We start from the raw sequence: 553,043 nt of genomic DNA, 5'->3' as shown, positions 1-553,043 counted from the left end.
CCGTACGAGAGAGAAATAAATTCCTGTCTGGTTTAAACCACTGTTTCTTTGGTTGTGTTCACATCCAAACCTAATTCTCACTGAAGGTAGAAATGTTGTTGGGGGTGGTCACCAAGTTGCGCTTGACTCTTTTGCGACCCCATGCTCTGGATTATAGCCTTCCAGGCTCCTCTGTCCATAAGATTTCCCAGACAAAAATACTGGAGTGGGTTGCTATTTCCCTCTCCAGGAGATTTTCCCGACTCAGGGATCGAACCCATTCCAACACAAGATCGAACCCTTGTGTTGGCTGGTAGATTCTTTTCCACTGAGCCACCAGGGAAGGTAGATGTGATTCACACTCTAAAAGAGGCCCTGAAAATACGGCAGGGGCTCAGGTGAGGAGAGAGTTAGCTAGTCAGGTGGATCGGCTTGCTATGGCTACAGAGACATTGCATACTAAGTACTTAAAAAATCGCGGTGGCAGACAGCAATAAGCATTTATCCTCACAGATGTGCAGGCTGGCTAGGGATCAGCTGCTCTGGTCAGCTCTGCCTCTGCGCTGCAGCCACTGTGGGCTGCTGGGCGGCTCGGCTCCACGGAGACACGGGTCTCATCCTGCTTCAGCCAGCCAAGACCTGGTCCTCTCGGGCAGTGGCAGATGGAGACCCAAAGCCTCTTAAGGTATTCCAGCTGTGATAGCAGCTTTCATCGGGTGAGCTAGGAAACAGCCAGAGGTTTTACTCAATGGGAATAGTGTGTGTGTGTGTGTGTGTGTGTGTGTGTGTGTGTGTGCGCACGCGCGCATCTATATGCCTGGTGAAGAAATTAAGAGTTGATTTGGTAGGCAGTGGGAAGCACTGGAGGTTTCCGAGCTGAGCAGGAAGAATAATCTATCTGTGCATAAAATGAAGGGGAGGGTAGATCCTAAGAGCCAGGAAATCAGTCAGGAGAGTCGAAAAGTCAGAGTTTGGAATGGCAAATGACCCAGAAATGTAAAGAAGGAACAAGGGACCTGCTTCACATTTTTAAACAAGAAAGAGAACATCCCACAGGCAGTCCCTCCTTTATGAGGAGAGGAGATTGCAAAGGTGCTTCCCAAGCCCAGGTGTTTCTAAATCTAAAGTGATGTCATTCAAGGAATCTCATATTTTCACCCCTGAAAAGTTATACTTTTCTCTCTGCCCTTTTGTAATTATCTGATTCTCTTACTGTTTCATATTTTCTCCTATTTTGCTTTTATTTGACTTGAGGCAGTCATACATATTCATGCATGCTAAGTCACTTCAGTCGTGTCTGACTCTTTGCGACCCTGTAAACTGTAGCCTGCCTGGCTCTGTCCATGGGATTCTCCAGGCAAGAATACTGGGCTGGGTTGCCATGCCCTCCTGTAGAGATCTTCCCCACCCAGGGATCGAACCCAAGTCTCATGTCTTTTGTGTTGGCAAGCAGGTTCTTTACCTGGGAAGCCCCCACATATATTCATAAATCAACTCAAATGTTGATTTATGAATATGACCACAGCAAACACGTCTCAGGTTGAGGAAGACAACGATGGTGCTGCCATGTACTAAGTGCCCCCATGGTCAGTGACTAGGTTCTGACAAGTGACATATAAGCAGAAGTTAATGCATGACTCCCAGAAGGTGTTCCTTAAGGCAAGGAGATGTGCTTTTCTTCTCCCCTTTATCATTTGTACTAACTGGAAGATGGGTGTAAGGGCAAGAGCTTGTGCAGCCATATCAGACCATAAAGTGGAAATTACATAGTGAAACTCATGCAGATGGTGTAGAAGCCAGTTTGAAAGAGCCTAGACACTAGATGCTTCCATAAAACCACTTTACCAGCCCCAGATGGCCTCTCTGTGACTTCTTTAAAGTAGGAAAGAATTAAATTTCTATCTCATTGAAACCATTGTTATTTGGCAACTTTCCCTTGCTTTCTCCCACATGCTGCCAGGTGTGAAATCACCACGTGACCAGTGATTCCTGTCTAATGGGTACAGACAGAAGTGAGATGTTTCACCTGGGATGCAAGGATCTGTTCAGACTTCCGGAAATGTGTAGGCTCTGAGTTCCTAAGTAGAGGCACTACGTCCATGCACATAAAGAGGCAAAGAGGAAGGGAGGAAATGTCCAATGTCCAATCCATCAGGGCACATGGAACAGATTGGGTGTGAGGGGATGAAAGGGTTAGCCTGGCCTTGAAGAAATGAGGGCAGAGGACGTTTCTTAGCTCCTTGGTTCCCCAATTCTCACTCTGCCTTGGTGTCTGCCTTGGTTTGGGGGTGGGTGAGAAATGGAAATCCATGGAGCAGGCAGAGGCCAGTCCCTAGAGTCACCATCCTTAAGAACTGTGTCTTATATGTCAGTGTGTGCAAGAACCATATGGAGACATTTAAAAGGTGGATTCCCCAGGTCCCAGCCCCTGAGATTCTCAGGAGGCCCCAGGACTGGGCCTAGGAACCTGCATTTTAGCAAGCCCCACACCTTCCCCGGTGAATCTGCTGCAGCTGGTTAGGAGGCATTCGGGAAAACCCCAGCTGTTAGATTTTGACCACCCACCCCAAGGGCTGGTCTGCTCTGCTGTCCGCCACGTGCCCAGCACCCAGGGCTCAGTTGGCACCAGGGGCTGCTCCGTGCTATTGACGATGAGGAGCCACTAAGCGATCTTGGGCAAGAGAGTGACTTTAAAATCACTTCCACTTCTCCTGGCTCTGCTGCTCTGAGCCTGCTGCGGGAGAACAAAAGAAATTTCTAATCCAACAGGAACTGAGGATTTTCTTTTTTAAAAAACCTCAGACTCTCAGGCCAGCATTTTGATCTTCATCCTACTTTCTGACTACAGTCTCTGATCAGCCCACAAGGAACTCTGGTTAGAATTAGGTGATCCTGCCTGTAGAAGCTAGAAGCAGTGCTGAGGAGGTGAGGCGGAGCTTGGGGCCTGAGGCCTTCCACTTACAGAGCCTGCCTTCTATGTCCTCACACCTTCTCACACGTGCTCCTTGTCCTTCCTGCAAAGGATGGGGTGGCTCAGCTTGTCCTTGTTTCACGGGTGAAGAAAACGAGGCTCCCAGAAGCCAGGTCGATTTATCCAGGTCAAGGGCATGAGAGTCACACCCGGGTGTGCCACCTAGGCCTGGTGCCCCCCATCTCCCTGCCACGGAGACTCTGTTCTTCTTAGCATTGTGTCCCTCTTGGTCCCAAACCCAAGAAGCCAGATTGACTCCACCCCTCACTGGAGGTATTGGCCTCACTTTTCAGAGGGACTGGAGGAGCCCCAAATCCCCAACCTTCCCCTCCACATCTCTCCCTAAATCAGGCACAGCCAGAAAGTGCCGCCATCCCTCACTGCTTTGGCTTAAGGCATTGCTCCTGCTGAAAACCTTTCCTGCCCCTGGTCAAAAGCAGTAAATGTTCCAGTAAAGACTTGCACCAGCCCCCTCTGACCTGCCAGCCTTCTAGGAGCTGAGTCTTCCCACAGCTCGGGAAGCACTGCTCAGCACCCCTAGCTTATTCACCACGTCTGCTGAATTTACCCCCAGAGCCTGCCTCCCTGTCCCTCTCCTGGGCTTCTGTCCCTGCCTCTCTGGTAATCAAAGCCTCAGATTCTAGAGCTTGACTTTCCTTTGGGGCCAGGCAGAGGGGTGGATTTGAGCCTAGGAAGCTGATCCTGAGGGTGTAGAAGGGGGAGGGGAAGATTTAGGGCAGGGGGCCAGCCTCTACCCCCTAACAGGGCCTGGAGGGAGCTGGGAAGAGGTCAGAGGTCAGCCTGACCTCCTGGGACTGTCCCTCTGCAAGGCAGATGTGGTCCAGGCTTTGCCCTGCAAGTGTTCAGGTTGCATCATTAGAGCTGAATTGATGGTTGATTACCAATAATAACTGCTCCAAAGCAAAGCCAGATGGGAAGAGTTCAAACTGAATGAAGAAGGAAATGAGCTGCCACCCACAGGGAGAAGGGCTTCGTGGGGGGCCTGGGATCAGGGACTTGTGGAACCAGAAGGGATGGTTTACAAAATCCAATCCATCTGCCAACTCAGAAGAGAATCCTCATTGTAGCATCAGCCATGAGCGGTCACTCAGCCTTTGCAAGAATGCTTCTAGTGACAAGGGGTTCCCACTTCACATTTTTGTCCCTCTGGGTCCCATCTACCCTGAGAGGTTCATTCAGATGCTCCGCAGAGTCCCTGCCCTCTCCAGCACTCTCTGGCCCTCGGATTCTTAACCCCTTTTGGGTTTCTGACTCAGAGGGCTTGCATTTATGCCAGCTGACAGCAGTCCTGGCTGAAGGGAGAGTCTGCATGTGGAGCCAGGGTCTGTAGCATATTCATCCCAGGCACTTCCAAGTGACCATGACACATGGACACACGTAACAGCACAGGGGACCCTTGGCCATTTCCTGGCAGGTCACAGCCTGGCAGCCCCATGACGTTCAGGGCAGCAGAGGTGGGGGCTTTGGTGGGTGGTTGTCGAGCCAGCACTGCCCTGGGTTGTGTTTGGTTTTTATTGCAAAGCCCCTCAGTCCACCACATAACCCTATCCCCTACCGTCTTACTTCCTACCCAGCCTCACTTGTCTCATTTCATTCCCTGCCCACCCTGAAGGCCCTGATGCATCTCTGCCAAGACACCCTCCTGGGTGAACACCCCCCACAACTGGCGCTCCCCTTCCCCCAACATGAGGCTAAGCCTGCCTTGGGTTATTATGTGTTCTTAAATGCTTTCACCCAATTCCTCTAGGTCCAGGCCTGTCTGTACCATTTTTGTTTCTCTACCTAAATCAGTGCCTGGCACAGAGTAGGCACTCAGATATTGAAAGTATAAATTGCTGGTTTATCTTCAATTACCACAAAGCATAGGTTTTGTTACAAACTAACAGTTTATGTGTCCCTAAAATTCATATGTTGAAACACACACACCCCACCTCACACTGTGTGATGGTATTAGGGGGTGGAACCTTTGAAATGTAATTAGGGTTAGATGAGGTCATGATGGTGAGGCCCTCATGAATGGAATTTGCGCCCTTTAGAAGAGTCACTAAAGAGCTCACTTCCTTCCTCTGCTCTCTGCGACAGTGAGGACACAAGATGACAGTCTGCAACCTGGAAGAAGGCCCTCACCAGAACCTGATTAGGCCAGCACCCCGATCTCAGACTTCCAGCCTGCAGGACTCTGAGAAACAGAGTTCTGTTGATCACAAGCCACCTGTCTATGGCAGTTTGTTATAGCAGCCCAGACTAAGTATTTTTCCAGGCACCAGAAGACTCTAAAACCAGAAACATGGTCTGTGAGTGTTATTAGTCAGGCTGCCTTTAACTTTAATGAGCAGAAAACCTTATTAATGGAGACTTAAGCTGCAAGTTCATTTTCTGTTGACTCAGCAAGTCCCATGGTGAGAGTAAATGTGGTATCAAGATGGGTTTAGAGGCTCCACCTTGTAATCAAGGCCCCACACTCTTTCTTGCTTTGACTCCACTAACTAAGTAAGACCTTTACTTTTCTGGTTTTATTGTCTCATGGTTATAAATTGACTGCCTAGCTCAGGCATCATATTCTCACATGAAAGAATCAAAAACAGGAAGGAGAGAAAAGGAATGAAGGTTTTGACTCTAGGCAGCTCTTTCTTTTACTGAAAAGAAAACTTGCTCCAAGAAATTACAACACACACGACACCATCCCTAGCCTAACCCAGACACATATCTCATTGGCCAGAACTTGGTGGCATATCCATCCCTGGAAGTCACGGCACAGGGAAATGGGATTGTCGTGACTAACACTGACCACTCATGGTCCACCCTGGGTTTGGCCTGACACCAGCCATACCAGTCGATATTCTGCTAGGCAAGAAGAGAGGCCATGCCCCTTGGGTGGGCACCAACAGCGTCCCCTGAATTACACTGCAGATTCCAGAGCAAGAGCCACCAGCATGTGGGAGGATGTCATTACCAGGAAGGAGGTAACTTAACAAGCAAGAGTCAGCCCCAGTTCTAAACAGAAGGAGCCTGGGGCCCTAAAACAATCAGGGTCCAGGAGACAAGCCTCTGAATGAAGACCAGAAGGGGCAATGTTAGTATCTTTCCAGTGTGTGGTCCATCATCTCTGCCATCCACAGCAGCCAGCCACATAGACCCGAAGGCAACTGTGCTACCTAACCAGGCTATTGGACTGGGCTGTCTGTGACCATGCCTGGCTGGAGTCCAGCCCCTCTCACCAAAGTAGTCACCACTGGCCGGGCCTCCCTCCCTCCCAGCTCCCTGTGAAAGAGGTGCAGGCCTCTGGGCTCTGAGAGGCTCTGTCCCTAGGGAATCTGTCTCCACCTCCCAGCTGCAGCAATTTGAGAAGCAGCCCATGGGAGCCTGGCCTAACTGCCAGGTGACAGACAGATGAAGTCAGCAGGACTGAAGCCTGTAAAAGGATCTGATCACTTGGTAGGATAATTAGAGCACCGTGAGAGAGAAGGCAAAAAAAAAAAGCAAATTGAACACACATGCCAAAATTTGCTCCCTTCCAAAATTCATTAAAACTAATAAACAAAGATTTGTTTAAAGACAAAAACCTATAAAGGACAGGAAGACAGAAAAAAGATTTCAGCAACAAATTTGAGAGGCTGGAAAGCAGATGGACAAACGGCAACTGGAAATAGGCAGGCCTACGGGGGCTAAATCCTAATCAAATGGGGGAAAAGCATTGAGAAAGGATCCGATTCCACGCAGAAATCTCAAAGGGCTCAAGAGCTGACCACAGTGGTACCCTTGGAATTGGGAGTAAGGAGGCTGACAAAAATTAAGTGGTTTGAGAGGCAGCCAGACCCCTCAGGTCCCCTTCCTCACTCCACAGTGCTGGGCATCCGCCCCCTTCTCCAGCAGGACAGGGGCTCTGGACATTTATTCTCTGAAGGAGATAAAGCAGAGTCTTTATCTCTACTATAGGGAAATTAATTCATGTTCCCCACCACCTCTTCCTCGAGTTCTCCTCCCCAGCTCAGCCTCCACAACACTGGCAGCAGAACTTTGCCCTCCAGACAGCAGACAACTCTCTGGGCATCCAAGAGGAAAGATCTTCCCCCAACAAAGGGCCCACCAGGATCTCCCTACAGTGAAATTCAAAGTCAAAGAGCCTCATCCACCACACAGCATTTCCCGTCAGCGTTTTGGTTCCTCCCTGCCCACCACCACACTTAATCACAAGCAGACAACTGAAGGTTACCAAACTTCCTATGAACACCTCCGGTAAGGAATACAGAGACCAAAGAAACCAGAGGCAGCAGACACTAAGCAGCAAGAAGGAAAAATGATTTTTAAAAATCATTAATATCTCCAGAGAAATAAGAAAAGATGCTGAATACCAACAACAAAATGTTATTTTTTAAAAGAATATTTAGAGAACATAAAACGAGTTCCTGGAAATCAAAAACATGAGAGCAGACATGTGAAACTCGATAGAAAGGTTAGAAGATCAACCTGAGGACATTTTCCAGAAGGAGAGCAGAGACACGGAAAACCCAGGAACACCAGTATCATAATAATAAGGGAGGGAGGGAGAGAAAAAGACAGAGATAAAGAGACAGAGAACACAGAGAAAATGAAGCTAATGAAATCCTTCTTAAAACAATTCAAGAGTATTTCCCCGTCAAGAAGAACATGAGTTACAGAGTTATTGTAAACACGGTCCTGCTGGGTCTTCACCTCTTAATTGCACCAGGGTTCAAGGAGAATTTCACAGCATTTCTCAGTGAATGGTTAGGAACAGTCTTTACTGGGGAAGAGAAAACCACAAGGCCATGGTGTGTAAGAAGAGACTGGAAGACAAGGCGTGGCAATCCCAGAATCTCCCACTATTTCACAGGGAGGTATGTTGGGGCAATGTGTTGCTGGGATAGAAAGTGTGTCTGATTCCAGTGGAGGAAGCCCATCCTCACTGTGGGTCTTCCTTTCATAGGCAACTGTAGGAATGTAGTCTTGTTAAGGGATAATTAACAGGGTGTTCATTGGAAGGACTGATGTTGAAGATGAAACTCCAATACTTTGGCCACCTGATGTAAAGAGCTGACTCTTTTGAAAAGACCCTGATGCTGGGAAAGATTGAGGGCAGAAGGAGAAGGGGACAACAGAGGATGAGATGGGTGGATGGCATCACCGACTCAATGGACGTGAGTTTGGGTAAACTCCAGGAGTTCGTGATGGACAGGGAGGCCTGGCATGCTGCAGTTCATGGGGTTGCAAAGAGTTGGACACGACTGAGCAGCTGAACTGAACAGGCTACTGACCACAGGAAGTCTTCATTCAGGGTATCTGAAGTTTGCAGATGTTGGGTAATGCCAGCTGTCTAGCATCTGCTGAGCTTGGTTGCAGGAGTTTGTAAGTATACCCCTAAGGCCCCATGCCAATGAATATTCATTGGAAGGACGGATGCTGAAGCTGAAGCACCAATACTTTGGCCACCTGATGTGAAGAGCTAACACATTTGAAAAGGTCCTGATGCTGTGAGAGTTTGAGGGCAGGAGAAGGTGGCAACAGAAGGTGAGATGATTGGATGGCATCGTTGACTCAAAGGACACGAGTTTGAGCAAACTCCAGGAGACAGGGAAGCCTGGCCTGCTGCGGTACATAGGGTCGCAAAGAGTCAGACATAACTTAGCAACTGAACAGCAACAAAACCCCTACTGGAGAAGGGCAGGAGAGAGGAAGCTGTTGGTGCAAAAGGGAGCTATGTTACCAAACAAGCTTGGGTCCACTCACCAGCATGCAGTAAAGCCAGTCCACCGACACCAGGCTGTGGTAAAGCAAAGTGCAGCGTTTATTGCAGGATGCCAACCAGGGAGGCCAGGCAGCTAATGGGTCAAAAGATCCGAACATTTAGGGAAAGGTTTTTAAAGACAGAGTGATGGAGAGGGTTGTGGGATGTGACCAGTTTGCGGGTATTCCTCTTACTGGTGGGTAGCGAGGTAACCAGGAGTCAACATCATTAACCTTCTGGTTTCAACCAACCTGGGATCTATGTGCTTGTGGTTAGCAACTTCTCTCACCTGGTAGGGGTTTCAGTATCTGCAAAACAGCTCAAAGGACAGGGCTCAGAATATTATCTATAGCCTCTGAGGAGGAGCTGAAAGTCCCTGACTCAGCCTAATGGCTAAACTATTATGATTTTGTCTTGCTTGACTTTTCCTTTGTTTCTGTATTTTCTCGCTTCTCTGAGTAACTTTATTCTTTGGAACTTGGGAAAGCGCTAGGATGCTAAAGTTTTTCTACAAGCAAGAAGTAGGCAGAGGACATGGGGTTGGGGGGTGGGTTTCTGTCCTGGGAAGGCCCCTAGGGTTCTGCTCCTTTATAGCTGTGCTTAGGTGTATCTCCTCCTAAGGAGGAGGAGACCCTGGAGCCAAGCCAGCTTATGTCTAGGCAACCCAGAGTAGGCTCCAGGGTAATTTTTTATGTGGACTTGTTTTTTATTATTAATTTTTATTGAGTATAGTTGCTTTACAATGTCATGTTTGTTTCTGCTGCATAGCAAAGTGAGTCAGCCACATATCCCCTCCTCCCCAGATTTTCTTACCATTTAGGTCACCACAGATCACCAAGTAGAGTTCCCTGTGCTATACAGTCTGTTCACATTAGTTATCTATTTTGCACATAGTATATATATATATCCCAATCCATCCCACCCCCACTCCCCTTCAGAGTCTTTTAAATAATTCTGCACCATGAAACTGAATAACCCACTGAGCTTCCAGCATAGTAACTGAAAAAAAAAAAAAATCTCATTCTAATGCATGACAATAGGAATTTTCAAGACACTGAGGATAAGGAAAAAGTGCTGCAAACTTCCAGGAAGAAAAGCATTGTGCATGTATGTGGGGCAGTGATCGCAATGGATTTGAACCTCTCAGTGTCTGCAGAGAGCCTCTGCAGTGAAGACAATGAAGCAAGTCCCTCAGCATTCTGAAGGAGCATGATTTCCACCCCAGAATTCTATATCCAGACAAATTCTTAAGCAGGTGGGAATATGGTGTTTTTCAGCCATGCAGTCTCCAGAAATCACCACTCCAAACTTTTTCTCAGGGAGCTAACAGAAGTTGTTCACCACTAAAACCAAGAGGGACACAGGAAACAGGAGAAAACAACCGAAAGCCAAAAGGATTTCCTGGAGGATAACGATGGAGGAAGACCACAGAGGACAGCCAGTCCAGACTGGAGCAGTAGGTATCATGCCCTTAATTGCTTTATCACATAATCCCCCTGGTGCTGTGCTTTAAGAAAGCAAGGGAATAAACCAAAGAAGAGAAAGTCATGAGATCCAGGACACGTAGACCACCCTCAACTCAAGAGAAAACAAAGGAAATTTTAAGGATGACAGCACCTGCCAGGTGAATGACCCACAAACTGGAGAAAAATAACACCAAACGTCTCCCACTGTTGTGAAGGTTCTGAGCCCCTCATCAGGGTTCCCAGTCTGGGGAGCCAGCAAAGGGACTGGGAATCCCCAGGGGATCTGACTTTGAAGGCCAGTGGGATTTCATTACAAAACTTCCACAGGATTGGGGAAAACGGAGACTCCACTCTTAGAGACAGCTCAGTTGGTAAAGAATCTGCCTGCAATGCAGGAGACGCCAGTTCAGTTCCTGAGTTGGGAAGATCCACTGGAGAAGGGATAGGCTACCCACTCCAGTACTCTGGCCTGGAAAATTCCCTGAACTGTATAGTCCATGGGGTCGCAAAGAGTCGCAAAGACACGACTGAGCGACTTTCACTCACTTCACCACCCTTAGAGGGCACAAACAAAATCTTACATGCACCAAGACCCAGGAGAAAGGAGCAGTGACCACACAGAAGACTGAACCAGACCTAGTGCTGGAGGGTCTCCTGTGGAGGTGTGGGTCGGCAGTGGCTTACTCTGAGGACAGGAGCACTGGCAGCGGCAGTCCTGGAAGGGGCCCCTTGGCGTATGTCCTCTTGGAGGTTACCATTAACCCTGCCATAGAGCTTATAGACCCCAGGCCAGGTGGCCTCAGGCCAAAAAACTAGAGAGGAAGCACAACCCCACCCATCAGCAGATAATTGGATTAAAGCTTTACTGAGCACAGCCCTGACCACCAGAGCAAGACCCAGTTCTTCCCACCACTAGTCCCTCCCATCAGGAAGCTTACACAATCCTCCTAGCCTCATCCATCAGAGGGCAGAGAGAAGAAGTAAGAAGAATCACAATTCCACAGCAGCTAGAACAAAAACCATAAAAAAAAAAAAAAAAGAAAAAAACCATACTACAGAAAGTTCAGTTCAGTTCAGTTGCTCAGTCGTGTCTGACTCTTTGCGACCCCATGGACTGCAGCACACCAGGCTCCCCTGTCTATCACCAACTCCCGGAGCTTGCTCAAACACATGTCCATTGAGTCGGTGATGCCATCCAACCATCTCATCCTCTGTCATCCCCTTCTCCTTCTACCTTCAATCTTTCCCAGCATCAGGGTCTTTTCAAATGAGTCAGTTCTTCACATCAGGTGGCCAAAGGATTGGAATTTCAGCTTCAGCATCAATCCTGCTGATGAATATTCAGGACTGATTTCCTTTAGGATGGACTGATTGGATCTCCTTGCAGTCCAAGAGACTCTCAAGAGTCTTCTCCAACACCACAGTTCAAAAGCATCAATTCTTCGGCGCTCAGATTTCTTTATAGTTCAACTCTCACATCCATACATGACTACTGGAAAAACCATAGCTTTGACTAGACGAACCTTTGTTGGCAAAGTAATGTCTCTGTTTTTTAATATGTTGTCTAGGTTGGTCATAGCTTTTCTTCCAACTTTTCTTCTTTAATTTCATGGCTGCAGTCACCATCTGCAGTGATTTTGGAGCCCCCCAAAATAAAGTCTGTCACTGTTTCCACTGTTTCTCCATCTATTTGCCATGAAGTGATGGGACCAGATGCCATGATCTTAGTTTTGTAAATGTTGAGTTTTAAGCCAACTTTTTCACTCTCCTTTTTCACTTTCATCAAGAGGCTCTTTAGTTCTTCTTCACTTTCTTCCATAAGGGTGGTGTCATCTGCATATCTGAGGTTATTGATATTTCTCCCAGCAATCTTGATTCCAACTTGTGCTTCATCTAGCCCAGCATTTCTCATGATGTACTCTGCATATAAGTTAAATAAGCCGGGTGACAGTCTTGATGTACTCCTTTTCCCATTTGGAACCAGTCTGTTGTTCCATGTCCAGTTCTAACTGTTGCTTCCTGACCTGCATACAGAGTTCTCAAGAGGCAGGTCAGGTGGTCTGGTATACCCATCTCTTTCAGAATTTTCCACACTTTGTTTTGGTCCACACAGTCAAAGGCTTGTAACTATTATTTGCTTAATACCATTGTATCATGATTGGTCAACAGGATATAATAGAATTCTATATTACTAAAACTACGATTTAATAGCAAAACCAGTAATCACTTTTTAAAATCCAAATGCATACCAGAATTATCTTGGAATTTTTTGGAAAATACAAATGACCAGATATTGCTTTTTTTCTCTAAAGCTTCAGATGTATTTCTAATGAGCAATGACCTGTATTTCTAATGACCTGGCCTATATGATGATCTTTTGCTTTTATCTAGTTTTTTTTTTCATTTTTTCAATTTCATGTTCAATGCTCCCATTTCATTTAGTTTATGTTTTCCAATTTCTCTAAGCTGTTGTATACATATATAAAACAAGTACGTATAATATATATATATTTTAGAAAACTTATGAATTTTTGCTTAGTTAAAAAATTTATGACATTTTTATTCTACTTTTTTGACCTAGTATGAACAGAACGCTAGATTTCTAATTTATATTCACTCAAAACTTTGATATAGTTCCATCTATTCTGGCATCTAGTATTACTGTTGAATGTCTAGAAAGTTTATTATCTTAGTGATTTTTTTAAAAAAAATTGAATGAGGCTTGAGACTTCTAATCCAATTCTGAGAATATAAGGAAATCCTATGTGATACACAGTAAAGAAATTAACCTGTGATACAGTATTATCAGCTGAAGCACAGACTTTGTTCAAATTTCACAAAATTAAGTGTCCATTGTTTTCATACCTTATTCAAGACTCCTCACTGTATTTAAAATGCATTGAGCAGCTTCAGCTGCATGCAACAAATTCTGGTAAATTTTCTTTTCATTTTTATTCTATTACAAATATTTTCTAATTTTCCTTGTATGGCTTCTTAGATACACCCATCATTTAAAAGTGGACATTTAAGTTCCAAATACATGGGATTGCTAAAGTATCTTTGGAAAAAAAAAGAATGTGCTTCAAAGTCAAATCAGTTGAGGAAAGGGAGAGTCGGGATATTTATTCACCAACTTCCATCTGTCATCAGCTGAGAGTTGCTTCCAGGGGCATGAACTCTTCAGCACCTTTTTTTCTTTTGGCTCCTCTGGGTCTTCATTGCAGTGGGTGAACTTCTCCAGTTGCAGCATGCATGCTCAGTAGCTGTGGCACTTGGACTTGGTTGCAGTGTGTGCATTGGGAGCACAGTCTTATCCACTGGACCACCAGGGAAGTCCCTCTCCAGCACTTGCTTGCCCTGCAAACAAGCAAGCGTGCTCCCTGCGGCCAGAGATCTGCCCATTGTCTCAGTGTGGAGTCTTCAGCATTTGGGGTCTGGGCAGGGCACTGACAAAGCTTGCTACAATGTTTAAGCCAGTATGGCTTTCAGAAACATCTTTTCTGTTTGATCAGCTAGAGTCAGTGCCATTTGCTTGCATCCTAAAGCCCTGGCTAATGAATGTGTCTCTAATCCAGTCCTTCCTGCTGCCAGCTGACCTGGTGCCTTTCTATTCCATAGTCCAAATCCTGAAGGCAGCCAAGTGGATCGACTCTGCACACCTCCATCACCCCTAAGGAGCAGAGCTCTTCCCTCCAGCTGGTCACCAAGTGGTTTGCATGTGGGCTGCCCGCAATCAGGGACCTGCCTGGAACCAGTCAGGGGTCAGTTATTTCCCTGAGTAGGGCCATTGAGTGTGTGCAGGCACCATGACTGATCTGCTCCAACAAGGTGGGAGAGGCATTTGTGTCTGAGTCCCGGCCCCTGCCCACTTTCACTGCTGTAACTTGGCCCATTGTTCCCTGCCTCAGAACCTCTGGGGCATGGAGTCCTCTGTCCACTGTGGGGGAGATGCAAGGAGTTCCTGGTACTCAAAATACTCACCACATTCCCCAGCCTCCCTAAGGTGTCTCCAGCCCTCTGATGCTACCTAGAAGCGAGATGCACCCTTGCATTCCAAACTGGAAAATAAAATGCATTTTCCCATGGAAACCACACTGTAAACGGTGACAAAGTGCAGTTAACATTGTTCTGTTAGTGACACACTTCAGGAACATTATGAGTTAAATAGAAATTTGTGGACTGGCCTGAAAAATCAACCATCATTTATAACTCGGTTTCTATGGGAAAATGCATTCTGAGTTCCAAACAACTGGCTCACACAGAGATTTCTGGAACACAGCCTGGCCACAATGTTGGGAGCTGTGGGTGGCTTCTCCGTATACCCAGTTAACATGGCCACAGTGGGGAGTTAACAGTGAGCTGTTGCTTCAGGTTCAGAGAGCCCTGGAGAAAGGCGTGGGATACTCTGGGCAACCTTGTGGGGCAGCTCATCCCTTCCTTCTGGAAGCTGATGGGGACCACAGAACTGATGGGGACAGCACAAGACAGCTAGTCCTGTGTGCTCCCCAGGATAACACTCTGGACAGCCTCTGCTTATATATTCCCAAAAGCAAGGAGCTCACTTCTTCATAGAGATTTTATAGGGCCAACTCTCAGCACTCCACAATTCTTTCCTATATTGAGCTGAAATCTGCCCTCCATTTCTTCCCACCCTGATTTCACTCCTGCACTTTCTACTCATCCTTCAAACCTTGCTTGAGCTTTAACTTCTCTGTGAAATCTTCCCTAACCCCATCTCTCTCCACATTAGACTAATACTAGCTGTTGTAACAAATAAACCTCAAGTGCATCAGAATATATCTCTCCTTATCAAAAAGTGAGTATCTTAGCTCAGGCTGCTATAACAAAATACCATAGCTTGGCAGCTTCAACGGCAAACATTTATCTCTCCATTTTAGGGGCTAGTTCATGGAAGTTCAAAGATCTAGTGCTGGTAGATTTGGTGGCTGGTCAGAACCTGCTTCCTTGTTCATAGACAGCTGTCTTCTCACTATTGTCTTCTCACTGTGTGCTCATATGGCAGAGAGACATCCTCTCTTACCTCTCTTTTAATAAGGGCACTAATCCCATTTATGAAGGCCCCACCCTCATGACTTAATTAACTCCAAAAGGCCCCATCTTCAAATGCTATCACATTGGTGATTAGGGTTTCAGCATAGGAACTGGGGTGGGGTGGGGGCATAGACATTCAGTCCATGGCAGTGGGTGCTCCTGACTGGCAGGCAAGTAAAATTTCCCACCTGGCGATTTAGGGCCCCAGGTTCCTACCAATTTGCCAACTTCCCCTCGGCAGGTGGGAAGGAAAGCAGGGAGAAGGCACACCTGCTTGTTAACTTCACTTCTTGTCTTGGAAGTGAGTCATCATTTCTCCTCAGTCTCTTTGGCAGAAACTCATCACTTGGCTCCACCTAGGTGAAGGCGGAAGAGAGGCCTGGAAACGTCTTCCGTAGCTAGACAGGCACTTCCAGTGACAACTAAAGACCAAGGAAATAGAAGCACAAGGTTCAGATGTACAAGTCGCCTCTTAGACACACACACATACAGAGTCTGAGCTGGCTCCCAGCAGGGAGACTCCTGGCCAATCTGCATGTATTAAGCTATACACTGAGCTCAGTCTTATGGAGGCAAAAGTCCAGGCCCTGCTCTAAACTTATCCATGTGTTCCGAGGGTCACAGGATACCAGGAGGGAAAAAGATTACTCCTCCAGGAAAGCCTTCCTCTAGTTGAAGGCACAAAGGAAACAGAAGACTAGGGCTGGATCTACCTGCAAATGTACAGCTTGAGAGGGACCCTGAGAAATCCTTGTCTCTAAAGTGTTCTCTATTGGGAGAGCATCAGCAATTCCACCATTAGACTAGTAAAACTGAGCCTAAGGCACTGCATGTGGATAATGGGCAAATCGCAGTAATCTCTCCCCTTTACTACTGTTCCAAGAACTTGACACTGCTATCTTAGTTAACCCTCTTCCACTCTGTGACTGAGTTCTGTTATGCTGTATATTGCAGAGAGGGACTTTGAGGCACTGATGTTAAGTCACTTGCCCAAGGTCAGAGAACCAGGATGTGGTAGAGTGAGGCTACATCCCAAACTCCGGGTCAGAGGCATGAGTTAATCACTGGGCCATACCGCCCAGCTCGACAGCCAGAGGCTCTCAGTCCTTGACCCTTCTTTCTCTGTAAACCCATCCCAGTCGCTTCTATCTGAGGGAAGGGAGCATAAAGACTGGAGCTCCAGACTCCGCCTGGGTGCCCCTCTTCTGGGGGAGAGAGTGGCATTCACGTGGATAGAGGCTCTGTGCTCGCCTCATCCCAGCCCCTTACCCTGGCTCCTCAGTTGGCCACCTGTCCCCTGAGCATCGCTGAGCAGCTGTGCCTGAAGGCCCCTACGGCCCCTCGCAGTGAAGAGGCCCTCAGGCAGGGGAGAGGAGGTCAACCTGCCCTAATGGGTTTTCCGCTGGGCTTGCAGCAAGTCCTCCAGCCCAATTTCACCAGAAGGTCAAGAGGTTCTCCTTCCACCCCAACTCCCCCATCCCTTATCCCCACAGCCTGGACAGAACTGCTCAGCCAGAGGCTCCTCACGGGACCACAGGGATCCTCCTTCTCCCTGCTTCACGGCTCCCGTGGCTGAGAGACCAGAGGAGTATAGGTCCCCCTGTCCCAGGATGGGGGGTACCCCAAGTTACAGCCTGAGGATCAGAGATGGAGACACCCAGGGAAGCTGCCTCTTAGAACAGACTCATCACACAGGTGGTGGTGGAGCTCAGAACACTTGGGTTACAAGTCCTCTGTCAATGACTGGAAAACAGCTTAGAAGGCACGTCACCATTTGCGAGTCTCATTTTTCCCATCTACCAAATGGGCTTACTTCTTTCAGTCAGTCTCCTGGGGCTATGCACAATGTCAGATTCTTACTAATCTGGTGTCCCCACCACACCCACCATTAAAACCCTTTGTCACTGTAGCAAAAGAGCAAAAACTTTTGTCTATTGGATATTCTGCAGACAAGAAAATAAATGTCATAGAAAAATACTTCAATACTCCTATCAGACAAAATAGACTTTTTAAAATAAAGACTGTTACAAGAGACAAAGAAGCACATTACATAATGATTAAGGGATCAATCCAAGAAGACAAAAGAATTGTGAACATATATGCACCCACTATAGGAGCACCTCAATATACAAGGCAAATGCTAAGAGCCGTAAAAGGAGAAATTGACAGTAACAGAATAATAATGGGGGAATTTAGCACCCCACTTACACCAATGGGTAATCACCCAGACAGAAAATTAATGAGGAAACACAAGCCTTAAGTGACACATTAGACCAGATATTTGTAGGACATTCCATCCAAAAGCAGCAGGTACACTGTCTTCTCAATTGCACACAGAATATTCTCCAGGATAGATCACAGTTTGGGTCACAAATCAAGCCTTGGTAAATTTAAGAAACTTGAGATCATATCAAGCATCTTTTCCAATCACAGTGCTATAAGATTAGAATTCAGTTACAGAAAAAAAAAAAAAACTTTAAAAAACAGGAACACATGGAGGCTAAATAATATGTTGCTAAATAACCAATGGATCACTAAGTAAATCAAAGAGGAAATTTAAAAATACCTAAAGACAAGCAACAATGAAAACAGGATGATCCAAAACCTATGGGATGCAGCAAAAGCAGTTTTAAGAGAATTTTATAGCAATACAGTCTTACCTCAAGAAACAAGAAAAATCTCTAATAAACAACCTAACCTTACTCCTAAAGCAACTAGAGAAAGAAGAACAAACAAAACCCAAAGTTAGTAGAAGGAAAGAAATCGTAAAGATCAGAGCAGAAATAGATGAAATAGAAACAAAGAAAACAACAGCAAAGATTGATGAAACTAAAAGTTGGCAGTTTGGGAAGATAAACAAAATTAATAAACCTTTAGCCAGACTCAAGAAAAAAAAGGAGAGGATTCAGATCAATAAAATGAGAAATGAAAAAGGCAAAGTCACAGCAGACACTACAGAAATACAAAGAGTAAGAGACTACTAGAAACACCTATATGCCAATAAAATGGACAACGTGGAAGAAATGGACAAGTTCTTAGAAAGATGCAATCTTTCAGGACTGAACCAGGAAGACATAGAAAATATGAACAGACCAATCACAAGTAATGAAATTGACATTTGTGATTTGTGTTAAAAATCTGTGATGAAAAATCTTCCAACAGAGGTGGCTCAGTGGAAAAGAATCCACCTGTCAATGCAGGAGACACGGGTTCAATCCCTGGTCCACGAGGACCCCACTTGCCTCAGAACAACTAAGCCTGTGTGCCACAACTATTGAGCCTGTGCTCTAGAACCCAGGAGCCACAACTACTGAGCCCACATGCCCTGGAGCTTGTGCCGGCCAACAGGAGAAGCCACTGCAATGAGAGTTCACACGCCACAACTAGAGAAAAGCCCACACAGAAATGAAGACCCAGCACAGCCTAAAATAAATAAATAAATACTTCTTAAAAGTCTTCCAATAAACACCAAATTCAGGACTAGACAACTTCACAGGTGAATTCTATCAAACATTCTGTCAAAAATTCTATTTTTTGAATTCTATTTTTAAAATTCTTCTCTAAATGTTTGATAGAACTCTATCAAACATTCTATCGAAACATTCTATCTAAAATTCTATCAAACATTTAGAGAAGAGCTAGCATCTAGTCTTCCCAAACTCTTCCAAAAATTGCAGAGGAAGGAACACTCCCGAGCTCATTCTACAAGGCCACCATCACCATGATACCAAAACTAGACAAAGATATCACAAAAAAAGAAAACTACAGGTCAATATCACTGATGAACATAGATGCAAAAAATCCTCAACAAAATACTAGCAAGGTGAATCCAACAGCACATTAAATGGATCATACACCATGATCAAATGGGATTTATCCCAGGCATGCAAGGATTCCTCAGTATACACACATCAATCAATGTGATTACCCTATTAATAAATTGAAGAATAAAACCATATAATCATCTCAATTGATGCAGAAAAAGCTTTTGACAAAATTCAACACCCATTTATGATTTAAAAAAAAACTCCAGAAAGTGGGCATGGGCATAGAAGGAACTTACCTCAACATAATAAAGGTCATAATATGACAAACCCACAGCAAACATCATTCTCAATGTTAAAAAGCTGAAAGCATTTCCTCTAAGATCAGGAACAAGACAAAGATGCCCACTCTTACCACTATCATGCAAAAGAGTTTTGAAATTCCAAGCCACGGCAATGGAAGAAGAAAAAGAAATTACCATCTGCAGTGATTTTGAGCCCAAGAAGAGGAAATCTGTTACTGCTTCCAACTTTTCCCATTCTATTTGCCATGAAGTGGTGGGGCTTAACCATACACAAAAATAAACTCAAAGGGGATTAAAGACCTAGATGTAAAGTTGGACACTATAAAACTCTTAGAGGAAAACATAGGCAAAAGCCCTCCTTGACATAAATTACAGCAAGATCTTTCTTGATATATCCCTAAAGTAGTGAAAATAAAAACAAAAATAAATAAATGGGATCTAATTAAACTTAAGATTTAGTAGAGCAAAGGAAACCATAAACAAACAAAACAAAAAGACAACCCTCATAATGGGAGACAATATTTACAAACGAAGCAACTGACAAGGGATTAATCACCAAAATATATAAACAGCTCATGCAGCTCAATATCAAAAAAACCCAACAGACTCAATCAACAAATGAGTGGAAGATCTAAATAGACTTTTTCCCAAAGAAGACATACAAATGTTCCAAAAGCACATGAAAAGATGCTCAACATCACTAATTATTAGAGAAATGCAAATCAAAACTACAATGAGTTATCACCTAATACCAGTCAGAATTGCCATCAATCAAAAAATGTTGGAGCAAGTGTAGAGAAAAGGGAAACCTCCTACATTACTGGTGGGAATGTAAATTGGTAGAGCCACTATGGAAAATAGTACAGAGATTCCTAAAAAACTAAAAATAGAACTACCATATGTCTCAGGAATCCTACTCCTAGGCATATATCCAGAGAACACCACAGTTTAAAAAGATATATGCCCCCCAATGTTCACTGCAGCACTATTCACATTAGCCAGGACATGTGTGTGCTAAGTCACTTCAGTTGTGGAAGCAACCTAAATATCCATCAACAGAGAAATGGATAAAGAAGATGTGATACATGTATACAATGGAATACTATTCAGCCATTAAAAAGGATAGAATAATGCCATTTGCAGAAACATGGATGGACCTAGAAATTGTCATACTCAGTGAAGTAAGTCAGACACAGAAAGAGAAACATCGTATGATATCATTTATATGTGGGACATAAAAAAAGTATACAAATGAACTTAGTTACAAAACAGCAGTAGAGTCACAGAGGTAGAAAACAAACTTACCATTTACCAGGGGATAAGGAGGGAGAGGAATAAATTGGGAGGTTGAAATTGACATATATACACTCCTATATATAAAATAGATATCTAATAAAGATCTACTGTATAGCAGAGGGAACTCTACTCAATACTGTGCAATGGCCTATATGGGAAAAAAATCTTAAAAAAGATAATCCCTTCACTATCTCCCAGAGTTTGATCAAACTCATGTCCATTGAGTTGGTGATGCCATCCAACCATCTCATCCTCTGTCACCCTCTTCTCCTCCTGCCCTCAGTCGTTCCCAGCATCAGGGTCTTTCCCAATGAAGCAGCCCTTTGCATCAAGTGGCTGAAGTATTGAAGCTTCAGCTTCAGCATCAGTCCTTCCAATTAATATTCAGGGTTGATTTCCTTTAGGATTGACTGATTTGATCTCCTTGCTGTCCAAGGGACTCTCAGGAGTCTTCTCCAGCATCATACTTTGAAAACACCAGTTCTTCAGCACTTAGCTTTCTTTATGGTCCAACTCTCATATTCGTTCATAACTCCTGGAGAAACCATACCTTTGACTAGATGGATCTTTGTCAGTAAAGTGATGTCTCTGTTTTTAAATATGCTGTCTAGGTTTGTCATAGCTTTTCTTCCAAGGAGCAAGCGTCTTCTAATTTCATGGCTGCAGTCACTGTCTACACCAATTTTGAAACCCACGAAAATAAAATAAGCCATTGTTTCCATGTTTTCCCCTTCTATTTGCCATGAAGTGATGGTACCAGTTGCCAAGATCTTAGTTATTTGAATGTTGAGCTTTAAGCCAGCTTTTTTACTCTTATTTCACCCTTATCAAGAGGCTTTTTAGTTCCTCTTCACTGTCTTTCCTAAGGGTGGTGTCATCTGCACGTCTGAGGTTGTTGATATTTCTCCCGGCAGTCTTTTTTTTTTTAATTGGAGGCTAATTATTTTACAATATTGTGGTGGTTTTTGCCATACATTGACGTGAATCAGCCATGGGACATGTGTCCCCCAGTCCCGAACCCCACTCCCACCTCCCTCCCCATCCCATCCCTCTGGGTTGTCCCGGTGCACTGGCTTTGAGTGCCCTGTTTCATGCATCAAACTTGGACTGGTCATCTATTTCACATATTGTAATATATACATTTCAATGCTATTCTCTCAAATCATCCCACCCTCACCTTCTCCCAGAGTTGAAAAGTCTGTTCTTTACATCTGCATCTCTTTCTGTCTTGCATATAGGATTGTGGTTACCATCTTTCTAAATTCCATATATATGTGTTAATATACTGTATCAGTGTTTTCTTTCTGACTTACTTCACTCTGTATAATAGGCTCCAGTTTCATCCACCTCATTAGAACCAACTCAAATGTGTTCTTTTTATAGCTAAGTAATATTCCATTGTGTATATGTACCACAACTTTCTTATCCATTCATCTGCTGATGGACATCTAGGTTGCTTCAATGTCCTAGCTGTTGTAAACAGCGCTGCAAGGAATGTTGGGATACATATGTCTCTTTCAATTCTGGTTTTCTTGGTGTGTATGCCCAGCAGTGGGATTGCTGGGTCATATGGCAATTCTATTTCCAGTTTTGTAAGGCATCTCCACACTGTTCTCCATAGTGGTTGTACTAGTTTGCATTCCCACCAACAGTGTAAGAGGATTCCATTTTCTTCACACCCTCTCCAGCATTTATTGTTTGTAGACTTTTTGATAGCAGCCATCTGACTGCATGAGATGGTATCTCATTGTGGTTTTGATTTGCATTTCTCTAATAATGAGTGATGTTGAGCATCTGTTTATGTGTTTATTAGCCATCTGTATGTCTTCTTTGGAGAAATGTCTGTTTAGTTCTTTGGCCCATTTTTTGATTTGGTCATCTATTTTTCTGGTATTGAGCTACATGAGCTGCTTGTATATTTTGGAGATTAATTCTTTGTCAGTTGTATCCATTGCTATTATTTTCTCTCATTCTGAAGTCTGCCTTTTCATCTTGCTTATAGTTTCCTCAGTTGTACAAAAGCTTTTAAGTTTAATTAGGTCCCATTTGTTTATTTTTGCTTTTATTTCTGTTACTCTGGGAGGTGGGTCATTGAGGATCTTGATGTGATTTCTATCAGAGAGTGTTCTGCCCATGTTTTCCTCTAGGAGTTTTATAGTTTCTGGTCTTACATTTAGATCTGTATCTCCTGGCACTCTTGATTCCAGCTTGTGATTCATTCAGCCTGGCATTTTGACTAACAAGTTGGAATAATTATGGGGATGTTTTTAATTTTCTTTTTTGTGCTTTTCTTCTTTTTAAAATACATTTTATACAAATATTTGTTACCAGATTAATAAATAATTTCAGGTACCTAAAAATTTTACTGTGTTCTCTCCTCTGCTCCTCCAAACACCAAAGACTCCTCGGAGGTCATGTAATTAAGTTAGTGAGAGTCTTTTCTTGCTGGAAGCATCTGGGCAGTGGTTTTTAACTCTTTGGGAGCTTCCCACCTCTTAGAGAGTCTGATTAAAGTTGTGGGCCTCTCTCCAGAAAAATATACACAGATGCAAACTGCAAATCTTATGTGATTTGGTGGGAGGTTCTTGGACTCCATGAAGTCTGACTATGAAGTTCAGGTTAAAAGTTTCTGATCCAAGTAAATTCCAACCCAGGAGAGAGAAAGTAACATATTGAAGTTTGCCAGCAGGCTAGTGGCACTCAGGTTCCGTTAAGGTTGTCCACAGTCTGGCCCCCACCAACCTTCCCAGCTTTACCTCCCCTTACTGGTCTCCACTTAGCGCACTTGGCCTTCTCCAGGCTTTTCTCAGGCATGCTCTCCACCCTTCTGTCCAGTCCTTTCTGCTCTCTACCTTCCAATCCTTTTCATCAGTATCAAGGTTGGCTCTAGCTGCATATAAGTGACCCCTCATACACCTCTGGAGAAGGCAATGGCACCCCACTCCAGTACTCTTGCTTGGAAAATCCGATGGACAGAGGAGCCTGGTAGGCTGCAGTACATGGCATCAGAAGAGTCAGACACGACTGAGCGACTTCACTTTCACTTTTACGCATTTGAGAAGGAAATGGCAACCCACTCCCGTGGTCTTGCCTGGAAAATCCCAGGGACGGCAGAGCCTGGTGGGCTGCCGTCTATGGGGTCGCACAGAGTCGGACACGACTGAAGTGACTTAGCAGCAGCAGCAGCAGCATACTCCCTTAATAAAAATGGCTCAAATACCCAAGGGTATATTCTATTTGGGTAAAGTCTAAAGGTGAGCGATCCAGGTTGGTCTGGTAACTCCATAAGTTGTCAGGAACCCAGGCTTCTTTTGCCTTTTTGGCTCTGCCATCCTCAGTGTGCACCCAAGGTTGCCTCAGGGACGACATCTACCCAAAAGCAGCAAGAAGGAAGGTGGGAGGAGAAATAAAGGCACACCTCCCCCAAGTGTCCCTTCAGGAGCTTTTCCAGGGGTCCCAGGTACCACTGAGAGAAGCAAGGTTCCCAGACACGTCTAACCTCAAGGGAGGCTGGGAAATGTAGTCTTTCGCACTGGGCACTGTGCTAGGTTTCTGTCGCTAAGGAAGCAGGGTGGGAGGGATACTGGCCAGGCAATCTTTAGCCTCTGCCATGGCATCTCTTACGCCCACTTCATTCGTGCAACCTTGCCCACCCACTCCAACTGCCAGGGGTGCCAGGTTCCCGTGCAACCTTCTAGTCTGTGTCTGAGCCTTTTATTTTCCAATTTCCATCTCCATCTATTATTTAATAATTTATTGCTATCAAATTTGGGGGACTTGATACATTGTAAACAGTCAATTTGTAACATTAATGCAACTTTTTTTCTTTTATAACCTAAAATCTATGTTCCAATTTTGTCAATTGCCCCAGTGTTCTTTATACCACTACAAAAAGCAAGTTTAGTAAGAGATGAGCTATTTCTGGGTCTTTTTGTCTGTAGATGGAGAAACAAAGCACTGTGTTCAAAAATTACATGGATTACTTTTTTTTCTTTCAGTGTGTTTATTACGTTTATTTCAAATACGGTTGGATCCATTTATTTTCATTTGAACTCAATTTTACAGCTCCCTCCATTGGTTGATTTCATACTATATATTTTTTAATGTATAGAATATTAACATAATTTCCAGAGTCAACATACATAAAAGGTACACTCAGAGAAGCATCACTCTCCTAAACTTCCCTCTAACCTCCCTCTCCCACCATCCCTTTTGTAGATAGCCAATTTCAGTAGTTCTGAGTTTATCCTTCCTGTGCGTCTTTTGCAAAAAACAAGCAGATACCATTATGTTTTCTTTCCCTCCTTTCTTACATGCTATATGCTCTCTTTTGCATTTTGCTTTTGTCACTTAATAGTATATCCCGAAATTCACTTCATATCAGTTCAAAGAGATCGTCCTCACTCATTTCACAGCTATGTCAATGTGGATCCACTGAACGGATGTTCAGCTAATCTCTTAAGAGCTTTGACATTTAGGTAATTTCCTATAGTTTGCGATCACAAATCATGCTGCCATGAACCACGTGTATTTAACTCATTTCCATGTTGTTGACCTGTATCTTCAGGGTCAGGGCTTCCCAGGTGGAGCAGCGGTAAAGAACCCACCTGCCAACACAGGAGGCACGAGAGACATTGATCCCTGGGTTGAGAAGATCCCCTGGAGGAGGAAACAGCAACTCACTCCCATATTCTTGCCTGAAAAATCCCATGGACAGAGGAGCCTGGTCCATGTGGTCACAAAGAGTCAGACATGACTGACAGACTGAGCACTCAGGCACCTCTTCAGTATAAGTTTCTGCAAATCAGTTACTGAGTAGACGGTAAACCTGTATGTAGTTTTCTTTTCTTTTTTTTGGATGGAAAGGGACTTTATTTATTTATTACTATTTTTTTTCCATTTATTTTTATTATGTATGTAGTTTTCTTTCTCTCTCTCTCTCTTTTTTTAAATCCTGGGAGCCCATGTGCGTTTTTTTCCCCTTTGAAATAGTCTCCCATTTTATTGCTCACTTTTGAGAAATTCCGTTCTATTTATTTGGCTGGGATCCTTCTCAGTGTGGCTCAGGGCGTCTTCAGTTGCAAGGCGTGGGCTCAGTCGCTCCCGAGCATGATGGATTCTAGTTCCCCAGCCAAGGATCAAACCTGCATCCTCTGCATTGCGAGGTGGATTCTTAACCACTGGACCACCAGGGAAGTCCCTGTATGGGGTTTTCTTAGGTGTTCACAAATTCTCTGTTGCAGAGTCTTGGGTCCCGCAATCCCACCAGCAACGTCTAAGACAGCCTATTTCCCCGCTGCCTCACCAACAGAATAAATAGGTCATCAGAAGTCTGAGGTTTTGCCAATCTGATGAATGAGAAATGTCTCAATGTAGTTTTAATTAGCACTTCTCTTAATATTTTCACTTGTTTAGTGGTCATTGTTATATCATTTTGCGTGTGTGAATTTTCTATTAGATCTTCGGCACATTCTTCTAAAGGGAGATATCTTTAAAAATTCTTTTAAGATTAAAAAAAATGTTAGGGAATTCCCTGGCAGTCCAGTGGTAAGGATGCTGTGCTTCCATTGCAGGGAACCCAGGTTCGACCCTGGGTCTGGGAACTAAGATCCAACATGCCCCTCAGCATGGCCAGAAACAAAAAAAATTTAATCTTTTTTTTCTCTTTCAGTTTTTATTATTTATGGAGAAGGAAATGGCAACCCACTCAAGTACTCTCACCTGGAAAATTCCATGGACCTAGAGCCTGGTAAGCAACAGTCCATGGGGTCGCAAAGAGTCAGACACGACTGAGCGACTTCATTTTCCTTATTTCTTTTATTATTTACATGTTAGAGATATCTCATTTTATTACTGCCATGTAGCATCTACCCCCTCTATGCCAGGCACCATGCTGGGGACTAGGAATCTTATACCTGGGTGGTCATAGTTTAGAAGGAGAGAAAAATTTGACACAGTGTCCTGAGAGTTATAATTTTGTTGTTGTGGTTATTTAGTTGCTAAGTCATGTCTGACTCTTTGTGACCCCACGGACTGCAGCCCACCAGGCTCCTCTGTCCATGGGATTTGAGACGTGAAAGAGGTGGGAGGAACTTCTGTGCCTAATGGAATCCAGGAAGGCTCCACAGAGGAGGTGAACTAGCCTATCAAAACTCCAAAACATAGAAAGGCGAATAGACGCAGGTGGGAGAAGACCGGGGGAAAGGAAGGCATGGCCCGGGTTCCAGGGCTCTTTCCGGCACTTTCTGCCTGATCCTCGGGCTTGGAGGCTGAGCTCAGCCCCCTCCTTCCCAGCCCTCTCCCTGGGCCTTCCCCGTGCCCTGCATGAGTCAGAGTGCTGCCAGCCGCCATCGCCACTCTCACTCACCAAGCTGGTTACACTAGTGGGGGCGGGGGGTGGCTTCTGTTCTTGGCTACTTTAGACCCAATTGCTCAGCTGTTTCAGGCACAGTTGGCCTTGCTGCCTTGTCTGTGGGCCTGTGTGTGTGTGTGTGTGTGTGTGTGTCGGGGGGGGGCGGGCGGGGACATGCCCAGGAACACCCACAAGAAGTGCAATCCATTACCGAGAGCTCACGTTTCTCTCACTTGCCTACAACCTGTGGGTTTGCAGTTAACATTAGGCCTCACCTCTCCTCTGCCACCCGAGACTCCCACCCTCCCAAGCTGGGGAGGGCTCCGGTCCTGTCCCCCGACCTCACCACCCCGGAGGGGGAGGGGACTTGTGCATTCGCTGAGCTAGGCCTGAAGTGGTCTGGTCTGAAGAGGCCAGGGAGGGCTTGCCAGCAGATGTGGGGTCTACACTAGTCTGGGAAAGCTGGGTGGGATTTAGAGAAGCCGGAGAGGCAGTGGGGAGCACCCTGAGGAAAGGCAGGGATCCAGTGTCCAGCACAGAGAGGAAGGTCCCCGGAAGCACAAGTCAGGGTGAGCTGCAGTCATAAACGACCCGGTGAAACAGATCGCCAGTCCAGGTTCAATGCATGAGGCAGGGTGCTCAGGGCCAGTGCACTGGGATGACCCTGAGGGATGGGGGATGGGATGGGGAGGGAGGTGGGAGGGGGGGTTCAGGATGGGGACCACATGTCCACCCATGGCTGATTCCTGTCAATGTATGGCAAAACCACTACAATATTGTAAAGTAATTAGCCTCCAATTAAAATAAATTAATTAATAAAAACCCAACCCGGATTCTCGGAAGGGCTTGAACACAACAGAAACCCATTTCCCTCTCATCTCCTCTGGGTCCCACTGCCTTCTCTCTCCCTCTCTAGTGGCACCTTTTTAGTGGATTTCATATTTTCTACGCATGGACATTCTTGCTTGGGCCACATGTCATTGTAATGGATACAAACGGACTGTATCAGGGATCTCCCTCTCTGACTTTTTCCTCTCGGCTCTGTTTTAAGCTCCTCTATTTGGCCGTCTGGACATCAAATCTGTTACTTCTGAGACTGCGGCGTGCAGGGCAGCATCACACAGACCCGATGATAGAACAGGGAGGCTGGTGGGCAGCACACTGGACTTGTGAGCGCCGGTGGCGGTGGGCGAGTGCTGAGTTATCCCAAAGGGCGCAGCCCCGAGGCCCTTGAACCTTAGAGCTGTCTCATCACCAGCAGGGCCCAGCTCCTTAGTCGCATTACTACATGGCCGCTGCGGCTGCTGTGTGTCCAAGTCCACCCAATTAAGCCCAGATTAATTCCAGAGGTGTTGGCCTTCTGACCCCAGGGTGTGGGGTCGAGAGGGCCTGGTGCTGGGCCCACATCTGAGCATCCAGGAGGGTCCCCCAGAAGCTGCCTGGCAGGGTGGGCAGAGAAGAAGGCTGTGCCTCAGTCCCCAGTGCCCGGCTGCCAAGGGCCCACCGGCAGTGCAGGATGGAGTTCTGATCAAGTGCCGACTCAGCCCTGACAGGCTTCAGGAGGGGGGTGGGGGTAGTGGGCCTCATGGCCGAGGAGACCCTCTGGTGTAGAACACCCTTCCCCAGCCCTAGGGGCTTCCAAAGGCGCCTCGGGCAGAGTGCCAATCCCCCAGTCCCTCCCCAGTCTGAGCACTTGAGGGCGGGCATTTGAAAATCACTCCAAGGCATCGCCAGTCTAGATGAAAGGCATCTAGACCTCAAGGCCTTCGTGAAATGAGTTGAAGCCCCTTCCTCCTGAGCGGGCACATTGGCGGCGTGCACACCTGCACCCCTCAGGGGTCAGGGCTTCCAGGCAAGAGGGAAAGGGGGAGGATGGGATGCCCGAGAAAGACCGCCCCCTTCGCCATTCCTCACTGGCCTGCCCAGGTCCCTTCTCTGGTTCCAGGCTTCCCATCTGTTCCGGCTCTAAAGGGAATACAGTCTGTGCGCCCTTCCCTGTCCTGGGACAGCCCCCAGCTGCCCAGAGGGAGGACGGAAATGGATGACACCAGAGATGCTCCCACAAACTCATCTCCCCAGCCTCAGACAAAAGAGAGTGGTCCCAGCAGAGCTGAAAGGAGACTCCAGCTGGACTGGGTTTCACGATGAGCCTCTGGCTGTTGGCATCTTGCCTCCTTGGTGTGCGGGAGGGAGAAGAGGCTGCCACATACACCTTCCTCTTCAGCCGCGGCTGATGTCAATGAAGGAAGTTTATGTTAGCAGTGGCTAACATTTTTGAGCAGTATGTCTCTAATACTTTATGTGCTAAGGGCTTCATGTGCATCATCACATTTAAGGTAAGATGCTTTGATTATTTGCTTTTTTTTAGGTAAGCAGGGAGATCCCAAGGTCAAGCACCTGGCCAGGTGAGGAGGCTAGAGAGGAGGTAGGTCAGGGGTTCACCCCAGGCGGTCTGCTCTGCTCTGTGCTCCTCTGGAGCGGATGGCTCTGGGCAGCGGTGAGCAGATCTGGGCTCCCCCAGGCTCCCAGTGACTCCCGTGAGCCCCTCAGGCCATAGTTCTCAGCCTGAAAGTGAGTGGGTATCAGATTTACTGGCTAATATTTTTTCCCCCGAATGCCCCGTCCTATCCCTGCTCCAGCCTGTATCAGAATAGGCCGGGGTGAGGCGCACAGTGCGTAAGTGGAAGAAGCCCCAGCAATGATTCTGATGCTTCCCCGGGCCTGCCACTAGAGGCCTGCTGCCTGGGGATCTGGCCCCTCGGGTCCCTGAGAGAAGCAGTCTCCGTCCCATCTCACATTCTGAAGGAGCCCCAAGCCCTCTGCCGGCTTCCTGCACCTTCCCGGTAGTTCAGAGTTTCTGCACATTTCCAAGGTGGGCACAGGGGTGCGGATGTGAAAACATCAATATCCATGCCCCAGGCCAGGAAGCTTGGTGGGGGGTGAGAGAAGATTCTGCCGACAGAGATTTAACTTCTGGCCCCCCACCGCCCAGCCCAGCGCTCCCCTCACCTCACTGAGCCCAGCCCGCAGCATGGAGCTGGGGTTATTCCACCTAATTGTGCATAAATTTGAACATTTCCATAATTAAAAAGTGAGGTTTTTTTTTTCCTAATGGCTTGCAGGAAGGATCAAATGAAATACTGGCTGACATGTGTTCTCCCTGTGCAGGCGTGAGGCATGATGTCAGGATTATCCGGCTCATCTCTCTAATTCTCCCTGGAAGACGGTCTGGTGAAAGCTCAGGGCACCGACCCTCACTGGGGGGAGAGACCCAGAGGCCCACGGAGAGTCACCATGTCACCATCTGTGGGGCAGGGACAGAGGGGCGCGTAGCTCACAAAGTATAGTTGTTTTGCCTGGTTGGAGGTGGGACCCTAACAAAAATACAAAATGACAAATACAAAATTAAAGTGAATACAAAACTGAAAATTAATCTAGAATGAGGGAAATGGCATGCTAAATTACAAATATTAAAAAATGCTAAGAGGGACCACTGGTGATCCAGTGGTTAAGATTTCTTCCTTCCAATGTAGGGGATGTGTGTTCAATCCCTGGTCAAGAAACTAAGATCCCACATACCTTGAGGCCAAAAAAACCAAAACATAAAAATCAGAAGTAATAGTGTAACAAATTCAATAAAAACTTTAAAAATGACCTATATCAAAAAAAGAAAAAGCTAAGAAATACTACAAATTTCTCAAAATACAGAAAAATAACATAACATTTTAAATTCATTTACAGCCCAATCCACCTCTATTGTACTTTTCTTCTATCTTTTTTGGAGTTTTATTCTCTTTGATTACCTTTTCTTGAGAAAATTTTGTAACTGTTCTGTTTTCCACAGAGAAAATAGAAAGATAGCTTAGTCTTTCCTCTAATGTGATTGATCTAAATTTGCTCTTTGACTAGGGCTAGTTTAGAAAATGTTTTCATGTTCACAAATTATTACTGGTATTGCAATGTAAATGTTTATGATTATTGTTAAATTTGAGGAAACTTCTATCAGTTTCTTTGGGTGTAAATGATAGGAATTCAGGGCATTTCAAATTTTTGTGTTCAGATCATCCAAAAAATTAAACACACAAAAAAAGTGATAAATTATATTTCAAGTGCTTCCCACTTAGAAAAAGTATGATGGGTATCATGTTTTAAAAAAATCATTCATGACACTTGTTTAAGATGGTAAGGAGGTGGGGAGGGGTTGGCTGCTACAATGGAGTATGGTAGAAGGGAGAGACAGCACGCTCAACCCTAAATACAGCAAGAAAAGTGGGGATTTACAGCCAAGGAGCAGGAGCAGGGTGGTGGTCAGTGGGTGGAAAATTATGAAGAGGAAGCATTGGGGAGGGGTTTCCTGCTGAAGGCAGTATAAGGTGATCAGGCATCACCGCGGGGGGGGGGGGGGGGGGGGCGGGCACTAGAGGACCAGAGTGATCAAGTAAGGGATTAGGGGAATCTGGCTAAACTGACATTGCAGGAGTCTTGCTAATATTGGGCAATGCAGAGACAGATACAGAAGCCCAAAAGTGAGGGCCAAGTTAAGAGAATTCAGAGGAGCCTGACTAGAGTCTAGTCAAGGAGAGAATCTTTATCAATCCTAAGACTGCACTTCCATTTTGAACTGGGACTGATAAGAATCAGTTTCTGATTTTATGCATTTGATGATCAGAAGAATGTTTCCCAGACTAGCTTCTGGCTTCATCACTTCAAAGTTTATTTCTCCTGCCATACCCACATGTTCACAGCCCAGCCTCAGGGGACACACTCACGTTGTGATACAATCAATCTCTGGCCCTGCACCTTTCACAGTGAACGGCAGGAATATGCCCAGGAGCCATTTCTACACCAGCAAACTACAGTCAGTCCTCCATACATGCAGGTTCTTCATCTTCAAATTCAACCAACTGCTCATGAAAATATTTGGAAAAAAAATTCCAGCAAGTTCCAAAAAGCAAAACTTGAATTTGCCATGCGAGTATTTACATGGCATTAAGTGAAAGATGATGCTGTGAAAGTGCTGCACTCAATATGCCAGCAAATTTGGAAAACTCAGCAGTGGCCACAGGACTGGAAAAGGTCAGTTTTCATTCCAATGCCTAAGAAAGGCAATGCCAAAGAATGCTCAAACTACCGCACAATTGCACTCATCTCCCATGCTAGTAAGGTAATGCTCAAAATTCTCCAAGTCAGGCTTCAGCAATACGTGAACCGAGAACTTCCAGATGTTCAAGCTGGTTTTAGAAAAGGCAGAGGAACCAGAAATCAAATTGCCAATATCCGCTGGATCATCAAAAAAGCAAGAGAGTTCCAGAAAAACACCTATTTCTGCTTTATTGACTATGCCAAAGCCTTTGACTGTGTGGATCGCAATAAACTGTGGAAAATTCTGAAGGAGATGGGAATACCAGACCACCTGACCTGCCTCTCGAGAAACCTGTATGCAGGTCAGGAAGCAACAGTTAGAACTGGATATGGAACAACAGACTGGTTCCAAATAGGAAAAGGAGTACATCAAGGCTGTATATTGTCATCCTGCTTCTTTAACTTATATGCAGAGTACATCATGAGAAACGCTGGGCTGGAAGAAGCACAAGCTAGAATCAAGATTGCCGGGAGAAATATCAATAACCTCAGATATGCAGATGACACCACCCTTATGGCAGAAAGTGAAGAGGAACTAAAAAAGCCTCTTGATGAAAGTGAAAGAGGAGAGTGAAGAAGCTGGCTTAAAGCTTAACATTCAGAAAACTAAGATCATGGCATCTGGTCCCATCACCTCATGGGAAATAGATGGGGAGACAGTGGAAACAGTGTCAGACTTTATTTTGGGGGGCACCAAAATCACCACAGATGGTGACTGCAGCCATGAAATTAAAAGACGCTTACTCCTTGGAAGGAAAGCTATGACCAACCTAGATAGCATATTAAAAAGCAGAGACATTACTTTGCCAACCAAGGTCCATCTAGTCAAGGCTATGGTTTTTTCAGTGGTCATGTATGGATGTGAGAGTTGGACTGTGAAGAAAGCTGAGTGCCGAAAAATTGATGCTTTTGAACTATGGTGTTGGAGAAGACTCTTGAGAGTCCCTTGGACTGCAAGGAGATCCAGCCAGTCCATACTGAAGGAGATAAGTCCTGGGTGTTCATTGGAAGGACTGATGCTGAAGCTGAAACTCCAATACTTTGGCGTTTCACCTCGTGCGAAGAGTTGACTCGTTGGAAAAGACCCTGCTGCTGGGAGGGATTGGGGGCAGGAGGAGAAGGGGACGACACAGGATGAGATGGCTGGATGGCATCACCAACTCGATGGGCATGACTCTGAGTAAACTCCGGGAGTTGGTGATGGACAGGGAGGCCTGGCGTGCTGCAGTTCATGGGGTCACAAAGAGTTGGACATGACTGAGCGACTGAACTGAACTGAAGTGTATTGTATTCACAACTGCTTACATAGTATTTAAATTGTATTAGGTATAAGTGATCTAGAGATGATTTAAAGCCAGGGTCCCCAACCCCCAGTATGGTCCCTGACCTGTTATGAACTGGACCACACAGCAGGAAATGAGCTGGCAGGCAAGCAAGCTTCATCTGTATTTACAGCTGCTCCCCACTGATTCTGCATTATGGTGAGTTATAAAATTATCTCATTATATATCACAATGTAATAATAATAGAAATAAAGTGCACAAAGGCTTCCCTTGTGGCTCAGCTCATAAAGAATCCTCCTGCAATTCGGGAGACCTGGGTTCAATCCCTGGGTTGAGAAGATCCCTGGAGAAGGGAAAGGCTACCCACTCCAGTATTCCAGCCTGGAGAATTTTAAGGACTTGCATAGTCCATGGGGTCACAAAGAGTCGGACACGACTGAGCGACTTTCACTTTCAAAGTACACACTAAATGTCATGCACTTGAATCATCCCCAAACCATCCCCCCAACCCCCTCACCCCAGTCCGTGAAAAAGCTGTCTTCCACAAAACTGGTTCCCGGTGCCAAAAAGGTTGGGGACCACTGATTTGAAGTATACAGGAGGGGACTTCGCTGGTGCTTCAGTGGCTAAGACTCTGCGCTCCCAATGCAAGGTGCCTAGGTTTGATCCCTGGCCGGGGAACTATATCCCACATGCCCACAATTAAGAGTTTACTTGCTGTGACTAAGAGTTCACATGCCGCAATTAAAGATCCTGCACGCCTCCATGAAGACTGAAGATCCTGCAGCTGAGACCAGGTACAGCCGAATGAATAAATATATAAAAATAAAGCACCTGGGAGGATGCTGGCAGGTTACATGTAATGATTACACCATTTTATATGAGAGACTTGAGCATCCCCACGGATACAGAGGGATGGCTATTCATGGAGTGCCCACAAGCCCTTCTTCGCACCACATGCCCATCTGCCTGCTGTGCACTCTGCCCCGTTCAAAGTACTGAAAAGGACCCTTCGTGCAGCTTCAGACAAGAAAAGACTATCTCTAAGTATCACCAGAACTTCCTGCTCCTGAGACTCAGAACCTCTAACCTGGATTTGCAGGGACCTTCTAATTGGCCATTTTATCTCCGTCTTATGTTCTAGTGTCTCCTGCACTCAGCTCTCAAAGGACCTAATTGCATCAGGCACATAGCACGGTGTCTGGTATACAGAGAGGGCTTAATAAGTGATACTCAACTGGATGAATGAATAAGCAAACGAGTATCAGTCCTTTAAGAACTCCATAGGGCTTCCTACTCTGACACTGCTTCTCTGTGAGTTTCGCAGTTTCAGTTACTATATTCTGTCCTCTCATCCCCACACATGGGGGCTGTTATCTGTCCAATTACCAGTCCTGAGTTTGCTGACCTTGTCATTGCCATCGTAGTGACCATCAAACCTAAACAATCTACTTGACTTTCAAGGCCTTCTACAATCAACCCTACCCCAAATATTTATCTAGACTATGTTCCCTCTGACCCCATCCCTAGTTTGTTTCAGTAAAGGAAGTAGCCTCACACAAGTAAGAGGTACATTTACTTTATGTTAACATGACATTGACTGTATTTTAAATAGGTCAATTGTAGAAACGTTGGGGAAATCAAAACATCCCAGAGTGAAAAGCATGTATAAGCATTAACATTCATTTTCTCACCATCTCTTTTCAGGGAACACTTTCTGCTTTCATCGGAGTTCAGAGCACACCATTTTACAACATGTTCTCTTTCGGTGATAACTGAACACGTTTTTTTCCTGCCTCCATGGTTTCACCTCTAGACACACAAATCTTCGAGGTTAAAGGAAGAGGAGCAGGGCAAGGGGTCTTTGTCAACATTGAGAGAAAAAGTGGCCAAGAACCAGCTTCTGTTCAAACACTCCCAATGAATGGAACCTCCCCCTCCCAAGGCAGCCGGTCCCACTGGTGGGGGCAAGTACTTTTTGGAAGGTGCTTTTTTTCTCGGTGAGCTGAGTGGCCTCTAGGAGCCTCCCTGCTCCGGCTCTGCTCCCTGGAACAGCACAGGAGAGCCTACATGTCCTTCCCGTCAGCCTGTCCACTCTTCAAAGGCGGAGACAGCATGAACCTTTTCTCGGTTCAAAAATCCTGAACTCTCATCCTCTCCGGTAGCCCCTGAATCCCCTTTTGGACCATTATTCTTCTTAGGCTATTAAATCACTCGTTCAGGGAGAATTACAGTTACCTTTGCGGTACATCTTCGTGATCTATAATTTCTAGATTTTCTCCCATGAGCTTGCATCTTCCCATTAGAAAAAACATTTAACATACATTGTTACTGCTCTGCTGTTCTGCTATTACTTCTTGCTCCTTATGAACTGAATCCTTAATGCTACGATGAGGTTCTCTACTGTGCGTCCCTCCCACCACGTGTTCCCTCTGGCTCTTCAGTGGCTGGACCAGAGCCCACTGGCTGCCACTGGGACCGCGCTCCAGGTTGACATCCGTCCCCTCGTCCCACTCTGGGGGCAGAACTGTTCACACTGTGACAGACCCCACCTGCCCATCAGCCTGCTCGCGGCTCTCTCATACCCACACGGACAGCATGGGAAGCTTCGCTCAGGGCTTGCCAAGACACTCTTTGCTTTCCCTAACATGCTAACAATAAATATGTTGAGTGATTGAAAAAAAAATCCTTTGGTAATGGGGATTTGGGTTTGACATGATTTAATGAATTAATTCTGGCATGAGTATGGTTCTCTGTAAAGTGCTCCCGGACCATCTGTCTAATAATTCTAGAATGCTGTGGAGTGACATTAAGCTTACATCCCAGGAAGCATATTATTCTCTTTTTGAAAATCAGGACATTTTGCTCCCTCGGGCTGGGTAGTCCTTCTCTTCTCTAACCCATCCTACAAGTCTTGTCTCCTCAGGCCATTCGGGATCATTCCGCGGATTTACCCTTCCCTGAACTCCTGCGATGACTCACAACCAGGAGGAGCAGCAGCGACAGTAACAGCTACCACCTATAAGAGCTTGTTCTGCGCCAGACTCTTGGCCGAAGGGCTTTATATACCTTTATCATATGTACCAATTACCACTGTATCATACTTTTGAATATATATAATTAAAGTTTTACTCACTTGCATAATGGATGCTATCATCATCCTCATTTAGCAGATGAGAAAACTTTAGATTCTGAGCCGTTTAGGTTCCAGCGTTGCTCAGTGTCCCTTCGCTAGTGAATACACTCAGGTTTGTCTCGGTCCAAAGTCTGAGCTCTTACGTCCGATCCCCCAGGTGTGAGTGTCGGTGTTACACAATTTCACCCTTCACTTTGTACCATTCTCCTATTGTTTCTGGGACTTTCACCTTAATATTTCTGGCACCTGCTGGGCAGCACCCCACCCCCCAAAATGGCCTTAGGTACGCTCCTTAGCTGCTAAGTGATCTTTCTTGAATGCTGCCCCTGGTTCTGTCTCTCGCTGGGAGCCAGCAGCATCCGTCCCCTAAAAGGCCAGGCGCTGGGAGAAGCCGCCATGGAGGGGTATGGGCAGGGATGCCCAGGGCCCGGCTGTCTCCACCTCTCACTGCAGGATGAAGAAGGGACCAATGTGCAGAAACCAGAGGGATGTTCTCAGCCTGCTGAGCCCCCGGGGAGATTGACACTGTCACATTTCTGCCTTCTGTTCTCTCCCACTGAGCCCCTAGGGGCCAAGGCCTCAACTGATAATTCTGATCATCTAATTCTCAACAAGGTCTTTCTGGCTGGTAATTGAATTCTGTATTTTTCTCCCAACCTAGTCAGGGGGCCTTACCCGCATATCTGTTGAGCAGAACACTGGGCCAGGCTTGGTGGGAGGGGTGCAGAGGCATGGAGACCCTTCTCAGGCTCCACGCGTTTGCTTCGGGGCCATAGGTGCAGGCCGACCATTGGACTGAGTGGCACGTCCAGGACACTGTCCTTTGCAGGGCAGTCACTGCGCTTAGGAGACTTCCAGGCCACAAGCTGGGGAAAGTGTCTTGGAGGAGGGTAGACTGCAGGCAGGATTCTGATAGATAGGAGGAGAGAGGGAGGCATGGGCCAAAGCCTGGAGGTGGGAACACGCATGACACATTCAGTGACAACAAGTCAACCCACCTGGACAGGCCTTCAAACCTTCAGCCAAGGAATGACTCTGAAATGTGCTCAGGCCGTTGTCAAGAAGTGTGTGTGAGCCGCGGGGGTGGGGAGGCCAGGGGCCACGTGTCAAAAGGCCCAGTCTGACCATGCCTATCTCCAGGCCTCCATCTTCAGAATCAAGGGAAAACCTAGTGGTGAGGCTGGGTGCAGAGGGTTCCCCAGCTCTGTGCACAGATCACCCTGTTCATCGAGCCCAGAAACGGGCCGCTTCCTCACCCTCAAGTCCCCCTGTTTCACCATCTCCACCCCTTTGGCAGGTGGGCCTTGGTCACATCTGATCTGTCTTAGGGTGACTAGCCCCTCCCTGACCTCTCTGCTTCAGCCGAGTTGTTCTTTAGCACATTCTCCACACACACCTCCTCACGGCCCCCCAGCGCTGAAGCCCCCCAGTGGCTTCCCAGGGCCCTCGGGTCCAGACGTGGTGATGAAACCTCCTGAGGCTTTTTTCCCCCGTCTCTCCAGGGCCATCTCTTGTCACATGAAGCTCCCAAGATATGGGGTTGCTGTGAGCCTTCAGCACATAAAAGAAACCTCCTTCCTTGTTTCTACTGAGATAAGCCTGAGGTCCCACTAGCCAGTAAGGAAGGGTGCAGCGTGATTCACACCCAGACAACTTATCTCCAGAGCCCAGCTTCTTCAATACTAGATTACAGTCCCCTGGAAACTTCTATGGGCACTCCTCCAACCCAAGTTCACTCACAAGCCTCTGCTGCATTTAAGGCTTCTGCCTACATGGCGCTCCCCCCGCACCACCCATGAAAGCTTTCTCAGATGCCTCACCCCAGGAGTGCGTGGGGACAGTGATTGCGCTACTTTGCTCCACATTGGCATCACCTGGGAATCTTTTTTTTTAAACTACTGATGCTTGACTCCCACTCCCAGATGTCGTGATCAGATTGCTGCTGGATGTCCCAAAATGCAGCAAAGTCTGGTAACCACTGGCAGCCATTCTCAAATCGGAATATGCACCAGCATCCCCAGGAGGACTTGTTAAACAGATAGCTGGGCCCACCCCTGGTTTCTGACCCTGTGTACCTGGCTTAGGGCCTGAGAATTTACATCTCTAACAAGTCCCCAGGCTCTGCTGCTGCTGCTGGCCCTGGGACCATGCTTGGAGATGCCCTGAGCTAAGGAGTCTTCCAGAAACCCAGCTGTCCCCAGAGTGTCCCGTGCTAATCACCACCCATGCACCCATCACTCTGTCGGTGTGCTTCTCTTCTTGGCCACCTCAGCCTGGCCAGGAGCTTCCTGCTCAGTCATCTTCAGTAATAGGTGTCAGCATGTGTTGGATCAATGAACCCCTGAGACGCCAGGCAGGCTCCGACTGGCACTCTGCAGCCATCCATCCTTGTTTCTGAGTGGGAAAGGAGCTGTTATTATGACTGATGCTGTCTTTACCGAGCACAGATGGGGTGGAGTAAGTTGTTCAGGTCACAGCAGGAGAAAAGGGCAGAGCTGGGGTGACAGGGGCAGCCAGACTGTCCTTCCCCAGGAGACCAAGCCCTACCTCTCCAACTCCCTAAGATTCCTAGCGAATTTCAGAGCTTAGGTCTCCATCTATTGGTAGGCGGGAACAGTATGCTTTAAAATGACCTCATAAGGGACAGAACTGAGAAAACTAGATCAGAATGCACACAAAAAGCAGTAGAGTAAGTATTGTTTGGTAAAATACACATGTGCATAAATCCATACTGGGTCGTGAGATAAAACGCACGTCCTACTGTGGCTCATGGTCCGAAAAGCCTGCAGAATCCTTTTTCCAGGCTGCTGTCAGCCGGAGAAGAGCGAGGTCGGCCCCTGCTGGGCGCCGCCAGTGTTGCACCAGGAGCCTCTGCGGCCGCGAGGTGGGAAGGGCAGGGCCCTGCATTGCAGGACAGGTGTGGGAGGCAGCACCCGTTTTCTCATGGGAGCAGTTCAAAAAAAAAAATATATATATATATATATATATAATTAAATAAGAAATTTAATGAAATGTTCATCTATCTTAAGTACTGCTCTGGTCGTCAGTCCCACACCGTCTTCCCTGTGGTTGGACTGCTTCATCCCGTCCTCTCATCTCCCCAGGAGGAGCTGAAGCTCCTGGGGGCACGCTGGGATCTTACGACACACCAGTGAGGCGTGGGGCTCCAGGCACCCCCCGCTGACTGATGAGCCAGCTCTGCAGAAGGAAGCTGCCGAGGGTCACCAAACACAGCTAACCATTCTGAGCACCAGGCAAGAAAGGGTGCGGCTCCCTTTCCTTGTGGCAAAAGCAGGGGGAAATGTGGCATCTGGAGCGTATTGAGTAGCGACGACGAGGGAGGTGTTCGTAGAATCTATTCATCACATCTTTGTTCCTCCCTCATTACCCTCAGTCTACAGACGAGAACACGGCTGACAAGGAGCAAGTTCCAGAAGCCGAGTCTGCTGACTTCTAGGCCAGCCCCTTGGAGACAAACGAGGCAGTCGAGAGGACCGGGACCATTTCCCAGCTGGGCCTCTTCCTCCTCTAGCTTTGCTCCATCTCCCAACGTCTCCCTGCGCTGTCCCCAAAGGAGCTGACACCTTACAAGGTGACAGACAATCTTGAAGAGTGGGCCGGCCTTGGCTTAAAGCGAGTTGCTGTGGTGGGTTTGGGCTTAAATCGTAGAGGTCCCCAAACCCTAACTGAACACCTGCAGTCCTACAGAAAACACATTTGGGGGCGGGGTGGGAGGCAAGGACTCAGCGTGCCCCCAAGAGCTTCAGTTCTTCCTGGGGAGATGAGAGGATTGAATGAAGCAGTCTGACATAGAGAAGACGGTGTGGGACTGATGACCAGTACTCACTTTAGAAATTAAGACAAATGAGCATTTCATTAAATTTTTTATTATTTTTTGTATTTTGAACTTCTCCCATGAGAAAACACATTTTCACGACTTTAAGCCATAACCACTTTCTGCTGGAGGATAAACTTGTCTAAAGGAAGCTTTCTTGTCTACCGTGTTTGGGGTAGCCTGTTCGGGAGCTCAGCACGGCTGAGTTACTAGTGGCAGAAGGAACTGGAGATGAGGACAATTTGCAGGAGGCAGATGAGGAGCTGGGAAGGGATAAGGAGGAGCAAGGTGCTCAAAAAATGGCACAGGTGTGGGCTCTGCAAGGACCCAGACCCGGCCACATGCCCGAATGTTTGGTGTGAGGTGATTTTGTAGAATGAGAGAAGGATTTCATGTCCAAGCGTAAATCCATGACAGAACAGAGTACACATGCAGACACAGGAACCAAGAGACAGAGGTGATCCCCAAAACCCAAGTCCATAAACACCTTGAAGGGAACTTGGGATTCCCACAGGCATTCCACAGAGGACAGGCTCAGCTGACGTCCTGGGGTTGGGGGGACCCAAGTTTCCACAATTGCCTTGTGCTCACTTTTGGAACATCTGAGGCAAGAAAACAGACAAACTGCCGAAGAAGACTCATTTGGGAGAGCAGAGCAATACAAAATCGCAACGCAATAAATGATCCCCTATAATCCATCAACAGTTAGTTATTCATAGCCTGTTACCCCACCACCTCTCCCCTGCAGAAGGTCAAGTCTCCCGGACATGCAAAAACCAAAAAGCCCCCAGGTTAACCCTTGACAGTCTATACTCCCCTACCCAAATGTATGTATAACTATGCCCACCCTGCCTCCTTCCAGCCTCAGAGGAAGTTTTCCTTACCTGATTCAAGTGAGGGCACATCTGCTCCAGTTTTTGGTACCACAGATGCCCATGGGTCCTCTCTTCCATCAATCATCCCCTTTCTGAATCCCTACTTGTTCTCTGTCATCAGCATATACAGGGTGTTTGTCTTTCTAACATCTTCCTAAGCTCTTCCTCTCCTCTATAGCTCCTTGCAGCTCATCCCAACACCCCTTTTGTTCATCTCAAAGCTCCTGGAGTCTGTCCTTGTCTTCACTGCCTGCCTTTCAGTCCTCCTTCCCCAACTCCAAACTGACCTCTGCCTCCACGCTGCTAATGAAATCACATTAGTAAAGGTCCTCATTGCTAAACTAAGTGGACAATTATCAGTTCCCACCTCCCCTGCCCCTCTGTAGCATTGACCTGCTGGCCCTCCTGGCTCCAGGGGACTCTGGTTTTCATGGCCTCTCTCTCTCCAGGTTTTCTTCCTACCCCTGATCTTTGCAATCTTAGAACAGTTTCCCAACTACAGCGCTATGGACGTTTGGGATTGGATAATTCTTTGTCATGGAGATCGGACTTGTGTGTTGCAGCGTGTTCAGCAGTGTCACTAACCTTCACTCACTCGGTGCCAGAAGCTCTAGAAGGGAGCTTCTCTTCCATGGGTCTCTTAAATATGGTTGGGTTTTGCGGGGGGGTTTTTTGAGGAACAGCGGTGTGGCTGTGACTTTTATCTGTACTTTATGCTCATATATAAATCTACATCTCCAAAAGTCATACGGCCACTGCCTGTTGCCTGTTTCCACTCTACATCTCAGCATGTCAAGTTCTTAGTGAACTCAACCTCTTCCTGTCTTAGTTTAGATTCTCCCAGAAGCAGAGCCTGAGACAAGCATTCAGATGTAGGCAGTTTAATTAGGAAGTGATCTCAGGAAATAGAAGTGAGGAATGGAGGAGGGAGAGCAAAGGAGGAAAAGCCAATACCAGGTCCAACATCAAAATTACTGCTGTGAGCAGTGTTGGGGTGGGGGGCCTCAATCCCACTAGACTCTCCAAAGAAGTGTGAAGAATGCCTCCCAGATTTGTCCACCCACCCCCACAAATGTGAGGCTAGGCATTTATCCCCCACCTAGTGCAGGTGAGGTGGGAGCATCCATCCACTGGCTCCCATCCTCCATTCTAGAGGGCTGTCCCAGGGCCATCTGGCATCCCAGGGGGCTCAATTAGAGTTCGCCTGCTAAAACAGGAGGCACAAGAGATGTGGGTTTGATTCCTGGGTGGGGATGATCTCCTGGAGGAGGAAATGGCAACCCACTCCAGTATTCTTGCCTGGAGAATCCCATGGACAGAGGAGCCTGGCGGGTTACAGTCCATGGGGTCGCAAAGAGCTGGACACGACTTAGCGACTAAGCATGTATGGCCAGGGCCATTAACTTCACCAACTTCTGGGCTTCTGGGTTATGTATTTGTTAATATTTATTTTTATTCATTAATTTGGCTGTGCTGGGTCTCAGTTGAGGCATGTGTGATCTTTAGTTGCAACAAGTGGAATCTAGTTCCTTGACCAGAGATTGAACCTGGGCCCCCAAGATTGGAAGCATGGTCTTAGCCACTGGACCACCAGGGAAGTCAGCCCCTCTGGGCTATGTTTGAACACCACAAGAGAAATAGATTCCTGTGGCTTAGAAGGAGGCTCTAGAATAGATACCAGAATGGTGCACCCCATGTGCTTGAATTGGGGGTGCTATCAACACGAGTCTAAGCTCACAAAGAACTATCACGGCTGCAGCTGAAATCAGAGGCTACTGAAGGGGATGCAATGCAGGCACCCCAAACAGTCTATCCCTCTGCAGTACTCGGATCTACAGTAAGTCTGTTCAGTCATGGAGGCCTCAAGGTACTGCTCAGTCACTCAGTCACGTCCAGCGCTTTGTGACCCCAAGGACAGTAGCCCACCAGGCTCCTCTCTCTGTCCATGGGATTCTCCAGGCAAGAATGCCGGAGTGGGTTGCCATTTCCTTCTCCACTCAAGGTAGTGGTCAGCCATAATTATTCCAGTGAAAACACTTTGTACAGGAGAGTTAGTGGGACAGGTCACAACCCGACTCGCTGCTGTAGCAGGTCCAGAGGCCAACACTGCTGATAGCTACCTTCCTTCTCCACCACCTATTCAAGATTTTCCTTGTTGGTCTAGGTGGTTTGCCTGATGGGGTGACTCAGACCTACATCCCTGAGGAGGCTGAGTCCTCAGTGGACTTGGCCTTGGCAGCTCAGAGTTGTTACAAGAGCCCATTCTTCCAATATCACCAGGCATGGAAGCCCTGAGTTCAAGATGCATTTGTGAGTGCATCCCCTGAGTTCCAGACGTCCTATCATGGGGTTACAACTGGACCACTGAGAGTGATGGGGAGAGGGACCAATTCTACATTCACCCTGATTCCCGGACCTGTGTGTTCTTGCAATTAGGGACTCAGTGCCATAGAACAGGTTCACTCTGAGTGACAGCAACCAAACCTAATGTCGTCCTTGAGCTGGGACCTTAGCTGAGTTTTTACAAATCATTCTATCATCCTACGGGATCCGCAACTTCCAGCAATTTGATATATACCAGACCAGCGGATTCTGTGATCGCATACCCATCAGCACAGTTCTCTTGCCACAGGATGGGCCTCTTAGATGTGATGTTATGAGGCATCCCATGTAAATAAGTCAGGCATTCTATTCTGTAAGCCCTCAGATGGATGCTAGGATAGGTATCAATCCCAGGAAGAGCAATTCACTGCTCTTTCCAAGGTGGAAGGGGCCGAATGTAATGAACTTTCCTCCAGGAGCTGGCTGCTCAAGAACTTGGAGCCTGTCTCTGAGCTGACAGATCAGTCAGCAATGGCGGTGACCACAGCCACCTTGAAGGGAGGCCCTGCCTAGCCTCCATGCCTACCCTATTCGTGGGCTCATTGTACAAGCCCGATGGCCCAGGACAAGGCTCACCTCCACAGGGCGTTACACTGTTCAGCACCTCCTCTGTGCTGGGAGGTCTTTGACAAACATTAGCGGGAACATAATGAAGACCCACACACTTTGTGCCCACTCCCATAAGATTGCCCACTTGCTGCTTCCCCAGACCTCCTTGCCTTTCTTCTGTTCCCTTTGAGGCCTGACCAACCAAGCAAGCTCCTGTCATAGCCCCCAATACAGATCCTTATGGAATACATGGACTTCTCCCTCTAGAGCACATTGATGGACAGATACACTGCTACAAGCCCTGCCCACTGGGAGGAGGTCCACTCACTACTGTCTCTCAGGGCTACGCTGCTAGGGCCTTAGTGAAACCAACAGTCTGTTTTCGGCTAACACCAACACACTGAACCAGAACTGGGATCTTTCTTCCTCCTGCAGCTCGTCACAAGAAAATGCTTGGTGTGAACTGAGGGAGAGCCATCTACACTACGGGGGTGTGCCTTGGAGGTCTGGGGAAGAAGCCTGTGCAGCTAGCCTATTTGTGCAGCTTACGCGTGTCCCTTGGCCTTTTGCCCTATCCTAGATGTACTATTTCCATCTTAGATTGGACTCCTGTTGGTACAACCGGAGTGACACATGAATGGTACAAAATCCAGCTCATCATGAGCAGTTGATGCCTTGGTCAACTAATGCTGCACAGTCAGGGCCCAAGAGGGTGCTGGGAGCTGCTTTTCAAATGATGAATAGTTCTTTGCTACAGAAGGCACAGCTTTGCCTCCAAAACCTGTAGGATCCCATGGCACACCCCTCCTATTGGGGCTTCTCAGAGACTCCACAGCACACCCTAATCCATCAAGAATACCTCCAGCACCACTGAATTTGCTGTATCATAATGGTCCAAGCAGCAAGGCAGCTTGTATTCTAGCCTGGATTTGCTGAAGAGCACTTCCTTGCTCTAAGTGGCTCAACTGTGGTATGTACTGTGTCCCAAAGCCAAACAGGGACATAGCACTCGGTGCTGTCTCCTTCTTAAGGCAGAGAGTACAAAGGGCAATAACCTGTCCTCATCTCAGAGGGCTAGGACGCGGGACACCCCGAAGCCTCTGCGGCAGTCTCCACACCTGAGTCCTTTTCTGCATCTCCACGCAGTGGATGCAATAACCCACGAACCTCTCTTCCTGACTCTTCCTTCCTCACTCACATGCTGAGTACCCCCATATTCTAACTAAATCATGAAGATTCAACCTCATAAGCTGACTTCTTTATTCTGACTTCTCCTCCCTGTTGTTCCCACCACCTGAGACAGCCTTGTTCATGTAACTGTTCAATTCCTGCAGAAGCTTCCTCATCAAAGTTCCCACTTCCAATTCCCCATTTCACTGCTAGGAAGAGCTGCTTCCTCCTCCTCCATATAATACTTTAGGGTTCCCATCATTTGAGGTACACCCCCATTGCGTTATGTTTAGATGTTCATTTTCTGCCTCGAAATGCAGGCTTTTTGAGGGTAATACACGTTCTACTGGTGGAGATCAACAGCCAGAGCATCTGAGATGCTAGTGATGCATCTCGGCCCTTTGCCTCATGGCTCCCAACTCCAGTCTCCAGCACTCACCCGCTTCCCTGCCAGTTGCACTTTGCACTTCCTCCACTGAGCTGTGCTTTCCTTCTCACCTCCATGTTTTGCCAGAGCTTTGGAACAGCATCCACCCACACCCTCCACCTTCTATCTCCCCTGACCTCACAGACTTCCTAACATCCTGCAAATTTAGCTCACCAACACCGTCTACAGGAGCTCTTCCTCCATTTGTTCACTCCATCCCAACGCTGACTCAGGGAGCCTTCTTGTTTCCACTGCATTGAGCTCTGTCTTAGCACTTATCAGGCTTTGTGACAATGGTTTGTTACACCAGACAAGTTACCTGAGGGTGAGGACTGACTTCCAGTCAGTCACCTTTGTGTCCCTGCGGTCTGGCCCAGTGCCTAGAACATAACAAGTACTTAGTATTTGCTGCACCAGTGAAATCTGCATGGTACAGAAGCAGCGAACTGGCAGCCCGCAGGCTAAATCAGGCCTGCAGGCAAGTTTTATTTGGCCCACAAAGACCCTGGCTGAGCTAGGTCAAATAGGATTGATTCAGGTTACAGGGCTGGTGAGACTGATGACACAAAACTGGCCTCTATTCTCTTCAGACTGTCTAGCCAACCAGAGCGATGTACTCAGGCAATACACCAGACCAAGGATGAGCATGACCACAGCTCCTTTAGGTATCTATCCTCTGTCCCTTGCAGAGACGCACCTGGAGTTCGGAGGTTTCAGCAGCCTAAAGGATGAGGGGCGGTCCCACCCTCACTGCAGTGGTAGGCCTGCAAGTATACTCCCTTCACAGATGAAGAAGTTGAGATCCAGAGAGGTGGCTGACCCCGGGAGGTCACACAGCTTGTTAGCAGTTATGGCAGACCTTGGGACATTCTAATTTTCACCACCCCATGCCAGTTATCACATACCCAAACTGCTGATTGCTTTCTTTGAAGCATTTCACTTCTGAAAAGATGTTCCAAGAGTTTAACTTTGCGGCTATGAGATTTGTTAGCAGCCTAAAGACAAGTTTAATTTGGTCTACATGCTTCCTGGCTGAGTCAGCCGAACGGCGTTGATTGGTGCAGAGCTGGCAAGACTGCTGCCATCAACTTGGCCCAGGATTCACTTACTCCTTAAGACAATCCCATAAGGTGAGTACTCCCATCCCCACTTTAAATGAGTTAGGAACTCGAGGCACAGACAGGTTAGGTGAATTCAAGACTGACTCAGTCACAGTATATACTAGTTTGGTTCTATCAGTTGTTAATATAATGACACATTTCAGTCACAGGTGACCTATGCCCTAGCCCTGGCGTACCCTTCCCACCATCCTGGTCACTCCCCAGGATCTGCAGTCCAGCCATGATAGGGTTAATCCGACACCTGCCACAGGAACTTGCTTGAGTCCTACTTTCAGTGCTGGTTCTGACTGGTTGATGCCGGTGCTGAAGATTTCGCATATTTTACCGCTGAGTGCAAGGTTTGCATTTTTAATGGTATACAGCTTTAATGTCACAACAAACGAACGTACGCTGCCAAGAGCCCAAAGAGCTAATCAGCAGAATTCAGTGCTCTACTTTGGGAAGTGGAAAATTACTAACTAGATGAAACCGGGTAACTGGATAACCCAGCACTACATAAAACTAAGGTCCTAAGGGTGTTTTCTGCCTCAGCATCCGAGGGACACCACAAACTCTCAGCAGTGACAGCGACTCTCAGGAGCTGGAAACCAAGCGAGGCGGTGGCAGTTGCAGTAGAATCTCACAGAGGGCAGGGGCAGGTCTGGCGAGAAACTGCCCCCACTCTGACCCCATGTGACTCACCGCCCAAAGGATGCAGTGAGGGCCACTGTAGTGGGATGTCAGCTGTCAGAAACTGGTCTCTCGCGCTGGCTGTAAGCTTTCTGGGCAAAAACCTGGGGCAGATCTCAAGAGCTCACAGGTAATGGTCCTGACCTTGCCTTGAGGGCAAGCACTTACATTTCAGTGGGGAATGGTTGGTTTCTTGCTGAATTATCTTCACCCTCAGCAAGCCGCCTCTCTCTCCATGGAGGGTAGATCCCCAGCTGAACTTGCATCTCAGGTTCAGGGCAGGTCACACCCCATAAGAAAGTTGGTCATGCCCATGCCCGCCTTCAATTACTGTCACATTTAACCATTTGAGAAAACAAATTGTTTTCCAAAGTAGTTGTACCTTTTTTATATTCCCACCAGCAATCTATGAGGTTTCTGATTTCTCTACTTCCTTACCAACGGTTGCTGCTATTTGACTTTTTGACTTTAGTGGTCCTGGTAGGTGTGAAGTGATATCTCACTGTGGTTTGGATTTGCAGTTCCTGGATAACTAAAGATGCTAAGCCTCTTTTCACGCGTTATTGACCAACTGTATCTCCTCCTGGGAGATATGTCTATGGGTTTTTTAAATTGGGATTTTTGTCTTTTATTATTGACTTGCAACAGTTTTTATATAGTCTAGATTCAAGACCCTTATCAGATACAAGATTTATAAGTATTTTTTGCCAGTTCCACGGGTTGTCATTTCACTTTCCTGATGTTGTCCTTTGAAGCACAAACTTGGCTTTGCTAAAGCCCAAATTATCAAATTGCTTTTGTTGCTTATGGTGATACATCCAAAAGGTGTTGCGGGCATCTAAAAGGAATCAGCTTCAGATCTTACTCATTTCCATTAATATCATCTGCAATGTCATAAAGAACTTTTATTCCTTCTACTTGAGACAGAAAACAATCTTTAATTTTATTATGAAATATTTAAGATATACATAAAGCTGCAAATAATAACATACATCTGTGTCCCCACTACCCAGCTTAAGAAATTCTGCCAATAAACTTGAAATCCCTGTGTCCCCTCCCTACCTCCCATATCCAGAGGTATCCATTACTCTGAATTTAGTGTTTACTATTCTCATGCATTTCTTTATAGTCCTACTATGTGTGCATCAGTATTTTACCAAAATGTGGTGTTACTCTGTCTTTTTTAACTTCATATAAATTCACCATGTAGTACATATTCTGCAACTTGCTTCCCCCGCCCCCACTTCACAGTGTTGAGGTTTATCCACGTTAATATAACTAATTTAAGTGTATAAATATTGCTCTAGTTCATTAGTTTTCACAGTGTCTAAATGTTCTATAAATACAATGTTTACCTATTCTATAGATGAACATCCATGTTGAAATAGCCAAAAACTAGGAAAAACTAAACACTAAACACTAACACTAAACATCTCTGAGCACATAAACCAGTTCCTTTAGAACCATGGCTTTCCATATCTTCTTACTGCAATCCACAGTAAAAATAAATATATTTTATATCTTGACCCTAGGTACACATACATATATTTGTATGTAGATGTTTATCAGTATATAACAGAAGTCTTGTGTAACAATATTGTCTCCTGTTATTTCTATGTTGTTAATATCTCCTTAAATAAACAAAAGATGGTTTACAGACACTGAACCGACTTCATGACTTCTCTACCTAGGTTACTACCACAGTTTAAGAGTTGCTCAAGGGTATTATCCCAGATAGTGTAACTGCTGGGTCTTGGGTATCTTAGCCAGCTTGGGCTGCTGCAACAGAACACTATAGAGAGTAGGTGGCTTGAACAAAAGACCTTTTTTCTCACAGTTCTGGAGGCTGCAAATCCAAGATCAGGGTGCTGGCAAGGTCAGGGCTGGCTAGGAGTCCTCTTCTTGGCTTGCAGACAGCGGCCTTCGTACTGTGTCTTACATGTACGGCTGAGGTCACCTCCTCTTCTAATAAGATCATGGATTCATCACACCATGGGGGCTCTGCCCTCATGATCTCATATAAACTTAATTATCTGTCAAGGGTCTTACCTCCAAATAACCTCACACTGGGTAGGAGAGCTTCACCATATGCAAGGGAGGGAAGAGAGACCCAGTCAGTCAGTCTGCAGCTTGAGGTATACACATACTCAGCTTTTTTACTAGACAACTTCACTGTTTTCCAAAATAGCTGTAGCAAATTAAGCTCAAACAAGCCAACAAGTGAGCTGCCACTGTCCTGCCTCCTTATTGGATTTAACTATAATCCTAACTGCTTCTTCCTATGTGGGGTGGTGTCCTGTAATATGTATGCATTTCCATAATTAGCAGTGAACCTGAGCATGTTTTCTGTGTTTATTGACCATCTGTATTTTCCTATTCCATAAACTGTGAGATAGGGAATCTGTTGGCAGAAGGAAGTTCCATGGCCATCCTGAGCTGGGGCTGAGAGGCATACGCAGGTGTGTGGTTCTGACGTTTAAATCTATGACCACCTGCCCGAGAAAAAAGGCAACCAATCAAACATTACCTTCTTGGGAAAGACTTCTTCCAATTCAGTTCAGGCCAGAACAAAGTAGAATCAGCAGCAATAAGAATGAAGGAAAAATAAGATGGAGAAAAGAGGTTTTTGTTTTTCTTAAAGTTAGAAAGTCCTAATATGGACCACAGGGAAAAAAATCTACTCTTGCTAAGTCAAGCTTTGTAAATCTGGATATATTATTCTGCTGTTCGCAGTCTTCCAATCTGCAAAATGAGGATAACAATCTACACCACTTCTTAATCCCATGCGGAAATTTTGAAATACATATTCTTTTAAAACTTTGAAAATAAAGAGTTTATAGAAATTCAAGGTTTGTGAGTATTAGTTATCCAATGCCTTCAAAAAACTTGTGAGAGGACAGAACTGTAAAACAGCCTTTTGGAGTGAGCCATTCTCCTGTATTACTGCCTGAAAAGTGATGGCTCTGCAGAACAATGAATTATCCCCTAAAATAACACAGCCCTATCTTTCATTCTAAGAAAAGAAATTTTAGAAATGCTTCATTTTAAGGCATAGAAATCAAATCCCTTAGCAGTCAGATAGTCTTTCTGGGGTCTCCTACATGCTGGTTCAGGCTTTGTAAACATCAGTCCCTCTGCCCTCTGGTTCTGATACCCCTTGTATTGCAGATGCAGATCCATCCTAAAGTCAGACTTGCCTGCTTTAGACACAAGGCCAAGTGTCAGGGCTCAACTGTCCACAACATTTCACCTTCCCATTCTTACAACAGAGCAACCACGGAAAGGAAACACAATGACTCCTCTGAGGTGTCAATTATCAAAACACAAAGGAAAAAACTGGTACCAGATAGGTTCCTTTGCCAAAGAATAAGAAGTCAGATCAACAGAATTTACAACCAAGAGATGTACCCCACCTGTAAGCCAGGACCTATGAGCAGATCGAACCAGCTGCTGCCGCCACCTCCTTTCCCAGGGTTGACTTCACTGCCAGCACTCGCTCTCATCCTTGACTCACATCCACCTACAAAATGAGATCTCAGGGCTTGGCAGAAAGGAAACAAGTGGTGAAGCCTCGCTACACAAAGGGATCCCTGCCTAAAGCCATCTCCACCTCGAAGGCATGCTACCCACAAAGTAGCGCAATGGCAGCTGAATTGAGCCAATAGTGTCACAACATTGGCTGAGCTACTGGATGCTCTTTCCACATCTCGATGATGTTCACGATAATCAAAAGCATCTTTTTCTGAGCCCACTGCTCCTTCCAGTATCTGCCACTCCCTTCTTCTGTTCCAGGCAGATTCTCCCAGTCAAAGCTCCACTGTATAGTCCAGGAACTTCTCTAATTTTGTAAACCAGTGCTCTCACACACAGAGTCAAGGAAGTAAAGAAAATCATACCTACCTAGGAGAATCACTCAGCAATACTGCTAAAACAAAAGCTAAAAGAAATTCACCATATTACTTCAGTTGCAAAATTGAAGCTTAACAGATATTTCATAAAGATTTATGTAATTTTTTTCTGTTAAGAGTAAAGTTATAAATAGCTGTCATCTACTGTGAAAAACATATAAGTAAGGGAAGGCTCCCGAGTGGCTCGGATGGTCAAGAATCTGTCTGGAATGCAGGTGGATCCATCCAGGTTTGATCCCTGGATTGGGAAGATCCCCTGGAGAAGGAAGTGGCAACTCACTCCAGTATTCTTGCCTGGAGAATCCCATGGACAGAGGAGTGTGGCAGGCTACAGTCCACGGGGTCGCAAAGAGTTGGACACAACTGAGCGACTAACACTTTTACTTTCAAGAGAAGGTAAGGCCAAAAGCCAGTGTAACATAGAAAGAGGAAGTCAGAATGAGATTAATTACTAGCCACTGATTATTTTACTTACTCATGCCTTTACTTACTATTCCTCAAAAGCAGCTTCCAAGGGTAAAAGGGTTCAGAAGCAAGACTCTTAAGTAAAAAAATTTCCTCTAGAGCCCAAGAAAAGAAGTTTCTCATAGGTACTAACATGTCTAGGTCTTAGACACAAGGTAGTATAAAAGAACCATTTTCAAAAACTAAAAACATCTCCTGATAACAGATCTCTTTCGGGTGCAAGTAGAACAAGAATTCGATGAACATGAAGAGATCCAGGAGTGAATATTTAAATAAACATAGGCCTTACTCTCTCTGGTTCCTCATTCTCCTTGATGCAGAGTTACAAAAGTAATAAAACTAATACAGTAGTCCTATCATTTTGATAACCAAATTAAAAACCTGAAAATAGAACCAAATTAGGAGGAAAATTCTTTAGGCTATTTTTGAAACATCCTATATTTGCTTGAACCACGAGCAAAGTGCACGCAGTCACGGCATCTTACCCTGGCACGTTGAACTCTGGGAAGTAACTGTCAGCTGACTTTTGTTCCCAGGAGCAAAGGGGTCAAGCACTAGGGAGCCTTTAGTTGACTTTGAAATCTCACTGGTTCAAACTGGAACGGGAAGTGGGGGCTACAGGAAAGCTAGTACAAAACTATTTTTATCTAGATCTAATACACCAAAGGCCACTTGCAAAACATTCTAGGAGTAGGATACAGCTGTTGCTTGGAAAAAAATCAGGCAACTTAAACAATAAGATCTGATAACAAAATATAATTCACTCTCACATCCAAAAGCTAACTTGGGAGCTGCTCCAGGCACCATCTAATTAACTGAAGCAGACAGGAAAAAAAAATCCTCAGAAATTATCTTTGTTTAAATACACTCTATTTTATTTTGTCTTAAAATAGTTTAACCTTTATGCTACAGACTTATTTCAAAAAACAGAAAATCTTATCTTGCACCAAAAAATATATATATAACACTCTGTTTTATTTTTTTTCTCCAAAGACCATTAAATACTAAATGGAAACAAAAACTAAATAATGAACGTAAAGAAGAACCAAATTCTATTTTAAAAACTAGAGTTGCACATTTTAAAACATTAATTCTAAGCAATGATTTGTCGTCACTGCATCAAGTCCACGCTCCAGCAACAGCAGATCTGTTAACCACCAAGTGCATTGGTTCCTAGCCATACAATGGCTAACATTTCACTTTCACGGTAAGAGGAGCAAAAGGCTTTAAAGACCTTTGTACTCTTTAAAAAAACAAAACAACAACAAAAAGTTATTTCCTAGTTATCCAGTGATTTTTTTTTTAAGATCACTACCCTTTAAAACTTGTTAAAAGAATAAGAAGTACGTAGTGTTTTAAATAAAATGAAAAATACAACAGCATTGGACTAAAATACGTGATTATTTTAAACAAACAGTGCACAATCTGAGGAAGTTTGGTTAGGGCGCAATCATTTTTATATATACATGGAAGTCGCATCATACACATACTGAAAAACAGGGATTGGGGGAACTCTTTGCCTTTAAAAAAAAAAAAAAAACAACTTTAAACTCAAAGACAAAATTGTGCCCCCAGCTTTTTCAAGAACCTTGTGATACAGTATATATAAAAAGCAGGCAACAAATTCGTTTTTAAATTACCTATGGTGCTAATTTGCTAAAAGTAACAGTGAACAATTGACTAAATTAGCAAATTAGATGGTTCATATTCACAACTGGTAATAATGAAAGCAGAGTTTATGGGATGCTCAGTTGCTATGAATAATGGAGTCCATTCAGTTTGGCCCCTTCCATCAAAATGAAGCAAGCAGCAATTACATCTCGCAGGGCAGTCATGGTGATGCAATAGCTAAGTTACCACTCTGTGGTTTCAAATTGAGGGAAGGGGGGCACTTAGCCATTTTGGTGCCATAAACCAATCTGTGACCAAAGTGTACCATTTTACCAGAGATATTACTTTGAAGAGACTGTGAAGTATAAAGTGTTTATGCTACCAAATGCAAAACTGGTTAGAAAAGATCCCCTTTAAAGAAATGTTAAATGTCAGAATATTTACCACAGAATTTATCATTAATAGCTTGCCAGAAACCACATCCCTACTCTCCTGGACCTGGCAATGAAAGAAGAGTTGAAACACAGTCTCTCTATAGTTAGTTAGTAGGTGGAAAAGTCTCAAACTAGTAGCGAGAAAAGCTGACTATTTCCACCATCCCTTCCCCTCCCTGCTTTCTGCATCTTAAATTTTTGTTCTGGTGCACTAAGCCAGGTAGTCAGGGTGGTGGAAAAGGGACAGGTAAGGGCAAACTTTAACCCAATACAAAAGCAAAAAGCCAGAAAAGAGCTTGGTTAAAACTCCACTCTCTGTTCCCAACCCACAGTACATACAACAAACTGAAAGAATTCTCATTAAAGGATGACTGTGAGGGACTAAAGAAAATATGTCCTGGGAAATCACCTGCTATATGGAAGTGAACAAAACAAAACATACTGCTAACGTAAGAACAGGTAATGCAAAAATGTTCTTTAAAATGGGGCTCTGGGGAATTACCTGGAAGTCCAGTGGTTAGGACTCTGCACTTTCACTGCTGAGGGCGTGGGTTTGATCCCTGTTTGGGGAACTAAGATCCCACAAGCCACCAGGTGTGGCAAACAATTAAATTAAAAATGAAATAAAATGGGGCTCTGCCCTGATACTGGGGGAAAAATAAGCTGCAAAAACTTCAAGTCATATAACTCACTCTATTCTTTCCCCAATGATATTCCTGGAAAATACAGACCAGAAATTGTACATTTCTGCTTTGTCTAGCATTTTAATTCAAGTCAAAAACAATGTGTAACAGTAAAATTCAATAAATTAAACCTAAAGTAAAATGTGAAGGTCCAAGGATACACCAGTAGTGAATCTGCAGAAGGTCCTACTTTGCTCTGGCCTCTGGGTCTTTGGTTTTTGCCTAGAATTGTGGCCATGCATGAGGGGCTAAAAGTGGAGGTTCACGATCTCTTCAAAAGCTTGATCTATTAAAAGTAGATACATAGGAAAATAAAAAGTTGATGAACAACAGAGGCCAGATCAAATGAGATGTTATCAGAGGAGAACACATGCTTAAATATACTCCCATAGAAGGATATACAGATGAACTAAAACAGCAGGAAGAAGGGTGAAGGAATAAGCGAGTCTTTACAAAACACAGAAGAACAGGCCGGGCAGGCGGAGCCAGGCAGACTCTGACTCAGTGCACGTGGGGGTGTCTTGCTCAACACAGCAGCCCCGCAGCGCCACCCCACACAGTGCCTCCTGCAGAACAGGCACTTGGTAAACATGTGTCCGCTGAATGGAAACTGAATGTGGTAGTTCTCATGCTCTCATGATAAGGACGAGCCACCAAGACATTTGGGAAGGGAGGCAAAGGGCTATAGCCACACTGGATGGTGAAAATGGAAACCAAAAAAAAAGCAAACAAAAACTGTGGAGAAACACAAAGTGAGGTCTTCTACGCCAATGTTACTTCACTGTTCCCTGCGCACAGTACATAGTGTTCTAACTCTAGGTATTGCTTGTAAAATAATTCACTAGTAACTACAACGTTATAGGAAAAAAAGGTAGTAACTAATGCCATGAAACTCCAACACTGGCATTTCCTGAATTCCCTGAAGCTCCTACTACCCCTTATAATTCCTGTTAGATACTGCAAAATCTACAGTGCCATTAATGTGCTTTGTATCTGATTTTCTATGATACATTCTGGTCTTTCCACTTTTAAAAGGTAGAGGAGAAAAATACCCAAATACAGCATCAGGTCAACTTCAGCTCAAGCACTGAACAGTTGTCATGCATCCTTTTTGGAGAGACTAGCTATGGAAAAAGGCATTGTCCTGTCAGATTTACAAGTGCCCATAGCCTTAGAAGTCACACAGCTTTCCTATTACCAGCTATACACTTAGGCACAGTTTGCCCAAGCAATAGGCTCTGCTTCTCCCACTGAACAAACCAGGGGGGAAAGGGTCTCTCAACACTCTCTTCAGATGCTCAAGCCTCATGGTGGGTATCTATCTGAAATGCCTCTGCCCCACAAGGAGATATTTTCCAAAGGGTTATGAATTATTGCAACAAGGAGATCAACTAAGTCACTTTAGCAGTATTTATAAACACAAAGAGGGCATGTTAATTATTTGGGTTGTGGGAAGTCAGCCAGGAGCAAAGTCAGGAAAGAAGGCAGAAGACTTAAGCTAAAAGAAAAAGTTAACTTCTGTCTTCTATTTTTAAGGACAGGTTTTCAATGTACATGCCCTACTAGGTGCCAGTAACGACCTGACTAACATGTGTGCAAATGCCCTAAGATAGGAGGAGTGCCAATGGGTGGGCTGACAGTGGTCAAGTCTACATATTAATTTTATTACACAGAAAAATAAATACAAGACTCAAAAACTGAAATCCATTTTACCTGGTAATTAAAATACCATTCTAAAAGGAGGGCAGAGTTTCCTAAGACTGAAAGTCACCAAGTAAAATGAAGTTATCTAATAAACGTCATCATTCTCATATTCCTACTGAGGGAAACAAGAAAAGAAATTCTTTTCTCTGTGATAAGTTATTTTCCTAAGTGACTTCTTTTAATTTAAAAAAAAAGGAGAGGGAAGGAGAGCAATTTTCCATGAGTTTTTGATTATACAAATGCCACAAACAGCTTCTGAGGCTGAAGCTATGACAATGAACTTCCATGTCACAAAGAGGAGGAGGAGGAGGAAGTAGAAGGGAACAGTGCAGAGGAAACACAGTGACATTGTATTACAGTAGGTATTTACGTCTGCTATCCTCATCCAATGTAAGGTCAACAACTTCTGCAGGTGAAGCCCAAGTCTGCTGAGGAGTCACAGCAGTCCATGACTGTGTTTGCCGGGCGCTAACATACTGTGTGCTGGAGCCATGCTTCCATGAAGAAACACTCTGAATCACACCTCCTCGAGGATGAACACACCTGCAATCGAGATGAAGAGCAAAAGCACGGTTAATCCTACCAGAGAAAAAACCGAAGGCAATATGGCTTCAGTTGTATTAATATTTTTCCTAAGATAAGCTTACTACACAAGTTCATAAAACCCACAACCAATATCCTTCCCCCTTTTCCTTCTTCCCTCTATGTCTGTCTGTCTGTCAGTCTCCCTGCCTTTCTCAGTGTAGTCTAAGAAATGCCAAAAGCCTTGTCTCAGTCACAAGCTCCTGAGTTATGTCTAGATCTATTACTGATAACGGACAAGATGTTTCTCTGAATTCATTTAGTCTCTGGGATCTTCAGGATAGGGCAGAATATAAATCCCAAGCAAAATTAAGATGCCCAATTAGTCTGAGCAAATGAAACAATAAGAAATATAGGTGAAATCTGTTCTTAAAATAAGTTCCATGCCATATTTGTTAATACCACTTTCAAAAACAGTTAACAGTAATACCCCTTTTACAGATTAGATTTCTAAATGTCTATATAAGTACTAAGTCATGAGTTAAAGAGGATTCCCTAGTGGCTCCTGCCAATGCAGGAGACATGGGTTTGATCCCAGAGTTGGAAAGATCCCCTAGAGAAGGAAATGGCAACCCACTCCAGTATTCTTGCCTGGGAAACCCCAGGGACAGAGTAGCCTGACAGGTTATAGTCCATGGGGTCACAAAGAGTTAGATACAACTTAGCGACTAAACAACAACAACATGAATTAAAGATCAATTTTCCTCATTTTGAAGGTGACAACAGAAAAATCTGGCTAGTTCATCACACTTATTCTTTAGTTCAGTGAAAATAACAAGGCTTAAGTACTTAGCTTAGATTCTTTAAAAGTGCCCTGTAAGAGTGAAAGAACTGCCAAGCTGACATATCTCAAAGCTCACCGACTGGGAGAGAATTGTTTCAGAAATACCTCCAGATTGAACTGCACATTTCAGTCAAATGATAGAACCATGAAGCTCCCTCCAGAATGAGCCACGGAGTAAGTTTTGATTCAAACGAGAGGAAAGCAAGCAGCACAAGCTATCACTGCTCCTTATGCTGTCACATCTCAATTTTAAGACCTGTCACTATGCAACACACATGAGAAGTGGCAAGTGGCATGATTCTAATCACACAAACTACTACAGTGGATCGCAAGCAGCTGTTCTGACAACCTGTATACAATGAGTGATGCTTAGTCATCTCAGAACTCCAATTTCGATTCCATACCACCTGCACCTCTAGGTTCAAAAGAAACAGAGTAACAATAGACAAAGTTTATTATAAGGAATTCATGGCAGCTGAGAGGTTCCCAGGTCTGCAGTCAGTAAGCTGGAGGCCCAGGAGAGACAAGGGTGTAGTTTCATCTGAGTCTGAAGGCTTAGAAGCAGGAGAACTGATGGTGTTTCAGTTTGAATTTGGCCTTCTCAGGTGGCTCAGTGGTAAAGAATGTGCCTGCCAATGTAGGACACACAGGAGACGTGGGTTCACTCTCTGGTTGGGTTAAGACCCCCTAGACAAGGAAATAGCAACCCATTCCAGTATCCTTGCCAGGAGAATCCCACGGACACAGGAGACTGGTGGGTCATAGTTCATGAGGTCGCAGAGTGGGACATGACTGAGAGACTGAGCGCGCATGCACAGACGAAGTTTAGCTATAGAACCGCCCCTGAGGATCCTTAAGATCACGGAAAGAGGCCCAGCTCCTGCAAAGTCCAGCCTGAAAAGGACTCCCTTCCCAAGAGAGGTGCCAAAAAACAGATCCCTTGGGGCCAGAGTAGGGATAGAATGTGGACTTGTTATAGTTATTGGAGGGCCATCAGCTTCCCAGAAATGAGTCAAGCAGCTACTAACCCAGAGGCCACCATATTTTCAAAGAGTAGCTAGTGAAAAGCATTAAAATAAGACACACGAAAACCCAAAGTCTAATCCAAATCTATCCACTCTTTAAATACACTGAGATTAAATGATCAAGTCATAGAAGAAAGTCAGTCAAAGGAGTCCATTCAACATTTTCAAGAAATGGTTTTGATGACAGATGACAACAGAATACCAAAATTATTAAGCAGTTTCTCCACATTTGACACACCCAACAGACCCATGAAGTAGATGTGGAAGCTATTATCTATACTCTGACAGGGAAACTGAGGATTAAAGAGATTACATGACTTGTTCAGGGTCACACTGTTTGAAAGTGTAGGCAAGAGAACTTCAGGCCAAGTCTGATTTCTGGTCCAATGCTTTCCACAACATAATGTTGTCACTTAACAAAGGTGTGGAAAAACAAACAAACAAACAAAGGTGTGTATTAAGCTGGGTAAGGCAAAACACAAAAGAGTCAGCAGAGTGCAAAGACAGACCCAGACCAACAATTTAAAAATATAAAGTTCTTCAACAGTTCAAATGCTCATTTATACAAGCAGTAATTGAAGTAAAAGCTGGTTGGAAACTTAGAAAAATCAGGGAATGAAAAGCTACCCAAAAAAGTCAATGTAATCTCTGACAGAACTGCAAGAAATAATTCTGAAATAAAAGCAGTATTTACTCCCAACTATTACTTTGCACTGCTCCTAAAGTAATCAGACAATGTAACATCACGACATCAAGGAGTGGCTTTAAAAAGGACCTAATCCAATCTTCCCATTTTACAGAAGAGAAAACCAAGACCAAAAGACAACTTCCCAAGGTCTTAAAGTAAAGCATGGAACCAGAACAAAATTAGGTCTCCTCTGGGGAGTTTATTTCCAACTAAATAACCATGTCTTTCCCAGACTGCACCTGAAGTATTATACACTACGTTTTATCTTAAGAAGAACTGCTTAGCCCCTAGGAATAATACAACAAAAAGCAAAGCAGATTCTAGAAAGTGTCTAGAGTAGGAGAGAGAGAGGTTTAGAGAGGATATTTATTAATGAGGAAAGGTTGAAGTAGACATAATAAGGAGATAAGGCACTTCTTCAGCTATATAAACTAAACCACTTCTGTAGTTACGTCATAAATAGATCCAGTTATTGGAAAACAAATTGGGCTACTTTAAGCAAGAGAAAATTTATTGGAAGTCACCTTTACTTGAGCACCTCAAAGAACCATCACTTCATGGCAAACAGAAGAGAAAAAAGTGGAAGCAGCGACAGATTTTATTTTATTTGGCTCCAAAATCACGGCAGACAGAGACTACAGCCATGGAATTAAAAGACGCTTGTTTCTTGGAAGGAAAGCAATGACAAACCTAGATAGCATATTAAAAAGTAGAGACATCAGTGTGCCGACCAAAGTGTGTCTAGTCAAAGCTATGGTTTCTCCAGGAGTCATGAATGGATGTAAGAGTTGGACCAGAAAGAAGCCTGAGCACTGAAGAACTGATGCTTCCAAATCATGGTGCTGGTGAAGTCTCAATCAAACAAGTCAATCCTAAAGGAAATCAACCCTGAATTCATGGGAAGGGCTGAAGCTGAAGCTGAAGCTCCAACACTTTGGTCACCTGATGTAAAGAGCCAACCCACTGGAAAAGACCCTGATGCAGGGAAAGATTGAAGGCAAAAGGAAAAGAGGGTGGTGGAAGATGAGATAGTTGGATAGCATCACTGACTCAATGGACATGAATCTGAGCAAACTCTGGGAGGTAGTGAAGGACAGGGGAAACTGGTGTGCTGCAGTCCATGGGGTTGCAAACAGTTGGAAACGACTTAGTTACTGAACAATAACAACAACCAATCCTCTTACTCTGCTTCTCTTCAAAATTTTAGATTCTCTGGAGAACGTGATGATCCTTTCTTTGGTCAAACAATTCCCTGTCTCCTATTAACTGCAACTGAAGGGCAGCTGCCAAAGAAGGGAGAATCACCATGGAAGGCAGCTCCTCCATGTACACAATCTTGAGAGCATAGTAAGAACCATGAATCGTTTTCTAGAAGGCAAGTTTTGAATGGTCATTACTACACAAAACAGAATAATCTGCCTTTTAAACATTTAAGTAATTGCTGAGGCATCTGTCAGGAATGTTAATAAGATTCTGAATATAGGCAAACTATCCTGTTAGAAGTCAGGATAGTAGTTATGGGGACAAGGTGGGGGACAGGGGAAGGTATAATGAATAAGTGGCACAGGGGGACTTCTGTTTCTTGTTCTGAGTGCTGGTTACTTGGGTATGGGTACAAAAGCTAGAATGCAAACTTATAGCTTTTCTCTGTGTCTTAAAAGCCAACAAAACATGCAAAAAATTTTTTATGATTTAAGACCTCAACCACTTTAAATAAAACGGTAGCTAGGAGATGGATGAGGATAGAACAAGACTTTTAACACATGTTTTTAAGTACAGGGGAAAAAGGTCAAGCTCTATTTTGTAAGATGGTACATTACAGAATAAGTTAGATAAAAAGGAAAAAAAATTTCAGGAAAACATGGGACTACAACAACTGTTACTAACCCCACAGAGATGCCCTTATAAAGGAGGATGTGAGGGACCTCCCTGGTGGTCCAGAGGCTGGGACTCCACCCTCCAAATGCAGGGGGCCCAGGTTTGATCCCTGGTCAGGGAACTAGATCCTGCATGCAGGAACTAAGATCTGGTGCAGTCAAATAAATAAATAATAAAAATACATTTTTAAAAAAAGAAGGATGTGAGAAGCTCAAAAGTTTGGAAGGTTAACTAACATAAAACAGCTCCATGTATTAGAACATATCCTTTTTCTATTATGAAAGATATGGGGTGGGAATATACTCATCTGTTTTACAATCAGTCCAATCAGATTCTAGTGCAGACACAAGCTTTTTCCTCACAAAGCATTTAATCTGCATATGACTGACAACACATCTACAAAACGAGTCACATTTTGAGTCTTATAGCCAAGAAAAACTGCTTAGGCCTCACTTCCATTTCCCCCACCAATCCACTATTTATAAATAGTAAGTTCTGATAGAATAATTTCCTGCTCTTCATATACTAAAACCAAGAAAGGAGAGACTTTGGAGTAGAAAGGAAGAGAAACACAGGAAGAGGGCAGGCTCTGATGATGATCAGCTGTTGATACAGTTAACTTACTATTCTAAGAAAACAACATTAAAAATTAATCATTTTTTGCTCTCATTTACAGATCCTGAAGGTGACCTCTTAGATAACATTCCTACTTATTTTTCTGAACTGAAGGTGGAGTGAATCCTTGTAGCTTCAGGGAAATGCTCACCCACCCCCCTTGCTTTCTTAGGGTTAATGTTAGCAAGTGGTTCTAGGATACAATCAGTCTTAAACGCAAAAGCCTTCCCACACTAATTCTTCTGCTGACGGGTCAATCAACATTAACCAGTGACCACAGGGCCATGTTTGTGAAAGGAGGTAAGAGTCTGATTATTCATAAAAGCTTCAGAGAACAAGTACTGAAAGAACTGTTTCAACACAGTTCCATAACATAAAGACCCATGCTACATGCATTCATCACCCTAGGGGAATTACCAATGAGGCTGGTAGAAAGAAAGAAGGAAAAAGGACAAAGGATAAAGAAAAATATTGGCAAGAGAGGGTCATAACTTAAAACTTATGGCAAAATTAAGTGGGTGCAGAAGAACCAGAGATTTTAGAGAAGTTACCACCTCACTAGCGAACAGCATCTTATAAAACTGGACTGTCCAAAAATAACACCTAGAAATGACATGTAGACAATGACAAGAGTTCATCACGGCAATCCAAGGCAGCCATAAAAGATGCATTCAAGTTAAGAAAGCATGCTTTCTAGCCTATAACTAGAAGAAACATAGAAGCTAAGTGACTATGTCAAAATCTAAAATGAAAGAGCAGGGAAAGACATTAGCATGCAAGAAAAGAAAAATGACTGTTTATTGAAAAAATTTTTAAAAAGGCACATCATAACCAGAATTACTGAGGGCAAAGGTCAATAAAACAGAATGTTTCTAATATGGAAAAATGGTACCCGATGCGTCAGAGCCACAGCCCCGAAGAGAACAACTCAAGAACGAAGTCTGAGTTTCGTTTTTTTTAAAAGCTCTCAGAAAGCCCACAAGGTAGAATACCAAAAGGAAAAACAAGAAAAGGACAACTAAATCCAAACAAAACATCTATGCATGCAAAAAATCAAATTAGAACACAAAGATGCGGATCAAAACCTAAAACCTTCTTCCAAGTGATAACCCTGCCAGAAGCCCATCAATACTTCATAACTGCAACCCTAGACCTGTAAAAGAAACAAATTCCAGATGAGATACAGCCAGCTAAAGGGGCAATTTCGAAGCAACCAATAAGAAAGCCTCTTACCCCCCCACCCCCCAACCTGCTTCTCAGCTTTTTAACCTCAATGTTTGAAAGACTATCAGGCTTCTTCTAAATAAAACCGCTGGAAAATTTTTGAGAAAGGCACAACAGTCCGTGAGATTCTACTCATTCCCAGACCAAGGGCCAAAATAAGAGATCCCCTCATAATGATAAAAGAGTCCATTCAAAATACTCCAGCAGGATTTGTCAACTCTACCTATCTTCCATTGCATGGACAGTTATTAACCAGCACTGAGATTTTAAGATAAAGCTGTTACTGCTAAGATATGATTCAAACTAAAAGATCAGAATTTAAAAAACAAAAACACATCTTTGTATTTCAGAGCCTCGTAAGAAAAGTCCTCAAAAGTAATGCTATAGCATGTTATTTAAAATGTACCCAAAGTCATTTGACTTAGTGAAGACTGAAATAAGTATGTTTGCTCATAGAATAAAATGACAATCTGAATAACAAGTTCAGAGAAGGGTCTACTAAAGATAATCTTTTAGTATGTGTGTGTACTAAAGGTGAGAGAAACTTAGAATTTAAATCTACAAGTTTTAACATAAATAATATAATTTCAACTCCAGATAACAAAAACATTGGTAGGAAAAGAAGCTGAAGATTTCATTATGAAAGGAAAGTTAAACAAAGAATCTGAAAAGAAGGCTGTGTGTGTTCAGTCACTTCAGTCAAGTCCGACTCTGCGACCCTATGGACTGTAGCCCACCAGACTCCAGGATTCTCCAGGCAAGAAATACTAAGCAGGTTGCCACGCCCTCCTCCACAAGACCTTCCTGACCCAGGGATTGAACCCGTGTCTCTTGCATTGCAAGCAGAGTATTTACCGCTGAGCCAATGGGGGAAGTCCCTGAAAAGAAGAGTAGCATCTGTAACATTTCTAGGCACAAAGAAAAGAAGGGAGAATTGGCAGGAGTTAATAGGGAACTGGACCAAGTGATATGTCTCAGAATGAGCAAGAATTTAAACAGACAACACAGGTAATGACCTATTCTTTCCTACTTAAGTAGGAACACATGAGTAACAAGAATTAAAATTTGAAAAGTAAGTCAAGAGGAAGTTTGGTAACTGGATAATGTGCTCCTGGCACAACAGAAGATAATTAACCTACATCAATCTATCAGTCAATAGGCAGAATAAGTTTCATAGTACAGAGTCAGAAATGGAAAATACTATCATATTCTAGAAAGATCTTGACATGGGGCTTAAAAGTCTAATAACGCCTTTGTAATTATACAGTGCTGAAAAAAAATAATGACAAATGTATGCTGAAGGAAGAAATCTGGAGTTCTATCTTCTTCATCTGATGAATAAGTCAGCTAGAAGAAAATATGTGAGAAAATGAAAGAGAACATAATAGGAAAAAGTTTTTTATTAAGGAAGAGAAGAAAGAATGAGGTAAAGGAAAGGTTAAAGAATGAAAGTTCTCTCCCACCAGAACAGGGGAACATAACCATTTAGAAAGACAAGAAAAATGGAAGCAGCTATGCAGACACACTTATGGGATAAATACAAGATAGAAGGTAAAGTGTTCTGATAGAGAATTAGCCACTTATGGGGAGATGGCTTGTGAAATTACGACTTAACTCTACACCCTTAAAGCCCCAATTGTTTAATTAAAAAGTCCTTTCAGAAAGTAAAATCAGTTCTCATTAGAAAAAGGATTCCTCAATTTATGTGCATGTGTATTTTGCCCCCACTTCTCCACTCTTAAATGCACCTTTTAAATAAGCCAACAGAAGAAGTAAGTGCTGGTGAATGTTTTATTATCTTGCTAACCAAAGATTAAAATCAGATCTAAAAATAAGGCGAGATACTATCTTATATACCTACTTGAGGAAATCACAAAATCGTAATTCTTGTGGCACAAGAGTAAAATTGTTCACTACAAAGAATACAGATTTTTCCAAAGACAAGATTTTGTTTTATATGTGTGTGTTAAATGTTCCTCACGTGTATCTCTGACAGGGCTGCAACTAATTCTTAGGACCATATCTTAAAGGAAGAGTCAGTAAATTTTTTCTGCAAAGAGCTAGACAATAAATATCTTTGGCTCTGTGGACCCTAAGGTGTCTGAAGAAACTTCGCAATTCTGCCACTGGAGTATAAAATAGACAGTATGTAAGTAAATAAGCATGGTCTGTTCTAACAAAACTTTATTTATGGATAAATAAATTGTATGTGAATTTCATTTAATTTTCTCATGTCAAACCATGTTTTGATTTTTTCCTCCCAACCATTTGAAAATGCAGAAACAATTCTCAGTTTGAGGTCCATATAAAAAGATGCATCAGGCCAGATTTGGCCCATGGGCTACAGTTTGCTCACTCTTATCTTAATGACAAACTTCACAAAATTATTTTTACACTGCTGCTGCTGCTGCTAAGTCACTTCAGTCGTGTCCGACTCTGTGCTACTACTGCACACTAATTCAATGTCTTACAGCTTTTTTAATTCCTGAGAAATAAGATACCCTAAATCACATGAACATCACCAGAAATAAACTGTTAGGAACTGACTAAAGTAACTTGTAACTTTTCATGAAAGATAAGTGCTCTAAGAAGGTGCTCTAAGAAGAAGTGTGATGTCAAATGCAGATTTTCCAATTATTTGTTCCCGATATATTTCAAGATAAACTGAAAGTCAAGAAAATATGGGTGAGAAGGGGGGAAGTATGGCGATACTTCTGCCATAACAGAAAAATCCATTAAGACATCTAGCCATTTGCTAAAAATAAGAGAAAAACATTAGTTCTGGTTCACATACCTGTGTGGCCAAGATGTTTCTGATATAAGACAATCTGCAATACATTCTGAAGCCCACCAAGTGTCCATAGTCAAAATTTATTTCTTAAACTACAGGAAGCTGAGAAATAGCTCCCAACATTCACGCCAGCCACGCCATACCATTTTCTTCTCTCCAATTAATTTCCTACCTTGCATGTTCCTGAACCCCCACAATCTCCACTTCACTATCTGAAGAGGCAATATTAATTTCTTCATTGAGTGGTGCATTGCCAGCAGATGTTTTCTCACTTGCTAGGAATCCTGGATCCAAATGACCTGAGAGAGAAAGGGGAGAAAAAACTAAGCACTATATTTTGATTCCTTAAAACAGCAGAAACATCGCATTGATGGATTTCTCCTCTCAGTTTAATCACTGAAACAGAGTGCCCTTATAAAAGCTTGCCTCCATGAAACTGTTACCTATGTGAAATTAAAAAAACTAAACAACACAGACTGATTGTTAAAAGAATGTTCAAACAACACAGAAGTACATAAGAGTAAGAACTCCAATTCTCTTGCTTTCTACTGCCATTCCTTAGGAGAAAAAAATTCTAGAGTACTCGGACAAGTTTGTGTATACAAATGTAGGTATATATAAACTGCCATAATACTCTATTTTGTGATGCTTTTTGCATTAAATTCTACTCTGCTTTTAAATGACCTGTGGGTAGGAGGTCTGTCTCCACTCAGGTCAAAGGGGTTCTCCACTGCTTATCAATTTAATGTAACAAAATTATAAACCAGGCAAGCTCAAAGGCACAAATGGAGTAAATAAAAGAACTATTAATATTATAGTTACACTGGGAAACCTGACAAAAGATTTAATAATTTTCTCTCGATTTTAAACAATTTTAACAATTTTCTCTCCAGGAATCCAGATTTGACAAAATCAAACCCAAGGGAATTAATTCCCTGGCAGTTCAGTGGTTTGGACTCTGCACTATCACTGATGATGGTGCAGGTTTGATCTATGGTTGGGGGAGGGGCAGGAAATGGACCCAAAACAGCATCTAAAAGGGAAGACTAGAAGCAAATAGCAATTTTTACCCTGAGAAACTGAAACATATAACCTGTACGTTGCTGACACCCCTCATTAGACAAAAAGCACCACACAATGCTTCACCCTGGAAAGTACTGGGGCCTGTAAGGACTTTCTCACAAAGATCTTCACAAAGCATCTATTCCATGGTGCAATAAAATGCATTTTCCAACACTAAACATGAGTTTAATAGAACTGACTCTCAAAAAAAAAAAAAAAAAATAGAACTGACTCTCAAAACAGGTTAATGGCATAGCACCAAAGTACACAGCTGTTTAAACAATTCTAAAAAGAGTTAAAATTCAGAGGGATTCCTCGGCGCTCCTCCAGTGAGACAGGACTTCACAGTCCCAATGCAGGGGTTACAGGTTCAATACCTAGTTGGGAGAACTATGATCCTGCATGTCACAGTCAAAAAAAAAAAAAAAAAACAAAAAACAGAGAGAGACAAAGAGTTAAAAACCTATTTATTCAGCTATTGAATAAGTTCTGACTTAGGATGAATTTCAGAATATCTAGGAGTAAACATGGAAGAAACAGCACTGCAAGGAGTATAAATTTTTGTTTACTCTTAAAAGATGTATTTTTATTTAAATATATTGTAATCTGATACAAAATTATTTCTTCCTATTTAAAAAAAAAATCCCAACAACTGTTGTTGCTGTTCTGGCACTAAGTCCCGTCTGACTCTGAGACCTCATGGGCTGCAGCACACCAGGCTCCTTTGTCCTTAACTATCTCCCAGAGTTTGCTCAGACTCATGTCCATTGGGTTGATGATGCTATCTAACCATCTCATCCTCTGCTGCCCTCTTCTTTTGCTTTCAATCTTTCCCACCATCAGGGTTGCCTTGCTGGTTTCCCACCAGTGAGTTGCCTCTGCACATCAGATGGCCAAAGAACTGGAGCCTCAGCATCAGTCCTTCCAATGAATATTCAGAGTTGATTTCCTTTAGGACTGACTCAACTCCTTGCAGCTGAAGGGACTCTCAAGTCTTCTCCAGCACTGTATTTCGAAAGCATCAATTCTTCGGTGCTCAGCCTTCTTTATGGTCCAACTCTCACATCCGTACATGACTTACTGGAAAAACCATAGCTTTGACTAGACAGATCTCTGTTGGCAAAATAATGTCTCTGCTTTTTAACATGCTGTCTAGGTTTGTCATAGTTTCCTTCCAAGGGGCAAGTAGCTTTAAACTTCACAGCTGCAGTCACTGAACAGTGGCTTCGGAGCCCAAGAAAATAAAATTTGTCACTACGTCCACTTTTTCCCTTTCTATTTGCCATGAAATGATGGGACTGGATGCCATGAACTTAGCCTTTTTTTTTTTTCCATGTTGAGTTTTTGGCTAGCTTTTTCCCTCTCCTCTTTCATCCTCATCAAGAGGATCTTTAGGTCAACTAAACCAATATAAATAAGATTTTGCTCTCTCTTTCCTTCTCACCTTACTCATATCTATGCTTCAAGGTCAAGACAAACCTTGTACTTTCATACTCCTGCAAACTTGTAGTGTAATCCTTTTTTAAAATTTTGGACAGTCCCACAAGTTAAAAAGACTTATAATTTATATACCCTCTGACCTTATAACCTCACCTCTGAGAATTTAGCCTTACAGAAAATAAAAATTTACACTTTAAATAAGCAGAGTCATGATGTCAAATGATACTCACCAGATTGCTATGTAGAAACTTGGGGAAAATATAACACACAAGAGTTACATATAACACTAAAAATATGTATGTGCTGGTTAAAAGCTATGAAAAGTAAGGGAATTTGAATATGATTGTGGGTCTTTTTTTACAATTCTTTAATATTATTTTTACTTTTGTTCTTCAATTGAAACTGATGCATAAATGAGAAAACAGAAGTTTAAAGTCTTCTAGACACAACCGGTGACTGAAATTGTGTTACAGTCTGCACAGGCTTGTTAGCGGGCTTCCCAGGTGGTGCTAGTGGTAAAGAATCCGCCCCGCCAATGCAGGAGATGGGACAGACACAGGTTCGATCCCTGGGTCAGAAAGATCCGCTGGAAGAGGAAATGGCACCCCATTCTAGTGTTCTTGCCGGGAGAAATCCAAGGACAGAGGAGCCTGACGGGCTACAATCCACAGGGTTACAAAGAATTGGACACAACTGAGTGTCTGAACACACAGCACACGGGCTTGTTACCCTGCTGTATTTAAGAACAGATAGAATTCTGTGTGGTATGGGCAGTGATGTTGAACTCTACAAGCAAGCAAAGGTGACAGCCACCAGACAGACCCAGTTTTGTGAAATCTAGAGCAGTTGTTTAAGTGGAATTTGGTTAAGCCTGGATTTGGTAAACTGAGATTCTTGCTCTGACCCCACTACTTCGTTTGTGGTGAAGTCTTTTGTCTCATTTCTACTTCAATGCTGCAGTTAGACTGCTGTCACACAGTTCCACGTCCACTGCTCGGGAGGAGTACAAATTGACAGGCTCCCTTTTCTCCAAACCTTCAGCTTTCCCATAGTCAATATTTCAATGACTTGCTGTGCGCAGCTCTAACAGTATACTTCACCTATTTATTTCTAAAGTAAATATTTACTTATGACATGCTATGCACTGTGCTTGGGCTTCCCAGGGGGCTCAATGGTTAGGAATCCGCTTGCCAAGCAGAAGACCTGGGTTCGATCCCTGGGTCAGGAAGATCCCTGGAGAAGGAAATGCCAACCCACGCCACTATTATTGCTTGGAAAATCCCATGAACAGAGAAGCCTGGCGGGCTACAGCCCATGGGGGTCACAAAAGAGTTGGACACGACTAAGCGACTAAACAACAGCAAATGCGCTGTGCTCAGTGCTAGGACTATTACAGGGAACAAACAAGGGAGGCATGGTTTCCACCCTCAAGAAGCTTACAATATATTCAAGGATACCAAAAACCAGTCCATTGGCATTATGGCTGGAAAACTAGGCTGAGAGGGAGGCAAAGAATGCTCTACATGCACAGAGAAAAGGACCGTTTCCTAGACTGGGGAACAATCAAGGACACTGAGCGCGCAGGGAAGAGTGGGCACAGGTGAAGCAAAGTGGCGCAAGGAACCCTGTGTAGCCCTTTAGGGTGAAAATCACCCTTTGGGGTGAGATCTGGGGTGACGCTGGTCAAAAAAAAAGTAATCAGAAATGAGCTGGTTAAGTCAGCAGAGGTCAGATCATGGGTAAGGAGTCTGGACCTGACCTTGAAAAGTAGGAAACCAATGAAGGATTTCAGCAGAGGAGTGACATGATCAGATTTTGAATTTAAAATTTTTTCAAGTATGGAAATGGAACCAGTAGTGGGACAAGAAATACTAGAGGCAAGGAAACCAGTTAGACTGCTATAGTTTCCAGGGTGAGAAATGACTATGGCTGAACCAGGAAAGAAACAAACGGAGGAACAGTCTGTATTTCTATAAGAACAAACGGCGAGTAACCTTGGAAATCAGGCGAAGGGAAAACTGATGCCAAGGTTTCTGATGTAGGTCACTGGTGGCATTCAGGCGCCAGTGGACATGTGAGGGTGGCTGCCTGGGGCATGATGATGACATGCTTCCGAGACGCTCAACAAGCAGTTGAAGGTACTACTGTTCCAAAGCTCAGGTCAGCAGTCTAGAGAGGAAATAATAGGTAAGTCCTCCCAACAGTGGGGAAGGTAAAGTTCATCCAGAGGAATGAAGGGGGCCTAAAACAGAACCCTGACAAACACCAATAACTAAGGGATGGGCGTAGGAAGAGGCACTCACCAAAGTCAAGCAAGAGACAGAAAGAAAACCTGAAGACAGGAAGCCAGGGCACCATAAGGAGCATTTCTCGGCAGAAGTGCCTACAATGCCCGACAGAGAGGCATGCTAAGAGGAGGGCCTAAGTGCAGCCCACTAGAACAGGTGATAAGATGATCATACACAACCCTGGCCGGGGAACCTCAGAGGAATGACAGGACTACAGCAGTCGCAGTGAAGCAGGCTGAAGAAGAGCAGACGTGGAGGAGGGGCACACACGTCTGAAGGCGTCTGGCTCTGGGGGAGACGGCAACAGATGGCTCTAAGAGGGACATGGGCTTGACGGAGCGGGATGTGTATGTGCATATACTTATTTTTACCGGCCATATCCAGAAAACAGGCAGAGAGCAAACAGCTTCGATGGCAGAAAGCTGAGGTAGTCTTGATCTGTAAAGAATGCAGAGGCCCATCTGCAGAGCCTGACAGGTGTGAGTAGGATAGCAGAGTCGGTTTAGAAAAGTGAGCTAGCCACCGTGAAGAAAGAATGCTGCCTAAGGAAAGGAGGACCGTGCTGGGCAGTACTGAGAGCTGAGGTGAGGCTGCAAATCAGGAAGTTAATATGACCCTCAACTTTGCAACTATCTGACTTTCTCCAGCATGAATAAAGGCTCTAAAGTGTGCATCCAGGAATCAGACTTGGCCAGCTGAGTACAAGAAAGTCAACTAAATAAGGGGCTGAGGATATAAGCAAAGGAGAGTTGGGCTGAACAAACTAGACAGGGAAAGAAAGATGCAACTAGGGGAGCTGAAAAAGGACTGTGTGATGGACTGTGTTCAATAAGGCAGAGGAATAGCACAGCAGGAAGTAACAGTGTAAGTATAGCTAAGCAAAAGGAGAAAGCATTAGGAAGAGGTAAGAGGGAAACCAATGGTTAGGAGAAGTAAAAGGTACTTCTACCCTCCTGGCCACTCACAAAATACAACCCTCTGGGACCACCCATTGTCTGTCTTGTCCCCTGTGTGCATGTGTGGTAAGTGGCTTCAGTCATGTCTGACTCTGCGACCCCATGGACTGTAGCCCACCAGGCTGCTCTGTCCATGGATTCTCAAGGCAAGAATACTGGGGTGGGTCGCTGAGCCCTCCTCCAGTCCTGTCCCCTACTCAATTGTTATTCTCCTTTGTTCCAGCCACCTACTACTCACCTTCCTACAACGTTTCCACTGCCCTATGGAATGCCAGCTCTACAGAAAAGGGACTGAACTTTCTCTTTGCCTCCTAGCGGAAACTTGACTCTCCTCAAAATGCTGCCTCCCCTGCAGGCCTCTGATCCTGACACCTCAATGCAGCCATTTTCTTTATTGTTTGGTCTAAAAGTCAGTACGAGACAAAACGGCCAGGCACGCAGGGCCAGAGGGTGGGGTGGGGTCGGGTGGGAGGATACAAACAAATTTCCTGGTGAGTGTTTACAACTCTGAACTAATGATGTGAGTACTCTGCCACATTCCCTCTCAGAGCCACTAAATAAAATGTGCCACTCAGGGAATAAGTCAGCTGAGATCCACACCATGTCTGTGGGGGTGCCATGCTCTACAAGAGACCCCTTGGCATTCTCCAGTAAGTCAGGAATGCATCCACTCCTCTACCTCAGAGCCAGGACAATCAGCCCTTTTCTCTCAGTGTTACCCTCTTCAGAAAGTCGCTTGTTCGAGGAAGCGCCTATGCAGAGGCAAGCACTCTCTGGCCTTCGGGTCACACCTACATGGTCCCAACCAATGCCCCTAGACCTCAAAGGAATCCAACAGCAGAGCCGGGCCTAAAGCATACACAGAAGCGAGTCAAAGATGCATGAGGTTCTTCAAATATTGTCAGTGGTAGTAATCTATTCCTATTCTAGAATAAGCTCTGCATGAAAAGCGTAAATATCACAATTACCATATATTAAACTGAAAATAAAGCAGATTTATATTTAGTTATTGTGGCAGCTGGCTGTCTCTGTGTAGTTCTTTGTTTGTGTAGCTTTTTGAAAAGATAACTTTTTTCATTTCATGAGAAAATTCTAAATTTCTGTCCTACTACAGACCTTTTCAACACATAAGTCAGTCAGAAAGTAGACCAGAAAAGGTAGTAACTAAATTACCATGGCAAATATTTTCTTTTTAAATCAGCTATCTAATGAGAACTAGTCGTATTTGCAGGATATAAAATTATTACATACTGATGACAGTGGCATGTTAGGTATAAAAAAGGTTACTATCTTAAGTACTCATAGAGTTTTATAAGAAGCAAATTATTACCTTGTGTTGAGCTTTTTCAACAAAAATATTAAAAACAACTTCAAAAAGCGGTAGAAAAGGATATTAGAAACCTAAAATCTTACAGTCCATATGTAGCAGCTAAACAAACTCTCCTTGATAAGACTTGATACAATGACTTTAAAGTGCTAACAACAGAAACATGGTCATTCCCGGCTGATTATAAAAAGCCCTACTCTAACAAGAGGAAACACAAGATGTTTTTCTGTTCACTACAACTAAGCTTGTACTATGGACAAATCAAGATTACCAGCCCAATTTTAAGGATGGAGAAAATGTTCATAATCCACCTTCTTAAAAAGAAGGTTGATGGAAAAAATGAGACTTGTTTAGAATTTTTAACTTCTGAGGCAGGAGGACCTCTAAATTAGTTTGGTGTAATGATTATAAGCCTTCTATACCAAGAGTACTTCAGACTTCAGCCTCTCTTGGCCTCATCTACATTTACAAGTAAGCCTTCAAGTCTTTCCAATGAATATTCAGGGTTATCTCCTTTACAATTGACTGCTTTGATCTCCTTGTAATCCAAGGGACTCCAGCACCACAGTTCGAAAGCATCAAAGCATCAATTCTTCAGCGCTCAGCCTTCTTTATGGTCCAACTGTCACATCTGTACATGACTACTAGAAAAACTATAGCTCTGACTATACGGACCTTTGTCAGCAAAGTGATGTCTGCTTTTTAATATGCTCTCTAGGTTTGTCATAGCTTTTCTTCCAAGGAGCAAATGTCTTTCAGTTTCATGGCTGCAGTCACCATCCACAGTGATTCTGGAGCCCAAGAAAATAAAGTCTGTCACTGTTTCCACTTTTTCCTTATCTATTTGCCATAAAGTGATGGGATCAGATGCCATGATCTTAGTTTTTTAAATGCTGAGTTTTAAGCCAGCTTTTTTACTCTCCTTTCACCCTCATCAAAAGGCTCTTTAGTTCCTCTTCGCTTTCTGCTGTTAGGGTGGTATCATCTGCATATCTGAGGTCACTGATATTTCTCCCGACAAGCTTGATTCCAGCTTATGCTTCATCCAGCCCAGCATTTCGCAAGATGTACTCTGCGTAGAAGTTAAATACGCAGGGTGGCAATAATACAGACTTAGCGTATTCCTTTCCCAATTTGGGAACAGTCAGTTGTTCCATGTCTAGTTTAGTAACTGTTGCTTCTTGACCTGCACACAGGTTTCTCAGGAGGCAGGTAAGGTGGTCTGGTACTCCCATCTCCTTAAGAGTTTTCACGTTAACAATAACCTTTGGGAGTAGACACTAGTTTTATCTCAGTTTTGACAGGGAAAACTGAGGCTTTGCATCACTTACCTGAGATCACACAGTCTGTAAAAGGCTGCTGGTTCAAAATCCAGCTGTTTGCTCACAGGAGGCTGCCACCCACTACACTATTTAATTCTAGCATCAATGAGAAAAAGTAAACCTATGGCAAGAGTTGAAAAGGAAAGTTTAGGTCTGTTCTTGATCAGTGGCTTTCCTAATTTCAACTCTTTTACCTTGGTTGAAACTAAAACTAAACAGTAAAAACTACTGTGCATACAAGAACATCTTGTTGCTTAGAAAAAGAGACAAGCTACAAGCCACTTAATGATTGCTTATGTGATTCTAAATGAAGGGCTGCAGACCTGGTCTGAAATGTTGCTATTAATTAGACTCTGAAAATCCATCCTAAGTGGCTGGCTCAGATGGTAAAGAATCTGCCTGCAATGCGGGAGACACGGGTTCAATCCCCAGGTCGGGTAGATCCTCTGGAAAAGGAAATGGCAATCCACTCCAGTATTCTTGCCTGAAGAGTCCCATGGACAGAGGAACCTGGCAGGCTAACAGTCCACGGGGTCTCAAAGAGTCAGATATGACTGAGCAACCAATGCAGTGTACAGTGTACAGACACTGAACAGTCTAACTCAGTGACTGGCTTTTATTTTATTGGGAGGGAGAGAAGGAAGACTATGACTAACCACAACATTTATCTTAAACTCCAAACACAAGAATGATGATCTAATTGATACTAATAGTCCAAGTCTCAAAACTGTAAACTGGCAATGAAGCATAAATTCTATGAACATTTTGTTATAATACAGTAAGTATATTCAAATTCACAAAACAAAAATTCACAAATTCCCACTATGACAATTACATCAAGACTAGAGGGTATTATTAAGTGGTATAGAATCCACCTGCCAATGCAGGAGACACAAGGGACTTAGGTTCAATCCCTGAGTTAGGAAGATCCCCTGGAGACAACAATGGCAACCCACTTCAGTGTTCTTGCCTGGAAAATTCCATGGACAGAGGACCCGGGTGGGCTACACTCCATGAGGTTGCCAAGAGTTGGATGTGACTGAGCAACTGAGCACACACACATACATTACTCACATACCTGAATGTCAGATTAAAAAAAAAAAAGACTTTGAATGAGCCAATAAATGGCTTCATAAGAAAACACCATGGGGATCTGTTGAACAGTGATGTCCATGTCCTATGATACACAAAAATCTACACAATTTACGGCCCATACATACATGAGCTTTCTTGATATATTGCATTCTAGAGAAATTATCACTCATGTACCAAAAGACACGTATAGGAAATGTTAATAATAGCATCATTTCAAATAGCACCATAATGTCCAAGAAGAGAATGGGTAAGTCTATTGTCATATATGTATATGCTGGAATACTAAACAGCAGTGAAAAGTGAATGAACTACAGCAGTACTTAATAAGAACAAACTTCACAACATGTTGAACTAAAAAAAAGCAAGTGGCAAATGATTACCTTCTATGTAATACTACTTAGTATTAAAACATGCTTCTTTACAGATACAAAGCAAATGCAGTAAAACTATGAAGGAATACATAGGAATACCAAATATTAAATATAAATATCAATTTCAAGGCAGTGCTGGAGTGGAGAGAGAAGAATAAGGGAAGGAAGTCATGCGTATTTCCCTCCTCAAATACTTTTGTCATATTTTATTTCTTAGAATTTAGAGCTGAGCACCAAAGGCTAATCTTGTTTTAAACGATCAAGCTAACAATTACCTGAACCTGAAAATGTGAAGCTTCCCCACCCCCACCAATGCCAGTGACTTTAATGATATGGTCAGACCCCAAATGCTGCACTATTAGGTTAAGTCATATTTAAACTGCTAAATTGGTTGTAGATTAGAAACTCAAATATTAACAATTCCAAAGAGTTCAACCTAATATTAAAACTCTCTATGAAAAGCAAAAAAAAAAAACAAAACAAAACAGTAACTGTTCATATTTTTCCTAAGGATTCACAATAAAGTAGTCTACATTTACCGACAAGACTGCATTTAACGTTACAATACATACACAATACATATTGATAAACACTTAAAAGACACCTGTTGGGCAAAGCAAGTGTTTATACAAATAAAAACTGAAATCCAGAGGAGAATCACCTTGTCCAAGGTTAAATAGGCAGTAAGCAGTCACAACAGAATTAAAACTAAATCCAGGTCCTGTTCCAAAATTAGTCATAATAAGTTAATCGGAAGCTCAACAAATAAAGAGAAACTTTTTTATTTAGTTCTAATTGAAGATTATGAAATGAATTAATGACAATGATCTGTAGAATTGTCTCTTTTACTTCCTAACAACTTCAATATAAAAAGTTCTAAATCAGAGCCCACTGCTATTTTTGTAACACAAAACTCATTTTCCATAAAAATAATACTCTAGGTAGTTATTAAGCCAATGGAATTTATAAGTTAACTAGAAAATGAAAATCCCTCTGTAACAATAACGAAAATACACGCTATACATGAAGTCTGTCTCTCAATTCCTTCTGCCTCTTTTCTTAGACTTTTCTAAAAACACTAGTACTTTTAGAAAAAGGTTTAAATTAGAAAGAATGCTGGAAGAAAGAGGTTTAGGGAACATACTGAAGGAGACTTGGAGGCATAATGCAAGGTTTTCAAAGGTAACAGCAATCAATAGGTTTCTTAGAGAATAAAACATCACTCTTAAGAATCACCACAGAACCAAGATAAACAATGCAAGACAGGGAGAGAGATTTTCCTGAAAGACAGCAACTGAAGAGTTGGAAAAGACAAAATGAGAACTAGTGTCAAGAAATTAACAGGGACACTGCTTAAGAGGCAGAAGAACGGTGCAGCACTTCAATGGAACAGCCCACAGGGCAAACTGAAACAGCTCCCTTCCCAAAACTACAAGGTCACTCCCTGTTCAGAGTTAAGAAAGGGAATCCACTGGGGGGGGGGGGGGGGGGGGGGGGGGGGGGGATGGGACTGGGGTAGGGGTAGGAGGCAGTATCAGGTCATCTGGGTGATTTTTACATATGTTAGGCATTTTTAACTCACGATGTCTACTGAAATTTACTTATGCCTACAAGTATTGTCTTAGATAGTCTCATTTTTGCTTTCTTCTGATTAGTAAAGACAAATGACATGCTACCCAAATCTTTCCAGTTATAAAGGGATCCTGGATAGCTCCAATCATCTAATGTTAGATGCTTCTAGTTGGTCTGCTTTCCTAAGCAAGGGAAAGAGCTGCCAGGACACATGCATGTTATACCATCAGAGAAGGAGGGGGCGGGGGAGGGCACCAACCTGCCTCTGCATTCAGCTCCTCTAGAAGCCCGCTGGTCCTCCAGGTAGCTCCTGTGTCCTGGCCTCCTACAGAATTACTGTGCTCTTGAACTACTGCAGCCGCCAATAAATTGTCCACATTTACCACTTCTGGCTCAGAGCCGGTGTCAGACATATCATAATGAGCTACAACTGGAGGTCCATCTAGGGAGGAAAGAAAATGTATACTTGTATCTAACTCGTGGGGTGAAAAATACTTCTATAACTAAAAGCCCTCTAAATGCCTGTTGCCTTTATCTTATATATTCTACCTAGTCAGAAAAGCTGCACTTTATACAATCTAATTATTTTGTACAAGAAATGAAAGTTAAAGAAATACTCCAGCTTACAAAGATGAGGGACACATTTAAGAAGGAGAAAAAAGGGTGTTATGAAGAACAAAGACAAGACTACACTGAACAAAAGTTACATCAATTCCTGTCATTCTGCTGAAGGGCAAAAGATTAAGAGAAAGGGGACGACTACAAAGAAGGTAAAGCTGATTTTTTAAAGGAAACACTGATGCAAACTATTAAAAGTGAATTTATATATTTTTAAGAGGATCAACCTAGTTTCTTTCTCTTAGTAGCTAATACTAAAAGTCCCTAGGAGAATCAGAGAAGAAAGTCAAATATATATTTTCCTACTTCAAGAGCTCTACTTGACCGACATCTATTTCCAGTAAAGCCCTTTTATAATATTAGGGATGTTATGTATTTTATAACATTCTACAAAAGATGCGTGTGTATTTAAGTCGGGTCTGACTCTTTGCCAGGTTCCTCTGTCCATGGGATTTACAGGCACGAATACTGGGGTGGATTGCCATTTCCTACTCCAGGGGATCTTCCAGACCCAGGGATCGAACCTGAATCTCCTGTACTGCAGGTGGATTCTTTACCACTGAGCCACCTGGGGAAGCCCCCAACAAAAAGATAATACTCATAAAATCCATCTTCGGGACTTGGCTTTGGATGTCTTGTGAGAGATATTTCTATTGTCTTTTCCCTGAGAAAAACAACCAGCTGACGCTCCGAGGAAGTGATACACACCTTATGGGCTATCTGAGAGGACGATGTTAAAACTCTAGGAAAATAAGAGAGCCCTTCTACCTCCAAATCACCCTAACCTGCTGAAAAGGGAGCTGAGCTCTGAAGTCATTACACTGCAGTGATTCATGCTAAAATAATTCAATATTCATGCTTATAAAATAGATACATGTTTTAAAATGCTAGTGCTACCCTTTTCTAATATAAAAGTAAAAAGCAAAAATTGTTCTCAATCAACTACGAAGCATATCCCTTACTACTAACTGCCATTTTTGAATAAAATGCTTTTTCTCCCCCAACAGTTATTTATTAAGTGCAAGTAAATCGCTTTAATTCCAGGGAAAAAATTTTAATATCTAATAAATTAACATTAAACACACCTAGTTTATGAAACTCTTGACTATGAAGGAATATATATGCCAATGAATCATTAAAATAGAACACAATGAAGGATTACTGTTTTAATACAAACATCCATTGTGTAAATTGTCACTAAACAAAACATGAAACACATTTGGGGTACTTATCTCTTAAGACTAAGTTCCCAAACCACAGGCTTATGCGGCAACGTTTTTAAAATAAAAAATGACCAAACATAAAAGTAAATGAGTTGTTAGGTGCCACTGTATAAGGAACAGACATGTCACAATATGAAATTCTGACGATCATGACAATTTCAGCTGACTACTTAAAAATAATTTCCAATTTCCCCAAAAGGGTACATCAAGTTCATAAAATTCAACAGTGTGGCCTCAGTATCAGTTAGCAATGGATTTTAGACCAAATAGCAAAATATTGGTTCATGTTTGCAGTTTTTCTTTTCAAAAAAGAAAAGAAAGCTGTATCATTTATGGAGTTCTCGTCAGAGTTCAAAATGATTATTATGGAATCAAGATAATGTGTGATGTCCAAATATTTGGTTACAGAAGATATGAAGGTCAAGTACAATATTGACTATTTGACCAAATATTCTATTTTTTAAATGGCTTTATTAAGTGTTTTGCATTTGGAAAAAAAATAAAAGAGATTTATTTAAAAATCTGTATCACAAATACCATTCACAACCTCTTGCCCTCACATTCCCCCACCCCACAACCACCAAATTGAGGCAACAGGTCAACAGTCAAGTCAAAATTGTACCACTCCTACAAGTAAAATCATGCAAAAAGTATAAGTGTAGATGTACATGCAGAGTAACATCACCTACCCATGGAAATAACTTGTCTGAAAGTCTTCATCAGTAGGATATACAAGCATAAACTTGTTATCTGGCTCCATTCTTGTATCTTCCATATTTCCAAACAGCACACCTTATAGCTTAGCTTAAATTTAGTATTCATCATAAACAAAGACAGTAATATTTTCACATTTTAATTATACTTAAAATTAAAATAAATTATCACTGTCATTTTTCATATCTAGTATATTCAAACAATGACAAGTCAGCACTATATGAACTTTAATAAAGTCAAGGAAAGGCTGTCTTTCCAAGTTTGCCTTCCAACAAGAAATCACAATTAAGCATCCTGTGTTCCAAGGTCATCTCACACTGTCAGCAAAGCAAAATTAAGTAAGGTATGTTTAAAGAACTAAGCATCAAGGCTTGGATTTTGAACCATGAAGTACGAATATTAGCTAACTGATGGGGACAATATATGGTATTCTTTTAAAATGTGATTCCTGCTACACAGCAAAATTAAGAGACAGGTAAGATCCTTTTAAAATAAGTATCTCTTGAAAGAAAAAAATAAAATCAAACCACTAAGAGGAGTTAGAAAAACCAGGAACATTAATAACAGAAGCAGCTATCTATGCTTCCAATTTGATTCTATCGATTTATTACAGGAGGGAATAAGCATGAAGCTATTTTTCTTCCTCTGACTTGATTGTTCCTCTAGTATGCTAAAACAACTGCGCCACTACTAAGATAATTTTGACTTTTAAAAACATCAAAATGGAAATTTCAAGTAAAATTACACATGGAAACATTTCCAATTTAAAATGCAGTCACTAAGCATTCCATGTTTACAACATAAAAGGTTATTCAAACTGCACATTCTCCCATTTGGTATCCGTCAACCGTACATCATCAATTTATAATGATGAACTCTGTTTTTCTATAGTTATTAAAAGTATCTCTCTATAAAGGTAAATTTAACTCAATTATTTAATAATTATTTGGTCTGTGGTTAATCCAAGTGCTGTATCTGATTTACATATCTTGAAATTTTTGCTGATCACAAGAAAAATAAAATGTTCAGCAATCCACTGCTTCATTTAAGAACATCAACTTGGTCTATCTTGTGCTAGACAGGTTTGTATACTCTCTCTGACCTCCTAGTTTATAAACAGGTTCTAACTTTTCGAATACCAAAATACAGATATGGGACTTCCCAAAAGGTCCAGTGGTTAAGACTCTGTGCTTCCACTGCATGGGGTGCAGGTTTGATCCTGGTCAGGGAACTAAGATCCAGCTTGCCGCAGTTTGGTCAAAAAAGAAAAACGAAACAAAACATACAGATCTATCTATTCATCACACATTCCTACTACAGTGAAGTTTAACCCTGTGTGATTTTAAACCTTCTGTATTATTATCAACAGTGTTTAATTTTATGAATTAGTCTTCTTTTTAGTCAAATGTGTTTTCTTCTAAATCTCATGGAAACAATTTGAATCACAAAAACAAAGCAAAACAAAGCCTAACTGTTACCTAACATCTATTACCTATTACATTACCTATTACATGACATCTATTACCTATTACATTATAATCTATCTATTACATCTATCTCTGACAAATCCCTCTTTCCAAAGCTGACAACCAAAAGTACAGAATTTTAAAACTATGTAATACCCAAGTTACCAGTCCCATTTTACAGATGAGAAATTTTGAGTCCTAGGTAGGTAAAACCAGCATAGTTTACAGTTGTTCTCGGTGGTGAGGGAACAGACACAGGATAAGACTGGGAGCAGTATGTGAAGTGCATAGATTTTGGGCAGTAAATACATAGGCTAAAATCCTGCCTACTTCTTCTTAACCTATGACTCAGCTTATTTACAGGGTTACGATGAAGGTTAAAATATAACACAGAACACAATAGTTCAAATACTGGTCCACCTGCCCACCTTTCCATTATAATTAGCACTTAACCTTACTTCTTTGTTTGCTTATGTTTGTGTAAACTGCTGTACACAGCCTGCATGCTCTTAGCTTTGAGAAAACATCACTGCCTGAGTTGGTGCCTTCTACTGGTCATGGATTAACCCAACTTGTTAAGCAAATGCTTTGCTGGGATTAATAAGGTCATCACATATGTGGCTTTTGTATTTTTATTTTTGTTTGAAGTGAAATGTTAGCTTAGATGTATTCACGTCACTTTGGATTATCCCATATTTGGCATCATTCTTGCCTACAGAGCCCTTCCACTAACACAAGTGTTGTTAGTCTCCCAGTATGAAATCCAAGCAGATCTGGGAATCAGAAATTCCTCTTATATCCCAGAGACATCTGGAAACGTCACTCTTCCTTCTCTATTGCTAAATCTTCGGCCCAAGCAAAGGTGGATCAACAGACAAACAGTGTTTATTCATTCAATTCCCATTTCAACAACTACAGTAACGTACAATAAAGACCAGAATAAATTCTTTCTCTACGCTTTACTACAGCCAATTCCCCAAAACCCCTCATAGAAGAGGAAAGAAAAAAACTTTCTTGCTGCTGTCAAAGGACCCCACAGAAGTTCTGCTCCCTAGGCATTAAAGGTCCTAAGCTCAGTGCCATTATCTACAACATCTAGAGAAAGTGGTAGGGGGTGGAAGTCACTCTCAGTCCCACTCCAATAGTGAGGCTCAAAAAAGGTTACACCTAAAAGAAGAGTTCTCAGAAATTACCTAGCCAAGCATTTTAGGAAGGAGGAGCATGTGTATGGTGGACAAGTTAGGAAAAGAAGTGTAGGGAAAATGAGGTGTGAGCCTTAAGGGCTGAAAGAAAAGAGCAAACCTCAAGAGTTGGAAGGGAATTTGCAGTTGGCAGAACCTACCTAATAAAAACTAGCTTTTTAATTACACATCTAAATATTTACCAAGATGGAAAATGATTATTTGGAATAAGAAAAAATAAAATACTTAAGAAAATACATATGCTGTATTTTATTACTATCCATCTACATATATATGTAATATATATACACACATACACAAAGAACCATTTGAATGAAAGTAGTAATTTTCAAAGCATCTCTTGGAAAAGATAACTGTATCAACCAGAGAAGACAAAAAGTGCCATTTCTAAAAAAACAACTTTAAAAACCAAAAACAGTGTATCTTTTCTTTATAGTATTATAAAGCTATTTTAGTAAAAAGAAAAATAAGATAGTGCTAAATGAAAATAAAATGCAGCAATATGCACTGAAATTCTATGTCAGAAGTTTAAAAATCATTTTTAAATAAAAATGAATTGATGCCTGTTTTGTGCTTTTCCCATTATATTCAATTCAATTATTAAGAATTTAGATGTTCAGTTTACAAGGGAGAAATAAAGTTTTAAGGATTACATCTGTTCTTACATCATACTGACAAATGATAGGTCATTTTGCCCAGAAAAGTTACCTATAATACTGATGGACAGTTAACTTTTACAGTATCGAAGAGGTAAAAGGAAATATTCAAGATTAAATACAGAAAACAGGACACTTGCAGAGGTCACCATCTTTCAATTTATCTTTGTATTCCAAGGACAAATCCACAACTTCTGCTTTGAGGATTCAGATCAATGGAGAACAAAACTAAGACATCTACACTACATACAAGAAGGAAGAACACGAATTTGATATGACTTTAGCCACATCCTCACATCTATGTACCCTGCTAACAACACATCCATTCAGCATTTTCTTTTTTTTTTTTAAAAACACACTTATTTATTTGGCTGTGCTAGGTCTTAGCTGTGGCATGTGGGATCTAGTTTCCTGACCAGGGATTGAACCCAGGCCCCTTGCATTGGATGTGCAGCCTTAGCCATGGACCACCACAGAAGTCCCTCCATTCAGCTTTTTGATTACTCCTCAAGGTAGACTACATTTTGCTATTTTCTAAACAGTCCTCAATTTTTAACAAGGGTAACTCAGAAGGACATATAAAGGAGAAGAATCTCTACCTTTCAAGTTAGCAGTGATATTTTGTTATTTCCTTTTTCAATATACCAACTGCAAAAAGACTGAAAATTATCTGAAAAACACCATGCAAAATCTATTATTAGTGATATTACCTACAAACTAATACCATTCATTTCATTATGGAAAAGTAGGAACACCTAACGTGAATTAACTGGTAGGGAATCACTATAACTAATGTAAAATGATCCTAAATAGAGTAACAAGAAACATTTCTTTTTAAAAAATTTTATTTATCTAGGTCAATTGATACACTTCAAACGCAGAATTAGGTAAAAGATATAAAGAAAATGCAGTAAAAATAAAAATCACAGCAATTTGTTAACATTCTTCCCAAATCTTAAAGTTATAAGACTTCATTATCAAAGAATAAATACACTTCCTCATGGATTATTATTCTGTCATTTCTTAACATGTCTTCTATTGTACGTTGTAGTAATTTAAGATAATATGAAAAGATCTACTCATTACTTTGGTTTCAATCCCCACTAACTTTTCCTAAACTTCAGAGAAATTAAAAACAGAATCAAGAAAAAAATGAAAAGTATAGAACTTGGAAGTTATTCACACTGATAACTATTAATGTACTCATACAACTATTCTAGACAAATTAAAAACAACAAGTTTCTTATCTGTACAATGATTGAGGGCATATATGCCATTTTTAAATATTCTGAGAATTATTCTTTGAGAACAATTTTTATTAGAACAAATTAAATAATTAATAAAATTTCAGCTTAATAAATCTGCTCAAATTGTTTTGATACTGTGTTTTCTCACATGTGAAACCCCACAAAATCTTTTCCATTGTGCCCTTATTATACTATTTAAATAATCTGAACAGGAGAGTAAATCAACAGAAGCTAAGCGAAATATAACAGGTAATTATTTTTAGAAGTCACCTTCTATAAAATAACCTGCCCATGTTATCTGACTTGCACATAAACCTTAAGCAATAAATTTCATTAAATTGTGCTATACCTCGACCTTCAGATCACAGTATCTGCTGTTAAATATACATAACTAAGAAATGACAAAAGCAATGAAGCAAAATAAACCAATTCATGTATATTCTTTTACTCAGTCTGCTAATGAAACAAACAAGCAGTCCAAATCTTTACCTGATAATCTAAGAAATAAATTTTTCCCTCTAACTTAATCACTCTAACTCATATGTGGCAATTTTTTTTTACACACATTTAGGAAGCAATGAATGGATATATTAGTGACCTGAATCCATTAAAATCCCTGTAGACTATTGCATAGTTATGTTTCCAGCACAACCTGCCAACTATAGCATTAATAAAAATACAGGATTATTTCATAATTCTGAAGGTCCACACACCTACACAAGCACATGCACAAACACACTCGAGACTAGGCTTACTCCTCTGACTTAGTAACAAAGAACAGGCTTTTCTTTTTTCTCTTGGAGCCCAAAAATGACAGATCTTTTAAGTAAAAAAAAAAAACAAAAAACTTCATGCAAAATATTAAGTTTTAAGATTTTAATTTTATTGTTTTAAATTAAATTTTATTTGAGCTCTTATTACACTCAAGTTTTAATAATGCATACAAATTACATGTTAATGTAACTGAAAGATATTATGCAATGAGAGGCTCAAATAACCAGATAATTCTAATCTTAATTTGCTGGTTACATTTTCTTAAAAATGATTAGGAATCTAATGTCCTACAACACTGAACTAGGAGACTCTAGGCAGAAAACAGTCTGTAGATAGATGATCAGAAAACATATTCACCATAGTGCCCCCCCAGCTTAAATATCAGCAACTAAATTGCATATGTAGACATTACAGAGCTGATATAATCCAAATATGGGATTATAGTCTTCATCTTAATCTTTCCTCTATTTCTTTCAGAATTGATCCTTTTCTTGAAAACTGGACTGATTAAAATGAGCAAAGATATTTTAAATAAATAATCTGTTTGTCTTTTTTTTTCCTTTTCTTGCAGTCATTCCCTACAAAGCACTGCAATCTGCCAGTCCTCAGTGACTCTCCAAAGGTCATCTTCCTGCTGATCCCAGAGAAGCAGAGGGGCCACTGCCTGGCTTGCCCTAGGGCCTGTAGACGCTGGTGGTAGCCCTATTTGGGAGCACATTCTCCTGGATATACTCTTTTATTAACCTTTTATTTGGTATTAGGGTATAACTGATTAACTGGGTGGCCAATTAACAATGCTGTGACAGTTACAGGTGGACAGCAAAGGGACTCAGCCATGTATCTCCAAGTATCCATTCTCCCCCAGACCCACCCACCCAGGCTGCCACATAACACTGAGCAGAGTGGGATTACATTCTTAAATAAAAAGCATTTCAACCATGTCTAGATCAATGCTAGACATGATTTAGATCAACTCAAAGACGTTTCTGTCCAGCATTATATATACACCACATGTATAAATACACCACAGAAAAGCCTAAACAGGATATATTCCCTATACTTAAAATTCTAGGAAAATTAAGCCAATTTAAGGTAAGTTAAAGGAAGACCAAGGTTCCCTGGTAGCTCAGCTGGTAAAGAATCCGCCTACAATCCAGGAGACTCCAATTTGATTCCTGGGAATCGAATTCCAGGGGAAGTTCCCCTGGAGAAGGGATAGGCTACCCATTCCGGTATTCATGGGCTTCCTTGGTGGCCCAGACAGCAAAGAATCCGCCTGCAATGCAGGAGACCTGGGTTCAATCCCTGGGTTGGTAAGATCCCCTGGAGGAGGGCATGGCAACCCACTGCAGTATTCTTGCCTGGAGAATCCCCGTGGACAGAGAAGTCTGGTGGGTCCATGGGGTTGCAAAGAGTTGGACAGGACTGAGTGACTAAGCACAGCACAAGGGATGACCACCAGGCACTTCTAAAATAATACCCATATAAAAATGCCACCACACAATCCAAAAATAATTTCCACTTCTTAGTATGTATTTAGACTATAATCTTAGGAATGCAGATTCTGCCTCTGTGAAGACAAATTCAATAATCCAAAACAGCAGTCAAGTTTTTAAAAAACTATTATAACTACTTCAAATACTTAATACTCCTTTGTCTGCAATACAATACGAAAACAAATTCTTCTGAAAGAAGAATTTTTAAACTGTGCAATCTGGAAAAAGCATAATTACTTTAAAGCACATTTCATTAAAAAAAAAAAAATACTGTTTTTCAAAACAATACTCCTTAAGACAGCAACACATTTTTAAGACACCATGACAAACTGAAAATCAGGGGAAAAACTATGTATGTTTCTGGTACAAAATTATTCTTAAGATTAAATTTTTCAAACTACAAAATATAAAATTTTGTTTTAGAATAAATTTTAATATTTTAGCATATATTCTATGAATTAAATCAGTACATTCTGGTATTCCTCTTCTTTCTATCAAAACCTCTCTTTCCATATCTTTATACAAATTCATGTAGAAACGGCTTCCTCAAATTTATTATGTTTGACACCTCAAATGTTTACAATATTTTTACCTTGAATATCAATTATTAAAACTTAAGCTTGATAATTCCACTCAACTGACATTTTTCTCTTTTAGGCAAAAATACCTGTAGATTTCCTACTCCATTATCTAATAACAAGAATCAGAACATATCCAGTCAATACTAAGAATATGTCTATGTTATTTTTTATGTTATTCTTAAAGGATTCATTCATGTTTTCTATTTTAAAAATAAAAAGCATTTCACTACATGCTTAATATATGAAACATTAAATCATGAAACAAAAAAGAAATCTGTTAAGCTCTTGAAGCAGTTATACATGCATAGAAAAGCAGTCATGTTAACATGCTGAAATTGACATTTTCTTATATCTAAAAATCCATGTCTAGTAAAATCTGTAATCCCAGGGAGAAGATAAATACAGAACAAACTTCCACGAAAACATCTTAATTTCAAATAATTATATATTAGTTAAAAACTTCTCACCCAAAACCAATATGCTCTTCTTATTGGCATAAAATAGGAAAGTTAAAAAAACATTAGCTGAAGTAGTTTGCAAGTGTTGTGCTATTATGTCAGAGAAAAACCTGTCAATTATAACTTTCCCAAAGTTAATTCCCAATTCTCATATACTAAGCTCTAAAAAGAAAATTTTTTTAAAAGTCATTTTTCACTTCAAAAAAGCAAAATAATGGGAATACATGTAAACCCATGGCTGATTCATATCAATGTATGACAAAACCCACTGGAAAAAAAAAAAATAATAAAAAAAAAAAATTAAAAAAAAAAAAAAAAAAAAAAAGCAAAATAAATTGATTCAATCTATTACAGTTAATTTACAAGGTGTAGATATTTGAATATAGAACTAAATAGAAAAAGTGATGACACTTTTTCAGAGTAGTTACTGGTAAATTACTAAAATAAAACAAAGGTCTTTATTGTTTATATAGCAGACCCTAAAGGTGGGCTCTCACCAGCTGCACAGTTGAAGAGAATCCACACAAAACTTAAAAACAGTCTGCGGTCCCACATCCACGAATATTATCAAGCACAGATTGTGCAGAACTACAGCTCATATTTAGTGCAAAAAATCTGCATATAAGACCTGTGCAGTTTTTAAGGCTGATGCAGTGCCTTAAGAGGCTAACACAGGAGGGTAAAGAAAGTCTCCATAAAACCCAGAGAAGAAATTTTAGAACTCCTCTCTGGATCCTGTCTGGAGTCACAACTGAACTGGAAAGAGAAAAAAAAAAAAAAAAAAAGACCTGTGCAGTTCAAACTCCTGTCATTCTAATGTCCAACTATATATGAAACTCCAAATATATCACCTATCTTTCTTCTTGCAAAACACACAATCAGATCTTTTTCAAAGCTGCAATTATATTAAATATTAAAATAACCTTACTCATATTGAGAAGTTAACATTTGAAGGGAAAAACTACCATATTTTTATTATAAGTAAATCCAGTAGGAAGCACAATTTAAAAAAAAAAAAAAAGCACAGGTAATGTTAGCAAAGTTATATACACTTACTGAAAATTTTCTTACTAATTTAGCTTTTTCTCACAATATTCCTACCAACCCAGAAAAGACAAAATACCACTATTTCTCAGTCCCAAGCCACACACTGAAAATCTATCATGTTGCAAAGCTAACAATGCTGCGCTATTTTCTCCCCTTTTACACACGCCATGGACTCTTTAACATACCATTTGTTTTCAGTCCAGGGACTGAAAACAAAATTAAATTGGTAGTACATTAGCCAATACATTTAGTCACTAGTAATTGAAAAGCCCATTCAATACACACCCTTAATAGAGTGACCATTTCATCTGTATCCTCTAGAGATTACCCTTTACATCAGAGTACCAATTTCACTGGATTCTGCCAGGTTACTGGCCTAGAGAGTTAAAGTTTAAAATAAAAACCCATCTATTTAACAATGGAAAAATACTGCTTTTCTCACACATAAACTCAAACTCCTGTCTAATCTGCATTCCCTACAGTATCTCACATAGCAGGTAGAGTATTAATTTGCTCAAAAAGTAATTCATTCTTCCTGTACACAAAGGCTATTTCATACAAGCCATTAAAGACTAGCAACAAAATCAGCTCATTAAATGACATATGAAAGAATGACATAAAAATGCTCATGCAATATTCACTCATGACCTCCAGAATGAGATTAATTACACCATTCCTCTTACAGGAATCATAAGCAAGTCAACACTATTGTAGAGATTAATGCTAAGAGACTCTAAGGAAAGTAACCACTTACCTATCTGGATTCACTAAGACTCCCTATTTTATATCTTACTGATATTTATGTTTTTGGCATGAAAAAAGCATAAAGATAAGGATCACTCCTATCATATAAATACGGTTCTATGTTCCAAGCACATGTAATAAAACTCTAACTAGAATTCATGAAACTTTGTTTTGAGTAACTAATTTTTTAAAAATCAACTTGTTTACTATTATAATTTTTAAAACATTACCAAAAGAAACTTAAAATGGGCAAAAGCATATTCTTTCCTACACAATTCAGAAGACAGTTAACACAATTAATTTTGTGATATATTCAAAGGTTGTTCTATAATATTCCCATTTTCAACAAAGTTAACTGGAAAACTGTAATGTCTGAGAATTCTAATGTGCTGTCAACATTCTGACAAGTCACAAAGGGCTGTTGCAGCAGTTCTTAGGAATCAAGCAACTGCAAACTAACTGGGTGATAGGGGAAATGCCTTGGCCAACTAGTTGCATTTTAAGTTCCCTGGGTTCCAGTAGCTGCTTGTTCTCTTCACCAGTGTCAAAGTGAGTTAGTTTTTTCATCCACATTCGGAACTTGTCTGCCTCTGCATCTTGGAATAAAACCTCATGGCCTCTTCTAAGACACTGCCTATAATGTTTCTAACACACAGCACCCCTGCCAAGTAATCCTAAAACTTCGCTGGGCGCTCCTTCAGATCCACCAGTATGACTAAAGTCAGCTTTAAAGGCAGTGAGGCCATTTGATAAAACGTCACTAAATCAGAAAATTATATTTTTATTAAGACATGCTTATTCAGGAAAATGACGTAAGCATTACCAAGAAGAGGCAAATAGATTCAGCAATGATAAGGAGCACTTAATTAACCAAACAAAAGTAATTCTGAGAAAAATAACATGACACTACCCTTTTTCATCAGAGAAGGCAATGGCACCCCACTCCAGTACTCTTGCCTGGAAAATCCCATGGACGGAGGAGCCTGGTAGGCTGCAGTCCATGGGGTCGAAAAGAGTCGGACACAACTGAGCGACTTCACTCTCACTTTTCACTTTCATGCACTGGAGAAGGAAATGGCAGCGCACTCCAGTGTTCTTGCCTGGAGAATCCCAGGGACCGAGTCGCACAGAGCCGGACACTGAAGTGACAGCAGCAGCAGCAGCAGTACCCGTTTTCATAGCTTCACTGAATCTGCCTAGGATTTTGTATCTTGTACTATACAACTAACTACTCAAGTTTGAGAAGTATCAGTAGCTTTCAAACTTGCTAAACATAAAGACCTGGAATGGTATAGCAAATACCAAAACACAGGCGGCTCCCAGGCATTAGGTTTGTTTTAAGCTCCCTAGGTGATTCTAGTGTACCACCCTGACTGAAAATCACTGTATCCCTGAATGTTTTCACACCATGACTTTAAAATTCTAAAAGTTGTTTTAACAGCTGACCCATATTACAGTATAAATAATTCTCAGTTAACTGATTTTCATCAAATACTCTTTAAGTTAAAAAAACTGTTTTCCTTATGGAAAAACCACATAAAGGATATGCAAAATCCATGTATACTGCTGTGTAGTATTTTTTATAAACCCTGGTTTGTGCAAGGTACTAAAACATATATCTCAAAAAAAAAGTTTTGCGGTTAAGTTTTGGATTACAAATCATATCCTCCTCTTCTGGAGAGCACATTAGTGGCTCTGAGTTGTCCTGCAGTAGACAAATCTGTTTCCACATGATCCAGCACTTTCCAAATGTGTGAACAGTGTACACCTATTAATACCAAGTAAAACAGTGGTTTCAGAGGATTCCAGTTTTAGGATAGCTCTTCTATATACAGTGTTTTATCCTTGTACTAGGTCAGATTAGTTTTGGCTTGGATCCCAAATACTTTGGGTTTCTAATAAAACTATCTATACTGATCTCTTCTTTTCTTCAGGTAACTATTAAAAATGTTACCTCCTCAGATCACTCTTGCCTATGCTACCTAAAATAGCTATTCTACCCCATCTCTAGTTCATTTTTATCTGAACTCTTATACCTTGCTTTATTATTATCCATAATGTATATTCCTACTTGAGAGCATATAATGAATTCATTTATTATCTGTCTCCTCAAAAAAAGAGTGTGTTTCTTGAGGGCAGACATGTTTCATTCACTGTTGCATTCCCAATGCCGCATAGCAGGTGTCCAAAATTTACTGAATGAATGAATGATGGCATCAATCAATCTTGGCCTTATACCATCTACCTATACCAAGTCTTTATAAAGAACTGCCCCCATGAACTGCTCTACTGCATTTATCCCAAAGTATTTCTGAAAACAAAGTTCACTTTATCTCATAGTGGCTTTGTATGAATAGGCAAAAGAAGCTTCCCAGGTCTCAGTCTCAAGAAGTGCAGTGCTTCTCCTACATAAAGAGAACAGCTTACATCATGCCACCCCACCTCTTTTCAATGCCTAAAAGGCTACGGGACAAATTTTGAGCCCAATTCTACCCAGCAAATAAAACCTTCATGAAGTTTATTGTTACCAACTTTCCCTCTAACTTCATTTTATTCCTCCACCCCCATTACTCCATTCCACCCCCTCTCTACACATTAAAAAAAAAAAAAGGCAAAAAAACCCCATGATTTATAAAAGTAAACTTCTTCAAGAAGGACATACCTTTCCCCAAAGTATAACATATTTAGCTTATGGAGACACTAAAAGGAATTCAAAGTATATTAAACTTTCTTTAAATAGTTTATCCCCATTATAAGTGCTGGGTAAACCTTAGTGTATAGGACAGGAGTTTATACGGCTACTTTGATATTTCAGATTCTGGTGCCGCTTATTTTTCAGTATTTAAAAGCTGAATTCAACAAAGTGGTGTGAGAACACTTGTGCTAAAGACAGTGAGATAAGTGCAGCCTTATAAAGATGACTACCAGCAAAAAACACTAAAAGCAAGACATTTTAAAGTCTAAAGAGAAGACGCAATTACACATGTCAAAATAAACAGGATGTACAAACCAAGTATGAACCCTAGTGTATAAACTATGGACTCTGAGTGATGACGTGTCAATCTAGGTACAAACATTCCGCTCTGTGCAGGCGTTGGTAGTGGAGGAGGCTGTACACATGTGAGAAGAGGAATAAATGGGGAATCTCTGTACCTTCCATTTTCTTTTGCTGTGAACCTACAATTGCTCTGAAAAATACATCTAAAAAGAAAGCCAACCAGGGACCATATTCTCATCTTAAACACACATATGTCCCTTTAACACTAAAATATATCCTACTTTGAGGAAGACCTATCAAAAGCAAAGTTTATGCTTTTACATACATGAAGGTTTTAAGGGCACTCACTTAAGGAAATAAATTAGGAGAAACAGGCCAAAAATAATACCTTGGTACTTTAACACTGGAGATTGTCAAAGAATACCCACCAGTAACATTTCAAAGCTTCTAAATTTAAGGTAACATTATCTGGACACTGCAGTTATTGAGGAAATCACATTTAAACAATGCATGCTTTTAATATAATCACTTAAATGGAGAAAAATTTATAATTGTTTATGTTAATTAATAAAGACTGTGTTGTGGTTTTTATAATTAACAACATTTTAAAAAACAAGACTCGGGAGGGGGGATCGGGATGGGGAATACGTGTAAATCTATGGCTGACTCATATCAATGTATGACAAAACCCACTGAAATGTTGTGAAGTAATTAGCCTCCAACTAATAAAAAAATAAAAAAATAAAAAAAAATAAAATAAAATAAAAAACAAGACTCTACTGTTCAGAACTTAACTGAAGCAGACTACAATGACCTTCAGCTATGGGAGACTTCACACATCACTGCTTAACTGAGCAGTTCTCAGCTTGGCTGCCCAATGTCACCACCAGGGAGCTTAAAAATGCTGGTACCTTTATGCTAAGTGAAGTAAGTCAGAGAAAGACAAATATTGTATGATTTCACTTGAACGTGGAATCTTAAGAAAACCAAACTATAAAAGCACAGAGTAGTTTGGTGGAGAGTACAGAGTGCAGCAAGAATGAGTGAAGGTGATCAAAGGGGACGAACTCCCAGTTGTATAAGAAGAATAAGTTCTAGGGATTTAATACACCATAGTGACTACAGTTAACAATACTGCATCACATATTTGAAAGGAAGACAACTACAACTTCCTAATACATAAATCATAAGTATGCAAAGTAAGAGGTGTGTTAGCTAACCTTGTGCTAATAAATTTCACAATATATACATTTAGGAGAAGGGAACGCCAGAGAATGATATGGTTGGATGGCATCACTGACTCAATGGATGTGAATCTGAGCAAGCTTGGGGAGTTGGTGATGGACAAGGAAGCCTGGCGTGCTGCAGTCCATGGGGTCACAAAGAGTCGGACACGACTAAGAGACTGAACTGAACTGACATTTATTAAATCAATACCTTTTATACCTTAAATTTACAAAATGTTATATGTCAATTATGTTTCCAAAACGCTGAGACGAAAATGCTGATGCCTGGGTCAGATCCAGAGATTCTGATTTAACAAGTCTGGAATGGAGCGCAGGCATCATCAAGTTTTAAGTGGTTCCCACCCAAGTGATTCTAACATACAGCCAGAATGAAAACTGCACAGATACTACGATCTTTGTTTGCATTTACTATCACTGCTCTCAGGCAGTTTTCACCTGACTACACAGTCTTGGTATTTTGTTATCAGTGTATTTAATGAGTCTCCTAAACAGCTGCCAAAATACAATCAGATTTTAAATTGTGGACATGGGGCTTTCAGTCATCTCATATTCAATATAGGAAAAAGGTTACGGGATTCCCAACCTGGGTTTGGGGTCTCATCTTCCACTGTGAGTCACTACAGCTTAAATTAATAATAAAATTTTTCAAGTAATTCAACCCTCAGTAGGTTACAAACCCTCACAAATCAATTTTAAACAAAAGTGGAGCAAGAGGAAAATATGCAAAGAACATGAATAGATTGTTTACCAAAAGAATACAGATGGTCAGTATGATTTTTCAACTTCATTAGTGAGGCAAAGAAATACAAATTAATGCCAAAATACAATTCTTCCATCAAACCAGCAACATTTTCATAAACACTCAAAAGAGAGAATATAATGCAACCAACAGTTAAGCTCCTGGATGAAATAAACTCAATAAAGTCTTAAAGAGTAGTTTGGCAGTATGTGTTGAGAGACTTAAAAAGTGTTCATACCCTTCTTCATAATAGCAAAAGCTAAAAACAGCCCAAAGGGCCAACATTAGGGAAGTTATTTTATAGTTAGTTAAATTATTCAAAATCCACACATGGTTTTAGGGAGACTACTGTGTTTTGGTTAAACGCTCAAAATGCAATGTTAGAGGGAAATAAAAGTATACATAGTATGATCAATTCTGTTATATATTATAGAAGGCAATATTCTTTTTTTTTTTTTAAATATTTTTATTTATTTATTTGGCAGTGCCAGGTCTTAGCTATGGCATGTGGGATCTAGTTCCCTGACCAGGGATCGAACCCAGGCCCTATGCATTGGGAGCATGGAGTCCTAGCCACTGGACCACCAGGGAAGTCCCAGAAGGCAATATTCTTAAATGTTAACAGAAATAGGATTTTAATCTTAGACTTCACATTTTTCTATTTTCAAATTTTTCTATGAAGGATTTACTACTTATTTTCATTTCTAAGAGTTAAATGATCAGGCACAATAAGTCTCTACAAAGGAAAACCTGTAAGGTAAAATGATAACTAATCATGAGGAATTTCACTGTATAAATAATTGTGGTGAGCTATGAATGCTGAGATCCTAGCTTCAGGAGGGCTGAGCTGCTCCAGCCTGACCACAAAGGATTAAGGACTCAGATGATCTTCGGTGTCCTCTACAGCCTGACATTCTCCAAAATAGACCAATTAGATTTTCTAAATGCAAACCAACTGACCCTTACCTACCAAGATGGATACTACTTTTGAACCTCAGTCTGAGTGGTCACTTACATGGTGCACTACTAAACTACACAAGGTAAGATGAAGCTAAGGCTTCCCAGGTGGTGCAGTGGTATAAAATCTGCCTGACAACGTAGGAGACACAGAAGACATGGGTTCCTTCCCCGGGTTGGGAAGATCCCCTGGAGCAGGAAATGGCAACCCACTCCAGTATTCTTGCCTGGAAAACTCCATGGACAGAAGAGTCTGGTGGGCTACAGTCCATGGGGTCGCAAAGAGTCAGACACAAGGGACCAACTGAGCACACCCACACAAGATGAAGCTACCGTGAGGTTTATTATATACTAAATATTCATGAAAAACATGTCACTGGAAAAACTTTTCTCTGCAGCCCACCCTCAATGATGCACGTAAGCTGCTCTGTTCAGAGAATTTTTGAATTGAAGTCTGATGTCCATTATTCACATTCACTAAAATAAAAAGTCCCTGGGGGACTTCCATGGCCATCCAGTGGTTAGGACTCCATGCTTTCAATGCCAAGGGCTTTCGTTCAATCTCTGATCAAGGAACTAAGATCCCATAAGCCATGTGGCAAAGCCAAAACAAAACAAAAAACAAAAATTCCCTGCAAGAGCAGACTTTATATATCTACTTTCAAAGTGATTTTACAGAAAAACTGACATCTCTCACAACCCGTGAAGAAATAATGCTCCAATAATAAAACTGCAAAGAATGATTAATAATATAAAGATCACCTATAAATGAGATACTCAATAAAAACCTTGAATACTCAAAACCACCACACTATTTTCACATTAATATCCACTACAAAATACTTTATTTTTGCTCATCTCTAAGTCCCCCAGATGAAAGAACTGCCAGAATTATCTTGATATGATACTTCCAGATTCTTAAAAGAGAAATATATCAATAGTTTCGAAAACTTCAAGGAGAGAATTGACCTAGTGTGGATACTAAGCTGCCTATCAGCTAAATGCTAACTAAGACAACAAAACCACTCTGTAAACATATGTGGTCCAAATATCAAACTCAATTATTATGCATCACCAGGCACTATACAAGTCTGCAACATTATTTTTACTCTTTAAAAGAAAATGCATTAATTGCTAAATTGTTTGGCATAAGTCAACATTTAGCATAATTCCTTCAGTGTTTAAACTGCTGCCAAATAAAAGTTTATAAAGCACTTCTGAACTACTAAAATTATTTGCAACTTAATGAAAGCATAAAGCAAGAATATCAGTTTTTATTCTCCCTCTTGGTTTCCATTCTGTATAAATCGCTGCATTCAAATTCCAAATCCCAAGAGTTTCGTTGTTAGACATATCCAGTTTAAGTTCACCTGAATGTCCACAGTGTTTCACTCAACTTTCAAGTCAGTTCACAATTTATCCTATCTTTACAATCCATGTAACTTTTCAACAACTGCCTTACTATTAGGGCAGAGTGTATCCCTCCTACCCCGAAGTTATAATATGACTCAAGAAAATGAGGTACACATAATTATGACAACAGAAAAGGCCAATGTCAAAATTTTTCAGGGATAACAATGTGGATAGTTGAAATGAACTTCCTAATATTTAAACTGTTCTATCTTTGTTGCTTTGCATAATTCTAGGAAAGACCATTCATAGCTGCTTATACGTACAGCATCTTCAGAAACTGCAGCGTACAGCACAGATAGTCATATATAGTGGCCCTGCACCTTAGCTACCATTTGGTTCTCCATGATTACTCTACATATTTTGAAAACTCTGCGTATTTTCAAAACAGAAACTAAATTATAGATTCAGATAATTTACTTTGGTGTTTTGGTTGGTATATAATTCAGAATAGACAAGAAATAGATGACTGACATTTTAGAAGTTTTAGTTACTGGTCAAGGTGGTCAGTTAGCAGAGGGGTTTGGAAAACATGAACAAAGCACACCTAACCTATACAAGCCAAACAGGGAGAGCGCCCCTGGAGGCATCTCTCATGCCGCCTCTACAGTGGGGTCTATCTTCACAGAGAACTTTTGTTCACCCACCTTCTCCGTTTCCATAAAAAGACAAAGAAGCATTGGGCAGTTACATAAAAATCTGTTTAGTGAGTGGAATTAAGCACTGTATCAAGAGATCCATTATGATCATGAGTAGTAGATTAGTACAGGACCTAAGAATGCATAAACAATTGTATGGTTGTTAATAGATTTTCCTTAAAACACTAAATATAAAACTTAAATATACCTGCCTTAAAACAACCCCAATGTCTGCTTCTCTCATGCAGTCAACTGATGGGCTTCATTAAACCCTCTCTCCCAGTAATTATAACACAGGAAACTACCAAAGGTATTCAATACATATTAAAACAGTAAGCATGTCCAACAATTGTTAGGAAAACATTTAATATACTATATGAATGATACTTTTATTGTAAGTTGAACATCTATAAAATCATTCTTGTTACTGAGTTTCTGTAAGTTTGGTTAGTTATAGGTTTACTTAACCAATATGATTTTTCTTGAAATATTCTTCATATATCAGCAATATGCTGATTCACAGAATCAGAAACCTTTCAAAAAACTAGGAGAAAAAAAGTCACCCATAAAACTTTGAAAACCAAAACTTCCCCCCTTTACCATAGCAACAAATAACCCTGTCATGATCTATTAAATGCTAACTACTTTACAGAATGTTCCTCATCAAAAGTCTCTTCAACAATGAGAATTCACCCAATTAAGGACTGTTCATATTTCATTTTTCTTGCACTAGGAAATCTCAAGACTGCCTTCATAGTACACAGTATCAGAAGAAGTAATATAGAGAAAGCAGATTATGTCAAACATGTAATAAATTACAGACTCATATCAATGAGAGCTGGAACAGTGGATTTCTACTGAACTTTTTAAACTTGGGGGTGTTAAGGGGGAAATTTTGCAAAAAACATTCTTTTCAAATGCAAGTGACAACGAGCTAACCATGCACTGAATGAGGGAGAAGGGGAATACATAAAACTACTGTTTTAGCAGGAACAGTTATTAGAAACCTTTAACAAAAAATAGAACATGTTATTTCAGACACCATCAGCTTGAGTGCAGTGGCTATATAATAAAGCAAGGTGCCTATTCCTGAGGAATACGTACTTGGTAATAACACTGAACAGTGAGAATTAGACCTAAGCAGTGCTAGAAAGGCAATGATGGGAGTTCAGGTAATGGGTTACAGAGAAAAAGACTTGTGAGAAATTCCATTCTTTAAAAATAATCTTGTCCCTATCATTAATTTTTTTTTTTTTTTCTGGGCTGATGTGCTAAGTGCACTAGAAACCTCAAAACAGATTTTTAAATTGGCATGTCTTGTTAATACACTGCAGTCTTCAAATTTACATAGAGCTGCAGGTCTCCTGGATTTTTTTCAAGTGTCACTCATCTAACTGAGCCCGAGAGCTGAGAAATGCCATCAGGTGCTCTACAGTCAGTTTAAAAAACATCCTCTACCTGGTATCTCTGCAGTGATTGTCTTGCTGCTCCCTGAAACCTCTTCATCATCATCTGATGAGCTCGTGCTTGAGTCACAAGTCAGGTCACTATCACTGGTACTACTGTCCTGCAACAGGTTATATTTCTTCCGTGCAGCAGCCTCCCGCTTCTGCCTCAGTAGCCTGATTCTCTCCTTGTGCTTTTGGCTCCGATGACCTTTAACCTTGGCAACTCGGCCATTCTGTTTATCACTGGATTGCCGGTTTTTCTTGGCAGCCATGGTGGATGTTTCACTTTCAGATCGTGACCGGCGAGACTTACGCCCAACTGTGGCACCAGACACTCCGGAAGGGTCTCCTTCTACCGCTGTTTCCGCCTGGGAGGGTTCATTCTCCTCTGCAGAAGACAATGTATCTGAATCGGCCAGGTGACCACTAGAGGAAGGGGAAAGCATGCAGTGGTTAGAGGAGTCACTCTCATAAACTCGGCCAGTTGTCGGCTTGTCACTCTCTGTGGATGCTAACTGAGACTCAGAAGAGTCCCTTCTCAGTTCCATCAACAAGCAGGGCATTGAAGAAAGAACTGTAGAATCCACCACACCATCTTTTGGAACTTGAGATTCCAGTTCCACAGATCCATCTTCCTCCTTAGCTGTCTCTTGTTCAGATGTTTTTGGTGGCACTTCAGACTCAATGAGTTCTTCAACTTTTCCCACTGCCTCCTCCATCTTCATTTCAGATTTTCAAGTTAATTCATGGAGCAGTCTAGGAAACTATGTCAAAGATGTAACAGGAAACCAACCTGTATAAAAACACACAAAAATCAATAAACAGAAATAGCAGATCATTGAATCAACACAACATCCTACCTTTCTAAGTGGATACTAAAAGTAGTCATCATGTGGGCCTTTAAAATATATCTATCAAAATATATATATATCTCTCTATTAATTGCTTGAACAAGTCAAATTCAAAGGACTTAATGCAATCAAATACTGGCATACATGGCTACTAAAAATGGCAAAATATTAATCTTCTATTACTCAATTTGCAAGGCCAGCAAGCAACCAAACAAGTATTCTCAACTTTAAAACTTTATTTAAAGTGTTCGAAAAAAGGATCCTCAAAACTCTGATATAGGTAGCACACATTTTTAACTCTAATATAAATGAAAAAGAATGCTTCAAAAAATTGATCTAGAACAAGTTAACTGGAATGATTACTTTTATGTTCAAATCTTCAAAGAAAAAAAACCAAGGGAGCGAGCTACAGAGGAGTGACATCAAATGCACACCTTCCTTAAAGGGAAAAAACCCATCAATTACGTACATTTGACAAGTGAACAACAAAAGTAATTATGTGATCAAAGCTGTCTGCCATTTTGCTCAATAGGAGCTGCTCTAGACAGGCATTAAGCCGAAAAACCTGAATCTGTTGTTTCATCAGTTCTTCCTAGTTTCCGTAAACCTCTCATCATGCTAAATATGAGTCTAGTGTTTAAACCTATGTTTTGTTTCATAAACAATAGCCACTAAATACAGATAAACTACTTTGTGAACCCAGAAAACCTAATACTCTCTCTTTTAAGAATGACTTAAAGGGTTTAAAAGAAAACACCCTACACATGTATTATCCACCTCCAATGCTAACTTTAGAACCTAATATCTTTCCCCCACTGTGTATGCTACAACTCCACTTACTCATAAGAGAAACAGGACATAATCTTTAACCACAAGAGTTGTGACCTATACAGCACAATGTTCATTAACTGGTAGTTTTTAAGAGGATCCTAACAATGTGCAAGGCAAGTAAGTATGTCACCTTGAACAACTGATGTTAAAGAAGGCAATTATCATAATGTCCCACAAGTCACAGACAGACACAAACATTAAGCTACATGGTGTTAGTAAAGGTACAATAAGACATCTCCATTACATCATTCCGTCAAGTTACTTGATAGTTCACCATGTGGTAGATAGCAATTGGAAGATAACTGAAAAATCCCTCCATTGGTCTAACATGACAAGTCTACTTTTTGCTTACTATAAACATATAAACATGAATGTTTTACATATCTGTTATTTTTCTCCCCGCTTAGGTCCTGTTCTTAGCTGCTGACAAAACAGGCATTCTGTGGCTTCCCTGGTACAGAATCCACATACCAACACAGGAGACACGGGTTCGATTTCTGATCCAGGAAGATCCCACGTGCCACGGAGCAACCAAGCCTGAAGCACAACTATTGAGCCTGGGCTCCAGAGCCCAGGAGCCGCAACGACTGAGCCCTCGTGCCACAACTTCTGGAATCCACAGGCCCTAGAGCCCATGCTCTGCAACAAGAGAAGCCACAGCGATAAGAAGCCCGCGCGCTGCAACTAGAGGAGCCCCAGCTCACCACAACTAGAGAAAGCCTGAGCAGCAACAAAGAGCCAGCACAGCCAAGGAAATAAATAAACCGGGCATTCTGACGAAGTTTCCCTAACACATTCGTGAAAATCAGAACATTCATGACCACTGGAAACATTTATAAATTAAAAATCCCATGGGGCTTCCCTGGCAGTCAGCAGTTAAGACTCCACACACTGCAGGGGGCCCGGGTTCAATCCCTAGTCGGGGAACCAAGATCCCACATGACACAGCCCAAAAAAAAGTGTATTGTATCATTATTAATTTTTGAGCTAAAAGAAAAATAGCATAAAGGTCATTGCAAACACCACTCCAAAAGGAATGTAACACCACTGAAAGCCAACAGAGGGAGTAAAAGTTCAATCAACAAACTGCCAGTGTCTGAAATGAAGCATGCTGACAGAAAAGAGAAAAAAAAACAAGAAATAAAGTATTTATAGATATGCAATATCCTCGTGTAAGAGGAATAAAACAAGGTTTTCTAAATAAATAAACATGAGAGTTAACTCTTCTGCAGAGAGTGAAGTTATATACTCTAAAGTTCTTCTTAAATATCAGAAAAGACACTAAAATGAAAAATAAATCTGTTAAAATGATCTTTAAATAAAACTCTTGCTTCTTCCAAGTAAATACATTATGTGGATAGCACAAATATAGACTGTTTTTCCTTGTAAGGAAACATAACAATTATCAATGTCTTTCAATATGACAAGTCAACCTTTCAAGTTCCTTAAATTTTAAGTATTGAGATTTACAGCGACTTCTGCTTCCCAAAAAAGCAACCAGTATTGCAGGCAAAACCACTTAAATATGTCCATATCAATCACAAACACTGGCATCAACCATAAATAGGACATCATGGTACGCCTGTACAATGTGGCCATAAAGAATTTAAAAAATTCTCTATATACTAATATGGAGCACTTTCTAATACATAACATTAAATGAACAAAAAAGATACATTATATCAATAGTGTAAAATGAACAAAATTGTATGAGTTTGTCTGTACATGCACAGAAATCTCTGGAAGGATAGTAAAGAAGAGAGTAACACCAGCTGCACTGGGAAGGAAAGAGAGTGACTGAGGCACAGGAGTCACAGACTTTTTACCATACAAGAGTTTTGTAACTCTTCAATTTTGTATCCCATACAACTCTACTCAAAACTCCATTCTAACATAAAAGTCTACTGAAAAGTCTTCTGAAGGAAAAAAGGACTTGTGTTTTTTCTGCTCAGGACACCAATTACTATTTAGGTCAAATTTAGTCAGTTAATTCTATTAGAAGTTCTCCCCATAGTGGAATTTAGTTGTAATTCATAAAACAAGGAAAAAAGTAAAACAAAGTAGAAATCAAAACTCTAACAAAATTCTCCGCAATGGAATAAAGATGAAGTACCAAAAACACCAGGGGAAAAGATGTTATATGTACAGATTAATCCTCCCAAACAAATTATTTACTGCATATATGGTTTTCAATCAGGGGGAAAAAAGTGGGATTTTCCTGGTAGAGGTAGTCAAATGTAGTTGGCAGTAGAAATGATAAAATGATCAAATGGGAGTTGCATCTTTGAGATAAAAGACTCTCAACCCTCTGGTTTCAGAGAAGGCAATGGCACTCCACTCCAGTGTTCTTGCCTGGAGAATCCCAGGGACGGGGGAGCCTGGTAGGCTGACGTCTATGGGGTCGCACACAACTAAAGTGACAGCAGCAGCAACCCTCTGGTTTAATGTTCAGAGGGTTTTTCAGTGAATTTACATTCAAGTATGAAATCCACAACAATAAGCATTTATCCTATTAGAACAGCATTCCCACCCCCCATGCTATTCTTCCCCCCAATCTAAAGGCAATCAATCCGTTCCTGTGTAAATGAATATATGTAAACACTGTATATGTTATTACAACATATCCCTTCTCATCTCTCTAGAACCTTACATTATGATTATTCCTTGGCACTCATCAACCTCTCACACTCAACTAGACCATCCGTTCATTCATCCACTCACTCATTCATTAAAAAAATAAATAACCTACTTGTGCCTATCCCTTCAACCTCACACCTCCCATTTCCTCCCCCAGGAGGAATCACATCCAACTGTTAACAGAGCTGCCCAAACTTCTCCCTCTATTTTCTTCCCTCTCACATTCCCTCTCCAGCCAAATCTCACCTGACATCTGCTTCTATCAAACCAGGAACAGTTCTTCCCAAGATCATCAATGACCCCCTCACATCTCTGAATCCCACAGACAGAGCTAACCTAATGTCTAAGCAGCATTCTACGCCTCACCACTCTCTCTTCTCCTGAAACTGTCCTTCTTTGGCTTCCAGGTTTCCCTATTTTACTTCTGGCTGCTCTTTCTCGGCCTGCTTTGTAAGATTAACTTCCTCTACCAAATCCCTCGGTCATTAGTCCCAGGGCTAGGTCTTCTTCCCACCCACCAAAGTGATCTACTCTCCACTTACAGTTTCCACTACCATCACTATACTAGTAATTTTGTTTTTCCATCTTAGACTTTCTCTGAACTCTATTCCAGTCCTCTCAAGCATCCACTTGACATTATTTAGATTCACAAAGAGAATCAATTCACCATAATCAATCTCTTTACTACCCTACTCTGCTCCTTCTCTAGCTTTCCCTAGTTCAGTCAACAGTACTACTATTATCTCAGCTGCTTATGTCAAAAACCTGAGGGTTGTCCTCGACAGCGCCTTCTCCTTTATTCACTGCATCCCATGGCTCACTAATTTCTATCAACCCTACATCCTCAGATTACTAGTTTGTCCACTACTCACTCTCTCCACTATTAACCACTCTAAACACAACCTCTACCGTTTGTTTTAACCATTTATTTTTCAGTGGGATGACTGACAATCAACTCTTGACTCTGTTCAGTCTCACTCCTCCCACCAACCTGTTCTTCACACAGCAGGCAGAACAGTATCGATACAAGGCAAACTTGACATGCTCATGTGGGAAAGCTTTTTTTTTTAATATTTCACATACTTGCTATAAATTTTTTTTCTTTTTTTTTCATTTATATTAGTTGGAGGCTAATTACTTTACAATATTGAAGTGGTTTTTGTCATACATTGACATGAATCAGCCATGGAGTTACATGTATTCCCCATCCCGATCCCCCCTCCCACCTCCCTCTCCACCCGATTCCTCTGGGTCTTCCCAGTGCACCAGGCCCGAGCACTCGTCTCATGCATCCAACCTGGGCTGGTGATCTGTTTCACTATGGATAATATACATGTTTCGATGCTGTTCTCTCGGAACATCCCACCCTCGCCTTCTCCATAAGTCTGTTCTGTACATCTGTGTCTCTTTTTCTGTTTTGCATATAGGGTTATCATTACCATCTTTCTAAATTCCATATATGTGTGTTAGTATGCTGTAATGTTCTTTATCTTTCTGGCTTACTTCACTCTGTATAATGGGTTCCAGTTTCATCCATCTCATTAGAACTGATTCAAATGAACTCTTTTTAACGGCTGAGTAATATTCCATGGTGTATATGTACCACAGCTTCCTTATCCATTTGTCTGCTGATGGGCATCTAGGTTGCTTCCATATCCTGGCTATTATAAACAGTGCTGCGATGAACTATTTTTAAAATACCCTGTAAGGTTGGGGTGGCAAGGTGGGGTGGGAAGGAGGGAGAGACCATGAGGAGAGAGAAGCTAAAGGCAACCTGAGCTTTGCTGATGCTTTTCTCTCCCCTTTAAAAGTATTTATGCAATTTCAAAACCTAGCTGTCAATTTTGGAAAATAAAAATGCAGCATTTTATTAGTCCCATACTAATTAAGAAACTAAGACAACAGAAGATGAGGAGAGGTGGAAAAGTTAAGCCAGGGTAAGGCAGCAGTATACTGTCTGCTCTGAGGAGACAGTGAAGTGATAAGCATCAGAGTGAATAAGGGGCTTCCCTGGTGGTTAGGAGTCCGCCGGCCAATGCAAGGGACACAGGTTTGATCCCTGGTCCGGGAGGATCCCACATGCCGCAGAGCAACTAACCCCATGTACCACAACTATGGGGTCAGTGCTCTGGAGCCCGAGAGGTGAGACTGCTAAAGCCCACACAATCTAGGGCCCACGTTCCACAGAAAGAGGAGCCACCTCCTAAAGAAGCTCGGCACGCTAGAGTAGCCCTGCTACTCACAGGAGAAAGCCCTCGGACAGCAACGAAGACTCTTCACAGCCAAAAATAAATAGATCTTTTTTAAAAAGCAAGTAAATGAGGCTACTAGGAAAATCTGGAGGGAGTTTGTATCATAACAGACCTCAGCAAAGCATAATACAAGGTGAAAAAGAAAGCAGGTTTGGGGGTTTGTGAAAAATGGAAAAGGGTTTAACATATACTACAGAAAATCTTACAAAATAAAACTGCTAAGTACAATGATTTACATAGCGTGAAAGAGAATTCCCAATACTCATTTTCTGGAAACCATTAACACAAACAAGCTAAAATGTGATTGCTCTTCCCTACTCAAAACCTCTGTCAAAAAAACAAAAAAACCCTCATTCTTATCTCCAGTTTCATCTTGGGCCACTCACACCCTAGGTCTCTTCAGCCTACAGTTCAGTTCAGTTCAGTTCAGTCGCTCAGTCATGTCCGACTCTGCGACCCCATGAATTGCAGCATGCAGGCCTCCCTGTCCATCACCAACTTCTGGAGTTTACTCAAACCCATGTCCATCGAGTCGGTGATGCCATCCAGCCATCTCATCCTCTGTCGGCCCCTTCTCCTCCTGCCCCCAATTCCTCCCAGCATCAGGGTCCTTTCCAATGAGTCAACTCTTCACTCAAAGTGAAGTGAGTGAGTGAAGTGAGGTGACCAAAGTATTGGAGTTTCAGCTTCAGCATCAGTCCTTCCAATGAACACCCAGGACTGATCTCCTTCAGGATGGACTGGTTGGATCTCCTTGCAGTCCAAGGGACTCTCAAGAGTGTTCTCCAACACCACGGTTCAAAAGCATCAATTTTTTGGTGCGGCGCTCAGCTTTCTTCACAGTCCAACTCTCACATCCATACATGACCACTGAAAAAACCATAGCCTTGACCAGACGGATCTTTGTTGGCAAAGTAATGTCTCTGCTTTTTAATATGCTGTCTAGGTTGGTCATAACTTTCCTTCCAAGGAGTAAGCATCTTTTAATTTCATGGCTGCAATCACCATCTGCAGTGACTTTGGAGCCCCAGAAAAATAAAGTCTGACACTGTTTCCACTGTTTCCCCACCTATTTCCCATGAAGTGATGGGACCAGATGCCATGCCTTAGTTTTCTGAATGTTAAGCTTTAAGCCAACTTTTTCACTCTCCTCTTTCACTTTCATCAAGAGGCTTTTTAGTTCCTCTTCACTTTCTGCCATAAGGGTGGTGTTATCTGCATATCTGAGGTTACTGATATTTCTCCCAGCAATCTTGATACAGAGAGCATCACAAAAACATTTTTTTTCAGATCCCTGGCCTTTCCCACTCATTCTGTGCCTGATCTCTTGCTGGGTACTCTTTGCGGGTTATCAGAATAAATACTGCTTCCTTGGGGATAGCCATGGGCACCTTACAGACTAATAAGATCCCTGGTACATATACATATTATATACCTATCATTCTTCAGGACACTTTGTTTAACTGTAGTTAACTAACTGTGTCACTGTTTAATGTCCATCCCCCATATATTAACAGAAAATTAAATAACCACCCCCACCAGCTGATTGTCCCTATGATTAACAGGCAAAAGAGAACACATGGCAAAAATTATTATCAAAACAAAAGGTGTCATTCTAGCCTTGCATGGCTCAAAGACAAACATAATGGGAATTTGTGGAAGTTTTCTTCTGACTGCAAATTTCTCTAGGAAGTCGAAAGCAAGGTCGTTAGTAAGGATGAAACAAGGTGGTGGGGAGGCTGATCACAGGACTGGGGTGAAACAGTAGTGAGAAAGTCAAGAAACTAGGGAATGATCTAGTATATGATCTCCAGATAATAAGGACCCACTTCACAGGCCGAAACCATGAATTTAAAGCACCATGAAAGTTACAAGGTACACATGGATGTGTCTTCTCCTTTCAAGTTCAACTGTGTAAGTCTAAATGCAGAGGTAGAAGTTGGATTTAACCAGAACTGTACTTTCATCAAGCAAGTAAAACAACTCAAGAAAAAGCAAGACTGTCTATAATGTTATGATTTTAATGTTCTAACATTAAGAAGGTATAGGGTAGTGAAAATGCAGTGAACCTACAGAATGGACATCCCAGTGGAGTAAGGGTATACACTGAACTGGAAAGATAGAAGTTGTTAGTCCAAAAACACTGAATGAAATTGAGATTACAGAAGGGTCGTGAGATCAGAGAAGGAAATGGCAACCCACGCCAGCATTCTTGCCTAGAGAACCCCGTGGACAGAGGAGCCTGGTGGACTGCTGTATACAGGGTCACACAGCGTCAGACACGACTGAGGCGACTAAGCATGCATGCGTGCAACAAGACTAGTGGCGCAGCTGTAAAGAATCTGCTTGCCAATGCAGGGGACACAAGAGAGCTGGGTTTGATCCCTGATTCAGGAACATCTCCTGGAGTAGGAAATGGTAAACTGCTCCAGTATTTCTGCCTGGAAAATTCCACAGACAGAGGAGTCTGGCAGGCTACGGTTCATGGGGCCGCAGAGTAGAACACGACCGAGCACGCACATGGAGCCCAGGCTCCTCTGTCCATGGGGATTTCCCAGGCAAAAATACTGGAGTGGGCTGCCATTTCCTTCTCCAAGGGATCTTCACGACCCAGGGATCGAACCCACAACTCCTGCATTGTCAGGCAGACTCTTTACCAGAGTCACCAGGAAAGCCAAACCCTCAGCATACACTCACTGTAACACACCAGAACGATAAGTGACACACCCACAGGCGCCATGACAGTTCCAAGGCTAACCACAAAAGGTCAAAAAGTAGGCAGTGCCCAATTCCTGGAAATGCCCACCCCTTCCCCCAAATTGCTACAATTCTCTTCCCACTCATTAACCTACGAAATTACCCACTCCTATAAAAACTTACAACCCCATACCCTGGTGCCTGCCTCTCTAGCCTTCTGATATGGCCCACACTCATAAATCTTCTCCTTGGCTCACTCTTGAATTCTTTCCTGCATCAAAGCCAAGAACCCACACTTGGCAGCCAACCCAGGGACTCACATGAGACCTGGGACGTAACCATCCTCTCTCATCTCCCGATCCCGCAACAGTGCTACTCAAAGTGCTATCCCGGAAAGACTGTCTGCAAGGAGGGAACTGTAGAAATTACGAATAACTGATCAGAGACTTACAGCAATTTGATATTGTCATGACAAACAAACAGCATTTTAATTTCCTAGTATCTGATTTTGAATATTTTACCCCCAAAATCCACCAATGATTGAATGGGAATAAAAATACAACAGACAGTTCAAGAAACATAGGTTATAGTATGACTATGGATATAAGTGGCTGAAGTAGGGTAGAAAACAGAAGCATTATGGGAACTGAGTGGGTAGTGTCAGAAGAGTCATCCATGCGTATACTGAAGTGGCCAAGAATTAAGACAAAAGTAATAATGGACAAAATGACACTAATCAAGGAACAAAAATCATTTCAATATAAAGGGGTCAGTGGCTAAAAGAACACAGCAGTATAGGGATAAATGAAAGAGAAAAATCATTTGAAAAGTGGCAATGAGGAACAGTAGATCGTTTACCCTCCTTCTCCAGACCAGGGAATAAGGGCTGAAGGAGAAAAAACACAGCCACCCCTTACAAGGTGAAGCAGTGCCCTCCCCTCTGGGGAAAGCCAGATTTGTATTATTATCAGAAGGCAGAGGGCCCTCTACTGCCTTCACGCCTGGAGCCAGAGTTCCACAAGAGAAGCCACGGTTTCTATCATGAACAGTATGAAAAGGCAAAAAGACATGACACTGAAAGATGAACCCCCCAGGTCACTAGGTATCTAATATGCTACTGGAGAAGAGCAGAGAAATAGCTCCAGAAAGAAGGAAGAGGCTGAGCCAAAGCAGAAACTGCAGCCACGTGTACGTAAAGTTCAATGCTGTAAAGAAATAACACTGCATAGGAACCTGGAATGTTAGGTCCATTAGTTACGTTAGGTTAACTGAAATTCGCTCAGTCGTGTCCAACTCTTTGCGACCCCATGAACTATGTAGTTCATGAAATTATCCAGGCCAGAATACTGGAATGGGTAGCCTTTCCCTTCTCCAGGGGATCTTTCCAACCCAGGGATAGAACCCAGGTCTCCCAAATTGCTGGCGGATTCTTTACCAGCTGAACCACAAGCCCCAAGTTAGGTCCATGAATCAAGGTAAATTGGAACTGGTCAAACAGGAGATGGCAAGAGTGAACATCAACATTTTAGGAAACAGTGAAATGGACAGGAATGGGCAAATTTAATTTAGAAGACCATTATATCTATTACTGTAGGCAAGAAACCCTTAGAAGAAATGGAGTAGCTCTCAGTCAACAAAACAGTCCAAGATGCAGTACTCGGCTGCAATATCAAAGATGACAGAATGATCTTGGTTCGTTTCCCAGGCAAACCATTCAACATCACAGTAATCCAAGTCTATGTCCCAACCACTAATGCTGGAGAAGATGAAGTTAATGGTTCCATGAAGACCTAAAAGACCTTCTAGAACTAACACCAAAGAGATGTCCTTTTCATCACAGGGGACGGGCATGCAAAAGTAGGAAGTCAAGAGATACCTGAAGTAACAGGTAAGTTTGGCCTTAGAGTACAAAATGAAGCAAGGCAAAGGCTAATAGAATTTTGCCAAGAGAATGCACTGGTCATAGCAAACATGCTCTTCCAACAACACAAGAGACGACTCTACAAACGGACATCACCAGATGGTCAATACTGAGATCAGATGATTATATTCTTTGCAGCCAAGGATGGAAAAGCTTTATACAGTCAGCAAAAACAAGACCTGGAGCTGACTATGGCTCAGATCATGAACTTCTTATCGCAAAACTCAGATTTAAATTGAATAAAGTAGGGAAAACCACCAGGCCATTCAGGGATGACCTAAATCAAATCATTTATGATTATACAGTGGAAGTGACAAATACATTCAAAGGATTATATCTGATAGAGTACCTGAAGAACTATGGACAGAGAGGTTCATAACATTGTACAGGAGGGGCTGACCGAAACCATCCCCAAGAAGAAAAGAAATCCAAAAAAGGCAAAATGGTTGTATGAGGAGGACTTACAAGTAGCTGAGAAAAGAAGAGAAGTGAAAAGGCAAAGGAGAAAGGGAAAGATATACCCATCTGAATGCAGAGTCTAAAGAAGAGCAAGGAGAGATAAGAAAGCCTTCTTAAGTGAACAATAAAAAATTAATAGAATGGGAAAGAAGAGGTCTCTTCAAGAAAATTACAGATACCAAGGGAACATTTAGGCAAAGATGGGCACAAAAAGGGACAGAAGCAGTAAGGACCTAACAGAAGCAGAAGAGATTAAGAAGAGGTGGCAAGAAGTGGCAAGAAGAACTGTACAAGAAAGGTCTTAATGACCCGGATAACCGCGATGCTGTGGTCACTCACCTCGAGCCAGGTATCATGGAATGTCCAGTCAACTGGGCCTTAGGAAGCACTGTTACAAATAAAGCTAGTGGAGGTGATGGAATTCCAGTTGAGCTATTTCAAATACTAAAAGATGATGCTGTGAAAGCGCTGCACTCAATATGTCAGCAAATTTGGAAAACTCAGCAGTGGCCACAGGACTGGAAAAGGTCAGTTTTCATTTCAATCCCAAAGAAGGGCAAAGCCAAAGAATGCTCAAACTACTGCACAGTTGCACTCATTTCACATACTAGCAAGGTAATGCTCAAAACCCTTAAGCCAGGCTTCAGCAGTACATGAACCAAGAATTTCCAGAGGGTCAAGCTGAATGTTAAAAGGCAGAGGAACCAGAGATCAAATTATCAACATCAGCTAAATCATAGAAAACGCAAGGGAATTCCAGAAAAACATCTACCTCTGCTTCACTGATTGCACTAGAGCCTTTGACTGTGTGGATCACAATAAACTGTGTAAAATTCTTTAAATAGATGGGAATATCAGATCACCTTATCTGCCTCCTGAGAAACCTGTATGCAGGTCAAGAAGAAACAGTTAGAACTGGACATAGAACAGACTGGTTCAAAATTGGTTCAAAATGAGTACATCAAGGCTGTATATTGTCACCCTCCTTATTTAACGTCTATGCAGAGTATATCACGTGAAATGCCAGGCTGAATGAAACACAAGCAGGAATCAAGACTGCTGGGAGAAATATCAATAACCTCAGATACTAGATGATACCACTTTAATGGCACAAAGTGAAGAGGAACTAAAAAAGCTCTTGATGAAGGTCAAAGAGGAGAATGAAAAAGCTGGCTTAAAACTCAACATTCAAAACTCTACAATCATGGCATCTGGTCCCATCACTTCATAACAAATGGATGGGGAAAAACTGGAAAACAGTGGCAGATTTTATTTTCTTAGGTTCCAAAATCACTGCAAATGGTGACTACAGCCATGAAAAAGACACCTGCTCCTTAGAAGAAAAGCTATGATGAATCTAGACACAATATTAAAAAGCAGAGAAAAAAATAAAATTAAAAAAAAATAAAAAGCAGATATCACTCTGCCAACAAAGGTACATATTGTCAAAGCTATGGTTTTTCCAGTAGTCATGTATGGATGTGAGAGTTGGACCATAAAGATGGCTGAGCACTGAAGAATTGATACTTTTTTTTTTCTTAGAATTGATACTTTTATACCACACCAAAGACTCTTGAGAGTCCCTTGGACTGCAAGATCAAACCAGTCAATCCTAAAGGAAATCAGTCCTAAATATTCCTTGAAAGCACTGATGCTGAAGCTGAAACTCCAATGCTTTGACCACCTGATGTGAAGAGCCAACCTGTTGGAAAAGACCCTGACATTGGGAAAGATTGAGGCCAGGAGTAGGGGTGACAGAGGATGAGATGAGTGGATGACTGATCTCTGACTCAATGGACATGAGTCTGAGCAAACTTTAGGAGATAGTGAAGCCTGGTATGCTACAGCCCATTGGGTTCGCAAAGAGTTGGACATGACTGATTGAACTGAAACAAAAAAAAAAAAAGAAGAAAATACAAATTGAAAAAAACACAAACAAACCCTACACTATAATCCAATGTTTATAAAGTACAAAACTGGACAAACTGAAAAGACACATCACACATGGATAAATAGATGCGCAGTTGTTGTTGTTTAGTCACTCGGTCATGCTCGACTCTTTTACAACTCTATGGACTGCAGCCTGCCAGGCACCTCTGATCATGGGATTTTCCAGGCAGGAATAGTGGAGTGGATAGCCATTTCCTTCTCCAGGGGATCTTCCCAACCCAGGGATAGAACCTGCATCTCCTGCATTGGGAGACTGATTCTTTACCACTGAGCTACCAGGGAAGCACCTACTTGTGTGGTAAGAAGAAAGGAAATGGTTACCAAAATGTCAAGTCAGTTGTTACCTCTGGGTGAGAGAGATGTGATGGATTATGAGTACACAGGGTTCCTAAGTATAACAGGGCAAGACCTCTGGCTGTGGGCAAGCGAAAATGAAAGTTGCTGAGTTGCATCCAACTCTTTGCGACCCCATGGACTATACATGGAATTCTCCAGGCCAAAATACTGGAGTGGGTAGCCTTTCCCTTCTCCAGGGGATCTTCCCAACCCAAGAATTGAACCGGGGTCTCCTGCATTGCAGAGGAATTCTTTACCAACTGAGCTATAAAGGAAGCCCATGGGCAAGTGAGGGGGGTCAGCAAATCTTCTCCCCAAAATGAAACTATAAAGCAGGACAAAATTTACAGAAGCAGTCAATTTCAGTGCTCTGGAAATCAGTCAAAAACATACACAAACAGAAGTGCTGATGCTTGAAAACCTGCAAAATTTGGATTAAGAAGAGTGAAATTCCGTCTTGCCTGAGGCTGCTCCCGTTTCCCCCCACCTGTAGCTCAGTAGGTTCCGCCTTATAGATATGGGGCATGCCCTCAGGACCTGCCAGCTGGCACTAACAAAGGGGCCTCCTTCAGTTTGGGGCGGACAACCACACCTGTTCCGGGGCACTGTAGGTGTAACTGCGATCTCAGCAGCAAGAAATCAAGGCAGTCTTAGGATCTACTAACCTGGGGATGCAGTCACAAATGAGGTTCAGCATATTCTTGGCTGAGGCTGCATGATAATCCAGAGGAGATGCCAAAGGGTCCAACAGAAAGTAAAAGCCCAGGCAGACTTGAAAATGGCCTGAACTTTAAAATGTGTTCCCCCATCCACATACAGGTCCATCAACAAAGAACAAAAATCCTTCCAGGAACGAGGTGTTTGAGCACAGCTCCGTCCAAGCACTGACTAGCCAATAAGCTACACTAGAAAGGATAAGAGCAACCAGGCTTAAAATTTTAAACAGGAAAAAAACAAAAAGCAGAGACATAGCAACAACACACTGCCGGAGAGACACATTTCACAAATTTACCCAGTTAGCTAAAGGAAGAAACAGCTATGTTTTCAAAGGGAAAAACAATCAGAATCCAAAGTTGCTACAATATTATCTAAAATGTCCAGTTTTCAACAAAAAATTAAGAGACTTCCAAAGAAGCAGGAAATGTGCTCCATTCACAGGAGATAAAAAGTCAATAGAGGGAATTTCCTGGTGGTCCAGTGGTCAGGACTTGGCACTTTTACTGCAGGGGCTCAGGCTGAATTCCTGGTTGGGGAACTGAGATCCTGCACACCACAGGGTGTGGCCAAAAAAAAAAGTCACTAGAAAAATGAGTTTCCTCAGATGTTGGGCTTAGCAGACAAAGACTTCAAAAGAGTTATTTGAAATATGTTCAAAGAAGTGAAGAAAAATATGCTTTAAAAATTACAGGAAAATGGGCTTACCTGGTGGTTCAGTGGTTAAGAATTCACCTGCCAATGCAGGAGACACGGGTTCAAACCCTGGTCTGGGAAAATCCCACATGTTTCAGGGCAACTAAGCCCACGTGCCACAACTACTGAAGCCTATGTGCCTAGAGCCCATGCGCCACAACAAGAGAAGTCGCTGCAATGAGAAGCCCAAGCACTGCAACCAAGAACAGCCCCCAAAGAGAAAGCTGCAACTCAAGAAAGCCTGCGCACAGTGACGAAAACCCAGCAAAGCTGCGAACGATTTTTAAAATTACAGGAACATGTGGTAACAATGATTCCACAAGTAAACAATCTCAGTAAGAAGACAGAAATCAATAAAAGAAGAACTAAATGGACATTTTGCCCATTGGAAAGGAAAAATTCACAACAGCCAATTCAAGGCAGAAGAAAAAGAATCAGGGAACATAAGGAGAGCTCAATAGAAAATATACAATCTGAAGAATTAAAAAATTAAAGAACAATGAAAAGAGCCTTAGAAATTTATGGGACAACATCAAGAATGCCAACATGTGTGCATTAAGAGAATCTTCTTTTTAAAAATACAAGATTGTACAAATGTTTGATTACAACACTGTATTACTAGGTTTATAATATACACAGATGTTATATGTATAAAAATAATAGCATAAAAAGGAGGGGAAAGACGGAGTTCTCCCATACAGAACTGTTTCTGTATTTTATTGGATATAAGTATTAATCTGAAGTAGAATGTGATAGTGAAGATAAAGATGCAATTCCCAGAGTCGCCACTAGGAAAACAACTCAGAAAATATAATTGAAAAACCCCTACCTCCAAAAAAAGCAGTAAAAGTAAATACATAAGATCAACAACACACAAAAATCAAGCCGTTAGAAAATAAATAACAAAATGGCAACAGTAAATCTAACCATATTAATAGTTACATTAAATATAAATGCCGTGAACACTCCAATCAACAGGCTGAGTTTGTCAGACTGGATAAAAAAGATCTAACTGTATGCAGTTTTCAAGAGACATATCTTGGATTCAAAAATAGACTAATTTTTTAAAAATGGTGGAAAAAGATACACTAGCAAGGAGCAAACATAGGAAAGCTAAAACATATCAACATCAGACAAAATTGACATTAAGAAATAATGCTAGAGACAAAGAGGGACACTTCATAATGATACAAAAGAAGCATCAGGAAAACCGCAAATGTATACATTACTTATAAATATGTGCACTTAACAAAGGTTCAAACTACATAAAGCAAAAACTAACAGAATATGATGTTGTTGCAAAAGTAACTGTGGTTTTTGCATTATTGAAATTTGTCATTTGATACTGGAATACTTTCTTAAATAAATGTTATGTTATCCATAATCATAATGCACATTTCTCGCCTTATTTTTTTTTTGCTAATGACCTATTACTTGTTGTTTATTTTGTAATTATTTTAGACTATTAAATGACATTAGACAAAAAGCAAATTTGATCAATTTTCTTGAATAAGAAATTAGAGTTCAAATGGGTCTAAAGCAGTGGCGACAACTCTCATTATCAACAATGTATTTAACCTAGAAACTGCTAAAGAACATACAGTGCAGTGGTGGTTCAAGAAATTTTGCAAAGGAGACAGGAGTCTTGAAGACGAGGAGCACAGTGGCCAGCTTCAGAAGTTGACAATGACCAACTGAGAGCAATCATGGAAGCTAATCCTCTTACACAAGAAGTTGCTGAAGTGGGTTTTATACAATAGACAATCGGCAACAACCACCTTAGTGGCTGGACCGAGAAGAAGCTCCAAAACATTTCCCAAAGCCAAACTTGCACCAAAAAAAGTTAATGGTCACTGGTGGTCTGATCCACTACAACTCTCTCAATCCCAGGGAAACCATTACATCTGAGAAGTATGCTCAGTAAATCAATAAGATGCACCAAAACCCACACCATCTGTAGCCAGCATTGGTCCACAGAAAGGGCCCAATTTTTCTCCATGACAACACCTGACCACAGGTCGCACAACCAATGCTTCAAAAGTTGAACAAATTAGGCTATGAAGTTTTGCCTCATCTGCCACATTCACTTGCCCTCTCACCAACCAAATACCACTTCTTCAAGCATCTCGATAACTTTTTTTTGCAGGGAAAATGCTTCCAAAGCCAGCAGAGGGCAGAAAATGCTTTCCAAGAGTTCATTGAATCCTGAAACACAGCTTTTATGCTACAGGAATAAACAAACTTCTTTCTCATCCGCAAAAATGTGTTGACTGTAATGGTTCCTACCTTGATTAATAAATATGTGTTTGAGCCAGTTATAATGACCTAAAATTCGCAGTCTGAAACTATAATTACGTTTACACCAACCCAATAGAAAGGAGATAACTTAACACTAATAGTTGCAGATGTCAATTCTCATTATAAATGGATAAAACTAGGCAGGAAATCAACAAGAATATAGATTTTTTAACATTATTAACAAACTGAACCCATAAGACATACACAGAACACTCCACTCCTTGGGTTGGTTAATGACATATACAATTGGGTACAGGGTAACCACCCAAACTAAGATGCAGTCTATAAGAAAAGTAAAAAGACAAAAAAATCAACTATGATTTAAGTTAGATAATGTTGATAGGAACACAAGTCTCAAAGGAAAAAAACAAACAGAAATACAAGAGGACACTATCACTATAAGCAGAGGTGACAGCTGAATATATCAGCTCACCTAGGAAGAAAACAGTGAACAGAAAAGAGATTCTACAGTCTTTGAAAAATTGTGAGGTTCAAGATGGCAGAGTGGAAGGTCGAGTGCTCATTTCCTCCTGCAAGAGCACCAAAATCACAACTAGTTGTTGAACAACCATCAACAGGAGGACACTGGAATTTACCAAATAAAAGATATCCCATGTCCAAAAACAAACACAAGGCTGCAGTGAGACAGTAGGAGGGGCACAATCATGATATACTCAAATCCCACTCCCGCCAAGGGAATGACCCACAAACTGGAAAAAAAAAAATACCAAAGAAGTTCTCCCACTGTTGTAAAGGTTCTGAATCCCACTTCAGGCTTCCCAGCCTGGGGATCTGACAAAGGGACTGGGAATCCCCAGGGAATCAGTAACTTGAAGGCCAGCGGAATTTGATTACAAGACTTCCACAGGACTGGGGGAAACAGAGACTCCAGTCTTGGAGGACACAAACAAAACCTTCCAAGCGCCAAGACTCAGAGGAAAGGAGCAATGACCCCAGAAGACTAAACCAAAACTACCTGCTAGTGTTGGAGGGTCTTCTATGGAGGTGTGGGTCAGGAGGGGCTTGCCACAGGGCTAGGGCATTGGCAGCAGCAGTTTGGGAAGGTCCCCCTTGGCATAAACCCTCTTGAAGACTGCCATTAACCTGACCACAGCCCACAGGGCTGGGTCGCCTCAGGCCAAAAAGCTACCAGGGGAGGAGTGAAACCCCACCATTGTCAGATAATTGGATTAAAGCTTTACTGAGCAAGGCCCTGTCAACCAGAGCAAGACCCAGTTTTCCCAGCACTATTCCCTCCCACCAGAGAAGCTTACACAAGCCTCTCAGCCTCAACCATCAAGGAGCATACAGTAGAAGCAAGAAGAACCAAAATCCCACAACTAGAACAAAAGTCACAATACAGAAAGTTAATCAGTATGAAAAAGCAGAAAGTTATGTCCCAGATGAAGGGACAAGATAAAAACCCCAGAAAAACAACTAAATGAAGTGGAGATAGGCAACTTTCCAGAAAAAGAGTTTAGAATAATGATGGTGAAGATAACACAGGATCTCAGGAAAAGAATGGAGTCTAAGATTGAGAAAATGCAAGAAATGTTTACCAAAGACCTAGAAGAACTAAAGAACAAATGAACAGAGATAAATAATACACCAGAAGGAATCAACAGAAGAATAACTGATACAGAAGAAGGGATAAAGTGACCAGGAGGAGAGAATGGTGGAAATCACTGCCACAAAACAGAATATGGAAAAAAGATGAAAAGAAATAAGCACAGCCTGTGAGTCCTCTGAGACAACATTAAAGGCACTAACATTCGCATTATAGGGGTCCCAGAAGGAGAAGGCGGTTTCCCTGGAGCTCAGCTGGTAAACAATCGTCCTGCAATGCAGGAGACCCTGGTTCAGTTCTTGGGTCGGGAACATCCCCTGGAGAAGGGATAGGCTACCCACTCCAGTCTTCTTGGGCTTTCCTGGTGGCTCAGATGGTAAAGAATCCGCCTGCAATACAAGAGACATGGGTTCGATCCCTGGGTTGGGAAGAGCCCCTGGAGGAGGGCACAGCAACCCATTCCAGTATTCGTGCCTGGAGAACCCCCAAGGACAGAGGAGCCTAGCTGGCTATAGTCCAGAGGGTCCCAAAGAGTTGGACAGGACTGAGCGACTTAGCACAGCACAAAAGCAGGAGAGAGAGAGAAAGGACCTGAGAAAATATTTGAAGAGGTAATAGCTGAAAACGTCCCTAACATGGGAAAAGAAATAGTCAGCCAAGTCCAGGAAGCGCAGAAATCCCAGGCAGGAGAAACCCAAGGAGGAACACCGAGATACATAGTAATCAAACTGACAAAAACTAAAGACAGAGATAAAACATTAAAAGCAACAAGGGCAAAAACAAATAACATACAAGGGAATTCCCATCAGGCTATCAGCTGATTTCTCAACAGAAACTCTACAAGCCAAAAGGAAATGGAATGATGTATTTAAAGTGATGAGAAAAAAAGAGAGAAAAAAAAATAAAGTAATAAGAAAGTTCAGTTCAGTCGCTCAGTCATGTCCGACTCTTTGCAACCCCATGGACTGCAATATGCCAGGCTTCCCTGTACATCACCTACTCCTGAAGCTTGCTCAAACTCATGCCCATTGAGTCGGTATTGCCATCCAACCATCTCATCCTCTGTCGTCCCTTCTCCTCCTGCCTTCAATCTTTCCCAGCATCAGGGTCTTTTCCAATGAGTCAATTCTTCTCATCAGTTGGCCAAAGTATTGGAGTTTCAGCTTCAACATCAGTCCTTCCAATGAATATTCAGGACTGACTTCCTTTAGGATTGACTGGTTGGATCTCCTTGCAGTCCAAGGGACTCTCAAGAGTCTTCTCCAACAACACAGTTCAAAAGCATCAATTCTTTGGTGCTCAGCTTTCTTTATGGTCCAACTCTCACATCCATACATGACTACTGGAAAAACCATAGCTTTGACCAGATGGACCTTTGTTGGCAAAGTAATGTCTCTGCTTTTTAATATGCTGTCTAGGTTGGTCTAGGTTTTCTTCCAAGGAGTAAGCGTCTTTTAATTTCATGGATGCAGTCACCATTTGCAGTGATTTGGGAGCCCAAGAAAATAAAGTCTGTCAAAAAATCAGAAGTTACCCAGAGGGCAGTAGAGAAGGTGGAGGAATTAATAAGGAGAACTTCAGGGCAGTGAAACTACTGTTGGATACTGTAATGGCAGAATCCCTGGTAGCACAGCTGGTAAAGAATCTGCCTGCAATGGAGGAGACCTGGGTTCAATCACTGGGTTGGGAAGATCCCCTGAAGGAGGGCATGGCAACCCACTCCAGTATTCTTGCCTGGAGAATCCCCACAGAGAGTGGAGTCTGGAGGGCTATAGTCCATGGGGTCACAAAAGATTAGATAGGACTAAGCAAGGAAGCACAGTAATGATGGACAGGCATTTGTCAAAACCCAGAGAACTGTTATACTGTGTTATTCAACAGACTGTCTCTTTTTCAATAGAGTGAGCTTTAATACAAATTTGAACTTTAATAATGTATCAGTGTTAGCTCATCAATTGTAATAAACAGTAAACATCAAACTAATGCCAAGTGTTAATAACATGGGAAACTGAAGGAGGGGGGCATAAAGGAACTCTCTGTACTTTCTGCTAAACTTTTCTACAAATCAAAAACTGCTCTAAATATAGTCTATTAATTTTTTCATTAATGCTGAGGAAATTTGCGGGCTTAGAAGCTGCTAGGAGGGCCAACTGTGTCCTTATGAGAGGAATGCCTGGCCGGAAATGAAGCCCATAAAGAAGAGCAGTAAAGAGTGAGAAAAACAGAAAAATGTGCCCAGATGATATCAAATGAGCTCCGAGACTCAACTAGGCCAGTTGTACACTGGACTTACCACAGTTAAACGAACCTATCAGAGCTCATTTTTGCTTTTAAAAAAAATCCGTATGGTGACACACACACATATTACAGTCATCTTCCGCATAAACATCTCCACAGAAACTAGGGTCATAGCATACAGAACACCACTGCAATTAGTGGCTCTACTTACACAGACTTCATGGAAAAGGGAACATGAGCACAAACTGCATTACTTTGGCCTGTGCTTCTCAGCATCAGAAAACCAATGCCTCTAAGCGGCACTACTAGTGCTGCTGGTCAATTTTAGCCACAACATAAAACACTCAATGAATTAGTTGAGGCCTCTTGATGTTTTCAAAAAGTTTCAAGGAATATTTTTTAAAGATATAGGAAATTTCATTTGAAAAACTCCCTAAAATAATGTTTCTTTCAGTCACTAATGATTTTAAAAACAAATTGGTAGTTACTTCATAAATATTCTATTGATAGTCTTTCTGCAACAAAGAACTGCTTTCAGCTCTAATCTCAGGAATACAGATTCCTTCCCAATGAAATCTGTATTTTCAATCATAGACTTTCCATTGATATAACTGTAGTAGTATACTTTCTGACTTGCTCACCAAATTCAAAAAGCTTACATATTTGAAGAGGATACTGACATCCTTTAGCAAATGCTTGATGCCTGAATAATCAGTTTTAGAAAACCATATCAGTGAATATGATAGTACTTTGAGTCACAGGACTCCATTAATAAAATAAATATATTTTTTTAAAAAAGAAATTCGTAAATGTTTTACTGCCTACTTGTAGGCTTTTATAAAAGCTGTAATTTAAAAAGATACACAGAATAAGTGATCTATCCACACTGACAACTTATCTAAACAATTCTATTTAGGATTTCAGAAATCTTATTTTTATTAATTACTGTTCATAGTTAACCTGAAATGTATAATCCTCATTTCTAAGAAAAGACTATGTAGGTCAATGGCCAAGTTATATTTAGATATATTTAGACAGATATATTTAGAACAGTTTCTGAATTTCCAACCTGCTTCTCAACCTAAGACTAGATCATGCTACACAAGTAGTCTCCTTTAACCAAAACAAAAAAAATTCTGAACACCTGGATATTTATAAAAGATAAAGTAGGTTATATTTAAAAGATAAAGTTTTAACACAGATTCCTTTTAAAACAAGTTTTTGTAATGTATTTGAAGTCTGATATTCAAAATTTGGTTTTTGTTGTTAAACTGTCTGTAGATGACCTGCTTCTGGGCAGCCAAAAAGACCACCGATCATGCACACATATTTGTGGGGAACCTGGTGCTAAAATTTAGCTTTGTCCACAAATATACAAGAATATATCACCTGCGTAAATCAAGGCATATCCACATTTTACATTGGAGAGGGCAGACAAGACTGCTACTTGCTTAGAAACTGTGGGGAGTTTCTTTATATAAATTTCCTTACAATTAGAATAAAATTTGAATTTTTTTTGGCTTACAAGGTATGTATTGCTCAAACTTCACTTCAGCATCATCTCTGTCTCTTTAGGCTCCAAATTCTTCAACACATCTTTTCAGATTCAGGGTATTTTGTACTTGCTGTTCAAACTGCCAGGAAAGAACTCCCTCCCAGCTCTTTTTGAGGTTGGCTCTAATATTTCAGGTATTCGCAAATATTCACATTTCAATTTCACATTAAAAAAGGCCTTCCCTGAATGCATCAAATGCATCCTCTCACCCATAGCCCATTATTCTTTAAGTACCTAAAATTATCTTGCTTATTGATATGTCTTGTTTATTGCCTGTATGCTTCATAGACTGTAAGATACAAGAAGGCATAGATTTTGTCGCATTATTATAACCAAACCACTAGAAAAACACCCAATGTGTGAGTGAGTAAGTGAGTGAGTGAAGTCGCTCAGTCATGCCGAACTCTTTGCGACCCCGTGGACTACAGCCTATCAGGCTCCTCTGTCCATGGGATTCTCCAGGCAAGGATACTGGAGTGGGTTGCTGTTTCCTTCTCCAGGGGATCTTCCTGACCCAGAGATCAAACCCGGGTCTCCCACACTGCAAGCAGATGCTTCACCGTCTGAGCCGCCAGGGAAGCCCACCCAATGTGTAGTAGGTATATAATATCTCTTGAACATATTTTTGTCTGTTTGTTTTTGGCCTTGCAGCATGCAGAATTTTAGTTCCCTGATCAGGGATCAAACCATGTCCCCCGGAGTGGAAGCACACTGTCTTAACCACTGAACAGAGAAGTCTTGTCCTTAAACATATAATCAGCATTTATTAAACAAAAGGCATTGTGCTAGGTTCTGTGGATAAGAAGTTCCACTTCATTTTAAAATAAAATGTTTTATTAAAATAGAATCTTAAGGATATCTTCATTTTTTAAATTAAGTTGACATTTTAAAATCTCACATATTTGTTAATAATGTATGAATCGTTTAAAATTCTTAAGGACAAACTGCTACTGTGAAGTTACTTCAGCACTGATTTAACTACAAACGCATCATCGGCACAGCACGTGTCTTTCAAATATACCTAACAATGATACAAGGCTTTTTTTTTGGTACAAGGCTTCAGAAATGAATTTGTTTTTTCAAAACAGTAGCCACCAGATAAGCAAATACATGCCATATCCTTGCTTAGATCTATGACTCAATTACTACAAGCTGGTAATATTTAAGTAACACACACCAGGAATTCCTCAGCAGTCCGGCGGTTAAGACTCTGCTTCCACTGCAGGAGGCACAAGTTCCATCACTGCTGAGGGAACTAGGACCCTACCCGTGGTGTGGCTTGGCCCTCCAAAAAACACCAAGCCACTTCATGATTTGTTTTTCCCACAAATATATAAGAATACATCTTTTGCATAACAAAATATATCTACATCTTACACTTAAGAAGGTAAACAAGACTGCTCCTCTGATAGCTTTCCCTAAAAACAAAACATCCATTGTTTTGATTCATTTTCTAGAAACCACACAACCACCATTTCTTTGTTATCTTTATATATATATATGTGAAGAAAATAGTATAGTTTTTCATCCACTGTACTTATTTAATATTATGCCCAACGCATGCCAAATGGTTAATCTTGTAAAGTAAAAACTATGCCAAAAAAGAAGAGAAAAGGAGTTATTAAGCAAAGGATATGCAGTTTAAATAGCTTCACTGCAATCTAAACAAATTTTTATTTGGCTGCACTGCCTGATCAGAAATTCAATGCAGGGTCACGGCAGTGAAAGCACGGAGTCCTAACCACTGGAGCACCAGGGAAGTTTCTAAAAACATTTTTTTAAAGTTCTTTTTTAAAAATAGGCTTAGCTTGAAAATCTAAAAATTGTTAGCTGCCTTATAGTTTAAATATTCAACTACACACTTTTACTACCAAATTTAAGATTCAAAAATGATGCACTTTCCTAGCACTAAAAATCAAAGCAATTGGATTGTTCCTATATTTTTGTTAAAAATATTTACTTCTTATATCAGTTCAGTTCAGTCACTCAGTCGTGTCTGACTCTTTGCGACCCCATGAATCGCAGCACACCAGGCCTCCCTGTCCATCACCAACTCCCGGAGTTTACTCAAACTCAAGTCCATCGAGTCGGTGATGCCATCCAGCCATCTCATCCTCTGTCGGCCCCTTCTCCTGCCCCCAATCCCTCCCAGCAGCAGGGTCCTTTCCAATGAGTCAACTCTTCACATGGGGTGGCCAAAGTATTGGAGTTTCAGCTTCAGCATCAGTCCTTCCAATGAACACCCAGGACTGATCTCCTTCAGGATGGACTGGCTGGATCTCCTTGCAGTTCAAGGGACTCTCAAGAGTCTTCTCCAACACCACAGTTCAAAAGCATCAATTTTTCAGCACTCAGCTTTCTTCACAGTCCAACTCTCACATCCATACATGACCACTGGAAAAATCACAGCCTTGACCAGACGGACCTTGGTTGGCGAAGTAATGTCTCTGCTTTTCAATATGCTATCTAGGTTGGTCATAGCTTTCCTTCCAAGGAGTAAGTGTCTTTTAATTTCATGGCTGCAATCACCATCTGCAGTGATTTTGGAGCCCCCATAATAGTCTGACACTGTTTCCACTGTCTCCCCATCTATTTCCCATGAGGTGATGGGACCAGATGCCATGATCTTAGCTTTCTGAATGTTAAGCTTTAAGCCAACTTTTTCACTCTCCTCTTTCACTTTCATCAAGAGGCTCCTTAGCTCTTCTTCACTTTCTGCCATAAGGGTGGTGTCATCTGCATATCTGAGGTTATTGATATTTCTCCCAGCAATCTTGATTCCAGCTTGTGCTTCATCTAGCCCAGCGTTTCTCATGATGTACTCTGCATATAAGTTAAATAAGCAGGATGACAATATACAGCCTTGACGTACTACTTTTCCTATTTGGAACCAGTCTGTTGTTCCATGTCCAGTACTAACTGTTGCTTCCTGACCTGCATACAGATTTCTCAAGAGGCAGGTCAGGTGGTCTGGTATTCCCATCTCCTTCAGAATTTTCCAGTTTATTGTGATCCACACAGTCGAAGCCTTTGGCATAGTCAATAAAGCAGAAATAGATGTTTTTCTGGAACTCTCTTGCTTTTTCGATGATCCAGCGGATATTGGCAATTTGATCTCTGGTTCCTCTGCCTTTTCTAAAACCAGCCTGAACATCTGGAAGTTCTTGGTTCATCTATTGCTGAAGCCTGGCTTGGAGAATTTTGAGCATTACCTTACTAGCGTGTGAGATGAGTGCAATTGTGTGGTAGTTTGAGCATTCTTTGGGATTGCCCTTTCTTAGGGATTGGAATGAAAATTGACCTTTTCCAGTCCCTGTGGCCACTGCTGAGTTTTCCAAATTTGCTGGCATATTGAGTGCAGCACTTTCACAGCATCATCTTTCAGGATTTGAAATAGCTCAACTGGAATTCCATCACCTCCACTAGCTTTGTTCGTAGTGATGCTTTCTAAGGCCCACTTGACTTCACATTCCAGGATGTCTGGCTCTAAGTGAGTGATCACCCCATCGTGATTATTTGGGTCGTGAAGACCTTTTTTGTACAGTTCTTCTGTGTATTCTTGCCACCTCTTCTTAATATCTTCTGCTTCTGTTAGGTCGATACCATTTCTGTCCTTTATTGAGCCCATTTTTGCATGAAATGTTCCCTTGGTATCTCTGATTTTCTTGAAGAGATCTCTAGTCTTTCCCATTCTGTTGTTTCCCTCTATTTCTTTGCATTGGTCGCTGAGGAAGGCTTTCTTATCTCTCCTGGCTATTCTTTAGAACTCTGCATTCAAATGGGAATATCCTTCCTTTCTCACTTTGCTTTTCGCTTCTCTTCATTTCACAGCTATTTGTAAGGCCTCCTCAGACAACCATTTTGCCTTTTTGCATTTCTTTTCCATGGGGATGGTCTTGATCCCTGTCTCCTGTACAATGTCATGAACCTCCGACCATAGTTCATCAGGCTCTCTATCAGATCTAGTCCCTTAAATCTATTTCTCACTTCCACTGTATAGTCATAAGGGATTTGATTTAGGTCATACCTGAATGGTCTAGTGGTTATCCCTACTTTCTCCAGTTTAAGTCTGAATTTGGCAATAAGGAGTTCATGATCTGAGCCACTGAGACTTAAAGTCATGTGACCACCAATAAGAATGTAGCTAACTCTAGGATAACAGAATTTCCTCCTTTCAAGACAGTAATGATATGAAACAGATTATAGCTTGCATCTACTGCTAACTCATTTTTTAAGTAGTAGTAACTTCCCTAATATGTAACTGGAATCGAGGTTTTAAAAAGAAAAAACTCCTGACAATCAGTCATCTGTTAAAACCACTCTTGTGTCTTTGTCAAACTTTGCCTACTCTACACCTAGAAACTAAAAAGGCCTGAAGTGCCTTGAAGCTTTGCCTGGTTTGGGTTTTTATTTTATTTTATTTATGTCTGTGTTGGCACGTCTTTGTTGCTGTGTGTGCTCTTCTCTAGCTGCAGAAGCAGGGGCTACTCTCTTGCGGTGCTTGGGCTTCTCACTGCAGTGGTTCCTCTTGTTGCGGAGCAAGGGCTCTAGGGCCCTTGGACTTTGGTAGTTGTGGCTCCTGGGCTTTAGCGCACAGGCTCAGGAGTTGTGGATCACAGGCTTTTGGTTTTAGCTGCATGTGGGAACATCCCAGACCATGGAACAAGTCTGCGTCTCCTGTCCAGTGGTTACGACTGCATGCTTCCACTGAAAGGGGCATGGGCTCGATCCCCAGTCAGGGCAGTGAGACTCCACATGCTGCATGGCACAGCCGAAAAGTAAATTAAAAATAAAAGAGAAGTTTAAAAAAAATTACATAGAATCAGCATTATTTTTAATAGAGTAATTCCCCTTTTATCTTTCCAAATAAAATAGACAAAACAGACACATCTGCAAACAGCCTAGTAAAGCTGCCCCTTCCATTTAGAACACTATATAAAGTGACTGTATATTGGCTGGCAGATTCTTTACCACTGAGCCCTTGTTTTTATTTTTTTTTTATTCTTTTTTTTTCCCCAACAAACAGGAACAGGAGACTGGGACCAGAGACAGCACTGCAATCTGTTAAGATAAAACTAGAATGAAAAAAAAAAAAGGAAAGAAAAAAAAAAACAAAAAACCTAGAATGAAGCAGGGCTTTCAAACAGTCTTGTGTGCTTACTTCCGGCTACGATGGGCAATTGTCACAGTAAGACTGTCATAAAAAGTGATTCTACAGTGTTATACAAGTTGGATATCAGAGTAGATATTGCGAAAATCTAATGGTGGGAGAGAATCACAATACTAGCAATTATACAAAAAAAATAGCATCTAACAATTATTAACCAATTTTTCTGACTGTGGCACACAAATATACTGCTGTAAGAAGGTAATATTTTAAAGAAAACAACCTCCCCCTCCACAAACACACATAATGACCAAGAATATTTAACCCCAAGAAATCAAGTATTTACCTTATAAATGTGGAGAAGAGAAATAATACATTATGATGAAAGCAATTAAAGATACAATGTATTTGTATCAATGGTTTTATTCACCTTCCCCAGCCCCATTATATTACAATCTTCTTTGAAAACAGAGATTATGTTAATCACCTTCCATTCCCTACAGTTCCTAACATAATGTTTAACAAATACTGGTTGAAAAAAAAAACAAACAACAAATACTGGTTGAATTGATGAACTGAATCACTTAAAAATATCACCAAGACAACTAATGAAATACTGTGTTTGCTTAGTAGTACTAGTGACTTGTATATAAAAACATATTCCATCAGATGGACTTCCCTGGTGGTCCAGTGGTTAAGACTCCATGCTTCCACTGCAAGGGGCATGGGTTTGATCCCTGGTCAGGGCAGTAAAGATTCCACATGCTGCATGGCACAGCCAAAAAAGTAATTAAAAATAAAATAGAGAAGTTTAATATATATATATGTACATATATTCCATCACACAGAATCAGCATGATTTCTAATAGAGTAATTCCCCTTTTATCTTTCCAGATAAAATAGACAAAACAGACACAACTGCTGAAAGTCTGGTAAAGCTGCTCCCTTACATTTAGAACACTATATAAAAAAGTGACTGCATATTTATAAGGATGCAAAACCAGACACCATGAAACTAAGCATCTTAAGCCACATAACGCAAACAATGTAAAAAACAGTATTTTACTAAAAATCAAAATAAAAACCCCTCTCCAGAGATTTAGTTCTTAGAAGACATTCTACTACAACTGTGATGTTCCCAAATCATTTAAAATAGAAAAATTAATCTCTTTTCTATTTTATATACATAAATACTAACATACTCTAATGACAACAGTATTCTTAAGTACCAATATCTCAAAATAAACTTTGTTTTCAAAGGACTTCTTTCAATTATTTGTCAGGATTTGGGGTAAGCTTTTCCACTGAGAAGTTGTAGCATAGATAATGTGGACAGTGCAGAAATCACAACTCGAGATGGGGGTTCCCTCACAGCTCAGTGGTAAAGAATCCATCTGCCAACGAAGGAAACACAAGTTCGATCTCTGATCCAGGAGGATCCCATCTGCTGCACAGCAACTAAGCCCATGTGTTACAACTATTGAGCCTGTGCTCGAGAGCCCAGTAACCTCAACTACTGAGCCCACACGTCGCAACTACTGAAGCCGTCATGCCCTAGAGCCCATGCTCTGCAACAAGAAAAGCCACTGCCATGAGAAGTCTGCGCACTGCAACTAGAGAGTAGATCCCGCTCGCTGCAACTACAGAAAAGCTCACACAGCAACAAAGATCAAGCACAGCCAAAATAAATAAATAAATGTATTTAAAAAAAGATCAAGATTGAAATAAAAACATCTACAGACTTAGAATACAGTGGAAACAACCCTTTTCTACACAGCAACTCATCTCTTCCTTTCCCTCAGCTCTCAAAAGAAAAAGGTTGAAGAGGCTATAACTATAAGCAAGACAGTATAAAAGACTCAGAACTAGGAATGATGAAAGGCATTCAGAGTAAAGAACAATGAACAATGAGTAAGTAATGGACAATGAGCATTACAGCTGCTAACACTGCAGAGAACCAAACATTAAGTGTCTCCTGATGCAAGTATGCAGCATCACCTATAAAACATTTTTGCCCCATCGAAGAAAAAATAGAAAAAATGAGAAAAGAGATAATATATTATAGAAACCAAATCTGCTCAACCTTTAAACCTAATATCAATTAACAAGAAACACGGGAGACTGGTGTACCACTACAGCAATGTTAACTGGAAATTCAAACTGCGGGAAGGCTCCTGTTTTTTCAACAAATAATTGGCCAGGAAAAAGAAATGGGGGGGGGGGGGGGCGGGAGGTGACACCTATAGATTACAAAACAATGCAGAGACCTACTGGACTCAATCTGAATAACTGTAAAAACACACTCATGAGATAGAAGAAATCTGAACATTGAATAGCAGATGCCATCAAGGAAGTACTGCTAACTATTTTTCAGTGTGATAAGTTATTTGGTTTTTTTCCTTCAAAAGTGAAGGTGACTAAAACACACTAGAGTGCAAAAGGGTTAGCGTACAGAAAAGGAACACTAAAAATTAATGCAGCTGAATGGATCTGGCCTACTCAGAACTGAAAAATAAATTATGAGATTGCAACCAGGGGAAGAGAACAGCTTTACTTGCTTGCCAGCCAACCTCTTCTCCACTGATATAAGCTCTATAAATAGGCCACAAGTGATAACGGCTGCTCAAATCACTTCATGTTGCGGATACTACCACTACTGACACGTATCTGGCCCAACACCAGGGCTGTGAGTAAACTAGCAACAAGAAAGAAGCCAAGGAAGTTACCAAATGCAAAGAATGCACCAGTGCTAACGACAGACCCTCTAAGTACTCATAAGCACTATTAGTGTAAATCAAGAATAATTTTAAAAACACAGGTTCTAGATTTCCTCCAAGATTTCTGCTCTGGCCATTTTCTATCTCCCTCAGAAGAGGGTACAAATAAAGATGGGTGACCACATGCTGGGACCTGAGGTCCCCAAAATATTGCCAAAACCCACCATGCCCTCAGGCTCATAGCAAATAGTAGAGATAGATAATGGGAAACCCTTGATGATATAATGCTGATTTAAGAATAAACTATGCTTCTATGCTAGGTTAAAACTAAGGCAGACAGGATACTGCTTAAAATCTTGACCACATGAGGTTCTTGTTCTTAGGTACAGAAAGGAAAACAGTCCTGTTTTCCTAGAATTTTAGTCCACACCCAACTTCCCTATGCTCAACAATACCTTTCTCTAATTATAACACACCTAACAAAACGTTGATTCTGGACATCATACATGCTTTCTTTTTAAGCCAGACAACTCAGTAAAAAAGTAACTTCTACTGATTCCTTTGGTCAGTACCTGGTTTCCCGAATGTTAACCATGCTAATGAAAACTTGAATTTCTGTCTCACCTAAACACAATCCTAGTTTATCCACATTCTTGGGAATGGCTGCCGTAAATAAACAAGATCTAACATTTAATTTTGTTGCTCTTTGAACAATAGTCAAAACAAATTTACCAATACACGGACTTTAAGTCCAGGCAGAGAAAAAAGTATTTGGTACACGAACTGGAGGTACAAAAAAGAACATTCAAGTCTCCAATCATTTTCTTTTACAGACCCGTTTAAGAAAAAAAAGTCATTTTCCAATATCTGATCTAAAATTATTTTATAAATGAAAAGACTAATTCCATACACTAGTTGTTTGGTTATCCAATACTTTTTTTCTCCTACAGCCTACTTTTCTTCTCCACATTTTATTTTTTTTTTTTTACATCATGGCTTTCTTCTCCACATTTTAGAGCAGGAAAGAACAGAAATCATCTGGTTCCCTAGATTTGAGTTCCTTCAGCATAAATTTCTTTTATTTTTGTGCCCATCTCCACCTGGTGCCTGAGTGCTCAGAAAATGGGTTTTAGTTTAACCAGGTATGACTGCCCCACCCTCAAATTAAGTTCTGCAGACAGATTTCTACTTTTGACTAATCTTCACGTGCAATGTGGGAGACCTGGGTTTGATCCCAGGGTTGGGAAGATCCCCTGGAGGAGGGCATGGCAACCCTCTCCAGTATTCTTGCCTGGAGAATCCCCGTGGACAGAGGAACCTGGCGGGCTACAGTCCATAGGGTTGCAAAGAGTTTGAAACGAGTGAGCAACTAAGCACACAGCACAACTAGAAAACACTCATCCAAATAGTTTTAAAAGTAAATAAGGTCAAATGAGTAACTCAGGACTTGCATCATCTATCTATTGGCTATTTCAAGTGACAGAATCTGAGCAAAGAGGCATGAGGTATCTATTTTGAATAAAGACATGAAAGAGAATAGAAACAAAACTTAAACTCTATTAACAGATAATAGACTTGTGGTTGGCAGGAGCAAGACAAGGCGGGGAATGGAGAGAGACTGGGGTTATGCAATACAAGCTAGCATATACGGAATGGATGAACAATGGGGTCCTGCTGGACGGCACAGGGAACTACACTGGATATCCGGTGATAAATCATTGTGGAAAATAATATAAAAAGAATGTGTATATATATACACACACACATACATATATACCCATACACAGCTGAATCACTTTACAACAGACATTAACACAACACTGTAAATCACATACGCAGTTCAATAAATAACACACATTGCAAATTATTTTAAAATCACCCTATTATTCACTTCTATTAAAATGCTACAATAAATATGCATAATATATATAATACATATTCTCTCTCCTGGCAGTTTAGAAATACAAGAGAGTAAAACAAGCAAGGTAATTTTAGTTTCATCTTGTTCCTTTCTTTTACCACAAGGACCTGTAAGCCATATGTGAAAACTGACTTAACATCAATCTCACTTCTGGTAAAAGAAATTGCCCACACAGAAGCAGAAAACACTGTTTACTTCCCTAAGTTCAATCATTTCTGAAGAGTAAGGTAAATAGTTTCAATTAAAGATAAAAGGATTTAGAAAAGTTTCATGACACCAATCACATTTAAGACTGGAATTTGACAACTAAAGGAAAATATTAAATTTATCAAATTTGATTGAAAATTTGATAATTTGATTTGATACCCCACTGAGCTTACATCTATCCCTCTGTAAACTCAAGGCACTGGCCACACCATCCAAAATCACTGATACTCACAACTTTGCTTAGGCTGTTCCCTAGCCTGGAATGTCCACCTGGAAATCTATTTCCAGTTCCAAGTTTAAATGCTCAAGTTTCTTCAACCTACCAACCTTCAGGTGGTAGATCCAGACAAAGGTACAGTATTCAACACTACAAAGAAATGATTAGGTTTGTACAAAAGTAACTGCAGTTTCAGACAGAGAATTTTAAATTATTATAACTAGGCTCATACACATTTTTATTAATCAACTGGAAACTATTACAATCAACACATTTTTGCCAACAAATCAGTTTGTCCCTACAGTGTAAAAATCCATGCTTCAGTATTCAACTAACTATTGGAAAGCATTTTCTGCCTCCTGCTGGTTGTGGAAGCATTTTCCCTGCAAAAAGTTGTCTAGATGCTTGAAGAATTGGTAATCGGTTGACAAGAGGTCAGGTGAATGTGGCATATGAGGCAAAACTTTGTAGCCCAATTCATTCAACTTTTGAAGCAATGGTTATGCGACCTGCAGTCGGGCACTGTTGTGAAGAAGAACTGGGCCCATTCTGCTGATCAGTGCTGGCTGCAGGTGCAGTTTTCAGTGCATCTCATCAATTTGCTGAGCATACTTCTCAAATGTAACGGTTTGGCCAGGACTGAGAGAGCTGTAGTGGACCAGACCAGCAGCAGAGCACCAAACAGTGACCATGACTCTTTTTGGTGCAAGTTGGGCTTTGGGAAATACTTTGGAGCTTCTTCTCAGTCCAACCACTGAGCTGGCTGTTGCCAGTTGTTACATAAAATCCACTTTTTGTCACACACCACAATCTGATCAAAAAATGGTTCATAGCTGTCACACAGCAGAAGAGCAGGTGACACTTCCAAACGACGATTTTTTTGATTTTCAGTCAAATGACGAGGCACCCATTTATTGAGGTTTTTCACCTTTCCAATTTGCTTCAAATGCCGAATGACCACAGAATGGCTGATGCTGAGTTCTTCGGCAACTTCTCATGTAGTTGTAAGAGGATCAACTTTGATGACTGCTCTCAATTGGTCACTGTCAACTCGGATGGCCGGCCACCACACACCTCAGCTTCAAGGCTCCCATCTCCTTTGCAAACTTCTTGAACCAGCACTGCAATGTACGTCCCTCAGCAGTTCCTGGGCTAACTGCATCGCTGATGTTGCACGCTGTCTCCGCTGCTATAAGACCCATTTTGAACTTGAATAAACAAATCACTCTAGTTTGCTTTTTGTCTAACATCATTTCCATGGTCTAAAATAAATATAAAGTAAATAGCAAGTAACAAGTCATTAGCAAAAAAACAAAGTGAAAAATGCCCATTAAAATGATGTGTAACAGGACTTCCCTGGTGGTTCCAGTGGCTAAGACTCCCCAGCTCCCATTGTAGGGGGCCGGGGTTCAATCCCTGGTCAGGGAACCAGATGACACATACATACCAGATCTGGCACAGTCAAATAAACAAACAAATAAATTTTTTTAAATGATGTATAATATAACCACATTTATTTAAGAATGTATTCCAATATCAAATAGCAAAGTTCAACAATGCAAAACCATAATTACTTTTGCACCAACCTAAATATTATGCCATGAAAAGACACAGAGGAAGCTTAAATATGTATTATTAAGTAAAAGCCAATCTGAAAAGCCTACATACTGTATCATTCCAACTATATGACATCATGGAAAATGTGAAACAGTGGTGACAGTAAGAAGATCAGTGATGGCCAGTCGTTGGAGGTGGGGTGGGATAGAGAGATGGACAGACAGAGCATTTTTAGGGTAGTGAAAATACTCTGTAATACCATTAGGATGGATACACAGCACTACACAGTGGACCAAATTTACAGAAGGTGCAACACCGAGAACAGTGTAAGCTTAGGAAAAAAAAACCTTTAAGTTTCTTTAGCATCAAGGCCTGCCAGTCACACTCACCACTAGAGAGCAGCAGCAGCTGGAGCACTACTGGCTCATGGTAAGCAATCAATAAGTCAGTGCTGGGAGACTGAAGAAGTTCCACCTGAATGTTTGGTCTCTTTTCACAATGGCTCTTCCCCTCTTCTACAGTCTCATAGCTTTTTACTCAATTATCAACGTCTATTTCATTTTTACTTACACAGTAAAGTTTATTTGGCCCTTACAAAAATAATACAGAATACCGAAATCAGTGTGGTTCAAAAGAAAACACATTAATAGTAACACATTTTTCACCTTTTACAGATTTTCTCAATTACTGCCAATTCAGTAAATATGAATATAAACTGTTTCCATGGTGCCAGTTACCTGCAAGAAGATCAGGAAGGTCTAAGACGATTTATCAAAGTTACAAACTTTGGGGTCTCGGTCTCCAGTGTGTGTGTATGTTTGTGTGTGTGTGCTTAGTCGCCGAGTCATGTCAGACTCTTGGTGATCTCATAGACTAGAGTCATCAGGCTCCTCTGTCCATGGGGATTTTCCAGGCAAGAATACTGGAGTGGGTTGCCATGCCCTTCTCCAGGGGATCTTCCCAACCCAGGGATCAAACCCAGGTCTCTCGCACTGCAGGCGATTCTTTACTAACTGAGCCACCAGGGAAGCCCGTGTGTGTGTCTGGGTACGCATACATATATCACTTCCAAACTTTCAAAGAAAGAAAACATTCTAACTGCTCATATGTCAACTCTATTCACGCACACATCAAAATAAAACCATAAGACTAAAGATCCCAGCAAAACAACCCCTGGAATAATGAGTAACTTACACAGCCCCCTACAAGTTACTAGTCATACACTAAGGGTAATGTCACATATGAAACAGAACCTTTGAAGAACAAACACTGAGCACTCAGTTCTCTCAGAACCTCATTAAATTAGAATCTAAAGGTAAATCTATCTTTAATCATGCAAACTATAAAAGAAAGAGCATTATGACACTCTTTCATAAATGCATTTAAGAGTAATACAAACTGAATTAGTCAGTAATGTAACCTTGTGAGCTTAATATGAAGCTAACAATAGAGAAAGTTTCCAGTTCCAAAATCTAGTCCATCCCATTTTTCACAAATAAGATGTCAGAAAAAAAATTTTCCCATTAAGAAATCATATTTAGCTGACACTTCAGGTGTAATTACCTTGAAGCTTCTCCTTTCCTATTTTATGTTTTGAAGTTTACCTCTTTGTTAACATTATCAAAAAGGTATGGTTTCACATCTCAAGATTACAGTGGTACTGAAAAGCACTCTGAAGGAATATGATTTAGAAATGTCTTTATTTCTCATTTTACAAAACTGCATGAAGTTTCACTAAAGCTCTTCATAAAGTAGCCTATAGGTCATCACAGTAAATTTCATCTTAAGTTTCCTGAATTCAAATTTGATTCCTAATTTTATATTTACTGTGCATAAAACACTCAACTAAGTATTGTATTACCCAGACTATTTGACAAAAATATTACACTTCCTACTAAAAAAGATCAACACTGTCACTCCTCAGGACATCAGGTTAACAACTGTATGCCTCTAAAAATGCTTGTTAAAGGGCAATGTTCTTACTGAAGGGATCCAGATTGCCAGGATCAGCAAAACCACATTAGAAAGTTAATAGCCTCCCTCCTTAAAATATCCCAGAAGAGAGAGAGTAATTTCAAACTGTTAACACACGACACTACACAAGCGCCTAAGCAAAACTGCCCGGTGTATTTGTAATGAAAAGGCCCAACCTTGACAAAGCATCACCAGTGGGTTTTGCATCCTACTAAGTGGAAGGATTCAGAAAGCAGCAGCTCAGGAGAGAAACTAAAAGCACATCCAGCACAAACTGCTCAAGCGGTTCAATCTGGAAAAGGTACAGACGTTCATTCCTTCAACCTGTGAGCACCTATTCTGTGACAGCAGAAAGGACGATTTAAAAAGGATAATGAATGACGGGCTGAGGTTCTGTGGGGAGTTGCCGCCCCAACAAGACACTGAAATCGGTGCTACGAGAAAATAAAAGTACAAAGTACGAGGTACCACTGAGGAAAAGAAAAAGATGATGACGACCAAGTTGAGGCTCGTCAGGTTACATCCTCGCCGGGTTTTTCTAAACATAGTTGACAAATTCGCCAGAAATAGGTCAATTTTGGACACTGACACATCCCTCCCATTGACCAGGGGGGCGTCTGCCGACCAAAGAAGGTAGTGGAAGCGCCCGAAAACGCAGGCGGCGTCAAGCCGGAGAGAGCCCTCCTCCCTCCTCCCAGGCCTTAGCAGCCGCGGTGCTCGGGCGGCCGCCCGGGCTCTCAGAGGAGTCCGAGCAGGTGTCGGCGCCAGATTCCCGGCTCGCGGGGCCAGCAGAGTTGGCAAAGGCGCCGCGGCCGCTACGCCCGGCCACCCGGGGCCCCGGAAAGTTGCGCGAAAGACAACTCCGGGGCCGCGAAGACGCTCCCCAACCCCCGAGCGCGGCCCACGGGCTTCGACACCTCCAGCCGCCGGGGAAAGGAATCCACCGGGGGCAGGGAAGCGGGGAGAAAGGTTCGGCCCGCCGAGTCCGCCGGGCCCGGAGGACGCGAGGGTCACCGGCTAGCCGGTGAGCCAGGGGTCGGGCTGTTTTCGCCCCTCCAGGCGGCCGCCACCCGGGTCGCGCCTCCCGCTGGGTTCCAGGCTCGAAGACCGGCGCCCGACAGCCCTGCCCGTCACGACCCTGGCGCCCGAAACGCCGCAGAAGCCTCGCCCGCGGCCCGCACCCCGTCCCACTGAAGCTGACCCCCCGCTTCCCCGGCAAGCAGCCCGGGACCCACGGCTCGGCCCGGAGCCGGGCCTCGACCCTGCGCCCCTTCGCGTCTCACCTGCGTTGCTCAGCGACCCCGCACCTCGTCGCCCGCTCCGCGCGCGCCCCGTCGGGGCACGCACCGAGCCCCCCCCGGCCGGGTCCCTCCGGGCCGCGGCGACTCGGAACGCGACGGCCCCACCGTCGCCTTCTCTCCTCAGCGCAAGCTCCAGCGACGGGTAGAGGGTTGCGGTCAGGACCCCAACCGGGGTGGAGGGGAGGCCAAAGCGAACCCCACCGCCTCCGCAGCCTCCTCCACCAAGTCCCTTCACTCGTCCGCGCCGCCCGGAGAAAATGTCACCAGAGGCCGTTCCGCTCGGCGCCTCACTTCCGCCCGGAACCACAGAGCCCTGAGTCCGCCCGGCTAGAGCGGCCGCTGCGACGGGGGAACCTCTAGGGACGAGCGCGGGAGGCCGAAAGGAAGCCAGACAGCGCCATCTGGCGGGACGGACCCCACGCTCCTCCCACTGCAGCTCGTCCGGCGCGCGGCATCGGCCTCCCGGGTTTTCCCACGCTCCCTGTATCCGCTCAGGCAGTTCCCTTCTAAGAAATGTCTTGCCCCGGGGTGGGGGTCGGGAAGCCAGTCAATACAAGCCACGGACAATGCCCTAAGAGAAAGTCGGCGCTCCCTTTTCTGTGCGCTGCCCAGGACTCACCCCTCCTGAAGCGTTTACCGAAGGACGCTCTTGGCGTTTGAATCCTTGAGTCACGCCGGCAAGGAAGTCCGCTCCGTTCTCTCCCCCACGTTTTGGCGGATGCCCACGGCTCTGCTCGGGGAGACTTGGCTGTGCCTCTGTCATGCAGTGGCATCAACATTCCGTTCAAGTTTTCTGGATGAACCTTGCACGCCTTGCAGACAGACCGCCACCTGCTGGTGAGTCAAGAGTCCCCGAGGGAGACCCCGCTTCGCCCTCTACGCGCAATGCAGACGCCCCAAATCCCACCTTTGCAGTCACTCCGGATTTGCACTAGCGCGCCCTGAGCTTTCAACGCCCTTCGCTGAGGTCTGGGATCGAGGGAGAAACGTGCTGGACGCGAGACCTGAAAGAAAGGTAAGGTGGGCTTAAGAAAGAGAAAGAACAAACCTCACAACTTAAGATCTGGCCAACGCTTCGCTCTCCCTAAAAGCAGGGTTTTGAGAAATAAATGAATACATAAGGGCGTGAAGCGAAAATGTCAAAGGTATTTACCTTTTCAGGAGCCGCGCTGGGAGTTGGGGTGACATTCCCCTGGAGGACATTCTGAAAATCACAGCGCCGATTCCATGCTTCCCTTAACGTCAGTCTCCCCTTTAGATCAGGCCCTCCAGCTCCCCCAGTTCACTCATGTATGCGTACTGCCTACAGGCATGGCAATTTTCCATTCCTTAATGAGTAAATTGATAACATAATTTAATAATAATAGCTAACTTCTCTGAATGCCTGTTATGTTAAAGGCACTGTACTATGCTTCTAAGTGGATTCATTCATCTAATTCTCACAAGAACTCCATGGGTTTGGTGGTATTCTTGGTCCCAGATGTCAGAAGTGGAGCCAGACAGTGATAGTGACCTGCCCAAGGTCGCTCATCAAAAAGTGGCCTGACACAGACAGCCCAGCTCCAGAGCCCGCATTCTCAACTGCTACCACCACGTGCCTGCTTGAAATTCACTGAGAACATACGCGGTGCCAGATAAACGTGTTGTTTATGTGTGTTATTTCATTCATTTATTTCCCTGCTTCCTTAGCCCTCAAGGAATTTGAGAAGTTTTGGGGTAGTGACGAGAGCCCAGGCTCTTTCAGGAGAAAAAGAGAAAAGGACTAACTACTAAATTGACAGCTGTTGGTCTGAAATGAGTGAATGAATATGGACAAATATATTGTTTTCCTTTTTTTTTTTTTTCCACTAAAAACTAAGGAACGCTTCTCGAATTTGCATGTCATCCTTGTGCAGGGGCCATGCTAATCTCTGTATCCTTCCAATTTTAGTGTACGTGCTGCCAAAGTGAGCACTACATTCAGTTTTAAAACAGCCTCTCTACGATCTTATCTCATCAGTGCTGCAGAGATGCTGAAGTAGGACCCTGACTTCTAAGGTACTGATTTGGCTCCTTCTGTTTGATACCAACAAGTCAATTCCCTACAGTGAGTAGACTGTTTATTTTTTGGAGTCTGGGGAGTTTGATATCCTAATTACTAATATCCCTATTACTACCAAGCTTCCCTAGTAGCTCAGCTGGTAAAGAGTCCACCTGCAATGCAGGAGACCCTGGTTCAATTCCTGGGTCGGGAAGACCCCCTAGAGAAGGGATAGGCTACCCACTCTCCAGTATTCTTGGGCTTCCCTTGTGGCTCGGCTGGTAAAGAATCTACCTGCAATGAGGGAGACCTGGGTTCAATCCCTGGGTTGGGAAGATCCTCTGGAGAAGGGAACGGCTACCCCTTCCAATATTCTGGCCTGGAGAATTCCATGGACTGTATAGTCCATGGGGTTGCAAAGAATCAGACACAACTGAGCAACTTTGACTATTACTGCCATATTTAGATCCCTAAATAGGGCACTGGCTGTCTTCCCCTTCTGTAGGAGCAGGAAGCGCTGGGCAGCTGATCCTACTTGTCTTGGAATTGCCTCCTGGAATCTTCTGTGTGTTAAGCTCTCCAAGCTCCTGAAATCTCATCTCCATAAAACCAGCCCAGCCTAAACCACATCCTGTTGCCTCTGTAGGAAATTTCTCCCAAGATTCCTTTGCTCACAGATACTGTCCTACCAACATGTCCGCCCCTTGCCCTCTCTGTGGAGTTACTGCTATGTCACATCAGTAGTTCTGCTCTGTCAGAAACCCTGGAGGCCCAGCCTTGAGTCATCGCCAGCTTCATTGCTTGCACCTGATTCATCGCTGGACCTGGGGCTGGGCAGACAGCAGCCACATATTAGAAACCGTGGCCTGAGCCTTGGCATCAGGATGTGGCCGGCCTTACTTTGACTGAAGTCTGTCCTGACTGAGCAGGTTACTTCCAAAATTTGCCCCTGTGAGGTGGACACTATTGTTAGAACCACTGGCTAAATGAGGGAAATGGGGGATCTGGGGGCTGGAACCTTCAGCTCTGGGCTCCCCCTCCCTTGTGTAACCACCCGCACCTTTCCACCCCCGCCGGCATACGCAGCCTCCGCTGCCATCCCCCCGCACCTGCCGTGAGGCAGTGGGCGGCTGAGTGCAGGGAGGCTGACGTGGACCGTCTTCACTGTGGTGGCCTCCCCATTTCATTCAGGTCACCGTGTCCAGAGTTAACATCCCCTGTTCTGCCTCACAGCGTTATCCCACAGAATTAAAGTCATGTCCCCATATTGGAAGGCCATCTGGAAGCAGGCTGAGTAGTGGAAGGGGACTTGGGCTCCAGGACTGAGAGCTCTGGGGTCTGGACAGATCTGGGTGTGGATCGGGTCTGCCTCCCTCGAGCAGCATGACCTCCGGGCAGTTCTGTAACCTCCTTGAGACTCAGCGTCCTCGCCCATCAAACAGGGGTGAGGGTGAGATGAGTTTAGGTAAAGCTCTCAGCACAGCTCTCGGCTCAGAGAGAACACTCACAGCAAGGCTGGCGACATTCCAGGCCAGCGCCTCCTACAAGCACAGACTCAGACGGGTCAAGTATGGTGCGGTTGCCGTCTCGAGGGACTCATATTTCCAGAGCAACAAGTTCACGTGGAACCAGAACGGAACAGGGCGAAAGGATGCCATGAAGATGGAGTCGCCCCACCACCACCCCGCTCTGGTCCTCCAGGGTAGGTGTTGGTGGCTCCTCTCTCTTGGGCTAAGTCCCTCTTTCCAATCAGGTGACACCCCTTCTATATGGAAAGTCTGTAAGTCTGTTAAAAAGTGGAAAGAAGTGCAAAGGACAGTTTTAAGTTTTTCAACAAGTATGTGTTAACCTCTCTTTAAAAAAAAATATTTATTTTTGGCTGCGGTGGGTCTTCACTAATGACACCTGGGCTTTTCTCTAGTTGCGGTGAGCAGAGGCCCCTCTTCTCTGCGCTGCCCCTGGCTTCTCTTGTTGCAGAGGTCAGGGCTCTGGATGCATGGGTTTACTTACCCTGCACCATGTGGTGTCCTCCTGGACCAAGGATTGAACCTGCATCCCCTGCCTTGGCAGGCAGATTCTTAACCACTGGACCACCAGGAAAGTTCCTCTCTTTTTAAATAAAAGAATAGCCCTGGGAATTCCCCAGTTGTCTAGTAGGTAAGACTATGCGCTTGCACTGCAGGGGTCATGGGCCCCATCCCTGGCCAGAGAACTAAGATCCCATATGCCATCAATTCAATTCAGTTCAGTTCAGTTGCTCAGACATGTCCAACTCTTTGCGACCCCATGGACTGCAGCACATCAGGCCTCCCGGTCCATCACCAACTCCCAGAGTTTACTCAAACTCATGTCCATTGAGTCGGTGATGCCTCCAACCATCTCATCCTCTGTCGTCCCCTTCTCCTCCTGCCTTCAATCTTTCCCAGCATCAGGATCCTTTCCAGTGAGTGAGTTCCTTGCATCAGGTGGCCAAAGGATTGGAGTTTCAGCTTCAGCATCAGTCCTTCCAATGAATATTCAGGACTGATTTCCTTTAGGATGGACTGGTTGGATCTCCTTGCAGTCCAAGGGACTCTCAAGACCATAGAATACGGCAATAAAAAAAGAACAGGTCTGTGTAACAGCGCCTGACCCTGTGGGACCTCTGGGGTGGGAAGGGTGAGGATTTCCCCTGATGCCTGATCAGTACTAGCACCCACCACCCGTCACCACAGCTGCTTTTCCGTTCGTAACATCTGCCCTCCTTTGCTCCTGTCGTGCATCTTCTTTCTCATCCCTCTGACACATCAGAGAGTTCCAAGGGGGTTGGACTGAGTTGTCCTGCTCTGCGGTGGACACGCTCCATACGTGGATGGGTGTAGATGGAGGACATCTAAGCACCTAAGCTGGGGAGACACAGAAAACTGAAAAGATGTCAAAACAAGAAAGTGGCGCCAGATGCCGAGTGGGTGAGAAGCTGGGAGGACGGCGGCGGGCTTGCAGACAGCTTTTGAGAAAGCTCAGCGCTGTTGAGCTCAGCGCCTGGAGGGCAGCGCTCAGGCCGTCCTCCCTTGCAGCCGCCTTGGTGTCCAGCTCAGGGCCTGGCAGTCAGAACACGGAAATAAATGTCTGTGACTGAAGGACAGCTGTGCAGAGAAGCTGACCTTTGGGGGCAAGGGGACAAGAGGTGGAAAAATCCCCGGGATGTCTGAAGGATGACAACTTGAGGGCCTGGCTGTCCATGGCTGGACAGTGAAAGTGGGAGGCCTGAAGGTAGTAAGTCAGAGGCTTAATGTGAGTGGAAAGAGCCGGGGCTTTGTTTTTTTTTAAACACTCCTGGGGAAGCCGTGTCCGAAGTTCTCACGAGACTTCTGGGGGGTGTTCAGGTCAAGGCCAGCAGAAAACGGATCCTCCCGGCCCACTTGGAGAGGAAGGAGAACATGGACCCCAGACTGTCCATGGCAGGGGTGGCAGGAAAGCTGAGGGAGGGAGGGAGAAAGTCGAACAGCCAGCCGCTGGAGAGAAAAAAAGGAAAGCTTTAGAAAAGAAAGGAAGTGTTGCAGGGAGGAAGCCACTTCTGACTCCACGTTGGAAACTGTTTGACTTGCTTTTATTATTATAATCATACTCAATGGTTTGCCTGGAGGACCCTGTCCCTCTGCTTGACTGTAAACTGAAGTGCCTTTGTTCAGTTCTGGGAGGGATAGTTTGTCTCTGCCCACCTGTGAATAGAAGAGATTAACACACCCCTTCTGAAGGCTGGACATTCCCTTGGAGATGTTTTGAAAAACTGAAGGCCCTTCCTTACTGCATCGCCCTCCCTATTCTGCCTTTTGACTTTAGTTCCTAATTGCTTCTTTCTCTCTGATCTATAAAAGAACCAGGCATCCAGACCCCAATAAGATGGTTATTTTGAGGCGCTAGCCTGCCATCTTTTTGGTCTGCCGACTCCCCAATTAAAGTCTCTTCCTTGTCTCAGCACCTCATCTCTTGGATTCATTGGCCTCTGTGCGACGAGCAGAGTGAGCTTGGACTCAGTAACAGAAGGACCTGGAGCCCCATGGGCCTTCCCTGTGGGTGGTGGATAAGACTTATTCCAAAGACAGAGTGATCAGGAAGACTTGTAAAAGCCTCTGGGTAACACCGGCTTTGAGGAGAGCTTCTCCAGTCCTCCACCTTCTCCCCTGCAGCTCCAAAAACTGCAGCTTTTAAGTGGGAACAACATCAGGGGACTCTGGGTGTAATTAAAAAATTTATATTTGCTCTTTGTCACAGGTCTCTGGCACAGAGCTCATAAAATGCTTGGAATTTCCTGGGTGATAGGAGGGCCTTTTGTTATTTGTGAGAAGCCCAAGTTCATGCTAAGGAAGCGATTCTTTTTTTTTTTTTAATTGAAGTATAGTTGATTTACAAAGCAAGTGATTCTTGATGGACCTCTAGGGTAGCTTCTGGATGGGGGGCAGGTTCTCAGAGGAACTATCCCTTGAGGAAAGAGAGGGTTAGAAATTTCAGCCCCACTGCCACTTCCGGGAAGAAGATTGAGTTTAGTCACCAAAGGCTAATGGTTTCATTAACAATGCCTACATAATGAAAGCTGGATAACCCCCACCTGATGGGGTGGAGAGAGCTGCCAGGTTGGTGAACACGCCCAGATGCTGGGATGCTCTCTCCTATGGAGCATGGAAGCTCTGTGCCAGCCCCACCCCCACGACCCTCATCCATGTGCTGTCCCTGATTTGTATCCTTGGTAATAAACCAGCAACAGTAAGGAAAACGCTTTCCTGAGTTCTGTGAGTCATTCTAGCGAATTATCAAAGGTAAGGAGGAACCGGGCTTCCAAGGTGGTGCTAGTGGTAAAGAACCCGCCTGCCAAGGCAGGAGATGTAAGACATGCAGATTCCATCCCTGGGTCAGGAAGATCTCCTGAAGGAGGGTATGGCAACTCACTCCAGTCTTCTTGCCTGGAGAACCCCATGGTCAGAGGAACCTGGCGGGCTACAGTCCATAGGGTCAAAAAGAGTCGGACACGACTGAAGTGACTTGCATACACGCAAGGAGGAACCACAGAACTCCTGAATTTGTTATAGTCTGCAGAAGATAAGTGTGAGTCCCATAAGCCCAGAGTCACTGCTTGCAGCTGGCATCGGAAGTGGGACAGTCTCGTGGGGCTGAGCCCTGAAGCTGTAGGACCTGCGCTGATTCTGGGCAGTTCGTGTCAGAACTGAACTGAATGCCTGGACACCCAGTTGTTTTTGGAGAACTGGTGTCAGAAAAGAAACCACACAGGATCCTAAGCTTTGACTTGAAATAAATACGTTATATTTGGTTTCAAATAAACATGACATTAAGCAAGACCAGTCCTAAGCCAAATCTCTCTTCAGACTCCTCACCTCCCTTCCCTGTGACTGCATCTCCCTCTTCGTGGGCCGCTGATGCTGTCAACACCCAAGCCTCTGGAAGGCAAGTTCAATGCTTGCCTGTCCCAGTGGTATGGAAACAGAAAGGAGTGCCTCTGAGGAATTCCTCTCTCCTGGTGACAGTGCAGGAAGCATTCCTGGGTGGGGAGGGCCCGGAGTTTCCTCATTTGCATCAGGTCAGCTCTGAGTCTTAGGAGAGCCCAGCAAAGCATGCCTGCCATTCAGTCTCATTCAGCAGACATCCTTCAGTCCTGTCTACTAAGCCCAAGGCACACCGAGGCCCTAGGCGTGGTGTTGCTTTAATCCTCGCCACAGGCAGCAAGTGTTAGTCAGTCACGTTCTACTCTTTGCAACCCCATGGACTGTAGCCCGCCAGGCTCCTCTGTCCATGGAATTCTCCAGGCAAGAATACTGGAATGGGTAGCCATTCCCTTCTCCAGGGGATCTTCCCGACCCAGGGATTGAACCCAGGTCTCCTGTGTTGCAGGCAGATTCTTTACCATTTGAGCCACTGTGAGAGATGGACCATAAAGAAGGCTGAGCACCGAAGAACTGATGCTTTTGAACTGTGGTGTTGGAGAAGACACTTGAGAGTCCCTTGGACTGCAAGGAGATGCAACCAGCCCATCCTAAAGGAGATCAGTCCTGAATGTTCATTGGAAGGACTGATGCTGAAGCCGAAACTCCAATCCTTTGGCCACCTGATGCGAAGACTGACTCATTGGAAAAGACCCTGACGCTGGGAAAGATTGAAGGCGGGTGGAGAAGGGGACGACAGAGGACAAGATGGTTGGATGACATCACTGACTCGATGGACATGAGTTTGAGAAAAGTCTGGGAAGTGGTGAAGGATAGGGAAGCCTGGCGTGTTGCAGTTCAGGGGTCACAAAGACTCAGACACGACTGAGCAACCAAACAACAACAGTCAGCAAGGGGAGGGAGGTTTCCCAGGAGAGGCCCAGAGAAGAAGTGCGCCTGACCAAGACCACAGGAGCTAAATGGGCAGAGCCAGGATTCCTGGAGGAGAACACGTTACCTCCCTCAAGACAGTGCATAACAGGGCTCCATCTAGAAAAAATTCACAGAGGCAGAGGAAGGATGTGAGGGAGGAAAAGTTAATTCCTCGAAGAAGAGGAAGTTTTTGACCAAGGGCTTGGAGAAAGAGCAGGACTTCCAAGGACAGAGATGAAGAGAAAGCTGCCCTGGGTGAATCAGGTCTGGCTTGAGGGAAGGCTGGACTCTGAAAGCACAGGTACCACCAGACAGCGAAATAGGTGTGCTTCTCACACTAGTGATGGATCAGGTGTTATGGTTTGGGACCTCATCACCCACCCTCCAGTTCTGTTTTTATCTTTTTACTGATTCATTCCAACAGTGTTCTCTTGTTTAGAGCTTACCTTGACCACTTCGTAAGTATGACTTCTTTAGCTGCTCCAGATGGTCCTCAAGGGTAGTGTGAGGTGGGTGTTGTTAACAGTTTGCAGAGATTAAATATCCAACTGATACAAGGAGATTCTGAATAAATGATTGTTCTTTTTTTTTTTTATTTAAATTATTTGGCTGCACCAAGCCTTAGTTGAGAGAAGGACATGGCGACCCACTCCAGTGTTCTTGCCTGGAGAATCCCGTGGACAGAAGAGCCTGGTGGGCTGCCGGCTATGGGGTCACACGGAGTCGGACACGACTGAAGTGACTTAGCAGCCGCAGTAGCAGCAGCAGCAGCAAGCCTTAGTTGCAGCGTGCAGGGTCTTTAGGTTGGCGCATGTGAGATTTTTAGCTGTGGAACTCAAACTCCTTGTGGTGGCATGCAAGATCTAGTTCCTTGACCAGGGATCAAACTCAGGCCCCCTGTGCTGGCAGAACAGAGTCTTAGCCACTGGACCACCAGGAAAGTCCCAATGAATGTTTGCTCTGAATGAATGAGTGAGTGAACAACTTATCCAAGGTCACCAGCACTCAATAGGAGAGTCAGGACCAAACTTTGCTCCTCAGCCTCCAAATCCCAGACTCTTCACTACTGTGTGTATCTGGGGGACTTAGCAATGTCATTGTGTGTGTGTGTGTGTGTGTGTGTATTGAGGGTAGGGAATTAGGCTCATTATTGTGTTTTATAATGTGCTGATCGTTTGAAAAAGGCTTGGGGCCTGAGAACAATACAGGCATTCATTAAAGTACTTCAGCAGACTGACAGCAGCAACAATAATCTAAAATTAAACGAAGCAGAGTATCTCATGTGACTCCTCTCTTGAGGAGTCGGTGCAAAAGCACCAGGCTTTGGGAAAACAGGATGGGGCTCCCTTGGAGAAAGACAAAGCAGAGATTTGCAGAACCTGTATAGGAGGCAGCAGGCTGGAAGGGTCCCCCACCAGCCAGGTGGGCAATTCCCCAGGAACATAGGATACAAGCCTCCCCTCCTCTTTGAGTAATTTATTCACTGGGAACCATGAATAGCCACCAGGCCCAGGAAGGAGGCTTAGAGATCACCTCTTATTTTGCAGAAAACTAGTATATGTTTACCAATTATACTTTTTGGAGACATTTGTTTCTTAAAGCACTTAGTGGAACTGTTCTGGCTTTTTAAAAAAATTATTTATTTATTATTTTTGGCTGTGCTGGGTCTTCATTGCTGTGCGTGGGCTTTCTCTAGCTGCTATGAAACAGGCTTCTCATTGCCATGGCTCCTCTTGTTGCAGAGCATGGGCTCTAGGGATCAAGGGCTTCCACAGTTGCTGTAGCATAGGAAATCAGTTGCCCCATGGCATGTGGGATCTTCCCAGACCAGGGATCAAACCAGTGTCCCTTGCATCTCAAGGCAAATTCTTAACCACTGGACCGCCAGAGAAGCCCCCATTCCTGCTTTTTAATTCTGCTTGTGATTTCTGCCATGAGTCCTTCATAGTCAGTAGACAGGCCAAAGGCCAGCTCTGCAGGGGTCATCTCAAGGGCCTTTTCTAAAGTGACGGGGAGGCTGCCCTGAGTGAATACAGGCTCACCACAAGTCCAGGATGTTTGCAAAGTTGGAGAGTGTGTGCCAAGCTGACTCTATTCTTGTCCCCCAAGAAAACACTCAGCTTGTACCTCAGATGAGACAGAGGGATGTATGCTGGCCATCCCTGCCCTCAGGGAACTAATGGACAACACAGTGTCTCCTGAGCAAGTTACCTCCACTATGCAGGTGGCCTTACAGAAGGCAGTTTGTCTTTGCTGTGTGTTTTTTTAAAAACACGTGTTTACCCACTATGCCCAGGACCGCCCCTCCCCACCCCACCCTCCAACCCAGTCAGTGGTGCCTTTACCACCTACCACTCAAGGCCTTAGGACTTTAGCCCTCCTTGTCTCGCTCCCCCACCTTCTGACAACTAAGACTTCCTGGTCTAGGACTCAGTCTCTAAGGTTTCTACTCTTCGTTTTAAAAAAATTAATTAAGGAACCTAATTCTTGCTAGAGTGACTAGCAGATTACCCCTCCGAGGTGATGGAATCCTTTGTCCAACAAAAATAAACACTTCCCTAGAAGCTGTCAGGAAGTGACATAAAAGGAAGGCATTTCAGACAGCAGGGCAGGTCAGTTGGGGAGAGGAAGATATTTTTAGTTCACCAGGTTTTTCAGCATTCTCAAATCACGATGTTCTGACGACCTAGGAGAGCCAGTCTAACGGAGTCATCTGTGTGATCTCACCAAGGCCTAATGCCAACTGTTTTGCATTCCTGGTGTACCAGGAACCTGGGAAATACCAAGAAGCTCTAGAATTTACAACCCGAGAAGACAAAAATATCCCAGAGAGAACAACAGGAGGAGAGCTGAGAAGTGAATTGGTGCTACTGGTTATCAGTGCTATGATAACTCAGAGAAGGAAAAGATTGATGCTGTGTGGGAGGAGCCCCACTCGATGGTGGGATGAGACTGGGTCTGAAGTGTAGGTGGAATAAAAATATGGAACGTTGCAGGCTCTTTAAACTTCAGAAGTTTCAAGAGCCTCTCTCCTCAAATTACCCAAACTGGATTTCCCATTGCCACAAGGACTGCAGGAAGCTTGCTTCCAGGCTGGCAGGTCACATCCATTGGTATTAATCACGTGCTTTCAACTGCCCTTTGGTAGAAACATGTTCTCAGCCAAACCCTGAGTTGACATTGTGGCGTAAAAGCCAGGAACACCTAGGAGACAGCTTATCTACCTGGGAAGCAAGAAGAGCTTGCCTGTGGCTCCAAGGGTAGAGGCTGTACAGTCCCTGCCTGAGGGCCTGCCAGAGTCTGGGGGAAGAGGAGGTTGACACCTAGACTCACCCAGCCAGTGCCCACCCCGCTGCTGACGGCTGCCTCTGCCCCCGTCTCACTCCTGCCTCTGCTCCCTTTTGTGCTAAGTAGCTCAGTCGTGTCCAACTCTCTGCGACCCCATGGACTTTACCCGCCAGGCTCCTCTGTCCATGGGATTCTCCAGGCAAGAATACTGGAGTGGGTTGCCATTTCCTTCTCCAGGAGATCTTTTGGACCCAGAGATCAAACCTGTGTTTCTTTTTTTTTTTTGCCACATAATAAAGAATGACTATCAGAACAAATTCCATGACACATCATAAAAAATAACCATTCTTTGAAAGACATCCGTAAGACCACCTGAGGACAAATGCATAGAGGTGCCTCCAAGAAGCCAGACAAATAAGCTACTGATCCCAAGGCAAAGTCTGAAGGGGAGAGGAGCATGGCTTTGTGAATAAAAAAAATTGTATAGTGATCGCCACAGTGGGGTGTGAGGGGGTGGATGAGGTGGGTGGATGGACTGCTTGTTTCCGGGGGACAGCTGTGTGGGGCATGGGGGTGGGGGGTGGCGGGGGGCACCAGAACTAGCACCTCCTCCGTGTGGACACAGCAGGCTCGCGTGTTCACTCACACACACTCACACACACTCACACGTGAACATCGCGGAGGGGCACAGGGCCTGGGCATTGGGCTCCACATCGGCTAGACATAAACACAGACACGCGTCGCCCCCCGCAGCCCAGACCGGCACGGCGGGCCTCTGGTCCCGCCTCGGTGACCCCACCCCCAGCAGCGGGTCCCTTCTCGCAATCAACATGAGTGCAGGTGCCAGGCGGGGCGGGAGCACCCCCACCCCAGGGTGGTCTCGTGGGGCGGCCCCACCCCCACCCCCCACCGCCAGTGGGCTCTGTGGCCTAGAGGCTCCAGAAACATCCGCCCCCCAGGAAGGAGGGGCCGCGCTCTGCTGCCTGGCTCCTTCCCAGCTGAGAGAATCCTGAGACATGAACTGTTCCTGGGGGGCTGTCCCCATCGCCACCCCCACAGGACTAGAGCATGGAGGCCTGAGGGGCACCCAGTTAGCGCCCACAGTGTCCAGAGGACGGGGGTGCGGCGTGCTGTCCAGGGAGCTTCTGGAAGCCCCGGGGTTTTGGCCACTTTGGTCAATGGCTCACCTCACCTGGTGGTTTACCAGAAGCCCCGAAGGCCAGGTGCAGGGCCTGTGACCCTCCCTGGAGGTGCCTGGTGTGGGCTGTGCCTGGGCTCGCCGTGAGTGTGATGAGCGGGTGTCTGTGTGCATGGCCGACCGACCCACATGCTGAGGTCGGCAGTTGTGTCGGCACCAAAGGCTCACAGCGGTGGGGTTCCTGCCCCAAATGTCCCCCCAGGCCGCACCCCTGCCCGGATCACTGGCCTCTGCCCAGTCCAGCCCACACCCTGCCTGCCCCGAGTCCCGGGGCATCACGGGGCACCCCCCAACCCCCGGCGCTGGGTTTGGCACTGAAAGACCGCACTGCCCAGTCTCTCGTCCCCCACCTGGTCCCGGCCAGCACAGAGGGACGGGCAGTAAGCATGTGTCCCCCAGCCCCCGAGGGAGAGTGGGGCCCTTCCAGGCCGGGGGGAGGGGGGACAGCTGCAATGAATGGCACAATGACTCTTTCCTTGAGCTAAAGACGAAACAGCAGTGACGGAGGGTCGCTGGCACACGGCTGGATGCTGGCCCTTAGCGTCGGCCACAGCGGGAGCTGGGCCAGGAGGCCAGCAGGGTGGCAGGGGGGCGGTGCCGGGAGTTGAGGAGGGGGCCTGGGCACCCACGGGGTTTCGGCACGTGGGCATGTATAGGGGTCTTCATGGTGAACTGTCTGAGCTGGGAAGAGGCCACAGCGGCAGGTGATGTGGAGAGGTAGGGCCCAGGGCCCAAGCAGGCCGCCCGGCCCCACCACCTAGATCAGGAACCTCTCTTCGTCAGGGAGGAAGGAGGGGTGGGGAGGCCGAGGGTCCCGCAGTTACCCTGCTGCGGGAAGCTCCTCGGTGGCAGGGCCGAGGAGAGTGAGGACAGGCTCTGGGCAGCCGGCCAGCCTCTCCCGACCTGGGCCAAGGCCACAGAGCCGCTCAAACCCACATTTCTTCTGTCTCCTGCGTTGGCAGACGGTTCTTCACCACTAGCGCCACCTGGGAACACCTGCTTCCTTCTGACTCCCTCCAAACGGGGACGGCTCCTGTCTGCCCTGCCTCGCCTCCCCATCACCACCCTTTTTGCCTTCCTCTCTGTGTCCTTTCCTCCATCTTCACCCTCCTCTCTTGCATATGGCCCAGCTCACGTCTTCTTAGTCCGCATCGTCACTCAGCTGCCTGCTGTCCCCTGTCCCAGGGCTTCCCTCCCAGGACTTGGAGGACCCTGGATAAACTGAAGGAGAGAAGGAATTATTATTACCCCTCAGGATGACCCTCAGCCAGCAGAGGCCGGAGCTGGGGGATAAATATCTGGCTGCCTTCTTGCAGGCAGATAAGTCTGAAGCCTTCTCTGCAGGGCTCCTTAGTGGCCACCAGCAGGACCATGCTCCGAGGCCTCTTTGGAGACCCACTGGGTAATGCACCCTGGGCTGGCCCTCCCTGCTTCCTTGAGCTGCTCTTCAAAGCTACTCCCTTCTGTTCCTGGGGAGCTTCCCCAAGTCCACAGTCTGTGCACAAGCTCTTGTCCTGGACTCTGTTTGGGCGGAACCCAAGCCCACCACTCTCCTTCCTCTCCCTGTCCCCCCTGTTCCCACTCAGATGGTAAAGAATCTGCCTGCAGTGCTGGAGACCTGGGTTCGATCCCTGAATCGGGAAGATCCCGTGGAGAAGGAAATGGCAGCCCACTCCAGTATTCTTGCCTGGAGAATCCCATGGACTGAGGAGTCTGGCTGGCTCCCGTCCATGGGTCAAGAAGAGTCAGACACGACTGAGTGACTAACACTTTCACTTTCACTTTCCACTTTCACGCCCACTGCTCCCCTTCCTCTGCCTGTCTCCCCCAGCCCCACTCAGCTTCCCCTCTTCTCTCTGCTGCTCTGTCTTCCTCTCAAAGTACATTCTCCTCCCCGGCCTCCCTCTAGCAGGTGGTGTGTCCCAGGCCGACCACCAGTGAGGCGTTAGAGATTCCATCCCTGGACTATCCCTGGGGAGCCCGGTCTCCGCATCGAGGGAGAGGAGGGCATTAGGCTAAAGAGGAGATGGGAGGAGAGTGAACTGGGCTAGAGGTGACTCAGCATGGAGAGAGATCTGTGTCTCAGGGTCCTGGTCCTCACTCTGTTCCCTAGGAGAACGCTCCCCCCTGGGGTCTTTAGTCCCTGGCAGGAAACATCCATTGACCGAAGGAGTCTCCTTTCTGGGCTTCCCCAGGCTACTGTGAGTGCACTCCACACCAGCTCACCCCCAAACAGCCTCATTCCAGGCAACAGGTAAAGGGATGAAGAAGTAAATTCTGGACCAGATCAGGCCTTAGCAAAGTTTCCTGGAAGTTCCCAATGGCCTAGTGGTTAGGATCCCAGGCTTTCATTGCTGAGGCCGGAGTTCAATCCCTGGTTGGGGAATTCATTGAATCTACTTCTAGTGGATTATGATCTAGATCCCCAACTTACATCTTTTTTCAGCCTTTTAAAAAAATTAACATATACTTGATTTGTAATGTTGTACTAATTTCTGCTGTGCAGCAAAACGATTCAGTTATACATGTGTTTTTAAATTCTTTTCTGTTATGGTTTATCACAAGATATTGAATATAGTTCCCTGCACCATATACACGTGGGCCTTGTTGTTTATCCATTCTGTATATAATAGTTTGCGTCTGCTTACCCTGACCTCTCAATCCACCCACCTCCCACCCTTCCTCCCCCTTGGCAAGCCCAAGTCTGTTCTCTGCGTCTGTGAGTCTGTTGCTGTTTCCTACACAGGTTCATTTGCGTCATTTTAAATTCCACATATAAGTGATGTTATATGGTATTTATCTTTCTATTTCTGATTTCACTTAGTTAATAATCTCCAAGTCCATCCATGTTGCTGCAAATGGCATTATTTATTCTTTTTTATGGCTGAATAGCATTCCATTGTATACATGTACCACATCTTCTTTATCCTTTCGTGTTGTTGTTGATGGACATTTAGATTGTTTCCTTGTCTTGGCTATTATGAATAGTGCATAGGGGTGCACTCATAGGGTTATGAACATAGGGGTGCATGTATCTTTTTGAATTACAGTTTTGTCTAGATATATTCCCAAAATTGGGATTACTAAGTCATAGGACAACTCTGTTTTTAGTTTTTTGAGGAACCTCTGTGGTGTTTTCCATAGTAACTGTGCCAACTGGCATTCCCAACCGCAGTGTAGGAGGGTTCCCTTTTCTACACATCGTCCCCAGCATTTATTATTTGTAGACTCTTTGATAACGGCAGTTCTGAGAGGGATGAGGTGGTACCTCACTGTAGTTTTGATTTGCATTTCTCTAATAATTAGCAATGTTGAGCATCTTTTCATGTGCATGTTGGCCATCTGTATTCAACTCACTTTCCTTACGGTCTATAAACCAATTTAATTTCTACTCTAAAGCCCCCACCTGGCAGGAAAGTCCATGTCAGTCATTGCCGAAGCTTCATTTCCCTTCCGTACTCAGGACGCCCAAGTGCCTGGAAAATTAGTGTGGGGCCTATTCTCTCATGCACATCGATCTCTTGTTTACCAAAGCACAGTGGTGGGCAGTAGCTGGGGTCTGTTTCCATGTGATGCATGGAGAGAAATGTTTGCCAACACTGGATCCCCAAAGGCCTCCCACCCCACGAAGGTGGGCAAGCCACTTCCATCATGGACATCTGTACAAGGATAATGTTACTAACACTTCTTTTACCTTCCAGGCCCTCATGATTTCTTCTCTCTCAAAGGCCATCTCCTCTTCTCACCTTGTCCCTTCCCCTTACAATGTACATGAAATCCATTGAGTTTAGATTTTTTTTTTTAAAGGACAAGAAGAGTCATTGACCTCAACCTCCTTCTGCCTTGCACCAAACCCAAATCAAGGAAACAAGAAATTACCAACCTGACAGTCTACTTGAAATGGCAGAGTTAGTTGGAGTACTATAAGAAACATAAATCAATATGTCAAAACATCATCCTGCCACTCTTTCATTCTCCAGCACCTTATGGACCTGCTTTGGAGCCAAGCACCATGCCATCCCTGGGGACACAGACCCAGAGCTCTTCCAGGTTCAGAACTCAGCCTACCCTGACCTGGTGGGGAAGACAGACATGAGGTCACCTAACTTTGGGACTTGTGACAACATAAAGGGAGTGTGCACCCAGAGTCATGGGCGCTGAGACCAGGAAGCTGCAAACATGGCCTGTGCCCAGGGAGGACTCAGCTGGAAGAAGACTTCTGAGCCAAGACTCTGAGAATGAAGAGAACTTGCAGCATCAAGAAGAAGAGTTAAATAAAAAAAAAAACAAAAAAACACCAAAACACCAAGAGTGGAGATGCCCCAGCTGCTGGTGAAGATGCATGAACAGGTCCCACCAGCTGTACATTTTGAAAAATAAAAAAAAAATTAAAAAAAAAAAAGAAGAAGAGTTAAGTCTTCTAGGCAGATGTCAAAAAGAACCAAGCCATTCTGGGAATGAGTGGGCTTGGGGTCAGAGTGCTCATTTGGGAGTGATGAGGGCAATAGCAAAAGAGGAGTTTAGAAAAAAGAACAGTCCCCGAGGAAGACTTATTTGTAAGATGGGCTGAGATGGTTTTTCCTTTCCTTTTTCTTGCTAGGATAGGGGTAGAGGTGCAATAAATAGTCTTGTCTTCCTCTCCTCAAATAAAAAGTTTGGAACCCATTGAAAAATAAGACACAGAAAAGAGGTGAACATTTAAATGTCAACTTTATGATAAATAAAAGCTAGACAGGAGGACACAGTAAAACGTGCAGGCCACACAGCCTTCACGGCCACTGTAGACGGTATTCACCCGGCTGCAGACAGACTCGATAACCTCAGACCTTCCCCCAAGTAGTGGATTTACCGCCTGGTGAGGAGCCCAGAATATAGTCCCTTTGCAAGCGGGCAGGCCCTACAGAGAGTATTTATTGATTCACTAGGACTGAAGTACCACAGCCTGGTGACTTGTATTACAAGTATTACTTGTATACAGCAGACATGTTTCCTCATAGTTCTAGAGTCTAAATTCCAAGACCAAGGTGTCAGCTGGTTCAGTTTCTTCTGGAACTTACAGCCGGCCTCCTCCCTGCTGTCTTCACGTGGTCACCCCTCTGTCTGTATTGTCTGTGTCCTAATCTCCTCCTCTAAGGACACCAATTTAACTTTATTGTTGTTGTTTAGTCACTAAGTCATGTGCTACTCTTTGCAACTCCATGGACTCCAGCCCGCCCAGCTCCTCCGTCCCTGGGATTCCCCACGTCACACCCACATCCCTCTGTGGGTGCTCACATTATTATCATTTTCTGAAATAAAGCACTAGCTCACATTTATGTAGAAACCAAACTTTTCATAACACTGTCACATCAAAATCAAAGCATGAGGGACTTCCCTGGTGATCCAGTGGTTGATAATCTACCTTCCAATGCTGAAGACACGATGAGTTCAGTCCCTGATCCGGGAGCTCAGATCCCACATGCCATGGGGCAACTAAACCCAAGCGCTGCAACTAGAGAATCCTGCGTGCCACAGCAAAGACCGAGTGCAGTCAAAATTTTAAAAATTAAAATAAATACATTTTTTTTTTTAAAGTGAAAGTGAAGTCGCTCAGTTGTGTCCGACTCTTTGCGACCCCATGGACTGCAGCACATCAGGCTCCTCTGTCCATGGGATTCTCCAGGCAAGAATACTGGAGTGGGTTGCCATTTCCTTCTCCAGGGTAAAAATTCAAATAAATAAATTTTTTAAATTAAAAAATAAAAAAAAATTTTTAGTTAAAAAATAACATGAAAGAAAAGTAGGAGAGTTTTCAGAAATCACCTAACCATACTCACTCCTTTTACAGATGAAAGAACCCAGGCCTGATTGCAGTCCAGCCAAGGGTCATGCAATTAACTAGCGGTCACCTGTGACCACTTGTAATTCATTTGACTTTACGGTCCCCAGCTCAAGATTTTCTACCATCTTTATACCCACTTCTCTGCAGGACCTATCCTGAAGATCAGCACGACTGTTTGAAAAGGAAATTGAAGTAAAAGAGATCCTGAGCCGCTAACTGCTCTGAATGGACTCAAGTGACTTGGCCTAAACGTGTGTTTGTTTACATTGGCATTGCCCAGTGCTCAGCCTGGTGCCACCCTCAGCGGGTACTCCGTTCACATTAGCTGCCTGCAGGCATGAATGCTTGAGGAGCCAGAAGACTGGAGACAGGAAGTGTTTTTTTCCAGAAGTGGGTGAAGAGGGATTCTTCAAACAATACAGCCCTGAACTTGGCATTGATCTCGGCCTCTGCTGGGCTTGTACTCTGACACCTCTCCCCATCCTGCAAACATCTTTCAAGGTCATCTCGGCTTCTTTCCTCGCCTCCATCCCTATATCAAATTTGTTTCCAAGTTCTCTCATATCTCCTTCTTTTCCATCTCTGTTGCTGCATCCTGGCCTAGGCCCTTATCACGTCAGCGCTGGTCTGGACTCACGTGTCTGGCAGGGTTGAGCACAGAGGCCTACGCGGCAGCTAGGAGGCTATCTAAGTGGATCAGCCTGCAGTGGACGCTTGTTTTGTGTTCCCTCCCCCTCCTCAGCCTGTGGCTTCCTTCTTATCGGCTCCCCTCATATGTATCCCCCCACCCCGCCGCCTCCTTCCAACCAGCTCCCCGCTCCCCACTCCCCAGCTTTTCAAGCTTTCCCTACCACCTCACCTGTGCCCACCCCTCCCCCAACCCCTACCTCAGGTTTCAATTAACCAGCTGCCCATAGAAAGATTCCAGCAAATTTATTCTCCCTAAAATAGAAGTGACCCATAACAAGGCTTAATGAGATCATCCCCCAAGGAATTTCATAAGGGACCTTCCCTTCAGCCAGTGAAATGAGAGTGTCAGCTGGGTCTCAGGGCGTCTTTGCGGAGGGAAGTTTGCTGCGCCGTCCCTGGGGCACGTCGGTGGTCCGGGGCCCCCCTGACAGGCACAGGAGTGTGGAAAGCAGGGACACGTGGCCTGGGGGCTCGGTGAGAGGACACGGAAGCACAAGATCACCCTCTCCAGAGGTTTGCCAAGAGCTCACAGGAAACCTGACGCCCGCCCTGACTCAGCTCGCTGTGAGCTCCCTGTCCTGCCCACCAGCCCAAGAGCTGTCTCGAGAAGAAGATGGCTGGGAATGAACCTTTCACCCCTCCTAAACTGCTAGAGATGGGGCAGTGTTCAGGGTGGTGTGGAGCTCCCCTGACAGAGCAGGGAAAAGAGGACGCTTGTTTTCCCTGCTTTTGAAAGACGATCGCCTCTGTAACCAGGAGTGGTGCCAGCTGCAGGCGGTGTCCAGCCCAGCAGATGAAGGGTCCCTGGGCACTCAGGGGGAGTTCTTGGCTGTCTGCATTTTTCTCTGCATGTGCACTTTATTGGTGCCCATGGCCCCCTGCCCCATGTCTGCTTACCCGCTGGAGGACCATTCTCCCTTCTCTGCCAAAACCAAAGCACCCAGAATCTCAGAGGGTCTCCAAAAGCTGGATCCAGAAAGACTCGTAGATATGACCTTAGTCTCCCCATTTCCCCTGTGTATGGGCGAGCAGCTGGAGCCCAGGGAGATTAAGGACTGTCTGCAGTGTGCTAGGTCTCTGTGTTGCATAACCAACAGCCACAATACGGTGGATGCAGACAGCACACGCTTATTAGCTCAGTTTCCTTGGGTCAGGAGTCTGACCTTGACTTAGTGGGTTCTGTGCCTCGGCCATGTGATATGTTGAAATCAAGGTGTCAGCTGGGCTGCCATCTCATCAGGGTCTCGAGTGGGGAAAGATCTGTTTCCAAGCTCCCTCGGGCTACTGGCAGAATTCCTCTCCCTGCGGTAGCAGGACTGAGGTCTTTGTTTTCTTGCTGGTAGTCAGCCAAGTGTTCTCAGTGACTAAAAGCTGCCCGCAGTTCCTCGCCAAGGGCCCCTCCATAGGGCCTCTCACAGCATTGAAATTTCTTCAAAGCCAACACGTGAGAGAGCCTTGGCCTCAGGGAAGAACTGCAGTCCCTCTTTTGAAGCTTTTACCTGATTAAGCCAGGCCCACTTATATTCATTTCCTCTTTGATTAAATAAAAATCAGTCGATTTGGGATCTTAATTACATCCTCAGAATCTCTTCACCTTTGCCATATTCTGTTAGATGCAAGACACATGTCCTGCCCACGCTCAAAGGGCAGGGATTGTCCCAACCCAGGGATCGAACCCAGGTCTCCTGCATTGCAGGCAGATTCTTTCCCAGCTGAGCCACGAAGAAGCAGGGATAAATGAAGCTTAGGGTCACCACATCACCACATGTCCCACAGCTAGATAAAAGCAGAGTTAAGATATAGAACCTAGGTTTCATATAGAAACAGGTTTCAGGAGTCAGTTATGTTTCAGAATTCAGACTGTTCTAGAAAGACAATCAGACAGTTACACCATAGACTCACAACATCCTTGGTGCAGTCTGGGATGGCACTCTATAATCACTGTAGATTTCTGCAGTGAAATATATGATTACTCATACCTAGTGGTACATGTAGACCAAAATTAGCTGCATGGTGGTTCAGGTGAGGTTTTGCTGCCAAATAAGCTTAGGTCAGATTAGGTTTTGCCAAATGAATTATGAAGGACTTTCGGGTTTTTAAAGCTTTGGGACTTTGGAAATTCCAGTAAAGGATTGTGGACATCTAATAACTAATAGCCATTAAGTTCTTGCTCACAACAGATTTGGGCTAAGTCTTGTGCATTCTCAGAATCCTGTGAAGGGAGATATTTTCAAGATGTCAATCATTTTCCTCTCCTTGCCTTCTTCTCATTCAAGTGAGCTCTGCATTCACTGACTTGAGGGTGGGAGTGTTACCAAACTGATTAACTGGATCTACTCTGGAGTTCTAGCCCAAGCTGAGACCCCTTATCTCATCCAGGCAGGTTCTTTTTCAATTGATTTTGTGCAGCCAATAAAAAAAAAACAAAGACTGGAATAGCACAAGCTTTATTCAGCGGCCAATGAATGGAGAGGCAGGAGCCTGGTTCACAAATCAACCTCTCAACATGGTTAGGGCCGAGACACCAAATATACAGTATAGGAGGATAGAGTAAAAGGGAGGGATTTGGAAAGAGTCGGAGGAATGTTCATGAGTTAGCTGAGCTTTTCTACTTGTTGTCAAGGCAACTGTCAACTGTCATCACACCTGTGGGTGTGTCATTTAGATTCTTTTTTTTTTTTTTTCCAGTATTTATTTGGTTGCTCTGGGACTTAGTTGCAGCATTCAGGATCTTCAGTTGCAGCGTGTGGGATCTAGTTCCCTGATCAGGGATAGAACCTGAGCCCCCTGCATAGGGAGCACAGAGTCTTGGCCACTGGACCAACCAGGGAAGTCCTTGTCATTCAGATTCTAATGCATTAGGAAGAGCGTATACCAAGGCTCAAGGTCCACTGGAAGTCAATTCTTCCATCATCTTGGGCCTGGTTGGTTCTAAATCGTTTTTTCTCTTTGCAGCTTCTTCCTGAGACTTAGATAAGAGCAAGAGGTTTTTATCTGAGGGAGGGGCAGGGTCTGACTCTGGGGCAGCAGCCTTGGTAGCAGGGGGGGCTGGATGGGGTGGGAGCCTGGGAGTTTCTCCAGCTTCTGTGTCACCAAAGCTGTCCCAGCCCCGAATGGGGAGGGGATGTGGGGCTTTGATAAAACACTTGGACACGCGAAACCCAAAATAAGACAAATGAAAACACTAGAAATAGATGCCGCACCTGAGGCTAGGGAGAGGACAGATTTGGAGCTCCTGGAATCACAGCTCTGCTGGCAGGACCCCAAGGGCGAGGGCCCAGGTGCTGCGTCTAGAGAAGCTGGGGCCCAGGGTGGCCTCTGCTTCTGGAGCGGACGGTCGGCTCCTGACTGGACACTGTTTGGCTCCGGCTGTCTTTCCTGCTCTCTTATAACGTGTGCAAATGAGGCCTTGCTTTGTAGCCAGAACGCTTTCCTCCTGCCAGGTACTGACCCCGCTGCTGAATAGACAGTGCTCAGTAAGTGCTCACTCGCTGATTTTTCAGGGAGGACTTGAAAGGTGGGAGGGGTGGGGGGTGCTCCAGACCCCTCCCTCCAGGGTAACCGCTAACCCTGTGGTTCACTCCCTCACAAGTGTTTGATTTAGGTGATCCGCTGATCTACTTCGTTACAACCTAGGTCAGGTTTCATTACATCACCCTCCACTCAAGGCGCCAGAGCCTCATGGCAAACTGGTGCAATCCGCAGGCCTGAAGTGGGACAGTGTTGCGCTGTGTCCCCGTGGGAGTGAGTCCCACCATGTGATTTTTGCCTCTGGCCCCAGAACCCTGGGGATAGCCTTTCAAGGAAAGGGTTTGTTCTTTTTCTTCTCCTTTGAAAGTATTTTTAAAATATGACTGCCCCCTGGTGGTTAAAATTATATATGTAAATACCAGTATGTAAATATGGGCTCAATAAAGGACAGAAAACGTCTGCACCTAACAGAAGCCAAAGATATTAAGAAGAGGTGGCAAGAATACATAGAAGAACGGTACAAAAAAGATCTTCACGACCCAGATAATCACGATGGTGTGATCACTCACCTAGAGCCCGACATTCTGGAATGTGAAGTCAAGTGGGCCTTAGGAAGCATCACTGCGAACAATGCTAGTGGAGGTGATGGAATTCCAGTTGAGCTATTTCAAATCCTGAAAGATGATGCTGTGAAAGTGCTGCACTCAATATGCCAGCAAATTTGGAAAACTCAGCAGTGGCCACAGGACTGGAAAAGGTCGGTTTTCATTCCAATCCCTAAGAAAGGCAATCCCAAAGAATCCTCAAACTACCACACAATTGCACTCATCTCACATGCTAGCAAAGTAATGCTCAAAATTCTCCAAGCCAGGCTTCAACAATATGTGAACCGTGAACTTTCAGATGTTCAAACTGGTTTTAGAAAAGGCAGAGGAACCAGAGCTCAAATTGCCAACATCCGCTGGTTCATCGAAAAAGCAAGAGAGTTCCAGAAAAGCATCTATTTCTGCTTTATTGACTATGCCAAAGCCTTTGACTGTGTGGATCACAATAAACCATAGGAAATTCTGAAAGAGATGGGAATACCAGACCACCTGATCTGCCTCTTGAGAAATCTGTATGCAGGTCAGGAAGCAACAGTTAGTACTGGACATGGAACAACAGACTGGTTCCAAATAGGAAAAGGAGTACGTCAAGGCTGTATGTTGTCACCCTGCTTATTTAACATATGGAGAGTACATCATGAGAAACGCTGGGCTAGATGTAGCACAAGCTGGAATCAAGATTGCTGGGAGAAATATCAATAACCTCAAATATGCAGATGACACCACCCTTATGACACAAAGTGAAGAAGAGCTAAGGAGCCTCTTGATGAAAGTGAAAGAGGAGAGTGAAAAAGTTGGCTTACAGCTCAACATTCAGAAAACAAATGTGATGGCATCCAGTCCCATAACTTCATGGCAAACAGATGGGGAAACAGTGGCTGACTTTATTTTGGGGGGCTCCAAAATCACTGCAGATAGTGACTGCAGCCATGAAATTAAAAGACACTTACTCCTTGGAAGAAAAGTTATGACCAACCTAGACAGCATGTTAAAAAGCAGAGACATTACTTTGCCAACAAAGGTCCATCTAGTCAAGGCTGTGGTTTTTCCAGTGGTCATGTATGGATGTGAGAGTTGGACTATAAAGAAAGCTGAGCGCTGAAGAATTGATGCTTTTGAACTGTGGTGTTGGAGAAGACTCTTGAGAGTCCCTTGGACTGCGAGGGGATCCAACCAGTCCATCCTGAAGGTGATAAGTCCTGAATGTGCATTGAAAGGACTGACGTTGAAGCTGAAACTCCAATACTTTGGCCGCCTGATGCGAAGAGCTAACTCATTTGAAAAGACCCCGATGCTGGGAAAGATAGAAGGCAGGAGGAGAAGGGGATGACAGAGGTTGAGATGATTGGATGGCATCACCGACTCAATGGACATGAGTTTGAGCAAGCTCTGGGCGTTGGTGATGGACAAGGAATCCTGGCACGCTGCAGTCCATGGGGCCGTAAAGAGTTGGATGTGATTCAGTGACTGAACTGAACTGAACCAAGTTTTTATTTTTTAAAAACTCATTAATTTCTGAATAGAGGGACTTCATTGACACGCTAATCAGTCTGAACCTAGGCTTAAATGTGAAGGCACTTTAGAAGGATCTCCACTCAAGTCAGGAACACAGCAAAGTCGTTCCCTTTGCCAGGTTGCGTTTTCCAAAGATGATCACAGTGATATCTTCCACGCTCTTCTTACAATGTAATCCTGACCCTCCAACCACTGGCTGGAGAGTGTATGTCCCTTTCTCTTGACTCTGTGGGTGGACTTCTATTACAGTAATGATGGAATTGAGGCATTGTGACTTTCAAGACTGATCATAAGAATGCAATTATATCTCTGCCTTGCTCTGTTAAAATGCTCACTCTTGAAAACCAGCTATCATATTGGAAATAAGCCCATATCAGCCATCATGAAGAGACCACACAAAGAGATCAGGTGTTAAGGTTTTAGCCTGAGGCTGACAGCTTGAGATCCTGCCCAAAGCCAGCAACAACTACCAGGCAAACAACTCAAGCATCCCTGGTGGTTTTACCCCTCGGCTCTTTAACCATCCCCAGCCTTTCAGTCTTCCCAACCTGCGGCTGCAGACAGTACGGAGCCAACGTGAATAATGCCCACTGTGCCCCATCCCAGCTCCTCACCCAAAGAATCCACAGTTATTTCATGCCATTTGGGGTAGTTCATTATACAGTCCGTGCACGCGTGCTAAGTCGCTTCAGCCATGTCCAACTCTTTGTGACCCCATGGACCATAGCCCACCAGTCTCCTGTGTCCATGGAATTCTCCCAGCAAGAGTACTGGAGTGGGTTGCCATTTCCTCCTTCAGGGAATCTTCTCGACCCAAGGATCGTGTTTCTCATGTCTTCTGCATTGGCAGGCGGGTTCTTTACCACTAGTGCCGCCTGGGAGACAGTCATTCTACAGTAATAATGACTAAAAATTTTGCTGTTATTAATACCACCGTTACCACATTGGCATGATAGTACTTGCTGAGAAAAGAATGAGAAGATCCAAAGTTGATAAGGAGGAAGTGAATGTATATTATTTGCATGTGACATAATTACATATCTGGAAAAGTCAAGAGAATACACTGAAAAAATATTAGGACAATAAGAGAATGAGGGGTTAGTTTCAAAATCTAATTTCTTTCTTTCTTTAAAAAAAAAAAGATTGAAATATTTATTTATTTGGATACACTGAATCTTGGGGCACTCGGGATCTTTGACCTTTGTTGTGAATTCAGGGTCTTTAGTTGTGGCATGTGAACCCTTAGTTGCGGCATGTGGGGTCTAGTTCCCTGACTAGGGATTGAACTCAGGCCCCCTGCATTAGGAGTGCAGAGTCTTAGTCACTGTACCATGAAGGAAGTCCCCTAAAACCTAATTTCTTTCTATTTTTACTTGCATAAATGACCAAAGTTGTGACTCCCATTGTCAAAATTTCTGTAACATTTCCTACTCACAATTGAAATTCTAATTTAAAGACGTGATAAGTGGAGAATACACACTGGTTGGCAGTTTAGCAAATAGAACAAAATACAAGACACCCAGTTTAAATTTGAATGTCTGATAAACAACAAGGACAGTTCTAGCATAACAGTGCCCCATGAGTCCTGTTTGTTAGAAGGAAGTCGATAAGCGCAGTCCACGTGCAAGGTGAGAGGTATAGACAAAGAAGAGAATACCAGAAAGCAGGGGTCATTTCAGAGGCCCCTGTCATACTCTCCTTCATAAATTTTCCTGAGAAGTCCTTTTTTTTTTGCCATTTTTTCATTTATTTATTTTTGAGTTTTTTTTTAAGCTTTTTATTTTGTATTGGGATATAGCTGATTAACGATGTCGTGATAGATTCAGGTGAATAGCTAAGGGACTCAGCCATATATACATACATGTATCCATTCTCCCCCAAACCCCCCTCCCATCCAGGCTGCTACATAACATTGAGCAGAGTTTCCTGTGCTATACAGTTAGCCCTTGTTGGTTACCCATTTTCAATATAGCAATGTGTACGTGATTACCCCAAACTCCCTAACTATCCCATTCCCCCTGGCAACGATAAGTTCATTTTATAAGTCTATGCCTCTCTTTCTGTTTTATAAGTAAGTTCATTTGTATTATTTCTTTTTAGATTCCACATATAAGTGATGTATTACTATATTTTTCCTTCTCTGACCATTTTATTCCAATACTGTTGCTCAGAGAGCAAACCTGGATACCTCCCTTCCAGGTTTCTTCCATGGCAATGATTTTATTAGATGAACCAAGGGCTTAGAGTTTTCTCACTAGGTTTTTATCTAACCAATGTTGAGGTGAATGGGTGTGTTATTACTCACGTCCTATGTGAATAATAAAAGAGGAGGTGAACGATGAATTGCAGTGTTTGCACTTTATATGTTCACAGTGTTGCTGAGATCTGTAAGGTATAAATATATGTATTGACGTATGTATCATCTCACAGCCTGATATCAGGATTCCTATAAAAGGATGTGAACTGAAGTGGTAAATGTGATTGATATGTTCAAGACGAGAAAAGACAAAATGGAGAACTTCACCAGAGAACTAGAAGTTACATGTTTTTTAAAAAGAACAAAATGGAAATTATAAATGGGAAAAATACAACTGAACTTAATAATGCATTACATGTGTCTAACAGTAGATTGAAAACAAAATCAGTAATCTGGAAGTTGGTTAGTAAAAATATCCATACTGAAGGGGAGGAAAAAGATGTAAAAAATTGAGAGAAGAAAGAATGGTCAATAGTGTGCAAGATACATGAGATATAGTGACTTCTCAGCGAAAAGGTGTGGACAGACTCAGCAGGTCCCCCACGGTCCTTGCTTCCCGATGTTCATGTCCTCATGTTGTCCACCCTTGAGTATGGGCAGGACCTGTGGCCAATAAATAAGGCAAAGGTGACAAGATGTACATGATTACCTATGTGAGTATATTATGTTAGTTACAATATTGCATGATTATACTCCATAAGATCACGGTGCCTGTTTTACTGGGGTCTCATCACCCTTGCTGGCTTTGAGAAGTAAGTGGCCATACTGGGGAATCTCACTTGGCCAGGACTTTGGTTGGCCTCCCCGAGTAGTTAGCAAAAAACTGATGCCTATTGTCCTACAACTTCAAGGAATTGAACTCCGCCAATAAACTAAATGAATAGGGAAGCAGATCCTTTTCCTAGTCAAGCCCCAAATGAGAACCCTGTCCTGACTAACATCTTAATTACAGCCTTGTCGAGGACAAAAATAAGCTGTGAAGTCTAACCCACAGAAACTGTGAGATCATAAATGTGTTTTATTTTAAGATGCTAAGTTAGCTGTAATATTGCTACATAGCAATAGAAAACTAATATATGATGGAAGTAAGGAAACACTTTGAATCATACATTTAAAGTGTTAAAATAACTGCCAACCTATAACTATAAACCCAGTGAAAATAGCTTTTCAAATGAAGGTGAAAAAACACGAATGAAAAGATGAAGATTGATTCACTGAATATTAACACTAATTCTGTTCATCAAAAGATGCTGTTAAAAGAGTAAAACAACAAGTCACAGAACGAGAGGAGGTATTTGTAATATTTACAGCTGATAAAGAACTCATATCCAGAAAATATAAATAATTTACAGATCAATAAGAGAAAGGCAAACAGCCTAATAGAAAAATGGGCATGGACTTCCCTGGTGTTAAAGAGGTAAAGAATCTGCCTTGCAATACACAGGATGCAGGTTCGATCCCTAGTAGGGGAACTAAGATACCACGTGCCTGGAGCAACTAAGCCCGCAGGGACTTGATATGGCCAAATAAATAAATGATTTAAAAAAGAAAGAAGAAAAGAAAAATAGGCAAAAGATTAAACAGGCAATGCACAAAATAGAGTATGCAAAGAACCAGCAAGCATGTGAAAATGTTCTCAGGCTTATTTGTCATCAAGAAATTGCAAATTGGACTTTGCTGGTGCTCCAGTGGTTAAGAATCCGCCTGCCGATGCAGGGAACATGTGTTGGATCATGTTGCGAAGCAACTAAGCCTGTGGGCCACAACTGAGCCCGCTGCACCCGAGAGCCTGCAAAAAGAGAAGCCACGGCAGTGAGAAGCCCGGGCACTGCAGCAAAACGTAGCTCACTCCTCAAAAATACAGAAATATTTTTTAATGTAAACTAAAACTATAAGTGGGATAATATGAACACTCACAAAATGGCTTAAAAATTTTTTTAATGATACTACCTAGGATTTATGAAGCTGTGGAGCAACTGGAACTCACACGCAGCTGGTGAGAATTTAAATTAATTTGGGAAATGTTTTCACAGTATTTTCTAAATTTGAATATATCAGCGGTTTTAATCCTAAGTATATACTTCATATATATGCAAATGTATGTACACTGAAAGACATGTATGAGAACATACATAACAACTTTATTTGTAAGAACCTCAAACAGAAGCAACACATCAACAGTAGAATGGATAAATAAAACAATGAAGCACTCTAAAGGAGAGGACTATTGACAGTTTGAGTGAGATAATTTTTTGTCATGAGGATTATAGTTCTTTTCCTATTTAAAAAAAAATATTTTAAATTTATTTTTGGTTGTGTCAGGTCTTAATTGTGGCTTGTGGGACGTTTTGTGGCTGTGCAAGGGCTCAGTAGTTGCAATGTGTGGGCTTAGTTGCCCGGGAGCACATGGGATCTTAGTTCCCAGAATAGGGATCCAACCCGTGTCCCCTGCAGTGGAACCGGGATGTCTTAACCACTGGATGGCCAGGGAAGTCCAGGATTGTAGTATATTTAACAGCACCCTGGGCCTTTGCCCACTAGATGACCATGGCATTCTCCTAGTTGTGACAACCAAGAATGTCTGCAGATATCACCAAATGCCTCCGGGAAGGATTACTCCCCCGCCCTCCCCAACTGAGACTCACTGCTCGAGAGCAATCAAAATAAGCAAATTTATGCAATACAATGACATTGTAGACAAATGTTAAGTATGTAATATGCGAAAACAGCCAAACACTACGGTCCATGCTGTATGATTTCTAAGACAGGGTGAATTCCATCTGTGTGACAGAAGTTGGGATTTTTGTTACCTTTGTGAGAGTAATGACTGGAATGGGGCACACGGAAGGGGTTCCTTGGTGACGGTCCATATATATCCTGATCTGGGTGATATGCAAGTGAGTGTGTTACTTTGAAAATTCATCAAGCTATAAAGCCTTGTGATTTTGCTATATGTGCTCTGCTTCCAGAAAAGTTACTTAAGAGCAATACATATTTGCAAACCTAGAGACGAAGAGAAATAATTCTAGAATATAGAGCAAATGTTAAGACGGGTTACTTTAAAAATACAAACAAGGACTTCCCTGGCGGTCCAGTGGTTAAAACTCTGAGTTTCCACTGTAATGAGCAGGGCCCATTCCCTGGTCAGGGAACTAAAAATCCTACAGCCAAAACAAATGAGAAAAAACAAAAAGGAGTCTGATATCTTTAGATGGAAGAGAAAGAATAATTGGGCTTTGTTAGAACAAAAATGGCTGAATTAAAAAAAAAAAGGAAAGGAAATCTTATTTCCACAAAGAAGAGAATGGGAGCTAAAAGAAAATTCAGCCCAGGACTGGTAGGTAAAAGAGTTTCCCGTGTGGTAGGGATTTCTAGTTATCCACTTGTTAATTCTCATTTTCATTTTCACTCTTTCTGAACTAATAGAAACTCAAATTTATCCTGTGCAACAATGTTCCCATGAAAATATTACATTTTCCAGCTCCCTACCGCTTGCAGCTAGGGTTGTCCAAAGTGATGGAGACATGAAAGTTGGTGCTGCAGCAGCCATCATATGACTGTGAGGTGATGTTGAGGATAGAAACCAGCACTAAAACATCATGGATCACAAAGAAGAAGCCTGCTAACCAGCAAAGTCCCCATCTCTACCCTGAATTGCCTGCTTCTGGCATTTTACAAGAAAGAAAGGCAAGTCATATCTTTATGTTTTCTGTTATATGCTGCTGCTGCTGCTAAGTCGCTGCAGTCGTGTCCGACTCTCTGTGACCCCATAGATGGCAACCCACCAGGCTCCCCCGTCCCTGGGATTCTCCAGGCAAGAACACTGGAGTGGGCTGCCATTTCCTTCTCCAAAGCATGAAAGTGAAAAGTGAAAGTGAAGTCGCTCAGTCGTGTCCGACTCTTCGCTACCCCATGGACTGTAGCTTACCAGGCTCCTCCGTCCATGGGATTTTCCAGGCAAGAGTACTGGAGTGGGTTCTGTTATATGCAGCTAAATGCAAGTGAAAAATAATACAATGACTCAGAGGGACCTGCTGATCTATAGTCTACAGTATAAACTTGTGCTAATGATCCTTGGCAGCATTGGAGCAGTGCTTACCTGCTTAGTCATGCCTGACTCTTTGTGACCCTCTTAACAAAGGAACAGGGGATGGGCCAGTACGCAAAGCTGTCAGAAGGACCCTGAAGTACACACACACAGGAAAAACTGCAGGCTGCATATGTACCCCGTCACAGCCACATACATGGCAAATATTTTTCAAATATCTAGAGTTACTGTTTGATGAATAAATTCAAACCGATATAAAAAGTCTTAGTTTCTGAATTCATATTACCTTTCGTCATTGTATATTTCCTCAAGTATACGAATTTTACCACCCTAAAGGGTAATGAAGTATCTGTTAATTTTTGATGTTTATAAAGTATTTCAAATTGGAGCCATCTAAAAGTCATAAACTATAATGTATCTGTATGTTAAAATACTACCGGTTTATGAAGAATATAAAAGTATGTGTACATGTTTAAGTCTATGAAAATGATAGTAGACAGTAGTTGGTTACTCTTGGGAAGTATAATTGGGGACAGGGATATGAAAGAGCTTAGACTTTAAATTTTATGTATTTTTGATTGTCGTAATTATTTGTAATAAAGAAGTATTACTTTTGTGGTTAAAAGTACTTTGGAGCTGTTTGTTATTTTCTTAAGGAAAAAACTTTCCCTAACATTTAAAGAACTTAGGCATCCCCAGTCTAGATTTCAAAAGTAGTTAAAAGCTAAGCAGGGATACAGAAACATTACAGTTTAGCCCAAAGTAGGTGATACGGAGGAAAGATCTTTGGGTCAGGAAATAAGCAATCTGGGTCCCCAGCCCAACTCTGCCGGTGGCTGAGTGTGACATCTGGGCAATTATTTCATTTCTTTGGGCCTCAGTTTCCTTGTCTGTAAGGCTAAAATTTGGGCTAAACAGTCACTTCCAGTCGAATATACTGTGAATGCATAAACTGCCTCTCTGAGATTGAGGGGAAACTCTTATTTATCTTTGTGGTCTCACTACCTAACACACAGTATTTAATAAAACTTGTTAATAAATAAGTGAATGAGGGCTTCTCTGGTGGCTCAGTGGAAAAGAATCTGCCTGCCAATACAGGAGAAGCGGGTTCGATCCCTAATCTGGGAAGATCCCATATGCCTCAGAGCAACTAAGCTCGTGCACCGCAACTACTGAGTCTGTGCTCTAGAGCCCGGGAGCTGCAGCTACTGAAGCCCACGTGCCCTAAATCCTATGCTCAGCAACAAGAAAAGCCACCTCAATGAGAAGTCTGTGTACCACAACAAAGAGTAGCCCCCGCTCTCTGCAACTAGAGAGAAGCCTGTGCAGCAAAAAAGACTCAGCCATTAATACATAAAATAAAATAAAAATCATTAAAAAAAGATAAAAAAGTGAATGAAAGAATAACAGGGAAGCTAGGGCAACTGTTACATCCATTCGATACCTGAGTTACATGATGTCTTTAAGACCACATTGCTAGGTAGTAGACGAATTAGGTTTTATGCTCAGTGTCTGAAGATTCGATAGAAAATAGAGCAATTCTCCCTCTCAATGCGGTGGAGGCAGGCTGTCAGCCCACAACCACAACTGCAGAATTGAAAGGAAACTGTAAATGTGAGGTCTGAGCACTGTAAGATAAACCTGAAAATAAAAACCCGTGCAACATGAGAGAAAGCTGTGTTGATATGAAAAGCACATCCATGCATCATAGCTAAATAAAGCTGGCAGAGCCGCCTCTTTGGGTGGTGTGTCATCAAAAGCTGGACGTCAGCAGTCCTGGCACAGGGTCAGAGCCAGGCTATGGTGAGCCAGCTGTCACGTGCTCCTGGGGTAACTCACAAGAAAAAGTTCCCCTGGCAACCAGACAGGCTCCAAGGACAACCACACACAATCCTGTCTTCTCTTAAAATCCTGTCTCATTTAATGAGGGACATCTTTTCATTCAAGCTGACTTCTTACCCAATATTCAGTTTCACATTTTTCCCAAGGAGCAGAAGTTGTAATAGATAATTCCATTCTGCTGGTAACTCAAGTCCCAGCCAAGGTCATGAGTTCTTAATTTAGTATAGGCAAAGGCAGATCTATGGACAGCACAGCCCCTCCAGCAGGGCAGAACTTTAGGCAAAGGATAGTGATGCTGCTCATGTGCAACGGTCCCTACATTTGTATCACCCTGACTGAATTCACTGAGATTAATTGGAAAAGAGGTGTGGGAAGTTTCATAGGCCTAGAAATGGGGGTCTAATAAAACAGTAAAGGCAAGATAATCAAAACCAGGTATCAGAAACTTCTGGACCCAGGTTTCCTGGCTTCCTAACCTGTTTTTTTTTTTTTTTTTAAACCACCAATCTTATCAACATTCAGAAAACTAAGATCATGGCATCCGGTCCCATCACTTCATTGCAAATAGATGGGGAAACAGTGGAAACAGTGGCTGGCTTTGTTTTTCTGGGCTCCAAAATCACTGCAAATGGTGATTGCAGCCATAAAATTAAAAGACACTTACTCCTTGGAAGGAAAGTTATGACCAACCTAGACAGCATATTAAAAAGCAGAGACATTACTTTGTCAACAAAGGTCTGTCTGGTCAAGGCTATGGTTTTTCCAGTGGTCATGTATGGATGTGAGAGTTGGACTGTAAAGAAAGCTGAGCGCCGAAGAAATGATGCTTTTGAACTGTGGTGTTGGAGAAGACTCTTGAGAGTCCCTTGGACTGTAAGGAGATCCAACCAGTCCATCCTAAAGGAGATCAGTCCTGGGTGTTCATTGGAAGGACTGATGTTGAAGTTGAAACTCCAATACTTTGGCCACCTGATGTGAAGAGCTGACTCATTTGAAAAGACCCTGATGCTGGGAAAGATTGAGGGCAGGGGGAGAAGGGGATGACAGAGGATGAGATGGTTGCATGGCATCACCAACTCGATGGACATGGGTTTGGGTGGACTCCGGGAGCTGGTGACGGACAGGGAGGCCTAGCGTGCTGCGGTTCATGGGGTCACAAGGAATCGGACACGACTGAGCGACTGAACTGAACTGAACTGAATCTTATTGGAACAAATAACCAAAGGGGATTCACTTTAGATTCTGGAAACAGAGGATATTAATAACAATGCTATATCTCTATACTTAAAAATTTAGATGAGGGACTTTCCTGGAGGTCCAATAGTTAAGTCTCCCCACTTTTAATGCAGGGGATGTATGTGCAATCCCTGCTCTGGGAACTAAGATCCTATGAGCCACACAGTGCTGCCAAATTAAAAAAAAAAATTAGATGACAAGGTAAGTTTCCTAGTTTTTTTTTTTTAAAGACCAAACTCTTGGCTTTTTGTTGTTCTTCTCTATTTTATTCATTTTCTGTTTCATTCTTTTTTGCTCATATCTTCATTATTTGTTCCTGATAGCTTTTGGGGGTTTATTTTCCTGTTTTCTTATCTTTCTGGCATGGGTGCTCGCTTGACTATCTCCATTTGCAAATAAAAATAGTTTTACTTCTTCCTTTTTAATCTGTGTATCTTTTCTTCAATAGCTTTATTGAGATATAATTCATACAACATACAATTCACCTATTTAAAGTGTATATAATTCAGGTTTTCTATATATTCATGGACATTTGCAACAATTACTTTGAAAGGAACTCTGTACCCTTTAGCTATTACCCCCTACCCTTCATCGCTCAGCCATCAATTTGACTTCTATCTCTGTATCAGTTCAGTTCAGTTCAGTCGCTCAGTTGTGTCCGACTCTTTGAGACTCCATGAACCACAGCATGGTTCTCCAACACCATGAGTCTTCTCCAACACCACAGTTCAAAAGCATCAATTCTTCAGCGCTCAGCTTTCTTTATAGTCCAACTCTCACATCCATACATGACCACTGGAAAAACCATAGCCTTGACCAGACAGACCTTTGTTGACAAAGTAATGTCTCTGCTTTTTAATATGCTATCTAGGTTGGTCATAACTTTCCTTCCAAGGAGTAAGTGTCTTTTAATTTCATGGCTGCAATCACCATCTGCAGTGATTTTGGAGCCCCCAAAAATAAAGTCAGCCACTGTTTCCACTGTTTCCCCATCCATTTGCCATGAAGTGATCGGACGGGATGCCATGATCTTAGTTTTCTGAATGTTGAGCTTTAAGCCAACTTTTTCACTCTCCTCTTTCACTTTCATCAAGAGGCTCCTTAGCTCTTCTTCACTTTCTGCCATAAGGGTGGTGTTATCTGCATATCTGAGGTTATTGATATTTCTCCCAGCAATCTTGATTCCAGCTTGTGCTTCATCTAGCCCAGCGTTTCTCATGATGTACTCTCCATATGTTAAATAAGCAGGGTGACAATATACAGCCTTGACGTACTCCTTTTCCTATTTGGAACCAGTCTGTTGTTCCATGTCCAGTACTAACTGTTGCTTCCTGACCTGCATACAGGTTTCTTAAGAGGCAGGTCAGGTGGTCTGGTATTCCCATCTCTTTCAGAATTTTCTACGGTTTATTGTGATCCACACAGTCAAAGGCTTTGGCATAGTCGATAAAGCAGAAATAGATGTTTTTCTGGAACTCTCTTGCTTTTTCGATGATCCAGCGGATATTGGCAATTTGATCTCTGGTTCCTCTGCCTTTTCTAAAACCAGCTTGAATATATCTCTATATATTTCTGGATATTTCATATGAATGTAATTCTATAATATATGATCCTTTGTGACTGTCTTCTTTCACTTACAATAAAGCATTCTGTTTTTTAAGTATGTAGTTTTGGCTCCAGTGGGTCTTGGTTGCTGCATGCAGGCTTTATCTAGTTGTGGCGAGTTGGGGCTGCTTTCTAGTTGCAGTGAACGGGTTTCTTATTGAAGTGGCTTCTCTTGTTGCAGAGCACGGGCTCTAGGGTGCACGATCTTCAGTAGTTGCAGTGCCTGGACTCAGTACTGGCGGCTCACTGGCTCTATCTAGAGTTCTAGTTCAGTAGTTGTGCCGAACAGGCTTAGTTGTCCCATGGAATCTGGAATTGCCCCAGATCAGGGATTGAATCCATGTCCCCTGCATTGGCAGATGGATTCTTAACCCCTGGACCACCAGAGAAGTCGAGCATAATGGTTTCAAGATTCATCCATATTGTAGCATGTCTGGGTACTTCATTCCTTTTTATGACTCAATAATACTCCATCGTATGGATGAATGTTTTGTTTGCCCATTCATCAGTTAGTAGGGATTTGGGTTGTTTTGAATAATGCAGCTGCAAACACTCATGTATTATTTTTGTATGGCTGTATTTTTTTATATAATTGCTTTACAATGGTGTGTCAGTTTCTGCTGTACAGCAATGTGAATCAGCCACATGTATCCATACATCCCCTCACTCCTGAGCTTCCTCCCAAACCCCCTCCCACCCCTCTAGGTCATCACGGAGCACGAGCTGAGCTGCCTCTGTTGTATGGCAGCTTCCCACGAGCTGTGTTTTACATGGGGTGGTGTATACATGTCAATGCTACTCTCTCAATTCGTCCTACACTCTCAGTACCCCCAACCCTGCCATGTCCGCACGTTTGTTCTCTATGTCTGCAGCTCTATTCCTGCCTTGACTTGTGTTTTCATTTCTCTTGGATATACAGCTGGGACTTAATTTGCTGGGTCATATGATAACTCAATATTCAGTCATTTGAGACTCCGCCAAACTGTTTTTCAAGATGACTGTACCATACTGCAAGCCTACCATTAGTGTATGAGGGTTCCACATCCTCACCAACATTTGTCATTATCTGTCTCTTTTATCCTTCTTCGTGGGTATGAGACGGTATCTCATTGTGGTTTTGAGTTTTATTTTCCTGATAATCAATGATGTCAAGCATCTTTTCATGTGCTTATTGGGCATTCATATATATATATATACACACACACAGGAGAAATGCCTTTTCAAATCCCTTACCTATTTTTAGTTGGGTTATTTATCTTTTATTATTGAGCTGAGTTTTTATGGATTCTGGATATAAGTCCCTTATCCAACATATGATTTGCAAATATTTCACCACATTCTGTAGATTGTCTACTCAATGTCTTCGTGGTGTCCTTCAAAACACAAAAGTTTTTGATTTTCAGGAAGTCCAATTTAACTATTTTTTTCTTTTGTTCCTATCCAAGAATCCTCTGTCAAATCCAAGATCATGATTTGTCTCTAACTTTTCTTCTAAAAATTTTATCGTTTTCGTTCATATTGAATGTTTTGAGTTAGTTTTTATATATAATGTGAGCTAAGGGTCTGACTTTATTTTTTGCATCTCATTGTCCCAGCAACATTTGTTAAAAACTGTTCTTTCCCCATTGGATGATTTTGGCTTTTTTATTACCATGAACTGTCTATCTTTATCTCCTGTTCTAACATCTATTTTGATAATGCTGTAAACTTTCTTTTAAATCGTACTTTTAAAATTTTTGTTTATTTACTTATTTTTATTTTGGTTGTGCTGGGTCTTTGTTGCTGCACACTGGCTTTCTCTAGTTGTGGTGAGCAGGGAGGGGCTACTCTCTAGTTGCGGTGTGTTGTTTGTTGTTCAGTCGCTCAGTCATGTCTGACTCTTTGCGACCTCATGGACTGCAGCAAGCCAGGCTTCCCTGTCCTTCACTATCTCCCAGAACTTGCTCAAACTCATGTCCATTGTGTTAGTGATGCCATCCAACCATCTCATCCTCTGTCACCCCCTTCTCCTCCTGCCCTCAATCTTTCCCAGCATCAGGGTCTTTTCCAATGAGTTGACTCTTCACATCAGGTGGCCAAAGTATTGGAGCTTCAACTTCAGCATTAGTCCTTCTAATGAATATTCAGGGTTGATTTCCTTTAGGATTGACTAGTTTGATCTCCCTGCAGCCCAAGGGATTCTTAAGAGTCTTCTTCAGCACCACAATTTGAAAGCATCAATTCTTCGGTGCTCAGCCTTCTTTACAGTCTAACTCTCATATCCATACATGACTACTGGAAAAACCATAGCTTTGACTATCTGGATCTATGTCAGCAAAATGAAGTCTCTGCTTTTTAATATGCTGTCTAGGTGTATCATAGCTTTTCTTCCAAGGAACAAGTGTCTTAATTTCATGATTGCAGTCACCATCTGGAATGATTTTGGAGCATAAGGAAATAAAGTCTGTCACGGTTTCCATTTTTTCCCATCTACTTGCCATTAAGTGATGGGGTCTTCTCATTGAGGTGGCTTCTCTTGTTGTGGAGCACAGCCTCTAGGACACTTGGGCTTCAGTAGTTGCAATGTGTGGGCTCAAGAGCTCAGACTCAGTAGTTGTGGTGTATGGGCTTAGTTGCTCCACAGCATGTGGGATCTTCCCAGACTAGGGATAGAACAGGTGTCCCCTGCAAGATGGATTCCTAACCACTAGATCACCAGGGAAGCTGTACTGTAAACTTTTAATTGCTGTTTACATATATACATTTTCCATGATTTTACTTTTAATCTATCTGTAGCTTTGTATTTAAAGTGGGTTGGGACTTCCCTGGTGGTCCAGTGGCTAAGACTTCAAGCTCCCACTGCAGGAGGCCCAGGTTCAATCCCTAATCAGGGAACTAGATCCCACAGGCCGCAACTAAGGGTTTCCATGTCGAAACTAGGATATGATGCAGCCATGTAAATAAATAAATAAATATTTTAAAAAAGAATAGCATTTAACTGAGTCTTGATTTTTTTTACTCAAGCTGAAAATCTCTTTTTAATTGGAGTATTTATATCATTTGCTTTTAATGCCATTATTGACATGGCTGTGTGTAAATCTACCATCTTGTTTTCTATTTGTCTCATCTTTTCTTTTTTTTTATTTCCTGCCTTCTTTTGGGCTGAGCATTTTTTATGATTCCATGCTAACTCCACAACTGATATATTAGCTATACCTCTTTTTGTTTTATAGCTATTGTTGCAGGATAGGAGTTTGCAAACTACTGTATGTGGGACAAATCTGACTTGCCATCTGTCTTTGTAAATTAAGTTTTATTGGCATACAGCCATGTCCATTTGTTTATGTATGGTCTACGGCTGCCTTCACGTTGGTATGGGTTTTGAGCTAATTCTCACCACCAAGGCAAATAACCTTCTGAAGACACTACTCAGTGTTCTATGGTGTAGAAAGTAGCTTCACTCTGGCTCACAGGAACACGAGACAATCCGTCTTCTGTACGTTCCAGGGGTTTTTCAGTCTGCTCCTTTCCAGTGACTCTTTTACTGGCTTCAGGTGATTTCCTCCTATGTGTGCAGATCAGTTTAGACAGATTCAGAGAAATACCTCTGCAGACCCGCAGAACCCTTTTTGATATTTTCTGACACTTTCCTTTGACTTTTCTCAATTCTCATCTCTCAACTAGGCAAGATCACCAGGCTGTTTGGATTCTCCTTCTCTGAGCTATGAACTTGAAAACCCTGTCCATCACCAAGCTGAGTCTATCACAAGGCTCACCTTGTTTCTCTTATGAATTAATGTGCTAGGCTTCTTTGTTACTTAATGTCTGAAGACTATAGTTTCTTATTTTCATTTGTTTTTCTATTTAAAGCCATCTAGTCAGTGTGATCACTCTTTTTCAACATGGCCAAAAGCAGAAATTTAGAAGTTTTGATATGTAGAATTTTCATCATTGCCAGTTCTAAATATTTTCTAATTGTAATTTTTGACTCACAGTTTTAGAATGTATTTCTTAAATTCTAAACATAAAATTTTTCAGTTATTTTTATCTAATTACACTGTATTGAGAGAGCATGCTATGTATGGTTTCAGTCCTTTTGTAATGGTTGAGATTTCTTTTACTGACCAGTATTTGGATGATTTTTGTAAATGTTCTGGATGCACTTGAAAAGAACATGTACCTCTGGCAGCCTGTAACAGGATTTTTTATATATCCATTATCATTTGTTAATTGTGCTGTTTAAATATCCTGTATCCTTGCTGATTGTTTCTCTGCCTGTTCTATCAATTACTAAGAGAAGATGTAATCTGTCTACTGTGATTGTGAATCTACCTATCCTTACTTTTAAGACATTTTGTTCAAGTACAGCAAATAACTGGAGGTGTTTTAAAAACCTATTCTTTCAATATTTGTCTTTTATGTAAAATAATTTTCTTACTTACATGGAATATGGTTACTATTCTATAAAATTATGTAGGTTTTAGGTTTCTTTTTGATTTTCATATTGTACATGTTTTGCTCTTTTCTTTGAACATAAATTTCAGGTGTTAAGTGTTAGTCACTCAGTCATATCTGACTCTTTGCAACCTCTGGACTGTATCCCACCAGGCTCCTCTGTCCATGGGATTTTGCAGGCAAGAATACTGGAGTGGGTTATCATTGCCTCCCCCAGGGGATCTTCCCAACCCAGAGGTTGAATCCATGTCTCCTGGTCTCCTGCACTGCAAGCAGATTCTTTACCTGCTGAGCCATTGGGGAAGCCAAAAAATAAATTTCAAAGGTTACTTTTATCAACTAGCTGCTACGGCCAACAACCAGCCCCAAATTTAAAATAAGCTTCAAACAACAATCATTTATTATTTCTTATGATTCTACAGGTTGACTCTGTGAGCTTCCGGCCTGGGACAGCATGGTTGATCTATGCAGTCTGCTAGTAGGGCTGGACAGTATAAGACCTCATTCACATATCTGGCAGTTGGCAGCCTGTTTGATCTTGGGGTGGGAGCAGGGCTCAGCTGGAATTACCTTTCTCTGCTCATCCTCCAATAGTCCAGGTTTCTTCACATGGTAGTCTCAGTAAGAGATGGCAAGCTCCAACGCATAACAAGTTTTTAGTCTTCAGTTTTGTCCTATTTGCTATTTGTCTCATTGACCAAAACAAATCATAGGCCAAACCAGGTACAACAGGTGAAGATACAGACTCCACCTCTTGATGAGAGAAGTAGCAAGTTTAGCATACAAAGGGGGAGAGCACAGGGGTAGGAGGGATTCTGGTGGTTATTATAACTGTGGTTATTTCCACAGTTGACCCATCAAGTCACCTTACCAAAAGCACTGCGGTTAAGAGACAAATGACAACCTTGGAAAATATTCACAATTCAAACTGTAAAAGATTAATTTAGCTAACACACCAGAAGCACCTATAAACTGTTAAGAGAAAGATGAAACAATCATACTTAAATGGCTAAAGGATATGGACAGTCTCCAAAAAAGGAAATACAAATGTCTTTTGCATTTTGTATTATATTTAGCCATATATTTGTGGGAAAGGAGAGGGAAATTTTTAAGGTCAATTAGGTAATCTTTAAAAAACTAATTGCTTCTTGATTCCATGGTATAAAATTTTTAAAAGTACAAAAAGGTACAAAGTGAAAAATCTCTCTTTTCTTCTTTACACTACATTTATCATGGTTTGATTTTATTTACAAGAGATAGTCCCATACAGGAAGTTTTAGTATTTCAAAAATTTCAAACATTTCAATCATTTTATTTATGGCTCCTGGATTTCAGCCGTAAGTTTCTGACTCTGATTATTTAAAAATCAAAACATTAAAACTCCTTTATGATTTATTTTACTATCTTTTAAAAAAAATATTTAAATCTTTGATCCCTTGAAATTATCCTGATATAAGGGGTAAAGTATAGATTTAGCACCATGTGTTGAAGTATCCATCTCTCTATTACTGATTTAAAAGGTCATCTTTTTCATAAACCAAATGCCTGCATATATTAACATTTGGAATTAGGCAGGTAAGCGGATCAGAAAAAACAATAGCAAATCCCAGGAGAAGGGGGCGTGGGAGGAACATAACTGAAGCTGCAGAATCTTTCCCTTTCACTTAGCTGACCTTGTGAGTGACTACATGATGACTGTCATGTGTTCACCTAAGAGAGCTACTGAAGGACATCAAGCCACTAACAACATAGAAAACCAATGTTTCTTCATATGAAAACTATGGATTTGCACATAAAAATTCAATACACAACCAGACACCACTATTCCATCAATAATGACATTATTTCATCTAAGAATACAGAAATTAAGTTATAAGGAATGTCACAAGGAAAAAATTCTTTAAAGTCCTATTCAATCTACTTTGTTAAGAAAGGTGAAATTTATTTGGCTCTGGTCACAGTTCCATCATGTTTACTTTCTTTGTAAGTTCAGCTTCAATAGTATCCTAAAGGAAGAAAGAAACACCATAAATATTATAACTAAAGACATAAAAAAAAGTGCTCTAACTTCTAATGCTATTTAAAATAAGGGAAACAAAAAGGAAAACCACTAAAGCAGAAATTTTTTAAAAAATCATTATAAATGAGATTTTCCCTTGCTTTTATATCTTTCCCACTTCCCATACTTCAAGTTTTCAGACTCCTAATAAACATCTAAGGAGGAAAGAAAAAACCCTTTAGAGATGTGAATGACATGATACACGAATAGATTTTCCTGACCTGTACTCCTTAAGCAACGTACTTTTGCAATGTCTCTCATATCGCTCTTTTCCAGTCTCACTGCCACTGTTCTCATTACTTCTCATCTGGCCTAAACAGGCCAACTTGTTTCTGCAATTTTCTTTCTCTATCCTCCAATCTACCTAAACACTGATTCCAGAAAAATCTTCCTAAATGACTGGCCTGATCAAAAAGCATAACCTTGATCACGTTTCTCTCTAGCTTAAAAAGCATGGCAACCCAGAGCAACTTTCAGTGGTCCCCTGCAGCAGCAGTCCCCAAGCTTTTTGGCACTAGGGACCAGTGGAAGACATTTTTTCCGTGGACTGGAGGTGGGGGGATGGTTTCGGGATGATCCAAGTGCATGACATTTATTGTGTACTTTATTTTTATTTTGTGGCAATCTCAGGATATTCTCCCTTGACTTTAGGGTTGGCGTTCACACTCCTATGAGAATCGGATGCTGATGTGACGGGGGCAGAGCTCAGGAGGTAATGTGAGCAGCTGTAAATATACGTGAAGCTTCTCTTGCTCACTCACTTGCTTACCTCCTGCTGTGAGGCCGGGTTCCTAACAGGCCGTGGACCAGTCCTGGGGACCCCTGCCCTACAGGCTCCAAGTTCAACCTTCTTTATATTGAAGGCCCTTCACCTCCTAAACCAATTGACCTACTTCAGTCCTATCTTCCACTGCATACCCCTAAGCAGGCAGACTGCTTTACTTGCAAAAGCTTGGAAAAGTCCTCCATTTTTCAGCTCTTATGTTTTCATTAATTCCTGACTTCCCTGGTGGCTCAGATGGTAAAGTGTCTGCCTACAATGCGGGAGACCTGGGTTTAATCCCTGGGTCGGGAAGATCTCCTGGAGAAGGAAATGGCAACCCACTCCAGTATTCTTGCCTGGAAAATTCCATGGACAGAGGAGCCTGGTAGGTTACAGTCCATGGGGTTGCAAAGAGTCGGACATGACTGAGTGACTTCATTTTCACTTTGTCTAGAATATTCTAGGCCTCTCAACTCTCCTTTTCTATCCAGGAAAATCTACACAAAAATTTAAAAGACCACAATGTATTTTTTATGGGGAAAAAAAATACATATATGCCCCCAAAAAAGTATTAAAAGTTGCATGGTAATAATATACCTCAAGTTTGGGATTGTGGTTTACCTTTACCTTTGAGTAGAAAGGAAAGAAAGAGGAGGAAGGGAGTTTTAGCTTTATCAGCATTTATCTTTAAAAGTCTGAAGGAAAAAAATGGAACTACTTACTAATTCTCGCTTTGCTTCTTCAATTTTTACCTGAGCAAGAGATGGATTCTTTTAAAGAAAAATAAAATAAGGAAAGGTTATGTTGTCTCGGCTAGGAAATAAGGGGAAAAAAATTACAACAATCCTCTTCAAAAGGCAAAAAAACTTATAGAAAGTATATCCAAAGTACATACAATACTGAAATTCAATAATGACTTTTAACACAGACCCTTATACAACCTAAAACCCCAGAATTGCATTCTACAAGAATTTGGAACTTATCTTTTACTGAAAGAGAAAAAAGAGGAGGACCTGGGTCCTTAGACATGGACCCAGTATTTTCATGATCATTTAGTGCCCTTGGAGAAAGCTGGAGGAGATAAACTTTTTTTTTTAATTCATAAAAATAATTACCGGCATTAAATCTAAATAGGACTCCAATTTTTTCTTCAAAGGTATAGTCTGTCGTTTTAGTTCTTCCAGTTTCTGAGGGTGAAAAAAAACACACAGAATAATAAAGATATTCACAATGCAATTAAACACTGCACATTTCTGAAATAAAACATGACAAAACATTAACACTAGGATATTTTAAATAATGTAACAAATAAAGAGCTTCAAAGGTAAATGGATAACAAATGGACACAATCCTTAGAAGATGTTAAAACAGCAAAGTAATACTCCCATTTATTAAGACAAATATGCTGTCTGGGAATACAAAATAATGTGATTAAGAAGCATCAGAACATCAGGAAGCAAGAATCTCAAACACATATTTATGAACTGTCAATTTTAGATTCCAAAAATCAAAGTACCAAAAAATCTTAAGAATAAAACCATAAAACAAATCCCCCCATTTCTCCCTCTTCCCACGAAAATAAATAAAACTCTTATAGAACCTAAACCCCCAGAAATGCATTCTATAGGAGTTGGGAGCCAGTATTTTGCTGAAAGGGAAGAAATATGAATACTTCAGTGGTGTAACACATAATAGTTCAATATATTTATACAATAGATAAATCAATAATCATTGACTCCATCAAATAAAGAAAACACCAAGCAAATGTAAACATATATATAGATAAACAAGTAATAAAGATATAAATACTGAAAAAAAAATATATAAATACTGGTAGACATAAAATACAGAGGTAAAGGAAAAGAAATCAGGTCAATAGTGAATAAAGCTGTATAAAAAGAAATGAAAAGTGCACGGCACACGACATTTTAAAGGAAGTTAGGTTGGGTAAAGTAAGCGAACCTCTGAAAGTGCTACCAGTGACTGATGAGACAGAGAAGCATCCATCCCTCGGGCTGAAAGCTGCTCCTACAATGACAAAAAAGGGAGTTCAGTTTAAAAAATTATTTTGCAAGTAACCATCATGAAATATTTTCAATATATAACACAGTAAAGAGAAGCTACGAAAAAAAAAAAATCATAGATGAAGAACTATATTTGCTTGTAAGCACTTTTATGTTGCATGTGAGTCATTTCAGACAGTCCGAGATTGGTGACAATACGGGTGCAGGGCTTAAGAGCCTGAGTTTCGGGACCTGCATGTGAACTGGGATCTGCTGCTAGATGGCTTTGTGAACTTGCGCAAGATACTATCTTCACAGTACCCTTGTCGTGAAAGGAGAATAATAATCCTGCCTAGTTGTGAGGATGAAAGTTGAAAAGAAGTCTGAAGAGAGCTAAATATATTGAGTCTCTCATACAAACCTCCGCAGTTCTAATTCCAGATCTGAACTCCTCCGACTTGGCTTTCAGGAAGTCCATGTTCTGAAGACGACTGTCAACTCTGGCCCTTTCTGTACACAGATGTAACTCTGCCTTCTTGAGATCCCTTGAAAAAGTAAAGTTGAGAACATTTTCTTCTCAGTGAAATTATTATAAAAAGCAAACTACTACTTCTTTGATTCAACTCTGGGTTAGTCAAGAGTAGATAACTTCTAGTCAAGAGTAGATGCATTTCTTCCAGGTCATCTTTCTCTCCATGTTGCCATTTGGGATTTTTCTCAAGGAATACTGAATAATTTTAAGATTAATCTATGCCGATTATTCTTGGAGAAAGTAGATCTGCTGCTCAAAAAGTGACTTAATGGATCCTAAAGCTTATTTGAATTATGGAGGTCACAAAGGACTCTCTTCTAAATGTGACATGACAAGATGCTTTGCATATACAGAGTCAATATGTATTGGATAAATTTACACAACATCTTATTACTTGTGCATATACATACTTCTGTTTCACAGCATCTAACCTCTGGGGCCACAGGGACCTAAAGAAGGGCCAGAACATCAAGAGGGATACCAGAATTTCATTAAGAAAGGGCAACAAAATAGAACATGACTTCCCTGGTGGTTCAAACAGTAAAGCGTCTGCCTACAATGCGGGAAACTCGGGTTCAATCCCTGGGTTGGGAAGATCTCCTGGAGAAGGAAATGGCAACCCACTCCAGTACTCTTGCCTGGAAAATTCCATGGATGGAGGAGCCTGGTAGGCTATAGTCCATGGGGTCGCCAAGAATTGGACACGATTGAGCGACTTCACTTCACTTAAGTTGTACCATAGTTTATGACACAGTGGCGGAAGGAGAGAGTGGGACGAACTGAGAGAACAGCGTGGAAACATACACCTCACCATGTGAAAAACAGATAGCAAGTGAGAATTGGCTGTGTGACACGGGGAGCTCAACCCAGTGTTCTGTGACAACCTAGAGGGATGGGATGAGATGGGAGATGGGACCCGGGGTTCAGGAGGGAGGGGACATGTGCACACCTGTGGCTGATTCATGGTGATGTGTGGCAGAGGCCAACACAATATTATAGAGCAACTGTCCTTCAATAATTATATTTTGTTCTGTATTTCTCAATATTGTATAATTACAATCTTCAATAATTATTAGTTACTCAAAAACAGTTATGAGTATTGTTCAATTGTCATCACCAATAGAATGATACTCAGATGTATTCTTTCTGTAAAACTTTATAAGTAATAAAAAAATTTTAAAAATAGTGAAAAAAAGAAACTACTATACAAAAGATAAAAGTATGTACCCAACCACTCCTATCTTCATCCAAGTCATTTTCTACTTAAAATAATGTTTTATCTTACCATTTCCTAATGTGTTATTTTAAATTATATCTATTGCTAAAACTAAATCTTACAATGTCCTGTTACTGCCTTTATAATAAAAATTGTCACAACTTCAAACTAATTACTTACTCACGCAGACATTTTTCTAATACTAAAGTTGCAGTTAGATTTTTCTCAAGTTTTGCCAATTCAAGCTTGATTTCTTCATTTTTGGATTTGGTGTGAAAAAGATCAGAGGTCAAATCATTCACTGCAGGGATAAAACTAAAAGAAGAATTTGGTCATGTAAACGGACATTAAGGACAATTACAATCATTACAATTATTCCTCACTTCTAAACATGATTTCACTTCTATGTGAGTTCTTCCTTAATCATGCTCTCACCTCTAAACTATTTTACACGCTGTTCTCATTGGCATACCCTTTCTCAGCTGGCAAATTTCCTTAAAAACTATATTTACTCCCATTCTGGAATCCACTACCCCTTTCTCTGTGCTTTCTACCTACAACTTGTACATTCCTATAATGTTGCAGCTGTCATATTATAATTTTACAAGTCCATCTCCTTCAATTTACCATGAGCAGAGACTATCCTTGCTGGCATTCATTATTCATTTCTGCTTCCCCAGTGCCTACATAGAAAGCTATACAATATATATATATATATATATATATATATGGAGGGAGGGAGGGACAAAGAGAGGGGAACAGAGATATAGAGAAAGTTATACATATGTTTAGTATTTGGTGTCTGCTGAATTGGCTTAATTCAAGTCAATTGATTGAATTAAGATTTCTGCTGCCATATAGCCTACATGATCTCCTAGCTAAAACTCTTCTGCTTAAATATATATATATATATATATATATATACACATATTCCAAGCTTTTGCATTAGCAGTTAAACAGAACAGCTATACAGTTCTCTGATTATAATCTGTAATGGTAGTCCCTAGCTAAGATGTATCCAACAGGGATAGTCCTAGGACTCTGAAGTCAGGTGGGGTTTGAAACCCAACTCTGTCATTTACTAGCTCAGAGAAATTATCTAGCCCAACCCTCTCTCAGTTTCTTCTTAAGGTTGTTAGAAGAATAATGTCTTTATATAGGTAAAACGCCTGTCACAAGGAAACCTACTCTATCCAATAGGGTAGGTTCATGACTAAAAATCATTATGCTCAACAGTAGATGATTTAGCCTACTGCTTTTCCTACTGTTTAAGGGAATAATCAGTCCTGAATATTCATTGGAAGGACTGATGCTGAAGATGAAGCTACAATACTTTGGCCACCTGATGTGAAGAACTGACTCATTGGAAAAGACCCTCAAGCTGGCAAAGATTGAAGGTGGGAGGAGAAGGGGACAACAGAGGATGAGGTGGTTGGATGGGATCACCGATTCGATGGACATGAGTTTGAGCAAGCTCTGGGAGTTGGTAATGGAAAGGGAAGCCTGGCGTGCTGCAGTTCATGGGGTCGCAGAGTCAGACATGACTGAGCGACTGAACTGACTGAAGGGAATAACGTGATACCTAATCCCTTTTCAAATATACCTGAGAACCAACCTTCACAAACCTGATCCTGAAAGAAGAATACATTATAAACTTAACCAAGCTTATCTGAAATAATCAAACATACTCACTAGCAATGATAAGGAATTGACTAAATTTAGTGTTTCTGCATATATTTCCTATATAATTATAAAATTATTTCCTATAATTTCCTATATAGCATTACCCTGAGATACAAAAGCTCCTTAGGTCAACACCTGATAGCATATATGACTGCAGAAATTAAAACAATCACAAGAATTACCTAGCTAGAGAGGTATCCTTTGTTTCAAGGGTCACTGCACTGTCAACCAAAGCATTCAGATACCTGGAACCAGTGCTGGAGAGACTGGCAGGGGAAAAATTCACACTCTCCATGAGAAGGTCTTGAAGATGCTTGGCTGAAAAGAAATAAGAGTTCTATGGTGACTAAGATCTTTGTTTTGCTTTATTTTAATTTTTCAACAGCTTTATTGCAATCACCCACCTAAAGCATTTAATTCAATGGCTTTTACTATATTCAGAGTTGTGTACCCATCCTTGTAGGTGTGAAGTGCAATGAGGTTTTGATTTGCATTTCCCTGATGGTTAATGATGCTGTGCCTACTGGCAGTCCCTCATCATATATATGATTTGCAAATATTTTCTCCCATTCTGTGTGTTGTCTTCTCATTTACTTGATGATGAGAAGAAAAAAAATTTGAGATCAAAAGTTTGTAATTTTGATGATTTTCAATTTACCTACTTTTTCTTTTGCTGCTTCTGTTTTTGGCATCATAGCTAAGAAACCATAGCCAAATCCAAAGCATGAAGATGTACATCTATGCTGTCTTCTGAGTTTTTTTTTTTTTTTTTTTTTGAGTTTTAGATTTAGCTCTTACTTTTAGATTTTTCATTCATTTTGAGTTGTTGTTTTTTTTTTTAAACCCATATATATGTGTGTGTGTGTTTGTGTGTGTATTTATTCATTTATTTGGCTGTATCTGGTCTCAGTGGCAGCACTCAGGATCTTCATTGCTCCAGAGCACTTGGACTTCAATAGTTGTAGCACACAGGTTCTCTAGTTGTGGCGCTTGGGCTTAGCTGCCTGGTAGCATGTAGCATCTTAGTTCCCTGATCAGGGATTGAACTTGTGTCCCCTGCATTGCAAGGCAGATTCTTAACTACTGGACCACAGAAAAGTCCCTTAAGTTAATTCTTATATATATTATAAGGCAGGGTCCAACTTCATTCTTCTACATGTGGATATTCAGCCATCCCAGCCCTACTCAGCAGACACCAACTTATAGTTGTTGTTTAGTTGCTCAATCATGTCTGACTCTTTGCAACCCCATGGACTGCTGCATACCTGGCTTCCCTGTCTATCACCAACTCCCAGAGCTTGCTTAAACTCACGTCCATGAATTGATAATGCCATCCAACCACCTCTGCCTCTGTCACCCCCTTCTCCTGCCCTCAATCTTTCCCAGCATCAGGGTCTTTTCCAATAAGTCAGCTCTTCACATCAGGGGATCAAAGTATTAGAATTTCAGCTTCAGCATCAGTCCTTCCAATGAATATTCAGGGTTAATTTCCTTTAGAATAGACTGGTATGATCTCTTTGCAGTCCAAGGGACTCTCAAGAGTCTCCTCCAGCACCACAGTTCGAAGCATCAATTCTTTGGCCCTCAGCTTTCCTTATGGTTCAACTCTCACATCCACACATGACTACAAGAAAAACCATAACTTTGATTATACAGACCTTTGTCAGAAAAGTGATGTCTCTGCTTTTTAATGCAGTGCCTAGGTGTGTCATAGCTTCTCTTCCAAGGAGCAAGTGTCTTTTAATTTCATGACTGCAGTCATAGTCTGCAGTGATTTTGGAGCACAAGAAAATAAGGTCTGTCACTGTTTCCACTTTCTCCCCATCTATTTGCCTTGAAGTGATGGATGCTATGATCTTAGCTTTTTGAATGTTGAGTTTTAAGCCAGTTTTTTCACTCTTTCACCTTCATCAAGAGGCTGTTTAGCACCTCTTCATTTTCTGCCATGAGAGTGGTGTTTTCTGCATATCTGAGGTTATTGATATTTCTCCCTGCAATCTTGATTGCACTTTGTCCTTCATCCAGCCCAGTATTTCACATGATGTACTCTGCGTACAAGTTAAATAAGCAGGGTGACAACATACAGTCTTGACGTACTCCTTTCCCAATTTTGGACCAGTCTGTTGTTCCATGTCTGGTTCATACTGTTGCTTCTTGACCTGCATACATGTTTCGAAGGAGGCAGGTAAGGTGGTCTGGTGTTCCCATCTCTTTAAGGGTTTTCCATAGTTTGTTGTGATCCACACAGTCAAAAGCTTTAGCATAATCAGTGAAGCAGAAGTAGATGTTTATTGGATACTTTAGTATGGAAAATTGTGTCAAAATTTTGTATATATTAGTAGAAATATTTGCAATTTAATGTGTTACCCTAAAAGCTTCTTTAGGACAAACATGAATAATCTCAACTTTTAAAATCCTTAGAATTTTTGTTACATATTATTACAGACCAAAAAAAAAATAGCTTTTACAAAATAAAATTTTTCTGGACTCAGAGCCCCTTTCTTCATACTGTATTTTATTTTTTTAATTAATTAATTTAATTGGAGGCTAATTACTTTACAATATTGTAGTGGTTTATTGCCATACATTGACATCAATCAGCCATGGGTGTACATACTGTATTTTAATAACTACTAAAATAAGACTTTTCTGGTCCACCTGCCAATGCAGCGGACACAGATTCCATCCCTGGTCCCGGAAGATTCCACATGTTGTGGGGCAACTAAGCTTCTGCATCACAACTACAGAGCCTGCACGTCCTAGAGCCCATGCTCCACAACAAGAGAAGCCACCACAGTGAAAAGCCCATGCACCACACCTAGAGAGTAGGTGCTCACCGAAACTAGAAAACACCCAAGTGCCTCAAGCAAGATCCAGGGCAGCCATAAATAGATTAATTAAAAACCACAGGTAACTTATATGCTTCTTGGAAGAAAAGCTATGACCAACCTAGACAGCATATTAAAAAGCAGAGACATTACTTTGCTGACAAAGGTCCATCTAGTCAAAGCTATGGTTTTTCTAGTAGTCATGTATGGATGTGAGAGTTGGACTATAACAAAAGCTGAGCGCCAAAGAATTGATGCTTTTGAACTGTGGTATTGGAGAAGACTCTTGAGAGTCCCTTGGACTGCAAGGAGATCAAACCAGTCAAACCTAAAGGAAATCAGTCCTGAATCTTCACTGGAAGGACTGATGCTGAAGCTGAAACTCCAATACTTTGACCACCTGATACGAAGAACTGACTCATTTGAAAAGACCCTGATGCTGGGAAAGAATGAAGGCGGGAGGAGAAGGGGATGACAGAGGATGAGATGGTTGGATGGCATTACCAACTTGATAGACATGAGTTAGAGCAAGCTCTGGGAGTTGGTGATGGACAGGGAAGCCTGGTGTACTGCAGTCCATGGGGTCGCAAAGGTTGGACACAACTGAGTGACGGAACTGAACTGAACTGATCTTATATGTCAGGCTAATAAGTTTAGACTTATATTTTAGGGGTTAGTGTTTTACCATCAGAGTACCAATAAAATATACTATAATGACACTTACAACATATTGTTATTGTTCTTTAGTCACTTAGTTGTGTCCAACTCTTTGTAATCCCATGGACTGTAGCCTGCCCGTCTCCTCTGTCCATGAGATATCCTAGGTAAGAAGACTGGAGTGGGTTGCCATTTCCTCCTCCAGGGGATCTTTCTGACCCAGGGATCTAACCTGTGTCTCCTGCATTGGCAGGCAGATTCTTTACTGCTGAGCTACCAGGCAAGCCCTGTAATATATTAGGTTGCTATAACAACACAATGTAAGACAAATCTGGGTAAAATAAAGAAGCAATGCTAAAAAGCTGTCTACACTAAATCAACCTTGTATACTCTACTGCTAGGGCTTTCCAGGTGGCACTAGTAATAAAGAACTCCTGCTAATGCAGGAGACATAATGAGATGTGGGTTTGATCCCTGGGTTGGGAAGATCTCCTGGAGAAGGGCACGGCAACCCCCTCCAGTATTCTTACCTGGAGAATCCCATGGACAGAGGAGCCTGGTGGGCTACAGTCCATAGGGTCACAAAGAGTTGGACATGACTGAAGAGACTTAGCAGGCACGAATACTTTACTCTTTTAAAATCTGGTTACCTCTAGTTAGTATCTCATTCAAAATTCTGTAATTGATCTCACCTTCTGATTCATATTCCTTTGCTTTCTGTTTCAAGTCCTCTGTTACCAGGTAGACATCCCTGTCTCGGACCCTGTTGCGTTCTGAAAGGTGATATAAGATCTCTGTTGTCCGAGCATTCACCTCATATTGTGGAATGGGATGATCTCCAAATATTTTTTTCAGCCATGCAGCGACCTAACCATTACAAGGGACACGAATTTAATAATCCTTGTTTATTTCAATGGCATGAAGCAAATAAGACCAAGTAATGATCAATAGCAAACGAAATGCTTTCTGTGAATATTCTGGCATCCTACTTACTTCACATCCTAATTTGTCTTTAGGGAGAGAGCTATCAGATGTCAGGAGATTAAAAAGTGAGCAGGCACAGCACAATCAACAAAATTACCAGAAAACAATCTGTTCTTCCCCAAAGCTAAGAAAGCAGTATTAGGCAAGTATTTTGCATCATAGGAAGCTCAATCTGCAAGTGCTAACCATTATTATGGGTGCAAAGTTTGAAAAAGAGTTGTCTCCAACACATCACAAGTCCCTCAGAGCCAGAAAGCTCCTAGAGTTGGGATGCGAGAAGCGGAAAACAGGTGTGTGTGCTAAGTCGCTTCAGTCCTGTCCGCCTCTTTGCGACCCCATGGACTGTAGCCCTCCAGGCGCCTCTGTCAATGGATTCTCCAGGCAAGAAAACTGGGGTGGGTTGCCATGCCCTCCTCCAGGCGATCTTCCCGGCCCAGGGATCGAAACCGTGTCTCTTACACCTCCTGCATTGGCAAGCAGGTTCTTTACCACTTGGTTAAGAGTGAGAAATCTAGTAAAAAGCAGCGGTGAACGGCGAGGCCTGGCTGGAAGCTGAGTTTGGGATCAGAAGTCCCCCTTCAGTCTCCAGGGAGAGGTTTCGCACGAGAGGGTTCCTCAACCCCTCTCCAAGCCTGAGTCCCAGCAGGGAAGGCCGGGAAAAGAAGGGAAACTCCCTTTTCAGCGTTGGGATGGGGTTGGTGGGGAGAGGGGGCTGCTCACAGATGGTTAAAGCCTGACTAAAGATGGATCAGCAGAAGAACATAGTAAAAGTGGCTCGCCCAGGAGATCCGCCGGCGGGGCGGGTGTGTCAAAGACGCGGTTTCCCGGAGGCCGCAAAGCCCAGCTCCCGCCCCATCACCTGCGCCTCTTTCTCCTCTAGAGCTTCCATTGCCGCCAGTCCCGCCACTTCTCCAGCAGCTCCTCGCGGAAGAAGCGCCCCGCTTGCTCTGACGGCCCCGCCCACACACCGTTGGGCCCACCCACTTCGGGATCCGGGATTTCTGGGAGTTGTAGTTTTCACTAGGACTCCAGGGCGCGGAGCTCTTGGACGACGCTGGTCCAAGGCTTCAGCCCTGCAAGACCTTGTTCTCTTGAGGCTTTCTCCGCTTTCCATGATTATCACCTCCAGGAGAAGTAAAGCCGCATGCAACCAGGCTGTGTTTTCTTTCTTTTATATTTTTATTTCTCACTTGAATCACTCATCTTAAAAAAAAAAGAAAAAACAACCTGGAACTTGTTTTTTGATAGCAGATGTTTATTTCTTCCTCACTTAAAATTTTAATTTTACCTTGGCAATATGACCTGGGGCAGTCTCACTCTTTTTATCCCTTAGTTTCCACTACTAAAGAGCTAAATGTGAAAAAAAAAAAAAAAGAGCTAAATGTGTTGGAAACTGTTTTAAAAAGATTTACAGCATACAGCTCCCGCACTGTCACTACCACTCAGCCATTCTTTCATTCATTTCTTTGCCTTTCCTAAAGTTCTCTCCTCCTTCCATCACTCTGTAGTTAACACCTTGAGAGGTTCTATATATTTCTATGGTAATGTATAGTTTTCTGTGTTTTCCTATTTTCGTTTCATTCTCACAGGAACCCTGCAAAGTAGATGGGCATACATTATTTTACCTATTTTCACATTAAAACCACACACATGGAATATATGACTTGACCAAGATTGGGTTGTAGACCTGGACTCTGACCATGGTGTTCTGACTCCAGTTGGGTGTTTCAGGCTCCTCAGGTTATACCATGCTGCTGTGCACCACCTCCTGCAGTATACTATTACATTAGGAAAAATAGGTCATGTACTCAACTTTCTGTGGTGGTGGTGGTGTTCAGTTGCTAAGTTGTGTCTGACTCTGCAACCCCATGGACTGCAGCACCCCAGGCTACCCTGTCCTTCACTGTCTCCTGGAGTTTGCTCAAACTTGTGTCCACTGAGTCAGTGTACTATCTAACCATCTTACCCTCTGCTGCCCCCTTCTCCTTTTGCTTTCAGTCTTTCTATGACTTGTTTCAATATCAAACTGTGGATCACTTAGCACCAAATATCTTTCTCCTAAGTAATATGCATATTTTAAATGATTAAACTTCTCAATGAAATTTTAGTAAGTAGCCTATATTGTGTGGCTTTCTTATTCTTTTCTTTTTTGTTTCAGTCATATATGTATCTGCTCATTTACTAAATTCCAGATAAGGGTATGGAAGTTATCTTTATGCCCTTTGTCCACTTTCATCACTACAAATTTTACAAAATATTCTTGAACTTTATTTTTACAAACCCAAATTTTACCTATTCCTACCCCTAATTCCCAGGAAGGACTGTCATATTTACACAAGACTTACCTTGAAAAGGAAGTAGGATATTGGATAAAGGGATGGGTGATCATATATTTGCAAACTGTTTTAGGACATGACTGTTTTTAACCCAGATATTCATACGCCCAACCCAAATTAAGATTTGGGGTATAAGCCAGAATATGGTGAATGAAACTAAAAAGATCCTTCTCAAAAGAGTTACAAGAGAAGTTAATGTAAATACTCTCCACTATCATAAAATGTCATAAAATGGCACTGTGGTAAAAAAAAAAACAAAAAAAAAAAACAACCACCTGCCAATGCAGGAGACGCAAAAGACACGGGGTTTGATCCCTGGGTTGGGAAGATCCCTGGGTCGGGAAGATTGCAGGGTCGGGAAGATACCCTGGAGGAGGAAATGACAACCCATTCCAGTATCTTTGCTTGGGAAAATTCCACGGACAGAGGAGCCTGGTGGGATACAGGCCATGGGATTGCAGTCCGATAGGACTGAACAAACATCACAAAATACCTAACAATTTCCTTCCCAACCCAAATTCTGCACATTTCACAATTATCTCAGTCTTTCTCTCTTTCTCTCTCTCTCTCTCTCTCACACACACACACAATCTCCTTGGGGGGAACAAAAGTCCTGCCCTGATTTCATTCGGTTGATATAGAAAGTTATTTTCATCATGACAAAGTAATGTCTACACTGTCATGAAAATAGCTACTTTTAAAGAAAAAATTGAGCCCTAGCTCACTCTGGAGTGATTCTGGACCATTCTTCCCAGGATTAGCAACCACTCTATTCGAATTTTTGCTTGTTAAACATTTTATTTTTTTGTTAAACATTTTAATGTTAAACATTGCCTTAATTGGCAGACATGATTCTTTCAGATCGAATCTAAAAGAACTACGATTCTTCAGTTTGAGTGCTTCTCAAACGTTCAGCTTGCCCCCAGTTTTTGACTCAGAGTCTCTGGGGGTGTGGCTAGCGATCTGCAGATTAATCCGCGTTAATTCGCACAGCAGGAAATGCTCTGCTGCCTACACGCTCAAGAGGAGTAACTATTGCACCCACATCACAAAGGTTTAATAGCTGTATCTTCGGGACCCGACACAGTCAAGTCCCCTGATGGTCAAGCTAGCCAGCTGCGCCCCAGGACAAGGTGACGGCAGCACCGTTTTTCTACCAGGATGCGGCCTGGAAACTGCTTCTCAGCCAGTTCCGCTATAACCGTGTGGTCGCCCAGGGCAACCACAAGGTCGATGAGAAAGATCAAAGCAAGTATGTAACCAGTGCCTGGGTCGAAGCTGGCGAACGTCTAATCAGTCATCTGGAGGTTGAAAATCTAAAAATGATACTTAAAGGAAGAAAATAATTAACCCCCCCACCCCCGCCCCGCAGATTCGCGTCCGGGGGTGAAAGCGAGGGGCGGTACATCCGGGTCACGTGGGCTGACTGCTTTGACCTTCTCCGCAGCTCGGCCATTTTGTCCCAGTCAGTCTCGAGGCTGCGGCTGCGGAGGGAGCACCTGAGGAGGAGCTGCAAAGATGCTGTCCGTGCGCGTCGCCGCGGCCGTGGCCCGCGCCCTCCCTCGGCGAGCGGGGCTGGTGAGCACCGGAGGCTGGCTGGAGGGAGGGTCCAGACAGCGGCGGGTGGCGATTGCACGGGCTCGGGCTCTCTTTCTGTGCGGAGGGTGAGGGGCTGTGGCGGGCGGCGCCATCTTGCCCCGCTGGCCGCTCGGCCTGGCCTGGGCTATCGGCGAAGGGCTCTTTTGCTTGCCCGGTGCGGGAGGGTGCAGGGTGCTGCAGGGGAGACAGTGACTTTCGTGCTGTCTGGAGATGGCGCCTCGGGACGATTCCAGTCTTCGTCCGAGAGGCCGGAGAGGGCCTTGGATGAAGGTCAGGGCTGGGGCGCTAGTTTCCCGAGGCCTGCTCCAAATCGGGGAGCCCGGGCCCCACGACTCCCCGGGACTTCCTCACTGAAGGTCAGAGCACTGTCAGCCCAGGTTGAAGCAAGGTAGAGAGCATTGCGTGAAGGTCAGCAGGCCCCGGCATTTCACCTTCTCCAGAGGTCGGTTCAGAGAAAAGCAATAAATGAAGGTGCCTTTCTGAATGCTTCAATATGCGATCTCTTAGTGCCGAATAGTGAAACGATCGTGAAAACACCGTACAGGTGCAAATATGCGTTTCAGGGCGGGCGCCACCCTGACAGCGGAGGAGCTGGCTTCCAGATTGTCTCAGACTGGCAGACTTTGGTTGGTGGTGCTTTGACTTGTTTTAAGATTTCATTCTTGAGGAATGTTAGTGATTGAAAACTCAGGTAAAATAGAACATAGGTTGGGAGATTCTTGTGAAGGTCAATGCCCTTCATTACTTAAATCCCTTGAAGTTAAGGACATAACCCCTAAAGGTTATGTAAACGATTTGACATTTGTGTTTTCATCTTCAGAGTTATCTCATTTTGGAAGGCCAAATAAATACGTTGGCCATTTACTGCCCTAACACTACCGCTGATAACATCTTGGATTTCTGTTAACAACAACAACAACAAAAAAAAGTACTCAAGGACATTCATCCTAGTCCTGTAGAAGGGAATGTCTTCAGAATATGCCTTGACCAACCGCAGTTATAGAAGCGGGGTCCGGATTCCTGCAGGATTTGTTGAAGGCAGTTTTTTTTTTTTTTAAACAAAGTTCATATTGCTGTATCTCTTAGTTTCTAACTAAACTCTACATTTAGAGGCTTTTTTAAAGATTGGAATAGAAAATCTATTGAGATTTGCCCCTTTTAGGAAGCAGTTTATAAAATTGAGGATTTCCACAACTCAATTGAAATACATTTGAAATCAAAATAATATTTATCTGGTGCTTTTAAAAGGAAAGATACTTTGTTAGCAGTTGCTTTTTAAAATATGCTTTTTTTTTTTTAAGTGTACTTACAGTGTACCAGGAACTGCATTAATACATTTTCACGTATATGAATAAATGCTTTCTCACGTGATTAATATTTGTGTGCTGATAATTTGATCATACCAAGCCTGCATTTGTTTAAACTTGCTAGTTTTATAAAGGCTTTTTTTTAAAAATCAGATTTCTAAAGAAAATTTCTTACACTAGGTCTCCAAAAATGCTTTGGGATCATCCTTCATTGCTGCAAGGAACCTGCATGCCTCTAACTCTCGTCTTCAGAAGACTGGTAAGTCATTATTTCGTGTCTGGACCACACTTACTACCTTGTTACTAAATGAAAAATGTTATGTAGGTTAAATACCTGCTGGGAATAGTTTTTGGATTTTTTCCATTAGTGAATTTTTTTGTCTCAATTTTAGTTACTGTGGAATTTTAGATTCTTAACCCATAATATGCCATTTAGCTCTATCTTGGTAAGTTCCCTTCTAGTGAAATGAACTACAATTATTTATTTCTCTTGATGGGAGCACAGGTTCTTTCTTTTTGTCATAATGAATACTTTTTGTTCCATATCAGTATATGTCAGGTGGTAGGCTTCTTTCTGACCTGTGAACCTTTTCCTAATAGACATTGAGAAAAGACAAGTAATTTTTATATTTATGTGTTTCAAAAACAGGAACTGGTAACCTATACCTGGCAGTCTGAATTTGCACATTTTAAATGCAACAGAGAAAAGAGTAGGTAAACTTAAGATTCTGTAGGTTGGGAAATTTCTTTTGAGATGTGCATTAGGTCTTTTGAAATACAGTTAGGTATCATCTGTATGCCAAAATGAGGAATATGGTACATGCTTCCCTTGAAAGGGAGAAGTACAAGTTTTCATCACTATTTGAAAGTGGGCATTCTGATGAAATTTTTCCTTGGCTGATATGATTAAAGTGTGAAGAAGAAATTACCCTTTTTTGTCAAAGTGAAGTGACATAAATGAACTTTCAAAATACGACGGATATCAGTACTTTTATTTTGTTAAACATTTGGGGTTTTTTTATTTTTATTTTTTGGCTGAGTGACTTGTGGGATTTTACTTCCTCCAACAGGGATTGAGCCTGGGCCTTTGGCAGTGAAAGCACGGAGTCCTGGCCAGTGGACTGCCAGGGAATTCTAAGCAGTTGCTTTTTAAGATACAGTTTTTATAGAATTTATGCAAAAATTCAAGTTTCAGATTTCTTAAGAGATTAAACCAAAGAATTAGGAGATAGAAAATACTTATTTTAGGGATATTGCTTAATTTGATTAGCTCCTTACATGGGCTTCCCTGGTGGCTCAGAGGGTAAAGCATTGGCCTGCAGTGCGGGAGACCTGGGTTCGATCCCTGGGTCGGGGAGATCCCCTGGAGAAGGAAATGGCAGCCCACTCCAGTATTCTTGCCTGGAGAATCCCACGGATGGAGGAGCCTGGTAGGCTACAGTCCACGGGGTCACAAAGAGTGGGAAACGACTGAGTGACTTCATTTCTTCTTTTACCTGGTTTATGTTTGTCTTGTGAAGTTTTCTCTCAATCACTTGGATTCATTTTCATAGTGGTAGGTATCAAGCTTTTTTTTAAAGAATATTAATTTTAGAATACAATTTAATTATTATGATCACAGCTATAGTTTATATGTTGTTGAGGAAATGAGTTTGGAAAAAATCTTTGGACTAGGCTGTTTATTGTAATGGAATTGTCCTCTCTTAATAGGCACTGCTGAGGTGTCCTCTATCCTTGAAGAGCGTATTCTTGGAGCTGATACCTCTGTTGACCTTGAAGAGACTGGGCGTGTTTTAAGTATTGGTGATGGTATTGCCCGGGTACATGGGCTAAGAAATGTTCAAGCAGAAGAAATGGTAGAGTTTTCTTCAGGTTTAAAGGTAAATTGTAAAATGAGATTTTATAGTTTTAGCATTGGTGTTTCCTTAGTTATTAATTTAGTAATTCAGAGATTGTTTCACATATTTTTTTTTTTTAAACTTAGAATCCGAATCTGCTTCAGTGATTTTGTGTTTGTCATTACTATAAATTGTGAAAAGAATAAATTTTTTTGTTAACCAAGCTTTTACCCTCTGGATTGATATACGCATAAGTTGTAACCATTAGCACCAAAATACAAAATTGGGTGAATCTTCAACCAGATTGTGAAAAGTTCAAGTCTGTTTGTAGCTGTTAAGATCATTCTATACAAAAGCATTTGATTAGTTAAATTCATTTTTGGTAGAAAGTTGGAAGTCATTGACTTTGTATTTCTTGTAGGAATAGACCTATTGTTGAGAGGTGAGGGAGTGGTGTTATCAGAAGCACTAATTATAGAAGTGTGCTTTTTTCTATTAGATTGAGTGTAGTTGGACAGTAGGGTGAGAAATCAAAGTTGTAGGAGTCATGGGTTCTCTGACAGAAGCAGAATATGATATCCAGGTGGACCAGGGGCAGTAAAATTATCCACTAATCACATAGATGGGGGAAAGATTATCTTGGTCTTGCTGGTGTCCAGGATGGAAAAAGAGCTTGTTGGTGTGAAAGACTAATTATGGAGCCAAATGTTTTATTGGTAGCTCTCAGACCTTGGCTAAAAATTTACCCTTTCATCTATCGTTGTGTGTATCTTTGAAAGGTTAGGCTGAAATAGAGGAACTCATTTTCATTTTCTTTTAACTTTTAAAAGATCTAGGAATCTAGACTGATTCTGCCTTAAATAACTTTTGTCATGATGGAAATGTTTTATAGATATGATGGATACGGTAACTACTGAAGTTTCTCTGACTTGGGTAACAAGGCAATTACTAATTGCAATTTTAAATAGCCACATAATGTTAGTGGCTACTCTGGTGAACATTAGAGATTTAGACTAAAAATTTTGTACCTGCAATGGTATTCCATGGTACTCCTCTATATTTACTCTGTAATTCTTGAGAGCTTTATTTATTGACCAGATTCAGTTCCTGGACTAGCCTTTTTGCATTGATTATGTATGAGCTGCTCCTGCTGCTAAGTCGCTTCAGTCGTGTCTGACTCGGTGTGATCCCATAGACGGCAGCCCACCAGGCTCCACCGTCCCTGGGATTCTCCAGGCAAGAACACTGGAGTGAGTTGCCGTTTCCTTCTCCAATGCATGAAAGTGAAAATTGAGAGTGAAGTCACTCATTTGTGTCTCTTCGAAACCCCATGGACTGCAGCCTACCAGGCTCCTCTGTCCATGTGAGATTCCAGGCAAGAGTACTGGAGTGGGTTGCCATTGCCTTCTCCAGTGTATGAGCTAGGGACCTAAAATCTTAACCATTTTGAAATATGAGATGACCCAGCACTGTTCTACTGTACAGATTTGTTCTTGATTAGGTAGCTTTTAATTTCACTTTTTACTCACTTGATGGATATAGGTTCTTACTAGATAATCTTTAAAAAAGATTGTTTATGAGTTCTCACAGATGGAAATCAAGGATGTCTTCCTAGTTGACCTTGACACTTTACTTCATCCTGGTCACCCCATTCAAAAACCGTAGTCAAAGGAAATGCAGTGGAAGAAGCTTAAGCAGTTCGATTTCTTTGCTTATTTTAGTTTTTAGAGGATGTGGTAAGGTGCATGTTTGGCTTATAATTTTTTTTTTTTTTTGGCTTATAATTTTAAACTCTGATTATTTGAGGTAACTTGACAAGTGTTAACTGAAGATTGTTTGGTGGAAAAATAGAAGTGAACCAGATTTGAAAAGTTGGTATTGCTCCCCCTTTCATTTTCATATGTAGTGTAGGTATGTGGGAAGAAATGCCACTCAGGCTTCATGGATGTTCAATTATGTCTTTTGTATAGGGTATGTCTCTGAACTTGGAGCCTGACAATGTTGGTGTTGTCGTGTTTGGAAATGATAAACTTATTAAGGAAGGAGATATTGTGAAGAGAACTGGGGCTATTGTAGATGTTCCAGTCGGTGAGGAGCTGCTGGGTCGTGTAGTCGATGCCCTTGGTAATGCCATTGATGGAAAGGTAGGTTTAACATTTATTGGATTTGGTTGTAGCTTCAAAAGAAAGAGCCAAATTGATTGTTCTCGGATTTCTTATTGTTCAACAGGGTCCAATTGGTTCCAAGGCCCGAAGACGAGTTGGCTTGAAAGCCCCTGGGATCATTCCTCGAATCTCTGTGCGGGAACCAATGCAAACTGGCATTAAGGCTGTGGATAGCTTGGTGCCGATTGGTCGTGGTCAGCGTGAGCTGATTATTGGTGACCGACAGACTGGGTAAAGACTTAACGGCTTGTTAAAAGTTCTAAAAAAAAAAAAGTTCTAACTAAAACAGGCTCTATTGAAAGGTTACTTTTAGACTTGGAATGGTAGATGTTAACACTTCGGCGATACAGCGCGAGTAGACTGTAATAGGAGAGTGACTTGTGTGGAATTTAAGTTGGGGGATGCTTTGGAGTACTTAGTAAGGTTTATGTTTATTTTTCCTTACAGCAAAACGTCAATTGCTATTGACACAATCATTAACCAGAAACGATTCAATGATGGAACTGATGAAAAGAAGAAGCTGTACTGTATCTATGTTGCTATTGGTCAAAAGAGATCCACTGTTGCCCAGCTGGTGAAGAGACTTACAGATGCAGGTATTAAGGAACTTCATTCTCATTGTGGTTATCTGGGATGCTGCAAATCTTAGAATAGCTTATGCTTATAATGAAGTCTGATTTTAATTACTCCCTAATGAACTTAAATTTCTACTAATACAAGTCAGTACAAAAGTAATAAGTAAAAAACTAATATATCAGTAGTATAAAGCAGCAGTAAACTTAAGGTTTTGTTAGTTTCTTTAAAGTAGAAGCTATTAGACTGGATAGTCTTAATAGTAATGACAGTAGTAAAGTGCTTAATGTAGTAACCTCCAATTTAAAATCACAGTGTTAGTAAACATGTAAAACTTGATGTTTATTTTCTTCTCAGATGCCATGAAGTACACCATTGTGGTTTCAGCTACTGCTTCAGATGCTGCCCCACTTCAGTACCTGGCTCCTTACTCTGGATGTTCAATGGGGGAATATTTTAGGGATAATGGCAAACATGCTTTGATCATTTATGATGACTTATCCAAACAGGTCAAAAGAAATGTATTTTTAGATGTATTTACACGTTTGTACGTGGTAGTTGACAAATGTAGCTCCTGTCTAATAGGTGAGCACTTCTCTATACTGTAGGCGGTTGCTTATCGCCAGATGTCTCTGCTGCTGCGCCGACCCCCGGGGCGTGAGGCCTATCCCGGTGATGTGTTCTACCTCCACTCCCGACTCCTGGAGAGAGCAGCTAAAATGAACGATGCTTTTGGTGGTGGCTCCTTGACTGCTCTGCCAGTCATCGAAACACAAGCTGGTGATGTGTCTGCTTACATTCCAACAAATGTCATTTCCATCACTGATGGACAGGTATTATTTTTATGATTAAATAAGTGAAAACTTTGGGTGATTTCAAGGCAGTAATTGAGACTGGTAGTTTTGAACTAATTTGTTAAATTCCTTTTACTTTTCATTATGGAAAACCTCAATTGTAAAGAGAATAGTATAATGAAACCCCACATATCCCACCTGTTTATCTATTGATGGGATAGTATACTTCATGCTTGCTTTCTTTTTCCTCTCATTTCTCTTTTGTGTGTCATTTTGAAGCAAATCCTAGAGAGATCACATCACTTCACCAGTTTAAGTTTTAATGTAAATACGGTACCTGTTTTTTTTTGCATCTCACATCTCCTCATCTCAGCAATGGAATGTACAGGATGATTTTGAGTTGTGAAAGATTTGAGGAGCTCTTTAGGATAAGAAGCCATTTAGTATTCTTCAGTTTTGGGGCTTCAGTTTTTGCTATAGTGACTTAATTGTGAAAATAATTGATTTCTTTAAGCTTGCTAACATGCCTGTGTATTTTCCTTACATTGTAGATCTTCTTGGAAACAGAATTGTTCTACAAAGGTATTCGCCCTGCCATTAATGTTGGTTTGTCTGTGTCCCGTGTCGGATCTGCTGCCCAAACCAGGGCTATGAAACAGGTAATTTGTATCACTTTGTCACTAGATTAAAAATAAAAATGTATTTGTATGGTGGTCTGTCATTGAAGTAAGTATTTTTGTATTGTGTGAGTTAACCATTTCTATGTTTCAGGTGGCAGGTACCATGAAACTGGAGTTGGCTCAGTATCGTGAGGTTGCTGCTTTTGCCCAGTTCGGTTCTGACCTTGATGCCGCCACTCAGCAACTCTTGAGTCGTGGTGTGCGTTTGACTGAGCTGCTAAAGCAAGGACAGTATTGTGAGTTGTACATTTGGTCAAGTTCCTACTCTATATTAGGACCTGGGAATATCACATAGCTCCTTACAAACTGTAGTATGTGCCATTACCTTTGATTAAAGATGTTGCCTTTTGAATGTGACTGATATCATTTTAATTAAAGTACAGTCATTGTATCAATGAAATGCTAGGATGGGTATAATAAATCTTTCTTTTGGAAATTAAGACATAGTAGATTCCATGTCTCCCCACTATTGCCTTCTTGGCTATATACATGTGGGATCTGGCAGATTTAAAAGAATGTTGAAAGTGAAGGTCGCTCAGTTATATCCAACTGTTTTCGACCCCATGGACTATATAGTCCATGGAATTCACCAGGCCACAACACTGGAGTGGGTAGCCTTTCCCTTCTTCAGGGGATCTTCCCAACCCAGGGATTTGAACCCAGGTCTCCCGTATTGCAGGTGGACTCTTTACCAGCTGAGCCACAAGGGATAACTAATAGATAACTAATAATTAATAAAGGGTAACTAATAAAGAATGTTAGTGTTGGGAATTCCCTAGTGGTCCAGTGGTTAGGACCTCTGTGCTCTCACTGCCAAGGGCCTGGGTTCTATTTCTGGTTGGGGAACTAAGATCTCGCAAGCTATGTGGTGCAGTCAAAACAATGTATTATGTTACTGTAAAATTTCAGCAAGTTACTTACACCCAAAACAGTCCTGTTGGGTGATATATAGTGCTCATGGAATAAGTGTGAAGATTGTACTTCAAGGCCTACCAGTAAGAGGAAAAAACTGTTTCTCCAGGGAGGTGGGAAGGAGTACTAATACGGGATTTCTGCTTGTGAAATTTGGTGATCTGTGGAGACATGTTAATAATTTGTGGAAAAAATAAGTTTCTCTAACTCTGGAAACAGTGGCATGCATTTGTTGAGCAACTTATTTCTTTTCAGCTCCCATGGCTATTGAAGAGCAAGTGGCTGTTATCTATGCGGGTGTCAGGGGGTATCTTGACAAGCTGGAGCCCAGCAAGATCACAAAATTTGAGAATGCTTTCTTGTCTCACGTCATCAGCCAACATCAAGCCCTGTTGGGCACAATCAGGTATGAACACAACTGATGTCTCCTTTTTTGTAAGCTTTAAAAAGTCTTGTTAAAATTCTTTTGAATTCTATAACTAGGTTAGTCATTGAATTTTTGCCCAGGTCACAACTGATCTGCTTTTGTTTTCAAATAGGACCGATGGAAAGATCTCAGAAGAGTCAGATGCAAAGCTGAAAGAGATTGTAACAAACTTCTTGGCTGGATTTGAAGCTTAAACTCCTGTGGATTCACATCAAATGCCAGTTTGGTTTTGTCATTGTTTCTTCTAGTTCCATTTGTAAAAGGATTACTCCAATACTGCAGATGTACAGTAATCACATTAAAATAAAGGTTCCATGTTGCATGGTGGTTTTCTATAGATTGATTCTTTAAAAAGAACTGAGATTTACTTTGAGGGATTGGTAAATATGTTTCTTAGCTTTTTTTATTTATTAAAGTTAGCAGGCCTACATAATATTTATGACTGAGTTCTTTGCACGATTCCAGAGTGTCTTGTGATTGATTGATTAAAGAGAAATTCACTAACTGGCCATAAGAGGCAAAGCTCATATTTGATAATGTGAAAAACCTGACCGGCTTCTCTGCCCAGAAGACTGATCTGCATGAAGAGGTACTGTAATCAGTAAAAGAATAGGGTAACTAAGGTTTTCAAGGAAATGAAAAAAAAAATGCTAAGTGGAGAGTGAAAGATTAGGACAAAAATTGTGAAAGTAGGTATCAGAATGAATAAAATTGTGAACATGTCAATATCTTTGCTGTAAAATACCTTTTGTATGCTGCAGTTCTTAATTATGAAGTGATCAAGTTTTCATGGTTAGTATGTTTGGTCTTATTTAGGAAATTTTTACAGTCATAGAACTATATTTTCTGTTACGAGTTGTGAAGATTTGGTGTCACCTAAGAGCTTAGTTCACATATTAGAGTTCTCTAGAGAAATGAAACACAAGTGTAGTTGTGTACAGAGATTATGGTGTTGGCAAATTTGAAAGGGGATGTGGGCAGGTTGGAGACTTAGGGAAGTGTTTCATTTGGAGGTAGAATTCCTTCTCCCACAGTAGACCTCAGGTTTTTCAAATCATCTAAAAAAATACCTTTACATGGGACTTCCCTGGTGGTCCAGTCGTAAAGACTGTCCCCCCCCCCCCCCAACCAAAAAAAAAAAAAAAAACCCTTCACAGCAATACCTAAACAAAAACTGGATACCATAGACAGAATCAAGGACAGGGCTGTTGATGAAAAAATGGCAATCTGTTGTTTGTCTACCCCCAACTTTCTGCTCTCTAAAAGCAGCTGACTTTATATGTGTGATCTATTGATTTCACCTAGTAGTTAAGAATTTTGCATGTGGACACATTACACACCCATATTTATCATTAGAAAGTAGATTATGATTTGGGATAAGGAGAAATTTTGCTTATGTGACAGCTGAAGAAAGCCAAAATGTTTATTTTTAACTTCCTCTCAGAATCTTTGTATAAGCAGAATATTTTAAGATCTAGTTTTTAAAAATTATTTTGACTGCATTGGGTCTTTGTTGCTTTGCTTGGGCCTTCTCTGGTTGCACTGCATGGGCTCCTCTTGCACAGGCTCCAGGCGAGTGGACTGCAGAGCGTGGGCCCAGCTCTGCTGCACGTGGACTCTTCCGTGGACCAGTGGTTGAACCCATGTACCTTGCATTGGCGGTTGGATTCCGATCCATTGCACCACTAAAGTGAAAGTGAAGTTGCTCAGTCCTATCTGACTCTTTGCAACCCATGGACTGCGCCTACCAGGATCCTCAGTCCATGGGATTTTCCAGGCAAGAATATTGGAGTGGGTTGCCACTTCCTTCTCCAGGGGATCTTCCTGACGCAGGGATCGAACCCGGGTCTCCCACATTGTAGGCAGATGCTTTACCATCTGAGCTACCAGCACCACTAAGGAAGTCCCTAAATAGTTGGAGTTTAATTTGTCTGATGGTAGTGAGGCACATCAAGTGTACCATGTGAAAAGAGTTTTTGTGAGTTTGCTCATGTAGACCAGTTTCTGTTCATAAACTATGAATTTGGAAAGTCATTTAAGTCTTTGATTATGTGGATTAAGAGCTGCGGCCCTTTCCCTGATTTTATTGACATAAAGTTCAGCTCATTCTATTGCTTGCTCAGACTCATGTCCATTGAGCAAGCCATCCGGCCATCTCATCTGTTGTCTCCTCTTCCTGCCTTCAATCTTTCAGGTATACTTGGTTGCTGAACAGCTATGGTTCATCATAGTGAAGAGTTCTGCCTGTGTGATTCAAGTATCACCTATTTGTAAGTTCCAACACCTCTGAACTCAGTTTAAACTAAAGCCCAAAAAAGGCCATAATTTAACTGGAGCCAATTTCACACATCTGCTAGATATGTAACAGCTCCCAGATGTACTTTGTGTTTTACTCCTGTGCCTTTTACAAACATGAGCTTCTGAAGTGTTTTTAATAGTTTATACTGGTGCCATGGAGGTGTGTTCTTAATGTGAAGACTAAGCAAAGATAGGGTCATTTCAGTAACCTGAAACCTTTAAAACTACCCAAATAGCCTGATATTTTCACAAACCAGAGAGCTAGGAAGGAATTTGAAGTGATGCTGTTTATCTCCTGATTGCTGAAGACCTGTCATTCTATGCTGGAATCTGAAGGACGATGTGAAACTTCCCATGTGAAGTGTACTTTGCTATAGCTCCTTCTAGTTAAGAAGCTTTGTTTATAGCTTGCTGAAATCTCTTGGGAAGGATCCAACAGAAACCATTTGTCGTTTATAGGAAGAAAACTACAGCTGTCAAATACCTGTTCTGTATTCTAGTTATAAGATGGGGTAGGCTCAGTGATATTGAAAGAGGAATAGCTTATATATAATGCATTGTTTGTGACTGAAATATTAGGTTGGCACAAAAATAATTGTGGTTTTGCATTGTTGAACTTTGCTCTTTGATATTGGAATACTTTGTTTTTTGGGTTTTTTTGGAATACATTGTTAAATGTGGTTATGTTATACATAAAAAAAAATTGCAGCAATGAACCAGGAGCAACAAATTCTGAGACTCAGTGCAGTTTTTTTAAAACCACTCAAACTAATGTGATGGGTTATCTCACGGGCACATGACTCTTCTGATCAGGCAGGCCTGAATACTTTGCCTAATGGCCTTCCTGTGTAGCAGGCAAATGGCCTGTCAGAAGGTTTTTTTTTTTTTCTAGAATGTATTTTGTACAGCTTACAGAGGAGTGGTGAACATCTTAGAAGGTACTTGACCTTTGGAATTTGAGGTTTTATGGCTTTCAGATTTAATATCTGTTGATAATAAAGTGACGACTTCTCATGTCTCTTTCAAGGGTATAATTATGATTATAGGAGTATTAAGATAGGCATATTTTAAATAGTAGTTTATTGAGCATCAACTGTGAGATTAAAGAGCATGCAAAGTGAGCGAGACAGAAGTACCATTTCATTTAGGTTTTTTAACATTTAGAGTTATGGTGGGAGGACAAAAGACATTTACTGACTTTGTAAATTCTGTGCAGTTCCTACACAGAAATATACATCAAATGCGGTAGATAAAATACCTACTGGTAGAACTGGAAGAGTTCATGCATGAATTGGCTTTTGGCCAGAGGAAACCTTGTTTTATGTTGTCCAGTTGCTCAGTTGTGTCTGACTCTGCGACCCCATGGACTGCAGCACGCCAGGCTTCCCCTGTCCTTCACTTACCTCCTGGAGTTTGCTCAAACTCATATCCATTGAGTTGGTAATGCTATCCAACCATCTCATCCTTTGTCTTACAGTTGATTTACAATACTGGTATTAGTTTCAGGTGTGCAACAAAGTGATTCAGTTATATTTGAAATTCTTCTGCACAAAAGTTATATACTCAGTTACCTACTTATGTCAGTATAAATTCATGGTAATTATTTTGTACTTTGAATTATAATCCAACATTATATATAGATATTTTTGTTGTTGTTCAAATTTAGCTTATTTGCTGCCCCAGCCCTAGAAAGTCTTGTTTTTTTATTCTTCTTTTTGATTTTACAAGTTTTACACACATACACCATACATGTACATTATGTACATACTGGATATGAGTTCTTACAGGATAAAAGTATCATAAATTTCCCGTTTTTGGCCACACTGGGTCTTTATTGCTGCACTGTGGGCTTTCTCTAGTTGCGGCAAGCAAGGGCTACTCTAGCTGTAGCGCCTGGGCTTCTCGGTTGTGGCTCCCCTTGTTGCATAGCACAGGTTCTAGCACAGACAGGCTTCAGTAGTTGTGGCTGTTGGGCTTAGTTGCCCCACTGTATGTGGGATCTTCGTGGACTAGGGGTCGATACGTGTCCCCTGCATTGGCAGGTGGATTCTGAACCACTGGGCCACCGGGGAAGTCGTCCTCTTCTGTTCTTCAGTTTGTCTTTCTTAAAAGGTGGCTTTGAAGAAAAACAACAACAAAAAAAGCCCTATATACAGTAGGTTGTCTTATGTAACAGTGACTATCAAAGTTTTTCCATCTTTAAATTACTTCAATCAGGAATACGTCTGAGTTCCTTACCTCACTCAAGAAAATTCTAAACTTAAAAGATGTTGAGAAGGGGGAATTTCCCCCTCGCACTCCGTTTGACTGGCCTACTAATAAAATGGACACCAGACAGATTAATGAGAGGAGTAACAAATTTTAATCCATGCACATAGAGGTCTCAGAAATGGGATATAAGACGTGGCTAAAGCAGGTAAATTGCTTTTTAGACAAATTTGAGAGGAATTGTCAGCACAAACTTAGACTATGGGTGCTTAATAAGTGAGTCTAGACAGAGTTTGGATTTGGGGTTGTAAATAAAAGAAGCATAACAAGTTTTGTTTATGCAAACTTCTTGGCCCTGAATTTCCTGTCTACGGGGATAACGATGTCTTTCAATCTCCTGGTACACAGAGGGGACCTTTCAAATGGGAGGTTTATTTCCTGATTTCAGGGAGACAGGTGTTAACAGTGTCCTTCTTGCATTTGCAATTTCTTAAGTAACTTTAATTAAAAATCACGCTGCTGAGGATATTTTGGGGGTGGTCTGCCTTGTGTCCCAACAGTGCAAAGGGTAGACCACGCTCACCCTTGTATTGTTGCACACAGCTAGCCCCCGGGCACTGAAGCCTCCTCCTGGACGTCTTCCCTTTGTATACTATTCATGTCCTGTTCTGACCCTCTGCTCCACTCCTGAATCTACTCAGCTTCTAATCTTAGTGATGAAATCCAGCCTCTCTGCCTTTGACATTGGCTTGACCGACCTAATACCACAGCTTATTGCCGTTCCCTGCTTGGCCAGGTCTTGCTTCTCAGATCCTGGCTTTAGCTCCTTGGCTAGGTTTGCCCCTGTCTTCTGGAAGGGAGGGATCAGGCTATCGGAACTGAAGTAAAAATTGGTATTGACTGCTGTTTTTGTTTTTTTAATTTATTTTTGGCTGCACTGGGTCCTTGTTGCTTTGCGCAGGCTTTCTCTAGTCATGGCAAGCGGGGGCTACTCTTCATTGCCAAGAGTGGGCTTCTCACTACAGGTAGTTTCTCTTGTGGAGCAGGGGCTCTAGGCTCACAGGCTTCAGTATTTGTGGGCACAGGCTTAGTTGCTCCATAGCATGTGGAATCTTCCCCGACTAAGGATTGTGTCCCCTGCATTGGCAGGTGGATTCCTATCCTCCGTGTCACCAAGGAAGTCCAGGACTGCTGTTGATGATCAGGGAGAGCTTGTTGAATTCCCTGTCTGGTACTATCATTGTCTAATCCATGAGAGTGCATGAGAAAATAGCATCCTTACCTTGAGGGGCTTTGCAGTCTTCTTGGGGAGGTAAGCTATCCACGAGGAACAGAAATTACAGAAAAAACGTGGATATAAATCATATTTCATCAAGGGCTAGTTAGTGTAATAAGGATGACGCATTCTAGAAATTCAAGAAATGAGAAGACATAAGGGCTGGAGAAGGTGGGGAAGTGGTGCCGAGATAGAATTTGAGAAGAGAGAGCAGCACCCAAGGCAGCCTGCAGAGGAGCAGCACTGTTGGGCTGCCAGAGAAGCCTGACTGGCCTGGGGCGGGGACGGGAGGAAGCCGGGGAGTGAAGGGGGAAAGGTCGGGGTAGAGGAGGTCTTCACGGCCACACAGGGGCATTTGGGACTTAATTCTGATGGGGAAACGTGACTTTGTGAGGAGAGCAGAGAAAAGAAGCAGGCAGTACTTCAGGAAAGAACAACTAAGGTGAGTTGGCAGAGGAGGAAGAGGAATGCAGACTGATTTTTTAAAGTGTGAAAGGAAAAGTGGTGATTTTAGTGGGCAATTGTTATTTTTGCCACTCACCATCCATTTATCCCATTTCAAGGGAAAGATCCCAATTCCTTCTGGGGAAGCCTCCCTTTCCTCTACAACTCTTCTGGAAAACAATATGACAGTTTTATTTCAAAAACCTTAAAAATGTTTATATTATTTAACCTGTGATTACATTATGAGGAACTTTTCTGAGGTATAGTTGATTTTCAATGTTGTGTTAATTTCTGCTGTATGTAACACTGTGTGTAACACTGTGTGACACAGTGGAAGCAGTATCAGACTTTATTTCTTTGGGCTCCAAAATCACTGCAGATGGTGACTGCAGCCATGAAATTAAGAGATGCTTACTCCTTGGAAGGAAAGTTATGACCAACCTAGACAGCATATTAAAAAGCAGAGACATTACTTTGCCAACAAAGGTCCATCTAGTCAAGGCTATGGTTTTTCCAGTGGTCATGTGTGGATGTGAGAGTTGGACTATGAAGAAAGCTGAGCACCGAAGAATTGATGCTTTTGAACTTTGGTGTTGGAGAAGACTCTTGAGAGTCCCTCGGACTGCAAGGAGATCAGTCCTGGGTGTTCGTTAGAAGGACTGATGCTGAAGCTGAAACTTCAATACTTTGGCCACCTCAATCAAAGAGTTGACTCATTGGAAAAGACCCTGATGCTGGGAGGGATTGGGGGCAGGAGAAGGGGATGACAGAAGATGAGATGGCTGGATGGCATCACTGACTTGATGGACATGAATTTGGGTAAACTCTGGGAGTTGGCGATGGACAGGGAGGCCTGGCGTGCTGCGGTTCATGGGGTCACAAAGAGTCAGACACGGCTGAGCGACTGAACTGAACTAAATTTCTGCTGTACAGCAAAGTGAATCAGTTATATGTATATAGACATACAACACACACACACATTCTTTTTTTTAAAATCTTTTCCATTATGGTTTATCATAGGATATTGAATATAGTTCTCTGTGGATTCGGTAGGACTTTGTAGTTATCCATTCCAGTGTAATAGCTTAAATCTGCTAACCCCAACCTCCCACTCCATCCCTCCCCAAACCTCTCCCCCTACCTCTCCCCCTTGACAACAACTAGTCTGTTCTCTATGTCCACGAGTCTGTTTCTGCTTTGTAGATGAGCTCATTTGTGTCATATTTTAGATTTCACAAATGATATCATACTTGTCTTTCTCTTTCTGACTTCAGTTAGTATGATAATCTCTAGTGGCATCCATATTGCTGAAAATGACATTATTTCATTCTTACTTATGGCTGAGTAGTATTCCATTGTATATATGTACCACATCTTTATCCATTCATCTATCTTTGGACATTTAGGTTTCCATGTCTTGGCTATTGTGATTAGTGTTTCTATGAACATTACATTATGAGGAATTTTAACAAAAATTTATGTAAAAGATATTTATCACAGTAATATTTCTAAAAGCATTAAGAGAATGCTAAGAAAGTATTGGTATATCCACTTGATGGGAAATTATGCAAAAGTTAAAAGTGATACTGAAGATTTTTCTTTTTAATTTTTGGGAGGTTTGAAATAAACTCACATTGTATAAACTCAGAGGTCCAGAAAGCAAGAAGTGACAAGTAGGTTTTCTTCCCGCCTATGTTCCTCTGCCCCATTCACCCCCGCATAAGAGGAACATTTAAAACACGTGAGTCTATTCTTTTTCCTCCCTACCCAAATGGCAGTTTGTTTTGCATCTTGCTTTTTCCCTACTTTATAGCTGGTGATCGTTCCATAACAAAACACAGAGCTTCCTCATTTTTTTAATGCTTGAATATGATTTAATTGCATAGATATATTACAATCTATTTAGCTAGTCCTCCACTGATGGCATTTAGTTCTTTCAGATCTTTTGCCAGAATAACCATGCTGCTATAATTATATCCATATTTCACTTTGCACATATGAGGATATCTGGAGGGTAAACTCTAACATGGAATTGTTGGATCAAAACATAAGAGCACCTAAGAAATTCCTTGGTGCTCCAGTGGTTAGAACTCAATGCTTTCACTGTAAGACTTGTGGCCAAAAAAAAAAAAAAAGAGCATTAAAAATTTTGGTGATATAGCAAAATTTCTCTTCACAGACATTTTCAATTTTTTCATGAAAGAGTGCCTGTCCTGTCCATTCGGCCAGCACCATGTGCTATCAAACTTTATGTTAGCAAAGGTGTATTAAAGGATTTTAGAAAATACTAATGAAATATTACGTTACAAAAGCAAGACTCAAATATGTACAGTATAAACTTAAAAATGCAAATGTAGGACTTCCCTGGTGATTCAGAGGTTAATAATCCGCCTGCCAACCATGCAAATGCATATTATTGGAAGAGATAATGCCAAAATATTAACAGTGGTTTATATTAAATGTACTGATTCATTATTCCATAATTGCTGTAGTCCGACTCTTTGCAACCCCATGGACTGGCCTGCCAGGCTCTTCTGTCCATGAGATTTTCCAGGCAGGAATACAGGGGTGGGTTGCCATTTCTTACTCCAGGGGATCTTCCTGGAGTAGTGTTATTGCTGGAATAGTGTTACTGCTGGAGTAGTGTTATTTAACTTCATTAGTAAAATGTCCCAAGTTTGTTACAGACCCTTGCGGGCTTCCTTGGTGATGTAGATGGTAAAGAGTTTGCTTGCGATGCAGGTGACCCAGGTTCGATCCCTGGGTTGGGAAGATGCCCTGGAGAAGGAAATGGCAACCCACTCCAATATTCTTGCCTGGAGAATCACCAAGGACAGAGGAGCCTGGTGGGCTACAGTCCATGGGGTTGTGAAGAGTCAGACACGACTGACAGACTAACACATTTCTGCTGTAAAAAACAATTCAAAGCAAGACCCATCGATATAGTACAAATACTACTTGTTTTTTTATTCCCAACACCTGTTGAGTTGATGAGGTTTATAAATTAGTAACGAATGAGGAATATTTTCTGACAGTGTGGACAACTATTTGAAATTTCCAATCTTGCCACCGGGTGGTGGAAGAGAGTTAAAATTCAGGGGACCTTGTGGGATCTGAGCCATGAAAATCAAGTACAATGTACTATGAGAGGTTAAGCAAAATGTTAAAAATGAAAATTTAAACAATTAGAATTGTATTTAAAATATTTGTTCCAAAATATCCAAAACTCCCAGGAAAAACCTTGATGCTATCTGTGGCACTTCAGCATCTTTCATTTCCCCAGTTGGCACTATTTCTTACCCCTCCTTTTGTTGAGCGTCCTCCTGGTACTCCTGATGATACTGTCAGACTTCCCTTTCTTCCTTCTAACCTCACCGCTTTCCAAGGAGCTGAACAACCGGATTAATGGGTGCATGTCCTCGGAGTGACCCAGAACCGGAGGCCACCTCTCCATCTTTTTTGTTGCAGATGACTCTATTGGTAGGATTTCATCACAGGGGTGGGTGAGGGTGGCTGGTATTACCAGGCAGAGCCTTCCAACTGTCCTTCAAATCACCCCAGCAGCTATCTTTTCACTGTATCTGTACCAAGCTAGAACCTGCTCAGAGGCACAGTTTGCCTTTCCAGGTCTGAGGCTGGGGGCTGGCTCTCTTGGCCTTCATCCTCCCCTCCTTGAGTGGATCTGTCTCAGGAATGACCTCTATCTTTGGCTCTGATTCTGTTTAGAGGGGCAGAGCTGTAACTGAGCTCCTCATACTTTAAAATACCTTATGACCTTGGTCAATCAGCCTCTGTGGGCCTCAGTTTGGTTCAGGGCAGATAGCGCAGGGCAGTGCTTTGTCCTAGAGTGCCTTATCACTGCAAAGCGGGGATGAGCCTGACTTGCCCTGGGTTATGAGGGTGTTCTACTAGGAGAATGCAGGGAGAGGAAGAACGCTGGGGCATCATAGTTCCGGAGGGATTGGTGGAGAAGGGTGTTGGGTCTGGATCCTAAGAATGCGGAAGGGTCGGGGAGGAGCTGAGTTCTTGGACACCTTGTAAGGACCCCACTGAGGGACCGGGAGTCAAGGGCCAATGACCTTTCCATGACTTTTAGACTAAAACATGCTTATCTGTGGCGGGTGCCTCTGGGGCCCCGCACTCGAAAAGCTGAAGCGTCCACACCTGACGCGGCCGACAGCGTTGTCAGTGCTTAGGCTTCACGGAGGCCACGCGCGGTCCCCACCACCTCGGATCCGGCTGGGGCTCCTTCCACCAGCGCGCAGGGCCTGGATCTCTCCGCCAGGAACTGGGTCAAGGGAGGAGGGAGCTGTGGGTAGGAACCGAGCCCAATTCGGGGAGGCGACAGAATCGGTTCCTTCCAATCCTTAAAGGTCTCCCGAAGGAGGGGGACGTAGGGCTCACTGACTGACGCCTGACACCGCAGGGCTCTAACCCGTGGGCCGCCTCTCCCTTCGGCGCGGGACTAGTGCAGGGTGCGGACAGACCTGGGGCGCAGCTCAGGCAGGAGTCGGAGGTGCAGGGTGATGCGGCCCGCGGAGGGGCCGGGGGAGCAGGGTGTGGTGAGCGTTTGGCGCGAGAGCGGGGGTGGGGCCGGGGAGCTGGGCGGGGCGGGGCCCCGGGGGCGGAGCGGGGGTGGAGGATGGGGCCGGGCTACGCGGCTCGGGGCAGGCGGGGCGGAGCAGATGGGTGATGTGGGGCGGGGCGGAGCGGGGGAGCAAAGTGGAGCGGGGAATCCGGGGGCGGAGCGGGGGCGGAGCGGCTCGGGGCAGAAGGGGCGGGGCAAGAGGGTGGGTGGGGCAGGCGATGGCGTGGGCGGGGCCGAGCTGGGGAGCTGGGCGATTGCGGCTCGGGGCAGGCGGGGCGGGGAAACTGGGAGGGATGGAGCGCGGTGCGGGGGCGGGGCGGAGAGGGGGGACTGGGCGGGGCTGGGCTCGGGGGGCGGGGCCGGGCGGTGAGGCTCGGGGCAGATGGGTGGTGTGTGGGGCGGGGCGGGGCGGGACGGGCGGTGGCGTGGGCGGGGCTTAGCTCTGGGTGCGCGGCCGGGCTGGCGGGTCCTGACATTCCGCGTCCCCGCGCGCCTACTCCGGTTCTCCCCGCTGCTCGCTAGCCAGCCATGACAGGCTCACTGTTCAAGGGGAACTTTTGGGTAAGTCGGCGAGGCGAGGGATCCATCACCTGGCTTGGGAGTTGGGGGCCCAGAAGGGAGCCGTGGGCCCCTGTCCGGAGCAGAATCGGATCGGACTGGCCGCCGCCGGCCCCTCTCTGCGCTGCCCCCAGCCCGCCGCGCGTCCGCGAGTCCCCGGTGTCCGGTTCGCAGGGTCTCCCTCGGCCGTCCGCGCCCCGGGTCACCGCAGAGAGGTGTAGCCTTAGAGCTGGGACATTCCCCCCTCATCTCACACCTGGGGAAACCGAGACCCAAAGGGAGGAGCCACCCTTTGGGGGCAGTCCGGGGACAGTCGCCGGGTGGTCCCGGAGGCTGCGCTGTGAGCAGATTTGGGCGGGGAACGTGGGTCAGAGAACGTGCGGTAAACTTCGCCGGGTTGTTTGGCTTTTCCAGGTCCGCGGAAATGTACAGCCTGTCCGAGCCTGAAGACATTAGCGGGGTTCTCTAGCAGAAGCTTTGCCGGTCTCGTAGCCCCGTTTCCTGAGCCCCTCCCAGCCTTTGCCCCCTGTCCCCCTTTCCAGAGGGAGGCTGGTGCGAGCCCGAGGACGGGCCCAACCAGGAGGCGGCAGCTCAGTCCTCGTCTCCTCTGTCCAGTCCTCTTACCCCCTGTCCTCTCGCTCCCCAGGTGCCCCTCAACAGTCTGTGCCCCCTCATTTGGAGGAGCCACCCTCATCCTTTTAAGGCAGGAGCAGAAAGTCAGCTTGTCTCCAGACGGAGCTACTGCTGCCAAACCGCCGCTTGCCCTTACCTGCAATCCCGATGTGAAGTGAAAGTTGCTCCCTCTGTCTAACTCTTTGCGACCCCATGGGCTATACAGTCCACGGAATTCTCCAGGCCAGAATACTGGAGTGGGTAGCCTTTCCCTTCTCCAGGGGATCTTTCCAACCCAGGGACTGAACCCAGGTCTTCCACATTGCGGGCGGATCCCTTACCAGCTGAGCCACAAGGGAAGCCCAAGAATACTGGAGTGGGTAGCCTATCCCTTCTCCAGAGTATCTTCCTGATCAAACTGGGGTCTCCTGCATTGGGATTCTTTACCAACCAACTGAGCTATCAGGGAAGCCGAAAGGAAAGCAACCTCGATGGCTCCCCGTTTAGCCTCATAGCATCTAGCAGGTTCCTGTCCCCCATGGAGAGTGCTGCCTAGAGAAACTTGGCCCTGTGACCTGGGGGACACAGTTTAGACCCTGCCTTGAGGGGTCCCTTTTTCTGGAGTTTTTGGGGTTCTCTTCAGGCATAATGCCCACCTGTGGGGTATGGTCCTCTCACCCCAAGCAGCTTCACAGAGAGGGTGCATGGCCTTGGAGCTGACCCTTGGAGGAGGCCTGTGAATTCTTTGGGTAGAACAAAGGATCCCTGGGTCCCATGCCAGACACTGTGGGAAAAAAACAGCACAGGGAAGCCCTTCCTGATTGCGCCCGATAGTGCATGTTGTATTCCTTCATAGTTTTTGTCCTTTTTGGTTTTGAGGTTGGGGGCCTGCAAGCATGTGGACCACCTTGTGGACAGCTGTTGTCTGGCTTTCAGTGCCACTGCTCCTTGCACGGGCTGATGCCCGTGAGATCTCAGCAGATAGCTGTCGAATGAGTACAGTGGATCTATAAAACGGACAGGGCAGGTAGTGGGTTGAGAGCTGCGGCCTCCATCCTCAGAGGGCTCCCAGGCTACAGGGAGGCAGCCCCCCAGCTGCTCCCAGAGGCAGTCTTGCAGGAATGGTTAGGGGAGGGGGCAGACATGAGGTCTGTGTTGAGAGTTAGAGATTGGGTAAAGGTCCAGGGTAGAGAACTTTCTGGGTTTTTACTTTTTTTTCCCCTCTGAGCTTTTGCTTTCAAAAGATATAAGATCCTGAGAGATAGTTTGCAAAGATATCTTCCATTATCTTCCATTATATCCATTATTGTCAAGTAATAAAAACAGTAATAGCTAACATTACTGTGTACAGAGTCTGTGGCAAGCACTGTGCTAAACACTTTACATATACCACTCATTTAAGTCTCAGCTACCCTATGGGGTACCTTATTGACTATCCCATTTTACAGAGGAAACTGAGTGGCAAACAGGTTGAGCAACATTCCCACGATTGTAGAGCTGTTAAATAGTGCAGCAGGACTCTGCATAGACCAAGTGCTCATTGAGTGCTTTCAATGAGGCTGGTGCTCAGTGAGAGTGTCCTTTGGCACCATCAGATGTAGGTGCTGAGACATCATTTGACTCTTCATGTGGATATCTTTCTTCTTCAGCTCCAACCACGAGCTCCTGGGGGGTCTGCACTGAGGGCCACCACCCACTGAGCCCCCAGCACTGCGATGGTGCTTCTCATACGGATGCTCAGGAACCAGGCAGATGGGACAGTCAGCCTAGATTTGAGAGAAAAGGGGTAGAGGGAAACTATTGGAGACTTCAGGGGCTACCTGAGTTGCTCTCATATTCTCAAGGATGGGTAGAGAGCGGGGAGCAAGGCTGTTGTTATCACTGAGGGGATGGCAGCACCTCATGCTTCAAGGACAAGAAGGTTGTGATGGTATAAGGTAGAAAACTTTGAAAATGAGTGGGTATCAGTTGATTGAATTGAACAAATATTTGAGAAAATACCTTCTCTGTGTAGAGGTGGCATTTGCAGGGATCAGAGCACTCTCTTGGGTTGAAGGTACATTCCTCATTAGGAAGCCAGCAGGGAGAGTAGACTTTAGTCTTGAATGCCTGTCCTCAGGGATATAGAGGACAAAGGGGTTGGGGGATGGGAGAGTTCTAGCAAGGGCCAAGGGGCAGAAAGGGTCTGTTCCAAGATGGAAATCATAGGGAAGGGACAGGAGGAGACCAATGAAAGGAATGGCAGAGGGTAAGAGCAGTCAAAGACACAGGCCGAGGTCACCAATTGAAGCCGGGCAGTGGGGGAGAGGAAAGAAAGGCTCGGAGCAGGCTCTGCATAAGGCGAGCAGGAGATGAGGTGCTGGTCCCAGAAAGAAGGAAGTCAGGCAAGGAACTGGTTTGTGCGGAGAGAAGGAGGAGGAGGAGGAGGCAGAAGTGATATTGACAGTATTAACCACAGGGGTAGCACTGGTGAAGACCGAGATTCGCAGCATCCTGAATCCCTGGCCCAGCCCTCAGCTTTCAGGACAGTGCCAGGGTTGCTGGATATGGGGAGGTCCTGGGGAAGGAACAGGGGGCCAGACAGCAGGGTTTGGGGGGTATTTTAATGTTTTAACAACCAGTACAAACAGTGAGTGTGCTCTGATGTCTGGTGGTCAACATTCTAGGTCTGAGGACTTGGTAGAGGTGGCCCCAGTACCTTGGAAAGGGTGTCCAGGAAAGACAGTACATGGAACAGCAGAGGCTCTGAGGTGGCCTGGCCAGGTTTGAGTCCCCATCTGCCCCTTATAGCTGAGTGACCTTGGGCAGATAACTTCAACTCTTATTCTGTTTTTCCATGTCGAAAAATGAGGATAATACCAATGTCGATGCTCTAGGACCGTTGTGAGGATTAAATCAGAGTTCTGTGATGCCTGGCACATAGTGCGCACTTGAGATTGTCAACTATGATCAGCACAGAGGTGACAATTAAAGGAAGCGGTTGACAGTTACTCAAGGAGAAAGAATCAAGAGCTAAGAGGTCCCCAGGGAAGCACTCTTGGTGAATACCTTGTTTTGGCAGGAGTAGAGAGGCGTCAGAGGAAGAGAGGCAGAGATGTAGGGATTCAACCCTCACAGGAGCCATCACAGGCCCAGGAGAGGAATGTTCCATGGAAGTTGAGAGGCCCATGGTCCAATTAGGTAGATGTTCCTGAAAAGGCATGAGGCAGCGCATACTGTATAAATAATCTTCAAATGCCACATGGGAAGTTCATTTAAAGGAACCTTTCGGTGGATCTGTTTGAAAAGATCTCTTTAAAATTGAGATAGTCCCCAGCTGGGTTTGCCCATGTGCTTTTTCCCTCCCAGCAGTGGTGTGGTTAAGCCATGCTGTTATTTATCCTGGTTAACGTTGATGGTATCTTGTGGGAATAAGAGAGGGACCGTGGGTGTGGTTTCCAGGGCTCCAGGGAAGGTGGCCACAAAGGGACAGTCCCAGCCTTTGGCCTGTGGTCAGAGGGGCCTTGCACAGGTGACCTGTTCCAGGAAAGGGAGATGCTTCCTGCCTCAGGACAGTCCCTCATTCCTCATGAGGGTGTGATACCAGCCTGACCCTGTGTTTCTTCTAGATCCTTATTTTGACCTGGTCTTCCTGATTCTCACTGCTCAGCCCAGACCAGCTGTCTATTGCCTGTCCTATCCTCTCCCACCCCTGTGCCTGCGGTGGGCGAGGCCTCTCTCCTCTGCTTGGGGAGTGACCAGGGGAAGGCTTGGGGCTCCTGAACTTGCTCGCTGCCCCTGACCACCCAGGGCTGTCCCTCTGCTTCAAACCTCTGACCACTTTGGAATCTCTCCTTTCTGGGTCTTACCAGAGCTTGAGTTGGTGCTATCCTGCCTGGTGGCAAAATGCAAGATAAAGGCGTTGACTTTCGTCCCTTCCAGTTCATTCTTTCTAGAGCAGCCACTGGGGTCTAGCTTTAAAATAATTATCAGAAATCTTTTTTTTTTCTTGTTTTAGCATTGTAAGAATTTAATAAGAGAGTCATGGGATCTACCTTCTAAGGAAAATAAGAAATTCTTCTCTTTTTTTGACCATGAGGCATGTGGGAGCCTAGTTTCTTCACCAGAGTGCGAACCCAAGCTCCCTGAATTGGAAGAGCAGTCTCAGTCACTGGGACTGCCAGAGAAGCCTCCAGGAAAATAAGAAATTCTTATTGAAATATATAAAACAAAATCTAAACAAGTGGAAAGAAAACAAAAGTTTGTTGACAAACTTTTAAAAAGTCTAGATGATGCAAGCATATTCTTTAAAAATCCAAATATTCCCAAATAACTTATAATGAAAAACAGTATAAATATTATTTATGTTGTCACAACGTGTAGACTGTTTTTTATTTTATTTTTCTTTGCCGTGTGACTTGTGGGATCTTAGTTCTCTGACCAAGGGGCGGAACCCATACCCTTAGCAGTGAAAGCAGAGTCCTAACCACTGGACCGCCAGGGAATTCCCACAGCGTGTAAAGGTTTTTTATTTTTAAAGCTAAGTGTGTGTGTGTGTGTGTGTGTGTGTGTGTGTTTAGTCGTGTCTGATTCTTTGTAACCCTTTGGACTGTAGCCTGCCAGGCTCCTCTGTCCATGGGATTCTCCAGGCAAGAAATACTGGAGTGGGTTGCCATTTCCTTCTCCAGGGGGATCTTCCTGACCCAAAGATGGAACTCGTGTCTCCTGCATTGTAGGCAGATTCTTTACCCGATGAGCCATCAGGGAAGCCTGAAGTTGTATATTATAGTTAGATCTCCATTCTTATTTTTCCTGGACTTTCTAATTCTTCTTTTTTGAGGGAAGACATTATTCACCTTTATCAGAGACCTTTTTTTTTTTTTTAAAAAAGCATTTATTTATTATTTAATTTTGGCTGTGCTGGGTCTGTACGGGCTTTTCTCTAGTTGCAGAGAAACGTAGGCTTCTCTTTGCCCTGGCTTCTCTTGTTGTGGAGCTCTAGAGCACAAGCTGAGTAGTTGTGGCCCACAGGCTTAGTTGCTCTAGAGCATGTGGCATCTTCCTGGATCAGGGATGGAGCCCATATCTCCTGCATTGCAAGGTGAGTTATTTACCACTGAGCCACCAGGGAAGCCCCAGAGACCTTTTTTTTTTCAATGCTCCACTCTATCAGTTTTTTCCCCTGCACAAACAACAGTTTTTTTGCAGATTAAATTTACACAGTGAATGTAGAATTCTGAGTTTGGTGTCTCAGATACCCACTACAGGAACACGTACATAGATAAACACATAGTTAAAGTTCATTCTAAAGTCAAAAAGACTTGGTGTGTGCAAACTTGGTATAAGTGTATATGGATGCATGTTAATTTATGGATTTTTCTGGTAAAAGCAATTATAGATGTCATTAGCTGGTCAAAGCAAAATATTAGTTACATCCAGACATATACAATATTCAAAGTACCTCTGTTTGTACAACCATTAGATGTTTTTGCAATTAACTTCTGTAATTTTCATTTACTGTGTCTTAAGTAAAATCAGAATGTCCATTTGGACACATTTTATTACAGCATAAATATCATCTAAGTTTCAATGTTAGTGAAAAGCTCATCTGAGTAGGAAGGGGCTGACATTTTTCTTTCCTCCTCTATACTAGAAATCTCCAGCTCTGACAAAAGAAAGGGGAGGGGGGTTAAATAATAGGAACTGTTGGTTAGCTTTATAGAATGACATGTCACTGTAATTTTTAAAAAATATTTGTTTGCTTATTTATTTATTTGGCTGCATTGCTCTTGTTGCCACGTGTGGGATCTTCGTTGCTGTGTGCCAGAGCTTTGTTGCAGTTTGTGAGATCTAGTTCCCTGACCAGGGATTGAACCCAGGTCCCTGGCCTTGGGAACCTGGAGTCTTAGGCACTGGACCATTGGGGATGTCCCTAGCCATAGTAATTTTTAAAAATAATAAAACTATTAGAATTTTCCAACTGTATCAATGGGACTATTTAAGATATGGTTGCCAGGAATTTAAGAACTCTTGCATGTTACGAAAATCCATGAAGACTGAGAGCTATATGATCTCACTCTGGAAAAGAGGCAACAGGAAACCAGATACTTTGGACACTGTGTTCAGATAGCTGCTGTTGAGTCTCACAACGTTCAACACAGGCTTCGGAGCCTCCCTCAGAGTCAGGGGCTTCTAGCTTCCCAAACAGCCTGCGTGTGAGGAAAGTAGGAATAGCAGGCTTCTGAAAGACATAGTAGGCTCTTGACATGTTGGTTTAAAAACTTGCCTTCTACCTGGGATTAGCTGTATCTTTGTGTGAAGGTTAGACCAAGGTCAAGCTGCAGATTTCAACACAGGAGATAAGGGTTTATTCTTCTTGAGAAGAGGAAAACTTTTCCCTAGCTGACTCTTAACGCTCTTGTCTTAAACACTTTACACATTTGTATGTGGAAGGAGGCTCAGGGTAGTTCAGGGCAACTTAAACCCCGGTGCATAGACCCATCAGTATCTATCTGTGGAAACTCTTATATGGCCTCCTAGCTTACCGGTCAGTTATGGCTCTATTGAATTAACATTGATCAGGTCACACCAGGTGAAGACTTTCTTTTTTTAAAGGTTTGTTTATTTGGCTATATGGGTCTTAGATGCCGAGTACTCACTAGCTGTCGCCCGAGGGCTCAGTTGCTCCAGGGATATGTGGAATCTTAGTTCCCTGACGAGGCATGGAACCTGAGTCCCCTGCATTGCAATGTGGGTTCTCAACCATTGGACCACCAGGGAAATCCCAAGACTTTCTTTTTTGACAGGAATGATCACAGCTGAAATATTTGGGAAAGTAAGTTAAAAGAATATTCTTAGATATTTAAATCCTTGCTGGTTTTTTTTTTTTTTTTTTACCCGCAAGTCTGTGGCGCTTTATACCCTCTCATCAGCCCAGCACTGTGCCTCCAAGAGAGATTATGACATAGAGTACCATTTTTGTTTTTTTTTTTAAGGCTGCATGATCTTAAATATTTTTTTTTCATAGATCACTGTTCATCTTTTAAACATATTACTGTTTGTGGGGTTATTTTCCAGTTTCAAGTGCCTTTACAAATCCCCAAGAATGGTCCTGTAAGTGCCACATACTTCAGGGACATCACTGCTTTTACAACTGTATTTTAGGAGAGGGAGACACACACGGAGAATAAAAAATAAGGAAAGTTGGGGTGACAGAGGATGGCTGACCCTGCCTCTTACCCTCAGCATTCACACTGTGAGGTGTGAACACCTCACAGCCACACAAGACCCCCAAAGGGCTGGAAGTCGGGGAAGTGGGTGGGAGGTGTTAGTTGACTTTGCACTGACCTCTACTCCTGCCATCTTAGGGAGGAGACCTTTTCTGCAAGTCTGTTGCATATTTCTAACAATACACTTATCACTCCATGTTTGTTTGTTTTTCTTGGTATACTATGGTCAACTTCTGTATTGTTTACCTCTGTGTCCCTAGAGCTTGACTCAGTTCTGAGGACAGAATATGTGCTCAGTAAACGTTTAACAAGTGAATAAATGAACACTGAAGTCTCACCTACTTGATGTTAAGAGGCATCCCCCCACTCTCTACCCCCTGTACAATACATAATATTCAGGGGCCATGCAACTAAATGCCACAAATTTAACTAATTTTTGTTGTCTTTTAAAGTGTGATGCCACCTTTAAAAAAAATTGTGATAAAATGCACATAACAACATTTATCCCCCCACCCCCCCAGCCTTTTTTGAATGTAAGGCTAAAACTCCGATACTTTGGCCACCTGATGCGAAGAACTGACTTATTGGAAAAGACCCTGATGCTAGGAAAGATTGAAGGCAGGAGGAGAAGGGGACGACAGAGGATGAGATGGTTGGATGGCATCACCGACTTGATGGACATGAGTTTGAATAAACTCCGGGAGTTAGTGATGGAGAGGGAAGCCTGGCGTGCTGCAGTCCATGGGGTTGCAAAGAGTCGGACATGACTGAGCGGCTGAACTGAACTGAAGGTTCATTGGTATTAAATACATTCACGTTATTGTGCAACCATCACCACCATCTGTCCTCTAAATTCCTTTCATCTTGTAAAACTGAAGGTCTACATCTATTAAACAATAACTCCCCATTCTCCCTTCCTCCAGTCTCTGGCAACCACCATTATATACTTCTGTCTCTATGATTTTGACTGTGCTGAGTACCTCACATAAGTGGAATCACAGAGTATTTGTTTATGACTGGCTTATTTCACTTAGTGTAATGTCTTCAAGGCTCATCTGTGATGTAGCACATGTCAGAATTTCCTTACTCTTTAAGTAGAATATTATTCCATTGTTTGAATATAGCACATTTTGCTGATCTGTTCATCCATCAATAGATATTTGAATTGCTTCCGTGATTCAGTTATTGTGGATAATACTATGAACATGGGTATACAAGGATTTCTTCAAGACCCTGCTGCCAATACTTCTGGCATATACCCAGACATGTAATTGCTGGATCATACGATAATGCTATTTTTAATTTTTTGAGGAACTGCCATATGTTTCCCACAGCAGCTGTACTGTTCTACCTTCTTACCAACAGCGCAGAGGGTTCCTGTTTTCTCATATCCTCGCCAGTACCTTTTATTTTCTCTTTTGTTTGTTTGCTTTTTTTTCCACTCTACTCAAACCTCCACTTCACTTCCCCATTCTTTCTCTGTTTTGATGATCTTTGCCTCCTGCTCCATTAAGAAATCAGACACCAGCTGGTGAAAGCTCACTTATCTTCTGTATAAATAAGATGAGGTACAGTCATGAGTAATAGAAAAACCCAAAATAACAGTAGCCTCAACAAGGACAAAGTTTTTCTTTCACCTACACAAAGTCCCCAGCCATTCATTCCAGGGATGGCATGGCCACCCACAGTGTCAGGGCCCACACGTCTGTCTCATTCCTCTGGTGGTACCTAGGTTAATGCCTGGTACATAGTGGATTCACGGTAATGGCTGTTGAATGACTGAAAATAGGGTTTATTAATAATAGGACATTTAAAAACTTTTGATATGTAGCACCAAACTGATTTCCTAAAGGGAAGACATAGTTTCAGTGTCCGTGATAATATGTGGAAATAATCAGTTTCACTGCATCAGCCATGGCCAGTTTAATAAGCAAAAACAGATGCCTTATTAAATTTTTGTTTGTGTTTTTATCACCAGGGAGAGTGAACATTATTTTCTTGTTGTATTTCCCCATTTACAAATGGTTTTAGTTCCTTCCTCATTCTTTACTTATAAATCTACGTAAGTTTTTGGAAATGATAAATATATTCTCTGTCATTTAATACAAATATTTGAATGTATATTATTCTTGTATATGTGTGTGTGTGTATGCGGTTGTGTGTATAATTCACACGTTCTAGCCTCCAGCAACTAGCGTGCAGCAGTGAAGGACTTTCCTTATGCCCTCAGACTTTTGCCTTGGGCATTTCAGGGTTGGAACCCCAACTCTGCTCCTTTCAAGCTGAGGGATGTGCCCTTGTTCAAATTACTCAGCCTTCCTAAGCTTAGTATCCTCATCTGTAAAAGGATCACTGTACTTAAACATGTATAATGTATTTTGAAAACACTTTATGCAGTCAAGTTTGCTGTAATTTTGTAACTTCATCTCAGCTCAGTTCAGTCGCTCAGTCATGTCCAACTCTTTGTTATCTCGTGGACTGTAGCATGTCAGGCTTCCCTGTCCATAATCAACTCCCAGAGCTTACTCAAACTCATGTTCATCAAATCGGTGATGCTATCCAACCATCTCATCCTCTGTCATCCCCTTCTCCTCCCACCTTCAACCTTTCCCCGCATCAGGGTCTTTTCCAAAGAATCAGTTCTTCACATCAGGTGGCCAAAGGCTTGGAGCTTCAGCATCAGCCCTTCCAATGAATATTCAGGACTGATTTCCTTTAGGGTGGACTGGTTGGATCTCCTTGTAGTCCGAGGGACTCTCAAGCGTCTTCTCCAACACCACAGTTCAAAAGCACCAATTCTTTGGCTCTCAGCTTTCTTTATGGTCCAACTCTCACATCCATACATGACTACTGGAAAAACCATAGCTTTGACTAGACGGACCTTTGTTGGCAAAGTAATGTCTCTGCTTTTTAATATGCTGTCTTGGTTTTTCATAGCTTTTCTTCCAAGGAGCAAGCATCTGTTAATTTCACGGCTGCAGTCACCATCTGCTGTGACTTTGGAGCCCAAAAAAATAAAGTCTGTCCCTGTTTCCATTGTTTCCCCATCTATTTGCCATGAAGTGATGGAACCAGATGCCATGATCTTCATTTTTTGAATGCTGAGCTTTAAGCCAGATTTTTCACTCTCCTCTCTCACTTTCATCAAGAGGCTCTTTAGTTCTTTGCTTTCTGCCATAAGAGTGGTGTCATCTGAATATCTGAGGTTATTGATATTTCTTCTGTCAATCTTTCTTTTTTTTTCCTCCTGGCAGACTCGATTCCAGCTTACGTTTCATATTGTCTGGCATTTCGTATGATGTACTCTGCATATAAGTTAAATAAGCAGGGTGACAATATACAGCCTTGATGTACTCTTTTCCCAGTTTGGAACCAGTCTGTTGTTCCATGTCTGGTTTTAACTGCTGCTTCTTGACCTGCATACAGATTTCTCAGGAGTCAGGACAGGTGATCTGGTATTCTCATCTCTTTAAAAATTTTTCAGTTTGTTGTGATCCACACAGTCAAAGGCTTTGGAGTGGTCAGTAAAGCAGAAGTAGATGTTTTTCTGGAACTCTATTGCTTTTTCTATGGTTCAACAGATGTTGGCAATTTGACCTCTGGTTCGTCTGCCTTTTCTAAATCCAGCTTGGACATCTGGAAGGTCTCTGTTCATGTACTATTGAAGCCTTGTTTGGAGAATTTTGAGCATTACTTTGTTAGAGTGTGAGATGACTGCAATAGCTTGAACATTCTTTGGCATTGCCTTTCTCTATTGCACATCAAGGTTTCAAAATCCTCTGCATGCTGAAACTTGATAAGCATTCAAGTTCTTTTTTTCTGAACTCTTTCTTTATGGTTAGAGTTTTACTCAATATTTAATTGTCTTTTTCTATGAGCCTTTGGGACTTCCCAGGTAGAGTTAGTGGTAAAGAACCCACCTTTCAATGCAGGAGACATAAGAAATGTGGGTTTGATCCATGGGGTGGGAAGATCTCCTAGAAGAGGGCGTGGCAACCTGCTCCAGTATTCTTGCCTGGAGAATCCCCATGGACAGAGGAGCCTGATGGTCTACAGTCCATAGGGTCAGAAAGAATTGGACACGACTGAAGCAACTCAGCACGCACTCACATATAAGTCCTTAGGTGTTCCAGTATTGGTAGAAGCTAGAGATCTGTGTGGACCTGTAAAGTCAGGGGAAGACTGATCCCTGCCCTCGGGGAGCTTTGTTGCTGTTTTGTCGCTCAGTCATGTCCGACTCTTTGTGACCCCATGGACTGCAGCACGCCAGGCTTCCCTGTCTTTCGCTATCTCCTGGAGTTTGCTCACACTCATGTCCATTGAATCAGTGACGCCATCCAATCAACTCATCCTCTCCCATCTCCTTCTCCTCCTGCCTTCAATCTTTCCCAGCATCGGGGTCTTTTCCAATGAGTCGGCTCTTTGCATCAGGTGGCCAAAGTATTGAAGCTTCAGCTTCAGGATGAGTCCTTCCAATGAATATTCAGGACTGATTTCCTTTAGGATGGACTTGATTGATCTCCTTGCTGTCTTGCTAAGGGACAAACACATGTGTATGACACTGATGGGAAACAGGCTCACCTATTCTGCTCATGCTGCAAGGGGTAGGTTAGCCGGACAGGATTATGGGGCAGGCTTAGCTGGAGCACCATTTCCTAAAAAGTGCTGAGATGGTACCAAGCATGTGATAAGATGGAGAAATCTGTGTTTCCAGAACACCTCAGAGGAGACTATGGCATGGCACAAGGGTAGAAGGAATACTTGAGTGAGCTGCTTAGGGTAGAGGGACTGGGACTCTACCTGCAGGTCTTGCTTGAGTGAAAATAGCTGATAGTCTGGCCATCCTCTGAGGGGCTGGAGTCCGGCTCATTTTCAGGCTTAGTTTTGCTGTGTGACAGATGCCAGCCGAAATGCGGAGAAAAGTCATCACCGTCCTTCCTCTCCGCGCTGGCCCTGCACTGCTCAGTCCCCACTCCTGTTTGAACACGACTTTTTCTATTTTAAGAAGCAGGACCTGCTTAAAGTGACAGGTTCATAAATGGCCACAAACGCAATTCCTTCACTGCACCAGGCCTTGGTTGCCTGACATCTTGGAATCTACTCTGCGACTGTACCCTGTTGTCAGAAACAAGCATGGCTTTCTCGATCCCGTGTCTCGGTCTTCATAGACCGGGACCTGGGAACTGGAGTCAACAAGAAGAGGGACGCAGGGGACTCAAGTCTCGAGTGAAACAGGGCACTTTATTTGCAGAAACGCATGTTTATATATCTTCATACCAGGCAGCTTTAGGCAGTAAAAAAACTGAGCAAAAACAAAGCCAAGCAAATAACAATCTTCAAAGGGCAGAAAGCATTCCATATCCTGAGTAAGAGGGGCATAACTGAATAGATTACCTTTAAGTAAAAGGTCACTGAAGGGAGTCACTGAAGGGAGTCACTGAAAGGAATCCAAGCAGGTTCCCTTTCTCATGATCTCAGTCCTGAGAACTGCGTGCAACTCTGCTCGCTCCTGTTTTCCAGGAACTGATAAGGAATAGAGAGTCCTTGAGAAATGGCACACAAAAGAAAATAACATGTTGGATCCCTTAAAGTTGAATGTGCCCTGACAGTCCTGTGAGTCAGGTCCTGGACTAGGGGTGCAGAAAGACCTAAGCTCTGAGGCATTCATCAGTACCACTGCTGCTGGCCAGATCTGGACAGTTGATGAGTCCTATGGGCTGTCTGCCCCAGATCAGGCTTCCCCCTCTACCTGTCCGGTGTTTGCGTGTACCTGTGTAAATCAGGATTCCCACGTTAATGCCTGCTCAGAAGGTTGGCCAGCTTTGATTCTGACCAGCCGTGGCTCAGGGCTGGTATCCTGGCTGGCAGGCCTCTCCCTGGCCAACGCTGGCTGGTGCTGCCCTTTCCTGGGGAGTCTGTACATGAGGGATGCTCCCCTTCCATTCCTCCCGGCCATGCTCAGCGCTGAGTCAAAGGGAGCAGACATGCTGAAGATCCAGGTACCTGCGTGTGAGCCCTGTGGCCCCTTCTGCAGAAACTAAACTGAAAGTTCCCAGAGTCCAAGGGCTCAGGAAGCCATGAGCCTGTCTGCTATCTGAGGGCAAAGAAACGAGTCCAGTCGGGGGTGTTGCAGAGGGGGCAGCTGGAGGCCTGAAAAGATGGGGGCCCTGAGAGAGGCTGAGTGAACAAGACCTCAGCTATTCAGAATTGTGATTGATTCCGAGAGCAGAGGATGTGGGGAGGGAGAGGCTGGCAGCCACAGACCTCCCGGCCAGGGCTACATATCATTTGGGGTCTGCACCCCACTCTACCTCAGACTAAGTGGGTGACTTGCCGGAAGCCACCCTGCTAACCACTCTGGTTAGCTTGGGCTTCCTGTTTAGCAATGTAGATAATACTGTCTGGCTGGCCCAATGCTAGCAAGGGCCATTGTGTCTCGGATGGAGGAGGCGGAGTTGTTGGGGATGTATTACTATGTCAGTAGTATAGTGTTTTCATGTTTTGTTTGTTTCTTTGGCCGTGTTGTGCAGCATGTGAGATCTTAGTTTCCTGAGTAGGGGTGGAACCTCTGCTGCCCTGCACTGGAAGTCCAGAGTGTTAACCACTGTGCCAGGAAGTCCCAATATTGTAGTGCTTTCTGCAGTTAAATTAATTTTTAAAATCGAGACCATGAATGAAAATGATGAGTGGAAATCACTTGAAAAAAATCTCAAGAATTGTTAGAACAGGTGAAATATAGTCCCTCATCCCTAAAAATTATGATTTTAAACAGGCAGGGGTCCCTCTACTTCTGTCATGAGGCTAATTCCATAGTATTATCCTCAGGGCTGAGAGGCACAGGTTTTAGCACTGGGTGAACATGGCTTTGAATCCCTGCTCAGCTATGTATGCTTTTGCTGTGCAACGTTGGGCCAGTGGTGTTATGTCTCTGGGTCTCTGTATCTGCATCTGTAACATCTGGGTGATGATACCTCTTGGATATCATCATCTGAATGATCTCTCCGTCTCAGGGTCCTTAATTTAATCACAGCTGCAGAGTTCCTTTTCCCATGAAAGATAACACAGTTACAAGTTCCAGGTATTATAACTTGGCACCACATAAGGTGGTTGGGTCGTCACTGGACGTGTGTGTGGGGATGGAGTTGTCATCGGGGACTTCTTTGAGAAGATGCCATTTGAACTGAGATGTGAAGGGTAAAGTCCACCTAGCCTTGCAGATGGCTGGAGGAAGGGGAGGGAAAACAGCACGCCTGGAAAGGGCCTAGTGCATTTGAGGGATAGAAGGATCAGCACTTCAGCAGGAAGCAGGCTGAATTGCTGAAACTCAGCTTGACAAAAACCTGTTTGCTGAAACGATCAAGTTACTAAAAATTTGTTTTTAGTGACTACCCAGAAATCTAAAGCATATTGTATTATCAAGGGTAATTTCAACAAATTTTTTATTTATTAGGCTTTATTATTTAGAACAGTTTTAGGTTTACAGAAAAATGTTGAACAAGGTACAGGATTCCCACATCACCTGTCAGTTTCCTCCTCTATTAATATGAGAAATTAATTATTAAGAAATTAATAAATTATTAATTTATTATTAATTAAATATTAAGGTGAGAAATCTTGCCTTTCATGAATGTTAACTGAGCAGCTACTCTGTGCTAGACATGGCAGCAGATTTTGGGGCTTCATATTCTAGTCTGTGAGATCCAAGGTGGCCAAATATTACATACATTATACAGTTAGGGATTTTGGTGACTTCAGTGAAGGAAATAGAGTGTATGAGTTTCCTATTGCTGCTTTAACTAATTGCCACAAGCTCAGTGACTTAACACAAATTTACTGTCTCACAGTACTGGATGGCAGAAATCTCACTGGGCTAATGTTGAAGTATCTGCAGGGCTGCATGCCCTCTGGGGGCCTGAGGAAAATCTGTTCTTTGCCTTTTCTTGATTCTAGAGGCTCCCCTCATTTCTTGGCTAGTGGCCCTCTTTTATCGTTAAACCCAGCAATCGTATCACTCTGCTTCTCTCTTTTAAGGACTCTTGGGCCCACCTGGATATCTTGCATTACTATGTTACTATTGCTGCACCAATATTACTAGCTAAAGTCCATGCTTTACATTAATAAGTTCACTCTTCGTTTTCTATGGGTTTTGACAAATGTGTGATAACATGTATCCACCATTACATACCATACAGAATAGTTTCACTGACTTGAAAATTCCTCTTTACATCCTTTCTTGCTTCACCTGAACCCGGGGCAACCAACAACCTTTTTATTGTCTCCATAGTTCTGCTTTTTCCAGAATGTCATGTAGTTGGAATCATATGGTATGTAGCTTTGTCAGACTGACTTCTTTGTATTCTTGCCTGGAGAATCCCATGGACGGAGGAGCCTGGTGGGCTACAGTCCACGAGGTTGCAAAGAGTAGGATACGACTGAGCGACTTCACTTTCACTTCTTTCATTTAGCAATATGCTTTTAAGGTTCTCCCATGTCTTTTTGTGGCTGGATAGCCCCTTTTTTCTTATCAATGAATAATATTCCATAGTATGGCTGTACTACACTTTGTTCATTTGCTCACCTATTGAAGGACATCTTGGTTGCTTCCAATCTGGGGCAATTATGAGTAAAGCTGCTATCAACATTTGTGTGTAGTTTGCATGGACATAAATTTTAAACTTGATTTAGTTGAGATTTAGTTTCACTGATTCAGATTTATTGATCTAGCTCAGTTGGATGTCATTTTAACACGTGTTTCACATCTAATATGCCTGAATATCCTCTGTGATTCAAATTCATGCAAGATATTCATTGGATAAAACTGGATGAGAAGTCAATGAGTTAGAGAAGGAGAAAAGGCAGTGGGCTCAGATGAACATGTAGGGAGAACTCTTCTTATTTGCTTCTAAAATTTGCTTCCAAACTCCTAACATTTATTATATGCATATATCTGAAATTTGAATATAAAAACATTCTCCTGACCACATGTCATGAACAGAAAGTATAGAAAACTTGAAAGATGTTGAACTTGGGCTGGCATCAGTGAAATGACAGTCGCGAAACTTAAAAATAAACTAAATCTAAAATTTAACTACATTTAAATAAAAACTTTGAAAAAGCCTCAAGGTCAATACAAATTGTCTATTTTATAGTCAGTAGGAACAAGTAGAAACAAGAGTCACATGTTTCATGGGTGAAGGAGGACTGAATCACTGAGACATAGAGGATGAGTAATTTCGAAATGAAGAAAAATGGTATTGAATATTATTCCTCAGAATCAAAGTTAATCAGCCTGGTCTGCAGATATGGAGATTATTGCATTTATCTACATGGTGCTGGTTGAGCAAAACACATTTTGCATTTATGTATCCCTATTCATGTTAAGAATATTATGATCGGGGCTCAGTTTCTTCATTAGTTACAGGATGGAGATTGCTTTCATGGTTGAGCTCCAAGATGTCTTCTGATACTTCAGCATGCCAAGGCTGGAACACTGTGGGAGAGCAAACAGACTCTGATTACCTAGACTGTTTAGGAAATGGGATAGATATTCTGATTAGCAATACTTTCTCTTTTTTAAAAGCTTTTTATTTTGAATTGATGTTGTTCACTTGCTAAGTCATGTCTGAATCTTTGTGACCCCATGAACCACAGTATGCCAGGCTTCCCTGTCCTTCACTATCTCCCTGACTTTGCTCAAATTTTGTATTGGAGTATAGTCAATGAACAATGTTGTGATAGTTTCAGGTGAGCAGCAAAGGATCTCAGCCATACATATACATGTATCCATTCCTCCCAAACTCCCCTCCCATCCAGAGCAATACTTTCTGGTCAGTCAATAATTGACCCTGATTCATTTTTTTTTAATTTATTTTTTTGGCTGCACTGGGTCTTATTTGCTGCTCGAGGACTTTCTCTGGTTGTGATGAATAGGGGCTACTCTCTAGTTGCAGTGTGTGTGGGGGGCTTCTCATTGTGGTGACTTCTCTTATTGTGGAGCACAGGCTCTAGGGCGCAAGGGCTTCAGTAGTTGTGGTGCAGGGGCTTAGCTGCGCCACCTCATGTGGGATCTTCCCACCTGTAGGATCGAACCCGTGTCCCCTCCATTGGCAGGAGGTTTCTTAACCACTGGGCAACCATGGTAGTCCAACCCTGATTCATTTTTAATTCAAAATTTGTTAGAATTTATAAATCTACATTTGCTTTGGATAATCAAAGTCCAGAGAATATAAGGGAATTTTTTTCGAAGACTTTTCTGATTGTGTATTGGGGTTTCAGAAATGGAGATAGGTAAGACAGAGGAAACTGAATAGGAATGAATGTACTGAGGCCAGGTTTTACCTTAAAAAGTTATTAACAGTAAATCTTTTCTACTGACCTGCAGTTTCTTTACTTCAGATAAATTGTCATGGAAAAAGACCCAGGCAGTTGAGTATCTGGATGACTTAAGTCAAGGTTTCCCAGTTAGCTGGAGCCATTATTTCTGCAGGGATGAGACTGCCTGAGTCTCCGCAGTGGTGTATTGTCTTGAGACCAAAATTTATTCTTCTTTCTGGTTTGCCTAGTGGGTCAGCCGGAAGGATAGTAGAGATTCAGTCAGTTTAGTCACTCAGTCGTGTTCAACTCTTTGCAAGCCCATGGTCTGAGCACGCCAGGCTTCCCTGTACATCGCCAGCTCCCGGAGCTTGCTCAAACTCATGTCCATAGAGTTGGTGATGCCATCCAACCATCTCATCCTCTGTCATCCCCTTCTCCTGCCTTCTCCTGCCTTCAGTCTTTCCCAGCATCAGGGTCTTTTCCAATGAGTCAGTTCTTCGCGTCAGGTGACCAAAGTATTGGAGCTTCAGCTTCAGCATCAGTCCTTCTAATGAATAGTAGAGCTTAAAGTCCTTCAACATTGTACTGCAGTGTGATTGTGTCAGAGGCTGTTGGGAATTTTTGTGGATTGGACCCAAACTTTCCACCTGCAGTGAGAAGGAATACAGGTCAGCTGGTGCAGTAACTATGGACGTTCCCCTGGGTTGGACCTGCTTTGGATTTCTGGCTCTGTTTGCTTTTTTTTTTTAACAGTAGTGGCAGTACATTTAGTTTTTGAACTGGTCTGTTTTCTTGGCTTTTCTTGTGGAACTGCTAGAGTTTGTTGTTCCCTTGGAGTCTGTTTGTCCCATAGTTGAGGACTTACTTTCAGTTTTAGGAACAATCTCTTCATCCTGGTACTTGCTTGCCTCCCAGGCCTGGGCAAGTGTCTTGAGCATGTCTAGGAATTCTCAGGAATGCTGTGGGTGAGGAAGACAACTTTGGGGGTCTGTATTTCTGGTCATTGACATATCACTGGTTTTACCCTGTGATGTGTAAAGTCATGTACCTCTTGGGGTAAGGTTCAGTCCTTCAACTTATTTTTATTAACTAGAAAAGTCATAGCACTAACATTAGCAGTGCTCTTGGGGGTAATCTAGTGTTCCCTGTGAATTGAAATACCCATCTTCAATTCTCAAATTTTCTCTGCCAGGAGATTTGTAAATCAAATGTCTTTTGTCCCTGAGGGTTGTGTGTGTATCTGTGTGTTCTGTGTATGTGTATGCATATGTGAGAGATTTGGATCATGTTAAAGGTTAGATGAGTAATGTTGGACATGAGCCAACTTTCTGAATATTGTCTTTTAAATCTTATGCCTTCTATGTTAGATTTACAGGGATAAATATCTTTCAAAGAGTCATGATCTCACCATTGCCTAATATGAATTAATCTGTATTTGGTAAAATAGAACTTGTTTCTATTTTTACACCAGTTTTGTTAGAGCAGTCCAATCAGTTCAGAAATAGAGGTTGCCACTAGTAAATGTGAGGTATGGCTCCTTCTAGACTTTTATCTTTGCTGTTATATATAATTCAGCTATACATTTTCTTAACATATGTAAGTTCACCTATTATGGGCTCATATATGCAACTTTCATTTTTCTTGTAATGATATATTGTGAATATCTTTTTATGTTTCTATGTGTAATTCTGCTTTATTCTAATATCTATTCAGTTTTCCACTGTATGATTATCAAATTTACTTAAACAATTTCTGTTGCTGGATATTTTGGTTGTTTCCAGTTCTTTGTCATTACAGCACCTTTGTATATGTATCTTTTCAGATCTGTGTAATTATTTATAGAGAATGAATTTCTACTAGCAGAAGCTATACACATTCAAAATTTTCATTAATATTGTCTATTTGCCTTCCAAAAAGGTTGTACTAATGTACAGTCCTGCCAGTGGAATACGACAGTGACTGTTTTGCTATACTTTTCTTTGCCAGTGTTGGATATTTTCAACCTTTACCAATCTGATGGGTGAAAATTTATATCTTCTTTTTTGTTTGCAGTTTTTGATTATTGATAATACTGATTCTCTTTTTACAAAGTGCTTATTGGCCATTTGTTTTTGTTTTTAAGAGCACTGTCTCTTTAGGAAAAAAATTGGTTTTACTTCTTTTTTGGCTGTGTTGGATCTTCATTGCTACACATGGGCTTTCCGTAGTTGCAGCAAGTGGGGGCTCCTCTCTAGTTGCAGTGCATGGGTTTCTCGTTGCTGTGGCTTCCCCTGTTGAGGCGTATGAGCTCTAGGCCACTTGGGCTTAGAAGCTGCGGTGCGCCAGCTATATAGCAAGGGCTCAGTAGTTGTGGCGCATTGGTTTAACTGCCCCGTGGCATGTGGAGTCTTCCTGGACAAGGGATCGAACCTGTGTCCCCTGCATTGGCAGGTGGATTCCTAACCACTGGACCACCAGAAAAGTCTGAAAGACTGTTTAAGATTTACAGAAAAGTTGTAAAACAGTACAGGGAATTTCTAGATACTTTTCACTTGAATTCCTCAAATGTTAATACTTTGTTCTTTCTCTCTGTACCTAAAATACATATGCACACATTTATTTTTTCTGAACCATTTAAAAGTAAAGTTGCAGGCATGATTTCCCTTTGTCCAGAAATTCTGCATTGTATATTTCATAAATAGAAGGATATTTTCTTGCATGATCACAGTATGATGATAATGTAATACTGTTAGCTAATGTATAGGCCCTACTCAAATTGTCCCAATTGCCCTGGATAATGTCCTTATAGCAAAAGAAGAAACACTCCTTTTAATCCAGAGTTCCGTGTTGCATTTAGTCCAGTCTTTTCCATCTTTAATCTGGAACAGTTCCTCAGTCTTTTGTTATGTACAACTGAGATTTTTGAAGAGTACAAGACAGTTATTTTGTAGAATGTCCCTCAACTTGAGTTTGCCTGTTTCCTTATGATTAGATTCAAGCTATTTTTGGCATGAGCTACACAGAAATGGTGCCGTTTTATTCTCAGTATTGGGGGCATGTGATATTTATTTGTACTGTTACTGGAGGTGTTAACCTTGACCCTTTACAAAGGGTTGCAGTGGTTAGGTTGGTTTCCGGTTGCTACTGTAACAGTTTGCTGCAAACTTAGTGGCTTAAAACAGCACAAATGTATTATCTTATAGTTTTGGAGGTCAGAAGTCTGAAATGAGTTTCACTTGGCTAAAATCAAGGTGTTAGGAAGGCTGGCTGGTTCCCTCTGGAGGTCCTGGAGCCTCTGCTTGCATAGCCCAGCTCCTAGAGGCTGCCTGCATTCACCGGCTTGTGGGCTCCTCCTCCCTCCAAGCCAGCGACACAGCCGCTTCAAATCTGTCTCGCTGACCTTTGCACCTGTCATCACATTTCTGACTCTGAATCTTCTGCCTCCTTTTTATGAGGAGCCTGGTAATTACCCTGGGCCCACCTGGATAATCTAGGATACTCTCTGCATCTCAAGATCCTTAATTTAATCACACCTGTAAAGTCCTTTTGTCATGTAGGGAAACATACTCACAGATTTGGGGATTAGGTTGTGGACATGTTTAGGAGGCCACTATTCAGCTTACTGTAGTGGTGTTTTCTCAGTTTCTCCAGTGTAGAAGTACTGTTTTCCTCTTTGTAATTACAGGAAGATACTTTGAAAATATGTAAACATACCACTTTGCTCAAACTTTCATCCATTAGTTTTAATATCCATTGATTATTCTTGCCTGAATCAATTATTACTAGGATGGTTGCTAAATAGTGATTTTTAAATGTTAGCAATTTTATTGAAGAATAATTTACATATAATAAACTGCCCATGTTTAAAGTATACAGTTTAATAGGTTTTGACATGTGTGTACCACTCATGAAATACCACAGTTGAGATAGTGGATAGTCAGCAAATCCATCACTCCCAAACGTTCCTCTCGCCCTTTTGAAATCTCTCCTGCCTCATCAGTCCTTTTCCAGGCGACCACTGATCTGCTTTCTGACACTATAGATTAGTTGTATTTTCTATTATTTATATAATTGGAACATAGTAAGTACTCTTTTTTGCCTGGCTTCCTTCATTTATAAGTATTTTGAGATTCATCAAAGGTGCTGCTTGTGTTAATAGTCTGTTCTTTTTTTTTTTTAAAAATCACTGAGTAGTATTCCATTTTATGGACAGATCAGTTTGTATAATCATTTACCTTTGACAGACTTTTGGGTTATTTCCGGTTTTTGAAAATTACAGATAAACCTATTGTGAACATTCAAGTCCAAAGTCTTTGTGTGGTGATTTTCTAACTCTACCTACATAAATAAAGTTGGCATTCTGTGTAAGGAAGAGCCTTTCTCTCTTTCTCTTTGCCTCTCTGTCTCTGTCTTTGTTAGTATGGATTTATGGATTCTTGTTTTGTTCAGTGGATTATAATATGTTACTGTTATAATTTATCTTCATGCTCGAATCATCCTACACCTGCACGGTGGGGATCCCCTTTACACTGGATTCTGTGTCCTTTTGATACATCCCCATCTTTGAGCACGTCCATGCTTTCTGGCACAGGATGCTATAGGACATTTCTCCACCCCAGTCCTGGAGAGTCTTGTTTCTCCAAAGAGCCTGGGTTCCTCTTAGTAGAGAGTAGGACTTAGAAACCAGGATTCCAGGGCTCTAGCTATGCCTATTGCCCCTTATTGTCATTCTTGCTAGCCCTCTCTACACACAGAGTAAAGAAATACATATATACACGTGACACCTCCATTTCCATTCCAGCATCACAAGGCTTTTCTCGCCTTACCTTGCTTACTATATTTCTCAGTCCCTTCCAGTGGTGTGCTGGTAAATGGTTAACAAGTGTTTCTCCAGTGGATAAAACTCTAATTTGCAGCCTTTGCCAATTTCTATGGTGTAAAAGCTTGCCCTTTGCTTTTTTTCACTTTAAAATAGGAGATCGTATTAATTCTAGAGATATTCCGTGCTAATTCATAGAGATATTCCTCATTCTTTTCATAGGTGCCTATAATTCCATTTTGTGGATGTACCATAGTTTATTAAACACTCCCCTGTGTATGAGTACTTCGCTCATTTCCAAAATTTCCCAGTTACAAACAGTACTGCAGTGAATAACCTGTGTAGATGTATTTTGATTTTGCTGGAGGTGTACCTTCAGGGTACATTCGTATAAGCAGGATAGCTAGATCAAAAGATAAACATGTATGTGATTTGGTTAGATATTGTTGAGTTCCTTCTCTTAAAGTTTGAACCAATTTTTCTTCTCACCAGCAATGTATGGGTGGCTGTTCACACAGTCTTGTGAACAGAATGTGTTATCACACTTGTTAATTTTGCCGTTCTCGTGGGTGAGAAATGGTATTTCAGTTAAGTTTTCATCTGCATTTCTCTTTTCTATGGGTGAGCTTGTTTATTTTTCCACATGTTTAAGGAACACATATACACAAAGTAAGTCATCTGTTCATATTTCCTGCCCATTTTGGGGGTTCTTCTCCATTAGTTTTTTTTTTCCATTTATCTTTATTAGTTGGAGGCTAATTACTTTACAATATTGTAGTGGTTTTTGTCATACATTGACATGAATCAGCCATGGATTTACATGTGTTCCCCATCCCGATCCCCCCTCCCGCCTCCCTCCCCATCCCATCCCTCTGGGTCTTCCCAGTGCACCAGCCCTGAGCACTTGTCTCATGCATCCAACCTAGGCTGGTGATCTCCATTAGTTTTAAAGAATTATTTATATATTCGATATATTAGTCCTTTAGCTATTGCATTTTATATTCTTTAACTTTTTTCAATTATCTTTATGTTGCTAATTATCACTTTTGCTATGAAAAATTTTTTATTTTTAGATGATAATCTTTTTTTTTTTTGCTACTTAGTTCCCTGATCAGGAATCAAACCCATGCTCCCTGCATTGGAAGCATGAAGTTCTAACCACTGGACTGCCAGTGGTCAAACTTATGAAACTTATTGAAGTTGGATTTTAAGTGATGATTAGGAAACCTTTATGAATGTTTATTTCTAGTACTTGTATACTTTCATGTTTTTCCATTTAGATCTCTAATCTATTTTGAAATTCCTGTGTATGGGGTTTGGATCTACTTTTATAGTTTTCTAAGTAGCTAACATTTGTCCCAGAACCCACTTATGAAAAATTCCATTTTTGCCCCAGTGATGTGAGAAGCTACCTTTAGCATATATTAAATTTCCCTGTGTACTTGGGTCTATTTCTGGACTTTATTTTCCAGTCCACTGGTTTGTTGACTATTTATGCACCAGTACTGCACTGCTTTAATTATGAAGGATTTATGATATGTTTAAATGTCTGGTAGGGCTGGCTTCCCTCATAACTTTTGTCAGCTTTTTCCTTGTTAGTTTTTCATTTTTGTGTTTTCCATATAAACTATGTTTACTACATAAAAGATAACTTGTTGGTATTTTTATTAGGATAGCATAATTTTTTGTTTGTTTATTTTTTCTTTTTGTTTTTTGGCTGCATGGCACTGCTTTCATGATCTTAGTTCTTGGACTAAGAATCAAACCTGGCCCTGGCTGTGAAAGTGCAAAGTCCTAACCACTGGATCACCAGGAAATTCCCCAGCATTATGTTTTAAAATTAACTAAGAACTGATATGTTAATGACAAGGAAAATCTTTGTATTATATTATCTGCAAGTAAAGATGGTTTTATTTCTTTTCTGTCTCTTATGTTTCTAATTGATTTATCTTCTCAAATTGCATTGGTTAATACCAGCAGTATAAAGTAGTGGAAATAGGAACATGAATATACATACATATGTTAATGTGTATATAGATATATAAATTCCCATTTTCTTAACTTGCTTTTACAATCAAAGATGGGTGTTGAATACTGTCAAAAGCCTTTTTTGGCCTTGAATTACTTTTTTATGGATGCTGTAACAAACCACCACAAACTTGGTGGCTTAGAACAACAGAAATGTATTCTCTTACAGTTCTGGAGGTCAAAACGCTAAACTCAGTATCATTGACATGAAAAGATGCTCAACATGGCTACTCATCATGTAGGCCATCTGCATTTCCTCTTTTGAAAAATGTCTATTCAGTTCTTCTACCCACTTTTTATTCTTTTTCTTTTATGTTGAGTTATATCGTTTACATAGATTGGATATTGACCCTTTATTGGTCATATCATTTACAAATATTTTCTCCCATTCAATAAGTTGCCTTTTTGTTTTGTTGATGGTTTCCTTTGCTGTGGAAAAGCTTTTTAAGTTTAAATAGGTCCTATTTGTTTATTTTTGTTTTTATTTCCTTTTCTTTAGAAAACAGATCCTAAAAGATATTGCTAAGATAATGTCAAACAGTGTTATGCTTCTGTTTTCCTCTAGGAGTTTTATAATTTCCAGTCTTATATTTAGGTCTTCAATCCATCTTGAGTTTATTTTTGTATCTGGTGTTAGAGAATGTCCTAATTTTGTTTTTCTACATGTAGCTATCCAGATGATTTTTCTTTTTATTTATTAAAATGATTTTTTAGATTAATGAATTTCCTTGTATTCAATAACTTTCCCTTCTTAGAATAAATCCCACTTAGTCATGGTACAATTTCTTCTTAATGTGGTATGGATTATTTTTGCTAATATTTTATTTAGTACTTGATTAATATTCATAAGTGATATTAGTAACTTCATTTTTTATACTCTATTGGGTTTATATATTGTTTTATACTTGTTTTATAAAGTGAATTAATACATTGTCTTTCATTTCTGATCAATTTATGGATCTTAGGAATACCTTTTTTTCCCTGAAGGAAAAAAATGGTTTCATTCTCCTGTGAAAACATCAAATTCTATTGCTTTTTTCTGCTGCTTAATCACTTTCTCTGTTTCTTCTGAGGAAATTGGCCTGTCTAAGCTTTTTATCTCAAGTGGGGTCAATTTTGGTAAATTGTATTTTCAGAACAGGCTAGCCTATTAATCTTTTCTTCTAAGTTTGGAGTCATACTTAGGAAAGAAACTCTTACCTCAGATATGTTAGAAACTCTTACCTCAAATGTGTTTAAAACTCTTACCTTAATATGATTAAAATATACACATTCTGTATTTTCTTTTTACGTGTTTGTGATTTCCATGTTTAGATCTTTAACTTATCAGATATTTATTTTAGAGTGCTATGTTAGAAAGGGCTCTATATTTAGTTTTTGGCAGAATGAACAGTCAGTGTTACGATAATATTTATTGAACAAGGCATTGTTTTCTTTCTGGTTGTAAATGCTTCCTTTATCATATAGTAAATCCTCAGAGGTACATAAAGCCATTCTTGGACTACTGTTTGTATTTTATGTATCTGATCATTAATTCTCAATATAAATAACATAGAACTTTAAAAAATTTTGGATACTTTATAGTGTTTTTTATATGGTAGGTTAAGTCTTCACTTATCTTTTCAACCAAAAGGGTCTGTTTTCATTCACTTACTCTTTTTATTTTTATTTTAGAATGAACTTAAATTTAAAAAGAAATTCCACTAAAATTTTGATTGAAATCATTTTAACTTTATAGGTTTACATGGGGAGATTTGAATCTTTCCGATATTGGACTTACCCATTTTGGACTAGGATATAGTTCTTGTTCTAAAATCTTTGTATTTTTTTAAGTAATGTTTTATAGTTTTCCTTCAAAAAGCCTTATTCCTAGATATTTTATAGGTTTTATTGACATTCTGAATAAGATTTTGTATTTTAAACCACATTTTTAAATGATTATTATTATATAAAAAAACTGTTGATTTTTTTTTTAATTTTTTATTAGTTGGAGGCTAATTACTTCACAAAAAACTGTTGATTTTTTAAAAAATATTTAATTCAGTTCCTAGCTTTTCATTTGATAATCTCTTGTTTTCAAAGTAAGTAATTATATAATCAAAAAATAATGACAATTTCTGATATTTTTGCCTCTGTCTGGAGTGAGGAAGTGGGGAAGGTATTACCCTGGAAGTGAAGGGCATTTCCAGGACTTGAGAACCGTGCCGAACCTCTTTTTCTTTCATGTTTACTCTGCAAGCTTTGACGGTGCCTAGGGACAGTGGCCTGTTGCTGTTCTGGTCATCGTGTCCTTGCAAGGAGCCTGCTGCAGGGTGGAGTTCTCGCCAGCTGTGGTTTTGGCACAAAAGTCAGAATTAACTGCTCTGGGGCAGGGCACTGGCTGAGTTCCTGGTGTCCAACAGACACCCTCCCCGTATCTCCATGGCTGCTCCAGTTTCAACCCCTGCTGATTTGAGCTTAGGGTTTTCAATGACTCTGCTGGGAAAGGTTGTGGACTGTCTTGTTTTGTGGAGGTTGGAATACTGACTTCTGACTTCTATCCTCTGCCCATCTAGTCCTATCTGCTTTTTGTATTATAGAAATTCCTTCAACGTGCACCTTCTTCCTCAGTGGGCCCTTTCCTATTTTTCTGTTGTTGCTGTTGATGGTTTGTTATTTTAGTGGGGCCTGGGAATAGATGAGACAGAAACAAGACTTCAAATTGCCATGTTTAAGGGATGGACGTAGGGAGAAAGGGGACTTCCTGGGTGGCGCAGTGGTAAAGGATCTGCCTGCCAATGCAGAGAAGCGAGTTCAGTCCCTGGGTTGGGAAGATCCCCTGGAGTAGGAAATGGCAACCCACTCCAGTATTCATTCTTGCCTGGGAAATCCCATAGACAGAGGAGCCTGGAGAGCTACAGTCCATTGGGTCACAAAGGGTAGGACGCAACTGAGTTGCACATACATATACTTATAGGAAGAAAGACTTCAGATTATAAAATCTATGCAGTATATTCTAGAAAATGTAGAAAACATGGAAGCATGCTAAGAAAAGAATTGCTTTTAACCTTTGGGTACCCATCCTTCTAGTCATTTTTTCCCCTTACTTAGAGTTTTTGCATTGTACGCTTTCTCAGGTTTTGCTTTCACTGAAAATATTTTCAGTTGAGTGAACTTGCCTTTGTAATTGACCTGATGACTTGGCAGGAGGAATGTTTAGACGTGTGAAAACATCATGTGGACCCAGGCTAGACAGAGCTGGGACTGTCTAATTGAGGGTTACAGAGGGCCAGGGAGGCATGCTGTAGACTTATAGAACAAGGCAGGTGTGGAAACTGGGGTGGAGTTTCATTCTTGGCTTCACAATCCATTATTACTGCTTAAGAGAAGGCTCAAGGGCATAACCAGTGTAGTGGCTTTTGATTTTAGGTTTAGGAAAATGTGGCTGAAAATGGCAGTTTCCATATCCTTTGCTGAGGTATCCCTGACACTTTTCCAGTTGCTTTCTCAGATGACGACACACTTATTTTTGAATAGCTAACAGCTACATTTATTTCACTGTTGTCTGCTTTCAATGGAAAAAAATCATGTTGTTCAAACACATATGCTTTTTTGTTTATGTGTCCACTAAAAATCTGGATGTGCCTCCCTCAATTCCTTTAGTTTATGAAGCATTTGACAAACTCAGAGTTCATGATCTCATTTGGTTCTTCCAACATCCCCATTTTATAGTCTAGTAAGGAGGGATTGAGCTATTAGCTCCAAGTCACATATCTTGTTTGTGGTAGAACTGGGGCTCAAACCCAAGTGTGGTGTTAAAGCCTGCGAGTGTCTCATTTAAAACTGTAGAGAAGTAGGCCAACTGGCAAAAAGTTAGATTTGGTTCTTATCCTCAAACAAAAGAAGCTGTGTGGTTGAGTGGTTTCAGAATACAGAGCCATTTTATTTTATCCTGTAAAATGAAGATAATTAATTATACTTACATCAGTAGGATTGTTATAAGAATTAAGCAAGATGTCCCATGCTAAATACTTCGTGTGCTGTTTGGAACACAGCAAGCATTTGATGTATATTAGCCCAAGTTATTAATATTAATGAACAATAATTAATCTATATTTGCAGATAAGGTGAGTTTGAGCCATTTAGCTTTACCTCTTCTGATAAAAGAGATAGAAAAGAAAGACCAAGGTTGAGAGCAGAGAGAGGTAAAATGAAGTCTTTGGTCTTTTCCTGTCTTCTGTTACCGTATAGTTTTTAATAAATAATGAAGATTTGGATAATACTGTTAGTTGAGAGTTAAAATCTTTCACTGTGGTTGGAGGGAGTGATAAGGAGAACTTCTCTTCCTTGTTTCTTATTTTTCCCAGCTGTAAACATGGAAATAGCTCCTGGTTCACTGTTCATATACAGTATGTTGCGGTCTGTTCATGCAAAGTACAGCACATTAACACGTCCCAAGGCCAGTCTTCAAACAAATGCAGCCTTTGTGTGTAATGCAAAGTTAGTGCCTTCTCCCCATTCTAGGGGGGGCTCTCTGGGCTTCCAATGGGCATTATGCCAATTTGCACTTTTTACTGAAAATTGGAGGTTATAAAAAGAAATGCAAACCATAAGAGTCTTCTCTGGCCTCTTCTCCTTTGCATTTATTGATAAAAACAATCATTCTTTTCCACCCCATTCTGCTGTATTCTCTAGTTTCATGTGCAAGTATCCTGCTTTCCTTGAGGCAGGAGCCATGATTGTTCTTCCGTCTTTTGTAATTTCTATGGTGGCAGTTCTCAAGCAGCATTATAGTCCTTGGAGTGTTACTGAGGCCAAGCTCTCTCTGCTTGCTGCACAACAGGCCAGTGAATCTGAGAGACAAGGTGTTAAGGCAAGGAACACAACTTTATTCAGAAAGCCATCACACAGAGTAGATGGTAGACTAATGTCTCAAAATAACCATCTTTTGGGGTCTGGAAGCCAGGCTCTTTTATAGAACCAGAGAGAAAAGCGGTGAGGAACCAAAGTCCAAAGGTAGAAAAGAGAGGTTGAGGCAATGAGAAAGTAAAAAGGGCCATCCATCTTGTAAAACATGTCTGTGAATGGCCAACATCAGGGAAGGGTTGTGTTAATCTCTTCTTTTTTGCAGCCGTTCACAGGTGGGCAGGGTCAGATTATCTCTCTCTGAGCTGAACAAAGGCACTTTAATAGTCAGGCAGAGGGGCAGCATCTTCTGAGGCATGCCATTGTGTATGATTATAATAACAACAGCAATGAAAAGCAAGTCAAATAAACAGTTCCAACATGGAGTCACAATTGGTTCTTCTCTGCAACAGGAGGAGTATAAAGAGTGGAGATTTCCCCACCCCAGATCAGAATCAGCAGGTCTTGGGTAAGACCTGGGGGTCTGCCTGTTTACCATGCTGCCTGGGTGATTCTGGCATAGGTGGTCCTTGGAGCCCATATCTAGGAAACTAAAACTATGTAGCAGATGTCTTGATAAGATGGATGTGAGAAGCACCACAGAACTGAATGTGCGGATGCTGTGTGTGTGGTAGCACATGTCATTCTGATGGTGGTTTGGAGGCTGCAGGTATCCTTTGCTTCCCCTCTGCCTTGTCTTTCTGCCTAGCATCCACATGGTGGAAAAAGATCACTGGAAACAAATTCTCAGAGGTCCCTGCAGAATGAGCCTTAGGATTGGGCACAGAGGAGGAGCACACATACCTGGATTCATTGAGACCAGACCTGAGTGTTAGGAGTGGATTTGAGGAGCTGGCGCCAGTGGAGTTACCCTCCATCAGGCAGCCCATGGAGATTTCCTTCTCCTCTGAACCCACACCCCACCTGGACTGGACTGCCCACTGGTGCCACAGCAAGACTGTTTTTTTATTATTCCTCAGCTCACACATCTCCTGAATATGGCACACTTGTACTGGCAAATTTTTTGTCTTATAGAAATTGAAGTGGTTTTATGATTAAAGTACTAATCCATTGATTAAAACTTAAATACTTTCCATTATGGCTGGCATTTGTAATTATCTTTTATTTTTTGTCTGGCTGTTAATTGCGAAAGCTGATAAACATCTTTCATTGTTGTGATTATGTAACTAGTTTCGTTTTAACATTGTAGGAAGGGGAACCCCTTCCAAGGCTTGAGAGTGGGCTCTTGTCTAACACTCAGAAATGAATTGTCTTAGGAGACACACCCGCTGACAAAGCCAGAGACTTTACTGGGAAGGGGTGCCCAGGTGGAGAGCAGGAGTATTAGGGAACCCGGGAGAATTGCTCTGCCACGTGGCTCACAGTCTTGGGTTTTGTGGGGATGGGATTAGTTTCCAGGTTGTCTGTGATCAATCATTCTAACTCAGGGTTCTTCCTGGTGGTGCACACATTGCTCAGCCAAGATGGATGCCAGCAAGAAGGATTCTGGGAGGTGGCAGGACATGTGGTGTCTCCTTTTGACCTTTCCTGAACTCTTCCTGTTAGTGGTGGCTTATTACTTCCGTGTCCTTACCAGGACTTTCCGCTGTTAAATAACTCACGCAAATGATTACTATGGTGTCTGGCCAGGGTGGGTGGTTTCAGTCAACATTAATACCATTGTATCATGATTGGTCAACAGAAAATAATAGAATTCTGTATCACTAAAACTACCATTTAACAGAAAAACCTGTAACCACTTTTTAAAATCCAGATGCACATTAAAATTATCTTGGAATATTTTGAAAAATATATATGCCCAGGTATTGTTTTTTTCTCCAAACTGGATGTGATTTTAATGAGCAGCCACATTTAAAAACAACTGGAAAAATATTGGACTATATGATGATCTTTTACCTTTATCTAGCTTGTTTCATTTTTTCTATTTCATATTCAGTGCTCCCATTTCATCTGGGTTTCCCTCGTAGCTCAGTCAGTAAAGAATCTGCCTGCAGTGCAGGAGACCCAGGTTTGATTCCTGGATTGGGAAGATCCCCTGGAGAAGGAAATGGCAACCCACTCCAGCATTCTTGCCTGGAGAATCCCATAGACAGAGGAGCCTGGTGGACTACAGTCCATGGAGTTGCAAGAGTCGGACACGACTTAGCTACTAAGTCATCATTATCACCATTTCATTTAGCTTATGTTTTCCAATTTTTCTGTTTTCGTTGTTCTCTCTCAAACTTTTATCAAGCGTAGTAGAAAAGCTTTTGTATACATATGTGTGCTCGTGCTCAGTCATGTCTGACTCTGTCTCCATGAACTCTAGTCCACCAGGCTTCTCTGTCCATGGGATTTTCCAGGCAAGAATACTACAGTGGGTTGCCATTTCCTTCTCCAGGGGATCTTTTCGACCCTGGCATTGAACTTGCATCTCTTGCACCTCCAGTGTTAGCAGGTGGATTCTTTACAACTGAACTACCTGGGAATCTTACACACACACACACACACACACACACACACACACACGCTATGAAAGTCGCTCAGTCATGTCCAATTCTTTATGACCCCCCTGGACTACAGCCCGCCAGGCTCCTCTGTCCATGGAATTCTCTAGGCAAGAATACTGGAGTGGGGTGCATTTTCTTCTCCGGGGGATCTTCTGAACCCAGGGATCAAATCCTAGTCTCCTGCATTGTAGGCAGATTCTTTGCCATCTGAGTCACCAAAGAAACCCATATATATTATATAATATATATACATACATGTGTAGTAAGTATAATATGTATATATATTTAGAAAATGTGAATTTTTGCTTAGCTAAAAAACGTATGACATTTTGGTTCCACTTATTTGACTAAGTATGAATAGAGTGCTAGATTTCTAATTTATATTCACTCAAAACTTTGATACAGTTCCATTTATTCTGGCACCTCGTATTACTGCTAAAATTCTAGGAAGCTTATTATTTTAGTGATTTTTTAAAAATTTTGAATGAAGCTTGAAACTTCTAACCAAATTCTGAAAATGTAAAGAAATATTATGTTATAAAAAAAACAGGAAATTAAAATGTTATACAGTATTATTAACTAAAGTACAAATTTTGTTCAGATTTCATGCTAGTGTCTATTGTTTGTTTTCTTACCTCATTCAAGATTCCACATTATATTTAGTTGCATTGATCAACTTTAGCTGCATGCAACAAATTCTGATAAATTCTCTTTTCATTTTTATTCTGTTACAAATATTTTCTAATTTTCCTTGTTATGGCTTCTTAGATACACCCAGCATTTAAAACTGTACATTTAATTTCCAAATACATTTAAAGTATCCTTGATATTAATTTCTCATCTAAATGCTTTCTTCTCTGCAATCACTCTCTGTGATTTTTTTTCAGTCTTTTAACCTTCTTGAGGCTTTCACTAGCTAAGTCAAAGATCCTTCTGGGTAAAGTCACATTGCACTGGAAAATATGTGGGTTATTTTCAAATATCTTTTGATACTGATTTCTAACATTCCACAGTGATAAGAGAACAGACTCTATGATCTCAGTACCTTTAGACCATAATATTTTTGCATCTTGTTTTATGTCCCTGGATATGTTCCAGTGTCTCCTGGTTTATAGCCTATGGGAACTTGGATAGAATTTGTACCCTGATGTTGTGTGAAACTTGTATAAATCTTAATTATGTGGAATTGGTTCATAGTGCTTTTCAGGTCTATTATATCCTTCTACATTTCTGTCTATTCATTGTTAATTTTTGAGAGTTTGATATTGAAATTCCAACTAAAAATCTTAGTTTATCTACTTAGAAATAATTGAAAAAAAGTAATTGTACTATATAGTGGAACTGGTGCTTCCTTGGTGGCTCAGATGGTAAAGAATCTGCCTGCAATGCAGGAGACCTGAGTTTGATCCCTGGGTCAGGAAGATCCCCTGGAGATGGGAATGGCAACCCATTCCAGTATTTTTGCCTGGAGAATTCCATGGACAGAGGAGCTTGGCGGGCTTCAGTCCACAGGGTTGCAGAATCAGACATGACTGAGCAACTCACCCACATAGTGGAACTATATGTAACTTTGTTCTGTATTTTCCAAATCTCCTGTAAATGCATTATCATGCTTTCATAACTTAAAAAATAAAAAATTTTAAAAAGTTGAATGCTATTTACCTCTATAATTTGAGCATTTTCAACCTTATATTCTGGGTCTTTGGGAGGTTGCTGGGTTCTTGAATCTGCCCCTCCTTTTTATCTCCCTGCCTCACCTGGGACTCCAAGACCAGATCCATTTTTAAGGCTTACCTTCCTCTGTTCCTTCTAGTGACTGCCTCCCTCCCATTATTCTCTGACTCCTAATCAACTTTTCTTTTCTTTTTATTTTTTTTTTAAGTTTTTGAGGTGTCATTTGCCTAAGATAAAGGGCACAGACCAACAAGTTTGAAAGCTGCACATACCGGGACAACTCACACCTCCATGGAAAGATTTTTTTAAACAATTTTTAAAATTTTAATTTTATTGATTTTAGTTATTTATTTTTGGCTGCTCTGCATCTTCATTGCAGCACGTGGGCTTTCTCCAGTTGCTGCCAGCGGGGACTCTTCTCTAGTTGTGGTGTGTGGCGTTCTCTTTGTGGTCGCTTCTCTTGTTGCAGAGCACAGGCTCTAGGGCGTGTGGGCTTTAGTCGTCGCAGTGCACAGGGTCAGCAGTTGTGTACGGGCTTAATTGCCCAGAGGCATGTGGGGTCTTCCTGGGCCAGAATCAAACTGGTGTCCCCTGCATTGGCAGGCAGATTCCCAACCACGGACCACCAGGGAAGTCTGGAAATATCTTGCTTGGATACATTGCTATCATTCCAGGAAGTTCCCTCATGTCTTTTCCAGTCCACCTTCAATTTCTCCCCTGAATTAGGCAATCCCTGTTCTTACTTCCTTTACCATAGAAGAAAGTGCTAGAATGCTTGCCTGTCCTAGAACTTCATATAAGTGGGATTATACAGTAAATACTTTTTGTATCCAACATTTTTCATTAACATAGTGTTTCTGAGATTCATCCATGTTGTTTCACTGTCAGTAGTTTTTCCTTTTCGTTGCTGAGTAGTATTCCATTGTATGAATATACCACACATTGTTTATCATCCATCCGTTGTTAGACATTGGGTTATTTCCAGTTTGGTGCTATTGTGAATAAAAGTCCTGTGAACATTCTTGTATAGGTCTTTTTGTGACATACGCTTTCCTTTCACTTGAGTAAATGCTTCAGAGTAGAACTTTGGGTCATAGAGTACTGCATGTTTAGCTTTTTGAGAAACTACCATTTTTCAAAATGACTGTACCATTTTCACACTCCCAGCAGGAATAAATGAGAGTTCTGATAGTTCAACATCCTTGCCTACATTCAATGTTGACTTTTTAATCTCAGCTGTTCTAGTGGGCATGAAGTAGATATCCTTGTGACTTTAATTTGAATTTCCCTGTCATGTTAAGCAACTTTTCATGAACTTTTTGGTCAAAGGATTATCTTTTATGAAGAGTTTATAAAGTTTAAGTATTATGCCCAGTTTTTACTGGATTGCTTATATCTTTATTATTAATTTGTTGAAGTTATTTATATACACTGGTTACAAGTCCTTTGACAGACATATGTACTGTGATTATCTTCTTCCAGCATGCAGCTTGCCATTTACTTTTCTTAATAATCTCCTTTATGAACAGAGGCTTTTAATGTTGATTGAGTCCAACTTTTCAGTTTTTTTCTTTACCAGTATGTATTTTTGTCCTCTCTAGGAAATCTTTTCCTGCCCCAAGGCTTGAAAGGTATTTGCCTGTATCTATAAACCAAAGGTTTTTATTTTGGTTTTGCATCTGAGTCTGTGACCCATCTCATACTAGTGGTGTGTGCATTAGTAAGATGTAATGTTACTAAACCTTTTAAGCATTCATTTCTGAATACTTTATATCTTTCAGTTCAGTTCAGTTCAGTTGCTCAGTCGTGTCCAACTCTTTGCGACCCCATGAATCTCAGCATGCCAGGCCTCCCTGTCCATCACCAACTCCCAGAGTTTACTCATGTCCATCAAGTCGGTGATGCCATCCAGCCATCTCATCCTCTGTTGTCCCCTTCTCCTCCTGCCCCCAATCCCTCCCAGCATCAGGGTCCTTTCCAGTGAGTCAACTCTTTGCATGAGGTGGCCAAAGTATTGGAGTTTCAGCTTCAGCATCAGTCCTTCCAACGAACACCCAGGACTGATCTCCTTTAGGATGGACTGGTTGGATCTCCTTGCAGTCCAAGGGACTCTCAAGAGTCTTCTCCAACCCCACAGTTCAAAAGCATCAATTCTTCAGTGCTCAGCTTTCTTCACAGTCCAACTCTCACATCCATACATGACCACTGGAAAAACCGTAGCCTTGACTAGACATACATTTGTTGGCAAAGTAATGTCTCTGCTTTTTAATATGCTATCTAGGTTGGTCATAACTTTCTTCCAAGGAGTAAGCGTTTTTTAATTTCATGGCTGCAATCACCATCTGCAGTGATTTTGGAGCCCAAAAAAATAAAGTCTGACACTGTTTCCACTGTTTCTCCATCTATTTCCCATGAAGTGATGGGACCAGATGCTATGATCTTAGTTTTCTGAATGTTGAGCTTTAAGCCAACTTTTTCACTCTCCTCTTTCACTTTCATTAAGAGGCTCTTTAGTTCCTCTTCACTTTCTGTCATAAAGGTAGTGTTATCTGCATATCTGAGGTTACTGATATTTCTCCCAGCAATCTTGATTCCAGATTGTGCTTCTTCTAGCCCAGCGTTTCTCATGATATACTCTGCATATAAGTTAAATAAGCAGGGTGACAATATACAGCCTTGACATATTCCTTTTATCTTTAATGCCATGTAAATCATGTTTAATTTTTTTACTGCTGGTATATGGAAATGTAATTGACTTCTGTGTATTGATCTTGTGCCCTGCAATATTGTTAAATGTATTAGCTCTAGTAATTTTGATTGGTAAATTTCTTAAGATTTTCTGAGTACACAATCATGTTGTCTGAAAATATAGGCAGTTTTACTATTTCCTTTCCAACAAGTACGTTCTTTTTTTTTTCTTGCCTTATTTCCTCTCTATTAGAAGGAAAGTATTCATTCTTTCGCCATTAAGTTGTTAGCTAGGTTTCTGTAGATGCCCTTTGTCACAGTAGGACATTGATAATTTGTGTTCTTTTCTTTCTGTTTCTCTTATTTTTTGATCAACCCAGCTATAGGTTTTCTGATTTTATTAAACTTTTCAAGGGACTAACTTTTGGTTTCACTAATTTGCTCTATTGTTTGCCCCTTTCTGTTTCATTGTGTTCTATTATTTTTATTTTCTTCCTTCTACTTACTGCAAATTTAAATTTGTTTTTCTTTTTGTGGTTCCATAAAGTAAAAGTTTAGATCATTAATTTTAAAACTTTTTTTTCCTTTTCTAATATTAATATTTGGAGCTACAAATTTCCCTATAAGCACTGTTTTTCTGCCTCTCATAAACTTTGATGTGTTGTTTTCTTCACCATCAGCTGGTTTGAAATATCTTTTCATTTCTCATGTGAATCCCAGTCACTTTAAATGACTCAATTTAAATCTTATATCTTCTCCTTTCTGATGACCCTAATGTATTTTCTCTTTTCCACCTCATTTCTTATATATTTTCTCTGGTGGGGGTGATTTAATCGCTAATTTGTGTCCGCTTCTTGTGACACTATGCACTGTAGCCCATCAGGCTCCTGTGTCCATGGAATTTTCCAGGCAGGAATACTGGCTTGCCAGTTCCTTCTCCAGTATATTTTCTCTGTGTATTCTTATATTCTGTCTTAGTCTCTAATTTTTTTATGCATGCACCTTTGTTTTATGTGTGTGTCTTTTACTGACTCCCAAGTGAACACTAAGGGACTCCGTCGTTGTAACCTTTTTAAGTACCTTGTCTGTAGTTGGTTTACAGTTAACAGACATTTCTTAAGCCATTGATGTAGGGTCTCTTGTGGGTGATGAAGTTTGGGTATAATCTAGATATACTTAAAGTTGACTAATTTTTAAAAAATATCAATGAATGACGCAAAATAGTATGTAGTAAGGGCTAAGAAGCAGAATCATTAAATACACTAGGTACTCAGAAGAGGGAAGGGAAACTGTAGGTTAAATAGTCTGAGGAGGACCTCAGAGAGGACTTGGGATTTGAATTGGCCCTGAAGTGAGGTGGGATTTAAGTGAAGAGGAGGAGATGCCATTCCAATGGTAGGAAAGTCGTGTGCAGTGGCCCTGGGGTATAAACGGACACTGCCCATTTGGAGGATGCGGAGAGAGCAGCATGGGAAGAGCTAAGGGAGAGAAGTCAGGATGCTGGCAAGCAGGGTATGGGGTTACGGGGTCGGCACATTCGTTCCTGACAGCAAACCTGCTGTGTTATCTTGGTGCTCATTGCTGCTTATGCAACTACATCTCTTCTTTCCTCCTTGGCCTTCTTATTCTGCACCTGCCAGTCAGGGCTTCTCAGCAGGCTTCCTCAGCTTTCTGAGGAGCATGGGAAGGAGTTTCCAGGCCATCCCTCCTGCCACGTTGCGCTTGGGCTTGTACACTCTTTGTTTTCTCTTGGAGATTTTCTTTCTTGGGAGCCTCTGGAGTCCAGTCACTCCTCTGAAGCAGCTGTTCTGGTTTTTTAAGGCTGGCGGCCAGGAGTCCTGGTGATTTGGTTTGTTTCCAGGAAATTCTAGTCTAGCTCCACCCTCCCTGCCCAGCTCAAAGAGTGTCCGCACCCTTAATTGAGAAAAAGGAAACCACCTTTTCCAAATGAATATCATAAAACAGAGAACCCAAGAGTACTTCCCTGGAAGACCAAAGCACTTCTGGCTACAAATCAACATTGACATTGACCCTTTGTACCCACCCATTCATTCCCTCAGTCCCTCAGGAGCCTTTGTTTTCATTGTTCTAGTGCATCTGGCTGGGAACACAATAGGCATTTTCATCCCACCGAATTTTACTGTAGACCTTTGGTGTGCATAACATTAAGCTAGACTTTTGGGGTGTATGTGTGTGTGTGTGTGTGTGTGTCTGTGCAGGACCTGATATTCAGACGAAGCTGCAGGCACTTGGAGTGGAGTTGGGCCAGCAAGGCTACTCACAAGGAGGGGTGGCAAATAGCAGATTCAGGAGCTGGACGATTTGAGAGCCCAGAGGAAGAAGCATTAGGGCTACTCAGGGAAGGCTTCCAGAAACCCTGGGGCTGGAGGGGCTGGATTTGGACCAAGACCAAGCATGGTCTTGGAGTTGCCATTGAGCACTGCATTCCGGGGGGAGTTAGCAGTCTACCCTGCTGAGACAGAAGAGTGTGTGTGGAGCGAGGAGGGTAGAGAAATGAAGCTTTGGTGGAAGCTATTTCTTTAGGCCCCCCAAGGTCTAAATCTATGCTCAAACAACAGCCAGAACCCATAGAACTAAATGTATTTCTAACTAAGATTTATTTGTATGTCCATGTGTAAAATTTACTGTGCTTACAATAATCCATTTAAAAAAAAATGCAATGTGAGTTATAACCAGTTAAGTTTCTGAATCCATGTTGAAATCAGTCTCAGGCCTTGCTCCTGCTGGTCTCTCTGGGACCCCTGTCTGTTCAGCCAGGCCATGAGGAGTAGCAGCAAATGGAAGAGAGAAATTCTGCTTCTCCAGTGTCCTGGGCTGGGCCAGCAGGAGAGAGGAATCTTCAGGAGCCGCCCCCCACCCCCTGCCTTGGCAGAGAAGTACTTTCCAGCAGACAGAGGGTGGTGGGGCTGGACTGGGGGTGGCTAAGTTCAAAGCTCCCCAGGACACACCCAGAGACCACCTAACCAAGCTCCCTAAGGGCCTGGAGTCTCGGTCAGACCACCTATCCCATGTATTGTGGAGTAGGAACCAGGGAGCGAGCTGCATTAGGAGACACTTGAGCGGGTATTCCTTAGAGCTCCTGGTTTGTTGGTTTGGGGAGCTGAGGGGATTTTAAATTTTAAAACACGCTGCATCTTTGGGCTACTGCTTTGGGAGACTTAGGCAGCTTCCTCCAACCTCAGAGCACGTAGTGGAATAAAATGGGAATAAATGGCTTGCTCGATGGACAGGAGTTTGAGCAAGCTCCAGGAGTTGGTGATGGACAGGGAAGCCTGGCATGCTGCAGTCCACGGGGTCACAAAGAGTCAGACACAACTGAGCGACTGAACTGAACTGAGTTGAAATGGCTCACTTAAAAAAAAAAAAAATTCCTTCCCCCAAATTGGGGCCAGGCCATCCGGGGCCTGCTGGCAGCTGGTCTTCCCTTCCCGCTACAGTGGGAAGCCGGTCCCTCCTCCCTCTCCTGGGGCCTGGCTCAGTGATGCCCTCGCCGCTCAGACCAGGCTTCTTGGCCACAGGAAGAGCTGTCGGGGTCAAGCTCTGAGACAAGGGGGAGGCCAGAGTGAACGCCGTGTAACCCTCGTTACGAGGACCTGTGACGTGAGTGAGCTTCCCCCTGCAGGATGGAGCTCACTCAGCAGAAGGCTGGAGGGGGGCTCAGTTCCTGCCCCCTGCCTGGCCTGATCAGGGCACGGTGGGGACCCAGGGAGGGGCCCCGAGCCAGCCAGCTCCCTCGACCGTGTGCCTCTCAATGCTCTGTCACTTCCTTCCTGTTTTGTGACCCTATAGTTTCATAATTCTAGAAAGTCTTCCACAGCTGCATGAACTCTGAACTTCTGTTTTGTCCTTTTTGGTCACATGTGTGTTGGAAGTAAGCATCTCGAAAAGTCCCGTGGCCGGCTTCCCCGGGTCCCCCCTGCCCTGTCCTCGCTTTAGGCCTTGGGGCTGCCATCACCCGGTTCTCCGTCTCATACAATGTTGTTCTTCCCACCAGACTTCAGACATCCTCAGCACCATTGGCTATGACAGCATCATCCAGCATCTGAACAATGGCCGCAAGAACTGCAAAGAGTTTGAAGACTTTTTAAAAGAAAGGTACATGCCATTTTTTTTTCCTCTGAAGATGCAGTGGACAGAATGCTCCCACACAGACAAGGACAATTTACGGGTTGTGTTTGTTTTCAGTGGTTCACAAGGCCCGCTGCTGTACGTTACGGAACGATACCCAAGAAGTAAAGGATATCTTGGTCCTAAAGCTCTTAGGAACTCATGGGAGAGATTAAGTTTATGAATGAAATGACAAACAAAACGTAACAAAATGCTATGCTCTGTGATACCCGTGATACTGAAGGACCTCATGGGAGAGGGCGAGATTGTGGAGGACTGGCTAAAAAGGAGGGCAGCTTCATGGAGGAGGACATCTCAAAAGGTCCCTCAACTCGAGGTGGCTTGGATGAGTGGAGGATCACGGGGGGACCACAGCTGGGCCTGTGTGGTGAAGGGAGACAGAGCCTGGTTCAGAGACCGCTGAGCTGGGGGATCAGTGAGAAGGATGCAGGGGCAGGCCCCTCTGGATGGTGATGGGCTTGGAGGCCTGGGGAGATCTGGCATGGTTTAGAGGATTCCCTCCCCTCCTCTTCCTTTCTCTTCCTTTCCTTTAAGATTAAAAACATTCTACACTTAATAGCTAAGTTAGTTTTGTGGAATATCTCATTCATCTGGAATTCTCCATTTCCCAGTGATTCTGGATGAAGGAGCGGTTTAGGGGGATTTTCGGCCAAAGATCTGGGTTGTTGCCAGGACCCAAACTGATGAACCTGTTCTGTTTGTAAGGCAGTGAGTGAGAGATCTGTAACTTGAAGGTACAGATAGCAAAATGTTTTCAATCAAATCTTTTATTTTCTACTCAAGATAACATTGTTGTTTAGTCGCTAAGTCATGAACTGACTCTTTTGCAACCCCAGGGACTGTAGCCCACCAGGCTCCTCTGTCTACTGGATTTCCCAGGCAAGAATACTACAGTGGATTGCCATTTCTTTCACCAGTGGATCTTCCCAACCCAGGGATCAAACCTGTGTCTCCTGCATTGGCAGATTCTTTACCGCTGAGCCACTAGGGAAGCCCAAGAGAGCCTTGTTTAGTCGCTAACTTGTGTCCAACTCTTTTGTAACCCCATGGACTATAGCCCACCAGGCTCCTCTGTCCATGGGATTTCCCAGACAAGAATACTGGAGTGGGTTGCCATGCCTTCCTCCGGGGGAGAACATTAGGGTAACAAAACTCACACTGGTTGCCCATGCTCTGATGGCAAGGTGTCTCCCCCTTGAACTGTTTCAAAGGTCCCGGGGAGCTGAGCACTGACATGCTGTGAGTCTCTGGAGAGGTGGACAGAAAGACGTCTATCCAAGCTGGTAGAAAGTGATGACGCCAAGTCACAACTTTCCTTTCTGTTGGCAGGCACTGGAGGTGGGCTTCCTCCTTTCTTCAACAGAGCTCTGACAAAGTAGCAAACACACAAGAGATTCCCCACTGCACAGGGTACAGAGATTGCAGAACATCCCTTGCTTTTGTGTTTCTCCTCCAGTAGGGCATTTATAAATTTTCTCGTGGAAGTGAAATAGCTCTGCCTCGCATACACGAAGGAGGTGTTGGCTACTGGTCAAAGCTTCTGCTGCCCAGGCAGGTCGAGTCAAGAATCCCCTGATACAACCAGGATGGTGGTGTGTATCAGTGGTGTCTGCATTTTTTTGACTATATCCCTCAATAAGAAAAAAACATTCCCAGGTAGCTCAAATGGTAAAGAATCTGCCCATAATGCCGAAGACTTGGGTTCAATTCCTGGGTCGGGAAGATCCCCTGGAGAAAGGCATGGCAATCCACTCAAGTATTCTTACCTGGAGAATCCCACGGACAGAGGAGCCTGGTGGGCTACAGTCCATGGGGTCACAAAGAGTCGGACATGACTGAGTACCTAACACACACCTAGTAAGAAATACATTTTAACTGCCACCCAGTACACACATAAGTAAAATAGAAGTTTGATTAAACATTAGCATCCTATTATTTTGTTCAGTTCTATTTAATTAAAAACTGCTGGTCATAATCCATTGAATTGATTTATGGTTTACAAATGGGTCACGACCCATGGTTTGAAAATCACAAGTCCAAACAGAACTCAAGAACTAAGATCACACTTTTAAAATGTTTCACAGAAATATGTGGGTAAGAGGAGAAAGCATGTGCAAATTAAAATTATTACATATTTATGCTGTGTTTCTAGTATATGGTCATCTTTCTTCAGAAGTTTCATAGCAAAAGAAGCCAGCCCCGTGTCCTCCGGTCTGGGGGCAGAATCTGCTGGCCTCAGGTCAAGGTGTTAGATACGTCTGCCCTGGGTGTGGGGCTTGAGGCCCTTGAACAAGGGGGCTGCTGGCTTTGGGGCTCCTTTCCTGCTGGTATGCTTACCAGAAGGAAACTGCGCCATCAAGGGCGCGTGTTCTGTTCACAGTTAACTCAGGAGGGGACGTGCCATCCTCTTCAGCTTTGGGGGGTCCAGCCTTTATTTTTTGTTGTCATAGATGCGGGTTGTGTGTGGGGCCTGGGCCTCAGTCTGGGCCGTAGTCTGATATTGCTGAAACTCCCTCCTTGGGTCTTGAGCATTACTTTACTGAACTGCTATAAATGTCAGGTGGAACCCTGGGGTATTTGGTGTTCGTATGGACTAGAGAAAACAACACACACAGGGAAAAGATAGCAGCGGTTTGTCATGTATTATTTATTATTTTATCCTTGGATCGGGACGATCCCCTGGAGGAGGGCATGGCAACCCACTTCAGTATTCTTGCCTGGAGAACCCCATGGACGGAGGAGCCTGATGGACTACAGTCCATAGGGTTGCAAGGAGTCAGACATGACTGAAGCGACTTAGCATGCACGCACATTTATTATTTTTGTTCATGAAGTGTGAAAGTGAAAGTGTTATTTGCTCAGTCGAGTCATGAGGAGTAATTACATACATTTATAACATATCTATGATATGGGACTAAATATGCCCTATATCTAAGGTGGTGGCCTCCTGTGCCCCCAAAGTGTTGAAGCCCCACCATAAACCTCTCTGGAATTTCTGGTAGGTAGCTCTACCTGCCCAGGGGCAGCACGGGGTAGGGAGAAATACTGCACTCCCCGGGGGACTTCCCTCTTCCTCTCTCTCAGATGCAACTAGGACTGGGCCCCTCCAAGCTGTGTTTCAGCCTCCATCTTGGAAGCTAGGAAGTCTCCTTGTCCCTGGTTGTACCAGATGGACTGCAGTAAATCCGTCTACACTCATTTGCACGCGGACAGAACAGAGCCAAGTCACACACTCCTCTGGAGTGGGCAGGAGTGCTACCTTCCTTGCATCTGTATTGCCGATCCGGGGGCCGTGTCTCAGTGTAGCTTGTAGTTAGCCTGTAGCTAACCAGTCCCCAGTAAGTCCTGGATGACTTAATGTAACACAGCAAATAAGTAACAAAGCAGAGAAACAAATAATATATCAGGTAAACTGTAAATTGCCTTATCTTCTATCAGTGATGATATAGATGATGACAACCACAACCAACCTCTGAACAGCTACAAGATAACAAGTCACACATTGGGCACTTGCTGTGTGTTGCTCTCAGAGTTTTGTCTCAGGATCTTTGTTACAGTTGGGGTTTACAAATCCCTTTGAAATGCCCTCCTTTGACACAGTCAACTGCATAAGGTATTATTATTTCCATTTTCTTTGCATGAAAATGCAGCTTTTTGAAATGAGATTGGATAAGTAATTTACCATGGGAACCTAGAAAGGGACAGAATCCAGAACAGCTCCAGAGGCATCTCACGCAGACCCTGGGTTGATGACTCAGCCACCGCAGACAGAAGGGCAGGTGGTTTCCAGGAGGCTGGGCTTGTTCTCAGCACAGAGATTTCTCTCCCTCCCTTTTCTCTCTGTTTTGTATTCTCACTGACCACCCCTACTCCATCTATCCCAGCCAGAGAGATTTATTAGTGAGTGTGTTTTGGATGTCTCTGCCTCTCCATATTTACTCCATATTTCCCCACCTAGAATGTTCTTTTTCTGCAACTCCTAAGTAGATTCTCCCCATCCTTCAAAGTGCAGGTCAAATTTCCTTCTCCTCTTCTTCTTTTTTTTTTTTTTTCCTTTAAAGGAAGCATTCTACATAACACTCCAGCCTGAGGTCTTCCACTGGCTGGCAATTAAAATGAGCCTGTCTTCTCACTGGTAGCCCAAGCTTATGGACTCTCCTGCCCCTGAAACCCTCGATGGGGCCAGACATTACGTACTGAGGTCCTGATATGAGCAGGAAATGAGAAATATAAAAATGAGGATAGGGACTTCCCTGGTGATCCAGGGGTTAATAATCTGTCTTCCAATGCAGGGGATGTGGGTTCTTCTATCCCTGGCCAAGGAATTAAGATCACACATGCTGTGGGCAACTAAAGCCATGTACCACAACTCCTGAGCCTGCATGCCCTAGATAGACTCTGTGCTCGGCAGCAGAAGCAGCTTGCGTACCTCAGTGAGAAACCCTTGAGCCGCAACAAGAGAAGCTTGTGTGCTGTAACTACAGCAACCCCAGGGCTGCTACAAAGAGCCCATGGGCCTCAGTGGAGACCCAGCGCAGCAACAATTTTTTAACAATGAGGATAACCATACTGCAGAGGGTGGCTAAGGCGACTCAATGAGATTATATCCTCAATATATATCCTCAAAACTCAATAAATGAGTTGCCATTTATTGAAGGCGTATTAGTTATAATGGACAGAGGAGCCTGGTGGGCTACAGTCCATGGGGTCACAAAGAGTCAGCCACAACTGAGTGACTATGCAACAACAACTATTAGTTATAAGCTACAATGTTATTTAAACATATTATCTCATTTAATTCTCAAAATAACCCTGTATAGCAAGTTTTATCATCATTATTTTACAAGTGAAGAAACAGAGATTCAGAGAGGTTATGTAACTTGCCTAAAATCAGACAGGTAATAAAGGGTTAGATCTGATTTCAAACCTAGGAAAGTTGGACCCTGGAATCTGTGCTGTCAACTGCTTTAGCATGCTGCGTATAGTACCTGGTGCAGGGTAAGTGGTGGGTGAATGGTACCCATTACTAATATTGTTATATTAAGCCTAGAAGGTAGATAGAGAATATATCATTAACTCCATTTTACAGATGAGAAAGGTGAGGTTAATTGGGGGTTTAAATGACTTGTCCAAGATTATGAAAGCAGTAAATAGTAGAGCCAGGACTTCTATTGATCCCTCATCTGATTTTTTTTTTTTTCACTTTATTTGGTGGTCTCCTAAGAATGTTGTACATGTGTTATTTGAAAAGAAGTTTCTCCAGGAACTGGGTGGTCAGATCAGCCTTCTTAACTGTGTGTTGCAACATGATGCTGAGTAGGGAGAAGGGAAGCGTGCTTGTGGAACCGCGTTGTGTGTGAAATCAGCAGCTGTGACTGTGGACTGGGGGATCCTAGCCACAGTGCTCTGGGGCTCAGGGCTCTTTCCACAAGCTCCTGTACTCCCTCTTCTTCTTCAGGGAGAAGTCACCTTATCTTGATTACAGCTCTCCTTCTGGGGTCCTTACCGTGGGCCAGCCATCTCTCAGGATGGGCTTGAGAATGATGGTTTGCCAAGGAGGGCGTGACCAGTTCCCTTAGATGCTAGCACCTCGTGGTCAAGTTATAGCCAAACCATTAACTATATGAGTTTCCTAGGATTGCTGTAGCAAATTACCATGAACTGGGTGGCTTTAGACAATGGAAATTTATTCTCTCCTAATTCTCAAGGCCAGAAGTCCAAAATCAGGATCTGCAGGCTCACGCGCTCATAAAGGCTCTAGTAGAGAGACTATCTTTTTCTTAGCTTCTTGTGTTGATTGAGTCCTTGGTTTGCGGCCTCTAACTCCAGTCTCTCCTATCGTCATGTCATTCTCCTCCTATGTCTTCCTGTCATCTTCATATTGGATTAAGTGAAAGTGAAAGCTGCTCAGTCGTGTCCAACTCTTTGTAACCCCTTGGACTATACAGTCCTTGGAATTCTCCAGGCCAGAATACTGGGATGGGTAGCCTTTCCCTTCTTCAGGGGATCTTCCCAACCCAGGGATCGAACCCAGGTCTCCTGCATTGCAGGTGGGTTCTTTGCCATCTGAACCACCAGGGAAGCTCAAGAATACTGGAGTGGGTAGCCTATCCCTTCTCCAGGGGATCTTCCTGACCCAGGAATCGAACCAGGGTCTCCTGCATTTGCAGGTATATTCTTTACCAACTAAGCTACCAGGGAAGCCCCTGGATAATTGGATTAAAGGTCCATCCTCATCCAGTGTACCCCCAACTAATTATATCTACAATGACCCAATTTCCAAATAAAATCATATTCTGAGTTACTGGGGTTAAGACTTAAGTATATTTGGGGAGCTTGGGAGGGACACAATTCAACCCATAACATGTATCTGATAGAATGGGCTGGAAGCTTGGACCAATAAGGGAAGTAGGGACTGGGATGGAAGGTGAGTACCTAAGTCTTCAAATCCAGGCTTCCTCAGTAGCCAGCAGTGATATTAATTAAGACCTTTCTCGGTGTCAGTTCCCTCCTCTATTAAATGGAGGGGTTGTATTAGGTATTTTGTAAGATCCCCTCTGGATCTAACAACAGTTTCTTCTCAATGGATTTATAATTCAGTTGAGGTACTGGGATTGGTATACATGGTAAAAATCAGCAAAATATTTGTGTCAGGTTTTATAGCAGAAGGATTTCCTCTGATTTGGGGGCTGCCAGGAGCACTGGACTGAGGATCACCCCGAGACTGCTTTCAGGGTTTATAGAAAAGGCCAAGTCTTACAACATTTGTGGTGGATCAGTGAAGGGGAAATGGCACATGGATTATTCCTGGTCTGGGAATCTGAACAGGGAGGAGCTTCAAAGAGGGCTGAAATGTAGGCAACTGGGTGCTTAGAGCAGTAGTCCCTCTTCTGTTGCATATATATTATTTTGTACATTTTTATTATGGCCCTTGTTACGTGGGCCTCGTATTCAGATGAAAGTACTGGTTTACATTCCCTGCTATCCTTCACCCATGCACTCTTCTAAGCAGGCCTTATATTTCAGTCACCTCTACGTTCTCCCACTGTGATGCCTGGCACATAGTAGATGTTCAGTAAATGACAAATTAATGAGCAGATGAGAGGGAAATTTTGGATAGTTGGTAGGAGGGTGATCTAGATAAAAGCCTACTTATTTGGGTTTGGTTCTTGCAAAGTCCTAGTGATTCTTTCATTGGCTGCAGGTCCCTGGACTCCACTGCTTCCCATTTGCAGTGTTTCTCAATCTTGTGGTTGTTCACCTGATTTCATGAAGATGAAGTTGTAGTTTCATTTTTATCAAAGCTCCTTGTTTTCTTCAAAGAGCACACTGTTGTGCCTGCTGGAACTCATTGCCATCATCCTTCAGTATCCGTGGGCGATTTTTCCAGGACCCCCCAAGATCCACAGCTGTTCAAGTCTTGTATAAAATGGTGTACTATTTGCGTATAACCTATGTACATCCTCCTGGATACTTGAAATCATCTCTAGGTTACTTATAATACCTAATCCAATGAAAATGCTATGCAAATAGTTGCCAGTATGAGCAAATTCAGGTGTTGCTTTTTGAAACTTTCTGGAATTTTTCTCCCAAATAGTTTTCATCCTCATTGGGTTGAATCTGTGAATGTGGAATCTGCAGTTGCAGAACCCAAGGTTGTGGAGGGTTGACTATACTTGTCAGATTCTAGGCCTCTCCGTGGGGATCAGATGCTGCCTGAGGTGAGTTCAGATTCCTGGTGCTTTAGTGCTAGGAGAAAGGAATTAGGTAAATTCTGCTCCTGGAAACCACAAAGGATTATCAAGAAATCTTCTGGATACAATTCTGAAAAGATGAAATATATGTACTCTATATAAATATTTTTAATGAAAATAGCCTTAATTCTTTTTTACATGTAAAAATACTAAATGTTCATTGCAGAGGATCATAAAGAGCCTCATCCTGTTTAAGTTATTTAATTAATGAAAGAATACTTCAAGTATCTAGGAAGGGAAACAAGCCAAATTCCCCAAACAGGAATGGACAGCAGGTAAACTGGATCGCCTTGGTCTTCTCTTCAATGACAGAAGCCAATGGAACAAGTTTAACAGAGTTCTGAGGGAAAGGTTTAGAACATTCATTACACCAGCAAGGATATCATTTAAATATAAAGGCCACACCATCATCAAAAAGTCTGCAAATAATAAATGTTGGAGAGAGTGTGCAGAGAAAGGAACTTTCACACACTGTTGGTGGCAATGTGAATTGGTGCAGGTACTATGGAGAACAGTGTGGAGGTTCCTTAAAAATCTAAAAATACTATTTGATCCAGCAATCCCATTCCTGAGCATATATCCAGAAAAGATGAAAACTCTAATTTGAAAAGATACATGCACCCCAGGGTTCATTGCAGCACAGTTTACAATAGCCAAGACATGGAAGCAACCTAAATGTCCTTTGACAGATGAATGAATGAAGAACACATACATACACACAATGGAATACCACTCAGCCATAAAAAAAGAATGAAATAATGCCTTTTACAGCCACATGGATGGACCTAGAGATTATCACAGTAAGTGAAGTAAGACAGAGAAAGACGAATACGATATCACTTACATGTGGAATCTAAAAAATATGATGCTAATAAACCTATATACAAAATAGAAACAGACTCACAGACATAGAAAACAAACTTAAAGTTACCAAAAGAGAAAGGTGGGGAAAAAGCAGGGAAGAAGATAAATTAGAAGTATGAGGTTAATAGTTATGTATTACTATTTATAGAATAGATAAACAAAAGTCACCTCCTATATAGCATAGGAAACTATATTCAGTATCTTGTAATAACCTGTAATGGAAAAGACTTTGCAAAATAATATACAGGTAGATGTATAACTAAATCACTTTGCTGTATGCCTGAAACTGATACAACATGGTAGATCAACTGTGCTTCAATAAAAAATAATAATTTCAAATATGAAGGCTATAGGTAGGTGACCTCAAATATGAAAGAACTCAGGAAATACTGATGCCATCCTTTCTGAGCCATTTTGGTAAAAGATCATGAATTGATGAAATCCAGCCAACCAAGAAATGAGCCAGAATACAAATCTTAGGGATGGAAAAGCTATGGTAACAGGACTGGTAGTGAGCATCGCATCCATTTTAATAGAGTTAAGACTAAACAACTAGGGGAATTATGATTAGAGAACAGTCTGTGTTATAGACGCAAATGAAGTAAAAATAATGTAAAATTATTGAGGAGGAGATGGAGGTATGATGGTGCTAATCCTTTCACCACTGGCTGTCAAGTGTTTGAAACTAAGACTGAAATAGGTCATTAAAACATTTTAATGTCTCAGTCCCCTTAGTTATTTTCATAAACTCCTTTTTAACTTTGGAAGGGTCTTTTAGGAATTAATTTTCCCTGTGCTAGAGAAACAGTCATTTGAAATTCAGCAATTCCTTCAGCTTCCTTTCAGCTTGCTTTTCTTCTGTGAAATTTAGCTAAAATTAGGCTTAATACTTTATTTTCATATTATGTTATTTATTTTTAAAATTTTTGCTGTGCTGGGTCTTTGTGGTGGTGCATGGGCATTTTACCAGTTGCAGCGTGCGAGGGCGTCTCCTGTGGCGGAACACCGGCTCTAGCACGTGCAGGCTCAGTAGTGACGGTCTGCAGCCTCTCTAGTTGAGGTGCGTGGGCTCCGTAGTCGCTGCGTATGGGCTTAGGTGCCCCGTGGCTTGCGGGATCTTAGCTCCCTGAGCAGGGATTGTACTCATATCCCCTGCATTGGAAGACAAATTCTTAACCACTGGACTACCACGGAAGTCTCAGTACTTTATTTTTAAATAGTGTTAGAATATAGCTTTTAGAATTGATGCTTTTGAACTGTGGTGTTGGAGAAGACTCTTAAGAGTCCCTTGGACTACAAGGAGATCCAACCAGTCAGTCCTAAAGGAAATCAGTCCTGAATATTCATTGGAAGGACTGATGTTGAAGCTGAAACTCCAATACTTTGGGCACCTGATAAGAACTGACTCATTGGAAAAAACCCTGATGCTGGGAAAGATTGAAGGCAGGAGGAGAAGGGGATGACAGAGGATGAGATGGATGGCATCACTCAATGGACTCAATGGACATGAGTTTGAGTAAACTCTGGGAGTTGGTGATGGACAGGGAAGCCTGGTGTGCTGCAGTCCATGGGGTTGCAAAGAGTTGGACACGACTGAGCAACTGAACTGAACTGATAGAATACTTTTAAAATTACTCATGCCTATCTGTTCATCCATCCTGCCTGCATATCTGTGTAAAGGAATGCCGATTACAATCATCACTGGATGTTAATGCTAATTATTTTTAGTTGGTGAAATTTTGGACAGTTTGTCGTTTTCTTCTTTGTATTTTTCTTTTTACTTATTTTTGAACAATGAGCATGTATCATTTTAATAAAGTAGATAAGGTTATTATTTAGAAAAGACAGATGAGAGTAGGAGAAACTATATAAATGTAAGAATAAAAATTTATATGCATAATATATGAAGAACTTCTACAATATAATAGGAAAAAGGTAAAATGTTCAGTTAAAAAATTGGGGTGATATGCCTGTGTAACTCATAAAATAACATATAGAAGTAAATATATAAAATGCATAACCACATTGAAATCAAGGAAAAGTAAATTTAAATGAGAGGGTTTTTTTAAACCTCTCTTACTAAAGACTAGTGAGGACTGATAATATACAGTGTTGGGGAGGATTTCTGGGAATGGAAACTCTTGCACATTTTTGCTGCTGCTGCTGCTAAGTCGCTTCAGTCGTGCCCAACTCTGTGCGACCCCACAGACGGCAGCCCACCAGGCTCCACTGTCCCTGGGATTCTCCAGGCAAGAACACTGGAGTGGGTTGCCATTTCCTTCTCCAATGCATGAAAGTGAAAAGTGAAAGTGAAGTCGCTCAGTCGAGTCCGACTCTTCTCCACCCCATGGACTGTAGCCTATCAGACTCCTCCGTCCATGGGATTTTCCAGGCAAGAGTACAGGAGTGGGTTGCCATTGCCTTCTCTGTGCACACTTTCGGTGAAAATATAAATTGAGAAGGCTCTTTTGGAGGGCAATTCGACACTGTTTTCCAACATTTAAAAGATAAATCCACTTTCTCAGAAGTCCTAGCTTAGATCGAGAAACATTCTCAGAGATGCCCATGAATATCTGCCTGAGGATGTTTATGTAACTCTTCTTGGCAGTAGTGAAAAACAAAGCAATTAGGGTGATCCTGAACTGTGGAAAACTCCTAATTATGAACATGGTAGTCAGCATGTACTGATAAAGAAAGATCTATGTGACAGATCTATTACTAGGTGAAAAACAGAACAGCAAGTAACAGAATGATCTCAGGTATGTAACTATAAAAAGTTGTGTATTTGTGAGATATGACTATGGAAATGCAGAGAAAGGACTGGGAGGATATATACCAGTCTTAGCCATGGTTCCTCTCGGGGAGGGGCGTGCGGTTGGGGGAGAGTGTGAAGGGAGACGTTTGTGTTTTATTTCATATGACTTTGTGTTGTTTGAATCTTTTGCCATGAAAATGTATTCATATTATACTTAAAAAAATTTTTTAAACTGGGGTGTATGAACCTAAAGGTCCATAACTTGATAGTAGGATGTAGATAAAACTGGGGCTGGGACACAAAGTAGAAATGGTGATAGAGGCTGTGGGGAGCAGGAAAGGGGGAAAGGGGATATTTTGTGCTTTAGACAGACCCGTAATACCACACCAGGTAACAATGTTCCTGCGAGACATGCTGACTTCAGGGTTTCTATTGTGAAATTCTCATCTCTTTGGTACAGTTTAGCTACATATTTGAATTGATTGTGACCAGAGAACTCTAAGGGCTTCCCTTGTGGCTCAGCTGGTAAAGAATCTGCCCACAGTGTGGGAGACCTGGGTTTGATTCCTGGGTTGGGAAGATCCCCTGGAGAAGGGAAAGGCTACCTACTCCAGTATTCTGGCCTAGAGAATTCCATGGACTGTATAGCCCGTGGGGCCACAAAGAGTTGGACACAACTGAGTAACTTTCACAACATAAGATGTCCTTCAAATAGGTGAACAAATAAACAAACTGTGGTACAGCCATACAATGGAATATCATTCATCAATAAGAAGAAATGGGCTATCCAGCCACAAAAGGACATGGGAGAATCTTAAAAGCATATTGCTAAATGAAAGAAGTCAGTCTGAAAAAGCTATATACCATATGATTCCAACTACGTGACATTCTGGAAAAAGCAGAACTATGGAGACAATAAAAAGGAAAACTCTATGGGGCTTCCCTGGTGGCTCAGTCAGTAAAGAATCTGCCTGCAATGCAGGAGACCTCTTAGGTTGGTAAAAGGATACTCGTAGAGAAGATGGGAGGGCTGGGCCTAAGGAGTGCAGCATTTGATGGAAATATCTTTTACTCCACTTGTGAGCTTCTATGTAAAAGGTGCAGTTTGCCTTCAAGGGAGGTGCCATGTGTCATAAATAAGAATCAGCTCTGAGAAGGACTCAGAACTCTCTCTCCTGTTCTCCTTAGGGCATCAATTGAAGAGAGATATGGCAAAGATCTGCTCAGCCTTGCTAGGAAGAAGCCATGTGGACAGTCTGAGACCAAGTAGGTGCCACATTTCTTTCTGGTTTCTAGGTTGTCTGATACCACTCAGGAGCCCCTGTCATTTCATCAGACAGACCTGGGCAGTAGGGTGAAATGTATTGGTTGAAAAAAATGTTTAGTTTTTTTCCTTATTTCCAGTTGTGAAAAATAGAAATACAGAAAGAAATCTAAAATGAACTATGAAGCCATAACTCATTATTAATGTTTTCTAAATTTTCCTTGAAGTCTTTTTCTGTGTATACTTTTTATAGGTAGAATTATGCATAATTTTATGCTAGAAATTCAGTACAGTGTATTATTGTTTTATATATATATTTGTATATGTGTATGCTGCTGCTGCTGCTGCTAAGTCGCTTCAGTCGTGTCCGACTCTGTGAGACCCCATAGACGGCAGCCCACCAGGCTCCGCCATCCCTGGGATTCTCCAGGCAAGAACAATGGAGTGAGTTGCCATTTCCTTCTCCAATGCATGAAAGTGAAAAGTGAGAGTGAAGTCGCTCAGTCGTGTCCGAGTCTTAGCGACCCCGTGGAATTCAGCCTACCAGGCTCCTCTGTCCATGGGATTTTCCAGGCAAGAGTACTGGAGTGGGTTGCCATTGCCTTCTCTGGTATATATGTATATATTATATGAAACACATAGCTGTCTTTGCATCATTTCATAGTTCTCACCATTGATGTGAGGATTCTGTACCTCAATTATTCATTCTTCCATCATTCATTGAACACTCTGAGGATACAGAGACGTCCAGACTTGGTGCCTACTTTGGGAACACAGTCCCTCATATGCAAGGCTGCCTTGGGCAGTCATATGGGATCGCAGATGTAGATGGGCTCCAGAACTGGCTTAATACTCTTTGTGCTGCTGTGTGCCCTGTCACCAGCCATGTCTGACTCTGTGCGACCCCATGGACTGTAGCCTGCCAGGCTCCCCTGTCCGTGGGATTCTCCAGGCAAGAACACTGGAGTAGGTAGCCCTTTTCTTCTCCAGGGGATCCTCCCGACTCAGAGATCGAACCCGCATCTCTCGAGTTTCCTTCATTACCAGGCGGATTCTTACCCTTTGCTGTCACTATTTGAAATTCGTAGTGATTTATAAACAAAGAGTGGCACATTTTTGTTTTGCAGTGGGCCTCACAAATTATGTAGCCAGTCCTATGCACATGGAAATGTCTAGATTCCTTCCGTAACATAGCATACTGAGGGAGACTTGGGGGAAATAGTTTAGGCAGACCCTTGCAGATCTCTGCAGATGTGATTGTACCTCATGCTGGCATGCACACTGCTTTGTGCTGTAGACAGAGGCAGACCCGCCCTGAGGTCTGTGTCCGCTCAGAGACAATAGTGAGAGCAGACAAGACATCGCCCTTCCCTTTCTCTTCCTTTGATCCTAAGACACATACACCCACACCCCACTCATTCCAGATTGCAAAGTACTGAATTACTGAGGAGGAGGAAAACGTGGGAGATATTTAAAGTATTGATAGTTACATAAGCCTTAAAAAGGAGCTGCTGCATCTGTGGCTCAGTGGTAAAGAATCTGCCTGCCCATGCAGGAGACTCTGGTTCGATCCCTGGGTCAGGAAGATCTCCTGGAGAAGGAAAGGGCAACCCACTCCAGTATTCATGCCTGGAGAATCCCATGGACAGAGAAGCCTGGCGAGCTACAGTCCATGGGGTCACAAAGAGTCAGACCCAACTGAGCAACTGAGCACGCTGCAAGCCTTAAAAAACATGTTACCCTCAGACATAGGACATGAGTACATGGAGAATTTATTTGTTGATTATATTATTTATATTTCTGATGTTTTAAATGTTAAAACACACTGAAAAGTAAAAAGGCAAACATATTGAATGGCTGTGAATCCATCACTTAAATTTAACAATTATTCATACTCATCATATTTTCTTAATGTAGTTTTTTATGAATTTAAATCTGGAGTCAACTAGATTTTACTAAGTATTTCTCCAAGTTTTCCTAGTAATTAGCCATATTTATAGATGAAACTCTGAGTTCTAGCGTTGGTCACTGTCACAGAGATGTCACTGTTTCTAGGCTCTTTCGGGAGACAGATTTTATTTTGTTTAGTATTTATTTATTTATCTATTTGGCTATCTTGGGTTTTAGTTGCAGCCAGCAGACTTCCTAGTTGTGCTGCACGACTTAGTTGCCCCGCGGTATGTGGGATCTTCGTTCCCCAACCAGGGGTCGAACCCATGACCCCTGCATTGCAAGACATATTCTTAACTGCTGGATTACTGGGGAAGTCCCAGGGGACAGATTTTAAAAGCTTGAGTTCATATTGATATCTCTAATTCCGATTTAATTTATAATTCACTTCTTTTTTTAAATTTTTATTTATTTATTTTTTATTTTTATTTTGCTTTTTTCGTTTTTTTATTTTTTGTTTTATTTTAATTCACTTCTTTTATTTTATATTTATTTCCTCTTACATAGAAAATCTTGGTTCCTGACAATATTAGCATAATTATTGGCTTTCTATGACAATATATATTAAAATGTTTCAAAATGATATTAATACAGCTACTAACAATGAAACTTCTGAATGAAACATTTCTTTACAGTGCTTTTTGCAGTTCCTCTTGCAGTTCCTCTTGACCTTGTATACCACTAAGAATATTGTTTTCTAAGGTCACTTAAAGTACTATTTTCTCTGTGTGATTATGTAAGCAGTTTCATATACAGTTAAGTTTATTTGTTTGTTTTAAATATTAAGAATTGTTTTTTTCTTGCTTGATTTAGCTTCATGTCTTTGAATATGTAAAACATTTCTATATTCACCTGTCAGACCTACATAGTATTAGGTAAATTTCATTGTCATTCAAGGATAGGTTCTGTAGTTTCAAGGAAGATTAGTGGGTCAGTGGATCTAAAGCCTTGTTTATTCATAAAGAAAGCATAAGTCACTTGGAAAGATATCCAAAAAGTTTTTAGGTGATGTGAGGGAAAATAGCCATGTTCTCTCACATAGTATTGCTTGGAAAATGTATTTAGCAGAATGAGTCTGATGCAAAGTGGTATTTCTTATATTCTTGCATGTTTGATTTATAACTTGGTAAATTTTTCAAGAGACTCTAGCACCAATCTCTTCCATGAAAAAAGCTTGTCAGTTTTCCTTCTAAGAATTTCTCAGAGAGGAAGGTGAATAGGATATGAGACCTGCGGACTATGTTTCCAAGGTTGAAGTGAAAGGCTGTTCAGGTACTTCTGGTTTTGTCACCTCCAGGATGCTCTTTAGGAAGATGCCCTCGATGAGCATGCACGACTTTGCTTGTTCAGGGCCTAGGTAGGATTTTTTTCCACCTCATCAACCACTCTGAGAGAGTAGTCAATGGTGGACCTTTGTAGCTTCTGGTGGACCCTTTTAGGGTTTAAGGCCAGTGTCTGTGAGAGTGGCGGGATATTTTCTCTTCCCACAGTTAAGGAGAACACCAGTGAGGACGGGGCAGGGATGCTGTGAGAATACCATCCCCAAGGTTCACGTTCTCTCCTTGGATTGTTGTCAGCATCTAAACGTGGGGAGCAGCAGTGAAGTGATGTTGTGGGACAACAAAGCTGATGACAAAGTGAAGAGAGTTTGGGCTGCTCTCTTAGTGGCCTTTTAAGCAGTCACTTAGGGTGGAGGAAAAATTTTAGACTCAGAACAGACTTCATCTCTGTCACTTTCCAGCTCCACAGCTCATTATGGGGAAAGACTTCCAGTTCTATCTGAGGGCAAGACCAGCTTTCTCTCTCACTAATTCCAGTCATAAGCCTGCTCTTGAGTGAGGCTCATGCATCTTACTGGACCAGCTGTGCATTTGTTTAGATATGGACACTTTCTAGTGCATTTTCCTTGAGAAATTATATCATAAGGCAGGGAAAGTGTACCGAGACTGTGCAGTTAATGTTTTTCTGCTTGATGTGTTGGTAATAATTGGGAATGTTAATATGAGAAAAGGCAGGGAGAAATAAGGACTCTTTGTTTGAGGATAAATAAACAGAATGGGAAAAATGAGGTGTAGTTAAAAGAAGGGGCCCAAAAAAAAAGACGAGGCCAGCTGAAAGATACAAGGCTTTTTAGTTTGTAAAATAGCAGAACTTGCCACCTACACGTATATGTATAGAATACGATCCATGATCCCACGCTGCTGTGGCTAGGGGCTGGACCATGACTTCACTTAGTCCTATTTCTTCTTGAGTGGCTGGAGTGATCCCAGTGAGGTCTGCATTCGTGAGGGCAGCGATGAGCAAGAGAATCCCGAGAGCCACTTCACCTCAAAAGGAAGCATGTTAAGGAAGTGTAGGACGGGGAGAACTAAAACCATGGGCAAGGGGAGCTGTAAGGGAGGAGGAGCCGCGGGTTATGAGGGAGAGAAGGAAGGAGATTGACAGAAGGTATGAAAAATGAGTCATGGTCTTCTCCACAGAAATTGTGAAGTAAGAAATGTGTCTTGTTTTAAGCTGCTAATTTTGCGGTAGCTTGTTCTTCAGTGATAGAACACCATGTTCATGACTGTCTCTTCCGTTAAGACTCTTAAGTCTGTGACGATGTCTGTCTTGTACCACTGAATCACCAACATCTGACACCATGCCTGGCCCATAGTTTATGTGCAGTAAGCATCTGAGGACTGAAGAATGGATGAAAAAGGAGGTGATCAGGAACCATAGTTTGAATCCCTCTTTTATTGGCTTTTATCCATATTTTGGGCTGGATGAATCACAAGCTGGAATCAAGATTGCTGGGAGAAATATCAACAACCTCAGGCATGCAGATGATACCGTGACAGAAAGTGAAGAGGAATTAAAGAGCCTCTTGATGAGAGTGAAAGAGGAGAGTGAAAAAACTGGCTTAAAACTCAACATTCAAAAAACTAAGACCATGGCATCTGGTCCCTTTGTGAAGTCGCTCAGTCGTGTCCGACTCTTTGTTACCCCATGGATTGTAGCCTACCAGGCTCCTCCGTCCATTGGATTTTCCAGGCAAGAGTACTGGAGTGGGTTGCCATTTCCTTCTCCAGGAGATCTTCCCGACCCAGGGATTGAACCCGGGTCTCCTGCATTGTAGGCAGACGCTTTACCATCTGAGCCACAGAAGGGGAAAAAGTGGAAGCAGTGACAGATTTTACTTCACCGTGGACAGTGACTGAGGCCATGAACTTAAAAGACGCTTGCTCCTTGGAAGGAAAGCTATGACAAACTGAGACAGTGTATTTAAAAGCAGAGACATCACCCTGCCGACAAAGGTCCTTCTAATCAAAGCTATGGTTTTTCCAGTAGTCATGTATGGATGTGACAGTTGCAGCATAAAGAATGCTGAAGAATTGATGCTTTCAAACTGTGGTGCTGGAGAAGACTCTTGAGAGTCCCTCAGACAGCAAGGAGATCAAACCAGTCAATCCTAAAGGAAATCAACCCTGAATATTCATTGGAGGGACTGCTGCTGAAGCTTCAATACTTTGGCCACCTGATGCAAAGAGCCAGCTTGTTGGCAAAGACCCTAGTGCTGGGAAAGATTGAAGTAAATGGAGAAGAGGGCGACAGAGGATGAGATGGTTAGATAGCTCCACCAACTCAATGGACATGAATCTGAGCAAACTCTGGAAGATAGTGAAAGACGGGGAAGCCTGGTGTGCTGCAGCCCCTGGGGTTGCAGAGTTGGACATGACTTAGCAACTGAACAACAAAAACAACATCATATTTCTAATTATCATGCTTTAAAGAATAACTTTTATCCTTATGAGAAATGGATTATAACTCCTATATTATCCTTGGGGAAAATGAAGCATAAAGAATTTTGGCATCTGGCTCCACCCAAATGGACAGTAAAGCATTTATGATGCTTGAGCCTGGGACTGAGGGGTAAGAGAGAGGAAACTAGACTGAAGAAGCCTTGATCTTTTGTTGTCTTCTCAAGCTCATGGGCAAAGATCAGATCACAGGCTATCAGTTAAGACGTGGGCTGGGAGAAACATGCAGTGGTATTATAATAAAGTTATACAGCCAATTTCCAGAACTGAAGCTACACATGCTTTTATTTTTTTTAGCACCCTGAAGCGAGCCCTTGAAGTCTTCAAGCAACGTAAGTGATTCCTTAAAAATGCATTTGCTGTCCTTGGCAAACTCTGTGTTTGTCATCACAGCTGCGTTTTAACTTGAACAGCTCATACTGGTTTAAAAAAAAAAAATAGAGCAACTGCTAAGGTGATGAATAGCCCTTCAGAGTTGAAATCAATTGGAGAACCGTCTATACCTGCACTTCATGATGTGCATTTGACTCACTTCAGGCAGTGGTTCTCACACTGGAAATCCAGGGTGAGGCCCTGGCCCTGGCCTTCAGGGGTTCCTGTCCGTTTCTAGCATTCCCTGGGCCTGTGACTCAGAGTTTAAGGCCTTTAAATTTTCTGTTCTTAGTGCTTCCAAGCTAAGGACTTTAACGTGGCACAGTATGTGCTTAACATGTTTCTGTAGCTAGTTGAGTGGTGCTAGATATCTTTCCATTTCATTTCATATAAATCTGCCTCACTCTTATATTTAACATTTTTTATTCTACAAAATGCCGCATTTCCTCTCGAAAAGTGGTAAATTTCCCCCCACCCACAGTACTGTTTTTTCCCATGCTTGCCAATACCAAGAATGCTCAAACTTTAATTCCAAACCGAAGGATAAAAAGTGATATATTTCTGGATTTTAAAAATTTTGTGGGTTTTTTTTTCAGTAGTTTTAAGGCTGAATATGTTTTCAAATTTTTACTGGCCATTTGGCCAATCTTTTAAAAAAATTCATGCTCTTTAACCATTTTAAAACTCTGGAATAAATAAATGTATTTTGATTTGAAGCTCTTTTAATATAGCTATTTACTCTGTTGCGTAAATAGCTATTTTTTTCTAGTTTTTTGTGTCTCTTTTAACCTTATTCCAAGTTATTTTGACACACACAAGTTTAAAATTTTTTCTTAGGTCATATCTGTCAATCTTTGTATCTTTTTTTTTTTTTCCAATCTTTCTATCTTTAATGCCATCTATAATTTGTATCCTTGGAACAAGAAAAAAAAATTTTGTTACCTTTTTTGAAAGGTAAGTCATGCTCTTTACAAAGATCTCAGAAGATAAAGGGAAAAACACCAATAATCATTCTATCCAGAGAGAAATTTCTTACAGGCTCATGAGATGTTAGAAATGGGAAGAACCTTAGAGTCATGTAATGAGAAGTAGGATTGAATTTTGAAATTGTAGTGGGTTTAGTAATGTGTGCTAGCATGCAAGCTCCATGAACTTCTCCCCTGCCTTGGGCATACACTAGGTTAGGGCAGTGGTGGAAAGCTGAGCTAAAGGTTTGCTGGCTTGGTTGTAGTGGTTGGGGCAATGCTGGGTATGTGGAGGGGCTTAATAAATGTTGGTGACCAAGTGAAGCAGGTTAACTTTGCCACGTACCCAAGAATTCTGTATATATTTTAACCTTTTATATGGTTTCTTTGATTTGAATTCAGACATGTAGGTTTGTTTTTTTTTAATTCTTTTTGCAGAAGTAGACAATGTGGCACAAAATCACATTCACCTCGCACAGACTCTAAGAGAAGAAGCCAGGAAGATGGAAGAATTCAGGGAAAAGCAGAAGTTACAACGAAAAAAGGTAAGGTTTATGTGTTACATGGTTTATATGGTTGGGTTGGGTTTATGTGTTATATCTTACATGTATTAAGATGTTGCCTTTGTTCCAGCAGAAAACTCCAGGCTGGCTTTCTCACTGAACTGTTTAGCTCAGCTCCCAACCTCAAGCACACACACTCATCTTTTAACCTATGAGATTACTTATCGGGAACCATGTGGGCACTCAGTCTAGACAGGGATGCCTCTGTGCCCACTTACATGCTAGGTCAGTTCTCTTTTAACTTGTTGCAAGAATCAGAGGTCCAGCTTGTTTTCCTGTCCTTTTTCTATCTGCTGCCACTGTTTAAACTGTGACTGGAAAGGGGAAGCCCTGTTTTCATAAGAGTCTAGCACATCCAAGGTGGTGGGTTTTCAGTTCACATTCCTCCTCCTGGTCAGGGTGATATGGATGGGTAAGAAATGGAGGGGACTCAGTTCTCCCTGGAGACCAGAATGTAGTCCAACCACTCTATTTTACAATTAGGGAAACAGAGGTCCTGGGAAATTCAAGTCCTTTTGGCTTCAAAGTGGATGTTATACAGGCTCTTTTTCCTTGACGGGATATATTCTGGGCAATTATGTGGCAGGAGGTGGGAATGAACAAGAGTTAATAAAATTGGCAAACATTTAGGAAGTTATAAGGGTCAAGACAAGAAGTGCAGATTTATGTTAAAGTGTTCCTTAGACTAGACCACCCTCTGTTCTGTCTCCCTTCTGTTTTGGTCCTAAAAGTTTAATTTTTTTGGCTGTGCTGAGTCTTTGTTGCCACAAGGGCTTTTCTCTAGTTGTGTTGCATGGGCTTCTCGTGGAGGTGGCTTGTCTTACAGAGCGTGGGCTCTAGTGCCTGCAGGCTTCAGTAGTTACAGCTCGAGGGCTCTAGAGCGCAGGCTCAAGCTGTGGTGCATGGGCTTAGTTGCTCCAAGGCACATGGAATCTTCCCAGACCAGGTATCGAACCTGTATCCCTGCATAGGCAGGCAGATTCTTATCCACTGTGCCACCAAGGAAGTCCCCACAGAACTTTAATATCTGGTCTCCAAGGTTGGCATGAACTTCATGTGAGAGATAAACTCTTCCCTATGTAGCATCTGAACATGTCCACCGAGGTCACTCCAGACAGCTCTGCATGGACTTCTTGGCGATCTGTCTTCATCCTGGCCCCTTACTGTCTGGAAGTCATTGTCCGCAGTGTGTGTATCCAGTTAACCGCTGATTTTACCTGTGCCTCAATCCCAGCAACTTTGCCTGTGGTTCTAAATCAGAGTCTAATTCCGACCTCCCTTATGGCCATTTGACATTTGGAGTGGGTAGCGGCATCTTAAGAGCCTGACTACCTTCCATACCCTGTCGTTTCATAAGCTGCCCAAACAGCTGTGCCTCTTCTCGGAAGGAAGGGTAGAAACTAAGAATTAAGGAACATGACGTCGGGTGTTTTCAGACAAATTCAAGGTTCATGTATCTGGTTTGAGGGGCACATCTGGCCCAAAGTATATGTGTTATTACACCCATCTATCTATTGGATGGTCAGACTCTTTTTGTCTGCCATTGCAAACCCTTCCTGTTCTCCAAAGAGTTTACAATTTTTCAGCCTTCGACAGCCAGGGTCTGTGCACACATGATTTCCACCAAGAGAAGAAGAGGCTTGTTTCCTCACAGTCTTAAGTGCCCTTGGTTTCAGGGAGAGTTTTGTTAATTTTTCAAGGCTTCTGAAACTTCCCTTCCTAGCATGTTACAGAGACCAAGTTCTTACAGCTGAAACTATTTTGAATTATCTTAAGCAACAGCGGAGCCTGGGCTCATTCCACTGCTGTCATCAAGGTGCCCCACGTTGTGCGCTCTCGACAGCAGGAAAACAGCTTCTGAGCTTTCTTTGCCAAGTCCAAAGTTTATTCATAAATTTAGTTACTTGTATCACAGTGAACTATGGGTTGTTCCACTTCTGTATTTAGATACTTAAAAAAAAAATAAAACTTTTGGAGAATATGTGTCAATGCTAACTTCTCATTTTCACTGGTCAAACCCTGCACACGTTGGTCTCTCATTTCTTGGAAATTAAGCCATTTCCATTTATCAAGGAAATCCATCAGTTGGTTTCTTTTAGCGAACTGGGGCAGGGGAGGTGTGGATAGAATGGCTGGTATAACTTTTCAGTGAACTAGCTTATAGAACTAGGAGAAGCCTTTTTGATCCTCAAGTGGAATAGGTGCCGCTGTTGCTGCTTGTGTTGAGTCCAGAGCCGCAGCCGGACATGGGGCTAGAGGACAAGCAAAGGATGCTGACTGGGTCCGGAGATCCCAAGGAGGAGGAAAAAGAGGAAGAGGGATTAGTGGATCCTCTAACAACAGTGAGAGAGCAGTGCGAGCAGCTGGAGAAATGTGTGAAGGCTCGGGAGCGGCTGGAGCCCTGTGATGCGCGTGTGTCCTCCCGGTCACAGACAGAGGAGGGCTGCACAGAGGAGCTCTTTGACTTCTTGCATGCAAGAGACCACTGTGTGGCCCACAAACTGTTTAACAGCTTGAAATAAGTGTGCCGATTTGTTCAACCCAGCCTTCCTCACCTGGGTATTGGGATATTTCCTCATGGTTTTGAACATGATGTTTATTTGTGTAACTGAGTTCACGTGAATCTCAAGGATTTTGGCTTAGGCAAGTAATTTCTGTGTAATTATCAGTGATTTCATCTTAATAAAGTCCAGTGATCAGAAAAAAAAAAAAAAAGAACTAGGAGAAGGCAATGGTGACCCACTCCAGTACTCTTGCCTGGAAAATCCCATGGACAGAGGAGCCTGGTAGGCTGCAGTCCATGGGGTCGAGGAGTCCGACACGACTGAGTGACTTCACTCTCACTTTTCACTTTCATGCATTGGAGAAGAAAATGGCAACTCACTCCAGTGTTCTTGCCTGGAGAATCCCAGGGATGGCGGAGCCTGGTGGGCTGCCGTCTCTGGGGTCGCACAGAGTCGGACACGACTGATGTAACTTAGCAGCAGCAGCAGCTTATGGAACCAGTTTTCTGAAGGTGGTGACAAATGCGGCCGTGGCCGTCCCTCCCCCAGAGCATAGAGCCTGGCCAGAGAGACTGACGTGACAGTAATCGTGTCAGTGGAATGAGCCTTAAAAGATGAGGAGGTGAAGCTGCCAGCCGAACCTGCAGTGGGGACACCTAACCTAACCGGCAGGTGGGGGGAGCCTCCTGGAGGCAGTGACCCTGAAGCTAAAGCCAACAGGGTGTGAAAGACGGTGTGAGTGAGGCCGGAGAGAAAGGAGGTTCTCAACCCTGGAGGTCGGCAGGCAGGGAGGGAGCTTTGGAGCCACGCTCAGGAGGTTCGACGTTTTAGGTGCTGAGGTGCTTTCCCAGCCCAGAGCATCCTAAACTGAACAGAGGAAGCGCATGGTCACTCACTCCATCCTCTGGTGCCTACATCATGCTTTACTGTCTCAACTAAGACAGGGGTGATCATGGCAGAAGGCCCTGTGTCGAGAGCAAGCTCCGAAGAAGGGAACCTCCTTGGTCCCATAGATTGTCACTTCCAGTTTTCAGAGTAGAGTCTGAGTGTAGGCAAACAGACAAACAGACCATTCAGCAGCTCAGTCAGCAATTTACTGCAGGCCATTATTATACATCTCTCTTCCTTTTCCCCTTCCTCTTGCCTCTCCCCACTTGATAGCATGCAGGGCTGTGGCTTTGCACTGTTTTGTGTTACTGATAAGAAAATGTAATCAAATTTCCACTAGAGTCGATCTAAACAGAAAGAATGAGTCCTGGAAGAAAGACGTCCCTAAGGAGCCCTGAAAGAGGCTCCCTGGTGGTCCAGTGGTGAAGGCTCTGTGCTTCCACTGCATGGAGCACAGGTTTGATCCCTAGTTGGGGAACTAAGATCCTGCATGCTACATAAGTCCTGAAAAAGAACTCATGACTTACTGGGGTTACCATGAAAAGGCCACCTTACAAGTGAGTATGGACATGAGGAGACTTAAATCAAGGTGGTAGCAGCCAGCTGGACTGGGTGCCCCTGAGTGGCCTTGAGCTCTATCACTGTGTGGGCTCCAGGGGTCACACCAGTTTGGTTAGAGCTAGACTGCTGCTGTCTAAGATCCTGCTGATATACAAATACAGGAATCCTTGAAGCCAGAGAGAAGAATGGCGTGAAGTACAATAGAGCTTTGTAGCCACATGAGAGGTGCATGATGCCAGTGTTATGTAGAACTTGGAGATAAGGAGGCCTGGCTTGGGCCACAAACTGTAAAATAATAACAGCTCCTGAACTGGAAGAACAGCAGTGTGTGAATTTGGACTAGGAAGGACCATGGACAGACCAGCATTGCTAACTGATCTGCTCTGTGGAGCCCGGGAAATCAAGAAACATTATGAACAAACTCTCCTCTCCTCATAGAGGCACCTCACAGAGGTGCTCACATGAGCCACAGCTCTCTGTCTGCAATGGCAGGGATCTCTCTGCCTGGGAGTCTTTCCCCGTGGGGTCACGTTTCTGTTTCTGTCCTCCATTTCCTTGAAGCCTTCACCCAGTTACTTCCTGGTTCTTCCATTTCAGCTGGACTGGGAGATGGGTGTTCCATTCTCAGAGGGCCCCTTGCGGGCTCGCCCAGGGAGTTTCATATATTCTACAAAGTTCGTATCTGAAGGGAGACCATCCCAAAACTTATACCCAGCTATCTTGAAAATCTATCCTATTTGTGTGTTATGGTAATAGACAAAAACTTAAGTTTTCCAGAAGAAAGAGACATATTTTAATATTCTTAATATTATTTTGCGTTATATCATTTTGTACAAGGGCAATGCCGTAACTCATTTTGAATTGTTGCATTTCTTGGCTTTTATATACTCAGCTGATTTTAGAGGGCTATCATGAGGATAATGGTAGTTTTGGGTAAAGATTAGGAACAAGGACACGGGAGTCTGACTGTGCCCAAATCCCAACTCTGCTACTTGCTGAGAATATCACCTTGGATGAGGTTACCCGGGAATGGGGATGAGTACTCACAATCGTTGTGATGCATGAAAGTCGCTTAGCACATAATAGTGTGGGAGATGCCGTTATGTCTGGGCTGCGCTGAGTCACTCACTCGTGTCCAACTCTTTGCAACCCCATGGACTGTAGCCCGGGATCCTCTGTCCACGGGGATTCTCCAGGCAAGAATACTGGAGTGGGTTGCCATGCCCTCCTCCAGGGAATCTTCCCAACCCAGGGATTGAACCCAGGTCTCCTGCATTGCAGGTGGATTCTTTACCATTTGACCCACCAGGGAAGCCCACTATTATGTCTGAGAGTTGCATTTTTATGATCAGTCCCGTTATTTTGACTAATAAAAGTATTGTCACAGCCACATCAAAGAAATTGCTCCCAAGTGATCTCAACCGAGTAGCTTACCTTTCCTGGATTAGATGGTGAACAAAGTAGGACTAATCAGCTGTTCCACCATCATTTCTTCGCTTCATACTGCCTGGGCTCCTTGCCGGTGATGGGAGTGCCTTTGACAGATGCCACAGAAGTGAATGTTTCTGAGTCCCTAACTGTGCTGACACAGGCTTACAGAATAAAGAACCCTTTTAAAATGAGCAACATTTTAAAAATCCCTTTTGGAAACTTGAGGCTTCCCTGGTGGCTCAGACGATAAAGAATCTGCCCACAGTGTGGGAGACCTGGGTTCAATCCCTGAGCCGGGAAGATTTCCTGGAGAAGGGAATGGCTACCCACTCCAATCTTCTTGCCCGGAGAATTCCATGGACAGAGGAGCCTGGCGGGGTCACAAAGAGTCAGACATGACTGAGTGACTAACACTTGAAACCTAAGTTTCTTGATTCCAGATTTACTGATGAGAATACTCTAAGGTGATCCATGATTCCCAGTAGTGGCTGGTGGCCACTGAGGTTCAAAGGTAGGCAAATTGTTCAGTCTTTCTGTGCTGCACTCTCCTTATTTGTGAAATGGGAGTAATAATAAACAGCACATCTACCCGCCTGGTTGTGTGAGGACTAAACGAAGTAAGCCATGCTTAGCCCTCAAAATAAACTGGCGTTAATAATTGTCTTTATTAATAGTACTTGTGCTCTCTTCACAGACGGAGCTTATAATGGATGCTGCCCATAAACAAAAGAGCTTACAATTCAAGAAAACCATGGATGTAAGTCTTACTATATTGCTTTTTAAAAAAATGGTGGCATTTTATGAAATCCTGTGCTGTGTATCAACATTTTCCTGAAAATAATATTTGTGCAGTCTTTTAGAGAAAACAGCCTTTAGTGGTTTGACTTTCTTTCCTTTTAACGCCTTGGAAAGATTGAGGATGAAATTAGAAGAAATACAATGATGTTATCTTTCCAGCAACCTGGGAAAATATAGCAAATCAACTTAAATATTTCAGACCAGGGCATGTATACTATGTGATACCTTTCATCTTGTTGGATTTGAACTTCTTCCCTGTAAGACTGTTTTGAATCTTGATTTCTTACCTATTTTATTGAGTTTTAAGATATCTGCAAACTGTAAAAGCCTTCTTTGCTTTAAGTAATTTATTTTAAAAATGCTTATCAAGATAGAACTGAGACAAGTTTTTGGGATCTCACACTAGCTTTTCATGAATCCCCTACTGTTGAATTGTGTTACTGGAACATCTGTGACTCCATCTTTGTACAGAAGTATCATCATATATCCTGTGACTGTGACATCATACCTGGTTAGCTGGTCAAAAAAGAAAATGCCACTAATGTTGATGGCATATGCAGTCTATTCTGCATTTTTTCTTTTGTCGGGGAAGTGTGAAATTTCCTTGGTTCTGTCTTGCCACAGCAAAGATTTGACACGGAAGACCAGTGTTACAGCTTGGTTACAGCTCAGTTTTATTCGGCAAGCAAAGGAAAGTACACTCTCAAGGCATGAAGGCAGGCCAACCCCAAAGGAGAGGCCTCAATCTGTCTTGGCTTCTTCCTTTTGTATGTTTGTCTCCTCCCCATCTTGAGCCTGCCCTATGCAAATTGGGCTAGCCAAGAAGGGGGCGTATTTGTTTCACCTGAAGTTCTCACTCCAGTCTGCAGATATTCTTTTGTTCCATTTTTGCGGGCTTTTCTCTTTTTTTTTGTCTTTTAGCCACTACCATTTTGGACTCCTTTTTCCTATTCTAACTACCTAACACTTTGATGCAGAGCACCTGAAAAGTGACTGATAGAGAATGATGTCAGTATAATGTAGAAAATGGTGTTGGTTGATATATGATTACTCCCAGAATTTTTATGTTTTGAGCAATCTGGGGAAAACTCTCTCACAAAGAGAAAGTCTTATTGAAATATAAATTTCCTACTTCCTCTGTCTACATTTAGAACTGTAACATTGTTAAAATTTTTGCTTCAACTGTCAAAAATTTAGACAACACAAGAAGAGAAAGGAAGAGTATTGTATTTGCCCATTTTTTGCTTAGTGGTTTTCTTTTTCCTTCTTCTGATGTTTCAAGGTTTCTTGTTATAATTTTGTTTTGCTTAGAGAACTTCTTCAGACATTTTTTAAGGTAGGTCTGCCAGTGATAACTACTCTTGTTACCGAAAACACCAAGTCCATGTGTCTGACACACAGTGAGGGCAAACAATACTAAAATGTTGGAGTTTGGAACAAAGGTTTATTGTAGGGCCATGCAAGGAGATGGATGGCTCATGCCTTAACCCCAAACTCCCTGAAAGCTTTTAGCAAAGTCCTTTTATAGGAAAGGTGAGGGAGGGGTATGGTTAGTTGTAGCAAACTTCTGGGTGTCAGATCCTTTGTTCTTGAAGTCAGGTCATGGTCAGGTAGCAATGTGCCTGTAAATTTCTGCCAAACAAATGTTATTCTCTGTCCTGACAAGAAAGGGCAGGGTCCCAAGGCACAACTTTCACCCACCAAGGTCCGGGTCCTGGCTAAGAGGAGGCAGATCTCAGTTGACAGCTCCCTCGGGGCCAGGTTCCCACACCTTGCCCAGCTGTCATCACTGAGGGAGCTAGGTGCCCAAACCAACTGGCCCTCAGGCTCCTCGGGCTGCCCAAGGAGGCGGGACAGGTCCCACAGACTGTGACCCACACAAACTTCTGCTGATATTAAGTCGCAGAAACAAGGATGGGGGAGAGGTTCAACACTGCTTCAAGGCGTGGACCAAGGCTAGTGGGTGGCCTTGGTGAGGGCTTTTGAGCCCTGCATGACACAGTCCCCAGCCTGTTTCCTTGGTCCCCCATCACCCACTGGCCCAAGACCAGGGAGCAGGCTGGAGGGCCCAGGGGAGCAGGCAAGCATCTACCTCTTACTTCACTCTCCACCTGATGACCACTGCCCTGCTGACCGCTGGCTGAATCAAGTCCCTAATGGTCTCTCATTGACAGTTGGTTGCTTGTGGGAAGAGCCCACTGTGGTGCTGACCAATGGCTGAACAGGGTCCATTGCCTGGTAACAGTACAGAGTAATGATCCACAGTAATGTCTGTGTGCTAAGTAAGGGCTGCCCTCGCTACGCTCTGTTACACTCTTAGTTTTCCTTTAGTGATTTCCCTTTCATTCTTGAAGGATATTTTCACTGGATATAGGATTGTGTGTTGACAGTTTTCTTTTAGTACTTGAAAAATGTTGCATCACTTCCTTGTGACATCCATAGTTTCTAATAAGAAAACTGCTATAATTCAAACTAATTTTCTTGTATGGATAAGGTGTCATTTCTGTTTTAAGATATTTTCTTTTTTTTTTAGTTCTCAGAAGTTCACCTCTGTGTCTTATCATGGATTTCTTTGGCTTTACCTTGTTTTCAGTTTGGTCATTTTCTGGAATCTGTAGTTTTATATCCTTTGCCAAATTTGGAAAGTTTTCAGCCTTTATTTCTTCAGGTACTTTTTCAGCCCACGCTCCTCTCTTAGGATTCCAAGGACATGAATGTTAGATCTTTTGTTATGGTGTCAAAGGTTCATGAGGCTCTGATCATTTTTTTAAGCCTATTTGCTCTTTTTTTCAGATTAGATAATTTCTATTGTATTGTCTTCCAGTTCACCAGTTCTTTTTTCTGTCTCTTCCATTCCTAAGTCTATCCTTTCAATTAGTAAATTTTTCAGTTCTAAAGTTTCCATTTTGTTCTTATTTATTCCTTCTGTTTCTTTGCTGGGATTTTCTTTTTCTTTGCTAAGACTGTTTTTTGTTTTTTTTTTCCATTTTCCCACTGTGTTTGCAAATGTTTATTGATTTTTATCATTTTTATGATGCCTGCCTTAAAATCTTTGTCAGATAATTGTAACATCTCTGTCATCTTGATATCGAAATTTCTTGATGGTCTTTTTTCATGCAGTTTGAGATCCTCCTGGTTCTTGGTATGATGAGTGATATTCAACTGATATTGGACATTTTATATATTCTGTTGCAAGACTCTAAATCTTATTTAAATCTTCTGTTTTAGCTGCCTTACTCTGATACCACTCTAGCAGTGAGGTAAAGGGCCACCACATTGGTGCTATGAGGGGGTAAAATCCAGGTTCCTTCCCACCACCCCCCAGCCTCCACTGACACCACAGGGTCAGTGTCACTACTGGGGAGTGGTTAAAGTTCTTGCTCTCCACCACACCACCTCTGACGCCACTGCGGCAGGGAGGGGGTGCACCTCATCACTGCCAGGTGGGGATGGCGAAAGTCCAGGCTCCTCAGCGTCTCTGCTGGCTCTGTGTGTGCTGCTTGGTTATCTCCAGGTAGGAACGAAAGTCCAAGTCTGATATTTGTCCTCCTCTGATACCATCTCAGCAGGGGAGTTGGGAACCTCATCATAGCCTGGTGAGTGTGGAAGTCCCCACTTGGCCTTGGCTGGATGTGTGGTGGGTGGAAGAGGGTACAGTTCTTCACGTGGTGTTTGGCTGCTGTAGAACCTGGAGGATCCTTCCTGTCCTGCTGTGCTGTCCCTTTTCTGGCCTTTTGGCTGGAGAGAGCAGGTTTCCCTTGGGACTATTTTTTTGTTTATGCCCATCAGCATTTCTTGGTTGTCCGCTGCTTTGGCACCCATTCTGTGATAAATGAGGCCAAAAGAAAACTCAGGGCACTTGCTTCTAGGTTACTGTCTGAGACCAGGGACATTAGTCAATCTGTCTTCTCTCTGCCTTTTAGCGTCTTGTGTTTGTTTTATGTGGAATGCTCAGAGGTTTCAGTTATACTTGTGTGGAGGAATAGGGAAGAGTACATCTGCTCTATCTTCCCTGGAGCCCATATACAGTCTTAAAAAGACATTTTATGATATGCTTTTATTTATTTATTTTTTATTTTTTTTTAGGTTATTAGTACACTGACTCAAGTTTAATTTTTGCCAACCAATTTCTTTCAGAGAAATTCTGCAAGTTAACAGAAGGATTAACATAATGTACACAACCCAAAGGAAAAACAACAAAAACTTTAAAACAACAAAAGATATACCGACCCTGTGTGACCCAGGGCAATAGGAGGCAATGCCCAAACTGCTGAAGAGATCCCCAACCCCAAACAGATAAAGGAGAGGTTCAAATCCAATGATCCCTCGGGAGGGATGTGGGAATAAGACAGTTCAGCCAAACCACTTATTCTGCTGGCTGCATCTGACAGTCATTCCACATTCTCCACATTTCCTTTGGCATATGCTGTCCCCCTCACCAAGCCAAGACATAGCAAGGTGAGGTCTACTGATATGCCCTATGATATGCTTTTAGAGTCATAAATGTGATCATACCCCATCCATTTTATGCAAAGAATATAAGACTATAAAATCATCCAAATTGAGAAAAACAAAATGCACTACTATGTTCAGTACTTATATGAAAACTGTAAATGACTTAATGATCAAAAAATGGAGAAAGATTAAATTGTACAACCTTTAAAGATATGATTATGAGGATTATGTAGCAACAGAGAAAAAGTCCCTAATATGTCATGTTAAAAAATAATACAGAAAAGAGAAAGATTGATCACTGACAGCCTTAAAGTTTAAGACTTCTTTAGAGCAAAAGAAAAAATATCATATGGTGAGAGATGACATGGGAGAAAAATATTAGTACCACATGGGGCTTCCCAGGTGGCGCTGGTGGTAAAGAACCCTCCTGCCAATGCAGGAGACGTAAGAGATGTGGCTTTGATCCCTGGGCTGGGAAGACCCCCTGGAGGAGGGCATGGCGATCCACTCCAGTATTCTTGCTTAGAGAATCCCATGGACAGAGAAGCCTGGCAGTCTACAGTCCATAATATCGCAAAGAGTTGGACATGACTGAAGTGACTTGGCACGCATATAATTTACAGCCAGTTGGAGAAGGAAATGGCAACCCACTCCAGTATTCTTGCCTGGAGAATCCCATGGAAGGAGGAGCCGGGTGGGCTACAGTCCACGGGGTCGCAAAGAGTTGGACATGACTGAGCGACTTAACTTAGTGTTACTAGTATAGCCTGAGCTTTTAAAAATCAATTAAAATTATAATGCTAAAAAAAAAAAAGGTAAAAGACGGAGTAGAAAGCATATACCACCTTATCAATGCGATAACATGCAAATTTAAAAGGGATAAGCTTCTAGTATTATAAAAGGTTAAAAACATTGTCTTATTTTAGTGTTGGTGAGAGTAGGAGGCCATCGTACCCTCACATATGTGTTTATAGGAGTATAGATAAGGGCAACCATTTTGGCGGGAAGTATGTATATATTCTTTTATCAAACAATTATGCTTCTAGGAATTTGGTCTGTAAATTCACACTACCCACAGTAAAAATTGGAGCGTTTTTATGTAATAAAAATAGAAAATAGGATAAATGTCCACCAGTAGACAGTAGGTTAAGAAAATTATGGCATATATATATTATATATATACATGTGTGTGTGTTAACCCCAACTGAATTGCAGGGGAAGCTGAGAAATGTAGGAAAGCATGTGATATTTGACAGGCACAAACCAGCTCTGCAAAGGTGTCTTCATTCTTAGTCATCCGTTTTTGGGGGGTTTGTCATTTTTTATTTATTAGCCAACTGATTCACAGCTTTGCTTTGTTTGAACAAGTTAAGTCTTTGCTTTAAGAGTTGAAACACAATTATTTGATTCAGTAAGTGTACTTTGTGGACTGATTACACACTGCTGATAGTAATGGTAGCACAGGAGAGACCACGCCTACTTTTAAACTAGTGAAAACAGAATTCTTTAAATCAAGAAGGTGCATGACCACCTTGAGCTACAGAAATTATGAGATTGGTGCCCTCCCCGCTGCCCATATGCTGTGATGGGGCACATGAGAATACTGAAGCATTGTTAGTTACAGTTATCAGGACCAAGTCATTGCATCTCAGTTCTGAGTGTAATGAGTAAATGTTGGAATACACATCCTCTAATCACATCAGCATTTGATTTTGCCTAGTTCATATTCAGTCTTTTGTGTCAGTAAATTTTTAAAGTTCATGGACTTTGTTTTTGCCAAAGAGGAGTTGTTAGTTCCTAGATCAGGTTGCCACTACATACATAATTTGGAAAGGGGATGGAGAAACCTTCCGAAGATAAAAAAGAGCATCTGCTCTGAGCACACACAGTCTGGAGGTGATCACAGCCCTAGTCAGTGTGCCCTCTTATTTGCTGGGTCGGGGGGTGGTTAGGGTGGCTGCTCCTCAGAGTCACAGTCGGCTGATCTGTTTTGATCCTCTTTTGTCTCATACCTGCAAAGGCAAAGAAGAACTATGAGCAGAAGTGCCGAGACAAAGATGAAGCAGAGCAGGCTGTCCACCGCAGTGCCAACATGGCAAACCCGAAGCAACAAGAAAAGGTACCTGGGAGAGCCAATAGCCTGAAAAACCCAAGATTCACATATGTCAAGCTAGAGCTAATTAATAATCCTAACAACTAAAAAAATGGACTTGCACTCTAAGCTTCTGGCAGTACCCTCCTTCAGGCTATTAGAATCCTCTGAGTCAGAAAAACCCATGTCCTATTTTGAGGGTTAGGGAAGAGCTAGAGAAACCTGGTCATGGGGGAGGGGTTCTGATGTTTTCATCTTTCTTCAAAACTCAGCTCATGTGTTCCTTATAGTGAGGCTGCCTCCTGCTTGGGTATTTTATAAATTGAATTTTATAAAATCTGGATAAAGATTGTTAGCAATCAGAAGGTAGGGATATGTTTTAGGAAGATTAGAGGGCAAGTTAAATGATTAACATACAAGAGAAACATAGGTATGACTTAGAACTTGTCTCTTTACAGACATTGTTTTTAAACCTGTTTTGCCTTTAGAAGCCTGGCCCAGCATTCCTGACTTCTTCTTTTTTCTGGTCCTCACAGCTTTTTGTGAAATTAGCAACTTCAAAGACTGCAGTAGAAGATTCGGGTGAGGGGTGTGCTCCCACAGATGGGGAAGGATGGTGGTGGGGCTAAATATGTCTGAGAAAGGTAGTTTTATATACCTTATGATAGTGAATATATGCTTGTACCATAGGATTAGCAAGGTATTCGAAGGGAAGAAGGGAGGGACAGAGGGAAGGAAGGGAGGTTGAGAAGGGGGGTACATTAGAACCTTGGAAAGTGGGACAAGCAAAAGAGGCAGCAGTTTCTGGCCCCTGCCTGCTTAGCTCACGGTGCCTGACAGGTGACTGAATGGCATGGGAGCGTGGAGGGGTCGGGTCATGTGATAGCTGCTTTGAAATCAGGTACTCACTCTTACTTATCGGGTACGATCATCTTAAAACCCCATTTCATCCCTGATACGTCTTCTCTGCTGTGAAAGAAACAGCCAAGTTGTGAGGTCTTGTCATCACTGAAATCTAAGGATCCAAACCAAGAGTTTGCAAAGGCTTCTAATTCCCAGAGTTTCCTGCGAGAGACCCACCTCTCACGACCGTGGTCCCTTAAGTCTCTAAATCCAAAACTGAAGTAACTTGCTAGTTCACTTTTCTGGCTGCCTCACTTAATTTTCCTCAAAATGAAAAGAGGTAGAGCGAAACTCTGGTGAGGTGTGTTTTTTTTTGTTTTTTTTTTTTTAATTTTTGTCAGACTTTAGTTCTCTTTCTTTGGAACATTTCTGGCTGAATGTTTGGTTTCTCTTTAAAAAGAAAGTGATGCCCGCCTTTGCTTATTTTTCACAAAGCTGTGATGAGGGTGAGATGTAACTTGGCCTTCCAGCCTTCAGCGTCCCCAGGAGCCCTGTGAGCTCTCGGGAGGGGCCTGGGGGCTGGGCCTGCGAGCCCCGCCCCGCCCAGTTTCCAGACCCAGGCCCCTCCCCTCCGTTGCAGACAAGGCGTACATGCAGCACGTCAACACGCTGGACAGGGTCCGGAGCGAGTGGCAGAGCGAGCACATCAAAGCCTGCGAGGTACCCGGAAGCGCAGGGGCGGGTCTTCCGCCCTCTACTTTTGTAGAATTGCTTGAAGGCAAGTTAGGAATCTGGGCTTTAAGTAGAGGATGGAAGGAACTGGAATGTTTTCCCGCAAACCTTATCTTTCTTACTAATGGTTCTCAAAAGGAGGTCCTGGAACCTGTACCAACATCCTTGTTAGATGAAGATCTTATTATTAGACCAATTCCAGGCCCCTGGAATCAGAAGCTCTGGGCCCACAATAAGTGGGTTTTCTCAAGTCGAGGCGAATGGGGGCCATTCCCTAGTTTGTGGTGCATGGGATTCTCTTGTTGCAGAACACAAGCGATGGAGGGTGTGGGCTTCAGTAGTGGTGGCTTGTGGGCTCCAGAGCGCAAGCTCAGTAGTTGTGGCACACAGGCTTAGCTGCCCTGCGTCCTGTGGGATCCTCCCAGATCAGGGACTGACTTAGCATTGCAAATTCTGCATTGCAATGAGTCCTGCGTTGCAAAGCGGACCCCCAACCACTGGACCATCAGTGAAACCTGAGGGCAAAACTTTGCATCGGGTGCTCTGGCAAGCTGCCCACATGCAGATGTCGATTAGGCAGTTGGAAATGTGAGCCACAATTCAGGTTAGAACACTGACGGCTGGGTTCACCATCACCTCTTATGTACAGAACTGTATCCAGTCCTATTTGTGTTAGTATGTTATTAAAATCCATTTGCCAGAGTTAAGAGTGTCTGGGCTTCCTCAGCGGTGGGTGGGGAGTACACTAGATGAGACTATAAGCTTACAGATGATTCAAGGTTGAAATTGTTTCTTACATCATAGCCAGGCTAGACCCTTTCTCTTCACGTCTGTACGTGTTTCTACAGGTGTTTGAGACTCAAGAGTGTGAACGAATAAACTTCTTTCGAAATGCACTGTGGTTACATGTGAATCAGCTCTCACAACAATGTGTCACAAGCGATGAGGTGAGTCAGAGGCATCCACAGAGGATGCTCTGCATATTAGAATCATAGAGTGGGAGGAGTCAGAGACATTTGTTAGTTCGTCCCCCGTCATTAGAGGCCCAGGTAGGTACAGTGACTGCATCCATGGTGAGTATGAACCCAGATAAACACCTGACTTGGCTGACTCCTGCCTCACTTTACCATCATCAGTCTCTCACTAAGAAATTCAGAATTAGGGCAGGAGGAGCAAAGAAAGGAGACCCAAATGCAGTTTAATTTATGGAAAACAGAGATGTCACAACATGAATGGGAGTCCCAGGGACTGCTCCAGTCTGGAACGGAGTTACTCCAGGACACTAAGTATCAGGAACTAGCAGGCTGAGCCACACCCAGGCTAATGGTCACTCCAGGGCTCAGGGTTTAATGTCAGCAGTGTTAAGGGCCATTAGTGACCCAGGTTTAACTCATGCACAGCAACTGTCCTGGGTTCCCAGCTCTCAGAGGGACCAGAATCAAATTTTCACAACCTTCTTTCCTGAGAAATAGCCACTCTCACTTAGATGGGACATTCACTTTTGAAAAATAGTTAAATACCCAGAAAACAGGTAGGATTGACTGAAGAACTTTTCTCCAGTTGTCTTTGCATTTGTGTGTAGGATTAGTCATGGAACTTGGTATCTATTCTCTTCATCCCATCCATTTTTTAAAAGTCTTTCTGCCAAGGTTGCTGTGCTGCTACAAAGATATTTTTTGTCACCTTTAAAAAAATATAATAGCAGATATACATCAGAAAAATCCCTCTGTGTGAGTCCAGGACGTGGGAGTGTTTCTTTTTTTTCTTTTCAAGACAAAATGTGGAACATAGCCATTCATCAAACCTCCCATTTTAATACTCCATGCCACCATTTTTATGGATGTACCTCTACCTTGATTTATCTTCTTTTCTGTTAGATGTATGAAGAAGTCCGTAAGAGTTTAGAGATGTGCAGCATCGAGAAGGACATTGAGTACTTTGTGAATCAACGCAGAACTGGACAGACTCCACCAGGTGAATGGGGTGGTAGGCTGGGGGATGTTATTTAAGCAATTCTGTCAGTCTTTTGTGTCACATGTCATTGAGAATGGAAGTCATCAGCTTCTTAATGTTTTATATCTTGATGATTCCCTAGCACCCATCATGTACGAGAATTTCTACTGCCCCCAGAAGAATGCAGCTCCTCCAGGAAAGGCTACAGGGTCTAACTCAGCAAGGTAATATCCAGCTTTCTTTCACATGAAGATAAGTGCTTTTAGGGACTTCCCTGGTGGTCCAGCTGGTTAAGAGTCCACACTTCCACTGCAGGGAGTTCAGATTTGATCTTTGGTTGAGGAACTAAGATGCCACATGCTGCAGTGAAGCCAAAAAAAGAAAAGTACTTTTAATGAGCATTTTTATTTTTAGTGTTCCACTTCTAATACGGACATGTTAGAATCAGAATGTGTCTACCATTGCATTTGCTTAGAGAGGTTTCTGGATTTTTGGAAATAGCGTTTTTAGGACAAATGTTAAATGGATTGTACTAGTCATAATTCAAGGAGGATTGTGTCATGCTTGAGTGTGATTATTATTACTCATGCATGAATGCTATACTTTTCTATTAATAATATTTGTTGATTTTTACTTATTTATTTATTATTTATTTGGTTGTACTGGGTCTTACTTGCGGCACACAGGATCTTTAGTTGCAGCACCTAGTTCCCTGACCAGGGATTGAACCTAAACTCCCTGCATTGGGAACTCGGAATCTTAGCCATTGGACTGCCTGGGGAGTCCCAATCCTAGACCTTTCTTGTAGAAAGCAAGAGTTGGCAAACTCTGGCTCCCTGTGAGTCAAATCCAACCCCCTGTTTTGGTAGGGCCTACAAGTTAAGAATAGTTTTCATGTTTTTAAATGGTTGAGAAAAATTGAAAGGAAACTATTTTGTGCTATGTGAAAATTACATGAAACATGAACTTCAGTGTTCATATGTAGAGTTTTGCTGCACTCATCTGTTTCCTTTCTGTCTATGGCTGCTTTTATGTTGGAGATGAGTAGCATTGAGATAGAAATGTCACATGGACAGCAAAGCCTAAATCATTTACTATCTGGCCCTTTACAGAAAAAATTTGCTGCCCCTGATAGAAAGGATTCTGAGGGAAGAGAAACTTCTGTTTTACCTACAGTCACCCTGAACTCTAAGCTGTTGAATTTTCAATCCAATTTTTAAAAAGATAGGGGAGTGTTTGAGTGGGGAGAAAGCCAAGTGCAGGACTTACCTGGTGGTTCAGTGGTTAAGAATCCACCTCCCAATCCAAGGGACAGGGGTTTTAGCCCTGATTGGGGAACTAAGATCCCACATGCCATGGGGCAACTAAATCTGCGTGCCACAACTAGAGAAGCCTGTGTGCCACAACAAAGATCCAGTGCACCCAAACACATAAATAAATAATAAATATTTATGAGAAAGAATGCTAAGTGCTGCTCAAAGCAGTTACTATGAATTGTTTCCTTTAACCCTCAAGGCGAGGTAGGAGCTGTTTGACTTCCCATTTTGCACGTGAAAACTGTCCAAGGTGATCAGGAACTCTGGCCCACACAATAGATTTCTGGACTGCGGAGCAGAGCTCTGGGCATCCTGCTCCCTAGCATAGGGTAGTATTTGCAGCCTAGATCCAGGAGGTCAGCGCTGCAGAGCTTTTGTTTCATCTGAAGTCTTCTTAACCTTCCAGAACAGAAACCCGATCTGACTAACATGCAGTATGTTTGTAGAGTGAAGTAGAAAATTAGAAAAACAGCAAGAACTTATCTGAAAGATTTCGGTTTCCATTTCTTACAGGAGAGGACCTCTCCCAAATCCTAAAAGCTTACCAGGTATGCCACCAAGAAGAATCATTTGAAATCTTAGGTCAGGTTTTATTTAAGGTTGAGTAGCTAGAATTTTGAAATAAAAGAAATAAAAGGAGAGAAGGGAATAAATAGAATCAAATTTCCAAGAGAATGAACATATTAGAAACTATAATACTCTTTGTCAGAGTGGAATTTGGTAATTTGTGGTCTGTTTTATAGCTTATCCAGGAGAATTCAGCTACTCAAGTACCAAAAGAAACTTGTAAGGGATTTTTATTAAGAGACCAGTTCAACTTAGGCCATGAAAATGGCAAAACTGAAATATAGTTTCCTTTGGATGGCACTGAAATATAATTTATAGAAGATGTCTAGAAACTTATAACCTAATATATTTTGTGCACTGCCCACAATTGGATCTTTCACGAATCACTCTGGTCTCCTTTTCTCTCTGAACTCCTATAATACCTCTGGGAGAACCAAATATTTAGTGCTTTTTGTTAGTCTGTATTCCCTGGGTAATTATAAGATCCTTGAAGGCAGAAATTTTGTTTTCTTCTGAATCAGTCACAAAATGTAACACGGTACTGGGCACATAGTCAGTTCTGAGCAAACACCTATTATTTAAATAAAAGATATACCTATCTATGTTCAAGGGAAGAGGGAGGAGACATCTTAGGCTGCATTTAGCATCTTAGCAAAAATTTAGTGGCTGAAATTACATCTTGGAACTCTGTAAGGATGTAAGTTAATTTATTTCTCATAACCTTTTAATTACCACTTGATAATAGGGGACTTATTTTTGTCCATTTCTGAAGATGATTTTACTGTGGGGAATGATAGCTGGGCAAGGATGAACAAGGGCAAAGAAATTATAATAGAAATTTCCAGTATGTTTTCTGGCTTGTAGTTATGACTATTATTTATAGGTTTTGTTGCCAAATATGTTTTCTTCTTACAAAATAGCAGCCACCAGACTCTGAGTGGAATGGTTTGATTTGAAAAGGGCTAAGATCTTATCATGAAGAAATGTTAACTTGGTGTTGCTCTGTGTTCTGCCCTTTGCAGATGATCCTGATTACTGTTTACTTGATAATAACTACAGTTTGATCTATCAGTAACATCAGTGGTAAGAACCTTTCATTGTCACAGAATCAAGTTGCATTTAGAGTAGTGACTGTAGTTTTGAAGTCTTTGACGCTTCCTTACAATATGACTGCAAACAAACAATGCCTTGCATCAGGTCTTGCACGGGTGGGCATGGTGCACTTGCAGAATGGCCAGTCTGGTTCCCACAGCTGAGAGGGGACCAAGACCATTCCATACTTACTTTGAATGAGGACATTTCCCCTTTATTCTTGAACTCTTTATTTGCTCTTGTTAATCTCTTTTGTGGCTATTGCACACCTATACTTAAGGCCCTGCTACAAACAAATATGGGCTTCCCAGGTGACTCAGTGGTAAAGAATCCACCTGCCAATACAGGAGACACAGGTTCAATGCCTGGGTGGGGAAGAAATCCCATGGGCAAGAGCATCATCGAGCACCAGATGATTAGTGCTCTGACCTCGTTAGTAAAGCACAAAGGCTCCTGGAGCAGAACTGCTAGGCCCACAGTGGCTGCAAAGGTGATTCTTCCTGAATGGCATGAGGTGCTGGCACTGGGACTCAACATGCCCCAAGTCAGTATCAACTGGAAGGAATATCTCTGAAGCCAAAACAACATTACCAAATGAAACTCCTCATGAACTGTAATTCTTCTAACCCAAATGGGCATATACATGTATATATGAGCAAAGAAAACCTCTGAAAAGATATCTTCCTAAACATGACCCTCTGCTGACTGAAGTATCTTCAAGTACAAATCCCTTCAGACCCCAGAAAGTCTGTTCCTTTTTGTAGTAAGACGAATCTTGACAAGGTTGCCCAAACCACTTTTCATAAACCAGTGAATATTCAAAGGAAAGCTAAATTTGAAGCCTGTACAAAAGCCTCTCTGTAACGTGCCATACTATACAAACTTCTACTTTTGTCAGTCCTTAATGTCTACCTCTCTGAATATTTATAATTTTCTGTTTCACAAGGGTAATTATTTTATATACACTGATGGCAGCATACAATAAAATACTTAGTATAAAAAAATAAAATAAAGGTAGAGTAGGAACATGGGAAATCAATGACTTGGCATTCTAAGGTGGAACCTGCTCTCTAGAATACCAGGCAGTAATGACTATATGGCAGGGCATTGGCAACGCCACAGATTTCTTTTTTATTTTTTACCTTCCTTTCTTCCCTCCCTCTCTTCCTTTCTCTCTCATTCCTCCTTCACCCTCTCTCCTCTCTTTTCTTTTTCTCCCTCCCCTGTCTTTATTTTCCTTCCTTCCTTTTTTGCTTTCTTTTTCTTTTCTGCTTTCTTTCTTTCCCTCACCTTTTGGATAAAGCACATTCTAGCTGCTTAATAAGAGCTTTTGACCCAACAACTCTAGTTCCTCAGAGCCCAAGAATTTGCTGTTTGAATGCAAGATGGCCATACCAACACGTTTACTCAAGTTAGGTCACTTTACTGGGCCTCACTAGTGTCTGTGTCAGCTCAAGGAATAGGAACCCAAATATGTAATTGACTGAAGGGAAGGATTGGGGGCAGGAGGAGAATGGGACAACAGAGGATGAGATGGCTGGATGGCATCACCGACTCGATGGACATGAGTTTGAGTAAACTCCGGGAGTTGGTGATGGACAGGGAGGCCTGGCGTGCTGCGATTCATGGGGTCGCAAAGAGTCAGACACGACTGAGCGACTGAACTGAACTGAACTGAAGAGAATTTTAAAGAGAGAGTCTACCTTTATTAATAACTTAGTTAAATGACTTATCACAACATTTAAAATAGCTTGAATGAAACTTTGGAAATGACATTTAAATAGGAAGATTTAAGGATTTGCATTTGTTCTGCAATTGTTGATTTTAGCTCCTATTCCTTTTTAATCCTAACATGTTTAGGTAAAAACAGATTATAACCTTTGAATTAAAAAATATATATATCAAAAATATATAATTTTATGGGGACTTCCCTGGTGATCCGATGGTTAAGACTCACTGCAGGGGAGCATGGGCTTGATCCCTGGTCAGTGAACCAAGATCCTGCATGCTGCTTGGCCAAAAAAATTCCATTTTTCATCACTTAAATACTCATCTCTCACTATTTATTCTCCTTGACCAAGCACATTGTTCTCCTTGAATAAAATCACAATGTAGGAGCAGGGTGCTGATGTGAATAGTTGATGCAAATGAAATGTCTTTGTTATTTCTTTCAGAAAACAAAGCTTTTTCTGGCTGGCGTTTCTAAGGCATGGAAGGAAGCACTTAACAGCAGAATCTGTAGAAATTATGTCAATCATGAAGACTTTGAAGTGAACCCTTGCTATGATTTTTTTAATATTTTTAAGTTTATGGCAGTCATTTAGTTCAACTTAGTCTAGTAGAGTTCTGCAGTTTTTAAAAGTTTGTAAAATGCCCAAGACTGAAGAATTATCCTTTCCTAATCAAGTTACTAAAAGTGTGTGTTTTCTGCTTGATTCAGGAAAGTCTTTGGATTTAAAACTTTGACTTGGGGTTTGGGGCAGGGAAGGGTGAAGAGGAGTCTGAGTCAGCAACCCGCTCAAGAAGCTCCTTTGCCTTTGAGGGCAGCGTGGCTATGGAATTTCCATGGTGACATGTACTCAGTGGTGCAAGATTCAGAATCACCTTCCTTTTTGGCTGCAAGATTTAAAGGCCATCTGACAGCACTTTCTCATTTTGCAGATGAGGAAATGGGGCCCAGAAGTGTGAACTCAATCTCCCTACAGTTAGGGACAGACACAGAAGTAGAGGGCAAGCTCATCCCACATCATCGTCCTTCTAACACTTCCTGAGGCTGTGATGCTCATGTTGAAATTTAAGACACCAAATGTTTTTGCTGGCATCTTTTCAACTGAAGAGATTACCAGGGTTTAAATGTCAGGTTTATTTTTATATGGCTCACTGTGTGTACTGAACTACAGAGCACCATATTTAATCTAAGAAGCCATTCATTGTAAAACATCCCATTATTTATATGTCACTAAGAAAGTCAGTGGAGGAGTTGATGCTTGTGACAATGGCCAAGCCCATTGGAATTTGGAATTTGAGTTTCTAAAGTGTAGGGGACAATACACCCTAGAATCAAATGGTATTTTGACTCTATCCCCGAAGAGAATTTTAGACTTACAAAGCCGGTACTCAATCTTGAGTCTTCGCAGAGAAGCTTTTCCTTATTAGATCCTGGATTTTTTTTTTTTTTGATACTGGAATTTTTTAAAGTGTCAATCTTACCCTCTCACAAGTATCTGAGTCTTTTTTGGTCACCCACAAACAGCCCAGAGATTGTGTACCTTGGTCTAATATTCACACTGAGTAAACAGTGCATTTTAGTTAATGACAAGTTAAAACGGCACTGGCATGGTTGTAACATTCTGGTACCACAGAGAGCAAACACTTTCCTTTTCTGCTGTGTACATAGCTTTCCCAGAAGTATAGACAAAGTGATTGAAGGAAGGGTAATTATTTCCCCTTTTCACGTAAGGTGCTGCTGGAAGAGGCAGCTTCTTGTCGTGGCCGGACGCTTGCATCAGCTGGATATCCTTTTGAGAAACTGAAGTTTGCAAAGGGCCATTGACTTCCCCAAACTGAACAGGCTCAAGACATTTTCCTTTGAACTCAGAACATTCTATTTTTAAGTATTTTATTTATTATTAGCAGTTCCTCAGGGATGTCAATTTTCTCTCTATTGGTCAATGTAACTGATGTAAAATGTTTTAAGAATTGAAAATATTTTTATTTTATTGCTCTGCCAGTTTGATATGAAGTGAAATAAAGATTTTGGTGATTTGGTCTTTATTTTGCATATTATAATGTTCATTGTACCTCTCTTCCAAGCTCTATTTCACTCCTTATCACATTTGCTACGGTTAGATCATGGAAGGACAAACTTCTAGTCGGGGAAGCCAGGCAGAGACTGGCACCATGCCACTTCCTACTAACCCTTCAGGAGCCAGATGTAGGATCGCTTCCTTGGGGAGGTAGCTTCCCTGCCTCTGGGCTTGGCGGACTTCCACTGATGTCTCCTTCCCCACTTTCACATTTTCCTTGTTATTACAGAATTCCCTCTTAAAATTAATTGTTCAAAGTCTGTCTTCCCTCCTAGACTATAATATCCATGACAGCAGGGTCCCTCATCATTTTTCTTGCTATATCCCCAGCACCTGACACATGGTGGTAAATATGTAAGAATTAGTGGCCTAGAAAAAGATAACATAGCTAGAGAAATGATCAGGTGACAGAGGAGTGTCAAGGAAGCCAGTTGAATAAGTTCACATGATAAGTTAGTAAGTATGGGCTATTCTGCAGACTGTCGGCACCTTAATTTGGGTTCTACCAGAAGCAGACCCTGGGGTAAGGATTTGAGTGCAGGTACTTTTCAGTGGGTGATCCCAGAAAGAAGTGGGGATAGAAGTGGGGAAGTAAGACAGGAAAGAAAAGGAAACCCTGTGAGCCATGAGCTTCAGCTGCCAGGCCTCTGCATCTCAGAGAGAGCTCACCTGAGGGGAGAGGGCTGGGGTAGTCATTCACTAACTCCCACCCGTCACAGGTAGAGCGCTGCTTCTGGGAGGCATCGTTGCCTGGCATTTCTGGCCTGCCGTGAACACTGGCAGAGTGGCTTCTAGCTGCCGAAGAGTCCTCGTGTGCCTCCTGGCAGTTGGAAGTTGGGCTGGTGTGTGAGGGAGTGATAGATCCTGAAGGCTTGGTTCCAGAGCACCGGCAGTGCCGACCCCTGCACGGCTCAGGTCCACCTGTGTCCCGCATGAACTTCACTGCCTCCTGTCACCACTTCCTCAAGCCTCGGCTTCCAAAAGACACACACACAGACACACACACACACCAGGAAGTTTAGTACAATGAGCTCTAGTACCTGCTGCTACAGATGGTCCTGAGTCCATAATTGACATTGATCATCATCTTCCTCTTCCACACTGTTGTGAATTCTGTTCCCCCAAATTCATATGTTCAAGTCCAAACCCTCAGTACCTCTGTGAACATTTTGGAGATAGGGCCTTTAAGGAGGTGATTAAGTTAAAGTAAGGCCCTTGGAGTGGGGCCCTGATCCAGTCCTTACAGGAAGAAGAAGAGACACCAGGGGTGAGTTTGCACAAAGGGATGGCTGTGTGAAGAGGCAGCAAGAGGGCAGCTGTCCGTGAGCTAAAAAGAGAGAGCCTCAGAGGAAACCAGTTCTGCTGGCAACTTCATTCTGGACTTCCAGCCTACAGAGCTGTGGAAAAATTAATTTCTATTGTTGAAGCCACTCAGTCTCTGGTATTTTGCTATGGCAGCACCATCATGAAGGCACACATAGTCTAGGGTTCCCTTCACAGTTGTCTGGTCTTCTGCTAGTCTATGTTGCTTGACTGGTGGAGTAACCTAGACCCTCAACCCTAAGGGGTCTTAGCCCCTGGTTAACACTCTTGTCAGACTCTGTTGGATGAAGCTGGAAGTTTATGTTTATCACCAGGCTTGGCAACATCAAGAGGCAACTCAGTGAAACACCCAAATTTTAGATACATTCCTCCTTGCCCACCTTTCCTCGTGGTAATCACCTTCTCCTGCTGAGTTACTCCTTTCTCTGCTTCCTGGTCTACTGGCATGAGGCCCCCAGATGACCAGGTATCAGTGGTAGTTTTAGTGGAACTCTTTTATGTCTCTTGACAGCTGTATCCCCTGCCAACCGCCTAGAGCCAGGTGCTCTAATCTAGCAGAGCCTAATGTTGAAGGGATAGGAACACAAATTCCCCAAGTGGGCCAGTGTAAGCTACGGTGACAGAGGTCAAGCCTACCTTTTGGTTCCCAGGCCTGTGTTTTCCACCTATTGGAGTCAGAACATGCGGTACCACACTGTGACCATATATGCACCATATAAGACCATGTCTCACAGTAGAAATAAGAGCAAAAATAAGCAAATGGACTTAATCACATTTAGGAGCTTCTCACAGCCCAGGAAACCATAAACAAGATGAAAAGACAACCTATAGACTGGTAGAAAATATTTGCAAATGATGCAACTGACAAGGGCTCAACTCTCAAAATATACAAACAGATCCTACAATTCAATAGCAACAACAACAAAAATAAAACAACCCAATCAAAAAATGGGTGGAGGACCAAAATAAATATTTCTCCAAAGAAGACATATAGGTGGCCAATAGGCACATGAAATGATGCTCATCATCACTAATAATTAGAGAAATGCAAATCAAAACAATGAAGTACCACATCACACCAGTTAGAATGGCCATCATTAAAAGGTCTATTAATAATGCTGTAGAGGGTGTGGAGAAAAGGGAGCCTTCCTATACTCTTGGTGGGAATATAAGCTGGTGCAGTCACTATGGAAAATAGTATGGTGGTGGTTTAGTTATTAAGTCGTGTCCAACTCTCGCGACCATGGACTGTAGCCAGTCAGGCTCCTCTGTCCATGGGATTCTCCAGACAAGAATACTGGAGTGGGTTGCCATGCCCTTCTCTACTAAACGGGGTTTAATGGCATCGACCTCACTGGGCCGTGAAGGGGCTCAAGAGAGACAAAGACACCTAAAGTTCTTGACACAAGGCTTGGTACCCAGGAAGTCTTCCACACACAGTAAATTCACTGTGAGCAAAGATCAGGAACACTCCTGGGGGCCTGCAGGGTTCCCTGAGGGAAAGGAGCAGGATGCCCACCTCCCCAGTCTGACAGAGGGCCAGAAAACACTGGTGCACAAGCTCTCCTTGAGGAAAATAGTATGAAGGTTCCTCAAAAGACTAAAAATATAGTTGCCATATGATCAAGTAATCCCACTCCTGGGCATATACTGAGACAAAACTATAATTGAAAAAATACATGTGCTCTTCTGTTCATAGCAGCACTATTTACAATAGCCAGGACATGGAAATAACCTGAATGTCCATTGACAGATGAATGGATAAAGAAGACGTGATATATACACAAAAATTGGAATATTGCTCAGCCATTAAAGAGAATGTGATAATGCCATTTGCAGCAATGTGGTTGGATTTATTTATTTTTTTATTTTAGTTGGAGGCTGATTACTTTACAATACTGTGGTGGTCTTTGCCATACATTCACGTCAACGTGGTTGGATTTAGAGATTACCATATTAAGCAAAGTAAGCCACAAAGAGAAAAACAAATGCCATGTGATATCACTTATATAAGTGGAATCTAAAATACAACATAAATTAACGTATCTACAAAATAAAAACAGATTCACAGATATAGAGAACAGAACTATGGTTGCCAAAGGGGAGGGAAGGAATAGGATTTGGGGATTAGCAGATATAAACTATTATACATAGAATGGATAAATAGCAAGGTCTTTTTTTTTTTTTTTTGGGTGTGATTCAGGTTTTATTGCTTGTTACATCATTCCATACAATTTTACGTAAACAGACTTTGAGAAAATATACTGGGAGGATTAACCAGATGATGGCAACCTTGATGAGGATGTTCAAGAGTTTTATGTAAGGTAGGAAGACGAACCGCTGCCACCATCGTCCCCCGGAATTTGTACATTTCATATAAAAAGAGTAAAAATAGTTCATTGGCATTTAACTAGCATCATTCTTTGTAATCTATGAACCACGACACACCTGAATAATTTCAGAATCTTCTGCATAAAACAAAGCATTTTTTCCTACTAGCAGATGTAGCAATTTCAGTTTCTTCAAAAAACAAGCAAATTGGCACAACAGAAATTACGCACACAACACGAAAACAAAAGTTAGCGTATTCCAGTGGTCCTGAATTTTGATGTCTCCATCGGATTGATCCAAGCAATAAAAATGTGATTCAGCATTTAAAAATGAGACTGAGCTTCTTCACTGTAGTTATGCTTACGTTAGAATTCAAGCGATTGAACTGACACCTATGTGAACCTAGCAAAAACCACGGCTACGACAATCTGCTCTTTTGCTAAGGAAACTTCTTTAAAAGTTTACGATTCTTTAGAAACTCAGACCCAAGCTGCACAGGTATAACTTGAGGGACCAACAGCTGACCTTTCCAGAAACCATAGCAGTAGTCTAAGTATATTTGAAGCTGGGGAGCATATACTATCTCACATACATGTCAGTAACTTCCTGCTAAAACTGCACTAATAGTTTCCTCTGTTAATGACTTATAAAAAAAAAAAAATCTAGCAAGTACTACAGTTCAGCATTTGAAAGACTTCTATGTCTATTTGTACACGGATGCCTGGGCTGAGACATACATTTGGGTACTGGAAAATGCACAAGGCTTAAAATGTAGTTTTATGTGAAACCACTTAGAAGAACTCAGTTACCAAACAACTAAAAATACACAATGGATAAATAGGAATTTATTAAAACTGCTGTCTTTAACAATATAAAAATTAAATATTAAGGCATCTTTTACTCCCATCTAGGTATATGCAGCAAAGAGAAATGGTTTAAATGGGAACCAGCACTTTTATTCAAATATTTTCCAAAGTATTTTTTTTCCTTTCTCTGATTCCACATATTATTGAAAGCTCTCAGGATCAAACATCATTACCCAAATCAGAAATATTAACAGATATATATTTCTTAAAAAGCAGTTCACCCTTGAAAAATGGACTTAGAAAGAATATTACATATAAAGTTCAAATACTAGTATTTAAATCTCTCTGAAGCAATTTATGCTTCAGTAATTAAAAGAAAGAAGGAACAAAGACTTAAAGACGAGAAGCCTATTAATAGGGATCATACTGTGAACACATTGTTCATTCATATTCTCCATTGGGATAAGAATTTGAAAAGAGCTTAAAACTCCTTTAAGAAATATCATATCCACTGGAATAAGATCACATAAATTGACATTGATTATTTATAATTCCTTGCATTTGTCCATTTATAATTGGTTCCATAAAGTATTATACTAAACAGTAACATTTTCACCTTTTATTAAGGCAAGTTTGTGAAAATAATTTAATACAACCAGATTCCTTTACTTTCAACTTGAAACATTTTTTTTTTACATAAGAAACATACAAAACAATTGTTTTATAAAAAGCCACCTCAATACCAGAAAAGAGTAATGAAAGATTTTGAACCCCGTTTACTTATTAAAGGATGCTCTTCCCTCGTCTCAGATTCCAAGGGCTATTCATCATCTTTAGAGCCAGTTTTGCTCAACTTCACCACATCAACCCCGTTCCATCCTCGAGGAAGTTCTCCTTTGTGATCTGTTTTATCTGCCAGTTTACGTTTCTGGGCTTTTGAAAGTTGTTCCTTTTTATCTTTTTTCTTACTTGATGGGGCTGTGCTAGGAGTTTCAACTGAGATGATATTGCTTATGGATGTAGCAGAATGAACGGGATGATGGTTCTCCATGAACTGCTCCTTATTGTCCTTGGCGTATTCAAACAGCGTGTAGGTCATGGCCGTCCCGAGGTGGACTTCCACCGCCTCCTGTAAGTTGGCTAGTATGCTCTGTTTTACGTCTGACGATATGGTGTTATTAAAAAAGGCATTCATGGATCTGATGGGAGGGGTCTGCGGATAGGTTTCTGTCCAGGAAATCTCTATGAGGAAGGCTTTGGGATCTCCATTTTCACCTATCCTGTATTGAAATGAAACTGGACTTAATTCCCAGAAACTTTCATCTCCTTCATAAATAGAGCGTAATGCCTCCAGTTCCATCTTCTGGTCCTCGTTGGCACCCATCGCCCCGGTCACGGGGCGCACGGCGTTTAGCAACAAAGAAAAGGAAGCAAGGGCCGTGGCCCCGACGCCGGGGCCGCTCCCTCTCCGGCGCACTGGGCTGCTGAGACACACGCTTCGCGCGGTAGAAGAGTCGTGCGCCCCAGATGCCCGGGCTGAGCAGAGCCGTGGGGCCGCGGGCCAGGGACCGGGAGGCCGCGGCCGCCGGGGAGCCGGGGCACTCGGAGGAGTATAGCAAGGTCTTATTGTACAGCACAGGGAACTATGTTCAATATCCTGTGATAAGCCATAATGGAAAAGAATATGTGTGTGTGTGTGTGTGTGTATATATATCTCACTGAGTCACTGTGCTGTACAGTGGAAATCAAGCACAACATTGTAAGTCAACTGTAGTTTAATAGAAACAAACAAATCCATACCTCATCTTTTAGGCCAGCACACCAATTCTGCAAGTTATTTTCAAGGTGCCACACCTTTAAAATGCCATTCTACCTTTACATCAGAACTGCAGCTTCTTTTGCAAAACAGAGCCCATGGACATTTGCCCACTGTTGTACCATTTTCAATGTAAAGTGAAACTCTGAGTGTAAGGCATGCATTCTCAACAGGAGAAATATTGCTCTCATGGGAGTAAAAATTAGTTCTTGATGGGCATAACAATGTTCTTCTTATATATAAAGCATCAGTTCAGTTCAGTTCAGTCGCTCAGTTGTGTCCGACTTTTTGCGACCCCATGATCCGCAGCACGCCAGGCCTCGCTGTCCATCACCAACTCCCAGAGCCTACCCAAACTCATGTCCATTGAGTCAGTGATGCCATCCAACCATCTCATCCTCTGTCATCCCCTTCTCCTCCCACCTTCAATCTTTCCCAGCATCAGAGTCTTTTCAAATGAGTCAGCTCTTTGCATCAGGTGGCCAAAGGATTGGAGTTTCAGCTTCAACATCAGTCCTTCCAATGAACACCCAGGACTGATCTCTTTTAGGATGGACTGGTTGGATCTCCTTGCAGTCCAAGGGACTCTCAAGAGTCTTCTCCAACACCACAATTCAAAAGCATCGATTTTTCTGCGCTCAGCTTTCTTTATTGTCCAACTCTCACATGCAGGGAGCCGGCCTGAATGTACAGGCCCCTTACGGCTCTAAGAGAGATCAAAAGGTCTCTCTTTGTCCTGCCACCCCTTCTTGTTAAAGTATAGACTGGCATTTGTCTCCTTCAGGGAAAAAACACACCGGTGACCTTTTTGCCTGTTTTTCTGGTGCTGATAAGCTCATCATGCCTGAAACCTGTTTTCCATCTAATATTCTATTGATGAAACCTGTTTTCCATCTAATATTCTATTTGATGAAGCCTGTTTTCTATCTAATGTTCTAATGATCTTAATCGTGTTGGGCGCTAGGGTAATTAACGCTTTGCTGATCTTGAGTGTGGGAATTTAAAACATCTGTAGCTCTGCACGTATGCAAACCCTCAGTCTATTCTTAGTAACTCCTGTTAGCGTATATATAGGCGTGGTATTCTTCAATAAAGTTGGCGGAGTCAGATGCAAGCGGACTCCGTCCCTCTCAACCCCATCTTTCTCTTTCTGAGTCTTCTTTCTGAGTCTTCTTTTTCCTAGGTACTCTGGTAATTGCGTTCTTGACCAGTTCGTTTGCCGGCAGGCTCCGGCACTCACATCCACACATGATTACTGTAAAAACCATAGCCTTGACTAGATGGACCTTTGTTGGCAAAGTAATGTCTCTGCTTTTTAATATGCTGTCTAGTTTGGTCATAACTTTCTTTCCAAGGAGTAAGTGTCTTTTAATTTCATGGCTGCAGTCACCATCTGCAGTGATTTTAGCTATACATTAAGCACATAATCAGGATATCTGTGGTATTAACATTTTATGGGTGTAGCAACTAGGAGAAAAACGTTTCAAGTGACTCTTTAGGGGAGTGGTAATGAAAAATTTTATAAACATGGTCCAAGGTGATGTTATGTGGAATTTCATAATGATACTCATATATTGTTAGCCCTTGGATGGTGTTACTGGCCAAGATACTGCTGGCAAAAAAAAAAAAAAGGATAATCTCTTCTTGGAATCAATTCCACTAGAGATAACTCTCTAGACTGTTCATCAAGGTCTGGATTTTAAAACCAGAGACTAGATCCAGGAGTTTACACAAGAGGTGAGCCCAGAGAACACACCAGTAAAATAAGAAGTGAAAAAGGGAAGAAAGGAAGAGAATAAACAGTGTGTTATCAAGCCGGAGGCCACAATGGGAACTGGGCTGAACCCCACTGGGGAGTCTAGGAAATAGCACAGAACACGTATCTCGGAGTTACTCCACCCAAGGGGTGAGGAAGCTGGGTATTTCTATTAGTTTGCTAAAACTGCTGTCATGAAATGCCATCAGTTGAGTGGCTCAAATAAGAAAAATGTATTGTGGAGGCCAGCTGTGGTGGCCGGAAGGCAGGAATCAAGGTTGGTTCCTTCTGAGGGCTGTGAAGGAAGGAGGTGTTCTGGGTCTCTCTCCTTGTCTTGTAGATGTGAGTCTCTGTGTCCAAATGCCCCCATTTTATAAGGATACCAATTGTATTGGGTGAGGGCCCACCCTTATGGCCTCATTTTAACTTCGTAACCTCTGTAAAGATGCTATCTTCAAAAAAGGTCACATTCTGAATTATCAGGGGTTAGGATTTCAATCCTCCCCAGTAATCCTAGGTAATTGATGCAAAAGTTAGGTAATTGATGAACTGTGGTGTTGGAGAAGACTCTTGAGAGTCCCTTGGACTACAAGGAGATCCAGCCAGTTCATCCTAAAGGAAATTGGTCCTGAATATTCATTGGAAGGACTGATACTGGAACTGAAGCTTCAATACTCTGGCTACCTCATGTGGAGACCTGACTCATTGGGAAAGACTCTGATTCTGGGAAAGGTTGAAGGCAGGAGGAGAAGGGGATGACAGAGGATGAGATGGTTGGGTGGTGCCACTGACTTGATGGATATAAGTTTGGGCAAGCTCTGAGAGTTGGTGATGGACAGGGAAGCCTGGCGTGCTTGGGGTTGCTAAGAGTTGGACATGACTGAACTGAACTGAGGATTTCAACATATGAATTTTTGAGGATATAATTCAATCCTTAACTGTATTTATGTGCCTATATATATATATGTCCCTGGTTGAGGGTTGTCTTTGGTTTAGGAAAATGTGTTATTTCTCTGGCACTTTCAGCCTGTCATACCTGTGGCTGAAGGAATGTTTGAGGCAAAGAGGTGACAGCAGTTGGAATTTGGGTCTGCATACTCAGAAATGTTAAGTGCCAAGGGAGTTTGAGTGGGACACCTGGAGTGTCTGATACTTTATAGGTGCAAGTTAACTGTTTCTATGACTTATTTAACCTATTCTTAGTGGGGAAGATTATGAGAGGTTGTGTGCTAAGTCACTTCAGTCATGTCTGACTCTTTGTGACCCCCATGAACTGTAGCCCGCCAAGCTCCCCTGTCCATGGGATTCTCCAGGCAAGAATACTGGAGTGGGTTGCCATGCCCCTCCACAGGGTGTCTTCTTGACCTAGGGATCGAACCTGTGTCTCTTAGGTCTCCTGCATTGGTAGGTGGATTCTTTACCTCTAGTGCCACGTGGGAAGCCCTATGAGAAGGTAAATAATAGAAAAAAAGATAAGTTTTATATTTTCCTTCTTGTGGAAGCAGAAGTCTGTTCACAGAAAAGATCTCATCTATAGAAGAGTCTTTTTAAAAAATGTGGCTGGATATTTTTGGTACTTATTTGCACTGCCAGCCAACTGTCTCAAAAAACTGAAATAATTTAGAAGTGACATGATTTCGTTATAACTAAAAATGCATTTAGTAATCATGAATGATGAAATAATTAATGCCATGTACAGAGTGACATACAGGAAGTAATTACTCATTTTCAAAAGAATGACTTCTCTGAAATCTTGTCAGATGAGGGTTCACCAATGGAGGATTACCACCAGATGGTAATGGAAACTCTGGAATCTAATCTTATAAGGGATTTTTTTCCCCTTTGGTTCTCTGAGGCATTTTATTTGTATGCATTACATCCCTAGAAAAAGAATCCAAGGATTTTCTCTCCTGTGTGTTTTCTTCTTGCTTCTTCATGGGTCCATGGTGCCAGCTGAGCTTGTCAGTACAATGAAACCAAACTGACAAGATGTGAGCTGACAGTTTTCTAGATCTTTGAGTTGCACATTAAATATGGGGCTGATCACTTCACACTTATTTAGCCTGCATGTGAGGTTAACAACAATTTTCCCAACCCTGTGCTCATCAATGATTTCAAATTCGCCAGTATAACTATGCTTCATCACCACATTTAGAAACCTCATGATGACTTTGGAGCATGGCCTAATAAACACTTGGCATTTGCCTCTTTTTTCAGCATTGTTGATACTCGAGATTATCAGCCAGGACATTCATGCGCATCATTATGGTGGCACGGACAGGATGGAGGAAAGAGCTAATTTTGTAAGGGATTTTTAAGAAAGATTTACCCAAGGGTTTTCCATGAATTCAGAAGCTTTCACTTAACCCTGTTACTGCAAAAATTGTTCCAGATGCTGGCTGACTTAGGAATTGTGGTTTAAGTTTTTAAATACCTTAATATACATAAATTATACTCTTTTACAATCCATAGGGTTGCAAAGAGTAGTATAGGACTGAAGCAACTTAGCAAGCATGCATGTCTTCTTTGGAAAAACGTCTGTTTAGATCTTTGGCCCATTTTTTTGTTTTGACTGAAAACAATAGAAATTTATTCTTTCACAGTTCTGAATGCTGTATTCTAGCATTACCCTGGTGGCTCAGCGGTAAGGAACCCATCTGCCAACTCATGAGATGTAGGCTTGATCCCTGGGCCAGGAAGATTCCTTGGAGAAGGAAATGGCAATCCACTCCAATATTCTTGCCTGGGAAATTCCATGGACAGTGGAGCCTGATGGTCTACAATCCATGGGGTCACAAAGAGTTGGACCCAGCAACTGAGTACATACAGAATGTTGGATTGGGGCTACCCTACTTCAGTATAACCTCATCATAATTAATTACGTCTGCAATTATTCTGTTTCCAAATAAGGTCACATTCTAAGGTACTAGGGGTTAGGTCTTTGATGTATTTCTTTTTCTGAGGTTGAGGGTAGGAAACACAATCCAGTCCATGAGAGAGGATGAGAAATGATCCAACTTCATCAAATAATTAATGTTGTTTGGCCCATTTTTTGATTGGGTTTTTTTTTAAACTTTTTATTCTGTATTGTGTATAGATGATTAACAATGTTGTGGTAGTTTCAGGTAAACGGTGAAGGGACTCAGGCATACATATACATATATCCATTCTTGGGTGTGTCAACTACAAATTGGCACTTACGAAGAGCATTGCCAATGACTGAACAACGGCATTTGCCATCTGCCTCTGCAGAGGTTGAACCCTGTGCTACTGCAGCTGTTGACCTTCAAAACCCTCTTGAAGGAGTTCAGGGTGGAGTGAGGCACTCTGTGCTCCAGGAAATCTGGTGGGACAGGTCTTTAGATAGTTGGAGGTTTTTAGGAACAGATTTTATGAGTTCAATCCTTGCATCTCCTCATATCTAGAAAAGCACTAAATCCCTTCATGGAGGAATCATCCTCATGACTAGCAGAAAACCTTTTGCAAAATGAGTGCTTAATGGTATCGAATTCTGCCTTCACCAAAACCTTAGATATTGCCATTCCTCTCACTGCCGCTTTGGAGCAGTCTCTCAGAGCTATCTGAGATGCCGCCTCCTGAGCTGCAGTTTTCATTTTGCCCCAAGTAAAGCTTAACTCAGAACTCTCCAGTTGTGCATCTTTTTTTAGTCCACAGGTGCAATCTCAAAAATGACTGAATGATCTTGGGCCATTTCCACGGCAAACCATTCAACACCACAGTGATCCAAGTCTATGCCCCAATCACTAATGCCAAAGAAGCTGAAGTTGAATGGTTCTGTGATGTCCCACAAGACCTTCCAGAACTAACACAAAAATAAGATGTCCGTTTCATCATAAGGGACTGGAATGCAAAGGTAGGAAGTCAAGAGATAGTGTCAACTACAAATTGGCACTTACCAAGAGCATTGCCAATGACTGAACAACAAAGGCATTTGCCATCTGCCTCTAGGGAGACTGAACTCCATGCTGCTATAGCTTTGGCCTTCAACAAACCCTGAAGGAGTTCAGGGTGGAATGAGGCACTCTGTGCTCCAGGGAATCTGGTGGGACAGGTCTTCAGATAGTTGGATGTTTTTAGGAACAGATTTATGATCTCAATCCTTGCAACTCCTCCTATCTAGAGAAGCCCTAAATCTCTTCATGGTGATATCAGATCCTCATGAAAATGAAGGCTCAGTCTGACTCTTTGCAATTCCATGGATTATACAGTCCATGGAATTCTCCAGGCCAGAACACTGGAGTGGGTAGCTGTTCCCTTCCCCAGGGGATCTTCCCAACCCAGGGATCGAACCCAGATCTCCCTCATTGCAGGCGGATTCTTTACCAGCTGAGCCACAGGGAAGCCCTCATATCCTCATGACTAACAAAAAAACGTTTTGTAAAATGAGTGCTTAATGGTATTGAACTCCCCCTTCACCAAAACCTTATATGTTGACCTTCCCCCACTGCCGCTTTGGAGCAGTCTCTTGGAGCTATCTGAGATGCTGCCTCCTAGACTGCAGTCCTCATTTTGCCCCAATTAAAACTCAACTCATAACTCTCAAGTTGTGCATCTCTTTTAGTTGACACCTGAAATAATGCAAGTTTGGCCTTGGAGTAGAAAATGAAGCAGGGCAAAAGCTGAAAGGGTTTTGCAAAGAGAACACACTGGTCAGAGCAAACATCTTCTTCCAACAACACAAGTGATGATCTACACACGGACATCACCAGGTGATCAATACTAAAATCAGGTAGATTATGTTATTTGCAGCCAAAGATGGAGAAGTTCTGTACAATCAGCAAAAAAAGACCTGGAACCGTCTGTGACTCAGATCATGAACTCTTTATTGCAAGGGTCATACTTATATTGAATAAAGTAGGGAAAGCCCTAGGCCTTTCAAGTATGACATAAATCAAATCCCTAATGATTACACAGTGGAGGTGACAAATAGATCTAAGGGATTATATCTAGTAGACAGAGTGCCTGAAGAACTATGGACAGAGGTTTATAACGTTGCACCGGAGGTGGTGAACAAAACCATACCAAGAAAAAAGAAATTCAAGAAGGCAAAGTGGTTGTCTGAGGAGGCCTTACAAATAGCTGAGAAAAGAAGAGAAGGGAAAGTCAAAGGAGAGGGAAAGACATATCCAACTGAATGCAGAGTTACAGATAATAACAAGTAAAGATAAGAAAGCCTTCTTAAGTAAACAATGCAAAAAAATAGAAGAAAATGATAGAATAGGAAAGACTAGTGATTTCTTCAAGAAAATTGGAGATACCAAGGGAATATTTCATGCAAAGATGGGCACAACAAAGGACAGAAATGGCAAGGATCTAACAGAAGCAGAAAAGATTAAGAAGAGGTGGCAAGAATGCACAAAAGAACTATGCAAAAATGGTCTTAATGACCCAAATAACCACAATGGTGTGATCACTCACCTAGAGCCAGACATCAAGTATGAAGTCAAGTGGGCCTTAGGAAGAATTACTATGAACAAATCTAGTGGAGGAGAAGGAATTCCAGCTGAGCTATTTCTAATCCTAAAAGATGATGCTGTTAAAGTGCTACACTCACTATGCCAGCAAATTTGAAAAACAGCAGTGGCCACAAAACTGGAAAAGGTCAGTTTTCATCCCAATCCCAAAGAAAGGCAATACCAAAGAATGTTCAAACTACTGTACAATTGTCCTCACTTCACATGCTAGCAAGGTAATGCTCAAAATGCTTCAAGCTAGATTTCAACAGTACGTGAACTGAGAACTTCCAGATGTTTAAGCTAGGTTTAGAAAAGGCACAGGAACCAGAGATCAAGTTGCCAACATCCATTGGGTCATAGAGGAAACAAGGGAATTGACTACCCTAAAGCCTTTGGAGAAGGGAATGGCAATCCACTCCAGTATTCTTGCCTGGAGAATTCCATGGACAGAGAAACCTGGCAGGCTACAGTCCATGGGGTTGCAAAGAGTTGGACATGACTGAGCAACTAACACAAAGTCTTTAACTGTGTGGATCACTGCAAACTGTGGAAAATTTAAAAAAAAAATGGGAACACTAGGCCATCTTACCTGTCTCCTGAGAAACTTGTATGCAGGTTAGAACCATACATGGAACAGCAGATTGTTTCAAAATTGGGAAATGAGTATGTCAAGGCTGTATATTGTCACCCTGCTTATTTAACTTATATGCAAAGTACATCATTAGACATGCTGGACTGGATGAATAACAAGCTGGAATCAAGATTGTCAGGAGAAATATCAACAACCTCAAATATGCATATGATATCACACTAATGGCAGAAAGTGAAGAGGAACTAAGAGCCTCTTGATGAGCATGAAAGAGGAGAGTGAAAAAGCTGGCTTAAAACTCAACATTCAGAAAACTAAGATCATGGCATCTGGTCCCATCACTTCATGGCAAATAGATGGGGAAACAATGGAAACAGTGACAGACTTTATTTTGGGGGATCCAAAATCACTGAAGATAGTGACTGCAGTCATGAAATTAAAAGACTCTTAATCCTTGGAAGAAAAACTATCAGAAACTAGACAGCATATTAAAAAGCAGAGACATCACTTTGCCGACAAAGGTATGCCTAGTCCAAGCTATAGTTTTTCCAGTAGTCATGTATGGATGTGAGAGTTGGACTATAAAGCAAGCTGAGCATCGAAGAACTGACACTTTTGAACTGTGGTGTTGGAGAAGACTTTGGACTTCTCCTTTGGACTGCAAGGAGATCCAACTAGTCCATCCTAAAGGAAATCACTCCTTTTTAAATAGTGAATAATTGGAAACAATTTACTGCCCTCAGTAGTTTGTTTAAATAATCTTATGGGATATTTAATTAATTAAGGGAAAATGAAGTTAGAGCTATCTGCCTTTATAAAGAACTATGTCCAATATTTACAAATTAAAAGAACACAGGCAATATATACACAGACGCTGAATACGGAAGTGTGTGATATTTGTACACGGGTAGGAAAAAAACCTGAAAGGATGCACAGTGAACTGTTAATAATGGCTAACTCTAGGGAGAGGAGTTTTAACTTTTTATCATGTGCACGTCTATGTCATTTGCAGATATATTTAAGAATATTAAATAGTATAAAAGTATTATAGACATATTTGATGGAAAGAAGCATTATATAAACCTTATAAGCAACAGTCAGCACTGTGACTATTATGAATAATCCAGTAGCTTTCAAATGAAATATTTATGATATTCATCTTGGCCCGATGTATGAGTATAGAGTATTGTAAACATGGAGAAAGTAAGCCTGGGCTTTTTATCTTAAAAGTCCACGTATACTGTACAACTGTATAAGTGCAAATCCTAGCTCCACCATTTACTGTCTGTGTGACTTTAGGCAAATAATTCAACCTGTCTGAGTTCTTGTCCCTCCTCTATAAAATAAGAACAATAAAATTATTGACCTTTTAGGGTTGTAATGAGAATCATATTAGTCATTATATGAAAAGTACTCAGAAAAATTCTTGTCCTATAGTAAGAGGTCAGGAAATGGTGACTATTACTGTCCAGAGGTCAGTAATAGCAACTCCTTCACTGCTAATTATCCAGTGATTAATTCTGCCTGCTGACTGTGAATTTTTTTAGAGTTTTTGTAGATAGAATTTATGTATAGAAAAGACACTTAAAAAAAAGAAAAGACACTTGTCATTATTTTTGAAATTAATCTTCTGATTTAATTATTTTAAAATTAATCTTCAATTTATCAAAGTTATACATATTTAAAAATTTCATTTTGGTAAAGGCATAGAAAAGGAGAACAGAAGAGTGGTTACCAGAGGGGAAGGGGCAGAAGGCTGGGAGGAAGCTGAAATGGGTTCAGTTCAGTTCAGTTCAGTTCAGTTGCTCAGTTGTGTCCAACTCTTTGTGACCCCATGGACTGCAGCACACCAGGCCTCCCTGTCCATCACCAACTCCTGAAGTTTACTCAAACTCATGTCCACTGAGTCACTGATGCCATCTAACAATCTCATCCCCTGTTGTCTCCTTCTCTTCCTGCCTTCAATCTTTCCCAGCATCAGGGTCTTTTCAAATAGGTCAGTTCTTCACATCAGGTGACCAAAGGATTGGACTTTCAGCTTCAGCATCAGTCCTTTTAATGAACTCCTTTAGGATGGACTGGTTGGATCTCCTTGCTGTTCAAGGGACTCTCAAGAGTCTTCTCCAACACCACAGTTCAAAAGCATCAATTCTTCAGCACTCAGCTTTCTTTATAGTCCAACTCTCACATCCATATATGACTACTGGAAAAACCATAGCTTTGACTAGACATACCTTTGTTGACAAAGTAATTCTCTGCTTTTTAACATGCTGTCTAGGTTGGTCATAACTTTTCTTCCAAGGAGCAAATGTCTTTTAATTTCATGGCTGCAGTCACCATCTTCAGTGATTTTGGAGCCCCCCAAAATAAAGTCTGTCACTGTTTCTCCTGTTTCTCCATCTATTTGCCATGAAGTGATGGGACCAGATGCCATGATCTTAGTCTTCTGAATGTTGAGTTTTAAGCCAACTTTTTCACTCTCCTCTTTCACTTTCATCAAGAGGCTCTTTAGTTCTTCTTCGCTTTCTGCCATAAGGGTGGTGTCATCTGCATATCTGAGGTTATTGATATTTCTCCTGGTAATCTTGATTCCAGCTTGTGCTTCATCCAGTCCAGCATTTCTCATGATGTACCCTGCATGTAAGTTAAATAAGCAGGGTGACAATATACAGCCTTGACGTACTCCTTTTCCTATTTGGAACCAGTCTGTTGTTCCATGTCCAGTTCCAACTGTTGCTTGACCTGCATACAGAAATGGGTAAGGGGGTCAATTTTATGGTTATAGATGGAAACAAATTTTTAGCGGTGAGCTCACTGTAGGGTATCCAGAAGTTGAAATATAATGTTGTACACATGAAACTTGTATAACATCATAAACCAATGTCACTTCAATAAAAAATAAATCTAAAAATTAAAAAAAAATGTATCTTTGGGACTTCCCTGGTGGATCAGTGGCTAAGACTGTGATCCCAATGCATGGGGCCAGGGTTTGATCTCTGCTCAGGGAACTAAGCTGCAACTAAGAGTTCCCATGCCACAACCAAAGATTTTGCATGCTGCAACTGAGATTTGACATAGCCAAATAGATAAATACTTTTTAAAAAATTTACTTTTTCTGAAATTTTCAAGTCATCTATATAAACCTCAACTTTCTATTTATAAAAATGTAATAAATTTGAATAGCCAGTCTCAAGGGGGAACTTTAACATTTGGTCAACTCAGATTCAATGGACCAAACTTTCTTAAACAACTGATCTCATTTATGACTTAAATTCCTTCAAATGTTTTAAACTGCAGTATTAGATGTAATATATTTAAATTTCTTCTTTTGTCCAAACTGAACAACAAACCTAACAACTTATACTATTTATTAATATATTAGTAATAATTACTGTAAATACTAAGGTCTAAAAATTTCAGTTTATAAAGTGTGCCTCCTTTTCCCCATAGGCTGTGATCTTCATTTATTTATTTCCCATAGGCTATGATTATTTCTTTATAACTTATCTGTCCATTGTGTCTACACCCCAACTACGCTATAAATCATGGAAAGTAGAGGTGGAACCAGTTCTGTTTTGCTAAGTACTGACTGGCACATGAAGAACTTTGAAGTTCAAATAGAATTTGAATCGGTAGAGGCCAGAGAGAGTATTCCAGATTGGAAAAAATACCAGCAAATTTAAAGACAGTAATGGTGGTATAAGGATTTTGTTCATATTTGCTAAGTCTTGCTCATGATAGTCTTATATGCACTTACATGCACACACACACTGAGGCAGGAGATAAACGGGCCCCAGGCTAGGCATTTATAACTGACCTCCTGTTTACATTTCTTGAGGGAAGAAAAAGATGGGCATCAGGTCAGACACCTACAACTAGTCTCCTGTTTGCATTCTCTGAAACAGGGGATATGTGGGTTCCAGGTTACATATTTACAAAGATCCTCCTAGGAGTTTTCTCTCCAAAATGGAAGTAGCAACTGAAACAGAGTAAAGAGCCAGGCTTCGTCTCCTGTGGACACCTTAAGACAACACTCATGGCAGGAACAGAGAAGGGCTGAACCGTGTCTGAGTAAAGGATTATGAGGTCATACACTTCCCATCCTTGAGGCAAGGGAGACATTACACATGTGCACAAAGTCTCCTTGGGGGTCAAAAAGAAAGGGGCACCACCTCATAATATATGATACTTATATGTGATCCCACAGGCCTCTGGGCTGGAATCCATCTTAGAAAAAAGTTGTGCACACATGTTGGGGAAGGTCCCAGGTTAGATCAGGTGTGGAAAAAGAGAACAGAGAGTTGGTTAAAGATAAACAAAGACCCAGAAAAACTGTCCTATATAAATGACTTAAATGCTTCTTTAAGGCACTTCTCATCAGGGTAGGACGGGTGTGCATCTCTGCCTTGCTTCTGTCTTAACTAAACAAATGGTTTCTCTGTGCGCTCTCCCTGTGTGCTATGTCTCTAACAATACGTTCTGTACTTGCATTCACAGTTTTTGCTTCTGTGAGAAATGCATTTTTCAATGGGGGCAAAGATCCAGGGAAAATGGCTCCTAGTCTCTAGCCCTTGCTGGGCTGGTGGCTAGGATTCCTGGTGTTCATCCAAGTTACCCAGGTTCAATTCCTGTGCAAGGAATTAAGATCTTGTTTCATGATGCTAAATCACTGCTGCCTCTCCAAGATCAGTACCAGTAAATCTTTTCACCTCACTTTGGGACTTGAACACATGTGCTGGGACTCAAACCCAGCCAAAACCCTGCATGGGACTAGAACCCACAGTCTTTAAATTAGAATCCCTCACCTGATGTCTGGGCTTTTCTGGTGGCTCAGATGGTGAGGAATCCACCTGCAATGTGGGCGACCTGGGTTTGATCCCTGGGTTGGGAAGATCCCCTGGAAGAGGGCATGGCAACCCACTCCAGTATTCTTGCCCAGAGAATCCCCATGGACAGAGGAGCCTGATGGGCTACAGTCCATGGGCTGTGAAGAGTCAGACACAACTGAGTGACTGAGCAACTAAATAACACCTAGTGTCTGAACTTACTGAGGCTCAGGTTCTTTGTGTCTCAGTGCAGAAGGGATTTAGAGAGAGGCAGACTGATAGGCAAGAAGTAGGTTTATTAATATAGGACACTTGTAAGAGATGCAAGCAGATAGGTGAGGGAGCTCTGCCCCAAGGATTAAGTGGGCTACAATTTTATAGTCAAAGGAAAGTTGGGGAGGGGAAAAGACAACCATCTTTGAGTAGCATGAAGTTTATATCACTAGTTCCTCCTTCAGGCAGGAGAGTGATCCTACAAGGTCAAACTAGGATTATCATAGTGCTTATTCAAATCAGTAGAAGGATGGTGACATTTTTCTTCCATCTAACGGCCTGGGGCATATCTTGTGTTTTTATTTATAGTTTTGTAGTTATTCAAGCCTGCTTCATTCCATGGGATTCCAATAGCTTTCTTGAGTAATCAACTTACAGAGGTCTCCCAAAGATTCCTGGGTTTCTCCTTCTATCTACAGCCCCTTATGGGATTTCTACAACTACTTGTGTAAGCATCCTCTTCCATCTGTATCACCAAGGTGTATAAAATGCACTCTGAGTGAAACCGAGGAGGACCACGTGGGGCCTTTGTGGGAACAGAACACTTGCCCCTTCCCTGGAGTCCCCTGCCTCTTGTTTGTAGAAAAACTTTAGCCTCTTAGGCCTTCCCTGAATTTCAAAGAGCAAATTTAATCAAAGCAGTGAAAAACTATAAAAGCAAAGGAAAGCAGTCTAGCAAGACAACATAATAATAGTTTAGCCATAAAACAAAGTCAAGTTCCTTCAGTTCTTCCTTACAGGCTATAGATAGTATTCTGAGTCATATCTTTGTTTTACAGACCCTAAAAAACCCCACCAGAATGAAGACATTGACTGCATGCTGACCACCAGCATGTAGACCCCAGACCAGTTGGAACCAGAAAACTACAATTAAGATTCCTGAAACATCACTTGTTACATCACCATCAAGCAAACAGAGAATTGAGCATGAACTGATCACGTGCCCTCACACTGTCTTAAAAAAGCCTCTGCTAAAAGTCATGGGGGATTTGGGGTCTTTTTGCTTGTTTCCCTTATTTGGCCCTGCAACAAACACAGTACTTTTCTTCACCATAACCAGGGGTCAGTAGGTTGGTTTTGTTGTGTGTTGGGTGAGCAGACTCAAGTTTGGTTCAGTAACATGAGCAGCTGGGTAACTGCTTTGTTGTTTTTGAAGATTTGGGATCAAAATACATGAAACTGTGTTACCAGAAAACTGGGTTCACCTCTTGATGGGTGTTGAGCCAAAAGTCACTAAGCCAGAGGCCCAGAGACAGAAGAATTTATCACTTGCAGCAAGTAAGGAGAACACTAGGGAATTTTCCCAAAACAGTGTCTCCCCTATCAGCAAAATGGGGAAATTTTAAGCTAAGGGTATATGTATATTCATTCAGCTTGAACTGGGGCAAATGTCACCATATTCCCAAGCTTTAAGTGGTTGAAGTCACAAGGACCAGAAAAGATCAACATAGCATCACTTAGGTTCCAGCTGATCTAGTGGCTGAGTGCTGGGGCTTGAGTAGGGGGAGTGGGAGGGTGTCTAAATTCTGCAAAACAGCTGAAGAAAGTGCCTAATCTTTGAAATAGAACTGGAAGTCTTTACAACTGATTTGTTATCTTTGCTATTGTTACTTTTCTAGTCTGCTAATACTCCCTTGTTCTTTTGTTCCCTTACAATCATCATTACTGAGACTCATTCAAAGGGAAGCATTGTGGCCAGGCTTACAAAATGGATTAGGTCTAAAAGGATTTCTCTAAAATACATGAATAAAGTATAATGCTGATTAAGTTGCCCCTAACAGATTAAGTTCAGGGAAGCCTAAAATGAAGCTGATAGAAAAGTTAAAAAAACTAAAATGGCCCCTCTTATGTCAAATAAGCCATGCCTAGTTTTCTTTATCTGGGGATTCCCCCCAACCCCACCCTATCTGCTTACAACTGTATTTTATGTTGTTAGCTCATAAACAAGGCACTGTAAAGACTCCATCTCTGGAGTCCTTTCCATTTCTCATGCCATATTCTTGGATAGTATCCCTTGCTACCCACATCTCAGCTATTTTCTACCATGACCAGACAGAACAGCTCACATTCGTTTCATTCATCAAATGATCAATATTCACTGAGCCTACCATGTACAGGCTACTGTTGGGATGCCTTAGGGAACAAAACAAAGACCCCTGACTTTAAGAATCTTACATTCTAGCCAGGTTGACAGACACAAACAAAAGCAAATTATAATAGTATTTTAACAGGTACTTTGGAGAGAAAATAAATTGGGAGAAAGTAAATTGTAGAACTGGGAAAGGGAGAAGGAGCCAAGTTTTCCCATCTGGAATTTTTAAATGAAGGTGTGTAAAACCCATACAAAAACCACCTCTATGGGTCTTGTCTTTTTGCCTTCTCTTCTGCCCTCTTTGGTGCAGCTGTCTCTTCGCTACCTGGGATCTGGAGAGTAATGATAATAACTACCATTTACAGTTGGTCCATAAAGAAGGCTGAGAACTGAAGAATTGAGGCTTTCAAGTTGCGGTGCTAGAGAAGATTCTTGAGAGTCCCTTGGATTGTGAGGAGATCAACCAGTCAATCCTAAAGGAAATCAACCCTGAATATTCATTGGAGGGACTGCTGCTGAAGCTCCAAATACTTTGGCCACCTGATGCGAAGAGCCAACTCATTGGAAAAGACCATGATGCTGGGAAAGACTGAAGGCAAAAGGAGAACGGGATGATAGACGATGAGATGGTTAGATAGCATCATTGATTCAATGGACATGAATTTGAGCAAACATGGGGAGACACTGGAGGACAGATGAGCCTGGCATGCTACAGTCCAGGGGGTCACAAAGAGTTAGAAATGACTTAGCAACGGAACAACAACCACCATTTACAGATATGCAGGTGTATACCAGGCACCTTAACGACCAGTCCATTTAATCTTCTTTACACTGGTAAAGGCAAGTATCATCTTTCTCCTTTACACAAAAGGAAACTGAAGCGCCCACCTGGAAGAGTATCAAGGTTCTTGAGACCAAAGCATAGATTTAGGCTGACTGGTCCTAGTTATCTGAAGGTCAAAAGGCTGACAAGCACTCTCCCCAGGCTCCTTTAGGCCAACGTGGGTGGGGATCCACACCCAGTGCAGCTTAGTGAAGGTGCCGGCGATAAGGACTCGACCTCACTCGGGAGAGTAAGCCGGTCACCCAGGACACTCCCAACGCGGCGGCAAGAGGGGCGGAGCCAGGAGGCACTGCGCGGGGTAGGGGGTGGGGCCTGAATGAAAGGGGGCGTGGCCGTAATCCTCTTGTGAAAAGGCCTCCCGAAGTGGTTTGTCCTAAGTTCCGGCCCGTAGAGGCTCCGAGTTGCCGCCCCTCTCCCGGAGTGGTGGAGATTCGATCATGTGACAGTCCGGAGGTAGGAAGTCGGCAGGCTGTGGAACGCGCAGGGTTTTGACAAAAACAAGCGGCGACTGAGCCATTGCAGGGTCTATGGCAGAGGCAGTGAGGCCCCCACGCCGGGCCAAGGCCAAGGGCAGCCGGACTAAAACCAAGGTGAGAGGAACTCGCGCATCCCACTTCCCCAGGCCCTGGCAGTTGCGCGCTGTCTCGCTTTACCTCTCTTCGGCCTCTCCAGCCCACTCTGCCCGTGCCCTGAGCCCCTCTCAGCTTCTGCCCCACCTTCCCATATTTGATCCCTCCGCCCATTAACACCAGACCTATTCCTCTGTTCCTTGTCTACGTCCGACTTTGTCAGGAGCTTGTTTTTTCTTTTTCCTCCTGTGATCTCTCTTAGGCGCTTGGTTTTCTGCTGCGTTCTTGACTTCCCGCACCTAGATCTGGATTCCTGTTGGAAAGCAAATTTTGTCTTCCCAGGCTCAGCTTTGACTGACTTTCTTCTTTTTAACCTGTGAACATTTTGAGTCTCTCTCCGCTTAAAGAGAAAAGGGACGGCTCTTCCACGAATGTATCCTCCGGTAGAACTTTACGGTGGGAGACAGAAAGTAGACTGTAGTGATGTGGCTTTCCAGTTTAAAAATTCAAGATGATAGTGGCGCTGCTGTTTATTTCTCATTATCCTGACTGTTTATGATGGGGCGTGAATGACCAGAAGTGAAATCAGAGAGGGACTCACGCACCAGGGACGGGTTTGAATTTTTGGGTTTCCTGGCTTATACTAACGTGTGGTATTAGTGTGGTTTTAAAGTTGATCTTTCTTGTTTTTAGGTGCAGTCTGGGTTTTCATTTTGTTCCCATTTGTTTTCTGAAATGACGTTTGTTTTACAGTGAACAGAATAAATGCTCTGCGAGAATAGCTGGACATTGATAATATTGGCTTACCTGAAACTGAATTTATATTAAGGAAATAATGAGAATAGTATTAAAACTACCGGAAATTGCCTTTTCTACTAGTAGGTGATGTCTGCAAGTGCAGGTGTGACTTAAAAATAATACCAAAATAGGAATTTCTTATGAGAACAAGATTTTAACAGGAGACTAGTGTTCAGAGATACCATATTTAATAAGCTGTAAATGATTTTATGCACATCATTGTTCTCAGGTCTGTGAGTAGTTATTCTTTGGAGAGAAAGCCATTTTGCTACCTAATTCCAGAAAAATTTTTTAAGAGAAATAATTTTGCATTGTATTGAGCCAGTAAAGGGCTACCTAAATGAACAGGGAAGTAAAAGGCCATTCATCAGCCATGCATACAGTCCCTGAACCTAGAATACAGTAGTGTATAAGATGTAAACATCAATCTACAAGGAGCTGAATCTTAATTCTCAATCTATAGTTAATTTTTTTCAGAGTGAATGGTGAAACTAAAGCCTAGATAACTTAAGTGGTAAGCCGTAAGACATACAGTTAGTAAGAGAACTCAAGTTAAAACCAGAAATCTTAATTCTCAATCCAGTAGCTTGGTAATTGTTCTACATATCTGTATGTATCTGTGAAAGTAGCTCAGTTGTGTCTGGCTCTTTGCAACCCCGTACTTGTAGCCTGCCAGGCTCCTCTGTCCATGGAGTTCTCCAGACAGGATAATGGAGTGGGTAGCCATTCCCTTCTCCAGAGGATCTTCCCAACCCAGGGATCGAACCCAGGTCTCCTGCATCGCAGGCGGATACTTTACTGTCTGAATCATCAGGGAAGCCCATGTGTATTTATAGACAGGATGTTACAAATACTTATAAATGATTATTAGGAGAATTCTCTGTCAAGTTCTTTTGTTTAGAACAGGGTTTCTAAAATAAAAATGAAAAACCAAGCTTTTAAATCCATCATGAAAAGTCATTTGCTCGTTTTATATTGGCATATTGTGGGCAACTTCCCTACAAAAGTTGGGCTTCCCTTGTGGCTCAGCTGGTAAAGGATCCGACTGCAATGCGGGAGACCTGGATTTGATCCCTGGATTGGGAAGAGCCCCTGGAGAAGGGAAAGACTACCCACTCCAGTATTCTGGTCTAGAGAATTCCGTGGACTTTATAATCCATGGGGTTGCAAAGAGTCGGACACTACTGAGCAACTTTCACTTCATTTCCCTACAGAAGAATAAATTTATTTTATTATCTTTTAATGTTTATAAGGAGAACTTCATTCCAGAGGGTTTGACCAAACCAGAAATCCTTGACATGCTTTTAGCCACCTTCCAAATCTAGTCAGTCATTGAATCTTGACAATTATATTTTGTAATTGATCTCTTGATTCTGCCCATTTCTCTCCATCCTAAGTCCACCATCCTTCAAGGATGATTTCTTGGATTTTTGCTAAAATGGCCTTTCCAAATTTATTCTTGCTTCCCATTCTAAAGTTGGATCAATATTTTTATTAACAGAACCTCAAAATGATCACTCCTCTCCTTAAAACCTTTCAAAAATTTCCCATCATCCAGAGGCTAAGAATCCAAAGTCCTTAGTATCGACTCAAGGCCCTGACTGGTCTGAATTCTGTCTTTCTCTTCAGCCTCAGGTCTTCACTACTATCTCTTTTGACTCTCAGTCATACATGTCCTTTCCTGCTTTGGGCTTCCCTTGTGACTCAGCTGGTAAAGAATCCGCCTGCAGTGCGGGAGACCTGGGTTTGATCCCTGGGTTGGGAAGATCCCCTGGAGAAGGAAAAGGCCCCTCACTCCAGTATTCTGGCTTAGAGGATTCCATGGACTGTGTAGTCCATGGGGTCGAAAAGAGTAGGACACGACTGAGTGACTTCCACTTTTCCTGCTTTAGGGCCTTTGCTCATACTGTTTCCTGTGCCCTGAAATGTCTTCTAGTCCGGCTTCACCTGCTCATTCCTGAGGTCTCTGCTTAAAGAGTACTTCCCTCTTCACCCACATAATCCCCCCACCCCAGTAGTTCTTGCACCTCTTTTTGTCACTTGTCTCACTTGTAGTTACTTTGTTAACATTTCTCTTCTTCCTTAGACTGTGAACTCAATGAGGGAGGAACCTGTCTTTTCCCCAGTACCCTTTACAGTCCTTGTAGGCATTTGATAATGGTTGTTGAATGAAGGAAGAAGTACCAGTATTAAAGAATATTATTTCCAAGCTTTGTGGCTCAGAAGAATTTACTCAGGGAATTTCCTCTATGTAGTGTAAGAAAGCAAATGGGAAAAAGTCCACAATACCAGCAAGGCCCTCATACTTGTCAGTCTAGAAAATGGATTCTTCTTTTAGAGTAAACAGATTTATTTTTTTGTGCTGGTTATGGTTTGGCTATGATCCTGAAGCTCAACATTAATGAAGTCCTTTACCATTGTGGTATAATTTGGTGATTATTTATGGAACCATATAAAGTGGTTCTAAGGGGTGATTCAGGAAGTGAGTAGTGTCATGTGCTTTTGCCTTTAGATAGTTTGAGTGGCTTCTGACCCAGCAGCTGACCTATATTTCTTAATGTTAATCATCTGGAAGGTGACATCACTTTGATAGTTTGTGTTTATCTGGTACTTGTTACTTGGTAGGCAAGAGATAGTCCTGACAAGTTTCACCCTGACTTCATTGATCTTGGCAGGTTGAGAACAGTATATTTCATTTTTTTATTATTTATGGTTGCACTGGGTCTTTGTTTCTGTGCTCAAGCTTTCTCTAGTTGCAGCAGGCGGGGACTATTCTTTGTTGACTGCAGTGACTTCTCTTGTGGAGCATGGGCTCTAGGTACACGGACTGCAGTAGTTGTGTTGAAGTTTAGTTACTCTGCAGCATGTGGGATCTTCCTGGAGAGCCAGGCATCCAGCCCATGTCCCCTGCATTGGCAGGTGGTTTCTTAATCCCTGGACCACCAGGGAAAGTATTTTTAAAGTTAGTATTAATTTCTAAATGCTGACAACTCCTTAAGAGTAACAGCATTTTTTTTTCATTTATTTTTATTAGCTGGAGGCTAATCACTTTACAATACCGCAGTGGGTCTTGTCATACATTGACATGAATCAGCCATGGATTTACATGTGTTCCCCATCCCGATCCCCCCTCCCACCTCCCTCCCCACCCAATCCCTCTGGGTCTTCCCAGTGCACCAGGCCCGAGCACTTTTCTCATGCATCCAACCTGGGCTGGTGATCTGTTTCACTATAGATAATATACATGTTTCCATGCTGTTCTCTCGAAACATCCCACCCTCGCCTTCTCCCACAGAGTCCAAAAGTCTGTTCTGAACCATCTGTGTCTCTTTTTTCTGTTTTGCCATATAGGGTTATCATTACATCTTTCGAAATTCCATACATATATGTGTTAGTATGCTATAATGTTCTTTATCTTTCTGGCTTACTTCACTCTGTATAAGGGGCTCCAGTTTCATCCATCTCATTAGGACTGATTCAAATGTATTCTTTTTAATGGCTGAGTAATATTCCATGGTGTATATGTACCACAGCTTCCTTATCCATTCATCTGCTGATGGGCATCTAGGTTGCTTCCATGTCCTGGCTATTATGAACAGTGCTGCGATGAACATTGGGGTGCATGTGTCTCTTTCAGATCTGGTTTCCTCAGTGTGTATGCCAGAAGTGGGATTGCTGGGTCATATGGCAGTTCTATTTCCAGGTTTTTAAGGAATCTCCACACTGTTCTCCATAGCGGCTGTACTAGTTTGCATTCCCACCAACAGTGTAAGAGGGTTCCCTTTTCTCCACACCCTCTCCAGCATTTATTCCTTGTAGACTTCTGGATAGCAGCCATCCTGACTGGAGTGTAATGGTACCTCATTGTGGTTTTGATTTGCATTTCTCTGATGATGAGTGATGTTGAGCATCTTTTCATGTGTTTGTTAGCCATCTGTATGTCTTTAGAGAAATGTCTGTTTAGTTCTAGGGCCCATTTTTGGATTGGGTCATTTATTTTTCTGGAATTGAGCTGCAGGAGTTGCTTGTATATTTTTGAGATTAATCCTTTGTCTGTTGCTTCATTTGCTATTATTTTCTCCCAATCTGAGGGCTGTTTTTTCACCTTGCTTATAGTTTCCTTTGTTGTGCAAAAGCTTTTAAGTTTCATTAGGTCCCATTTGTTTATTTTTGCTTTTATTTCCAATATTCTGGGAGGTGGGTCATAGAGGATCCTGCTGTGATTTATGTCGGAGAGTGTTTTGCCTATGTTCTCCTCTAGGAATTTTATAGTTTCTGGTCTTACATTTAGATCTTTAATCCATTTTAGTTTGTTTTTGTGTATGGTGAGTAACAGCATATTATAATTGCTAAGGACAGACTGTGATGTGTCCCAGAAAACTGATACCAGAAACAGAGATCTTTGCAGTCCCCATCCTCTTACTCCTTGGCCTAGATGATTTCTCCCTCTTAGTCCCTCCCTCCCATGCGTGATTATAGAAATGAAATTGGGGGATGCTGTATATTGTTGAGCTCCTTTTGTGCCTCCTATAATCCATATTTTGTTTTTGCTGAATAAACTACTCACTGATCACCCACTGTGTCCCAGAAATTCTTCTAAGCACTTGGGGTATAAGTGAAAGTGATAGTCGCTCAGTTGTGTCCGACTCTTTGTGACCCCATGGACGTAGCCCGCCAAGCTCCTCTTTCCATGGAATTCTCCAGGCAAGAATACTGGAGTGGGTAGCCACTCCCTTCTCCAGGGGATCTTCCTGACCCAGGGATTGAACCTGGGTCTCCTGCACTGCAGACAGATTCTTTACTGTGTGAGCCAACAGAGAAGCCTGAGATATAAACGAGGGTGGGGGGGTGGGGAGAACCTGGCCTTAACATAGCTTGTGTTCTAGAAGCTGAAGACAAAACAGAAAACTCTGTAAATAAATAAGTACATCACATATCAGAAGATAACAAGGGCTACAGAAAAAGAAAAATGAACCAGGTAAGCAGTTGAGTAGTGATGAAAGATTAGGATGGGTTGTGATTTTTAATAGGCTGTCAAGGTAGTCCTTGTTGTTGAAGATGAAATTTAAGTAAGGACAGGAAAGAGATGAGGAAGTTAGCCATGTGGATCTTGGGAACAGTTGGGGCAACTGCCTTAAGGTAGTGGCATGTCTGTGCTGTCTTGGGGACTGCAAGGAGGCAGTGTGGTTAGGGTAAGTGAGAGGCAGAGTGAGTGAGGGGAGGGTAGTTGGGATGAAGTCAGAAAGGTGACACAGAAGCTAGGTCATGTAGGGGCTTGTAGGCCATTGGCCTGCACTTGTATGGCCTTTCACTTGTACTTTGAGTGAAATTTGCAGTCACCTCAGGGTTTCAGGGAATGGCAAGCCACTCCAGTGTTCTTGCCTGGAGAATCCCACAGACAGAGAAGCCCGGTGGGCTGCAGTTAATGGGGTCGCAAAGAGTTGGACATGACTGAACGACTAACACACACACACACACACACCACACACACACACACACACACACACACACACACGGTTTCAAGCGGAGGAGTGATATAACTGAAGTCATTTTAAAGGGTCACTGTGCTTGCTTTGATGAGAACAGTCTGTAAGGGAGCAAGAGGAGGAATAGAGAGACCATCTAATAGATTTTTGCTGTGATCCAGGGAGGAAGGTGATGGTGTCTTGGCCGGGAGTTTTAAAGTGTAAGTGATGAGAAAGGTTTGAAATCTGGGAGTTTCTGAACATCTAGCTAAGAAGATGTGGATGTGGAATGTGAGAAAACAGTCAAGGATGACTCTGAGATGGAGGAGGCAGTGAGTAGAACAGCTGTTGGGGGCAGATGAGGAATTCAATTTTGGACATGCTAATTTTGAAGTAAGTGTCTGTTAGACCTCCAGTTGGGTTGGCTATGTGAATCTAGAGTATGGGAGAGAGCTCTAGGCTGGAGGTCTCTTTTACGAGCTGTTGAAAACTGGAGTCCGAGTTAAGTTACCTTAGGAGTGAGTATAGTGTAAAAGGATGACAAGAGATTCAAGGGCACTCCAATTTTAAGAGCTTGGGGAGAGGTGGAGAAACCAACAAAGAAGTATGATGTGAGGTAGTATGTGTTCCCCGTGCCGTTAACTGAGTGTGGGATTCTAGAAGTTGAGAGAAATCATGTGTATGAGAGGAGGATAAAGAGATGAAGCGTGGGAAGTGCTGTGAGTACATGAAGTAAGATTGTTGAGGGCAACAGGCAAAGAAATGGCAGCTGAGAGGAGATGCTGTGTTCATAGCGAAATGTGTAACCCCCATCTTTCTCCTTTTTATTTGTAAAGCATTCTTGTACATCCCAAGGAGAGCAGGTAAAGTTGCCCTGAGAGCTCTTGATCTTATAGTTGGACCCATGTGTTCAAGCCCTTTTTATCTCTTCTGTGCCAGGCATTGTGCTAAGTGCTGTGGATATAGACATTCATGGTAAACTGTGCCTGCATTTAAAGTGATCCCAGAAAAGTTTTCTATGTAATTTGTAAAATTGAACCTTTATCATTTAAGAAGTAGCTCATCAATAGTTTTAAAGATAGAAAGAGGTTGTATTTTTTTTTCCTTTTTTTAACTTAGTACAATTTAAAGAGGAAGAACCACAAGTGATGTATGGAAATGTCCCATTTGTTTTCCAGAACTTAAAAAAAAATCACTTTTTTTCCTGATTACAGAAGTGCTCATTGCTTTAAAAAAGTGTGTATCTGTGAGTGTATACACACACAGAGAAAAATGTACAACACAGAAATGAAATGCCCTAAATTCTGTCTCTTGGAGATAACTGTTTGTAGCAGTTTGTTGTGTTCTTTAGGTTTCTCCCCCTACACATATGCCAGCACTCCAAGACATATTTACTACAGTGTATGGTTAACTATTGGAGTAGGAAATGGCAACCCACTCCAGTATTCTTGCCTGGAAAATTCCATGGACAGAGGAGCCTGGTGGGCTGCAGTCCATGGTATCACAAAGAGTTGGACATAACTATGCATGCACCCATCCACACACATGGTTAAGTATATATATTTTTTCTATGTTTATTAACGACTCTTCCATTTCTATCTAACTTCTTATTTTTTCTCCTGTGGAATTATTTTAAAATTGATTCTCTACCTGTGTCTAACTTAGAGATCAAAATAAAGAATATAGATTCTTCCTAATTTCTAGGCCATTTTCAATTGTAAGAAACACGTCTTTCGGTTAAAATAAAATTAAGTTCTAATTTTTTATGGATAACTTGATACATGTGGAGTTCCATTTGAATTTTATTTTATGATCTGTATGTATGATTGTTATATATAGAACATGTTCTGGTTAACTCAAATAGGCAAAGTAATTGGAAGTTGGCTTTCTTTTTTATTTTTAAATGAAATGTTGTGTTTTAAGTGTAAGAATAGGTTCAGATTTTGGCATAAAAGTTCAGTTTCCTCGGAATTCATTGGCTAGTCCCTTTGCTTTCTGAGAAGCATATAAAAATAAACTTCTGAATGTGCTAGAGTGCATGGTAAGTGTAAATATTTGTTGGATAGTTAATTTCTTCATTTTAGGATTCCAGTACCTAGGAGCTCAGCATGCAGTTGGTACTCAATAAATTCTTGTGAATTATGAGTCATCATTATTGTTTCAGTAAATATATATTGAACAAAGTGTTGAAAATCAGAGGCAGATCAGATCCAAAAAGGTTAAGATATAGTCCCTGGCCTTAACATACTTGTGGTCTGTTTGGGGGACACACCATAAAGATAAATAACCATATGTGGTGACTTGTGACCAGGACTGGGTGGTAGGTACGTACTGCAGAGTTCAGAGTAAAACGTGTGGCGGAAGGCTTGATGCGGTCATTGACAGTTTTGTCTTGAGAAAGGATCATAACTGAGTCATCAGAGGCCCTGAGCACCAGAGTTCAGAGGCAGTCTTTAATTAAGTGGAGAGCCGTGATTGTTTTGTGGTGTTTGGAGTAGTGTGTTTTAAGGGGACCAATCTTATAATGGTGTTTGGGTGAATTGATGGTGGGGCAGAGGCTGAAGGCTTGGAGACCGTTCTGTGCTTTGGAGAAGTGAGCCGAGCTATCGGGAGCTCCCCACTGCTTAGAGGCCCTGGCACTGGTGCTGATCACAGTGTATGCACCCAGAGGTCCTGTCCTATCCAGGGGTCTGTGAGGGGCAGGGCAGGCCTTTGCCACCCTCTCAAACAGTGTGCGTCTCACAGTTGTTCATTCTTCCCTCCCTCCTGCCTTCTCTGATATGTCCAATCTGTTCTTTGAATCAAATGACCAGCTTCTCTCTCCTTTCCCCTACCTCCTTCCCTGGAGCAACTCTAGGACCAGGTGGAGAATTAAACAGAGAAGCACTGAGTTATCCTCCCAAGAGAAATAAAGCCCAAAGGCATGTGTTCCTCCCTGGGAGGGTTCAGAGGTTTTAAAAAAAATTTTTGATGATCTAACCACAATATCTGTTGTTCTGGTTTTGATTATTCCCGTGAAGGTAAATCTAGTGGAAATGAACTTGCAGGTTTGTTAGTAGCAACTGGAGACTTCATTTTGTTTAGCTGAGGGGAAGAATTTGAAATTGGAAGGGCAGTGGTGGAGTAGAAAAAGAGGAAGTGGTTTGGTGGGGTCAGAGGTGGGCAGCAAGGGACAAAGGGAGGTTAAAAACTACCTGAAAGACAGGCTGGAGAGGAAGCCTGAGGTGGCCCGTGGGTTGAGGGAAGTGTATTTGTTTGCTGTGCCCTTGATCACATGGCCCATCTGGGCCTACTTCCAGCTTCCTATCCTCTTTTCCAGTTAGCAGGTAACACCCCCCAAAGGTCTCTTACAGTTTAAGCGAAGCGAACTAAAATTTTCTCCCTCTATTCCACATTCTAGTCTCTACTTTCATACTTTTCACTTATTTCTCAACTCTTTTAAGTTTTTAAAATCTTTCATCTTTTCATCTGGTAGCTTGATTGAGATATAATTCACACACTGTACTTATTTAAAGAGTATAATTCAGTGGTTTGGGGGATGATCACAAGATTGGATCACCATCACCACGGTCAGGAATGCCATTCTTTTTTCTGTAGAGGAAGCATTGTGTTATCATTCCACTAGCAGTATGTGAGGGTACTAATTTTTCTATATCATTCTCAACATTTATTATTATCTGACTTTAGTCATCTTAGTGGGTGTGATGTATTACCTCATTGTGATTTTGATTGCATTTCTCTAATGACGAATAGTGTTGCACATGTTTTTATGTGCTGTTTGTATTATCTTTGGAGAAGTGTCTGTTTAGCTCCTTTGCTTGTTTTTAAATTGGGTTGTTCATCTTTTTATTATTGAGTAACACATGTTTACTTTTTAAAAATTCTGGATATAAGCCCCTGATAAGATAATGGATTTGAAGACATTTCCTTACATTCTGTGGAGTTGTCTTTTCATTGTCTTCATAGTTTCAAACTTTAAAAATTTTTATGAAGTCCAATTTATCTGCTTTTTTCTTTCATTGTGTGCTTTTGGTGTCATGTCTAACAAGACTTCGCATAATCCAGGGTCATTAAGATTTACTCTTTTTTTTTTTGGAAAAGCTTAAAAGTTTTAGCTCGTATATTAGGTCTGTGATCCTTTTTGATAATTTTTTTTTTTTTTTTTTTTGGTTTTGTCATACATTGATATGAATCAGCCATAGATTTACACGTATTCCCCATCCCGATCCCCCCTCCCACCTCCCTCTCCACCCGATTCCTCTGGGTCTTCCCAGTGCACCAGGCCGAGCACTTGTCTCATGCATCCACCTGGGCTGGTGATCTGTTTCACTATAGATAATATACATGCTGTTCTTTCGAAACATCCCACCCTCACCTTCTCCCACAGAGTTCAAAGTCTGTTCTGTATTTCTGTGTCTCTTTTTCTGTTTTGCATATAGGGTTATCGTTACCATCTTTCTAAATTCCATATATATGTGTTAGTATGCTATAATGTTCTTTATCTTTCTGGCTTACTTCACTCTGTATAATGGGCTCCAGTTTCATCCGTCTCATTAGAACTGATTCAAATGAATTCTTTTTAATGGCTGAGTAATAGTCCATGGTGTATATGTACCACAGCTTCCTTATCCATTCATCTGCTGATGGGCATCTAGGTTGCTGATAATTTTTGTATATGATATAAGGTAAGGGTCTAATTTTATTCTTTGGATATCCGGTTGTTAGCACCATTGTTGAAGGCTGTCCTTTTTTGGTGTCCTTGTTGAAAAACAGCTGACTTTAAATGTATCAATAAGAGTTTATTTCTGGATTTTCAGTTCTAATTCATTGATCTATTTGTCTATCCATGTGTTAGAACCACACTGTCTTCATTACTGTAGTTTTATAGTAGATTTTTAAATTACAAAGTATGAAATTTCCAAGTTCATTCTTTTTCAAGATTGTTTTGTCCATTCTGGGTTCTTTGTATTTCCTTAAAAGGTTAAGGATCATCTTGTCATTTTCTGTGAAAATGGCAGCTGGGATTTTGATAGAGGTTGTGTTGAATTTGTATATTAATTTTAGGAGTATCACCATATTAACAGCATTGTGATCTGATCCATGAATACAGAATGTTTTCCCTTATTAAGTCTTTAATTCCTTTCAGATTTTGTTGTGTAATTTTCAGAAGATAAATTTTACACTTCTTTTGTTAAACTTATTTCTAAGTATTTTGTTCTTTGTTCTAAATGAAATTGTTATCTTAATTTCATTTCATTATTGTTCAACTCACTAAAGTATGGGCTCTACCCTGACCAGTGTTTCTCTACTGTGGTAACCATTGGCCTCCTCTCCTGGTCTTCTTTCTGACTCCTCAATCTGACTAACCGATTTTTTATAGCTAGTGTGCTAAACGTCATTGCAGCATAATTGGATCCACTTTTTCATTTTCTTATAAATACTCACATAATGCTTTTCTGCTGTTCGTGATTTTAGGCATTTTGACAAAGTGCTTTGTATGCACTGCCTGGCTGTTTTTTGAGTCTAGTATCTGAGGTTCACAGTGTGGTAGAGCCATTGTGCAGGGACACAGCGCTTCTTGGATGACTACTGTTCGTGAACATTTAGTAGTTCGTTACCTGCAAGCTGAGCTCGAATTGTATTTCACAAACATTCGTCTTTTCTTCCTAATATTAGGTGCATGTGACTGTTTTACTTTTTTGGTTATTGTCAGCTTTTATTTTTTTTTGCTGGACATTTGCAGGATAGCATAATCCATAATCAGTGATTACTATGTAACTATCATTTTGCCTTCCTTAAAATTTCGTAGTGAAAGGGAAGTATTTGAGTGATTCAGTCCTTTTTAGTTTCTTTGAATGTAACAATTTTTTTAAAACAAATAATAAATCTCTCCATATTTCTTTTTTTAATCCAGTCTTATTTCCCATGTATCTAGTTTGTGTGTTAGTACAAAGATACAGTACAGAGATACTTCAGTTTGAAAGAACCATAATTTATTTTAACTTATTTTTTAAATGGTTAAGAATTTTTAATTTGGGATTTTTTTTCAAGTTAATTTTGGATTTAATGAAAAGTTGCAAATATAATACAGAGTGTTCATACACCTTTCATCCAGAATCTTCTTTTATCTTATGTAACTGTAAATTCTATGCTCTAGGACATTTATTGCAGCCAAGAAATTAATGTTGGTGCAATGCTATTAACTAAAATATAGAACTGTTTTGGATTTCAACAGTTTTCTTGCTAATGTCCTTTTTCTGTTCCAGTATCCAGTCCAGGATCCTCTACTGCATTCAGTTATTATGTCTCCATAGTTTTCTCCAGTCTTTTGACAGTTCCTTAGTCTTGTCTTGTCTTTGATGATCATAACACTTGTTATTTTGTAGACTTTCCCTTAACCTGGGTTTTTGTCTGACGTTTTCTCATGCATAGGTTGAGGTTATATGTTATTAGAAAGGGTACAGAAGAGGTGATCAGCCTTCTCAGACCATAATATGGGAATGTATTACTCATTATAATAACCCTGATCACTTGGTTAAAGTGTGGTCTGCCTGGAGTCTCCACTGAAACTTACTGTTTTGCCCTTTGTAATGACGAAATATTTAGGGGATACTTCGAGACTATATTCTGTTTCTGCTTAAATGTTTATCCCACTCATTAGCAGATCTTGCCTCTTGCCTGTGGCAGTTATTACCATGGTGTTTTAATCGTGATTTTCTGTTTTTCTCATTCCGTCTACATTTATTAATTGGAATTCTTCTGTGAGGAAGAATGCTACCACTTTTCCGTTAAGAAAAAAATACGTAATATAAGTATGTATAAGCTTATGAATATATATTTTATTCTGAGGGTTATAAGCCAGTATTATAGCTATTTATTTCATTGCCCAAGTTGCCCTGACATTTTCTGCCTAAATTTTGAATAAATATGTTTGTTAAGATGCCAACCTACTGAAACCTAAGATACTTGGAGACTGTTGTCTTTTATTTAACCACTAGCAGAATGGAGAACAGCCTAATTAAGACTTTCCTCCAATCTTGATTCATAATTTGTTGCTTATTTCATGTCTTCCTCTGTTGGGATTAGACTAGTGAATCTCCCAAATTCAACATTCTCAAAATTGAATGATACAAAATACGAAGCGCATTGCTTAGGAAGTGAGTTTAGATTTTTTAATACAATTAAAAAATTCCTCATGTTGAAAGCATGTTATTGTTATAATTTACTTCATGTTACTCATGTTCTTTTTAGGAAAAGAAGAAATATGAAACCCTTCAGAGGGAAGAGTCTGATGAAGTCTCCCTTCCAAAAACCTCCAGAGAGCTGGAAATCCTTACTCCAGCTTGTGAGTTCAAAGGAGATGCTCTGAAGGAGTTAACTGATTCCCAGCTCCAGAATGATTCTAGTGGGCAAAATGAGAGTGAAATGTTTGATATTCCACTCACCTCCTTAAATCTAAGCAATGAAGAGCCTCTGACATGTAATACAGAGAGTCTAAGGGAGGGACCGGAGATCAGAGCCTGTGCTGGGGACGATGCCTTCGAGCCGAAGGTTGATCCTGAAGGCAGTGTTCGAACCACAGTAGAAACCCCCAAGAACTTTACTGAAATGGAGAAGGATACACTGGTACAATGTAGAACTTCGGAAAGCATACAGCAATCTAACGTTTCTTATATTCAGCAGGAAGTGGAAAGTTTGCCGGTCAGAGAAACTCAGAATAGGAAAGAAGACACAGCCTTGAGTCTTTCTTCAGAGGTGCTACAGAATGTTGGCTTGCAGAGTTCTTGTGAAGCCAAAGACATTTTTCAGCCACCTAGAGTGAAAAAACTGTATCCCCAGTTGCCAACTGAAATTGTGGGGGATGTACCAGCTTTGGTGACAGTGAAATCATTGCTTCGTAGTGAGCGACTCTACCCGGAACTCCCATCTCAACCAGAAGTAGTACCATTTACTAAAGAACAGCTAAAGATCTTTGAGCCTGGTTCATGGTTGGAAAATGTTGAGTCATATTTGGAAGAGTTTGACAGCATGGCTCATCAGGACAGGCATGAATTTTATGAGTTACTTTTGAACTACTCACGCTGTAGGAAACAGCTGCTGCTGGCTGAAGCTGAGCTCCTTGCTCTGACATCTGATTGCCAAAATGCTAAAAGTCGACTGTGGCACTTCAAGGAGGAACAGTTGTCTGTCCAGGTATGTTGACTGGTGTTCCGTAAAGTTTGCAGGAGCCTGGGGTATTTGCAGTGGAACTCCGTTTCCTGTGATGTGATCAAGGTCTGGAATCTGCTGCTTGTACTCACACTGACCTCGTACTCACTCTTGACAAATTTGGTGGTGAAGGGAAGCTGGAGGAGATATCAGGGAGAAACGTGTGATTTCCCCCATCCCTAATCTTCTTTCCTTAGGAGACCTGTGTATCTCTTTGTAGGTAGGAAGGAGCATGTGGAGAGGGAGACTTTTGAAAATACTAAGAAAGGGGTTAAAATAAAGAACACAGCTGTAGGGTTAACGTTGGAAAGGAGAGAGGTTTCTTTCTTTTGAGCAGAATCAGAAAGAATGATGAGGGAATGTTCAGAGATGTTTTGAGGTCTCTTGAAGTTGAAGGGATATCACCTTGACCTCACTGTTTATAAAGTAGAAGGTAAGATCGTCGCTCATGAAGGTCTTAGAGACAAGCTCTTCTGATTTCTTGCATCTTTCCCCACCTACTTCATCTTAGGGTTTCTCTTCTCGTCTCTGAACTTGTGCTGCCTTTGTGATTGGCATTACACTCCTTGGCACCTGGTTATGTATTAGTTTTATAGTTTTCTGTGTGGTAGTATTGTTCCCTCACTGTGATTTGTAAGTTCTTTGAAGATGTACCGAAGCCTGTGTATCATATACCAATTGCCTGGTTACATCAAGAGCGAAGGTAACTGGCTTCGTAACTTACATCTTATCCTTTTGTCCACTGCTAGGGTATCTGTGCAGATCAAGTGAAAGTTTCAGGCCATCATCGCTACCAGAGAGTGGAGATGAATGAAAATGCACTGGCCGAGCTAAAAAAACTGTTTGATGCCAAATCTGAGCACCTCCACCAGACCCTGGCTCTGCATTCTTACACTTCTGTGCTCTCACGCTTGCAAGTGGAGTCTTACATCTACGCGTTACTCAATAGTTCGGCTGTTCTGAGATCTTTAGCAATTCATCAGGAAGGCCAAGGTGTGTAAGTAATGAAAGCCTCACTCTTTCTCGTGGTCTAAAATGAAAAAAGAATTCAGGGATACAGTCTGATCGATTGATTGTGTACTGATTTGATATTTATAAGGGACCACCATTTGTGCTTGCTGTCTTACTTGGCGTCTCCCAGTACAGGTTAGGATTGACACCTACCTTATATAACATTTCTTAAAAGCAGTGCCAGGTCTCCCTTCCCTGTGAACTGTCTTTCTCTGCTTCTCTAGGAAGCCAGAAGTTTGCTTTTTATCATTAATGACTCTTACTGTCCTAATTTATGTGCTTATTACCAATTCAAGTCCAAATACAGTTTCTGATTCTAAAAACCTAGAACCCTTTTTCATTCTCTTGTCTATTGCACTTTATTTTTGCTTGTCCATTTTGTTGGATTGTTTAATTTTCATCAGAACGTTTATAATGTTTTGTATTTTTAATTTTATTTTGGGATTTAAGAGATTAGCCTTTACTATATAATGCGTAGAAGTGTTAATTATGCAATTTTTATTTCTTGGAGAGATATTTGAATCCTTTAGATAACAAATCCTTCCCCTTGTGGTTTTCGTAACTAATCAAAGAGCTGGGAATGGCAGAGATCTGCTGATGTTTAAATAAAAAATAAATTTTGATGAAGTTAATTTTTTCTTGCTCTGAAGTATTTCACAAAGTTAAATACTTTTTTGGTTTCTATATTGGAAATGTGTATTTTGATGTAGCTTTCCTCCTTGGATTTTCATCTGAATTAAATATTTTGAGTAGTTTATTCTCATTGTTGTTGTTTTTTAAGAAGAGACACTAAAAATTCTCCCTGATACCATTTATAAGGGATTCATTTAATCCTGTTTTTAACTTACAGCTTCTAAACAGGTAGAGAGCATTCCCTCTGACCTGTGTCAGCTGAAGGAGTGTATTAGTGTCTTGTTCATGTTCACCAGGAGAGTTAATGAAGATACTCAGTTCCATGCTGATGTTCTTCTCTGGCTGCAGAAATTGGTAAGGAAATAGGCATGGTAGTCTTTCTGTTATTTCCCTGATAATTTAAGAATTATCTCTTATGTCCTCATAGTTTTTTCTTCAACAGCTTATTCAGCTAATTCGTTTAATGTGTTAGTGACTTTTTTTTTCGCTCATGACACACAGAAATAAATTATCCTTGTCTAGTGTCTTATTAAGCACATAGTGCTTTTCTCTCTGATAAACTTTATGTTCAATGATCTCTGGTCTTCAGTTTTGGAGGAAATGGAAGTGTGGGAAGTATGCTAAATTTAAGACTAGATGTGTATTCAGAATTTAGGTATGTTGTTCATATTAACTTTTGTTTAATCATATGTTAATGCTATACTTAAAAATTTTGTTTTAAGGGAAAAGAATCAGGTTTTGGGAAATTTAAGAAAGCTATTAGGTGTGTTATGGGATGAGGGGTTGTTTCTTGATTATGTTTCTCAATGGGGCTCCCTTGGGTGCTTCTTTTAGGTTCATACTAGAGTTCTTAGATATGGGCTTAGATTCTAAGCATGCTTCCTTGAATTTGAAAAACTTACAAACTGGAACTAGATTAAACTACTTGACTTATATCTATTCGTATATGGCCAGGAACATTAGTGTTTTGTAATTTGCCAGATAGTAAAAATTGGGTTTGCAGAGAAACTGCTTATGATATGTTTATCATAGTGCTCATAGATTCTTAGTCCTCTGTGTACCTCTGTGTAGAAACTCAACCAGTCAATGGTATATCTTATGTCTGGTTACTCTTTTTGAAAGATCACATGTATTTAAGTACCAGATAAGTGATTGCACTAGGCCCCTAGAAATAGTTGTCTTTTTAAACAGTAAAACTGTACGTCCTTTGTTGTTCAGGTATCAGTGTTACAAAGAGTGGGCTGTCCTGGAGATCACCTCTTCCTTCTAAACCATATTCTTCGATGCCCAGCTGGTGTTAGTAAGTGGGCTGTTCCTTTCATCCAGGTATGATGAATGACTTTATAATTTTGAGGAGAATGGGGGAGATTTTGTTAAACATTGTTCCTGAAGAAGTTGCTTTCAGAAATAAGCCTACTTAAAATATATTGATATTTAAAATAAAATTATTAGGATATATCCAGCCTATATTCATAGGAGTTATTATGCTACAACTTCTTGGGCCACTGAAAATTGATGAAGTTAAGGTAAAGATGCAGAAGTTCAGTTGTAGTGTGGCTTGGTAGTTTCAGTAGTATTTAATCCTGTAAAATTTCTCTGCAGGAATGCTTGCTAGGACTTTTTTCTGTAATATTCGACATGACTTCCTAAATTAATCCATCCTGCACTGCAGTTGGTGCAGGTAAAAAAGAAACCACCAGCATCTCAGAGTTCCTTAACACTAGCAGAGGTTTCACGTCTGCGTCGTGATTTAGGCATTGATCGTATGGTTTATGGTTTCTTCTCTCTGCTGCCTGCCTTTGGGTTGTGTTGTTACTCATCGCAGCCCCTTCAGATGGGTGGGTAGGAGCCAAATGTGTGGCAGGTTCCTTCTCATGGTATCTTTTCTCTAGTATTTCTTGTGGTAAGAAATTTGGATTGTTTAAGGTAGAAGGAAGTTTTTTTTTTTTTAAATCTCATCTTTGGATTAAAATAGCAGTATAATCCTCCTTCCCATATTACATCAGGTAATTGATGTAAGTGACTGAGCTGCCCCTCTTCTGTGAGTGCACAGAGCCCAGTCAGTACTGCCAGGTAGCCCCTGAGGTGTTTTCACTCTTCTGGATGAGGAGCCAGTTCCACCTCTATTTTCTTAACAGCTCCCTTGTCAGAATGCTGGAGAACTAAGACTATGGCTACTTGGGTTGTTGGTTTTCTTCAGTATGCCTTTTCCTTTTCTGGTTTCAGATCAAAGTGTTGAATAACCCATCAGGAGTCTTTCATTTTATGCAGTCCCTTGCCCTGCTAATGTCTCCTGTCAAGTAAGTGTGGAAGAGCTTCGTAAAGTAGAAATTAAAATGTTCTGTCAAACAATTGGCTTCCTAAACTGCCCAGATCCACGCAATTGCTAAGGGAAGAGTCAGCATTCCAGAATTTAACAGTTCAGCTTCTCTTGGGGTTTAATACCCTTTGTCCTAAAGTGACCCTCTTAACTGCTTTTTGTTTTTTTTTTTAAACTGATTAACTTTTTTGGGTGCCCATTTTTAATGGACCTGCCATTCCGGCCATATATGTCATTGTGGTGCTGTGGGGAGAAGAAAAGTTTCTTTCCTTCGAAGGAGAGATTTAATGGCAGAGGTAAAAAAGCACAGTCAAAGAGATTCAAGTGCTAAATTGTGTGGAGCTATGATCAATGCCGGAGAAGGCAATGGCACCCACTCCAGTACTCTTGCCTGGAAATCCCATGGATGGAGGAGCCTGGGAGGCTGCAGTCCATGGGGTCGCTAAGAGTTGGACATGACTGAGCGACTTCACTTTGACTTTTCATTTTCATGCATTGGAGAAGGAAATGGCCACCCACTTCAGGGTTCTTGCCTGGAGAATCCCAGGGACGGGGGAGCCTGGTGGGCTTCTGTCTATGGAGTCTCACAGAGTTGGACACGACTGAAGCGACTTAGCAGCAGCAGCAGCATGATCAATGCTTCCCAGGTGACACCAGTGGTAAAGAACTCACCTGCCAATGCAGGAGATGCAAGAGACACAAGTTTGATCCCTGGCTTGGGAAGATCCCCTGGAGAAGGAGATGGCAACCCACTCCGGTATTCTTGTATGGAGGATCCTATACAGAGGAGCCTGGTGGGCTACTGTCCATGGGGTCGCAAAGAGTCGGACATGACTCAGCTGCATACACACACAATTGATCCAGTAGAAATGAGTAAAGAGTAGAGTGAAGTAGTCAGAGGGTTCCAGGTGAATGAGCCGGATTTCAAAAATGGAACTGATTTCAGCGGGAGAGGAGTGGGGAGGCCACTGTAGGGGGAGAAGTGAGCAGCGGCCCAGAGTACAGGGAAGCATGGCTGTGCAGGGGCACGTCGGAGGTCAGCTGGGCTGGAGTGAAGGGGTGTGTGGGAGATGCTGATAAAGATGGACAACTAGGGGGGAGTCAGATTATAGAAGACCTAGAAATTAAGAGAGTTTTGAGATGGTTTGGCTTTTGTAGCAATTGAGGGTTTTTGAATATGGGTAAAAGTTGTATTTAAGGAAGATTAGGGTGGACTGGAGGTAGAAGATATGCTTCTGCTTCACTGAGTCATGGTTGCAGAGGTCTGGCTCTCCTGGCTCTGGAGTCCAGTCCGGCATCTAGAGGGCACATCCTTACGTGGGGAGAAAGCAGGCTATGTCCAGGGGGCCTGGAACTGCGTTACTACCATGGGCTCTTGGTCCAGGAAAGCCTGTCTTCCCCTGGACCTGAATTGAGGTGATGGCAGTGGGAAGAAGGTGGGAAACTGGAAGGTCATCTTCCCAGGAAAGGATTAAGAAGCTGATGAAATAAAGAAAATGTGGGAAAGGCGTGGCTCAGACCTATCTCTGTAGACTGTGATTCTGACTGACTGAGAGGGTGTTGGCAGCCCTCAGAGACTGAAAAGAAAAAGGAGAGCTGTCAGGGAAGGAGGAAGATTTGTGGTCTTTGGGCATTATGGGAGGACGTGTCTGAGTGACAGCTACCAGTGGACACGTGGAGCTCTATGGCTGGAGCCCCTCGGGTTGGAAGCTGGAAGTCACGGAGGAGAGCTCCTGGTGGAAGGACGGAATGGATGAATTTTCAGGGTCAAGCCAGAGAGGAAGGAACAGAGAGCTGAGAACCACGTTTCAGAGACGACACTTGTCTGGTTACACCGACTTGTTAGGTCCAGCCAGCACCATGTGAAAGCCTAGCCGGCAGGAGTTCCCCTAGATTCCTGTCTCTCACCGCCTGGATACAGGGACTGTTCCTACATGTGTGTTTAGATGTGCTTTTCCCCCAGCCAGCTTCTGCATTACCTGCAGATTACCCTTTATTCAGTGAAGCATGTTTCCGGAACACTTTGTGGGCCAGTTAGAACTCAGGTGCCACGCAGTCCTGGGTGTGCAGAGGCCCCACTGGAGGCGGGTGCTGTGCTGGCATAGCCACTTCTCTTTACTCACCCGGGAGGGCTGTGGCCTCTACATCACCGATAGTGAGGCTTTGGTCTCCTTGAGTTTTAGCCAGTTATTATTTCTTGTTTTCTGATTCAAACCACTTGGAGATTGGGTTGATGTCGACTCTTCTTCAGGGTGAGTAGACAATCCAGAATGCATGCGGTGGGCTCTCTGTGTTTATGTTTATGTGATTGGAGCGGTTTCCTTTGTCCTTTAGAAACCGAGCCGAGTTCCTGTGCCACATGAAGCCCAGTGAGTGGAATCCATCCTCGGGGCCTGCGTCCGGGACGTGGACTCTAGTAGACGAGGGGGGAGAAGAGGTAACTGTCATATCTGCAGCGTTTTGATGAATCATTTCTGAGCCCTCTCATGTGCCAAGTATCATTGTAAGCTCCTCTCACGTATTAGCCCATTTAATTCTCCCAACAGCCCCATGAGGCAAGTACTGTTTTCATCCCATATTAGAGATGAGGAGACAGGTGCAGAATGGGGGTGAGGGAATTTGTCCCAAATCACAAGTCTCGAGCCTTCGTACTGAGCCAGTGTCTGGTGCCTCCCTTTTCCAGACCGTCCCTGTATAGCTGGGAGAGTTTGGACCTGGAAGTGTTTACATACTACATACACTTATCTATTAGGATTTTCTTTTATGTAGCATCCATTTTCTGGGCTTGGGATCTCACCTACAGATACTCTGAGCCTTTCTAATAAAGAGCTGGATCTTACCAAGGTGGGCTTCCCTTGTGGCTCGGCTGGTAAAGAATCTGCCTGCGATGTGGGAAACCTGGGTTTGATCCCTGGGTTGGGAAGATCCCCTGGAGAAGGGAAAGGCTACCCACTCCAGTATGCTGGCCTAGAGAATTCCATGGACTGTATAGTCCATGGGGTCCCAAAGAGTCAGACACAGCTGAGAAACTTTTACTTCTTAGGAAGGTTCTGCCTTAACACTTACAAACTTTCTTATCTAGATCTTCTCATTTGAAAGATAGAAGATAATTTCCTGTTTTTAGTGAGAATTTATTATCAAAATCCAGTTTATCAAGGTAACATTTATTGATTTTTCTTTCTACTATTACACGTGGCTAGTATATTGGTAAGCATTTTTTTTTTTCCCTTCCAGCTAGTTATCTGCCTGCCCTAGTGTGTTTTTATGGTCCAAATCCAGATTTGACGTGCTTGTCCAGGATTGGCCAGGAACTAAACTAAATTTACTGAAACCTCTTCTCTTTAAAAGGAGTTGAGAGTTTTCAGTGGACACTCCTTAGAATGACATGTGGCAGCTGTGGGCTCATGTCTCTGTATTTACCCAGCTGTTCATTCAGAAGCAGGAGCCTTCTGGCTCAATGTGCTTTTCCTGGGACTTGTGGGAGTTGGGAGATGGTGGTAAATGATGTGGAGTTGCAGAGACTGAACAGTTCTTCTGGAAAGAGCTTCTCGGGTACAAATTGGTCTTCTAAAGATTGTAATGGAGCAGGTTCCCCCCCGCCCTCCCCAATCCCCACCCCAAGACTGGTCTCTCTTGAGAGAGGTGTCTTTTTTTCTTATAGGTTTCCTGCATTTAATCCCAAAGATGGGTGATGGTTAAGGACTCTGGAATGGTGCCTTAGCTCTCACTGGGTGTTGAGTGGATTCAAGAGCCTGGGGTGGGAACGCTGGCAGTGCTGTTGACTCAGAAAAGGCCGAGGGTGGAAGGCACCATGCATCGCCCACATCAGTGATTTCTTGATACTGGCTGTTTATCAGGACCACCTGGGCAACCTTGCCCCAGTCTACACCCAGCTATCCAAATGTTTAAAGCCTCCATGGTGATTCTGATGTACAGCCAGAGTGGAGAACTACTGCTCTGGGTAGAATTTCTGAGGTTCTTATTCGCTAACTGTTTAGCATGTGTAAGAGGGTAGAAATGAGTGGCTTCAGGAAATTATGAATAAATTGCATTAGTCCCTTGTTGAAATTGAGTTGATAATTCATCAGGATCTCTGGGTCTTTTTACAGTATTCCTTTTTTTTTTTTAAATTAAAAAAAACTAAAGATTATTTACTTATTTCTGGCTGTGCTGGGTCTTGGTTGCTGCACACAGGCTTTCTCAGTTACAGCAGGTGGCGGCTCTCTTCACTGCAGTGGCTTCTCGCTGCCCGCCGAGCACAGGCTCGAGGGCGCTCGGGCTTCAGTAGTTGTGGCGCACAGGCTCAGTAGTTGGGGCGAGCAGGCTTTAGAGCTTGGGCTCGCTACTGGGGAGCATAGGCTTAGTTGCCCTGTGGCACATGGAATCTCTCTGGACCAGAGATTGAACCCGTGTCCTCTGCATTGGCAGGCAGATTCTTAACCACTGGACCATCAGGGAAGCCCCAGTATTCCCTTTTGAATGTAGCGTATCTTAGGTCACAAATCAGTTTGGTTTCTAAGGAGACTTTAGTGCTGTGTATCAAACAAAAAGGGCTTCCCTGGTGGCTCAGTAAAGAATCCACCTACAATGCAGGAGATGTGGGTTCGATCCCTGGGTTGGGAAGATCCCCTGGAAAAGGAAATGGCAACCCATTCCATTATTCTTGCCTGGGAAGTCCCATGGACACAGGAAACTGGTGGGCTACAGTCCTTGGGGTCTCTAAAAGAGTCATACTTGACTTAGCAATTAAACAACAATAGTTGAATAAAACCCCCCAACTGTTTCCTGTATGTGAGCTCCGTGTATGACCACTGTTATTCTTATCCTGTTTTCAATGGTACTGATTGATGACAGAACTTCAGATGTCCATAGCAAATGCTAATTGCTTCTTGACAAGTCAGTTGACTATTGCAGTAAACTTGTATTTGGGGGAAAGAAGAGGCTTTATAGATAAAATAACTTGGACTCGAGTGCATGGTTCTTTAATTGATATTGTCAAAGCACTGAGATTTACAGTAAGATCCCAATTCTAGAGGAATTCATCTAGAATTGGGATAGAAATCTAATGAGAGCAGTTTCAGCCACTGAAGAATGGATATGACTTGGTACACATAAAATTGTACTTGCAGTGTTAGGGGATTTATAGGTCATCTAATAGAAAGGATAGTATAAGTCTCTGTCCTGGAGGGGAAATCCATGAGGACTCATGAGAATACTGCTCGTGTACCACTGAGACCTGTGACAATGCAGCTCCTGTAACTCTGGACCATGGTGTCATCTTGTCAAATCAACTGATAAGACTGCATCTTTTTCCTTAGGATGAAGACCCTGAGACCAGTTGGATTCTCCTTAATGAAGATGACTTGGTTATTCTTCTGTCACAGTTCCCATTTCATGAACTGTTTCAACATCTTCTTGGGTTTAAAGCAAAAGGTAGACTAATTTCTTCTGTCATATGTAAAATATGGTAGGGGCAAGCTCAAACACAGGAACTTAGCATCAGGTCTTATATATTGGGTGGGCTCCTAATTTTGGGTTCCCCTGTGCCTGGCTGTACTATGCAGAGATGCTTGTGTCTCTGTGGTGAGGCTTCTTTCCCCTCTCTTGTGATTGTAGTTTCCTCCGTGGTGCTTAAATACAAAAGGTCGACTAGCTTGCACATCTCCCAGCTCTAATAAATGGTTTTGGTTTTGTACTTCATCTCAAGTTCCCCATTTCACATTGGTATAGGAGCCAGAGCACAGGATTCTCTATCTTGACTTATTTCTTCCTTAATATGTTGACATCCGTATCTTTCAGTGTTTTTCCACTGTAATTACAATTTTTTTCCTTTTCTTTGATGAACTTTTAGGTGATTATTTACCCGAAACAACAAGACCTCAAGAGATGATGAAAATTTTTGCCTTTGCTAACTCCTTAGTGGAACTTCTGGCAGTGGGGCTAGAAACCTTCAATAGAGCACGCTATAGGCAGTTTGTCAAGCGAATTGGTTATATGATCAGGTAATACTGCTCTTGGTATATCTATTAACCCTGGTTAGTCACAGACAATGTATAATTGTGATGGTGGGCATTTTATTGGTACAGTTCATGTCTTATTTCTCATAAAAGTAAGAATTTTTTTCTTCACCCTCTACTAGATGGGAATTTTAAATAAATACTTCTAGCCAGAATATTTGGTTAATTATCTCAAATTTAACTGGTTTGTTAGACAATTGTTCTTGCAGTCAGGATCTTCCAAGCAGTTGGGTTGACCTTGGTCAGAGCGAAGGGGTTGAAGAAAACACAGAATCTTTCTCCTCCTTTATTCTCTTCTCTTCTGCTTCCTAACTTTTGCCTAGTTGTCATGTAGCTGGGGAAAATTGGCAGTAGTTCTTTTGAACTATTATTTCCCTGTTTTCTCTCTTATTTACTCTTATTCTGATTTCTGTAAAATACCAGAAAATTGCAGACTTCATCAGTGGCTCCTGTATTTGAATTGGGAAAGCATTATCATTCACTTGTGTGAAAGATAGGTTTTTGTTTTCATTATCAAATAGGAGTAAATTCATTGAATTAACTTACATCCAAGAGGATTCTGTATCATCAGTCTATTTTTATGGTGCATATAAATACATAGCTATTTCATCCAACTTCCCTTACCTTGAAAGAAAACTTACAAAAAACTACAAAATTTCCCCTCCTTCCGTACTTTTGTTTGTAAAGCATAATTGATTTTAATTATTTCAGATATATATCCATCACATTCATAAAGCCAGGTAATGATTTAGGATGCCTGGAATTCTTAAGCTCTCCGCAGTCAGGCTTTTCCTCCCAGCACCACCCAAACAGCTCTGAAGAATGAAAGTTGCTAATGAACTTTGTGCTACTGACTAATCCAGTCGCCACCTCTCAGTCTTCATCTTGATTTATCTCTCACACAGTTTATACAGCAGCCTTCATCACGATGGTCATGTTTCCTTAAAGCATTTTCTTTGCTTGACTTCCAGGATACCACGTTCTCCTGTTCCTTTCACTGGCTGTTCATTTTCTGCCTCCTTGGTTGTTTCATTCTTACCTCCTAGACTTCTTAATGTTGGAATGCCTCAGGGCTTCATCCCTGGACTCCTTTATCCAAACTTACTTCTTGGGATTTCATCCATTCCCATGTCTTTGAGTATCATCTAAATACGGTTAACGTTCTGTGTTCTATTTCCATTTCGTACCTTTCTTTTAGCTTGTATTGAATATATCCAGCTTCCAACTCGGCAGCACTTGAATGACTTATGATCATTATAATTGAATTTTCCCCAAATGGGCTCACTTTCCCCACCTCTCAAACTGCTGCTCTCAGTCTTCTCAGTTTCAGTAAGTGCCAGTTTTTCTGGCCAAAGCACTAGTTTCATCGTTGACTTTTCTTTTTTACAGTGCATCCAATCTAACGGTCAGTTCTGTCATCTTTTCTGCCATCTTTCAGCAAACCTAAGATACATTTTGTACCACTAAGAAAGAAAAAAATGCCACCAGATTATGATGTTCTCAATCTTGATGCACCTTCTAGTTGTAGAGATTAAAATGTGAAGGGTGTGCATCCTTTGAATTAGTGAAACATGCTGCTCTTCGAATCCAGCCTCTTCTCACCGTGCTCACTGCTGCCACCACAGTTCATTTTTAGTTATGTCTCACCGATTATCACAGTAGCCACCTGACTTGTCTTCCTGCTCTTGCCCTCCCTCCCCCACACCCCCAGCTTATTCTTACAACAGCTACCAGTGTTTCTTGTAAATCATGAGTCAGCTCATATCACTCCTCTGCTCAGACCCAGCTGCTCCCAGTCTCATTCAGAGTAAAAGCCAGTATGCACAGTGGCCTACAGGACTCTTCACGACTGGTTTCTTGTCTCTTTAATTTCCTCTCCAGCTATTCTCTCTCTCATTTACTTTACTTTAGCACATTGGCTGCCTTGCTGTTCCTCCAACACAATGAACATACCTCAGAGCCTTCACTCTGGTTGCTTCTTCAGCCTGGGTGCTCTTCCCTTAGATAGCCCGAGACTGCATCCAGCCTTTGCTCATGGGTCCCTCTTCAGTGAGGCCCCTCCTCACCAACACACCCGTAAACCTTTATTCTTCTCTCCTACTGATTTTTCTCAGTGTCACTTATAGTTGTGTGACAGACTGTGCATTTTGTTTATTGTCTGTGTGCCTTCCACTCAGTGTCAGCTCCATGAGGGGAAGGTTTTTTCCCTCCGTTGCATCCCCTTTAGCACCTGGAAGATAGTAGGCAACAAAGACATGTTGACTGAAGTAATGTTTCAAATGTAATGTAACGGTGCCGGTGTTGAGTGCGTTCACACACAGTGCCGCCTTGTCTGTCTTCACGCTCAGGATGACCCTCGGTTATGTGAGTGACCACTGGGCCCAGTATGTGAGCCACAGCCAAGGCTCAGGACTGGCCCTGCAGCCCTACTCCGTGGAGAAACTACAGGTTGAGTTTGATGAGCTCTTTTTGAGAGCTGTCCTACATGTCCTGAAAGCCAAAAGGTAAGAAGTGTGATAACTGTCGAGAAATAGCTCCTTGGCTAGTGGGAAGATTGGAGTGGAAGTCATTGACTGAAGTAGGGCTCTTATAATAACATCAGCATATTTCATCTGTTTTTTATCTTGGGTTAATGTTTGGGATTTAGTTTCCTTGTCTGTAGTATTGCCTGAAATGATCCTGACTTTCAGGTTTCCTTCAGTCTTAAAAATAACCTGATTCTGCTATCTCAGTTTTGCCATCCTGAACTTTTGGGGTAACTTTGAGCAGGGGATGAATTATATTTCACACCCAACTCTGGTGTCCCCAGTGGGGCAGAGTAGGCACTCAGTACGTTGTTCAAGTTGCCTGCCTGTGTGGATTTAAAGTCTAGGACTGTCTTGGGTCTGGGGTCCTCCTCCCCCACCTTGACTGTGTTCTCATCTCGCCACTGTTGCTGCTGCTCACAGCCTAGGGTACATTTTTGGCAGAGGTGGGGCATGACCACTCATCCTGCACTGTCTTCCCTGAGTTTCTGCCCAAGTGTGGGAATGGGTTCTGCTTCAGCACTCTGCCCCCCTCCCCCACCCCCCAGCTCCACTCATGAACTGCTGGCTCCCCTTCTGAGCTGTTGTTCTGAGCTGTTGGCACTCTTGCCTGGCCTCATAGTCTCAGCCCCTTGTTTTTGTGTGTTGTGTGGTGGGTTTGAGTCCTGGTCTGCCAAGACTGTTACCTTAGGCAAATCACTTAACATCTGTGGTCTCACTTGGTGCATTTATAAAGTGGAGATGACGATGATGATACAGCTTGTTCCATTGACCTCGTGGATATGTTATGAGGATGAAATGCAGTAATATGTGGAAAGTAATATTTTTAAACCATAGAAGACTTTTCAAATGTAAGTGGTGGCTGTTTTTGTGTGGTTTCAAATGAAGAACAGAATAACTGCTCACTTAGAGAAAGAAAGATTAGTATTCTTTGACTAAGTCTTAAAACTACTGTGAGGCACTTAGAAGGCGTGTGTCTAAGATAAGGAGAACGTGGGCTGAGAAATTCGTTAGATTATTCCTGTCCATATTTGGTGGTCTCCTGAGGTGTGCCAGGTCTCTGCTAGCGGTTCAGTGCAGGAACACCTGCTCACTGAAGCCGGCCTCCTGCTGCTTGGGAAAAGTCTTCCAAGTCCGATCTGTCACCCGATCTTGTGTTTGTTTAGCTGAGAGGCAAGGCTTTTCTAGAAGACTGTAGTTCCTTACTAGGTCTTATGCGCTGAGCTGTGAAGCCTCCTGAATTACATTGCATATGTAATTCACACAGGTAATTGCTTTACATTTCAAAATGCTGAGAGCTTTTGTTCTTGAGTATAATTTATGTCAGAACACATCATATGAGAATCAGGTATGAATATCATATGAGAATCAGGTATTTAAAACTATGAAATTTAAATTTATTTGCCACTCCTGTGGAAATTTCTGACGGTAGCTATTCCCTCAACCTAAAAAAAAAAAACGCACAAACCCAAACTGGAAGATAGACTACAAAAACCTAAACCAGACTTCCTGCATGTCTGCCCTATAGGAATTTTGTAGCTGGAAATATTTACTGCCTAATGACATTACTTTTAAGGCCTCATTGTTGGGTGATCCTTTATATAAGAACGTCCAGTCCCATGTAAGGTGTTGGATAATTATTTAATAAGACAGAAGCCTGACCCACTTGAACTTAGAGAAATCTAGCTGTTGCTTTTCAGAGTCAAGGTCAATTGTGGTTTGGACTACTAGTGGCCTGGTGGGCCACAGACATGGGTTAAGTGTGCACTATTTAATTTCTGTTTTTCTTAATAAACATTACTTATAATTGATTTAATTATAGTTTTGCCCCAAAACAACAGTTATGAGTGCCTCCCCATTTTTCTTTTTTAGATTTTTTGAGATAAAATTCATGTAACAGAATATTAATAAGCATTTATTGAGTATTGTTTTTGAGATACTAGTTTAAGTAGACTTGGTTTCTGCTGTCAAATTGCTGTATGCTGGTATGTGTTCCTAAATTGGACATTTATATTTCTCACTGTGTACTTTAAGGAACAATTGAGTCTTGAATTATCTGGGGTGACTGTAAAAAAAAAAAGTCCAAATTCTTGGGCCCCAGCTGTGACCTACAAACACAGAATCTCTTAGGTGGATCTTGGGAGTCTGCATTTTCCATAAAGTCTCAGGTGATTTTTCTGCCCACAGTGGTGTGAGAAACACTGATAATGGGTATGATAATGCCATAGACAGGTATGGTTAGAATTTCATAGTAGTGCTGAGGAGAATACATTAGGGAAGGCTTCACAAATGGAGGGATGGCACTCTGTAGTTGGGGAGTTCTCTCTGGGCTTGTCCAGAAATTAGTTGATGTTTAGTTGCTAAGTTGTGTCTGACTCTCTTGTGACCCCATGGACTGTAGCTTGCCAGGCCCCTCTGTCCATGGGATTTTCCAGGCAAGAATGATGGAGTGGGTTGCTGTTTCCTTCTCCAGGGGATCTTCCCGATCCAGGGATCAAACCTGGGTGTCCTGTGCGTCTTCTGCATTGCAGGTAGATTCTTTACTGCTGACCCACCAGGAAAGCCCCTGTGCAAAAGTGGTCTGATGAGAGCAGAGAGGGCTTGGCTGGGAATGTGGGTCTGAGCTTCTTTTGGAAGGCTTTGAATTTGGAGCTGAGGAGTTTGAACTTCATTCTGTTTTGAGTAAGGAGTTAGGGAGAGCTTCTGTTCCTCCCCACGCCCCCGCCAACTGCACATGTCTGGGTGTGCACACATGTACCTATGTGCATGCTCAGACACACACATCCAATCTCAGCAGTCTCTCTGTTGCCCAGATCTTAAAAGGACCTTTGGTTTAAAACCCAGCTCTGCCTCTAATTAGCCTTGTGTTGTAGTAGCCTGATGTGTAAATTGGGATAATATCAGTAATAATGCTTGCCTTGGTTTTCATGAGAAGGAATGTGCTGATAAATAGATGATGTGGTGATTAGAACTGTGCTTGGCACAAGAGTAGGTGCTTTGTGTGTATTTGCTGTTAAATATTCTTAAGAGTGAAGCATGCTAGAAAAATTGCTGCAGTGTGATTCAAAAAGAATTTTTTTTGCCTCCTTTCTCAGTATGGTGAAGTTGACTGATACATGAAATTATTCCTGCTCTTTTCAATACATGCAGACTTGGCATTTGGCTGTTTATGTCAGAAATGCCCTTCGGGACACTATCTGTCCAGATGCTCTGGAAGCTCTTCTACCTCATGCATCAGGTGGAGAGCGGGAATCTGGACAAGCTCAGTACCGCCCTCCTGCCTGCTGAGTGCAAGAAGCACCTCCAAGGTACAGCCATGCCAGTACCCGCCTCTCTGTCTCACGCGCCTCCTCTCTTCATGGCTTTATTCTTTCTGCTTTTAGGAGGAGGAAGAGATGTTTTACTCTCTGTGCTCATGTGTCATCATTTTGAAATTCAAGAGACTGCTTTGTTGTTTTGACTTATTAGAATGATGATTCCAATTTTCATTATTCTTCAAATGCTCTGAAGAGTAAATTCTGTTATGAACCCAATTTGGGGATAGGCAATGAAAATTGAGTTGTTAATACCCTATGGAGCTATTTTGAAAATACTGGACATTTGATGAACTATGTTTGATTTCTCAAATGTGTAAACATATGAAAGGAATTATTGGCTTGTTGCTTTCTTACTGTGAAAAGTTCCACAGGGAGTATATTTTTCTTCCCTCTTCCGAGTTTTGCCTTTGAAACCTTTACTTTTCTGTCAAATGTGGCAATACTGTTTATCAAGACTGCCCTCTAGTGACAAAATGTAATATTGCTTACAGAACATTCTCTGAGGAGTAGGCAAAAATATAGATACTGTTAATCCTATTCATCAGTATTTCGGCCATGATTATAGCTAATTTCTTGCCCCAAATTTTCATATATAAGCAAATGTCTTTTGTGTGAAATGCCATGTTGGTACTGAGTAGTTTGCTAGTCTTATCAGTTTTCGTTAATAGAGTTGTCCTTCATTTGGCTGATAATTACCAGGTAGCTTCAGGTGCACTGCTGAGGATGTCTTGCTCAGTGGCAGTAGCAGGGCTTTGCAGTTGATAAAGCTCTTGACCAGTCACATAGCATCTGATCTTAAATAACCTTTAGAGACAGATTAGGAAACAGACTTCTTAAATGTTGCCTAAGCCAACATTATATTTAGAATTGGAATTTCAGCTGGTCCAGCCTTCTTCCTAATGCCTGTAGAAATCCATTCTGGAACAGAGATGTTTTCTATCTTTAAATATTTCTTAATATCTTTTAGTTTTATATCTTATGTATCTCTGAAAGAGTAACTAAAGTGACATATGTTTGTTCTCTCCCCACTTTAATATTCTTGGACTTGCAGACCCTGAACATTTCATGAACTTTGAGAAGTGTCTTTCTTCCATGAATAGCTCGGAAGAGATTTGCCTTCTAACTACTTTTGCTCAGATGGCTCAGGCCAGAAGAACCAACGTGGATGAAGACTTCATAAAAATTATTGTTCTGGAGATATATGAGGTTAGAATATTAAGTTTTAGAAATGAGCTAAAAACATTTTCTTTTGGTTGCCCATCCATTGATTCTTTTGGGATTGCTTTAAAAACATGTGACAGCCTCATTTTGTCTGCACTTGTGGAAGAAGATGGTCTGTAAGTAGTATTGAAAACATGAATCATACCCATTCCATTTCTCCATGCTATCTCTTTTCACTTGATGTGTGAATTTTGGTAAAGAATAGGCAGTCTGGCACAGCCTGACACTTGTAGTTTTTATACTTTCTGTCCCTCTGCCCCGCCTTCCTCATTTCCACTCCTCTGTCCCTGCCAGGAGCATGGAAACCTGACTTCCCAGCCTACTTAGACGAGATGGTGAAAATAATAGTGAACCTAGAGTTCACTCTGGCTTTGTTTTAACTCTGCTCCTCGTTGCCCCACCTTACTGCTCTGGGCTTCAGTTTCTTTATCTGTGAAATGACAGGATGGGATGAGATCCTTGCTTTCTTTTTTACCCAGCCACCCTTAATGGTGGAAGAGAATGAACTTTAGACCTCTTGTGTTGAGGGACATAACTCAAGTGGTTACCAAAATATTATTTGGAGTTTTGTGTTTGTGTACATATATATGTATATATATAATGTACACTTTCACCGTAGGCTGTCATTTATCTGTTTGCCTTCATAAAAAATTTCTTCCAATATAAGTAAAAATTATGTCTGAAGATTTATTGTCATCCCCCTCAACACTCCAGTTTGAGATTGACGGACTGGGTAATCTAAAGTTCTTTTCCAGAATCAAATACCATAATAAGCTATTCCTATTCTTGTACTTTGTAAGTAACCCTGCATGTGATTAAGGCCTAGATGGATCTGAAATTCCAGACTATCTTCATAATCTGTAAAAACTGAGGGGAGAATGTATATTTTCATGTATATTATATGGCATTCTCAAGATAACGTTACTAAAGTATTGTTTATGCTCTTGAATGATGGTTCAAATATCCTGACTAGTTCTCACAGTAATAACCACATTCTGACCCTGTGTGTGTTGTGTGTGTCTGTACACATGTATGAGATTGAGTCTGTAGTTATGCACTGTCACATTTTCCTGTTTTCTATTTTATTCTTTCTTATTTTTCTGTTCTGTTTAACTGTATTTAAAAAAAAAAACAAAAAACAACACCCAAACTGCTGGCCATTGGCTTGAATGGCTTGTGTCCTGTAGTTTTGAACCCATTGTTTAAGAAGAGTTGGTAAATATTGATTATTACTATTTTTTGGCTGTGCTGCATGGCATGCGGGATCTTAGTTCCCGGGGATCAACCTGCACCCCCTGCAATAGAAGCACAGAGTTGTAACCACTGTACTGCCAGGGAAGTCTAACCATGGATGCTTTAGAAGCTCTTGTGATAGAGGATCTCTCTCTCTCTCTTTCTTTTTGGAGAGAATAGATATATCCAGGAAGTGCATTCTGATTTTCATAATTTTATTGGTTTCCTCAAATTTAGAGAAGTTTTACTATGAGGGGACTGTTTCATTGCTCTGAGGACATTGGTGTTTCTTCCTGAATCCAGCACTGGAAGTCACTGTACACGGTTGTCTTTCTTCTCCAGTCCCTCCTGCCACCTTCCAGACTCAGGGTAGACATTCTGCTTTCTGAACTTTTGAAATCCTTTTGATCATGGTGTGAACCAAGCCTCAATCTGAGAATCTGAGATTCTTTCTGATACTTTACTTGAAAACATTCTAAATAAAGTATGAAAAAGGTTTTTTTTTTTTTTTTTAACTGATGCTTGATTTTAAAAATGCCATCTCTCCACGTTCCCACTTTTAGGTTTCTTATGTCACCCTCTCCACGCGAGAAACTTTTTCAAAGGTTGGTCGAGAGCTTTTAGGGGCCATCACAGTTGTTCACCCTGAGATAATTTCTGTCCTTCTGGATAGAGTTCAAGACACCATTGACCAGGTTGGAATGGTAAGAGCACTGATGTTGTTTGTTTCCCCTTTTGTTGTTGTTGTTTATTTTGAACCCTGGAGTATTGGAGCAGTGGGAAAAATAGTTACTGGGATACAAAAATAGTTGTTGGGATGGCTGAGTCATGGGTACAACAGAGTAAAGAGAGCATTTACTGAGTCACAGGCTCTGTGCCTGCTTGGGCATAGCTGCTGCTTATAAAAAACTGGATTGTTTCTCTTAATCTCTGCAAAGTGACTTCCCACCTCCTCCAGTAAGAGGCTTTTATTTATTATTCTCTTTTTAAATTTATTTTTGGCTGCACTGGGTCTTTGTTGCTATGCTCGGGCTTTCTCTGGTTGTGGTGAGCGGGGGCTGCTCTCTAGTTGGGGTCCGTGGGCTTCTCGTTGTGATGGCTTCTCTTGTTGCGGAGCACAGGCTGTGGGTGTGCCAGCTTCAGTGGTCGCAGCACGTGAGCCCAGTGGGCGCGGCTTACAGGCTCTGGAGTGCTGGCTCAGTGGTTGGGGCACACGGGCTTGGTTGCCCTGTGGCATGTGTGATCTTCTTGGACCAGGGGTCAAACCCATGTCCCCTGCATTGGCAGACGGATTCTTAACCACTGGACCCCTAGGGAAATCCACAGGTTTTTATTTTAATTAGAGCCTAACGATAATCCATAGTTTTTATTTCATAATTTTGCTTTACCTTCATAATTCTTACATTTTTTCTTGGCGGAAACAACTCTAAGAAAGAAGACCTGCTTTAAACCAATCAAAAACAAAATTAAAAGTAATAGTTAAAATTGAGCAACATGTGTATCATTTAAATCTGTCATTTGTCACAATCCCTTTTGTAATCTTTATGTAGTTTTTAAAAACAGTTTTATTGCAGTGTAATTCACATGTAATATAATTCATCTATTTAAAGTGTACAAGTCGGTGGTTCTTAGTATATTCGCAGATATGTATACATATCACCAGTCAATTTTAGAACGTTTTCATCACCTGAGAACAAAACCACATACCGCTTAGCTGTCAGACTTCCATCCCATTCAGCCCTGAGTGACCACAACCTATTTCTGTTTCTGTGTTTTAGTTGTTTAGTCACTAAGTCATGTCTGACCTTTTGTGACCCCTGTGGACTACCGCCCACTAGGCCTCTCTGTCCCTGGGGTTTCCCAGGTGAGAATACTAGAGTAGGCTGCCGTTTTCTTCTCCAGGGGTCTTCCTGAGCCGGGGATCAAACCCATATCTCCTGCATTGGCAGGTGGATTCTTTACCACTGAGCTACCTGGGAAACCTGTCTCTCTAGATTTACCTATTCTGGACATTTTATATAAATAGAATTACAAAATATCTGATCATTTGTGACTGGCTTCTTTCACTTGGCATAATGTTTTCCATGCCCATCCATGTTGTAGCATCTGTCAGTAGTTCATCCCTTTTTATGGCCAAGTAGTATTCTATTGTTTGAGTGTATCATTTTCAAAAATATATACTTATTGAAGATTTTCTTCATCAAGTATAATAAGGCTGTAATGAGTGAATTTCTCTAATGGCAGGTAGCGTGTGTGGTAACTTCAGGAGGAGTGTTTAAAGTTACAGTGTTTTTCTCTGGGCTTGTATTTGCATAGGGCCTTTACCTTATAGTCATTGCATCATTCCTGCAGGATAGATGATGGATAACTGTTGTACTTCATCACACTCATGAGTGAGCAAATTCAATGATAGATTGGTTTATGAGACTTTTTTCCCCTAACTGAAGAATAAAGGCTATATCATTCTTTACTTGGAAAAGTATAAAAAACTAAACTAAAAACTTTAAATAGTTTAATCAAACTGAATGCAATGAAGCTAAATAGAGCCAAAGGGAAAGAAGCGATGCACACTTGTTTAAAACAGAATGCTTACCGTGAAGCGCTCTCTGACCTGCAGTCACCTCTGAACCCATGTGTTATCCTCTCAGAACTTTATGTTGAGAAGTGTAAATACATGGATTCCAAAATGAAGCCTTTGTGGCTTGTGTACAACAACAAGGTGTTTGGTGAGGATTCAGGTGGAGTGATTTTTAAAAATGGTGATGATTTACGGCAGGATATGTTGACACTCCAAATGCTGCGCTTGATGGATTTACTCTGGAAAGAAGCTGGTCTGGACCTTCGGATGCTACCTTACGGCTGCTTAGCAACAGGAGACTGCTCTGGCCTCATTGAAGTTGTGAGCACCTCGGAAACAATTGCTGACATTCAGCTGAACAGTAGCAATGTTGCTGCAGCAGCAGCATTCAACAAAGATGCCCTTCTGAACTGGCTTAAAGAATACAATTCTGGGGATGACCTGGACCGAGCTATTGAGGAGTTTACCCTATCCTGTGCCGGCTACTGTGTAGCTTCTTATGTCCTTGGGATTGGTGACAGACATAGTGATAACATCATGGTAAAAAAAACTGGCCTGCTCTTCCACATTGACTTTGGACATATTCTTGGAAATTTCAAGTCTAAATTTGGCATTAAAAGGGAGCAAGTGCCTTTTATTCTTACTTATGATTTCATTCATGTGATTCAACAAGGAAAAACAGGAAACACAGAAAAATTTGGCCGGTTCCGCCAATGTTGTGAGGATGCATATCTGATTTTACGCCGGCATGGGAATCTCTTCATCACGCTCTTTGCACTGATGTTGACTGCAGGGCTTCCTGAGCTCACCTCAGTCAAGGATATACAGTATCTTAAGGACTCTCTTGCCTTAGGAAAGAGTGAAGAAGAAGCACTCAAGCAATTCAAGCAAAAATTTGATGAGGCACTCAGGGAAAGTTGGACTACTAAAGTCAATTGGATGGCCCACACAGTTCGGCAAGACTACAGATCTTAACGATCAGCCTTTGCTCCGAATATGTTTGTTGGTTTCGTTTAGTTTTCATTTTGCACTTGCACTAAATTGAACATGACCCTGCCAGAGATGTTATAAAGGGAATGAAATCCTGGAACAGAGAGTTAAATTAAGAATGGGGCATCCCACAGAAAACTAATCTGAATAATCCCTGACAACACCCCCTGCTTTTTGAATGCTTCCAAGATTCAACATGAAAACTCAACATTATGGATAATCATTTCCTGCTGACTTTGCACGCCAAGGAATGCTACTAGAGATTGTTTTTTGTTTTTGTCTTTTTTTTTTTTAAAGTATTTGGTACTTTTCTGGAAAGATGTAAATACTTCTTTTCATATTGTGACCAAGTGTTATCACTCAGCCAACTTATCCATACCTGGGGACTAGTAGCTGTTCTTACTTTCCAAATGAGGCTTAAAAGAAAGCTTTCTTTCCTCCCTTTTTAAATTGTGTAAACTACAAATTATAATATAATTTGAAATTATGATTATTTTTCAAGAGAAATCTTTTAAACCTGTGGAAACGTTAATTCGTTTGATATTTATCTACCGTGATAGCATCATCTCAGCCAGAATTGCTGAAAATCTGCTTGGTGAGGCAAATATAATTTATGCTGCATATATATTTATAAAATTTCTAATGGGGGTTCTATATAAAAAGATATTATTTTGATTTTCTTCAGCCTTCATTTTAAAGTTTTACAAAAGCAGAGATTTTTCCTAAGTTACTTTTTAGTTAATATGTGATCCAGTTCTTCCAGCTGCTTCTATAAAGAGGCACATATTAATACAGTTTTTACATGGTATCTATGAAAGAGTTCACTTCATAGAGCATAATACTTGAGCAAATGTATCCAAGACAGAAAGCAGATGAACAGGAAACTATTTATGGAATAAACTCCAGACCTAAAATTCAGTGTTTTAGTAAAATGCCAGCTGTTCTTACTGTATTTATTAAAACTTGTAATAATGTGATTTTTCAAGAATATTAGTTCAAATTGAAATGTTTCATGCCACATGGAACTCTTTAATTTATTTGTTGAGGTACCATATATTTAGGGTGCTAGATTGCAGATAATGTTAATATGTGCAATAGGAACTACTGGTTTGAATGTGTAAATGGAGGCTCTTTCTGAGTACTGGCAACATCCAGCAAAACTACTGCTTATTCTTGCAAGACTATCGGGAGCTCTCAGTCCTCAATGACATGGAAAGGAGAACTGAATGTTTGCCCTGAGACTGAGTTTTCTATAGGAATTTTATTAAAAATTGTTGAATTTTGTTGTCTTCCTTAATGTTCTCAGTCAAATAAATGGGTGAGCTGGTTTTGGTTGCTAAAAAAAAAAAACAAAACTATTTTTTTTACATAAAGAGAAATTTAATTGTGGTAAATTATACACAACTTCCCTGGTGGCTCAGCAGTAAAGAACCCCCTACAATGCAGGAGATATGGGTTTGATCCCTGGGATGAGAAGGTCCCCTAGAGAAGGAAATGGCAACCCCTTCCAGTATTCTGGCCTGGGAAATCCCATGGAGAGAGGAACCTGGTGGGCTACAGTCCATGGAGTCACACAGAGTTGGACACTACTTGGTGACTAAACCACCACCCCCACCAAATTATACACAACATAAAACATGATGTTAACCATTTTTAAGTTTAGTGGTATTAAATACATTCACATTGTTTTGCTACCTACCATCACCACCATCCATCCACAGAACTCTTTCATCTTGTGAAACTGAGACTCTGTACCCATTAAACACTAACTCCTCATCCCTTCCCAGCTCCTGGCAGCCAGCATTCTACTTTCTATCTCTTTGAGTTTGCAAAGAGCAACTTTTTGGTTGCTCCTTTTTGAGTGATCATCTGATGGAATGTCTTCCAAGAAAATCTACAGTGGGTCATATGAGTGTTTCAGTTTGATGGAGTTCATAATCTTTATCTGACATGATTTTTTTTTCTGGGTTTGGCCACACTTAACATTTTTCATTGGGTCCATAATACTTTCAGTGATAATTGTGCTCAGAAGTATGCTTAGCTGTAAGTGTGCAAATTAGAACCATGATGTTCTTTAAAGCACATCTTATAAAAGATGCCCCCCACTCTGTTTATACATGTGGTTCCTTTATGTTTATTAAACTCACTGACATTTTTGGAGGAACTTGTTTATGTCCCCTTGCCTTCAGATGAATATGATGGCTTTGAGTATTTTTGCTGTGACCTTGGACTAGGCTGAAATCAGCTTTGAGCTTCAGAGTCTGGGAATGAACTGTGGACCTAAACGTTCACTGACACAGTTGGGGTGTGTCTGAAAGTAATTTTGTTCTAGAGGCCCAGCAGGAGAAGAAAAATCATTTGTGCTGTAGATGTGTGGAAATCGCCCTGGGTTAGGAATAGTTGTTAATACTTCAAAATTCTGTTTTGTTGGGAATTCTTACTAGGATTCTTCCTGTTTAATCATTTCTCTTTTTGTTTTATTGGATGAACTAGATCTTTCATTCCAGTATGAAATAGAGGTAGTAAAAGTAGCCTTACCATGTTCCTTATCATAGCAGAAAAGGTTCCAAAGTTCCCCATGAAGTATCATGCTAGCTGTAAGCTTTTCATTTATACTCTCTGGGAGACTGAGACATTTATATTTGTAGTTTGCTGAAATTTCTTTTTTCATAAATGGGTATTTAGTTGTTTTTTCTTCATTCATTGAGATGCTCCTGTGATTTTTATCCTTTTTTCTGTTAAAATGATGAATTACATTGACTGATTGTCAAATGTTGAACCATCATTGTTTCCTGAAATAAAAACCACTCGATCCTAGTATATTAATCTTTTTATGTGTTACTAGGTTCAATTTGCTATTGTTTATTGTGGATTCATGGCAAATATTGATCTATAATTTTATTTTGTTAGATTTTGGTTTTAGGGTCATGTTGGCCTTGTAACACGAGTTGGAAGGCCTTTCCTCGTCTTCTTTTGTTTCAAAGAAATTTTGTAAGATTGCTAGAACTCTTCCTGGAATGTTTGATAGCGTTTACCAGCGAAGTTATCTGGGTCTTGGGTTTTCTTTGTGGGAGGTGTTTTGATAAGAAATTGAAAATTTTAAGTAGTTTTTTTTTCCTCTGAGTCAGTTTTGGTAATTTATATTTTTAAAGGGATTTTTCCGTTTCTTCTAACTAGTTGAATATACTGGCCATAGAGTTTTTGTAACAGTCCCTTTTTAACTTCTTAATGTCCATGAGGTCTTTCTTGGTTAATTCACTTTCATTCTTGACTGGTGGATGTATGTTATACTATTATTTTGTGTGGCTGGGCATAGGTGCTTTTCTGGACAGATCTTGTTCTAGTACCATTATTTTGTTCTTTTTGTCAGATGCTCACAAGCTAAAGAAGTTTTATATGTGTTAGATTGCTTGGTTACTGTTTATTCAGTTATTCAAGACCTTTATTACAAATCCTTATGAAAATCTAGCTAAGTACACACACACATACTGCACACATACCTAGGAAAGAAAAAGTCTTTCAAATTCATTCCTTCTAGCCTTGCAGATTTTGTTTGCCTCCAATATGGAGCAGTGCAGGAACCTGAAAAATGTTCTGAGCTGAGTTGTTCAACAGAGTAACCACTAGGCTGATGTGACTATAGAATAGACCCTTGAAATATGGCTCATCCAAATTATGATGTGCTGTGAGTGTAAGATACTCATGGGGTTTCTAAGACTTAATATGAACAGAAGAATAACATATCTCAGTAATCTTTTGTAATGACATGGGAATACTGTTTTGGACATATTGGATTAAATGGAATATGTTGTTAGAATTAATTTTGCTTGCTTCTTTTGACTTTTAAAAATGGTTGTTAGAGAAATTAAAATACATTAGTGGCTTGCTTTAGATTTCCTTTGGACAGCACTATTCAACAAAAAATGAACTGCTCTTCTGATCATTCTTGCTTAAAGCAGACTGTATTAAGTGAACCCAGTTGTATCTTACTTTGCAAATGGATTTGTTATTTTCAAGTGGTGCTGTGGATTTTTGTACAGAATTTTTCAAGTATATAAAGAGTAGAGAAGAGTATAATAAATTTCTGTGTACCTGTCATCCAGTTTTAACAAATATCAGCTCTTGGTTGATCTTGGCTTATCTTTACCCCTTTCCATTTCTTCTATCTACTTCCTGGAATGCTTTAAAGCTAATAGAAATAATTTTTTAAATGCCACAGGAGAAATAATTATTTGAGGTGCTAAGTCTTTTTGTAAAATGAATGCCTTTCTGCTGATTTACCATGACTTTAAATTTGAATCCTACTGTGGTGATTTTTTAAAAATGGGAGTATACCATTTTACAGGGACTTGCCTGGTGTCTCAGCTGGTAAAGAATCCGCCTGCCATGTGGGAGATCTGGTTTGATCCCTGGGTTGGGAAGCTCCCCTGGAGAAGGGAACAGCTGGCTACCCACTCCAGTATTCTGGTCCAGAGAATTCCATGGTCCATGGAGTGGCAAAGAGTCGAACATGACTGAGTGACTTTCACCTTCTCTTTTCACCAGTTTACATAGGAAAAACAGCTTGACCTTTACAAAGGATTGCAAAATGTGCTTTTGGTGTATCATTAGTATTTATATTCATTTGATCTGGTTGTTCATTTCATTGTCTAAAAAACAAAACCCCACTTCCTTTTGGAGAAAACTTTTTCTAAGCACTTTAATAATGTAGTATTGTAATAATATAGGATTGTCGTTAAATTTTGATTTTAATTATTATAATTTTTCTTTTAAATAAGGTTTCTTTATACTTGTTTAAAGAACTACCTTTGTATCTTTGGCGACCTTCTGCCTCTGAGATAGCTGTGATTCGGGATTGGTTATTGAATTATAACCTGACATCGGTGAAGAATAAATTGGCCTGTGTTATTCTAGAAGGGCTGAATTGGGGATTTGGTGAACAGGTATGTGTTAAAAACCTTCCCTAAACACTGTCCACACACATCAGTTTTAAAGAAAGATTTTCTCAGACATTAACATTTTTAAACATCATTTGCAAGACCTACAAATTCTCTTAGCTGTGTCAGAATTTAGGATCTCCTCTAACTGAGTTCTGTTTTGCAGAGTGAGCATCCTATTAGTGAAGATAAATTGCTCCACACTGAAAATTCTTCCCTTACTTCTTGGATCATTTATTGCTGTTGTTTTATTTCTGGCTATTTACTGCACTTCCTCCTAGTTGCCTCTCCTGCCTCTGGTCTTCCTTCCTCTTAAATTTCATATTGTGTGTCGCCAGATTTGTCTTCCAGAACACTGTGCCCTGGTTAAGAGCCTGAGCTCTGAGTCAGCCTGCCTGACTTCTGATCCCAGCTCTGCTACCTCCTGTTTGTGTGACCGTGCGCAAGCTTCCTCAACTCCCTGGGCCTCAGTTGCTTGTCTGTAAACATCACACTAATAGGCTTACCTCAGAACGTTGCTGTAAGGTTTCAGCAAGCTGGGACACAGGAAACATGTTCTTGGCACATGTCAGCGTCTTAGTGGTGGTAGTTATTATTAAAAGTTTGCTACTTATCATGTCTCGTAAGATGCCATATCAAGGAATTCTGTCAAAATCTTCCTCCCTTTTTACCTTGGCCTTATTAGTTAGCTCCTTGATAAAAATATTTAAATATTTTAAAGGGAAAGAGAAGAGAACTCAGCCCTGTCTGCCAGCTTTTGTTCTGAGCAAGTCATCTGGTCCTTGCAGTCATCTTGTGTGGTGGTGTGAACATGACCCCTGTCATACAGATGAGGAACCTGAAGCCAGGGAGCTTTGTCCCCAGGCTGTCCCTAACCACCTGGTCTGCTCCTGGGCTCAGCTAGGTCTTCTTTCTCTCAAGTGCTGGTCGGTGAGAGCTGCAGGAGACTCTTCTCCACCTTCACCTTCTCTGACTTGTGACCAGAAGCCCCCACCCTCTTCTCCCAGAGAGCTGCATACAGAGTCCAGTCCGCATGAGTGTCGCCTTGCTCTTTTGTTAGTGTTTGGAAAGTCCTCTACTCTGAGAGGGTTAAGGAATATGTTATGTCAGATGCAAAGGAAGATTGGGTGGGAGAATTGGTAGGCAACTTCAAGCTTCTGAAGGAGTATTTTATGTGTTGTTGAGTATTTTTAATATTTTCACTGATGACAGAAGAAAAGGGAATGTAGACCTAAATTATTACCTTGTTGTTTTGCTAATAATAATTGAACATCTTCCTGATTCTTAACAATGCCTTTAAACTTGTAATCTAAAGTATTTATAGAGATTTTAGAGTGGGGTTGAAGGTTGCATTCAAAGATACCTTTTATAACTGGAGTTGGTGTTGATTCAGGTTCACACCTAACTGGTGCCATGTAGTGGTTCTTTAAATATTTAAAATTTTTTTCCTATTGTCATTTTATAATTTCATTGTTAGATGTAAGCTCTGGAAAATTTAGCTTCTGCATCCAGGATTTTTTTTTTTTTTTTAATCCTAACCTTTCAGTTCAAAGGTACAACAACAAAAAAAAATCAAGACGACATGTTTGTGATTATTTTTCTCTTTAAAAGGGGACTCTTCATCTGGATCAAGCAGTCCATGCTGAAATCGCTTTAATGATTCTTGAAGCATACCAGAAGTACCTTGCACAGAAACCATATGCTGGGCTTCTTTCTGAAAGTATGAAGCAGGTATTTCCTTCTTTTCTTTATTGAGGACATAAGTATTAGAAATGACTTTTACAGTATTTATTCTTAGGTTTCCTAAGAACATTTCTGGCAATTTCAGATATTGAAATTTAGTTCTATGGGTGAAAAAAGATTTTTCTTTAAGAAGTAGTCTATATATGACCATTTTAATATTGTGGAATTTGAGTTGATCTACAGTGGTGGGCTGATGCTGGCTTGTACTGGCTCGGGAGAACTGACTATTACATTTTTAAGAACTTTGCAAGCCTGGCTGTTAATCTGTGGTGGCTTGAAATTGACCATGGTGGGATTTTTTTTTTTTTTAAACTACCAAAATTGGCAAACCCTATAAATGAGCCCCTGAACTCCAACTTGTTGTTAAATTTATTTACCAGCACACCATTCGTTGCATACCAACTTTCATATTATTAGTCTTGCTTGAGCTGACCCTGATCAGGTTCACAGAGTGACTAACAAATAAGCAGAAGTGGTCAGTTATGGGTGAGAAACTGCTTTAATTTAGTGCTATAAGCACTGAGTATCAGTAAGCATTGTGTCCTTTCTTTTGAGGGCATTATTGGTCACAAAGAGAGATGGGTGGGTGAGCTTACTAATTTAATGGTTATGTGAATAATGTGGTTTAAAATAAATAATTGTTTTAGGTTTCATATTTGGCCAATATTGTTCGATATGGAGAGACACCTGAGACCTCATTTAACCAGTGGGCCTGGAACTTGATTTTGAGGTTAAAACTGCACAAAAATGATTATGGAATACAGCAGAATTGTGCAACTGTTCCCTTCTCCAGCACTGTGCCAGAAATGACAGAGTCACCCACGTTTCATCCTCTCTTGAAGGCTGTGAAGGCGGGCATGCCCATTGGCTGTTATCTGGCCTTAGCTATGACGGCTGTGGGCCACAGGTACAGTGTTTGGGTTGAACTTCTAGGGCTGCTGAACCTTGTAGTCAGGGATTCCCCCAACTTCATTTTTCATATCCCAAGGTCTGAGGTCTCTATCAGATCTCTCTAGGGGTAATCAGGGCCAAATGATAAGCTTTGATTAACAGCTTATCAAGGGTAAATGCTGCTCAGATTCATGTAGAATGGATCTGTGACAGAAAATCACCTGGGTGCATTATGAAGAGAGTTATACCTCTCACCCAGAGTGGAATGTTTATGTCAGCAGTAGACAGAGTCTCTTCCTCAGAATAATGACCAAATAAAAATAGTTGGTCACCTGTACTGAGTTTTATTTCAAGTGATGGCAGCCCAACTCAGGCTTCCTAACTAGACGGCTTAGCCCACCAAAGGGATGAATTAGCTGATCAAGTCAAGTGCTTCTCTTGTATGAGCCCGTAGCTGTGTCTGTTTCTTCTATTATAGTATTTATCACACTGTAATGTAGGGGTCTGTTTAATTTTATCAAAGATATTCTATGAGGTTAGGACTCAGGAACCATATTTTTCTTGTAATATTTTATCTCTAGTGATGAAGACTGAATCTGGTGCAGTAAGTGACTGAAGGCATGAAAATTCAGTTGGTTAAAAATCCTTTTCTTTAAAGATCATTTTCCTACAGTATATTAATTTTTTCTAGCCTGTCAAGTTTTCTGAAATGTCTTTAACTTATACTTTGTGATTCTTGTGTTTTAGATTTAGCACCTTTTTAGCATCTGATTTCAATATGTTATTGCCCATTCAATGTATTTTCAGTGGGATGCCAGTTGTCATATGAGCTGTTAGTGTTCAGCCTATGTTATGAAGTAGATATGTGTTAGATACATGTCCTCGGATTGTTGACAGCTTAGTGGACATGGGAGACATAAAACAATTGGCGGTACTGAACAATATAATCATGGGCTGTGAAAGTCGCTCAGTCGTGTCTGTTCTTTATGACACCATGGACTATAGCCTGCCTGGCTCCTCTGTACATGGAATTCTCCAGGCAAGAATACTGGAGGGGGTGACCCTTCCCTTCTGCAGGGGATCTTCCCAACCCAGGGATGGAACTTAGTACCAATACAGGGAAGAGAGTGAGAATCCTGATCTGTTTGGTTTGGGGGCCAGTTCTCCAGGCGATTCTTAGTGTATAGCTTAGACTGAGAACTTCTTAAGAGTGTGGGCAGAGGAGAGGTAAAGGAAGGAGGGATCACTAGAGCAGGCTACCGTCATGGAGGAGCTAGGCTTCGGAGAGGAGTCTTAATTAGAGAAGACGGCCTGGCTAAGGAGCAGAGTGGTGATGCTCACCTTGCCCCGGTGGTGAGTGCGCACGGGGTTGAAGGTTCTGCCTGTGGGTCACCCAGTCCTGTCCTGCCTTCAGCGCCTGTGCCCTCTGAGGAGCATACTTACCATATTAATATGTAATCACTTCTCCTCCTCTGAGGGGCTCTGTTTCTTGATGGTAGGGACATGGTAGGGGTATTGTCTTGTTTATCTTTCTATCTCCAAAACTTGTACTTCATAGATAGTTCTTTTTCTTCTTCTAGTTTTATTGAGATATAATTTACATACAGCACTGTATACGTTTAAGGTGTACAGCATAATGATTTAAAAAATTTTTTTAACTGGAGGAACATTGCTTTACAATGTTACGTTGATTTCTGTTGTACAATGACAGAAATCAGTCATAATTATATGTATATGTCCCTTCCCTTCGGAGCCTCCCTCCCCTTCCACCATCCCAGCCCATCAGGTCATCACAGAGCACCAGGTTGGGCTCCCTGTATTTTATAGTAGCTTCCCCCTAGCTATCTGTTTTACACATGATGGTGTGTATATGTCAATACTGCTTTCTCAATTTGTCCCTCCCTCTCCTTCCCCCGCTCTGTCCACAAGTTCATTCTCTACATCTGCGTCTCCATTCCTTCCATTCAAATAGTTTTTTATCAGTACTATTTTTCTAGATTCCCTTTATATGCGTTAATATGCGATATTTGCTTTTCTGACTTACTTTGCTTTGTATAACAGGCTTTAGGTTTATCCACCTCAGTTCAACTGGCTCAAATTCATTTCTTTTTATGGCTGCATAATATTTCATTGTATATATTTACCACATCTTCTTTATCCATTCATCTGTAAATGGACATCTGATTTGCTTCCATGTCCTGGCTGTCAGCATAATGATTTAACTTACATACATCATGAAGTTATCATAAGTTTAATGGACATCCATCATCTCATGTAGATATAAAATTAAAGAATAGAAATTTTTTTTTCTTGTGATGAAGACTGTTGGTGTTTACTCTCTTAAAAACTTTTATATCTAATGTACAACAGTGTTAATTATATTTATCATGTTGTACATTATGTTATTTATTTGATAACTGGAAGATTTTACCTCTTGACCATCATCATCTGATTCCCCTTCTCTCCACCTTCCCTGACTACCCCTCTCCTCGTCAGCCTTGGCCTCTGGTAAACACAAATTTCATCTCTTTTTCCATGAGTTTGTTTGTTTTTGAAGTATAATTTACCTACAGCACTGTGTTAGTTCCTATTGTACAACATAGTGATGCAGTATTTCTATTCATTTATAACTGGTCACCTGAAAAGTCTAGTTATGATATGTTACTATAAAAAATATTGCATAGTTATTGACTATATTTCCCACACTGTACATTTCATATCCATAACTCATCTATTTTGCAATTTGAAGTTTGTACCTCTCAATCTCTCTCATCTGTTTCTCCACCCCAAACTGCCTTCTCCTAGGGTTATGATTCTAGCATTTGTGTGTGAAATTTGGCTATTTATAAATGTGTTGGAGACCTGAAATAATCCGAGTAGCTTGTAGGCCGATAGTGCATTAAAAGAACATCATTTTATGAACTGACTACCTTATATGCTCATTGCTTTTTTCTTTTTCCATAGCATTGAGAAGTTTTGTGCAGAAGGCATCCCACTCTTGGGAATTCTGGTCCAGTCGAGGCATTTGAGAACAGTGGTCCATGTCCTGGATAAGATTCTGCCTTTGTTCTACCCTTGCCAGTATTACCTTCTAAAGAATGAGCAGTAAGTGGAGAACACACAGCAAATACAAAATGACTGTGTCCTCTGGTTTTTCAAGTATAATATAGACAGTGGTATTTCAATAATGTATTTCTTATGAAGCAGAAAACTTCCTGCCTAGTTGAGAATGCAGAGTGATAAACGAAGACTCTAATAATGATCCCAGTTTTACTATTATGAAAGATACTTCCTTTTGTCATTTAATTCAGGATTGCTTGATAGCTTATAGTATTGAAAAGGGTGGCTGTTTCCCTGAGGCTGGGAATACTGCTTCTGACCTTGAGCAGCAGATGGCTTTGCTATTGTAATAGTAGCAAAACATATTGCCTTTAATTGCAGTGTGCATGAGGCAGTATTACAAACAGAGAAGATACACAGAAAGGTGCTCATCACATGAGACATTCATAATCTTGTGAGAAAATAAGACTTTTGAGGTAATCACAAAGTTATGAAAGAAAGTACTGGCAATGCCACGGTAGGGCATACAGATTGCATTTGCATTACAGTTGACCCTTGAATCACACAGGTTTGAACTGTGTAGGATATTTTTCAATAAACATACTAGAAAACTTCTTGGAGGTTTGTGACAATTTGAAAAAATTCACAGATGAATTATGTAGCCTACAAATATTGAAAAAAAGTATGCATGAATGTGTAAAATATATCTGGATACTAGTCTATCATATACTACCATAACATACACAAATCTATTAGAAAAAGTTAAAATTTATCAACATTTAAACACACAAGCAGAGGCCATACATGATGCTATTCAGAGTTGAGAGAAATAGAAACAAACCTAGAGATACAGTATTAATTTATAGCTGCATAAATTAACTAGTACATTTTGTACTACTGTAATAATTTTGTAGCCACTTCCTGTTGCTATTGGATTTCCCAGGTAGCTTTGAGGTAAAGAATCCATCTGCAATGCAGAAGACGCAGGAGATGTGGGTTCAATCCCTGGGTGGGGAAGATCCCCTGGAGGAGGAAATGGCAACCCACTCTAGTATTCTTGCCTGGAAAAATCCCACAGAGAGAGGAGCCTGGAGGGCTATAGTCCATGGGGTCACAAAGAGTTAGACATGACTGAGTATGCACGCATGCACCTGTTGCTATCAGGGTGCATTCAAGTGAGTATCCACCTGACACGCTGTGTGACGCTAATCATCTCCAAGTGAGCAGTTTGTCTCTACAGTAAATGATGTATCACAGTAATAAGTGACCTCTTGCAGTTCTCGAATCATTTTCATTGTGTTTAGTGCAATACTTGTAAGCCTTAAATAACACCAGGGGACCTCTAATGATTCTGAAAGTGCTCCCAAGAAGCAGAGAAAAGTCATGACATTACAAGAAAAAGTTGAATTGCTTGATATGTACCATAGATTGAGGTCTGCAGCTGCATTGCCTGTCATTTCAAGATAAATGAATCTAGCGTAGGGACTATTGTAAGAAGAAAGAAAAGGAAATTCATGAAGCTGTCACTGCAGCTATACCAGCAGGCACTGAAACATTGCACTTTTTGTGAAACCTTTTTATCTCATATTGAAAATACAGCTTTTATTTGAGCACTAAGAAAGACACACATACAGGTCCTAATGTGATTAGAGAAAAGTCAGAGTTGTTATATGATAACTTAAAGCAAAAGAAAGGTGAAGGCTCTAAAGCTGGAGAATTCAATTCCAGCACAAGATGGTTTGATAATTTTAGAAAGTAGTTTGGCTTTAAAATGTCAAGATAACAGGAGAAGCAGCTTCTGTCGACCGAGGCAGCAGACGAGTTTCCAGATGCCATTACAAATATCATCGAGGAGAAAGGATTTCTGCCTGAACAGGTTTTTAATGCAGATGAAATGCCCTATTCTGGAAGAAAAATTGCTACAAAGGACATTTGTTAGCAAGGAAGGAAGGGAGCAGGCATCAGGATTGAAGGCAGGAAGGGGTACACTAATTCTACTGTTTTTGTGTAAGTGCAATTGGGATTACCATCAGGACTGCCCTTATCTGCAAACCTGCTGACACCCCCCCGCACCCCCCCCCCACCCCAGCTTTGAAGGGAAAAGATAAACACCAGCTCCCAGTCTTTCAGTTGTACAAGAAGGCCTGGGTAGAGAGAACCTTTTTTCTTGATTAGTTCCTTCAAGCTTTGTCCTTGAAGTCAGGAAGTGCCTTGCCAGAAAAGGACTCCTTTTTGAAGTTCTTTTGATACTGGACATACAGAACCTCATGAGTTCAACACTGAAGGCTTCGTAGTGATCTCTTTGCCTTAAAACACACCATCTCTAATTCAGTTTGTAGATTAGGAGGTCATAAGGACTGTTCAGGCTCATTATACACGGTACTTGTGGAAATAATTGTCAATGCTATGGAAGAGAACCCTAGCAGAGAGAAAATCGTGAAAATCTGGAAGGATTATGCCATTCAAGATGCCATTGTTATAGAAACAAGCATGAAAAGGAACTTCCTTGGTGTTTCAGTGGCTAAGACTCCGTGCTCCCAATGCAGGGGGCCCGGGTTCGATCCCTATTCAGGGAACCAGATCCCACATGCTGCAACTAAGAGTTTGCATGTCACAACTAAAGATCCCACATGCCTCAACTGATACCTGCTGCTGTGCCGCTAAGTCACTTCAGTCGTGTCCGACTCTGTGCGACCCCACAGACGGCAGCCCACCAGGCTCCCCCATCCCTGGGATTCTCCAGGCAAGAACACTGGAGTGGGTTGCCATTTCCTTCTCCAATGCATGAAAGTGAAAAGTGAAAGTGAAGGCGCTCAGTCGTGTCTGACTCTTAGCAACCCCATGGACCGGAGCCTACCAGGCTCCTCTGTCCATGGGATTTTCCAGGCAAGAGTACTGGAGTGGGGTGCCATTGCCTTCTCCAGAGCTACAGTCTAGGGGGTCAAAGAATTATACTACTGTACAGTATGCTTCTCTCTCATAACTGGAGAAATGGTATATCCACCTGTCATAACAGATAAGTGGTTCTTAAAACAATGTAACATTTACAGTACTGTATTATGAATATGACTGTTGTACTCTTGGTGATAAAATTTTTATAACGAATCATTCAGTATACAGGCTAGATGATTTTGAAACCGTCATATTGATTAAACGAGGCTACCATAGAACAGTCATATTGCTGCTGTTTCATTATTAATGCATGAATTGTTACACCTGTAAGTAAATGTGAATTTCTTTTTCACACTGTCTTCATTTTTGTTGTCTGGTGTTAATAGGTGTAGCATCTACAGTTTTATGGCATATAAAGCAATATTGCTGTAGGTGCTGACAGATGATTCATCTTGTAAACGGATGATGTAAGCTTACAGTATCAGTGGAAATAGTACAGTACTGTAAATGTATTTTCTCATGATTTTCATAATATTTTCTTTAACTTACTTTATGACAAGAATATAGTATATAATACAGCAAACAAAATATGTGTTAATTGACTGTTTATGTTGATGAGGCTTCTGGTCAGCAGTAAGCTATTAATAGTTAAGGTTTGGGGGAAGTCAAATTTCAAGTGCATGGTAGCATCAGTACCCGTAGCCCTGTGGGTGTAAGGCTCAACTGTATATGGCAAAAGTATATGGAATCACGGTAAAAGAAATAGGTGCTTAGGGAGGAAAAGGAATTAAGGATGGGTGTGAATTAAGATACTTAGTTGCACATGGTGAGAATCCAGTACATACCTGTTGCCAGGAAGGGACTGTATTGGCTCATGTGATTAGGAAACAAGGCTCATGATAACATCAGGTCGTTCTAAAGTGGTGGTTTTCAACTTGTGGGGTTTTGACCCTCAGGGGACACTTGATATTGTCTAGAGATCAGTGTAACTCAGTGGTAAAGAATCTGCCTGCAATGCAGGAGGTGTGCATTCCATCCCTGGGTTGGGAAGATTCCCCTGGAGGAGGAAATGGCAACACAATCCAGTATTCTTGCCGGGGAAATCCCATGGTTGGGGGAACCGGGCGGGCTACAGTCCATGGGATCGCAAGGAGTGGACTTGATTTAGTGACTAAACAACAACAGCAACAACAAGAGATCGTTTTGGTTGTCACAGCCTGGTTGGGGTGGGGCAGGTTGGGCAGGTGGTTGGGAGAGGGGGATTTAGGGGACAGATGAGGGAAGCTGCTACTGATACCTGGTGGATAGAGGCCGGGGATGGTACTAAACACTCCACAGCGCGCAGGAGAGCCCTTCTGGTAATGAGCCGTCCCAGCATGGCAGTAGCTACAGAGCTGAGAGGCGGGGGGTTAGTGCTTCTCTGTGTGTGTACCTGACCTCCCAGGTCCCTTGGCCCTGCTTCTGTCTCTTTCAGGCCTTCTCTTGCAGGTGTGCTTTTTCTAGGGGAATGAAACTGCATGGCTACAGAGAGAACTAGGCGAAGGCAAATGTTTCTCTTTATCATTGTTCCTTATAGTGATTCCTGATTGGTCTGACTCATCTGCTCTCCTGCACCTGTCACTGTGTCCGTGGGGTTGACCAGTCCTGGGAGGGTGGTTGTACAGGCTGCGTTGTGCCGGTCCTGTCATGGCTTTTCTTTTCCACTCGAGTGGAGTTTGGCCTGCGTTGTGCGCCTGTGAAGTGGGACGCTCCCGCACTCAGCAGCAGCCTCTGCACTGCCACCATCTGCATGCGGGCCGGGCAGTGCCCTCAGGCCCATAGGAAGTTATCACATCCTCAGGATGCAGTTCCCAGTTTTAAGTGCCGTCAAGGAAAACAGTGGTGCTGTGGGAGAGGCATGTTTTAGGTGCGGTAGGGGATCAGGAAGTCTCCTCTGAGGAGGGGACATTGCAGATGAGAGGTGAGCGATGAGTAGGAGTTGGTCAAGTTAGGTGTGGCAGAAGTGTTTCAGGCAGAAAACCGAGCCGAGGCAAAGGCCCCAGGTGAGCGTGGGGCCTGGTGCACCAGGGAGCGGGTCTGTAACTGAATTGTGACGTCGCACACCCCCTCCCCCTGCCAGCCAGTGTCCCGTATGCTGCCTTGTGTGGAAGTGACACCCAGTGAAAGATTGCAGGGTGATCCTGCAGACATCTCTGCTCTTGTTCTCAGGAGAGGGAAAGGGATGGAGTGGTGCTTTGGGTGTTTTCCCTCTAATGCTCTTTAACTTGCACAGGTTTATGTGTCCTAGACCTGTTCACTGCACATTTATAGGTGGGTAGATTTAACCCATGTCAAACTGGAAAACTTTATTCTTCTGAAATTCCTGATGATTTCTATCAGAATCCCTGAATAGAGTTTTAGTCTGAAAATGGGACCATATCAATGTTTTTCTGTTTCTGTCAGTAATTAGCCACTGGAAATTCTGTTGACTTCCGATCGGGCGGTAAAGAGCGTGTCCTGTGTGCCCCGCAGGTTTCTGTCATACCTCCTCCTGTTCCTGCACCTGGACAGCGGTGTCCCCCAGGGGGTCACACAGCAGGTCACCCACAAGGTGGCCCAGCACCTGACAGGAGCCAGCCACGGGGACAACGTGAAGCTTCTCAACAGCATGATTCAGGTCAGGGTCCCGTCAGCCCCTAAATGTGCCCTCACCTGCCTTCCTGATCAGATACCCCTAGTGCTAGCACGTCTATGTGTTAGTCAACAGATCTGGGTTTTGTAATGGAGCTAGATGTTATTTTATTTGAGTTTTACGGGTGGGAGGCTGGTTATTACCTTTCTCATCACCTGAGTCCTTTCTCCGTAGGCCCACATTTCTGTAAGCACTCAGCCCAATGAAGTGGGCCCGGTAGCTGTATTGGAGTTCTGGGTTCAGGCTCTTATAAGCCAACATCTTTGGTACCGGGAACAACCCATCCTCTTCCTCATGGACCATTTGTGTAAAACAGCTTTTCAGTTGATGCAAGAGGACTGTGTGCAGAAATTGCTCTACCAGCAACATAAGGTAAACCTGTTGTGGAATTTTTCTTTGTCTTCAGCTAGATAGTAGCCTTCTAAGGAGGTTCCCCACATGCATCCTTCTCAGTACTGCTCTGTGCCCACTGCCTTTTTAAAGCCTTGCCTTAACGGTGTCTTGTTGAGAAACCATAGTCTGCCAGCACGGCTCCTTGTAAAGCCAAAGAAGAACACCCCAGGAGGAGCCCTGCTCATTCATTGCATTTGGCTGTGATGTGGTGGGATTATCACTGCTGGTAGACTGATTACTGAACTCTGTATCTTACCTGAATTGTCCACTGGCAGAAGATAATTGCTGTATTCTTGAAAAGCTCGTTGGTTCTGTTTTTTTAAAGCCGCCTCTCTCTGCTCCACATGCTCTCCCTGGTGTAGAATGCTTTGGGCTACCACTGTGACCGGAGTTTGCTCTCGTCTTTGGTGAGCTGGATCCTGGCAGGCAACATCACTCCTTCCTTTGTGGAGGGCTTGGCCACGCCCACTCAGGTAGGAAACCTGCTGCGGCTCATTTGTTATCTTTGTGTACTTTAGTATTGTTATTATCCTTACCTACATTACTAATAGCCTAAAATATCTAACATCTATTTAGCACTTACTACACATGAGAATGTTTTTTCATTGAATCCTCACAGTAGCCCTCTGTTGAGGTTGTGCTGTTGCTATTCCTGTTTCACAGGGGCATTAACTGTGGTTTAGCAGAGTCAAGTGGCTGGCTCAGAATCAGACAGCTGGTTATCAAAACTCCAGCTGCCTGACTGCAGAGCCTGCCCAGCAGCAGGACAGAGTGGTTAAGAAGCTGGAGCCAGACTGCCCGGGACTCAGCCTTGGTTGTGTCATTTGCTAGCCCTGTGCCTTGGGAACTGGCTCACTCTTTGTCTCCAGAGTCCTCAACAGTCAAACGGGTGTAATGTTATTACTAGGTGTTGGTTGTTTCTATTGTTGTCATCGTTTTCATTAATTCACCACATTGTTTTTACCATTATTGCCACCTCTTATGACCTTTGTGTGTCGAATTCTGTCTTTGTTCTGTCACTTTAATCAGTAGTAGCATTCTTCAGCTTCTTGTCACAGTCTTACCTCCTGCTCTTCCTCATACCTCTCAGGGTCCAGCTGAGACAAACTCCATGTTGTTATCTGCATACATCTCTGGCATTTCCATCTTTTGCTGAGCTGATTCTCTTATCAGACATGCCTTCCTCTCTGGTCTCTGTAGAGCCTTGTCTGATACATTTATCTTCTCTGATCCTACCTCCCTTCTCTAGTTTGCCATAGCACTTGACCTCTGATTCAACACTCACACTTCTCACTGTACATTTTGGTTACTTATATATTAGTCTTGTCTACCCTAGTGAATGGAAAACTTACGGGCAGTTACTAAAGTAGCCTTTCCAAAGGAATTTAATGTTTTTCAGTAGTCTATTTTATATAAATTTATATCTGTGATACAAGTAGAAATAGGTTTAGAAAAGCTATGTGTTAATTTTAGAAACTATAAATGTGTTGATTGAAATCTGTGATAGCAAGGGCGTTAATCTGTGGAATATGAAGGTGTGTTTTTCTGTCTGAATTGGAGCTCGTTCCTTTCATGTTTATCTGGTGTCCTTGCAGGTGTGGTTTGCATGGACAGTCCTGAACATGGAATCCATCTTTGAAGAAGACTCCCAACTCCGAAGAGTTGTTGAAGGGGAATTGGTTATAAACTCTGCATTTACCCCCGACCAAGCTCTGAAGGTGCAAAAAGCAGTTCTGCATTTGAGTGGTAGAAGGTGGTTCACACTTTGATGCTGATGGGTTCACCTATAGCTTTTGAACTTCTGTGTTTTCTTTTGTTGGGAATGTTTGGGAAGCACAATAACTGTTCTAATGCTTAACATGGTGAATTGAAGTGTATATTTCCTTTCCGAGGTTTATGTAACATCGAGAGTCACGACTTTTATAATTTGAGGCTGTGTCCACTGCATGTATGAAGGGGATTGCCCTTATTTTAGAGCATCAGAATCCCCTAGAGAGCTTATTAAGAATCTGATTCCTGGACCTCCAACTTCTGAGATTCTGAATCTGGAGTGGGACAAAGAATTTATTTTTAGAAACTCCCTAGCTGATCCTTAGGCTCACTAAAGTGTGAGAAAAACTGGAATAAGTCTTTAGAATTAAAGACTTTCTATTTTAGGGTCCTATAATGTAGACTGTGCTTTTGGATTTCAGAGCCTGTCAAGATATTTATCATTCTTGAACATCCATTTAAAATCTAAATTTTCAAGAGATTGATAAGGTTTGTAAAATTTACTTTAGCTTTCAGATTATTCTTGCACTATAGTGTTTTACATCAAAAGGAATGGAAAGACATGGAAATGAGATTAGACTCGGTGATACTTAAGACCCAGTCCAGTTCTGGGGTTTGTGAAATTTTTAACAGAAAAAAGTCTGCCCCACGTGTCTTGTTACTGGGAATTTAAAGTGTTAGCTAGTGGGTTGGAAAAATAAGGTTTATATGACTTTTTTTTCCTTTATTGAATAGAAAACACAATGGTTAGCATTTCATTTGACTCACTTAGGATGAGCATACTGTTTGCAGATGTGATCATTACATGGTTGCTCAAAGCCCATCTCTTTTGTAGAAAGCCCAGGCTCAGCTGAAGCTCCCCATCGTCCCGTCCCTCCAGAGGCTGCTGATTTATCGTTGGGCCCACCAGGCTCTCATCACGCCTTCTGACCATCCTCTTCTGCCCCTCATTTGGCAGAAGTTCTTCCTCCTGTATCTACACCGCCCAGGACCGCAGTATGGGTACGGTACCCAGTGTAGTCGTGACTCAGTTCCTGCCTTTGCACTGCTCTGCTGCCCTGTGTTCTCACGCTGTGACACGGGAACGAGAGGCATTCTTTGGCTCAGAGCCTCCCTCCTTTCCTGTTTCACATCTGTTAGACTGGACCTTTTCTGAGTTCAGGGTGTCTTGGGGCAGCTCTCGCTTCATCACCCCCCATATCCAGTTTGGTGAAGACAACACCCTGGAACTGTGCGGAGTTTATCAGAGAGCCTCTGGAGTCCCGCACTGAGGCTGCTTGTGTGGCCACGGTGGGCTTATTCGAAGGGACCTGAGATGGTAACGTGCGTGTGCTAAGTCGCTTCAGTCTTGTCCAACTCTTTGCAACCCTGTGGACTGTACCCCCGCCAGGCTCCTCTGTCCATAGGATTCTCCAGACAAGAATACTGGAGTAAGTTGCCATGCCCTTCTCCCAGGGATCTTCCCGACCCAGGGATCAAGTGCATGGCTCTTGACAGCTCCTGCACTGGGAGGCAGGTTCTTTACGCCTCGTGCCCCCGGTGATGCAGGTATGGACAAAGGCCGGGACTTGCCTGGGGTGCCCGTTGCTGTCTGGCTCCAGCTCAGTGTTTCTGCTTCCCTTGCACTCCTTAACTCACCCTGTTTGAAACATACAGATGGTGATTCTTCATCACTTCTGTTTTCAACTGGTTGCAAGTTCAAGAAGAGGGACTGTCTTTAATCACTTCTGTATCTCTAAGTGGTGACAGTATCTTGAATTTGCATAGCATTTCATTCTTTTAAAAACTGCTTTTATATGCATCATATTGTTGGAACCTCATTATAAGCATTGCGGTAAAAATGATATGTATTAATAAAATGCGTTGTTAATGGACTGTAATGTTGTGTCACATAGAGCATCTTGTGTTGATCCTCATGTGCTCTTTGCTTGCATTTTTTAAGGTTACCTATAGATGGTTGTATTGGAAGGAGGTTTTTTCAAAGCCCTGCTCATGTCAGTTTGCTGAAAGAAATGAAGAGGCGCCTGACAGAGGTGGCTGACTTCCACCACGCTGCAAGCAAGGCCCTCCGCGTTCCAGCAGAGGGCAGTGAAGGGCCGCCAGTGAGCCAGGCTGGCACCCTTGCTTACCTGACTTCACCAGAACTGCACACAGAGCTTGTGAGGTGAGGCATGGCTATTTAACCATTTCTGTTGTTGTTTGTAGCACAGGTACTTGGATACTTGTGCTAGATTGTTGATTTGTGTTACAACTGCTCTTAACCTGTTAGATTGACTGTGGAAGGTGGTTTTGACTATAGGTTTGTATCTTGTAATGTTTCTTTTTTGTGTTTCTTATGAGAAGTGAATCAGCAATTTGGATGTACCTCTGTGAAGTGCCTGGAGTCTGAGTGAACACTTTTAAACTGGAGGGCTGGTGACCTCTTTTATTTCTTTATTTAGTAACAGAAGCAAACCGAAACAAGTGATCATAGCAAGTTAACTACTAGTATAGTCTGCTAGGATAGTTCTCTAAAAGAAATAAATGACTCAGGCACCCTGAGTTCTTTAAATGGGGTTCATAGACCCTCTAGGAAATTCTGGTATCGACCTGGGGTATGGTAGATTCATAATCTTCCAAAACTGCTTCTGAAAAATAGACTCAGTATTTGCACACACTGTAAATGGTTAAGAACTCAGAGGTAAGCTTGTGTCCCCTTCACACTGTTCTACCTTTCATTTGTAAGCTTGATGTAAACCAGATATTAATCATATAAATATGACTTAATAAAAATGACTCTTAATAATGAACTCAATACAAAATGAATACAAAAGTCTCGGTGAAGAAACCCAGTGTTTCAGCTCAGCTCTCAGACTTTAGGCTTGATTGACCTCAAAGCCTTAGGGCTTCTCTCTGCCTCCAGAATAATTTCTCCCTGTCTCTTTCTTGCTTGAAAGAAAACTTCTTTTTGCTGGGCTTAACCAGTGGGAATGCTTTATCTTTGAACATTTAGATCAGCTAAGAAAGTCTTTGATATCCCCTTTTGCCTTCTGGCATGTTGTGAAGTATATATATTGCCCAGGCAGAAGCTGAACAAGAGCTCTTCCCAGCCTTTCCCGTTTAAGAACGTCAAAGCTGTGTCCCTGGGTCTCTTCCTAGAGGCTGCAGTCGGGGTGAAGGTGGTATTTTTCCACTTTATTGTGTAAAGCGCAGCCACACCACCTTCTGGTCTCCACCTGGTACTTTGTGTATAATATGTGTGCTGAGACAACTCTGGTATTTGTTGCTGCAAACAGCTGCTTAAAATACCAGTGATATGAGCTAAATGGACTGTGTTCCTTGTAAAACCAAAAAATAAAAACAAAGGAAGCATCATTAAATTAAAAAAAAAAATTTACTGGAAAATTGAGAATTTTTTTTCTTCTTCCTGTTTTTAGCTATTTTCTGCTATTCTTTCTTCATGGGAACAGAGTGCAAACATGCTGTGGGCTCTATTTGTGATTCCTTGAGGCAGGAAATTGTCATTTAGCCTAAAGCTGGCAGAGTGTTCCGATGCATAAGTTTAAAATGGCTTTTAATGTTTTCTCTGAAAGATGGCAAATGTGTTTATTTGAATGTGATTTACACTTTTCCTAGCACCAGGACTCACTGTGACTAGATTGCCTAGGAGAGAAAAACTCCAAATTCAGATTCTTGATCTGTGTTAAAGTCACCTTCTCCAGTTATTTTTTTCTGTGTACTATATTTAACCCTCTTTTGTAGTAGAGTTCACAGCGCCCTTTCTTCATACTTTTTGTATTAGCAATTATTATTGCATCATATTTAAATGATTTGTGACCTTTCTCCCTTGCTGGCCCTTCTTGGGAATGGAAACATTTTCTATGTTACATGCTTCTAAACTTTTATCTTTTAGTGCTGGTGTTCCTAAAGATGTAAGAGACTTAATTTGCTTGCGCATCTTTTTGTATTTTATATGATTATGGTTTCTTTTTTTCCTTTTAGGCTCTTCAATGTGTATATATTATGGCTAGAAGATGAAAATTTTCAAAAAGGAGATACCTATATCCCTTCTCTGCCAAAGCATTATGACATTCACCGGCTAGCAAAAGTGATGCAGAATCAGCAGGTGACACTAGCAGTGTCTTTTGTAGCACATCTAACTGTAATTTGAATTTGTCACTTTTATAACTTAATGGTAAAACCACTTATTGATACGGAAATGGGATCATTGGGATGGTCATTTTGTTTGTGGTTTTCTCAGTATGTAAATGAGTCTTTTAAAAATTTTCTTCACTTATTTTTTAATTTTTGGTTGCGCTGGGTCTCTGTTTCTCCTTGCAGTCTTTTTCCAGTTGTGGCGAGCAGGGGCTGCTCTCTAGCTGTGGCGTACAGGCTTCTCATTGCAGTGGCTCCTCTTGTGGAGCATGGGATGTAGGTTCATGGGCTTCAGTAGTTGCGGCTCTGCGGCTCTTGAGCTTAGTTGCTTCGCAGTATGTGGAATCTTCCTGGACCAGGTATCTAACCCATATCTCCTGCATTGGCAGGCAGACTCCTATCCACTGTTCCTCAGTGAAAGTCCGTAAATGATTTTTTTGAAGGCAATTTGTTGCCAGAATCTTGGCTTTCTGTGCACCAATGCCAAACAGAAATACAGAGACAGAGTTATGGAGGAGAAAGAAAGTGGCTTTATTACTTTGCCAGGCAAAGGGGGAACACAGTAGGTTATCGCCTCAAGAACTGTGTCCTCCTCTCTGGTGAGTAAGGAGAGGTTATATAGTCAGGCAGGGGTATATGATAAGGATGAAGGCAGTAACAGTCTTGGATTCTTATGCAGTTTCACAAGGGCAGGATTGCTAAGATTAGGGTGTGTGCAAGGTCTTAGATGATGCTGTTAAAATGTTGCACTCAGTGTATCAGCAAACTTGGAAAACCCAGCAGTGACACAGGGCTGGAAAAGATTAGTTTTCATTCCAATCCCAAAGAAGGGCAATGCCAAAGAATGTTCAAACTACCATACAATTGCACTTATTTCATATGCTAGCAAAGTAATGTTCAAAATCCTTCAAGCTAGACTTAAACAGTATGTGAACTCAGAAATTCCAGATGCACGAGCTGGATTCAGAAAAGGCAGAGGAACCAGAGATCAAATTGCTGACATTCACTGAATCATGGAGAAAGCAAATGAGCCTGGGAAAACATCTACTTCTTCATTGACTGTGCTAAAGCCTTTGACTGTGTGGATTACAGCAAACTGTGGAAAATTCTTAAAGAGATGGAAATACCAGACCACTTTACCTGTCTCCTGAGAAACTTGTATGCAGGTCAAAAAGCAACAGTTAGAAGCAGACATGGAACAACAGACTGGTTCAAAATTGGGAATGGAGTATATTGTCACCCTGCTTATTTAACTTATATACAGAGTACATCATGAGAACTGCTGGGCTGGATGAATCACAAGCTGGAGTCAAGATTCCTGGGAGAAATATCAACAACTTCTGATATTAAACCTTAGATACTAAAGAGCCCCCTGATGAGGGTGAAAGAGGAGCGTAAAAAAGCTGTCTTGAAACTCAAGATTGAAAAAACTAAGATCATGGCATCCAGTCCCATTGCTTCATGGCAAATAGATGGGGGAAAAGTGGAAACAGTGACAGATTTTATTTTCCTGGACTCCAAAATCACTGTGGACGGTGACTGCAGCCATGACATTAAAAGGTGCTTGCTCCTTCGAAGAAAAGCTGTGACAAACCTAGACAGCATATTAAAAGCAGAGGTACCACTTTGCTGACAGAAGTCCATATAATCAAAGCTCTGGTTTTTCCAGTAGTCGTGTATGCTGAAGAATTGATGCTTTTGAACTGTGGTGCTGGACAAGACTTGAGAGTCCCATGGACAACAAGGATATGAAACCAGTCAATCCTAAAGAAATCAACACTGAATATTCATTGGAAGGACTGATGCTGAAGCTGAAGCTCCAATATTGTGGCCACCCGATGTGAAGAGCTGGCTCATTGGGAAAGATTGAGGGCAGGAGGAGAAGGGGGAGACAGAGAATGAGATGGTTGGATGGTATCACCAACTCAATAACATGAATTTGAGCAAACTCTGGAAGATAGTGAAGGACAAGGAAGCCTGGAGTGCTGCAGCCCATGAGGTTGCAAAAAGTCAGACATGACTTAGTGACTGAACAACAACAACAAAGGTCTTAGGTAGTCCAGTTTCCTAATCTTGATCAGCTTCCCTGGTCCCTTTAATCTTGTTTCAGGTGGCTTCCTGGCTGCTCCTCCTCTGATTAATAACTATTCTGTCCTTTGGAAATCAAGAAGGTCATGGTGACTGGATTCTTACTTACAGGAAGTGGGGGACAAAAAGGCGTCCATGCCCGGGAGACCCACAGGACCCTGCTTGGCATCAGCTCGCCATTTTCTCTGATACTCCTTGGTCTAGAGGAGCATAGAATCCCTACCATTTTTCTTTAAGTTGCTACACAGGCCATTGCTCTTTTTCACACTTTCAGCAGCACCAGGTCTCCTGCTCTGAAGGGGTGTAAGGGAGTTTCCAGGCAAGGGGGAGACCTGTGGAACACAAATGTATGCATAATGGTTACTAGTTGTCCAGTCTGTTGAACATACTGTTTAATTTTACCTGCTGTGTTAGAAACATTTCTCTTTTTATTCTTAGGAGCTAAGAGTGGTCTCCTGTATCTAATTTCATAATGGCTCCATCCTATCCTGCTTTTAGGGATCACCAGTATACAGAGAGCAATTTGCAAGATCTTATCTTGTTTTAGATGAGTTTTCCACCATAGGTTGGCAAAAGATTTCTTAATAAGGTCCGTAAGCAGGTTTTTGTCATCTCCAATGTTGTTTTTTCAAACATTGTGGTTGGAAAGGCCTCTATTCAACCTTGATCCAGATGTGACCCTCTCAAATCTTAACCAAAATCTCGTGGAAGAGGGTGGGGGGAATTATTAGATATAGATCCTTGTAGAATCTGACATAGCTCAGAAATTTCAAGTTTGCAACAATACAGGGATAAATACCTCTGAAATCACATCCACAGTGGTCACCTAGTTTTGCCATATTTATTCCATTTTAACTTTCAAATGCATTCCCCTCCTCAGTGTTAAAGTAGCTGTCACTGTTAATGAATTTACTGCTTTTCTGGATATGGGAAAATGCAAGAATTTGGGTTCATAAACTCTTCTGAAGACATCTAAGTATCTAAAGGCCTATTCTGCCAGTTCTTCTCAGAGCATAGAGCACCTCATTTCTGATCACCACTCTGCATTCCTTTCAGGGGGTGTTAAAGGTCAGTGGCTGCCATGGCATTGACTTAATCCTTGAAGAGGCAGATGGCAGTTTTCAGTTGGCAGAGCCCCTTCAAGGTCATAAATTTGACCATGTTGTGGGGGCATTTCATGACCATGTTGTCCCATGGTGCTGGGAATGCTATTCCCAAGTCTGGTGGAGACTTCGCCGATAGGCCACTCAGTGTGCTGTTACTGGACTAGGCCATAAAACAGTATCCAAAGTCTCTGGACCACTAACCTCCATGATCCAGGAAAATATTCCCTTTTGTTGCTTTTTCCCGTATCTAGAGTTAAACTATTACAATCATTGCTCTCATATATGTGTGTGCTAAATCACCTCAGTCATATCTGATTCTTTGCAACCCTGTGGACTGTAGCCCATCAGGTTCCTCTGTCCGTGGGATTCTCTAGGCAAGAATATTGAAGTGGGTTGTCATGCCCTCTTCTAGGGGACCTTCTCGACCCAGGGATCAAACCCGCTCCTCTTATGTCTCCTGCATTAGCAGGTGGGCTCTTTACCATGAGAGCCACCTGGGAAGCCCATATGGAATTATGCAGCATTTTATCAGAGGCTCAGTCACATTTGGTAATTTAAGAAACAATTTTGTAAAATGGTCTCTCTCTCTCTCTATATATATATATAAACAAGATAGCTAGCAGATTAGTAAGGTCATAAGCAAGAATTTTAAGTCAAGCACTTCAGTTAGATGTAGCCCCATCTATCCCAGGTTGTTTGACTTCATCTATTCTGTACCAGTCCTTTTCTTTAAGGGAAATTTTATGTTGGTGTTGTCCATAAGGCACCCAGCCCAGTTTCCTCTGTTGCTAGGCTCACTATCCTTAACATGACTTGATTGTTTCCAACATAGAGGAGCCTTTAAATTTAAACCACCATAGTTTGGTGTTAAGTAAATCCATCCCATAACTGTGAGAGATTTAATACCTTGGCTGAAATTCTGCCTGTTCTATTTGAGCTTGAGTAATGAAAATTCTCTGACCCTGGGTTTATGGCCAGGTCAGAGGAGGTATTACTAATAGGCCAGGTGACAGGATCCAGTCTGATAATAGCAGTAATGGCCTGTACATGACTATACTCATTTTTTTTTTTAAATAAATTTCTGAAGAGTCAACCACTTAGAGCCTTGGAGTAGAGAAATCCATCTAGGTAACCTGAGAGTACTAGACACAGGTCATTGGCCACAAACCCAACAATTGGATTGATTTTAAAAACTAGCATAGGATCACCCTATCATGGCTGTGATAGAAAGACATTTGATTCACATGCAAACGTCCAAGAAGTCAGGAAAATGTTAACAAATGATTGTACAAGTCAGATTGAAGATCTTAGGAAAGCTGTCTACTTCTGATGTTGTTGTCTTCTCACTCTGGTGTGAGTGTAGTTTCTCCTCTGAGCACTATTTATTTATAGGGTGATTTTGAGGTCAGCTGTCCTCTCTTTAGGCCAGTCCATTGCAGGGGCCTTTTGTGAGTGAAAATTAATCCAGGAGTCTGTTCCCTTCAGATTCATTGTGCATGAGCTAGTTAGGAGTACTTAGTAAGGGTTCTTCCATCCAAGTTGGAGATTATCCTTTAAATTATGTCTTTTTCGGTATCCATAATCCCCTGGTTGTAGATTATGGGGCATCTGATGTTCATCCAAAGATAGATTACTGAGGTAAGCTTCAGATACAAACTTAGAGTATCCTTTAATAATTCAATTAAACTTTACATTAGTATAACATAACAGCAAGGAACTGTCTGGGAGGTGAGTCTTACAGACCTCTGTTAACAAACTGCAATTTACCGTTCATTGAAGCATCTTTTTCTTTCCAAAATTACCCTCATTTCTACCAAATATAATTAAATTAAGACTAATTTACTTGCAAAATATGTCTGGTCTCAAAAACTTGATCTGGTGGCTTATATAATTGATCACGTAGACTTGTTGTTTTGTTAAAATTTTTATAAGGAGTCTCAGACTGAACTCTTAAAAGATATCTCAGGGCTAGGAAAGTCATGCCAAGGATTTACCACAGATTTTTCCTGTCAGATCTAGGTGAATTCCTCCCTTTTCAAGGTCCCCAAAATACCCTGAAATTTCTGTACCTGTTGGTGCAGTAGCCTTCCTAATTTAGCTGATAAAGCTACTGGGAACCAAAGAGTCTCCAGTCTTTGGAGAGAGCAGATACAGAGAAAAGATAAATGTTTCACTTCTGCTTACAAAGGTATAATTTACCAAATTGCTATAAGTCATATTTAGTTTGAAGGGAAAATTTTCCTTACGCCTGGAAAACTGATTCAAATTAGTAATTTTTCAGATAGAAATCATAAAAAGTATAACTGTTACTGAGTCCAAGCTCAGCCTGTTTGCCACACGACAGGCCAGTGAATCTGAGAGAGATGTTGAGGCAACGAATACAACTTTATTCAGAAAGCCAGCAGATGAAGAAGATGGCAGACTAACGTCTCAAAATAACTGTCTTGTCAGGGTCCTGGTGCCTGGTTCTTTTATAGGACTGAGAGGGAGAGGAGTTGAGAACGTGAAGACCATTATCTTGCAGATATCTCCTGGAATGTTTTCAGGTAGAGAGGCAGGGTTTTCTGAGGCAGGTCATTATGTGTGATTATAAAAACAAAGGTTAAAGTCAAAGAAACAGATCCATCATGGAGTCAGAATTGATTCTTCCCTACAACATAGCCTTTGTTTCCCTAACAAAGGCTAACAAAGTTTTGCTAAGAGAATGCACTGGTCGCAGCAAACACCTTCTTCCAACAACACAAGAGACGACTCTACACATGGACATCACTAGATGGTCAATACCAAAATCAGATTGATTATATTCTTTGTTGCCAAAGATGGAGAAGCTCTGTACAGTCAGCAAAAACAAGACTGGGAGTTGACTGTGGCTCAGATCATGACCTTATTGCCAAATTTAGACTTAAATTGAAGAAAGTAGAGAAAACCACTGGACCATTCAGGTATGACCTAAAGCAAATCCTTTATGATTATACAGTGGAAGTGACAAATAAGAGTCAAGGGATTAGATCTGACAGAGTGCCTGAAGAACTATGGATGGAGGTTTGTAACATTGTACAGGAGGCAGTGATCAAGACCATCCCCAAGAAAAAGAAATGCAAAGAGGCAAAATCGTCTGAGGCCCTACAAATAGCTGAGAAAGAAGAGAAGGTAAAGGCAAAGGAGAAAAGAAAAGATATACCCATCTGAATGGAGAGTTCCAAAGAATAGCAAGGAGAGATAAGAAAGCCTTCCTCAGGGATCAGTGCAAAGAAACAGAGGAAAACAATAGAATGGGAAAGACTATAGAGATCTGTCAAGAAAATTAGAGATACCAAGGGAACATTTCTTGCAAAGATGGGCATGATAAAGGACAAAAATCCGGGTGTGATCACTCACCTAGAGCCAGACATCCTGAAGTGTGAAGGCAAGTGGGCCTTAGGAAGCATTACTACAAACAAAGCTAATGTCTGTATCAATCATATTAATCTAATCAGCAAGCTCGAGCCACCTCCAATAGCAGATACTAATTCAGTACTGAGTATTTCTTGGATCATGGATTTCTAGGATCACGGATCCTAAAATTTATCTTGGCCAGTTTTCTGTATATTTAGATTTAATTTGTAAGCACTTACTTTCAAGTCAGTTAAATATAGTTAATTTACAGGTTAGCTTTTACATAAATCTCAATTTTTCTGCTTGAGTTTAAAAGGCTTTTTTCCCCTAGTCCCCACTTTTTTTTTTTTTTCTCCTGAGGTCAGAGCACAGGGGAGAGAAATAACAATTCCTTTTCCTGGGACCATAGTTGGAGCTGTCGCAGTTTTGTAAAAATACCTTGGGGTTGGGGAGGCTACAGGAGGGAACAGAGCTCTGATCATCCATAACAAGGCTAGTCCAAAAGGGAAAATCCCAACCAACATTCTGCTACAGGCAGGGCCTGAGGCAATAGGGAGGGGCTTCCTGGTATTATCCCGTGTGAGCCCTGTTATTTACCAAGGAGGTCTCAATTGGTCAGTGTAAATAGTGACACATATATATCAAACAATACCAAGTACTAATTTAATACTGATTTAATTAATAAATCATTAATATTAAATTATTGAATAATTTAATATTAATTTAATATTTCCCAGATTACATGAATCTGAAATCCATTTAGATTAATTTCTCTTGTGCTTAGAATTGTTTGATTTTTAAGTATCTACTTTTCTTTAAGCCAGTTAAATACCCAGTTAATTTACAAATTAACCTCAGCAACAATAATCCAAAGACAGACATCTGAGACTTATATATATAAAAACAGACACAATGAGAGATCTCATAGCTTTGTCTTCTAAACTTAGTCATGAATCAGGTATCACAATAGAAAACTCACTAGTTTATAAATAACAGTTGGAATAAGAAAAAATTTAAAAGGATTCTTTTTTTTTTTTTAATTCAGTTTCAGGAATTAGAGGTGGTCTAGGTAAGTGTTCCTGAGAGCCATGGTCTCAAGGCACAGGGAAGAGAAACTCATGTTCTCCTGGTAGGATTTACTCTTTCAGGGTCAGAATTCTGAAAAAAGAAAAAAAAGAAAAAAAAGTACTTTAACAAACTAGCTTTCTCTAATTGCACATGCAGAAATAGCAATTTTTGCAATTTCAAAACAAATTTTAACCAGTTTCCTCTGAAGTCTAAAGGATATTGTGGCTACACAATCAAAAAATCACCTTTCTTTGTCTGTGGTCATACCTAAAATTTAGACCAGGCAGTGCTCAAATTTGCCCTGATAGCAGGGGCACATTGGCTGATAAAATGTCTCAGCAGGGATTGTCCCTCTGAGGAGATGGGGTCTTATTTTGATCAGTCTCAGGCTTTTGGATTATAGGAGAAAGTCCTGGACATGAGAACCCCACTGCATTTTCTCATCCTGTGGCAATGAAGATCTAACTGTAAGAGACCTATTTTTAAGGCCATATTTCTTTGTCATTGGATCATAGATATGGGTCGACCAGTCATTTAAAATCTCCCAAGGAGCTCCCACCCAGGATGGAACCTTAGAGGAAATGCTTACCATTTTAGTTCCAGCAGTTAATACCAGATGTCTGCATGCTCAAACTAAAGTAACCAAACCAAACCAAAACCTCACTAGCTGGCAGTCACACGCTAAATAAAGCAGAATGCAAAGAGATGCCCAGAAGTCAAGAACCAAATGGCATAAGTGCCCCAAAAGGGTGGCAAAGAGGTGCCCAGAAGTCAGAAGCTTGACATCAATCTTTCTTTTCTTTTTATTTTATCTGTTTTATTTTTGGCGATGTCGGATCTCAGTTGCAGCACACAGAATCTTACTTGCATCATGCTGGATCTTTCTTTGTGGCTCATGAGCGTCTCTCTAGTTGTGACATGTGTGCTCCAGAGCACGCGGGCTTAGTAGTTGTGGCACTCAGACTTAGTTGGCCCATGGCATGTGGAATTCTACTTCCCCAAGCAGGCATTGAACCTACACCCCCTGCATTGGAAGGTGGATTCTTAACCACTGCAGCACCAGGGAAGTCCCTGGGATATCCCCTTTTGAATATCCGGCCCCGCTTTGGCATCACATGAAGGACTGAAGCTCATTCTTGGAGCATCTACAGTCTCATAAACACAGCCTTTTTCTGACTGTATTCTTCCTTGTTTTAAATTTTCAACATCTGAACACTTGTAAGCGGTCATCTCTATTCCCATAAAAAGTTCAGTGTACGGATTTGTTAAGATTCACGCATATAGAAAGTTAATAGCATGGAGAAAGTGGGGAGCTCACCCTTAAAGAGACTTACTTGAAGCTGTCAGTTTTGGTTGCCCTTTTGGATGTGCTCAATTCTAGTCTTCACATGTTCTAATCTTTTCACAAATAAAGGGGTCTGTTGTCTTTCCTAGGTCAAAACTTCTGAATTTTTTCTGAGCTTCTGTAGCTCTGTGTGGGGGTGTAGAGATGTATCTCTCCTGTTCCAGTTTCTTTTTTCTAGGAACTGAATGCTACTGGCCATTGACCCCCAACCTTGGATGGGATTTAGGGTCCTCTACGACTTGAGAGACTTGAGACTTTTGGGTTTAAACCTAGTTGTTCCCACATTGTATGTAATATTTCATCTCCATGAGGTGTCTTTGACTTTCTTCTCTTTTCTTTGTCTTTCCTTCCTCTCTCTCCTTTCTTCTTTCCTTCTCTTCCTTCCATGAGTATCTATTGAATACCTTTTAGGTGTCAGTCACCTATACCAAAAATATAAAAAGAAAAGTGATGCAGTCTCTGCCTTCAAGATTCTTACTGTCAAATGGGGGACTAAATATTACATCTGGTGATAAAGACTGTGGGAGTGAAATGTGCAGGGTGCTGTTTGACCTGCAAAGGTGGAGTGGCACCTGATTCAGACTGAGACTGGAGTGTGACCTTTGATCTGAGCCCTAAAGGACAGATGAGAGTTTGTCAGGTTGAAAGGATAGCATGGTGATGTGGAGTGGCGGAAAGTTATTGGCAGGAAGTCTTTGTTTGGAGAGATGTTGAAATAGCTGGAGTGGTTAAATAAGTGGATGGATTAAAAATATATAGAAGAATTAATTAGTAGAATCAGTAGGATTCTCTGGTTAGGATTGATATACTTCTAGGGTAGATAAGACATACACGGACTTCCAAATTTGTAGCTTGGGCAGCTAAAGATGCTATTTACAAAACTGGAAGAGAAAGTGCCCGAGGGGCTTCAAGGAGAACTCATATCCAGGAATTGGTGGGGAAGGGATATAAAGTTGTCTGTAGTTCAGGAATGGGGCAGTAGGAGATGTGGGTATAATGGTAGTAGAGTATTTGGATTAAGAAGAGGACTCAAGATGGAATTCTGAAAAGAAACATTTAAGACATGGAAAAACAAGGCTGAGACTGTAGGGCCAGAGAAATAGGAAAAATTCATAAGTGATCATGGTGTCCTGAAATCTTTTGAGTGCAAAATTAACCCATTGTTAATTCTCAGTATTCTTCTCTGTCAGCCTCTATCAACAGTAAATGTTTAGCTGGGCTGTTGAAATTACTTTTTCTCAGTGTGGTATATAATCAAAGAGTTTTGAGATTCTTTAGACTGTTAGACTGTCCATTTTATTCCATTTTATTTATTTATTTGACTGTACTACGTGGTTTCTGGCATCTTAGTTCCTCTACCAGGGAGTGAACCCAGGCCCTTAGCAGTGAAAGCACGAAGTCCTAACCACTGGACTGCCATGCCAGAGAATTCCCTAGAATGCCCATTTTAAATGTGATTCATCCTAATGCTTGGAGAACCTGGAATGGACCACCTCATGTTGAAACTTATGGATTCACTTTAGAGTTAAATATATAATTTTATATGCAAATATATAATTCATTCCTGAAAGTTAAAGTTCTTATGTTCTATTTTAGGACCTGTGGATGGAGTATTTGAACATGGAGCGCATACATTACGAGTTTCAGGAAACCGTTGGTCTGTGGACACAGGCCAAGCTTGAGTCCCATTCTGCACCCAGCAATTCATCAGTTCAGCTGGACTTCACTGATCCTTTGTTGGGTGAGCTGTTTGAGTGAGCATCAGACCCTTTGAATGAGTGAATGACTGAGTGTATGAATGAGTGAATGTGAATCAAAGCCATTAAATGTTAAGATTCACATAGTATATCCCTCAGTGAGAATTGCTTTTTTTTTTTAGGAATTCATTGTTAACTTGTCTACTACTTAGGGTTAGGTTATGCTATGAATGAGAGAAACTGCAAAAACAGTGAGGGCGCACATAAGAAAGGGATTTTTTTTATGTCAAGGAAGTCTGGAGACAAGCAGTTCAGAACTAGCTTTATGACCTGAAAGCCTTCAGGGAACCCTGCTCCTTCTGTTTTTCTGTCTCACTGTTCTACATATGGTTCAAGACGGCTGCTTAAGCTGTCATATTTGCATTCCATTCAGCGGGTAGGGAAGTCTCCCTCTTTTAAGGACTCTTTCAAGAAGCTGCTCATACACTTTCCAGTTACATCACGTTGGCCCAAACTGAGACACATGGCGTGCTACAGTCCATGGAGTTTCCCCACAGTCTGGATTTTGCTGATTATACCTTTGTGGTATAATTTAACATTTTTTTTCTGTCTAGTGTATTTCTTGTAAATTGATATTGGAAAAGTGATTAAGTAGTTTGTGATATGTTTTCTCCATGATTCTTTAAAAAGACATTTCAGTTAGCTTAGAACATTTGAAGTACAACCTAGAATTTAATTATTTTGGGTTTGCAGCTTTTAAAATTCAGCAGTCTGTCTTTTTCTTTCATAAACCTTTTTCCTGTGTATCTGAAACTCTTAACCATACAGATGGATCATATTCCCAGAGATTCTAAGTTAACTGTTTCTCACAATGCATTTTTCTAGAGAAACAGTTTTATAAATTGTCAGTTTTCTATGCTAGGCCACGAAAACTCATTTAACCTGCAAATATTGTAATATGTAGTGTAGTAGGACACTGAGGTGATTCAGAGAAAGGTAAAAATACCTTCTTGATCCAGCTCTGCCACTAACCAGCTGTGTGATCAGAAAAAAATAAGAACCTCTCTTAGCTTTTGGTTTACTCACCTGTAAATGAAAGTGCAGAACAATCTTACCTAAGACTAAAATTTTTCTCTCCAACATCTTTCTCCCTCCTTTTTCCCTGAAATAAAAGTTTTTTTTTGGATGATAAAAATTATATTAAAAATTATATGAGCCCATTGGGAAAAATTAAACAGTTTAGGAAGGTATTGTATGTAGGGGAAAGTGTAAAAATTGTCCTCAACCCAGCCATATCAGTTCTCATTTTCTAGTCCTGAAAGTTTGTCAAATGAGAGGAAGAGTTAAATATAACTGGAAGCTGTTGAATGTGTCTCTGTTCATGTCCTCCCATCCGTTGTGTTTTCACATTGCCTTAACCCTGCCCTAAAAGGCTGGTTGTTTTTCTGAAGGTAAGCTAGTAATTTATCAAGCCCTTAATTTGTTCCAAGCACGGTCTTTGTATGCATTAACTCAGTCTTCCCAACAACCCTCTGAGGGTTATCTCCATTGAGCCGGTAAGGAGCCTGAGGTGTAGAGTAGTTATGTAACTTGCCTAAGTCACAAAGCTGGGGCTTTGAGGAACAGGCTTCAGAGACGGGGCTGTTCACCACTTACCTTATTTTATTTCTGACAATCAGTACAGGTTGCAGTTCTAAATAAAAGTAAGACCTAGATTTGTAAATAATAAGTTTCAGAGTTTTCTCAGCTGAGAGCAGGTTAGGTAATGATTATATCAAATGATTGAACTTGTGATTGTGATTATAGGAAAAATTCCAGTAGCATTTCATAGTTTATTGTATACTTATGACATCAACTTCTTTTTCTCAAATTTGTTGGCTTCATAACTTTTTGTCAGTTGTGGTCCAGAGTTATGATTATAGTTAAATATGGTCTGAATTTTTTTTTCTCTATTTTGTATTTAAAGTATCAGTCTTGATTTTTCTTTCATAGTAAGTTATATCGGGATAGGAAAAGATCCTCCCCACCTCCCCACTCCCGTTTTCCTTTAGAATTATGAGCTAATGTTGCTTGAAAGAAATTTGAACATAGGAATCTTACCCAGTGGTGAATATCCAGCCTTGTTACATTCTGTGCATAGATTGGTAGTTCTAGTGGAAAAACCCCAGCTATAAGGGACAGTCCTGTACTTGACCTGTTTGGAATGTTAAGTTCCATCTGTTTGGATTACAAACAATACAAGTTTTCTTATGCCAAGTAAAGTCATGGCTATTAAATTTTCTTTAATTTTTCATAACAAGAATAGAAAATTGAATGCTGTATCTGGAATGAAATCGGAAGTTCAGAGTAGTCCCTTGAGTACTTTGTTGACTTATTGACTTGAAATTCCCTTGACCTTTCCTGGCCTCTGTTATATTACATGGCAGCATTTTTCTTCATGTTCTTCGTGAGCTGTGTGGTATGTGGATAGTGTAGTGAAGAAAAAGGTAGGGAAGATAGGAATTTATTAGATACCTACTGTGTTTCAACTCTCTACTGAGTACAGAAATATAAACATTTAAGTTGGATTGATCAATATGAGACCATGTGCAATCTAGTGCAAAGTTGCATGATACAGATTTACCTTGATTTACCTTTATTTTTCTTGTGTGGTGCCTGACTTCTTATTTGGACTCATAAATCAGTTTTTGAATGAATGAATGAATGACTATTTAGTGAAAGTCATTCAGTTGTGTCCAACTCTTTGTGACCTCATGTCCATGGAATTCCCCAGGCCAGACAGAATGCTGGAGTGGGCAGCCGTTCCCTTCTCCGGGGAATGTTCCCAACCCAGGGATTGAACCCAGGTCTCCTGCATTGCAGGCGGACTCTTTACCAGCTGAGCCACAAGGGAAGCCCATGAATGACTATGTGACTATATAAGTTCTATAGGAGTTTATGCCCATGTCTTCATTCAATTTAACTCTACTGTTTTCGGCCCTCCTAATCAAACCTTGGTCTAATATGGTACTTTTCACTCAGCTTCATTCCATAATGCTCTTTCCTCTTTCTCGTTTATTTCTCATGGTTGCATTAAACTCTTAACTGGGTTACTTGCCCTATTTCCCCATTCTACTCTCCAGGTGATAGCTACTATCTTTCTAAGCCTTGCTTAGAGTCATTTACTAGATCCCTTTTGCACTGGTGTCAAGTCCATGCAAAGCTTAGCATGTCATGCAAAGCTGTCTAGGGTAATAATTTAAGATTGTGACCTGTAGCTCTGTAACTATCATCAAGACTTTTTGAGGATAGTAATTCTATTTAATTATACCACATGCTCCCAAGCTTCCAGTTTCTGGAAGAATATTATTAGGCCAGTGGGTGATCCCACAGAACTTGCAAGTAACAGAAGGTAATTTTATTCATTTAGGTCTCTGGTGATTTAAAGAGCTATTCTTCAGATCTTTAGCATTCTTTATGAAGGTAACAGACTATGTAATTATGTAGTACATTATGACCTAGTGGTAGCCATTAGTCAGCAAAATGACAATTTTTTTTCAGCTAAAGAAAGAGTTTTAAGTAACCTGCGGAAGCATGAGGACCCCCAGCCTCCTCTTGTTCTGCAACCGATGAGGCCTCCTGTGCCAGTTATTTCTTCAGCCATGCTCCTGAGTCAGAAGGATGCCACTGAGCTGGTGCGCACAGACCTGAATCTGCTGCAACAGCAGGCTAGGTAAGACCACACACTCTCCAGGATCATGGCTGCGTGCTGCTGTGACATCCTGATGAGTAGTACCTGGAAGGGCTTCCTCATTAGCCTTCTCACCACGAGGGTGATTTGACCAGACTGGCTCAGACCAGATGGTTGTCTTAGTTAACCAAGTCATGACAGATTCTTTTCATTTCACATAGAATTATGTGGGTTCCATGTACTCTGTAAATTGTATGTGTTTCTTGTGGCATTTCTGTGTCAGTAGTGCCAGCTAAATTTTTTCTTAGGCTTCCCCTGAGGAAACCACATACTATTGGAAGGACGGTGTTCAAAGGGAACAGAATGAGATTTACCTCTTTTGTCACTGCTTTGCTTTCTAAATGTCTGAATTCTTTTAAAAATTACATAGATACTTGATGTAAGGACAGGAAATACTCATTCAATATTCTGAGTTCATGGTGGATACAGAATGATCAGCTGTTTGTTTTGATTCTAGCTTGTGATCATGTGAGGAGGGTTATGTGTGTGGAGCAAGTCTTTTATTTATAAAGTGAAAGAGTTTATCTTTGCAAAACTCATAGGAATCAATCTTCCATTGGTATTTTTGGCTTATTCGTATCATGTGTGTTGTTTGCACCACACCACACAGGCTACTTGCAGATTACTGAAATAATACAGTTAGGACAGTGTTGAAAACTAGCTTATCTGGTCTTCCACATGTCAGTTTGAGTTGCTGATACCTAAGAAATCACTATATGTGTGCTCAGTTGCTAAATTGTGTCCAACTCTTTCACGTCACCCCATGGACTGAAGCTTGCCAGGCTTCTCTGTCCATGTGATTTCCTAGGCAAGAATACTGGAGTGGGTTGCCATTTCCTTCTCTAGGGGATCTTCCTGACCCAGGGCTTGAACCTGCATCTCTTGCATTGACAGATGGATTCTTTACCACTGAGCTACCAGGGAAGCCCTTAAGAAGTCACTGGTACTTAAAAATAAGGTTCCCCCTTAGGATGATTAAATTAGCATGAAATTCTCATTTGTTCTTGTGTACTTAAGGATTCATTTAAAAAAAATGTTGATATAACACAAATTTTAAACGGAGCTTTGTTTCTAGCTAAAAAGTCACACTTTTCCTTCCTTTCTTAACTTTCTTGTTAGCCAGTGACTGCCAGGGAGAGGGTTTGGGTAAGTCTTAGCACACACTTTTGGTCTCTTGTTACTGTGAAATTCTTGTGCGTTAGTGTTCCCCGATGCAGGCTGAGGGTGACTGGAAGCCTTTATCACTTATCATAAAGTTTTTCCTAAGACTTTTAAAATAACTTCTCCTGATGATGTTTTTCAGAACTGCAGCTCTTCGGGAATCTCAGCAGGTGGCGCTGGATAGTGAACTGTTGGACACAATGCCCAAGCAGTATGTTAATCGAGAAGAACAGACCACACTACATTTGGAGTGCAGAGGCAGTAGTGGTAAAAAGTGCCAAGGAGCAGCAGTTGTAACAGTTCAAGTAAGATTGAGTTTCCTCATAGTTCAGAGAATTTCATTTGAGTTCCTAATATTGGCATATCATTGAAAAAGACTGAAAGAAATATTTAGTACCTTGTCCCACAACATTTAATAGTTTTGGGGAGAGTAAAGCTCCCCATACCGGAATGTCCCCTGGAGAAGAGCATGGCAGCCCGCTCTAGTATTCTTGCCTGGAGAATCTCTTGGACAGAGGAGCCTGGCGGGCCACAGTCCGTGGGATCACACAGAGTCGGGCATGACGGAAGCGATTTAGCACAGCACAGAGCTACACACAAAGCTAATCACTTACTTCCCTAAGTGCCGATGAGTCTCCCAGGACAGACAGACAGAAATGAAAAGAAAAGTGGAATCATTGAGATGATTCGAAGAGAGAGGTGCTCCAACTGGTCCTTAAAAGACTTTGGTGATGATAGTTGGGATTCAGTGAGAAGAATGTGGGAATGCAGTCACCGTCTAGGGGTCAGTGGCTCGATCAGTCTGTTTCCGTTGTCTTGGGGAATAGTGATAGGAATTCACATTGGAAAGGTTGGCGCTCACATTGGAAAGGATGATCACCTGGGAGCTTCCCGAGTAAAGATGTGTGCTGCAGATAGTGGGGAGTCACTGAAGCCAGGGAGGAGGGCCATGTGGAAAGCAGGTCACTTGGGCGGAGCTTGTCGACAGGCCAAAGTTGGGTCTGTGACATTGTAAAGACTTCACATGGAAGGTTAGCCTTAGCCAACATGTCATAGCACTTAATTGATGCAACGTACTGTCTAAACACTTTATATGTCTAAAAACTTATTTTATCCTCACCACAACACCAAAAGGTGGATATTCTTTTAGTCTGTATTTTTCAGATGAAGAAATACAGACAAGGAGCAATTAAGTTACAGGCCCAAAGTGACGGTGCCAGCGCAGGGCAGAACCAGGAAGGCCCAGGCAGAGTGCATGCTCCTTAGGCAGTGCAGCTTGCTGTTCCTGCAAGTGAGCTCAGAACTTCCTGAGCTGGGAAAGAAACGCTTGGAGAGGGCGCTGGCTGCTGCTTGGCTACTTTCACACAAAAATAGCTCCTCTTTTTTGTTAGCTTTTACAAATTGGGGGACTTATTTTTCTGACTTTTGGTTGTCTTTCAAAAATGTCCCTTCTTTTTGTGCCAGTCCTAACAATTCTAATGTAGTTTTCATCAGTCTCTTCTAGGAGACTATTTTCTCTGAAATGTCTTCTTTGAAATAAGTTTTATAGTCATATTTTTCATAACTTTCAAAATTCATTTTTGTTTTTTCCAACATAGTTGTATGCATCTATTAAGAAACTTGATCTGGAATGTGAGATTCCTAAATATTGAGACAATATCTCAATAACCAGGTGCTTTATGAAGTTACTTTTCTTTCTGTGTGTGTGTTTCAGTGTGGTTTTATTCCTTCGGTTGCTAATGCTTTAGAAAGACTGAGGTAGAGAAGTACTGCTAAAATAATAAAACAGGAAGAAAAGTTTGCCAGCTGAGGGTGGAGTTTGAGTTGGTGGGAAAAAGGCTGAAAATGCATCTGGTTGTAATGAAAAAGGAACCTTTTATTACCAATCTGTGTTCTTACAAATACAGTGTTTTTCCATATTTTGAAATTACACATCTATGTCAGGCTGTTGATTCTATATAGAGAAGGGAATTCTCCTACAATGCACTTTTTTAAGTGACTGTTGAGATAAGTACAAAGAAATGTTTTTCCAATTCTGGCTAATAGCTTACTGTTTGAAGAGTTGTAAATATTTGCTGTCCCAGACAGAGAACAAGTCTGACTATGTGACTTCCTATTACTTTGCAGGGTCTTGTGATGGAAAATACCACCCAGCAGACCTGGGAGCTTTAACTCTAAGCCTACCAGTGACCTTTTTTCTTTTTCAGAAAAAAGGAACATAGTCTTGATTTATCTGAACCCTTGAATTGAAATTTCTTTTATAACCTTTAGTTTGTTAATTCTGAAATAAAAAGTTATACGTTTTCTAAAATACCTTCAAAGTAATTTTGATTGGAGGGAGATCAGAAAGAAGATGATATATGACAAGAATTAAACGAATATGGTTTAGATTTTGCTTTTACAGACAACACAAAAAATATTTTATGCTTATTTTCAAAAGTAAAATTGGTAGATGCTAAGATCACTTGAAGAAAGAAGTAAAAAAATGAGAAAGGATAGAGGGAAAAAGAGGGGATTTTATAGATTCTTAAAGAGTTTGAAAAATAGCTGTGTTTTGTGGCCATAACCTCATTAGAAATATCAAAGTTTTCTTAAAGCACATTTTAATTTTCTGCTGACCTTTCTTGTTGCCCTGTGATTTTTCAGTTTGGGAAGTCTCATCATTTGGAAAAATCCAGAAGCTTGGGAACTTCCACTGACGGCTCCTAGAAGTATCAGTACCAACAGTGCTGTTTACTTCAGCCATTATTTTGCCTGATGATGCTGATGTGCCGGGGAATTAAAAATGTAAAGACAGCAATCAACTTTTGTAGTCTGAGGCTTAAGTAGGATTTCTTTGGAGGGTTATACAGTAATTGCTAATTACAGCTGTCCTGGGCAGTACTTACTGGTCATAATGTCTAGGAATTGAAGATAAAATTATTTTTTGCTCCTCATTTATGGCTGAAAGCAAAGTAGAGGAAAATTGAAGCTCTAGCTGCCATGAAGTTCAGGGATTATGTATGCGAGTCTGTTAGATTTGCTCTAATTTTTTGTTAAAGATTGTACTTGAATCTAAAGTCACCCATCACACAAACGGATAACTTTAGTTTGTAGGAAGAGAAGTATTTGTCAGGAAAAGGGAAAGTGAGTTCTGAGTGTTTATGGATTCATCAAGAAACTGTTACTGGGAGAGAGCATTCCTCTAGGAGGTAGGTTATATAATTGCATGGAACTGTAGCCCTTCTGTATACGTGTGTCCAGTGAACACCTCACGGGTGTGACTAGTAGTGCTGATCCTGTTTGACATCATTCTCTCATCTGGTGATGCTGACCATCATGAGGCCTCTGCTAGTCTCCCTGAATCTGTAGCCACTTGTTAGTTTCTTCCGGGCTCCTCTTCATCTGCTCAGTGCTTGGATTACTGGTTGTGTTTGGTTCTACTCCTGATCCCCTTCTTCACTGCCGTATATGCTGCTTTTTGTCTTCTGTCTGTGCTAGAGTTCTTAATCTAGGATTTGTGAATGGTGTTTGGTGGGTCAGTGAAGCCCCTGAAAGTGTATAGAAAATTTCTTTTCTGGAGAGTTCGTAGATTCAGTCGATCGTCAGTAGTCCATGACCCCTCAAAGGTTAGTCCATTTGTTGATGACTCCTGTTCTGTTTGTCAAGTCCAGAATTCTCTCTTGAGTTCCAGGTCTAGACTTCTTGCTTGCTTAGCATTCTATCAATGTCCCAATGATACCTCAAACTCTGTAGGTCCCAAACTAATCTCATCTTTATCCTTCAAACCTATTTTTTCTGTAATTCCACCTACCTGGGCTCCCAAGATGAAAACCTAGGCATCAGTATTCACATCCACAATCCCACCTCTATACTTCCCATCTAGTCGCTTTCTAAGTCATATTGGTTCTGCCTTTGAAATAACTTTGTATTCTTTCTTTGTTTCTGTTGACATTGCCCTGTGGTCAGCCCACTTCTCCCCTGAACTGATATATCAGCCTTCCTGTCCATAGTCTTTCTCCCTGTCTAGTTCATTTTTCCCCATTCATCTTTTAAAACACAAACTGATCTCATTTCCAGGCTAAAAACCCGTGTTGGATCTTACATGCTCAGTCCCTCATTTGTGTTCAACTCTTTGCAACCCCGTGGACTGTAGCCTGCCAGGCTCCTCTGTCCGTGGGATTCTCCAGGCAAGAATACTAGAGTGGGTTGCCATTTCCTCCTCCAGGGGATCTTCCCGACCCAGGGATCGAACCTGGGTCTCCATTGGCAGGTAGCTTCTTTACCACTGAGTCACTGGCTTCCCTGGTATGTTGGTTCTCTAGTACCTAAAAAGAGTTATGTCTCTTAGGACCCTTCATAATCTGTTCTTGATCTACTTCTAGCACATCATTTACCCTCTCTCTCATGCCCTCAACCTTCTGTTTTTTAGCAGCTTGCTCCTTTTCTGTTCCGTAAAGATAACATGCACATTCATACTTTTGTTCTTAGCCCTATGCTGTTGCTTGTTCTCCCCCACTCATATCTGGGCTCCTGCTCATCCTTTCGTTCCTTGGTTCAGTCAGCATCTTTTCTTGAGGTCTTTCTTGACTCCTCTAGTCAGGCTGAGATATTCCTTCCTCTCATCACAGCTTGGGGAGAAATGCTGTCATAGTCACCTGCTCTTTTCCTACCAGACTGTGACTTCTTTGGAAAGTAGAGTTCCTGTCATTATTCGTCTCTGTACCTGTACCACCTAGCACGGCTCTTGGCACATAATAGGTACTTTTAGCACCCCAGAATCAGTCAGTGAAAGCCACAAGCACAACACTTTCCAGGTTATATTATAACTTGTTTTGTATTACTACTACTGTAGCTGTTAATAGAGTTTGAGGTAGCTGAGGGTCAGGATCTTGTCTTTTCATGTTTATATTGTCATTGTCTCACACAGTCAGTGTCACAGAAAGAGTGTGTTTGAAGAAATGAAGAGGATACAAACTCTTGATAATAGTCTCCCTGAAGATATTATTTGACTGTGGAAGACATGGAAATTGAAACTTTTTACTACCAGAAATTGGCAGTCGCTTTTGATTCTGCTTACCTTTGGCCAATTTAATGCTTAATTGGCCAGCTTGATGTTTTCATACAAAATCCCAACTTAAACAACACACACTGCTACACTTACCTTTTTAATTGTACATGCTTCTCCTGGGCATTCAGTCCTGGAAAGCGGTAAGGATGGTCATACTTCAGTGCATGGCTTTATTTCTCAGCCTGGTTCAGTGTATTTCTCATCCCTCGCTTGGGTACTCTCAGATCCCAGGTAATCTGCTAGGGACTTTGCTTACGTCATCTCACTTGAGCTTCACGGAATGAGAAAGACGAAGCGGGTTCAGAGAGGCTTGGAAACTTGCCAGAGTCACACAGCTAGTGAGTGGCTCAGTTGGAATCAAGAAGGTTTGCTTTTTCCATTCAGTATTGGGAAATGACTAGGCCATTTGCTTTAGCTGTTTCAGCTCTGATTTCGAAGATGAGTTGATCATGATAGTCAGATCTCATTTGAATTAACAGTACCCTTTTCTTTCTGTGTTAGTGTGATAGGATTGCTTCTTTTTCAGTGATTTCATGGGAAATGATTTTTTATTTCAAGTGTAAATTTTAAAATTAAAACATATATTTTAAATGTAATTTTGAATGGCTCTTTTGTAAGGATTTCAAATTATGTCATGAAAATATATTACTGCTTGATGGAATTTTTCTGTGAGGGAAAGCCCTGGAAATTTCCAGTTGTCTACAAATGTTTGAACTATGTATAGCTTGTTTGGGGTATACAGAAGCCAAAGATATTTTATGGCAAGTGGGACGTGCCTCTTCTGTGGTTGCCTCTCTTAACAGAAGCCTCTAATAATACAGTGATATTCCCTGAGGAAATGGGGTGATTTATAATAAGGTTCCTTTTGTTGTACTTTGGTATTGTGGGGCATGTTTGCTGGACCCAGGATTGATTTATGATCATGTGAAAAATTTGCTCATTTCTAGAAATGAAAGACCTACGGAGGGCCTCACATTATTGCAACAATTTACTGAAGCACGTGTTCATGCAACTGTTGGATTTCTTTGTCTACTTAAAATAATTCAAGTGGAAGAGCTTCCAACATGCTGCTTTTTGTCTAAAACTTGTAATTGTGAGCTGGTGATCATTCAGTCTCACCTCCACTCTAGTAAGAAAAGAAAACTTTTAACAGAGGTGGGAGCTATGAACAAAAATAGATAGACTAGGAAATTATGATAATTTAGGGATGTTTTTGTGAGGAAATCTGAACTTTCCTGAACAAATTAATTTCTTTTACTCTTTAGCATTAAGTTGTTTCTACAACAGGGAGTGGTGGTTTTAAAGTTGGAGTCAGAGAGTGCTTTTAGTCTCATCTCTCTGCATTTCTCTGTTTAAGTGAGCCTCTCTTCTTTCTTACTCATTGTCTTTCCACTTCCCTTCATTCTTCCTTCCTCCTTCCTCCTCTCAGATTCTCTTTCCCTCTCTTTGGCTGCTTGCTCTCCAGGTCAGCCAAGGGCTGTGACTCAAAGACCCAGCCTAACTGTAGTTGGTGACAAACTTGCCAAAAAGCCGACTGCACATATTCTTAACACATTTTGGGCTGTTAAACATTGGCCTGTTACTTTAACGATTTGAAATAAAGTATTTGTATTGGTTTGTTATGTGGTTTACTGGAAACAGTTTACTTTTTTTAATCTTTTGCTACTCTAATAATAAAAATTAATTTTGATTATCATTACATATTCTTGGAGAGGCACTTTTCTGCCTTTTGATTCATAATAATGGCTTATCCTTGAAAAGTTTTGTGAAGATTTTTAACACAGCATTGGTGAGCTTTATGGAAGGGTTATTATCATGGTCATAAAAGAAGGTGGTCAGCATATCATCTGTTAGAGTTGAGCTGCTCTGCGCTGCTGTGCAAAGCAAACCAAGCAGGACCAGTGTACTTTGGGAGCATTTGGTCTGGAATTTATGAAAATAAGCCTGGTGGGGATATCACCGTGGTGGTGGCTGAGGCCTGGGTTTGGGAAGGTGCATATAAAGGAAAATGTAGCCTTTACTGCTCACCCATGTGATTGGGGAAGACCATGTGAAGAGACTGGAGGGTTTAAAATTCCTGCCTTCTGAATATTCTGGACTTTTCAGCGTTTCCTGCCATGCCTTCAATATAAGTCCCAATTCCCTCGCCAGCTCTAAAGGTCTCCCTAAGACAGGCCCCCTTGCTCCCCAGTCCGATTACATTGCAGTCTTCAGCCCTGACTCCCTACTTGGCTGAGCTCCTCTTTGCTGTCCCTCTCCTCCTGTCCCCACAGCTGCTACACTGGTTCTGTCTTTGGGTTGCAACCTGGGCCTAGGATATTCTCTGCATGTATCCACAGGCAAAAAAGGACATTAAAAATGCACAAACCAAGTAGTTATCACTTAGGTCACCATTCAGTTAATTAGACAAAGGGATATTAACAACCTCTCAACTAAGAAAGACATAATCTGAAATAAAGGATTGTTGGTGCTCAATCACTAAGTCATGTCCAACTATTTGTGACCCCATGAACTGTAGGACACCAGGCTTCCCTGTCCTTCACTATCTCCCTGAGTTTGCTCAAGCTCTTGTTCATTGAGTTGGCGATGCCATCCAACCATTTCATTCTTCATTGCCCTCTTCTCCGGTGCTCAGTCTTTCCCAGTATCAGGGTCTTTTCCAGTGAGTTGGCTCTTTGCATCAGGTGGCCAAAGTCTTGGAACTTCAGCATCAGTCCTTCCAATGAATATTCAGGATTGATTTCCTTTAGGATTGACTGGTTTGATCTCCTTGCTATCCAAGGGACTTTCAAAAGTCTTGTTTCAAGAGCACCGTAGTTTGAAAACATCAGTTCTTCAGCACTCAGCCTTTTTTCTGGTCCAGCTCTCATATCTGTACATGACTATTGGAAAAACCATAGTTTTGACTATACCGACCTTTATCAGCAAAGTGATGTCTCTCTGCTTTGTAATACACTGTCTAGGTTTGTCACAGCTTTTCTTCCAAGGAGCAAGCATCTTTTAATTTCATGACTTCAGTCACCATCTGCAGTGATTTTGGAGCCCAAGAAAATAAAACTGCTGTTGTTTCCATTTTTTCCCCATCTATTTGCTATGAAGTGATAGGACCAGATGCTATGATCTTAGTTTTTTTAATGTTGAATTTTAAGCCAGCCTTTTCACTCTCTTCTTTCACACCCATCAGGAGACTCTTTAGTTCTTCATTTCCTGCCATTAGAGTGGTATCATCTGCATATCTGAGGTTGTTGATATTTCACCCGGCAGTCTTGATTCCAGCTTGTGATTCATCCAGCCTGGCACTTCCCATGATATACTCTGCATATAAGTTAAATAAGCAGGATGACTATATACAGCCTTGATGCACTCATTTCACAATTTTGAACCAGTCCATTGTTCCATGTCCGGTTCTACCTCTTGCTTCTTGACCTGCATACAGGTTTCTTAGGAGGCAGGTAAGGTAGTCTGGTATTTCCATCTCTTTAAGGTTTTTCCAGTTTGTTGTGATCCATGTAGTCAGAGGCTTTAGTGTAGTCAGTGAAGCAAAAGTAGATGTTTCTCTGAAATTCCCTTGCTTTTGCCATGATCCAACCGATGTTGGCCATTTTATCTCTGGTTTCTCTGCCTTTTCTAAATCCAGCTTTTACATCTGGAAGTTCTTGGTTCATGTACTGCTGAAACCTGACTTGATGGATTTTGAGCATTACCTTGCTAGCATGTGAAATGAGTGCAGTTGTGTGGTAGTTTGAGCATTCTTTGGCATTTCCCTTCTTTGGGATTGGGATGAAAACTGACTTTTTCAGTCCTGTGACCACTAAGTTTTCCAAATTTGCTGGCATATTGAGTGCAACACTTTAACAGCATCATCTTTTAGGATTTGAAATAGATCAGCTGGAATTCTATCAACTCCACTAGCTTTATTCATAGTTAATACTTCCTAAGACCCACTTGACTTCACACTGTGATATACCTGGCTTTAGGTGAGTGATCACACTATCATGGTTATCCAGGCCATTAAGACCTTTTTTGTATAGTTCTGTGTATTCTTGCCACCTCTTCTTAATCTTTTTTGCTTCTGTTAGGTCCTTGCCATTTCTGTCCTTTATTGTGCCCATCTTTGCATGAAGTGTTCCCTTGATATCTCCAGTGTTCTTGAGATTTCTAGTGTTTCCCACTCTGTTGTTTTCCTCTATTTCCTTGCACTGATCACTGAGGAAGGCTTTCTTATTCTCCTTGCTATTGTCTGAAACTCTGCATTCATTTGGGTATATCTTTTCCTTTCTCCTTTGCCTTTCACTTCTCTTCTTTTCTCAGCTATTTGTAAGGCCTCCTCAAGACAACCATTTTGCTGTCTTTCAGTTCTTTTTCTCTGGGTTTTGGTCACTACCACCCATACAGTGTTATGAACCTCTGTCCATATTTCTTCAGGCACCCTGTCTGTCAGATCTAACCCCTTGAATCTATTTGTCACTTCCATTGTATAATCATGAGGGATTTGATTTAGGTGATACCTGTATGGTCTAGTAGTTTTCCCTATTTTCTTCAATTTAAGTCTGAATTTTGCAATAGGAGTCATGATCTGAGCCACAGTCAGCCCCAGGTCTTGTTTTTTCTGACTGTAGAAAACTTCTCCATCTTCAGCTACAAAGAATATAATTAATCTGATTTCAGTATTGACCATCTGGTATTGTCTATGTATGCCAGTACATTCTCTTGGCAAAGAGAACTCTGTTAGCCTTTACCCTGGTTCATTTTGTACTTCAAGGCCAAACTTGCCTGTTACTCCAGGTATCTCTTGACTTCCTACTTTTTCACTCCAATCCCTATGATGAGAAGGATATTGTTTTTTATGTTAGTTCTAGAAGGTCTTGAAGGTCTTCATAGAACTGTTCGATTTCAGCTTCTTCAGCCTTAGGGCTTGGGGCATGTAAAGTGAAAGTGAAAAGTGAAAGTCTCTCAATCGTGTCTGACTCTTTGAGACCGTATGGACTGTAGCCCTCCATGCTCTTCTGTCCATGGAATTCTGCAGGCCAGAATACTGGAGTGGGTAGCCATTCCCTCCTCCAGGGGATCTTCCCAACCCAGGGATTGAACCCAGGTCTCCCGCATTGCAGGCGGATTCTTTACCAGCTGAGTTAGCAGGGAGGCTCAGGAATACTGGAGTGATTAGCCTATCCCTTCTCCAGTGGATCTTCCCCACTGAGGAATTAAACAGGGGTCTCCTGCATTGCAAGCAGATTCTTTACCAGCTGAGTTAGCAGGGTTGGGGCGTAGACTTGGATTACTGTGACGCTGAATTGTTTGCCTTGGAGAGGAACCAAGATCATTTTGTCATTTCTGAGATTGCACCCAAGTACTGCACTCTTGTTGACTTGTAAGGGCTTCTCTTTTTTTTGCCAAGGGATTCTTGCCCACAATAGTAGATATCACGGTCATCTAAATTAAATTTGTCCGTTTGCTTCTGTTTTAGTTCACTGATTCCTAAAATGTCAGTGTTCACTCTTGCCTTTGCCTTCTTGACCGCATCTAGTTTACCTTCATTCATGGACCTAACGTTCTGGGTTTCTGTGCGATATTGGTTTTTACAGCATTATCCACAACTGGATGTCGGTTCCACTTCGGCTCACCCTTTCTTTCTTTCTAGTTATTTCTCTCCTCTCTTCCCCAGTAGCATTGTTGTTGTTCAGTTGCTAAGTCATGTCTGATTCTTAGCAACCCCATGACTGCAGCATGCCAGGCCTCCCTGTCCCTCACCATCTCCTGGACTTTGCCCAAGTTCATGTGTGTTGAATCAGTGATACCGTCCTCCCATGTCATCCTCTGTCACCCCCTTCTCCTCCTGCCCTCAATCTTTCTCAGCATCAGGGTCTTTTCCAGTGAGTCGGCTCTTTGCATTAGGTGGCTAAAGCAATGGACCTTCAGCTTCAACACCAGTCATTCCAATAAATATTCAGGGTTGATTTCCCTTAGGATTGACTGGTTGGTCTTGCTGTCCAAGGGACTCTCAAGAGCCTTCTCCACCACCAGAATTTGAAAGCATCAATTCTTCGGTGATCAGCCTTCTTTGTAGTCCAACTCTCACATCTGTACATGACTACTGGACAAACCATAGCTCTGACTATACAGACCTTTGTGATGTCTTTGCTTTTTAATACACAGTCTAGGTTTGTCATAGCCTTTCTTCCAAGAAGTAAGCATCTTCTAATTTCATGGCTACAGTCATCATCTGTGGTGATTTTGGAGCAAGAAGAGAAAATCTGTCACTGCTTCCACTATTCCCCCTTCTGTTTGTCATGAGGTGATGGGATCAGATGCCCAATATACCCTAGCAGCATACTGGACACCTGCTGACCTGGGGGGGGGAGGCTTATCTTATGGTGTCATATCTTTTTGCCCTTTCATACTGTTCATGGAATTCTCAAGATAAGAATACTGAAGTGGTTTGTCATTCTCTTCTCCAGTAGACCATCTTTTTCCGAACTCTCCATCACGTCCGGTCTGTCTTGGGTGGCCCTGCCCCACATGGCTCATAGCTTCGTTGAGTTACACAAGGCTGGATCCATGTGACCATTTGGGTTAGTTTTCTGTGATTGTGTTTTTCATTCTGGGGGCCATGTGATTGTAGTTCTTGCTTCTTCTATCTGCCCTCTGATGGATGAGGATAAGAGGCTTGTGCAAACTTCCTGATGGGAGGGACTGGCTGTGGGGAAAACTGAATCTTGGTGTGGTGAGCAGGGCCTGTTCTGTAAATCTTTAATCCGATTTTCTACTGATGGGTGAAGCTATGCTCCCTCCTGTTAGTTGTTTGGCCTGAGGCGTCCCAGGCTCTGTGGTTGGGCTGGAGGTGTCTTCTAAAAGGGCTTACAGGACACAGGCTTTCCAGAGCCGCTGCTGCCAGTGCCCCGTCCCGTGGCAGTCCATTGCTGACCCACACCTCCACACAAGACCCTCAGACACTCACAGGCAGGTCTGGCTAAGTCTGTGGGGGTCACTGCCCCTTTACCCTGTGTCCTGGTGCACACAGGTATTTGTCCCCTCCAAGAGTCTCTGGAGGGTGTGGGGTTTGATTCAAACGTGATCGCACCCCTCCTACCAACTCATTGCCATTTCTTCTTTGTCCTTTGATGTTGAGTATCTTTTTTTTGGGTGAATTCTAGCATACTCCTGTTAGTGGTCACTGTTCAGTAGCTTGTTGCGATTTGGTGTTCTTGTAGGAAAAGATGAGCACACGTTCTTCTATGCTACCATCTTGGTAGGATAGTTCTAAAAAATTGAAATAACTTTAGTTTTTTTTTTAACCTCAATAAATTCTTATTTTTCACATCTTTGTTGAGAACCAGTAAAATTCTATCAAAGACCAGATTTCAGGAACCACTGAAATTAGTCAATTGCTGTTTCCTTAGCATGCAGCTGATTTGGTCATTTCTCATATTTTATCTTATTTTTGGTATTTCTTTTATAAATATATATCTTTTCTTCCTCCAGTTGTTTTATTAACAGATTTGTGTCATCCTCTTTTTATGGTTTTGTGCAGATGAGACCTGCAGGCCCAGTGTCAGATTACGTGTGTTTCTGGATTGGGGGAACAGAGAAGGGTTACAGCTCTGGGGAGGGATGGTCAACAGAAGAGGGCTTGATGTGCCTCAAGAAAAGCCCCAGTGGTGGAAGCCATTGAGCCTATTTTTGATGAGAATTGGAGCATTGAAGCATAAGTGGCATAGAACATAGCCTACCAAAAAAACTCTGAACCAGCAACAAACTAATTCAAGTTTGATTCTTCATGAAAAGCTTGAGATTCTTAAATAGTTTTTTTTTACATTTTTGCCCCCATCCTCCTCAGGTTCAACTGAGAATTTTGTTATAGTATTAGTTGTAATAATACTCTCTTTATGAAATACCCAGGATATTTGTAATAAAGTGTCTGCTCTAGAAACCTGTAGGGGCAAATAAAGCTGTTGACCACTCTAATTTTTGTTAGTTTGAAGGTATGCATAAGAATGAAGCAATAAGCCAACAGCTTCATGTTCTGCGAAAAGAAGTGAAGCAGTTGCAAGCAGAAGCTGCTAAACCACCATCACTTAATATTGTGGAAGCCGCCGTGCATGCTGAAAACTTGATTACGTAAGTTTTGAGGGTGTTCTAATTTAAAATACTAGTTATTACTGATAGCAATCATACTTGCTACTATCCCCCCACTCACCTACTAATTAACTAGTATAGGAATTAGCAGCCTTTGGACCAAATCTGACCTGCCATCTATTTTTATAAGTAAAGTTTTATTGTAACATAACCATGCCCATGTACTTATCTAATGTGTATGGCTTTTATGTTCCAGTGGCGAAATTGAATGTTATGACAATTTATAGCCCATAAAGTATAAAATATTTACTGTCTCTTTATAGAATAATTTTGCTGACCCTTGAATTAGGAGGTGATACATTACATTAGAATTTAATCTGGAGAGATTTAGTGCTTAAGCTTTATATTAAAGGCACATTTACTCAGAAAGTCATCATCGTTAGTTCAGAGTATTGAGCAAAGTTTACAGTGGAATTGCTCAGGGCTCACAAGTGTAGTTGCTGGCTTGCGTTTGACCATGCATGGTGGTTTCTTTTGGAGCTCAAAGCCACCAGGATATTACCTGGGAAAGGAGAGGTTGACTGACCAGCAGCTAATCCCCCTGTAGATTGGGATGGTGGTGTGGACGGGGGCATTGAGACCTTTCGTGGGTTAGATTGGAAGGGTCTGGGAAGGAGGAGGAGATAAGGTGAACAAGAGGTTGCTATTTCTTTTTCTGAAAAAGAAAGTCAAAACAGAGTAAGAATTAGAAGAGACATCTTTTATACTAGGATCATCTTCTATACAAAAATCTTTTTCTTCAACCTAAGTCATTGTTTTAGATTTTAAAATTTAGAGAAATCAAGGTTCTTATTTTTAAAAACGTGTATTTATGTAATATACAACATTGAGTAATATTTGGATTAATTGAATAACTTGGAAAAATTGGATGTAAAATTGTGGATTACATACAACTATGAAAATATTTAATGTTAATAAAGGCTGATTTTCCTCCCTCCAGGAGGACATAAAATCATTTCTGTGTATTGGAAATAAGTTGTTGGGCTTCCCTGGTGGCTCAGGCAATAAAGAATCTGCCTGCAATGCAGGAGACCCAGGTTCAGCCCCTGAGTTGAGTAGATCCCCTGGAGAAGGGAATGGCTCTCCACTCCAGTATTCTTGCCTGGAGAATTCCATGGGTAGAGGAGCCTGGTGGACTGCAGTCCATGGGGTCTGCATGGCTGAGTGACTAGCATACTTTCACTTTGACATATGAAAATACTTAATGTTAATAAAGGCTAATCCCTCCACCCTAACCCTAGGAGGACATAAAATCATTTCTGTGTGTTGAAAATAAGTTGTTGGGTCAAGTTGTAAGCTGTCCTGTGAAATACTTCTAAAGTGACATTTGTGTGGGGCTGTAAGGACTCTGAGAATATTGCCTGAGAAATGTAGAGTATCAGGGAAACACCGTGGGTCTAAATTCTCTTACTGTAGGCCAGTAGCCTTACCAATGTTTTCCCACAGGGCCTTAGTGAACGCCTACCAGTCGCAGCCCACCCCTGGGGTTCAGAAGGTTGGCATCAGCCTCTTCTTTACTGTTGTGGATTATGTCAGTGATGAGACCCAGCGTCATCCTCCCACAAGGCAGTTCTTTACTTCATGCATTGAGATCTTGGGACAGGTAAGGTTATCCTGTGTTTCTAGCCTTATTTACATATGATGAGTCCCTGCAGTGTCCTCATTAGATATAATCAGGGTTGACTCCACACTTATAGGTTCAGAGTCTTACCTAGTTCAGAAGCCCCTTTGAATTGTTGACTTCTCAAGATGTGGTTAGAATTGCTGGTATGGAATTCTGCTTTTCAGAAAGAGTTGTTAAATTATTAGTATATGAAAGTCACCAGGGAGATGTCAAATTCTATTGTATGCTGTTGATATTAATGATATTAACTATATGAGACTATTGTTTATAAAATGCTTTTTATAATAGAAAAATCATTAAAATAATAAATAAATTTAAAAAATCATTATTTTATTTCATCCTTACAATGACTCTGTGTGATTGATAGCATTTCAGTGTTAACGATGAGAAAAACTAGCCTCTAAAAGATTGAGTGACTTGCCTAAGGAATACAGCTGGTGAGCCCTGGCGGCGAGAGGGAGCCCAGGTCTTCTGACTCAGCGTTCGGTGCTTGCTCCACCTCTGCACTGCTGCCTCTCAGCTGCTGCTCACAGTTTATTTACTTGACTTAACTCTTAAATATATGGGTATTTAGAAAGGGGCAGTGAATCCATGCAGATTTATGAAACGTGTCATTAAAGCAAGGAATGCCACTTGCTGGGAAATACAGAAATACTCTTCTTCAAATTCAATGAAATGAGTGGTTATTTATTGGATACTTTTAGGGAGGTGATGCTGAGCAGATATTAAAGTAGATTTTTTTAGAAATGTTTTTCCTAATTATGAAATCAACGAGTGCTTATTATAAACAATACAGACATTGTAAAAAGTATAAAGAGAAATTTATAATCCTAATCTCCTGGAGATACTGGTTACATAGCTAACATTTCCTTATAGTTGATCTTGTGTGTCTGTGTCTATTGGTATGTGTGTGTATGTGTAAAAATAATATATCATTCTTATATATAGATAGATAGGGATACACACTTTAGCATATGCTATTTTTTTCATTCAAACACATTTTAGACATTATTCCTTGATAATAAGTAAAAACCTGCATCATATTATTTAATATATAGTGTTCCATAGTACAGGTAATACATTGTAATGTATTGAGCCAGTGCTGTCTGGATGAATATTTAGGTTGGTTGGTTGTTTTGCTGCTGTAAGCCTGAACTAAATATTCTTACATACCTTTGTGAAATTATTGGACTGTTTTTTCATAGGATAATTTCTTAGAAGTCTGATCACTATGTCAAAAGGACTAGCAATTGATGTATATTGTCATACTGTCCTCCTGTTCACACCTATTTACACTGTAATAACAGGGTTCAATTTATTATTCTCCATGTTAGAACTAACATTAGGACTGATCATTCTTTTTAGGTCTTGCTAATCTAATAAGGGAAGTGGTGCTTTGTGATTATTTTAAGTTGTATTTCTTTAAGTATTAGTTCAGTTGCATGATTTTTCAAATGATTTAATTTTTGTGAATTTTCTGGTTTTTGTTCTTTGCACATTTTCTGCTGGGAAGTTTCTTGCTTTTCGATTGCTTTGAAGAGCTCCTCAGACTGTTAACCTGGTGTCTGGAACATGTTATAATTTTTCTACTTTGTCATTTTTCTATTATTTTATGATTCTTTTTGCCATATAGAAGTCAAAATTTTTATATATTCAAATCTATCAGTCTTATCCTTTATTATTTCCGTCTCTGATCAACTTTATCAAAGCTTTCCTAAGTCTGAGATTAAATATCAACTTATATTCTAATACTCTTAAACATTAGAACAAGTTAAAACAAGGTGTATATTATTTATGAAAGTTAGCTTTTTAAAAATATTAAAAGCATATCTCAATAAAGTCTGTAACCTAGAATCTTTTTTTTTTCTTGACATAGTGCAGAATCACTTTAGATACTTAGTAATCATGGTAGGTACACTGCAAATTTCTGGATTCAGATTATCCCCAGTATTTTAATCTTTTAAACATTTTCTTTAACTTGTCCAAACCAAATGAATGGATTATCCAGAATTTTTAATAGAGGTTACATCGAAAGTGATAGATTTATCTATGTTGATTTTAGATTTCTTTTGATTGTTTCATATTTTCATTTGGAAAAATTTCTGTTAGCCGTATATGCTATTCCTTAAAACTTGGTTGCTCAAAGAAAAGTTGGGGAGGGGAGAATTTGGTGACATTTTCCCTTTTCAATTCTTTGAAGGTATTTATCAGTGGCACTAAATCAGAATGCAGAAGAGTCCTTCAGACCATTCTGAAGGACAGAAGGCTTTGCTCCCTCTTGTCTCCTTTCTTCACTCCCAGTGCTGCGCCTGCGGAGTTCATCCAGCTCTATGAGAAGGTGGTGAAGTTTCTGCGTGAGGACAACAGTGATATGATTTTCATGCTGCTGACCAAGGTGAGGTGTGACTCAGTCCTGACGTTGTCATTGAGGTGTAGGCCCTGCTGTTGTTTCCCTGTGCCTCAGAAATGCAGGGCCCTTGGAGCTCTTCTCCAGGGGGACTGGAGGCAGACAGGCCCTTTTCACGTTTGATGTCATCTTCAAGTAGTCCGATCCTGTAGCTGCTGCTTCTGTGTGCATTGATTATGTCCTGTAGGACAGTCTCACCACATGTAGTATAAAAAAGACCAGCTCCCAAGCTCTTTAAAAACTTCCTACAGTTTTGAGATAATCATAGTAATAATTTGGTACATCCTTCTTTTGAATGTGTCTTGAATTTATGCCTTAATTGTGTTTGATAATTGAGTTGTTAATATGTCAAATGTTACCAGTTGAGAAATCAGAGCCTTAGCTATTTTGCTTTCAATTGGACTTCTCTGACATCTATAAATCATAAAACTTGGACATTTTTTAGGACCTGGAGACTAATCGCAATTTTTAATAGGGAAAAGCATGTTTTATAGTTTGGGATTCTGGAAGATGAGATCAACACCCTGAATTTTCATTAACTGATGAAGATTTAGAAACATGGCCACTAGAAGGAGATAGTTCCATAAAGTTGCCACTTGTTTGTGGCAGTGTGACCAGTGAAGAAGAACTACACAGTTCTGATCCTTATTTTATAGGGAAAACTTAGCAACAAGGTTCTTAAATTGTAAAAAAGCTTGTGGAGCTGAAAAAATTGCTTCTGCAACCCCAAGAGTGAAGTAGAGATGGAGACATAATGGCTCCATTAGTTATTGAACTGCCTAGATTCTTTTAAGTGTATAAATTTTAGTTTCAATCCTTACGAAAAGCTAAATACTAGGTAAACTTTGACTTTCAAACTAAATTGCACATAATTTGCTCTCTTGCAATCAGCTTTCTAGTATAAATAAAACTGCTTCTTATTTCTTTTTCTTTTTAGTTCGATCTTAAGCAATGGTTAAACTCCACTAAACCTCCTCTGTCTGATCGTACCAGGCTTCTGGAGTCCATTCATTTGGCACTTACTGCCTGGGGCCTTGAACCAGACGAAGATATTTTGATGCCATTTAATCTTTTCTGTAAGCACTGGACTTACCTTCTTCTGTACCAGTTTCCTGACCAGTACAGTGACATTCTCAGGCTGCTGATGCAAAGTAAGTGTCTTAATTGTGACTGATTAGATCGCAGTGAATGTTCAGTATGACATTAACCATTCCACAGATGTCATCCAAAAATGTAAAAATAATACAAGCATGCAGGAGTTTAGAATTACTAACCTCCACCCGAAATGCTCAATGAATAATGCCCTAAAGGTTGCTGTCTGTTGTCAGATTGGGCCCTAATTGGGCGGGACCGCTCTTAGACATTGGAGTCCACAGTCCTGCGTGCACCTCTTTACTTTGATTTTGCAGCTGTCTTGACTGGGGTGGGCCTGCTTCCTCTGGTGACTATAGATTTGGGAATAGAAGAAAGTTGCTCCTTTACAATGTGCTTTAATATACCAGTTGGTTTCTTTCTAGTTTCAAAATGATGGATACAGTTAGGGTTGCCCGCGCCCACCGCCCCCCCCCCCCTAATTTTTTCACTCTTGTATTTTGCAAATGAATTTTATCCCAGTATAATGATACACTGTTTTTATATTATCCAAGAGAAAGAGCAACATTAAATTTTCCAAATTCCCACTGTTTTTATCCCCCTCCTGCAGTTTTCCATCAGAGTGTTGGAGAAATAAAGGAGAAATAAAGAGTGCAGACTTTTTAGTTTTGAAATTTCACTCGGCAGGAATTTTATTGAAATTTGAAAAATGAAATAGTATTTACTTTATTCATGTAAACTTCATACTGTTTATTGATGTAATGGAAAACTAAATTTTGCATTATGTCAAATCTTTGTGTCACTTTATAGAAATAGTTTTATGAATAAGCTAATGATCTTATGTATTGGACTACTTGAATGTATAGTCTAATATGCAAAGCCCTTCAAAACGTTCATTATTTCTTACAGAGGCAGGTTACAAGGTGGGTGGGGAGTGGTGGTACAGATGTGCACTTGTATAATTTTTAATGGTTATTTACATAGCTAAGTTTTACTCCTAAGTTTTCAAAATTTGATTGAACATATATTGCGGAATTTCCCCCTGAAACATTTTATTTTTTTAAATATTTATTTGGTGTCAGGCCTCAGGCCTCAGCTATGGCACGCAGGATCTTCCTTGTGTGTTGCGGGCTTTCTGGTTACGGTCACTGACCCAGTTGCCCTGCAGTATGCAGGGTCTCATTTCCCCACCAGGGATCGAACCCGCATCCCCTGCCCTGCACAGTAGACTCTTAACCACTGGACACCAGGGAAGCTCCCTTCCCTGAAGCCTTTTAAAGAGATTATTAATTGTTTATACAAGCAACCATTGACTTGGATTTAGCAGAAAAGTTTTAATTCGCAGGAAAAGTAGTTCAGTCACAGGCTTAAGACTAACAGTACCACCTCTGTCAGATTCCATGACCTCCAGCCTCCTGGTGTTCCATCCCCTCCGGCCTTCATGGCAGTGTTCCCAGGGCTTCACCCATTGCTAATCTGTCTTCATTTGCCCTGGGTGAGCCCATTGCAATTTCCCCTGGCCTCACTGCCATCTTCTTGGTGTGCATGACTCCATCCAGACCTGCCCTTCTGAGCCACTGTTGTCCTACTTGAACTGAGCCACTTCCTGGTGGTCAGGGCCTGTCCTCTGGGAAGTGGAAGCTTTGCAGGTAGCTCTGTGCTGGTTGGTAGTCTCTACTTTTGCATAGTGTCTCTGTGTTGCTTTAGGTTTTGCCTGTTACAGGAGTAGGGTGTTAGATAAGTATGAGACTTTTTCTGAAGAGGGCATAGACTCTGCAATTGTATTCTGTTCCATGGCTCCTTTGTTTCTCTCCCATCGTCCAGCCAGAAAGATGCACCTTTACTATTGCCCAGTTAGGGGCTCACAGATTCCAGCTCAAATGGCTCTGCTGTGTTCACTCCCAGCAGGGTTACCGAGAATAAGGAAAGTCAGGTGTCCACCTGCACAGATCTTTCAGTAGGTTCTCTGAACTTTGCTCTCTTTACCATAGACCTTTATGAATATGTTTTGGATTTTTACTTAATGCTCATTCATTCGTAAAGTACATGTGTTCTTGGATTCACGTTGAACAGTTAGTTTGTGAAGGATGCTGACTTGCTGTCCTCTGTCCACACCCTGGAAGGCTCTGCTGAACAGCTGCTGAGCCCCGAGTGTTGGAAAGCCACCCTGAGAGCCCTGGGCTGCTGCACCGCAGGCTGCCAGCAGGGGGCAGCCTCTGTGGAGAGCACGGCGCTTCCAAGTTCTCCTGATGTTCTCTTGTCCGACAAGCAGGTGTGTAGCTCTTGCCTCTATAAAGTTTTGTTTTTTTAAACAACTGGAGCACATTTAAAATTTATATCTAAAAGTGCATCTCTTTATTTTCAAGAGCCCTGTGCTTTCCTTGTCAGTCATCTCCTGTTCCCTCCGCCCCCTGCCCCATCTCCACCCCCCTGTGCCTGGCTTGCCTTTCTCTCGTGCCTCAGTCTGATTCTTGCTCCTCGGTTCCTGAATAGCCCAGGCCCAGCCCTTTGTATCTCCCCTTCCCACTTTCACTCTCCTGCTTCACTGGCACCTTTGAGTAGGTTTCACGCAGTTGTCCCCCAGAGCTGTCGGCTTCATCAGTTTTACATGATGTGAGTTCACATGAATTTATATGAAACAATGGTTCCTTTACTTTTGAAAAGGAGTTTGAAATCTGTTGATTTACTTTTCATATGCTATATACCTTTGTAATTCAATTACAAAGTCAAAGCTCTTCATCTCAGCCTACTGTAATATTCTATTAAAGGTAGATATTCAGTAAGCATTTTTTTAAATTGGTCATTTTTTTCCAGGTAATGGAGACTATACAGTGGCTGTCAAACTTTTTTTATAAGCTTCGGTTATCCACATTGGATTTTAAAAGTTTTGGTTTATTCTCAAAATGGAGTCCTTACATGGCAGATATGAAGACATTCTTGGGCTATCTTGTAAAAAGGCTGCTTGACTCAGAAATGGCCTGCTTGGCCCAAGACCCATCTGCCAGCAGCAAAACAGGTAATATGCCTTTAGAGCAACATAGAGCTTAGGTGTTCTGACCTTCCATTAGGAGAGACTTGAATAGAAACTAAAATATTTAAATCTTGGTGATAAATCTGTATATCTGAGAGTTACGAAGAAAAAATAGGAAATACACAGTACAAGTGTGAACCCATTTATGTGTCGTACCTGTGTTCACTTACATAGTGGGTGCTTGCTTCACCCTGTCTTTGTAAGGTGAAATACAAAGATTCAGGTTTCGGTCTCCAATTCTCTCTTCCTATTATTTATCTCATTAAGAGTATTTAAGTTTTTTCATTTAAAAAAATGTGTGTTATAAAATTGTCTGTGACAATGTATTATAATAAAACTTGTCCAATTTAAGAAATTTTATTGCAGCAAATGAAAAGTGAAACATGCTTAGTTATATTAAACATGTTTTTTGTGTATCACCATAGGTTTTTAAGTATACAGATAATAAGTAGATTTTTTTAGTTATCAGTGATACTACATTCCCACCAACAGTGTATAAAGGGTTCCCTTTTCTCCACATCTTTGCTGACATTTAGTATTTGTGTTCTCTGATGATAGTCATTCTGACAGGTGTGAGGTGATATCTCTTTGTGATTTTGATATGCATTTCCATGATGATTAGCAGTGTTGAACATTTTTTCATGTGCCTGTTGACCATCTTCATTTGATGGCCTTGTTTCTTGTCTCTAAAAATTTTGCTTTGTTTTAGTGCTAAGATCCCTACATTCAGTAATTATCCAGCTCTTTAAGCCATGGATACTGGTTTTAGAAGACAATGAAAGGTAAATAGTTTTTCTTATATTCAAATTCCTTTGAAATCTATAGACTTAAAGTTCCAATGATGTTTTGGTACAGCTGATGGTTCACAGATTGGATTTTTATGTAGGGCAGCATTTAAATTTAGAAAATGCTTCTTTACAAAGTGAATTTAAGACATTTTCTGTTTGTGGAATTGTTAGTCTAATTGATCAGAGCTATTGATTTTGAAGCAAAACTGGACTCTTATTTCCAGCTTTCCACAATAAAAAGTTAAATGACTTTAGTATTTAATTTCAGAAAAATAAATGTTGTTCTCCTGAATTATGTTTTGATAATGTAACACTGCAAAATATGAGACTTACTTGATCTTACCCAGTATCAGTTATTTTTTGGGAACTAAGTTGACTTTCAAATTACTGGGTGGGAATTGCTCTCTCCCAGAGGGCTATATCCTTAAACAGTCTGCAAGCTTCAGGATTTTGTGGTGACTGTGAGACTGCTTATCATAATGCAGGCTGCTTGTTTATTTCCAGGAAGAGCTAATGGAATTTATTTTTTATATTGAGCTTTCTAAACCAGATTTAGAAACTGAATTTTTATATAAAGATTTTTTTTTCTTTGGTACTTCCTCTCTGTCCACTTTTGGTCATCTTTTTCCATGACTTTTTTCCCTTTCAGGCTTTAGGTAGAGAATACTGTTCTCTGAGGCATTTGAAATGTAACCCAAATTCAGAAGGGATTGATTCACGAGTATAATTGAGCGTAAAAAAAAAAGGTGTTCATTTGATACTTATTTAGATGACACACTTCTGAAACTTAATTAACATTGGAATAAAGGTTAGGAAGGAAAGTAAATAAAATTATGCTATTGATATTAAAAGCTACAGTTCACCTCCAGGAATTTACAGCCTTTAAAGTGATGTAAATGTGTTTTAGGGGCTACGTGATACAGAGTTTTCTAGGAATTAGGCAAGCCCCAGATTCTGGGACGGACAGTGATTTAATCATAGTGTTTCCTTTCTCAGTGTCTGTTTCTCTTATTTAAAGCGGCCAGCGACACTACCCCTGGTTGGAGAGTGACGCTGTGGTGGCCTCAAGCATTGTGCAGCTGTTCACTGAGTGCATTGACTCATTGCACGGGAGTTTTAAAGGTAGGAAGATGTTGTATTGTGCCTCTGGTTAGTTTTCACTTTTTCCTTAAGTCATTCAGTTAATCTTTTGCCTCTGCTTTCCTATTTCCATTTATTTTATTTGGTAGGCTATCATCTTTGAAGAAGGAGAGGTCACCCCTACCATTATTTGGTTTTGCTCAGGTAATGCTGAGTGTCATCAGTTATGGAAAACAGGCCTTTCTGTTTTCAAATTGTGTTTTCCCCATGTTGTGAAAAAAATGAAACTGTTAGTTGCTAAGTCGTGTCTGACTCTGTGACACCATGGATTGTAGCCTGCCAGGCTCCTCTGTCCATGGAGTTCTCCAGGCAAGAAAACCCGAGTGGGTTGCTATTTCCTTCTCTAGGGAATCTTCCCAACCCAGGGATCAAACATGGGTCTCCTGCATTGCAGGCAGATTCTTTACCATCTGAGCCACCAGGGAAGAATACTGTTAATAAGAGGCATTTCTAAGTATAAAGACAGGTCAGCTTACAAAGTATCAGCAGATACATGCTTAACTTAATCTTGTAATTTATAGGCGATACATTAGAATATGTAATGAATCCATACACCTTTTCCAAAGGAACACCCGAGACAGAAGTAATGGTAAAGTTATACATGACAGTCATCAATCAGATGAGATAATTTAGATGAAGCTTCAAAGAGATGGGGATTGGGCAAATGGTCAGGAAGGAAATACAGTGTGCTTTTAACTTTAAACTCTGTATGAAAAATAATGTTCAGTTTCATGTTTCTGAGCATAGTTCTGTTTTTGCCATATAAATCCTCTACTTCAAATTACTATTCAAATGCTTTATTAAAGCATCTACTTCTCTTCTGGCCTTTTTTTGAAATCTGTTACTTCTGTTACCACCTCCTGACTGCTGTCCTCTGAAGCTTCTCCTCCTTTCCCGCTGTCTCCTGACACCTTGGTTGCCTTCCCACTATCCCTGGAAATGGCCTTATCCTTTCCCTGGTTCTTCTAGCCCTGGTTGCTCTGTGGCCACAGAAAGCTGCCAGTGCTGTGAATCATGCCATTTTTCCTGTACTTCTGTTACTGATGCAGTGGGATATCAAAGCAAACACCCTGCCTTCCTTTGAGAAAGACCATTTCTCTTCACTTTGGAATCAGTATCCTCACCCAGTTGTTCTTTAAGTTCTTTCCAAGCGTAACTAATGTTTGGCATTTCAGTTGAGCACTGCAAGATCATGGTCACAAAGCCCGCATCTGAGTTGATCATGGAGTGCTGGTCTACCAACGTGGCACTGGAAATGTGGGTCAGAGCTGCTGCCAGGGCTTCCGTTTCTCCCTTCTCCTCAGTCAGCTTCTCGGTTGACTGCTTGAAGTGATCAAGCGCAGTGGGAGACACAGAGTCCATGAGCCTGATGGCATCTTTGTTAGAAGCTTTAATTATCCATTGCAGAAGGAACACCTATTAGCTTAAATTTAATTCCTGCTTTTTGCTCCACTTGGGCCAACTGGTATTCTTCCTTGTGCTGATAAAAGCAGATACAAACCCCTGTCCTTCCATCTCTACCTGTTCACCCAAAATGATGAATGTAGGACTCTGTATCCTTTGGTGGAGAACTTTGAACCACTGAATCAGCTTTGGGGATGTCTGACCTGAATGCAGCAACATTGGTTGCAACCAAAACTCTAAAATCACCATTTCTGAAACCTTTCCGGGTGATTTCCCTTTGCTTCTGTGGAATGTCTCCATGTAAAGACTGGGCATCCTGCCTTACGGCCACATTCTGTTTCAACTCCTGGGTTTCTTTCTTCGTTTCACAAAATATGATAGTTCTCCCTTGATAACCACTGTACACGTGGATCACGTCCCAGTAACTGCTGCCCTGTGAGTCCAGTGGTGCTTGATAGCCAGATACTATATAGTTACTGCCGTTTTCTGTTTCTGATGGGTAAAAACCCATCAGGTCCACTTGTTTCTATGTAGATTTCATGTATTTCTTAGCAACATTATACACCCACCAACTGCAAGTTGCAGAAAAAAAGCAATGTTGGGGATTGTCTTCTGAATCTTTCTTATTGCTACACGTAAAATCTCTTATACTTGATCAGCAAAGCCCATGTCCAACATCTGGTCAACTTCATCCAGGACAACATGCTTAAGTTTGGTGGGGTTTAGCTTGCCATTCTGTAGGTGGTCTTTGATATGACCTAGTGTCCCAACCAGGATACTGATCCCATTCCATATGCATTCAGTTTGTCCTCCATAGGGAGTTCCACCATAAAAACAAGCCAATGCCAGCTTTTTTGTGATGTCACTGAAGTCTCTGCTTACTTGACTTGCCAACTCCCTTGTGAGTGCAAGAACCAGTACTTGAGGGGCACAGTCTCCCTTCCAATCTTGCAGTTCTCCCTGAAGTTTCTCAACCAAAGGCATAGTAAAGGAGAACGTCTTCCCAGTTCCTGTCCTCGCCTGTGTGATCAACTCCTTCCCACTATAGACAGGGTGAAACGTCTTTGCTTGTATAGGAAACAGGAAGGTCACCCCATGGGCTTTGAGAAGTTTAATCATTCCTTCAGATATGGGAAATCTAGAGAAAGCTCCTTTTTGCTCCACAGTCTTTCCTGCTCTAACTCACTGTTATTTTCTTCACTGGCCACTTCCTTGGAGTCAAGAGTCAGGTCCACAATCAGGAAATCCTGATTGTGATTCTTCAGGTTGGGGCTTTTCTCTCCAGTTTTTCCACTTATTTATTTTTCTTTCCTCATCTTTTTGGGCTTAGGTGTACCCAGTTCTCCCTCAGAAGTCTCATTTTTTATAGCTCTTTTGGTGTTAGGAGAAACAGCTGTCTTTTCACAGGGCTCCTTTAGGTTTTTTGAACTTTAGGTTTTAGGAGAAGTAAGGTCATCTTGAGATGGCTCCTCTTTGTTTTTTGCCTTTTTGGATTTAGGAGAATTCAGGTCAACCCCAGAAGGCCCTGCTTTCTTAACCTTTTTAACTTTGTTGCCAGTTGGCTCTGTGTAATTCCTTGACTTGTGGTTTCTCACACTGTGGTGGTGGTGTTCTTCAGTTGCTAAATCGTGTCCGGCCCCTGACAGCCCCATGGCCTGCAGCACACTAGGCTTCTCTGTCCTCCACCGTCTCCCAGAGTTTCCTCAAGTTCAGGTCCATTGAGTCAGTGATGCTGTTTAACCTCTGCTGCCCTCTTTTCCTTTTGCTCTCAATCTTTCCCAGCATCAGGGTCTTTTCCATTGAGTCAGCCCTTTGTATCAAGTGGCCAAAGTATTGGAACTTCAGCTTCAGCATCATTTCTTCCAATGAATATTCAGGGTTGATTTTCTTTAGGATTGAGTGGTTTGATCACCTTGCTTTTCATGCTGTACAGACACATGAAATCAACCCCCAAACTCAATGATCACAATCAGCTTTCTTGGCTCCCTGTCTCCCATTCTGAGCTAAGGTGGAGAAGATCCATTCCCCTCTGCCCTTATCTGCCCTTTCAGTGAGGATGTAGTCCTTAGAAGATCTTGTTTTCTGTTTCCTTGTGAGGTTGAAAACCCCACATAACAGCCCCAGGGCAACTGAGGCTTTTGCTGTTGTAAGTTGTGTCCGACTCTTTAGGACCCCATGGACTGCAGCACGCTAGACTTCCCTGTCCTTCACTATCTCCCGGAGTTTGCTCAGATTCATGTCCATTGAGTCGGTGATGCTGTCTCACCATCTTATCCTGTGCTGCCTTTAGCATCAATTTGATGCTCCTTTTCTAGTCTTTCTGCTTCTGACCTCTTTTCTTCCACTGAATGTATGTAGTTGTGCATTATCAGAGATTGTATTTACTTAGTATATCTAAATGTTTTGTATCAGAAGGCTTATAAGGCTATTAGTCCACCCAGCCCAGATTCTTGCAGTAGCCTTCTGTTTCCTCTCATTTCTGTTCCTGCTTATTTGCTAGAGTCTAAATTGATTCTCCTAAAATTCTGTTTCTATGCTATTCTTGTTCAAAAACTTTGAAGTGTAATAATGTTTTAGCTCAGCATTCAAATGCGCCTGACCCAGAGCACTTCAGCATTACGGGCTGGGTTTTTTGGAAGCATCCATTCAGCCACATGGCTCTACTCACTGTTCCCCTAAACGTCCTTGGACTTGCCCACTGCCACTTTTTTGCTTATGCTGATTCCGCTACCTGGGTGAAGCCTCAGGCCCTTCATGTTTTCCTGCGTATTTGTTTACGTGGGTGCCGGTGTGTTTCTCTCCTGTTTCTAAGTCTTTATAGCACATTGTTGCAGTTCAGATCTGTGGGAGGCAGACACCGTGATGGAGCCAGAATGCTCAGAGGTGTTGGGGGTGATGCCTGTGAAAATAAGAGGGAGAGGAATAGGGGTAGGCAAGCGAAGCCTTCCCCTCTGGTGCAGGCATAACACTGAGAGGAGAGCAGGAAGGAAGAGTCTCAGTCTGCAGGGCAGACCTGAGAAAGTTTTGGCCAGCCAGATGGGGCGTTGGAGTGCAATGATTCCTTACTGAGGAATCCACCCTTGGCAGAAGTGCCCAGGTCAGTGCTCAGTTGTTGGCTGAGGGCTTCAAGGGAGGAGGATGGCCTTAACTCAGGTGCTGAAGTGCTGTAGCCTGATCTGTGGCAAGTTCTGTTTGAAGGGAGATCTGAATGGTGCACCTCCATGGCGGCCCTGTGTTTATGTGGCACTGAGTCCTGGAGCTAAGAATGTATCATCCAGTATTTTGGAGAAGGAAATGGAAACCCACTCCAGTATTCTTGCAAGGAAGAGCCCATGGACAGAGGAGCCTGGCGGGCCACTGTCCATGGGGTGGCAAAGAGTTGGACCCAACTGAACATGCATGCACACACACATGCATCCAATATTTTATATATAATAACATCAGATGATAGATTATGTATTATAATAATATGTATATATAATATAGCAATAATACATGTTAATATATATAGCAGTAATATATGTGTTATATAAAATTTGTCATCTAATAATACTTATATATATATATATATATATATATATACTATTTTTTTTAGTATAGCTTTAGGTTCCCAGCATAATTGAGTGGAAAGTACAGCATTTGCATATACCCTTTGCTTCCTGCTCTGAGTGCATAGTCTCCCCTCCAACTCCCCCATTATCACCATCCCCCATCCAAATGGTACATTTGTTATCGTTGATGAACCTACACTGACACGTTATCACCCAGAGTCCAAAGTCCATATGACTTGTGCTGGGTGTTGTTCATTCTGTGGGTTTGGATAAATGTATAATGATGTGTGTCCACCATTACAGTATCCTACAGAGTATTTTCACTGCCCTGAATATCCTCTGTCCTCTACTAGTCACCCCTCCTTCCCCACTAGCCTTGGGAGACCACTGATTTCTTTTACTTTCTCCATAGTTTTAGCTTTTCCAGAATGCCACATAGTTAGGATCATTCATTATGGTGCTTTCCCAGATGGGCTTCTTTTGCTTAGTAATGTGCACTTAGGTTTCTCCATTTCTTTCATGACTTGATAGCTTTCTTCTTTTTAGTGCTGAATAATATTCTGTTCTCTAGATATACCTCATCCAGTATTTTTGGTTGATCTTTATATATCTTATCTCTCTCCCTCCCCCAGTTATGATATAAACTCTAGGCACAGAAACATTCTTCTTTTCATTCCCCTAAGGTTAGGATAATGCCGTATTCTCAGTATCTACTTGATAAGTACTAGTTCAGTGAGTAACACAGGAAATCCTAATAGTACTCTTTTTTGGTTTCTTTTGGAAAGGCAGACTTGAGGCAAATATTTGAGCATAAAACTATTGTCATAGAGGCTGTTTGTTTAGTTTCTTAGTATAAAGGGGCAAGCACTGTCACAGGTCTGTGTATAGAAAATAAAAAAGTGGCCTAGAAATAAGAAAGTATGTGGCTAACATTAAGAATTGGTAGCTCAGTTCAGATGAGATGGGGCGTGTTCAAGGTGGTATGACCGTAGGGTAGCTCACTTCAGAGAGAGCAAACAGAAGAACTGTGCATAACCATATGAAGAATTATTAAATTATAGCCTTTTAGTGAGATTGTCTGATTCAGCTCTCTGCTTTAACTGATGAGAAAAATGAGGACCTGAAAATCAAAAAGAACTCATCTGAGGTCACAGAACTTATTTGCGTCTGGACTGGGACTACAGAAGTTCCTCTGGTCCTAAGAGATTACCTCCTAGACATCTTCTCCTACATATCCATCCTTATTTAAACAAAACTATCTTTTTTCTGTCCATATTTAAACAAATGCTACCCTTCACCTCTGTTTTAAAAGGTTGTTAAAAGGATATGTTACTGTTTCATAAGGACTGAGGATTGAGGTCACGGGAATATTAGTGATAAGTTGACTGGTACTATGTATTGATGATCATCGGTCATTTTTCACAAGTCGGTGTTGAGAAACTCCCATCGGTCAGTGTTGAGAAACTGCTCTCATTGTGTGTAACTCCCTCTTCTTTGACTAAATTCCATTCCTGTGCATAGAATCAGAAAGTCTGAAAAAATTTGTTTTAGACTAAATGCCCCTTACATTGCCACTAGCTGTTGAAGGCACTAAAGTAATGGATACTTGTGGGGTTAATGCTGAGTGATCAGGTCGCAAAAGAGTGTGAGATTCATTTTCAAGTGACTTGCTAGAATGATGGTTAACAGTCTAGTTTTACTGCACCGAGGGTTGAGATTTAGTTATTTGGAATATTTCCTTTTGAGGAATGGTAGATTTCTCCAGGGTATGTTAGATTTCTCCAAGGTGCCTGATGAATGGAGTGTCAAGTGCATGAGACTGAGTCCATGGCCAAGGGCAGCAGACTAGAGGGATGCCTAAAGGTGGCTGGGCTTGTGGAGGTGTATTTGAGTGAAAAGCCATATATTTTGAAGTTTTAGGGACAAACTGATCACCTCTGCTATCTCCCACATGCCAGCTGCTCCTTCCAGTTACCCAAGTAAGTAAATTACCATTCTTCATTATTACTCTGCCATCAGTTTTTTCTCTGGTAGGTGAAAATCTCTGAAGCTGGGTAATTATTGAGAACATTAGGTTTTAGACTTTTCATTCAAATTTGTGGTTTGTGTTAGGGTTTTGTTTGTGTTAAAGATAAACCCAAAGGTATTCAGCTGTATTTTCTTTTTCAATTTTAGATAAGCTCTTGCCTGGTGATGAAGGAGCCCTTCGGTTGCACCTGCTGCATTACTGTGAAGCATGTACAGCGCCCAAAATGCCAGAGTTCATCCTGTATGCTTTTCACAGTGCCTACCAGAAACTTCCGTGGCGGGACCTGCGTCCTGACCAGATGCTCATGGAGGCCTTCTTCAAGGTAAGCCCTTTACTTTGCATGCCACAGCCCGGCGTCTTGGGAGCAGCCTGTTCACTGTGGGTTTTCGGAAGTTGCTGTGTGTGCTGGTGTGGACCCTGCTTGCATTTTTCATCGCCTAGATGGTGCTTCCCATGGACGTCATTTTACTGTGTTAGTAAGATGGCATTTACAGGATCATTTTTAAAGCTCCCAGAAAGATTTTGTCTGTAATATAGCAGTCATCCCCTTGACATTCGTGATATTGTCATGGCAGTACATAGTGTAATGACATTGTCACACTCAGTCTTGGTGTTTCTGTGTATGCATGTATGCATGTTTTTCTATGATAGTATCATTAAAACTTTTTATTGTTAAATTTCTATTGAAGTAAAATGTAAGTTGATACTCAAGCATTAGTTTCTTTAAGAGTTACATAAGGGATAATTTGGTTATAGGTGACAGAAGTGTTACTATAGCAGCCAATAATGCATCATAGTCATATAAAGACCTGGAATGACCTGGAAAAAGTCCCAATAAGTGTGTGGGAATTTTTGCAGTAGAAGCAATAGGTACAGAAAATAGGCACAGTAGTGTCACATACCAGTTGGGCATTTTTGTTGCTGTTCTTAAGTTTCTGTTTTAAAAAGTCTTTAATCTTGTCTTAGCTTTTTATGACCATTTCAGTTTATTTGTTCATAGTTACCAGTTCATTTGTGTTCACTGTTAACCTAATGTCACATTTATTATTGAGACACTTTAAGTGCTTCAGTTATTGCAGATCCATAGTTATTTATGACACTGAGTAAAATCTAATGCAGTCTTTTAGTGTTCCAGTGGTGTTCTTGTCAGCCACAACTCTGTAGCTGAGCTCTAAGGAAAGCTGAGGATAGTTGTCTTAGTAAAATACAAGGTTAAAAATGATTTTATAGCTAGGTTTAGTATATGAGACAGGCATTATGTAAATATTCATCATTATTATGAATATGGAATTGAACCTTTGTCTAAAGAGCTGAAAGAGAGCATTTAAGAAGGCAGCATTAGCTATATGACAATTAAATAGAATGGTCCATGAAGGGCTGCTATAGACTTTGTATCTCTAGTCGTTTTAGTCTAAGGGTAGAAGACTGCCCTGCCCAGAAGCTGGGAACCTTTTTTAGTTCCATGAGTTTGATGGCATAGTAAAGTATGATTTTGAGGGGGTTGAGGGTCAAGATAGATAATAGATTATAAAGGAGGATGAAAAATCATGGGAAAAAGAGTAAATAGCATGATATAATTATGGTAGTAACTGGAAGACATGAATCATCATCAGATTCCATTGATTGTGATTTTACAAATGGAGTTGAACTTTTTAATCTTCTTTTAAAAAAAGGAAAAATTTATAGCTAGACATATTTTAAAGAGTCTTGAAATGAACTGATAAGAGATAACTTTGATATTGATTATATAGTAATACTTTATAATACATTTGCCCCCATCTCTAATATAGTTTAAATAGGACTTAATTAAACATTATGCAGTTATCAAAAAATTATGAAGACTAATGATACAGAGATGTACTTACAATGTCACATTATACTAAAAAGGCCGTATGAAAATTAAATATGCTAATATAATTGTCTCGAAGTATGGTCCCAGGATTAGCAACATCAGAACCACCTGGGAACTTGTTAACTCCAGATATAGGACATTAAAAATTCTCTGGATATACCCACCCCCTCCCCATCCCCAGATAAGTCCTCCGGGTGGTTCTGGTGCACATTCAGCTTTGGACAGCAGTGACTAATAGATGTATCACCTTGGTCTTGCCAGCACATCTGAGGACTTTGGTAGGCTCCCTTGAGCACCGGTGACTGACTGTGGCAGAGGTTTGTCACCCTACCTGGAGCTAGGAAAGATCATTCCTCTCCTGTTAAGAACTAGTGGAATAAATAATGAACTCCAAACAAACTGAAAGATGTTCCCACACATCGAACATGGGAGGAAAAATAAATATTACGTCTAAATCTCTCGAGTGGGGGATAGAGTTATAAATAGTTTCTATAATCTGGGGAGAAAGAGTAATTTAAAAGATATAATTTAGTAAACATTGATGTATATACATTTTTAAGATACATAGATAGCTAAAAGCGTTGTTTCCTTTTAGGTGGAGCGAGGAAGCCCCAAGAGCTGCTTCTTGTTTTTGGGGTCTGTTCTCTGTGAAGTCAACTGGGTCAGTGTGCTCTCTGATGCCTGGAGTCCCAGTCCCCGCCCAGAGACCCGGGGCATGGTTGTCTGCCTCCTTTTCATGATGATTTTATTGGCAAAGGAAGATCAACTGGTGGACCAAACAGTAAGTTTTTAGAGAGCCTGTGATCAAGACTTGGCAGAGTTCTTAGATCCTCACTCTGTATGAAATTGCGGCTTTTCAGTTTCCCTAGTGCCCCTTCTGGTTTGAATAGATGCATGGCCTATGGGATGTGCCTTCGACTAGCTGCCTGGTTTTCTCAGACAGTTTATAGTCTAAGGGAACCACACCAAGTTATAGTATTAAAATCAATTTCATTTTATATTTCATTAATTGCTGTTCTACCACAAGATCACAGAGTTTCTTTGAAAACTGGATTCTGAATACTTTAAATCTTAACATTAATGTGTTTTGCCAAGACTTCAGTTATTACTTTCATGAGTACTTCTGCCTTGAGCAGAAGCTTATTTGATGTCTTAACTCTTCTATGCTCATAATAGGCAATGTTAGTGGTCACTCCATGGGCTCAGTAAAGACATATTTCTGGAAAAATGGGAGCGCTGGAACTAAAGGAATGTGTGTTTTCATTTTTAGGATTCTCCTCTACTTACTCTCCTTGGACAGACAAGCTCACTCTCGTGGCATCTTGTGGATATTGTGTCATATCAGAGTGTGCTGGGTTATTTTAGCAGCCATTACCAGCCATCTATCATCCTGGCAAAGGAATCTTCTGCTGAATTAATTGTGAAGCTCCTGAAAGTGTCTGCAGGCCTTTCTGTTCCTACTGACAGCCAGAAACATCTTGTAAGTTGCGCGTGCTGTGGAAGGCAGAGTGTTCTTCGGGGCTGGTAGTGTTAGTGCCGCTGAGGACTGTCTTAAACCCTGCAGTGGCTCAGCAGAAAAAGCTGAAGGATCCTATGTCATTTTGGCTTCTGGGGGCTTTGAGTTTCATTTATTTCTCCTAGTAAGCCTTTACCTGCTAGCAGTGCCACATGCTCACAAGAGGTGAAAAGGATTAGGGGACAGCAGTGGGCTGTTGGTTCGCTGATCTGAGTGTCATTGGCAACAGAATGGCAGCAAATAATGAACATGAGTATAACGTCTGACAAACTCATATCCCCAGCTCACTGTCATTCTTTGGCTTTCTCAGCTGAACTGAAAATAATACCTTGCCTTTAATGTGTTCTGAAGATCAGATTAGGCAGTGAACATAAAATTTTTGGAGAAGTTCCTGGCAAGTACTTAGTGTGTGGTTAATCTTATTAATGCAGTAAAGACTGCTCCTGGGATTTGGGAGAATGTGGGTTCCAGTCTGAGTGTGATGAGACTTCTGCTCCCCCAGCGCAGGGTCCTTGGGCACACCCGTCCTCACCGGGCTCCCTGCGCTGTCCTCCCACTCCCTGTTGGGGCAGTCAGTGCAGTGCTGTGCTCCCAGGGAACATTCAGGTAACACTGTTGGCCGGACTTATTTGAATGATCGTTTTTTTATTGTCAGGATGCAGTTCCAAAATGCCGAGCCTTCACTCATCAGATGGTTCAGTTCCTCAGCTCCCTGGAACAAAATGGAAAAATCACCTTAGCAGTCCTTGAACAGGAAATGTCTAAGCTCTTGGATGATATCATCGTTTTTAACCCACCTGGTAAGTGACTTTGGAGAAGTCATGTATTCACTCAGTAAATCATTTCCTGCTGTGTGTAAGACATTATGAGATCAGGATGATGGTCAGGACACTGTCATTCTGTTTGCAGAGAAGCAGTGGTCAGGCTGATGCCTTGACACTTGTCATCTCAGCATGGGGGGAGGCCTGAATTGTAAGGACTTGAAGGAGGGGTAGATACTGTCAGCTGCTGCTGTGAGGTTAAGTGGACTGAGGGCTGAGTTAGACAAGTCACTGTGATGATTAAGAGAGAACTAGAGACTGTCCAGTGAGCAGCCTTCCTGGATGTTTAGCTCTGAACTTGGAGGGCACTTCAGAATCACCTGTAGGCTTGTAAGGGAACTTTATATGAGAACTTATACTCCTAGCAGTTTGGTAAACTGGACATCCTGACTGCCTCTTCTGCTAGAAACAGCTTAGAAGGCTGGATAAATAAAATGTTTTTAAGAAACCAAAGATTAAACTTATTGACAAGTTGGCAGAAAATCTCAGAAGTCAGAAAGTAAGTGAAAGGAGGAGCTCATGAAAATAGATGGAGTGCTGAGGCTACCTTTTAGCTTGCAGGCTTTTACTGACCTTCCTTGGATTAGGGGAGGCTATAAAACCCAGGCCCTGCCTAGGCTGGGAGCCTTGAAAGGAGCTCCCATGCAGAACCACACAGGACAGCATCCTCAGGGTAAGGATGAGTTAGAAATGAACCTGCTCTGAGAAAGGAAGACGGCAATCCTTAGGTTTGTTAAACCCAGCAAATCCCAAGCAAGGTAAATAGAAATTCACACCTGTACATACTGTAGTGAGACTGCAGAAGCACCGGTGAAGAAAGAAAAACTTTGACATGGACAGCTGGCTTCTCGGTGGCGCCAGTGGAAACTGTAAGACATGCAACAGCACCTTCAGTGTGCTGTGAGGAGATGGCTTGTAACCTGGGATTGTAAAATAAGAACAACCATCTTTCAAGGATAAGGATGAAATAAAGATGTTTTCCTTGAAACCTGAGAGTGTTTGTCCCAGTGGACATCACTAAAGGAAGTATTAAATAGAGCATGTTCGTTAGGTAGAAGTGGAGTGATCACAAGTGAAAGGCTTGAATTTCAAGAAGGAAAATAAGCAGAGAAAGTAATGAAATATGGGTAAATACAAACAAAACTGCTGATATAAACCTATAGTTATCATCATTTAGGGATTTAAAAAGCAAAAGCTAAAATTAAATCATATGACCACAAATATATATAAGTTAGGAAGGGAGTTGAGTTAAAAGCATTCTAAGGTTTTAATATTGTTTGAGGGGGGTCAAGAAATTGGTTAAATGTGTGCCTTGATAGAGTATGAATGGTAAAAATTCTAAGCAATTCACTAAAAGAAAAAAAGAAAATATGTAATTTCTGAGTCAGTAGAAAGAGATAAAAAGGATTGACCAAAATACGTTCAATCCAGTGAAGGCAAGAAGCATGTGGAGAACGGTCTTTTGGACACAGTGGGGAAAGGAGAGAGTGAGACGAATTGAGAGAGTACTACTGACATATAAATTACCGTGTGTAAAATAGATGGCTAGTGGGAAGGTACTGTTAACAGAAGGAGCCTGCCCAGTGCTCTGTGACAACCTAGAGGGATGAGATGGGCTGGGGGTGGGAGGGAGGCTCAAGAGGAAAGGGATATATGTATACTTACGGCTGATTCACGTTGTTTTATGGCAGAAACCAACACAACACTGTAGAGCAGCTATCCTCCAATTAAAAATAAATTTATTAAAAAAGAAAGATGGAAAAGGTGAGAAAAATAGTCAAAATAAAAAGATAAAATTTAATATATATTGGTAAATATAAATGGGCAGGTGGTCAAGTTTAAAAGACAGAGATTGTCAGATTAGATTAATAATCAACACCACCTGGTTTTAAGCTATTCCTAAGTATATCTAAATCATAGGATATAGAAAGATTTCTACAAGGCAGTCACATTAGGCAGATTAAAATAGAAAGCTGATATTGCTGTATCAATGTGAGATAGATAGGACTGTAATGCAGAAAGCATCACAAAGCCAAATGATCTCCAGTGTGTTTTCCCACCCTGGATTTGCATGAAAAATACATACATAAATAAGAAAAAAGCATTATTAGAAATAAGGAGGGCTTTCCTGGTGGCTCAGTGGTAAAGGATCTGCCTACCAATGCAGGGGACGTGGGTTCGATCTCTGATCTGGGGAGATCCCGCATGCCGCAGAACAGCTATTCCCTTGTGCCAGAACTACTGAGGCTCTGCTCTAAAGCCCACCTGCCACAACCGCTGAAGCCCACACGCCCTGGAGCCTGTGGTCTGCAACAGGAAAAGCCACCGCAATGAGAAGTTTGTGCTTTGGAACTAAAGAGTAGCCCCTGCTTGCTACAATTAAAAGCCCACAAAACAGTAAAGACCCAGCACAGTCAAAAATAAATAAGTATAAATAAAATTATTAAAAAAGAAATTAAGAGAGTCACTGGAAATTGATGTAAGGTTCAATTCACCAGGAAGAAAATGCGTAAGGTGAAAATTGACAGAACTAGGAAGAAAAATGTCAAATTCACTCATAGAGATTTTGACACATGTCTGACAGTAACTGATAGATCACGTAGGCAGAAAACCAGTAAGACTGTGGGATGTCTGTATACCACAGTTGTATGTAATGAGTATGTAGAGAGTGATACACCCTGTAAGTACAGAATGCACACAGTGTCAGTCTCACATGGAACAGTTAAGAAACTTGACGCATTACCAGGATTAAAGCATGTCTTCCGTGCATGCTCAGTCACTCAGTCATGTCCAACTCTTTGCGACCACATGGAGTGTAGCCCACCAGGCTCTTCTGTTTGTGAAATTTTCTAGGAGAGAATAACTGGAGAGGGTTGCCATTTCCTCCTCCAAGGAATCATCCTGGCTCAGGTATCAAACCCACATTTCCTACATTGGCAGGCAGATGCTTTACCACTGTGCTATCTGGGGAGCTCCAAAACGTGTCTTAATCAGTTCTAAAGGACAGGTATCAAATAGATTACATATTCTAACCACAGTGCAGTGAACTTAAAAGTCAGTAACAAAATATAACCAAGAGGGGAAAAACATGTACATTGGAAATGAAGAAGCAAACTTTTAAGTAACTGATGGCCAAAGGAACAATAATAGAAACTTGAAATATTTAGAACTGATTTTAAGAAAGAACATCAAAAATTAAACATTAAACTTAAGATATTATATAAAAAGAACCATAAAATATAATCAAAATCTGTTTAGAAAGAAGGAGATAATAAAGAGAAGATAAATAGGAGACTAAGGATGAACAATGAAACTGGTAAATATAAAGGGTAAATCTGAATGAAGTCTGACTTCATTAACATTGTCTGGGAGCCAACCAACCTCAGACTTTCAAGAATACATGATATAATTTGTATGATAACCACTATGAAAATGTTATTTAATTTAAAAAGAATATTTAACTTCCAAACTAAAGAAAAAGTAGAAAAACAAGAAATAATCCCTTAAAAAAAATAAAAGAGAGCAAAAGGAATGTAGACTAGGAGGAACAAATTGGAAGCATATTGTAATTAAGATGGGCTTCCCAGGTAGCACTAGTGGTAAAGACGCCGCCTGCTAATGTGAGAGGCATAAGAGATGTGGGTTTGATCCTTGGGTCGGGAAGAGCCCCTGGAAGAGGATATGGCAATCCTCTTTAGTATTCTTGCCTAGAGAATCCCTGGACAGAGAAGCCGGATGGTTGGCTATGGCCACACAGACTCAGACACGACTGAAGCGACTTCAGCATGTACGCACAGTAGCTAAGATGGGCTTCCCAGCTGGCTCCAGTGGCAGAGACCCCCCTGCCAGTGCTGGAGACATCAGAGATGGGGTTCAGTCCCTGGGTCAGGAAGATCCCCTGGAGGAGGGCACGGCCACCTACTCCAGTATTCTTGCCTGGAGAATCCCATGGACAGAGAAGCCTGATGGGCTACAGTCCATGGGCTGACAAGGAATCGGACACGACTTAGCACATCATGCACATCAGTAATTACATTAAATATGACTACGATTGTCACAGTGGATACAAAAAGGAAGAAAAAGACAACCCAGCAGGAAAAAATGAACCAGACCCTTAAATTGACATGCTATAAAAGAGAATATTCAAATAACCAATAAACATGTGAAAACATACTAAACCTTGTTAATATTCAAGGAGATGTAAATTAAGAACTTGACGATATACTCTGTCACACCCATGAGAATAGATAAAAAGGTTTCAATACCAAGTGTTGGTGAGGATGTGTATCAGCAGCATAACTCTCATATACTGTGAGTACAGAGTAAGTGGGTACAACCATTTTTATATTTTAAAGTATTTTATTTTTAATTGGAGGATAGTTGCTTTGCGATACTGTGAAGGTTTCTGCCATACATCAGCATGAATCAGCCATAGGTATGCACATGTCCCCTCCCTCTTGAGCCTCCCTCCCACCTCCCTCTCCATCCCACCTCACCTCTTTAGGCTATCACATAGCACTGGCCTCGTTCCAGTTGGCTGTCTATTTTACATATGGTAATGCATGTGTTTTAGCGCGACTCTCAAACCATCTCACCCTCACCTTCCCTCACTGTGTCTGAAAGTCTGTTCTTTCTGTCTGCGTCTCCTTTGCTGCCCTGCAAATAGGGTCATGAGTACCATCTTTCTAAATTCCATGTATATGCTTTTATATATGATGTTTGTCTTTCTCTTTCTGACTTAACTTCACTCCATATAATAGGCTCTAGGTTCATCTTCATTACTTCAGTAGAACAGACTCAAATGTGTTTCTTTTTATAGCTGAGTAATATTCTGTTGTGTGTATGTACCAAAGCTTCTTTATCCATTCACCTGTCAGTGGACATCATGAGAAATGCTGGGCTGGATGAGTTATAAGCTGGAATCAAGACTGGCAAGAGAAACATCAACAACCGCAGATGTGCAGATGATACCGCCCTAATGGCAGAAAGCGAAGAGGAACTAAAGAACTTGATGAGGATGAAGGAGGAAAGTGAAAAAGCCGGCTTAAAACTAAATATCAAAAAAAACTAAGGTCATGGCATTGGCCCCATTCATGGCAAAAAGAAGGGGAAAAGGTGGAAGCAGTGACAGATTTCCTCTTCCTGGGCTCTAAAATCACTGTGGACATGAAATCAGAATACAGTTGCTTCTTGGCAGGAAAGCTATGACAAACCTAAACAGAAGAATTAGCTGGCAATGCTGGAGAAATTGATTTAGAGTTGGTTGTATGTAACTGTGCCATGAAGATTGAATAATAGCCAGGCAAAGCAGTGAAAGGCATTCTCAGTCAGTTCAGTCTCTCAATCATGTCTGACTCTTTGTGACCCCATGGACTGCAGCACGCTAGGCTTCCCTGTCGATCACCAACTCCCAGAGTTTACTTGTCCATCACTCGATCCATCTCATCCAACCATCTCATCCTCTGTGGTCCCCTTCTCCTCCCACCTTCAATCTTTCCCAGCATCAGGGTCTTTTCAAATGAGTCAACTCTTCGCATGAGGTGGCCAAAGTATTGGAGTTTCAGCTTCAACATCAGTCCTTCCAAGGAATACCCAGGACCGATCTCCTTTAGGATGGACTGGTTGGATCTCCTCGCAGTCCAAGGGACTCTCAAGAGTCTTCTCTAACACCACAGTTCAAAAGTGTCGATTCTTTGGTACTCAGCTTTCTTTATAGTCCAGTTCTCACATCCGTACATGACTACTAGAAAAACCCTAGCTTTGACTAGACAGACCTTTGTCGGCAAAGTAATGTCTCTGCTTTTTAATATGCTGTCTAGGTTGGTCATAACTTCCCTTCCAAGGAGCCAGTGTCTTTTAATTTCATGTCTGCAGTCACCACTGGCAATGATTTTGGAGCCCCAGAAGTAAAGCCTGTCACTGTTTCCAATTTTTCCCCATCTATTTGCCATGATGTGATGGGACCAGATGCTATGATCTTAGTTTTCTGAATGTTGAGTTTTAAGCCAACTTTTTCACTCTCCTCTTTCACTTTCATCACGAGGCTCTTTAGTTCTTCACTTTCTGCCATAAGGGTGGTGTCATCTGCGTGTCTGAGGTTATTGACATTTCTCCCGGCAATCTTGATTCTAGCTTGTGCTTCATCCAGTCCAGCATTTCTCATGATGTACTGTGCATATAAGTTAAATAAGCAGAGTGACAATATACAGCCTTGACGTACTCCTTTCCCAGTTTGAAACCAGTCTGTTGTTCTGTGTCCAGTTCTAACTGTTGCTTCTTGACCTGTATACAGATTTCTCAGGAGTTAGGTCAGGTGGTCTGGTATTCCCATCTCTTAAAGAATTTTCCACAGTTTGTTGTGACCCAGACAGTCAGTCTTTGGCATAATCAATAAAGCCGAAGTAGATGTTTTTCTGGAACTCTCTCGCTTTTTTGATGATCCAAACGGTTGTTGGCAGTTTGATCTCTGGTTCCTCTGCCTTTTCTAAATCCAGTTTGGTGTCTGGAAGTTCACGGTTCACGTACTGTTGAACTGGCTTGGAGAATTTTGAGCATTACTTTACTAGTGTGTGAGATGAGTGCAAAGGCATTCTAGAAACATCTTAATTACAAGAGTGGCATACTAGAAACATTAATCAGGATCAGTTCTGGTTTTTAAGAAAATATTTGTTGGCTCAGTTGATGGTGAATGGGAAGGGGAGAGGCTGCGATCTATTAGGAGGCTTATTGGAATCATTTTTGTTCCCATGAGTCATATTAAAAGATAGATTAAAATCATTATTCACAGATGCAAAGTGGTATATATAGAATGGATAAACAAGGTCCTACTGTATAGCACCAGGAACTAAATTCAATATCATGTGGTAACCATAATAGAAAAGAATATGAAAAAATGTATGTTTGTGAGCGTGTGAGTCACTTTGCTGTATGGTAGTAATTAACACAACATTGTAGGTCAGTTATGCTTCAATAAAAAATAGTTTTTTTTTTAAATTTTAAAAAAATTAGGAAAAATTGAGGGGAAAAAAGGTTTTAAGGTCTTGCAGTAGTTCCTGCTTTGCTCTTCAAAGTATTTATATGCCACATCCTATCTGTAAAATCTAAGCACTATCCAGGATTTTCTTTCTGGCCCCTGGAGAGCAGCCAGTTTGAAACACTGTTGTCCCCTTTATCACGTTCACGTCGTCATACCAGCAGCCTTTTGCAGGTATGTGTCTGTGTTCCCTTTTAGATCTGGATAGCCAGACCCGCCACATGGCCCTCAGCAGCCTCTTCATGGAAGTCCTAATGATGATGAACAATGCGACTGTCCCAACGGCAGAGTTCCTGCGAGGCAGTATCCGGACCTGGATCGGGCAAAAGGTGCACGGGCTGGTGGTGCTGCCACTGTTAACAGCCGCCTGCCAGAGCCTGGCTTCTGTCCGCCACATGGCCGAGACGACGGAAGCCTGCATCACTGCTTACTTCAAGGAGGGTAAGAGCACCCTCTTACCCTCAGTAGGCTCTCAGTCAATCCATCTTTTCCAGGGAAGATTAGGTGGCTCAGTAGTAAAGAATCCACCTGCCAATGCAGGAGATGCAAGAGACACAGGTTCAATCCCTGGGTTGAGAAGATCCCATGGAGTAGGAAGTGGCAACCCGTTCCATTATTCTTGCCTGGAAAATCCCATGGACAGAGGAGCCTGATGGGCTATAGTCCATGGGGTTAGAAAGAGTCAGACATGACTGAGCGACTGAGCGCGCTCACTGAAGGAGATACCTTTCCAGACCCTTCCCGTTGAAGGATTGTACCTCTCTGATATCTCTGTAAATGTTGTTGATGTTTCAGGGTATAGTTTGTTTTCTTCATGAAGACAACCTTTGGCCCATGTTGCTACCATATTGTTTCAAGGAAGGGAACCTCTAACTCATTAAAATGAGGGGTTTTGTAGTGTCAGACCAATCCTCTTGTGATAGGTAAATTGTGTCTGTCATAGGCCTAGTCATAGTCCTAAAAGCAAATGCTATAAACCAGAATCTTTGTAATTATCCACTATATTAATTTCCTCTATTTTGTCACTTATTAAAATTTTTCTTAGGTCCTTTTATTGCTTTTTGTCATATGTTTTAACTATTATGAAGAAATTCTCTCCCTTACCCCCATGCCCATTCCTGATTTGTCTTTCTTATTTCCTACCTGTAAACTCGCAGATTCTGGCAACAGCTTGGCCTGGTTAAGAAGAACTGCTCAGAGCAGTACCTCTTAACTCTGGTGCCCAGATACACATGCTCATGCCCACGGTCGGGGAGGAGGACGAGTACTGGACTGAGAATGCCGGGAGGTGCCTGTAACCTGCCCCTGCCCTTCCTTGGCAGCACACGAGCCTCCGTGTTCCCATGTCCCCCTGTGGAAAGTTCTGTGCTGTCCCCATGTCACCGTACTCGCATTCCCGCCCCCAAAACTGAGAAGCATCAGGATAACCCTCTTGCTCCAGATTTATTTACTAATTGTTACTGAAATCAAATTCATTTTTTCTCTTTATGAAGCATTTTCAAGAATTTGTGTATTTAAGATAGGAGTCAAATGAAACTTTGATGCTTAAAAAAATACTTTTGATGGATAAAGTTTCGGGGAGTGTTTAATGGGAGGATTCCTACGTGCTGTCGCTCATGAGTCCTTTGTCCCTCTTCAAGCGGAACAGCACGCTGCTCCCAGGGAGTGAGGTCACTGTGTGAGGCAGGCTTGGGTCTCCTTTAGTAAACATTGTCTTTATGACAAAACTGCTTAGTCTCGCTCCCCTTTCTTGAGATACGGATTGTCTCCTGACCTTGTGACCATATTATCCCTTGTTCCCTTGGTAATGGTTACTGTACATTTGGTTTTCTGATCTCTATCATTGCCGAAAGAAATTTCTTGTACCACAGCCTACATATACTCAGAGAAAAATCATTACAGTACCTTTGCTCCATCAGAGCTTAGGTCCCTGTGTTCTCTTTCTCTTTCTCTCTCTCTCTTTTTCTGGCTGATTGGAGCGTGGAGACTCGTCGTGCTCACTTTCCTGCCCTGGCTTCTAAGACCCTCTCGAGAAGACCCTTTGTGCCTTCACCCCCTCGAGGGGGTGCCTGTTGCCTTCGTGAGCGATGCAAGTCCTGTGTCAAGGGCTTTATTGGTCCTCTGCGTAAGCCAGGGAATATCAGCCTCTTTCTCTCTTTTGCTTTCTTATCGTCGACTCCATACCACCAGGTTTCAGTCCATTAAAGGACCCCAACATAAAGTAATAAATAATATCCCCCAGAAAAGCTGAAGTGTTCGTAACATACTTGAAAATGGTATTCGGTAAATTAAAATTCTTAGATGACCGGGACAGGCAGTGTCTGTGATTTTAATGGTCATAGTATGGTGAGAGAGGGATTTATGAAAATGCAGCCACAACGCCTGACTTCTTAACCCTCTGCACTGGCATCATCCACAGCCAGGACACAGGCATTAAGCTTGAGGGCTTGCAGTGCAAACCGTGAGACATTGTCAGGCCCTCCGAGGCCAATGTGAGTGGTGTTTTCTCGACATAAAGCTTTTAAATTTTAAAGTGAAAGGCTCATTAGAGCAGTTAGGTAGTTTGATTCTTGCTCTTACCTTGTTCTCTCCTCTCGGTGTTCCTTTCTTAGGCTCCCTCAACCAGAATCTAGGATGGGGCCCCATTCTGGTGTCCCTTCAGGTTCCCGAGCTCACCACTGAAGAGTTTCTGCATGAGTGCCTGTCCCTTGGCAGCTACTTGACTCTCTACGTCTACCTGCTTCAGTGTCTAAATAGCGAGCAGACACTAAGGAACGAAATGAAAGTGCTGCTTCTCTTAAGCAAGTGGTTGGAACAGGTGTATCCGAGGTATGCTGACCCTCCGGTTGCTATAGCCAACCCACAGGTTGGGATAGCTGGGAATTTGGGCTTAGATTAGTGTCCATTTCAGTGCAGAGACCCAAGAAACAAGACTGTTTTGGGAAGATTTTCCTTGCATGGACCGATTTTCTGAGCAGGCTTTTGCTTTCCTAAAACAGGCATTTCTGAAGCACCGCCTTTAGCTTTGATTCAGTTCAGTAGGTAGGGGTAGCAGCGTTTATCTCACTTGATTACAAGGACATGGAGCTCATATATGGTGACTGGCGTGTAGAAGGGACAGTAAATGTCAGCTGCTCCTTTACTGTCCCAGTACTTTATCAACATCGTAGCTTGTCAGCCTGAGCTTTGACAGGGCGAGATGTCCCTAATGCTGAAAGCTGCCGTGTGGACGTCCGGGTAAGTGAGAGTGGACGGATCTCTCCCTGATGACCCCCCGCACCCTCAGCTCTGTGCAGGAAGAAGCAAAGCTGTTCCTCTGGTGGCACCAGGCCCTGCAGCTGTCTCTGGTTCAGACGGAGCAGAATGACTCGGTCTTGACAGAGGCTGTCATTCGAATCCTGCTTATGCTTCAAGGCCGGCAGAACCTGTTGGCTGAGGAGAGGCTCAGCTCGGGGATTCTCGGGGCAATTGGGCTGGGCCGGAAGTCACCCTTGTCCAACAGGTGAGGAGGCATCTGCCGCTGCCCTTGTAAGTGGGCCTCAGACACGTGCACCTGCCTGGGGGGCGTGATACTAGGTAGATTTTCTGTTTGGGGGCTAGGTTCCTTCTGGAGATTAATAAGAAATCAGAGCCTGATTACCTCTTTATATTTTAAAAAGCATGTTTATTTTTTCCATTTTAAAACAACTTTTATGTTCAAAGTTTTTTTTTAGCAGTATCTCATTGTCTTTTGACTTTGTAACCTGACCACACTACTCATTGCTTTCTGCCTCTGAGCCAGTGACGGTGTGCGGTGTTAGGTTAAAATACCTGCTCAGCTGCTCCACCGCCAGCACTTTGTCAGGGAAACCCAGGTTCTGTGAGGGACTTGCTCTAGCAGAATTGTTAAGTCAAGATGAGTGGAAGTTAACTGATTAGAAGGATGAGTAATGAGAAGTAAATTCAGGTTTTTGTTGCTAAAAATTCCAAGGTGTGAAAGAATTTGCTATTAGTCCCATTTTATCCTCTAAGACTTATTTGTATCATGGTTTTTCTGCTAAAGGTCTTACCTGGTTTGAAAAACTCCCATATACCCCTACTCTGATGTCAGCATTCTTAGAGAATAACCACCCAGTCCAAACCAGTTTACATCATGCTCCTTTGTTTATGGTAGAATTTAGCAGGACTAAAATTGATATGATTTTTACTAAATTAAGTGTGATTTGATTCACTTAAATTGTAAAACACATGGCACATAAAATTTATCATGGTAACCCTTTTAAAATGTATAATACAGGGACTTCCACTGGGATCCAGTGGTTAAGACTCTGTGCTTCCACTATAGAGGGCACAGGTTTGATCCCTGTTTGGGGAGCTGAGATCCCCCATGTCATGCAGTACAGCCAAAAACAAAAAAAGAAAAGAAAAAAATGTACAGTTCAGTGGTATGTAGTACATTCACAGCATTGTTGCAGCCGTTACCACTATTTTGTTCCAGATCATTTTCATCATCCCAGAAGGAAATCCTATACCTGCTAAGCAATCACTCTCTTTTTGCCTCTCCCCCAAGTCTCTGGCAACCACTCATGGATTTTCTGACTTTATGTATATCCTGTTCTGGACATCTCACATAAATGGAATCATATAATACATGGCCTCTTGTGTCTGGCTTCTTTCACTTAATGAAGTTTCAAGGCTCATCCATATTTTAGCATGCACCAGTACTTATTTCCTTTTAATGATTGAATAGCATTCCATTGTGTGGACGCAACTTCATTCGTCAGTTGATAAACATTTGGGTTGTATCCACTCTTTGGCTGTTGTGAATAGTGTTGCTGTGTAAGTCACATACAAGGTTTTGTTAGAACACCTGTTTTCAGTTCTTTTGGAATTGTTGAGTCACGGTGTTTCTTTATATTTGACTTCTTGAGGAACTGCCCAACTGTTCTCCATAGCACCTGCACCGTTTTTAACACTCCTACCAGCAGTGGCTGAGTGTTTCAGTTATGCTATATCTAATGGAAGGACCATAAAGATTCTTTGATCATATTTTAAATTTTTCCAAAGAGGCTAATAGTAGCAGCAGGTCTGGAGATGTGTTTAACTTACTTTTTTATTTTTATTTATTTATTTTTTTAACTTTTTTTTTTTAATAGAAAATGTGGTGTTTGTTATAAAATGCTTATTTAAATAGCCATTTACTTCCTCTACTTCCTCTGATTCTTCCCTAACACCTAAGGTTCCGAGTGGCTGCCCGAAGCATGGCTGCCTTCCTTTCGGTTCAAGTTCCTGCCGAGGATCAGATCCGCTTGAAGCCCAGCTCTGAGTTATATCTGACCATGAAAGCTCAGCAGGTCAGTAAAAAATTTCATGGTTAAGGGTTAGAAGTTTTCCACAGGAGGAGGGAAGGTGGCAACTGTGGTCTTTTACACGTGAGGACCTGATGACCGTTATCAACAGCAGGATAGCATGCCCTCTGGTGGACTTTGCTTACTGGAAAATGGTGACCACGTGTGCCTGCCTTGGATTTTAAACCAGTTTTTGTAGGCACTTGCCCAGAATGCTGTTACTACCCTTGTAGAAGAAGCAAGATCATGGGCAAGCCAGCCTAGGGTCATCTTTGATTCTGATGACGTGACTGTGTGCTGACGCATCACACGCTGGGCCTCGGGACAGGCACAGAGGATGAGACTACAGTTGAGACCGATGGATGTTAGCTGAACTTCAGCTTAGAACCAAGGGAGTGGTTCCTGTTTTGTGAGTCTGGGGGTTGACTACTGTCCATGGTATCTGACATGGACAAAATGGTAGCTGTGAAAAATGACAGTTTGTTCTAAAAATGTGGAAGGCCACATGGTAGCAGTCCTATTCCCATAACTACTTTCACTCATAAACAGTACAAACGTACATAATACAAAATGATAGCCTTCATTCTTGAGTGCTTATTGCTCGCCAGGCACTGTTACGAGTTTTAACTTACTTGATGTTAACGAGTTAAAGTTTTAACTCTTCTAATTCTCATAACAACACTAAACAACAGCAACTTTCATTATCCTTGTTTTGTTGATGAGGAAATACAGACAGAAAGAGGCTAAGGAATTTGTCCCGGATCACACAGCCACTAAAGGCTGGGGCTGGGAGTCCCTGGGCCTGTCTGGACCCAGCTTTGAGCTCTTGCCACTCTGCTGGACTGTGTCTGTACACAGGAAACACTTAGACCTCGTAGCTCTTGCCTTCTGCAGCATTGTCATGTCTGAGTCAGCCGTGTATAGTAGATATCTCAGTAGTAAGAGCAAAGATCAAGGGAAAAAATTAGCCGGTTCTTCACAGGTATCCTGATTTATACAGTACGTGATGTTTTGTCACAGATTAGTTAGACAGCCACCATTTGAATCCCTAATATCATATAAGAGCCGTCACAGGTGGACAGATGAGTGTCCCAGGGGACGGTCATGAAGTCAGTGACATGCATTTCAGGCTGCATTTGAGAAGTCTACTCGCCTGTACCCACCAGCAGCTGGGGCATGGCTTTGCTTTAGCTGTGGCCGGCAGGTCCCCCAGGCCTTGCTTGGCAGGCTTTGACGACCTTCCTTTAGATTTACAGTGATGACATGCTTGTCGTCTGGGTTTTCAGACTTGAAAGACTTCATCTTTTAATAAAATGATTACTCTTAGGCAAACTGTCAAAGTAGCTTATTCTTTAAAAAAAAAAAAAAAAAGAAGAAAGGAAGGTATGTGGGGTGGCCGGGAGAGACAGATGGAAGCTGTGGTCAGTGGGAGTGTCTGTCCCTACTGATTCTTGTTCTTAGATTAATTCTTTTCACACAGCTATTAGCTTGGTACCAAAATCCCTTCCATTGTTTATTTTCAACCCAAAACTTCTGTCTTAAACCACTTGATAACTTATTTCTAAGCTGCTTGTTCATTTACCATCCCCCACCTCCACCCCCAAATCTTCTGCCTCCTTATTTACTGAGCCAAGCAAATTCCTTCTTTTGGTTGTTATTATTGATGTATTTTAAAATTTTTAATTGGAGGACAGTTGCTTTACAGTATTGTGTTCCTTTATGCCATTTATAAACATGAATCAGCCATAGGTATACACATGTTCCCTCCATCTTTTTTTTAAATTAATTTTTATTTATTTTTTCACTTATTTATTTTTAATCGAAGGATAATTGCTTTACAGTATTGTGTTGGTTTCTGCCAAACATCAAAATGAATCACCAAAGGTGCACCTATGTCCCCTCCTCCTTGAACCTCCCGCCGCCTCCCACCCCACCCTTCCCCTCGAGGCTGTCACAGAGCCCCTGATGGAGCGCCCTGTGTCCTCTAGTGCAGTGGTCCCCGTAAGTGAGAGGGGCACTTTATGGTTCATGTTAAGAATCCTAGGGGCGGCTAAGCTGCCTGTCTCCCCAAGAACCGTTGTTGTGATTTTTTTTTTTTTGCTGTTTTTTCTAAATACAGCCTTTTTCTCTTCTCCCAGTATGAAGGGAGGAAAAATTAAAATTATGGAAATAAAGAATGTTTTTCTTTATTCCTGAAGAGAAGCATGGGAATATCACTGCTGTTTCTGTTGGGTGGAAACCAGAGGAGCTTGATCTGTCTGCTGTGTTTGTTGACTGATAGAGCAACCTTATCAGTCACCGTCAGCAGCACTTAGCCACTGGTTTCTTCTGAATTTTATCTAGTTACGGTATAGTACGACATTACTTTGTAACCTGAGAACAAACCCAACAGCGCATTAAAACAGGTCTCACAGGTAACCGATGCCTGTGGTTTCTGGGTGAGGCTCCAGGAGAGGCGCAGAGGATGTGCTGGTGGGGAGGGCTGCACCGTTGGCACGGGGGCAAGGAGGACGAGGAGGAAGCCAGCGGGGAGGGACTGGGAAATGGCACAGGCCAGGAAGAGGGATGTGGAAGGCGGCCGAAGCCAGAGAAGCCTGGGCTGCTGACCTCCTTCTGCTTGTGGTTAATCAGTGTCTGCCTCTAAGAAGTCTAGCTCCAGTTCTGTAGCCTTCCCTGGAGGCCCCCAGTTGCACCAGATGACAACAGCAGGTGTGCTACCCCCGCGGGAATCGTGTTACATGTATCCGTGTGGTTAACCCTCTTGTCTCCCGTGTCTTTTAGGCTCTGAATGCTCTTGAATCCTTGACATCGAGTAAGCAGTATGTTGAATACCAGGATCAGATATCGCAAGCTGCACAGTTTATAAAGCATCCTGGCCATTGCCTCCAGGATGGGAAAAGCTTCCTGGCTCTTCTTGTGAACTGTCTGTATCCAGAAGTGCATTATTTGGACAACATCCGATAGTAACTCAGAGGCTCTTGATAAACCTGTTGCTATTTATGTTTACATATAACTTTACTGTTGCACAAGTAACTTTGCTCAGTTTCACTGCAGTTTGGCCAATGAATTAGTTGACCATAGATGCAAGTTGTGAGTGAGCACTAGATAATTCTGTTGTGCATGTGCACATGTGTATGTGTTTCCTTAGTTCTTAGAACGTTCCAGAGACTTTGTAGCTTTTATATTCATCCAACAAGAGAAACTTACAAGGTTCTGCTGGGTAGAGAACCACTCACAATTCCTGAATATCCAGTCATCTCATGAGACCCCAGGATGGGGGGTGCTTTTGTATGTCGCCACTCTTGTCTTCTGTTTCATTTAAATGTCAAGACTCCTGTGCCAGATCTGACTACTTTGGGAATCATGTTGAACCCTTACTTTTGCACCCTAGTTGTGTTCCTTCAAAGTAAAAAAGCTCTGAAAATTTATGCATTTTTCAAAGAGTGGGGAGGTATTCCCCACAGCTTAAAATATTTCTCTGAGAAGGGAGATAAGAATGCTGAATCAAAGTCACTGTCTGGAATATGACCACTTGATCCTGGTTAAAGCGGACAGCAGAGGTGGTAACACGTCCATTTCCATCCAGCCATGGGTCCTTCTGGAGAAGAAGCCATTTGTTCTCAGTCGGGGGTGTGTGCTGGCAGCTGGTGGGGGGCAAGTCGTGCACAGGTGTTTTTTGTTTGATCCCCATGGCTGAGCGTGTAGGCAGGGCTTCCTCTCTGCAGTTCAGTGTAGATGGACGATCCCTTTGGTCCTAGCCTGGCCCACTCCTTCATTCACGTCACTCACTTGGCCCCTGTAGACGTGTCATTTGCAGCTTTGATATCGAAAGGTCCTGCTGTTGAGAGAGGCAGAAACTGAGACCGCGATTCCTTGGGCCCCACCTGTTTATCCCCTCCAGACGTAAACTCAGACGAAGCTGGCAGACCTGCTGAGACACTGCGGGTCAGTGGAAACTGGGTCAGGTCAGGAGACCTCATTGAAGTTTGGCCTTTCGTAAATCGGCGTGAGCCTGCTGTTGTTAGCAGTCTCTTCATCACCAAAGCTTGTCTACAGACGGCGTTGCCTTGTGTTGCTGCCATCTTCTTGCTCTTGTCATATTGCCCCCTCACCACCCCACCCCGGAATTAGCACTTTGACTTCTGTCATCATACTCATAATTCTGTTGGCTCAAAATTGATTTTGTCCAGCTGGCAATCCATGCCTTGTTTCAGGGTTATCTATAGCCTGAGAATATTTACCTAAAAAATGTGTAAATCACTGAGGACTTTTACCAGTGGGATGGGGTATAGGTTAAGCTAGTGATAATCTCTTTCCAAATATCAATATGGGGTGCCTCCCCCAACAGTTGGAAGTGTGTAGGAGCTGTTCTTTATTTTGAATCTCTTTAGTTGAACAGAACAGTTCTGCCCCTCAGACATGCTCTGGTAAAGACCATCCCTGTTACCCTTCAATTCCTGTGGGCCACCAAGTACCCATCTCCGAGGGACGCATCTCAGAGCTTTCCTTGTTACACATTTTAGAAGCTGTGGGCCACTCCATGGCTGATTTGGCAACAAAGATTTTTGTGACAGGAAATGTTCTGTGTGCTGTTTTCTTTGAGGAAGATGTAATTACTGATATCCTAGAATGTGAAATTTTTGAGTGACAGTACATACATTCAAAGAAAATTATGTTTAATCTCAATTTTTGAAGATTTATAATATTTATAATGTATTTGCTCTGTAAAAATTATAAAAAAATAAATCAGTCTTTGGTTGTAGATGGTAAGAATCTGATTTTTAGGGACATCACACTATCTTGTAAAGTATTTCAGTTGTTAAAGTTGATGGAGATATTTTATGCCTGATTTCCTCTATTTTCTTGGATACCATCTGGATTATCAGAGATGGTTGGTAAAAGTACTTCCTCGTTATGCTTAACAGTGGAAGGTTTACTCATACATAGGTTCCCCTGAGAGGCTGTGGGCTAAGAAATGACTGTAACGACACTGAGATAGATCAAAAGGTGGCTACGTTGCTGTAGCCTCCTGGGAAAGAAGAGACCAGTCTGCCCACTGGCTTTCAGGAATAATGAGCCTTTGTTGGCAAAATAGTCACCTCCAGACAGCTCGGGGCCAGTTTCAGAGACAGCGGTGCTATGTGTTGACACCGGGTCATTAAGACCAAGGAGTTGCCTGGCCGAGCAGTGTTGAAGGTGAACAGCATAGATGTTCCCCGCACGTGGCCAGCAGTGGCGTCTGGTTCAGGCTGGGATGCTGGCAGCTTCTGGGCTTGCTGAAGAGCACCTCTTCTGCTTCTCCACCTACCTCTCTGCAGTTCACACAGGAAGCAGAGAGGCACACTCCACCCCCAGATCTCCTGGTTCCCCCACCTCACTGCAGAGAGCGGGAGGCACCGACGCCAAGGGAGGGAGGTCCTGCGGACGCATCTGCTCGGCCTGGCGGAGCCTGGACCACCCTCCATGTTCCTCAAGCCCCTGGTTCAGAGTTTGACCACCAGTCTGTTGGCCCGGTCATGTCTGCCTCCCTGGGGTTGCCCAAGTCTCTCGGTTCTTTGAGGCGGGGGAAGCCGAGTCCAGAAAATGGAAACCCCACAGCAGCCCAGCCTCTCTTTAACCGAGTGCCAGCCTGCTTCCTTCCTTGAAGCTAGTGTGTCCACATCGTACCAGTAGAGTGCCTACGTCCTTTTTTCCTTTTGAGTGAAGGTGAGACACAGTTTTCTATTGGATTTTTAAACCTAAAATTAATAATTTCTGGAGCAGGAAGCAGATGTTACAGAATCATGGCCTTTGAGGTCAGCAGGTGCATTGAAGCTCATCTGGCCCCACCTCTCAGCAGGGATCCCAGGCCTGGTCCTCCAGCCTCCCCCTTGCCCCTTCCTGTGGCCACTAGTCCCACCCCTTATGGACAAGCCCAGATGACCACTGGTAGCCGCTGTTCGTAGTTCTGCTTTATACTGGGCTGAAACTGGCCTCCTGGTGACACTGGTTACGGTTCTGCTGGAGCTACTGTCCTGCCCCTTTACAGCAGATAGTCCTTCACACCTTTGGACATTTTCATACCTCACCAGCCCTCTGAGCCTGCCTGTCTGCCCGCCCCTCAGCCTTCTTCAGGCTGAATGCCTAGTGCCTCTAGTTAGTCCTCTTCCCTTCAATGTCTGCCAGGGCTGCCCTTCAGAAAGTGACCCCAGTTAGCTCATATTATTAGCAAGGGGCCATGCCCAGGAATATAGTAGCTCAGGTGGTGCTAGTGGTAAAGTGCCTGCCTGCCAGTGCAGGAGATGTAAAAGACACTGGTTCATTCCCTGGATCGGGAAGATCCCCTGGAGGAGGAAATGGCAACCCACTCTAGTATTCTTGCCTGGAGAATTCCATGGACAGAGGAGCCTGGAGGGCTACAGTCCATGGGGTCACAAGGAGTCAGACACGACTGAGTGACTGAGCGCACATGCCCAGGAATAGCAGGGCCAGGACTCAGGTGAGACAAATGAGGTACCTAGAGCACATGCATAAGCTGGCACCACCTGCAGGCACCAGGAGCATGTGCCTCCTTAGGTTTTGTGCCCTGAGACTGGCGTCTGCCTTGGGGGTTGGCCAAACACTAGTGTGGGTCCAGCAGCACTGCTCGCTGCCCTGGATACACGGGCAGCATCAGCTCAGCAGCTGTGCCCTCTGGTTGGCATATTCAGTCATCGGTGAGTCAAGCTCCAGAGCTTGGTTTATTATCAGTTGCTGCCAAAGACTGGTCTCATCACCGGCCTGCATGATACGTCTGACAATAGGGTGCTTTGCACTTATCCTTCAAAACTATCTCCTGCATTTTGGACTGTTACAGCTTATTTTGAGATACTGTTAATATTTAAATTTGAACTGAAAATTATTCTGCTCAGTTAATTTTGTCTTATTAAGCAAAGTGGAGAGTATAATGGGCAAAATAAGTGTGTTGCTTAAAAAAGAAATAGAAGTCTCCTCCTGTGATCTTCCATTTGTATCTGGGTTGTGCTGGATAAAGTTCTTGGCTTCGCGCCAGGTGCTAATACTGACCTTGTTCTGGTCTGTGATGATCCTGGTCCATGATGACTGACCCTGTGGCATGATAGAGGCATCATGTGTCCTCTAGAGGCTGTGCTTGACATTCTCTTCAGTCTAGATAGTGTTTCCCAGGTGACTCAGTGGGAAAGAATTGGTTTGATTTCTGATAACAATAACTTGAAAGAAAATAAAACTACTGACTCTATTTTGGGATAATGAAACCACTAAGGAATGTTTTTCATTAAAACTTTTATTTTTTAATGTACATATGTAATATCTCCTGAGCACTGAGGGTTCAGATTTATTTTTCTTTCAGTGGCTTAATTACTCAAGTGGCAGCAAATACTTCTTACGTGTGCTCAACATTTTTCCTTTCCACATGCCTAGTGTGGCCTTTAAAAACCATAGCTTATTTTGGTCATTAAATGTGTAATATTCACTTCTTATTCATTGTTCACATTTTACATGCTTGTACAGAGGATGAGTTTTTTTATATAGTGATGAGACATGAAGAAATGAGAAGTGGTTAAGTATAATTCTGCAAATAAACTAGATTCAAACTTAATTTACGTGTAGTAGATGTCTCATTTTTGCCAAGTTGGTTGGCAGGTCTTTTCAGCTGGAAATCACAAAAAGAAAAATGTATAATTAGAAAGCTTATAATGGGTAGACATTTAACCACAATGGATGAGGGCTCTAGTTTCAAAGAGAACTTAAGACTTGGGGGTTTAAGAATTGGAGTAGACAGATGATCTCAAGAAAGTTGAGGAGAGCTCCGAGGTCTGTAATGTGTTTGTGACCCGGGTAGGAGAAGCACATGAAACTGTGCAAAGGCTCCCACCTAAGCTCCTAGGTGGGGGTGGGGGAGCCTCCGAGAGGGAACCAAGCTGCCAGGCAGGGCAGAGTAACCCAAGCAGGTTCACAGTCTGCTCCAGAAATCACTTTATATCGGAATGCTAGGGAGTTCTTCCTTAGCTTTCATTTCCATTACATTTAGAAACTTCTTGAATGGGCCAAAGTAAGGTGGGAGGGCCTGCACTTTTGACTTCGGATTTCCCAGCAGGAAATGGCAGGAGTGAACATCGACATTTTAGGAATCAGTGAACTAAAATGGACGGGAGTGGGTGAATGTAACTCAGATGACCATTATATCTACTACTGTGGGCAAGAATCTCTTAGACAAAATGGAGTAGCCCTCACAATCAACAAAAGAGTCCAAAATGCAGTATGTGGATGCAATCTCAAAAAAGAATGATCTCGGTTCGTTTCCAGGGCAAACCATTCAACATCATAGTAATCCAAGTCTGCCCTAACCACTAATACCTTTGTTGAAGTTGAACGGTTCTATGTGAAGACCTACAAGAACTTTAGGAACTAACACCAAAAAAATATGTCCTTTTCACCATGGGAGACTGGAATGTAAAAAATAGGAAGTCAAGAGACACCTGGAGTAAAAGGCAAGTTTGGCCTTGGATTGCAAAATGAAGCAGGGCAAAGGTTAACAGTTTCTTTGCCAAGAAAACACACTGGTCATAGCAAACACCCTCTTCCAACAACACAAGAGACAATTCTACACATGGACATCACCAGATTGTCAATACTGAAATCAGATTGATAATATTCTTTGCAGCTGAAGATGCAGAAGCTCTACACTGTCAGCAAAGACAAGATCGGGAGTTGGCTGTGGCTCAGATCATGAACTCTTACTGCCAAATTCAGACTTAAATGAAGAAAGTAGGGAAAACCATTAGGTCATTTAGGTATGACCTAAGTCAAATTCCACTTATACAGTGGAAGTGACAAATAGATTCAAGGGATTAGATCTGAACAGAGTGCCAGAAGAACTATGGATGGAAGTTTGTGACACTGTAAAGGAGGTGGTGAGCAAAATCATCCCCAAGAAAAAGAAATCTAAAAAGGCAAAATGGTTGTCTGAGGAGGCCTCACAAATAGCTGAGAAAAGAAGAGAAGTGAAAGGCAAAGGAGAAAAGGAAAGATATACCCAACTGAATGCAGAGTTCCAAAGAATAGCAAGGAGAGATAAGAAAGCCTTACATGAACAATATAAAGAAATAGAGGAAAACAATAGAATGGGAAAGACTAGAGATCTCTTGAAGAAAATTAGAGATAACAAGGGAATATTTGATGCAAAGATGGACACAATAAAAGACAGAAATGATATGGACCAAACAGAACCAGAAGAATATTAAGAAGAGGTGGCAAGAATACACAGAAGAACTATACAAAAATGTCTTAGTGACCTGGATAACCATGAGGGTGTGATCACTCACCTAGAGCCAGACATCCTGGTCCTGGAGTGTGAAGTCAAGTGGGCCTTAGGAAGCATTACTACAAGCAAAGCTAGTGGAGGTGATGGAATTCCAGTTGAGCTATTTCAAATCCTAAAAGATAGATGGTGCTGTTAAAGTGCTGCATTCAGTATGCCAGCAAATTTGGAAAATTCACCAGTGTCCACAGGAAACTGAAAAAGGTCAGTTTTCATTCCAATCCCAAGAAAGGCAATGCCAAAGAATGTTCAAACGACCACACAGTTGCACTCATTTCACATGCTAGCAAGGTAATGCTCAAAATCCTTCATGCTAGGCTTCAATAATACATGAATGGAGAACTTCCAGATGTACAAGCTGGATTTAGCAAAAGCAGAGGAACCAGAGATCAAATGTCCAACATCTGTTGGAGCATACAAAAAGCAAGGGAGTTCCAGAAAAACATCTACTTCTGCTTCATTGACTAGGTTAAAGCCTTTGACTGGGTAGATCACAAAAAACTGTAGAAAATTTTTAAAGAGTTGGGAATACCAGACCACCTTACCTGCCTCCTGACAAAACTTGTATATTGGTCAAGAAGGAACAGTTAGAACCAGACATGGAACAATGAAGTAGTTCCAAATTGGGAAAGGAGTATGTCAAGAATGTATATTGTCATCCTACTTATTTAACTTCTATGCAGAGTACATCATGCCAAATGCTGGGCTGGATGAAGCACAAGCTGGAATAAAGATTGCTGGGAGAAATATCAGTAACCTCAGATATGCAGACGATACCACTCTAATGGCAGAAAACAAAGAGGAACTAAAGAGCCTCTTAATGAAAGTGAAATAGGGGTGAAAAAGCTGGCTTAAAACTTAAGATTCAAAAAACTAAGATCATGGCATTTGGTCCCATCACTCCATGGCAAATAGATGGGGAAAGATTGGAAACAGTGACAGAGTTTATTTTCTTGGGCTCCAAGATCACTGTGGATGGTGACTGCAGCCATGAAATTAAAAGATGTTTGCTTCTTGGAATAAAAGCTATGACAAACAGCCTATTAAAAAGCAGAGATGTCAGTTTGCCAACAAAGGTCCATCTAATCAAAGCTATGGTTTTTCCAGCAGTCATATATGGATGTGAGAGTTGGACCATAAAGAAGGATGAGAGCCAAAGAACTGATGCTTTCCAACTGTGGTGCTGGAGAAGACTCTTGAGAGTCCCTTGTCAATCAAGGGACTGATTGACAATCAATCAAACCAGTCAATCCTAAAGGAAATCAACTCTGAATATTCACTAGAAGGACTGATGCTGAAGCTGAAGCTCCAATACTTTGGCCACCTGATGAGAGGAGCTGACCCAATGGAAAAGACCCTGATGGTGGGAAGGATTGAAGGCGGGAGGAGAAGGGGACGACAGAGGATAAGATGGTTGGATGGCATCACCAACTCAATGGACATGAGTTTGAGTAAAGTCCAGGAGATAGTGATAGGGAAGCCCGGCGTGCTACAGTCCATAGGGTCACAAAGAGTAGGACACATCTTAGTGACTGAACAACGACAACAGCCAGGATGATGCCCTGTGTGTCTCCCCACCCCTTGTGCCCTTTGTCTGGGTTTGGCTTCCCTCTCCAGACAGAACCACAGGATTTTTAAAGGTGGCTTAGAGGCAAGTTGTCCCATTTCCTGCTATAGGAATCAGGTTACCTATCTCTAGACTATCATCGCTGGGAAAGGCCCAGAGAAATGAAGGTGGAAGCGGTCCACGTCACCGAGGGACAAGTGAAAATTAGAGACTGGGGGAGCCAAGATCTTCCTCCGAAACCTGCCTCTCTTCTGAAGACGGACCTCTTCCCTCTTGGTCTTCCTCTGCTAGCCTAAACCCTTGTACCAAACAAAGCCACATTCCTGGTGTGTTGGTCTGAGGGACCAACCCAGCCTCTCTGCTGAACACCACATTTTTCATAGCCTAAGTATGTGGCTAGGATCAGATTTCTTTCGGAATCTGCTCTGGTTGACCAGCTCCCTGACACGTCCTCCTTAACCTTTGTTAAGGCCCCTCCCTCTACCTTCTCACTCTCCTTCCCTCCCCTTCCCCACCCCACGTTTCCCCTCCACCTGAGGTCAGAGCCAGCAGCCGCTGGTGGAGGTGTGTCTGATGGGCTCTCTCGGGGGAAGTCTTCAGCCCTGGGGCCCTTCTGAGTTCACTCACATGTGGGACTTGGGGACAGAGGCTGGAAGATGAAGGTCTGGGGGCCCAAACCTGGGAAAACCAGAGAGCTCCAACCCCAAGTCATTCTGTATCCTTGCATCGGGAGACTGTTTTCTCCTTTTAGCTCATAAAATAAGACAGAGGAAGGGACACAGGAGAGGAGGAAGGACACAGAAGAGCCTGGGAAGGAGAAGGTGACACAGGATACCTGCAGCCTTGCCTGTCTCCTAGGTTTTTAGTGAGAACTACCAGGAATCATCGGAGAAGGCAATGGCAACCCACTCCAGTACTCTTGCCTGGAAAATCCCATGGACAGAGGAGCCTGGGGGGCTGCAGTCCATGGGGTCGCTAAGAGTCGGACACGACTGAGCCACTTCACTTTCACTTTTCACTTTCATGCACTGGAGAAGGAAATGGCAACCCACTCCAGTGTTCTTGCCTGGAGAATCCCAGGGACGGGGGAGCCTGGTAGGCTGCTGTCTATGGGGTCGCACAGAGTCGGACACGACTGAAGCAACTTAGCAGTAGCAAAAGGGATCATGGAATGGAAGGAAGGTTGAGGACCACAGCGGGTCCCAGATAATGAGGAGCTGTTATTATGGAGGGCGCATGGGACCATGCACCCTTAGGGAGGCGGGACACAGCCCAGGACCCCAGCTCACGGTCTACAAGTTCCCCCCGGCCTGAGGGCCTGTGGCCGGCTGAGCCCTAGCCTCACCTGGCTTTGCCGTCCAGTCCGGCAAGGGGCATACGTACATGTGTAAAAACTCAGCCCCACTCCGTGTCACTTCTGCCCCAAGGCAGGCCTACCTTCATTGTACATTACCTCGTGGGTATTATTTCTCATGGAACTACATCTCAATTTAAAATTTAGCATATTATTAATAGCTCCTTGAAGGCAGAGAAGGTGTGCGGTGCTCTTGGCAGACCTGGGTGGGCACCTGGGCAGTAGTCATCCTTTCTCCCACTGCCCACCTCCAGGAGCCGCCTGGAAGGTGGCCGGGAGCAGAGAGTGCTGTGCCCTGCACCACACTGCCAAGTGCTGTATTCAAAACATCACATCTCCAGGTCACTTCTCAGGGTCTGGGACATGGCTGACTGAGCCCACTGCCCTTCGCTTGCTCCTTGCTTGCCATCGACGGCGTCTGGGTGCTCTGAGAGCAGTGAGCTGGGCAGGACCATCAGGCTTCCGGCCAGCCCAGGGGTTCTGGGGACGGTCAAGTCCCTTCACCACCCTCCTCTCTGCCCTTAGCAGATGCTTTAATTGGAGACCGGGCAGGAGGCTGCCTGGGCTCTCCCTCCCCCCTGGGCCTCCCCCTGGTCCATCTTTGCGTCTGAAACCCTGCAGCAGAGAGGAAGACTGCTGCCCCAGCCCGTGGGAAGTCCTCCTCCAAGTGCAGATCACCGGGGGCAGCCAGCACCCTGACAAGTGGGCTGACTCAGAGGGAGTCTCCGGTCTGTCTCGCCTAAAAATCACCTGGAGTCAACTGATTAGAGACAAGCTAAAAAAGGACAATTGGAGAAATATGAATGTGGGTGATACGATACTATTAAATTATTGTTAATTTTCTCAAATGTCATAACGGCCTTGAGGTTATGGCGGAGACAGCACTTGTTCTCAGGAGACACAGCTGAGATGTTTAAGGGTCAAGTACTGTGATGTCCGCAATTCACTCTCGAATGGTTCAGCCAAATACACACGCGTGCGTGCACACACACACACACACACACACACGCATTAAACTAATACGGCAAAATGTTAGTAAGTGTTGAATGTAAGTGGTGGGTATCTGGGTGATCAGTTTGTGTGTGTGTGTTTGAAAATGATCATATTACAAAGTTAGGGCCAAAATCCCCCAGATATTTTGTCTATAGACCCTGCCTTCATAGACCCTGTGATTTGGGGGGTCCAGGGGGTGCTGAGAATGAGTTGAACAAGCTCCCCAGGTGTCCCTGATGCAGCTGATCCTTGGAAGCCATCGGGAAAACGCTGCTCGGTCCAAAGGTAGAAACCCAGGCTCAGCTGCTCATTCTTGCTGGGGCAGCACCCTCTGTGCTCAGGAGCCTCCACGCTGCAGCCTCGGCTCCAGACACACTGCCTCTGCCCCGCACTCCAGCAACTTAAACTGCTTAGACAGCATGCTGCGTCCCACCTCCTGGCCTTCACTCAGAATGTCCCTTCTGGATTTTTTTTCCCCCTCACCTCCCAATCTCCATTCTCCCCCATTTACATGGCCGATGTGTACCATCTCCACGTCCCCTCCTCCAGGAAGACTGGGTCAGTCACCCCTTTTTAGGCGCTCCTACAGAACCCCCAGCAGACTGATGCCCTTATGAGATTCCCACTTACTGGTCTGTGTTGCTCACAAGCATGAGAACCCCTAAAGAGTCCCCCTGTGGAATCCTCAGGGCTGTTCCCAAAGGCTCTGGCTTCCCTCCTTCTAGGTATGGTGAAGGGTCCCACTGCTCAGCCCCTGGAGGGGAGTGGGACCTCCCCACTGGCTAGTTCTGGCCAATGAACTATGATCCCAAGTGGAAGACCTTCTGGAGATTTTTTTTTTAATCCAACCCAGCAATGCACATTAGAGAGGGTGGGCCCCTGGGAGGCTGGGTCCCTGAGTAAGTACAATATACACAGCCTCTTGATGATCTGTGCCAAGCAGGCAACTTTGAAGAGAAGAAACCTAACTGCTCCAGTCACTGTGACTGGGGTTTGTTAATGCAGCATGACCTAGCCCAGCCTTACTCACTTCTATATCCCCAAACACCTGGCCCAACTGCTAGCACAAAACAATGCATATGATACAATTCCTATCACTTTTTCTTGGCTGTGGAACTAGCCTCAAAGACCAGGCAGACGCTCTAAGTCAGACAGGCTCCCGATGGGTCCTGAGTTAACCGTGAGCCACCGTCACCCTTTTACTCTGGCGATGGCTCCAGGAGGAGGGGAGGAACCTCCTAACCCCCTACCCTGCTTGTTAACATGTGAAGACCCTTCAGCCTTTGCGCCATCTCTGCAGAAAACATCAGAAAGGACCCCGTGCTCACCCCAGAGGACCCCAGCTGCCACTGCAGCTTCTGGAAAAGTTCTGGAGGAAAGAAAGTGAGTTTCTGCTGCCTCTAGAGTCCCCCATCTCTGTGGCCCTTTTCTCTCACCAGCTTGTCCTGGTCCCAAGCATGCTTGGGACCTGTCCCCAACGACTGCAGGAGCTAAAACGATCCAGCGTGAGGATGGAAGGCCATGGCCCGGAGGCAGCCTGGCAGCACTCGGACAAGTGGGAAACTCGTGGGGCTTCTGGCTGGTGCACATCCAAGGAAGAAGCAGGCGGAGGGTGGTCAGAGCTGCGGCTGCTTTACCCACGGACCCCCTGTGGCCCAGACTGTCCTCACACCTCCCGGCTTGTGGTCCTTAAGGACAGTGAATTTTCAGATGCTTTGAGATGATGAGTGTTTTGTTTCCTCTTCCCAGAGGTCCCAGCTGAAGGCAGGGCAGAGCAGCCGACGGGGTGAGAGGTGGGCAGAGTGTGGGCAGTCGCAGAGGAGACCCCAGGGTGAGGGAACACTGGACTTGTCCTCGCCGCTGAGTCAAGGTTCCTGGGACTGCAGGGCGGCATGGCCCAGCCCCGGGCTTGCTCTCTGGACTCCTCACTCTCAGCGGGGCTGGGGCCGGGGGGCTACACTGGTCCAGGGCGGCTCTGCAAGGAGGAGCCTGTAACCCTGCTCATGCCTGTGGACGGCCTTGTACTGCCCAAAGCCCTTCCACGTCCACTTTGTGCTCAGACCCTGAGAGCCCCTAAGCCGGGAGGGAAGAATAAAACTGTCCGTGTTCGATAGTAGACAAGTTCAACAGAGAAGTGAAAAAGTGCCTTGGCCCCCATAGCAAGTCAGTGACAGAACCCAGATGGAGCCGGGGCCTGGAGACCCCTCTGACCACTGTCCTGCCTGCTTTGCTCTGTTCTAAGTAAGAAAAGGTGAAAAGAGCTTTCCAGAAGGGTCACACTTGGGTTCCTGTGCACACATGTGCACACACACACACATACACACACTTTCAAACTGCTGCCCCATAGAGAGAAATATTGCTGGGGCTCGAAGACCGAAGTCCATACGGGAGACCTCTGAGCCTCTGTGAGCGTGGTCCTGACCTCCGGGTGTCGCTGGGCTGGGGCTGTTACAGTGCCCGGGAGCCAGGAAGGGCCGTCCCAGCCAAGCCTCCTGTTGGCCTTTGTTCCTCGCGGTAACCAGTGGATGCAGGTGGCCAGTGGGCTCCTCACGGTGAACACACAGGTGCTGGTGGGCCCCGGGGGTTCATCTGGTTCAAATTTTCATAATTGGACTCCTGAGCCTGAGGCCTGTGGACAGGAGAAAGTTGGCTGAACACCCAAACAGGAGAGGTCTCTGACTGTCCAAACCCCAGCCCAGGAAAGGGTGGAAGCGGGGATGAGGTGGGCATCCGGGGCCTATGTCCAACAGGGCCTGGAGACCAAGCGAAGGTTGGAGGCGGGGCAGCGGCAGAACTTGCAGACCAGGGAAGGGACATCCAGGTGAGAGCGTCGCAGATCAGAGTCTCCGTCTCCTCAAAGGGATTCATCTGTGGCTTCAAAACCCACCTCCAGGCCAGGCCTCCTGAGCTCCAGATGCTCTCCTGACTTCCGGGGCATCCTCCTGGGCCTCTCAGGCCTACATGCCCCATGCCCTACATGCCTACGTGCCCACCTGAGGCTCTCCACCGCCCCTCTTCTCTCCTCGGTTTCAGCTCCAGAACTGCTGGCTCCCTCCTTTGCTTGCGCGGCCCACGAGGCCTCTGTCTGCCCTGCCTCTATCCGCCCCATCTCCCCACCCTCTCTGTTGCCACCTTCAGCCAAGCAGCCGAGCCAGCCGCAGTCCTGATCAACAGCCCTCACAGTTCTCCTGCCTCTACTCCCGTTCAGATGGGGCCATTCGCCTACTTAAACCACTCACTGACTTCTCATCGCACTCAGGGTAAATCCCGCAGCCTGCCTGCCTTCCCTGCATGCTTCCTGGGTCAGGCCTGAGCCTTTGCCTCCTGGGTCGCCCCCAGCACGGGCTTACCTGCCCGTATGGGTGCCTGCCTCCCATCTCTCGGTGTCCTCAGACAGGATGATGGGTCTGAAGCAGCCACAACCCAGTGGCACCTCCCTCTCCTGGGACTTTACTCTATCGCCACGTCCATTTTTGTTTTTTTCTTTTCACAGCTCTTATTTTATAATCTAACATCTCTTGTTTAGATGTTTATTAAAATTCTCCACGTTCAAGTGTGAGTTCTCTGAGATGGAGGATTTTTGCTTTACTTTTAGCATCCAAAACAGTGCCCGGTACATGGTAGGGATCAACAGATATTTTGAGCAACAGTCAGCTTTCTGATTTAGGTGCCCTGATGTGGTAAGTAAGTTAGCAGAGAAAAGGGACTTTGCACAAGTATTTGAGAATGTGGGGGACTGCTGAGTGGACATCTGCAGAGAGGGTTCTGGGCTGGCAATGTGGCTCTCCCAGCCCCCAGGCCCAGGTGGAGTGGACCTATAGGAGTGCCTAGGCTTGTCTAAAGGGTCCCAGATGGCTGTCACCAGCTTCCTGCCTCCCCCAAGCATCCCAGACAGCGTTTGTTCTTCAACATGGGCCTTCATTTGGACAGACACCAAGAAAAGGTAAGGTCCACGCTTCCTACCTTTTAGGTCTGTGGGCCCCCAACTAAGCCCTCAGTACCCCTACTGACATTTTGCATGCAAAGCCATCAGCAGGGTGTCTAAGGCAATGATTGCCCGATGGTGGCTTTTGTGCGGATCTGTTCTGGAACACTGGGCACTACCGGAGGGAAAACACCGTCTTCAGGGACACCTCTAGGTGCAGAGATAATGCAGACACAGAAAAATGACCTTCAACAGCATGGACACCAGGCAGCTGGTCTGGGAGATGGCCAGCGCAAGGCCCAAAGTCAGTGCTGGGAACGTGGCGGGACGGCAGAGCCGAAGCAGGTCGGCGTGGCCTGGTCTCGCTGGTCAGCCTTGGCGGACTGGAGGAGTGGGAGCTTCAAGAGGCAGCAGGGAGAGCCTTGACACCGAGAAGGGCTGGAACCCCCGCCCCGGCCCGTCGTCTACTGTTTCTTCTTGCACCGCTCTGCCTGAGAAGCCCGCACCCCTTTGCCAGGGGGAACCAGAGAGGGGCGAGGTGGGGGTGGGCTAGCTCGCTTACCTCGGCGGAGCGTCCGGGGTGACTGGGTGCTCTGTGTGAGGAAGAGAGAGAGAGAGGAGGCATGAATCTTCACGGTGGCCTCTGGGCTCCAAGCCCTGCTGTCCATTCCCACCCCGCCGTGAGAGTCTGGAGGGAGACGAGCTAGCCAGCAGAAGGTGAAGGAGTGACCTGAAAGATGCCAGTTACCTAGAGAGTGAGGAGCAGGAAGACCTGCTTTTCTGAGGCCCCTGAAGCACAGAATTCTTGGTGGGTTTGAAGACGTTGCGAGAAAGCCAGCACAGTCCCAGCAGAGATGGCAACCAAGGCAACTGTGACAAATTTTGGATTTCATCCCGGGAGAGTCTGAGGCTGGTGCTACTCACCTGGGTGAGCTGAGAGGCTCTGGGAAGCCCCTTCTCTGGGGCACAGAACAAATCTCCCATCCAGCTTAGTGAGAGTAGGGAGGGGTGACCTCAGCTCTCTGAAGATAGCTTGCTAGTTCAAGCTTCCACTCTTGAATAGATGCTGTTCGTTCTGCTAGGAGCACTACAAGCTCCTTGTTCTCCAGCTCCCAGCTGCTTACAGCTTTTGGTTTAGCCTCCCTTTACTGTGCACAGCCTTGCCACCTGGCTCCCATCCCGATGCCCCATCAGAGAGAGGCACACATACTCTGGGCCTCTTCAGTACCTGGGTTGACCACACTTCTCTCTGCAGACTGCAGTTATCTGCTTACTTCTCAGCATCCCATTCAAGGGCAGGGCACCACGTCATGTTCATCTCTGTTTATCTCCAGCACCTATGCAGCATGTAGTTGGTGCTCGGGATGCTGTTGCAACCTAATGAATGAAATGGTGCTATTTGGGGAAGTCTGTGTGTGGTCAGAGCCCTTCCGGATGAGTCATTTATGGGGCACTCGGCAAAAGGGTGAGTCTGTGTCCCTGTGACTCGAGGCTGGAGGCAAGTCCCCTAACCGCTCTGGCCTCAGCTTCCTGATGGTAAAATGGGCTCACGCTGGCTGGTACCTCCTGGGCTTGATCAGGGAGGGGAGGGAGACGCACATGTGCATAAATGATATTCCAGTTGTGTCATGCCAGGTGGTCAGCCTGGAGGAGAGCCCCACTTGCCCTGAGCACCCATCGTGGCCCAGAGTCCAACCCACCTAGGCGATGATGGGCCGCGGCCCGAACGCCCAGAACACCGAGCAGCAGCAACGCCTTGAGGCCGAGCGCTCCGAGCAGAAGGGCGGTCGTCGAGGCCCTGGAGGCGCCGTGGAAACGAAACAAGTAGACACTGGCTTCGGCGCGGCCCAGGCTGTTGGAGGCCGTACACGTGTAGCGGCCGTCGTGGGCCAGCGCCGGCAGCTCGGCGGTCACCTGGTGGCCGGGATCATGACCTGGGCTCCGAGTGGCGGCCAAGCCGTCGCCCAGGGCCGGGCCGGACCAGGTGAGGGCGGGCGATGGCTCCCCTTCAGCCGTGCAGAGCGCGTGGAAGGCGTGCCCCGGGCCTGGCAGCACAGAGATGTTGACGATCCGCGGAGCGGCTGCGGGCGGCGGCCGGAGGAGGACCCAGGAGAAAGCAAAACGCGGTCAGAGCAGCGGCGGGCAAGGGCAAGGGGCAGCCCTCCCTGTCCCCTTCGCAGGGAGGGTTGGAGGAGGGAGCGGGGATAGGATATGAGAGGAAGGGAGAGGCGCTCAGGGCGCCAGGGCGTCTGGGTTCCCAGAACAGGTGTGGCCTTTGGCAAATTATTCCATCGCTCTGGGCCTTAGTTTCTTCACGTGTAAAATGGGGATCACTTATTTTGTGAGGTTCTGGGGAAGATCTGACAAGTTAATTCATGTGGGGTGCCTGCGCAAGTGCTTTCTAAACGTCATTATTATGTCTCAGCACATGACTGGGGCTTCCGGAGGTGGCACTAGCGGTAAAGAACCCACTTGAGAATGCAGGAGACATAAGAGACCCGGGTTCGATCCCTGGGTCGGGAAAATCCCCTGGAGAATGGAATGGCAACCCACTCAGTATTCTTGCCTGGAGAAGTCTGGTGGGTCGAGGTCACAAAGAGTGGGAAGCGACTGAAGCGACAGCATGCACGCAGGCAGCCGCCTGATCGCGGAGGGTAGTTGGGGCGGGGGAGGGGGGGGCGGTCTGCTGGAGAGATTTCAAGGGCACCTCCCAGACAGCCTCACTGACATCTCAAGTGGAGACAGATTCACCGAATCCCTGAGACTGAGGCGGACAGAGAGGCTGCCCAGCCAGCCTAAAGGCACATGAGTGCTTCTTGGCAGAGCCAAACTAAACCCATAATGCCTGGGTCCCCGTAGCAGGGGTCTTGGATTTTAAAAAGAAAGCTCCTTAAGTCATTCCAGAGCTAGCCACGCTTGCGAATCACCTTTCTAGGATTCTGCAACCCCCCACCCCCTCATCCTTAAACCTCAGGGTCTAGCGAAGTGCTGGGCACGCGGTGGGCCCCCTGTGCCCCCTTCAGTGCACACGGCCACTGCAGTGCTTGCCATATTTAAGGCGATCATTCCTCGTATTCTCCCCGCTAGCCTCAGGGCTGTTGGGGCACACTCACTCTCTACAAGCCTCATTGCAGCACCCATCCCAGGCTCCACCCAGCCTGTCCCGGGGCCAGGATTCCGCAGCCTTTGAACCAGTTACCGGGGGCGGGGTGGGGGGGCTTGTGGCCCTTCCAGGTGTGAGAGCACCCTGCTCTAGAGGAAGGGGTGTGCCCGTTGTAACCCCTCGGATCCCAGCCCAGAGCCCGCACCGGGCGGCGAGCGAGGTCGGGCAGCGGGCTCACCCGTCACGCGGAGCCAGACGCCCTGGCGGCTCTCGTAGCGGTCGTGGACGTCGCCCGCGAACTCGACGCGGCAGAAGTAGCGGCCGTCGTCGGCCAGCGCGAGGCGCTCGATGCGCAGCGACAGGTCGTTGCGGCGCGGGTTGCCGAGCAGCCGGAAGCGGCCGTGCAGGCTGAGCGCCGTCTGGCACAGCTCGCTGCCCCGCGCCGCGGCGCAGCGGAACACCTGCGGGCCGGCGAACGGCTCGCCCGCGCGCCAGATGGCCGTGAGCGGCCCGTCGTAGTGGCGGTGCGGGTGCGTGAAGGTGCAGGGCAGCACCGCGGCCTCGCCCGCCGTCCCGCTCACCTCGGCCGGCACCTGCATGGACCAGCGCTGGGCGGGCGCACCTGCGGGCAGGCGGGCGGGCGGGCAGCGCGGGCGCGTGCGTCACCCCTACCCGCACCCCAAAGCGCCTGGAAACCCCTGGGGCGCAGGAAGCTCCCTCCTCCCCTCGCGAGTCGGGGTGGGGGGCGAGTCTGGAAACCCACCCGAGGACTCCAGAGACATCTCCCAGGACCTTGACTCCCGTGACTTTCTAGGTGCCTGGATCTTCCTCTGCCCCGTCAGCTCCCCACTCCCCATCCCCGCTTCCCTGGGACTGTTTGCCTCATTCAGCACGTCCCACCTCACCTCCGGGCCCAGTGTTCCCAACCTCTTCTCGATCAAACCTGCCCTGCTTCAGAAAACCCCGGGGACCTGTGGTTACAGACCCTCCCCACCCCCAGTCCCCCACCTGATGATGATAATAGTAAAGGCACTTACTGTTCATCTCTGTGTTGAGCAAGTTCCCAGTGGTATCTCTCTTAGTTCTCACAAGTGATCCTAGAGGTAAGAAGAGTTAGCTCCAGGTTACATGTTAATAAACCAGGGCACAGAGAGGTTGAGTAATTGCCTGAGGTCACACAGCTAGGATGAGGCAAAGCTGATGCTCACACTCAGGACTGCCTGACTCCTCTGCTGCACTCTAATGCACTAAGGCATAGAAACTCGGGCCTTACCCACGGAGAGCCACGTTCCCGTTTACAGAGGGGCAACGGAGGCCTTGGGAGGGGGTGGTATGTTTTGAAGCTGATGCATTGAGTTGGTGACTGAGGTTCCTCTGTGCTCCAGTTTCACCCAAGTGGGCTTTCCAATAGGCCAGTGCCCAGACAGGGAGCTGAGAGACCAGGAGGGGCAGACCTTTAATGCTGCCTTCCTGCTCTGCACAAGAGCTTCTGGGCTCAGGTTTCCTCACCTCCTAAGTCGTGGGCCTCCGAAGTGTGGTTGCGCTAAGGTCTGCAAGCCGCACTCTGCTGCAGCTTAGGGAGGGCTGGAGACCACTCACTGCCTCTGTTGTTGTAGATGTGTGCTTCTTTGGGAGAAGTGTGAACAGGGTGGGCGGATGGGTGTCAGTGCTGGGAGGATCAGGCCAAGGGGTGCCTCCTCTAGGAAGGGGGGCAGGCTGAGTCGCTGGTGCCTGGGTGCAGGAATCTTTACAGGGAATAATATAGCAGCCCCTGTATTTCCAAAGGGCTTTGCAGTTTACCAAGTTCTTTCACATACATCACATCACATGACTCCAAGTCCAGTGCTCTTTGCTCTTGGCGGTAGCCCAACTTGTATCTTGGGTGGGAGTCCCCTCAGCTCACAGCCGGCAGACCATCCTCCAGGGAACCCATCCCTGCTATGAATAATCTACAGGTCAGGGCATTCGTCCTGGGCATTCAGACTCAGGCCTGCCTGACTCCTCTGCTGCACTCTAGTGCCCTATGGGCATAGAAATTCGGGCCTTATCCAAGGAGAGCAACATTCCCAGAACCAATGTCTCCTGCCCCTCACGTGGCCACTGTTGCTGTCTGGAGCCTTCTCCCCTCTGTGATGGCCCTCCCCAGATCCCATCCTGGCTCTCTTGGACCCATAAGCCTTGTCCTCCCTGGCAGATGTCCCAGCCCTTCACCAGCCCCACTCCAGCCTCACTGGCCGCTTGGGACTCTATCTGCAGCGTCCTGAGCCCGGGGCCTCCACATGTGCTGGACCAGGCAGAGTGGGGTACCAATTGGGTTGTGTGAGCTGTGTCTCACATAAAACCTCACTTTGGGATTGCCCCGAGCTTGCAGTGAAATAAAACCGCAACTTTTTTTTTTTTCTTCCCACACAGTCTGTTTCTAAGCCGAATCTCCTTTCTTCTGGACAAATGGAAGTACGCTTTTGAATCCCAGCTGGGGACTCCACGTCTATTCCTAGTAAGAGCTTGTTTGCCCAGTTGTTATTAATCAGAGGGCCTACTTCCAAATTTGAGAAAACTTTCTGAAGGTTTGCTCATTCATTCAGTACTTCCAGCTGCAGAAAGCACCTCCCAGTCTCGAGGCTCAGCCCCTGCCTCAGTTTCCCTGCGCTCCCACCCTCTGTAAGCTCAGCCTCCTCTGACCTCCTGCCTCTCACAGGCATATGGAGCCAGGCACCGATTCCCCTGGGATTGTTTGATGTTGCTTGGACACATTCCCCCTCAAAGCCAGGCACTGGGACCAGAGCTGGGGCTACAAAGAACAAGGGAATAATTTATCAGCCTATTGGAGCTCACAGCTCAGAAAGGGTGCCAGGTCTGTGAACCCGTAGTTACACTAAAGCCTGCCAGGAGGGACACGAACAGTGGTCTCTCTGTCTGAACGTGGGGTGGGGCCCTTTCACTCACCAGCTCCTTCCTACTTGTCCCCAGACCTCGCTGAGTCATCCTGCAGTGGGAGACTTTCCTTGAGCCCCAAGCCTGGGTCTGGTGCCCCTTTCCCCAGAGCTTAGCTGCATCTTTTGTCCAGGCACCCAGGGGCTCCTGGAGGGCAGGGACCATGGGTGGGGGTCATATTTGTGCAGCTGTTGCCCAACATGCACCTGCCCGTAGTAGCTGATGTTGACTTGAATTGTGTGAGAGAGCAGAAGGGAGGGAGCCCAGGGTGGCAGGAAGGGTGGGTGGACAGGGGCTGATTGGAGGCCCCACGAGAGAAGAGCCTTGGGAAAGGAGTGGGGTTTGAGGTAGGCTGCAGGGATTCTAGGCAAACAGCGAAATGGATTATGGACATCAGCACAGACAACGCAGATGTGAGGATAAGGGGGCCAGAGTACATATGCTCTGGGGCTTGGTGGCAGACATTGTGAATCTTATTTCATAAGCACAGCAATCCATGCATGGGGTACGGTTATTGGCACCCCCTCTGGAGAAGGAGATCTGAGTCTCAGAGAGCCAAGAGACTCGGCCAGGTCACTTGACCAACCAGGCAGAGCCAAGTCTTCCCCTTGCAGTGTCACTGAGCTGGACCCTGTGAGGCCTCCACAGGATAGACGGCACCCATGTCCTCCACCTGCCTTTTGTCTGTAGAAAAACCTTAGTCAAAGAATAAACTTCATCAGAGAAGTGGGAAAATGCAAAAAGAAAGGAAAACAATCAAGCAAGACAAAACAATAATACCTTAGCCAATAAACAAAGTCAAGGACCTTTAGTTCTTCCTCGAGGACTATGGGGCTTCCTAGGTGGCGCTAGCAGTAAAGAACTTGCCTGCCAATGCAGGAGATGGAAGAAATGCGGGTTCGATCTCTGGGTCTGGAAATCCCCTGGAGAAGGACATGGCAACCCACTCCAGTATTCTTGCCTGGAGAATCCCATGGACAGAGGAGCCTGGCAGGCTACAGTCCATGGGGTTGCAAAGAGTTGGACACAACTGAGCGATTTAACACACCCACACAAGGACTGTAGGTGATATTCTGTGCATGTCCTTTAGCTGTTTTGCAGGTACTGAAACTCCCACCAGATAGAAGAAGTTAACTGCATGCAACCCACAAATGTGTAGACCCCAGACCAATTGAAACCAGAAGATGATGCTGACTCTCAATTATGTCACCAGCAACCAATCAGAAGAATGTCCGTTAGCCCATCACACCCTGCTCCTTGAACATTATATGATCCCTCACTACCCTTCCAGGGCAGGACACATAGTTTAGGTCACCAGGAGGCCCACATTCTTCCCAGTGTCCAAAAGGCAGTGTTGAGGGCATTAGCCCTTTGCCTGGAAAAGTAATAGAGCTACTTCTTTCTACTTCACCCCAAACTCTGTCCCCAAGACTTAATCCAACACCGGTGTAGAGAGGCTGAATTTTGACTACATGTGGGTCACATCCCTGGACTCTGTCTGCCTGAGGATGGCAGCCTGGTTTAGGAGCATCCTGGCATGTGGTATAGATGATCAGCCAGGGCCCTTCCCTCCCTGAGTTCTGCTCTAGGAGGAGAGAGGGCTCACAGAGGCCCTTTCACCAAGTGTGAGAGTTTACCTGCTGTGTGGGCTTCCAGGAGGCGGCACGGGGACTCACTATTGGATGAGTCCACCCAGGGGACTCGAGGTGAGGGAAGTCCCGACAGGAATTACCCGGGGAGCAAGTGCACTTGCTTTGGCAGGAATCCAAACTCCCTGGTTCCCGTGACATTTACCATTCCTTCTTGAAGCTTCTGCATATCTCTTAGGACCTGAGCTGGAAGCACAGCCTCTTTTATGGGGAGGGTCTCTACTCTCTCTGCCTCATCTCTGTCAGCCTCCGAGTGTCACCTGGAGGCCTGCATTCTTCCTATTGTCCCAAGTGCCTCCCCTCAATGGTGGGCCTCGGGGTGCGGTGAAGAAGGTAGATGACATTCTCACTTGTCTGGAGGACCCAGTCTGTCCCCGGCACCATTCTAGGCAGATCCATTTACAGGGAGATCTTTGGGCCATATCTGTTGCTTAACATCCCAAGTCTCAGGCTCCTCTGTTGCAAAATGCGGAACATGGTACTTTCCTCATGAGATTGAGGATGGAATGAAGTCACCCATGAAGGCCACCCGGAGAGTGCTGCCACTCAGCGAACGCTCAGTGATGTTAATTCCCTCCTTCACTAGCTCTGCAAACAGACAGGGACCAGGAGGGAGCAGGGGGCGGTGCTTTTCAGGGGTGCAGAAGGAGGACTCTGGGCGGAAAACTCAAGCAACGCAGTGGGGGATTGTTTTGGCTCCGGACACTGCACTATCTGTGGCTCAACTTGACACCTTAGGCATGCAATAGCATGGGCCTTGCCCTTGGCTAACCTGAGAGCTGGTCATTGATTCATGTATTTTTTCACTCAATAGATGCTTACTGAGGGTCTATCAGGTGCTTAACGCCGTGCCGGGTGTTGGGGATACAGTTACTGTACCAATCAGTTGCCTCCTCAGTGTGTTTACAGCCTGGCTCAGCCACTGTTTGTTTTTCATTTACTTACAGTTCTAACAAGTTTGTTTAATTAGCTTCCCAGCTTAGGGAAATAACAGATTGAAAAGCTAGAAAGTGACTTCTGTTTGTAGGTCCACTGAAAGCAGCTAGGGATGATAATCAGCATTTGTTCTGGGAGGAGGGTTCAGAAAAAATAATGTGATGACTCAGGATGGGAAATGATCAAAGTGCAGCACAAATAGGACCCTTCAGGGGACGAGTAAGTGCAGAGGGCCTTGAGGCATCACTCCCCAAGCAGGCTGGTGGGACAGGTGCTCGTGGCCATGACCTGAGTCACCTGGGAAGGGTTCACTGCCATGAGAGACATGCCCCTCAGGTGGGGGTCTCAGGCTCTGTCTGGGGTTATAGCCCTGGCTAGGCTTCCCTGGTGGCTCAGACGGTAAAGCGTCTGCCTACAATGCGGGAGACCCGGGTTCGATCCCTGGGTCGGGAAGATCCCCTTGAGAAGGAAACAGCAGCCCACTCCAGTATTCATGCCTGGAAAATCCCATGGACTGAGGAGCCTGGTCGGCTACAGTCCATGGGGTCTCAAAGAGTCAGACACGACTGAGCGACTTCACTTCACTTCACTTCAGACTGGCCGTGACTTTGTGACTTTAGGTGAATCCTCATAGCTCTGACTTAAGTGGGCTCATCTGTGAAATGACGTCTGTAGATGTTTACTAAGGAGGCTTTTAAATCTAAAAGTCTATGTCCAAAAATGATATCTTGATAAAAATGACAAAGATATCTAGCAAGCATTTTAGAAATATGGCAATCTAAAATTAATCGAGAGACTTCTAGGTATTTTAAAACAAGCTATTAGTTATCCAGCAAATTCAGCTACTCGGAAAGAGGCGCCCATGTTTGATGGGCCCGCACAGCCACTTACTAAGCTTTCTGAGTTGCTCCCATCTCCCCATGGTGATGATGCTCACTGTGGGAAGTCAGGGGCTGCAGCGCTGAGGGCCAGCTTCCAAAGCCCTGTGCCAGGAGTGCCAGGGCGGGACAGGGACTCGCGATGGAGACATCTGCAGAACCTGAACACTCCATTCTCACTTTTCTGATTCCCTCCTGCCCCGCAGTTTGTTCTCAATAACTCTGCCTTCCGGGCCTGCACGTAGCAGTCCGGACAGGTTATCCGCGGAGAAAAAGTGAGAAAAGGGTGGAGACCAAAGGGGAGAGGAGGGACCAGAACCAGGAGTCCATCCTCCACTGATAAGCAGACCCCACAGGCCCAGGGACAGGGGAGGCAAAGGGACAAGTGAGCTGTTGAAAGGCCTGGCTGTTCCCCTCTGCCCTCGGTTGTCCTGTTTCCCCTCTAACCCTTGCCTCTCTGGCTGCGTGGTTGTGGATCTGGACCCTCTCGCTGGGCTGATGGAGATGCAGAACCATGAGTGGAGCCTGCTCCGGGGCCAGTGTCCATCACTGGCGTTGCTCTTGGGAGTTCTGATTCAGCCGTCCCTGCCGTGCTCCCAGTTCCTACACCCCTCCTCCTCCCGGGGCAGGACTTCTCGGTCCCAGCTGCTGGCCACAGTAGCCACCAGGGACAGAGGAAGTGTCCTGGCTCATCCCATCTTCATTTCCTGCTAGGCCCATGATAGCAGTCCCTGACCTTTCCCCAGGTCCCAAATAAACCCCCCACGACCTTGGGTGACTGCAAATCATCTTGCCTTTCCAGTTTGTTTTTCTGCAGGAGTTTAGAGCTAGCAAAGTAAGTTTCTCTGAGCCCCAAGCTTTGTCTCAGGCTCACCACCCACTGCACACAGGTGTAGGCAGTGTCAAGGGCAAGCCTGGCCCTCAGGAGACTCCAGGTATCATCCAGGCTCTGATACCCAGAAGTCCCCTGACCTCCTTGAGCGTCCCTGAAAACAGGGACAAGGGTCTTCACTTTGCGGGGTTGTGGTGAAGAGGAAATGAGCTGCCATCAAAGGCCCAGCACAATGGTCCTTTAGGTTGACAACCACTGTGGTCGCTGCACCAGTCATCAGAGATTTGGGGACCAACGGAGGTCTCGTCTGAGGTCACCAAGTGGCTGGAGCTCCCAGACCACCGCTCTTCCCACCACCTCTCATCACCCACTTTCTAACAGCAGATCTGTTGGGAGACAGAAGTGAAAGAGAAAGGAGAGTGTGTGGGCCCCCTGGGGATGAGGGTTTGCCCCAGGACACCGGGTGCAGGTAGGGGGCACCAGTATGAGGGAGAAGGCACAGCAAATGGGAGGGGGGGGGTGTTTTCTGCATGAATTCCTCCCTCTTCACGTTTGCCAAAGGCCAGCCCAGGGTCCTGTGCTTGCTCACAGGTGTGACAGGATGGGACAGTGACCTGGGGTCTCCTTGCCCTCTGGCTGCTCGAGCTCTGGCCCCTTCCAGGCCTGCCAGCCCATGGAGAGGCTCCCGGGTGAACAGCCCCAGAGGGGTTTCAGGCAGTGAGACGCTGCTCCCCCAGAATTCATGACCTCCTGGTTTCAAGCAGGAAGCAGCTGCCGGCCACGAAAAGAGGGGGCCCCCTCCCTGGGCCGGCTGCCAAAGCTCCCACGGATGTGCAGCCTCCCTGAAGGATTGTGACACATAGCTGGAGCATTTGTGTGCTTTGGGGTTTGTACTTCAGCATGTGACTGCTCATGCTTCCTCTAAGTTTTCTTTCTTTTATTTTTTTGTCTTTTTTGTCTGATTCATAGCTGCTGACTCTCAGAGGAGAAAGAAAAAACAATCCCAAACAAAACAGCCCTGGAAGCTATCTGACTCGAGCAACATTTCACTGCCATTTAACCGCCCAGGTGCTGAGCGCCAGGACTGTGCTGGGGGCCTTCCATCCATGACCCGATTTTCCTTCATACCGCCTGTGGGGTGGTGGGGACCCCCATTTAACGTGGCTCAGAGAAGTTAGGCAACCTGTAGGTGGCGCTAGTGGTAAAGAACCCTCGTGCTACTGCAGGAGATGCGGGAGATGCGGGTTCGATCCTTTGGTCTGGAAAACCCTCTTGTGGAGGGTATGGCAACCCACTCCAGTGTTCTTGCCTGGAGAATCCCATGGACTGAGGAGCCTGGCAGACTGCAGTCCATAGGGTCGTAAAGAGTCAGATTTGACTGAAGTGACTAAGCATGCCCAGAGCCACCCAGTGGCAAATAGCAGAGCCAAGATTCAGTGCTTCCCTGACCCACTCTCCAGTCTGCCCCCAGGCCTGGGGAGGGTCACCTCCTCCAGCCCCACCCTCTATGTGAGTAAGTAAGCGTTAGTTGCCCAGTTGTGCCCGACTCTTTGCGACCCCATGGGCTGCAGCCCACCAGGCTCTTCTGTCCATGAGATTTCCCAGGCAAGAATACTGGAGTGGGTTGCCATTTCCTTCTCCAGAGGATCTTCCCGACCCAGGGATCGAACCCAGGTTTCCTGCGCTGCAGGCAGATTCTTTACCGACCGAGCTACAGGGGAAGCCCACCCCTAAGCCATCCAGAAAGATTTCTGAATTGGGTCAACTTGGCCAAAGAAACCCCCTCCCCTATCAGCCACCATCACAGGGCTTTATGGGTGGGACTGTGGGCAGTGTGGGGTGGGAGCTGGTGGTGTGGTCCCAGATTGGGGCACACATCCCCAAGAGCAAATCCCAGCTTCACCTGCACCACTCACTGAACCTCTCTGTGCCTCAATTTTCTCATCTGTGAAAAGAGAATGTACTAGTTCCTTTCTCATAGGATTATGATACTTACTTAAATGATTATTAATACTTAAAGTGAGTGAGTGAGTGAAAGTCGCTCAGTTGCGTCCGACTCTTTGTGACCCCATGGACTATACAGTCCATGGAATTCTCCAGGCCAGAATACTGGTGTGGGTAGCCTTTCCCTTCTCCAGGGGATCTTCCCCAACCCAGGGATCGAAACTAGGTCTCCTGTATTGCAGGCAGATTCTTTACCAGCTGAGCCACAGGGAAGCCCAATACTTAAAGTGCCCAGCCCTTAATAAGAGGTACTTGCTGTTACTCTCAGAGAAGGCAATGGCACCCCACTCCAGTACTCTTGCCTGGAAAATCCCATGGACGGAGGAGCCTGGTAGACTGCCGTCTATGGGGTCACAGAGTCGGACACGACTGAAGCGACTTAGCAGCAGCAGCAACAGCTGTTACTATTCAAATCAGCCCCAAATAGGACTCTGCTGAGTGCTGAAAGCTAGAGAGAAAGGACTGAGAACCCGAGGGTGGGAGTTTATAATCCAGTCGTCGAGACAGGACTCCACCTATGGAAGACTGACTAACAGCTTGGAGCACCGTGATATCAGTGGCCAGTGGCTGCACACAGACAGGCCTGGATGCTGAGTCCAGGGACATCGTCACGAGATGGATGTTTCAGGCCAGGTGGGGTCGAGGAGAAGACTGGGGCCTGGACACTGGGGACATGAGGACTGCCTTTGTCATTTATCCCAGTGGCCCTTGACTGCATCCTGCATCAGAATCACCCAAGAAGATGGTTGACAATGCTGGTTCCTGGGCCCTGCTCCTGACACTTTCTGATTCTGCAGAGCAGAGCTGAGGAGTGTGCATTTTAACAGAGGCTTGCCTCCCCTGGGATTCTGATGCAGATGGTCTATGACCACATTTTGAGATACGCTGTTTCCAGGGACACCAACTCCTTGAGCTAAATGACCTTAAGTGAAGTGACACTGTTACTCAAGCCTGCTGCTAAGAGTTCCCACTCCCTTCTTGGGGTTCCTGCTGGGCAGAAGGGTGCCCTCGATCACTTACCTACTGCCCACAGGAAGGTGCCACCCTTACCCCCAACCAGCCGTGTGCTCTCCCCGCTTTCCCAGGGGGAGCCCACTAAGATGCGCTTGGATGACAACACCACCTAGCGCCTGTCCTCCCCAGAGCTGGCCCGTTGTGCCCCCTGGCTCCTCACAGCAAAGGGCGGGGAAGGCGGCCTTTCTACAGGTGGGGACACTGAGGCCCAGAGGAGCCCGGCACCGCCTCCATCCCCAGAACCCAAGGCAGAGCCTAGACTTAGAGTTATGGCCCCTGTCACCACGGCCTCCCAAAGGGCAGCTCTCCGTTCTCACAGGCCTGGAGCCCCTGGCACCCCGGCTGCCCTGGTGCAGAGAGAGGACTGTCCCTCCAAGTTTATGAGCACCTCTTCCCTTCTGAAAACGCGCTGGAGGGAAGAGTGGGAAACTCACCCATCGGGACGACGCACACCAAGCAGGCCAGGAGTCGGAAGGACACTTCCATGCTGTGGGGTCCGGAGACCCCGGGCTGGCCCCACACTCAGCCAGGCCCCTGGCAAGACCCCTCCTTGGTGTGGGTGTGAGGGGGGAAGGAAGGTGGGAGGGGGTGGGCAGTGTGCCTGGGTCTGCACCCTGCAGGGCTCTGCAGGCGCCGGAGGAACTGAGAGGCAGCCAGGCGGGCCCAAGCATGATTAACTGAGACCCGTGGGGTTTAGTCATGTGGAAAACCAAGAGAGGAACCACTCGGATGATTTTCCAGGACGGGAAACAGGGAAGTGGATACAGAAGATGCAGGACACTTTCCTGTGGCTGCCGTCCCTTTGGCAAATCTGCTGTTCTCTTGGTTTCCTCCCTCTGTCGCTCCTGCCCTATCCCTGCCTCCTTCCTTTCTCTAGCCCTTCCCACATTTTTAGCGTGCCAGGATGAGTTTTCATCTTGATGAAGCTTCCCCGACAGCTCAGTTGGTAAAGAATCTGCCTGCAATGCAGGAGACCCTGGTTTTTGATTCCTGGGTCGGGAAGATCCACAGAAGGGATAGGTTACCCACTCCAGTATTCTTGGGCTTCCCTTCTGGCTTAGCTGGTAAAGAATCCACCTGCAATGTGGGAGACCTGGGTTCGATCCCTGGGTTGGGAAGATCCCCTGGAGAAGGGAAAGGCTACCCACTCCAGTATTTCTGGCCTGGAGAATTCCATGGACTACACCCATGGGCTCGCAAAGAATCGGATGAGACCGAGCGACTTTCACTTTACTTTTATGTAGGTGTTGAAGTGATGATTATTGATGGAAGGGAAAAGTCGTCCCCAAAATGTAAACCTCATTGACAATGGTCACATGACCAAGCAGCATGAATGGGAAATAGTAAAATTATTAAGCAAGTCAGCCCTTGTCAGAACGATCAGAACATCAACATGCCAGGTTAAAATATCCCATGACAGGGGCAGAGTCTTGGTATCTGTTGCAAGGAGATAGTAAGAAAACTGGACAAAAATGTGGCCAGGGAGAGGGGGGCAAGGATGAGCCAGTTGCTGAATAGGAGGAGGTGTTTTTGTTCAGTTAAAAGTTAACCTGTTGGGCAAACAGTGATTCCCAAATATAATGGATTAAAAGAAAGAGAAGGTGATGTCTCCCATGTATCAGTCCCAAAGTGAGCTGCTTTGCTGGCAGGTGCCCTTGCTTCTCACGGTCATTCAGAGATCTAGGTTCTTTCATATTGTGACTCTGCTACCCACTCCACCCCCCAGGGCATTGCTGACACCTTCAAGGCTGAAGCTGAATATCAGTTCAAGGTCTAGCTTGTGTGAAGGGGGATGGCAGAAACCCTGTCTTGTCTTTTTGTTGTCCAGGATCCAGAAGTTGTACACATCGCATCTCTTCACATCCCATTGGCCCCAAGTTCATCAAACAACCGCACCTACTGCCAGGGAGGCCTGGAAATGTGGTCACTGGCTAGGCGACCATAAGGTCAAGTTAAAGTTTTATTACAAGGGAAGAAGGAAACAGATGTTGATGGATAGTTCCCTATCTCTGCCAAAGATATTTGCTCTAACTCCAGAAAACCAGAAAACTAAACTTGGCAGAAACAATTTATTCCATAAACTCTAAAATGTCATTGAAAGATGCACCCTTATTTTATATACCACTGATGGAAAAAAATCCTACCTTTTCATAGTTGTAAGATGCCACTAACTGTAGTATATATCCTGATCTCAGAAATGTTAAAGTGTGAAAAAGTGTATATCTTGAAATTGATGAGATAGAGTTCCTTTTTAGCTGTTTGTACTTTGGGTAATATAGTCTCAGTAAGAAAAGGCCAGCCTATATTCCCTATGCTGAGAAGAACCATGGGAAAGAGGCATATCTGTGTGTAGGCCAGAGTTTTAGAGGGAGGCCAAGCATGTTGATTTTTGTAACAAGGATTGAAATGAGAGACTTCTGTGAGGAGTGGAGCCTTTGCCAGAGTCTTTCCTCTGCCTTCCTCTTTTTCTACCTTCCCTAACCTCTGAGCACCCACTGTGTTCCCCCTTGCATGGCCTCTTGTCACTTCCTGCATACCTCTCATTTCCTCACTGTAAGGATGCAGCCAGCAAAATGAACCCCCTACAAAGTGTTTCAGATGGAGGGGGATTGGATATAGGTAGCTGCTAACACAGATAACTGAAGGATAAAAGAGAAGATAGGAGATTCTGAGAAAGCCCTGGTATTAGTAACCACAGGAAGTAGCTACAACTCCTAAGGTTGGGGTAGGTGGGGTGGCAGAAAGGAAGAAGTGAGGTTCCTGAGGCCTAGGGGCTTAGGGGCAGGGCCCCTGCGCAGCTGGTGGTCAGGTGGGTGAAGGGGCCCCGTGTGCCCAATGCTCAGACTACAGGATGAGGAGGGGAGAGACATAGCTGGCGGATGCTGTACTTCTGAGGGGGTTCCACAGGCTGGATTGCCGAAAGAAGCTGAAGGCGGAACCTAGAGCTTTTGGAAGGTGCTGGAACAATGCTAATAGGACCTGGGAGCCCTTCTCCAATCTTCCGATCTCTCTCTAGTGCCTTCCATCAGATGATAGCAAGTGTGTCTGAGAAATGTGGTTTTCAGAGTCCCAGCCTCAGCACCTAGAGCAGAGAGTAGAAATAGAGGTGTAAATATGCAACACTCAATTAACCCCTGCTGGAGACTGTTCTTCCATATATCTGGGGCAGTGTCTAGTGTAGCATAGCCCCTGGGACATGGTATGGGCTAAAAATCTTTTGAATTTGAGCTGTTGAAAGTGATGTTTGGTTAATTCAGGAATGTAAAAGGGATCTTACTAGAGAATTCACAGACATTAAAAACAACAACAACAAGGGAATATTATGAACAATTCTATGCTGGTAAATTCAACAACTTGGATGAAATCAACCAATTCCTTGAAATACATAAATTATCAAAACATAATTTAGAAGAAATAGATCATCTAAAGAGTACTCTTTCAAACTAATTAGATTAAAAACTTAAAACCTTCCAACAAAGAAAACTCTAAGCACAGATGGTTTGATGAATGCCATTAAATATTTAACAAAGATCTAATACCAATTCATAATCTCTTTCAGAAAACAGAAGAGGTAGACAGATTCCATAACTCCTTTTATGAGGTCAGCATTACTCTAGTGCCCAAACCAGAAAAAGACACTACAAGAAACAAAAATTACTGGTCAATATCCTTCATGAACAAACAGTTCTCAACAATGTATCAACATTGTTGACCGAACAATGAACTCAGTGATATATGAAAGGGATATTCCATCACCATCAAGTGTGGTTTATTTTAGAGATGCAAAGTTGGTTCAACTTTGAAAAATCAATCAGTGTAATTCGTTAAAGTAACAGATTGAAGCTACCTTTGGACCATAAAGAAGGCTGAACAAAGAATACCGAAGAATTGATGCTTTTGAACTGTGGTTCTGGAGAAGACTCTTGAGAGTCCCTTGGACAACAAGAAGATCAATCTAGTCAATTCTGAAGGAGATCAATCCTGAATAGTCATTGGAAGGACTGTTGCTGAAACTGAAACTCTGATACTTTGGCCACCTGATGCAAAGAGCTTGCCCATTGGAAAAGACCCTGATGCTGCGAAAGATTGAGGGCAAGAGGAGAAAGGGGAGACAGAGGATGAGATGGTTGAATAGCACTATCAACTCAATGGACATGATTCTGAGCAAACTCTGGGAGATAGAGAAGGACAGGAAGCCTGGTGTGTTGCAGTCCATGAGGTCGCAAAGAGCCAGATGTGACTTAGCGACTGACCAACAACAACAGACTGAAGAAGGAAAAATCATATGATTATTTCAATAAATGCCAAAAAGCTTATGATGAAATTCAACACTAATTCATGATAACTTTCAGCAAACCAAGAATAGAAGAAAAATTCCTTAACCTGGTAAACAGCATCTACAAAAAAAAACTGTAATAAGCATCATACTTAATAGTGAAAGACTGAGACTAGAAGACTTCTCCAATCATTCCTGCTTAACATTGTGTAAAGACACACAAGTTGGAAACCAAGAAATAAAAACTGTCTCTATTAGGAAACAACATGGTTACTTATATTGAAAAAAATTTTTAATGGACAAAGAAACCCCTCCCAGAACTAATAAGTGAGTTTAGAAAAGTCTAAGCATAAAAAGCCAATATACTAAAAAAAAAAAAAAGCCAATACACTAAAATCAATTGCATTTATGTACAGTAACAATGAATAACTGGAATTTTAAATTAAAAAATCCCAGATCATTTTTGTTGCTGTTCACTCAGTGACGTCTGACTCTTTGTAACTCCATGGACTGCAGCATGCCAGGCTTCCATCTGGCATCTCCATCACCATAATCATTTACAATAACATAAAAAGCCTCAACAAATACTTACTTATAAACTGAAAAATTAAAAAAAAGCATCTTCCAGATCTGTATGAGAGTGTTTCAAATGAGACGTAGAATGGTGGAGAGATATACTGTGTTCGTAGTCCTAAAGTTTCATTATTGTTAAGAGGTAAATTCTCTTTGAATTAATCTATGCATTCAACACAACCTTAATCTAAATACCAGCGGGCTTTTTTGGTGGATCTCTACAAGCAGATTCTAAAATTTATAAGGAAAGACAAAGGAACAAGAATAGCCATTTTTCTTTGTCTTTGACAAAGAAGGACCAGTTGTGAGGACTATTGGACTCAGACATTATCCAAGTTTAAGACCTAATATAAAACTGTAGAACCAAGATAATGTGGTATTGGTGAAATAATAGCCACAAAGATCAATGGAACAAAACAGAGAGTTCAGAAACACAAATACAGTCAACTGATCTTTGATAAAAGTGCAAAGGCAGCTTAATGGAGGGAGGACAGTCTTTTGAACAAATGCTGTTAAAACAATTCTATGTCCACATACATACATACATACATACAACCTTGACTTATAGCTCACACCTTGTACAAAGATTAACTAAAAATACATCATCGACCTAAATGTAAAACGTAAAATTTCTATGAGAAAACACAGAAAAAAAATCTCTGTAACCTTGGGTTAGGCAAAGAGTATCTACGTGTAACACTAAAAGGATGATATGTTTAAAAATGGATAATCTGAGTTTTGTTAAAAGTAAAAACATTTGCTGTCCAAAGACACTGTCAAGAGAATGAAAAGCTACAAACTGGGAGAAAATATTTGAAAAGCACATCTCAACAGAAGATCTGTAATCAGAATGCACAGAGAGCTCTCAAAGGCTAACAATAAGAAATTACTACTACCATTATTACTACTAAAATAAATCAACCCCAAATGAGCAGATTTGAAGAGACATTTCACCAGTGAAGATATGTGGAAGTGAAAGTAGCTCAGTCGTGTCCGACTCTTCGCGACCCCATGGACTATACAGTCCATGGAATTCTCCAGGCCAGAAACAGTGGCGTGGTTAGCTATTCCCTTCTCCAGGGGATCTTCCCAACCCAGAAATCGAAACTAGGTCTCCTACATTGCAGGCAGATTCTTTACCAGCTGAGCCACAAGGGAAGCCAGAGAATACTGAAGTGGGTAGCCTATCCCTTAAGATATACAGATGGCCATAAACACATGAAATCATGCTCAACATCACAAGTCATTAGGGAAATGCAGGAGCTTCTCACAGCAGCGGTTTCTCTTGTGGCTGAGCACAGGCTCTGGGTGGATGGAATTCAGCAGGTGTGGGATGTAGGCACAGCAGTTGTGGCTCATGGGCTCTAGAACACAGGCTCAGTAGTTGTGGCACATGGGCTTAGTTGTCCTACAGCATGTGGGATCTTCCTGGACCAAGGTTTGAACCCATGTCCCATATATTGGCAGGCAGATTTTTAACCCCTGGGCCACCTGGGAAGCCCTCCAGGTTTGGGTTCCAATCTACCATTCACATCGACTAACTTTCTGAAGAGCTGAATGCCTAAGCTAAAGTGTCTGAACAAGTGAAAATCTAGCCTATCTTTGGACTTTGGTTTCTTCCCTCGTTGGAGTTACCAGCTTTCCTATTCATGGCTGAGCTCAAAGGTTAGGTAAAAGACAGGATTCTTCAGGTTCCCAAATACTTCAAAATCAGATGCTTGCAAGTCCCACTGAGTCTCTGCCCATAACCATGGGCCAAGATGCTGGCATGAGTCCTCTGTCAAGGACTACTGTGACATGATGTGACTTACTGTTCATGGGAGGCAGGCCAGTGAGCCTCCTAACCCAGACTCAAAGGCCAAAGGGGAAGGTAGAACTTGCCTCAAGGGTTAAGTAGAGGGTTGGCTGATGGGGGCGGCGGGTGGGAGGGGGCAAGGCTCAGAGTGGTTGGAGGCAGGCAGGACAGCGGGGGAGAGCTGGAAAAGAAGTGTCCAAGGAGGCAGATGGGCAGCAGCAACCAGCAGCCTGAAGGAAGCCTCTCCTATTGCCTTTGTGTCAGGTCTCAGTACCCCAGGGCCAGAAAGACATAAACCAGGGCCAAGTGTGGGCAGGCAGCACAGGGTGGGCTGAGGTCCATCCTCACCTAGGCCAGGAGTAGGGGATGGTTTTTACAAAAGCACTTGAGGAGGAGTGGGGAGATTGCATACACACAAAGAGACACATTATATCTATGTATACTATGTAACATGTATACATATATTTATGACTTATAGATGTACATTTACATAGTAGCTGCTCAGTTAAATGGTTCTTCATGTTTATGTTTGTGTTATTGGATAGTAAGCTGATGCTGCCTTCTCCCTGTCTCTCTGGGTTGGCCATTTGTGACTTATAATTAGAGTGACTGTATCATTTATTATCCAAACTGGGATACTTTTGTCTGGGACAATTGCTAAACTGTTGGGACCATCAGTATTAAAGTCATAAACTGGGCTGTCCTAGGCAAACCAGGTGTGTTGCCACTTGTTTAGACACATCTTGTACTATGAATTTCTTGGCAGAGTATCTCGAGGGCTTTGTGGCTTTATACACAGATACTGGGGGTGTGGGAGTGCAGGATGGGGGAAGGCCTTGGTGTTCCCAGTTATCAAAGGCAGAATTTTGCCCCTTTTGTTTTGAGTTCCTTTGCCCTGGTTTCCCCGGAGGGATTTGGGGTATATGTGCATAGGTCTCTGAAGCTGAGCTGCAAGTCAGTACCGGTATCCTCATAGCTGAGCAAAGAGTGAAAGTGTGTGAATCAGGGGCCATTGTGCTTTATATGCCCCATAAGCTTGTGTAATATGTAACCTACACAACTCTTATGTGGTCACCGTGTGTGAATGCCTGGGAGAAGGTAAGGAAGGGTTGGTGTATGAAACCAGGATTGTTTGTGGGGAGCTTTAGGGCCTTCTGCAATCTGAGACTCTTAATCAGGTTTAATCTGGTCAAAGTGAATCCCTAGCTGGTTCCTAGCTCAGTGGAACCAGGGTGTAAACCTCAGGAGTGGGGGTGAGTGAAAACATAGTGGCCAGGAGGAAAGGTAAAAGGAATGAGTAGGAATTTTCAGTGGAAGGACTCAGGGTTACAGACTGTTAGGAATTTCTCATTCCTTAGCACCTGCTCATTCCCTGCCTATGCCAGCTGAGTAAGACACCAATTCAGGGAACACAGGACAGAGTCGGTTGCAAGTCCTGGATGGCCAGGAAGCTAGGGAAGCCGAATCAGGTCTCTACCTCCAGGCTTCCAGAGAGGAGGACATGATGTAAGGAGCTGGAGCATGGGCGCTGGTCTGTGGGCCCAGCACTCACCACTCTAGAGCAGGGAGGAGGGACAGAAAGCCTGGTTTCTTCTGTGATTCTATCAGGGTAAGTGAGCCCACGTCTTACTGCTGGTTCTGAATGAAGAGGAGGGACTTGTCCTTCCTTTCCATGTCCCCTTTCCATTTCCTCTTCTCTGGAAAACCCAGTTATCTTCCACTTTCTGTGTCATTTCCCACCTCTGCCCTCTAGCCACGGGGGGTGGGGAGGCAGTGTGGTATCTAGCAATAATACAGCTTTTGCAGTAGATGGTGCTGTGGCTGAGTCCCAGCTTTGTCACCAATCGTAGTGGGACTTTGGACAACTCCTGATTTTCTGTGCGGTAATAGGGGCCCCTCATGATGCTGCTGCAAGGACCACATGGTGAGGTTTAAGAGGGACAATGTCCAGGCCTGGCTCAAAGGAGGAACCCAACTAATCTTCAGAAAGGCCCAGTGTAATCTTTTTTTTTGGATCTCACAAATGTAGAATACACATTCATTCAGGTTCTGATGAGAAAACAGGAAACACCCAAGAAACAGCAGATAGTAGTGGAACATAGATACCTATGAGAGGTCAAAATGATTTCAAGCACTTTAGAAATATTCAGCAAACTAATGAACAAACACATTTTCTCATTAAAGCAAGTCCTCTGAGAAACTGGACAAGTATTCATTGTTAGTTTTGGTCGTTTTGGGATGCAACACAATTTTCAAAAATATCAGTATGTAACCAGTCCATCCTAAAGGAAATCAGTCCTGAATATTCACTGGAAGGACTGATGTTGAAGCTGCAACTCCAATACTTTGGCCACCTGATGCAAAGAACTGACTCACTGGAAAAGACCCTGATGCTGGGAAAGATTGAAGGCAGGAGGAGAAGGGGACGATAGAGGATGAGATGGTTGGATGGCATCATCAACTCAATGGACATGAGTTTGAGTAAGCTCCGGGAGTTGGTGATGGACAGGGAAGCCTGGCGTGCTGCAGTCCATGGGGTTGCAAAGAGTCAGACATGACTGAGTGACTGAACTGAACCGAACTGGACTATCCCTGTCCTGTTCTGCCTGCCCAGCGCTCCCCCAAGCTTCCCTCTCCTCCTGCTCTCCTTTCACAGCAGCTGTGAAAGTACCCCTTATCTCAAAGTTGTGCTTCCTCCCTGGTCTGAACTCCAAAGTCTATGCCTCTTTTCCAGTCTGTGCTTTTGAAACTATCCTTCCTCAGAGAGGCATTGCCAATGGATGTATAAGGCAGGGCTCATAAACCATCTGCAAAAGGCTTCATATATTTCAAATTATTGGGCAGAAATGAGTTCTTTAATAATCCCGGGAAAACCATCTGAGTCAATATTGGGAAAACCATTTGGATAAAAAAATAAAGCTGGATATTGTCTTTAATTATTTTTTTTCTTTTAAATTTAGTTGATCTTTATATGTTTTGGGGTATAACATAGTGATTCACATGTTACAATTTTAATATTACATGAAACTGAAACATTGACTTTGCATCTTACAATTTCAACATTATATTCCATTTATAGTTATTATAAAATATTGGCTATATTCCATGTGTTGTAGCTCATTTTTTTACAATAGTAGTTTTTACTTGTTATTTCCCTGTCTCTATCTTGCTTCTTCTCCCTTCCCTCTTCCCAGTGGTTACCACTGGTTTGTTCTTTATATCTATGAGTCTGTCTGAAAAATTACGTTCACTATTTTGCTTTATTTTTAAGATTCCACATATGAAAGAGCACAATGAAAAGAAATAGAGGAAAACAATAGAATAAGAAAGACTAGATATCTCTTCAAGAAAATTAGAAATACCAAGGGAGCATTTCATGCAAAGATGGGCACAATAAAGGACAGAAACAGTAAGAACCTAACAGAAACAGAAGAGATTAAGAAGAGGTTGCAAGAATACAGAGAAAATGTATCAATAAAAGGTCTTAATGACCCAGATAACCACAATAGTATGGTCATTCATCTAGAGCCAGACATCCTGGAGTGTGAAGTCAAGTGGGCCTTAGGAAGCATTATTACTAACAAAGCTAGTAGAAGTGATAAAATTCCAGCTGAGTTATTTCAAATCCTAAAAGATACATGGTATTGTTAAAGTGCTGCACTCAATATGCCAGCAAATTTGGAAAACTCAGCAGTAGCCACAGGACTGGAAAAGGTCAGTTTTCATTTCAATCCCAAAGAAGGGCAGTGTCAAAGAATGCTCAAACTACCATCCAATTGCACTCATTTCACATGCTAGCAAGGTAATTCTCAAAATCCTTCAAGGTAGGCTTCAACAGTACATTAACCAAGAACTTCCAGATATACAAGCTGTATTTAGAAAAGACACAGATCAAATTGCTAACATCTGTTGGATCATAGAAAAAGCAAGAGAATTCCAGAAAAACATCTACTTCTGCTTTATTGTTTATGCCAAAGCCTTTGACTGTGTGGATCACAACAAACTGTGGAAAATTCTTTAAGAGATGGGAATACCAGACCACTGTACCTGCCTCCTGAGAAATCTGTATCCTGGTCAAGAAACAACAGTTAGAACTGGACATGGAACAGCAGACTGGTTCCAAATAGGGAAAGGAGTATGTCAAGGTTGTATACTGTCACCCTGCTTATTTAACTTATATGCAGATTATATCATGCAAAATGCTAGGCTGGATGAATCACAAACTGGAATCAAGATTGTTGAGAGAAATATCAATAACCTCAGATGTGCAGATGATATCATCCTAATGACAGAAAGCAAAGAGGAACTAAAGAACCTCTTGATGAAGATGAAAGAGGAGAATGAAAAAGCTGACTTAAAACTCAACATTCAAAAGATGAAGATCATGGCATCTGGTCCCATCACTTCATGGCAAATAGATGGGGAAACAATGGAAACAGTGACAGACTTTATTTTCTTGGGCTCCAAAATCACTGCGGACAGTAACTGCAGCCATGAAACTAAAAGACTCTTGCTCCTTGGAAGAAAAGCTATGACAAACATTAATACATTGTATTAAAAAGCAGAGACAAAACTTTGCTTACAAAGTTCTGTTTATCCAAAGCTATGGTTTTTCCAGTTTTTCATGTATGGATGTGAGAGTTGAACCATAAAAAAGTTGAGTGCTGAAGAATAGATGCCTTTATACTGTGGTGTTGGAGAAGACTCTTGAAAGTTTCTTACATAGCAAGGAGATCAAACCTGTAAATCTTAAAGGAAATCAGCCCTAAATATTCATTGGAAAGACTGATGCTGAAGCTGCAATACTTTGACCACCTGATGTGAAGAGCCAACTTGCTGGAAAAGACCCTGATGTTGGGAAAGATTGAGGGCAGGAGGAGAAGTAGGTGACAGAGCATGAGCTGGTTGGATGGCATCACCGACTCAATGGACATGAGTTTGAGCAAGCTCCAGCAGAGAGTGAAGCACAGGGAAGACTGGCATGCTGTAGTCCATGGGGATCACAAAGAGTTGGACGCGACTTAGCGACTGAACAGCAACACTATACGAGGGCCCCCTCTTCTCCACATCCTTGACAACATTTGCTATTTGTGGTCTTTTTGATGATAGCCATTCTGGCATATATAAGGTGTTATCTCATTTTGATTTTGATTCGCATTTTTCTGTTGATTAGCAATGTTGAGTGTCTTTTTAACGTGCCTGTTACCCATCTATATGTCTTATTTGGAAAAAAAATGTCTATTTAGGCCTTCTACCCATTTTTAAATCCTAGTTCCTGTACCATACTTTTGTTTTTATTTATTTATTTTTATTCTTTGCCACACCATACCGCATGCAGGATTGTTTTTAGTTGTTTGTTTTTGATGTTGCATTGCATGAGCTGTTTGTATATTTTGGATTAACCCCCTACCAGTTAAATCATTTGCAAATATTTTATCCTATTCAGTAGGTTGTCTTTTCATGTTGTCAGTGGTTTCCCTTGCTATGAAAAACTTTCAAGTTTAAGGAGGTCTCATACCTTTGTTTTTGCTTTTGCTTTCTTTGCCTTAGGTGACAGGTCCAAAAGAATAATGCTATGATATACGTCAGAGGGTGGTCTGACTATGTTTTCTCCTAGGAGTTTTATGGTTTTTAATCTTACATTTAGGTCTTTAATCTATTATAAGTTTATTTTTGTGTATGGCATTAGAAGATGTTCTAATTTCATTCTTTTAGATATAGCTGTCTAGTTTTCCCAGCAACATTTATTGAAAAGACTATCTTTTCTCTACTAGATAGTCTTGCTTCCTTTTGTAGTGGATTAATTGACCATGAGTGAGTGGGTTTATTTCTGGGTTCTTTATTCTGTTCCCTTGATCTATGTGTCTGGTTTTGTTCCTGTACCATACTACTGTATTTACTTATTTATTTTTTGGCCACACCATACCACGTACAGGATCTTATTTCCTCAACCAGGAATCAAACCCATGCCCCTTGCAGCTGAAGCATGGGGTCTTAACCACTGGAATGCCAGGGAAGTATCTGTACCCTTCTGCTTTGATTACTGTAGCTTTTTAGTATAGTCTGAAAACAGAGACTATGATATCTCCAGCTCTCTTCTTTCTCAAGATCATTTTGTCTATTCTAGATCTCTTGTGTTTTCATACAAATTTTAAAAATCATTAGTTCTAGTTCTGTGAACAATGACATTGGTATTTTGATAAAGGTTGTAGATTGCATCGAGTAGTCATTTTAACAGTATTAATTCTTCCACTCCAAGAACTTGGTATATCTTTCCATTTGAGTGTCATCTTCAATGTCTTTTATCAGCATCTTATAGTTTTCAGAGTACAGGTCCTTTATGTCCTTAGGTATTTATTCTTAGGCATTTTATTCTTTTTGATGCAATGTAAATGGGATTGGTTCCTTAATTTCTCTTTCCAATAGTTCATTGTTGGTCTATAGAAATGCAACAGATTTTTGTATATTAATTTTGTATCCTGTAACTTTACTAAACTCATTGGTGAGCTGGAGTAGTTTTCTGATGGCATTTTCTATGTATAGTGTCATTTCACCTGCAAGTAGTGACAGTTTTACCTTTTCCTTTCCAATTTGGGTTTCTTTTTTTTTTTTTTTTTCTTCTGCTTCTTCTTGTCTTATTGCTGTGGCTAGGACTTCCAACACTACTATGAATAAAAGTGGCCAGAGTGGGAATCTTTGTTTTGTTCCTGATCTTAGAAGAAACGCTTTCAGCTTTTCACCATTGAGCATGATGTTAGCTGTGGGTTTGTCATATATGGCTTTCATTATGCTGAGGTATGTTTTCTCTATGCCCACTTTCTGGAGAATTTTTTTGTCATAAATGGATGTTGAATTTTGTCAAAAACTTTTTACTTTGCATCTACTGAGATGATCATATGATTTTTATTCTTCAGGTTTTTTATGTGGTATATTACACACACAATGATTGATTTGCAGATATTGAAAAATCCTTATGTCCTTTGGATAAAACCCCATTTGATCATGGTATGTGATCCTTTCACTGTATTGTTGGATTTGCTTTGCTAATATTTTTTTGAGGAGTTTTGCATCTATGTTCATTGGTGATATTGGCCTGTAATTTTCTTTTTTGTGGTATCTTTGTCTGGTTTTGATATCGTGGTGATTCTGACTTTGTAGAGTGAATTCAGAAGTGTTCCTTCCTCTGCATTTTTTGAAATAGTTTCAGAAGGATAGGTGTCAACTCCTCTCTAAATATTTTGTAGAATTCATCTGTGAAGTCACCTGGTCCTGTACTTTTGTTTCAAAGTTCAAAGTGAAAGTTGCTCAGTTGTTTCTGACTCTTTGCGACCCCATGGACTATACAGTTCATGGAATTTTCCAGGCCAGAATACTGGGATGGGTAGCCCATTTTCCTTCTCTAGGAGATCTTCCCAACCTAGGTATTAAACCCAGGTTTCCCGTGTTGCAGGTAGATTCTTTACCAGTTGAGCTACCAGGAAAGCTCAGGGACTTTTGTTTATTAGGAGTTTTTAAAAAAATTACTGATTCAATTTCATTACTGGTAATTGGTCTGTTCATATTTTCTATTTCTGCCTCATTCAGTCTTGGGAGATCATACATTTCTAGGAATTTTCCCTAGAATTTGTTTTTTATAGGCTGCCCATTTTACTGGCATATAGTTGTCTGTAGTAGTTGCTTATGATCCTTTGTGTTTCTATGGTGTCAGTTGTAATTTCTCTTTTTTAATTTCTGATTTTATTGATTTGAGCCCTCTTTTTATCTTGATGAATCTGGCTAAAAGTTTACCAATTTTGTTTATCTTTTCAAATAATCAACTCTTAGTTTCATTATTTCTATTTTTTTACCTTCTATTATTACCTTCTATTCCATTATTACCTTCTATTATTGTCCTTAATTCTTAAAAAAAAAAAAAAGATTATTTATTTGGCTGCTCTGGGTCTTAATTGTGCCCATGAGATCTTCAGTCTTCATTGCAGCATTCAGGATCTTTAGTTGGAGCATGTGAACTCTAAGTTGCAACTTGTGGGATCTAATTCCCTGACCAGAAATTGAACGTCCCCTGCATTGGGAGCATGAAGACTTTAGCCACTAGATCACCAGGGACATCCCTCTTAATTCTTTAATCTATATCCCTCTTAATACAATTACTTAAAGGCTAAAAATGAAATAATAAAGATATTAGAAGGAAATATGGGTGACTTTTAAATATATATATATATATATTTTTTTAATTGGAAGATAATTGCTTAACTATGTTGTGCTGGTTTCTGCTGTTCAACATCATGAATCAGCCATAAGTATAATTTACCTCCTCCCTCTTGAGCCTCCCTCCCACCAACCCCCCATCCTACGCCTCTAGCTCATCACAGAGCGCTAGGCTGAGCTACCTGTTACACAGCATACTTCCCACTAGCTATCTGTTTTACATGTAGCAGTACATATGTTTCAGTGCTGCTCTATGAATTTGTCCCACCTTCTCCTTCACTTGCTGTGACCACAAATCTGTTCTCTATGCCTACATGTCTATTCCTGACCTGCAAACGGGTTCATCAGTACTGTTTCTCTAGATTCCACATATATGCATTAATGTGTGATATTTGTTTTTCTCTGACTTACTTCACTCTGCATAACAGGCTCTAGATTCATCCAGCTGACTCAAATTCATTCCTTTTTATGGCTGAGTAATTTCCCACTGTATAAATATACCACATCTTCTTTATCCATACATCTGTTGATGAACATTTAGGTTACCTCCATGTCTTGGCTTTTGTAAATAGTGCCACTATGACCATAGCAGTGTATGTATCTTTTCAAATTATGATTTTCTCTGGATATATGCCCAGGAGTGGCATATGATAGCTATATTTTTTGTATTCTAAAGGAACCTCCATAGTGTTCTTCATAGTGACTGTACCAATTTACATTTTCAGCAAAAGTATAGGAGGGTTCCCTTTTATCCATACCCTCTCCTACACTTATTATCTGTAGCATTTTTCATGATGGCTATTCTGGCAGGTGTGAGATGATACCTCACTGTAGTTTTTATCTGCATTTCTTTAATAATTAAAGATGTTGAGCATCTTTTTATGTGATTTTGGCCATCTGTATGTCTTCTTTGGAGAAATGTTTGTTTAGATCTTTTCCCCACGAGTGTATGTATATTTTGGAAATTAATTGCTTGTTGGTCATATCATTTGCAAATAGTTTTCTCCCATTTCGTGTGTTGTATTTTCATTTTGTTTGTGATTTCCACTGCTGTGCAAAAGCTTGTAAGTTTAAATAGGTCCCAATTGTTTATTTTTGTTTTTATTTTCATTATTCTGGGAGGTAGATCCAAAAAGATATTGCTGCCTTTTATGTCAAAAAGTGTTCTACCTAGTTTTCCTCTAAGAGTTTTATAGCATCTGCTCTTACATTTAGGTCTTTAATTCATTTTGAGTTTATTTTTGTGTATGGTGTTAAAGAATGCTCTAATTTCATTCTTTTAGATGTAAATTGTTCAGTTTTTCTAGCACCACTTATTGAAGTGACTCTCTTTTCTCCATTATATTTTCTTGCTTCCTCTGTCATAGATTAAATGACTGCAGGTGTGTGGGTTTATTTCTGTGATTTCAATCCTGTTCCGTTGATCTATAAGTCTGTCTTAGTGCCAGTACCACACTGTTTTGATTATGACCATGTTGTGGTATAGTCTGAAGTCAGGAAGCCTGATTCCTCCAGCTCTGTTTTTCTTTCTTAAGTTGCTTTGACTATTCAGAGTCATTTGTGTTACCATACAAATTTTAAGATTCTTTTCTACATCTGCAAAAAGCACCTTTGGTAATTTCACAGGGATTACATGGAGTCTGTAGATTGCCTTGAGTAGTATAGTTATTTTGACAATATTAATTTTTCCAGTCCAAGAACATGGTATATTTTTCCATCTGTTTTTGTCATCTTCAATTTCTTTCATCAGCATCTTATGGTTTTCAGAGTGTAGGTCTTTTGTCTTCTTAGGTAGTTTTATTTCTCAGTATTTGATTTATTTGATAGGATGGTAACCATTGATTCTTGTTTAAGATAGTTATTTATCTGCTGAGACTTACATATTTTCATCATGTAGCATAGTGAAATTGCTTCTTTAAAATAATTAACAATTTCAACATTTGTTTTGAGATTGCTTTTTGTTTGTTGCCTTTTCTCTTTTTATAATGGGTTATGTTTTCCTGTTTCTTCATTGTCAAGAAATTTTCAGTTGTGCCCCAGATTTGGTGATCATTATGTTGTGGAAACTGGATTTGTTGTATTACCAAAAAGTCTTAAATTTTTGCTATTGAAAATAGCTAACTTTGTTGGACTCAAACTGTAAACTCTGTATTTTGGGGGAACATCTCAGTCCAGTTGTCTTGTCCCTAGTTGGGATATTTGAAATCTGTCCTATATGTGGGTAATTAGTGATCAAGCAGAAAATTTGGCAGAGTTTACACATGAAAGTTGAAATTTCTTCCCTTTGTCTCTCTCCTTTGCAGGATTCTCCCTCACTCTTCAGCAGCTATGGTTGCCACAAATTCTGTTCCCTGATCCTTCAGATCAGAAAGACTGTGGATTTTCTGTCAGTTTAAGCCACCTGTCAGGATACCGATGGCAGCTTGCTTTCAGGCTAAGCCATAAAATCAGAAGACTCATCTCATATGATTTCCTTCTTCAAAGTATCACTTTCCATTTAGAATCTGCCTGCTTTTGTATATTCTCCAAGACCTTGAGGTATTTTTTTTTAATGTATTATGTATATTTTTGGTTCAGAGTTTATAGTTGTAATCTTTAGTAAAGTTGGTACAGTGAGACCTTACATCCTACCAGAAGTGAGACTCAGTTCAGAAACTGAATTCTTAACCATTGAGATGTGTTGACTATAAAGTAGCAAAATGCTATTCTGGCCTCATCCAACGTTCTATAAAGAGTCATTGCTCTGAGAAGTGTCTTGAATTGTGGATTTTCAGATACTATATAAGACTGGTTATGTCGTTTGAAGAGGAGGAATTTTTGGCAGTGCTTTTCAAATTGCAATTGTAGTCCACTTATAATCTAGTCCACTTACACACAAGGGCCTTTTTTTTTTTTTTAAATGAAAAGAATGTAATGATGATATACACAAACAGAAGGTACTGACTCATCTTAGCTAAGCCGTCCCCTGAGAGTGATTCACTGTGTCTTAAGAGACTGGGGGAAATGGCCAAGTGGATGCACCATCTGCTAATGCTTCATCCTGACTTGGTTAGATTTAGAGCAAATTGATTCTAATTTGGGAAAGGCATGAACTTGATGTTCCAGGTCACTAGGAGTCTTCTGGTCACTTTTATTGACCATCAAGATAAATAGGATGTGACTAGAAATGAGCAAACAAATGCAATTGTACTAAGTCATTCAGTCATGTAGGGTAGGTATGGGGTGGAAGGGGAAGAGAGGTATTAGGACCATGTGGGGAGAGGCTAGAGGCATCAGGAACTGCTGGGCTCTGCTTAGTCACCTCCTGTCCTTCCTTGGAAAAATGAGGTGGGGTGGCATGTTTCCTGGGAAGGATCTGAGTCTCAAAGAACAGTGTCATCATTTGTTATAGCTTTGATTCTCTGTGACTCCCATTTCCCCTCTATAAAACCATGATCATGAATTAGATGTCCTTGAAGAAACTTTTTGTTTCCATGAATCAGTAAGGAGGGGCCTCCTCTCCTTATGGGCACTCACCAGAGAGGGAATTATGGGAACAAAAGTCAAGGCAGGAGAATTTAGGAACAGAAGGAGTGGACGCTGGAGGGGAGGTGCTAGGGCCATCGTCATCCTCATTTCCATCATAGAGCTGAGGGTGGAAGTGGGTGAGACCTGGAACCCCACAGTGAGGGTGAGAGAGCCCAGCTCTGTCTGCTGTGGACACTGTCCTCATCTCCCAGGAGAGCTTTGCAGGGCACGAATGCTAAAGTCCTCCCCTGGTGACCAAACCTGAAAAAGCCCCCAATTCCTTTCACTGGGCTAAGCTTGGTTTCAGTTACCAATAGCAACCTTGGGAGGAGAATGCGTGGTCCTTCTCACTTATCTCCTGGAGATGGGACTCTGGGGGGATTAAAACAATCAGAGAGGGAGACAAGGAAGGGAGTTAAAGTAGGGGAGTAAAACCGAAAGAGGAGATAGAGGGTGTGTAGAAAACTGTCACCAGTTCTAAGTTGCAGATTTCTCTTAACTTAGTGGCCCCTTTTCCCCTAGTATCACTCCCCCCCTCCCCCCCCACATTTGGGTAGGTCTTCTGCTGGCAGTCTCCTCTCATTAACCATCAAGTTTATTTATTTATTTATTTATTTTTGGTTGTGCTGTGTCTTCATTTCTGTGCACAGGCTTTCTCTGTTTGCAGTGAGCAGGGGCTACTCTCTAACTGCAGTGCAAGGGTTTTTTTTTTTTTTTTTTTTAATTGCAGTGGCCTCTCATTGCGGAGCATGTGCTCTAAGCTGTGTGGGCTTCAGTAGTTATGGTTCATGGGCTTAGTTGCCCCGCAGCATGTGGGATCTTCCCAGACCGGGGATTGAACTGGTGTCCTCTGCATTGCAAGGCAGATTCTTAACCACTAGACCAACAGGGAAATCCAACTGTCAAGTTTTTATTCACCAGCAACCTCCGTCCATTTTAAAAAAAGCAAGAGGAGGATGCTTTGGTTAATTCATTTCTTAAAATTTTAAAATTTAAAATTTTCGCCTGTCTGATTTCCCCACAATTTCCTCTCCTTCCAAGCAGCTCTCAACACTCTCTCTTCTGAGAGGCTCTCCTTCATCAGAGCAGTGGACTTTCTCTGAAAGTGTTTGGTCTCAGCTTGCTGATGCTCCCGTGCACAGCCTGAGACCTCCTTGCCCGGGGACGTGAGACGTCCCTACCTGATTCCCGGATGGCATGAGGGGCACAGCTCTCTCCCAGGTGAAAAAGGAAGTACAGGAGGGTGGAGTGTCAAGATCTGAGGGTGAGGGGCTTGTATTTGTCCAGAAGACTTCCAGTGACAAAGTGTGGCTACTGCTCAATGAAATAAATGTCTTACCAGCTTTCATTTTCATCTTTAAATATTATTTTTTCCTCCCCAGTCATCAGGATGCTGCATGCCCACTGCAGAAATTATGAAAAGTAGAGAAAATGATAAAGAGATTGAAGAAGATCATCCGTAAATGTACTATCTACTGGGAATGCTTTGAGATGTTCTCTTTTAGTTTTTATTTTTACCTCCATTTTTTCTTTATGTGTTGTATTGTTCAGTCACTAAGTTGCATTCTGACTCTTTGTGACCCCATGGACTGCAGCATGCCAGGCTTCCCTGTCCTTCACTGTTTTCTGGAGTTTGCTCAAACTCATGTCCGTTGAATCGGTGATGCCATCCAACCAGCTCATCGTTTGTTGCTCCTTCTTCAGCCCTCAATCTTGCCCAGCATCAGAGTCAGTTCTTTGCATCAGGTGGCCAAAGTATTGGAGTTTCAGCTTCAGCATCAGTCTTTCCAATGAATATTCAGGGTTGATTTTCTTTAGGATTGACTGGTTTCATCTCCTTGCTGTTTAAGAGACTCTCAAGAATCTTCTCCAGCACCATAGTTTGAAAGTATCAATTCTTTGGCATTCAGCCTTCTTTATGGTCCAACTTTCACATTCTGTACTTGACTACTGGAAAAACCACTAGCTTTGACCAGACAGACCTTTGTTGGCAAAGTGACATCTCTGCTTTTTAATATGCTGTCTAGGTTCATCACAGATTTTCTTCCAGCGAGCAAGCATCTTTTAATTTCATGGTTGCAGTGGTGTACAATCCCTTGGGACAGATTCTCAGGATTAGGATGACCAGAAGGGTCAGTTTCCCTTAATCCTAGGCAGGCTGAGCCTTTCCCAAGCTTCCTTCCTTCTGCACCATTACAAGCTTCAGGTCCATTCTTAAGTCATATACTGTATTGCAACTCATTACTTTCCCAAAGTTCATACCAGGTCACAGATCCACTAGCACTTGGAAATCTGGGTTATTTTGACAGGTCATTTGCAACCTAGAAAAACCCTTATGTTTCTTTGATCACCAGGCAAGTCACACATCCTGATCTACTCATCATGGCCAGCCTCCCGAGACTGTCCCCAAATAATGACAATGTTAGCTGTCACAAGGGAGTCAACAACTCTTTAGCAAGTGCCAACTTTGTTCTGAGTGTTTTGTATTTATCATTAAGTCCTCACAACAACCCTGAGAGGTAGCAAGAGTCCCATTTTACAGATGAAGAAGCAGAGGCTCAGAGAAGTTAAGGAATGCATACAGGCACACGGTAGTGAGAGACAGAGGGAAGCATGCCCTCTGGCCCGTAACACCCACGCTCATGACTCACACCATGGGACATCAAAGAAATGCAGGGTGGAAAGCTGAAAGTGAAAAGTGAAGTCGCTCCGTCGTGTCCAACTTTTTGTGACCCCGTGGACTGCAGCCCGCCAGGCTCCTCCATCCCTGGCATTTTCCAGGCAAGAATACTGGAGTGGGTTGCCATTCCCTTCTCCAGTTGAATGCTGAGGCTGGGCTTTCTAAGGGTTTGGGAGCAGGGGTGAGCATAGAGTGGAGTTGGTTTGATATGGGTTTCCCAAGTGATTTTGACCTCACCACCTGAGTTACTTGGCTTGGGATCAATGCCAGTAGATTGCTAAGGAGTTTCTGCTCAAGGCTATGTCCCTGAAAGTACTGATCTTAATCAAAGTTCTTCCCCTCCCACCCCACAGCTTTATTGAGATACAATTGACATATAGGATGGTGTAAGTTTAAGGTGTACAACGTAGTAATTTTATATGCGTATACTGAAAAATGATTACCACAATCAGGTTGATTAGCGTATCCATCAACTCATAGTCACAACTTTTCTCGTGTCTGTACTTTTAAAATCTACTCTTAGCAGCCTTCAAGTATACAATACAATATTATTAACTGTGGTCACCAGGCTGCACACTATATCCCCATGACTTATTTATCTTATTACCAGAAGTTTGTATCCTTGGACCACCTTCACCCATTTCCCCCAGTCATTCGTGGCAGCCACCAATCTCCTTTTTGTTCTTATAAGTTTTGTTTATTAAGATTCCACATGTGAGTGAGAACATACAGTGTTTTTCTTTGTTTGACTTGTTTCACTTAGTATAATGCCCTCAAGATTCACCCATGTTGTCAAAAATGGCAGGATTTCCTTCTTTTTTATGGTCAAATAATTCATTGTGTACATACCCCACATTTTCTTTTTTGACTCATCTGTTGATAGACACTTAGGTCGGTTTTATATCTTGGTTATTGTGACTAATGCTGCAATGGACATAGGGGTGCGAATGTCTTTTTGAGATAGTGATTTAATTTCATTCATATATATACACTGCTGGATCATATGGTGGTTCTGTTTTTAACTTTCTGAGGAACCTCCTTACTATTTTCCATTGTGGCTGCGTCAGTTTACATTTGTGCCAGTAGTGCATGAAGGTCCCTTTTCCCCACAGCCTGGCCAACATCGGATATCTTTTGTCTTTGTGATAATGGCTAATCTAACATGTTTGAGGTAGTATCTCACTGTGGTTTTCTTATTTGCCAGTTCTTGTTGTAATTGCAATGCAGGGAAAGACTTTGCAAAACTGCTACTTCTGTCCCAAAGTCAAGGCTGCAGGGCCTTTATGATTGCTCTGCAGCCTTGGGAAAAAACCAAACAAACCACTTTTAATTTGCGTACTTGAACATCTAAACTCTCGCAAACACAGATTTAATAGCTGAAAAAAAAAGTATATACATACATAAATATACATATATATATATATATATATATATATACTTATTTGTAGCAGTTTTTCACTCATTTTTCTTGGTCAGTTTGCTCTTCATTCTGTCTTTCCTCCCTTCCCACTTTCACATCAGCGTCCTGCCCCCACAGTCAGGTAACCCATGTTTACAGCTACTATACATCCCTCTGTCATATTTCTTCACCTTATGGAATGACATATAAATGTGTGAATATATAATATATATGTAAAATACATGCATATTATGTATATATACATATATTAAAACACAAACAATTACCTATACTCAGCATTTTGGTGCTTAATCTATTAAAAGTAATCTAGTTATGGCCAATTGACTGTGCTTGATTTCCTTATCCAACCATGCTTTCTTTCCCTTCTTTTCTTAAACTGAGGTATAGTTGGTTTATAATGTTAGATGAGTTTCAGCTGTATAAGATGCGGTTCACAACTGTATAAGATGCGGTTCCTAGATATTTTATTCTTTCTGATGGGATTGTAAGTGGAATTGTTTCCTTATTTTCATTTTCTGATAGTTCATAATTAGTGGGTAGAAATGCAACAGATTTCTGTATATTAATTTTGTATCCTGCATCTTTACCAGATTCACTGATGAACTCTAGTAGCTTTCTGGTGGTGTCTTTAGAATTTTCTATGTATAGTAAGAGTGACAGTTTGACTTCTTTCTTTCCAATTTGCATTTCTTTTCTTTCTTTTCTTTTCCTTTTTTTATTTGCTATGTCATGCAGCTTGCAGGATCTTAGTTCCATGACCAGGGATTGAGCCCTGGCCCATGGCTGTGAAAGCATGGAGTCCTAACCCCTGGACCACTAGGGAATTACTTTTATTTCTTTTTCATGTCTGATTTATGTGGCTGGGATTTCCAATAGCATGTTAAATAGAAGTGGCAAGAGTGTTCATCCTTGTCTTGTTCCTGGTCTTAGAGGAAATAATTTCAGCTTTTCAGCATCGACTATGATGTTAGCTGTGGGTTTGTCATATCTGGCCTTTGTTATGTTTGAGATATGTTCCCTTTAGACCCAGTTGCTAGAGGGTTTTTAATGATAAATGGTTGCTGAATTATATCAAAAGAGTTTTAGCTTTTTCTGTATCTATTGAGATAATCCTATGATTTGTTAATAGGATATATCATGTTGATTAACTTGTGGCTGTTGAAAAATCTGTGCATACCTGTGTTATATCCAACTTTTTTTTTTTTGACATGTCCAACTTGATCATGTGTACAATCCTTTTAACGTATTGTTGGATTTGATTTGCCAATATATTTTGTTTAGGATTTTTGCATCTATGTTCATTAGTGATATTGTTCTGTAATTTCTTTTTGTGATACCTTTTCCTGATTTTGGCATCAGGGCAATTCTGGCCTCATAGAATGAGTTTAGAAGCATTCCTTCCACTGCATTTTTATTTATTTTTTGTCTAGTTTGAGAAGAACAGGTGTTAACTCTTACTCATCTGTGAGGTCACCTCATCCTGGACTTCTGTTTGTTGTTGGGAGTTTTTATTTAGTGATTCAATTTCATTACTGGTAAATGTCCTGCTCATATTTCCTGTTTCAGTCTTGAAAGTGAAAGTGAAAGTCACTCAGTCGTGTCTGACTCTTTGTGACCCCATGGACTATACAGTTCATGGCATTCTCCAGGCCAGAATACTGGAGTGGGTAGCCTACTCCAGTGGATCTTCCTGACCCAGGAATTGAACTGGGGTCTCCTGTATTGCAGGCAGATTCTTTACCAACTGAGCTATCAGGGAAGCCCAACTGAGCTATCAGGGAAGGGTTCAGGTTCAGTCTTGGGAGATTGTATATTCCAGGAATTTGTCCATTTCTTCCAGGTTGTCCACTTCATTGGTATATAGTTATTTGTCATGGTCTCATGAATCCTTATATTTCTGTGATGTCAGTTGTAACTTCTCTTTTTTCATTCCTGACTTTATTGACTTGAGACCTCTCTTTTTGGGGGGAGAGTCCTCCATAATTTTTTATTTTTCTTTATTTTTTCTTACTTTTAAACTTTTTATTTTGTACTGGAGTATATCCAATTAACAATGTTGTAATATATCAGGTGAACAGCGAAATGATTCAGTCATATATACACATGTACCTATTCTCCCCCAAACTCCCAACCCATCAAGGTTGCCACATAACATTGAGCAGTGTTCTATGTGCTATACAGTAGGTCCTTGTTGGTTATCCATTTTAAATATAGCAGTGTGTACATGTCCATTCCAAATTATCTCGTCCCCCATCCTTCCCTCCAACAACCACAAGTTCATTCTCTTAAGTCTGTGAGTCTGTTTCTGCCTTGCAAGTAATTTCATTTGTATCATTTTTTAAATATATGGGATGTTATGTTACATATAAGGGGTGTTATATGATATTTCTCCTCTTTTGACTTACTTCACTCAGTATGACAATTTCTAGTTCCATCCATGTTACTGCAAATGGCATTATTTCAATCTTTTTAATGGCTGAGTAATATTCCACTGTATGTATATATAGCATCTTCTTTATCTATCCCTCTTTTGATGGACGTTTAGGTTGCTTCCATGTTTTGGCTATTGTAAGCAGTGCCACAGTGAACACTGGAGGACATGCAAGCTTTTGGATCATATTTTTCTCTGATATATGCCCAGGAGTGGAATTGCAGGGTCATGTGGTAGCTCCATTTTTAGTTTTTTAAGGAACCTCCATACTGTTCTCCATAGTGGCTCTACCAATTTACATTCCCACCAACAGTGTAGGAGAGTTTCCTTCTTTCCACACCCTCTCTAGCATCTATTGTTTGTAGATTTTTTTAATGATAGTCATTTTGACAAGTGTGAGGTGCTATCCTGTTGCATTCTCTAATAATTGGGATTGTTGAACACATTTTCCTGTGTCTCCTGGCCATCTATATGTCTTCTTTGGAGAAATGTCCGTTTAAGTCTTCTGCCCATTTTTTGATTGGGTTGTCTGTTTTGATTATGCTAAGTTTCATGAGCTGTTTGTATATTTTGGAGACTAGTCCCTTCTCAGTCACATCATTTGCAAATATTTTCTCCTAATCTGTATGTTGTCTTTTCATTTTGCTTGTTTTTCCCTTGCTGTGCAAAAGTTTTTGAATTTAAGTAAGTCCTATTTGTTTATTTTTGTTTCTATTTCCATTATTCTGGAAGATGCATAGAAAAAAGATATTGCTGCAATTTATGTCAGAGAGAGTTTTATGTTTTTCCTCTAGGAGTTTTATAGTGTTCAATCTCATATTGATGAGACCTTGCTTTTTATTTTGATGAGTCTGGCTAAAGGTTTACAAATTCTGTTAGCTTTTAAAAAATCAGCTCTTAGTTTTAATGATATTTAAAAAAAAATCTCTAGTGTATTTCTGCTCTGAGCTTTATGATTTCTTTCCTTATATTAATTTTGAAATTTGTTTGTTCTTTTTTTAGTTTCTTTAGGTTAAGTTTACATTGTTTACTTGATATTTTTCTTGTTTCCTTAAATAGGCTTGTATTAATATCACTATAAACTTCCCCGTTAGAACTGCTTTTGCTAAATCCTATAGATTTTTGGATCATTTTGTTTTCCTTTCCATTTGTCTCTAGTCAAGTCGCTCAGTCACGTCTGACTCTTTGCCACCCCATGGACTGTAGCCTGCCAGGCTCCTCCATCCATGGGATATTCCAGGCAAGAATACTTGAGCGGGTTGTCATCTCCTTCTCCAGGGGATCTTCCCAACCCAGGGATAGAACCTGGGAATCCCGCCCTGCAGGCAGATTCTTTACCCTCTGAGTCACCAGGGAAGCATTTGTCTCTAGGTATTTTTGAAATGTTGATTTCTTCAATGGTTGATTGGTTGTTTAGTAACATGTTGTTTAACTTTCATGTGTTTCTTTTTCTTTTTCTTTTTTGCAGTTTTTTTCCTTGAAGTTAATTTCTAGTCTTATGATTGAAAAAGATGCTTGATATCATTTCAATTTGCTTAAGTTTACTGAGACTTGTTTTGTGGCTTAACATGTAATCTGTCCTGTAGAGTGTTCCACGTGCACTTGAAAATAATGTGTATTTTGCTGCTTTTTCATGGACATATATATATATTATATAGACTCTCTCTCTATATATATCTGGTCTAATGTTTCATTTAAGGCTGATGTTATTATTGATTTTCTTTCTTGATGATCTATCCATTGATATAAGTGTGGAGCTAAAGTTTGCTACTATTGTTGTGTTGCCATCAGCTTCGCCTCTTATGTCTGTTATTTGTTTTATATATTTAGGTGTTCTTACATCTTCTTGTATTTGTCCTCTGACCATTTTGTAATCTCTTTTTTCATCTGCTGTAACAGTCTTTGTTTGAAAGTCTAGTTTGTCACATATACCAGCTTCCCTGGTGGTAAAAATCTGCCTGCAATGTGAGATACTCAGGTTTGATCTCTGGGTCGGGAAGATCCCCTGGAGAAGGAAATGGCAACCACTTCAGTATTCTGGCCTGAGAAATCTCATGGACAGAGGAACCTGGCAGACTTCAGCCCATGGAGTCACAAAGAGTCAGATGTGACTCTCTTATAGGCAACATGTATACAAGTCTTGTTTTTGTATCCATTTAGTCACTCTGTGGTTTTTGATTGGAGCATTTAGTCTATTTATATTTAGAGCATTAATAATTATTGATATGTATGTCCTTACTGCCAATTTGTTAACTGGGTTTTGAATATTTTTATAGTTCTTTTTCTTATTCTTTTCTTCATTTGCTATCTTCCCCTGGGATATGGTGGCTATCTTTAGTGTTATGTTTGGATTCTTCTTTTTTTTTTTTTCTGTGAGTATCTAATATAAATTTTTGTTTTGTGATTTCCATGACATTTATATATAGCAGTATCTAATATGTGTGGTCGTTTTAAGTTGCTGACCTCTTATTTCAGTTGCATTTTAACAGCCCTGCATTTGTACTCTCTTCTCACAATTGCTGTTTTTGACATCGTATTTTACGTCTGATTGTTTTGTTTTAACTGCTTAATGTGGATACAGATGATTTTACTACTTTTGTCTTTTAACCTTTCTATTAGCTTCGTGCATGGATGATTTACTACCTTTACTGTATATTTGCCTTTACTTATGAGCTTTTTCCTTTTGCATTTTTCAAGTTTCTAATTTTTTTTTTCTTGCATAGAGAAGCCCATTGACCATGTTTTGTTAAGGTGGTGCTAAATTCTTTTATCTTTTGCTTGTTTATAAAACTTTTGAGCTCTCCATCAACTCTGAAAGAGAGCCTCACTTTGTAGAGTATTCTTGATTGTTGGTTTTTCCTTTCATCACTTTTAAATATACTGTGCCACTCCTTTCTCATCTGCAGAATTTCTGCTGAAAAGTCAGCTCATAGCTTTATGAGAGTTCCATTGTTTACAGCTTATTGCCTTCCCCCTTACTGCTTTGAATATTCTATCTTTATATTTAGTTATTGTTATTTTAATCTTTAGCCTGTCTTTGTACTCTTTGGGTTGGTCCTCTGGTTTCTGGATTTGGATGTCTGTTCCTTTCTTGCATTAGGGAAGTTTTCAGCTGTTATGTTTCGAAATATGATCTCAGCATCTTTCTGTCTTCTTCTGGGATTCCTATGATACAAATATTAGTGTGCTAGAAGATGTCTCAGATCTCTTAAACTTTCCTTATTTATCTCAATTCTTTTTTTCTTTTTTTTTCTGTTTGGTAACAGTTATTTCCACTACTCTCCCAGTTCACTTGTCTGTTTTTTTGTATCATTTAGTTTACTGCTGATTTCTTCTAGTGTATTTTTCATTTTAGTTGTTGTATTCTTCATTTCTGTTTGATTGTTCTTTCTCTTTTCTGTTGCTGTTAGTTGCTAAGCTGTGTCCAACTCTTTTGCAATCCCATGAACTGTAGCCCACTGGGTTCCTTTGTTCATGGAATTTCCCAGGCAAGAATACTGCAGTGGGTTCCATTTTCTTCTCCAGGGGAATCTTCCTGACCCAGGGATCAAACCTGCGACTCCTGCATTGATAAGCAGATTCGTTACCCCTGAGCCACCAAGGAAGCCCCTTCTATTTTCTAACTCTTTGTTTAAAACTTCTAACTTCCTGTTCTGAGTATCTATTCTTCTGAGTTCTTTGATCATCTTTACAATTATAACTCTGTACTCTTTTGGGTAGATTGCCTATCTCCATTTCACTTAGTTCTTCTCCTGGGGCTTTATCTTGTTCTTTCATCTGGAACACGTTCCTCTGTCATCTCATTATGTCTAACTTGCTGTTTTTATTTTTATGTATCTAGTAGTTTGATTATGTTTCCCAACTGCATAGAAGTGGTGTTTTAAAGGGGACATCCTTTACATCCCAGGAATGCACTGCCCTCTTATCACCAGATCTATATGCTCCCTATGTGGACGGTGTGAGTCTTTGTTTTAAGGCATTGGCTGCTGTAAGTAGTCCGGCAGGCTTAGTTAACCCTCAGTCCATTTGTTTCCATTTTCCCCTCATTGTGAACAATTCTGCTACAAATGCCCTTGAATACATGTCTTTCTGTACAGTGATTTCATTTCTATAGTGTAGGTTTCTTGAAGTGGTATTGTTAGGTCAAAAAACATACACACTTTCAACTTCAGTGACAGCACTACATGGCTATCTAAAATAGTTGTGATGCTTTACTTTCCATCAGCTATGTTTGAAAATACTGTTCCTCTATGTCCTTATCAGAAGTAAGAGTTTTAGCTTTTGCGTTTTTTTACTTGCTAGGAAAGGATTAGGCGATATTTAGTTATTTTGTAACTTTTATTTCCTGTGAATTTGAGCATCTTATCATAATTGCTGGCCATTTGGATTTGCTCCTATGTGGATTTTTTTATTAATTGATTTTGCCTGATTTTTTATGATAATTATCTTTTTCTTATGATAGTTGCAAGATCTATTTACATATATTAGGTGTTAACTTTATATCACCCACATTATAAATGCTTTTCCTTGGGCTATTGTTTGTTTACTATTGTTTGTTTGTGGCCTATTTTCCTGTTCAAAGGGCTTATGTTTTCTTTGTAATTTTCATTACCAAATATACCTATCTTCTTTTATAGCTTCTAGATTCTCAATCTTAGATAAAAAGATGTTCTTTGCCCTTACTATTTATGTACATAGCACCTTAATCTCCTCAGGCAGCAAAATACCATAGATTGAATGGCTTAAACAGCAGAAGTTTATTTCTCATGGTTCTGAGGCTAGGAAGTCCCAAGATCAAGGTGTCAGCAAAGTTAGTGTCTGGTTAGGTCTTTCTTCCTGGCTTGTAAACTTTATTATCCAATTAAATTTTTATTTATATAATTAAAATTAATTTTCCAATGAAAAAATAACCATTGGTATTCAAAATGGGATTACATAAGTTTTATATATTGATTTTTGGAGACCAAGTACTTTAAATCAACCCTTCATTTATAGTTCCCTTCGTATTTCTTGTGCCTTTCTTATTAGATATGCCATTAAAAAACCTGTTAATCCTTAGATCCTCTAATATACTACTGTGATTTTTTGTCTGCAAACGTGACTAAAAACAATCCCTCTTATCACTGCATCATAAAGACACTCCTTCTTTTAAGAGGTGGAATTGGTTTCTCTTTTGCTTGAGTCTGGGTTGCTCTTGTGGCTTGAATATATTCATGGAATATGGTGGAAGTGACACATTGAGACTGCCAACCTTAACTTTAAGAGACTTGTCAGCTTCTGCTTTTACCCACTCAGTAGCCAGCTGCCAGTTAAGGAGCTTGGAGTGGACCACAGAAGGGGCAGTGACTATGTAGACAGAGGGAGGCTTAGTCAGACCCCAGGCTTGCCAGTCATTCCAGTTGAGGTTCCAGACCTGTGAGTTAAGCTGTTTTAGATGTTCCTAGTCCCAGCCAACCTCCTAGCTAAACACAGACTAAGAAGGACCCCAGTCAACACCACAGAGAGCAGAAGAATCTCCCAGCTGAGCCTGGTCAACAAGTACAATCATTAAGAAAATCTTAAATCTTTGTTTTAAGACACTAAATTTTCAGTAACTTGTTATGAAGCAATATGTAACTGGAACACAAAAGACTGTGTGAAAGTATTTCACAGTTAAACACACACACACAATGAAACAAATGCTTGGTACTACAACCTTGCTTAGCAATAAACGTTATTTAGTCACTTGGGTGCTCCTTGATCACATCCTCCTCTCTCCTTGCAAGAGATAACCACTGTCCTGAATTTTATGTTAATCATTCCCTTGGTTTTGATTTTACCACCTATGTGTGCACTGTAAATTAAGACTTTAGTTCTGATGTTTAAACAAATGGAATTATGCTTTGTATAGATACAAAGTATCTATCTATCTAACAAAGTATAGATACTTTGTTACTTTTTGTGCTTAATATTTTGTTTTTAAGATTTATCCACATGAATGTACTAGCTGTAGTTCATTCATTTTCAATGATGTATGGCATTCTGTTGGTAACATTTGGATTGTTCTAGTATTTTGCTGTGTTATAAAGATTCATTTTAAATTATATTTCAAAATTTATAATTTAGCTGTAATTTTTATCAAGGTAAAAATATTGACAAATTTTATCTATTTTAAACATAGACATAGTTTACAAGATAAATAAGGAAACAAGGCTTTTTATTTAAAAAAAAAAACAACAGTTCTTTATGCTCAAGTTCCACCTCTGCTATTGTTTAGTTGCTAAGTCATGTCCAACTCTTTGCAACCCCATGGACTGCAACATGACAGGCATTCCCCTTCCTCAGGGTTCGCTGGCTCATGTTGAAGGGCTGCAATTGCTGATTCCATTCCTCAGGTCTTCCCCTCTTGAACCTGAATTTGACCAATATTTGGTAGACATTTCATGATCAACTTTTTTCCCATGGTTCTGGGAGGCTCATCTCAGTTCAGGTAAAAAAATCTTGCTATGTCACTCCAAGTATTAAGTTTTGGACCAGGGCTCATCAATAATTAAAAATTCTCTGGATTCTAACTCTACCCAGGAGACATTTTCCCTTGTTGCTTCTTCCCATACCTAGAATCACACTATGGCAATTATTTTATGTTACAAATGTGATTTTCTCAAATGTTTTGCCATAGAAGTTTTGTTGGAGGCCTGGTAACACATTGGTTACTGAAATAGACAACAATCTTATAAATTAAGCAAGATATAACTAATGAAGACAGTGACATAGTGCAGCAGGGAGACACAAGCCCAATTTGAAAACAAAGGACAAATTTAAACAATGATTATGATAGCTAGTTGTTATCCAGTTGCAATAATCAAGTGACCAAAGGAGTCATAACTGATTTAATGAGCTATCTGCAGTTTCACTGTACTGGTCATGCACACTTATGAAGAGATTAATCTTTGAGATAAACATGTTTCTGGAAGGATCAATCAGGTAGAGAGAAAAAGATAAATGTTTCAAAAAGCATAATCTACCAAACTATTGCAACTCATAATTAATTGAAGGCGAAGGTTTTTCTTACACCTGGAAAATGAAATGGCAACGCACTCCAGTATTCTTGCCTGGAGAATCCCATGGACTGGGGAGCCTGGCAGGCTACAGCCCATGCGGTAGCAAAGAGTTGGATATGACTTAGCAACTGCACAGACACACAGACCAGTAATCCTTTTAGATAGAAACCATAAAAATTATAATCATACTTACCAGTTTGTTTAGTCCTATGCAAATTATCCTTTTTGTTAAAAGCTTAATGAAGTCACCAGGTTTCTCATTAGAATTCTTCAATTTTCAAATGAGTTCAGTATTATGTTCTGAAAGTCAGAAACTTGTATTTATCCAAAAGTCTTTGAAGAGGAGGCATTTTTCATGGCATCAGAGTGAAACCAAAGCTGTCTATATTAACAAAAGACTTAAAGAAAGCAAGTTCAAATCTGATTACAATGCAATTGACAAAACAAACTGATTATTGCTGTGAAGTAAAACACCTTCAGATAACTAAAATTACGGCTGATAATATTCTATAAGAACATATCAGATTCTTAGGAACTCAACATAATCTCTATAATATCGTACCATTTACCATATAGCTTAAAATTTATTAGTCATTTGACAACACCTCCCTTATAGTTTAACTTACCAAATGAACCTGATTAGTTTAATGTCTCCCTTTGGGGTAACTCAGGGGTCCTCTGAAGCACTCCAAAGTTAGCTAGAGGTCAAAGGAATTATTATAATTTGATTTGGGAAGCTGTGTCAAAGGAACACCAAAAAAATTTTTTTTTAAAGTGACAATAAAAGATTTCAAAAGCAAATACAGATTGTTTGAAAAATGAAAGTGAATGTAGCCCAGTTGTGTCCAACTCCTTGAGACTCCACAGACTATCAGTCCATGGAATTCTCCAGGCCAGAATACTAGAGTGGGTGGCCTTTCCATTCTCCAGGAGATCATCCCAACCCAGGGATCGAACCCAGGTCTCCTGCATTGCAGGTGGATTCTTTACCAGCTGAGCCACAAGGGAAACCCAAGAACACTGGAGTGGGTAGCCTATCCCTTCTCCTGCAGATCTTTCTGCCCCAGAAATCGAACTGGGGTCTCCTGGATTGCAGGCAGATTCTTTACCAACTAAGGTAAATAAACTTGAAATCTGTTACAAAGGCAGTTTAGCATCTTCAGAAAACTTGTCTGTTTAAACAGAGAGAAAACTCAGCTTTAAACTTTACACCCTCTTATTCTTAAAAATTTGCTCAATTAATCTTAAACTCAGTAACTCCCAACCACACACAAAACTCTCAGTATTTTTTTACGCCTCACACCTTCTACTGAAAACACATATCTTAGTTTCCTTAAAGTTTTTCCACATTGAGATACTTTTCTTGCTGACAAATTTGTAATAAATACAACACCTTATTTATGTTAAACCTAGAGGCAACAAAGGTATTATACTTAAGATAATATTTAATATGTTGATGACTCAAGACATATCTATATTATTATAATTAGACCAACAAGCAAATATTAATACCAGGTACTAATTTAATATTAACTATTTCTCAATTCATATGAATCTGAAACTCATTTAACTTGATTTCTTTTGTATTTAGAATTGTTTGGTTTGTAAGCACTTATTGATATTATTTAAGCCAATTAAATAGAGTTCTTTTACAAATCAACCATGGCAATGTTATTCAAATATATATACATTTAAACAAACCAACAGTGAGGCCTCAGTTCTTATTTCAAGATTTCAGATCTGAGTCAGGTACAGCAATGTAAAACCCATCAGTTCATAAAAGAAATTGGATTAAAATTGGGGTTCTCACTTGGCTAGATGGCTAAATAATTAATATTTGCAGGAAAAGCAATTTCTAGTTACCTTGGGCAAGCCAACTTCTAAAGTACTTCACCCTATCTAAAATTTGCATTTCAAAAAGACAGCAGAGATAAGTTTTCTGAGAAGACCACAGAGAATATTTGCATCTCAAAGATGCAGGGAAATTCTTCCCAGGATGACTTTGTTTCTCTTTGTTTAGTATTTCATTGTTACTTTTCACTCCCTTAGTCGTGTCCAGCTTTTGGGGACCCCTTAGACTACAACAAGCCAGGCTTCCCTGTCCTTCACCACTCCCAGAGTTTGCTCAAACTCTCATCCGTTGAGTTAATGATGCCATCCAACCATCTCATCCTCTGTCACCCCCTTCTACTCCTGCCTTTAATCTTTCCCAGCATCAGGGTCTTTTCTAAAGAATCAGCTCTTTGCATTAGGTGGCCAAAGGAGTTTCAGCTTCGGCATCAGTCTTTCCAATGAATATTCAGGGTTGATTTCCTTTAGGATTGAGTAGTTTGATCTCCTTGTAGTCCAAGGGACTCTCAAGAGTCTTCTCCTGCACCACAATTAGAAAGCATCAATTCTTTGGCACTTAGCCTTCTTTATGATTCATCTCTGCTTTTTAATATGCTGTCTAGGTTTGTCGCAGCTTTTCTTCCAAGGAGCAAATGTCCTTTAATTTCATGACTGCAGTCACCATCTATAGTGATTTTGGAGCCCAAGAAAATAAAATCTATCACTGTTTCCATTTCCCCCCATCTATTTGCCATGAAGTGATGGTACTGTATGCCATGATCTTTGTTTTTTGAGTATTGAGTTTTAAAGCCAGATTTTTACTCTCCTCTTTCACTTTCATCAAGAGGCTCTTTAGTTCTTTGTTGCTTTCTGCCATTAGTGTAGTGTTATCTGCATATCTGAGGTTATTGATATTTCTCCTGGCAATCCTGATTCCAGCTTGTGCTTCATCCAGCCCAGCATTTCACATAATGTACTCTGTGTATAACTTAAATAAGTAGGGTGACAATATACAGCCTTGATGTATTCCTCTTCCAAGTCTGTTGTTCCATGTCCAGTTTCTAACTGTTGCTTTAATATTCACAAACTTCATGAGATGAACAGGGAAGGTTTTAGGAATGGTGAAAGGATTTTAAGAACCACCTTTCTGGTCCTGTAAAGACTACCTTTGTAAACCAAGGACAGTTTTGTTTTTCCTTCCTTTTCCAAAAGAATTGGGTGGCCTCGCCAACAAGGACTGAGACATCCATCCACCCATGTTGGAAAGCCTCACCACTTCCTCCTCTATCCTAAAGGAGAAGGCCTCTAAGGATGGCTCAGAGGCAACACCCAGGCTCCTGCAAATCAACCTGGACCAAGGAGGAAAGAGGCAGAGGCAAAAGGAAAGATAGGGAAGACAGACTGAGGAAACTGCCATGTAATCCCACTGGCTTGGTTCTCAACTTAAGGGAGGGAGAGGAAAGGAGAGCTCTCACCCACTTTTGTGGCAGCTACTGGAGAACAGTAGGTTGTGGGCCTTTGGAACACACCAGAGAGTAACTCTGGCCAGAGTTTCTCAGTCCCTTCCACAGCCACTCACCTGTTCCCAGAGGGTTCAAGGAGAAAGAAACGAGAAAAACAGAGAAAACCTTAGAGGAAGCAATTAGTACCAGATATCTGTGTATTACCAAGGTAACCAGAATAAATCAAAACCTAGTCAGCCAGAAAGTCACATTAACATCAATTCCCAGTCCCATTAGACCAGTGGCCTCTCTCCAGAACACCTTATAATGGAGTTTTCCTTCACAGTGGAGCAGCAACCCATTCCAGTATACTTGCCTGGGAAATCCCATGGACAGAGGAGCCTGGAGGGCTCCTCCATGGAGCCACAAAGAGTCAGACATGACTAAGCCACTAAGCCCACATTCCCTTCACAGGGAGAACACCCCAAATTAGAGCTGAAACCTCCGAGATGGGAGCCAAAGCTCCCCAGATTGGACAAGGTCAAAAAGGCCCCAGTGGGACCCTGACGTCAAGTTATTCTGGGAAAAAGGTCATTTAGGCATTTAATTTACAAAGAAGAGTGACATCTATTAGAGAGTCCATTAGCTTGTTCCCCACTGTCAAAGTTACCTGGGGCTCCTATAGGGGACATTAGAATTGGATGCCTCAAGTCCAAGGGAGCCCCCTTCTTTGTAAAGTGTTTCTGACTGCCAGGTTGTATAATTGTGAGCCATTAAGGGGCTATTGCTTTTCTGATTTTAACATATCTAATATATGCCCCAAAGAACTTTCCTTCAGAACAGATGAAATATTTCCCATTTTTATAAGTTTTCTAACACCAAAGCACAAAAGATGCAGACAGGTCCTCTGAGGCAAGCTATTAAGTATGATTATAATAACAAAAGCAAAGAAAACAAGTCAAAGAAACAGTTTTCCTCAGGGAGTCAGAATTGGCTTCTTCTCTGCAACAAATAGGTGCAAAATATATCTCCTGCAGAGTTAGGGGGAAGAAAAGCAAATTTAGTTACAGACATGCAGTTATGAGCAGTTGAAGTAAAAAAACTAGGAATATTCAGGCCTGCTCACTATTCTTTTTATCTTCTTTGTTCTCAGGGACGGGAGAGAAAAAAACTCGCTCCTCTTTTTTTCCTTTTCAGTGCAACCTTCACCTTACAGTTCTTCTTTTTCAGTATCAGAAAGAAAGATGTAGAGTCACTGAACTCCCACCCTCCGTCACTGGGTTACTGATGCCAGCCTATCACAGCCTTTGAAACAATGTAAGAGGGAGAAATCAAGATCCTAACATCTTTGTTCCTCATCACCGACTCCTGACTGTGAGCCCTCATCATATATAAGCCCCTAGACTCCTCACGGAGGAAGGGGGAACATTTCTTGAGCCGTGAACCTACTGTGTTCCCCTCTCCACCGACAGAATAAAACCACCTTTCTATTTCCTCCAAATTCTGGCTCCGTACTTTTTATTAAGCTTCGGTGGGCAGAGAAAGCCAAGTTTTTGGCAAGCAACAAGAGGACGGTCACATCCCAGGTCTCAGATGAGACCCCGGGACGGCTGCCAAAAAGTGTGACTTTTTGACTTGAATTCAAGAGAGGGCTATAGTAAAGTGAAAGGTTTATTCAGGGAGATACACATTCCATAGACAGAGTGTGGGCCATCTCAGAAGGCAAGAGGCCCCAGGGTATGGGGTTGTCGGTTTTTATGCGGGTGGGTAACCTCATAGGCTAATGAGTGGGAGGATTATTCCAACTATTTTGGAGAAGGCGCAGGGCTTTCCAGGAATTGGGCTCTCCCCATCCACTTTCTGACTTTTTGTGGTCAGCCTTGGAGCTGTCATGGTACCTATGGATGTCTCATTTACTGTGCTAATGTATTACAATGAACATATACTGAGGCTCAAGGTCTGGTGAAATCAGCTCATGTGCCATCCTGGACCTAGTTGGTTCTGACCTTTTTTGTTTTCTCTTGTGGTGACTCTTGGACATAGGTCTCATTGCTAGCTCTTTAAAAAAATATTTATTTGCTTAGTTTTGGCTGTGCTGAGTCTTCTTTGCCGGGCACAGGCTTTCTCTAGTTGTGGAGAGTGGAGTTACCACTCTCTAGCTGCAGTGTGCGGGCTTCTCATTGTGGCGGCTTCTCTTGTTGTGGAGTATAGGCTCTAGGGTGCATGTTTCAGATGCCATGATGGAAAAGAAAGGAACTTTTCCTAACTCCTAACTTCCCACTAAGTCCCACAAACTGAGGAATTCTCCCAAATAGAGAAAAGAATGAGAAGCAGCCCAAAGCAAACTGCTACCAGCTAAACTACAAATGTCTTCAAAATGTTGCAAGGCTGGATTTATTCAACATGGCGCTGAGGGCAGAGCTGGGATCAGGAGAAGTAGACTTCAGCTCAGATAAAGGAAAACCTCCCTCAAGCTGCAAACTGCCCAGACAATTCCACAGGCAAACCCACCTCCTGAGAGGCAGCCATCCACACCTCAACTTTCTGAGCAATTTAGAGCCATTTCTTCCACTCAGCATATCCTTCTACCCATCTCTTCTTGCATGCCAGTTTTCTCACTTGTTAGAATACAAGGTTCCTTGAAAGAGGATTAGAAACTGCAAATAGGAGAGTTGAGAAAGCACTGGAGCTGGGGTTTACCACATGTCTGCCAATCCCTGGGGCCTAAGGCACATGGGTGGGGAGCGGGGAAGAGGAGGATGAAAGTCTGGGGAAAAAGCAGAGTGGGGGTCATGTTAGACATGCCTACTTCCCTGGTGGCTCAGACAGTAAAACGTCTGCCTACAGTGCAGGAGACCAGGGTTCAATCCCTGGGTTGGGATGATCTCCTGGAGAAGGAAATGGCAACACACTCCAGTATTCTTGCCTAGAAAATTCCATGGACAGAGGAGCCTGGTAGGCTACAGTCCATGGGGTCGCAAAGAGTCGGACACGACTGAGCAACTTCACTTCTATACAAGAAAAACATACTCCTGGATGAGCAAGGACAGTTATGCAACTGCCTGGGCCTTGGCTCCAAATGGAGTCGGGGGAAAAACACATTTCTTTAAGAATAGGAAGAAATAATTCTTAATACGCTCACATGCATGTGAGATGGCCGCAGGGCATCTGAACACCTACAGTCCCCAGAGCAGTCACTCTGGGCACAGCAGCTTCGTTGATTTTTCACCAGTTTATGGTAGAAAAAAATTGCATATTGTGACTTTTTACAAGTTGAGAAGCATTGAATTAATGAAACTGGGAGCCAGGTCTATGACCCAAGAAAGAAACCACAAGATATTTTTCTGAAGATTATCCCCAATTCAATAGGAACTAGATAAAGACAGTGGCAGTGCCAAAGTCCACCCATATTATCCTATAGTGAAGAACACAATCAACAAGTCCTACCCACACAGTGGAGCTTTAAATTCCCTTTTAATCCAGCAGACACTTGATTGAGGTAGAAATTGCTAGGCAGTCAGCATAGGACTCTGAGATCTGGTCTTGTTTTCAATAAACATCTTCATCAGCCTAAAGCTATACCCTTTGTCCTGAATTCCTGGAATGTGTCCTTGGTCTGATAAATTATCAGCACTCAGATCCAGGGATGGGCAGTAATTAACTTCTGTTCCATATGCCTGTGAGAGAAACAACTGGTGATCCTTAATCTTTAGCCCATACATCTGGTCCTTTGTAAAATGGCCAGGGGGCATAAAAAAGGGTGGTGACTTAATCTGAAGATCAAGAAAAGCCATAAAGATGTTAAGTTAAGCATCTTGACCTTTAAACTGATTGGTTAAAAATGATGTATTTTAAGGACAGGAGCCAACCAAAAGTGTACAGATTAATACTGGTAAAGATAAAAAACTGCTGTAATTCCTGCCTTTTGGTGGGACTCTTTACCCCTTCTCAGTGCCTCTGTTGAGAGTTTGTACTTTCTTTCTCTTTAATAAATCCTATTCACTTGCTGCTATGAGTGTTTTCCTGTTTTTGAAGTTCATTCCTTGGCTCTGCAAACAAGAACTTGGGTTCCTATTTCACAAGCATCACTAGATTTTTGAGGAAATCATCTGTTATGAAAGACAGGCTAAAACAGATTTTCTTAAGGAATTTAGGAAGATGGTATATATTTTTTTGCGAGACAGCAAAAGAAACACAGATATAAGCAGACTTTTGGATTCTGTGGGAGAAGGCAAGGGTGGGATGATTTGAGAGAATAGCATTGAAACATGTATATTACCATATGTGAAACAGATCACCAGTCCAAGTTCGATGCATGACACAGGGCACTCAAAGCCAGTGCACTGGGACAACCCTGAGGGGTGGGATGGGGAGGGAGGAGGGAGGGGGGTTCAGGATGGGGGACACATGCACACCCATGGCTGATTCATGTTAATGTATGGCAAAAACCACTACAATATTGTAAAGTAATGAGCCTCCAATTAAAATAAATAAGTTTAAAAAAAAAGCACTGTGGAGGTGTTGCAGGCAGGTTGCCAATTACGACTCCATGTTGGAACTATTTCTTTGACTTGCTTTTCATTGCTTTTTTTTATTATCTCTCTCTCTCTTTAGTCGCTAAGTCGTGTCCAACTCTTGCGACCCCATGGACTGTAGCCTGCCAGGCTTCTCTGTCTATGGGATTCTCCAGGCAAGAATACTGGAGTGGGTTGCCATTTACTTCTCCATGGGATCTTCCCAACCCAGGAATCAGAGCCGGGTCTCCTGCATCGCAGGCAGATTCATTACCGACTGAGCTGTGAGGGGATTTGTTCTTAAAATCATACATAATAACCTGCCTCACAGGACCCTGCCCCTCTGCCTGACTGTAAACTAAAGTGCCTCGTTCAGCTGATAGAAAGATAATCTGAACCTGCCCAGCTGTGAATAGAAAAGTTTAACACACCCCTTCCAAAGGCTGGCCATTCCTCTGGAGATGTTTTGAAAGACTGAAGACCCTTCACTTTACTTCCTCATTGCCTCTCCCTCTCTATTTGGCCTTTTGACTTTATTTCCTCATAGCTTCTTTCTCCCTGACTCTACAAAAGAACCTGGCATCCAGATCCTGACAAGATGTTATTTTTGAGGTTCTAGCCTGCCATCTACTCGGTCAGCTGGCTCCCTGAATAAAGTCTCTACCTTGCCTCAATCCCTCGTCTCCTGGATTTATTGGCCTATCATGTGGTGAGCAGAGTGAGTAACCTTGCTGCTCCTGGCTAGCCAGCCCTGATCAGGGAATATTGGGGCAAGACTCTAGCAGCTGCCAGGACCGTTGGTCCTGAGGGTCTTTCCTTCAAGTTTCCCTGAAGTGGCAACAGCTGTGCCCAGCGCTTGGCAGTTGAAAGAAGGAACTGACAGACTTCTATGAATCAACAGTCTCGATTTCATTCCCCATAGCCTCTCCCTCTCTGTTCTGTGTTTTGACTTTAGTTCTGAAGAAGGAATTCATAGGGCCTGGACTCCATCTCAGGCCTGTCCCTGCTGATCGTGCTAGGCCGCCTCTCCAATGGACTCTGAACTCTGTGCTTAGCGCCTGTGGGAATGACAATGGAAGGATAAGACCCCCTCTGGGCAGGGGAATCTTGAAGATCCTAAGAGAAAACAGACACTAATCAACCCTGCCTCCGGACAGTATCTATCGGAATGTAACCACAGGCTTATCGGTTATTAACGGGTTGGAATGTAACCGCAGGCTTATTGATTATTAACTGTTTGAACACAGAACAGGTGAATGATGGGGTTATTGTGATTGTATTTACCCTTCCTTTGTAAGCCTCAAGGGATTTGGGCTGGTGGGTTTGGACACGTACACATGGTGTATAAAAGATTTTCACAAATGCTGGTCAGGGTCCTTGGCTAAGAGGAGACTCTGCCTTGGGCCCGCCGGCGTAATAAACTGCACTCCACTATCTGCATTGTCCTTCTGAGTGAGTTTGTTTCCCAGAAAGCATGGCTATAACATTTGGTGCATTGGCCGGGAAACTCCTCACTTTGAGGAGACAGGTCTCATTTGAGGCCACCTCGAGGCTTTGTAGCTTGGATCTCCTAGAGGGGGGAAGGCGCCTCGCCCCTGTGGAAGGATTCTGCTTCTCAACGCCCGGACCTTTCACGTCAGCAGGTAGTGGATGGCAGCAGGGGAACTGAGCACTCAGGTGAGGAGGAACCCACCCGGCAGGGTGGAAGAGGGGGCCTGATCAACCCCCTGGGAGGGACTAGAAGGAGCGGGGACCCACAGGAGCCTGGAATAGGCAGGCGGTGATTGCTTGGTATGCAGGTCGACGAGCTAGGGTTTAGGAAGGAAATTTGTGAAGGTCATTTAGGAGGTGTGTCCACGCCGTCTCGGGGAAAATTATTACCAAGCGATCGCCAGGGGATTTTTAGGATAGGAAACTGGTCCTTGTATGCTCGTATTCTGCCCTCCCCCAGGAGGTGTCCTGTCTGTTGTGAAATTCTCAACCCCCTCGGAATTGTTAGCCTAGAAGGAGGGGGATACAGAAGTGAGTATGAGTTGGCTTTTCCGGAGATGGCCTGGGACATGGGATATTTAACCCATCTGTGTTTTCAGACTCAGGATGACCCCACAGTCCCAAGGCTATTCTCCATACGAAATTGTGTATGGGAGACCTCCTCCCATAATAAAACAGGTGTCAACAAATTTGCCTCAGGTAAGGGGGGATAGGATTTCACAGCAGATGGAACTGGGTAAGGTAATAAATTGGGTAACTAAGTTTGTACAAGAAAGGGTGCCGTTCCCCCTTGGGGAACAGATTCATGAGTTTACACTTGGTGACCAAGTATGGGTCAAAGATTGGAAACATGATTTGCTAGCCCTTTGGTGAAAGGGCCCTTATGTTATTCTAACTACCCCTACTGCAGTTAAAGTTGCAGGTATTGTCCCTTGATCCATCACACCAGAGCGAAGAAGGCATACCACAATGACCCGGAGGACGCCGAGTGGACCACCCAGAAGGACCCCACCGACCCATGGGAAACCAAGATCATTCTGAGGAGGAAGAAGAAAATGAAGTCCCGGACAAGCCCTCTACAGGATGGAGCTGGGTAAACTACTCCTGCTGCTCGGCCTCACCAATGCAATTCTGAACCTGACCACTGCTCCTGCACAGGACAACGTCTTCATCTCGTGGGCACATTCTTACGCGGACTTCCACAACTCCTCCAACTGTTGGGTATGTGGGGCTAGGCCCCTGTCAGTAATGGACGGAGTCCCCTGGTCAGTATCGCCACTCCGTTATGGGAACTTTATACCACTGTGCTCCTTCTTGAAACAACAGAAAGGAACTTTCCTCTCTCTCACCAACCATAACCTTTCTTTGCTCTCCTGGTGTAAGAAGAAGCCATCAATGGGCCAGGGACATAGGGTTACATTTAACATGAACACCAGCCTTACGGAGATAACAAAGGGCTTATAGCTCATATATGAAAATTAAAGAGGAAAAGGGCTCCCTTACAAAAGGGGGACAGGCCTCCCGGTACCTTGAGCAATCCTACCAGGTCTGGGATGAATATTTCTGGATGACTCCTGAGAAAGGACAGTTGATTGCCCCTGCTACTATTGCTGGGAACAAAAACCGAACAGAAAGTTGGATTTGGAGACCGTCCCCTAGACCCAAAAGACTTGTTATTTGTCCCCTGAACAATGTAAACAAATCTTGGAAGTTACCTATCACCCCAATCAGTCTGCTCAGTGGCCCGGTTCTGACTGGAAATATAATCCTGGAATCCACTGGGTAGCCCCCAATGGGACCCAGTGGCTCTGTGGGCTTAACTTATGGCCATGGTTACCAGTTGGCTGGGTGGGGCATTGCACATTAGGATTTGCTTTCACCCATGGCAGTGTTAAGCCTAGCCTACACCAGCCTCCAGTAAACCTGCCTTATCTGCATGCAAGATGGACACGATCTGTGTTCCAATGGTATGACTATCTTGCTGCCTTGTTTGTACCCTCTGTAGGGACAACGGATATCATGGTTAAGGTAGAGGCCTTAACTAATTTCACTAAACAGGCCCTCTTAGGCAGTACTAAAGCCATTCAAGCTTTGAACAAAGAACAGATTCAGACGAGGAAGGCAGTAATTCAAAATAGGATGGCGTTAGACATACTCACAGCAGCCCAAGGAGGGACTTGCGCCATAATTAAAGTCGAATGTTGTGTGTACATCCCTGACCTGTCTGAAAATGTATCTACTGCCTTGGAGGATATGCAAAATCAAGTGAAAGCCATGTCTAATGAAAATATTCCCTTTTGGACTTCAGTCCTCTCCTGGGTAAAGGGAGACTGGTGGAAAACCATTGTAACTGTTGTTATAGTATTCTTGATCATACTGCTCTGTGGGCCCTGCTTCCTACAATGCCTTGTGAATTTTGTAACCCAGAGGTTGATAGCATTCTCTCATGTGGGTGGCAGGAGGGCTAAGGTACAATATATCTCAATAAATGATGCTCGTTATGGAAACCAAGAGCATCAAGAGGGGGGAATGAAGAAGGAATTCACAGGGCCTGGACTCCATCTCAGGCCTGTCCCTGCTGATCGTGCTAGGCCGCCTCTCCAATGGACTCTGAACTCTGTGCTTAGCGCCTGTGGGAAAGACAATGGAAGGATAAGACCCCCTCTGGGCAGGGGAATCTTGAAGATCTTAAGAGAAAACAGATACTAATCACCCCTGCCTCCGGACAGTATCTATTAACTGGTTGGAATGTAACCGCAGGCTTATTGATTATTAACTGTTTGAACACAGAACAGGTGAATGATGGGGTTATTGTGATTGTATTTACCCTTCCTTTGTAAGCCTCAAGGGATTTGGGCTGGTGGGTTTGGACACGTACACATGGTGTATAAAAGATTTTCACAAATGCTGGTCGGGGTCCTTGGCTAAGAGGAGACTCTGCCTTGGGCCCGCCGGTGAAATAAACTGCACTCCACTATCTGCATTGTCCTTCTGAGTGAGTTTGTTTCCCGGAAAGCATGGCTATAACAGTTCCTCATTGTTCCGTTCTTTCTGACTTCTGGTTGTCTTTAATTAACAGTCATCTTTTGATGTTCAGACTACCTGTTCTTTGTTGCAAAACTTCTATGTAACCTGTCTCCTCCCCTCACTTGCTCAGGGTTACTTAAGATGCTGTCTCCCAGGCTGGAACTCCTAAAAATTCCCACAAAAAAAACATAACTCTCAACTTTTAGGTTGTGAGCATTTTTTAAGTTGACAATTCCATCTGTGAAATGACTTTGAATATTGAATTGTCTTTCATCTTTACATCTCCCAAAATCTGTACTGTGGCTGCCATGCAGTTGCAGGAATGAATGACGTTGCTGTTGTTGTTGTTGAGTTCCTCAGGCACGTCTGACTCATTGTGACTCTATAGATTGCAGCACACCAGGCTTCTCTGTCCTTGACCATCTCCCGGAGTTTGCTCAAACTCAAGTCCATTGAGCTGGTGATGCCATCCAACCATCTTGTCCTCTGTTGCCCCTTTCTCCTGCCCTCGATTTTTCCCAGCATCAGGCTCTTTTGCAGTGAGTTGGCTCTCCATTGAGCTGGTGATGCCATCCAACCATCTTGTCCTCTGTTGCCCCTTTCTCCTGCCCTCGATTTTTCCCAGCATCAGGCTCTTTTGCAGTGAGTTGGCTCTTCGCATCAGGTGGCTAAAGTATTGGAGCTTCAGCTTCACCATCAGTCATTACAATTAGTATTCAGCGTTATTTCCTTTAGGATTGACTGGTTTGATCTCCTTGCTGTGTAAGGAACTCTCAAGAGTCTTCTCCAGCACCACAATTCAAAAGTATCAGTTCTTCAGTGCTCAGTCTATTTTATTGTCCAGCTCTCACATTGGTACATGACCAATGGAAAAACCATAGCTTTGACTAGATAGACCTTTGTCGGCAAAGTAATGTCTCTGCTTTTTAACATGCTGCCTAGGTTTGTCATAGCTTTTCTTCCAAGGAGTAAGTGTCCTTTAATTTCATGGCTGCAGTCACCATCCACAGTGATTTTGGAGCCCAAGAAAATAAAGTCTGTCACTGTTTCCATTGTTCCCCCATCTATTTGCCATGAATTGATGGGACCAGATGTCATGATCTTCATTTTCTGAGTGTTGAGTTTTAAGCCAGCTATCCCCCTCTCTTTCACCTTCATCAAGAGACACTTTAATTCCTCTACACTTTCTGCCACTAGGGTGGTGTCATCTGCATATCTGAAGTTATTGGTATTTCTTTTGGCAATCGTGATTCCAGCTTGTGCTTCATTCAGCCTGGCATTTCAAATGATGTACTCTGCAAATAGGTTAAATAAGCAGGGTGACAATATACATCCTTGATGCACTCCTTTCCCAATTTTGAACCAGTCTGTTTTGTCTGGTTCTAACTGTTGCTTCTTGACTGGCATACAGGTTTCTCAGGAGGTAGGTAAGGTGGTCTGGTATTCCCATATCTTTAAGAATTTTCCACAGTTTGTTGTGACCCACACAGTCAAAGGCTTTAGCTCAGTCAATGAAGCAGAAATAGATGTTTTTCTGGAATTCTCTTGCTTCTTCTATGATCCAATGGATGTTGTCAATTTGATCTCTGGTTCTTCTGCCTTTTCTAAATCCAGCTTGTACATCTGGAAGTTCTCAGTTCACATACTGTTGAAGCCTAGCTTGAAGGATTTTGGATATTACCTTGCTAGCATGTGAAGTGAGTGAAATTGTGCAGAGTTGCTAGACATTAGATATCTGAGCAGAGCATCCAGATTGCTGATGCCCACTCTGTCTTCCTTCCACAAGGTCCCTGAGAGGACTGTACCCACAAGGAACACTTGAAAATGAAAATAAATATACCTCATCACTAACTGGGCTTATGCCCAAAACCAACTATACTTCTTCCCAGCAGTGTGGTGTTCTGGTAAAGGAATATTTGATAATGTGTGTTAGGCAACAAATCATCCTATACTTTTGCAGGGAATCAAATGAAACTAAAAGTTTTGTAGTTTTGAGAATGTCTCAGTTTATGGGTCAGACAAAGCTGGAGAAGCCCTCCTAGGCAAGTTCTACCCCCCCAACCTCTTTTTTTTAAAAAGAACTTTCAATTTTAGAATAGTTTTAGATTTATAGAAAAATTTGAAGGACAGTACAAATAGTTCCTGTGTATTCCACATCAGTTTTCTCCAACTGTTAATATCCTACATTAGCAGAAGATATTTGTAGCAACTCATGGACCATTATTGAGGAGTTATTATCATTGAGGTCCATGTTTTTTCTTAATATATATTTTATTTGAAGTAGAGTAGACTTACAATGTCTCAGGTGAACAGCAAGGTGATTCAGTTATACATATACACATATATTATTTTTCAGATTATTTTCCTTTATAGGTTATTACAAGATATTGACTGTAGTTCTCTGTGCTAGACAGTAAATCTTCATTGGTTTTTGCATATCTATTTTTTAAATTAGAAGTCTAGCATTCTATTCATACTAAGTCAAACAAGTGGAATCAAAATATCATAAATTTTTTAGTTAGGCAAAAGTTCATAAGTTTTCTAAAATAATATTTTACCACACACTATTTATATGTATGTACACAAAAGCTTTTCTACTATACTTGATAAAGTTGTGAAAAAGAACATCAAAAAGAAAAAAAAAGAGATGGAGAAATTGGAAAACGTAAATGAAATGGGAGCACCGAATTAAAAAATAGAAAATGTGAAACAAATTAGATAAAAGTAAAAGATCATTATATAATCCAGTTGTTTTTAAACCTGTCTACTCATTAGACACATATCTGGAACTTTGGAGAAAAAAAAAGCAATACATGGTTATTTTTATTTCTCAAAAATTCCAAGATTATTCTGCTATGCACCTGGATTTTGAAAAGAGATTACAGGTTTTTTTAAATTAAATGATAGTTTTGGTGATATAGAATTCTATTATTTTTCTGTTGATTGATCATGATACAATGGTATTAAGTGAGTAATAGGTATAGTCACAATAGTAAAAGATGTTTATCAGTTTTCACTATCAATAGCCAGACCAAAAAAAAAAAAAAAAAGAAGTGAAGTCACTTAGTCGTGTCCAACTCTTTGTGACCCCATGGACTGTAGCCTACCAGGCTCCTCCGTCCATAGAATTTTCCAGGCAAGAATATTGAAGTGGGTTGCCATTTCCTTCTCCAGGAGATCTTCCTGACGCAGGGATTGAACCCGGTTCTCCCACATTGTAGGCAGATGCTTTACCATCTGAGCCACCAGGGAAGTCCAAGTGAAAAAAAGATAATTACAATTGCAAGCCACAATGGGAACATGATTAACCTAACAATTTAAAATAATTGCATACAATTTGAGGGGTCAGGTAGAGTGATGTGGTGAGTGGAAGTGCATGAATGCAGATGCTTTCATCTACCCAGCCAGGGTATGTCTTTTGGTTGGTGCATTTAATCCATTTACATTTAATGTAATTATGATTTGTGTGATCCTATTACCAATTTCTGGTGATGGACAGGGAGGCCTGGCGTGCTGTGATTCATGGGGTTGCAAAGAGTTGGACAGGACTGAGCGACTGAATTGAACTGATTACCATTTTCTTAATTGTTTTGGGTTTATTTTCTGCAGATCTTTTCCTTCTTTTGTGTTTCCTGCCTAGAGAAGTTCCTTTAGCATTTGTTGTAAAACTGATTTGGTGGTGCTGAGTTCTCTTAACTTTTGCTTGTCTAGAAAGCTTTTGATTTCTCCATCAAATTTTATTGAGAGTCCTGCTGGGTAGAGTATTCTTGGTGGTAGGTTCTTCCTTTTCATCACTTTAAATGTATCATGCCATTCCCTTCTGGCTTGTAGAATTTCTGATGAGAAATCAGCTGATAACTTGATGGGAGTTCCCGTGTGTGTTATTTGTCATTTTACTCTTGGTGCCTTTAATATTTTATCTTTGTCTTTAATTTTTGTCAGTTTGATTACTATGTGTCTTGGTGTGTTTCTCCTTGGGTTTATCCTGCTTGGTACTCTATGTGCCTGCTGGATTTGGTTGACTATTTTCTTTCCCATGCTTTAGGGAAGTTTTCAGCTATTAACTCTTTAAATATTTTCTCAGGTCTTTTATTTCTCTCTTCTCCTTCTGGGACCCCTATAATGTGAATGTTGGTGCATTTAATGTTGTCCCAGAGGTCTATTAGGCTGTCTTCATTAAAAAAAAATTTTTTTTTTCTATATTCTATTCTGTGGCAGTGATTTCCACCTTTCTGTCCTCCTGGTCATTGATGTGTTCTTCCACCTCAGTTATTCTGCTATTGATTCTTTCTAGTGTATTGTTCATCTCTGTTTGTTTGTTCTTTAGTTCTTGTAGGTCTTTGGTAAACATTTCTTGCAACTTCTCCATTGTTTGCCCAAGATGCTGGATCATGTTCACTATCATCATTCTGAATTATTTTTCTGGAAGGTTGCCTATGTCCATGTCATTTAGTTGTTTTTCTGGGCTTTTATCTTGTTTCTTCATCTGGGACATCATTTTCTGCTTTTTCATCCTGATTCACTTTCTGTAATGTGGTTTTTGTTCTATTTGTAGGACTGTGGTTCTTCTTGCTTCTTCTGTTTGTCCTCTGATGGATGAGGCTAAGAGTCTTGTATAAGCTTCCTGAGAGGAGGGACTAATGGTGGGAAAACTGGTTCTTGCTCTGGTTGACAGGGCCTTGCTCGGTAAAGCTTTAATCCAATTATCTGGCAATGGGTGGGATTATACTCCATGTTTGTTAGTTGTTTGGCTTGAGGTGACACAGCCCTGGGGTGTAGGGTTAATGGTGACCTCCAAGAGCACTTATGCCAAGGGGGACCTTCCAAGAATGCTGCTGCCAATGCCCCATCCCTGTGGTGAGCCCCTGCCAATCCACACCTTCACAGGAGACCCCCAACACTAGCAGGTAATTTTGGTTCAGTCTCCTGTGGGGTCACTGCTCCTTTCCTCTGGGTCTTGGTGAATGCAAAATTTTGTTTGTGCTGTCCAAGGCTGGAGTCTCTGTTTGCCTCAGTCCTACGGAAGTCCTACTATCAAATCATGCTGCTTTCAAGGTCAGATTCCCTGGGGATCCAGGTCCCTTTGCCAGGTCCCCAGGATGGGAAGGTTGATGTGGGGTTCAGAGCTTTTATAACAGTAGGAGAACTTCTGTGGTGTTATTGTTCTCCAGTTTGTGGGTCACAGATACGGGGTTTGATTTTATCTTGATTGTGCCCCTCCTACTGTCTCACTGAGGCTTCTTTGTCTTTGGACCCAAGACATCTTTTTTTGGTGAATTCCAGTGTTCTCCTTTTGATGGTTGTTCAGCAGTTGCAACGTTGGTGCTCTGGCAGGAGAAGATAAGGGCATGTACTCCTAACCCACCATCTTGAACTGGAAGCCAGCAAGTCCCCTTTTAATTCCTTTGTTGTAATGAATGGGGATATTGAAAACCCAAGAATCTGAGGCTGGTTGGATAAACTGCCTTTATCCCCTGTTAGTTTTAATGCCTGGTGTTGCTGTCCTACCCTTCCCTGCTTCTCTGGGGGTTACTAGCAATCAGAATGCACCCCCAGGTATAAAAGGAGCTCACTCCACATGAAGGTGAGGGCAGAGGCGTGTTCAGGGCCTTCCCTGAGGCCAGTGTTGTCCCTTGACTGATTATTCCTGGGGGAAGCAGTAAGAAGGATTTGAATTCTTTTATTATGGCCTCAGGGCATACGTTAAGGTTTGAAGATGGCATCCAAACACAACCTTCTTTTATTTTTCTTTTAAACACTGATAGACAAGTTTTGCACTATTTCATTGTAGAAACAAGACCAGTGTGACTTCTAAACAAAAGGGACACTGTACAAAGTAGGTTTGTAAATGCTTCATGCTCTCTCCCTCACTGTGCATGTGCAATTGGTTTCTTGGAAGGGGCACAGTGGCCTTGGTGACTCTTAGCGAAGAACAATTGACAATGACAATCATTGATCCAAATTTACTTTCCTGGAGAAGGAGAAGAGCTTTGTAAGGAAGTGTCAGAGGGATGTTATATTCTATGTTGGGGGTTTTCCAGAGGGTCTTTCAAAATACAACCTGTTCCCCTTGAGGAAATATGTCTCCTTTTGGCACGTGTTCTATTTTCTATAATTTATCAAGCATTATTGTTAGTTAATCTGATGACACTTTGGACATTTATTCTAAAATCAGTTCAGTTCAGTCGCTCAGTTGTGTCTGACTCTTTGTGACCCCATGGGCTGCAGCACACAAGGCTTCGCTGTCTATCACCAACTCCCGGAGCTTGCTCAAACTCATGTCCATCAAGTCAGTGAAGCCATCCAACCATCTCATCCTCTGTCATCCCCGTCTCCTCCTTCCATCAATCTTTCCCAGCACCAGAGTCTTTTCCAATGAGTCATTTCTTTGCATCAGGTGGCCAAAATATTGGAGCTTCAGCTTCAGTCCCTCCAATGAATATTCAGGACTGATTTCCTTTAGGATGGACTGGCTGGATCTCCTTGTAGTTCAAGGAACTCTCTAGAGTCTTCTCCAACACTGCAGTTCAAAAGCATCAGTTCTTTGGCACTCATCTTTCTTTATAGTCTAACTCTCACATCCATACATGACCTCTGGAAAAACCATAGCTTTGACTAGACGGACCTTTGTCGGCAAAGTAATGTCTCTACTTTTTAATATGCTGTCTAGTTTGGTCATAGCTTTTCTTCTAAAATAATAGGGTACAAACTATTTGATCCTGGAAAGAAAGTTAGGTAGAGTAGTAGGAGCTTTCTGGTTCTCTTCTATTATGTAGTTCTATTCACCACTTCCACTTGGGGCTGTCTTAAGCACTGCAGAACTTTTAGTAGCATCTCTGGATTTTATCTACTAGATGCCACCCCTGCCACTGGTTGAGATTCAATTGTCTCTAGACATTGCCAAATATCCCTTGAGGGGCAATGGAACCATGCACGGATCCACTTGGGGTTTATTCATCTTTCATAACCTTACTCAAGTCCCACTTCCTCCATGAACCTTGCTCTGGCTCCTGCTGCTTCTGAGGATTTTTGCCTTTCTTTGGTCTCCTGTGCCAGTGAGTGGTGCTGCCATGGAACTTAACCTGTCATCTTCTACTCCTCTCTTTTGAGCTCCATGGGAAGACAGCCTCAAAAGTGGCCCTGGAGATGCAGATTTCTTTCAGGCATCACAACAAACTTATTACATTTCTAAGAACAAGCTGCTTCTATTCTGCTAGGGAGCCCTTGGTTTCCTCAATTGGCAAATCAAACTCAGTGAAATAACAGAAGACTTCAACCATGAATCATCGAAGACTTGGAGAGGCCAATCAGACTGGCTCCTAAGTACCAATTCTTAAAACAAAGAGGATGTGAGTTTCTGTTTTGTGTTTTGCTGTGATTTTACCATGGAGAAAAAGATGTCAAAAGCCATTAAGTTATCTAAAAGCCTTTCTAACACTTGATAAATGGGTTTTATTTGTATTAAGTATATTTCCCAATTAAGTGTGAGGTCCCTTTGAGAAATGAAGTATTTCCTGCCATATCAGTAAACAAGGATGTCACAGTTATCAGAGATTCCAACCCTCCAGGGCACACAGGAAGAGGAATACTTGCATGATCTGGCAGCCATTAGGCAGCAGACTAAGCAGACACCATTAAGCAGAGACACCACCTTGCTGACAAAGGTCCATACAGTCAAAGCTATGGTTTTTCCAGTAGTTATGTACGGATGTGAGAGTTGGACCATAAAGAAGGCTAAGTGCCAAAGAATTGATGCTTTTGAACTGTGGTGCTGGAGAAGACTCTTGAGAGTCTCCTGGATAGCAAGGAGGTTGATCCAGTCAATCCTAAAGGAAATCAGTCCTGAATATTCATTGGAAAGACTGAAGTTGAAGCTCCAGTAGTTTGGCCACCTGATGCAAAGAGCCAACTCATTGGTAAAGACCCTGATGCTGGGAAAGATTGAGAGCAGGAAGGGAAGGGAGTGATGTATCATTGACACTATAGAAATGAGTTCGAGCAAACTCCAGGAGATAGTGAAGGACAGGGAAGCCTGGCATGCTGCAGTCAAAAAGTTGAACAGGACTTAGCAACTGAACAACAAGGCAGCAGCCACTGCTTGTGATGAGCCCTGAGGAACTTAGGATGTGTAAAAACCCAGGATATCTGAGATACATATGAAAAGATTGGTTTCAATGAGCCCAGACTCTTTCATTTCCCATATATAGAAAACACTGAATTCCTTAACTTGGGATATCTGGTTTTCTTTAATTCACAAAAATACTTTTGATATTCAGACTACCTGCTCTTTGTTGCAAACTTCTATATAACCTGTCTCCTCCACTCCTTCCCTCCTGTCCCCCACTTCCTGGGAGCAGTTCTCAGAGGGCTACTTGAGATGCTGCCTCCTGGGCTTAAGTCCTGAAAATTTCCACCAAATAAAACAACTCTCAACTTTTAGGTCATGAAAGTTTTCTTTAGTCAACACTTTGTTGTTCACTGCTTGCTACCTTGGTGATTTCCACAATGCCAACTACCTCAGTACTGGATTCACAGAGGGTTCAGTTCACATTTGCTGTTTGATTGTGTTTTCATTCTAAAGCCAGAGGTGATTTTGCTCTAATGTTGGGTCCCGGCATTTGAAATTTCCCTACATCAGTTAGAAGTGTCTCATTTGCAAATCATAGAAAACTTAATCACCAAAGTTTGAACAAACAGTGTTGTTTTTTTTTTTCACATATAAGAAGAATGCAGCGTCAGGCCTTGGGTCTTAGAGATTTTCTGGGCCTTCCCCTTCAGGGTGTCTCTTCACAAGATGGCTGCTCAACTCCAGGCTACACATCTGCATTCCATTCTGGAACTGGTGCCAGGATTGGTTCAGCCTCTTTTATCAAGAAAGCCAAAGCTTCCCCAGAACCCTCCCGCCAAACTTCTGCTTACATCTCATGGCCAGTGGAGAACAGGGAAGCCTGGCATGCTGCAGTCCATGGGGTCGCATAGAGTTGGACATGACTTAGCAACTGAATAATAAGGCCAGAACTGTATCACAGGAGCACTCTAAGATGAAAGGAAACCAGACATTAGATATTGAGCTATCTTAGCCTCCACAGAGGGCAGAGCAAAGAAAAGGAGGTGGAGGGTGGGTGCCATACTGTCTCAGTAGCAGGGCCTGCCACCCTCCCCATTTAGCAAAGCCTCCAGCACCCACAGTCCTGAAAAGCAAGTAGCCCAGGGGTCCACCCAGGGCCCTGGACCTTCTGCCTCAGTTCCCCAAGCTCACCCACTGCCCCAGTGTGACTCGAGGTGGCTGTCAGAGCAGGAACACTGACTCAGCGAGTGCTCCTGGAGTGGGGTTAATCTATTTGTGGTTTAGGCTTCCCTTTCCTTTTGGCAGAGTTTATTTACAGTTGGCATTGAAGGCTCCCCAACAAGGAAGCAATAAGTTAGACAAAGCTGCCTGTTTTTTAAGTCCAGTCAGTTTAACTAGGATTAGAAGTACTAATTTGAGCATTAACCTAATACTTTCTTTGATCCTTTATGCTGGCTAGAGCCCTGGAGGAGGAAATGCCAACCCCATCCAGTGTTCTTGCCTGGAAGATCTCATGGACAGAGGAGCCTGGTAGGCTACAGTCCATGGGATCACGGAGAGTCAGGGTTGTGGAGAGCTGGGCACAGCTGAGTGACTGAGCACGCACACACACTGGCTAGAGCAAAGGAAGGAAATGGGTAAAAAGGACTTTTTTCCTTTATTTTTATATCTCTAATGACTCCCTCAACAACCTCCTCAAATAATCCTATACACCACATTCTTTTTACTTTTTAAAAACTTAAAGAAGTTGAGACATAGCTGCTAAACAAGCTATACAACACTTTCTGATGAATTTCTCTGCTTGTGTCCCTCCATTCCTCAAATGTTCTCTGTCTAGAGCCTACATATGAGACTTCTGCTTCTCGAAGAAGCAGACTAGGTAACTTGGTAATCTTCCTTCTGAAAACAACTAAAAAAATCTGAAGAAAATATCGATAAAAATATTTCCCCCCAGCACACCAAAAAGGAGGAATTAACAAGCCAAAATCTAGAAGATGTAAATCTAGAGGTGAATTTGGCATTTAGGGCTACTTTTGCCTGGGAGGGGAGCATTTGCTGCTCCAGAGGAAGTTGAGAAATGCGCCATATTTTGACAGAGTGGCTAGGGGTCCAAAAGTCGGGCTCTATTGTTTATCCTTTCTTTTCCAGAGTAGGTGCCCAGGCAAGTTACTTGGCACTTAGTGTTGAAGCCCCAAAGGGCTGCATTGTAGCATTAAGGTAAACCAGAAGTGAACTGCTCTCACACAGAGTTCAGCTTAGCCGAGTCACACAGGTGGCCCAAAAAGTCTGAAGCCTTGAATTGGGATTAACCTGACCTTGAATTGATGATGTCCTTAGGCTCCTGGCAGAGCAAGTAAAAATTCTACCTGGAAGAGGCTAGCATCCTCGGTCTCAAATGGTTTCTACTGATAATTTTTCAAACATAATGTCCAACACACAATAAAAAGTAGCCAAGCAAATGAGCAATGCCGTCAAGCCCACTTTCAGCAGCACGTGTGGTGGCCCCATAGCTCCCTTTATAAGATTTCTGCAACAACTGGCAGTCACTGTCCTGACTATGCTGCGTGTCCTGTCCCTGTTCAATTATTAATTAGTTCCTTCTCTCCAGAGACCTTCTTCTTCATATGTATTCACATCCTCTTCTGACCAGTCTTCATGCAATTTCTGCCTCTGCCACAAGCCACTCTGCTACCCATGACCCCTGTGTCGACCAAACTTTCTAGAGTCTTGATGGACTGACTCACTCAAATTGGATTTACTACACATTGTTTGGTATTGTGGTTTATTTTTCCTAGAATACAGGTTTCTGGAAGACAAGGATCATGTCCTTAATAACTTTTGTATCTCCCACTGTTTATTGCAATTCTCTATGCTTGCTGAGGAGACACTAAATAAATAATTTTTGCAGAAATAGGTAACCAAAGAAAGACATTTAATATCCGAGTCATTTTCTCAGCTGTAAAATGATTAAAAGAGTAACTGCATAGCCTAATTCATGAAATTGTTAAGAGCCTCAAATGGGCTAACAGATGTGAAAGTACTTGGATTATAAATTTGCTATAAAGCACTGATTAAGCATTTACTGGGTATTTATATCATGAGCATTAAACACTCAATGATGAGAGATTAATAAGAATCAAAAGTCAGTCTCTGAGCCCTCAGGTAGCTGGCGTCAGGATTTAAGTCATCCATTCACTCATGCACGCAATGTTTACTGAGGTACTATGTGCCTGGCATTGGGTCAGGCACTGAGTGTGCAGAAGTAACCAGTTTCTGCCCACGCCCAGCTTAGTCTGCTGGAGGATGAGAAATGAGATATTGCCTGCTACATCAGTAAACAAAGGATGTCACAGTCACTAGCAATTGCGGCCACAGTCTACGGTGAGCCAGTGAGCCCTGAGGGAACTCGGGAAGGAAAAGAATACCTGCCATCTAGCAGCCATCAGACTGCAGCCATTCCCTGTGGTGAAGCCTAAGGAAACTCAGGATATGAAAACAAAATACTGGCCCCAGATAGTGGAGGTGCATAGAAAAGGAATGATTTCAGGGAGCCCAGGCTCTTACATCTTCCCATATACAGAAAAATGCTAAATTCCTTGACCTGAGATGTCTGGTTTTAATTAAAAATAATCTTTTGATGTTCAGATGAACTGCCCTTTGTGGAAAAACTCCTATACATCCTGGCTTCCCCCTTTGACTCCCTTGGAGCAGTTCTCAGGGTTACTTGAGATGCTGCCTCCTGGGTTTGAGGTTCTAAAAATTCCCACTGAGTATAACATAACTTTCAACTTTCAGGTTGTGAATAATTAGTTGACAGGGACCAGGAAAAGGTGACAAGTGATGTAGCAGAGATATTTCTAAAGTGCTGAAGGAACACAGAGGGGAGACACCTGACCTGGAAACACAGGTTTTAGGAGGGCATCTTAGGAGAGGCAATCACTGAAACAGTCCTGAAGGACAGGCAGGAGATAGACAATAGCAGAAGAAGGAAGAATAAGGCAGAAAGCACAGTTTCAAAGAATAAGTCTCCTTAAGCAAAGTTTTGGCAGTTTTATGTCTCTGAGTAGGTCTGTTGACTTAAGGGATTGGGCAGTTTCATGAGCACCAGATTAGTAAGGGCCTGAAGGGGCCTTAAGATCCTAAGACTTATGAGCTGTCTTCTCTCCAAGGAACTCTGCAGGTCATCTAGTCCATCAGTTCGCAGACTTGAGCATCAATCAAATCTCTTGGAGGACCTGTTGAAAGACAGTTTGCTTGATTCACCACTGAGTTTCTGATTTCTTAGGTCAAGGGGGCCAGTTTGATTTAGTCTGATCTCTCTCTCTCTTTTTTTTCTTCCAGATGAACACGTTAGACCTAGAGGGGGAAATGCACGAACCAAGTCTACACAGCTAAGCAAGGCCAACTAGCCAAGCAACCAAAGCTGTTAGTAACCTGCAGACCTGCTCTCCTGCTCCAACACCACCACCACCCGCCCCATCGCGGCCCCCCACCCCCCACCCCCGCCGCCCCAAGAATGCTTTCTTCTCAGAGTTCCTCTTTCAGCCAATTAAGAAGGAAAGAAATTGGTGGTCCCAATTTATACTAAAATTCAGTCTTAAAGAAGGTCCCTAAGGAAGGCAACGTTTGATCCTAAGAAAATGCATCTAAACGGGCAGGTTTTCAGCCACCATCGCGGCGGGTGACTCCCGACAAATCCGCGTAAAACCGGCCTTGCAGACGGTGACCACCGGGCTGGGAGGACCGGGCCCGCGGTTCGGCGAGGTTCCGGGTCTCCAGGCCCGGCTCCCGCCTCCGTCGCTCCCCGCGCAGACCTGTGCGCCGGGGGTTGGCAGGGCTCAGTGCCGGCCGCCGGCTCCGCGGGGCGAGTCCTTTGGCCGTAAGAGCGACTTTGCCGACCGGGCTGGGCGTGGTGGGGTCGGGCTTCGCCAGCCCGAGGCCCCTCCTTCCTGACCGCTGCCCGCCCCGAGGTTCCACCCTCCCCGGGTCCCCACCTGCCGGCCTCCCGGGGCCCAGCGAGGGCAGCATCCTTTCCCAGGGCGGTTTCTCAAGCTCGCGGAGTTCTCGGACTGTTACAGCTTGGAGGGCGGCTCCCAGGTCTGTCCTGATCGCTGCAGTCCACCACAGGCTTAATAACAGTCACTAATATTACTGGTTATATTGTGAACAAATGACTGGACTGTACCATCCCCTTTCTCTTTAGTCGGAAGCATTTATCACGTGTCTGCCATTTACATTGCCTTTTGCTGGGCCCGTGGCAGCAACACTCTTGTCTTCCAGGGAGACAGTTGCTGGGCCGAGTTCAGCCTCCATTCTACTCCACGGTCTCCGGAGGTGCCTCCAGGAACATCGCAAATCAGACACATATTGCCATCTGCAGTGTAAGTGTTGGAAGGAAGGGTCACTGAAGTGGGCAACAGAGGTTTCAGAGAGGAGGTGGGGATTGCAATGGACCTGGAGGAATAAGTAGCCGTTGGCAGGGTGGACTGGAGAGGTGCCTTTCCAGGTGGGGAGTGGGTGAGCTGAGGAATGATGAGGTACGACCAGGGTGGGGGTAGAGGGAGCCTCAAGTCGGTGGGAGGTGTGTGCTGGCCTGTGAAACCTCCTCTTTTCTAGCAGATACAGTCCTTCCTCTGTATTTCAAGTGACCCTGATAAGGCCACAGGATGTGACACCTGACACCTAGGACAAAGATTGATTAGTGCAGTTCTCTGGGCGCTGGCTTTTCTGCCTCCATCAGAGCCACTGGGGGAAATGGTACCTGCCCTGGGGTGGATGCAGGAGATCCAAATTGGAAAGCAGGAAGCTGTCTGGGGTTTTACAGGCAGCCTCACAATAGGAGTGTGACATTTATCTTCCAGGGTGATTTTTTTTTTTTTTGCTAAGGCCTGTTTAGACACTGCTAATGGCTTATTCATATGCCAGTTAGGCAGGACTGAAGGTAATCTCAGATTCAATGGGTTCTTAGTTAATAATCAGAGCAGGGCTGGAAGAGAGAGTTTTCCCAGGGAAAGACTGATGTTTCCTAGAGGCTCTGAAAATTATTAATATTTTATTTATCCTAATGGACTCTCTCCCTGACTTCAAAGGAAAGGAAGTGTCAAGTCCTTTTTGGATTTCAGCTGGTAAAGAATCTGCCTGCAATGTTGAAGACCTGGGTTTGATCCCTGGGTTGGGAAGATCCCCTGGAGAAAGGAAAGGCTACCCATGCCAGTATTCTGGTCTGGAGAATTCCATGGATAGTCCATGAAGTTGCAAAGAGTAGAACATGACTGAGTGACTTTAACTTTTTTTCAAGTGTTAATGAGAACCTACTGCTAACAGAGGGAGCTGGGAGTAGGCATCTTCTCACTTCTGGTGTAAAATTGATGATTTTCTTCTGGTTGGTGTAGGAGGCTATGGGCAGAAGACGGAGAAGACACACTAGGGAGACTGCTGAATGCTTGAGCTCTCTCCTCCTAAACCTCCCCAAGACATGCTCTTTGAATTTATCTCTTTCTAGTCTGCACCTTGGAGTGTCTTTGGGGTTGCCAAAGTCTTCCTCTAAAGTACAAATACCTGGAAGACTCCTTAATGGAGAGAGGGGAAAGATAACAGGAGAGTGGGGAAGGGAGGTAAGAAGGATGGAGATAAGAAGGATTCTGAGGTGTGGGGCATCTTGGGGAGGGAGATCTGGGAGGGTGTCTGCTGGGAAATACTGGGGTGTGGCAGTGGAAGAGCCCTGGGTGTTGGGGAAAGGCATTGACAAGGAGCTGGGAGGGCACTAGATACAAACTTTTCCTAATGTACAGTCTGATTATAAAACAAAAAAGTGTCATGTGCCAACTATGAGGAGGGGAGCTTCCCAGTGGTAAAGAATCTGTCTGCCAATGCAGGAGACACAAGAGATGCAGGTTCAATCCAAAGTTGGAAAGATTCCCTGGAATAGGAGATGGCATACCACTCTAGTATTCTTGCCTGGAAAATTCGATGGACAGAGGAGCCTAGCAGGCTACAGTCCATGAAGTCACAAAGAATTGGACATGGCTAAGCAACTGAGCGTACATGAGGAGGTAGCTTTTTCAGACCTCATGAGGGTTTCCCAGCTTTCTGTTGCTGTTGAACAAGCTACAACAAAACTCAGTGGCTTAAATCAATAACCATTTCTACCTGATGATTTTGTGGGTCAGAAATGGGGTTGGGGCTCTGCTGGGTGATTCTTCTATTCCATGTGGAGTCCATGAAGGTCACTTGGTGGTACTTGCTACCTTTTTAAGAGGAAGAAATAACAAAGGAAAAGTCAGCCAATAAACATTTATTGAGCATCTCCTTAGCGCAGAGGCTGAGAGCACAGACTGAAATGAAAATGGCGCCATCTCTTCCCAACCACGTCGTCTTGCTAAAGTAACAGCCTCTCTAAGTGTCATTTGTCACAGCTGTAGGTGGGGTTGCTATGAGGTTCAAATGAGATCACAGATGAGTGCTCAATAAAATCTAAGTCATTTAAAGTATTCCAAGTGTCTCCCATCTTTAAAGTAATTGCTCTCTCCTCTCTCATCCAGTTTTAATTGCTGCACTCTGTCTCTCTCTTAAGAAACTATTTACAGATTTGCAAACATTTTCCAACTCACCGTCTCTACTTGCTATCACCCTATAAATCCAGGGCTCGCCAGGTTTTGCTCCCACCATGCCAAGCTCTTCTTCCCAAGGTCACCAGGGACTTCCTTATTACAGAATATCATGGCCAATCTCTTCTGGAAACAGAAACCACTTAGTACTCTCTTCTTTAAATCTGTTCTCCTTTGGCTTCTGTGGCGCCCACCCTCCTGGGTCTTCTCTCACCTCCCTGGTTACTCCTCAGCTTCTCTAATGCTTTTTTCCTTCTGATGTAGCTTAAAGGCTGGTTTTCTCTGGGGTCCGCTGTTCGTCTTCTCATTCCCCATGCTCCCTTGAGGTCATTTTATTGACTCTTGGTTTGAATTATCACCTGCAGTCCCAATCGCTTTCCTAAGGCCCAGAGCACTATGGCCACTGCCTCTGGAAAGCTTCTACATACTTGGATTTTGCTGCCCCAACTCTAGCAACTTGATTCTTTTCTGTGTTTCAATTTTCAGTGAATGTCACCACCACCTTAGTTGTCCAGGACAGTCATCCGTGACTATCCCTATTGTTTTATTTCCCATGTGGATTTGATCACTAAATCCTAATTCTACATCCCAAATTGCTTTATTTTTTAAAAAATGTTTATTTTTAAGCTATAATTTACTCAAATTTATTTACCTTCTGTCTTTGTTGATTCTTCTACCTCCCTGTGTTCCCCAAATAGAAGCAGCCTCAGGGACTCCATGGCTCCCTTTTTCCTCTCCTTTCTACTATCTGTTTTGAGTCACTTTCACTTTTCCAGCTTTTCTTCCTTTTCCATCATGGTTTGTTATAGGATTTTGAATATAGTTCCCTGTGCTATACAGTAGGACCTTGTTGTTTATCCATTCTCTATATAACAGTTTTGGAGAAGGCAGTGGCAACCCACTCCAGTACTTTTGCCTGGAAAACCCCATGGACGGAGCAGCCCAGTGGGCTGCAGTCCGTGGTGTCGCACAGAGTCGGACACGACTGAAGTGACATAGCAGCAGCAATAGCAGCAGCATATAATAGTTTGCATGTGCTAACCCCAACTTCCCAGTCCATCCCTCCTCCTTCCCCTACTTTGGCAACCAAAAGTCTGTTCCCTTCATCTATATTTCATAAATAAGTTCATTTGTGTCATGTTTTAGATGCCACATGTCAGTAGACATCACATAAGATATGTATGATGTTTTTCTCTTTCTTACTTTGCTTAGTGTGATATTCTCTAGGTCCATTCATGTTGCTAAAAAAGATAAGTTTATTTCATTCTTTTATGCTGAGTAGTATTCCATTATATATATGCCAAATTTTCTTTTGTTCATCTCTTGATGGACATTTAGTTTGCTTCTATGTCTTGGTTATTGTAAATAGTCTGCTATGAACATCAGGATGTATGTTATCTTTTTGAATTATGGTTTTGTCTGGATATATGTCCAGAGGTTGGATTGCTGGATCATATGGCAACTCCAGTTTTAGTTGTTTTGAGGGACCTTCATACTGTTTTCCATGGAGGCTGCACCAATTTACATCACCACCAACACCCTCTCAGCATTTGTTATTTGTAACCTTAAAAAAAGATATTTCTGTCCTTTTTATGTATATAGTATGTTAACAACATGCAAGGCCACCAGTAACTTTGTGTTTCTTCCATTCCAGGTTTTCTGGAAACTGTATCATCTGTGGAGAAAGAGGATTTCTATATGTCACAAAATTTTCCAGCCACATAAACTTGGAGCTCATCACCCAGCCAAAGAAGCAGAAGCACGTGTAGTACTACCCAGCCACAAGCTCCCAGGGTGCACTTTCAAGAGGATCCTCTTATCTGTTGGAAAGGTAGCGTCAGCTTCCGGGAGGGAAGGGGAAGGGAATGCGGGTGGTATGATATTGACAAGTAACCCATGACCCGTACGGGATTCAGAATCCAGGCTGGAATAGATAAATATACCAAGTTTAGAAGACTATGCAAAAATGTAAAGCTCTCTGGCAGGTTATTTAACTTGTTCTTTTTTTTTTTTTAAGTCTATTTTGTCTGATATGAGTATTGTTACTCCAGCTTTCTTATGAGCTTCATTTATGTGGAATACCTTCTCCCATCCATTTACTTGCAATGTAAGTGACCCTAGGTCTCAGGTGGGTCTCTTGTAGACAACATATGTTTTGTTTTTGTACCCATCCAGCCAGTGTCTGGGCTTCCCAGGTGGCTCAGATGGTCAAGAATCTGTCCACAATGTGGGGAGACCTGGGTTTGATACCTGGGTTGGAAAGATCCACTGGAGAAGGGAATGGCTACTCACTCCAGTATTTTTGCCTGGAGAATTCTATGGATGGAGGAACCTGGCAGGCTACAGTCCATGGTGTCTCAAAGAGTTACATGTGATTAAGCAACTATTACTTTCACCTTTTCAGCCAGTCTATGTCTTTTGGTTGGTGCATTTAATCCATTTACATTTAACATAATTATCAATACATATGGTCCTATCACCATTTTCTTAATTGTTTTGGCTTTATGGTTTATTTTCTGTAGGTCTTTTCCTTCTCTTGTGTTTTCTTCCTGGAGAAATTCCTTTGTTTCATTGTTTCGTCACTCAGTCATGTGCAACTCTTCATGACCTCATGGACTGCGCCAGGCCAGGCTTCCATGTACTTCACTGTTTCATGGAGTTTGCTCCAACTCATGTCTACTGAATTTGTGATGCCGTCTAACAGTCTTATCCTTTGTCATCCCCTTCTCCTCTTGCCCTCAATTTTTCCCAGCATCAGGGTCTTTTCTAATGAGTCGACTCTTTACATCAGGAGGCCAAAGTATTGGAACTTCAGCTTCAGCATCAGTCCTTCCAACGAATATTCAGGGTTGCTCTCCTTTAGGACTGACTGGTTTGATCTTGCAGTCCAAGGGACTCTCAAGAGTCTTCTCTAACACCACAATTAAAAAGCATCAATTCGGGGAGGAGCCAAGATGGTGGAGGAATAGGACAGGGAGACCATTTTCTCCTCTACAAATTCATCGAAAGAACATTTGAACGCTGAGAAAACTTCACAAAACAACTTCTGATCGCTAGCAGAAGACATCAGGTGCCCAGAAAAGCAGCCCATCATCTTCAAAAGGAGGTAGGACAAAATATAAAAGATAAAAAGAGAGACAAAAGAGCTAGGGATGGAGACCCATTCCAGGAAGGGAGTCATAATAGAGGAGGTTTCCAAACACCAGGAAACCCTCTCACAGGCAGGTCTGGGGGTAGTTTTTGAATCTCAGAGAGCAACCTAACTGGGAGGAAAAATAAATAAAACCCACAGATTACATGCCTAAAAGCAACTCCCAGCAGAAGAGTACCCCAGATGCCCGCATCCGCCACCAGCAAGTGGGGGCAGAACGGAGAGGAGCGGGCAGCATTGCTTAGGGTAAGGACCGGGCCTGAGTGCCCTGAGGGCAATTGGAGGGAGCTAACGTGAGATAGCAACTTAAACTGTGGGATAGCAAGAGAGAGAGAGAAAATTAACCGGCCCAAACACTGCCAGCCATTGGCAGAACAAAGGGACTGAGCAATTCCAGAGAAGAGCTAGCCGGCTGCGGACTGGCCTGTCCCTGCCTGAGGCAGGAGGCAGGCAGGAGGGGAAAGGGGCAAACTCAGCCCCAGAGACGGCACCCCCTACCAAACTGCAAACAGGCCTGCAGCTTCTAACCAAAGACTTCCTGAGATTCTGGATGGTCGACATCCACCGGGAGGGTCGCGGCTAGAGGCCAGCTCCCGAGAACAGACACAAGGCGCATGCACCCGACTGGCGCGCGTGGAAACTGAGGCTGGGACCGCGGAGGGGAGAGTGCGCCTGTCAAGCTCCTGGCTGCCTGAGCTGCTCAGGCTGGGGAAGGCTAAAACGCAGGCCCAACCGAGTCCGCCCTTTTGTGGAGTACCCGAAAACTGGAACCACATGCAAGGCAGGGCCCGCTCCATATAGAGCAGCCGGGAGCCTGAGCAGCATAGACGGGGAGAGCACACACCGGTGAGCGGGGCAAACCCAGTGTGGCCGGAACACTGTGAGTGCTCCCCACACACGCCAGCCAGAGATATCTGTCTGCAGTGCCCCTCCCTCCCCGCAGAGCGACTGAACAAGCGAACCTAAGCAAGAGACCACCTCCGCCCGCCTGTGTCAGGGCGGAAATTAAATACTGAAGAGACCGGCAAACAGAAGCCAAATAAACAAAGGGAACCGCTTCAGAAGAGACCGGTGCAACAGATTAAAATCACTGTAGATAACACCAACTACACCGGAAGGGGCCTATAGATATCGAGAAGTGTAAGCTGGAACGAGGAGCTATCTGAAGTTGAACCGAACCCACACTGACTGCAACAGCTCCAGAGAAATTCCTAGATACATTTTTACTTTTTTTTTAATTAAAAAAATTTTTTCCTTTTCTTTTTATATTTTTTCTCTTTTATTTTCTTTTAAATTTCCCTATTACTCCCCCATTACTCCTTAATTTTCATTTTCATATATTTTTACTTTTTTTTTTAATTAGGAAAAATTTTTTTCTTATTTTATTTTTTTCTCTTATTTTCTTTTAAAGTCCTCTATTACTCCTTAATTTTCATTTTCATTTCACTATAACCTTGCAAAAAAAAAAGGGGGGGAGCCCTATTTTTAAACTGAACTTCATATATATTTCTAAAATTTTTTGTGTTTGTGTTTTTAATATTGTATTTTTCAGAGTCTAACCTCTACTCTAGATTTTTAATCTTTGTTTTTCAGTATTTGATATCAATTTCAAACATTTAAGAATCCAATATTCAGTACCCATTTTTACTCAGGAGTGTGTAGATTACTCTCTCCCACTTTTGACTCTCCATTTTCTACCTCAGAACACCTCTATTTCCTCCCTTCCCCCTCTCTTCCTAATCCAATTCAGTGAATCTCTGTGGGTGTCTGGGCTACGGAGAACACTTTGGGAACAGACAACTGCGTAGATCTGTCTCTCTCCTCTTGAGTCCCCCTTTCTCTCCTCCTGCTCATCTCTATATCCCTCCTCACTCTCCTCTTCTTCATGTAACTCTGTGAACCTCTCTGGCTGTCCCTCACAGTGGAGAATCTTTTCACCATTAACCTAGAAGTTTTATTATCAGTGCTGTATAGTTGGAGAAGTCTTGAGACTACTGGAAGAATAAAACTGAAATCCAGAGGCAGGAAACTTAAGCCCAAAACCTGAGAACACCAGAAAACTCCTAACTACACAGAACATTAAGTAATAAGAGACCATCTAAAAGCCTCCATACCTACACTGAAACCAACCACCACCCAAGAGCCAATAAGTTCCAGAGCAAGACATACCATGCAAATTCTCCAGCAACACAGGAACATAGCCCTGAGCGTCAACATACAGGCTGCCCAAAGTCACACCTAACACATAGACCCATCTCAAAACTCATTACTGGATACTCCATTGCACTCCAGAGAGAAGAAATCCAGTTCCATGCACCAGAACACTGACATAAGCTTCCCTAACCAGAAAACCTTGACAAGCCAATTGTCCAACCCCACCCACTGGGTGAAACCTCCACGTTAAAAAGGAACCACAGACCACCAGAATACAGAAAGCCCACTCTAGACACAGCAATCTAAACAAGATGAAAAGGCAGAGAAATATTCAACAGGTAAAGGAACATGAAAAATGCCCACCAAGTCAAACAAAAGAGGAGGAGATAGGGAATCTACCTGAAAAAGAATTTAGAATAATGATAATAAAAATGATCCAAAATCTTGAAAACAAAATGGAGTTACAGATAAATAGCCTGGAGACAAAGATTGAGAAGATGCAAGAAATGTTTAATAAGGACCTAGAAGAAATAAAAAAGAGTCAATTAAAAATGAATAATGCAATAAATGAGATCAAAAACACTCTGGAGGGAACCAAGAGTAGAATAATGGAGACAGAAGATAGGATAAGTGAGGTAGAAGATAAAATAGTGGAAATAAATGAAGCAGAGAGGAAAAAAGAAAAAAAAAATCAAAAGAAATGAGGACAACCTCAGGGACCTCTGGGACAATGTGAAACGCCCCAACATTCAAATCATAGGAGTCCCAGAAGAAGAAGACAAAAAGAAAGGCCATGAGAAAATACTCGAGGAGATAATAGCTGAAAACTTCCCTAAAATGGGGAAGGAAATAGTCACCCAAGTCCAAGAAACCCAGAGAGTCCCAAACAGGATAAACCCAAGGCGAAACACCCCAAGACACATATTAATCAAATTAACAAAGATCAAACACAAAGAACAAATACTAAAAGCAGAAAGGGAGAAACAACAAAATAACCACAAAGGGATTAACCATAAGGATAACAGCTGATTCTATCAATAAAACCCTTCAGCCAGAAGGGAAATGCAGGACAATACTTCAAGTAATGAAAGAGAATAACCTGCAACCTAGATTACTGTACCCAGCAAGGATCTCATTCAGATATGAAGGAGAATTCAAAAGCTTTACAGACAAGCAAAAGCTGAGAGAATTCAGCACCACCAAACCAGCTCTTCAACAAATGCTAAAGGATATTCTCTAGACAGGAAACACAGAAAGTTTGTATAAATACGAACCCAAAACAACAAAGTAAATGGCAACGGGACCATACCTATCAATAATTACCTTAAATGTAATTGGGTTGAATGCCCCAACCAAAAGACAAAGACTGGCTGAATGGATGCGAAAACAAGACCCCTATATATGCTGTCTACAAGAGACCCACCTCAAAATAAGGGACACATACAGACTAAAAGAGAAGGGCTGGAATAAAATATTTCATGCAAACGGAGACCAAAAGAAAGCAGGAGTCGCAATACTCATATCAGATAAAATAGACTTTAAAATAAAGGCTGTGAAAAGAGACAAAGAAGGACACTACATAATGATCAAAGGATCAATCCAAGAAGAAGATATAACAATTATAAATACATATGCACCCAACATAGGAGCACCATAATATGTAAGGCAAACGCTAACGAGTATGAAAGAGGAAATTAATAGTAACACAATAATAGTGGGAGACTTTAATACCCCACTCACAACTATGGATAGATCAACTAAACAGAAAATTAACAAGGAAACACAAACCTTAAATGACACAATGGACCAGCTAGACTTAATTGATATCTATAGGACATTTCACCCCAAAACAATCAACTTCACCTTTTTCTCAAGTGCACACGGAACCTTCTCCAGAATAGATCACATCCTTGGCCATAAATCTAGCCTTGGTAAATTCAAAAAAATTGAAATCATTCCAGTCATCTTTTCTGACCACAGTGCAGTAAGATTAGATCTCAATTACAGGAAAAAAAATTATTAAAAATTCAAACATATGGAGGCTAAATAACATGCTTCTGAATAACCAACAAATCATAGAAGAAATCAAAAAAGAAATAAAAATATGCATAGAAATGAATGAAAATGAAAACACAACAACCCAAAACCTATGGGACACTGTAAAAGCAGTGCTAAGGGGAAGGTTCATAGCATTACAGGCTTACATCAAGAAACAAGAAAAAAGTCAAATAAATAACCTAACTCTACACCTAAAGCAACTAGAGAAGGAAGAAATGAAGAAACCCAGGGTTAGTAGAAGGAAAGAAATCTTAAAAATTAGGGCAGAAATAAATGCAAAAGAAACTAAAGAGACCATAGCAAAAATCAACAAAGCTAAAAGCTGTTTTTTTGAAAAAATAAACAAAATTGACAAACCGTTAGCAAGACTCATTAAGAAACAAAGGGAGAAGAACCAAGTTAACAAAATTAGAAATGAAAATGGAGAGATCACGACAGACAACACTGAAATACAAAGGATCATAAGAGACTACTACCAGCAGCTCTATGCCAATAAAATGGACAACTTGGAAGAAATGGACAAATTCTTAGAAAAGTATAACTTTCCAAAACTGAACCAGAAAGAAATAGAAGATCTTAACAGACCCATCACAAACAAGGAAATCAAAACTGTAATCAGAAATCTTCCAGGAAACAAAAGCCCAGGACCAGATGGCTTCACAGCTGAATTCTACCAAAAATTTAGAGAAGAGCTAACACCTATCTTACTCAAACTCTTCCAGAAAATTGCAGAAGAAGGTAAACTTCCAAACTCATTCTATAAGACCACCATCACCCTAATTCCAAAACCAGACAAAGATGCCACAAAAAAAGAAAACTACAGGCCAATATCACTGATGAACATAGATGCAAAAATCCTTAACAAAATTCTAGCAAACAGAATCCAACAACATATTAAAAAAATCATACACCATGACCAAGTGGGCTTTATCCCAGGAATGCAAGGATTCTTTAATATCCACAAATCAATCAATGTAATACACATTAACAAATTGAAAGATAAAAACCATATGATTATCTCAATAGATGCAGAGAAAGCCTTTGACAAAATTCAACACCCATTTATGATTAAAACTCTCCAAAAAGCAGGAATAGAAGGAACATACCTCAACATAATAAAAGCTATATATGACAAACCCACAGCAAGCATCACCCTCAATGGTGAAAAATTGAAAGCATTTCCCCTGAAATCAGGAACAAGATAAGGGTGCCCACTCTCACCACTACTATTCAACATAGTTTTGGAAGTTTTGGCCACAGCAATCAGAGCAGAAAAAGAAGTAAAAGAAATCCAGATAGGAAAAGAAGAAGTGAAACTCTCACTGTTTGCAGATGACATGATACTCTACATAGAAAACCCTAAAGACTTTACCAGAAAATTACTAGAGCTAATCAATGAATATAGTAAAGTTGCAGGATATAAAATTAACACACAGAAATCCCTTGCATTCCTATACACTAACAATGAGAAAACAGAAAGAGAAATTAAGGAAATAATACCATTCACCATTGCAACAAAAAGAATAAAATACTTAGGAGTACACCTACCTAAAGAAACAAAAGACCTATACATAGAAAACTATAAAACACTGATGAAAGAAATCAAAGAGGACACAAACAGATAGGGAAATATACCGTGTTCATGGATTGGAAGAATCAATATTGTCAAAATGGCTGTACTACACAAAGCAATCTATAGATTCAATGCAATCCCTATCAAGCTACCAACGGTATTTTTCACAGAACTAGAACAAATAATTTCACAATTTGTATGGAAATACAAAAAACCTCGAATAGCCAAAGTAATCTTGAGAAAGAAGAATGGAACTGGAGGAATCAACCTGCCTGACTTCAGACTCTACTACAAAGCCACAGTCATCAAGACAGTATGGTACTGGCACAAAGACAGAAATATAGATAAATGGAACAGAAATAGAAAGCCCAGAGATAAATCCACGAACCTATGGACACCTTATCTTTGACAAAGGAGGCAAGGATATACAATGGAAAAAAGACAACCTCTTTAACAAGTGGTGCTGGGAAAACTGGTCAACCACTTGTAAAAGAATGAAACTAGAACACTTTCTAACACCATACACAAAAATAAACTCAAAATGGATTAAAGATCTAAATGTAAGACCAGAAACTATAAAACTCCTAGAGGAGAACACAGGCAAAACACTCTCCGACATAAATCACAGCAAGATTCTCTATGACCCACCTCCCAGAATATTGGAAATAAAGGCAAAAATAAACAAGTGGGACCTAATGAAACTTAAAAGCTTTTGCACTACAAAGGAAACTATAAGCAAGGTGAAAAGACAGCCCTCAGATTGGGAGACAATAATAGCAAATGAAGCAACAGACAAAGGATTAATCTCAAAAATATACAAGCAACTCCTGCAGCTCAATTCCAGAAAAATAAATGACCCAATCAAAAAATGGGCCAAAGAACTAAACAGACATTTCTCCAAAGAAGACATACAGATGGCTAACAAACACATGAAAAGATGCTCAACATCACTCATTATCAGAGAAATGCAAATCAAAACCACAAACATTGGAGGTACATTAGCATTGCCAGTCAGGAATGGCTGCTATCCAAAGTCTACAAGCCAATATGCTGGAGAGGGTGTGGAGAAAAGGGAACCCTTACACTGTTGGTGGATGCAAACTAGTACAGCTGTTATGGAGAACAGTGTGGAGATTTTTAAACTGGAAAATAGAACTGCCACATGACCCAGAAATCCTACTTCCTGGGCATACCACTGAGGAAACCAGATCTGAAAGAGACACATGCACCCAATGTTCATCGCAGCACTGTTTATAAATAGCCAGGACATGAAGGCAACCTAGATGCCCATCAGCAGATGATGGATAAGGAAGCTGTGTACATATACACCATGGAAATATTACTCACTCAGTCCATTAAAAGAATTCATTTGAATCAGTTATAATGAGATGAATGAAATTGGAGCCCATTATATAGAGTGAAGTAAGCCAGAAAGATAAAGACAATTACAGTATACTAATGCATATATATGGAATTTAACAAGACAGTAACAATAACCCTATATGCAAAACAGAAAAAGAGACACAGATGTACAGAACAGACTTTTGGACTCTGTGGGAGAAGGCGAGGGTGTGATGTTTCGAGAGAACAGCATCAAAACGTGTATATTATCTAGGGTGAAACAGATCACCAGCCCAGGCTGGATGCATGAGACAAGTGCTCCGGCCTGGTGCACTGGGAAGACCCAGAGGAATCAGGTGGAGAGGGAGGTGGGAGGGGGGATCGGGATGGGGAATACATGTAAATCCATAGCTGATTCATGTCAATGTATGACAAAAACCACTACAATATTGTAAAGTAATTAGCCTCCAACTAATGAAAATAAATGGGAAAAAAAAAGCATCAATTCTTCGGTGCCCAGCCTTCTTTATGGTCCAACTCTCACATCTGCACATGACTACTGAAAAAAACAGCTTTGACTATACGGACCTTTGTCAGCAAAATGATGTCTCTGCTTTTTTAATATGTTGCCTAGGTTTATCATAGCTTTTCTTCCAAGGAGCAAACATCTTTTAATTACATGGCTGCAGTCACTGTCTGCAGTGATTTTGGAGCCCAAGAAAATAAAGTCTGTCACTGTTTCCATTTCTTCCTCATCTGTTTGCCATGAAGTGATGGGACCGGAGGCCATGATCTTAGTTTTTTGAATGTTGAATTTTAAGTCAGGTTTTTCACTCTCGTCTTTCACCTTCATCAGGAGTCTCTTTAGTGCCTCTTCACTTTCTGCCATTAGGGTGGTGTCATCTCCAAATCTGAGGTTGTTGATATTTCTCCCGACAGTCTTGATTCTAGCTTAAGCTTCATCCAGTCCAGCGTTTCACATGATGTACTCTGCATTTAAGTTGAGTAAGCAGGGTGACAAGGTACATCCTTGGTGTACTACTTTCCCAATTTGGAACCAGTCTATTGCTTCATGTTGGGTTCTAACTGTTGCCTCTTGACCTACATACAGGTTTTTAGGAGTCAGGAAAGTGGTCTGGTATTCCCGTTTCTTGATGAATTTTCCAGTTTGTTGTGATCTACACAAAAGCTTTAGCATAGTTAATGAAACAGAAGTAGGTGTTTTTCTGAAATTCCCTTGCTTTTTCTATGATCCAATGGATGTTGGCAATTTGATCTCCGGTTCCTCTGCCTTTTCTAAATCCAGCTTGTACATCTGGAAATTCTTAGTTCACACACTGTAGAAGCCTAGCTTGAAGGATTTTGAGCATTACCCTGCTAGCATGTGAAATGAGTGCAATTGTTCGATAGTTTGAACATTCTTTGGCATAGCCCTTCTTTGGAATTGGAATGAAAACTGACCCTTCCCAATCCTGTACCAGTGCTTAGTTTTCCAAATTTGCTGGCATATTGAGTACAGCATCATCTTTTAGCATTTTAAATACCTCAACTGGAATTGCATCATTTCCACTAGCTTTGTTCTTAGTAATGCTTCCTAAGGCTCACTTGACTTCACACTCCAGGATGTCTGGCTCTAGGTGAGTGATCACACCATCACGGTTATCTGGGTCATTAATACATTTTTTGTACAGTTCTTCTATATATGCTTGCCACCTCTTCTTAATATCTTCTGCTTCTGTTAGGTCCATACCATTTCTGCCCTTTTTTGTGCCCGTCTTTTCATGAAATGTTCCCTTGGTATCTCTAATTTTCTTGAAGAGCTCTCTAGTCTTTCCCATTCTATTACTTTCCTCTATTTCTTTGCACCGATCACTGAGGAAGGCTTTCTTATCTCTCTTTGCTATTCCTTGGAACTCTGCATTCAGATGGGTATGTCTTTTCTTTTCTCCTTTGCCTTTCACTTCTCTTCTTTTCTTTGCTATTGTAAGGCCTCCTCAGACAGCCATTTTGCCCCTTGGCATTTCTTTTTCTTGGGGATGCGTTTTGATCACTGCCTCCTCTACAGCATTACAAACCTCCGTCCATAACTCTTCAGGCACTCTGTCTATCAGATAGAATCCCTTGAATCCCTTGAGTCACTTCCACTGTATAATCATAAGGGATTTGATTTAGGCCATACCTGAGTGGCCTAGTGGTTTCCCCTACTTTCTTCAGTTTAAGTCTGAATTTTGCAGTAGGAAGTTCATGATCGGAGCACAGTCAGCTGAGACATAGTACTGCTAGCATTTGTTGTAAAACTGGTTTAGCGGTGCTGAGTTGTCTTAATTCTTGCTTGTCTATAAGGCTTTTGATTTCTCCATCAAATCTGATCAAGAGTGTAGACTTTTTAATGATAGCCATTCTGACTGGTGTGAGGTGGTACCTCATTGCAGTTTGATTTGCATTTCTTTAACAGTTAGTGTTGAGCATCTTTTCTTGTGCCTGTTAACCATCTGTATGTCTTCTTTGGAGAAATATCTATGTAGGTCTTCTGCACATTTTTTGATTGGATTGTTTGTTTTTATTTGTTATTGAGTTATTTGAGCTTTTTGTATATTTTGGAAGTCAAACTCCTGTTGGTCACATTGTTTGCAAATATTTTCTCCCATCCCATAGGTTGTGTTTTTGCTTTGTTTATGGTTTCATTTGCTGTGCAAAAGCATATAAATTTGATTTGGTTCCATTTGTTTAGTTTTGCTTTTGTTCCTATTGCCTTGGGAGACTGACTTAAGAAAACTTTGGTACAATTTATGTCAGAGAATGTTTTGCCCATGTTCTCTTCTGGGGGTTTTATGGTATTATGTCTTATATTTAAGTCTCTAAGTCATGTTGAGCTTATTTTTGGGTATGGTGTGTGGGTGTGTTCTGATTTCATTGATTTGCACATAACTGTTCAGCTTTCTCAGCACCACTTGCCAAAGAGTCTGTATTTTCTCTGACATATATTCTTGGCCCCTTTGCCGAAGGTTAATCAATTGTAGGTGTGTGGGTCCAGTGTTTTATCTATTCCAATGCCATACCCTTGGGTCAGACCTCTATCACCTCTTACCAGCTCACTGTGCTGGCTTTCTGACTACTCTCCCTAGTTGGAACATTGCTTTGCTCCAGGCCATTCTCTACACATATTTGGAGTTACTCCTCACAGCTTCCTACCTGGTTCTAGATGAACTGAACTGCTTACAGTTCACACACGGATACTTTACTTCCAGGCCTTAGGGTGTGTTGGTTCCCCTGACCAGTGTCCTCCAACTCCTCCAACTCTTTTGTGACTAACACATTTTCTGGAAGGCAAATGTGATTTGAAAAATATCATGACCAATGTAATTACTGCATCACAGGCTGATCACTGGCCCCCGATTTTTCATTCTCAGCAGCTCATGTATGTTTTCAGCACACACTGCTGAAAATAAGGGCTGCATTTTCTTTCAGCTCTCTTGCAACTATGTGTGGCTATGACTGAGTTCTGGTGAACGGAATATAAATTGGATTGTGTGGCAGTTTCTAGAAACATTCCATAAAAGAAAACTGGCATATGCCTTTTGTCCTGTTCTTCTGTCTGCTTCCCTGCTTCTTGGATCATTGGTGCTATATAGCCAGATTGGGAACACGGTTTCTCAACCCTGACACCATTCACATTCTGGGCTTGGGTGATTCTCTGGGATGTGCTGCTCTATCTCTAGTTGCCAGTGGCACCCCTCCCCTCTCCCCGACTGCACTGTGGCAGTCAGACATGTCTCCACATTGCCTATTGTCCTCTGGAGTGGGGTGGATGCCCTTGAGAACTGCTGATCTAGAACAGCCAACCTGAGACCAGGAATGGCGAAGCCATTGGTTCCCTTGGGAATAACAGAAGGGGCCTTGTTTCTTGAGCAGCTGGGGGCGACAGTCATGGACAGCCTACCTCTAACGTCTCCACTGAGAGAGAAATATCCCCCCAGCTTAAGTCACTATTATTTTCAGTTTCCATCACTTGCAGTCATACTTAATTTTAATTAATACAATTATCTATTTTCTTTTGAAATGCAAGCTAGTGAAATTAAAACTCAATAAAATTTATTTGGTTGTCAAAGACATACATACAGAATGAATAACTTTGTAAAAGGCCATGGCTTAAGAAAGTTCAACTCAAATGTTCAGCATTGATTGATTAGTTGGGAGCCTTAGGTGAAAGAGACAGTTATTCTTTCTACATGAGCTTAAGCAGAGAAGGTGAGGAAGCTCACAGAATCAAAAGGTGAGGAAGATGCATAGGAATCAGGGAATTATAGGGGCCTTGGGGGCTGGAATCAGAAAGTTGAGCCTTCTAGAACACACTTTCTCTCTCTACCTGTTCCTCCTTCTCTCCTATTCCCGGGGGGACTTTCTGACACTGGGAAATGTGGCAGCTGACAGCAGTTTGCATCAGCAAGAAAGAAAGAAGTTCTTTTCCCACTAGCTCCAGCAGCTGCTGTCCTATGACCTTCTGAATCAATGACTGTGATTAAGTGCAGCGATTGTTCTAACCTGGCTCCTGGGCCTCCCTCCGTGGTCAGGGGTTCAAGGCTGTGACCAGAGGGTCAGGAGTGGGACGTAGGCATACACTGGACAAAGACCACAGTCACTTTGCTGCTCAGCTTACACACCCTCTTCTTCCCATATACACAACTTCAGAAGTGTCCCTGCTTGAGAGAAAACCACGCTGCTCAGATCTCTTTCCCACAGGAGAAATCAGAAGTCTATTGAATACCCTTCCCCTCAGGTCTGGGTAAATGTATTCCTCATGATCTCAAGAAGGGATAAATGTGCCTTCCACAGCATAGCCAATATGTAGCCATGATGGGGGAGGGGCAGGAGAACAATGAAAGCTTCCACTTAAAACAGGGGAAAGGGAAGAGGAGATGACAGCCCCTGGCTGGTCAGGAATGGTGAGTTAAGCACGCAGATGTGATTGTCGGCTCACCACCCGGCCACGGGTGAGTCCTCGGTCAGCCAGTGCGACCTTCCTGTGCTCTACAGGCTGGGCCTCCTCCCAGGGCTCACCCCAGCCACACCTGAGGGGCAACCAGGCAGGTTTTGCTGTTGGGACCAGCCTGCCTTGAGGCCTACTCCCTCCTGGCATTGGCTCTGGGGCCCGAGTTTGCCTTAAGGTTGAAAATCATAAGCTCCTGCATGTCCAGCCTGCAGTGTCTGGCAGTAAAGCTTAATAAATCTCTCACTGGTTATGTCTGAGAGAGCTTCATTGGCTGATGAGTCACGGTGTTTGAGTCTAAACCCAAGCCTTGCATTTCTGTCTCCTAGCTCATTCCCCCTGTCCTCAGTTTAATTTTAATGGCTTTGTCTGCCTTAGCCTTGGATCCAGGGACCATCAGCTTCCTGTCAGGCCCTCCCCTAACATTTGTGGGCCTGCAGCAAAGAGCTCAAAAAGAGGCCCATGGTATCCCACTTTTTCTTTCCATTCAACTCTGCTCAACAGGGCCTCATACCCGCATGTAGTCAACTTAGTAGGTACATCCAAGCTCTGTTTGCCCCACCTCCGTCAAGCACCTCTCAGCAGCAATAGGTCAAGGGGTATGTAACCTGGAAGCACATGGTCCATTCAGAAGAATGCTGTAGTGCAGTCGCCTTCACAGGCCCAGGAAGCAGCTGCAGGACACTTGGGAAGGACATTCTGTGACCTGAGGTGCTTGAAGCATGTCTCGAAGGAGGTACCAGGCTCCAGGTGGACGTGTCCCTTGGGCCTGGGCTATTATTCCCATGGGGAAGGGCATGGCCAGAGGAAGGTCAGAGTAGGACGCTTTAAAGCACAAAAGTGTGGTCAGGACAGGGCCTTTTTCGCTCAGGTCTAAAGCCAGTACTGTCTCTGTCCCCAGGCTGCTCCCTAGCAGTTGACACAATCATGGCTAGAAACTGGGGTGAATTTATAATAGAAGGTATTTAGTCTGGGGATCAGACTTCCCTATTTCTCTTCATACTCCCAGATAATTGTTTCCTAGTCAGGACATTAATTTCAGCACAGGGACAGAACTCAGCTGAGGAAGGGACCTCTCAGGGAGCCTGCTAGGTCAGATTTAGGTCAGTGACCAAAAAAACTGTAGACTGCTGCTGAAAATGGCAAATCCCTCTCCCTCATCTTGCCTCCTAGCCTCCCTCTGACCCACCTCATCAGCAGAAAACAACAGGCAAAGGAGAAATAGGGGTTGCAGAGTCCCAGCCTGGCATCACAGAGCAGAGTGCAGAAGGATGCATTAAGAACTGGGAGACAATAGCTTGAAAATGCATACAGGAGAGTGCATAGTTATTCACCCCCAGGGCTCTATTGCATCTGCTGAAGGCAGAAAGACAATCTCAACAGACCCATGCATTCTTCTTTAATGTAAGCACACTAAAGTAGCCAGAGTACTCCAGTGTGCCAGCATTTTTCTGCCAAGTGTTTTCTAAAGCTTTAACCATGGGAACACATGGTTTGGGTCACCATATACATCATACATGGTTAATAGTTTAACCTTGTAGCAGGAATTATCATATTCCCTGCCTGGGATGGGGATCTATGGGGGTGAGGGTCCTCCCTCAGCTCCCCATCCCATCTTGACTTAGCTTATTTCATCTTCTAGATATGTCATTTGCAATATTCTGTATCAGTTTTGGTTGTTGGTTGCAAAAACAGAAACAGATTCTGATTCACCTAAGTACCAAGTAAGTTTAATGGGAAGGTATGAGATAGTTCACATGGACATCGCCAGATGGTCAACACCGAAATCAGATTAATTATATTCTTTGCAGCCAAAGATGGAGAAGCTCCATATAGTCAGCAAAAACAAGACCGGGAGCTGACTGTGGCTCAGATCAATAATTCCTTATTGCCAAATTCAGACTTAAATTGAAGGAAGTAGGGAAAACCACTAGACCACTCAGCTATGACCTAAAACAAATCCCTAAAGATTATACAGTGGAAGTGAGAAATAGATTTAAGGGATGAGATCTGATGGACAGAGTGCCTGATGAACTATGGACCGAGGTATGTGACATTGTACAGGAGACAGGGAGCAAGACCATCCCCAAGAAAAAGAAATGCAAAAAAGCAAAGTGGCTGTCTGAGGAGGCCTTACAAATAGCTGTGAAAAGAAGAGAAGCAAAAAGCAAAGGAGTAAAGGAAAGATATACCCATCTGAATGCAGAGTTCCAAAGAATAGCCAGGAGAGATAAGAAAGCCTTCCTCAGCGATCAGTGCAAAGAAACAGAGGGAAACAACAGAATGGGAAAGACTAGAGATCTCTTCAAGAAAATTAGAGATACCAAGGGAACATTTCATGCAAAGATGGGCTCTATAAAGGACAGAAATTGTATGGACCTAACAGAAACAGAAGATATTAAGAAGAGGTGGCAAGAATACACAGAAGAACTGTACAAAAAGATCTTCATGACACAGATAATCATGATGGTGTGATCACTCACTTAGAGCCAGACATCTTGAAATGTGAAGTCAAGTGGGCCTTATGAACAAAACTAGTGGAGGTGATGGAATTCCAGTTGAGCTATTTCAAATCATAAAGGAGGATGCTCTGAAAGTGCTGCACTCAATATGTCAGCAAATTTGGAAAACTCAGCAGTGGCCACAGGACTGGAAAAGGTCAGTTTTCATTCCAATCCCTAAGAAAGGCAATGCCAAAGAATGCTCAGACTACCGCACAATTGCACTCATCTTACACGCTAGTAAAGTAATGCTTAAAATTCTCCAAGCCAGGCTTCAGCAATATGTGAACCGTGAACTTCCAGATGTTCAAGCTGGTTTTAGAAAAGGTAGAGAAACCAGAGATCAAATTGCCAACATGTGCTGGATCATCAGAAAAACAACAGAGTTCCAAGAAAACATCTACTTCTGCTTTGTTGACTATGCCAAAGCCTTTGACTGTGTGGATCACAACAAACTGTGGAAAATTCTTCAAGAATTGGGAATACCAGACCACGTGACCTGCCTCTTGAGAAATCTTTATGCAGGTCAGGAAGCAACAGTTAGAACTGGACATGGAACAACAGACTGGTTCCAAATAAGAAAAGAAGTCCATCAAGGCTGTATGTTGTCACTCTGCTTATTTAACTTATATGCAGAGTACATCATGAGGAACGCTGGGCTGGAGGAAGCACAAGCTGGAATCAAGATTGCCGGGAGAAATATCAGTAACCTCAGATATACAGATGACACCATCCTTATGGCAGAAAGTGAAGAAGAACTAAAGAGTCTCTTGATGAAAGTGAAAGAGGAGAGTGAAAAGTTGGCTTAAAGCTCAACATTCAGAAAACAAAAGATCATGTCATCCGGTCCCATCACTTCATGGCAAATAGATGGAGAAACAGTGGAAACAGTGTCAGACTTTATTTTTTGGGGCTCCAAAATCACTGCAGATGGTGATTGCAGCCATGAAATTAAAAGATGCTTACTCCTTGGAAGAAAAGTTATGACCAACCTAGACAGCATATTAAAAAGCAGAGGCCACTGGGAAAACCCAGAGGAATCAGGTGGAGAGGGAGGTGGGAGGGGGGATCGGGATGGGGAATACATGTAACTCCATGGCTGATTCATGTCAATGTATGACAAAACCCACTGCAATGTTGTGAAATGGTTGGCCTCCAACTAGTAAAAATAAATGGAAAAAAAAATAAAAATAAAAAAAAAATAAAAAAAATAAAAAGCAGAGGCATTACTTTGCCAACAAAGGTCCATCTAGTTAAGGCTATGACTTTTCCAGTAGTCATCTATGGATGTGAAAGTTGTACTATAAAGAAAGCTGAGCGCTGAAGAACTGATGCTTTTGAACTATGGTGTTGGAGAAGACTCTTGAGAGTCCCTTGGACTGCAAGGAGATCCTACCAGTCCACCCTAAAGGAGATCAGTCCTGAATATTCATTGGAAGGACTGATGTTGAAGCTGAAACTCCAATACTTTGGCCACCTGATGCAAAGAGCTGACTCACTGGAAAAGACCCTGATGCTGGGAAAGATTGAAGGTGGAGGAGAAGGGGATGACAGAGGATGAGATGGTTGGATGGCATCACCGACTCAATGGGCATGAGTTTGGTTAAACTCCGGGAATTGGTGATGGACAGGGAGGCCTGGCGTGCTGCAGTTCATGGAGTCTCAAAGAGTCGGATACGACTGAGCGACTGAACTGAACTGAACTGATGAGATAGTTCACTACGTGAAAGTAATAGTAATCTGGCCTCAGGGGATGGGCTGAGGGAAGAAGCCATGTTGACCTGAGTATTTCAGAGGCTTCCTCTAGATCATTGTTGTCAGAACTAGCTCCAATTTCTCTCTATCCTGGGATGTCTGCTCAGATTGCAAATTCCTGCACGGTAGAATCTGAATCAAGAATTCCTGCTTGGGTCAGGTAGCTCTCCCCTGCACCAATCCCTGTGGCCAGGGGATTAGAGTATTTGATAAACCAGGTCTGAGTCCTTTGACTCCTCTGTTCCTGAGAGTAGGGTGTTGAGGCTGGTAGAGAGAATCCCATGGATGGGGAAGAAACATTTCCTGAGGAAAGGGAGGTGCTGTTACTAGAAGAAGGTGGGAAGTTATGCCTGGGAGATAAAAACAACAAATGGCCTTTACGTCAGGCAAGCTGGGATTTCAAGATTACCAGAAGAAGAAGTAATCATTTTCTAAGTGGCTTGAGGAGGAAAACTGCTTCTTAACCCACGTGGATCCCATACACTGCCCTGCTGGCATAGGCACACGCCTGACTGCACGCCCTGGTCCTTGCCTACTGCCTTTTCTCTCCATGGTGCTGTGCTCAGTGGGGATTGTGTTTTAATCATGGCTTGTTCTTGCTTTCTTTTTATTTGCCCCCCCTCCTCTTTCCTTTGTATGATCACTTTCTCAGTTCTAGATAACCATCTTCCTTGGATTTGCCCATCAAAACCAATCCTTCCAGAGTCTCTTGCTTATAGGATTTGCTCTTCCCAGTGATTAGCTGGGAAGAGACCAGATAAACTAATTTCACTAGGGCTTTAATATCTGCTGCTGCTGCTAAGTCGCTTCCAACTAAGTCGTGTCTGACTCTGCGACCCCACAGATGGTAGCTCAGCAGGCTCCTCTGTCCCTGGGATTCCCCAGGCAAGAATACTAGAGTG

At 42.4% G+C, this 553,043-nt stretch overlaps 9 protein-coding genes, 1 long non-coding RNA gene, 2 other non-coding genes and 1 pseudogene across 16 annotated transcripts; 7 read left to right on the top strand and 6 right to left on the bottom strand.

Moving 5' to 3' along the window:
• Positions 1-52,764: 52,764 nt before the first annotated feature.
• On the bottom strand, positions 52,765-137,323 carry C23H18orf25 (chromosome 23 C18orf25 homolog). 3 transcript variants are annotated; one of them, XM_043444464.1, is made up of 5 exons: positions 137,012-137,293; positions 99,037-99,819; positions 77,623-77,805; positions 66,103-66,229; positions 52,765-56,886 (listed from the first exon to the last, which is right to left on the bottom strand). In XM_043444464.1, the coding sequence occupies exons 2-5, from the start codon at positions 99,749-99,751 to the stop codon at positions 56,697-56,699; spliced, it is 1,215 nt and encodes a 404-aa protein (XP_043300399.1). In that variant the 5' UTR covers positions 99,752-99,819; positions 137,012-137,293; the 3' UTR covers positions 52,765-56,696. The 3 variants fall into 3 exon arrangements, with proteins under 3 accessions (XP_043300399.1, XP_043300400.1, XP_043300401.1); XM_043444465.1 differs by lacking the exon at positions 77,623-77,805 and having other exon boundaries at positions 137,012-137,323; XM_043444466.1 differs by lacking the exons at positions 66,103-66,229; positions 77,623-77,805 and having other exon boundaries at positions 56,755-56,886; positions 137,012-137,295.
• LOC122425921 lies at positions 88,429-88,551 on the top strand. The gene has a single exon (XR_006265070.1). It is a non-coding gene; the product is annotated as a small nucleolar RNA SNORA26 (small nucleolar RNA).
• Positions 137,324-138,879: 1,556 nt separating the features above from the next.
• Positions 138,880-138,983, bottom strand: LOC122425959. The gene has a single exon (XR_006265100.1). It is a non-coding gene; the product is annotated as a U6 spliceosomal RNA (small nuclear RNA).
• A 38,800-nt stretch (positions 138,984-177,783) lies between these two features.
• HAUS1 (HAUS augmin like complex subunit 1) lies at positions 177,784-191,083 on the bottom strand. Of its 2 annotated transcripts, none has more exons than XM_043444346.1 (9): positions 190,991-191,083; positions 189,840-190,014; positions 185,845-185,980; positions 184,160-184,294; positions 182,653-182,776; positions 182,191-182,256; positions 181,344-181,415; positions 180,951-180,998; positions 177,784-179,412 (listed from the first exon to the last, which is right to left on the bottom strand). In XM_043444346.1, exons 1-9 carry the CDS (start codon positions 191,018-191,020, stop codon positions 179,362-179,364), a joined length of 837 nt encoding a protein of 278 aa, XP_043300281.1. In that variant the 5' UTR covers positions 191,021-191,083; the 3' UTR covers positions 177,784-179,361. The 2 variants fall into 2 exon arrangements, with proteins under 2 accessions (XP_043300281.1, XP_043300282.1); XM_043444347.1 differs by having other exon boundaries at positions 185,908-185,980; positions 190,991-191,042.
• Positions 191,084-193,896: 2,813 nt separating this feature from the next.
• On the top strand, positions 193,897-203,084 carry ATP5F1A (ATP synthase F1 subunit alpha). Its single transcript, XM_043444031.1, has 12 exons — positions 193,897-194,045; positions 195,554-195,632; positions 197,084-197,253; positions 199,182-199,355; positions 199,441-199,607; positions 199,824-199,972; positions 200,307-200,458; positions 200,558-200,782; positions 201,295-201,402; positions 201,515-201,659; positions 202,591-202,741; positions 202,875-203,084. Exons 1-12 carry the CDS (start codon positions 193,986-193,988, stop codon positions 202,954-202,956), a joined length of 1,662 nt encoding a protein of 553 aa, XP_043299966.1. The 5' UTR covers positions 193,897-193,985; the 3' UTR covers positions 202,957-203,084.
• A 10,907-nt stretch (positions 203,085-213,991) lies between these two features.
• PSTPIP2 (proline-serine-threonine phosphatase interacting protein 2) lies at positions 213,992-294,509 on the top strand. The gene is made up of 14 exons (XM_043444116.1): positions 213,992-214,137; positions 254,866-254,966; positions 267,561-267,638; positions 273,684-273,718; positions 275,162-275,268; positions 281,365-281,427; positions 287,944-288,042; positions 288,552-288,597; positions 289,499-289,578; positions 290,439-290,537; positions 291,468-291,564; positions 291,686-291,767; positions 293,373-293,407; positions 294,449-294,509. Exons 1-14 carry the CDS (start codon positions 214,105-214,107, stop codon positions 294,499-294,501), a joined length of 1,008 nt encoding a protein of 335 aa, XP_043300051.1. The 5' UTR covers positions 213,992-214,104; the 3' UTR covers positions 294,502-294,509.
• Positions 277,390-278,001, top strand: LOC122425616 (cytochrome b-c1 complex subunit 6, mitochondrial-like). The gene has a single exon (XM_043444117.1). It carries the CDS (start codon positions 277,533-277,535, stop codon positions 277,806-277,808), a length of 276 nt encoding a protein of 91 aa, XP_043300052.1. The 5' UTR covers positions 277,390-277,532; the 3' UTR covers positions 277,809-278,001.
• An 8,879-nt stretch (positions 294,510-303,388) lies between the features above and the next one.
• On the bottom strand, positions 303,389-304,380 carry LOC122425808 (RWD domain-containing protein 4-like). Its single transcript, XM_043444441.1, has one exon. It carries the CDS (start codon positions 304,166-304,168, stop codon positions 303,605-303,607), a length of 564 nt encoding a protein of 187 aa, XP_043300376.1. The 5' UTR covers positions 304,169-304,380; the 3' UTR covers positions 303,389-303,604.
• Positions 304,381-304,983: 603 nt separating this feature from the next.
• LOC122425577 lies at positions 304,984-310,539 on the top strand. The gene is made up of 4 exons (XR_006264913.1): positions 304,984-305,002; positions 307,578-307,580; positions 309,730-309,752; positions 310,441-310,539. It is a non-coding gene; the product is annotated as an uncharacterized LOC122425577 (long non-coding RNA).
• A 10,357-nt stretch (positions 310,540-320,896) lies between these two features.
• Positions 320,897-446,966, top strand: EPG5 (ectopic P-granules autophagy protein 5 homolog). Its single transcript, XM_043443845.1, has 44 exons — positions 320,897-321,047; positions 334,541-335,482; positions 336,247-336,490; positions 337,359-337,495; positions 338,360-338,467; positions 339,368-339,441; positions 341,796-341,898; positions 344,780-344,894; positions 345,313-345,463; positions 347,827-347,982; positions 351,154-351,311; positions 352,372-352,526; positions 354,338-354,478; positions 362,121-362,285; positions 363,891-364,010; positions 364,670-364,929; positions 367,878-368,018; positions 373,377-373,521; positions 373,711-373,908; positions 374,292-374,402; positions 375,525-375,647; positions 376,535-376,701; positions 377,642-377,863; positions 379,681-379,804; positions 390,412-390,556; positions 394,053-394,224; positions 395,546-395,708; positions 408,429-408,571; positions 410,036-410,192; positions 412,414-412,608; positions 413,558-413,771; positions 415,836-415,984; positions 416,527-416,728; positions 417,453-417,525; positions 418,550-418,653; positions 425,802-425,977; positions 428,103-428,288; positions 428,778-428,987; positions 429,679-429,823; positions 437,076-437,318; positions 439,490-439,706; positions 440,164-440,379; positions 442,096-442,210; positions 444,986-446,966. Exons 1-44 carry the CDS (start codon positions 320,985-320,987, stop codon positions 445,166-445,168), a joined length of 7,731 nt encoding a protein of 2,576 aa, XP_043299780.1. The 5' UTR covers positions 320,897-320,984; the 3' UTR covers positions 445,169-446,966.
• Positions 356,225-358,680, top strand: LOC122425452 (phosphatidylinositol 4,5-bisphosphate 3-kinase catalytic subunit beta isoform-like). Its single transcript, XM_043443846.1, has one exon. It carries the CDS (start codon positions 356,305-356,307, stop codon positions 357,325-357,327), a length of 1,023 nt encoding a protein of 340 aa, XP_043299781.1. The 5' UTR covers positions 356,225-356,304; the 3' UTR covers positions 357,328-358,680.
• On the bottom strand, positions 419,728-423,298 carry LOC122425683 (annotated as a pseudogene).
• Positions 446,967-455,248: 8,282 nt separating the features above from the next.
• On the bottom strand, positions 455,249-473,388 carry SIGLEC15 (sialic acid binding Ig like lectin 15). 2 transcript variants are annotated; one of them, XM_043444366.1, is made up of 6 exons: positions 473,147-473,384; positions 463,503-463,562; positions 462,704-463,087; positions 461,063-461,443; positions 459,925-459,955; positions 455,249-458,066 (listed from the first exon to the last, which is right to left on the bottom strand). In XM_043444366.1, exons 1-6 carry the CDS (start codon positions 473,196-473,198, stop codon positions 457,985-457,987), a joined length of 990 nt encoding a protein of 329 aa, XP_043300301.1. In that variant the 5' UTR covers positions 473,199-473,384; the 3' UTR covers positions 455,249-457,984. The 2 variants fall into 2 exon arrangements, with proteins under 2 accessions (XP_043300301.1, XP_043300302.1); XM_043444367.1 differs by lacking the exons at positions 455,249-458,066; positions 459,925-459,955 and adding an exon at positions 460,371-460,739 and having other exon boundaries at positions 473,147-473,388.
• Between the last annotated feature and the right edge of the window lie 79,655 nt (positions 473,389-553,043).

This window comes from Cervus canadensis, chromosome 23, assembly GCF_019320065.1.
Source record: "Cervus canadensis isolate Bull #8, Minnesota chromosome 23, ASM1932006v1, whole genome shotgun sequence".
NCBI lineage: Eukaryota > Metazoa > Chordata > Mammalia > Artiodactyla > Cervidae > Cervus > Cervus canadensis.
This window is presented reverse-complemented; position numbering and strand designations above follow the sequence as displayed.

Bases quoted from the DNA above. Each gene is read 5' to 3' on its own strand.
- C23H18orf25 (XM_043444464.1), bottom strand. From the start codon at position 99,751: ATGAAGATGGAGGAGGCAGTGGGAAAAGTTGAAGAACTCATTGAGTCT. The intron at 77,806-99,036 runs GTAGAGGATGTT...TTTCCTCCCTAG, and splicing joins AATCACTGCAGAGATACCAG to ATGGACCTCCAGTTGTAGCT. The intron at 56,887-66,102 runs GTAGGAAATTAA...TCTCGATTGCAG, and splicing joins GGGGTTCAGGAACATGCAAG to GTGTGTTCATCCTCGAGGAG.
- HAUS1 (XM_043444346.1), bottom strand. From the start codon at position 191,020: ATGGAAGCTCTAGAGGAGAAAGAGGCGCAG. The intron at 180,999-181,343 runs GTAATTATTTTT...TTTCTTTAAAAG, and splicing joins CCTATTTAGATTTAATGCCG to AATCCATCTCTTGCTCAGGT. The intron at 179,413-180,950 runs GTAAGTAGTTCC...TTCTTCCTTTAG, and splicing joins AAGAAGCAAAGCGAGAATTA to GATACTATTGAAGCTGAACT.
- ATP5F1A (XM_043444031.1), top strand. From the start codon at position 193,986: ATGCTGTCCGTGCGCGTCGCCGCGGCCGTGGCCCGCGCCCTCCCTCGG. The intron at 195,633-197,083 runs GTAAGTCATTAT...CTCTCTTAATAG, and splicing joins CTCTCGTCTTCAGAAGACTG to GCACTGCTGAGGTGTCCTCT. The intron at 201,660-202,590 runs GTGAGTTGTACA...ATTTCTTTTCAG, and splicing joins GCTAAAGCAAGGACAGTATT to CTCCCATGGCTATTGAAGAG.
- PSTPIP2 (XM_043444116.1), top strand. From the start codon at position 214,105: ATGACAGGCTCACTGTTCAAGGGGAACTTTTGG. The intron at 288,043-288,551 runs GTACCTGGGAGA...TGGTCCTCACAG, and splicing joins ACCCGAAGCAACAAGAAAAG to CTTTTTGTGAAATTAGCAAC. The intron at 293,408-294,448 runs GTATGCCACCAA...TGCCCTTTGCAG, and splicing joins AAATCCTAAAAGCTTACCAG to ATGATCCTGATTACTGTTTA.
- LOC122425616 (XM_043444117.1), top strand. From the start codon at position 277,533: ATGGGGCTAGAGGACAAGCAAAGGATGCTGACTGGGTCCGGAGATCCC.
- LOC122425808 (XM_043444441.1), bottom strand. From the start codon at position 304,168: ATGGGTGCCAACGAGGACCAGAAGATGGAACTGGAGGCATTACGCTCT.
- EPG5 (XM_043443845.1), top strand. From the start codon at position 320,985: ATGGCAGAGGCAGTGAGGCCCCCACGCCGGGCCAAGGCCAAGGGCAGC. The intron at 362,286-363,890 runs GTATGTGTTAAA...TCTCTTTAAAAG, and splicing joins ATTGGGGATTTGGTGAACAG to GGGACTCTTCATCTGGATCA. The intron at 425,978-428,102 runs GTAAGCCCTTTA...GTTTCCTTTTAG, and splicing joins TCATGGAGGCCTTCTTCAAG to GTGGAGCGAGGAAGCCCCAA.
- LOC122425452 (XM_043443846.1), top strand. From the start codon at position 356,305: ATGAAGCTAAATAGAGCCAAAGGGAAAGAAGCGATGCACACTTGTTTA.
- SIGLEC15 (XM_043444366.1), bottom strand. From the start codon at position 473,198: ATGGAAGTGTCCTTCCGACTCCTGGCCTGCTTGGTGTGCGTCGTCCCG. The intron at 463,563-473,146 runs GTGAGTTTCCCA...TCTTACCTCTAG, and splicing joins GGTGTGCGTCGTCCCGATGG to GATCACTTGTGAGAACTAAG. The intron at 461,444-462,703 runs GTGAGCCCGCTG...CGCCGCCCGCAG, and splicing joins CGTCTGGCTCCGCGTGACGG to CCGCTCCGCGGATCGTCAAC.